General features: G+C 39.7%; 6 protein-coding genes and 3 pseudogenes across 9 annotated transcripts; 8 read left to right on the forward strand and 1 right to left on the reverse strand.

Moving 5' to 3' along the window:
* Nucleotides 1-7295: 7295 nt before the first annotated feature.
* Nucleotides 7296-32695, forward strand: LOC127672660 (zinc finger protein 431-like; the record flags this gene model as incomplete). Its single annotated transcript, XM_052167963.1, has 5 exons — nt 7296-7416; nt 7625-7685; nt 8745-9547; nt 11290-11509; nt 31810-32695. Coding segments are annotated over 5 exons (1980 nt in total), but the record flags the coding sequence as incomplete, so codon positions are not given.
* Nucleotides 32696-71024: 38329 nt separating this feature from the next.
* LOC127672668 (zinc finger protein 120-like) lies at nt 71025-81704 on the forward strand. Its single transcript, XM_052167968.1, has 5 exons — nt 71025-71051; nt 79260-79386; nt 79595-79655; nt 80884-81233; nt 81318-81704. Exons 1-5 carry the CDS (start codon nt 71025-71027, stop codon nt 81590-81592), a joined length of 840 nt encoding a protein of 279 aa, XP_052023928.1. The 3' UTR covers nt 81593-81704.
* A 12377-nt stretch (nt 81705-94081) lies between these two features.
* LOC127672654 (zinc finger protein 431-like) lies at nt 94082-358006 on the forward strand. Of its 2 annotated transcripts, XM_052167958.1 has the most exons (5): nt 94082-94166; nt 323767-323893; nt 324104-324164; nt 325395-326063; nt 356959-358006. In XM_052167958.1, exons 1-5 carry the CDS (start codon nt 94164-94166, stop codon nt 358004-358006), a joined length of 1908 nt encoding a protein of 635 aa, XP_052023918.1. In that variant the 5' UTR covers nt 94082-94163. The 2 variants fall into 2 exon arrangements, with proteins under 2 accessions (XP_052023918.1, XP_052023919.1); XM_052167959.1 differs by lacking the exons at nt 94082-94166; nt 323767-323893; nt 324104-324164; nt 325395-326063 and adding exons at nt 355527-355560; nt 355769-355829 and having other exon boundaries at nt 356953-358006.
* Nucleotides 102412-103173, forward strand: LOC127672669 (zinc finger protein 431-like; the record flags this gene model as incomplete). Its single annotated transcript, XM_052167969.1, has 1 exon — nt 102412-103173. A coding segment is annotated over one exon (762 nt), but the record flags the coding sequence as incomplete, so codon positions are not given.
* Nucleotides 119391-204359, forward strand: LOC127673161 (zinc finger protein 709-like; annotated as a pseudogene).
* LOC127672650 (zinc finger protein 431-like) lies at nt 229600-297010 on the forward strand (annotated as a pseudogene).
* LOC127672647 (vomeronasal type-2 receptor 116-like) lies at nt 276241-286653 on the forward strand. Of its 3 annotated transcripts, none has more exons than XM_052167953.1 (6): nt 276241-276446; nt 280439-280721; nt 281318-282121; nt 282927-283151; nt 284273-284396; nt 285746-286653. In XM_052167953.1, the coding sequence occupies exons 1-6, from the start codon at nt 276241-276243 to the stop codon at nt 286651-286653; spliced, it is 2550 nt and encodes an 849-aa protein (XP_052023913.1). The 3 variants fall into 3 exon arrangements, with proteins under 3 accessions (XP_052023913.1, XP_052023914.1, XP_052023915.1); XM_052167954.1 differs by having other exon boundaries at nt 285749-286653; XM_052167955.1 differs by lacking the exon at nt 284273-284396 and having other exon boundaries at nt 282927-283155; nt 285749-286653.
* On the reverse strand, nt 332532-341015 carry LOC127673162 (uncharacterized; annotated as a pseudogene).
* Nucleotides 358007-364480: 6474 nt separating the features above from the next.
* LOC127673200 (zinc finger protein 120-like) lies at nt 364481-423963 on the forward strand. Its single transcript, XM_052168808.1, has 5 exons — nt 364481-364525; nt 370613-370739; nt 370950-371010; nt 372060-372697; nt 423755-423963. Exons 1-5 carry the CDS (start codon nt 364481-364483, stop codon nt 423961-423963), a joined length of 1080 nt encoding a protein of 359 aa, XP_052024768.1.
* The last annotated feature ends 41394 nt before the right edge of the window (nt 423964-465357 follow it).

The raw sequence follows: 465357 nt of genomic DNA on the forward strand, positions 1-465357 counted from the left end.
GCCACATAGCTACAAATAGAAACCATGTATCAAATCAAACAAACAAATTAACTTAATAATCAACATAGATGAAATCAGATAAAAATTTCTTATTTCCATTAGGAGCACATAGATGACAGTGCAGTGCCTGTTTTTTCACCTATTCTTCAATATATTGGCCATAGTCTGAGGCAGAAAATTTCTTCTTCTGCTCTCAAGTACAAAATATTATATGGAACAATGTGTAGAAGATGTGGAACTCAGTGGTTGAATTATGGAATAGCTGGAATAGTCTGACGGATAGGGTGACCTTTAGGAAGACCAACAATCTCAACTACCCCAGACTACCAAGATCTCTCACACACCATGCCACTAACCACGCAGCATAAACCAGCTGATATGAGGCCCTCACATATATGGTATAGGACGGCCTGGTTTGGCCTCAGTGGGAGAAGACACATCTAAGCACCTGAGAGACGTGAGACCCCAGGGATTGGGAAGGTCTGGGAGTTGGGAGGTGTGGATATCTTCTTGGAAATGGGGGAGGAGGTATGGGAGGAGGAAGAGTCAGGGGGAAGCTCCCAAGGCCCAAGCCCCAGCCTGCTATTGTCTCTGCCAAGCATGTTCCTGGGTTTGAGAAGAGCTATCTCAGTCTACATACATGAGGACCTTATGGAAAGACATTCTGGATGAGGCTAACCCTCCATCCAATAGTCTCTCTCTCTCTCCCTCCCTCCAAACACCCTCTCAATTGTGTATTTTTACTTACATTACAAATGTCGCCCAACTTTCCTGTTCCACCTCCCAGCATTCTTTACCCCATCCCCCTCCCCTTTTACTTTGAGAGGTGCTCCATCACCCCACCTCCACTCCTGCTATCCACACACCCAGAACCACCTCACATCTGTCGTTCTCCTTGACGGCATCAAGTCTCTGCAGGATTAGGTTATAGTCTCCCACTGAGTACACACAATGCGCTCCTCTGCTATATATGTTCCTGGGGCCATGCACCCGTCCATACATGCTCTGTGGTGGATTGCTGAGTCTCTGTGAGCTCCCAGGGATCTGGGTTACTAGACACTGTTGGTCTTCTTAAGGGATTGGCATCTCTCAGAGCCTCTTCCTTCCTTCCCCTAAGTCTTCCCCTGACTCTGACCTGAGTCCAATGATTGGCTGTAAGTATTTGTATCTGTCTCGGTTGTTGTTAGAGCCTTTCAGAAGACAGTCGTGCTCAGCTCCTGACTGCGAGTGCATAGGTGTTTTTCCCTCTCAAATGGCTGTCAGCTAGTGTAGTCTTTCCACTGAGGCAGAACTATGCTTTTCTCAACTAGAAAATGGGGACTTGAGGCACACCAGGCCTTAATGTTGGTTATGATGCTGTAATGTCCCATGGAAATGCTTATTACTGTCATGATTTGTGCTATGTGCATTTGCCAAGCAAATGGACATTTGTGTTGTACATTACAGTTGCCTCACCTGTTATGGTTTGCAGATATATATCTAGACAAACCTGGTGAACAAATATGTGAATCCTAGCATCCTAGTCTCTAGCCAGACTGCTTAGCACACTACTCATCTGTGGGGTGTTTTTGAGGCAGTCCTCTATCAAATAAATGCTACTTACTGTCACTATTTCCTAAGCTTGGGAAGTCCTTTACATTATAAATTCTACTCTTCTGCATCACAGGTTAATATGGCAGTGCTCCCCAATATATGAGATGCCTTTTAACAGCTCTACAAAATTAACTGCAGGTGGATCTTACACATAAGTGGCAAATGCTGAGGGCAGGACTTGTATAAGAATCACGACAAACTAGGGCTGTCCATGTTTGGCATCCTGCCCATGACATTTCTAAAAGCGAGCTCCTGGACCAAATATTTCGAGCAGATTCAGCCCTGGTAGTGAAGTTATTCAGAGGTCACCACCTGATGTACCAAGTGAGGAGCACCACAAGGGACCTCCCAGGTGGCCACATCTGGCTACATGTGACTGATGCTTCCCATCCAGCACCAGGGAGGATCCACCACCACAGCTCCAGTGCTCACCCACTTTCTCCTCTTCATGGAGATAGACCCTGTGCTCAACGTGTGTCAAAAATCGAACTTTCTTGAGGTCAGCACACAGCAGCCAAGAATATTATTCAAAGCAGGACACAGAGAGTCATTCAAGCTGGTTAAGCTAAAAGAAACTTCAACAAGGCACCAGGAAGAACCTCCCTCTTAGTCTGATTGGCAGGTCTGCCTGGTATCCTTGATTGGCCAGTGAGTCTTACCTGTCCTCAAGGATAGAGTGTGCTTCCAGTCCTGTGCTAGACCTTTCTTATACCTCAGGTCAGGTTTGCACTCCCATAGCACTTGTGCCTGTCCTCCAAGAATGTCATCCATGTGCACTCCCGCCCAGCCCTGGAGGAGGACAAACCATTGCAACTGAGGCTGTGAGTGGTTGTTCAGCTGCTTTCTCTTCCCCTTTGTGGGCAGTGATCCTGCACTCATCGTGACCCGACTTCATATCTTGTTTGAGAATTCCGCACAGCATTTTCCCTTCTTCTTTCTGATATCTAGGGGGATAACCTGTTACGTGACTTCCACTGGAGGTATAAAGCTGGCTCATCAGAAAAAGGAGCCCAGTTAAGAGCCAAGGCTCTTAACATTAAAGAGGGATTTTAGGAAACATGTACTTGCTATGTGGCTTCATACAATTCCCTTCTACTAGATGATACATATGAATAAAACCTGGGAGCAAACCAGGAAACAGATGACAAACAGTGTGCAACACTACTTATAATCAGGACAACTTTCTCCATGGCAAGGTGGGGAAAAAACCCACAGTTGTGCTAGCACAGATTCTCTAGATCAAAATATCTCATAGAGAGAGTGAATTTTTCTGTGTATGTAGAAAGAAGATTTATTATAATGTCTCAAAGACAGTTGTCCTTTTCTTCTAATAATGTCTGTCTGCCAAGGGAAACTTCAAAATCAAGGACTTATCTTCCAGTGAAAGGGAGCTGCAATTTCCCTGAGCCCAGCATGAAGCCAGAAAAGAAAACTCTTGCTTCCTAAAGTCACTACTTAAAGTTAATAGCCTGGGCACCCCTGCCCTTGTGAGTCTGATTGATATCTTCAGTGCACCTGAGGAATGGGCTATGCAACTTATTAACCTTGATTACACTAAGGGGAAGGCAAGTGCTCTGAGGAAAGCTCAAGCAAGGTCTGAATTTAGGTCCTGTCAAGTGCAGGGTCATTGCTAACAAGGAGAGTAGCAGGCAGCTGAATAGCCTGAGGTGGAATAGTGGGGTCCTTCCATAGGGCTGGGTGGTGTGAAAGTCCTCTTGCAAGGCAGGGCACAAATGCTAAGTGAGTGCAATCCACTCCTAAGATCTGTAAAAAATTTCACCCTGGACTAGAGGCACAATTTAACTGTAAGGAGTGGTAAGGCTTACTGGCCAATCCAGAACTCAAGCCAGACCTGCCATTCAAAGAAAGAGGCGGGATCTTCCGGGTACCTTTCTTCATGTTCCCTGTGGCTTTGCAGACCAGGATAGTTCACTGTGTCCTGATCTGAGCTCTGCTGTTCTGTGTTGTGCTGTGAGGGTAACTCGGAGAAGCCCTGAAATCTGAACATGGTAAGCACAGTATATCTTCCCACAATGGGGAGGAACAGGTGGCTGATCAGAGGGTGCTGAGGTGCAGGCTCCTATCAGTGGTTGAATGGGAAACATCAGCTAGATGTGACTACCTGTGCGGTTTCTAGTGATGCTTCTTACTTGCTAAATAAGATGGTGACCTCTGAATATCATTACTATCAAGGCTGGATCTTCCCAAATCATTTGTACCATTGGATGCTTTTCTTGATTCTGAAAGATATGTCCAAAACATTTTGTGTTTTACACTACACATTGAGAGGGCAGGTATGAAACTAATAGGTCTATTTTAACCTATAAATTGTTTTTGTTTCATTTTTATTGCAGTTTTCATATTTCTTTACATGTATAGTGTTTTAGATATTTTGTGGCAAGGAAACTTTTTTTGTTTCACTCTATTTGGTATTTTGGATGCTTCATGTACCTTAATAGGAATCTTTATCTTTAGTTTAGAAATTATTCCTGTAAGATTTCATTAAAACTATTTTCTTGACATTTGAGCTGATATTCTTTTATTACAGTCAATTGAAGTCTTTGCTTTTGATACATTGTGGTGTTCCTCATTATTTAGTGCCAGTAAAATTTTATACACGAATTATTTTTTGACCAATAAGTCCATTCATTCTATTTATCTTACTTTCTTGTTCAGTGTGTGTGAACCTTGCCTCTGTAGTTGTCAACGTGCAGGCAATTTCAATGGCCTGCTCTCAGGGACTGAGCACCTACTTAAATCATTACCTGCCTCCATTAGCTGCTGCTGTTGTCAGGTGTGCTTTATATACATGGAGCACTAGCTTCAGCTGCTCTCTATATTTGTTCCCTGTTTCTGTTCTATACACAAGCCCCCGCTATAGTCATTCTCTATTCTCATCCCAGGCTCTCTGCTCCCTATATGTGATCCAGTCCACAGGTCCTCTTGTGCACCCCTATCCCTTCTCCAGGTTCTCACTCCTGTCCTTTCCACAAAACAACTTCTTTTGTATCAGAACTCCTGCACGTTTTAATTTTTGAGGACTTGCTGTGACAGGACACCTTGGATTTCTTGTTGGCATATTTTCCTGGCTTATGCTAATTATATTCATATGCTGATATCTAAGTATCTGGGTTTGTGGTGATAATATGTCTAGATACTTGTCTCTGGGTTTGTCTGGTTTAGGTGGTAATTTTTTTTTCCCAAGGTATTGTTTGCTGTCTGTATTTTCAGAGAATGTTGACTGCGTTTTTCCCATTTTACTGACCTGTTTGGTGGGGATGTTCAAGAGGGAATGCTTGCTTATGTTGAAAGCTGGCAGAAGTCTCAGGCAGGAAATTATGATCTTAACAATCCACCAGGAGACTTCGTCAGGAGAGAGGTTATGCTGTCTCTGGTTTTTGTACAGTGTTAGGTAGAAGTGTGTAAATCGCATGTGGGATAATAAATAGTGTGGTGAATCTTATGGAAAGCCTAACTTTTCTCCTGGCAGGCATGGCATGTGGTTGAAAAAGGAGTGTACACTCCTGTCTACTGAAATAGGAAGGGTTTATTCTGTACCATTTTATATTGGAAAGATAGGACTTGCTTTCTGATTTTAAAAGATTTGACTTTCTAAATATTGCCTTGAGTGTCAGAAGACACTTTAGACATTTGAACCATGTAGGAGCTCCAGCAGACTATTAGGATCACTGTAGACTGAATGCATTTTCATCACAGGATAAACATTAGCCTATAGCATCCAGGCTCAGAATGCAGTTCATTGGGTCCCCTTGGTATCCCCAAAACGTGGGGCTTCAATTGTCTGCTGGGTTAAGTGCATCCTCTCCCAATGTGGCCAGACATTGGAGTACAGTTAAAAGAACAGATATCAAAGATAGGCAGCAGCTTTAGGGACACTGCCTGTTCCAGTTGTTGGAGGACCCTCATGAAGATTAACCTGAACTTCTGCTACTTATCTGCCAGGGTCCTTAGTCCAGCCTGTGTCTGCTATTTGGTTGGTGGCTCAGTCCCCATGGTTACAGGTTAGTTGAGTCTGCTAGACTACCTGTGGAGTTCCTACCATCTTCAGGGCCTTCAATCCTTCCCCAACTCTTCCATAAGCATCTACAAGGTCCATCCCTTGTTCACTTTGGTTCTCTGCATCTATTTCAGTCAGCTGCTGGGTGAAGCCTCTCATTGGACACTTATGCATGTCTCCTGTCTGGGAGCATAACAATGTATCCATAATAATGTTAAGGATTGGAGATTGCCCATAAGGTGTGTCTCTAGCTGGACGAGTTTTCAATGGGCATTCAATCATCCTGTGCTCTAGGTGTGTTCCTGACTTTCTATTAGGCAGGAAACAATTTGTTCTGTGTGTCTACTGTGCTGTAGTTGAAACTGATCCTTCAGCTTTCTTTTCATGCTCCCATACAGTCAATATATAAACTCTGTCCCTGAATCACATAAGATGCTTTAGCACTATTTGCAATTAATGCTAAGTTATTTTGCAAGACTGGGGGCTTAATTTTTTAATTTTATTCCTTTGTTTTTGTTTTTCAACACAAATTCTCTCTGTGAAATCCTTCCTGTCCTCATAGTCGACATAGGGACCACATAAGCCACCTGACATGTTTTTGCACAATAAGTATATATTTTTGTGCAACTTTTAATCCTCATGTTTCACTTTGAAATTTGGCCAAATATATAGGTTATATTCTATTTCTGAGGTTGATATGTGTTCATTACATCAATCCTACCGGAGTCTTCAGGGTCCTTGGATTCCAGGTGTGTGATGTTCTTCCGCACACTTGTGACTGTTCTGAAATGTTTGAATAAATAACATTTTGCCTATGTACAGGAATATGTATATCATATGTTTCTTCTTTACACTTGTCATAAGATGGTCACAGAATTCTTGATCTTGAAGTAATTAGTAGTTGTTAGTCCCCATGTATATCTGAGAAATTGACAAACACAATGTGGAAGGCCAGCTAGAGCTTTCCACTGCTTAGCTTTTTCTCCTGCCTTACATTGCCTATTTATGATCAACATTTATATTATTATAGTTTCATCTGTTCATTTGTAACTGTTTAAGCATGCATTGCCTTTTAATAAAATTTTATTAATGTTATAGTTTAAACTGTTGCACTTTAAGCTTGTACAAGATGAGTACGGATCTGAAGTGAATGTATAGTTCTTGGTGGGAACTTTTAGTAAAGAACTGTGAGTTCTCTATCATTTTTGTTTCCTTGGTTGATTTTTGTAGGGATTAAGGGTCTTAATATATAACCTTTGGTCTCATAGAACATATTACATAGGCCATGCCAGCATCCAGCTGTATGGCATACACCTGCCTGTACCTCTATGACTAAGGACATGTGCAAATACACCCAGTTTACCTATCAGACTTGTAGTTAGTAATTGTTCATACAATTTTTCAGATATCTGATCAGTATTGTGGATGTTTCCTGTGCATTTCACTCTCAATTGGCATTTCCCTGTCAGGGCTGTATGGTATTCAAATTGTTCAAAAGCAAGACACATGAATTTTATAATTCAAGCTCCTTCTAAAATGACATAGTGATTGTAAATTCTGAGTCAGAATATAAGTTGATTGCCAAAATTATATGAATATTTTTTTGAGGAAACATGTGTTTTCTTTACATTGATGTTAGTATCATGGTTTGTGTTGTACACATGTATGGGATATTTAGGATGCAGTGACTTTGGATGATGTGCATGTGAACTTCACTGAGGAAGAGTGGAATTTGCTGGATCCTTCCCAGAAGAATCTCTACAAAGATGTGATGTTGGAAACCTACCTGAACCTCAACGCTATAGGTAAGACTGTTATTTTACCTAAAGGAAACAAATGTTTATTGGTTATTGATGATCTATCATTTTAATTGTGAATAGTGAAGATTGAGCTAAATAATTCAGTTTCACTAAATTTTCACTGTAACTTTCATGGTACAGTGAAAATTCACAGTACCTTGATTATTTCCTAATTTCCAATAGTATATCATTCATTTCTGGTACTGTGTTTTAGGCTATAATTGGGAAGACCAACATCTTGAAGAACATTTTCAAAGTATTAGAAGACATGAAAGGTAATTTTCATGTGCAAACTGATACAAATTTGTCTCTGAAGAAATTTTAATATCTTTAGGAATCTCTAGCAAAAACAAGAGTGTAAAATAACAGTCCTTTAACGGTAACTATGATTATAATATTCTTACAAAACAATGTACCTCAAGGTCTGATACCTGATTTGTGTATCCATTTGATAAGTAGCTTCGTTAGAGCTATGCTGTGTACCTGCCGATCTGTAGCGTCTCATAGTATTTAGAAACTGCACATTGAATAGCACATTGAATTTATATCCAAAACATTTTAATAAGAAAATCATCCACAGAAAATTTGGTGATACTCATATTCTTGTATTAATATGGTTCATCTTGGTGAGAGGGAATTTTATGAGAATCAAAAATATTGTTGTGGAGAAACATTAGTCCATATTGCACATGTTATGAGAAACAAAAATTCAAACAGTGTGAATGCAATACGTAAACCTTTCATTTATCATTCTTTATTAGGTATATCATGTGTAACAATGGATAATAATCATGTGATCATAGGAATATGTAAAGAAGAAACAAAATTTTTGTTCTAAAACAAGAAGATATGTAGTATTCTGCCTTTGAAAGAAATTAGGGATATGAAAGACATTTGCAATTAGTTTTTTTTTTTTTAGCTTTACAGGGAATATCCCAAAACTCATAGTGTAAAAAATCTTTATGGGTACTAGGAATTTGGAAATTCTTCTGTGTGTCCTGGTTGCCAGTCACATGTGTTGTAATTCACACTAGAGGAAAAATATGAATATAATCAGTGTTATACAGAACAGAGTCTTTCTAACTTTCTTCAGATAGCTAAAATACATCATATAAAAAGAGGGTGTTATAATTATGAGCCATGTAATAACCATCACAGGTGTCTTGAACAACTCATAATGAGAGAGAAAAACATGAACATATAAAGTGCTAAAACCTTAAGATCTGCTGCTTCTTTACCATTAGAGAAATTGTAAACATAATTCATATTGATTACATGAATGACCAGAGTAATGAAGGTGGTAATGATTTCACATGTGCTAATTATCATTGCAGGCATGTAAGAAGATATACTGGAGTGAAACCTTATGAGTGTAATATATGTGGTAAAGCCTTTGCAAGATCCAGTAATCTCCAATATCATAAATCAACACATACTGGAGAGAAACCTTATGAATGTAATCAATGTGGTAAAGACTTTGCAGCACACAGTAATCTCCAAAGACATAAAAGAACACATACTGGAGAGAAACCTTATGAATGTAATCAATGTGGTAAAGCCTTTGCACAGCGCAGTCATCTCCAAAGACATAAAGGAACACATACTGGAGAGAAACCTTATTTGTGCAATCAATGTGGTAAAGCCTTTGCACTGCACAGTTATCTCCAAAGACATAAAATGACACATACTGGAGAGAAACCTTATGAATGTAATCAATGTGGTAAAGCCTTTGCACAGCACAGTGTTCTCCAAAGACATAAAAGAACACACACTGGAGAGAAACCTTATGAATGTAATCAATGTGGTAAAGCATTTGCACAGCGCAGTCATCTCCAATATCATAAAAGAACACATACTGGAGAGAAACCTTATGAATGTAATCAATGTGGTAAAGCCTTTGCATGTCACAGTAATCTACAAACACATAAAAGAACACATACTGGAGAGAAACCTTATGAATGTAATCAATGTGGTAAAGCCTTTGCATGTCACAGTGATCTACAAACACATAAAAGAACACATACTGGAGAGAAACCATATGAATGTAATCAATGTGGTAAAGCCTTTGCACAGCGCAGTCATCTCCAATGTCATGAAAGAACACATACTGGAGAGAAAACTTATGAGTGCAATCAATGTGAGAGCAGCCCCTGAGAGCCACAAGGACGCCCAGTTCTCCTAGGTATAGGCACACACGCCTATTTGTGGGACCTTTTCATGACTAGGGACCAGAACACAAAAATCCAGATTTAGGTGTTGTCACACAGCCTAGATTTAGAATTATCTTGTTAATTAGTAAGTGCTTTTATTTACTTGTTTGTGCATGTGATGGAGGGAAGGTGTGTGTGTGTGTGTGTGTGTGTGTGTGTGTGTGTGTGTGAGAGAGAGAGAGAGAGAGAGAGAGGGGGGGGGGTCAGAAGACAACTTGTAAAAACTGGCTCTCCTAAGTGGGTCCTGGGGAATGGAACTGAGGTCACTAGTACTTTATCTCCTCAGTCCTCCCGCTAATCTAATCCTCAGGATTCTTACATTACTTCACACGAAGTGGAAGTCGACACCATGATTTACACATCAAACTTCTGCATAGCCATCCACAGGGTTAGCGGTAAACAGCTGGAGCTGTTTTTCTCCCCCCTTGTCTGCCTCTGTGACCTCAGTCAGTTTCCAGATGGCAATCTGCAGGGAAAACTCAGGGAAAACAAAGGGTTAACGTTCAGATTATGACTTTTGAGGTGAGGTTTCACACAGGCTATATCTTGAAATGCAGGCGTGGGCTGGACCAACGACTTTGTAGATGGTTCCAGCTTCTTCCCACTCTGCATACCTGGATGTGCTTGGCATATCTAGATATGGAGATTTAGAGGTTGGGGGGAGGGCGCCTTGGAGTCTAGTGCAGGGGGAAACGGGACTTGCAGAAAGCCTGTCTTTATGGCTTCAGAATTGAGGGGAATTGTTTTGATAATCCTTTCACCCAGCCTTATCAAGGTTTAAACAAGAGAGGTTCTATTGACGCGCTAGAAACGGGCCCTTGAGGCTTTTTGTACGGGGTAACTTGGGTCTTGAATGGCTAGGGAACAGAAAAGGCTTGTGTCTCCTGAGTGTGCAGTGTGTGGCCCTGTGGGAACTGCTGGGCTTCACCGGGACCTGAGACAGGAATCACACTTCAGCACGCAAGGCTAGGATGCAGGGCAAGCAGAGAGAAGGCAGAGGGATCCTCACACCTCTGAGGTCAGCCGCCTCTCAGAGACCAAAGGATGCCCGGCTACAGACATAGCCTCTGAAGCGCCCCCCAGGGCAGTAAGGGAACCAGGTTCCATCAGGAGGGCCAGCGGAAGGAGGGCAATTGTGTTGTCCCAAGGAGGCCTTTCCTTGTGGCTGCACAGCCACAGCCAACCACACTTTCTCCTCTGTGGCCGAGAAACAAGGGAAGGGTTAAAGATGAAATCTGGTCAGGTGGTGGTGGTGCTGGCGGCGCACGCCTTTAATCCCAGCACTTGGGAGGCAGAGGCAGGCAGATTTCTGAGCCTGGTCTACAAAGTGAGTTGTAGGACAGCCAGGGCTACAAAGAGAAACCCTGTCTCGAAAACAAACAAACAAACAAAAAAACAAACAAAAAACCCAAACAAACAAAAAAGAGATGAAATCCGGGGCCAGTTTTGTCCGTTCAGATAAAGGTTTGCAATGGTGACTCTTTTAAGTAAACACGCCACATGACATACCTTGTAAGGGAGAGTTTATGTCATTCTAGTCAGACAAAAGGGTTCAGTGGCATCAATCACAGAAAAAGTGAAGCATTGCTTGTGAATTGTGGTGTCTGTGAAATGCAGACCTACTGTTTGCTTGGGAGAGCACTTCTAAAGTCTCACTGTGTGAGGGCAGGTTTGGTGGCACACGCCTGGGATCACATGTGTGATAGTCATCTCCAAAGACATAAAAGAACACATACTGGAGAGAAACCCTATGAATGTAATCAGTGTGGTAAAGCCTTTGCAAGACCCAGTCATCTCCAATATCATAAAAGAACACATACTGGAGAGAAACCTTATGAATGTAATCAATGTGGTAATGTGTTTTCACTAGGGATAAATCTCCTAATTCTGTGTGCTGGAGAGAAACATAATGAATATGATCATGAATTAAGTGGGAATTAGGAGGGTATCATAGTAGGATATGATAGACATGGGTACTTGGGATTATTTCCACTCTGGAGATTTTTTTTTTTTTTTTAATGCCTTTACAAAGAAGTTCGCTGCCCTCGTCTGAAGATTTTCCTTGAGGCTAAGTTAAAGATGTTTACACTAATTGTATTGACAAAGTAAGTCACGAAAATCACTGCATAGAATTTGGCCTGAAAAATTTTAATAACCATAGAAACTAAGAAAGGAAAAAGAAAAAAAAAAAGAAAGGTTCAAAATACAAGTCATCATCAGGAAGTTGAATGAAGTTAAAATTTGTGATCAAGGATATTCAATGGCATTAAAGGAATGGTTACATTAGGACAAGATTACATTCATGTAAACATATGGGTTTGCAGTTGTATTAAAGAGAACTGTATCATGTTAGGAATTATTATTACCTTGTTATTGTTTTGATGTAGACATATGAAGATACACGTATGTGTCAAATTGCGAAGGGATATATTTCAATTCTGGGTTGTGAATGTAAAATATAAACAGAAAATCTTAGTTCCAGGCATGGTGTTACATGCTTTTTAAGCCACCATTCACGAGACAGAGTCATGCAGATCTTTGAGATCTGGATCCGCAATGTCCCCCAAGCCTGTGTGTTAGGGGGAGGCTTGAACCCCAGACCACGGCACTAGGACAGTCTCCCCAGGGCAGAGCCAGGGAAAGGCAGCGAACCACAGGGATGTTCCCGTGCAGGGCGTGGGCCCGGGCATCCTTCCCTCTCTCTGAATCTTTTCCTCTCTGTGCTTCCTCAGAGCTCAGCTCTGTCACATGCTTCCATGCTGCCCGGCCAGAGACACAAAAGAAACAGAGTTGGCTCCTCATGGACCCACAACCTCTGACAGCACAGCAGCTAAAGGGCGTGTCCCCTCATCTGTGCATTCACCTCGGTGTCTTCATGCAGCAGAGGAAAGAGAGCTGAGGAGTCTGCCCGCCGGCCACAGACCTGCTTCCTCCTTCCCTGACACACACACACACACACACACACACACACACACACACACACACAGCCCACCGCTGTGCTACTGCCTGCCCTGTGCCCTCCGCTGCTCCCCTGCCTCCACCCCACCAGCCTCCCCCCAAGCACATTTGATGTCTCATGACTGTGGGTGGGGGAGGGGAAACTGAGACCCCAGTTGCCTTGTAAATGCTTCATGCTTCAGTCAAATGTCAGCATGATTCAAGGGTCACTAGGTCTCTGAGGGAGAGACAGAACACTAACACACACACACACACACACACACACACACACATATTCTTTCTCTGTCTCTCTGTCCCTCTCTCACACACACACCCATACACACAGAGGAACAAACTCTCACACACAAACATATACATACAGGAACTCTCTCTCTCTCTCTCTCTCTCTCTCTCTCTCTCTCTCTCTCTCACACACACACACACACACACACACACACAGAGGAACAAACTCTCACACACACAAACACACATACACACAGGAACTCTCTCTCTCTCTCTCTCTTTCACACACACATACACACAAACACACAGAGGAACACACTCTCAAACACACAAACACACAGAGAAACTCTCTCAAACACACACACATATTCTCTCTCTCTCTCTCTGTCTCTTTCTTTCTCTTTCACACACACATACACACAGAGGAACACACTCTCACACACACAAACACATACACACAGGAACTCACTCTCTATCTCTCTGTCTCTCTGTCTCTGTTTCTCTCATTTTCACACACACACACACACACATACACACAGAGGAACACACTCTCACACACACAAACACATACACACAGGAACTCACTCTCTATCTCTCTGTCTCTCTGTCTCTGTTTCTCTCTCTTTCACACACACACATACACACAGAGGAACACACTCTCACACACACAAACACATACACACAGGAACTCAATCTCTCTCTCTCTCTGTCTCTCTGTCTCTCTTTCTCTCTCTTTCACACACACACACATACACACAGGAACATACTCACACACACATACACACAGAGGAACACACTCACACACACAAACACATACACACTGGAACTCTCTCTCTCTCTCTCTCTCTCTCTCTCTCTCACACACACACACACACACACACACACACACACACACTGCGGGAAATAGCAAAAATAGATAGTCTCTCCCAAAAGTTACACTATCACTAATGTCCTCAGAGAAACAAGAGCCCATCCTTGTGTGTCCACGCTGCCAAAGCAGGGCGCTAGAAAAGGAAGAGCGTGAAGCCATTACACATCTTGGAACTTAAAAGTATGCTAATTCCAACAACAGCAGCGGCTGGGTGTGTGGCCCAGCCTGAGAGAATGCTCCTCCCCTCCCTCCAGGTCCTGGGTCTAACCCCAGGCCACCTTCTGCCTCGCCCAAAGGGCAGGAGGGTAAACTGAGGAAAGATTTCTATGAAGCCCAGTGGGTAAAGCATGTAACACACAAGTGTGGGGCCTGAGTGCATCCCCCAAACTCACATAAATCAGACACTTAACGCAGGGCGCAGGACGGCAGTACCACAACCCTACAGCAAGACCAGGGGCGGGTGAAACCACCGCCTGAAGAGTGACAGGTGACCCCGCCCAGGCAGCAGCAGACAAGGGAGCCTGTCACTAGCAGGGTGGCAGGAGGACCGAACTCTGCATACATGTGTACCTAAGCGCTCACTCTCACACACACACACCCACACTCACTCTCTCTTTCTCTCTGTGTGTGTGCATCTCCCCTACACACACACACACACAGACACACACACACACACATACACACACACACACACACTGTCACTCTCTCTTTCTGTGTGTGTGTGTGCATCTCCCCTACACACACACACATACACACACACACACACACATACACACACACACACTCTCTCACTCTTTCTGTGTATGTGTGTGCATCTCCCCTACACACAGACACACACACAGACACACTTACACACACACACACTCTCACTCTCTCTTTCTCTGTGTGTGTGTGTGCGTCTCCCCTACACACCCACACAAACACATACACACACAAACAAACACACACACACACACACACACACACAAACACACACACACTAAAACCAGTCTTTTTAAATGACAGAATCTGGGGGATTTACCCTCCAAATTTTAAAAGAGAGAGAAGGAGAATGAGGTGGGTGGGGGAGAAAGAGAGAAAGAGAAGGAAATCACCAATGAAAGAATGTAAGAAAATCCCCCCAATACCTGAACAGCACTGGTTACACAACTAAAAAATTCCAGAATGCCTAACACACGGGGTGAGAGCGGACCCACAAAAGGCAATGCTGGCATGTCACAAAATGTCATATTCCGAGAGAAAAGTCAGGCCACCTGCAACAGGTCAAAAGCATAATGGAACCGAACTTTCTGACCAAAAGCCTAGGATTTAAAGGAAAATTAAGCAATGCATTGTGTGTGCACGCGCGTACACACACACACACACACACACATACACACACACTCTCCCAGCACACACTAAGCCAATATTAATACATCATGCATGCAGAACAGCTAGCTCAGATCTGCACATCTCACTGTGTGGGGAGCACCGACGACATGATATATTATTACTCCGCCCTGTCACGTTTGCCGCAGTGGTGGAAAGGACGGATCACTCACTCTCCGCGCACCCGACCGACTCCACAGCAAAGGCAGGGTCTCGATGCCCCTCCCAGTCCACAGCCCACAGTACAGAAGGGCGTGAGCACGGGAGACGGGGGCTGCTGTGAGAGGAGGGTGCAGGAGCATCTGAAGAGGACAGACAGGGAAACTGAGTCCTGGGGATACGTACGGGAGACACACAAGGGGCCGGCGCAGCAGGAACGGGTGCAGAGGTTCAGGGCCTCGGCACATGTCCATCAACACGCTGACCACAGACAAAAGTTGTAGTTGACGTCTGAGATGCAAGGCAGGGATGAACCAAGTCATGCTTAAGGAGTATTAGTATTAAGCCAGGCAGTGGTGGCGCACGCCTTTAATCCCAGCACTTGAGTGACAGAGGGAGGTGGATTTCTGAGTTCGAGGCCAGCCTGGTCTACAGAGTGAGTTCCAGGACAGCCAGGGCTACACAGAGAAACCCTGTCTCGAAAAAACAAATCCAACAAAAGAAAGAAAGAAAGAAAGAAAGAAAGAAAGAAAGAAAGAAAGAAAGAAAGAAAGAAAGAAAGAAAGAATGAAAGAAAGAAAAAAGTATTATAACGCCAATATGTTATTTGGGGGTTACTGTTACTGTGGGGGGCAGGGATCAACCCCTGGTGTCTTCCCCAGTCACTGCCCATTCTGTTTTTTGGGTGTGTCTTTGAACCTTCAGGCTCACATGGCCTTTTGTCAAGGGATTCTTCTGCCTCTGCCTCCCTAGCAATGGGCGTACAGATGTGCACAGCTGGCTTTGGCGCAGGTGCCAGGGATCAAACTCAGATCTTCACGTTTACACGGCAAGCACTTCAGCAACTGGGCCATCTTCCCACCTCTCTGCTCGGGGGTCAGTTCAGTGTTCATTTCTGGAACAACATGGTAAAGAAAGAAAAATAGAGTCAGGTCGGGCGTTGTGACTCACATCTGGGAAGCTGAGGCAGGAGGATGACCCCAAAGCCAGCCTGCGCGACAGTGTGAGACAATGTCACAGGACCGAACACAGAAGAGACGGCCTAACATAGGATGCTTGGGGACCCCAAAGCAAAATGGTGGCGCTGGGTGTGACGGACAAGTCCTGGAGAGGCCCAGCCGCACCCTGGGGCCTAGGCCACCATGCAGCCATTGTCCTAAACAGAAAGGCCGAGCCACACCCCGAGGGAGACGGGACAGGCACCTACTGTGCGCTGGGGCCGACGGCCCGTACCTGGTCCCTCTCCCCCACCTGCATGGAAGGCCGAGCCTGGAGCCCTGGGAAGATGGCGGAGCAGACCAGGAAGAAGGACAAATGAGGCTGAGCTGTGACGTGAGTGAGCGTCAGGCCCCGCCTCCTCTCGCAGCCCTGCCTCCCTACCCTTGGGTTTGACCTGCTGGGTTTGTCAACCGCGAGACTGAGAAGTAGTCAAGGATGAGTGACAGCCTGGCCCCGCCCCGCGCTTGATCGAATTCATGGAACCATCATGGGAGATGGCACCGTCCGCCCTCTCTCCATGGCCACCGCGAGGGTAGATAGTCTAATGGATGTCTGCCGCTGCGTGGTGATGCTGTACTTTGAAGCTGTCGGCAGTGGTACCGGTTAGGTTGTTGGGCTTTTTGTTTTTATATTAGTGTGTGTGTGTGTGTGTGTGTGTGTGTGTAAGGCAGAGTCTGTGGGAGTTATGTCCTTCCTCCCATCAGGAGGTCCCAGGGACTGAACTCCAGTCCTCAGGTTGGGTGGGAAGAGCTTTGACCTGCACGGCCATCTCAGCGGCCTCATTTCCGGAAGAAGAGCGGAGTCGAGGACACTGTGACCTGGCTCTGTGACCTCCACCTCTCAAAGCAGCAGCGACCCCAGGCTCAGGGACCAAGGGCGGGGTTTGCTGATTGCACACAAGCTAAGTCAGGACAGTAATCCCAGCTGCAGGTGCCACGCCCCGCCTCATGTGGCAGGGCGTCACAGCAGGACGCGCCCATCCCACCGCCAGTTCTCTTCCTTGCTCTTGGTAAGGACAGAGCTGGCATCTGACACCTCAGTCGACACAGCTGGGAGCACTGCAGCACCCACTATGTGCTCAGTCTCTCCAGGTTCTTTCTTCTTGTACATAAAATGGGTAAACTGAGCCACAGAGTGACGTCCAGAGTAGTAGAGACTGTACCGCGATCAGAAATACTGTGTCTTGTCAGCCAATGGGCAATTGGTAGTGGCAGCTTCACGTCAACTATGCACCTCTCCTTGGACCTGGAGTCATTTAGTCTCTCTGTCTCTCTGTCTCTCTCTCTTGCACGCACACACACACACACACACACACACACACACACACAAGCACCATACGATAAAAGCAAGTGCGTGTGCTGCGTATGGATGTGCATATGAAGGTAGAGAGGTCATGTATGAGTGTGAGTTATACTTTTGTGGTTTTGTATACATTTGTTTTGCCATTTTGAGCTCGTGTCTTTTTATCTGTTTACTTTTCATTTTGTCCTATTACAAGTTTTGTTAATAATAATAACAATAACAATAACAATAATATTTAGATGTTTTCTGTATAACATGAAAAAGAAAGAGAGGTTATGGATTTTAAAAAGTTGCATGGGACAAGAAAATCTGGAAAGAGTTGGGTAAGGAGAGAAATAATCAGAATATAATGTATGAAAATTATTTATGTTAAATAATAGAAAAATGAGAGATAAAAGAGAAGCCCATCAATGAACATTTTCCCACTCCAATCCTGTGATGAATCAAAGAAAATGCTCTGTGACATTAAGGATGACAGCACACCTTGGCATCAATCCCTTCATTAAATTCTCCAGGATGGCGTCCTGTATGTAGAAATCATTTCCTAGAAACATAATGGCCACCAGATGAATAAAAAACACATGAGACATTAAAGGTCATGGCCAAATTATCAATGATTAAACAGACTTGCTTTCAGGTACGGTTCACAAGAATCTCTTTGTGATTGTAAATGTGTGTTTATGAAGTAACAAAACAAAACAAAACAAAAAAACAACAAAAAAAACCTAGCTCCCAAGTCTGCTCAGGGTATCCACTCAGATGCACTCACTGATAAGGGGATTTTACCCAAAAATCTCTGAATATCCAAGATGCAATTCACAAACAACATGAAGCTGAAGAAGGAAGATCAAAGTGTGCGTGTATTGGTCCTTCTTAGAAGGAGTAACAAAATATGAAGACAAAAGGTGGAGCAGAGCCTGAAGCAAATGCCATTCAGAGACTGCCCCACCTGGGGATCCATCCCATATGCAGTCAACAAACTCAGACCCTATTGTGGATGCCAAGTAGTGCTTGCTGACAAGAGTCTGGTATGGCTGTCTCCTGAGAGGCTTTTCCAGAGCCTGACACATGCAGAGGCGGATGCTGGCAGCCAATCATTGAATTGATCACCGCATCCATAATGGAGGAAATAGAGAAAGGACTGAAGGAGCTGAAGGGGTTTGTAACCCCATAGGAAGATCAATAATATCAACAAACCAGAGCTCCCAGGGTCTAAACCACCAACCAATGAGTACACAGGGAGGGAGCCATGGCTCCGTCATTATATGTAGCAGAGGATGGCCTTGGGTATCAATGTAAGGTGAGGCCCTTGGTCCCATGAAACCTCAAAGTCCCAGTGTAGGAGGATGCCAGGCCAAGGAGGCAAGAATGTGTCTGTGTGTGTTTGTGTGTGTGTGTGCGCGCGTGTGTGTGTGTGTGTGTGTGTGTGTGTGTGCGCGTGTGTGTGTGTGTGTGTGTGTGTGAGTGTGTGACACACCCTCATAGAAGCAGGAGGAGGGGTGGGATACAGAGGGGGGAAATGAGGAAATGGGATATCATTTGAAATTTATATAAATGAAATATGCAATTATTTTTAAAAATGATACCACAAGGATCCTGGCATTTCTCTAATAGAGCCAATCAACTATCACAGAAAATGAACCAAAATAGACACTGCATCCTTTGGGAACCTCTGTGTTGTTTACTTTATTCAGTGGTGTGTATAATGTAAACAACACAGAGGTACCCAAAGGATGCAGTTCTTCCTCAGCATGACTTCTTCGCCTTCTCCTTTATTTTAGCCTCCCTACCCCTCAAACCCTTCCTGCAGATGCAGTCACATGGTGGCTGGAACTTAACCCTGTTCATCTCCCAGCTCCCAGCAGTGCCTTCCATTATTTAAGATCCAGTTGTTCTTGAGCAAGAAATGTGAATGACTCATACAAGGAACATTAAGGCTTTGACCTTTTTGCACAGTTCTGCACAGAAATAAAGGAAAAATAAATAAAGGAGATCATCAATAAGCAAGAAACATCTATAGCTTATTTTGAAAAGCAAACGAAATCTTAGAGTCTTACCTATAACAGTGAGGTTCCAGTAGGTCTCCAGCATCAAATCTTTGTAGAGATTTTTCTGCGAAGAATCAAGTAAATTCCATTCTTCTGCAGTGAAGTTCACATGCACAGGGCCTGCATGGTTCTGTTCAATATGGGGTCTCAATATTGAGAGGAGGATGGAACTGCGCCCCCATTCCAATCCAGTTGACATCCATTTACAAAATCAATATTAATTGTTTTTATAATGTAAAACGCTTTATGAAAGGAAGGATGACACCGTACATCGGCATATATTACATGAAGTTGAGGATCACGTCATATATGTAGAAGTCATTTTCTAGAAACATAATGGCCACCAGATGAAGGAGAAAGGAGACATTAAAATCCATGTCTATATGAAAAATGAAGTAACAGACTTGGTTTCAGGTATGATTTCCACGAAGCTCTTTTTTCAAACGATATGCTCAATAATAGTACACTCATAGGGTATTCAAACAATCTGAATGGGAAACCTTTGGCCCAGAATCAGATGGAAAACAGAAAACAAACTCAAAGTCATTGTTGGTTTTTCTTTGTCTCATTACACTTTTATATTCCAGGACTTTTATATTTGATTTTATTTTGTGTTCATTTGATTTGTTGTTTTCTGTTCTTTGCTTTTGTGTTTTTTTTTTATGCCACAAAGTTCCTTCCTATTTAAGTGTATTGTGGCTCAAACTTTTGTGTTTTTATGTAATTTCATTTTATGAATTTTAGTTTGTGTATGTTGAGGTTTCTTAGTTGTTTTATGTATCTTTTCATCAGTTTATTTTTCTTTTTTGTTTTATTAGAGGTTTTGATTTTTATAATTAATAATAATAATAATAATAACAGAATAGTTTAGATGTTTAGTTTATTAACAGGGAAAAGAAAGGAAGAGTAGGGATTTGAACAAGTGTCATGGGATAGGAAAATCTGGAAATAGTTGGGTGAGGAAAAAGGTAATTAGAATATAGTGTATGAAAGATATCTATGCTCAATAATAGAAAAATGAGAGTTAAAAGAGAAGACCATCAATGAACATTGTACCACTCCTTTCCTGTGATGAATCAAATAAAATGCTCTGTGACATTAAGGACAACACCATAACTCGGCATCAATCCCTTCAGGAAATCCTCCAGGATGGCATCCTGTATGTAGAAATCATTTCCTAAAAATTAATGCCCACCAGACAAATGAAAAATAGGGAGATGTTACAATTCACGTCAAATTATCAATGATTAAACAGACACACTTTCAAGTATGGTTCATAAAAATCTCTTTTGTGATTGTAAATTTGTATTTATTATTGAACTACCAAAAGCACCTTTAAAAGGAAAAATAATTGTCACAGAGAATCTGGCCGTGCTTAATCAAGCAAGCAAAACACAGGCCAGGGCTGTCCAAGTTTGGCATCCTGCCCATCACATTTCTTCAAGCAAGCCCCTGGTCCAAGTATTTTGAGCAGATTCAGCCCTGATAGTGAAGTTATTCAGAGGTCACGGCCTGATCTAGCAAGGGAGGAGCACCACAAGGGACCTCACAGGTGCAAACATCTGGCTACACCTGGCCGACGCTTCCCATGCAGCTCTAGGGAGGACCAACCACCACTGCTCCCACTGCTCATATGTCTGCTCCTCCTCACTATGGGCAGTGACACTGTGCTCAACATGTCTCAAAAACGGAGCTTACTATAGACATTTACATGAATAAATTATGAAATTCAAAGCTAAATGGAACTAAAAAAAGGCCCAGTGCTAGGATTATTTTCCATGTAAAACTCCAATTTTATCAAAATTTTCTAATTCTCTCATTATTTAATTTAGAAATATTTTTTATTTCTATCATTTTAGAAGCATCCCTTTCCTTGTAAATCATCAACTTTCACACTTTTTTTCTATGTACTTCTTCAATTTTATCAGGAATATATTTCATGAAAATCTTCCCTTTCATCCAAAATTTTTCTATGTCCTTGGTCATTCAGTAAAAATAAAATTATCCACATTTTTTAACATTATTTTCCAAGAAATTCTTCAATTTTAACACATTTTTCTATATATTACTTCAAGTTTCTCGGAAATGTTTTACATGTAAACCCTCAATTTTATCAGAAAATGTTTCTAATTTATTTTTCAATCATTTTAGGAATTTTTTTATGTCTACTGTTTATCTGTATTGAATTAAAACCTTCATTATTTCAAGTTCTACTTCATTTTTTCACACATATTTTCAGTGAATGTTTCTACTACATTTTCAATTAGTTTTGAAATAATTTATGTCTAATATTTTATCTGTATTATCTGTTCTGATATCTTCAATTATAATACATTTCTTGTATATTACTTCAATTGTATTAGAAATATTTTCCATCAAAATCTTCAATTTTATCAAAAAATTTTTCTAGGTTATTGGACAATGTTCTAGGTATATTTTCTATGTTTACTATTTACTATTATTATTTTCCAACTAATTCTTCAATTTTAACACATGTTTGTGTATATTTCTTCAATATTACTTGAATATTAGTTAAGAGAATCTTTAATTTTAACAGAAAATATTTCTATTTAATTTTTCAATTATTTAGAGATGTTTTTATGTACACAATATTATCTGAATAATTTCGATGAAAAATCTTTAACACTACTTTTCTATACACTGATTCAATTTTATCAGAAATATTTACCATGAAAATCATTAATTTAATAAAAGTGTAAGTGCTTGCTTTAGTAAAGATGATTTATCTTTTACGATTATTATTTTCCAACATATTCTTCAATTTTAACACTTTATTTTTCAATTTTTTCCTAAAATTGAGTTTGCCTACACATTTAGTTTTCTTTGTCAACTTTTTATGTGTATTCATTTTCAATGCCAAATCTTAATTTAAATAAATTTTCTGTATATTTCTTAAATTTTATAAGAAGTATTTTCCATGAAAGCCATCAATTTGATTAGAATTTTTTTACATGGTTTGTCAGGCAGTTTTGATGTATTATCTATGTGTACACTTTCATGTGTATTATTTTACATCAAATTCTTCAATTTTAACACACATATTTATATATTACTTCAAATTCAGTGAAAATGTCACATTGGCATCACTGTCAATCACTCAGAGACTGCTGGCCCTGCCCCTGATTTCACTCCAACCCCGCCCCTCACCCTTCTATCTCAGCCCCTGACGGGAGCCTTGTTGGATTCCGTGACTGTCACCCAGCAACCGCTGGCCACGCCCCCTGACGTCCCCCGGAGCCTAACCCCCACCCCGTGACTGTCCTTCTCAGCCCCTGGCGGGCGCCATGTTGGCATCCCTGTCCTTCACCCGGCAACCGCTGGCACGACCCCTGATGTCACAGCAGTGCCCGCCCTGCATCAGCCTCCTGGAATGATGTTATTTCCTGTCTTCTATTTTATGAATCAAAGTGGGCTGGGAGTTTGAATGTGCGCGTTGGTCGGAGGTCTGGCAGAGGCTGGAAGGAGGTGAGTGCGCGCATTTAGTGACTGCTGGGATTGCTGAGCTTCCTGGGCTCTGAGCAGCCTGGCCTGGAATTGAGGAACGGGACCGCATTCGCATGCGCATTCAGATGAAGAGAGTGCTCCATTCTGCGGGTGTCTGTGAGCTCTGGAGTAACTCTGGGCTATCCTCCTGTCATCTCCACAGACATGGTCTGTACGTTTGGAGAGGCCTGGCATGACGCGGGGTTCCCGCTCTGGAAACTTTGCAGCAGGGCGGAGTGCGAACCCTCTCTGTGCTCCTCCAGGCAGGGACAATGGCCAGGCAAGGCACTGGCTTTCCACTCTGGAAAGTTTGCAGCAGGGCAGAGTGCAAACCCTCTCTGTGTTCCTCCAGGCAGGGACAGTGGCCAGGCAAGGCGCGGGCTTCCCGCTCTGCTCTGGAAAGTTTGCAGCGGGGTAGAGTGCAAACTCTCTGTGCTCCGGGCAGGGACAGTGGCCACGAAAAGTGCAGGCTTCCCACTCTGGAAAGTTTACAGTGGGACGTAGTGCAAACCCTCTCTGTGCTCCTCCAGGCAGGGACAGTGACCTCCTGGCAAGACCCTCCTGTGGGAACTGAAGCCGAGCCTGACCGCCATGGATCACTGGGCTGTGCGCCCGGCCCTGGCTTCTGGCTGTGAGCTGGTGAGACAGGTAGGGAATTCACAGGCCAATAAACTGCATCCTGTTCCTTAATGACACAGGCTGGGCTGAGAAAAGACAAAGACCTGGTAGAGTTTACAGAGGTCTGGGCTGGCGCTTTCCCAAGGAACATAAATAATCAGGTTGGAGCTGGCTGGGGTCAAGGGCTGTAGGTTTGGCAGGGCTAGGTCCCAGGGTAACTTGTTTTTAGTTTTTTTAATTATTTCTGTAGTAGTTTTTTTTTTTTTTTTTTTTATTGCTTTGCTTTAGTTGCTTAGTGTTTCAATTATTGTGCAGTAAAGGGACTTTTCCCCAATCTCTTTGGTATTTTCCATGCTTTTACATTAACTCTGGCTATATATTTATAATAACTCTGGCTATTTTTACACAGGCACCTTCTTTAGTTTAGGAAATTTCATTTAGGATTTTATTGGAAATGTTTTCTAGACATTTATGCTGATTGATCTTCTTCACTCTCGCCCTCACCTTCTCCTTCTGATGTGTTCCCTGTGGGTGTGCAGCTTGAATGATTCTCTGTGTCCTTCTCTGAGCTCTGCTGTTGTGTGTTGTGAGAGGACCTCAGGGAAGCTCTGAAATCCAGACATGGTGAGTACAGGATATCTGCCCACAATGGGGAGGAACATGCAGCTGAGCAGTGGGACCTGGGGTTGTGGATCCTCTATGGGGTTGGATCAGAAGCATCATTGAGATGTGACTTCCTGTGAGGTTTCTATTGCTGCTTCTTACCTGCTAATTCAGGCCATGAAATCTAAATACCTTAAGTTTCGTGGTTGACTGTAATTCTGTCCAGAACATCTGGACCAGTTGCTTTCCTATAGCAGCATGGGTGGTTTCTGTGACTATGCAGCACGTGGGCCCAAACCTTTTTGTCTTTTATAATATACATTAAGAAGGCAGGGTTAGGCCTGGAGAGATGGCTCAGAGGTTAAGAGCTCTGGCTGTTCTTACACAGGTCAGGAGTTCAATTCTTAGCAATCACATGGAGGCTCACAAGTATATGTAATGGAATCTGGTGCCCTCCTCTGCCCAGCAAGAATACATGCAGGGAGAACTTTGTATAAGTAATTAATTGATTCCTTAAAAATAAGAATATGGGTATGAAAATAGTAGTTGTAATTTCATACATTTCTAGTTGTTTTGTTTAGTTTGTTAAATATTTTGCAGCAGTTTTTTTAATATTTCTTTATCTTATATGTTTAGTATTTTATTATGTGGCAAAGGCACTTGTCACACTCTGTTTAGTATTTTTGATGGTTCTTGTACATTACCAGACACCTTCTTTAGTTTAGGAAAGTTTTCATTTATGATTTTATTGGAAATATATGACAGACCTTTATCATCATCATCATCTTCTTCTTCTTCTTCTTCTTCTTCTTCTTCTTCTTCTTCTTCTTCTTCTTCTTCTTCTTCTTCTTTCTCTTCCTCCTCCTCCTCTTCTTCTCCTCCTCCTCCTCCTTCTTCCTCTTCTTCCTCTTCTTCCTCTTCCTCCTCATCCTCCTCTTCTTCCTCCTCCTCCTCCTCTTCTTACTCTTCCTGTTCCTCTTCCTATTCCTCCTCCTCCTCCTCCTCCTCTCCTCCTCCTCTCCTCCTTCTCCTCCTCATTTGTATTTTTGCCTTCTTATATGTTGCAGAAATCTTTGTTGTTTAATGCCAGGAAAGTTTTATAATCCAGATTTTTTTTTTGATGAATGTGACCATTTTTTTGTATTAATTATTTTTCTTTTTTATTAGATCTATTCTTTATTTACATTTCACATTTTGTAACTGTCCTGGTTCTCCCCTCCCTTGGAAAATTCATTAAGCCATCTCCCCTTCCTCAATCAACCCTCCCCCACTTCCCTGTCCTGGTAATCCTCTACTCTATGGCATCAAGCCTTTCCAGGGGCAAGGGCCTCTCCTCCCCTTGGTGTCTAACAAGGCTATCCTCTGCTGACTGTGCGTCTGGAGCCATGAACAATTCCATGTATACTCTTTGGTTGATGATTTTGTCCCTGAGAGCTCTGAGAGTACTGGGTCACTCATTGTTCCTTCTGTGGTGCTGCAAACTCCTTCAGCTCCTTGGGTTCTTTCTCTAGTTCCCCCATTGGGGACAAGTGATATCTCACAGTTATTAATAGGAACTATGCAAAATAGTCTGCCTGCTGGGCGGTGGTGGCACAAGTCTTTAATCCCAGCACTTGGAAGGCAGAGGCAGGCACATTTCTCAGTTTGAGGCCAACCTGTTCTACAGAGTGATTTCCAGGACAGGCAGGACTACACTGAGATACCCTGTCTTGAAAAATCTGAAAAAAAAAGTCTGTCCAACTCTAGTGCTTTAAATTTTACTATAAATACCAATTCCTTTGTGCCTTTTATTTGGTACCTTTATGATTCAGGTGTGGTAAAAAAAAATAAATAGAAAAATATTTACCACAACATGGTTGCTTTAATTATTATTTTGTGTTCAACGATTGAAATGGAATGAAAAATAAGATGGCAGATGATACTCAGTAGTCCTGGCTCTTGTTCTTTCTAGAAAATGTGCTTTCAGACAGCTTTTTAAGAAGATAAACGGGTGACCTTGAACTGGAACTATATAGGATCAGAGTAGAAGACATAGTAGTGTATGTGTGTGTGTATATATATATATATATATATATATATATATATATATATCCTTATTTATTAAGACTTAAATATTACCACCAAATGATACAATATGTTTAACAAATAATTCCGCAATATATTGTCAGAGCATTAATTCAGGAGTGGGGAATAAACAATTTTTATTCCCTCTTTCTACGTTTCAGTGACACGACACTTTAAAAGTATCATAGTTTATCAAAGGATAAAGGTGAAATTATTGTTTTTCCCTAAAGAAAATTGGCAAAGCATTTCTTTAAAAAAAAAAAAAGATTTATTTATTTATTTCTTGTGTGTGAGCATAATATCCCTGTCTTCGTACACAGAAGAAGAGGGCAGAGGATCCCATGACAGATCGTAGTGATTCACCTTGTGGTTGCTGGGAATTGAACTCAGAACCTCTGGAAGAGCAGCTAGTGCTCTTAACTTCTGAGCCTTCCCTCTAGTCCTGAAGTACATTCTATACATCAAAAACAATTTACTCAGGATGTCTTTAGTCAAATTCACATGACCTAACTAGTTATTTCCCCTACAAATTATACAAATACTTTATGAATAGAATTAACTTAGTCAAAGTTAACCAGTTTACTTTACGTGTAATCTATTTGGTGTTAAGAAAAATATGTGACGAATTAATCATGATTCCATGTGAATATTATATATATATATATATATATATATATATATATATATATATATATATATATATATATATATGCAATATTAAATTTCAATTTCATTAAGCCATAAATTTATATTTATTGCTTGTCCAAGATACTTTTTCCATAATTTTGATTGGTTATCTTGTGAAAACTTCACATCAAAATATTTAGTAAGCATACATTTGGTTTGTAGAGAAAGTAAACCATACATATCTAGAGCAAAAGAGTACTGAAAGCCATTTTATCTCAGAGGAAAATTAGCTGAATAAATAACTGACAGTGAGACCCAGCATAGGGTAGCACAATTATTCTTTGCTGGCAGCAGTCTGTCTTGCCCTTGGCAACTTATCCCTTGATTATCTGTTTGATTTTGTGAATATCAAAGTCATCTCTTCCTTTGTTAGTATGCTAGTTTGGAAGTGCTAAGGATAAAATTTTGGGTTCTTTACAGAAACCATTGAATGAATAAGGTAGAAGCTATCAGAATAAGAATAAAACAAAACATTAAGATATAAATTGAATAACTTATAGGTCTGATATTTTGTGTAATAGGGATCCTATTGACTCTGTGAGACCACCAAGAATAATGATGGAGACCATCACATTACAATTTTGTCTTGTACCATTGGTTATATTTACTAAGGCCTTGGTGAAGACAAATTCCCCATGCAATATTTATGCTATCATTAAAAAAGATGGCATTTCAAATCTCTGCATGATTAGGCATATCTCTCTTACTGAGGCCAGACAAGGCAGCCAAGTTTGGGGAACAATTTAGACAGACAGACATCAGCTGAAGGGACATCACCTGCTCCATTTGTTGGAGGAAACACATGAAGACTGAATAGCCTTTCTACTACATTCATGGTAGAAGATTCATTCCAGCATGTGTATTCTCTTTAGTTGGTGATTGAGCCCCAGATAGTCTCCTAGTGTCATGGTTAGTTGACACTGGCGGTCTTCTTATGGACTTCCTATTCATTCAGAGGCCCTCAACTCTTTCCCCAACTCTTCCAAAAGACCCCCTGTGCTCTTTTAGGCTGTGGGTGTCTGCATCTGTTTCAGTCAGGTGCTGGGTGGAGACTCTCAGAGGACAAGTGTGCTACACTGCTCTCTGTAAGTATAATATCATATATCCTCAGTAATGTCAGGGATTGGATTTTGCCCACGAGACAGGTCTCAAGTTGGGCATGGTACAGTCTGGCCATCCCTCATAGTCTGCTCCACCTTTTTACCTGCATTTATAGTAGACAGGAAAAATTTGGGTGGAAATGATTTTGGATCAGTTTGTGACCTTAACTCCCCACTCAGTGTCCTGTCAGACTGCAGGATCTAGCGTCTTCAGAGCCCATATCTCATTACCATGCATTTCTGCTAAGATTACCCACATAGAATCCTTATTGCCCTCCAATTTGTTATCTTTAGCACTTCCTAAAGATACACCACCCTTCCATCCCCACCTGCTGTAGATTTTAATTCATTGTCCTGGCACTCTGGTCCTCTCTTGTCTCTCACCCCACCTGTTCCTGTTCTCTCCCCCTTCCCATTTCTTATCTGCTTTCCTATCCAGTTCTCTCTCTTCCATCTGACTGATATGACTGCTTTATTCCCCCTTTTGAGTGAGATTCAACCTTGCTCCTTTGGGTCTTCCTTCCTGTTTCGCTTCTTTTGGTCTATGGAGAGCAGTGTGGATATCCTATCCTTAATGGCTAATATTCACTTGTAAATGGGAATAGACCTGTTAGTCCTTTTGTGTCTGGATTATCTCAGTCTGTGTCATAGTTTCTAGTTGTATCCATTTGCGTAGAAAATTCATGATGTCCTTGCTTTTAATAGCTGAATAGTATTAAAATTTGAAAATGAGATGCATTTTCTGTATCCATATTTCAGTAGAGGGGCATCTGTACATTTTCAAGTTTCTAGCTCTTTTAAATAAAACAGATGTGAACTTTCTGGAGCAAATGTTTTGGTGGGTATATGCCTGAGGGTACCCTAAGTGAAATTCTTCCTCCTCATAGGTCATGATTAATTTAAAGGTGTGAGCAAATTATTTCCCAGGAACAGGAAGGAACAGTAAATAAAACCTGCTGCAATTGTAGACCAAGTGAGACAGTGTCCATCAACGTAGAAGCCACCTTAGATAGGATCACACATTTTATGCTGGTTCTGGAAACTAACAGATGAAAATTTCAAGGTCATGGGTTCTTTCTTTATGATTTCAGTTTTGCAGCATTCTAGCCATCTTTGGCAGAGTCAGAGTCTCAGTTAATGCTCTGAGAGTTCATTGCATAGAAGTTGTGAGGATGATGCTTAAGTTGCATTTTGGGCCCAGAGGGTGTAGAGATACCTAAGACATTGATAAATCCTCTAAGAATAGAGACATACAGAGGTTGGAAATTCTCAAAGTGAGAGATGTATGAGAAGTTACAGGAAGAGGATCATCTAAACCTTTAGAAACTGAAGTCCAATGTGTTTAAGACAAAGCTACAGGATTGGGTGTGTGTCCTGCTGTGTTTCTTGCCTTGGTCCAGGCTTCTCTCCATATGTGCACATTCCGATTTATTGGAAGTGAAGGAGTATTCTGTGCCATTGCTTGTTGGAAGGATACAACATGTTTTCTGATTTTGCAATATGTGGCTTTCAAGATATTGCCTTGACTGTAAGAGGAGACTTTAGAATTTTGAAGCGTGTGAGATCTCCTAAAGACTATGAGGATCAAAGTAGACTGAATGCGTTTTCACCACAGGATGAGCATGAACCTATCATGACCAGGGTCACAATGCAGTTGACTGAAAATAAAACATCTAGATAGGATGATGTTTTTGAATACTTGTCTGTTCTTTCTGGCTTCCATTGTACTTTTTGGGAAGGTCTTCTATGAGGAGCCTTTCCAGATACCTATTTTCAGAAAGGACAGTGATTATAGACTGGAAATATTTATTTCTTCCTTACAGTTTTTGTATCTCCAATAGTTTATATATTTTTCATATCCCTAACCACTGTCTCCACTCAAAGTCCTTTTCCCTCACAAACTCTTTCTTCTCAATCACCTCTGTTTTTCGTGTTAGAAGGTGTGGGCCACATGGGTATCCCTACACCATTCAATTTTATTCAAAAATGACATGGTGATTAGATTATAACTTCTGGTTCAAGAAATAAGTGGAGGAAGCACCAGAATTAAACGAACATATTGTCAAGAAATCACACCTTTATTTTTATACTGATATCAGTATCATTTTTGTTGTACACATGTGTGGGACATTTTAGGATGCAGTGACTTATGATGATGTGCATGTGGACTTCACTGCCGAAGAATGGAATTTACTTGATCCTTCTCAGAAAAATCTCTACAAAGATGTGATGTTGGAGACCTACTGGAACCTCACTGTTATAGGTAAGGCTTTGAAATTTCTTTTGATTTTCAAAATAAGGAATAGATGTTTCTTGGTTATTGGTCATCTCCTTTATTTTAATTGAGAACCAGGAAGATTGAGATGAATAAATTGGGTTCAATGCTGTGAAAAGTAACACTACCTTGAATTTTACCTAAATTCCAATATCATCCAATAAAGTATATTATTTCTGTTCTGGTACTGTGTTTTAGGTTCCTATTGGCAAGACCATCATATTGAAGAACAATGCCAAAATTTTAGAAGTCATGAAAGGTAATTTCCTTGTTCAAACTGATACAAATATGCCTCTGTCAAATTTTTAATATGTTCTGGATGCTCTAAAGAAAAGCAAGCATATTAAATTTCAGTCCCTTACATATAGCTATGATTATAATATTCTTGCAAAACAATGCATCTCATTGTAGGTTATCTGAATTATGTATGCAAGGCAATCCCTTTAATAAAGATGACAAGTAAACAATGCCTTTAGAGATAACTTAATTTGATTTACAGCTCCATTAGAGCTATGTGGCAAATCTTCGGTTCCATATAATCTCATAATATTTAGATGTTACAAATTAAATTATGGTAAATGTATGACCAAAACTCTATAATAAGCTAATACTCCATGGTAAAGTTGGTGATATTCGTATTCTTTCAGTGACATTGATAAGTTTATTCAGAGGTCTGTTTATGAAAGTCTAGATTGTTGTCATGGAGAAACCTTAATCCATGTATCAGATGTCTATGAGGAACAAAATGTAAAAAAATATGAAGTCAATATGTGAGAAAACCTTTCATTTGTTCATCTTTTAATAGATTTATGATGTATCACAATGAATTATAGCCTCATGAGCATAAGGATATTGACATAAGTAATGGAATTTTTCTCTCCCAAAACCATATGGGAATATGTAGTATTTTACTTTTGGAAAAATTTTCTGAATATGATTGAAGTTTGTAATTAATTGGTTTTATAATTTTATGCCAAACTTCCACAAAATCACACTGTAGAAAATTGTTTTGGTTACTAGAATTTGGAAAATCTTGTCTTTCTCCTGTTTCACTTTGAATGTGATATTATTTACAGTACAGAAAATATTATGAATTGAAACAGTGTTATGAATCTCTGAGTTGTTCCTTTTTTTTCTTTAGATACAAAGTACAATAGGAAGTATATTACTTCATATGGCAATCCCATGTAAAACCAGATGTTATAATTATGATCCATGCAATAACTATCACACGTATCTTCAGTAACCCATAATGCAGGACAACACCAAGAACATATGATATGATAAAAACCTAAGATCTGATGCTTCTATACCATTAAAACCAAATTGTAAACTTAATTCATACTGATAAAACAATTGATCAGGGTAATGAATGTAGTAAAGATTTCACATGTGCCGATTACTATTGCAGGCATGTAAGAAGTCATAGTGGAGAGAAACCCTATGAATATAATCAATGTGATAAAGCCTTTGCAAGATCCAGTCTTCCTCAGTATCATAAAGGGATACATACTGGAGAGAAACCTAATAATTGTAATCGACGTGGTAAAGCCTTTGCAGGACCCTGTGATCTACAATATCATAAAAGAACACATACTGGAGAGAAACTTTATGAATGTAATCAATGTGGTAAGACCTTTTCATGTCACGGTAGTCTCCAAAGACATAAAATAACTCATAGTGTAGAAAAACCTTATGAATGTGATCAGTGTCGTAAAGCCTTTGCAAGATCCAGTTATCTCAAGTGTCATAAAAGAACACATACTGGAGAGAAGCCTTATGAATGTAATGTATGTGGTAAAGCTTTTACAGTAGCCAGTAATCTTCAATATCATAAAAGAACACATACTGGAGAGAAACCTTATGAATGCAATCAATGTGGTAAATCCTTTACAGTATCCAGGAATCTTCAATATCATAAAAGAACACATACCGGAGAGAAACCTTATGAATGTAATCAGTGTGGTAAAACCTATACAGCATCCAGTAATCTTAAATGTCATAAAAGAACGCATACTGGAGAGAAACCTTATGAATGTAATCAATGTGGTAAAGCCTTTGCAGTTCAGTGTAATCTCAAAAGACATAAAAGAACACATACTGGAGAGAAACCTTACAAATGTAATCAATGTGGTAAAGCCTTTACAGCATCCAGTAATCTTAAATATCATAAAAGAACACATTAACCTTACGAATATAATCGAAGTGGTAATATATTCACAAGGGAAAAGTCTTCAAATTCTATGTGCTGGAGAGAAACCTAAGTTTGAAAATGCAAGGCATCATCAGGAAGTTGAATGAAGTTAAATCCTGTCATCAAGGAAATTCAATGGTATTAAAGGAATGTCTGCATTAGGTCAAGATTCCATCCAGCTAAACATATGGATTTTCAGTTGTAGGAATACAAACTGTATCATGTTATGAATTATTATTACCTGGTTTTGTTTTCTTGTGGAGATTTGAAGATACAAATATGTGTCAAACTGAGAAGGGATGGATCTTGACTGCTTTTATGGGTTTTCAATTTAGAATCTGAAATGAAAAGCTTAGGTTCAGCCACGTTGTGACATGTTTTTTATCACAGCATTCAGGATACAGAGCCCTGCAGATCTCTGAGTTCAAGGTTAATGTACTAGGAAAGTTCAAGGACCACAAAGCTTAGGCAGTGAAGTTTTTGAAAAATAGAAAGTGGATGATAATGTAATGGAAGTGTCCATGTCTCAGTCACATCAAGTGGCAGAACTCAGCAGCCTTGTGTACGTGGCTCTGGATTTAAAGACAAAATAGAATGTACTAGTGAGTCAACGAATGCTTAATAGTTTTAGTTCAAGAATTAGAGGAGATGGAGAAGATATCAGCATCACTGTGGTAAAATATTCTGGGAAGTGTTTTCTGAGTGACAAGGAATGTGTGCTCCAGAGATCAAGGTAAGTCCTAGTGGTGCAGTTGGACTTCGTCATGTGTAAGAATCACCAGGTTGCACTGTTTTCGAAAGCATGAAGTTGTCATGCAGAGCAGCTGAGGCTTGGCATCACTGAGTAAGTGTAAGGGAGACTATGGGTCTAGGTCAGGCATTGTTGTAGCAGAAGAACTCAGCATCCTGAAGGTGCAAATACCAGGGGATGAGCAGCAAGAACAGAAGGAGCAGGAGAGTGGAGTCAAACAGAGCTAACATTGATACAGAGGGCAATGTGGGAAATGTGACCCAATCTTTTTGGAGGAACACAGGAGATTCTTTGTGGATCTTGGACATTGAAAGGAGAAGTTGTGATACTGAAGTTATTTTGGAGAAACCTAAGATCTTGAGATATTTTAACTGTGTCATACCTGCTCAGGAAAACTGCTTTCAGGGAATAAAACTACTCAAAGAAAAAGAATTCTGCTGCATTGAACAAAGCAGAAAGGTGTTGGAGATCTGAAGAACACTTTGAGAGCAGATATGGAGAAGTAGAGTTTGGAGATTGCTCAGCTGGTTTGGTATTATTTAGGTCCAGTATTTCCTCATGCTGCCTTTAGAAATGGTGAAGTATAAACTGTAAATTTGGAGGTACATGGTGTGCTTTTTTTGAACATGATTACATGATAGGATTAATTTCAGAAGAGTCTTTGACCTTTTGACATTTTTGAGACTGCTATAGACAATGGAGATGTTGATGTAGCAGCTCATGTATTCTACATTTTTAAGTATGATTCCTATATTCTCATGTGTTTGGACAATCATAAGATGGCCAGGAAGTGGAATGTAGTAATTTAAATATGCCACAGTAAGTGAGTCATATTATGAAGTGGTGTGGCCTTGTTAGGCGAAGTGCATCACTGTGTTGGTGGGCTTTGATATTACTACAAGTGCTGAAGAGATCCTTCTCTTAGATCCCTGGAAGACAATCTCTTCCTAGCTTCCTTTGGATTAAGATGCAGAACTCTCAACTAAATGGGTCTTTTATACAAGTCTCCTTTTTCATTATTTCTTTTTTTAGCAATGGAAATGAAAGAAAAAAATATTGTGACTTCATTTAATGTTGTTAAGACTGAACAATTCTGTAGTCTTCATTTTCATGAAGGAAAATGTGTTGGAGAGAAACCTCATGAATTTGTTTAGTATAATGAAGCCTTTGTACACCTCTATAGTCTTCATCATTATGGAACCATTCATACTAGAGAGAAATTTTATGAACGTTATCAATGTTGTAAAGCATTTATGTCATGGAATCGACTGAATTCCAACACAATTCAAACACTAGTACAATTCAAATGACAAGAAATTTTTGTAGTCAACTTGTTACTTATTAATCAAAACCACAAAAATATATGCAGACACCTAGCCATTGAATTTTTTGTATATTTTAGTTAGTTATATATCCAACAACTTTCCTGAACATGTTTATCAGGTCAGGAATTGCTTTTGTGTAATTTTGTTTCATTATGCATATGACTATGTCATTTCAGATAAATGTAATTTTACTTACTCCTTTCTAATTCATATTGCGTTCATCCCCTTCTGCTATATTGCTCTAGTTAAACTTTTAGATAGAACTTTGGACAGAGAGTGAACCACCTTGTCTTGTATGTGAATTAGTGGAATTAATTTGAATATCTCTGCATTTAATTTAATGTTGGCTATAGGCTTGCTGTAGCATGATGTTAGTATGTTTATGCATATTCATTGTGTCCTTATTTACTCCAAGTATTTTTTCATAAAGTGGTGTTGGATATTGTCAGAGAATTTTCATCACCTAATGAAATCACCTAATGTTGCTTATGTCTATATACATAAAATAAATAAATAAATCTGTTTTAATGTTGTTTATCTTAGTTTTATTTAATTATGGTAAGTTGATTCTATCCAAGGAATTACCTATTTTTTTCAGCATATCCAATTCAGTGGAGGGCAAGTTTTTAAAAACCAGGTTTTAATTGTACTGTGAATTTTTTCATTGTCTGTTATTTTTCCCCATTTTCATTTTAGATTTCAGTAATTTTGATATTCTCTCTCTTTCAATTAGGGATTGCCTGTCTTATCTAATAAAATACTCAAAGGATCAACTCCATGATTCATTGATTCCTTATTTTCTTCTCTTTCTATTTTATTGATTTCAGCCCCCAGTTGGATAATTGTTTGATGTCTACACCATTTCATAATTGCTCATTCACTTCGTACTTGTACTTTGACAGGTACCTCCAACTTTAGGTTAGGAAATTTTTCTTGTATGATTTTGTTATTAATACTCTCTGAGACATTGATCTACTGTTCTCCTTCCTCTATTCCTCGTATTCTAACTGTTTTGTCCTTTCACAATGTCCTGAATTTTCTGGATATTTTCCGTCAGAAAGTATTAGATTTAACATTAGTTGGATTATGTGTACATTCCTTCCATATTATCTTCAATGTTTGAGATTTGTCTTCCATTTCTGTATTCTCTCAGTGAACCTTGACTCTCTAGTTTCAATGTGCACTCCTAAATTTTTATTTCTAGTTGTCCCTCAGTCTGTGTTTTCTTCATTGCTTCTATTTCTTGGTCTCTAATAATTTGTTTCCTTCAACTCTTGATTTGTTTTTTGTTGATTGTATTTATAGAATTTATTGGTTTCCTCCACTTTTTTGTTTGTGTGTTTCTGGCTGTCTTTGAAGTATTTATTGATTTCCTCCAATTGTTTGTGTTCTCCTGGATTTCTTTATGTGATTTCGCAGTTTCCTCTTTAAGGCCTCCATCAACTTCATATAGTTGGCTTCATGCCTTTGCCTTATAATCAAGCTATGTTGGGATATTTAAGACCTTCTTTGGTAATATAAATGAACTCACTGTCATTAACCAGAGAGGGATGAATATTGGTCCTCATTACATCATCTTTTTTCAACATCATGGAATGTAATGGTGTTATCACTTCTCGAAGTGAAAAGTTCCTTTTCATGTGGATGAACTTGATATACAATAGATTGGATCCATACAATGAAATTTATTGTGGTGACCACCTAAGAAACCATGATAGAAACAGAATAAATACTACCTAATTGATTCTATCTTTATTTCTTTAAAAATTCAATAATTAATCTCAAACGCATTACTGTTATAATCTCTTGTTTGATTTAATTCCCCTATAATTCCAGATAATTAAGAATCCCTTCATGTTTTTTTTTCAAGTCCTATTGATTGTTTATTTCTGTTCTCAGAAATGCTGCCTGTAGCTGAGGCTTCCTCTATTCATGTACTTGAAAATTGCTTTGAGCAGTCCATCATTTCTCTGCTGTTCAGTGCAGGAACGTGTGTCTTTCAACTCTTCCAGACTATTCATTGACTGTTTAGTAAAAAGCAATAATAAAACACTAAGTGGGTTTCCTCCAACCTCTCCCTTTTCTTGGGGCTTAAAATGAAGAGGTGCCTGTGCTAGAATCAATTTCTAAGACCATCTTTGAAGCATGGCTGATCTAAGTACAAAAAGTGTTGGAGAAAGAAGGTAAAATCTTCCCTGCTTTGACTCTGATTTGTATTAGTAAGGAGTTGAGAGGTAGTTAATTGTAGATGATCAATAAATGTCCTGACTGGCCATTTCTTGGATCTGCACACTAGACAATCAAGAATCTAGATAAAATACTTTATGTTTAACCAAAATACTTTAAGTTTTTTGTTAATGTTTTGTTAAAAATAATTTATGTTAAGCCAAAGTGCTATAGTAACACTAGTTCAACCAAAATAGGAAATCTGGGTATCATTATGTGGTCTTATCTACAATAAAAATTATTTTCAAGATTTAAAATATTAAGCTTGAGAGAAAAAAATTATAAGCAAAATTTATGTGTTCTAATACGAGATCATAGACTCTGGACACATGGCCATGAAGCCTGGGAAATTTTACAATAATTTGGGATTATAATTACATCATTTCTTTCCTGCCTTCCATGATTGCATAATAAAAATGCATAAAGCCTAATGCTGGGGAGAAGAAGGGTCCATGGTGCTTCAGTTCCCTGGCTTGGTGTCTGGGGTTGAGACCATGAAGGAGAGAGAAGAGGAAGAAAGATAGAATGAGCCATGGGGTAGGTGGATTGACCAGGATGACTGGCCTGGGTATTTAAGCAGTCTAGGTAGAACATGCCAAGTGATATCTCACAGTTATTGACAGGAACTATACAACATAGTCTGTTCAACTCTAGAGCTCTAAATCTTATTATAAATACCAAACCTTTTGTGTCTTTTATTTGTTACCTTTATGATTCAAGTGTGGTATTTAAAATAAATAAAAATAATATTTACCACAAGATGACTCTAATTACTGTTTCTGTCTGATGATTGGAATGGACTGAAAAGTAAGATGGCAGAAGACACTCAGTAGGCCTGGCTCTTGTTCGTTTTACAAAATGTAACATTGTGCTTTCAAATATCTTTTTTAAGAAGACAAAGGGGAGGGATTGTTTCTATGACCCATTATGAGATGTGGAAGTTGAGACTCGATAGAAAAAAAATGTCACATGAATACATATATTCACACATATCACTTTCTACCTTATATTTTTATATATGTATGACAGGATTGGGAAAACAAGTGGAACCAATAATAGAATATTAAAATAAATTTCAATGGGGGAATTTAAGTTTACATTTTGGGTTCCACTCTGTCGAACTAAGCTGGATCTCACCCTGCTCTCCCATCACAGTACACACTGAGCGTGTTGTGACAGAGACACGTTTGTGACCCCCACAATGACTCACGTGGTGGCCGCTCTGATGTAATTCCCTCTTTTTCATCTGTATTTAATCATTTTCTGTATCAAACATAGATTCCTTGTGCATTTTAATCAAAAGCACTATAGTGAAAAATAGTGCATACAACAAGTATGGGTTTTAATGTGTTATAATTTCATTCTAATTCCTATGGAATTTTAAAAAAAAAGTTATTAAATACACATTACTGTTCCAGATGCAGAGGTCACACATGGATCAGTCAGGTTACTAGTACGGGAAAGGCCATGAAAATCTGCAGTGTAAAAGATAAATCACATAATGGCCAGTATGTCATTTTTAGTTTTCTCATTAAGCAGCAGCAATTCCTCCTTCAAAACAAGACAATGACTTTGCTTTTTGCAAGAAAAGCTTAATAAGGTGAAAGCAGTGAATAAGCAAACACATCTGAATATGAGAAAGAAATCAGAAGCCTGTAGAGCAGTTCATAGCCAAAATGTCAGCAGTGGTGTAAACAGTGAAGAGAGGAGGCAGCTAGGTAAAAAGGTGACTTAGTGCCATCCTTACCTCAGCAGATGAGCACATCTGTGGAACATGGTGTGTAGTTACTGATCTAGTAAATGCCTTTTTGCCAATTTATCTCCAATAATATCACCAGAAGCAATGTGCTTTATTTGCCATTGACAGTTGTATACCTTTAGAGTTTTGCCTTGAGGGTATATTATGTTTACATCCCTGTGTCTTAACTAAGGTAGAAGGGATATTGATCATTTGTGTCTTTCAATAAATATGATATTAGTGTCGTAAAGTGCACATTATATAGAAATTACCTAGAAAGCACATAGTGTCAACTATTTTGAACTCATTGATAACCCATAAGGGCTTCAGAGGACTGAAAATAAATCCAATTAAATTTGGTCTTCTTCTAATTCAGTAAAATGCCTATCAGAGCTGCTTTAATGTAGTTAATAATAATAATAATAATAATAATAATAAAAATGTAGCTAATAATATCAATATAGTTAATAAACATATGCTTAGGAATCTGGTGGACTAGGGTATTCAGAGACATTAATTCCAAGGTGAAAGATAAGTCATTGCACTTGACCACTCCCACCACAAAGAAAGCAGCACAGCAGTTCGTGGGCCTATTAGGATTCTGGAGACAACACGCTCCACACATGGGTGTGGTAAACCATTGAGTACACCAAGTTGCCCAGAAAGATGCTAGCTTTATGTTGAGGGCCCACGACAGGAAAATATTCTGTAACAGGACCAGGGTGCTGTGCAGAGTGCTCTGCCAGTTTTACTGTCAGATAAGAATGTTGTTTGGAGTGAATTAAAGATTTTTGAATATTGCTGCAAGGCTCTAACATCCTCCACTCTGTCGAACTAAGCTGGATCTCACCCTGCTCTCCCATCACAGTACACACTGAGGGTGTTGTGACAGAGACACGTTTGTGACCCCCACAATGACTCACGTGGTGGCCGCTCTGATGTAATTCCCGATCGGGTCTTTATTGTTTTTGACCGAGCTCGGGCTCCCCCAAAGCAACACGGCCATGACGGATGGTTTCGGTGGCGGGGGCCCCACATGTATTTCGGGTTCAGGTTTTGTAGTAAGCAGCGAGCAGGGAGTAGTTGTGTGAGTGTGTAACACGAAAGCCACTGTGGCCTTTAACAACATTGGCTGTTGTTGGAAGTCATATCATAAACCTCATTTCCGCTCCCCTCTCCGTAGGCAGTCATCAGGCAAGGGGCGGGGTTGTGTTCTGGGGATGCAGGTTTGATGACAGAATAACCTGGTGATTGGAGCTAGGCTCAGGCTTTGTTGAGGGGACAATGTGACAACTAATACTAGGTAACAACATGTTCACTTACCTGAGTTCACACTACGGTCAGGTTCTCCATCATGAAGTGTAAATTGAAAAGATGTGGCATTTCCGTAAGTAATGGTAAAGGAGATGTTTTATCTTCTGTAGGCCGAGACGTGGCACCACACTCACTCGAAGATCAGATGACAATTGGTTTTTTTTGTCCTTGCTTTTACAGCACCAGTGTGGACACACTCAAGGTCTCCTGTCCCACACATTGACTGACTCACTATCAGTCTCAGGAAGCAGATTCTTTCTAGGGATCATCACAAGAAAAAAGCACTGGAAGAAACAATAGAAGAGCAGCGCTAACCAACCCTCTCCATCCTTAGTCTTGCAGAGACGCACTCTCCACCAGGTGCATGTGGACCCTGAGGCAGGCTCTGTCCACTCCAGCTGGGTGTAAGGCTCCTCCCGCCATTGCCTACCCAGACGTCCACCATTCTCTTACCCACATTCACATCCAGGAGGGTCTGCTCAACTGTGTATGTCATGCCTGTAATCCCAGCACTTGGGAGGCAGAGGCAGGTGGGTATCTGAGTTCAAGGCCAGCCTTGTCTTCAGACTGCGTTTCAGGATAGTCAGGGATATACAGAAGAAAAAAAAAAAAAAACCTGTCTCGAAAAACAAAACATCAAAAAAAAACAAAAAACAAAAAACAAAAAACAAAAAAACAAAAAAAAAAAACAAACAACAAAAATGTATCTGTCATCTGCTGAGCCTAATCTGCACTGACATCCTAGATGAGAGGAGACAAATCTGTTGTGAACTGACAATCACTGATCCTGCTGCTGGTTCCTGAACGCAAAAGATCCTAGCATGGTTGTGTAGCAGCCTAAGGCAATTAGCATGGCTCCCTCATGTTCCTGTCACTACAGGTTTCCAGAATTTTCTCTCTGTGATTGGGAGTGATCCTGCACACTTACTTGGAAGGACAAAAGTCAAGTGTGCTGTGGGCAGGAGAGATGTGTTCTCCATTAACAACATTTGTTGCCGTCCCAGAGGACTCAGGTGACAGCTACAAACCTCTTTAATTTGAGTTCTTGTGGAGTCTGATGACTGCTTCTGGACTCTGTGAGAATTGTGTGCATGTGGGATAAAGACATTCAGCAGGCAGAGCAACCATGTGTAATAAAATGTTCTTATTAAAAATGTTATTATTTTAATTGTTCTATATAAGTATTTATTGATGTCTACATTGCCAGTGTAGATTTAATCATGTGCACTACAACATATATTGGTGTGTGTATATATTTGCATATATATATATATATATATATATATATATATATATAGAGAGAGAGAGAGAGAGAGAGAGAGACTGTAAAATTGCATATATTTATCTTCTGATGGTCACATAGCAGTAAAATAAGTCTTAAATACATTCTACTGTACTTAAATATCAGGGTCTTGATCAGCCACCATCAGAGAATTTTCCTTCTGTAATCGATCAGATCAAATTCACAACCCATAGGCAGACAATTTTTAGCATGTGAAAGAATTTTGAACACACACTCACAACTGGAATGTCTCTATAAAATCCCTTTCTTTAGGACTCAGGATATATTTGTGCCTGTCCTCCAAGAACCTCATCCATCTTCACCCCCTCAGCACTGGAGGAGAACACACCATTTCAACTGAGGGTGTTCACCTGCTTGCCCCTCCCTTTTGTGGCCATTGATCCTGCACTCATCATGACCTGACGTCATAGCTTTCTTGAGAATTCCTCACAGCACATCCATCTCCTTCTTCTTGAAATCAAAGTGGATAACCTGTTACTTGAATTGCAGTGGAGGCATAAAGATGACTCATCGGTAGAAGGAGCCCAGGTAATAGCCCAGGCTCTTAACATTAAAGAGGGATTTTAGGAAACAGGTGTTTGCTATGTGATTTCATACGATTCCCTTCTACTAGATGATACATATGAATAAAACAGGGGAGTAAACCAGGAAACAGATGACAAACACTGTGGAAAACTATTGATAGTCAGCACATCTTTTTCAATGGCAAGGTGGGGACAAAAACCACAGTTGTGTTAACACAGGTTTTCTAGGTCAACATATCTCATATAGAGAGTGAATTTTTCTGTGTATGTAGAAAGGAGATTTATTATAATGTCTCAGAGATAGTTGTTCTCTTCTTCCAATAATGGCTGTTTTCCAAAGGAAACTTGAAAATCAAGGACTTATCTTCTGCTGAAAAGGAGCTGCAATTTCTCTGAACCCAGCATGATGTCATAAAAACAAAACTCCTGTTTCTGAAATTCACTCTTTAAAGTTAATAGCCTGGGCACACTTCCACTTGTGGGTCAGACTGATAACTTCACTGCACCTGAGGATTGGACTATGCAAGCTATTCACCTTGATTACAGGAAGAGGAAGGCAAATGCTGTGAGTAAAACTCAAGCAAGGTCTGAATTTAGGTCCCCTTAAGTGCAGGGTCAAAGCTAACTAGAGGAGGAGCAGACATCTGAGTAGCCTGAGCTGGAATAGTGGGTCCTCCCTTAGGCCTGGGTGGTGTGAAAGTCCTCTTTCAAGGCAGGCAAAAATGCTGAGGGTGTTCAAACCACTCCTAAGATCTGGAAAAAAGTTTGGCCCTGGACTAGAAGCACACTTTAAGCTTGAGGAGTGGTAAGGCTACTGGCCAATCCAGACCTCCAGGCAGACCTGCCAATCAAAGAAAGAGGCAGGATCTTCCGGGAATCTTGCTGCAAATTCCCTGTGGCTGTGCAGGCCAGAATAGTTCACTGTTTCCTGCTTTGCAATCTGCTGTTCCGTGCTGTGCTGTGAGGACACCTCAGGCAAACCCTGAAATCGAGAAATGGTAAGCACAGGAGATCTGCCCACAATGGGGGGGAATAGGTGGTTGAACAGTGGGTGCTGGGGTGGAGGGTCCTATCAGGGGTTGGATGGGAAACATTAGCTAGATATGACTATGTGTGAGGTTTCTAGTGGTGCTTCTATCTTTTTCAATCAGTTGGTGACCTCAGAATATCTTCCCTATTAGGGCTGAACCTTCCCAAATCATTTGGACCATTGGTTTGCTTTTAGAAATAGCATGGCTGCTTTTTTTTTTTTTTTTTTTATTCCGCAGCATGTTTCCAAAACATTTTGTGTTTTACACTACACACTGAGAGGGCTGATATGAATCTACGACGTTGATTTTAACATGTGACTATTCTTTGTTTTGTTTTTTGTACTATTCCTATTTCTTAACATGTATAGTGTTTTGAATATTGTGCGGAAAGGGGAACTTTTTTTGTTCCAATCTATTTGGTATTTTGGGTGCGTTTTGTACCTTAATAGGAATCAAAGTTTTAGTTTAGAAATTATTCTTTTAGGATTTCATTGAAACGACTTCCTTGTCCTTTGAGCTGATATTCGTCTTCTATTATAGTCAATCATAGTTTTTGCTTTTGATATGTTACAGTGTTCCTGGTTATTTAGTGCCAGGAATCTTTTAGCGTCCAAATATTTTTTGACCAATAAGTTCATTTATTCTATTTACATTCCTTTCCCTGTTTGGTGTGTGAACCTTGCCTCTGTAGTTGTCCATGTGCAGGTAATTTCAATGGCCTGCTCTCAGGGACTTAGCACCTGCTTAAATCATTACCTGCCTCCATCAACTGCTGCTGTTGTCAGGTGTGCTTTATATACATAGAGCACTAGCTTCAGCTGCTCTCTATATATGTTCTTTGTTTCTGTTCTCTACACATGCCCCCTCTATAGTCTTTAACTACTCTATGTTCTCTCTGCTCCCTATATGTGTTCCAGTCTGCAGGTCCTCTTGTGTACCTCTATCCCTTCCCCAGGTTCTCACTCCTATCCTTTCGACAAAATAACCTCTTTTGTATCAAAACTCTTGCATGTTTAATTTTTGAGGACCTGCTGTGACAGGACACCTTGGATTTGACTTCCTTTCTGATTTTAAATGATTTAATTTTCCAGATATTGCCTTGAGACAATTGAACCATGTAGGAGCTCCTGAATACTATTAGGATCACTGTAGACTGAATGCATGTTTATCACAGGATAAACCTGAGCCTATAGCATTCAGGGTCAGAATGGAATTGATTGTGTCCCCTGGATATCCCCACACTGTAGGGCTTCAAGTTTCTGCTGGGTTAAGTGCATCCTCTCCCACTGAGGCCAGACATTGTAGTACAGTAAAAGGAACAGTTACCAAAGATAGGCAGCAGCTTTAGGGACAGCCCCTGTTCCAGTTGTTGGAGGACAGTCATGAATATTACCTGTACTTCTGCTATTTATGTGCTAGGGGCCTTATTCCAGTCAGTTTCTGCTATTTGGTTGATGACTCAGTCTCTCAATATCTCCAACATTAAAGGTTAGTTTAGTCTAGACAACCTGTGGAATTCCGACCATCTTCAGGACATTCAATACTTCCCCAAATCTTTCTTGGGAATCTCCAAGTTCTATCCCATGTTATACTGGGGTTCTCTGCTGCCATTTCAGTCAGCTGCTGGGTGAAGCCTCTCATTGGACACGTATGCAAGGCTCCTGTCTGGGAGCATAACAGAATATATATATATAATAATATCGTGGATTGGAGCTTGCCCATAAAATTGCGTCTCCAGTTGGACCAGTTTCATTGGGCATTTCCTCAGCCTCTGCTCCAGGTGTGTACCTGCTTTTTTAGGAAAGGACAGATTTTATTCTGTGTTTCCACTGTGCTGTAATTGAAACTGATCCTTCAGGTTTCTTCTCATGCTCTCAAACAGTCATCATTTGGACTCTGTCCCTAAATCACATAAGATGATGTAGACACATTTGTTATTCAATGCTAAGCTATTTTGCAATCCTGGTGGTTTAATATTTATAATTGCATTCCTCTTGTTTTCATTTTCAAGAAAAATTTTCTCTGTGAAGCTCTTTCTGTCTTGAGAGTCAATGTAGAAACCACATAATCAAGGTGGCTTGCACAATAAGCATATGCATTTGTGCAGCTCTTCATCCACACCTTTAATTTTGAAATGTTGCCAAATATATAAGTTATATTCTGTTTCTCAAGATGGCATATGTTCATGACATCAGTACTACCTGAGGCTTCAGTGTCACTGGATTCCAGAGATGGGCATCAGTTTTAGGAACAGTCCCTGCTCCAGTTGTTGGAGAACCCCAATGAAGACTCCCCTTAAATTCTGCTACTTATGTGCCAGGGGGCCTTAATACAACCGATGTATGCTATTTGCATTTGTATTTATGTATAATGTTCTTCCTCACTCTTGTGGTTGTTCTGGAAATTTTGAATTAATAAGAGTATGCATGAATGCGAGTATCATGAATTCCTCATCTTTACTGTTGTCAGAAGATGTCCACAGAACTCCTGATCTTGAAATAATGGGTAGTTGTTGATATCCATGTGTATCGTAGAAATTAACCCCCATTATGTAGAAGACCAACAAGAGCTTTCCACTGCTGAGCTCTCTCTCCTGCCCTACATTGCTTATTTATGATCAACATTTACACTTCTAGTATTTTCATCTGTCTATTTGTAACTGTTTAAACATGCATACACTTTTGGTAAAATTTTATTAATGTTGCAGTTTAAACTGTTGTACTTCAGGTTGCTGCCAGATGAATAAAGAACTTCAGTGAATGTACAATTCTTTGTAGGAACTTAAGCAAAGAACAGTGCGTTCTCTATCATTTTTGTTTCCTTGGTTGATTGTTGCAGGGGAATAAAGGCCTGAATTTACAACTTTCTCTGTCCTGTAACATGTTGACATAGACCAGGCTGGCATCCAACTTAATGACATGCACGTTTTTGTACCTCTTTAATTAAAGACATGAGCAAATACACCCATCTTGCCCATCATGTGTGTAGTTAGTAATTGTTCCTACAATTTTTGCAAATGTGTGCTCAGCATTGTGGATCTCTTTCCCCTGCATCTCCCACTCAATTGGCATTTTTAGCTCAAGGTTGTATGCTATTCAATGTTTTCAAAAGTGATACAGGTAAATCTTATAATTCAAGATCCTTCTAAAATGACACTGTGATTATAACTTCTGGGTCAGAAAATAAGTGGAACAAAAATGAAAATTATATGAATGTTTTCGAGGAAGCATATATTTCCTTTACAGTGATGTTAGTATCATGCTTTGTGTTTTACACATATATGGGAAATTTAGGATGCAGTGACTTTTGATGATGTGAATGTCACCTTCACTGAGGAAGAGTGGAATTTGCTGGACCCTTCCCAGAAGAATCTCTTCAAAGATGTGATGCTTGAAACCTACCTGAATCTCAAAACTATAGGTAAGACTCTTATTTTTTCCTAAAGGAAACAAATGTTTCTAAGTTATTGACGATCTTCAATTATTTTAAATGCAAATAATGTAGATTGACCTGAATAATTCAGTTTCACTGAATTTTCATTGTAACTTTCACAGTGTTTCACAGAAACTTGAATTTTGCCTAATTTCCAAAAATTATATCATTCATTTTCTGGTACTGTGTTTTAGGCTATAATTGGGAAGGCTATCATCTTGAAGAACATTGTCAAAGTAGTAGAAGACATGAAAGGTAATTTTCTTGTGCAAGCTAATACAAATTTGCCTCTGAGGAAATTCTAATTTCTTCTGGAATCTCCAAAAAAAGTAAGAGTATAAAATAACAGTCCTTTAAGTGTAGGTATGATTATAATATTTTTACAAACCATGCACCTCAAAATCTGTTATCTGATTTGAGTATACATTTGATATGTAGCTCCATTAGAAATACTCGGTGGAACTATGAAGTTGTATCTCTCTTACTACTTAGATATTGCACACTGAATACTGATGAATTTATATTTAAAACATTAAAGGACACTAGCCCAGATAGACCATAGTAAAATTGGATATACATGTATTCTTGCAGTAATATGTTTACGTTTGGTGAGAGGGCATTTTTTGAGAATCAAGAATGTTATTGTGGAGAATCATTAGGCTATATCACACATGTTATGAGAAACAAAAATCAAACAGTGTGAATGCAATGTGAAAACCTTTCATTTATCATTCTTTTTTGTGGGGTATACCATGTGTCATGTTTCACAACGGATAGAAATCATGTGAGTATAGGAATACTGAATGAAGCAACATAAAATATTTGTTCTAAAACAATGAGAAGATATGTAGTATTCTGCCTTTGATATAAATTAGGAATATGATAGATATTTGCAATTAATTTGTTTTGTAGTTTTACAGGGAACATCCCCAAACACACAGTGTAGAAAATCTTTATGTTTTGAAGGAATTTTGAAATTGTTCTATGTGTCCTGCTTCTCAGTCTAATGTGTTGTAATTTACACTACCAGAAAATTATGAATACAAGCACTGTTATAAAGATCAGAGTTGTTCAAACTTTTGTCAGATAGCTGAAATACATCATATAAAAATCCCATATAAAAAGAGGATGTTATAAATATAAGCCATGTAATAACCATCACAGGTGTCTTGAACAACTCATAATGAGGAAGAACACCATGAATATCCAAAGTGCAAAAACCTTAAGGTCTGATGATTCTCTATAATTAGACCAAATTGTAATCATAATTCTTATTGATTACATGATTGACCAGAGTAATGAATATCGCAAAGATTTCTCATGTGCTAATTATTGTTGCAGGCATGTAAAAAGTCACAGTGGAGAGAAACCATATGAATGTAATCATTGTGGTAAAGCCTTTGCCAGGCTGAATAATCTCCATTGTCATAAAAGAACACATACTGGAGAGAAACCTTTTAAATGTAGTCAATGTGGTAAAGCTTTTGCCTATCACAGTAATCTCCAATATCATAAAAGAACACATACTGGAGAGAAACCATATAAATATAGTCAATGTGGTAAAGCCTTTGCACAGCATGGTACTTTCCAATATCATAAAAGAACACATACTGGAGAGAAACCTTATGAATGCAATCAATGTGGTAAAGCCTTTTCATTTCAGAGTAATCTCCAGAGACATAAAAGAACACATACTGGAGAGAAACCTTATGAATGTTATCAATGTGGTAAAGCATTTTCATATCACAGTGATCTCAAAAGACATAAAATGACACATACTGGAGAGAAACCTTATGAATGTAATCAATGAGGTAAAGCTTTTTTCATTTCAGAGTAATCTCCAAAGACATAAAAGAACACATAACAGACAGAAACCTTATTAATGTAATCAATGTGGAAAAGTATATTCACAAGTGAGAAGTCTCCTAATTCTCTGTTCTAGAGATAAACCTAATGAATACAATCATGAATTAAGTGAGAGGTTCAAAACATAAGGATTCATCCGGAAGTTGAATGAAGTTAAATCCTGTGATCAAGGATATTCATTGGTATTAAAGGAATGGTTACATTATGGCAAGATTCCATCCAGGTAAACAAATGGATTTTCAGTTGTATGAAAGTAAACTTTATCATGTTAGGAATCATTATTACTTGGTTATTGTTTTCATGTTGAAGTGTGAAGATACAAGTATGTGTCAATCTGACAAGGGATGGATATTGATTGCTATTCTGGGTTTTCAAATTAAGATCTAAAAGGAAAAGCTTCTGTCTAGGTTGGGTGTTGAATGCTTTTTATCGCAGCATTCATGAGACAGAGCCCTGCAGATCTCTGAGATCAAGGTGGATTTCTGAGTATGTTCCAGAACATCAAAGCTTATGGTTATGGATCAAGCCTCGTTGCAACAAAAGACCACAACACACTAAACATGCAAGTACCATGGGTTGATAAGCTAGAATAGACGGAGCAGTAGATTGTAGTCAATTACAACATAGGGTTATAAAGAGGAAAGATCTGGAGAAGAGACCCAAGCTCTTTGGAGGATCAGACATGATCATTTGTGTATCCTGGACATTAAAAGAAGAAGCTATGATATTGAAGTTATTATTGGTACCTCAAGTTTTTGAGATATTAGAACTGTGCAGTAACTGCCCTGGAATGGAATAAGACCAGTCTAAGAGAAAGAATTGTACTTTAGTGAACAAAGCAGCAAGGAGTTGTAGATCTGAAGAACACGTTGACATTGGACATGGAAGATGCAGAGTTTTGAGATTGCTCAGCTGGCTTTGGTCTTCCTTAGGTCCAACATTTCTTTATTATTACCTTTAGGAATGATATAGTATATCCTTTGAATTTTAAGGTATATAATGTACTTTTTGTTTTTGAATGTATAGACAACACTTGCATGATAGGATTTATCACAGAAGAGACTTTGACCATTGGACTTTTAACATTTTTGAGACTTTGACCAATAATGGTGCCTTTTGAGCACTAGGGACTTCTAAATTATTAATGAATTTATTGTTCCTTTACAACTTACATTATTCCTTTATTCCTGGCAGAGATCCAGCACAGAGGCATTCAGGTTTCTTGGAATGGGTTTGAACTTGCTGGCTTTGGCTTTGTTGGAGTAGGCATGGAATATTTGAATTAGATGTGTCCCCGTTGGAGTGGGTGTGGCCTTGTAGTTGGTGTGTCCCTTTCCTTTGGGTATGAACTTGTTGGAGTGGGGGTAGCCAGGTTGTGGTGGGTGTGGCCTTGTTTTAGTTGGCATGTCCTTGTTGGATTATATGTGGCCCTTTTGGTGCGGGTGTGTCCTTTTTGGAGAGAGTGTGGCCTTGTTGGAGTAGCTGTGTAAGTGTGGGTGTGGACTTAAGACCCTCTCACCCTAGCTGCCTGGAAGTCAGTCCTCCATCTCCAGCCTTGAGATGAAGATATAGAACTCTCAGCTTCTCCTGCTCCTCACCTGCCTGGATGCTGCCATGCTCCCGCCTTGATAACAGACTGACCTCTGACCTGTGAGCTGCTCCAATTAAATGTTGGCCTTTTAAGAGTCGCCTCAGTCATGGTGTCTGTGCACAGCAGTGAAAGCCCTACTGAGACACATGTCTTTCTTTTCCTTTTGAGAAAATGCTTTTATTAATAAGAAAATTGTTTTTAATAATAAAATAAACAAGCTGGACACTCAGAATGTGAATAAACATATTTTTAATTTTTTATGGTATGTGCATTGCTGTTTTGCCTGCATGTACATGTGAGGGTGTCATAAGTGCCTACATATATATATATATGTACGTATGTATGTATGTATGTATATACACACACATATACACAATGGAAAAGAAATCTATCTTCAATAAATAGTGCTGGTCTAACCAGCAATTGGTATGTAGAAAAACGAAAATAAACCCATGTTTGTTATTTTGGACAAAGCTTAAGCCCAGGTGCATGAAGTACCTCTACATAAAACTGGATACACATATAGTAATAAAAGAAAAAAAATTGGAAAGAGTCTTGAATTCACTGGCACAGGGGTATATTTCCTAAACAGAACTTCAGCTGCTCAGGCACAAAGATCAAGAATTCATAAGTGGGGCCTCATGAAACTGGAAAGCTTTAGTAAGGCAAAGGGCATCGTCAAGAGGACAAATAGGAAACTTCTGATTGGGAAAAAGTCTTCACTATCCTCCCATCTTGTAGAGGGCTAATATATAAAATAGAGTATTCAAGAAGCTAACCATCAAGAAAGCAAACAACTATATAAATAAATGGGTATGGAACTAAACAGATAATTCACAACATTGTTATCATGGACAGATGAGAAGCACCTAAAGAAGTGTTCAACATTCTTAGTAATCAGGGAAATGCAAATCAAAATGACCCTGTGATTCCACCTCACACCAATCAGAATGGCTAAGTTGAAAAACTCAGGTGACAACACACGTGGGTGAGGATGTGGAGAAAGAGGAACATACCTCTATTGCTGGTGTGATTGCAAAATGGTAAAGAAACTCTGGAAATCAATTTGGCGGTTCCTCAGAACATTGGAAATAGATCTGCCTGAAAACCCAGCTGTACTTCTCTTGAGCATATACCAATGAGTTGCCCTAACACAGGATCATGTATTCCACTATGTTCACATTATTCTTTTTCGTGATATCCAGAAGCTGTCCACAACCCAGATGTCCCACAACAGAATGATTAATACAAAAAAATGTGGTCAATTTACACAATGGAATGCTACTCAGCTACTAAAAAGAAGGTCATAATGAATTTTGCATGCAAATAGATAGAACTAGAAAATATCATCCTAGGTTAGGTAACTCAGACCCAAAACCATACGCATGCTATGCACTCAAGAAGAAGTAGATATTAGGCAAAAAGTACAAAATAGCCAGGATACAGAACTCAAGGAGGCTAAGAAGCCAAAGGACCCAATCACACTTGGGAGGGCAAAGAAACCAATCACAGGAGTACAGAGGGCCTTGGGTGGGAATGAAATAGGGAGGGGAAGAGGGATAACCTGATCAGGTAATGAGGGGAACAGGATTGGTGCTCTGAGTGCCAGCAGAATGATTTTAAATAGGAAACCTCAGAAATTAGGAGGTAGTCTAACCCTCTAGAATACACCAAAGAGCTCGCACATGAGAGACACTTAGATAAAATGCTCTACTTAGATATAATACTCTCAAAAATATTTTATATTTCTACAATCTATTTATTGGAATTTGTGCATGCACTAGCTTTCCCACCAGATCTTAAATGTATTGTGTGACTGTGCCTGACAAAACAGACATTCAAATGTTAAGGGGCTGGGTGGGGACAAACCAGGGCTAGAGACTCCTACATATTCTGCTCTGTGCTCCCCTCTCATTTCCCTCCTTTCCAGGGGTAGTATTTTCCTTCATTACTGTAATTAATATGGCTGCCCAGTGGCTTTGTTCCACAAAAATCAAAGCTGTTCATAAGCTTTAGCTCAGTTTCTCCCCTTGGTCTGGGAGGGGCAAATTGCTAGTTAGCCTAGGATGACCCCTCCCAATCCACAGATGAGAACAAGGACAAGGACTCAAGAACTGACTTGTGGGTGGAGGGAGCTCCTGGTGGCAGCCCTGCCAGGGAAACATGGCTCCCTAAGGACTGTGTGGGTGACTTGGATTTCCCAGATGGCATTGCCACCGTGAGCAAAAATGGTCTCAACCTCCACTCTTTCCCCCAAAGTGACTGCCACTGTTGACTTCTTCACATCTCTGTGTAGCATTGTCACTCTTTTGGTGACGTGCAGATCATCATGTTTGGGGAAATTTAATTTGCAATTATGATGGGAATTAAGTCTCTGGGTGGCTAAGATATTGTTCATCTTCCTGTAGAAAGGAATGTGAGTTGACGTCACTTAATCATGGCTTTCCCTGTTGTGCTACCACAGATGGCAGACACAGCAGCTCCCCCAGCATTGCTGATGGAGACCGTGCTGACAGCAACATGGGCTGAGCTGGATCACACGTGTGTGATAGGCATTAGAGATTCCACACAGCACCAGTATCCGGTACAGAAATCACTTTGATAACTGTCATGGCTGCTGCTTTTGCCTGGCGTGGCAGAGATGATGAGAGTTAATTTGTTAAACAAATGAGATAGTGGAGTTGATGTGTTTAGCAGAGAGCCTGGCATCTAATCAGTTATCGAGTGCTCAGGGCATGGTTGTATGGAAAGCGTAGGTTGAGCCTTATTCAAGTATGCATGCCTATATTTTAAAAATAACAGCAGTGCGTTTAAAATGTAGACAGACCCCAAAATTAAATTTCTTACAGGAATTAGACTAGCCTCTCCTCTCAACATTGAGAACTAACATAAAATAATAATAATAATGAGTGAATGTCTCAGATGTCTAGAAAAGACAAAGATGTATAAGTTTTGACTTTTCCCCCTTAAAGTCCTCCGCAATAGACAAGCAATAAATAGGCTTTGGTTTTCAAACTAAAACCTTAATTTTAATTAAAAAAAAAAACACACTTGGAAGTGGGATTTACCTTGCAATCAAATGCAGACGTGTGACTCCTGAGGCTCAGCCTTAAGGCATCAGGCAGTGAGCTTCAGGGAATTAAAGAACTGTTGACTTGTCAGGGTGAGATGAGGCTGTGGGGGAAGATGATATGGGTGGGACCTCCATGGATGGGTAAGCGGATAAACTTGGAGCATGTTTGAGACAGGTGGGAAATTTTGCATGCTTTCCAAGGGTTTTGGATTGTTTGCTTGGTTTCTTTGTTGTTGTTGTTGTTGTTGTTGTTGTTTTTGGGTTTTTTTTTTGTTGTTGTTGTTGTTTTTTTTTTTTTTTTTTTTGAGACAAGGTTTCATCATTAGCCCTAGCTGTCCCTAGATATAGTTTTGTAGACCAGTCTGGCCTCGAACTCACAAGATATCTGCCTGTTTCTGCCCCACCCCCAACTGCTCGGATTAAAGGTGTATTCCACCACTGCTTGGTTGGCCATGATCTTTTTAAATATGGTAGGATGTAGACCGACAGTGAGAGTCACCTGAGACCTGAAAACACATGGCAACTGCTAAGTGCAAAACCTGCTCTTGCTGTCCTACTGTTTGGTTGAAAAAGAAGGGATTCGAGAGGGGTTTAGAAGGGTGGGAACTTCAGCAGCCAAGCCATTAGCTCAGTAGCTAAACTTTTTGCCCATATTTTTTATTGACTGTGTTTGCAGTTATCACTGTAAAGCAGTAATGTCGCCCAGTGTTATTTAATATTCCCTCTGATAAAGGAGTCCAAGCCCCAGATCCAGAGGTTGCTGCGTTGAAGTAACGTGCTGTAATTTCTAAATGTTGCCTGTAATCTTTGTTCTCAAACTGGAGTCATTTGAGTAGCACACATGTATTGTGTGATGTTTATTAACTTGAGTGTTTTGAGACAGGATCCTGCTGTGTAGTCTAGGGCTGCCCTAGAACTCACTATGTCTTCTATGTTGGCTGGAGCTCACTGCAGTCTCCTGGTTGACAAATGCCCAGTGATGTGTGTGTGGTGGTGGCAGTGTACGTGTGCCTCACCTGGCTAGACTTATGCTTTTAAAGAAGATCTTCAGAGCCTGGGGAGGGATGAGGTGTGTCCTGACCTCAGAGTAGGTAATAAATTGATCAGCAACTACTAATTAATATCAAGGACATTTACTGCCATTCTTCAAAAATGTAATAATTAGCCAGGCATGGTGGCGCACGCCTGTAATCCCAGAACTTGGGAGGCAGAGGCAGGCAGATTTCTGAGTTTGAGGCCAGCCTGGTCTACAGAGTGAGTTCCAGGACAGCCAGGACTACATAGAGAAACCCTGTCTCAAAAAACAAAAACACAAAAAACAAAAAACAAAAACAACAAAAAAAACATAATAATTTTTTTAGGTGCAGTGTGTCTGTGAGCTTGGGAAAGCTGATGTTGGGAGTCATATGTACTCTTCTGTTGTATGTGAACTGGGCCCCATGATGACGTAATGATATTTCCCATCTGGGAATTCTGCCTATGCGGATAACTCACTTTCTACTTTCATTGGGGGATGGAAAGAAGATTTTGATATAATGAAAAAGAGAACTAGGAAGGCAGATGAGTGAAAAGATAGAACCTGGTTTCGCACAGAACAACAAACAATTCCTTTGACTCGATCCTGAGACTGACCCTAACTCTGACATTTCTTCTTTGTAAAATAGGGAAACTTATGATTCAGTGAAACCATGAAGAATAATGGTGGCCATCTTGAACCTAACCCTGAGCCTATCCCTGTGACTTATTCTAAATCTCAGATCTTATCTTATCTCCTTAATTTCCTAAGCATCTTTACCATAACAACCCTTGTTCTGATCATAACCATAACCCTGTAATCCCCTAGGGGTGTTTCTAAATTATACATTTTAAATTGAGAAACCGTTTCTTACTCTTGATCTTTAGAGATGTTCTGACCCACCTTTGATCTAGACTAGAGATGCTTTTTCAACCTATATAAGGAAAGGTCATTTTTTGTTTTTTTGTATTTGTACTACTTTATTTTACAAAACAAAAGAAGCTTGTTTAACTTTGCTTTTTTAAAACTCGCATCAGAAGTAATTATTTCCTAAGTATTCCCTGTAAGATCCTGCAACGTGAAATTAACCAGTTCTTGATATATTTAACTTCCCTTGGCTGACAGCCTTTATCAGGACATTCTATTAATTCCCCTTTCTATATACAGAGAAAGATTCATTTTCACTATGATTTGAGATAGGCTTATCTAGAAAATCTATACAAATCTAACTGTGTGTTTTTCTCTAATTTGCCACTGATGAAAATTGTCTGGATAATAATAGTGTTCAACAACGATTGCCTTACATATCTGGCTTTTCATCTGAGGTTGTCTATTACCTATCATCTGTTTAAGGGAGCTTCAGTTTCCCTGATCCAAGCATTTAGCCATAAACAAACCTCTTGGATTGTTTGTTTGTTTGTTTGTTTGTTTTGCGACAGATTTTCTCTATAGCCCTGGCTGTCCTAGAACTCATTTTGTAGACCAGGCTGTTATTCCTGTGTTACAGTTTTCTGTCTAGATTTATAGAGTGTTGTCTGAGTGTGGCGTCTTTCACTGACCTCTTTGATATGTTCAGGAGAGATTGCGGGTTATTGTTGACTGCTAGGAGAGCAGGTGGGCAGCAAGAGATCATCTTTTCAATCCACCAGGGGACATAGTCAGGAGAGAGGTGAATCTGCCAGCATTTCTCCATGTCAGAGCTACGTTCATCTGAAGGAGCCTCAGTTGTGGGTGTGGTTTCATCAGAATGGTGGTTGTTATGTCTGTGTGAGGTAGTGTTCATGATTCTGAATGTGACAATATTCATAAGCAAGTGGGCCTGAGCTGGATGAGAGAGCGACCTGAGCATGGGACAACTCCCAAGTAGGAGAGCAAGCCAGGAGACCAAGCTTGTCCATGATTTTTCCTTCAGTTTGTAGCTCCAGTTTCATAAAACAGGCCTAAACAGACACAGAAAGGTTGAAGATAATTCCATGCATCCTATCATAGCACCAAAGACTTAGGCTGGGTTTGAAATAATAAGAGAAGTCGCACATCAACATGGATGCCGAACAACCCCGTACTCAATGATAACTTGGACAAGGAAGAATTAAAGGAAAAACGATTAGAATTTAGTGAAAATGATTGCAAAACAAATCAAAACCCTTGATACACAACGGACGCAGTGCTGATAAGAAAACTCACAGCTCTGGTTATTTGTAATTCACACAAAAAAACAAGGATTAGGTGAATAGTCTCCCACTGAATACAGACGATGCCGTCCTCTGATGCATATCTGACTGGGGTCCCGCCCAAGCCCAAGTATGCTCTTTGCTGGATGGCTTAGACGCTGTGAGCTCCCAGGGGTCTGGGTTACTGATACTGTTGGTCTTCTTAAGTTGTTGGAATTCCCTACAGCTCCTTCCATTCTTCTTCTAACTCTTCCATAGGGATCCATGACCTGAGTGCAATGATTGGCTGTGAGTATCTGCATCTGTCTCAGTTTTTGTTAGAGCCTCTCAGAGGACAACTATGCTAGGCTCCTGTCTACAAGAACATAGGGTTCATTCCCTTCTCAAATGGCTGTCTCCCAATATAGATTTTTGTATTGAAAAGAAGAATTAAAAACAGTTTATGATAAAATTGAAGATTTTCATGGAAAATATTTCTGATAATATAGAAGAGATATATAAAAAAGTTTAAAATTTAAAATTTTCATGGAAAGTTAAAGAGTAAAATTATATACATATAACATTGCTATATTAATTCAAAAATAAAATAGAACCTTTTATGATTGAATTAAAGTTTTACATTGAAAACATTTCTGATAAAATTATAGAAAACTTTAGAAAAAGTATGATAAAATTGAAGATTATCATGGAAAATTTTATATAGATAAAATAATGGTAGGCATCCACCTTCAATTAACTTAGAACGGTTTTTTATATCTACCATTTCATCTATAAAATTGCTATGGAAATATTAAATTTTAACGTGTTTGTCTACATATTCTCGAATTTATTAGAAATATTTTTACATAAATCTTCAATCTTACCTGAAAAGGTTTTTAATTCCACTTTCAGTCAACTTAGAATTATTTTATACCTCTCATTTTATCTGTATAATCTCCATTATAGTGTTCAATTTTAACATATTTTTCTATGTATTTTTCAAATGTATCAGAAACATTTTCCATGTCAATCATCGAGTTTATCAGAAAATGTTTACAATTCCAATGTAGTATTCACAATGAGACAGATCTATGCTTTTCACAATCAGAAAAAGGGGGCTTCAGGCCCACCAGACCTTGATGTTGGTGGTGACTCATTACTGACACTTTGAGCAGCCTGTACAAACCTGTTTTTTGTTATGACCATGAACCAAGTAGCTGGTTGTACATCACATTTGTCTCCTTTGTTATAATTTGGAGATTGATTTCTAAACAAACCTGGTGAACAAACATGCGAATCCAGCCTCCTAGTCTCTAACCACCCTGCTTAGCACACTATTATTCCGTGGGGTGTTTTTAAGGCCGTCCTCCTTCAGCTAAATGCTACTTACTGTCACTATTCCTAAGCTTGGTAAGTCCTTTACATCACAAATTCTACTCTTATACATCTCAGTTTAATATGGCAGTGCTCCCCAGTATATGAGAGGCCTTTTAATTGCTCTACAAAATTAATTGCACATGGATCTTACTTGGAAGTGGTCAATGCTAAGGGCAGAACTTGTAGAAGATTCCAGAGAAACCAGCGGTGTAAAAGTTTGGCATCCTGCCCATCGCATTTCTTCAAGCAAGCCCCTGGTCCAAGTATTTTGAGCAGATTCAGCCCTGATAGTGAAGTTATTCAGAGGTCACGGCCTGATCTAGCAAGAGAGAAGCACCACAAGGGACCTCAGAGGTGCAAACATCTGACTACACCTGGCCGACCCTTTCCATGCAGCTCTAGGGAGGACCAACCACCACTGCTCCCACTGCTCATATGTCTGCTCCTCCTGACTATGGGCAGTGACTCTGTGGTCAACATGTCTCAAAAATGGAGCTTACTATAGACATTTACGTGAATAAATTATGAAATTCAAAGCTAAATGGAACTAGAAAAAGGCCCAGTTCTAGGATTATTTTCCATGTAAATCTCCAATTTTATCAAAAATTTCTAATTCTCTCATTATTTAATTTAGAAATATTTTTATTTCTATCATTTTAGAAGCATCCCTTTCCTTGTAAATCTTCAACTTTCACACTTTTTTCTATGTATTTCTTCAATTTTATTAGGAATATATTCCATGAAAATCTTCCCTTTCATCCCAAATTTTTCTATGTCCTTGGTCATTCAGTAAAAATAAAATTATCTACATTTTTTAACATTATTTTCCAACAAATTCTTCAATTTTAATACATTTTTCAATATATTACTTCAATTTTCTCGGAAATGTTTTACATGTAAACCCTCAATTTTATCAGAAAATGTTTCTAGTTTATTTTTCAATCGTTTTTGGAATTTTCTTATGTCTACTGTTTATCTATTTTATTTTTCTATTAAAACCTTCACTATTTCAAGTTCTACTTCATTTTTTTCACAAATATTTTCAGTGAATGTTTCTATTACCTTTTTCAATTAGTTTAGAAATAGTTTATATGTCTAATAATATTTTATCTGTATTAACTCTTCTGATATCTTCAATTATAATACATTTCCTGTATATTACTTCAATTGTATTAGAAATATTTTCCATCAAAATCTTGAATTTTATCAAATTTTTTTTCTAGGTTATTGGACAATGTTCTAGGTATATTTTCTATGTTTACTATTTTACTATTATTATTTTCCAATTAATTCTTCAATGTGAACACACATATCTTCAATATCACTACAGATATTAGTTAAGATAAACTTTAATTTTATCAGAAAATATTTCTATTTAATTTTTCAATTATTTAGAAATGTTTTCATGTACACAAAATTATCTGAATAATTTCCAGTGAAAATCTTCAATTTAACAGTACTTTTCCATATATTGTTTCAATTATATCAGAAACAATTTCCTTGAAAATCATGAATTTTATGAGAAAATGTTTCTAGGTGCTTGATTTAGTAAAGATAATTTATCTTTTTACCATTATTATTTTCCAACAGATTTTACAATTTTAACACATTATTTTTCAATTTTTTCCTAAAATTGAGTTTGCCTACACATTTAGTTTTCTTTGTCAACTTTTTATGTGTATTTATTTTCAATGCCAAATCTTAATTTTAAATAAAATTTCTGTATATTTCTTCAATTTTATAAGAAGTATTTTCCATGAAAGCCATCAATTTGATTAGAATTTTTTCATGTGGTTTGTCAGTTAGTTTTGATGTATTATCTATGTGGACAATTTCATGTGTATTATTATACATCAAATTCTTCAATTTTAACAAACATATTTATATATTTCTTCAAATTCAGTGAAAATGTCACATTGGCAGCACTGTCAGTCACTCAGAGATTGCAGGCCCTGCCCCTGACGTCACGCCAACCCCGCCCCTCGCCCATCTATTGCAGCCCCTGGCGGGAGCCATGTTGGATTCCCTGACTGTCACCCAGCAACTGCTGACCGCGCCCCCTGACTTCCCCTGAGCTCTGCCCCCGCCCTGTGACCTTGCACCTCCGCCCCTGGTAGGTGCCATGTTGGTGTCCCTGTCTGTCACCCAGCAACCGCTGGCACCACCCCTGACATCACCGCAGTGCCTGCCCTGCATCCAGCCTCCTGGAATGTGGTCATTTCCTGTCTTTAATTTATGAATGAAAGTGGGCTGGGAGTTTGAATGTGCGGGTTGGTCAGAGGTCTGGCTGAGGCGGGAAGGAGGTGAGCACGAGATTTTAGCGACTGCTGCGATTGCTGAGCTTCCCGGGCTCTGAGCAGCCGGGCCTGGAATTGTGGAACGGGACCGCATTCGTGTGCGCATCTGGATGAAGATAGTGCTCCATGCTGTGGGTGTCTGTGAGCTCTCAAGTTACACCACGCTATCCTCCTGTCGTCTCCACAGACGTGGTCTGTAAGTTTGGAGAGGCCAGGCAAGACGCAGGCTTCCTGCTCTGTAAAGTTTACAGTGGGGCAGAGTGCAAACCCTCTCTGTGCTCCTCCAGGCAGGGACAGTGGCTGGGAAAGGCACAGGCTTCCCGCTCTGCAAAGTTTGCAGCGGGGCAGAGTGCAAACCCTCTGTGCTCCTCCAGGCGGGGACAGTGGCAGGGAAAGACGCGGGCTTCCTGCTCTGGAAAGTTTACAGTGAGACCAAGTGCAAACTCTCTTTGTGCTCCTCCAGGTGGGGACAGTGGCTGTGTAAGGCGCGGGCTTCCTGCTCTGCTCTGGAAAGTTTGCCGCGGGGCAGAGTGCAAACTCTCTCTGTGCTCCAGGCAGGGACAGTGGCTGGGCAAGGCACAGGCCTTCTGCTCTGCTCTGGAAAGTTTGCAGCGGGGCGGAGTGCAAACCCTCTCTGTGTTCCTCCAGGCGGGCACAGTGGCCTCCTGGCACTACCCTCCTGTGGGAACAGAAGCCGAGCCTGGCCGCCCTGGATCGCTGGGCTGTGTGCCCTGCCCTGGCTTCTGGCTGTGAGCTGGTGAGACAGGTAGGGAATTCACAGGCCAATAAACTGCATCCTGTTCCTTAAAGACACAGGCTGGGCTGTGACATGACAAAGACCTGGTAGAGTTTACAGAGGTCTGGGCTGGCGCTTTACCAAGGAACATAAATAATCAGGTTGCAGCTGGCTGGGGTGAAGGGCTGTGGGATGGACGGGGCTAGGTCCCAGGGTAACTTGTTTTTTTTTTTGTTTGTTTGTTTGTTTGTTTTGGGTTTCATTGTTTGTTTGTTTGGTTTGGTTTTTAGTTTTGTTAATTATAGTAGGGTTTTTTTTAATTTTAGTTTTGTTAATTATTTCTATAGTAGTTTTTTTTTTATTGCTTTACTTTAGTTGCTTAGTGTTTCAATTATTGTGCAGTAAAGGGATTTTCCCCAGTCTCTTTGGTATTTTGCATGCTTTCACATTAACTCTGGCTATATATTTATAATAACTCTCACTATTCTTACACAGGCACCTTCTTTAGTTTAGGAAATTTTCATTTAGGATTTTATTGGAAATGTTTTCTAGACATTTATGCTGATTGATCTTCTTCACTCTCACCCTCACCTTCTCCTTCTGAGGTGTTCCCTGTGGGTGTGCAGCTTGAATGCTTCTCTGCGTCCTGCTCTGAGCTCTGCTGTTGTGTGCTGTGAGGTGACCTCAGGGAAGCTCTGAAATCAAGACATGGTGAGTACAGGATCACTGCCCATGATGGGGAGGAAAATGAGGCTGAGCTGTGTGCATTGGGGTGGTGGGTCCTCTATGGGGTTGGATCAGAAGCATCAGCCAGATGTGACTTCCTGTGAGGTTTATAGTGGTTCTTCTTACTTCATAGTTCAGGCCATGATCTCTGAATAACTTCAGTATCATGGCTGATTGTAATTCTGTCCAGAACATCTGGACCAGTTGCTTTCTAGTAGAAGCATGGGTGGTTTCTGTGAATATGCAACACCTGTGTCAAAACCTTTTTGTATTTTATAATATACACTAATAAGTCAGGAATAGGACTGGAGAGATGGCTCAGAGGTTAAGAGCTCTGGCTGTTCCAACACAGGTCAGGAGTTCAATTCTTAGCAACAACGTGGTGGCTCATAACCATAGGAAATGGAATCTTTTGCCCTCTTCTGCTCTGCAGGAATACATGCAGAGATAATATTGTATAAGTAATGAATTAATTCCTTAAAAATAAGACAATAGGTATGAATCTAATAATTCTGATATGTTTAGTGTTTTGATTATTACATGGCAAAGGGACTTTTTCTCACTCTGTTTGGTATTTTTGATGCTTCTTGTACGTTACCGGGCACCTTCTTAATTTAAGAAAGTTTTCATTTATGATTTTATTGGAAATGTTTTCCAGACCTTTATCAGCTGCTGCTGCTTCTGCTGCTTCTCTTCCTTCTCCTCCTTCTCCTTCTCCTCCTCTTCCTCCTTCTTTTCCTTCTCCTCCTCTTTCTCCTCCTCCTCCTCCTTCCTTTTTCCAATCGTTTGTGTTTTTGCCTTCTCATAAGTTGCAGAACTCTTTGTGGGTTAGTACCAGAAAAGTTTATAATACAGATTTTTTTGCACTGTATCTATTTTTTTCTTTTTTAATTAGATATATTCTTTATTTACATTTCAAACTTTGTCTGCTGTCCTTGATCCCCCCTCTCCTGAAAATCCATTAAGCCATCTCCCTTCCCCAATCAACCCTCCCCCGCCCTCTGTCCTGGTAATCCTCTACACTGTGATATCAAATCTTTCCAGGTCCAAGTGCCTCTCCTCCCTTTGGTGTCTCTAACAATACCATCCTCTGCTGCCGATGTGTTTGAAGACATGAGTAATTCCATGTGTACTCTTTGGTTGATGATTTTGTCCCTGGGAGCTCTGGGAGTACTGGGTGACTCACTGCTGTTCCTTCTGTGCACTGCAAAGCCCTTCAGCTCTTTGGATCCTTTCTCTAACTCCCCATTGCAGACAAGTGATTATTAACAGGAGCTATACAAAATAGTTCGTCCAACTCTAGTGCTTTAAATCTTATTATAAATACCAAGTCTTTTGTGTCTTTTACTTGGAATACTTATCATTCAATTGTGGTAAAAAAATAAATAAATAATAATATTTACCACAAAAAGGTGGCTTTAATTATTGTTTCTGTCCAATGATTGGGATGAAAAATAAGATTGCCAATGATACTCAGTAGGCCTGGCTCTTTTTCTTTCTGGAAAATATGCTTTCAGAAAGCTTTTTAAGAAGATAAAATGATGACCTTGAACTCCAAGTATATAGGATCAGAGTAGAAGACATAGAAGTCTCTCTATATAAATACTTCTTTTTTAAGACCATTAAATGTTAACAAAAAAAGTTAAAATAGTTTTAACAAATAAATCCACAATTTATTGTCAGAACATTAATTCAGGAGTGGGGAATAAAATATTTTTATTCCCCTTTTCTAAGTTTCAATGATACCACATTTTAAACGTATCATAGTTTATCAAAGGTTTAAAAGTAAAATTATTGTTTTTCCTTAAAGAAAATTGACCAAGCATTTCTTTAAAAAAGATTTATTTATTTATTTATTTATTTCATATATGGGAGCATACAGAAGAAGAGGGCAGAGGATCCCATGACACATCTTAGTGATCCACCTTCTGGTTGCTGGGAATTGAACTCAGAACCTCTGGAAGAGCAGCCAGTGCTTGTAAATGCTGAGCCTTCTCTCCAGCCCTGAAATACATTCTATACATCAAAAATAATTTACTCAGTATGTCTTTAGATAAGTTCACATTACTAACTAGTTATTCCTTCTACAAGTTATACAAATACTGGCCACCCATATCCTCTCATTTCATAGAGTTTTAATAGATTTTAAAAAGGCCTGCTGTGATTATATTAATTCAAAGGAGTTGACGGTATGAAAATGGTTGTTGTTTAATTTAGACAATAAGTCACACGCCCTGTGCTGATCTTTCTATCTTAGTATATTTATTGGTATGTAATGAGGCCTTTTGAGATATAAATATTGTTTGAATTATTAAAGTGTTTATGTCTATATAAACATTTGCACATGTATATTTCATTTTCAAGGCACACAAGTATCTTTCTTACTTTGAGTGAAGACAATGTCCAATATGAATATTAAATCCAGATCTAGGAAAACAAAAATCTTTACAACTAATTTAGAACCCTAAGGGAGAGTGACATTATGATATACTAGAATTGGGATAGGGTTGATAGAGATATCACTGTGACCAGATCTGTATGTTTACATATATAATGTCCTTAAAAGTAGACATTACAATTTAAATATATATCCTCATTTTACCTATTCCAAATACAGATTCAGATACATAATATCATTTCATATTTATTTTACCTGTGGACATTTATTGATTAAATATATAATAAATATATTAAATTGATTAAATAATATTATTGATTAAATAAAAATTTAATATTGTTTAAATTAAATTTTGTCTATTCATATTATTTTTTAAGTTTTATTTATTAAGAATAAAATTAACTTAGTCAAAGTTAACCAGTTTACTTTACTTGCAATCTATTTGGTATTAAAAAACTGTAAAGAATAAACAATGATTCCATGTGCATATTCTATACATAAGTAATAATAGGCACATTTCATTAAGCCATAAATTTATGTTTATTGCTTGTCTGAGACTCTTTTTCCATAATTTTGATTGATTATTTTGTGAAAACTTCACATACAGATCTTCAGTGAGCATATTTTTAGTTTGGACAGAAAATAAACCATACATATCTAGAGCAGAATAGGATTGAAGAGAATTTTATCTCAGAGGAAAATTAGCTGACAAAAAAATTAACTAACAGTAAGACCCAGCATACTGTTGCACAATTATTCTTTGCTGGCAACAATCTGTCTGGCTCTTGGCAACTTGTCCCTTGATTATCTGTTTGATTTTGTGAATATAAAGGTCATCACTTCCTTTGTTAGTATGCCAGTTTTGAACTAGTATGGATAAACTTTTAGGTTCTTTAGAGAAACAATTGAATGAATAAGGTAGAAGATATCAGAATAAGAACAAAACAAAACATTAAGATATAAAACAAATAACTTAGAGGTCTGATATTTTGTGTAATAGGGATCCTATTGATTCAGTAAGTCCACCAAATATAATGATGGAGATCATTTTGTCTTGTACCATTTGGTTATATTTACTAAACTGTGGTGAAGAAATATGGCCCATGCAATATTTATGATGTCATTACCAAAGAGGTGCACCGAGTCCCATGATTTTGTCCATCTTATGAAACTGAGAACAAAAAAAAGTTCTATTGTTTTCTTTTGTATGTAAACTGGGACCCATAATAATGTAAAGTTATTTCCCTTCTGGGGGAAATATTTTGATCTTATGAAAAAGAGGTCTAGGAAGGCAAATGAGCAAAAAGATAGAAACTGAGTTCACAGAGCACAACATGCAAATCTTTGACCTAATCCTGAGACTGACCCTAACCCTAACCCTGACATTTCTTCTTTAGGTAGTAGGGATACTATTGATTCAGGGGATCATCAAGAATAAAGGTGCCCACATTAACTCTACTCCTGAGCCTAACCCTGGGACTTATCCTAAATCTCTAATCCTATCTTAACTCCTTAATTTCCTAAGCATCCTAAACCTAACAACCCTTATCCTGATACTAACCATAATCCTCTAATCCCCTAACCCTATCTCTAATCCTGCTGATTCAGGGGGATGTTTCTTAATTATACATTTTCAACTGAGAATCCCTTTCTTAATCTTGATCTTTTGAGATGTTCTGATCCACCTTTGACCTAGGCTATATGTGCTTTTTGCAACGTACCTATAGAAGTGTCATGAAAAGGTCATTCTTTTGTTTTGGTACTTGTACTATTTTATTTTATAAAACAGAGATGATTTATTTGTTTTTTTAAACTAGCATTAGGCAGTACTTATTGCTTAATTATTTTGGTATATAAAGACCAGTTGTAATATCCTGCAACATGAAATCAAAAAGTCCTGATTTTTCTAATTTTTGTTGGCTGTCAGCTTTTATTGATACATTCTATTAACTATCCTTTCTATATACATAGAAAGATTCATTATCTGTATGATTTGGGATAGGCTTATCAAGAAAATCTATACTAATCCAATTGTGCTTTTTCTCTACTTTGCCACTGATGAAAATGTTTTGACTAATAATAATGCTCAACAGTGTTATGTTTCTGGCTTTTCTCCTGGTGTTGTTTTATATCTTTCATCTTGGTTTGTTTCTGTTTGTTGATTTTTTTTTTGGACAGGGTTTTCTCTGTATAGCACTGGCTCTTCTGGAAATCATTCTGTATATCAGGCTAGACTCAAACTTAGAAATCCATCTGCGTCTGGCTCCCCAGGACTGGGATTACAGGCATGCACCACGGCTAAAGTATTTGTTAGCAAAAATCCATCTTGAATGTTAATAGCCTAGGTCATGCATTGGGTCATCCATTCCTGGGTCACATATGTACCTCCAAATCACCTTGTGTAATAGTCTATGAGAGCTATTTATCTTCATTATGTGAAGAAGAGAAGTGCTTTGAGAAAATCTCAGGCAAGTTCAGAAGTCAGGGTCATGGTTCTTAGAGGGAAAGAACAGACTAGACAGAGCTAGAATGATGCGTCCTCCCCCAGGACTGGGTGGGGTGAGATTCATCTTGGAATCTGCTTTGAATTGCTAATGGGGTGCAAACCACACCTGTTATGTGAAAAAGGTCTGACCCTAGACAGGAAGCACACTTTAATGTGAGGAGGGCTAAGACTCACTGGCCAATTAAGGGATCCAGGCAAACCTGCCAGTCAGACAAAGAGGCGGGATCTTCCGGGTGTTTTTCTATGTGTTAATTGGGGCTGCTCAGCTTGAATGGTTCTCTGTGTCCTACTCTGAAATCTGCTGTTGGGTGCTGTGAGGGGACCTCAGGGAAACTCTGAAATCCAGACATGGTGAGCACAGGATAACTGCCCACAATGGGGAGGAACATGCAGCTGAGCTGTGGGACCAGGGGTGGTGGGTCCTCTATGGGGTTGGATCAGAAGCATCAGCCAGATGTGACTTCCTTTGAGGTTTCTAGTGGTGCTTCTTACATGCTAGTCTTGACCTCTGAATAACTTCATTACCATGGCAGATTGTAAATCTGTCCAAAATATCTGAACCAGTTGCTTTCTTATAGAAGCATGGATGGTTTCTGTGAATCTGTAGCACCTGTGTCCAAGCCATCTTGCTTTTTATAATATACATTAAGAAGGTAGGGTTAAGCCAGGTGGTGGTGGCACACGCCTATAATCCCAGCACTTGGGAGGCAGAAGCAGGTGCATTTATGAATTAGAGGCCAAGCTCGACTACAAGTGTGAGTTCCAGGACAGCCAGGGCTACACAGAGAAACTCTGTCTCAAAAAAAAAAAAAAAAAAAAGGTAGGGTTAGGCCTGGAGAGATGGCTCAGAGGTTAAGAAAGCTATCAATTTGATTAGAATTTTTTTACATGTTTTGTCAATCAGTTTTGATGTATTATCTATGTTTACACTTTCATGTGTATTGTTTTACATCAAATTCTTCAATTTTAATACACATATTTATATATTTCTTCAAATTCAGTGAAAATGTCACATTGGCATCACTGTCAGTCACTCAGAGACTGCTGGCCCTGCCCCTGACATCACGACAACCCCGCCCCTCGCCCATCTATCTCAGCCCCTGGCGGGAGCCATGTTGAATTCCCTGCCTGTCACCCAGCAACCACTGGCCGCGCCCCCTGACGTCCCCCAAGCCTCGCCCCCGACCCATGACCGTGCACCTCAGCCCCTGGCGGGCGCCATGTTGGCATCCCTGTCCATCACCCGGCAACCGCTGGCACCACCTCTGACGTCACCACAGTGCCCGCCCTGCTTCCAGCCTCCTGGAATGTTGTCATTTCCTCTCTTTAATTTTTATGAATGAAAGTGGGCTGGGAGTTTGAATGTGCGCATTGGTCAGAGGTCTGGCAGAGGCGGTAAGGAGGTGAGCGCGGGCACTTAGCAACTGCTGCGATTGCTGAGCTTCCCGGGCTCTGAGCAGCCGGACCTGGAATTGTGGAATGGGACCGCATTCGTGTGCGCATCCGGATGAAGATAGTGCTCCATGCTGTGGGTGTCTGTGAGCTCTCCAGTCACACCGCGCTATCCTCCTGTCATCTCCACAGAAGCAGTCTGTAAATTTGGAGAGGCCAGGCAAGGCGCGAGCTTCCCGCTCTGTAAAGTTTACAGTGGGGCGGAGTCCAAACTCTCTCTGTGCTCCAGGTGTGGACAGTGTACGGGCAAGACGCGGGCTTCCCGCTCTGGAAAGTTTACAGCGGGGCAGAGTGCAAACCCTCTCTGTGCTCCTCCAGGCAGGGACAGTGGACAGGCAAGGCGCAGGCTTCCCGCTCTGCTCTGGAAAGTTTGCAGTGGGGCGGAGTGCAAACCCTCTCCGTGCTCTGGGCAGGAACAGTGGGCGGGAAAGACGCAGGCTTCCGGCTCTGGAAAGTTGGCAGCGGGGCGGAGTGCAAACTCTCTCTGTGCTCCTCCAGGTGGGGACAGTGGACTGGCAAGACGCAGGCTTCCTGCTCTGGAAAGTTTGCAGCAGGGCAGAGTGCAAACTCTCTCTGTGCTCCTCCAGGCGGGGACAGTGGCCTCCTAGCACGACCCTCTTGTGGGAACAGAAGCCAAGCCTGGCCGCCCTGGATCGCTGGGCTGTGCGCCTGGCCCTGGCTTCTGTGTGTGACCTGGTGAGACAGGTAGGGAATTCACAGGCCAATAAACTGCATCCTGATCCTTAATGACACAGGCTGGGCTGTGACATGACAAAGACCTGGTAGAGTTTACAGAGGTCTGGGCTGGCACTTTCCCAAGGAACATTAATGATCAGGTTGGAGCTGGCTGGGGTGAAGGGCTGTAGGTTGGGTGGAGCTAGGTCCCATGGAAACTTTTTTTTTTTTTTTTTTTTAGTTTTGTTAATTATTTCTGTAGTAGTATTTTTTTTTATTGCTTTACTTTAGTTGCTTAGTGTTTCAATTATTGTGCAGTAAAGGGACTTTTCCCCAATCTCTTTGGTATTTTGCATGCTTTTACATTAACTCTGGCTATATATTTATAATAACTCTGGCTATTCTTACACAGGCACCTTCTTTAGTTTAGGAAATTTTCATTTAGGATTTTTTTGGAAATGTTTTCTAGACATTTATGCTGATTGATCTTCACTCTCGCCCTCACCTTCTCCTTCTGAGGTGTTCCCTGTGGGTGTGCAGCTTGAATGCTTCTCTGTGTCCTGCTCTGAACTCTGCTGTTGTGTGCTGTGAGGGGAACTCAGGGAAACGCTGAAATCAAGACATGGTGAGTACACAAAACCTGCCCACAATGGGGAGGAAAATGAGGCTGAGCAGTGTGCACTGGGGTGGTGGGTCGTCTATGGGGTTGGATCAGAACCATCAGCCAGATGTGACTTCCTGTGAGGTTTCTAGTGGTGCTACTTACTTCATAGTTCAGGCCATGATCTCTGAATTATTTCAGAATTATGGCTGATTGTAATTTTGTCCAAAACATCTGGACCAGTTGCTTTTTTGTAGCAGCATGGGTGGTTTCTGTGACTATGCATGACCTGTGTCCAAACCTTTTTGTCTTTTATAATATACATTAAGAAGGCAGGAATAGGCCTGGAGAGATGTCTCAGAGGTTAACAGCTCTGGCTGTTCCAACACAGGTCAGGAGTTCAATTCTTAGCAACAACATGGTGGCTCATAACCATAGGAAATGGAATCTTTTGCCCTCTTCTGCTCTGCAGGAATACATGCAGAGAGAATATTGTATAAGTAATGAATTAATTCCTTAAAAATAAGACAATAGTTATGAATCTAATAATTCTGATATGTTTATTGTTTTGATTATTACATGGCAAAGGGACTTTTTCTCACTCTGTTTGGTATTTTTGATGCTTCTTTTACGTTACCAGGCACCTTCTTTAGTTTAAGAAAGTTTTCATTTATGATTTTATTGGAAATGTTTTCGAGACCTTTATCATCATCAATTTCTTCTTCTTCTTCTTCTTCTTCTTCTTCTTCTTCTTCTTCTTCTTCTTCTTCTTCTTCTTCTTCTTCTTCTTCTTCTTCTTCTTCCTCTTGATTCTGCTGCTTCTGTTTCTTCTTCTCCTCCTCCTTCTCCTCCTTCTCCTCCTCCTCTTCCTCCTTCTTCTCCTTCCCCTCCTCTTTCTCCTCCACCTCCTCCTTCCTTTTTCCAATCCTTTGTGTTTTTGCCTTCTCATAAGTTGCAGAACTCTTTGTGGGTTAGTACCAGGAAAGTTTATAATACAGATTTTTTGACCACTGTATCTAATTTTTTCTTTTTTAATTAGATATATTCTTTATTTACATTTCAAACATTGTCTGCTGTCCTTGATCCCCCCTCTCCTGAAAATCCATTAAGCCATCTCCCTTCCCCGATCAACCCTCCCCCGCCCTCTGTCCTGGTAATCCTCTACAGTGTGATATCAAATCTTTCCAGGGCCAAGTGCCTCTCCTCCATTTGGTGTCTCTAACAAGACCATCCTCTGCTGCCTATGCGTCTGGAGCCATAAGTAATTCCATGTGTAATCATTGGTTGATGATTTTGTCCCTGGGAGCTCTGGGAGTACTGGGAAAATCATTGCTGTTCCTTCTGTGGCACTGCAAAGCCCTTCAGCTCCTTGGATACTTTCTCTAACTCCCCATTGCAGACAAGTGATATCTCACAATTATTAACAGGAGCTATACAAAATAGTCCGTCCAACTCTAGTGCTTTAATTATTATTATAAATACCAAGTCTTTTGTGTCTTTTACTTGGAATCCTTATCATTCAATTGTGGCAAAATAAATAAATAAATAATAATATTTACCACAAAAAGGTGGCTTTAATTATTGTTTCTGTCCAATGATTGGGATGAAAAATAAGATTGCCAATGATACTCAGTAGTCCTGGCTCTTTTTCTTTCTGTAAAATATGCTTTCAGAAAGCTTTTTAAGAAGATAAAATGATGACCTTGAACTCCAACTATATAGCATCAGAGTAGAAGACATAGACGTCTCTCTATATAAATACTTCTTTTTTAAGACTGTTAAATGTTAACACGAAAAGTTAAAATAGTTTTAACAAATAAATCCACAATTTATTGTCAGAATATTAATTCAGGAGTGGGGAGTAAAATATTTTTATTCCCCATTTCCTTTTTTTTTTTTTTTTAATTTGGTTTTTTCGAGACAGGGTTTATCTGTATAGCCCTGGCTGTACTGGAACTCACACTGTAGACCAGGCTTGCCTTGAACTCAGAAATCCACCTGCCTCTGGCTCCCAGAGTGCTGGAATTACAGGCATGCGCCACCACTGCCCAGCCTTATTCCCTATTTCTAAGATTCAATGATACCACGTTTTAAAATTATCATAATTTATCAAAGGATAAAAGGTAAAATTATTGTTTTTCCCTAAAGAAAATTGACAAGGCATTTCTTTAAAAAAAAGATTTATTTATTTATTTCATGCATAATATCCCTGTCTTCAGACACAGAAGAAGAGGGCATATGATCCTGTGACATATGGTAGTGATCCACCTTGTGGTTGTTGGGAATTGAACTCAGAACCTTTCGAAGAGCAGTCAGTGCTCTTAAATGCTGAGCCTTCTCTCCAGCCCTGAAGTACATTCTATACATCAAAAACACGTTACTCAGAATATCTTTAGACAAATTCACATGTCCTAATTAGTTATTCCCCCTACAAATTATAGAAATATTGGCCGCCCATGTCCTCTCATTTCACAGAGTTTTAATAACATTTAAAAAGGACATCTGTGATTATATTAATTCAATGGAGTTGAAGATATGAAAATGGTTGTTGTTTAATTTAGACAATAAGTCAGAAGCCCTGGGCTGATCTTTCTATCTTAGTATATTTATTGGTTTTTAATGAGGCATTTTGGGAAATAAATATTGTTTAAATTATTAAAGTGTTTTTGTCTATATAAATATTTGCACATGTATATTTCATTTTCAAAAGCACTCATGTATCATTCTTACATTGCGTGAAGACAATGCCCAATATGAAGAATAAATCCTGGTCTAGGAAAACAAAAATATTTAAAACTAATTTAGAACCCTAAGGGATAGTAACCATGTTGTGTACTAGAATTGGGATAGGGTTCATAGAGATACCACTGTGACCAGATCTGTATGTTTACATATATCAGGTACTTAAAAGTAGACATTACAATTTAAATATATATCCTCATGTTACCCATTACAAATAAAGATTCAGAGACATAATGTCATTTCATATTTATTTTACCTGTGGGGATTTATTGGTTAAATATACATTTGTCTATTCATATTAATTTTTAAGTTTTATTTATTCTGAATAAAAATAACTTAGTCTAAGTTAACCAGTTTACTTTACTTGTAATCTATTTGGTATTAAGAAAAAGATGTGAAGAATAAACCATGATCCCATGTGGATATTCTATCCATAAGTAATAACAGACAAATTTCATTAAGCCACAAATTTGTTTATTGCTTGTCCAAGATTTTTTTCCATAATTTTTATTGATTATTTTGTGAAAACTTTACAAAAAATCTTTAGTAAGCATATTTTTAATTTGGACAGAAAGTAAACCATACATATCTAGAGCAGAAGAGTACTGAAGGCCATTTTATCACTGAGGGGATTTAGCTGCATAAATAACTGACACTGAGACCCAACACAGGGTAGCACAGATATTCTTTGCTGGCAGCCGTCGGTCTTGCCCTTGGCAACTTGTCCCTTGATTATCTGTTTGATTTTGTGAATATCAGAGTCATCACTTCCTTTTTCAGTATGCTAGTTTGGAAGTGGTATGGATAAACTTTTAGGTTCTTTAGAGAAACCATCGAGTGAATAAGGTAGAAGCTAGCAGAGTAAGAACAGAACAAAACATTAAACTTATAGTCGTATATAAAATGAATAGCTGATAGTTGTGGTATTTTGTGCATTTGGGTTCCTATTGACTCAGGGAGACCAGCAAGAGTAATGACGGAGACCATTTTGTCTTGTACAATTTGGTTATATTTACTAAAGATGTTGTGAAGACAAATGGCCCATGCAATACTTATGATATTAGCAAAGAGGGGCACCAAGTCCCATGATTTTATCCATGTTATGAGGATCCCCAGATGAAACTTAGAAAAACTAAAGGAGTAGTGGTTTTCTGTTGTCTGTGAACAGGACCTCATAATAATGTAAAGATATTTCCCATCTGAGAATTATAGGTTCTTGGATAACTCACATTCCACTTTCACTGGGACAGGAAAGATTTTGATATTATAAAAAATGAGGACTAGGAAGGCAGATGAGCAAAAAGATAGAAACTGAGCTCACATACAACAAGAAACAAATCCTTTGACTTGATCCTGAGACTGACCACAACCCTAACATTTCTTCGTTGTGTAACAGGGATACGATTGACTCAGTGGGACCATCAAGAATAATGGTGGCCACCTTAACCCTAACCCTGAGGCTAACCCAGGAAATTTTCCTAAATCTCTAATCCTATCTTAACTCCTTAATTTCCTAAGCATCCTAACACAAACAACCCTTGTCCTGATCCTTACCATAACCCCCTAATCCCCTAATCCTAACTCTAACCCTGCTTACTCTGGGGGATGTTTCTTAATTATACATTTGAAGTGAGAAACCCTTTCTTAATCTTGATCTTTTGAGATGTTCTTATCCACTTTTGATCTAGGCTATATGTGTTTTTTGCAACCTACCTATAGAAGTGTCATGAAAAAGCAGTTCTTTTGTTTTGGTACTTGTACTATTTTATCTTATAAAGCAAAGGTGATTTGTTTGTTTTTTTTTAAACTGGCATTAGAAAGTATTTATTTCTTAAATATGCTGGTATACACTGAAGATCAGCTGTAATATCCTTCAACATGAAATCCACCAGTCCTTGATTTTTCTAACTCCCCTTGGCTGACAGCCTTTATCAAGACATTCTGTTAACTACCCTTTCTCTATACATAGAAAGATTCGTTTTTCTCTATGATTTGAGATAGGCTTATCTAGAAAATCTGTACTAATCCAACTGTATTTTGTTTTGTAATTTGTAACTGTTGAAAATGTGCTGACTAGTAATACTGCTCAAGAGTGTTTCCATTATGTTTCCCTTATGTTTTGCTTTTCTTATGGGGTTGTTTGAGAAGGGAGCTTCAGTTTCCCTGAGCCCAGGATATAGACAAAACAAAACAAAACAAAACAAACAAAAAAACCCCACTTGGTTTGTTTTTGTTATTTTTTTCTTTCTTTTTTTTTGGAGACAAGTGTTTCTCTGTATAGCAGAGGCTGACCTGGACCTCACTCTGTAGACCAGGCTGGTGTTACATTGGGTCATCAATTCCTGGGTCAGATTGATACATCCAATGAACCTTCAGTAATGGTCTAGGCAAACTTTTCATCATTATTATGGAAAGAAGACAAGTGCTTTGAGGAAAGCTCAGGCACAGGTACTGGTAAATGCAGGGTCCTGGCTTCAGAGGGCGAGAAGCAGGAAGCTGACCAGCCTAAGCTGGAATGTTGTTCCTCCCTCAGAGCTGTGTGTTGTGTGATGCCTCTTGATATCTTATTTCAAATGTTAATGGAATGCAAACCACTCCTGAGATCTTGAGTAGGTGTGGTCGAGGATAGGAAGCACACTTTAACCTGAGGAAGGCTAAGACTCACTGGCCAATCAAAGGACGCCAGGCAAACCTGCCAGGCAGAAAAAGAGGTGAGATATTCAGGGTTCCTTTTGGTGTGTTCCCTGTGGCTATGCAGTTTGAATGATTCTCTGTGTCCTGCTCTGAGCTCTGCTGTTGTTTGCTGTGAGGGGGACCTCAGGTAAACGCTGAAATCAAGACATGGTGAGCACAAGATATCTGCCCACAATGGGAAGGAACATGAGGCTGAGCTGTATGCACTGGGTTGGTGGGTCCTGTATGGGGTTGGATCAGAAACATCAGCCAGATGTGACCACCTGTGAGGTTTGTAGTGGTGCTTCTAACCTGCTATTTCAGGCAATGACCTCTTAATAACTTCAATATCACGGCTGATTGTAATTCTGTCCAAAACATCTGGACCAGTTGCTTTCATGTAGAAGCTTGGGTGGGTTCTGTGACTATGCAGCAACTGTGTCCAAAGCTTTTTGTCTTTTACAATATACATTAAGAAGGCAGGATTAGGCCTGGAGAGATGGCTCAGAGGTTAAGAGCTCTGGCTATTCTTAAACCGGCCATGAGTTCAATTCTTAGCAGCCACATGGTCTCTCATGACCATATGCAATGGGACCTGGTGCACTCTTCTGGCCTGCAGTAATACATGCAGGGAGAACATTGCATAAGGAATGAATTTATTCCTTTAAAAAAGATCACAGATATGAATCTAATATTTCTGATTTCAAACATCACTAGTTTTTCTTTTGCATGGTTTGTTAATTTTTTTCTGCTGTAATTTTTTTTCTTTCTTTAACTAATATGTTTATTGTTTTGATTATGATGTGGCAAACGTTTCTTTCCCAATCTGGTATTGCTGATGCTTCTTGTACATTATTAGACACCTTCCTTTAGTCAATGAAAGCTTTCATTTTTGGATTTCTTGGAAATATTTTCTTTATGCTGATTTTCCTCTCCTCCTCCTCCTCCTCCTCCTCCTCCTCCTCCTCCTCCTCCTCCTCCTCCTCCTCCTCCTCCTCCTCCTCCTCCTCCTCCTCCTCCTCCTCCTCCTCCTCCTCCTTCTTCTTCTTCTTCTTCTTCTTCTTCTTCTTCTTCTTCTTCTTCTTCTTCTCCTTCTCCTCCTCCTCCTTCTCCTCCTCCTCATCCTCCTCCTCCTCTTCCTCCTCCTCCTCCTCCTCTTCCCCCTCCTCTTCCTCCTCCTCCTCTTCCTCCTCTTTCTCTAACATATATTGAGAAAGTAAAACACACAAGAGCTCTGATACAAAAGAGTTTCGTTGTGAAAAAGGTTTGGAGTGAGAGTCGGAGGATGGTGACTTATTTTCATGGCTGGTATTACATATCTTTCTATGCTGGTCCTAGGTATTTGCATTTTTGGTGATTATTGGTCTAGGTACTAGTTTCTCAATTTGTCTTGTTTTTGTGGGAGTGTTATTCCTGTGTTACAGTTTTCTTTGTAGATTTTTAGAGTGTTGGCTGAGTGCTGGCTCTTTTACTGACCTGTTATGTTCAAGAAAGATTGCTGGTTAATGTTGGAAACTAGGAGAGGAGGTGGGCTGGGTAAGAAAATCCTAGCAATCCATAAGGAAACATAATCAGGAGAGAGGTGAAGATGATAACATTTCAACCTTTCAGAGCTACAGTCATCTGAAGGATGGCTGGTGGCTCAGTCTCTGAGAGTTTCCTAGTGCCCAGATTGGTTGACACTGAGGGACTTCTTATGGGTTTCTTTTTCTTTGGAGACCCTCATTTCTTTCCCCAACACTTCCAAAGATCCCCTGTGTTCTGTGCAATGCTAGGCTGTGGGCTCTGCATCTGTTTCAGTCAGGTGCTGGATGGAGACTCTCTGAGAACAATTATGCTAAGCTACTCTCAGGAAGTATAACAAAGTATATCCTCAGTATAGTCAGGAATTGGTGATTGCCCATGCGTTGGTTCTCAATTTGAGCAGGGTATAGTTTGGTGAGTCCCTCATTCTCTGCCCCATATTTTTGCCTGTATTTCTTGTAGACAAGATAAATTTTGGTTGGAAAGGTTTTTGGTTTGGTTGGCATAGTTAACTTTCCACTGGGAGTTCTGCCTGTCTTTAGGGTGTGGCCCTCTTCAGTGTCCAAATCTCACTCCTATGTATTTCAGCTATTATATCCCTCATAGACTGCATGTTGCCTTCCCTTTCACGGTCTGTAGCATATCCTAAAGATGCCTAAGCTCTTAGATCCCTGTCAGCTGGAGATTTCAATTGATTTTCCTTGTCCTATGGCCCTTCCTTTTCTCTCACCACAGCTGTTCCTTACCTCCCCTTCCCTTTTCTTAACTACTGGTCCTTCCAGTTCTCTCTCTCTTTCATCTGCCCCCTTTGACCGTTTTATTTCCACTTCAGAGTGTGATTCAACCATGCTCATTTTAGCCTTCTTTCTTTTTAAAAATATATTTATTTTTTACATATAAGTACCCTGTATTTGTTTTCAAACACACCAGAAGAGGGCATCAGATCTCATTACTGGTGGTTGTGAGTCACCATGTCAGTGCTGGGATATGAACTCAGGACCTTCACAAGAGCTCTTACCAGGTGAGCCATCTATTCAGCCCCTTAGGCTTCCTTCTTGTTTAGCTTCTTCAGAACAAAGAAATGTCATGCAGATATCCTGTACTTTATGGTTATTATTCATTAGTCCGTGAGTACATACATCCATGTCCTTTTGGGTCTGGGATACTTCACTTAGGATAATAATACCTAGTTGTATCCATTTGCCTGCAAGATTCATAATGTTCTTGTTTTTACTAGCTGAATAGAATTCCGTTTTGTATATGAGCCACATAGTCTTTATCGAAATTTTGGTTGAGGGACATCTTGATTTTTTTCAGTTTCTAGCTGTTATAAGTGGACCAGGTGAGCCAGAGTCCATCACCTTAGAAGCCAAACTTAAGAGGATCTTTCGTATGGTGTGGCTTCTGAAAACTGAGAGATGATAAATTTGCGATCCTGGATTCTTCCAGTATGGTTTCAATTTGGCCCGATTCCAGCCATCCTTTGGCAGAGTCAGAGCCATAGGGAAGACTGCATGAGAGTTCATTGCACTCAAATTATGAAGATGATTCTTGAATTTCATTTTGCGACTATAGTTTGTTGAGGTAACTAAAGCATTGATAAATAAGCCATGGAGATATGTATACAAGGAGAGGAAGTACCCAAGCTGTTACAAGAGGTGACCTTCAAGATTTTGCTTTGTGTGTCAGAAGAGACTTTAGATGTTTGAACAGTGTAGGAGCTCCAACAGACTCTTAGGATCCCTGAAGAAAGACTGAATGCATTTTCATCACAGGATGAATATTTGCCTATAGTGTCAAGGGTCAGGATGCAGTTGATTGAAACAAAAAGCTTATAGATAGGATGATGTCTTTGGCTGCTTGTCTGTCCTGTCTGGCTTTCTTTGTGAAGCTTGTGGAAGATTTTCTGGTAGGAGCCATTCCAGATACCTTCAAGGATAGTGTTTATAGAATGAAAATGTTATTTTTTCTCCCTTTTTTTTTTTTGCTTTTCCAATAATTTATATATTCATTGTCACCCTTATCAATATCCCCATTATATGTCCCTTGCTATGGCAGAGTCCCTCCCCCAGTCTCCTCTGTTTTTCTTTGAGAGGTTGTGGGGCCCCCAGGTATCCCCAAAATTGGTGCATCAATTCTATTGTGAGTTAAGTGCATCCTCTCTCAGTGAGGCCAGACATGGCAGCCCAGTTAAAGAAACAGATTGGAAAGATATCCCCCCCAAAGCTATAGGGAAAGCCCTGGCTACAGTTGTTATTAGATGACCATCTGAGCCTCTTCGCTGCACATCTGCAATATACGTGCCAGGGGCCTTAGTCCATCCTGTGTATGCTATTTGGTTTGTGGCTTAGTCTCTGAGTGTCCCCAAGGGTGCTTGTTACCTGAGTCTCTTGGTCTTCCTGTGGAGTTCCTATCCTTCTCAGGGATTGCAATCTTTCCAACAATTCTTCCATAATAGTCCTCAAGGTCCATGCAAGGTTTGACTCTGGATCTGTGCAGCTTTTCAGTCAGCTGGTGGGTGGATCCTCTCAATAGACAATTAATCCAGGCTTCAGTGTGGGAGCATAACAGAGTGTCATTTATAATCTCATGGATTGGTGCTTGTCTATAGGATGGTACTCTCAAGTGGGGCAAATTTTCATTGGCCATGCCCTCAGTCTCTGCTCCAGAATTTACCCAGCACTTCTTTTAGAGGGAAACATTGTGTCCTTGGTGTGTACTGTGTTGTGGTTGAAACTGACCCTTCAACTTTCTTCACATGCTCCCATATATGCACTATAATATCTTTCCTTAAATCATATAAAATACAATATATACATTTGCTATTCAGTGATAATCTATTTTACAAGTCTAGTTGTTTTATATTTTTATATTTGTTTTATTTTTTGCTTTTCTTTTCCAAACCAAATTTTGCTGTGTAGCTTTTTCTGTCCTTAAAGTAGTAGAGAAACCACAAAAAACACATGTCTTATATTTGTAATATAAGCATATTTTTGTGTGGTTTTTCATCCATATCTTTAGTATTGAAATTCGACCAAATGTTATAGATTAAATTTCATATTTCTGCCAGGTGAATACAGATGTTCTGTGAATTTATAATTCTTTGTAGGAACTTTCATAAAGAACTTTGAGTTCAGTATCATTTTTTCCCATGGTTTTTTTTGTAGGGATTGAGTGTCTTAAAATATACATTTTAGTCTCCTAGAACACATTACAAAGGCCATGCCAGTGTCTAGGTAAATGGCATAACCTGGCTGTGCCTCTGTAATTAAAGACATGAGAAAATACACCCAGCTTGCCCATCATGTTTGTAGTTAGTAATTGTTCATACAATTTTTCAGATGTGTGCTCGATATTGTGGATCTGTTTCCTCTCCATCTCCCTCCCAATTCGCATTTCTCTGGCAAAGTTGTATCCTATTTAAATAGTTCAAAAGTGACAGAGGTGTATCTTATAATTAAAGCTCCTTCTAAAAATGACACAGTAATTATAAATTCTGAGTCAGAAAATAAGCAGAGCAAGCACGAGAATTATGTGACTATATATTTGAGAATGCATATATTTGTTTTCCGGTGATGTTAGTATCATGCTTTGTGTTGTACATTTGTATGGGATATTTAGGATGAAGTGACTTTTGATGATGTGCATGTGAAATTCACTGAGGAAGAGTGGAATTTGCTGGATCCTTCCCAGAAGAGTCTCTACAAAAATGTGATGTTGGAAACCTACCTGAACCTCAAAGCTATTGGTAAGACTGTTATTTTTTTCTGAAGGAAACATATGTTTCTTGGTTATTGATGATCTTCTATTATTTTAATTGTATGAAAACTGAGCTGAGTAATTCTGTTTCACTGAATTTTCAGTGTAACTATCACGGTGCAGTTAAAATTCACAGTAACTTTAATTTTGCCTATTTTCCAATACTATATCATTCATTTTCTATTACTGTGTTTTAGGCTATAATTGCGAAGAGCATCATCTTGAGGAACATTTTCAAAATAATAGAAGTCATGAAAGGTAATTTCCATGTGCAAGCTGTTCCAAATTTGTCTCTGAGGAAAATTTAACATCTTATGGAATCTACAGCAAAAAGTAAAAGTGTAAAATAACAGTCCTTTAAGGGTAGATATGATTATAATATTCTTATAAAACCATGTACCTCAAGATCTGATATGTGATTTGTGTATCCATTTGATAAGTAGCTCCATTAGACCTGTGCTGTGGATCTGCCAATCTGTATAGTCTCATAGTATTTAGAAATTGCACTTTGAATAGTGATAAATTTATATCCAAAACATTCTAATAAGCAAATAATCCATAGAAAATTTGGTGATACTAATATTCTTGTAGTAATATGGTTCAGTTTGGTGAGAGGGCATTTTATGAGAATCAAGAATATTGTTTTGGAGAAACATTAGTCCATATTGCACATGCTATGAGAAACAAAAATTCAAGCAGTGTGAATGCAATGCATAAACCTTTCATTTATCATTCTTTTTATTAGGTATATCATGTGTCACAATAGATAATAATCATGTGAGCATTGGGATATGGAAAGAAGAAGCATAAATTTTTTGTTCTAAAACAAGAAGATATGTACTATTCTGCCTTTGGAAGAAATTAGGAATATGAAAGACATTTGTAATTAGTTGGGTTTTTAGCTTTACAGGGAATATCCCAAAACTCATAGTGTAAAAAAATCTTTATGGGTACTAGGAATTTGGAAATTCTTTTGTGTGTCCTGGTTCCCAGTCACATGTGTTGTAATTCACACTAGAGGAAAAATATGAATACAATCAGTGTTATACAGATCAGAGTTTTTCTAACTTTATTCAGATAGCTAAAATACATCATATAAAAAGAGGGTATTATAAATATGAGCCATGTAATAACCATCACAGGTGTCTTGAAAAACTCATGATGAGGGAGAACAACATGAACATATAAAGGGCTAAAACCTTAAGATCTGATGTTTCTTTACCATTAGACAAATTGTAAACATATTTCATATTGATTACATGATTGATCAGAGTAATGAATGTGGTAAAGATTTCACATGTGCTAATTATCATTGCAGGCATGTAAGAAGATATACTGGAGTGAAACCCTATGAGTGTAATATTTGTGCTAAAGCCTTTACAAGATCTAGTCATCTCAAATATCATAAAAGAACACATACTGGAGAGAATCCTTATGTATGCAATCAATGTGGTAAAGCCTTTGCATATCACAATTATCTCCAAAGACATAAAAGAGCACACATGGGAAAGAAACCTTATGAGTGCAATCAATGTGGTAAATCCTTTGCACGGCACAGTCATCTACAAATTCATAAAAGATCACATACTGGAGAGAAACCTTATGAATGTAATCAATGTGGTAAAGCCTTTGCATGTCACAGTTATCTCCGATATCATAAAAGAACACATACTGGAGAGAAACCATATGAATGTAATCAATGTGGTAAAGCCTTTGCCTATCACAATGATCTCCGATATCATAAAAGAACACATACTGGAGAGAAACCATATGAATGTAATCAATGTGGTAAAGCCTTTGCAAGACCCAGTCATCTCCAAAGACATAAAAGAACACATACTGGAGAGAAACCTTATGAGTGCCATCAATGTGATAAAGCATTTGCACAGCGCAGTACTCTCCAATATCATAAAAGAACACATACTGGAGAGAAACCTTATGAATGTAATCAATGTGGTAAAGCCTTTGCACAGCACAGTCATCTCCAATATCATAAAAGAACACATACTGGAGAGAAACCTTATGCATGTAATCAATGTGGTAAAGCCTTTGCACAGCGCAGTAATCTCCAATATCATAAAAGAACACATACTGGAGAGAAACCTTATGAATGTAAACAATGTGGTAAAGCCTTTACAAGACCCAGTTATCTCCAGTATCATAAAAGAACACACACCGGACAGAAAACTAATTAATGTAATCAATGTGGTAAAGTGTTTTCACTAGGGATAAGTCTCCAAATTCTGTGTGCTGGAGAGAAACATAATGAATATGATCATGAATTAAGTGGGAATTAGGAGGGTATCATAGTAGGATATGATAGACATGGGTGCTTGGGATTATTTCCACTCTGGAAATTTTTTTTTTGATGCTTTTGCAAAGAAGTATCCTGCCCTTGTATGAAGAGTTTCCTTGAGGTTAAGGTAAAGAGGTTTACATTAATTGTATTGACCAAGTAAGAACGGAAATCACCACATAGAATTTGGCCTGAAAGTTTTTAACAAGCATAGACACTAAGAAAGGAAAAAAAAAAAAAGGTTCAAAATACAAGGCATCATCAGGAAGTTGAATGACGTTTAATCTTGTGATCAAGGATATTCAATGGCATTAAAGGAATGGTTACATTAGGTCAAGATTATATTCAGCTAAACATATGGATTTGCAGTTGTATGAAAGTGAACTGTATCATGTTAGGAATTATTATTACCTGGATACTGTTTTGATGTAGACACATGAAGAAACAATTATGTGTCAAATTGCCAAGAGATAGATTTGGATTCTGGGTTCTGAATTTAAAATATAAGCAGAAAGGCTTAGTTCCAGGCATGGTGTTACATGCTTTTTAACCCACCATTCACAAGACAGAGTCATGTAGATCTCTGAGATCAAGGTAGATCTCTAAGCAAGTTCCAGAAAAGTCAAGATTAGGCAGTGATATATTTGAAATATTGAAAGCTTCTGGTAATGGAATAGAAGGAGCTGTGTTCCAGCCCCAGTAAGCAGCAGAACTCTGAGAATTTTATCATGAACTGGTGTTGAATATTGTCAGAGAATTTTACATTACCTCATGAGATGATCAATTCTTGGTTTTTACGCTTTAATCCCATTTTGTTGAACCATCACTGTTTCTAGAATGAAGCCTTACTCATTGTTAATGGTGGATGATTTTTGATGTGCTTTATATTTTATTTTATTTGATTTATCTTTTAAGTATTTTTGAATCTGTGGTTTTAGGTATAATTGGTCTGTAATTCTCTTTTTATCACTCAGTCTTTCCTGACTGGATATATGAGTAATCAGGGGTTCAGAAAATAAATAGACTAATATTTGTTTTGTTTCTATATTGTTGAATACACTGAGTTCTTGTTAAATCCTCTTTGAAAGTCTGGTAGAACTCTACCCTAAAACTCACAGACGTGGGCTCACATTGGGGACATATTTTTAATGAATTCTGTTTTCCTTCATGTTTATGTCAGTTTAAGTTGCTTTTCTCTAGTTTAATTTTGGGATGTGGAATCTATTGAGGAAGTTAGCTATTTCTTTTAGAATTTCCAAGTTGGTGGAATGCACCCTTTTTAAGCTATGTCTTTACTACTCTCTGGATTTCTTCATTACCTGTTAATTAATCCCCCATTTCATTTTAGATTTCATTAATTTGTATTTTCTTTATCTTTTAATAGGGATTTGTTTATCTTGTCTAATAAAAGGATCAAAAGACCAACTCCATGTCTCATTAATTCTTTGAATTGTTCTCTTTCTATTTTATCAATTTCATCCGCCAACTTGAAAATTTCTTGATGTCTCCACCTCGTTTTCCTTGCTCCCTCACTTCTTTCTGTTGTAGCCTTTAAAACATGCTTAAATTGCCTGCATGGGAGTTCTCCAATTTTTTCATGTAGGCATTTTGGGCTGTGAACTTTCTTTTATGTCCATTTTCATTTTCTTTGTGTTCAATGAGATTGTGCATGTTGCATATTCATTTCCAATGAACTCTAGAAAGTCTCTGATTTCTTCCTTTATTTCTGTGTAGACCCATTTTCTCTCAAACATTAGTTTGTAGTCAGTTAGCTGTCCTCCCTCATCTCTTACAACACTGAGACATCAACAGGATTTTGGCCTAGATCATATATTTTGTCTCATCAGAGAGTGTGGGGACTCCTGGGTCTGGTTCAGTCAAGGACATGAGGAACCCAATTTCTAGGGGCCACCCACTGGGCTTTATTGTTGCTCTCTGGGATGGAGTTTATTCCTTACTCATCAGAAGTGTCCTCTCCTTATAAATGGTCCCATGGAAATGAGAGGTAGCAATTGCACACCGGCCATCTGTGTCTTGACCCTGGGGAACCCACAGGAAGCGGACACATCAGAACAGGATGTGACCATTTGAAGAAGAGGAAGTTGCTGTGCTGAAACCGTAAATAGCCATGATGTCACAGGAAGTGACTGACCCTAACCAGAAGTGAGTGTACATCACAGGAAGTGACTAAAGATTTAGAGGAAATGCCTGTTCAATAGATGGAAGTGACTGTCACTGTGACTGACCAAGAAAGTGTCCGGGTCGTGAGATGAAATAATTGTAACATAACAGGAAGTAGCCATACAGTACAGGAAGTGGATCTAATGACTTTAATGTCCTTTTTTAGCTCAAAAGACATTTTCAGAGCTGCCAGTTCACCTTCCTGGACTGACATTCCTGCCAGGTGTGGTTCTGCCCATTTGTTCTTGGTATTTGACACCACCGTTGCCCCAGCATACCTCTGTCCATCCTGAATGAGTCGGTTGCCATTGGTGAACCCCGTTAGCCCTTCATCTATCTGAGAATTCATACAGAGGCCCATCCAGTGAGGTCAGGGTCCGACAGCTGAGCAGCTGAGAAGTTATCCTGGGGATATTCAAGAAGGGTAGCTGGTCATGAGTCCTTCTGGTATCATTTTTACCCAGAAGCCATTGTGACTGAGGTGTAAATAGAGTGGTTGTTAGCTTGTGCCAATTGGTGACACATTGGCCATTGGCTAATGCCAGGACCCCTGGTCTGAGTATGCAGTCCACAGGTCTACAAAGGTCACCTGAAGTTGGCAGAGTAAGGCTTTTTTTCTTTGCAGAGGCTTAAATAGCCTCAATTTTAAGGCATCTAAGAGGGCCTCCATTTTTGCTTTCTTCTGTAGCCACTAGAAAGTCATTTATAAACTGATAAAAAGACTCTATATGTAGGTTTTAATACAATATAATGTTGAACTGTATCAACAAAAGCTGATGGGTTTCCATTTTACTTTTAGGGTAACCCTGGTCTTGTGGTAGGGGCACTTTTGATTCTCAGGGCCCATTTACGCCCTTTTTAGGCATCACTCATGGTCTTCTGATTTGGCCTTGGCTGACAACAGGGTCTTTCCCAGGTCTCCAGTCTGTTGCTTATGTCCTCCCATCTGCGTCTCCTCTGCAGTCTGTCCTCCATTAAACACTCTCTTTGCCACTGTCCTCAAATCTCTTAGACAACTCTTTCCTAACTACTCCACCCTCTGGGGCTTTGCCTTCATAGCTGGTGTTCCCTGATTGACAAAACCTCAAGCCACTGCTGCCTTTGCTTCTGGTGATTCAGGGTCCATGGGTGTGTATTGTCAAACATGCCTCCATGACCCTGTCTCAAAAAGCTGTAGGGCTTTTATTTTCCCTCTTCCTAATATTATTCACTCTGGTCAAACTTGCGAGCCATCTTGTGGCCACATTGAGACCTGCCAGCAGAGATGGACGGTGGACAAAAGACCTCCTCTTACCTTCAATGGTGTTGCAATCCCAATCTAAGTGAGTTAGGGTAAAGCAAGCATATTGGGGGGACTCCCCGGTGGGGCCGGCAACCAGCTCCATGGCCTCTTCTGTGGTCAAGGGAACTGAGAAAATATGGTAAATGTACACTGTCTCATATTGATATGTCCATCAAGTCAAAGTAACTTCATCAAGTCACCTCATCAAAATCCCTAGTCAAGGTTACCCTTTTAACCTCACTTTTTCAAAGTTATCTTGTTCTGAGAAACACAAACACCTCACACAAAAACACAAATATAACCTTCCCTGTCTATCATAGGTAAAAGAAACAACCAGAAAGTACCACTTATGAGAAAGGCCACAGGATACCCAATGGAGGAGGTAGAAAGGACACAAGGAAATGAAGGGGTTTGCAAACCTATACGAAGAACAACAGGATGAGCCACCCAGTAACTTCAGAGCTCCCAGGGACTAAACCACTAACCAAAGAGTACACATGGAGGGACCCATGGCTCCAGCCACATGGGTAGCAGAGGATGGCCTGGTCGGGCATCTATGAGAGGAGAGGCCCTTGGACCTCTGAAGGCTCATTGCCCCAGGGTAGGGGAATACCAGGTCAGGGAAGCAGGAGTGGGTGGGTTAGTGAGCACGGGGAGGGGGGAGGAGATAAACGATTTTCAGAGGGGAAATGAGGAAAGGGTACAACATTTGAAATGTAAATAAAAATATAAATATAAACATATGAATACATAATATAAAATATATAAAAATATAAATAAATATAAAAATTTAAAAAAAGCACTTGGGAAGCAGAGGCAGGTGGATCTCTGAGTTCGAGGCCAGCCTGATCTACAGAGTGAGTTCCAGGACAGCCAGGGCTACACAGAGAAACCCTGTCTCAAAACAACAAAAACAAAAAAACAAATGTAAATAACAAAATATCTAATAAAAAATTCTTTAAACAAAATACAGCATTACTTCTCATTGTGACCACCTTGACTGGATAAAGGACAATTCACAAGTATCTTAATCACTGCTGTGGCTTTGATAAAATACTCTGTCAGGAGAACAGGTTTATTCCAGCTCACAGTTCACAGTAAAGTCCCTCATGGAGGGCAATGCCACTCTGAAGTGTGAAGCAGCTGCTCACTCACATCTGGTGTGTAAATATTAAGGACACCAAGAGCAATGAACGCCTGCTGCTGCTCAGCCCATTTCCACACACTGCCCGGGATCCTAGCCAGGGAATGGTGCCGCCCACAGTGGGTGGGTCTTCCCACACCAGTTAAGATGACCAAGGCCATCCCTTACAGCCACGCCCCGAGGCACCTCCCCCTTGTTAGGATTCTGTCTAAGCTCCACCCAGTTACCTGGCAACAGCCAGCTATGCCCCTCCCACCATTACCTGGCAACAGCTAGTTATGCTTTTAACTCAGCTGTTAGGAGTCTGAGGCAGGTGGATCTCTGTGAGCTTCAGGCCAGCCTGGTCTACATAGTGAGTTCTAGGATAGCTGGTGTTCCATAGTGAGACCGAGTCTTAAAAAATGAAAATAAATAAGTCAATAAAAATCAAATTGGTCAAACCATAGCAATAAAATGAACATCACCTAACCCATGGCCTTTCCCAGGGCTTTGGAAACTGTGAATCCAAAGTGCAGGTTGAAGCCCGCGCTTCCAGCCTCTAGGAATGAGATGGAGACACAGAGCAAACTGATGTTACACAACAGCAGCTTAAATACTGTGGTGGTTTAAGTGAATACCAAGACTTGCTTCACATATTTGAAATAAGTCTCTTTATACCCGTTTAATATATCAAGCAAAAGAGAGTGCAGGATATTTTCATTTCAGTTCTTTTTTTTTATTTTATTTTATTTTATTATTTTATTTTATTTTATTTTATTTTATTTTATTTTATATTGTTTTGTTTTTTGAAACAGGGTTTCTCAGTATGGCCCTGGCTGCCCTGCCCTGGAACTCACTCTGTAAACCAGGCTGGTCTCAACCTCAGAAATTTGCCTGCCTCTGCCTCCCAAGTGCTGGAATTAAAGACATTCACTACAACTGCCCAGAGTCACAATAGCTGGTAAAACAGCAACCATGCTGCAAACCACACTTCCCAGAAGCCCTCGGGCTCAGAGGAACATGCCTGCATCTCTCCCCTCCCCACAACCCGCCCAGCCATTTGGGGTTCAAAGACTACAATTTCTAGCATGGATCAATATAAGGACAACAACACCCATCATGCCCACCGCAGTGACAGGTAAGTAAGGCCTTCCTCTTGTCCTGCCTCTCCCCACCACTCGCAGCCAATGGGAAGGCTCTCTACTACGGGGTGAGGCACTGTGGGCAAGTCAGAGTCTAGGGAAGCAGATAGCCTTATGTGCAGTGTCTACTGAGGCTGATAGGTTTGCTGCAGTGCACAAGGTTTTTTTTAGGCTGTGCCCAGTACAGATAGCCTTATGTAAAACTGTGCCACAGTCTTTGAGGTGTGTGTGTGTGTGTGTGTGTGTGTGTGTGTGTGTGTGTGTGTGTGTGTGTGTTTTGCGACAAGTTTTCTCTGTATACCCCTGGCTTTCCTGGAACTCACTTTGTAGACCAGGCTGGCCTATAACTCAGTTTATCACTCTCTCTGCCACCCAAGTGCTAGGATTACAGGCATGCACCACCGCTGCCTGGCTAAAACTCTTTTTAGTAAAAATACATCCTTAATGTTAATAGCCTGGGTCATCCACTGGATCATCCATTCCTGGGTCACACTGATACCTCCAATGCAACTTGAGCAGTGGGCTTTGCAAGCTATTCACCATGATTATGGGAAGAAGACAAGTTCTTTAAGGAAAGCTCAGGCAAGGTGTGATGTAAGGTCCTGGCAAGTGCAGTGGCCTGGCTCACAGAGAGGAGGAACAGGCAGCTGACCAGCCTGTCTTGGAATGTTGAGTCCTCCCCCAAGACTGGGTGAGGTGAGATTCCTCTTGGAATCTTATTTCAAATGCTAATGGAGTGAAAACCACTCGTGAGATTTTGGAATGGTCTGGCCCTAGACCTGAAGCACACTTTATCCTGAGGATGGCTAAGACTCACTGGCCAATTCAGGCTGCCAGGCAGACCTGCCAGCCAGACAAAGAGACGAGATCTCCCAGATGTGTTTCTGTGTGTTCACTGTAGCATTGCAGCTTGAATGCTTCTCTGTGTCCTGCTCTGAGCTCTGCTGTTGGGTGCTGTGAGTGGACCTCAGGGAAATTCTGAAATCAAGACATGGTGAGCACAGGATATCTGCCCACAATGGGGAGGAACTTGTGACTGAGCTGTATGCAGTGGGGTGGTGGGTCCTCTATGGGCTTGAAGGGGAAGCATAAGCCAGATGTGACTTCCTGTGAGGTTTCTAGTCTCGCTTCTTGCTAGTTCAGGCCATGACCTCTTAATATCTTCAGAATCATGGCTGATTGTAGTTCTGTCCAAAACATCTGGGCTAGTTGCTGTCTTGTAGAAGCAAGGGTGCTTTCTGTGACTATGCAGCACCTGTGTCAAAATCTTTTTGTCTTTTTTAATATACATTAAGAAGGCAGGAATAGGCCTGGAGAGATGTCTCAGAGGTTAAGAGCTCTAGCTGTTCCTACACAGGTCATGAGTTCAATTCTTACCAACCATATGGCAGCTCATAACTGTATGTAATGGGGTCTGGTGCCCTCTTCTGGCCGCAGGAATACATGCAGGGAGAACTTTGTTTAAGTAATGAATTAAATCCTTAAAAAAGAAAATGGATATGAATCTAATAGTTCTGATTTCATACATTTCTAGTTTTTGTTTTGTTTAGTTTGTTATTTTTTTCTGCTGTAGTTTTTTATATGTCTTTAAATTATATTTTTAATCTTTCGATTTTTATGTGGCAAAGGGACTCTTTCCCAATCTGTTTGGTATTTTTGATGGTTCTTGCATATTAACTGGCAGCATTTTTAGTTTAGGAAAATTTTCATTTATGATTTCAGTGGAAATATTTTCTATACAATTATGTTGAGTGATATTCTTCTTCTCCTTCTCCTTCTCCTTCTCCTTCTCCTTCTCCTTCTCCTTCTCCTTCTCCTCCTCCTCCTCCTCCTCATCCTCATCCTCATCCTCATCCTCATCCTCCTCCTATGCACCTGCTCTTCTTCCTCCTCCTCTGCTTCTGCTCTTCCTCCTCCTCATCACCGTTTTTCTCCTTCTCATTCTCCTACTTCTCCTTCCCTAATATGTCTTGAGAAACTAAAATAAAATATGTGATGCAAAAGAGGTTGTATGGGGCAAGGAAGTGTACTAAGAATGTGAGGATTGTGACTTATTTTCCAAGCTGATATTCCTTTTATTTCTATGCTGATTACTTAGGCATCTGCATTTGTGGTGATTATTCATCTAAGTAAAGTTTCTCAGTTTGTTTAGTATAGGTGGGAGGTTATTCTTGGGTTATTGTTTGCTGACTAGAATTTCAGAGAGTGTTGGCTGAGTGTTGCCCATTTTGCTGTTCTGTTTGTTGGGTATGTTCAAGATGGAATGCTGGCTAATGTTGAAAGCTAGGAGAGGATGTGGGCAGGAAGACATAATCTTAGCAATGCACATGAAGACGTAGTCAGGAGAGAGGTGAAGCTGCCAACATTTCACTATTCCAGAGCTACAGTCATCTGAACGGGCCTCAGTTGAGGGTGTGTCTTTGTCATAATTGCTGGTTGCTCTATCTGTGTGAGATAGTGTTGATGATTGATGTGGGAAAGCTCTTCCACTGAGGGTGACAATATTCATAAACAAGTTGGTCTGGGTTGCATGAGAGATCTACCTGAGCATGGGACACTGATCAAGCCAGAGCGCAAGCCAAGAGACAATGATTGTCCATGGTTTTACCTTCAGTTTGTAGCTTCAGTTTCTACTCTAAGCTCCCAAATTTTTGAACTGCTCTCTGACAGAACCATTCACAACAACCGTTTATTTCCTGAGATTCTTTTCTTCAGAGGATTCCAATAAAGCAGCAGAGTCACAAGTTAGAACAACAAAAACAACCACAAAGTCATTATTAACATGAGATTTTGCTGCTGGACAGAATCTAGGATCAATTTTGAAAGTTTGTGGAAATTATCAGAAATTGAGGAGGCAAAGGTCATAGAAAGCTGTTCTTGGATCTTACTCTGTTGTTCTCATACGACTTAGGAGATTGGAGTATTGACAATATGCAACCAGAGGAAATTGAGATCATGACATTTCAGATGAGAATAGACACAGAAACCTTTATTGAGAGTTCATTATGTGATATTTTGGCCAAAAATCTTTTCTCCTTGGCTTACAGCCTGAAATATTGAGTAGGGTTAATTTTAAAAATAAAGGGCTGACATCAAATATTCATTCTGATAATATGTATTTGTTCATTTTCCCCACTTAATTATCATTTATTTATTTAATTTAAATTCCAATTTCTACAATCACTCCATTCACCTTAAACAATCATTCATCCCTCACTCCTCCAAGGAGGGTGGCGTCCAGTTGAAAATTCACCAAGCATAGAATTTCAAGTCTGAATTGTTAGGCACATCCTCTCCTACTGAGTTCAGAGAAGGTAGTCAAGATAAGGGAACAGTTTGGACAAACAGACAACAGCATAAGGGGCTTCTCCCTCTCCAGTTTTTTGTGGGACCCATGTGAAGACTGTGTAGCACATGTATTGCATATATGGTGTGGGTCTCAGTCCATCCTGTATGTTCTCTTTGGTTGGTGGCTCAGTCTTGTAATGTCCAGGTTAGATGATTCTGAGTGTCTTTGAATGGACTTCCTGTTCCTTCAGTGGCCTTCAACCCTCTCCCCAAAGGCACCCTGAGCCCTGTCCAATGTTAGGCTGTGGGTCTCTGCATCTGTTATAGTCTGGTTCTGGCTGAGTGTCTTCTGCTGGGTGTGGCAACTCAAGCCTTTAATCCCAGTGCTATGGCACTGGATCAAGCAAGTGGAAAAGTGAGTTGCAGGACAGCCTGTGATACATTCACTCTTTTTTCTATGTATTTCTTCAATTTTATCAGGAATATATTCCATGAAAATCTTCCCTTTCATCCCAAATTTTTCTATGTCCTTAGTCATTCAATAAAAGTAAAATTATCTACATTTTTTAACATTATTTTGCAACAAATTCTTCAATTTTAACACATTTTTCTATATATTACTTCAATTTTCTCAGAAATGTTTTACATGTAAACCCTCAATTTTATCAGAAAATGTTTCTAGTTTATTTTTCAATCATTTTAGGAATTTTTTATGTCTACTGTTTATCTGTATTATTTTTCAATTAAAACCTTCACTATTTCAAGTTCTACTTCATTTTTTTCACAAATATTTTCAGTGAATGTTTCTACTACCTTTTTCAATTAGTTTAGAAATATTTTATATGTCTAATATTTTATCTGTATTATCTTTTCTGATATCTTAAATTATAATATATTTCCTGTATATTACTTCAATTGTATTAGAAATATTTTCCATCAAAATCTTCAATTTTATTAAAATTGTTTCTAGGTTCTTGGACAATGTTCTAGGTATATTTTCTATGTTTACTATTTTACTATTATTATTTTCCAACTAATTCTTCAATTTTAACACATATCTATATATATATTTCTTCAATATTACTTGAATATTAGTTAAGAGAAACTTTAATTTTAACAGAAAATATTTCTATTTAATTTTTCAATTATTTAGAGTTGTTTTTATGTACACAATACTATCTGAATAATTTCCCATGAAAAATCTTTAACACTACTCTTCTATACCATGCTTCAATTTTATCAGAAATATTTTCCATGAAAATCATTAATTTAATATAAACGTGTAAGTGCTTGTTTTAGTAAACATGATTTATCTATTACCATTATTATTTTCCAACATATTCTTCAATTTTAACACTTTATTTTTCAATTTTTTCCTAAAATTGAGTGTGCCTACTCATTTAGTTTTCTTTGTCAACTTTTTATTTGTATTTATTTTCAATGCCAAATCTTAATTTAAGTAAATTTTCTGTATATTTCTTGAATTTTATAAGAAGTATTTTCCATGAAAGCCATCAATTTGATTAGAATTTTTTTACAAGTTTTGTCAGGCAGTTTTGATGTATTATCTATGTGTACACTTTCATGTGTATTATTTTACATCAAATTCTTCAATTTTAACACACATATTAATATATTTCTTCAAATTCAGTGAAAATGTCACATTGGCATCACTGTCAGTCACTCAGAGACTGCTGGCCCTGCCCCTGACATCATGGCAACCCAGTCCGTCGCCCATCTATCTTAGCCCAGGGATGGAACCATGTTGGATTCCCTGACTGTCAACCGCGCCCCGCCCCCTACCCGTGACCCTGCATCTCAGCCCCTGGCAGGCGCCTTGTTGGTGTCCCTGTCCTTCACCTGGCAACTGGTAGCACCACCCCTGACATCACCACAGTGCCCGCCCTGCATCCAGCCTCCTGGAATGTCGTCATTTCCTGTCTTCCATTTTATGAATGAAAGTGGGCTGGGAGTTTGAATGTGCGCGTTGGTCAGAGGTCTGGCAGAGGCAGAAGGGAGGTGAGTGCGTGCATTTAGCAACTGGTGCAATTGCTGAGCTTCCTGGGCTCTGAGCAGCGAGGCCTGGAATTGTGGAATGGGACCGTATTCGCATGCGCATCTGGATGAAGTTAGTGCTCCATGCTGCTGGTGTCTGTGAGCTCTGGAGTAACTCTGGGCTATCCTCCTGTCGTCTCCACAGACGCGGTCTGTGAGTTTGGAGAGGCCGGACAAGACGCGGGCGCTCTGGAAAGTTTACAGTGGGGCGGAGTCCAAACCCTCTCTGTGCTCTGGGCAGGGACAGTGGATGGGCAAGGCTCGGGCTTCCGGCTCTGGAAAGTTTGCAGCAGGGCAGAGTGCAAACCCTCTCTGTGCCCGGGGCAGGGACAATGGCCAGGCAAGGCGCGGGTTTCCCGTTCTGCTCTGGAAAGTTTGCAGCGGGGCAGAGTGCAAACTCTCTCTGTGCTCCAGGTGGGGACAGTGGCTGGGCAAGGCACAGGCTTCCCCGCTCTGGAAAGTTTGCAGCAGGGCAGAGTGCAAACCCTCTCTATGCTCTGGGCAGGGACAATGGCCCGGCAAGGCGTGGGCTTCCTGCTCTGGAAAGTTTACTGTGGGGCGGAGTGCAAACACTCTCTGTTCTCCTCCAGGCAGGGACAGTGGCCAGGCAAGGCACAACCCTCCTGTGGGAATGGAAGCCAAGCCTGGCCGCCATGGATCTCTGGGCTGTGTGCCCAGCCCTGGCTTCTGGCTGTGAGCTGGTGAGACAGGTAGGGAATTCACAGGCCAATAAACTGCATCCTGATCCTTAACGCGACAGGCCGGGCTGAGAAAAGACAAAGACCTGGTAGAGTTTACAGAGGTCTGGGCTAGCGCTTTCCCAAGGAACATTAATGATCAAGTTGCATCTGGCTGGGGTCAAGGGCTGTAGCTTTGGCAGGGCTAGGTCCCAGGGTATCTTGTTTTTTTTTTTTTTTTTTTTTTTTTTTTTTTTTTTTTTTTTGTGTGTGTGTGTGTATTTTAGTTTTGTTAATTTTTCCTGTAGTAGTTTTTTTTTTTTTTTTAGTTTTGTTAATTATTTCTGTAGTAGTTTTTTTTTTTTATTTATTTATTGCTTTACTTTAGTTTTTTAGTGTTTCAATTATTGTGCAGTAAAGGGACTTTTCCCCAATCTCTTTGGTATTTTGCATGCTTTTACATTAACTCTGGCTATATATTTATAATAACTCTGGCTATTCTTACACAGGCACATTCTTTAGTTTAGGAAATTTTCATTTAGGATTTTATTGGAAATGTTTTCTAGACATTTATGCTGATTGATATTTTTCACTCTCGCCCTCACCTTCTCCTTCTGAGGTGTTCCTTGTGGCTGTGCAGCTTGAATGCTTCTCTTTGTCCTGCTCTGAGCTCTGCTGTTGTGTGCTGTGAGGGGACCTCAGGGAAACACTGAAATCAAGACATGGTGAGTACACAATATCTGCCCACAATGGGGAGGAACATGGGGCTGAGCAGTGGGACGTGGGGTGTTGGGTCCTCTATGGGGTTGGATCAGAAGCATCAGCTAGATGTGACCTCCTGTGAGGTTTCTAGTGGTTCTTCTTACTTGCAATTTCAGGCCATGACCTCTGAATCACTTCAGTATCATGGCTGATTGTAATTCTGTCCAGAACATCTGGACCAGTTGCTTTCTAGTAGAAGCATGGTTTCTGTGGTTTCTGTGACTATGCAGCACCTGTGACAAAAACTTTTTGTATTTTATTATATACACTAAAAAGGCAGGAATAGGACTGGAGAGATGGCTTGGAGGTTAAGAGCTCTGGCTGTTCTTACACAGGCCATGAGTTCAATTCTTAGCAACCACATAGTGGCTCATAACTATTTGTAATGGGACCTGGTGCCCTCTTCTGGCCTGAAGTAATACATTCAGGGAGAACATTGTAGAAGTAAAGAATTAATTCCTTAAAAAATGAAGACGGATATGAATCTAATAGTTCTGATTTCATACATTACTAGTTTTTATTTTTGTTTAGTTTCTTACTTTTTTCTGCTGTAGTTTTTTTTTTTTTTTATTTTTATTTCTTTAACTTGTATGTTTAGTGTTTTGAGTGTTATGCGGCAAATGAAGGACCTCTTTCCCATTTTTTTTTTTCTATTTTTGATGCTTCCAATTCATTAACAGGCATCTTCTTTAGTTTAAGAGAGTTTTCATTCATGATTTCATTTGAAATATTAAATGTTTTCTAGACCTTTATGTTGATAGATTCTTCTTCTTCTTTTTCTTCTTCTTTTTCTTCTTCTTTTTCTTCTTCTTTTTCTTCTTCTTCTTTTTCTTCTTCTTCTTCTTCTTCTTCTTCTTCTTCTTCTTCTTCTTCTTCTTCTTCTTCTTCTTCTTCTTCTTCTTCTTCTTCTTCTTCTTCTTCTTTCTTGTTATTCACCTTCTCATTCTTCTTTTCATCTGCTCCTCCTCCTTCTCCTTTTCCTTCTCTGACATGTCCTGAGAAAATAAACGAAATAAAACATGGAAGAAATCTGCTGCAAAAGAGGATGTATGGGGCAAGGGAAGAAAGTGAGAACCTGAGGTTGGTGATTTATTTTCCTGGCCAGTATTAATTATTATCCTATGCTGGTGTTTGGGCAGCTGCATTCGTGCTGATTATGGCTCTAGGTACTGGTTTCTCAGGGTGTCTTTTTTGGGTGGGAGTTTACTCCTGGCTTATGGTTTGCTGTCAAGATTTTTAGAAAATGTTGGGTGACTGTTGCCCCTTTTTCTGACCTGTTTGGTTGTTATGTTGAAGAGGAAATGCTGACTAATGTTAAAAGCCTCGAGAGGAGGTGGGCAGTAAGAGATACTCTTAGCAATCAACAAGGACCCATAGTCAGGAGAGAGGTGAAGCTGCCATCTTCTACATTTAAGAGATACAGTCATCTGAAGGAGCCTCAGTTGTGGATGTGTCCTCATCAAAATGGCAGTTGCTATGTCTGTGAGTGATAGTGTTTATGATTATGAGTGTGACAATATTCATAAGCAAGTGGGCCTAGGATGGATGAGATGACTTCCTGAGCATGCCACATAGACCGATCTGAAGAGCAAGCCAAGAGATGATGTTTGTCCATGCTTTTGCCTACAGTTTGTAACTTCTGTTCTATTCTAAGCTCCCAAAGTGGTGAACTGATATCTGCCAGAACCATTAACAGCAATGATGTATTATGAGATTTATTAATTTTGTTTTTAGATGTTTTTTGCTTCAGGATTCTACCACAGCAATATAGTTGCAAGTTAGAACACCACCAACAACAACAACAACAAAATGGTATCAATAGATGATTTTGCTGCTGGACAGAGTCTAGGTTCTGTTTTGAGGGATATGGAAATTATTAGAAATTGAGATGGCAAGAGTCATAGAAAGCTGTTCATGGAGTTTAATCAGTTGTTCTTATAGGATTGTGAGTTTGGAGTGTTGACAATACGCAACCAGAGGAAATCGAGATCATAATATTTGAGTGGAAAATAGACTCTGAAATTTTTAGAGAGAGGTCATTCGTGTGATATTTTGGACAAGAATCTTTTCTCCTTGGCTTACACCCTGAAATATTGAGTGGGGTAAAATTTGAAATGAATGTGCTGGTTTCTATATTTTCATTCTAATGTGTGTGTTTGTTCATTTTCCCACTTATTTATTTATTATTTATTTATTTTATTTAAATTCAAACTGCTACCATGTCTTCACTCCTCTTTACACAGTCCTTCATTCCTAACTCCTTTTATCTCTCTAAGGAGCTCGGGGACCACAGGAGTATCTACCAACCTTGGCATTTCATATTTCTGGATGGTTAGGATTATCTCTCTTACTGAGGTTAGACAAGGGATCCAAGTTAGGTGACCAGTTTGGACAGACATTCAAGAGCATAAGGGACATCCCCTACACTTGATTTTAGTCAAAAGGCCGAGAAGCCATTAGGTATATCTCCTGTTCCATTTGTTGGTGGAAACACATGAAAACTGAGTAGCTCATGAACTACATATATTGTGGGGACCTTAGTCCATTCTGTGTATGTTTCTTGGTTGGTGGCTCAGTCTCTGAGTGCCTCCTAGTGTCTGGGTTAGTTGACATTGAGGTTCTTCCTATGGACTTCCTATGCCTTTGGAGACAATCAATCCTTTCCCCCAAAAGACCCCCTGGACTCTGTCAAATGTTAGGCTGTGGGTGTCTACATCTGATTCTGTCAGGTGCTGGATGGACACTCTCAGAGGACAAGTATGCTAAACTACTCTCTTTAAGTATAAGAAAGTATTTCCTCAGTAATGTCAGGGATTGTTGCTTAACCATGGGATGGGTCTCAATTTGGGCAGGTTATTGTTAGGACATTCCTTCATTCTGTGCTCCATCTTTTTGCTTGCATTTCTTGTAGACAGGACAAGTTTTGGGTGGAAAGGTTTTTGGTTTGGTTGGTATAATTAACTGCATTGGGGACACAGCCTGGCTGCAGAATCTGGCCCTCTTCAGTGTCCATAACACACTGCTATGCATCTCAGCTACAATCAACCCCATAGACTCCCTGTTGTCCTCCCTTTCGTGGTCTGTGGCACATTCTAAAGATGCCTAAACTCTTAGACCCCTAACAGCTGCAAACTTCAATTAATTTTCATCACCCTATGGCCCTTCCTTTCTTCTCACCACAACTTTTTGTTACCTCTCCTTCCCCTTTCTTAACTAAATGCCTTTCCATTTCTTTCTCTTTCATTTGTCTACTATGACTATTTTATTTCTACTTCTGAGTGAGATTCAACCATGCTTATTTTAGACTTCCTTCTCTTTAAAGATTTATTTATTATATATATGAACACTCTTAGCTGTCTTCAGACACACCAGAAGAGGGTGTCAGATCTCATTACTTGTGTTTGTTAGCCATCATGTGCTTGCTGGTATTTGACCTAAAGTCTTTCCAAAGAGCAGTCAGTGCTCTTAGCTGCTGAGTCATCTATCCAGCCCCTTAGCCTTCCTTCTTGTTTAGTTTCTTCAGGGCCAAGAAATGCAGCAGGGATATCCAGTACATTATGGCTATTATTCATTTGTATGTGAGTACATATATGCATTTCCTTGGGGGTCTGGGATACCTCACTTAGAATGATAGTATCTAGACATATCGATGTGCCTGCAAAATTCATGTTGTCATTTTTTTACAGGCTAAATATAATTCCATTTTGTAAGTGATCCATATATTCTGTATCGATATTTTGGTTGAGGTACATTTTAATTTTTTCTTAGTTTCAATCTGTTATAAATGAAACAGATATGAACTTAGTGGAGCACATACCCTTGTTGATAGATGGCTAAGAACATATCCTAAGTGTAACACTTCCTCCAGCTAAGTCTTAAATTCATAAAAGGAGTAGGCAATGTGTTTCCTAGTTGCAAGAAGGAACTTTTAATAAACCCTGCTGCAAATGTGGTTTAAGTGACGCAAAGTCCATCAACTTAGAAGTCAAACTTGAGAGGATTATTCATATGGTATGTCTTCTGAAAACTGATAGATAATAAATTTCAAGATTATGGATTATTCCTGTATGGTTTCAGTTTGGCACTATTACACCATTCTTTTGTACAGTCAGCACCCCAGGGAAGTTCATTGTAGTAAAATTATGAGGATGATGCTTGAGTTGCATTTTGCGACCATAACTTGTTGAGATAACTAAGGTATTGGTAAATCTGCCATAGAAAGATGTATACAGGGAAAGGAAGCTGCCAAAATGTTAAAAGATGTGACTTTCAAGATTTTACCTTGAGTGTCCAAGGAGACTTTAGATATTTGATCAGTGTAGGAGCTCCTGCAGACTGCTAGGATCACTGAAGAAAGACTGAATGAATTTATATCACATGATGAACATTTGCCTATAGTGATCAGGGTATGTAGTTGATTTAAACAAAAAGCTTCTAGATAGGATGATGTCTTTGGCTGCTTGTCTGACCTGTCTGGCTTTCTTTGTGAAGCTTGTGGAAGAACATCTGGTAGGAGACATTCCAGATACCTTCCAGGATAGTGTTTATACAATGAAAATTTTATTTTTTCTCCCTTTTTTGACTTTTCCAATAATTTATATATTCATTGTCACCCTTATCACTATCTGCATTATATGTCCCTTGCTATGGCAGAGTCCCTCCCCCGGTCTCCTCTGTTTTTCTTTGAGAGGATGTGGGGCCCCCAGGTAGCCCGAAAATTGGTGCATCAATTCTCTTGTGACTTAAGTACATCCTCTCTCACTGAGGCCAGACATGGCAACCCAGTTAAGGAAACAGATTCAAAAGATATCCCCCCCCCCCCAGCTATAGGGAAATCCACTGCTACAGTTGTTATTAGACGACCTTCTGAGACTCTGCGCTGCACATCTGCTATATATGTTCCAGGGGACTTATTCCGTCCTGTGTATGCTATTTGGTTGGTGGCTTAGTCTCTGAGTGTCCCCAGAGGTGCTTGTTACTTGACTCTCTTGGTCTTCCTGTGGAGTTCCTATCCTCCTCAGGGGTTTCAATCATTCCACAAACTCTTCCATAAGATTCCCCAAGGTCCATGCAAGGTTTGACTCTGGATCTTTGCAGCTTTTTCAGTCAGCTGGGGGGTGGGATCCACTCAGTGTACAATTACTCAAGGCTTTGGTGTGGGAGCAAAACAGAGTGTCATTAATAATGTCATGGATTGGCGCTTGCCCATAGGATGGTACTCTCAAGTGGGGCAAATTTTCTTTGGCCATGCCCTCAGTCTCTGCTCCAGATTTTACCCAGCATTCCTTGTAGAGGGGAAACATTGTGTCCTTGGTGTCTACTGTGTTGTGGTTGAAACTGGCCCTTCACCTTCCTTCTCATGCTCCCATACCTTCACTATAATCACTTTTGTTAAATTATATAAAATACAATAGATACACTTGCTATTCAATAATTATTTATTAGTCTGGTTGTTTTATATTTTTAAGTTTATTTTATTTTTTGCTTTTCTTTTCCAAAGCATATTTCTCTGTGAACCTTGTCTGTCCTTAATGTAGGAAGAGAAACCGCAAAAGACACATGTCTTGTGCTTGTAATATAAGCATATTTTTGTGCGTTTTTTTCCTCCACATCTTTAGTGTTGAAATTTGGCCAAATATATAGACTATATTCTATTTCTCAGAATGACATATATTCATGCCATCAATATTATCTGAGGATTCAGGTTCATTACGTTTTAGATGAATGATGTTCTTTCTCAGTCTTGTGTTTGTTCTCAAATGTTTGAATAAATGGAAATATTTTGCCTGTGTGCTTGAATATGAATACCATCTTTGTCTCATCTTTAGTGTTGTCAGAGGATAGCCTCAGAACTCCTGATCTTGAAGTAATGAGTAGCTGTTGGTCCCCCATGTGTTTACGAGGAATTTTCCACCATTATGTGGAAGACCAGCAGGTGCTTTCCAATGCTGAGCTCTCTCTCCTACCCTAAGTTGCTTATTTATGATCAACATTTATATTACTATTATTTTCATCTGTCCATTTGTAACAACTTAATCATGTATTCTCTTTTAGTAAAATTTTATTAATGTTATAGATTAAACTGTTACACTTCCTGTTTCTGCCAGATGAATTCAGATGTGCAGTGAATGTATAATTATTTGCAGGAACTTTAGTAAAGAACTGTGATTTCTATATCACTTATTTCCGTGGTTGATTTTTATATGGATTGAGGGTTTTCAAATATAACTTTTAGTCTCCTAGAACACATTACTAAGGCCATGCCAGTGTGAAGTTATTAGACATACACCTGCCTGTGCCTCTGTGATTAAAGACATGAGCAAATACACCCAGCTTGCCCATCATGTTTGTAGTTAGTAATTGTTCATACAATTTTTCAGATGTGTGCTCAGTATTGTGGATCTGTTTCCTCTGCATCTCCCTCTCAATTCGCATTTCTTTGGCAAGGCTGTATCCTATTCAAAGTGTTCAAAAGTGACAGAGGTGTATCTTATAATTAAAGCTCCTTCTAAAATGACACAGTGATTATAAATTCTGAGTCAGAAAATAAGCAGAGCAAGCACAAGAATTATGTGAATATATATTTGAGAAAGCATATATTTGTTTTCCAGTGATGTTAGTATCATGCTTTGTGTTGTACATTTGTATGGGATATTTAGGATGCTGTTACTTTTGATGATGTGCATGTGAAATTCACGGAGGAAGAGTGGAATTTGCTGGATCCTTCCCAGAAGAGTCTCTACAAAAATGTGATGTTTGAAACCTACCTGAACCTCAAAGCTGTAGGTGAGAATGTTATATTTTTTTTCAGAAGAAAAAAATGTTTCTTGGTTATTGATGATCTTCTATTATTTTAACTGTATGAAAATTGAGCTGAATAATTCAGTTTTACTGAATTTTCACTGTAACTTTCACAGTACAGTTAAAATTCACAGTATCTTTAATTTTGCCTATTTTCCAATAGTATATCATTCATTTCCTTGTACTGTGTTTTAGGCTATAATTGGGAAGATCATCATCTTGAAGAACATTGTCAAAGTAGTAGAAAACATGAAAGGTAATTTTCATGTGCAAGCTTATACAAAATTGTCTCTGAGGAAATTTTAATATCTTATGGAATCTCCAGTTAAAAGCAAAATAACAGTACTTTAAGTGTAGCTATGATTATAATATTCTTACAAAACCATGTACCTCAAGATCCAATATCTGGTTTGTGTATCCATTTGATAAATAGCTCCATTAGACCTGTGCTGTTTACCTGCCATTTTGTATAGCCTCAAAGTATTTAGAAATTGCATAATGAATAATGATAAATCTATATCCAAAACATTCTAATAAGCAGTTAGTCCATAGAAAGTTTGGTGATACTCATATTCTTGTAGTAATATGTTTAAGTTTGGTGAGAGAGCATTTTATGAGTATCAAGAATGTTGTTGTGGAGAAACATTAGACCATATTGCACATGGTATGAGAAACAAAAATTCAAACTGTGAATGCAATGTGTAAAACTTTCATTTATTATTCTTTTTTATTAGGTATGTTGTGTGTCACAATGGATAAAAATGATGTGGGCATAGGAATATTGAAAGAGGAAACATAATTTTTTTTGTTCTAAAACAAGAAGGTACATAGTATTCTGACTTTGATAGAAATTAGGAATGTGAAAGATATTTGCAATTAGTTGGTTTTCTAGTTTTACAGGGAAACTCCCAAAACTCACAGTATAGAAAATCTTTATGGGTATTAAGAATTTGAAAATTCTTCTGTGTGTCCTTGTTAACAGTCAAAAGTGTTGTAATTCATACGAGAGGAGAAAATATGAATACAATCAGTGTTATAAAGACCAGAGTTGTTCTTTCTTCAGATAGCTAAAATACATCATATAAAAAGAGGGTGTTATAAATATGAGCCTTGTAATAACCATAACAGGGGTCTTGAACTACTCATGATGAGGGAGAACACCATGAACATATAAATTACTAAAACCTTAAGATCTGCTGCTTCTTTACCTTTAGAGAAATTGTAAACTTAATTAATATTGATTATATGATTGATCAGAGTTATGAATGTCGTAAAGATTTCACATGTGCTAATTATCATTGCAGGCATGTAAGAAGATATACTGGAGTGAAAGTCTATGAGTGTAATATATGTGGTAAAGCCTTTACAAGATCAAGTCATCTCCAATATCATAAAATAGCACATACTGGAGAAAAACATTTTGAATGTAATCAATGTGGTAAAGCTTTTACAAGATGCAGTAATCTCCAATATCATAAAAGAACACATACTGGAGAGAAACCTGATGAATGTAATCAATGTGGTAAAGGCTTTGCAAGATCCAGTCATCTCCAATATCATAAAACAACACATACTGGAGAAAAACCTTATGAGTGCAATCAATGTGGTAAAGCCTTTGCATGGCACAGTTATCTCCAAATTCATAAAAGAACACATACTGGAGAGAAACCTTATGAATGTAATCAATGTGATAAAGCCTTTGCACAGCACAGTCATCTCCAATATCATAAAAGAACACATACTGGAGAGAAACCTTATGAATGTAATCAATGTGGTAAAGCCTTTGGACAGCACAGTGCTCTCCAAATACATAAAAGAACACATACTGGAGAGAAACCTTACGAATGTAATCAATGTGGTAAAGCCTTTGTATGTCACGGTGATCTCCAAAGACATAAAAGAACACATACTGGAGAAAAACCTCATGAATGTAATCAATGTGGTAAAGCCTTTGCAGATCACAGTGATCTCCAAAATCATAAAAGAACACATACTGGAGAGAAACCTTATGAATGTAATCAGTGTTTTAAAGCCTTTTCACATCACAGTAATCTCAAAAGACATAAACTGACACATACTGGAGAGAAACCTTATGAATGTAACCAATGTGGTAAAGCCTTTTCACGTAACAGTAATCTCCAAAGACATAAGAAAACACATACTCGAGAGAAACCTTACAAATATAATCAATGTGGTAAAACCATTGCAACACCCATTCATCTCCACTATGATCAAAGAACACATACCAGACAGAGACCTTATTAATGTAATCAATATGGTAAAGTATATTCAGAAGGGAGATATCTGCAAATTTTCTGTTCTGGAAGGAAACCTACTGAATATAATAATGATTTAAGTGGGAGTTAGGGGGCTGTCATATTGGAATGTGATAGATATTTGTGCTTGGGATTATTTCCACTCTGGAGAAGGTTCTTTTGATGCCTTGGCAAAGAAGATTGGTGAACTTTACCCTTGTCTAAAGAGTTTCCTTGAGGTTATGTGAAAGAGATTGCTTTGACAAAATCAGTCATGAAAATCACCACATAGAATTTGGCCTTACAGTTTTTAACAAGTATAGAAAACTAAGAAATGAAAAATACAAAATGTAAGTTTCAAAATGAAAGACAACATCAGGACATTGAAGGAAGCTAAATCCTGTGATCAGGATATTCAATGGTGTTAAAGGAATGGCTACATTAGGGCAAGATTCCATCCAGCATTACCTGGTTATTGTTTTCATGTGTAGATATGACAATACAAGTATGTGTCAAACTGAAGAGGGAACTTGATTGCTATTCTGGGCTTTCATTTTAATATCTGAAAGGAAAAGCTTAGGTCCAGGCATGGTGTTACATGACTTTTATCCAAGAGTTCACAAGTCAGAGCCCTGGAGATCTCTGAGTTCAAGGTTATTCTACTAAGCAAGTTCCAAGACTGCCAATCTTAGGCAGTGAAGTTTTTGAAAAATAGAATGTGGGTGATAATGTAATGGAAGGACCATGTTTCAGCCACATCAAGTGACAGAACTCAGCAGCTTAGTCTATGCAGATCTGGATTCAGAGGCAGGAATAGAAGGGACTAATTAGACAATTAATGCTGGATAGCTGTAGTTCAAGAATTAGAGGTGATGGAGAAGAAATCAGCATGACTGGGGTAAAATCTTCTGGGTAGAGTTTTCTGAGTGAAAAAGAGGGTGTGTTCCAGAGATAATCAAGGTTGGACCTAGTGCTGCAGCTGGACTTGTTAATGTATAAGAATCACCCAAGAGGTACTGGTTTTGAATGCATCAAGTTGTCATGCAGAGCAGCTGAGGCTTGGCATCATTGAGCAATCATAGGGAGGCTATGGGTTAAGCATTTTTTTGCAGGAGGAGAACACAGCATCCTGAAGATGCAAGTACCATGGGATGAGCATCAAGAACAGCAGGAGCAGGAGAGTGGAGTCAACCAGACCTTAGAGTGATAGAGAGGGCAGAGCTGGAAAAGTGACCCAGTCTCTTTAGAGGACCATAGATGATCATGTGTAGATCCCAGAGATTTAAACAAGAAACTTGATATTGAAATAACCATGGAGACAGAGACCAGATTTTGAGATGTTAGAACTGTGTGTTACCTGCTCAGGAAAACTGCTTTAAGGGAATAAAACCACTCAAAGTGAAACACTTGTGTTTCAGTAAACAATGCACAAAGGAGTTATAGATCAGAAGAATGCTTTGACCTCATATCTGGACTTGCACAGTTTAGAGATTGCTCAGCTGGCTTTTGGTCTTTTTTAGGTACAGGATTTCCACAGAATGACCATTAGGAATGGTGAACAGTATCCTGTTCATATGAATACATATGATGTGGTTTCTGTTTTTGAAAATATATGTGATTACTATTATATGAATGAATTAATCTCAGAAGATTCTTTGAACTTAGGACTCTTAACATTTTTTGAGACTGTTCTAGAGGATGGAGACATTTGAAGCAAGAGCTCATGTATTCTTCATGTTTAATTGTGATCCCTATACACTCATGTGTTTGTACAATCATATGGGGGGCAGGCAGTGGAATATAGTAATTTAAATATGCTAAGCTAAGTGAAGGTCATTATGAGATGGTGTGGCCTTGTTGGGGAAGGGCATCATTGTGGGGTGGGCTTTGGAATGCCTACCAGTGCTGCAGAGACCCCCCCATATTCGGTCCCTGGAAGACAGTCTCTTCCTAGCTGTCACTGGATAAAGATGGAGAACTCTCAGCTTCTTCTCCAGCATCATGACTCTCTGCATTCCTAATATGATGAAAATGGAATAAACCTCTCAAACTATAAGCCAGCCTCAATTAAATGGTTGCTTTTATAGGAGTTGCCTTGTTCATTATGACTTCTCATAGCAATGGACATGACAGGACAGAAACACCATGAGTTCTTTTAATGTGGTCAAGACTTTGCACAATTCTGTAGTCTTCATTTTCATGAAAGAATGTGTGTTAGAGAGAAACTTTATGAATGTGTTTAGTATAATGAAACCTTTGCACACCTCTATAGTCTTCGTCATTATGAAACTATTTATAGTGGAGAAAAATTCTATGAATGTCAGCAATGTGGTAAAGCCTCTATGTTATGAGATTCACTGAGTTCCAACACAATTCAAACCCCAGGAAAATGGAAATGATAAGAAGCTTTGGTATTCAAATCATTACTGATTAATGCATCCTTGAAGAATATATTAAGAAGCTTATCTGAATCACCCCATCCCATCCCCACCCTGAGCCAGAACCTGAAACCAAAAACATCCATGCTAAGTTACAGCTGCATTTCCCACCAATGAGGATTTTCTTCTGTTGTTACTCTATGTGAAACGATACAGAATGTAGGTTTTATGGTTTACCCTATCACACCCACTGGTTCTTTTGTAGTTAGAAACACGTATTTTACTTTGAGGAATAAAACACGGATAACAGAAATTATTGCTAAGAACAGTCATTATGTTTCGGGGAATAAAACAAGTGATGAAAACTTGCCAAGTATTTTTAAGTATGCAGGTCCCTTATGACCTGGGACTTGAACTTAGTTACAACTCATGGTTATATAGAGGTTGGTAACCAAAAGGCAGTCCTTAGAACAAGTTTGTTTTGCTTGTTCCCAACATTTGTATATCATAGTCACCATTGAATATATAACAGAACATATATTGAAGAGAAATCTTATAAATACAATCAACGTGATAAAATATTTCACAATAGTTATCTATAAATGCATAAAAATACATCCTGGAATAAATGCTATGAATATGCCATTTGGTAAAGAAAGCCTTTCCATGTAGCAGTTCTCTTAGAAACCATAAGAAAAAGTTAGAATGCAGAGAAACCTCATAAACACAGTCAAGTATCAAAATTTTGTACTTTCTAGTTTATTTATACAATAGTAAACCCTTTAATATGTAATTAATCTATTAAAGAATTTGCATATCACTGTAGTCTTTGAGAACCTTCAAGAACATCAAAGGTAATCTGTGACTAAAAAGATTTTGGTACGTTATTAGCCAACATATGTTTATTGAGTTCCTCAATGTTATTTATTATGGGGCAAAAAATATAACAAGTGTCAAAATTCAATTCATAGTTTATGATATATCTACATTTTATTTGCACTTGCAAACCCATCTTTACCTACAAAGGCCACTTATTTTTTTTCTAGTTAATTATGTATTCAACAACTTTGCTGACAGTGTTCATCATCTCTAGGAATTGCCATTGTGAAATTTTGTTTCATTTATGCAAACTATCAAATCATTTTCAAAGAAAGATTATTTTCTCATTTCTAATTTATATTACCTTCCTCCGCTTCAGTTTTATTGATCTAGCTAAACTTTTACATAATATATTGAATAGATAGTAATAGAGAAAAAGGAACACCTTGTCTATTTTGGGAATTAGGGGAATTAATTTTAATTTCTCTACAGTTAATTTAAGGTTGCTCTAGACTTGCTGTAAAGTGACATTTTTATGTTCAGGCATGTCCCTTGTATCCTTAATCTCTGCATGAATTTTATCATAAAGTGGTGTTGAATATTGTCAGAGAATTTTACATCATGTCATGAGATGATCAGTTCTTGTTTTTTCTTACACTTTAATCCCATTATGGTGAACCATTACTGTGTTTCTCGAATGAAGCATTCCTCATTGATCATGGAAGATGATCTTTTGATGTGCTTTATATTTTATTTTATTTATTTTGTTTTTTAAGTATTTTTACATCTGTGGTTTTAAGTATAGTTGTTCTTTAATTCTCTTTTATCACTCAGTGTTTTCTGACTGGATATATGTGTAATCAGGGGTTCTAAAAATAAATTGGCTATGATTTCTTTTGTTTCTATATTGTTGAATACACTGAATTCTTGTTAAATCATCTTTGAAAGTCCGGTAGGATTCAAAGGACGTGGGCTCATATTGTTATATTTTTAATGAATTCTGTTTTCCTTAGTGTTTAAGTATGTTTAAGTTTGTTTTCTCTAGCTTAATTTTGGTATGTGGAATTTTTGAGGAACTTATCCATTTCTTTTAGAAATTCCAAGTTGGTTGAGTGCAATCTTTTTAAAACTGTCTTTACCACTCTCTGTATTTCTTCGTTGCCTGTTATTTAATCCCCCATTTCATTTTAGATTTCATTAATTTGTATATTCTTCATCTTTTAATAAGGGTTTGTTTATCTTGTCTAATAAAAGGCTCAAAAGAACAACTCCATGTTTCATCAATTCTTTTTATTGTTCTCTTTCTATTTTTTTGATTTCAGCCCCCAACTTTAAAATTGCTTGATGTCTCTTCCTTGTTTTCTTTGCCCCCTCACTTCTTTTTGTTGTAGCCTTTAAAACATGCTGTTAAATTGCCAGCATGGGAGTTCTCCATTTTTTTCATGTAGGCATTTTGTGCTGTGAACTTTCTTTTTAGCTCCACTTTCATTTTCTTTGTGTTCCATGAGATTGGGCATGTTACATATTCATTTCCCATGAACTCTAGAAAGTCTCTAACTTCTTTTATTTCTGTGTAGACCCATTTTCTCTTACACAATTAGTTAGTCGTCAATTATGTGTCCCCTCTCATCTCTTACAACACAGAGACTGAGAGACCCCAACTCAATGTTTTTAGACCCTTAAACAACTAGCCCAGAACAAAGTAACTTGTTTTTCTGCTTTCAGCGTGAGAAAGATAGCCCACCCTGTTCTAGTTCCAATGTTTGACTATACAATGCCCCAAAGATGTTTTCTCCAGATAATCTCTAACCTTCCTTAAGGCATAAACTATTGCTTGACTTCCTCATTCTGGACTTCCCCCATTCCATGCGTAATTGGTCCTCCATCCCTTGCGTTGTTTGTGATTTTTGTCCTCCACTTTGTACTCCACCCCTTTGCCTTGTGATTTTTCCCCTTTAAATACCCCAGACTTCAGTTGCACTATGTTTTTGTCTTTTCCCTCTTAGGGCTTTCAGTTTACTGATTGAGTTTTGTCCTTGATAACATATTTTCTTTTCTTTCTTTTTTTCTTTTTTTTCTTTTCCTTTTATTATTATTATTATTATTATTATTTTGCTCTTTTACTTAAATTTTGCCTGATATTAGCACCATTATTTTTGTCTGAGTGGCATTTAAAAATGAAGACATTGAGCAAGAAAATGGAAAATGTAAGAAGAGCACAAGCAAGACTCCTGATACCTCCAAAGATGTTGAGTATGTTGAGGGCTTCAGCAACTTCTGCTCATTGCCATGGGCAGCGGAGTCGTGCAGCTAAGATGGCTTCTCAGAGAGCCCTCAGGCTGTTCTGTGTCACGGTCCATCCCTCCACGAATATCTTACATACGGATATGCTTACAGAGAAATATTAGACGACATTGCAGATTGAATTTCAGAATCTGTTACAAATCCGTTCACTATCTATGCCAGCACTGCATCTCTCTGAAGACTTGATGAACGGTGCTGTGTCAGGATCCTTTGATCCTGTGTGTATGTTGGATGCCTACGAGAATACCAATCTTGTGTTAATAATGTGTGTTGGCGACGGGCGGTGGTGGCGCACGCCTGTAATCCCAGCACTCTGGGAGGCAGAGGCAGGCAGATTTCTGAGTTCGAGGCCAGCCTGGTCTACAGAGTGAGTTCCAGGACAGCCAGGGGTACACAGAGAAACCCTGTCTCAGAAAAAACCAAATCCAAAAATCCAAAATAATAATAATAATAATAATAATAATAATAATTTGTGTTGGCCCAGTGTGGTTTTCCATATTGGGACGCCAAATGGCAACCCTTGCTGTGAATCCCTACTGCTCAGGTGTAGGCGGCCTCTGTGGTCTTTATGAAATTGTCTTTATGAACTGACCCAGGCGCAGAAAGTCCCGTCTACAGACACACTGGAATCTAGGTGAGACTAGCACTGGGACCCACAACTAAGTGACTCTTTTGATGTTGTTGTTGTTGTTGTTGTTGTTGTTGTTGTTTGTTTTTGTTTTTGTTTTGTTTTTGGTTTTGGTTTTGGTTTTGGTTTTGGTTTTGGTTTTTTCGAGACAGGGTTTCTCTGTGTAGCCCTGGATGTCCTGGAACTCACTCTGTAGACCAGGCTGGCCTTGAACTCAGAAATCCGCCTGCCTCTGCCTCCCAGAGTGCCTGGATTACAGACCTGCGCCACCACCGCCCGGCTTAAGTGATTCTTATACAGAGTGGGTGTCATTGTCTATCCTAGAACCTGTAAATATCCTGAGCCTCACTGGGCCTTACTCACCCGGGGTCCTCTATATCGTGTTTAGTGTCTTTGGTAAATAATACCAGGTGGATTCAATGACCTCGCGACCTCTACGAGTGCCATGTTCTGTTAGACGGTTGTTTGATATCAGTATTTCCCAGACGAAACCCTCCTTAGTAAACAGTGTGGCCTGAGGGACATCTATTCTCTCCAGGAGGCAAACCATTCCCTGTCTCCATGATATCCTGTCAGCCATTCCCACGGACCAGATATGGGACGGCCAAAACAGAAACCGAGTGTCTTCATCCAGTCCACCCTGTAACTGTCAAAGCATGGGGTTAGAGTCATGAAGTCTACCTCAGTGGTAGAGTATTTCTCTAACAATAACGATGTCCTAGAAACAATCTGAGCCATATTTTTTAGTAATTTAACCATTTGTTTTCCTACTATCAGACATCTCTTCATTAGAATCTCTCTCCAAGCTAAGTCTGTTCCTTGACAAATGATTTATGACTCATGAAGTGTCGCTGACTTTCTGAGACTGAATGTAAGGCAGAGAGTAAATCGTGGAAGAAATGATATAATGGACAGCCAGAGAGTTCCTGGCACACAGGGACTTTTCAAAATCAGCATCCATTGTAACTCTCTGCCTTAAGAGAGTCATCTTGTCTTTCTAAGCTGACTCTGACAGAGAAAGTAAACACTAGAAACTTTATGAGACTAGGTTTTTTTTAAATATTTTTAATTTTTAATTTTATTATTATTATTTTTTTTTTTTTTTGGTTTTTTGAGACATGGTTTCTCTGTGTAGTCCTGGCTGTCCTGGAACTCACTCTGTATACCAGGCTGGCCTCGAACTCAGAAATCCACCTACCTCTGCCTCCCAAGTGCTGGGATTACAGGCGTGCACCACCACGCCCGGCAGAGACTAGGTTTAAGACACACTACCAAGGAACTAGTATACTAAGTAGGTCTTCATGTCAATACTAGTACCTGGAAGTAGCTTGGACCTGGCTATGACATATTCTCCTGTGGGTCCTCAGCGTAATGTGTGTTTGCTTTGGATAATGGTAATAGATGAATAGATTAACCTGGCATCTTCTACTGGCACATGTGCAGGAATAGAACAGATTCATACCAGACTTCCCCAGACTGAAATCTCCTTATTACACACCGTGGAGTCGAGTTTCTCTATCAGGCAGCTAAACACTGCCAATCTTGAGGGCATCCTTTCAGTCGTTCTCTACGATGTCCAATCTATGCATTGACAGATTCCAAGCTAAATGCCTTCACTCAATCTACCCTGCGATTTTGTAGAAGATAAATGGGATTTTGTACTACAACTCATTGTTAGAGTATTTATATAGAATGTACAGTGCCCTATGATCAATCAATCCTATCCCAAGAGAATCCAGGCAAAGGATAATGAAGAGACCAATTTACAGCTAAGGTGTAGGCTTCAAGAAAAGATGTGTCTCTATAGAGACTATAGTTCACTCTAACCTCAATCCTCCACTGGTCCTACCAGGATATATATATATATATATATATATATATATATATATATATATATATATATATACACACACACACACACACACAAAAAAAAAAAAAAGAACATAAAAATAGATGAAGAGCTTGTAAAATTCCTTGCATGAAATGATCAGATAGCCGGGCGGTGGCACACTCCTTTAATCCCAGCACTTGGGAGGCAGAAGCAGGCAGATTTCTGAGTTTGAAGCCAGCCTGGACTACAGAGTGAATTCAAGGACAGCCAGGGCTACACAGAGAAACCCTGTCTAGGAAAAAAAAAAACACAAAAAGAAAGAAAAAGGAAAAGATATGATCTGATAAAGGGACAGTTTTGTTGCAAGAACACATCCGGGCCACAGGAACCTATGAAGACTAGAAAGGGCAGAAAAATCCCTGAGAGCTCTTATGCCAAGACCATAAACATTAGGTATAGATGTCCCTCCAAAGCAAGCTGGGATCTCCAGCTTTCCCTGACTGATAAAGGTAATGGTAAAACTACAAAATCATGTATGATGTAATAGTACAGGGGTCCCAAGCAGAGGATATTCTATGCACATATTCAATAACAATCCACTCTGTAAACTCTGCCTAATCCAAGAGCTGCCATACACTTTATTTTAATTGTGAGTCCCATTAGGCTGACAAGACAATTCTGGGAGGGACAACAGTCTCATTCACATTTAGCAAAACTTAGGCCAAATCCCACAAAGTTATCTGATGGATGAGAGGCAGAAGGGATAAAACAAGGCCTACATATTATGCAGTCCAAAAAAAAATATGTAGAAACATCCATTCCACAACTGGGGGCTCCCTGAGAGGCCCTTAGCAGTAGAAGCATTTCTTCTTCTTGAGCTTCATGTAGTTCTCTGAGGCTCCATTGTTCTCATTCTCTAATCTCTGCAGGTGTGATATTACCTGCTCATGACCTAATTTCAGAATCTTCTTGAAAGAATACACCCTGTGGTAGGACATTTCCCTAGGAGTGTAGACTCACATGAACACTGGCCCTACAACATCACATCAGCACAGGGTGGTTCTCAAAGAACACATACCATGGGGTGAAATATCCTGGATCCTGTGTACTGCCAAATTATGGCAATTATAAAACATGTTATAGTGACACTAGGTGAACAACTGGGGGATGGCGGGGTTGCATGTGGTCACTCAGTAGGACTGGAAATGCAGTCTATCCCATTAGGTCCTCAGGAGCAAAGTCAGTCAGAAATTGCAAGATATAGTGGGGATGAGAACCAAGAACAGAACAACTTTATAAACTGCCAAGGGTCTCAAAAGTGTACCAAGGTGAACTCTTCCTTCGAGAAGCATTTATGGATATGAGATGGGGCATAGTGACATCCTGGGGGTGCAGCCACTTAGAACAAAAGAAGTGAACAATATGAGTGGGGCATTGCATACCCAAGGATGACACTATGGGATTTGAACTAATGAATTGCTGTAGTCCAGGGATCCATCAGTGATGACTGTCAAGTGATCTTGCAGCTCATTTCTCTCACTGGGCATCAGGTAAGTGGTCAGACTCTCTATTTTCTTTTCCTGCTTCTTGATGACAATTGTTGGTAGGAGGTGGTTGTGGCGTATGCCAGCCTCTGTAGCTAGAGGAACACAATTGACCTTGCTTAATGAGAAGGAGTAGAGGGTGGACACACCAGACTGAGGCCGAAACAGAAAGAGAGAATGCCTCTATTTACTTTTCCTGCTTCTTTTTTTTTTTTTGGATTTGTTTTTTTCAAGACAGGGCTTCTTTGTGTAGCCTTGGATGTCCTGGAACTCACTCTGTAGACCAGGCCTTGAACTCAGAAATCTGACTGCCTCTTCCTCTCAGAGTGCTGGGTTTACAGGTGTGTGTCACACCCCACTCCCCCAGCTTACTTTTCCTGCTTCTTGGTGACAATTGTTGGTAGGAGGTGGTTGTGGCGTATGCCAGCCTCTATAGCTAGAGGAACACAATTGACCTTGCTTAATGAGAAGGAGTAGAGTGTGGACACACAAGGCTGAGGCCCACACAGAAAGAGAGAATGCCTGGAATCCACTGAGACACCAAAGATTTTGCACAGGCTCAAAATGCCCGTTCTGTTAATCTCAGCTCTCCCGTCATCCTGTAGAGATTTGGGTGTCTATGCAGGCAGGGGTTTTATCTGCCTCCCTACACATGCTAATGATGACCTCACTCACAGAGGGCCTTGTTAACAACTGCACAGGGTACAACTCAGGTTCAGAGCCCCCAACCCTGTAGCTACAGAAACCAGGAAAAATGGCGCAGTCCCATAGCACCCGTATGCAGTGTTCATAACCAGATGCCCTGTCATGGGTTCTAGGCTCATGACTGTGCATTAAATAGTCATGTGTGACAAGCCACCATCAAAACCTGAAAAATTTATGCAACTGAAAGACTAAAACAATACTGAGCTGGAGAAAGTACCCAGTCTCTGATCCTGGCAGTTGTTTGGCTGCATTAGAGATATGTCTGACACCCAATCTGCTGATTCAGGAAACTCAGGGCGTCATACTCAGAGATAAAGTTGTCAGAGGAGGCCTGAGAATGTAAGGTGTCAAAATAATATTTTGCTCTGAGTTGCTGTAGTCTGATAGCCACTATACCTAGAAAAACAAACTGGGAATAAAGTGTTGAACTGAAATAAACTGTGAAAAATTTCCTCCCTGTATATGTATGGTCTCATTATGTCCCCAGGTTACACCCCAATGACCAGTAACAAGGAAATATAAAAATTCACTATATAATATCTTTGGAATACCCAGCTCCTATCTTCTGGGATGACCAAAAGTGATGGCATGAGTCAGGGGGATGTCCATGAGTGAGGGAAGTGAGGCATGGGTATGATTACAAGTGCAGTGTGTGAGGCAGGGGGATGGATGTGAGCTCCGGATTGTTGGCTATTGATAAATTATCATTCATTGATCAAGTATCAATCAACCTCAGTATTGATCACAAATTAATTGACAGGCTGTGGTTTATTCCATGACTGGCCGTTTAGCAACTATGACTCAATTGTCAAATAACTATCAATTATCAATCAATTGATGATTATTGATCAATTAGCAATCAATTTTCTGTCATAGCTTCAACAACATCTGCATGCTACAGGCTGGGATGCTCAGGCGAGGTCAAGGCTCCATATGCTGACTCTTCCTTCATGGGACAGAGATAGAGGCTGGGAGGGCAGTGCACTGCAGACCTGGGTGCACTATTTACTGTTACCCCCTCCTAGGAAGCCAGGCTCAAGCTTGCCAAATCCAGGATCATTTTCAAATCAATGATCCATGACTCACTGTGCCTTTCCCAGGACCACATCTTCCTCACTGGTTTACAGTGAGATGGAAATCCAGCTTCCTTTGGCCTCTCTCTCATTTCTCTAAGCTCCCCATTCTCACTCTCAAGTACACTCCTCCTCCATCTTGCAGACATAAATATGAGTGAACTCTCTAGGGACTAATTGAAAGCCCTGAGAGCAGTGGGTGTTGTGACATCACTGGTGACATCACAGGGGTTGCCTAGAGCTCTCCCGGATACACTAGACTGTTCAGACAAGGGATTGTTTATGTCATGGGGAACAGGATTTTTCTTCCTGTTAATGCTCTTCCTCTACTGAACAGAAGCTGAGGCGCCCATCCCGGGAGACTCTCCTGGGACACAAATGTTGTTCACCTCCCTTTCAAAAGCCAGAGGTCTCAGCCACTGAGATTTGTCAGTGTCAGAACAATGGGAAAGTGCTGTGCTTTATTTCCAAATGTGTTAGCTGTGGAGACCTGGGTCAGGATGGAGAGAAGAGCCAGCCCATCACGTTGGCAGCAGAAGACTTCAGATGTCCACTTTCTTCCTAGGCTTTGGCCGCATGAACTTGTTAGAAGGCAGTTCTAGGGTCACCTTCAGTATGTGGAGATTCAGGACAGGAGGGACGTTCTCAGGACGGTCTTGCTTGGAGGTGATGGCTGCGGACAGGGATCAGGAAAACAAGATTATTCTGTTTTGTTCTCTTCAGTCAGAGTGTCAGATCTGAGTAATCTTTTATATCTTATATAGTATATTGTATAGGATAGATCTCTGTATTCCATGATCTGTAAGTCAGGCTGTGAGAGACCCATCTACCCAGACACTCCCCAGCAGTTGTGTATCCAAATTTCTCAACACATTACCAAATTCCCCATTTCCCAAACAGCTCTCATCTGTCCCTCAACCACTTCCAATCTGTTCTATTACTGAATTAACCACAGTATGCCACACCCGACTGTCTCCAAATGTGCTCTAAATGCCTCATATCTAACAACACCCCACTACTCTATGCAGATCAAATCCCAGCAACTACATTGTGGCTCACAACCATCTAAAATGAGATCTGACGACTTATTCTGGAGTTTCTTAAAGACATCTACAGGATATTTACATACGATAAATAAATAAATCTTTTTTAAAAAGAAAATATAAAATAAAGGATGGTCTTATTTCCAAGAATTCAATAATTGTCCAAGAATGTTTTAGATATATTAGAGGTTTTTTCCCCCTATGAAATTGAGTACTGTCCTTGAAGTATCTGCAAAAAAATTAAGCTGAAAATATGAGGGGGCTTGTATTAAATCTGATGATTGCTTTTAGTTTATTGTCCTCATATTATGTTAAGTTTACATATTCTTGAACATGGGAGATCTTTCAGTCTTATTTATTTATTTATTTATTTATTTATTTATTCATTCATTTATTTTTGTTTTTATTACTTTCATTTTTTTCAGCCCAGTTCTTAGCTCTCTCCTGGCACACCATCCCAGAATTACCCATCACATTCCCCTTACCCCCTGTCTCCAATAGCATGTCTCAATCCTCCAACACACAGCTCCAAGTACTAGAAAAAGGTCATCAATAAAATCATTAAAAAAAAAATCCTTCTCCAACTTATAAAGATTCTGGCCATAAATATACAAGAAGTCTATAAATCTCCAAACAATTTAGACAAAAAAAAATTCTTGTCATACAATATTCAAAACACGAAATGTGAGAGCTGATCCTGTGCCACAGTTCTCCATACCCAAGTACTGCAGTGAGAGAGCAGGTGTCCCAGGAGTGCCTGACAAGCCTGTGAGTAGAGGTAAGAATACCACTTCTGCTCAAAGGGACCCTGACAGAGCAGTCAGTTCGAAAGAACTGAGCAGCAGCCTGGGTCATGATCCTTTTATTCTCTGCCTGCACCCAGAGCTGATCCCCTGCCTCAGTGCTCCACATCCAAATTCTGTGTGGAGAGAGTTGATCTCCCAGAAATTCCATCACACCTGTAAGCTCCACTTCTGCTCAAATCTCCGGACCATGAGAGATCCACGCAGAGCCATCAGAACCCAGGAACCAAGGGACAGCTGGGGACAGGATCCTTCTGGATTCTGTCTGCACCTTGGAGGTAGCTGATTATGTGCCAATTATTTCCATACAAAAATTTCTCCTGGAGAGAACTGTTCTCTCAGGACTACTGACACACAGACTCGCAGGAGAGACAAGCCTCAATCAGAGACAGATCAGCTAACACCAGAGATAACCAGAGAGCAGGACACAAGGGCAAGATCATAAGCAACAGAACCCATGGCAAATTGGTATCATCAACATCTAATTCTCCTACCAGAGCAAGCCCTGGATACCCCAACACACAAGAAAAGGAAGTCTCTGATTTAAAATCGTATTTCATGATGATGATAGAGGACTTTAAGAAGAGCATAAATAACTCTCTTAAAGAAATACAGAATACAGGGAAACATCCAGTATCCCTTAATGAGGGCACACAAAAATCCCTTAATGGTTTTCAGAAAAAAGCAAATAAAAAGGGGAAGGAAATGAACAAAACCATCCGGGATCTAAAAAATGGAAATAGATACAATAAAGGATTCATAAACGGAGATAACCCTGGAGATAGAATACCTAGGAAAGTGATTGGGAGTCATAGATGCAAACATCAATAAAATGCAAGAAAGAGAAGAAAGAATCTCGGTGTAGAAGATGCTGTGGAAAATACTGACTGAAAAGTCAAAGAAAATGTAAATGCAAAAATTTCTTAACCAAAAATATCCAGGAGATCCAGGACAAAATGAGAAGGCCAAATCTAAGGTAATAGGTAGAGATAAGAGCAAAAATTCCCAACCTAAAGGGCCAGTAAATATCTTCAACAAAATTACAGAGGAAAACTCCCCTAACCTTAAGAAAGAGATGCCCATGAATATACCAGACGACTAAAGAACTCCAAATAGAGTGGAGTAGAAAAGAAATTTCTGTTCTCACATAATATATGCACCAAATGCACAATTTAAAGAAAGAATATTTAAAGCAGTAAGGGAAAATGGTCAAGTAACATATAAAGGCAGGTCTATCAGAATTTCACCAGACTTCATATCAGAAAATATGAAAGCAAGAAGATCATGGGCAGGTGTCATAAAGACCCTAAGAGACCACAAATGCCAGCCCAGGCTACTATACCCAGCAAAACTCAATGTTAACATAAATGGAGAAACAACATATTCCATGACAAAAACAAATGTACACTATATACTTCCACAAATTCAGTCCTAAAATGTATAATAAATGGAAAATGCCAACACAAGGAGGGAAACTCCACCCTAGAAAAAGCAATAAAGTAGTCTTTCAAAAAGCCCAAATAAGATAACCATGCAAACATAAAAATAACAGGAAGCAGAAATCACTATTCCTTAATAACTATTAATATCAATGGCCGATAAAAAGACAGACTAATGGACTGGATATGCAAACATTTTGCTGCATACTGGAAACATACCTCAATGACAAAGACAGACACTACCTTAGAGTAAAAGGTTGAGCCCAGTGCCCTTTGTCTTTATAGTGTGCACATTGATCTTTTTCCAAGTGTGATTTATCTCTTCTGGGTCTCCTTGTCCCCTGCGATTTTCTGTCTCCCACGTCCCCTGACTGCCAAATCCTGTCTCTTTTATCTCTGTCTACTACTGCGGCCAGTATTCTAGTCAAAGTCTTTTCTTGCTTTGTCTTTTCACCTCGCCCTCTTTTCTCTTTCTCGTTTCTCTTCCTCTGTCTCCCTCTTGTGGTACACTTTCTCGGCCTCTCTAACCACATCCCTTACAGTACAATCTTGCAATCCCTCAAACCGCTGCAATTTCTTTCTGATGTCAGGAGCTGACTGCCCAATAAAGGCAATAATCACAGAGGCTCGCTGCCCTACAGACATGGGGTCAAAAGGGGTGTAATTTATGTAAGCCTCCATGAGCTTCTCCAGAAAGACCGAATGGGGTTCAGTCAGCACCTGCATGACCTCTCTCACCTTAGCCAGATTTGTGGGCCTTTGTGTGGCACCCCTGAGACCCGCCTCTAGAGCCCAACTGTAATTGGACAGCTGTTCCCTACCTTGTGCCATGTTATAGTCCCATTTAGGAGGCATCAAGGGGAATCCTTCATCTATCCCAGCCAGAGTCTGGACAGGACATCCAGCATTGTCCCAGGCATTCTTCTGGGCTTCGAGGAGAATTCTTTCTTTCTCCTCAGTGGTGAGCAAGGTTTGTTAAAGTTGTTGGCAGTCATCCCAGGTAGGCTGATGCGAAAACATCAGGGACTCTATTAGACCTGTAAGCCCTGCAGGGTTTTCTGAAAAGGGAGGGGAATTAACTTTCCAGTTATAAAAAATCAGAGGAAGAGAAAGGCCAGTACTGTAAAAGTTGTCAACCATCCTGGTCATCTGGATTTGGAGGTGGTCCAACAGCCCTAAGGGGAAGCGCCACACCCAGGGATGCTACAGTGGAGTCAGCCAGTCCTTTGGAGGTGAATCCCCGTCGACTCCTTGTCCCTGCAGCGGGACCCTTTCCTCCGGCCCCAGGGACTGGAGGTAGAAGGGGTCCAGCGGAGCTGAGGTTTAGGGTTCTGGTAGTGGGGCTGCAAGGTAAAGTGGGGGTGGGGGAGCAGCCCACTCAGGGGTTTCTTCCATTTGAGGGTAGATCTTAGGAACAGGTGCTAGTGGAGTGCTGTACTTGCCCCCCTCCTTAGGCTTCAGTTTCATTTTCTTATCTGCAGCATCTCCTCTGGCAGCCAGGATCCTGGAGCCGGAACGAAGGGGTGGGAGGAATGGTTGGGCCCACTGAGGTTGGGATCGCGCCATGTCCTCCCATACCGTGATGTACAGTTCTTGGTCTGGATGTGATCCCGGTCCTTCGTGAAAAACAACGACCTTCACGGCCCTAATGTTAGGCAAACCAAAAGTTCCTATGGGCGGCCATCCTACCCCAAAATCAGGCCATTCCGAGGCACAAAAGGTCTGCCACTGTTTTTTCTTAGTTTCTACTGATAAATTCTGTCCTCTTGCCCTAATTTCCATCCAATGGTCTTTAGTCAAAGACAAAGGGGTTGTCACTGTCTGCCCCATGACAAAAACAAAAACCAAAAGGTACAAGAACAAAACACAAACAATAAATACTAGCACGTCCAAGCACACTCGTCCGTGTGTAGACTCAAACAGCCAAACACAACTTCTGACAGGGTGGGATTCTGCTTCCACTCCCTTCTCGGTAGAAGAAGCACTCTGTCCCCTTCGTTCCTGAAAACCACAGTCAGGTGCCCCTGACTGTCCCTCACCCTTGGAGAGTCCTTCAAGGTTGCAGCCTCCGGGACTCTAGGATGTCTCCCTCCGCAGCAGCTGGGTCCTTACGGCCAGCAGCGGCAGCTGCAAACAAACTGCGGAATGGAATTCTGCTTCCACTCCTATCTGTTAACAAACTGAAACCAAAACACACACACAGAGGTGCCGCACTCAGACACTCAGGACATTTAGAACAAAAACATTGCCAGCACACACACACACACAAGCATACCTACAAGGGGGTCTTCGAGGTTCCTGGGTGCCACCTATATCCCCGTACAGGCCACCAAATGTAGGGCCTCATTTTGGGGAGTCCCCCACTCCATTCTCAGGATAGTGTACACCCAAGGAAACATGAAAGACCAACTTGATGGAAACACACGAGGCAGTTTATTATCAGAGCTCCGGGCCGACATGTATCTCACACAGGAAACAGAGGAGTCGACCCCCTGAGGCTGAAAAGTTAGAGGATCATATAGGAAAAGTCAAGGGGTTTTGGCGTGGTCACACATGATTTTCTGATCCAAACATTGATGGGGGATTCTGGTGTGCAGAGGGGGCTTTTTGGCATACATACAGCTCGGGCCATCAGCAATGTCGGAGGGCGATTTATTTTGTTAAGGAGGTCAAGGATGTGTTTGGTGGAGGTGCAGTGTGGTGTGAGGGAAGGAGGTGCCCCTGCAGACCATGCTAAGGCACTACTTCCCCCTGAAGGACCAGACACAGGATAGTATAGCATAGAATAGAGTTTATTTAGGGCACGGGGAGGGGTGATGAGGGAGTAGAGACAGAAATGGCAGAGACAGAGACAGAGACAGAGAGGAAGAAGAGGAGGAGGACTGGTTTTTCTTGGGGCTTAAAATGTAGACATGCCTGTGCAAGAATCAATTTCTAAGACCAACTCCCTCCCCCATTCTCCTTCCCGGGGGCATCAAGTCTCTACAGTGTTAGGTTTGTAGTCTCCCTCTGAGTACATACAATGCAGTTCTCAGCCACATGTGTTTGTGGGGCCGCGCACCAGCCCATTTGTGTTCTCAATGTGATGGCTTAGTCTCTGGGAGTCCCCAGGGGTTTGGTTTACTTGGTCCTCTTGGTCTTCTTTAGGGAGTGGCTTCCCCATAGCTCCTTTATTCCTTCCCCTTACTCTGCATAGGGATCCGTGACCTGACTCCAATGGATGGCTGTGAATATCTGTATCTGACTTAGTTAGTTGCTGGTAGAGCCTCTCAGAAGACAGCCATGCTAGGCTCATGTCTACAAGTCGATAGATGTTTTTTCTTCTCAAATGGCTGTCACCCAATGTAGTCTTTCCAATGTGGCAGAATTATGCATTTCTCAAATAAAAAAATGGGGTTTACAGGCACACCAGGGCTTAATGTTGATTATGACTCTGCAATGATACTTTGAGCAGCTTGCTACTGACCTGTTTATTATTATTATTATTATTATTATTATTATTATTATTATTATTATTATTATTGCTGTGAGCATGAGCAAAGTAACTGGATGTTCACCACAGTCGCCTCCTTTATTACAGTTTGGAGACAGATTTCTAGACAAACCAGGTGAACAAACTTAAGAATCCTAACATCCTACTCTAACTGGCCTGCTTAGCATACTATCTGTGGGGTGTTTTAACGCAGTCCTCCATCAACAAAATGCTACTTACAAAATGCTAATACAACAATTTTCTACACTTGGGAAGTCCTTTACATCATCAAATCTTTTCTTCTACTTCTCAGTTTAATATTTCATTGCCAAGAAACACAGGAGATGCCTTTTAAATGCTCCACAAAATTAATTGCAGGTGGATCTTACATCTTAGAGGTAAATGCCAAGGGCAGAACGTGTAGAAAACTCAAGAGAAACTAGGGCTGTCCAAGTTTGGCAACCTGCTCATGACATTTCTTCAATCAATTCCTGGTCAAAATGTTTTGAGCAGATTCAGCCCTGATAGTGAAGTTATTCAGAGGTCACAGGATAATCTAGCAAGTGAGGAGCACCACAAGGGACCTCTCAGATGTAAACATCTGGCTACGTCTGGCTAATGTTTCCCATCCATCCCCAGAGATTGCCTGACACACAAGATCTTGCTTCCCATCTCCCTTCTCTTCATCATTATGGGCAGAGAGCCTGTGCTCAACATGTCTCAAAAGCAGAACTTACCTGAATTTCTTTCACACTACCCAACAGCAGGACTCAATGCAGGACAGAGAACCATTCAAGACTGTGTGGCCGCAATGAACTTGCAGCAAGGCACCTGGAGGGACTGTCCTATTAGACTGGAAGGTGCACCTGGGGTCCTCGATTGGTCAGTGCTGAAGAAACCCTCCTATTAGCACCCTCGAAGATGTCTCTTCATATTCAAAAGAATCCAATCCTTTTGTTCAAGATGCAGAACTCTCATATCCTTCTCCAGCATTATGTTTACCTGTATATGTACCGTATTTCCTCCTATGAGGAAAATGTTCTAAACTTCTGAAACTGAAAGACGGCCTGAATTAAATGTTTTCTTTTATAAAAGTTGAATTGATCATTTCATGTATTCTTAGTAATTGAAAATCTAATTTAGAAATAAAGTGAGTGAATTTAGGTTGGTGAACCTTCTGCACAATTCTGCATTCTTCTACATCATGTAAGAATTAGTACTGCAGATAATCCTTGTGAATATATTTGGTATGGGGAAGGCTTTTCAAAAATCTGTAGTCTTTATCATTATGAAATTAGGCATGCTGAAGAGAAATTATATGAAATACAGCAATGTGGTAAAGCATTTATTTTGTGGGTCCACTAATGTACATCACAACTCAACCATTTTAAGAATGCAAATAATAAGAAATTATTGTGATCATGACAGTACTGATAAATCCGGGCGAGAAAAGTACACTCCCATTCTAATCTGAAATATCCTACTCCTATCCAGAGTCTGAAAGTTATGTAACTTCAATACTTGTATCCACAAATACCAGTGACAAGTTTTATCTACATTTTCCCCTCAATCACTACATTTTTCTATTCTAAATCTATTTCAACTGATATAGAATATAGATGTTATGTTCTTGCCTATCATAGCCATGTGTTCTTTTGTGGATAGAAACAGGCATTATATTTTGAGGAATAAAACGGGAGTAATGAAAATTATGGTTATGAATAGTTGGTATGTTTTGGGGAACAGAACATGAATAATAAAAGCTACCTAGATATTGTTAAGTACTAAAGTCAACTATAACCTGGCACTTAAATTTAGTTTGAACTTACGTTTAAATGAATGTTGTTAACAAAAAGGCAGTCCTTAGGACAAATTTCTTTTTGCTTGTTCCCAACATTTATATATTATAGTCATACATATATACGTAAGTCGTATATACACATATGTAAGTCATCATATCAAATGTACAACAGAACACATCTTACAAATGCAATTAGTGTGATAAAACATTTTCACAACACATTTATCTATAAATATATAAACTAACACATCCTGGAGAGAAACACTGTGCTTAAGCAATGTGTTAAAGTATGTAACAGTAGTCTTAGAAAAATACTATGAAAAAGTCATAAGAAAAAGTCATAATTCAGATAAACCCCATAAACATAGACGATGGGTTAATGTTTTGCACTTTGTGGTATCCTTGTACAAGAGGAAACTCTTTGCTATGCAATCAATCTAATAAAGCCCTTCCATGTTAAAGTAGTCTTTGAAAACAATCAAGAATACCAAATGTAATCTGTGACTACAAAGAATTTGGCCAGATCTGAAGCAACACACTTACATTGTTTCACTCAAGATTATTTATTTTTGTTAAAAAAAACTGTGACAAGTGTCAAGAATCAATTTAGACTTAATAAAATTCTTGCCAACCGAATCCAAGAACACATCAAAAGGATCATCCACCATGATCAAGTAGGCTTCATTCCAGGGATGCAGGGATGGTTCAATATAAGGAAATCCATCAATGCAATCCACTACATAAACTCAAATTAAAGAAAACATATGATCATTTCATTAGATGCAGAAGAAGCATTTGACAAAATTCAGCATCCTTTCATGCTAAAAGTCTTTGAAAGAGCAGGAATTCAAGGCCCATACCTAAACGTAGTTAAAGCAATATACAGCAAACCGATATTCTGCCTCACTCTTGTTTTTATTTTTGTTTCTGAAATATTTGAATAAATTGTAGTATTTGCCCTGTGTGCATGGATATGAATATCATGTATGCCTCATCTTTATTTTTGTCAGAAGATGGTCTCAGAACCCTTGATCTTGAAGTAAGGGGTAGTTGTATATCCCTATGTGTATGGTAGAAATTGACAACCATTATGTGAAAGACCAGCAAGAACTTTCTACTGCTGAGCTATCTCTGTACCTCTGTTGCTTATTTATGATCAAAATTTTCATTATTAGTATTTTCATCTGTCCATTTGGAACTGTTTAAACATGCATTCCATTTTGGTAAAATTGTATTAATATTGCAGTTTAAACTAGTGTGCTTCACATTTCTGCAAGATGAATATAGAACTGCAGTGAATGTATAATTTTTTATAGGAATGTAAGTAAATAAGAGTGAGTTCCCTAACATTTTTGTTTCCTTGGTTGATTTTTGCAGGGGGTTGAAGGTCTGAATATATAACTTTCTCTGTCCTGTAAAACATTACATAGATCATACTCGTATCCAGCTCAATGATATAAACCTCCCTGCACCTCTGTGATTAAAGGCATGAGCAAGTACATTCAGCTTGCCCATCATGTTTGTAGTTAGTAATTGTTCATACAATTTTTCAGATGTGTGCACAGTACTGTTGATCTGTTTCCCTTGCATCTCCCTCTTAGTTGGCATTTCTCTTGTGTGGCTATATGCTATTCAGAGTCTTCAGAAGCAACACAGGTGAATCTTATAACTCAGGTTGCTTCTAAAATGACATGGTGACTATATTATAAGTTCTGAGTCATAAAATAAGTGGAGGAAGCACTAGAATTAAGTTAATCTATTTTCAACGAAGTATACATTTACTTTACAGTAATGTCCATATAATTCTTTCTGTTGTACACATATATGGGATAATTTAGGATGCAGTAACTTTGGATGATGTGCTTGTGACCTTCACTGTGGAAGAGTGGGATATGCTGGATTCTTCCCAGAAGAGTCTCTACAAAGATGTGATGTCGGAGACCTACCTGAATCTCACTGCTATAGGTAAGACTGTGAATTAATTTTCCAAATAAGGAAACAAATGTTTCCTGGTTATTGATGACCTTCTGTTATTTCAATTCGTAACAATAAAGATTGAGCTGAATGAATTGGGTTTGCTGAGTTTTCATGATAGCTTTCACAGCGCTGTGAAAATTCACAGAACTTGAATTTTACCTTATTTCTAATAATATATCATTCATTTCTCTGCTACGGTCTTTTAGGCTACAATTGGGAAGACCATCATATTGAAAAACATTGTGAAAATTCTAGAAGACATGAAAGGTAATTTTCATGTCCAAACGGATGCACTTATGATTCTGAGGAAAAGTTAATATATTCTGGAAGTTCTAGAAACAGAAAAACAATCATTTAGGTGTAGCTATGAATATAATATTCTTACCAAACTATGTACCTCAAATTCAGTTGTCTGTTTTGTGTATTCATTTGTTGTGCTGCTCCATTAGAACTGTGCTGTGAAATTTCCAATCTGTATAGTCTCATAGTACTTAGATATTGCACATTGAATAGTGATAAATTTATAGCTGAAACTTTCTAATAAGCAAATAGTCCGTGGTAAAGTTGGTGATACTCATATTCTTGTAATGATATTGTAAAATTTGTTGAGAGGGCAGTTTATGAGAATCAAGAATAATGTAGTTGTGAGACATTAAACTATATACTGCATTTTATGAGAAACAAAAATTCAAATTGTGTGAATGCAATGTGGAAACCTTTCAGTTGTTATTCTTCTCTTATTAGATCAATCATGTGTCACAATGAATATATTCCATGAAACCACAGAGATATTGAAAGAAACAAACTACATTTTTATTCAAAAAGATTAAGAAGATGTGTAGCCTTCTGCCTTCAGTATATTTTGTGAATTTGTTAGACATTTCCAATTAATTGGCTTTCTAATTTTACTGGGAAAATCCCAAAAATCATGCCATAGAAAATCTTTATGAGAACTAGGAACTTGGAAATTCTTCTACTTGTCCTGGTTCAGTGTCAAACGTGGGGTAATTCATACCACAGGAAAAATTATGAAAGAAATCAGTTTTTTAAAATTCTGGGTTTTTCCAGTTTTCTTCAGATAGGAGAAATACATCATAGAAAAATTCCATATAAAAAAGTATGTTATAAATAGGAGTCATGTAATAACCATCACACATATCTTGTACAATCCAAAAAGAGAGAGATATCACCATGAACATATGAAGTTATAAAACCTTAAGATCTAATGCATCTTTACCATTAGAAAAATCTATAATCTTAATTCATATTGATAAAACTATTGATCAGGTTAATGAATGTTGTAAAGATTCAACATGTGTCAATTATCATTGCAGGCATGTAAGAAGTCATACTGGAGAGAAGCCATATGAATGTAATCAATGTGGTAAAGTCTTAGCAAATCTCAGTAATCTACAAAGACATAAAATGACACATACTGGAGAGAAACCTTATGAATGTAATCAGTGTGGTAAAGCCTTTGCAATACTGAGTTATCTCCAATGTCATAAAAGAACACATACTGGAGAGAAACCTTATGAATGTAATCAGTGTGGTAAAGCATTTGCACAACACAGTACTCTCCAAACACATAAAAAAACACATACTGGAGAGAAACCTTATAAATGTAGTCAATGTGGTAAAGCCTTTGCACAGCACAGTACTTTGCTATATCATAAAAGGAAACATACTGGAGAGAAACCTTATGAATGCAATCAATGTGATCGAACCTTTGCAACAACCAGTCATCTCCAATATCATAAAAGAACACATACTGGAGAGAAACCTTATGCATGTAATCAATGTGGTAAAGCCTTTACAGGTCACAGTACTCTACAAACACATAAAAGAACACATACTGGAGAGAAACCTTATGAATGTAATCAATGTGGTAAAGCCTTTTCAAGTCACAGTACTTTCCAAACACATAAAAGAACACATACTGGAGAGAAACCTTATGAATGTAAACAATGTGGTAAAGCCTTTTCACATCAGAGTAGTATCCAAAGACATAAAAGAACACATATTGGAGAGAAACCTTATAAATGTAGTCAATGTAGTAAAGCCTTTGCAACATGCAGTCATCTCCAAAGACATGAAAGAACACATGCTGGAGAAGAATCTAATGAATGTAATCATGAATTAAGTGGGAGTTAAGAGGCCATTGGATTAGGATTAAGGTAGAGATTGGTGGTTAGGATTATTTCAAATCTAGAGATGGTTCTTATGATGATTTGGCAAAGAATGTTGCCTATTTCCCTTGTTTGAATAGTCTCCTAGAGTTTAAGGTAAAGAGGTTTACATTAATTGCATTGACAAAGGAAGTATCAAAAAAAATCCACATAGAATTTGGTCTGACAATTTTGATCAAACATAGCAAACTTTTAAAGGAAAAATACAAAAAGGAGGTTTCAAAGAGCAAAGCATCACCAGGAAGTTGAATTAATCTAAATCCTGTTATTAAGGATATTCTATGGTATTAAATATATGGTTACATTAGGACAAGTTTCCATGTAGCTAAACTTATGGATTTGTAGTTGTATGAAACACAAGTGTATCATATTAGGAATTATTATTACCTGGAAATTGTTTTCCTGTGGACATACAAAGACATATGTATGTATCAAAGTCAGAAGGGATAGATTATGTTTGCGATTCTGGGTTTTCAATTTCAGATCTGAAAAGGTCCAGGCATGGTGTTTCATGATTTTTACCACAGCATTCAGGAAATGGAGTCATGGGCATCTCACAGTTCAATGTTAATCTACTGAGCAAGTTCTAGGACAGCCAAGCTTAGGCAGTGAATTGTTTGAAAAGTAGAAACTGGTAATAATGTAATAGAAGGGGACATGTTTCAGTGCCAGCAAGCAGCAGAACTCAGCAGCTTTGTCTATGTTTGCTCTGGATTTAGAGGCAAGTTATAAGGGACTAGTTAGACAATTATTGCTGAATAGCTGTAGATAAAGAATTAGAGGATATGGAGAATAAATCAATATCACTGGGGTAAAATCTTCTTTGTAGTATTTTTGGAGTGACAAAGAAGATGTGTTAGAGATCAACAAGTTTGGACCTAGTGGAGCAGCTAGACTCGGTCATATGTAAGAATCACACAGGTGGTACTGGTTTCAAATGCATGATGTTTTCATGCAGAGCAGGTGAGGCTTGACATCATTGAGTGAGCATAAGGGAGGTTATTGGTCAAGCATAGTTGCAGCAGAAGAACCCAGCATAGTGAAGATGCATGTACAATGGGATGAGCAGCAAGAATAAAAGGAATAGGAGAGTGGAGTCAAACAGAGCTTAGAGTGATACAGAGGGCAGAGCTGGAGAAGTGACCCAATCTCTTCGAAGGAGTAGAAATGAGCATGTGTGGATCCGGGACATTGAAACAAGAAGACCCAAAAATTATGTGATGTTAGAACTGTGTGTTACCTGCTCAGGAAAACTGCTCTCCGGGAATAAAAACTACACAAAAAAAATTCTGCTGCATTGAACAAAGCAGAAAGGAGTTGAAGATCTGAAGAACACTTTGACAACACATATGGAGATGAAGAGTTTGGAGACTGTTGAGCTGGCTTGGGTCTTATTTAATTCCACTATTTCTTCATGCTGCCTTTAGGAATGGTGAAGTGTATACTGTGAATGTGGAGGCATATGAGGTGCTTTTATGTTTTTGAACATGATTACATGAAAGGATTCATATCAGAAGACTCTGTGACCTTTGGACTCTAAACATTTTTGAGACTGCTCTAGATAATGGGGACTTTTGAAGCTGTCACTCATGTATTCTACATGTGTAAGTATGATCCCCAAAGACTCATTCATTTGAAAAATAATATGAGGCCAGGCAGTGGAATGGGGTAATTTAAATATGACACCTATGTGAGTGGCATTATTCTGTCATGTGGCATTGTTGGAGGTAGTGCATTGCTGTGTGATTGGGCTTTGGAATTCCTACAGGTGCTGAAGAGCTGAAGGTCCCTGGAAGACAGTCTCTTCCTAGCTGCCATTGGATCAAGATGCAGAACTCCCAGCTTCCTCTCCAGCATCAATGTCTGCCTTCATTCCTGGCATTCTTCCTGCTATGATGAAATGGACGAAACCTCTGAAACTGTAAACCAGCCCCAGTTAGATGATCGCTTTTATAGGAGTTGTCTTGTTCATTGTGACTTTACATAGCAATGGAAATGATAAGACAGGAGCACTGTGAGTGAATTTAATGGGGTCAGAAATTTGCACAGTTCTGTAGTCTTCGTTTTCTTGAAAGAATGTGTTAGAGAGAGACTTCATGAATGTGTTTAGTATAATGAAGCCTTTGTACACCTCTATAGTCTTCATCATTGTGAAATTATTCATCCTGTAGAGAAATGCTTTGAATGTTAGCAATGTGGTAAAACCTTTATGTTATGGGATCCCATGAGTTCCAACATAATTCAAACACATGGACATGGCAAATAATAAAAATCTTTTGTAGTCAAGTAGTTACTGATTAATCTGTACTAGAAAATATATTTAGAAGCTAATCTGAATCACCCAATCCTGTCCCTGCCCTGAGCCAGAAACTGATATAGATTTCAAAACTAAAAACTATGAGCATACATGCTGTTACAGGTATATTTCCCACCAATCGGGATTTTCTGATGTGATTTGTACTTTAATTTATTTGTTTGTTCTCTTAAGTATTTTTGCTTCTATGGTTTTAAGGAAAATTGGTCTGTAATTCTGTTTTATTGCTTAGACTTTATGGACAGGATATTTGAGTCATCATGGGTTCAGAAAATAAATTGCCTAATATTTCTTTTGCTTTTATATTGTTAAATACACTAATGTGTATTCTTGTTAAAACCTCTTTGAAAGTCTTGTAGGATTCCACCCTAAAACTCATGTCCTTTGATTATATTGGTTGCATATTTGTGGTGAATTCTGTTTTCCTAGTTTATGTCTGTTGAAGTTGGTTCTCTTAGTTTCATTTATTTTTGGTATGTGGAATCTATTGAGGAAATTATCCATTTCTTTTAGAATTTCCAATTTGGTGGAGTGCACCCTTTTAAAAACTATGTCATTACCATTCTATGGCTTTCTTAATTGTCTGTTATTTTATCTCCAATTTCATTTTAGATTTCATAAAATTGTATATTCTTTATCTTTTAATAAAGATTTGTTTATCTTGTCAAATAACAGACTCAAAAGACTAACTCCATGTTTCATTAATTCGTTGTATTGTTCTCTTTCTATTTTATTGATTTCATCCCCAAAATTTATAATTTCTTGATGTGTCCTCCTTGTTTTCCTTATTCCTTCATTTTCTTCTATTGTAGTCTTTAAAGTGTGCAGTTAAATTACTAGCATGAAAGCTCTGAAATTTTTTTCATGTAGGCATTTTGTTCTGTGAACTTTCTTTTAGCTCCACTTTCATGTTCTTTATGTTCCTTGAGACTGTGCATGTTGCACATTCATTTCCATTGAACTCTAGAAAGTCTCTAATTTCTTCCTCTGTTTCTGTGTAGACCCATTTTCTCTCACACAACTAGTTAGTAGTCAGTTAGCTGTCCTCCCTCACCTCCTACAGCACTGAAACATCAACGGGTTTTTGGCCCAGATGACGTCTTTTGTCTGATCATACAGTGTGGGGTCTCCTGGGTCTGGTGCAGTCAAGGACATGAGGAGGAGCCCAATTTCTAGGAGCCACTCTCGGGGCTGTCTTGTTGCTGTCTGGGATGGAGTTTGTCCTTGCTCATCAGAAGGCTCCTTTCCTCCCCGTGGATATGAGAGGTAGCAATGCCACACCAGCCATCTGTGTCTTGACTGTGGGGAAACGATAACCTTACCACAATGAGGAGGGCACACCTAAGTCTATAAACCCACAGGAAGCAGACACATCAGAACTGGAAGTGACCATTTGAAGTAAGTGACTGTACTACACCTGGAAGTGGCAGTGATGTGACAGGCAGTGACTGGTCATAATCGGACGTGAGTGTACATCACAGGAAGTGGCTCGCTTTAAGAGGAAGTGCCCATTCAATGGCCGAAAGTGACCACCACTGTCATAGGAAGTGGCTGTGTCTTGACAGAATGTGACTGTGATATAATAGGAAGTCATCGTACACCACAGGAAGTGGCTTTAATGTCGTTAATATCCTTTTTTAGCACTAATGTCTTTTTCAGAGCTGCCAGTTCAGCTTTCTGGGCTGACATTCCTGCTGGGTGTGGTTCTGCCCATGTGATCTCAGTATTTGACACCACCGTTGTCCCAGCATACCTCTGTCCATCCTGAATGAGGCTGCTGCCTTTGGTGAATCTCGTTACCCCTGCATCTATCTGAGCAGCCATACAGAGGCTCATCCAGTGAGGTCTGGGTGTGGCAGCAGGTCAGTTGGGAAGTTATCCTGGGGGCATTCAAGGAGAGAGGCTGTCAATGAGACATTCTGCCATCATCTTTAACCAGGAGGACAATTGGTCATCCATAAGAGATCAGTAATTGGAAATGAACACAAATCAATCAGTAACTGATCATCCATCGATCAGTATTCAGTCAGGGGCCACTCAAATGTCCAGCTCCCAATCAGTCACTTGATTGGTGATCAATAACAGACAGGCAGTCGATGACCAGCCAGCAATGACCTGCCAATCAGTCAAGGAATCAATGATCAATAAATAGTAACCAATTGATTGAATATTAATCAATGATCAATATTTAACACATGATGAATCAATTGATAATTTATCAACAATCAATATAATTAAACAACTGACAATTACTCAATTACTTTGGTCTTCACTGGAGCAAAAACTGACTCGATTGATTGCTGATTGATTGTGAACTGCAGGTTCGTGACTGACTATAGGTTGATTGATTGATTAATTGGTATCAGATTGGCCATTGGTTTATGACAGGAGCCCTGGTCTAAGTATGCATTCACTAGGTCTACAAAAGTCAGCTAAAGTTGGTAGAGTAAGGCCCTTTTTAGCAGTGTCTTAAATAATCTGAATTTTTCAAGGCAACAAGAAGTCCTGCATTTTTGTTTTTATTCTGTTGTCACTGATAATTCATTTATAAACTGATGAAGAGACTCTGTATGTAGGTTTTAGTAAGACATAATGTTGATCCTTTTATTCTCTGCCTGCACCCAGAGCTGTTCCCCTGCCTCAGTGCTCCATATCCAAATTCTGTGTGGAGAGAGTTGATCTCCCAGAAATTCCATCACACCTGTAAGCTCCACCTCTGCTCAAATCCCCGGACCATGAGAGAGCCACACATAGCCATCAGAACCCAGGAACCAAGGGACAGCTGGGGACAGGATCCTTCTGGATTCTGTCTGCACCTTGGAGGTAGCTGATTATGTGCCAATTATTTCTATACAAAAATTTCTCCTGGAGAGAACTGTTCTCTCAGGAGTACTGACACACACACAGACTCACAGGGGAGACAAGACTCAATCAGAGACAGATCAGCTAACATCAGAGATAACCAGAGAGCAGGACACAAGGGCAAGATCATAAGCAACAGAACCCATGGCAAATTGGTATCATCAACATCTAATTCTCCTACCAGAGCAAGCCCTGGATACCCCAACACACAAGAAAAGGAAGTCTCTGATTTAAAATCATATCTCATGATGATGATAGAGGACTTTAAGAAGAGCATAAATAACTCTCTTAAAGAAATACAGAACACAGGAAATCATCCAGTATCCCTTAATGAGGGCACACAAAAATCCCTTAAATGTTTTCAGAAAAAGACAAATAAAAAGGGGAAGGAATTGAACAAAACCACCCGGGATCTAAAAATGGAAATAGATACAATAAAGAATTCATAAAGGGAGACAACCCTGGAGATAGAATACCTAGGAAAGAGATCAGGAGTCATAGATGCAAACATCAATAAAATGCAAGAAAGAGAAGAAAGAATCTCAGGTGTAGAAGATGCCATAGAAAATACTGACAGAAAAGTCAAAGAAAATGTAAATGCAAAAATTCCTTAACCAAAAATAACCAGGAGATCCAGGACAAAATTAGAAGGCCAAATCTAAGGTAATAGATAGAGAAGAGAGCAAAAATTCCCAACCTAAAGGGCCAGTAAATATCTTCAAAAAAATTACAGAGGAAAACTCCCCTAACCTTAAGAAAGAGATGCCCATGAATATACCAGACGACTAAAGAACTCCAAATAGACTGGACTAGAAAAGAAATTTCTCCTCTCACATAATCTATGCACCAAATGCACAATTCAAAGAAAGAATATTTAAAGCAGTAAGGGAAAATGGTCAAGTAACATATAAACACAGGTCTATCAGAATTTTATCAGACTTCATATCAGAAAATATGAAAGCAAGAAGATCCTGAGCAGGTGTCATACGGACCCTAAGAGACCACAAATGCCAGCCCAGGCTACTATACCCAGCAAAACTCAACGTTAACATAAATGGAGGAACAACATATTCCATGACAAAAACAAATGTACACTATATACTTCCATAAATTCAGCCCTAAAGTGTATAATAAATGGGAAATGCCAACACAAGGAGGGAAACTCCACCCTAGAAAAAGCAATAAAGTAGTCTTTCAAAAAGCCCAAAATAAGATAACCATGCAAACATAAAAATAACAGGAAGCAGCAATGACTATTCCTTAATAACTATTAATATCAATGGCCGATAAAAAGACAGACTAAGGGACTGAATATGCAAACAAGACCCAGCATTTGCTGCATACTGGAAAGACACCTCAGTGAAAAAGACACTACCTTAGAGTAAAAGGTTGACCCCAGTGCTCTTTGACTTTATAGTGTGCACACTGATCTTTTTCCAAGTGCGGTTTATCTCTACTGGGTCTCCTTGTCCCCTGCCATTTTCTGTCTCCCAGGTCCCCTGATTGCTAAATCCTATCTCTTTTATCTCTGTCTACTACTGTGGCCAGTATTCTAGTCAAAGTCTTTTCTTGCTTTGTCTTTTCTCCTCTCCCTCTTTTCTCTTTCTTGTTTCTCTTCCTCTGTCTCCCTCTTGTGGTACACTTTCTCAGCCTCTCTAACCACACCCCTTACAGCACAATCTTACAATCCCTCAATCCGCTGCAATTTCTTTCTGATGTCAGGAGCTGACTGCCCAATAAAGGCAATAATCACAGAGGCTCGCTGCCCTACACACATGGGGTCAAAAGGGGTGTAACTTCTATAAGCCTCCATGAGCCTCCCCAGAAAGACTGAAGGGGGTTCAGTCAGCACCTGCGTGACCTCTCTCACCTTAGCCAGATTTGTGGGCCTTTGTGAGGCACCCCTAAGACCCGCCTCTAGAGCCCGGTGGTAATTGGACAGCTGATCCCTACCTTGTGCCATGTTATAGTCCCATTGAGGATGCGTCAAGGGGAATCCTTCATCTATCCCAGCCGGTGTCTGGACAGGATATCCGGCATTGTCCCGGGCATTCTTCTGAGCTTCGAGGAGAATTCTTTCTTTCTCCTCGGTGGTGAACAAGGTTTGTAAAAGTTGTTGGCAGTCATCCCAGGTAGGCTGATGCGAAAACATCAGGGACTCTATTAGACCTGTAAGCCCTGCAGGGTTTTCTGAAAAGGGAGGGGGATTAACTTTCCAGTTATAAAAATCAGAGGAAGAGAAAGGTCAGTACTGTAAAAGTTGTCAACCATCGTGGTCATCTGGATTTGGAGGTGGTCCAACAGCCCTAAGGGGAAGTGCCACACCCAGGGACACTACAGTGGAGTCGGCCAGTCCTTCAGAGGTAGTTCCCCGTCGACTCCTTGTCCCTGCAGTGGGACCCCTTCCTCCGGCCCCAGAGACTGGAGCTAGAAGGGGGGCCAGCAGAGCTGTGGTTTGGGGTTCTGGTAGTGGGGCTGCAAGGTAAAGTGGGGGTGGGGGAGCAGGCCACTCAGGGGGTTCTTCTATTTCAGGGTAGATCTTAGGAACAGGTGCTAGTGAAGTGCTGCGCTTGCCCCCCTCCTTAGGCTTCAGTTTCATTTTCTTATCTGCAGCATCTCCTCTGGCAGCCAGGATCCTGGAGCCGGAACAATGGGGTGAGAGGAATGGTTGGGCCCACTGAGGTGGGGATCGCGCCAAGTCCTCCCAAACCGTGATGTACGGCTGTTGGTCTGGATGTGATCCCGGTCCTTCGTGAAAAACAACGGCCTTCACGGCCCTAATGGTAGGCAAACCAAAAGTTCCTATGGGCGGCCATCCTACCCCCAAATCAGGCCACTCTGAGGCACAAAAGGTCTGCCACTGTTTTTTCTTAATTTCTACTGATAAATTCTGTCCTCTTGCCCTAATTTCCATCCAATGGTTCTTAGTCAAAGACAAAAGGGTTGTCACTGTCTGCCCCATGACAAAAACAAAAAACAAAAGGTACAAGAACAAAACAGAAACAATAAACACTAGCACTTCCAAGTACACTTATCAGTGTCTGGACTTAAACAGCCAAACGCAACTTCTGACTGGGTGGGATTCTGCTTCCACTCCCTTCTCGGTAGAAGAAGCACTCTGTCCCCTTCGTTCCTGAAAACCACAGTCAGGTCCCACTGACTGTCCCTCACCCTTGGAGTGTCTTCCAAGGTTGCAGCCTCTGGGACTCTAGGATGTCTCCCTCTGCAGCAGCTGGGTCCTTATGGCCCGCAGCGGCAGCTGCATACAAACTGTGGAGTGGAATTCTGCTTACACTCCTATCTGTTAACAAACTGAAACCAAAACACACACACAGAGGTGCCGCACTCAGACACTCAGGACATTTAGAACAAAAACATTGCCAGCACACACACACACATAAGCATACCTCCAAGGGGGTCTTCAAGGTTCCTGGGTGCCACCTATATCCCCGTACAGGCCACCAAATGTAGGACCTCCTTTGGGGAGTCCCCCACTCCGTTCTTGGGATAGCGTACACCCAAGGAAACATGAGAGACAAACTTGATGGAAACACACGAGGCAGTTTATTATCAGAGCTCCAGGCCGACATGTATCTCGCACAGGAGATAGAGGAGTCGACCCTGAGGCTGAAAAGTTAGGGGATCATATAGGAAAAGTCAAGGGGTTTTGGCGTGGTCACACATGATTTGCTGATCCAAACATTGACGGGGGATTCTGGCGCACAGAGGGGGCTTTTTGGCATACATACAGCTCGGGCCATCAGCAATGTAGGAGGGCGATTTATTTTGTTAGCAGGAAGGTCACTTCGACGTTAGTAAACTGCATCCAAGAGACAGGAGACAGGAGACTCCAGTCCAGATGGTGTATGACCCATAGGAGTTTTCCCAGGCATGTACCTTATCTTTTATGGCCGGTCTGTTTGTGTAATGACTCAATCACAACCTTGCTTCAAGCTTGTCCAGTGTGCCCCGGCTCTAAGTCTGCCTGCTGCCTCAACTATGGATTCTGAGAAATCCTAGCTCCCTTCAATGTCTACCATTTATCTGTATTATTTTTCAATTAAAACCTTCACTATTTCAAGTTCTACTTAATTTTTCACAAATATTTTCAGTAAATGTTTCTACTACCTTTCTCAATTAGTTTAGAAATATTTTATGTCTAATATTTTATCTGTATTATCTTTTCTGATATCTTAAATTATAATATATTTCCTGTATATTACTTCAATTGTATTAGAAATATTTTCCATCAAAATCTTCAATTTGATTAAAATTGTTTCTAGGTTCTTGGACAATGTTCTAGGTATATTTTCTATGTTAATTATTTTACTATTATTATTTTCCAACTAATTCTTTAATTTTAACACATATCTATATATATTTCTTCAATATTACTTGAATATTAGTTAAGAGAAACTTTAATTTTAACAGAAACTATTTCTATTTAATTTTTCAATTATTTAGAGATGTTTTTATGTACACATTACTATCTGAATAATTTCCCATGAAAAATCTTCAATTTAACACTACTTTTCTATACACTGCTTCAATTTTATCAGAAATATTTTCCATGAAAATCATCAATTTAATAAGAAAATGTTTGTAAGTGCTTGATTTAGTAAAGATGATTTATCTTTTACTATTATTATTTTCCAACATATTCTTCAATTTAACACTTTATTTTTCAATTTTTTCCTAAAATTGAGTGTGCCTACACATTTCGTTTTCTTTGTCAACTTTTTATGTGTATTTATTTTGATATCATGTCCCTTCATTTTCATTAAATTCTACAGTGTCTTAATTCTTTATTTCTTCCTTGACAATGGTAGAGTATTGTTCAGCTTCAATATGTTTATAGCCTTTCTGTTATTTTTGTTGCTATTGAAGACTTAGTCTGTGGTAATCTGATATAGTACAAGGGAGTATTTCAATCTATTTTTCTGTTGCGGCCTGTTTTAAGAGCAATTGTGTGGTCAATGTCAGAGAAGGTGCCATGAGACCCTGAGAAGAAGATACATCATTTTGGTTTAGAATGAAATGCACTATAGTTAATTGTAAAATCCATTTGGTTCATCATTTCTGTTAGTTTCACTGTGTCTCTGTTTAGTTTCTCTTTCAATGACATGTGCAGTGATGAAAGTGGGGTGCTGAAGTTTCCCACTATTCTTGTGTAGGGTTGAATGTGTGTTTTGACCAGTAGTAAAGTTTCTTTTATGAATCTGGGTACTCTTACTTTAGGGGGAGAGATGTTCAGAGTTGAGTCTTTTTTTTTTTTGGTGGATTTTCTGTTTGATGAATGCAGAGTGTCCTTTCTCATCTCCTTGGATAAATTTTTGGTTGAAAGTCTCTTGGTTGTCATCTCCAGCTTGTTTCTTGATTCCATTTCCTCGGAAGATCCTTTTCCAGCCTTTTCCTCTGAGGTAGCGTCAATCTTTGTTATGAAGGAGTCTTTATGCTGTAAAATGTTAGATCATCTTGGAATATTCAGTCTGATAGCCTATGTATTTTTATTGCTGAGTTGACTCCATTGTTATGTGCATGTGGTTCTCTCCTTTTGTCTTTGTTGAGAGTCGATGAATATCTTGTGTCTTGTTTTTTTTTTGTTGTTGTTGTTTTTTGTTTTTGGTGTACACACCATCATTGTGTTGAGGTTTTCCTTCTAGAATTTTCTGTAGAATTGGATTGGTAGATAGATATTTTATTAATTTTGGTTTTTTTTTCCTGGAATTCTTCAGTCTCTCTATTTATATTGATTTAATGGTTTGCTTGGTATTGTAGCTTTTGTTGACATTTGTGTTCTCTTAGAGTATGTATGACCTCTGACCTGGCTCTTCTGTTGGGAACACTTTAGTTTCCCCATTTATATCTATTGGAACTTTTGCGTAACATTGTACCCTTTGCTGGCACTTTTGTTCTCTTAGAGTATGACAGAAAGTTTTCTTCCAGGTTTTATTGTGGAACACAGGATGGCAGGACAGGCAGGTGAGTGTCTCCATCCTTTCCAGGGTTTGTTTCTTCACTGTGATGGGAATAACTCTATTTTTCTCTAGTGAGCCAATTCCTCACAATGGTAATCAGTAAAAAGCATTTATGCTCTAATGTCTCGGTCCAGGGGAGGTTTCTGTGCTATGATCTGGTGTCTGAAGGAAGATGTTCTGGGACTCAGCCTTTGATTTCTTCACAGGACACCTCCCAAAGCCCATCATCTGGGCTGAGCCAGGCTCTGTGATTGCCGTACACACACCTGTGATTATCTGGTGTGAGGGTTCCTGGGAGGCCCAGGAGTATCGTCTGTGTAAAGAGGAAAATGGATATCCTTGGGACACTCAATTCCCTCTGGAAACCAGGAATAAGGCCAAGTTCAACATTCAACACACGACAACCAACTATGCAGGCATCTATAAGTGTCATTATAGGACTTCTGTTGGACGTTCAGAGCACAGTGATGCCCTGGAGCTGGTGGTGACAGGGGAGTGGACGCTCTGGGAACCACGTATGTGCTTTCTCCTGAGAAGGAGGTCTGTTCTCCGGGAGCTCTTCTCTCAGAGTCCAGTCCTAGAAGGCAATATCAGTAACTCTTGTTCATTTCACATCCTGCCCCTTGTATCCTAGAAGCACATGAAAAGCCCAGCCTGTCAGTCAGGCCGAGCACTGATGTGACTTCTGGAGTTTCCATAGCCTTTACCTGTAGCTCATTGATGGGATTTCACAGATTCATTCTGATCCAGGAAGGAAAACGCCACCTCTCATGGACCCTGGACTCACAGCATCAGGCCTATCCGCCATCCCAGGCTACTTTTGTTCTGACTTCTCCTACTCCCAACCACAACAGAACGTTCAGATGCTACGGCTCTTATAGGAACGCACCACAGGTGTGGTCAACATCAAGTGACCCCCTTGACCTCATGGTCTCAGGTAAGCATCTCTTTCCCATAATCATTCAGTATTTTGGGTCACATGGTCTTTTTCTACGATGACCTCTGACCTAAAATAAGAGGGAGGAAACTGTAAGGTTAAAAATCCTGTTCACTTCAAAAGACACTCACCCCGTAATATCGGAGTTGCAGTCAGAATCCCCCGGTCCAAATGCCTTCCTCTTTGTCTCATTGTAATTTAGCAATGGAAGTTGAGTGGGACACACAACTGACAAAGTGATCAGATGATGTCACTGTACTAGTTAGGTTCCTGTTTCTGTTGTAGAACATGATCTATATAAATCAACTTAGTGCGATAAGGATTTATTCCAGATAATTTTGGGTGGAGCAACATGAAGGTAATTAGATGTAGACGTGCAAGCAAGAATTGAAATAGTGATCTTGAAGGAGCACTGCTCACACTTTACTTGTCAATGGCTTGTAATATTGTTTTCTTCCACCATCAAGGTCTAACCTGTTCAGATTAGAATAAATCATGGGGCTGGAGAAGTGGCTCAACAGTTAAGAGCACTGACTCACTCATTTACCTCTGAAAACAATGAATAAGGCCCAGTTCTGAAATGGCCGTGCCCCTTTTGCCACAAGGATGGTGACATGCGACACTGTAGCTGACTCAGAGCTGAGGCTAGGCCGTCACCTATTTTCATGCTCAAATAGCTTATGAAGTTTTGTTTTTATGATGATGAAGATGTATTATTGCATCAGTGATAACCACAGAACAGAGATGATGACTTCAAAGTCACGTAAGGAGAGAACTTTTCATGCATGGTGGCCCTGATGCGATTCCTTTGCTGCTTGTGTTGTTGTTTCACTATATTATTAAATTTATTATTGGTATTTATTAACTAAATTTATTATTATTATTATCTTTATTATTATTAACTATGTTGTTATTATAATTATTATTCACTATGTAATTATTGACATCATTATCACTATTATTATTAATAAAGATATCTATAAAAATTCTGCCTTGAAACGAACAAGAAAATAAGAAATGGAATGGATAAACTTCACTATATTATGAACTATATTATTATTAGTAGTAGTAGTAGTACTAGTAGTAGTAATAACTATGTTATGACTATTAACTATGTTCTTATTAACTATATTGTTATCATTATTTACTATATTAACTATGTTATTATGAACTATATTGTTATTATCATTATTTATTATTATTCACAACTATTTTATCATTATTATTGGCTATATTATTAAGTATGTTGATATTAATATTAAGTACATTATAATTATTATTAGCCATGTTACTATTATTTAATATATTATTAAGTAAATTGTTATTATTAACTATATTGTTATTATTGTTATTATTATTAAGTATATCCAGAAATTTCTGTTATGAAACAGACTACAAAATTAGACTTGAAAGTGCTTAACTCTACTATATTATTAAATATGTTGTTATTATTGTTATTATTATTCTCATTATTATTATTATCTATATTTGCCAATATTCTGCCAAGAAACCAACAACAATAATAAGAATTTTTTTCCATCTAAACATAAACTGAGAATAATCATGACCGCTTCACGAGCCATCCAGGAGAGAATTGTTAACACTTCACACACAGAAAATAAATAATAATAATAATAATAATAATAATAATAATGTGAGTGAAACACCGTCAGTGCATCAGTTCAGACTTTCTGGATTGTCTGCAGTCACAAGCGACCCTAGGTCTTGAGCATCTGCAGAGGCGACTGTGGTGCAATTGCATTAGTTGGTGGATTGTATAGCAGAGAGTTCACTATACTGTCATGATTATTAAGTATATTATTATTATTATTATTATTGTTGTTGTTGTTGTTAAGTATATTTGTTATTATTAACTATATTATTTTTAGTAGTATTACTATTAGTAGTAGTAGTCGTAGTAGTAGTAGTAGTAGTAGTAGTATCCCCAACAACAACAACAAATGAAATGTGGTGGTTTTTGGGAGACTGCTAGGGGTGTCCCAGCACTCTGGGAGGCAGAGGCAGGCAGATTTCTGAGTTCGAGGCCAGCCTGGACTACACAGAGAAACCGTGTCTCGGAAAAAAAAAAACACAAAAAGGAAGAAAAAGAGAAATGATCCGATAAAGGGACAGTTTTGTTGTAAGAACACATCCGGGCCACAGGAACCCATGAAGACTAGAAAGGGCAGAAAAAGCCCTGAGAGCTCTTATGCCAAGACCATAAACATTAGGTATAGGTGTCCCTCCAAAACAAGGAGGGATCTCCAGCTTTCCCTGACTGACAAAGGTAATGGGAAAACAACAAAAATCATGTACGGTATAAATACTCTCAAGATAGTACTGTAGACACAAGTAGAGGATATTCTACATAGAATATTCTACGTATTCAATAACAATACGGTTTCTAAACTCTGCCTGATCTAAGAGCTGCCATACACTCTTTTTTTATTCTTGAGGCTCATTAGGCTGACAAGACAATTCTGGGAGGGACAACAGTCTCGTTCACATTTAGCAAAACTTAGGCCAAATCCCATACGGTTATCTGATGGACAAGAGGCAGGAGGGATAAAATAAGGCCTACATATTATGCACCCCCCCCAAAATGCAGAAATATCCATTCCACAACTGGTGGGCTCCCTGAGAGGGCCTTGGCAGTAGAAGCATTTCTTCTTCTTGAGCTTCATGTCGTTCTCTGAGGCTTCATTGTTCTCATTCGCAAATCTCTGCAGGTGTGATATTACCTGCTCATGATGTAATTTCAGAATCTTCTTGAAAGAATACGCCCTGTGGTAGGACATTTCCCTAGGAGTGTAGACTCACATGTACACTGGCCTAAAACATCACATCAGCACAGGGTTGTCCTCAAAGTACTCATACCATGGGATGAAATATCCTGGATCCTGTGTACTGTCAAATTATGGCAATTATCAAACATGTTATACTGACACTAGGTGAACAAAGGCTATGTGTCCAACTGGGGGATGCCGGGGTTTCATGTGGACACTCAGTAGGACTGGAAATGCAGTCTATACTATTATGTTCTCAGGAGTAAAGTCAGTCAGAAATTGCAAGTTATTGTGGGGATGAGAACCAAGAACAGAACAACATTATAAACTGCCAAGGGACTCAAAAGTGTACCAAGGTGAACTCTTCCTTTGAGAAGCATTGATGGATATGTGATGGGGCATAGTGACATCCTGGGGGTGCAGCCACTTAGAACAAAAGACCTGAACAATATGAGTGGGGCATTGCATACCCAAGGATGACACTATGGGATTTGAAATAATGAATTGCTGTAGTCCAGGGATCCATCAGTGATGACTGTCAAGAGATCTTGCAGCTCATTTCTCTCACTGGGCATCAGGTAAGTGGTCAGATTCTCTATTTTCTTCTCCTGCTTGTTGATGACAATTGTTGGTAGGAGGTTGTTGTGGCATATGCCAGCCTCTGTAGCTAGAGGAACACAATTGACCTTGCTTAATGAGAAGGAGTAGAGGGTGGACAGACAAGGCTGAGGCCGAAATAGAAAGAGAGAATGCCTCTATTTACTTTTCCTGCTTCTTTTTTTTTTGGATTTGGTTTTTTCAAGACAGGGCTTCTTTGTGTAGCCCTGGCTGTCCTGGAACTCACTCTGTAGACAAGGCTGGCCTCAAACTGAGAAATCCACCTGCCTCTGCCTCCAGGAGTGCTGGGTTTACAGGTGTGTATCACACACACACCCAGCTTACTTTTCCTGTTTCTTGATAACAATTGTTGGTAGGAGGTGGTTGTGGCGTATGCCAGCCTCTGTAGCTAGAGGAACACAATTGACCTTGCTTAATGAGAAGGAGTAGAGTGTGGACACACAAGGCTGAGGCCCTCACAGAAAGAGAGAATGGCTGGAATCCAGTGAGACACCAAAGATTTTGCACAGGCTCTGAATGCCCGCTCTGTGGATCTCAGCTCTCCCGTCATCCTGTAGAGATTTGGGTGTCTATGCAGCCAGGTGTTTTATCTGCCTCCCTACACATGCTAATGATGACCTCACAGAGGTCCTTGTTAACAACTGCACAGGGTACAACTCAGGTTCAGAGCCCCCAGCCATGTAGCTACAGAAACCAGGAAAAATGGTGCAGTCCCATAGCACCCGTATGCAGTGTTCATAACCAGATGCCCTGTCATGGGTTCTAGGCTCATGACTGTGCATTAAATAGTCATGTGTGACAAACCACAATCAATACCTGAAAAATTTATGAAACTGAAAGACTAAGACAATACTGAGCTGGAGAAAGTACCCAGTGTCTGATCCTGGCAGTTGTTTGGCTGCATTAGAGATATGTCTGACACCCAGTCTGCTGATTCAGGAAACTCAGGGCGTCATCCTCAGGGATAAAGTTGTCAGAGGAGGCCTGAGAATGTAAGGTGTCAAAATAATATTTTGTTCTGAGTTGCTATAGTCTGATAGCCACTATACCTAGAAAAACAAACTGGGAGTAAAGTGTTGAGCTGATATAAACTGTGAAATATTTCCTCCCTGGGTATTTATGGTCTCCTTATGTCCCCAGGTTACACCCCAATGACCAGTAACAGGGAAATATAAAAATTCACTATATAATATCTTTGGAATACCCAGTTCCTATCTTCTGGGATGACCACAAGTGATGGCATGAGTCAGGGGGATGTCTATGAGTGAGGGAAGTGAGGCATGGGGATGATTACAAGTGCAGTGTGTGAGGCTGGGGGATGGATGTGAGCTCCGGATTGTTGGCTATTGATAAATTATCATTCATTGATCAAGTATCAATCAACCTCAGTATTGATCACAAATTGACAGGCTGTGGTTTATTCCATGACTGGCTGTTTAGCAACTATGTCTCAATTATTGAATAAGTATCAATTATCAATTGATTGATATTATTGATCAATTAGCAATTGATTTTCTGTCATAGCTTCAACAACATCTGCATGCTACAGGCTGGGATGCTCAGGCGAGGTCAAGGCTGCATATGCTGACTCTTCCTTCATGGGACCGAGATCGAGGTTGGGGGTGGGCAGTGTACTGCAGACCTGGGTGCACTATTTCCTGTTACACACTCCTAGGAAGCCAGGCTCAAGCGTGCCAAATACAGGAATTTTCAAATCACTGATCCATGACTCCCTGTGCCTTTCCCAGGACCACATCTTCCTTGCTGGTTTACAGTGAGATGGGAATCCAGCTTCCTTCGTCCTCTCTCTCACTTCTCTAAGCTCCCCATTCTCACTCTCAAGTAGACTCCTCCTCCATCTTGGAGGCATAAAAATGGGTGAACTCTCTAGGGACTAATTGAAAGCCCTGAGAGGAGTGGGTGTTGTGACATCACTGGTGACATCACAGGGGATGCCCAGAGCTCTCCAGGATTCACTAGACTGTTCAGATAAGGGGTTGTGTATGTCATGGGGAACAGGCTTTTTCTTCCTGTTAATGCTCTTCCTCTACTGAACAGAAGCTGAGGGGCCCACCCCGGGAGACTCTCCTGGGACACAAATGTTGATCACCTCCCTTTCAAAAGCCAGAGGTCTCAGCCACTGAGATTTGTCAGTGTCAGAACAATGGGAAAGTGCTGTGTTTTATTTCCAAATGTGTTAACTGTGGAGACCTGGGTCAGGATGGAGAGAAGAGCCAGCCCATCACGTTGGCAGCAGAAGACTTGAGATGTCCACTCTCTTCCTAGGCTTTGGCCGCATGAACTTGTTAGAAGGCAGTTCCAGGGTCACCTTCAGCATGTGGAGATTCAGGACGGGAGGGACTTTCTCAGGACGGTCTTGCTTGGAGATGATGGCTGTGGACAGCGATCAGGAAAACAAGATGACTCAGATCTGACACTGTGACCGAGAGATGAAAAAAAGGGGTAGAGTACATTCTCTGTTTTCTATGCTCTATCAGTCAGGCTGTGAGAGACCCATCTCACCAGACAGTCCCCAACAGTTGTGTGTCCAAATTTGTCAACCAATGTCCAAATTCTCCATTTCCTAAACAGCTCTCTTCTGCCCCTTAGCTACTTCTAACCTATTCTATAACTGAATTAACCACAGTGTACCCCACCTGGCTGCTTCTAAGTGTGGTCTAAATGTCTCAAATCTAACAACACCCCATTACTCCATGCAGATCCTATTTTCCAGGAGATGAGTGTTTTCTGAAGAGAGATAATGACCACCAAGCCTGAACATGGACAGTGATGTCTAGCCTGGTCTCTAGAGTCCTTCTTTCCATGGGAAGAAAATAGACCTATGTGGCCATATAGTTATAAATTTCATATTCTCATGGAAAAGGCATTTTTTTGCCCTTGATGTTTAAAATCCTCATCACAATCTCAAAATTATTCATTTTATTATCAAGAATGAATTCTTCTGTATATCCAGTCATAAAATTAATTTTATTGAGCAAACTTGACTATAAAGGAACCATGTCCACACAAGCACCATGATACACTTATATAAGATGGCCGTATGATATGATGGCATTCTGTTTTCAGTGGGTGTGTATGTCTTCTCTAGACCTGGCCAAATGTTTTGGAATTGTGAATGAAAGGCACACACACACATGTTCTCTTAATTTTAATATGAATTTTTAAACCTTTTGCATCTAACATATTCACTGTTATGATTGAAGAGTTACATTGAATGCATTTCTAATAAAATTGAAGAAATATTTATAAAATGTGTTAAAATTGAAGATTTACATGGAAACTATTTCTGAAACTATTTAAGAAATATAGAGAAAAAAGTGTTAAAAGATTAGAATGCATTGTTAAATAATAATGGTAAAATAGACAGCATAGAAAATATGTCTTTACTAATTGACTAGGACAGAGAAAAATTTTCTGAATAATTAAAGATATTAATGGAAAATATTTCTGATAAAATTGAAGAAGCATAGAAAAGAGTGTTAACATTGAAGATTTTCATGGAAAATAATAAACATAGAATTGTAGACACAGAAAATATTCCTAAACTAATTCAAGAATTGAGTCAAAATATAGTCTGATAACATTAAAGGTTTACATCGAATATATTTCTGAAAAAAATGAAGAAATATATAAATATGTGTTCAAATTGAAGGTTTTCATGTATAATAATACAGAATAAAGGGTAGACATACTAAACAGTTCTAAAATAATTGAAGAAGGAAGCACAAACATTTTCCGATAAAATTCATTTACATAGAATATATTATTGATAAAGTTGAAGAACTGTACAAAAATTAAATAAATGCCAAGAAAAAGTGTTAAAATTGAAAAATTTGATGAACAGTAATAATGGTAAAATGGTTAACATAGAAATATATATACTAAGTGAACAAGAACATAGAAAATGTTCTGATTAAAATTTAAGATGGTGATGGAAATATTTCTGATAAAAATAAACTATATTAAAAAGTTAAAATAGAATTCAAGGAAATAATACAATTAAACGGTAGAAATAGAAAACATCTAAACTAGTTAAAGAGTTAAGTAGATACATTTTCTGATTAAAAAAATGAAGATTTTGATGGAAAATTTTGTCATGTTTTTGAAGAAATATATATAGAATGTGGTAAAATTGAATATTTTCATGGAAAATAATTCAGATAAAGTTGTAGACATAAAAAACATCTAAAATATTGTAAAAGGTAGTAGAAACATTTTCTGATAGAATTGAAAATGTTCTTAGACAATATTTCTAATAAAATTAAAGAAATACATTGAAAGTGTTAAAATCGAAGAGTTTGTTAGAAAATAATAATGGTAAAAATGTAAACATAGGACATTTACTTTTACTAAATGTCCAAGGACACAGAAAATATGGTGATAAAACTGAAAGTTTTGATGTAAATAATTTCTGATAAAAATAAAGAAGTATAGAAAAGTGTTAAAATTAAACATTAACATGGAAATATTATTGATAAAATTGAAGAAAGTTATATAGAAAATATGTCAAAATTGAAGAATATGCTGAAAAATAATAATGGTTAAATATACCTATACTAATATACTAATACTAATATAATAAATTATTTTATTAATTTACTACAAAAAATAAAATATACCTGTATTAATTGTTGAAGAACATGGAATACTTTTCTGGTAAAATTTAAAATTTTTAAATTTTTTATTTGGCATATTTTTATTTACATTTCAAATGTTGTCCACTTTCCTTATTCAGACCTCCCCCAAAAATCCCATGAGCCATCTCTCCTTCCCCAATCAACCCTCCCCAGCTTCCCTGGGCTTTCATTCCTCCACACTAAGGCATCAAGTGTTTCCAGGACCAGGGGCCTCTACCCCATTTGGTGTCTAACAAGTTCATCCTCTGTTGCCGATGTGTCTGGGGCCATGGATAACTAACTCCCTGTGTACTCTTTGGTTGATGGTTTTGTCCCTGGGAGCTCTGGGGGTACTGGGTGACTCATATTGTTGTTCCTCCTGTGGCACTGGAAACCCCTTCAGCTCCTTGGGTCCTTTCTCTAGCTCCCCCATTGGGGACCCTGTGCTCAGTACAATGGCTGGCTGAGAGTGTCCCCCTCTGTGTTTGTCATACACTAGCAGAGCCTCCCAGGTGACAGCTGTATCCGGCTCCTGTCACCCAGCACTTGTGGGCATCCACAATAGTGTCTGGGTTGTGTAACTGTACATGGGATGCATCCCTGGGCAGGGCAGTCTCTGGCTGGTCTTTCCCTCAACTTTTGTCCCTGTATCTCATTCTGTGGGTATTTATTTCCCTTTCAACAAAGGACCCAAGGATCCGTACTTTATTCTTCCTATGTCTTGGGCATCATTTGTTATGTGAATTGTGTCTTGGGTATTCCATGCATCTAGACTTTTCTATAAAAATCTTCAATTTCATCAATTTTTTGTATGTCCTTAGACAAATTGTATAGGTATATTTTCTATGTAAACTCTTTTACCATTTTGATTTTCCAACTAATCTTTCAATTTTAACACTTTTATATTTTTATGTACACAATTTCATCTGAATTGTTTTCCATGAAAATTTTCAACTTAGCAATTCTTCTCTATATATCTTCAAAATTTATCAGAAATATTTTCCATGAGAATAATCACTTTTATCAAAAATCTTTTGTATGTGCTTGATCATTTAGTAAAATATATTTTCTGTTTATCATTTTACCATTATTGTTTTCCAATAAATTCTTCAATTTTAACACTTTATTTTTCAATTAATCCTAAAATTTACCTGTGCACTAATTTTAGATATGTTTTCTTTGTCATTCTTTTAACGTGTTTTAATTTCAATGCCAAATCTCAATTTGAAATATTTTTCTATATATTTCTTTGATTTTATCAGAAATATATTCCATGAAAGCTATCAATTTGATTAGAAATCTTTTAATATGGTTTTTCAGTTTTGATGTGTTATCTATGTGTATAATTTCATGTGTATTATTTTTCATCAAATTCTTCAATTTTAACATATATATTTATATAAATCTCCAATTTCATCTGAAAGGTATTCTATGAAACTCTTTTTTTTTTCAGAAAATTTTCTTTCTACTCTTTCAATTTGTAAAGGTTTTCAATGATTACTATTTTATAAATATCAATTTCCAATAAAATCTTCAATTTTAACATTTTTCTATATATTTTTTCAATTTTATCAGATATTTTCCATGATATCTCCTATTTTATCTCAAAATTGTTCTACAAACTTTGTCAGTTTGCATTAATACATATTGTATTATGACCATTTTATGTGGAAGTTATTTTCCAAGAAATATTTCAATGTCAACCTGTTTTTCTATATATTTCTTCAGTTTCTTCAGTGTGATGGACAGTGGGGCACTGTGATGGACAGTGGGGCACTGTGATGGACAGTAGGGCAGTGTGATGGGACAGTGGGGCACTGTGATGGACAGTGGGGCACTGTGATGGACAGTGGAGCACAGTGATGGGGCAGTGGGGCAGTGTGATTGGACAGTGGGGCACTGTGATGGACAGTGGGGCACTGTGATGGACAGTGGGGCACTGTGATGGACAGTGGGGCACTGTGATGGGACAGTGGGGCAGTGTGATGGACAGTGGGACACTGTGATGGACAGTGGGTCACTGTGATGGACAGTGGGGCACTGTGATGGGGCAGTGGGGCAGTGTGATGGATAGTGGGGCACTGTGATGGGACAGTGGGGCACTGTGATGGACAGTGGGGCAGTGTGATGGACAGTGGGGCACTGTGATGGACAGTGGGGCAGTGTGATGGACCGTGGGTCATTGTGATGGACAGTGGGGCACTGTGATGGACAGTGGGGCACTGTGATGAACAGTGGGGCACTGTGATAGGAGAGTGGAGCACTGTGATGGGACAGTGGGGCAGTGTGATGGGACAGTGGGACACTGTGATGGACAGTGGGACACTGTGATGGACAGTGGGACACTGTGATGGACAGTGGGGCAGTGTGATGGACAGTGGGGCAGTGTGATGGACAGTGGGGCATTGTGATGGACAGTGGGGCACTGTGATGGGACAGTGGGGCAATGTGATGGACAGTGGGGCAGTGTGATGGACAGTGGGGCACTGTGATGGACAGTGGGGCACTGTGATGGGACAATGGGGCACTGTGATGGGACAGTGGGGCAATGTGATGGACAGTCGGGCAGTGTGATGGACAGTGGGGCAGTGTGATGGACAGTGGGGCACTGTGATGGACAGTGGGGCACTGTGATGGACAGTGGGGCAGTGTGATGGGACAATGGGGCAGTGTGATGGACAGTGGGGCACTGTGATGGACAGTGGGGCACTGTGATGGACAGTGGGGCACTGTGATGGACAGTGGGCACTGTGATGGATAGTGGGGCACTGTGATGGACAGTGGGGCAGTGTGATGGGACAGTGGGGCAGTGTGATGGGACAGTGGGGCATTGTGATGGGACAGTGGGGCACTGTGATGGGACAGTGGGGCACTGTGATGGACAGTGGGGCACTGTGATGGACAGTGGGGCACTGTGATGGACAGTGGGGCACTGTGATGTACAGTGGGGCACTGTGATGAACAGTGGGGCATTGTGATGGACAGTGGGGCACTGTGATGGGACAGTGGGGCACTGTGATGGACAGTGGGGCATTGTGATGGACAGTGGGGCAGTGTGATGGACAGTGGGGCATTGTGATGGACAGTGGGGCACTGTGATGGACAGTGGGGCAGTGTGATGGACAGTGGGGCACTGTGATGGGACAGTGGGGCACTGTGATGGGACAGTGGGGCACTGTGATGGACAGTGGGGCAGTGTGATGGACAGTGGGGCACTGTGATGGACAGTGGGGCAGTGAGATGGACAGAGGGGCACTGTGATGGATAGTGGGGCACTGTGATGGACAGTGGGGCAGTGTGATGGACAGTGGGGCAGTGTGATGGACAGTGGGACACTGTGATGGACAGTGGGGCAGTGTGATGGACAGTGGGGCACTGTGATGGACACTGGGGCACTGTGATGGACACTGGGGCACTGTGATGAAGCCTTCAGTCACAGGGTGGGGTCGGGTGCTGCTCCAGGCATTCTGCCAGCATGGACAGCAACTGTGCTCAACATGTCTCAAAAATGGAGCTTACTTGATGTTCCCTCACAGCACCTCAAATTTATTAGGATTATATTCCAAGTATATCTCCAGTTTTATTAAATTTTTCTAATTCTCTCTTTGTTTAATTGAGAAATATTTTTATGTCTATCCTTTTAGAAGCATCCCTTTCCTTGTAAATCTTCAGCTTTCACACTTTTTTCTATGTATTTCTTCAATTGTATCAGGAATATATTCCATGAAAATCTTGCCTTTCATCCCCAAATTTTTTTATATCCTTTATCAGTTAGTAAAGAGAAAATTGTCTATGTTGTTTTAATATTATTTTCCAATAAATTCATCAATTTTAACACATTTTTCTATATAGCTCTTTAATTTTATCAGAAATGTTTTATATGTAAACTCTCAATTTTATCAGAAAATGTTTCTACTTTATTTTTCATTCATTTTAGGAATTTTTATGTCTACCATTTATCTGTATTTTTTTCAATTTGATACCTTCAATATTTCAAGTTCCACCTCATTTTTTATAAATATTATCAGTAAATGTTTCTACTACCCTTTACAATTAGTTGAGAAAATTTTATATGTCTAACATTTTATCTGTATTATTTTTCTGATATCTTGAATTTTAATACATTTTCTACATATTACTTCAATTGTATTAGAAATATTTTCGACCAAAATCTTCAATTTTATCAAATTTTTTCTAGGTTCTTGGACAATGTTCTAGGTATATTTTCTATGTTTACTATTTTACTATTATTATTTTCCAATTAATTCTTCAATATGAACACACATATCTTCAATATCACTACAGATATTAGTTAAGATAAACTTTAATTTTATCAGAAAATATTTCTATTTAATTTTTCAATTATTTAGAGATGTTTTATGTATACAAAATTATCTGAATAATTTGCAGTGAAAACCTTCAATTTAACACTATTTTCTATATATTGTTTCAATTATATCAGAAACAAATTTTTTGAAAATCATGAATTTTATGAGAAAATGTTTCTAGGTGCTTGATTTAGTAAAGATAATTTATCTTTTTACCATTATTATTTTTCAACTGATTTTTTAATTTTAACACATTATTTTTCAATTTCTTCCTAAAATTGAATTTGCTTACACATTTAGTGTTCTTTGTCAACTTTTTATGTGTATTTATTTTCAATGCCAAATCTCAAATTGAAATAAAATTTCTGTATATTTCTTCAATTTTATAAGAAGTATTTTCCATGAAAGCCATCAATTTAATTAGAATTTTTATATTGTTTGTCAAGCAGTTTTGATGTATTATCTATGTGTACACTTTCATGTGTATTATTTTACATCAAATTCTTCAATTTTAACACACATATTTATATATTTCTTCAAATTCAGTGAAAATGTCACATTGGCATCACTGTCAGTCACTCAGAGACTGCTGGTCCTGCCCCTGACATCACGCCAATCCCGCCCTTCGCCCATCTATCTCAGCCCCGGGCGGGAGCCATGTTGGATTCCCTGACTCTCACCCAGCAACCGCTGGCCGCGCCCCCTGACGTCCCCCGAGCCTTGCCCCCGGCCCGTGACCATGCACCTCAGCCGGCGGGCGCCATGTTGGCATCCCTGTCCGTCACCCGGCAACCGCTGGCACCACCCCTGTTGTCACCGCAGCGCCTGGCATCCAGCCTCCTGGAATGTCGTCATTTCCTGTCTAATTTTCATGAATGAAAGTGGGCTGGGAGTTTGAATGTGTGCGTTTGTTGGAGGTCTGGCAGAGGCGGGAAGAGGTGAGCGCTCGCATTTAGTGACTGTTGCGATTGCTGAGCTTCCCGGGCTCTGAGCAGCCGGGCCTGGAATTGTGGAATGGGACCGCATTCGCATGCGCATCCGGATGAAGATAGTGCTCCATACTGTGGGTGTCTGTGAGCTCTCAAGTCACACTGCGCTATCCTCCTATCTTCTCCAACGAAGCAGTCTGTAAGTTTGGAGAGGCCGGGCAAGACGCAGGCTTCCTGCTTTGTAAAGTTTACAGTGGGGAGGAGTCCAAACCCTCTCTGTGCTCCAGGCAGGGACAGTGGCTGGGCAAGGTGCGGGCTTCCCGCTCTGGAAAGTTTGCAGCGTGGCTGAGTGCAAACCCTCTCTGTGCTTCTCCTGGCAGGGACAATGGCCAGGCAAGGCGCGGGCTTCCCGCTCTGCTCTGGAAAGTTTGCAGGGGTAAGGAGTGCAAACTCTCTCTGTGCTCCAGGTGGGGACAGTGGCTGGTCAAGGCGTGGGCTTCCCGCTCTGGAAAGTTTGCAGCGGGGCAAAGTGCAAACCCTCTCTGTGCTCCTCCAGGCAGGGACAATGGCCAGGCAAGGCGCGGGCTTCCAGATCTGCTCTGGAAAGCTAGCAGCAGGGCGGAGTGCAAACCCCCTCTGTGCTCCAGGCAGGGAGAGTGGCCAGGCAAGGCACAGGCTTCCTGCTCTGGAAAGTTTGCAGCGGGGCGGAGTGCAAACCCTCTCTGTGCGCCTCCTGGCAGGGACAATGCCCAGGCAAGGCGCAGGCTTCCTGCTCTGCTCTGGAAAGTTTGCAGTGGGGCAGAGTGCAAACTCTCTCTGTGCTCCTCCAGGCGGGCACAGTGGCCTCCTAGCACGACCCTCCTGTGGGAACAGAAGCCGAGCCTGGCCGCCCTGGATCGCTAGGCTTTGCGCCCGGCCCTGGCTTCTGGCTGTGAGCTGGTGAGACAGGAAGGGAATTCACAGGCCAATAAACTGAGTCTGGTTCCTTAACGCGACAGGCTGGGCTGAGAAAAGACAAAGACCTGGTAGAGTTTACACAGGTCTGGGCTAGCGCTTTCCCAAGGAACATTAATGATCAGGTTGGAGCTGGCTGGGGTGAAGGGCTTTAGGTTGGGTGGGGCTAGGTTCCAGGGTAACTTGTTTTTTTTTTTTTTTTTTTTTAGTTTTGTTAATTATTTCTGTAGTAGTATTTTTTTTTTATTGCTTTACTTTAGTTGCTTAGTGTTTCAATTATTGTGCAGTAAAGGGACTTTTCCCCAATCTGTTTGGTATTTTGCATGCTTTTACATTAACTCTGGCTATATATTTATAATAACTCTCGCTATTCTTACACAGGCACCTTCATTAGTTTAGGAAATTTTCATTTAGGATTTTATTGGAAATGTTTTCTAGACATTTATGCTGATTGATCTTCTTCACTCTCGCCCTCATCTTCTCCTTCTGAGGTGTTCCCTGTGGCTATGCAGCTTGAAAGCTTCTCTGTGTCCAGCTCTGAGCTGTGCTGTTGTGTGCTGTGAGGGGACCTTAGGGAAGTGCTGAAATCAAGACATGGTGAGTACAGGATATCTGACCACAATGGGGAGGAACATGCGGCTGAGCAGTGGGAGCTGGGGTGGTGTGTCCTCTATGGGGTTGGATTGGAAGCATCAGCCAGATGTGACGTCCTGTGAGGTTTCTAGTGGTTCTTCTTACTTGCAATTTCAGGCCATCACCTCTGAATAACTTCAGTATCATGGCTGATTGTAATTCTGTCCAAAACATCTGGACCATTTGCTTTTTTGTAGCAACATGGGTGGTTTCTATGACTATGCATCACCCGTGTCCAAACCTTTTTGTCTTTTATAAAATACATTAAGAAGGCAGGAATAGGCCTGGAGAGATGGCTCAGAGGTTAACAGCTCTGGCTGTTCCGACACAGGTCAGGAGTTCAATTCTTAGCAACAACGTGGTGGCTCATAACCAAAGGAAATGGAATCTTTTGCCCTCTTCTGCTCTGCAGGAATACATGCAGAGATAATATTGTATAAGTAATGAATTATTTCCTTAAAAATAAGACAATAGGTATGAATCTAATAATTCTGATATGTTTAGTGTTTTGATTATTACGTGGCAAAGGGACATTTTCTCACTCTGTTTGGTATTGTTGATGCTTCTTGTACGTGACCAGGCACCTTCTTTAGTTTAAGAAAATTTTCATTTATGATTTTATTGGAAATGTTTTCCAGACCTTTATCATCATCAACTTCTTCTTCTTCTTCTTCTTCTTCTTCTTCTTCTTCTTCTTCTTCTTCTTCTTCTTCTTCTTCTTCTTCTTCTTCTTCTACTGCTTCTCCTCCTCCTCCTCTTTCTCCTTCTCCTCCTCCTTGCTTTTTCCAATCGTTTGTGTTTTTGCCTTCTCTTAAGTTGCAGAACTCTTTGTGGGTTAGTACCAGGAAAGTTTATAATACAGATTTTTTGACCAGTGTACCTATTTTTTTCTTTTATAATTAGATATATTCTTTATTTACATTTCAAACTTTTTCTGCTGTCCTTGAGCCCCCCTCTCCTGAAAATCCATTAAGCCACCTCACTTCCCCAATCAACCCTCCCCCGCCCTCTTTCCTGGTAATCCTCTACACTGTGGCATCAAATCTTTCCAGGGTCAAGGGCCTCTCCTCCCTTTGGTGTCTAACAATACCATCCTCTGCTGCCGATGTGTTTGGAGACATGAGTAATTCCATGTGTACTCTTTGGTTGATGATTTTGTCCCTGGGAGCTCTGGGAGTACTAGGTGACTCATTGTTGTTCCTTCTGTGGAACTGCAAAGCCCTTCAGCTCCTTGGATCCTTTCTCTAACTCCCCATTGCAGACAAATGATATCTCACAATTATTAACAGGGACTATACAAAATAGTCCATCCAACTCTAGTGCTTCAAATCTTATTATAAACACCAAGTCTTTTGTGTCTTTTACTTGGAATCCTTATCATTCAATTGTGGTAAAAAAAAATAATAATATTTAACCCAACAAGGTGGCTTTAATTATTCTTTCTGTCCAATGATTGGAATGAAAAATAAGATGACCAATGATACTCAGTAGTCCTGGCTCTTTTTCTTTCTAGAAAATGTGCTTTCAGAAAGCTTTTTAAGAAGATAAAAGCATGACGTTGAACTCCAGCTATTTAGGATCAGAGTAGAAGACATAGAAGTCTCTACATATAAATACTTCTTTTTAAAGACTGTTAAATGTTAACACCATGAGTTAAAATAGTTTTTACAAATAAATCCACAATTTATTGTCAGAATATTAATTCAGGAGTGGGGAATAAAATATTTTTATTCCCCATTTCTTTTTCTTTTTTTTTTTTTTTTTTTTTTTTTTTTTTTTTTTTTTTTTTGGTTTTTTCGAGACAGGGTTTCTCTGTATAGCCCTGTCTGTCCTGGAACTCACTCTGTAGACCAGGTTGGCCTCAAACTCAGAAATCCACCTGCCTCTGCCTCCCAGAGAGGTGGGATTACAGGCGTGCGCCACCACCGCCTGGCCTTATTTCCTATTTCTATGTTTCAATGATACCACATTTTAAAAGTATCATAGTTTATCAAAGGATAAAAGGTAAAATTATTGTTTTTCCCTAAAGAAAATTGACAAAGCATTTCTTTAAAAAAAGATTTATTTATTTATTTCATGTATGGGAGCATAATATCCCTGTCTTCAGACACAGAAGAAGAGGACATATGATCCTGTGACATATGTTAGTGATCCACCTTGTGGTTGTTGGGAATTGAACTCAGAACCTCTCGAAGAGCAGCCAGTGCTCTTAAATGCTGAGCCATCTCTCCAGCCCTGAAGTACATTCTATATATCAAAAACAAGTTACTCAGGATATCTTTAGACAAATTCACATGACCTAACTAGTTATTTCCCCTACAAGTTATAGAAATATTGGCCACCCATGTCCTCTCATTTCACAGAGTTTTAATAACATTTAAAAAGACCTTCTGTGATTATATTAATTCAAGGGAGTTGAAGATATGAAAATGGTTGTTGTTTAGTTTAGACAATAAGTCAGAAGCCCTGTGCTGATCTTTGTATCTTAGTATATTTATTGGTTTTTAATGAGGCATTTTGGGAAATAAATATTGTTTAAATTATTAAAATGTTTTTGTCTATATAAATACTTACACATGTATATTTCATTTTCAAAAGCACTCATGTATCATTATTACATTTAGTGAAGACAATGTCCAATATAAAAAACAAATCCTGCTCTAGGAAAGCAAAAATCTTTAAAACTAATTTAGAACACTAAGGGATAGTGACCATGTTGTATACTAGAATTGGGATAGGGTTCATAGAGATACCACTGTGACCAGATCTGTATGTTTACATATATCAGGTACTTAAAAGTAGACATTACAATTTAAATATATATCCTCATGTTACCCATTACAAATAAAGATTCAGAGACATAATGTCATTTCAAATTTATTTTACCTGTGGGGATTTATTGATTAAATATACATTTGTCTATTCATATTAATTTTTAAGTTTTATTTATTCTGAATAAAAATAACTTAGTCTAAGTTAACCAGTTTACTTTACTTTTAATCTATTTGGTATTAAGAACAAGATGTGAAGAATAAACCATGATCCCATGTGGATATTCTAAACATAAGTAATAAAAGACAAATTTCATTAAGCCATGAATTTATGTTTTTGCTTGTTCAAGATTTTTTTCCATAATTTTCATTGATTATTTTGTGAAAACGTCACAAAAAATCTTTAGTAAGCATATTTTTAATTTGGACAGAAAGTAAACCATACGTATCTAGAGCAGAAGAGTACTGAAGGCCATTTTATCACTGAGGGGAATTAGCTGCATAAATAACTGACACTGAGACCCAACACAGGGTAGCACAGATATTCTTTACTGGCAGCAGTCGGTCTTGCCCTTGGCAACTTGTCCCTTGATTATCTGTTTGATTTTGTGAATATCAGAGTCATCACTTCCTTTTTCAGTATGCTAGTTTGGAAGTGGTATGGATAAACTTTTAGGTTCTTTAGAGAAACCATTGAGTGAATAAGGTAGAAGCTATCAAAGTAAGAACAGAACAAAACATTAAACTTATAGTTGTATATAAAATGAATAGCTTATAGTTGTGGTATTTTGTGTAATTGGGTTCCTATTAACTCAGTGAGACCAGCAAGAGTATTGATGGAGACCATTTTGTCTTGTACCATTTGGTTATATTTACTAAAGATGTGGTGAAGACAAATGGCCCATGCAATACTTATGATATTACCAAAGAGGGGCACCAAGTCCCATGATTTTGTACATCTTATGAGGATCCCCAGATGAAACTTAGAAAAACTAAAGGAGTAGTGGTTTTCTGTTGTCTGTGAACAGGACCTCATAATAATGCAAAGATATTTCCCATCTGGGAATTCTAGGTTCATGGATAACTCACATTCCACTTTCACTGGGACAGGAAAGATTTTGATATTATAAAAAATGAGGACTAGGAAGGCAGATGAGCAAAAAGATAGAAACTGAGTTCACATACAACAACAAACAAATCTTTTGACCTGATCCTGAGACTGATCACAACCCTAACATTTCTTTGTTGTGTAACAGGGATACGATTGACTCAGTGGGACCATCAAGAATAATGGTGGCCATCTTAACCTTAACCATGAGCGTAGCCCTGGGACTTTTACTAAATCTCTAATCCTATCTTAACCCCTTAATTTCCTAAGCATCCTAACCCTAACAACCCTTGTCCTGATCCTAACCATAACCCCCTAATCCCCTAACCCTAACTCTCAACCTACTTACTCTGGGGGATGTTTCTTAATTGTACCTTATGAACTGAGAAACCCTTCTTAATCTTGATCTTTTGAGATGTTCTTATTCACTTTTGATCTAGGCTATATGTGCTTTTTGCAACATACCTATAGAAGTGTCATGAAAAAGCAGTTCTTTTGTTTTGGTACTTTTACTATTTTATTTTATAAAGCAAAGGTGATTTGTTTGTTTGTTTTTGAAACTGGCATTAGGAAGTACTTATATCTTAAATATACTGGTATACACTGAAGATCAGCTGTAATATCCTGCAACATGAACTCCACCAGTCTTTGATTTTTCTAACTCCCCTTGGCTGACAGCCTTTATCAGGACATTCTGTTAACTACCCTTTCTATATACATAGAAAGATTCATTTTTCTCTATGATTTGAGATAGGCTTATCTAGAAAATCTGTACTAATCCAACTGAACTTTGTTTTTTAATTTGCCACTGTTGAAAATGTGCTGACTAGTAATAGTGCTCAACGGTGTTTCCCTTATGTTTCGCTTATGTTTCTGGCTTTTCTTATGGGGTTGTTTGAGAAGGGAGCTTCAGTTTCCCTGAGCCCAGGATTTAGACAAAACAAAACAAAACAAAAAAAAAAAAAACCCCACTTGGTTTGTTTTTGTTATTTTTTCTTTTTTTTTTTTTTTTTTTTTGGAGACAAGTGTTTCTCTGTATAGCAGAGGCTGACCTGGACCTCACTCTGTTGACCAGGCTGGTGTTACATTGGGTTATCAATTCCTGGGTCAGATTGATACATCCAATGAACCTTTCAGTAATGGTCTAGGCAAACTTTTCATCATTATTATGGAAAGAAGACAAGTGCTTTGAGGAAAGCTCAGGCACAGGTACTGGTAAAGGCAGGGTCCTGGCATCAGAGGGGGAGAAGCAGGAAGCTGACAAGCCTAAACTGGAATGTTGTTCCTCCCTCAGGGCTGGGTGGGGTGTGATGCCTCTTGATATCTTATTTCAAATGTTAATGGAATTCAAACCACTATGGAGATCTTGAAAAGGTGTGGTCCTGGATAGGAAGCACACTTTAACCTGAGGAGGGCTAAGACTCACTGGCCAATCAAAGGGAGCCAGGCAGACCTGCCAGTCAAACAAAGAAGTGGGATCTTCAGGGTGCCTTTTGGTGTGTTCCCTGTGGCTATGCAGTGTGAATGATTCTTTGTGTCCTGCTCTGAGCCCTGCTGTTGTTTGCTTTGAGGGGGACCTCAGGGAAACACTGAAATCAAGACATGGTGAGCACAAGATATCTGCCCACAATGGGGAGGAACATGCAGCTGAGCTGTATGCACTGGGGTGGTGGGTCCTCTATGGGGTTGGATCAGAAACATCAGCCAGATGTGACCACCTGTGAGGTTTGTAGTGGTGCTTCTAACCTGCTAGTTCAGGCCATGACCTCTTAATAACTTCAGAATCACGGCTGATTGTAATTCTGTCCAAAACATCTGGACCAGTTGCTTTCATGTAGAAGCTTGGGTGGGTTCTGTGACTATGCAGCAACTGTGTCCAAAGCTTTTTGTCTTTTACAATATACATTAAGAAGGCAGGATTAGGCCTGGAGAGATGGCTCAGAGGTTAAGAGCTCTGGCTATTCTTACACCGGCCATGAGTTCAATTCCTAGGAGCCACATGGTCTCTCATGACCATATGCAATGGGACCTGGTGCCCTCTTGTGGCCTGCAGTAATACATGCAGGGAGAACATTGCATAAGGAATGAATTTATTCCTTAAAAAAAGATCACATATATGAATCTAATATTTCTGATTTCAAACATCACTAGTTTTTCTTTTGCTTGGTTTGTTATTTTTTTTTCTGCTGTAATTTTTTTTGTTTCTTTAACTAATATGTTTATTGTTTTGATTATGATGTGGCAAACGTCTCTTTCCCAATCTGGTATTGCTGATGCTTCTTGTACATTATTAGACACCTTCCTTTAGTCAATGAAAGCTTTCATTTTTGGATTTCTTGGAAATATTTTCTTTATGCTGATTTTCCTCTCCTCCTCCTCCTCCTCCTCCTCCTCTTCCTCCTCCTCCTCCTCCTCCTCCTCCTCCTCATTCTTCTTCTTCTTCTTCTTCTTCTTCTTCTTCTTCTTCTTCTTCTTCTTCTTCTTCTTCTTCTTCTTCTTCTTCTTCTTCTTCTTCTTCTTCTCCTTCTCCTCCTCCTCCTTCTCCTCCTCCTCATCCTCCTCCTCCTCTTCCTCCTCCTCCTCCTCCTCTTCCCACTCCTCTTCCTCCTCCTCCTCTTCCTCCTCTTTCTCTAACATATATTGAGAAAGTAAAACACACAAGAGCTCTGATACAAAAGAGTTTCGTTGTGGAAAAGGTTTGGAGTGAGAGTCTGAGGATGGTGACTTATTTTCCTGGCTGGTATTACATATCTTTCTATGCTGGTCCTAGGTATTTGCATTTTTGGTGATTATTGGTCTAGGTACTAGTTTCTCAATTTGTCTTGTTTTTGTGGGAGTGCTATTCCTGTGTTACAGTTTTCTTTGTAGATTTTTAGAGTGTTGGCTGAGTGCTGGCTCTTTTACTGACCTGTTGGCTATGTTCAAGAGAGATTGCTGGTTGATGTTGGAAGCTAGGAGAGGAGGTGGGGAGGGTATGAAAATCCTAGCAATCCATAAGGAAACATAATCAGGAGAGAGGTGAAGTTGATAGCATTTCAACCTTTCAGAGCTACAGTCATCTGAAGGATGGCTGGTGGCTCAATCTCTGAGAGTTTCCTAGTGCCCAGGTTAGTTGACACTGAGGGACTTCTTATGGGTTTCTTTTTCTTTGGAGACCCTCATTTCTTTCCCCAACACTTCCAAAGATCCCCTGTGTTCTGTGCAATGCTAGGCTGTGGGCTCTGCATCTGTTTCAGTCAGGTGCTGGATGGAGACTCTCAGAGAACAATTATGCTAAGCTACTCTCAGGAAGTATAACAAAGTATATCCTCGGTATAGTCAGGGATTGGTGATTGCCCATGGGATGAGTCTCAACTTGGTCAGGGTATAGTTTGGTGAGTCCCTCATTCTCTGCCCCATATTTTTGCCTGTATTTCTTGTAGACAAGATAAATTTTGGTTGGAAAGGTTTTTGGTTTGGTTGGCATAGTTAACTTTCCACTGGGAGTTCTGCCTGTCTTTAGGGTGTGGCCCTCTTCAGTGTCCAAATCTCACTGCTATGTATTTCAGCTATTATATCCCCCATAGACTGCATGTTGCCTTCCCTTTCACGGTCTGTAGCAGATCCTAAAGATGCCTAAGCTCTTAGATCCCTGTCAGCTGGAGAGTTCAATTCATTTTCCTTGTCCTATGGCCCTTCCTTTTCTCTCACCACAGCTGTTCCATACCTCCCCTTCCCCTTTCTTAACTACTGGCCCTTCCAGTTCTCTCTCTCTTTCGTCTGCCTCCTCTGACTGTTTATTTCCACTTCAGAGTGTGATTCAACCATGCTCATTTTAGCCGTCTTTCTTTTTAAAAACATATTTATTTTTTATATGTAACAACCCTGTATCTGCTTTCAGACACACCAGAGGAGGCCATCAGATCTCATTACTGGTGGTTGTGAGCCACCATGTCGGTGCTGCGATATGAACTCAGGACCTTCACAAGAGCAATCAGTGCTTTTGCCAACTGAGCCATCTATCTAGCCCCTGAGCATTCCTTCTTGTTTAGCTTCTTCCGGACTAAGAAATGTCATGCAGACATCCTGTACTTTATGGTTATTCATTTGTATGTGAGTACATACATGCATGTCCCGTTGGGTCTGGGATAGTTCACTTAGGATGATAATATCTAGTTGTATCCATTTGCCTGCAAGATTCATAATGTTTTTGTTTTTACTAGCTGAATAGAATTCCATTTTGTAAATGAACCACATAATCTGTATCCAAATTTTGGTTGAGGGACATCTTGATTTTTTTCACTTTCTAGCTGTTATAAGTGGACCAGGTAGGCAGAGTCCATCACCTTAGAAGCCAAATTTAAGAGGATTTTTCATATGGTATGGCTTCTGAAAACTGATAGATGATAAATTCGAGATCCCAGATTCTTCCAGTGTGGTTTCAATTTGGCCCGAATCCAGCCATCTTTTGGCAGAGTCAGAGCCATACGGAAGACTCAATGAGAGTTCATTACACTGAAATTGTGAGGATGATTCTTGAGTTGCATTTTGCAACCACAGCTTGCTGAGGTAACTAAAGCATTGGTAAATCTACCATGAAGAGATGTATACAAGGAAAGGATGTACCCAAACTGTTACAGAGGTGACCTTCAAGATTTTGCCTTGTGTATCAGAAGAGACTTTAGATGTTTGAACAGTGTAGGAGTTCCTGCAGACTGTTAGGATCCCTGAAGAAAGACTGAATGCATTTTCATCACCGGATGAATATTTGCCCATAGTGTCAAGGGTCAGGATGCAGTTGATTGAAACAAAAAGCTTCTAGATAGGATGAAGTCTTTGGCTGCTTGTCTGTCCTGTCTGGCTTTCTTTGTGAAGCTTGTGGAAGATCTTCTGGTAGGAGCCATTCCAGATACCTTCCAGGATAGTGTTTATAGAATGAAAATTTTATTTTTTCTCCCTTTTTTTGCTTTTCCAATAATTTGTATATTCATTGTCACCCTTATCACTATCCCCATTATATGTCCCTTGCTATGGCAGAGTCCCTCCCCCAGTCTCCTCTGTGTTTCTTTGAAAGGTTGTGGGGCCCCCAGGTGTCCCGAAAATTGGTGCATCAATTCTCTTGTGAGTTAAGTGCATCCTCTCTCACTGAGGCCAGGCATGGCATCCCAGTTAAGGAAACAGATTCAAAAGATATCCACCCCCTCACACACACACACACACACACACACACACACACACACACACACACACACAGCTATAGGGAAATCCAGTGCTACAGTTGTTATTAGACGACCTTCTGAGACTCTGCGCTACACATCTGCTATATATGAGCCAGGGGACTTAGTCCGTCCTGTGTATGCTATTTGGTTGGTGGCTTAGACTCTGAGTGTCCCCAGGGGTGCTTGTTACTTGATTCTCTTGGTCTTCCTGTGGAGTTCCTATCCTCCTCAGGTATTTCAATCATTCCACAAACTCTTCCACAAGAGTCTCCAAGGTCCATGCAAGGTTTGACTCTGGATCTTTGCAGCTTTTTCAGTCAGCTGGGGGGTAGATCCTCTCAATAGACAATTACTCAAGGCTTTGGTGTGGGAGCAAAACAGAGTGTCATTAATAATGTCATGGATTGGCGCTTACCCAGTGGATGGTACTCTTAAGTGGGGCAAATTTTCTTTGGCCATTCCCTCAGTCTCTGTTCCAGATTTTACCCCGCATTTCTTTTAGAGGGAAAACATTGTGTCCTTGGTGTGTTCTGCGTTGTGGTTGAAACTGACCCTTCAACGTTCTTTTCTTGCTCCCATATATTCACTATAATCTCTTTCTTTAAATCATATAAAATACAATAGATATATTTGCTAATCAGTGCTAATCTATTTCACAAGTCTAGTTGTTTTATATTTTTATATTTATTTTATTCTTTGTTTTTTGTTCCAAAACAAATTTCGCTGTGTAGGTTTGTCTGTCCATAAAGTAGTAGAGAAACCACAAAAGACACAGGTCTTGTATTTGTAATATAAGCATATTTTTGTGCAGTTTTTCTTTATTTTTTTGTTTTGGTTTGTTTTGTTTTGGTTTGTTTTTTTTTTGTTTTTTTTTTTTTTTGTTTTTTTTTTTTTTTTTTTTTTTTGGATTTGGTTTTTTCGAGACAGGGTTTCTCTGTGTAGCCCTGGCTGTCCTGGAACTCACTTTGTAGACCAAGCTGGCCTTGAACTTAGAAATCCGCCTGTCTCTGCCTCCCAGAGTGCTGGGATTACAGGTGTGCACCACTACCGCCCGGCTCCGTGTTTTTTCATCCATATCTTTAGTATTGAAATTTGACCAAATGTTATAGATTAAACTTCATATTTCTACCAGATGAATACAGATGTTCTGTGAATTTATAATTCTTTGTAGGAACTTTCATAAAGAACTTTGAGTTCAGTATCATTTTTCCCATGGTTGTTTTTTGTAGGGATTGAGGGTCTTAAAATATACATTTTAGTCTCCTAGAACACATTACAAAGGCCATGCCAGTGTCTAGGTAAATGACATACACCTGCCTGTGCCTCTGTGATTAAAGACATGAGAAAATACACCCAGCTTGCCCATCATGTTTGTAGTTAGTAATTGTTCACACAATTTTCCAGATGTGTGCTCGGTATTGTGGATCTGTTTCCCCTGCATGTCCCTCTCAATTCGCATTTCTCTGGCAAAGCTGTATCCTATTCAAAGTGTTCAAAAGTGACAGAAGTGTATCTTATAATTAAAGCTCCTTCTAAAATGACACAGTGATTATAAATTCTGAGTCAGAAAATAAGCAGAGCAATCACAAGAATTATGTGAGTATATATTTGAGAAAGCATATATTTGTTTTCCGGTGTTGTTAGTATCATACTTTGCGTTGTACATTTGTATGGGATATTTAGGATGCAGTGACTTTTGATGATGTGCATGTGAAATTCACGGAGGAAGAGTGGAATTTGCTGGATCCTTCCCAGAAGAGTCTGTACAAAAATGTGATGTTTGAAACCTACCTGAACCTCAAAGCTATAGGTAAGACTGTTTTTTTTTTTTTTTTTTTTTTTTTCTGAAGGAAACAAATGTTTCTTGGTTATTGATGATCTTCTATTATTTTAATTGTATGAAAATTGAGCTGAATAATTCAGTTTCACTGAATTTTCACTGTAACTTTCACAGTAAAGTTAAAATTCACAGTATCTTTAATTTTGCCTATTTTCCAACAATATATCATTCATTTTCTTGTACTGTGTTTTAGGCTATAATTGGGAAGATCATCATCTTGAAGAACATTTTCAAAGTTGTAGAAAACATGAAAGGTAATTTTCATGTGCAAGCTTATACAAATTTGTCTCTGAGGAAATTGTAATATCTTATGGAATCTCCAGTTAAAAGCAAGACTATAAAATAACAGTCCTTTAAGTGTAGCTATGATTATAATATTATTACAAAACCATGTACCTCAAGATCCAATATCTGGCTTGTGTATCCATTTGATAAATAGCTCCATTAGAGCTATGCTGTGGAACTGACATTCTGTATAGCCTCAAAGTATTTAGAAATTGCATAATGAATAATGATAAATCTATATCCAAAGCATTCTAATAAGCAATTAGTCCATAGAGAGTTTGGTGATACTCATATTCTTGAAGTAATATGGTTAAGTTTGCTGAGAGAGCATTTTATGAGTATCAAGAATGTTGTTGTGGAGAAACATTAGACTATATTGAAAATGGTATGAGAAGCAAAAATTCAAACAGTGTGAATGTAATGCATAAACCTTTCATTTATCATTCTTTTTTATTAGGTATATTGTGTGTCACAATGGATAAAATTAATGTGAGCATAGGCATATTGAAAGAGGAAACATAAATTTTTTTGTTCTAAAACAGGAAGATACATAGTATTCTGATTTTGATAGAATTTAGGAATGTGAAAGATATTTGCAATTAGTTGGTTTTCTATTTTTACAGGGAATATCCCAAAACTCATAGTTTAGAAAACCTTTATGGGTATTAAGAATTTGAAAATTCTTATGTGTGTCCTGGTTAATAGTCAAAAGTGTTGTAATTCACACGAGAGGAGAAAATATGAATACAATCAGTGTTATGAAGATCAGAGTTGTTCTTTCTTCAGATAGCTAAAATACATCATATATAAAGAGGGTGTTATAAATATGAGCCATGTAATAACTATCACAGGGGTCTTGAACTATTCATGATGAGGGAGTACACCATGAACATATAAATTGCTAAAACCTTAAGATCTGCTGCTTCTTTACCATTAGGCAAATTGTAAACATAATTCATATTGATTAAATGATTGATCAGAGTAATGAATGTGGTAAATATTTCACATGTGCTAATTATCGTTGCAGGCATATAAGAAGATATACTGGAGTGAAACTCTATGAGTGTAATATATGTGGTAAAGCCTTTACAAGATCCAGTCATCTCAAATATCATAAAACAAAACATACTGGAGAGAAACCTTATGAATGTAATCAATGTGGTAAAGCTTTTACAAGATGCAGTAATCTCCAAATTCATAAAAGAACACATACTGGAGAGAAACCTTATGAATGTAATCAATGTGGTAAAGTCTTTGCAGCTCACAGTTATCTACAAAAACATAAAAGATCACATACAGGAGAGAAACCTTATAAATGTAATCAATGTGGTAAAGCCTTTGCATGTCACAGTGATCTCCAAATTCATAAAAGAACACATACTGGAGAGAAACCTTATGAATGTAATCAGTGTGGTAAAGCCTTTGCACAGTGCAGTCATCTCCAAAGACATAAAAGAACACATACTGGAGAAAAACCTTATGAATGTAATCAATGTGGTAAAGCCTTTGCAGCTCACAGTTATCTACAAATTCATAAAAGAACACATTCTGGAGAGAAACCTTATGAATGTAATCAATGTGGTAAAGCATTTGCACAGCGTAGTCATCTCCAATATCATAAAAGAACACATACTGGAGAGAAACATTATGAGTGCAATCAATGTGGTAAAGCTTTTGCCTATCACAGTAATCTCAAAAATCATAAAAGAACATACAATGGACAGAAATCTTGTTAATGTAATCAGTATAGTAAAGTGTTTTCATCAGGGATAAGTCTCCAAATTCTGTTTGCTGGAGAAAATCGTAATGAATATGATCATGAATTGAGTGGGAATTAGGAGGGTATCATAGTAGGATATGATAGACATGGGTGCTTGGGATTATTTCCACTCTGGAGTTGTTTTTTTTTTTTTTTTGATGCTTATGCAAAGAAGTTTCCTGCCCTTGTCTGAAGAGTTTCCTTGAGGTTAAAGGTAAAACTGTTTACATTAATTGTATTGACAAACTAAGTCATGAAACTCACCGCATAGAATTTGGCCTGAAAGGTTTTAACAAGCATAAAAACTAAGAAAGGAAAAATTAAAAGAAAAAAAGAAAGGTTCAAAATACAAGGCATCATTAGGAAGTTGAATGCAGTTTAATCTTGTGATCAAGGATATTCAATGGCATTAAAGGAATGGTTCTACTAGGACAAGATTACATTCAGCTAAACATATGGATTTGCAGTTGTATGAAAGTGAACTGTATCATGTTAGGAATTATTATTACCTAGATACTGTTTTGATATAAACACATGAAGATACAATTATGTGTCAAATTTCCAAGGGATAGATTTGGATTCTGGGTTCTGAATTTAAATTATAAAAAGAAAGGCTTAGTTCCAGGCATGGTGTTACATGCTTTTTAACCCACCATTCACGAGACAGAGTCATGCAGATCTTTTAGATCAAGGTAGATCTCTAAGCAAGTTCCAGGAAAGCCAAGATTAGGCAGTGATATATTTGAAATATTGAAAGCTGCTGATAATGGAATAGAAGGAGCCATGTTCCAGCCCCAGTAAGCACCAGAACTCTGAGAATATTATCATGAAGTGGTGTTGAATATGGTCAGAGAATTTTACATTACCTCATGAGATGATCAATTCTTGGTTTTTCTTACACTTTAATCCCATTTTGTTGAACCATCACTGTTTCTAGAATGAAGCCTTCCTCACTGTTAATGGTGGACAATCTTTTGATGTGTTTCATATTTTATTTTATTTGTGTTACCTTTTAAGTAGTTTTGAATCTGTGGTTTTAGGGATAATTGGTCTGTAATTCTCTTTACTTGCTCAGTCTTTTCATACTGGATATATGAGTAATCAGGGGTTCAGAAAATAAATTGACTAATATTTATTTTGTTTCTATATTGTTGAATACACTGAATTCTTGTTAAATCCTCTTATAAAGTCTGGTAGGACTCTACCATAAAACTCATAGATGTGGGCTCACATTGGGGACATATTTTTATTGAATTCTGTTTTCCTTCATGTTTATGTCAGTTTAAGTTGTTTGTCTCTAGTTTAATTTTGGGATGTGGAATCTATTGAGGAAGTTAGCTATTTCTTTTAGAATTTCCAAGTTGGTGGAATGCACCCTTTTTAAACTATGTCTTTATGACTCTCTGTATTTCTTCATTACCTGTTATTTAATCCCCCATTTCATTTTAGATTTCATTAATTTGTATATTCTTTATCTTTTAATAGGGGTTTGTTTATCTTGTCTAATAAAAGGTTCAAAACACCAACTCCATGTTTCATTAATTCTTTGAATTGTTCTCTTCCTGTTTTATCAATTTCATCCCCCAACTTGAAACTTTCTTGATGTCTTCTCCTCGTTTTCTTTGCTCCCTCACTTCTTTTTGTTGTAGCCTTTAAAACATGCTGTTAAATTGCCAGCATGGGAGTTCTCCAATTTTTTCATCTAGGCATTTTGTGCTGTGAACTTTCCTTTAGCTCCACTTTCATTTTCTTTGTGTTCCATGAGATTGTGCATGTTGCACATTCATTTCCAATGAACTCTAGAAAGTCTCTGATTTCTTCCTTTATTTCTGTGTAGACCCATTTTCTCTCAAACATTAGTTTGTAGTCAGTTAGCTGTCCTCCCTCATCTCTTACAACACTGAGACATCAATAGGTTTTTGGCCCAGATCATATATTTTGTCTCATCAGAGAGTGTGGGGACTCCTGGGTCTGGTGCAATCAAGGACATGAGGAACCCAATTTCTAGGGGCCACCCACTGGGCTCTCTGGGGTGCAATTTAGTCCTTCCCCATCAAATCGGTCCTCTCCTTACAAATGGCCCCCATGGATATGAGAGGTAACAATAACACACCAGCCATGTGTGTCTTGTCTTTTCTCAGCTCTAATGACATTTCAGAGCTGCCAGTTCAGCTTTCAGGGCTGACATTCCTGCCAGGTGTGGTCCTCTACATGTGTTCTCGGTATTTGACACCACCGCTGCCCCAGCGTACCTCTGTCCATCCTGAATGAGGCAGTTGCCATTGGTGAACCCCGTTACCCCTACATCTATTTGAGCAGTCATGCAGAGGCCCATCCAGCAAGGTCAGAGTCCAGCAGCAGGGCAGCTGAGTAGATACTCTGGGGAGATTCAAGAAGGGTGGCTGGTAATGAGTCCTTCTGGTATCATTTTTACCCTGAAGCCATTGTGACTGAGGTGTACATAGAGCGGTTGTTAGCTTGTGCCAATTGGTTACACATTGGCCATTGTCTAATGCCAGGACCTCTGGTCTGAGTATGCAGTCCACAGGTCTACAAAGGTCACCTGAAGTTGTCAGAGTAAGGCTTTTTTTCTTTACAGAGGCTTAAATAGCCTCAATTTTAAGGCATCTAAGAGGGCCTCCATTTTTGTTTTCTTCTGTAGCCACTGGGAAGTCATTTATAAACTGATGAAGAGATTCTATCTGTAGGTTTTAGCAAGACATAATGTTGAACTTTATCAACAAAAGCTGGTGGGGTTCCATTTTACTTTTAGGGTAACCCTGGTCTTGTGGTGTGGGCACTTTTGATTCTCAGGTCCCCCTTATCTCCTTTTTAGGCATCACTTATGGTCTTCTGATTTGGCCTTGGCTGCCAACAGGATCTTTCCCAGGTCTCCAGTCTGTTGCTTCTGTCCTCCCATCTGCGTCTCCTCTGCAGTCTGTCCTCCATTAAACACTCTCTTTGTCACTCTCCTTAAATCTCTTAGACAACACTTTCCTAACAACTCCACCCTCTGGGGCTTTGTCTTCATAGCTGGTGTTCCCTGACTGACAAAAGCTCAAGCCACTGCTGCCTTTGCTTCTGGTGATTCAGGGTCCATGGGTGTGTATTGTCAAACATGTCTCCATGACCCTGCCTCAAAAAGCTGTAGGGTTTTTATTTTCCCTCTTCCTCATATTATTCACTCTGGCCAAATTTGTGAGCCATCTCTTAGCCACCTTGAGACCTGACAGCAGAGATGGATGGTGGACAAAAGGCCTCCTCTTACCTTCAGTGGTGTTGGAAATCCCGTCTGTGTGAGTTAGGGTAAAGCAAGCATATTGGGGGGACCTTCGGGGGGGCCAGGAACCAGCTCCGTGGCCTCTTCTGTGTTGAAGAGAACCAGGAAAATATGGTAAATGTAGACTGTCTCATATTGATATGTCCATCAAGTCAAACTGACTTCATCAAGTCACCTCATCAAAGTCACTAGGCAAGGTTACCCCTTAAACTCACATTTTCAAAGTCATCTTGTTCTGAGAAACACAAATGAATCACACAAAAACACAAATAAAACCTTCCCTGTCTATCACAGATACAAGAAACAACCAGAAAGTGGCATTCATGAGAAAGACCTCTCCCCAAACACAATCCATTTTTTCTCTATCAGGCAGACATGAGAAATAACCAGGAATTGGGGCACACCCATAAGAAAAGAACGAGATTGGTGGGTGTCTCTCTACTGCCCTGAGCCCATGATAAATGAATGAATTTGCATGAATCATTTAATTTGAATACATTTGCATATATTAGTAGCTTTTACTAAATGTATGTGGTGTGTGTGAGCATGTGTGTGAGGCTGGAGTATGACTGTGAGCAAGGGGCAAGAAGTGAATTGATGATTGATCAATAACCAACAATTGACCAATTGATAATCAATACCCAGTCAACGATCATTGATCAATAACCAATAATCAATCGATTGATAATCAATACCTAATTGATGATCAGCCGATATTCACGTACTTCAGACTGAGTCTCAGGATTCCCCCCAGGTCCTGCCATAGCCACAGCTCCCAGATATGTCTTTACTCACTGACACCTGCCACAGACACAAAATCAAGGCCTCGTTCCCAGAAGGATGTGACACTGTGTAGAATCAGGGAACAGATAGAGGCACAACCAGAAACAAAATTCAACCACAACCATAAAAATACTCAGCTTGTAATAACACAACCAACCAGCAGGTGGCGATCACAGAAAACGAATGTGGCACCACTGAGCCCTGGATGGAAAGGATACAGCCTGCAGTAACAAGGACCAACCAGCAGGTGGAGCTCACGCACACATTAATTCTTACAGAATGTGTATATATTTGCATATATATGCAACATATATTCGTGTGTGTATATATTTGCATATATATATGGAGACTGTAAAATTGCATATATTTATCTTCTGATGGTCACATAGCAGTAAAATAACTCTTAAATACATTCCACTGTACTTAAACATCAGGGTCTTGATCAGCCACCATCAGAGAATTTTCCTTCTGTAATCGATCAGATCAAATTCAAAACCCATAGACAGACAAATTTTAGGATGTGAAAGAATTTTGAACACACACTCACAACTGGGATGTCTCTATAAAATCCCTTTCCTCAGGACTCAGGATATATTGGGGAAGTGTAGGTTGAAGTATTATTATCCGTGACAGAGGGGATTGAAAACATGGAATACAGGGTTTCTAAAACAAGAAAAAGGGACGCACATGTGAAATTACAGAGACCGCGGCAGCACGCACAGGGCCTGCATGGCTCTGTTCAAGATGGCGTCTCAATATCGAGAGGGAACCGGAACTGCATCCCCCTTCCAATCCGGTTGATATCCATTTACATAAATCAATATTAATAGTTTCTACAATATATAAAATGCTCTGTGGAATGAAGGATGACGCCGTACTTTGGCGTCTCCCCCATGAAGGTGACGATGACATCCTCTGTGTAGACATCACTTTCTAGAAACATCATGGCCGCCAGACGAATGAAAAATGAGACATTAAAGTTCCCGTCTGTATTAAAAATATTTTAACACACTTGCGTTCAGGTGTGGTTTACAATAATCTCTTGTCTCACGTGCGTGCGGGCCATGGTTTCCCGGGTCACCTGGAAGGGAAACTGAGGCTGGGGTCAGGGCGACGGGAGAAACATGGAGGCAAGACGAGATTTCCTGCTCCAGACACAAAGTTTCATGGGTGACTGAGAATCTAGAGTTTGGGGGCCAGCCCTTCCCCCCCCAGGTCCGAGAGACATGGTGGGTGGGCGTCAGCTGCTGCGCTGCCCCACAATGCTCTGCGGCGGGTGGGCGGCCTGCTGAGTTCAGGAAACCGCAGATCTGGAAGAGCAATGGACTTCTCCTTTTTCCATGCTCTCCGCCCCAGGTGGGGGAGGCTGGGGGGAAACTGAGGCCTGGAAATTCCTGCTAAGAAGGCGGAGGGGGAGGGTGTGGTCTCTGAGACACTCCCCCATCTTCCCCTTCCCCTCCCCATCTCCTCTCTCTCTGTCTCTCTGTCTTTCTGTGTCTCTGTCTCTCTGTCTCTCCCCCTTTCCTTCTCCCTCCCTCTTCCGGCCTTTACCCCACTCACTCCTCCCCTCCCCACACCCTAAATTCACTCTACTCCACCCCACACCTGTCCTATGATCTGGGCCTGGATGGGCGGGACTGTGTGTAGACACGCCACATTCTGAGCCCCGCCCACCTCCCCTAGCAATGACTCTCACAATGACGTTCAGTCTCACTGAACCCCGCCCCCACCCCTATAAGTGACGCCCACAATGATGCCCAGTAGTGCTGAGCCCTGCCTCATCCCCTATAAGTGACGCCCACAATGACGTCCAGTCTCACTGAACCACGCCCCCATCCCCTATAAGTGACGCCCACAATGATGCCCATTAGCACTGAGCCCCGCCCACCTCCCCTGTCAGTGAAGCCCACAATGATGTCCAGTCTCACTGAACCCCACCCCAATCCGTGACGCCCACAATGATGCCCAGTAGTGCTGAGCCCCGCCCACATCCCCTGTCAGTGACGCCCACAAAGACTGCGAGATACACTGAGACCCGCCCACCTGCTCTGTCAGTGATGCCCACAATGACACCCAGTTGTGCTGAGCCCCGCCCACCTCCACTGTCAGTCACGCCCACAATCATGGCGGTTCTGTCATTTTCTGGAACTCGGTGAACTGTGCACACCCAAAAAATGCTTGTGTGTGGTGATGGCGATGTGTGGACGCGGTTGATGTGTCCCTGTGCATCCAGTGCACGCACTGAATACGTGCAGTTTTAGCTAAACTGTCGCCACGAGTCGCCTTCCCGATATTCAGTGGATATCTCCGGAGACACGCCAGGCATTCGGTCAGATTTTAGTTTGTATATAATATTTATACATAATATTTATATATAATATTTACATGTAATATATTATTTGAAAACATAATATTTATATATAATATTTATATAGATTTTCTTTTGTATGCTAATAAAATATGTAAATAGGCACAATTTAAATAGTGGTAGGGACTGTCCCTATTTATGGAATATGAAATATATATATATATATATATATATATATATATATATATATATATATATATGTACATATAAATATATATGTATATGTGTGTGTTTGTGTATGTATATGTATAATAAATCTTTAAAATAAAAAAGAAGGTATCAAAGTTGTGCTGCAGAGGTCTTGCAGAATCCATGCCTTATGCTAAATAAAGCTCTTAAGAATAATGTATATATTTACATATTTATCCAAATATACATTTATGTGTTTATGTATTTCTGTATTATATATATATATATATATATATATTTATATATTTTATATTTTTATTATTTTATATTTTATAAATTTTATATTTTATATTTTATATTTTAAATAAATTATAAATATAAAGACAATTATGAAATATAATTATATAAATATAAAATGTATTTTAATAAAAATAAAAATATAAATATATATAAACGTTTTAAAATAAATCTTTAAAATAAAAGAAAAACTGTGTATAAATGTTGTGGTGGGGAGGTCTTGCAGAAGCCATGCATTATGCTAAATAAAGCTCTTAAGTATAGCATATATTTTTACATATTTATTCATATATTCATTTATGTATTTATGTATTTATGTATTATATACATTTGTGTTTATTATTTATTTTATATTTTAAAAGTAATTATGTAATATAAATATATTTATATAATATATTTATAAATATATAAATATAAAATATATTTTATAAAAACATAAATATAAAAATATATGTCTTTTGAAATACACCTTTAAAACGCAAAAAGTATGTGTCTACGTTGTGATGGAAGTTTTGCAGAAGCCATGTCATAGACTAAGTAAAGCTATTAAGAACAGCATCTTGTGAACTACTTACAGAGGGAAAAAGGAAATGGGAGACTTCTATGAAGACAGCAGGAACAATCAAACAATAGGACACACTGGGTGGGGGAGTCTCAACAATGCTGCACTAGGAGATTACACTATATCTCAACAACATTACAACCCAAGCCTACAGTGGCCTTAGGACTGACAACCGCAGCCCCATATGGTGGACAGAGTTGGGCTCTGAGGATATAAAATGTCCTGAAGCCCTGGCCCCAGGCCATTACCAGCTCTCCTAGCATATTCCTGGCTTTAGACAAGGAGCTCTATTTTATTATCAGTGCATTGTGGCCTCAGGAAAAGATCCCAAGGCCCAGGCCCCAGGCTGTTATTGTCTCTGCCAAGTGTGTGCCTGGGTCTGAGAAGAGCAATGTCAGTCTACATACATGAGGACCTTATGGAAAGACATGCTGGATAAGGCTAGCCCTCCATACAACAGTCAGTCTCTCTCTCTCTCTCTCTCTCTCTCTCTCTCTCTCTCTCTCTCTCTCCAAACCCCTCTAAAATGTATTTTTTACTTACATTACAAATGTCGCCCAACTCTCCTGTTTCACCTCCCAGCATTCTTTACCCCATCCCCCTCCCCTTTTACTCTGAGAGGTGCTCCACCACCCCACCTCCACTCCTGCTATCCACGCACCCAGAACCACCTCACATCTGCCGTTCTCCTTGATGGCATCAAGTCTCTGCAGGATTAGGTTATAGTCTCCCACTGAGTACACACAATGCGGTCCTCTGCTACATATGTTCCTGGGACCATGCACCCGTCCATACATGCTCTGTGGTGGATTGCTTAGTCTCTGTGAGCTCCCAGGGATCTGGGTTACTAGACACTGTTGGTCTTCTTAAGGGATTGGCGTCTCTCAGAGCCTCTTCATTCCTTCCCCTAAGTCATCCCCTAACTCTGACCTGAGTCCAATGATTGGCTGTAAGTATTTGCATCTGTCTCAGTTGTTGTTAGAGCCTTTCAGAAGACAGTCGTGCTCAGCTCCTGACTGCGAGTGCATAGGTGTTTTTCCCTCTCAAATGGCTGTCAGCTAGTGTAGTCTTTCCACTGAGGAAGAACTGTGCTTTTCCCAATTAGAAAATGGGCACTTGAGGCACACCAGGCCTTAATGTTGGTCGTGATGTTGTAATGACCCATGGAAATGCTTATTACAGTCCTGATTTTTGCTATGGGCATGTTCCAAGAAAATTGACATTTGTGTTGTACATTACAGTTGCCTCACCTGTTATGGTTTGCAGCCATATATTTAGACAAACCTGGTGAACAAATATGTGAATCCTAGCATCCTAGTCTCTAGCCAGCCTGCTTAGCGCACTACTCATCTGTGGGGTGTTTTTGAGGCAGGCCTCTATCAAATAAATGCTACTTACTATCACTATTTCCTAAGCTTGGTAAGTCCTTTACATTATAAATTCTACTCTTCTACATCACAGGTTAATATGTCAGTGCTCCCCAATATATGAGACGCATTTTAACAGCTCTACACAATTAACTGCAGGTTGATCTTACACATAAGTGGCAAATGCTGAGGGCAGGACTTGTATAAGAATCAAGACAAACTAGGGTTGTCCGTGTTTGGCATCCTGCCCATGACATTTCTACAAGCAAGCCCCTGGTCCAAATATTTTGAGCAGATTCAGCCCTGGTAGTGAAGTTATTCAGAGGTCACGACCTGATGTACCAAATGAGGAGCACCACAAGGGACCTCAAAGATGGCCACATCTGGCTACATGTGACTGATGCTTCCCATCCAGCACCAGGGAGGACCCACCACCCCAGCTCCAGTGCTCATCCACTTTCTCCTCTTCATGGAGATAGACCCTGTGCTCAACATGTGTCAAAAATCGAACTTTCTTGAGGTCAGCACACAGCAGCCAAGAACATCATTCACAGCAGCACACAGAGAGGCATTCAAGCCGGTTAAGCTAAAACAAACTTCAACAAGGCACCAGGAAGAACCTCCCTCTCAGTCTGATTGGCAGGTCTGCCTGGTATCCTTGATTGGCCAGTGAGTCTTACATGTCCTCAAGGTTAGAGTGTGCTTCCAGTCCTGTGCTAGAACTTTCTTATATCTCAGGTCAGGTTTGCACTCCCATAGCATTTGTGCCTGTCCTCCAAGAATGTCATCCATCTGTACTCACACCCAGCCCTGGAGGAGGACACACCATTGCAACTGAGGCTGTGAGGGGTTGTTCAGCTGCTTTCTCTTCCCCTTTGTGGGCAGTGATCCTGCACTCATCGTAACCTGACTTCATAGCTTGTTTGAGAATTCCGCACAGCATTTTCCCTTCTTCTTTCTGATATCTAGGGGGATAACCTATTACTTGACTTGCACTGAAGGTATAAAGCTGGCTCATCAGAAGAAGAAGCCCAGTTAAGAGTCAAGGCTCCTAACATTAAAGAGGGATTTTAGGAAACATGTGTTTGCTATGTGGCTTCATGCAATCCCCTTCTACTCTATTATTCATATGAATAAAACCTGGGAGAAAACCAGGAAACAGATGACAAACACTGTGGAACACTACTTATAGTCAGCACATCTTTCTCAATGGCAAGGTGGGGAAAAACACACAGTTGTGTTAGCACAGATTCTCTAGATCAAAATATCTCATAGAGAGGGTGAATTTTTCTGTGTATGTAGAAAGAAGATTTATTATAAAGTCTCAGAGACAGTTGTCCTCTTCTTCTAATAATGGCTGTCTGCCAAGGCCAAGGGAAACTTCAAAATCAAGGACTTATCTTCCAGTGAAAGGGAGCTGCAATTTCCCTGAGCCCAGCATGAAGCCAGAAAAGAAAACTCTTGTTTCCTAAAGTCACTACTTAAAGTTAATAGCCTGGGCACCCTTCCCCTTGTGAGTCAGATTGATAACATTAGTGCACCTGAGGAATGGGCTATGCAACTTATTAACCTTGATTACATGAAGGGGAAGGCAAGTGCTCTGAGGAAAGCTCAGGCAAGGTGTGAATTTAGGTCCTGTCAAGTGCAGGGTCATTGCTAACAAGGAGAGTAGCAGGCAGCTGAATAGCCTGAGGTGGAATAGTGGGGTCCTTCCATAGGGCTGCTTGGTGTGAAAGTCCTCTTGCAAGGCACGGCACAAATGCTAAGAGAGTGCAACCCACTCCTAAGATCTGTAAAAAAAAATTCACCCTGGACTAGAGGCACAATTTAACTGTAAGGAGTGGTAAGACTTACTGGCCAATCTAGAACACAAGCCAGACCTGCCATTCAAAAAAAGAGGCAGGATCTTCCGGGTACCTTTCTTCAAGTTCCCTGTGGCTTTGCAGACCAGGATAGTTCACTGTTTCCTGATCTGAGCTCTGCTGTTCTGTGTTGTGCTGTGAGAGGACCCAGGGAAGCCCTGAAATCTGAACATGGTAAGCACAGTATATCGTCCCACAATGGGGAGAAACAGGTGGCTGATCAGAGGGTGCTGAGGTGCAGGCTCCTATCAGTGGTTGGATGGGAAACATCAGCTAGATGTGACTACCTGTGCGGTTTCTAGTGATGCTTCTTACTTGCTAAATAAGATGGTGACATCTGAATAACATTACTATCAAGGCTGGATCTTCCCACATCATTTGTACCATTGGTTTGCTTGTAGAAGCATCATGGATGCCTTTCTTGATTCTGAAGGGTATGTCCAAAACATTTTGTGTTTTACACTACACATTGAGAGGGCAGGTATGAAACTAATAGGTCTATTTTAACCTATAATTTGTTTTTGTTTCATTTTTATTGCAGTTTTCATATTTCTTTACATGTATAGTGTTTTGGATATTTTGTGGCAAGGGAACCTTTTTTGTTTCAATCTATTTGGTATTTTGGATGCTTCATGTACCTTAATAGGAATCTTTATCTTTAGTTTAGAAATTATTCATGTAAGATTTCATTAAAACTATTTTCTTGACCTTTGAGCTGATATTCTTTTATTACAGTCAGTTCAAGTCTTTGCTTTTGATACATTGCCGTTTTCCTCATTATTTAGTGCCAGTAAAATTTTATACACAAATTATTTTTTGACCAATAAGTCCATTTATTCTATTTATCTTACTTTCTTGTTCAGTGTGTGTGAACCTTGCCTCTGTAGTTGTCAACGTGCAGGCAATTTCAATGGCCTGCTCTCAGGGACTGAGCACCTGCTTAAGCCATTACCTACCTTCATCAGCTGCTGCTGTTGTCAGGTGTGCTTTATATACATGGAACACTAGCTTCAGCTGCTATCTATATTTGTTCCCTGTTTCTGTTCCCTACACAAATCCCCGCTATAGTCTTTCTCTACTCTCATCCCAGGCTCTCTGCTCCCTATATGTGTTCCAGTCCACAGGTCCTCTTGTGCACCCCTATCCCTTCCCCAGGTTCTCACTCCTCTCCTTTCCATAAAACAACTTCTTTTGTATCAGAACTCTTGCACGTTTTATTTTTTGAGGACCTGCTGTGACAGGACACCTTGGATTTCTTGTAGACATATTTTCCTGGCTTATGCTAATTATATTCCTATGCTGATATCTAAGTATCTGGGTTTGTGGTGATAATATGTCTAGATACTTGTCTCTGGGTTTGTCTTGTTTAGGTGGTAATTTTATTCCCAAGATATTGTTTGCTGTCTGTATTTTCAGAGAATGTTGACTGCGTTTTTCCCATTTTACTGACCTGTTTGGTGGGGAGGTTCAAGAGGGAATGCTTGCTCATGTTGAAAGCTGGCAGAAGTCTCAGGCAGGAAATTATGATCTTAACAATCCACCAGGAGACTTAATCAGGAGAGAGGTTATGCTGTCTCTGGTTTTTGTACTGTGTTAGGTAGAGCTGAGTAAATTGCATGTGGGATAATAAATCGTGTGGTGAATCTTATGGAATGCCTAACTTTTCTCCTGGCAGGCATGGCATGTGGTTGAGAAAGGAGCGTACACTCCTGTCTACTGGAAGAGGAAGGGTTTATTCTGTACCATTTTTATATTGGAAAGATAGGACTTGCTTTCTGATTTTAAAAGATTCGACTTTCTAGATATTGCCTTGAGTGTCAGAAGACACTTTAGATATTTGAACCGTGTAGGAGCTCCTGCAGACTATTAGGATCATTGTAGACTGAATGCATTTTCATCACAGGATAAACATAAGCCTATAGCATCCATGGTCAGAATGCAGTTCATTGGGTACCCTCGGTATCCCCAAAACGTGGGGATTCAATTGTCTGCTGGGTTAAGTACATCCTCTCCCACCGAGGCCAGACATTCGAGACCAGTTAAAAGAACAGATACCAAAGATAGGCAGCAGCTTTAGGAACACCGCCTGTTCCAGTTGTTGGAGGACCCTCATGGAGACTAACCTGGACTTCTGCTACTTATGTGCCAGGGGCCTTAGTCCAGCCTGTGTCTGCTATTTGGTTGATGGCTCAGTCTCTCAGTGTCCCCAAGGTTATAGGTTAGTTGAGTCTGCCAGACTACCTGTGGAGTTCCTACCATCTTCAGGGCCTTCAATCCTTCCCCAACTCTTTCTTAAGCATCTACAAGTTCCATCCCATGTTCACTTTGGTTCTCTGTATCTATTTCAGTCAGCAGCTGGGTGAAGCCTCTCATTGGACACTTATGAAAGTCTCCTGTCTGGGAGCATAACATTGTATCCAAAATAATATTAAGGATTGGAGATTGCCCATAAAGTGTGTCTCTAGCTGGACGAGTTTTCATGGGGCATTCAATCATTCTGTGCTCTAGGTGTGTTCCTGACTTTCTATTAGGCGGGAAACATTTTGATCTGTGTGTCTACTGTGCTGTAGTTGAAACTGATCTTTCAGCTTTCTTCTCATGCTCCCATACAGTCAATATTTAAACTCTGTCCCTGAATCACATAAGATGCTTTAGCCCTATTTGCAATTAATGTTAAGTTATTTTGCAATCCTGGGGGCTTAATTTTTTAATTTTATTCCTTTGTTTTTGTTTTTCAACACAAATTCTCTCTTTGAAATCCTTCCTGTCCTCATAGTCGACATAGAGACTACATAAGCCACCTGACATGTGTTTGCACAATAAGTATATATTTTTGTGCAACTTTTAATCCTCATGTTTCACTTTGAAATTTGGCTAAATATATAGGTTATATTCTATTTCTCAAGTTGATATGTGTTCATTACATCAATACTACCGGAGTCTTCAGAGTCCGTGGATTCCAGGTGTGTGATGTTCTTCCGCACACTTGTGACTGTTCTGAAATGTTTGAATAAATAATATTTTGCCTATGTATAGGAATATGTATATCATATGTTTCTTCTTTACACTTGTCATAAGATGGTCTCAGAATTCTTGATCTTGAAGTAATTAGTAGTTGCTAGTCCCCATGTGTATCTGAGGAATTGACAAACACAATGTGGAAGACCAGCTAGAGCTTTCCACTGCTGAGCTCTTTCTCCTGCCCTACATTGCTTACTTATGATCAAAATTTATATTATTATAGTTTCATCTGTTTATTTGTAACTGTTTATGCATGCATTGCCTTTTAATAAAATTTTATTAATATTATAGTTTAAACTGTTGCACTTCATGCTTGTACAAGATGAGTACAGATCTGAAGTGAATGTATAGTTCTTGGTGGGAACTTTTAGTAAATAACTGTGAGTTCTCTATCATTTTTGTTTCCTTGGTTGATTTTTGAAGGGATTAAGGGTCTTAATATATAACTTTTGGTCTCATAGAACAAATTACATAGGCCATGCCAGCATCCAGCTATGTGACATACACCTGCCTGTGCCTCTATGACTAAGGACATGTGCAAATACACACAGTTTACCCATCAGACTTGTAGTTAGTAATTGTTCATACAATTTTTCAGATGTCTGATCAGTATTGTGGATGTTTCCTGTGCATTTCCCTCTCAATTGGCATTTTCCTGTCAGGGCTGTATGTTATTCAAATTGTTCAAAAGCAAGACACATGAATTTTATAATTCAAACTCCTTCTAAAATGACACAGGGATTGTAAATTCTGAGTCAAAATATAAGTGGATTGCCAAAATTATATGAATATGTTTTCGAGGAAACATTTGTTTTCTTTACATTGATGTTAGTATCATGCTTTGTGTTGTACACATGTATGGGATATTTAGGATGCAGTGACTTTTGATGATGTGCATGTGAACTTCACTGAGGAAGAGTGGAATTTGCTGGATCCTTCCCAGAAGAATCTCTACAAAGATGTGATGTTGGAAACCTACCTGAACCTTAACACTATAGGTAAGCCTGTTATATTATCTAAAGGAAACAAATGTTTATTGGTTATTGATGATCTATCATTTTAATTGTGAATAGTGAAGATTAAGCTGAATAATTCAGTTTCACTAAATTTTCACTGTAACTTTCATGGTGCAGTGAAAATTCACAGTACCTTGATTATTTCCTAATTTCCAATAGTATATCATTCATTTCTGGTACTGTATTTTAGGCTATAATTGGGAAGACCATCATCTTGAAGAACATTTTCAAAGTATTACAAGACATGACAGGTAATTTTCATGTGCAAACTGATACAAATTTGTCTCTGAGGAAATTTTAATATCTTAAGGAATCTCCAGCAAAAACAAGAGTGTAAAATAACAGTCCTTTAACTGTAGTTATGATTATAATATTCTTACAAAACCATGTACCTCAAGGACCGATACCTGATTTGGGTATCCATTTGATAAGTAGCTTCTTTAGAGCTATGCTGTGGACCTGCCAATCTGTAGCGTCTCATAGTATTTAGAAACTGCACATTGAATAGTGATAAATTTATATCCAAAACATTTTAATAAGAAAATCATCCACAGAAAATTCGGTGATACTCATATTCTTGTATTAATATGGTTCATCTTGGTGAGAGGGAATTTTATGAGAATCAAGAATATTGTTGTAGAGAAACATTAGTCCATCTTGCACATGTTATGAGAAACAAAAATTCAAACAGTGTGAATGCAATGCATAAACCTTTCATTTATCATTCTTTTATTAGGTATATCATGTGTCACAATGGATAATAATCATGTGAGCATAGGGATATGGAAAGAAGAAACATAAAATTTTTGTTCTAAAACAAGAATATATGTAGTATTCTGTGTTTGAAAGAAATTGGGAATATGAAAGACATTTGCAATTAGTTGGTTTTTTAGCTTTACAGGTAATATCCCAAAATTCATAGTGTAAAAAATCTTTATGGGTACTAGGAATTTGGAAATTCTTCTGTGTGTCCTGGTTCCCAGTTACATGTGTTGTAATTCACACTAGAGGAAAAATATGAATACAATCAGTGTTATACAGATCAGAGTCTTTCTAACTTTCTTCAGATAGCTAAAATACATCATATAAAAAGAGGGTGTTATAAATAAATGTGAGCCATGTAATAACCATCACAGGTGTCTTGAACAACTCATAATGAGAGAGAACAACATGAACATATAAAGAGCTAAAACCTTAAGAACTGATGCTTCTTTAGCATTAGAGAAATTGTAAACATAATTCATATTGATTACATGATTGATCAGAGTAATGAATGTGGTAATGATTTCACATGTGCTAATTATCATTGCAGGCATGTAAGAAGTCATAGTGGAGAGAAACCCTATGAGTGTAATATATGTGGTAAAGCCTTTACAAGATGCAGTACTCTCCAATATCATAAAAGAACACATACTGGAGAGAAACCTTATGAATGTAATCAATGTGGTAAAGCCTTTACAAGACCCAGTCATCTCCAATGTCATAAAAGAACACACAGTGGAGAGAAACCTCATGAATGTCATCAATGTGGTAAAGCCTTTACAACATCCAGTCATCTCCAAAGACATAAAATGACCCATACAGGAGAGAAACCTTATGAATGCGATCAATGTGGTAAAGCCTTTGCACAGCACAGTACTTTCCAATATCATAAAAGAACACATACTGGAGAGAAACCTTATGTATGCAATCAATGTGGGAAAGCCTTTGCATGTCACAGTACTTTCCGATATCATAAAGTAACACACACTGGAAAGAAACCTTATGAATGTAATCAATGTGGTAAAGCCTTTGCACAGCACAGTACTCTCCAATATCATAAAAGAACACATACTGGAGAAAAACCTTATGAATGTAATCAATGTGGTAAAGCCTTTGCACAGCGCAGTGATCTCCAAAGACATAAAAGAACACATACAGGAGAGAAACCTTATGAGTGCAATCAATGTGGTAAAGCCTTTGCACGGTTCAGTAATCTCCAAATACATAAAAGAACACATACTGGAGAGAAACCTTATGAATGTAAGCAATGTGGTAAAGCCTTTGCATTTCACAGTGTTCTCCAATATCCTAAAAGAACACATACTGGAGAGAAACCTTATGAGTGCAATCAATGTGGTAAAGCCTTTGCACAGTGCAGTAATCTCCAATATCATAAAAGAACACATACTGGAGAGAAACCTTATGAATGTAATCAATGTGGCAAAGCCTTTGCACAGCGCAGTCATCTCCAGTGTCATAAAAGAACACACACCGGACAGAAAACTTGTTAATGTAATCAATGTGGTAAAGTATTTTCACCAGGGATAAGTCTCCAAATTCTGTGTGCTGGAGAGAAACATAATGAATATGATAATGAATTAAGTGGGAGTTAGGAGGGTATCATAAAGTAGAATATGATAGACATGGGTGCTTGGGATTATTTCCACTCTGGAGATTTTTTTTCATGCTTTTGCATAGAAGTTTGCTGCCCTCGTCTGAAGAGTTCCCTTGAGGTTAAGATAAAAATGTTTACATTAATTGTATTGACAAAGTAAGTCATGAAAATCACCGCATAGAATTTGGCATAAAATTTTTTAACAAACATAGAAACTAAGAAAGGAAAAATAAAAAAAGAAAGGTTCAAAATACAAGGCTTTATCAGGAAGTTGAATGAAGTTTAATCTTGTGATCAAGGATATTCAATAGCATTAAAGGAATGGTTACATTAGCACAAGATTACATTCAGCTAAACATATGGATTTGCAGTTGTATGAAAGAGAACTGTATCATGTTAGGAATTATTATTACCTGGTTATTGTTTTGATGTAGACATATGAAGATACAAGTATGTGTCAAATTGCCAAGGGATATATTTGGATTCTGGGTTCTGAATTTAAAATATAAGCAGAAAGGCTTAGTTCTAGGCATGGTGTTACATGCTTTTTAACCCACCATTCACGAGACAGAGTCATGCAGATCTTTGAGATCAAGGTAGATCTCTAAGCAAGTTCAAGGAAAGCCAAGATTAGGCAGTGATGTATTTGAAATATTGAAAGCTGCTGGTAATGGAATAGAAGGAGCCATATTCCAGCCCCGGTAAGCGACAGAACTCTGAGAATTTTATCATAAAGTGGTGTTGAATATTGTCAGAGAATTTTACATTACCTCATGAAATGATCGATTCTTGGTTTTTCTTACACTTTAATCCCATTTTCTTGAACCGTCACTGTTTCTAGAATGAAGCCCTCCTCATTGTTAATGGTGGACGATGTTTTGATGTGCTTTATATTTTATTTTATTTGTTTTATCTTTTAAGTATTTTTGAATCTGTGGTTTTAGGGATAATTTGTCTGTAATTCTCTTTAATTGCACAGTCTTTCCTGACTGGATATATGAGTAATCAGGGGTTCAGAAAATAAATTGACTAATATTTGTTTTGTTTCTATATTGTTGAATATACTGAATTCTTTTTAAATCCTCTTTGAAAGTCTGGTAGGACTCTACCCTAAAACTCATAGACCTGGGCTCACATTGGTGACATATTTTTAATGAATTCTGTTTTCCTTCATGTTTATGTCAGTTTAAGTTGTTTTTCTCTAGTTTAATTTTGGGATATGGAATCTATTTAGGAAGGTAGCTATTTCTTTTAGAATTTCCAAGTTGGTGGAATGCATCCTTTTTAAACTATGTTTTTACCACTCTCTGGATTTCTTCATTACCTGTTAAATAATCCCCTTTCATTTTAGATTTCATTAATTTGTATATTATTTGTCTTTTAATAAGGGATTGTTTATCTTGTCTAATAAAATGATCAAAAGCCCAACTCCATGTCTCATTAACTCTTTGAATTGTTCTCTTTCTATTTTATCAATTTCAACCCCCAACTTGAAAATTTCTTGATGTCTCCTCCTCGTTTCTTTGCTCCCTCACCTCTTTTTGTTGTAGTCTTTAAAACATGCTGTTAAATTGCCAGCATGGGAGTTCTCCAATTTTTTCATGTAGGCATTTTGTGCTGTGAACTTTCCTTTAGCTCCACTTTCATTTTCTTTGTGTTCCATGAGATTGTGCATGTTGCATATTCATTTACATTGAACTCTAGATAGTCTCTGATTTCTTCCTTTATTTCTGTGTAGGCCCATTTTCTCTCAAACATTTGTTTGTAGTCAGTTAGCTGTCCTTCCTCATCTCTTACAACACTGAGACATCAACAGTATTTTGGCCCAGATCATATATTTTATCTCATCAGAGAGTGTGGGGACTCCTGGGTCTGGTGCAATCAAGGATTTGAGGAACCCGATTTCTAGGGGCCACCCACTGGGCTTTCTTGTTGCTCTCTGGGATGGAGTTTAGTCCTTGCTCATCAGAAGGGTCCTCTCCTTACAAATGGTCTCATGGAAATGAGAGGTAGCAATGGCACACTAGCCATCTGTGTCTTGACCCTGGGGAAAAGATAACCTTACCACAGTGAGGAAGGCATGCCTAAGTCTATGAACCCACAGGAAGTAGACACATCAGCACTGGAAGTGACCGTTTGAAGAACAGGAAGTGTCCATGCCACACCCAGAAGTGGTTGTGTTGTCACAGGAAGGAACTGGCCCTAACCTAAAGTGAGTATATATCACAGGAATTGTCTCAAGTTTTAGAAAAGTGCCCATTCTGTGACCGGAAGTGAACGTCACTGTTACAGGAAGTGGCTGTGGCTTGATACAAAGTGACTGTAACATAATAGGAAGTGTTGTTACACCACAGGAAGTCGCTCTAATGACTTTAATGTCCTTTCTTAGCTCAAATGACATTTTCAGAGCTGCCAGTTCAGCTTCCTGGGCGGACATTCCTGTCAGGTGTGGTCCTCCACATGTGATCTTGGTATTTGACACCACCGCTGCCCCAGCACACCCCTGTCCATCCTGAATGAGGCAGTTGCCATTGGTGAACACCTACATCTATTTGAGCAGTGATACAGAGGCCCATCCAGTGAGGTCAGGGTCCGACAGCAGGGCAGCTGAGTAGTTACACTGGGTGGGATTCAAGAAGAGAGGCTGGCAATGAGTCATTCTGGCATCATTTTTAACCCGGAAGCCATTGTGACTGAGGTGTAGGTAGAGTGGTGGTTAGCTTGTGTCAATTGGTGACACATTGGCTATTGGTTAACGCCAGGACCCCTGGTCTGAGTATGCAATCCACAGGTCTACAAAGGTCACTTGAAGTTGGCAGAGTAAGGCTATTTTTAGCAGAGTCTTAAATAGTCTCAATTTTTTAAGGCATCTAAGAAGTCCTCCATGTTTGTTTTGTTTCTGTAGCCACTGGGAAGTCAATTGTAATCTGATGAAGAGATATATTTTATTTATATTTTATTTACATAAATAAAATCTGTATATTTTAGCAAAAAGGGATATTGAACATTGTCCACAAAATAGGGGGTTTCTATTTCACTTTCAGGGTTACCCTGGTCTTGTGGTGGGTGCAGGTTTGATTCTGAGGGTCCCCTGTCCTTTTTAGGCATCACTCATGGTCTTCTGATTTGGCCTTGACTGACAACAAGGTCTTTCCCAGGTCTCCAGTCTGTTGCTTCTCTCCTCTCATCTGCGTCTCCTCTGCAGTCTGTCCTCCATTAAATACTCTCTGTGCCACTGTCCTTAAATCTCTTAGACAACTCTTTCCTAAGTACTCCACCTACTGGGGCTTTGTCTTCATAGCTGGTGTTCCCTGATTGACAAAAGCTCAAGCTACTGCTGCCTTTGCTCCTGGTGATTCAGGATCCATGGGGGTGCATTGTCAAAAATGTCTCCATGACCCTGTCTCAAAAAGCTGTAGGGCTTTTATTTTCTCTCTGCCTAATATTATTCACTCTGGGCAAATTTGTGAGCCATCTTGTGGCTACCTTGAGACCTGCCAGCAGAGATGGACGGTGGACGAAAGGCCTCCTCTTAATATCAATGGTGTTGCAATCCCAGTCTGCGTGAGTTAGGAAAAAGCAAGCATATTGGGGGGACTCCCTGATGAGGCCAGGAACCAGCTTTCTGACCACTTCAGTGTTGATGGGAACCTGGGAAATATGGTAGATGTAACTGTGAGACATATTGTCTCACAATAGTACTTCCATCAAGTCAATGTCACTTCATCATCTCTTCAAAATCACTAGTGGAGGTTACCCCTTAAACTCAGATTTTCAAAGTTATCTTGTTCTGAGAAACACAAACACAGCAAAAAAAAACCCACAAATTAACCTTCCCTGTCTATCACAGATACAGGAAACAACCAGAATGTGGCACTTATGTGAAAGACCACAGGGTTCCCATTGGAGTAGCTAGAGAAAGGACACAAGGAGCTGAAGGGGTTTGCAGCCGCATAGGAGAAAGAAAAATATGAGCCACCCAGTACCCCCCAGAGCTCCCAGGGACTAAACCACCAACCAAAGAGTACACATGGAGGGACCCATGGCTCCAGCCACATGGGAGGCAGAGGTTGGCCTGGTCGGACATCCGTGAGAGGGGAGGCCCTTGGACCCATGAAGGCTCATTGCCCCAGGGTAGGGGAATACCAGGTCAGGGAAGCAGGAGTGGGTGGGTTAGTGAGCATGGGAAGGGGGGATGGGATACAGTGTTTTCAGAGGGGAAATTGGGAAAGGGAATAGCATTTGAAATGTAAATAAAATATAAATATAAACATATGAATATATAATATAAAATATATAAAAATATAAATAAATTTAAAAATAAAAAAAAAATTTAAAAACACACTTGGGAAGCAGAGGCAGGTGGATTTCTGAGTTTGAGGTCAGCATGATCTACAGAGTGAGTTCTAGGACAGCCAGGGCTACACAGAGAAACCCTGTCTCAAATAAACAAAAACAAACAAAAAAAAATAAATGTAAATAAGAAAATATCTAATAAAAAATTATTTAAGCAAAACACAACATTACCTCTCATTGTGACCTTGAATGGATAAAGGTCAGTTCACAAGTATCTTAATCACTGCTGCTGCTTTGATAAAATACTCTGTCAGGAGAACAGGTTTATTCCGGCTCACGGTTCACAGTAAAGTCCCTCATGGTGGGCAATGCCACTCTGAAGTGTGAAGCAGCTACGCACTCACATCAGGTGTGTAAATAATCAGGACACCAAGAGCAATGAACGCCTGCTGCTGCTCAGCCCCTTTCCACACACTGCCCATGATCCTAGACTCTATTCTGTACTATACCTTGTCTTGTGTCTGGTAACCTCAGGAGGAAGGGATGCTTTGGCATGGGCTGACAGAAGTTCCCCTAATTACAGTCTTAGCAGGCTTCAGGGTTCCAAGACTACAAACAGAGTTCTGGGTGAGTTTTTTTCACTTCTTTTTCTAACTGAAAAGGTTAGAAAGGGACAGTCAGAAGCAGGATCCTAGTCAGGGCAGTCTTCACAACCACAGTTCTCAAGTTCCAGGCCTTTCTCCCTGAGCAAACTTGGCGAGGGTTGGTCGGGCTCCAATATACCTTTGTGTTTGTCATTGTCCACATATCTTGAGGACACTTGTGGCTCCCTCTGACTCTCAGTCTGGAAGACCTCTGTGCCCTTCTTGGCACAATTCGATCTGCTACTGTATCTCAGGTTGTCCAAGCTCTCAAATACACAGTAAAAGGAGTATAGATCCCAATCAATAATCCAGCAATCATCAAAGCTGTGGTTTGGCTCTCCACAGAAAGAAAGATGCTGATACGTGGAAGATCTTGAACTCACAGCTGACAAATCACGTGCACTCAACAGTCTATGTTCTTCGGAATCTGCTGTGGTTTTGACAAAACTGAGAAGGTACTCCCTCGGAACCTTCAGGTTATCCATGGAACACTGAGGACAAGTCCTTGACCTTTTGATATAGAGAAATCTCCAGTTAGTTAATTATACCCTCCTGAGCATTGCACTGTGGAATAATGGGTGTTAAGCCCACAATAATAGCATCTATTTGCATTGCCTAAGGAGGAAAAATTCTGCCCAGTCTGGTGGTGAAAAGCTTTAGTCTCAGCACCTATAGGAGTGAAGCAGATTGGGGATAGAAGTAGAAGCAGTTGGATCTCTGATCTCAAGGCCAACCTGGTAGTCAGACCTAGTTTCAAGACAGCTAGGGCTACACAGGAAAACCTAGGCTAAAATATCCAAACAAGCAAACAAGAAAGGAGTGAAGCTTCTCAAATTAAGATCCTATCACTGTGGATGCAATTGTCTAGAGTTAAAATTAGAGTGGACTGATGAGACAGACAATGGGGGAAGTGCTCATGGGTCAGTAAATCTACTTGGGGTACCTGTTTTAAAGAGAAAAAAGATCACATAGAATGATCTCTCACTCACTCTCTCTTTCCTTATAGGGGATTATATTAGAATGACTTACAGGATGCAGTATGCCTTATTCCACAACAGCTGGATGGGAAGCAAAGTCCAAGAATCCAGAAGTTCTCAGTCCCTGAGGCTGGATGTATCAGCTGGTCTTCAGTAGAAGATGGAATCACAGACAAGTAATCAATAATGCCAGGGAAGTCATAAGTCTTGCTATCCAGGAGAGGGAAAGCAGGCAATGTGAAAACTGACTTCCTCTGTGTTCTTATGTAGGCCTCAAGATGAAGGTGTGGCCTAAATTAAAGGTATGTGTTCCAGATTCGATCTCTGGATTAAAGTTGAGTATCTTCTGCTGGGTGTGGCAACTCAGACCTTTAATCCAAGCACTATGTGTGTGAATAAGGCAGGTGGATCTCTGTTAGCAGCGTGGTCTACAAAGTGAGTTCCAACGAGGTGAGAAGAGAAGTGTAGTGCTAGGGAAATGTTAGTGATCTACAAAATAACAGATAGGAGCCGATCCGATGTAACTCATAGTAGGGTTGTTATTTTATTATATTTTATTATTTAAATTAGCATGGACCCTCCAAGAAACCACTATCAAGCTTGATGGTTGTGGTTGTTGAAGGCAATGCAGGAGCCAGAACCATGGAATGGGGCCTGGCTAGAAGGCTAAAGTCTCCTTTTTCATATCCTCACTTCTCCTACAGAGCTGCATCCCAGCGAATTCTTCACCACAGAGGGTGCTTCGGCACTAGCGCTCCAGGTGGTGGTGATTTCAGCTCCAGGTGGTGGTGATCTCAGTGCTCACACTTTGGATCCCCTTCTCTAGTAGCTATGACTTGTCCCCCAAGCCAAGTTCTGCTAGGCTGTCAGCAGGCCTGAGTTGTTTTTCGAAGGTGATTTTACACCTCATATGTGTTTTTGCTCCTCTGAGCATGCGGTGTGCTGACAGGATTGGATTGTGACAGGCAAGCAGATGTGGAATTCTGCACGAGATCTGGTTCTGGAACTTGTGCTCCTAAAGGCTGACCAGAACTCATGGTGCCCAGGTTCAAGGATGGAGATTCATTGCAGGTGCTGAGATTTTTTTCCTGATATCTCAGCCTCCTGACATTTCAAAAAGCAGACTTTATTCTGTCCACCATAGGTAAAAACCCATTCAGCCCTACCAGTGTGCCAAGACTTCCCACATTGTCCCCCCTCTCAAGCAATGTAATAAACTCAGTGCAAACAAAAATCCCTTTGCAACTGCTTTCCTTTCTGTTTGCCTAAGATTTTCCAGATATCACAGACAAGTGCTTAACTGGTATTCTGTCTCAGTTGGTCATTTCATCTAGCTGTAGTTTCCCTGTTGCCTTGGGTCCATGGTCCAAGAGTACACTTGACAGACAGGGAAAACACAGGACAATCCCGGTTGTTTTTCAGAAGACAGTCATGCTATGCTCCTTCTTGCAAGTACAGAGGTGTTTTTCCCTCTCAAATGGCTGTCAGCTAGTGAAGTCTTTCCACTGAGGCAGAACTATGCTTTTTTCAATTAGAAAGTGGGCACGTGAGGCACACCAGCCCTTAACGTTTGTTATGATGTTGTAATGACTCATGGAAATGTTTATTACAGTCCTGATTTTTGCTATGTGCATGTTCCAAGCAAATGGACATTTGTGCTGTACATTGCAGTTGCCTCACCTGTTATGGTTTGTAGTCATATATGTAGACTCACCTGGTGAACAAATATGTGAATCCTAACATCCAAGTTTCTATCCGGCCTGCTTAGCATACTACTCATCTGTGGGGTGTTTTTGAGGCAGTCCTCTATCAAATAAATGCTACTTACTGTCACTATTTCCTAAGCTTGGTAAGTCCTTTACATAATAAAGTCAACTCTTGTACATCACAGGGTAATATGGTAGTGATCCCCAAAATGACTTTTAGCAGTTTTACAAAATTAACTGCAGGTCAGTCTTACACATAAGTAATAAATGCTGAAGGCAGAACTTGTATAAGAATCAAGACAAACTAGGGATGTCCATGTTTGACATTCTGTCGATGACATTTCTACAAGCTAGCCCCAGGTCTACATGTTTTGAGCAGATTCAGCTCTGGTAGTGAAGTTATTCAGAGATCACCACCTGATGTACCAAATGAGGAGCACCACAAGGACTTCACAGGTGGCCACTTCTGGCTACATGTGACTGATGCTTCCCATCCAGCACCAGGGAGAACCCACCACCCTAGCTCCAGTGCTCATCCACATTCTCTTCATTATGGGCAGAGACCTTGTGCTCTACATGTCACAAAAACAAAACATACTTGTGGTCACCACACAGCATCCAAGAGCAGCAATCAAAGCAGGACACAGAGAACCATTCAAGCCTGTTTAGCCGAGACAAACTTCATCATATCACCAGGAAAAATGCTCCTCTTAGTCTGACTGGCACGTTTGCCTGGTATCCTTGATTGGCCAGTGAGTCTTCCCCTCTTCAACGTTAGAGTATGGTTCCAATCTTGTGCTGGACCTTTCCCATATCATAGGTCAGGTTTGCACTCCCATAGCATTTGTGCCTGTCCTCCAAGAACCTCATCCATCTGTACTCCCACCCAGCACTGGAGGAGGACACACCATTGCAAGTGAGGCTGTTCAGCTGCTTTCTCCTCCCTTTTGTGGGCAGTGATCCTGCACTCATGACCTGACTTCATAGCTTGCTTGAGAATTCCCTCCAGCACTTCCCCTTCTTCTTCCTGAAATCAAGGTGGACAACCTGTTACTTGACTTACAGTGGAAGTATAAAGCTGGCCCATCAGCGAAAGGATTCCCAGGCTTTTAACATTAAAGAGGGATTTTAGGAAACAAATGTTTTGCTTTGTGGCTTCATACAATTCCCTTCCACCAGATGATAGGTATGAAACAACCACGGGAGAAAACCAGGAAACAGATGGCAAATGCTCTGGAGCACTATAGTTACTCAGCAGTTGTTTCTCAATGCCTCCCTCTCCCTGCCTTTACCCCAGTCACTCCTCTCCTCCCCGCCCACAATGACGTCCAATCTCACTGAACCCCGCCCCCATCCCCTATAAGTGACGCCCACAATGATGCCCAGTAGCGCCGATCCCCGCCCCCATCCCCTATAAGTGACGCCCACAATGATGATCTGTAGTGCTGAGCCCCGCCCAACTACCCTGTCAGTGACTCCCACAATGACGTCCAATCTCACTGAACCCCGCCCCCATGCCCTATAAGTGACGCCCACAATGATGCTCAGTAGCGCCGAGCCCCGCCCCCATCCCCTATAACTGACGCCCACAATGATGATCAGTAGCGCTGAGCCCCGCCCAACTACCCTGTCAGTGACTCCCACAATGACGTCCAGTCTCACTGAACCCCGCCCCCATCCCCTATAAGTGACGCCCACAATGATGCCCAGTAGCACAGATCCCCGCCCACCTCCCCTGTCAGTGATGCCCACAAAGACTGCCAGGTACACTGAGCCCCACCCACCTGCTCTGTCAGTGACGCCCACAATGACACCCAGTTGCGCTGAGCCCCGCCCACCTCCCCTGTCAGTGATGCCCACAATCATGGCGGTTCTGTCATTTTTCTGGAACTCGGTGAACTGTGCACACCCAAGAAATGCTTGTGTGTGGTGATGGCAATGTGTGGACGCTGTTGATGTGTCCTCGTGCATCCAGCGCACGCAGGGAATATGCGCAGTTTTAGCTAAACTGTCGCCAGGAGTCGCCTTCCAGATATTGAGTGGATATCTACGGAGACACGCCAGGCATTCGGTCAGATTTTAGTTTGTATATAATGTTTATACATAATATTCATATATAATATTTACATGTAATATATTATTTGAAAACATAATATTTATATATAATATTTATATAGATTTTCTTTTGTATGCTAATAAAATATGTAAATTGGCACAATTTAAATAGTGGCAGGAGACTGTCCATATTTATGGAATATGGAATATATATATACATATATATATGTATATGTGTGTGTTTGTGTATGTATATGTATAATAAATCATTAAAATAAAAAGAAGGTATCAAAGTTGTGCTGCAGAGCTCTTGCAGAAGCCATGCCTTATGCTAAATAAAGCTCTTAAGAATAATGTATATATTTACATATTTATCTAAATATACATTTATGTGTTTATGTATTTCTGTATTTTATATATATTTATATATTTTATATTTTTAGTATTTTATATTTTATAAATTTTATATTTTATATTTTATGTTTTAAATAAATTATAAATATAAAGACATAATTATGAAATATAAATATATAAATATAAAATATATTTTAATAAAAATATAAATATAAAAATATAGAAACGTTTTAAAATAAATCTTTAAAATAAAAGAAAAACTATGTATAAATGTTGTGGTGGGGAGGTCTGGCAGAAGTCATGCATTATGCTGAATAAAGCTCTTAAGTATACCATATATATTTACATATTTATTCATATATTCATGTATATATTTATGTATTTATATATCATATACATTTGTATTTATTATTTATTTTATATTTTAAATGTAATTATATAATATACATATATTTATATAATATATTTATAAATATATAAATATAAAATATATTTTTATAAAAACATAAATATAAAAATATATAATTCTTTTGAAATACACCTTTAAAATGCAAAAAGTACGTGTCTAAGTTGTGATGGAGGTTCTGCAGAAGCCATGTCATAGACTAAGTAAAGCTCTTAAGAAGAGCATCTTGTGAACTACTTACAGAGGGAAAAAGGAAATGGGAGACTTCTATGAAGACAGCAGAAACTATCAAACAATAGGACACACTGGGTGCGGGAGTCTCAACAATGCTGCACTAGGAGAATACACCATATCTCAGGAACATTACTGCCCAAGCCTACAGTGGCCTTAGGACTGACAACCGCAGCCCTGTATGGTGGACAGAGTTGGGCTCTGAGGATACAAAATGTCCTGAAGGCCCTGGCCCCAGACCATTACCCGCTCTCCTAGCATATTCCTGGCTTTAGACAAGGAGCTCTATTTTATTCTCAGTACATTGTGGCCTCAGGAAAAGATCCCAAGGCCCAGGCCCCAGGCTGTTATTGTCTCTGCCAAGTGTGTGCCTGGGTTTGAGAAGAGCTATGTCAGTCTACATACATGCGGACCTTATGGAAAGACATGCTGGATAAGGCTAGCCCTCTATACAATAGCCTCTCTCTCTGTCTCTGTCTCTGTCTCTGTCTCTGTCTCTCTCTCTCCAAACCCCTCTCAATTGTGATTTTTTTTACTTACATTACAAATGTCGCCCAACTCTCCTGTTCCACCTCCCAGCATTCTTTACCCCATCCCCCTCCCCTTTTACTCTGAGAGGTGCTCCATCACCCCACCTCCACTCCTGCTATCCACGCCCCCAGAACCACCTCACATCCGCCATTCTCCTTGATGGCATCAAGTCTCTGCAGGATTAGGTGTATAGTCTCCCACTGAGTACACACAATGTGGTCCTCTGCTACATATGTTCCTGCGGCCATGCAACCGTCCATACATGCTCTGTGGTTGATTGCTTAGTCTCTGTGAGCTCCCGGGGATCTGGGTCACTAGACACTGTTGGTCTTCTTAAGGGATTGGCGTCTCTCAGAGCCGCTTCATTCCTTCCCCTAAGTCTTCCCCTGACTCTGACCTGAGTCCAATGATTGGCTGTAAGTATTTGCATCTGTCTCAGTTGTTGTTAGAGCCTTTCAGAAGACAGTCGTACTCAGCTCCTGACTGCGAGTGCATAGGTGTTTTTCCCTCTCAAATGGCTGTCAGCTAGTGTAGTCTTTCCACTGAGGCAGAACTATGCTTTTCCCAATTAGAAAATGGGCACTTGAGGCACACCAGGCCTTACTGTTGGTTATGATGTTGTAATGACTCATGGAAATCCTTATTACTGTCGTGATTTTTGCTATGGGCATGTGCCAAGCAAATGGACATTTGTTTTGTACATTACAGTTGCCTCACCTGCTATGGTTTGCAGCCATATATGTAGACAAACCTGGTGAACAAATATGTGAATCCTAGCATCCTAGTCTCTAGCCAGACTGCTTAGCACACTACTCATCTGTGGGGTGTTTTTGAGGCAGTCCTCTATCAAATAAATGCTACTTACTGTTACTATTTCCTAAGCTTGGTAAGTCCTTTACATTATAAATTCTACTCTTCTCCATCACAGGTTAATATGGCAGTGCTCCCCAATGTATGAGATGCCTTTTAACAGATTTACACAATTAACTGCAGGAGGATCTTACACATAAGTGGCAAATGCTGAGGGCAGGACTTGTATAAGAATCAAAAGATACTAGGGTTGTCCATGTTTGGCATCCTGCCCATGACATTTCTTCAACAAAGCCCCTGGTCCAAATGGTTTGAGCAGATTCAGCCATGGTAGTGAAGTTATTCAGAGATCACCACCTGATGTACCAAATGAGGAGCACCACAAGGGACCTCAAAGATGGCCACATCTGGCTACATGTGACTGATGCTTCCCATCCAGCGCCAGGGAGGACCCACCACCCCAGCTCCAGTGCTCATCCACTTTCTCCTCTTCATGGAGATACACCCTGTGCTCTACATGTGTCAATAATCGAACTTTCTTGAGGTCACCACACAGCAGCCAAGAACATCATTCAAAGCAGGACACAGAGAGTCATTGAAGCTGGTTAAGCTAAAACAAACTTCAACAAGACACCAGGAAGAACCTCCCTCTCAGTCTGATTGGCACGTCTGCCTGGTATTTTTGATTGGCCAGTGAGTCTTACCTGTCCTCAAGTTTAGAGTGTGCTTCCAGTCGTGTGCTAGAACATTCTTATATCTCAGGTCAGGTTTGCACTCCCATAGCATTTGTGCCTGTCCTCCAAGAATGTCATCCATCTGCACTCCCACCCAGCCCTGGTGGAGGACACCATTGCAACTGAGGCTGTTAGGGGTTGTTCAGTTGCTTTCTCTTCCCCTTTGTGGGCAGTGATCCTGCACTCATCATGACCTGAATTCATAGATTGTTTGAGAATTCAGCACAGCACTTTCCTTTCTTTCTGACATCTAGGGAGATAACCTGTTAGTTGACTTCCACTGGAGGTATAAAGCTGGCCCATCAGAAGAAGGAGCCCAGTTAAGAGCACAGGCTCTTAACATTAAAGAGGGATTTTAGGAAACATGTGTTTGCTATATGGCTTCATACAATTCCATTCTACTAGATGATACATATGAATAAAACCCGGGGGAAAACCAGGAAACAGATGACAAACAGTGTGGAACACTACTTATAGTCAGCACATCTTTCTCAATGACAAGGTGGGGAAAAACCCACAGTTGTGTTAGTACAGATTCTCTAGATCAAAATATCTCATAGAGAGGGTGAATTTTTCTGTGTATGTAGAAAGAAGAATTATTATAATGTCTCAGAGACAGTTGTCCTCTTCTTCTAATAATGGCTGTCTGCCAAGGCCAAGGGAAACTTCAAAATCAAGGACTTATCTTCCAGTGAAACGGAGCTGCAATTTCCCTGAGCCCAGCATGAAGCCAGAAAAGAAAACTCTTGTTTCCTAAAGTCACTACTTAAAGTTAATAGCCTGGGCACCCTTCCCCTTGTGAGTCAGATTGATATCTTCAGTGCACCTGAGGAATGGGCTATGCAACTTATTTACCTTGATTACAGGAAGAGGAAGGCAAGTGCTGTGAGGAAAGCTCAGGCAAGGTCTGAATTTAGGTCCTGGAAAGTGCAGGGTCATTGCTTACAAGGGGATGAGCAGGCAGCTGAATAACCTGAGGTGGAATAGTGGGGTCCTTCCATAGGGCTGCTTGGTGTGAAAGTCCTCTTGCAAGGCAGGGCACAAAGGCTAATGGAGTGTGAGCCACTCCTAAGGTTTGGGAAAAAGTTTGGCCCTGGACTACAAGCACACTTTAACCTTGGGGAGTGGTCAGGCTTACTGGCCAATCCAGACCTCCAGACAGACCTGCCATTCACAGAAAAAGGCGTGATCTTCCGGGTACCTTTCTGAAAGTTCCCTGTGGGTGTGCAGGACAGGATAGTTCACTGTTTCCTGCTCTGAGCTCTGCTGTTCCATGCTGTGCTGTGAGGGGACCTCAAGGAAGCTCTGAAATTGAGACATGGTAAACACAGGATATCTGCCCACAATGGGGAGGATCAGGTGGCTGAGCAGTGGGGGTGCTGGGGTGGAGGGTCCTATCAGGGGTTGGATGGGAAACATCAGCTAGATGTGACTCTGTGTGAGGTTTCTAGTGGTGCTTCTTACTTTCTCAATAAGGCAGTGTCCTCTGAATATATCCACTATCATGGCTAAATCTTCCCAAATCAGATGGACCATTGGTTAGCTTGTAGAAACACCAAGACTGCTTTTTTTGATTCTGCAACACATGTCCAAAACATTTTGTATTTTACACGGCACATTGAGAGGGCAGGTATGAATCTAATAGTCCCATTTTAACGTGACTTTTTTTTTTTGCAGTTTTTACAATTCTTTACATGTATAGTGTTTTGAATATTGTGTGGCAAGGGTATTTTTTTTTGTTTCAATCTATTTGATATTTTGGATGCTTCATGTACCTTAATAGGAATCTTTGTCTTATTAGAAATTGTTCATTTATGATTTCATTACAACTATTTTCTTGACCTTTGAGCTGATATTCTCCTTCTATTACAGTCAATTGTACTATTTGCTTTTGGTTTGTTGCAGTGTTCCTGGTTATTTATTGCCTGGAATCTTTTAGATTCCAAATATTTTTTGACCAATAAGTACAGTTACACTATTTATCTTTCTTTCCCTGTTGGGTGTGTGAAACTTGCCTCTGTAGTATTCCATGTGCTAGCAATTTCAATGGTCTGCACTCAGGGACTTAGCACCTGCTTAAGTCATTACCTGCCTCCATTAACAGTTGCAGTTTTCAGGTGTGCTTTATATACATGGAGCAATAGCTTCAGCTGCTCTCTGTATTTGTTCCCTGTTTCTGATCTCTACACATGTCTGCTCTAAAGTCTTTCTCTACTTTGATCATGTTCTCTCTGCTCCTTATATGTGTTCTGGTCTGCAGGTCCTCTTGTGTGTCTCTATCCCTTCCCCAGGTTCTCATTCCTTTCCTCCCCAGGTTCTCACTCCTTTCCTTTCCATAAAACAACCTCTTTTGTATCAGATCTCTTGCATGTTTTAATTTTTGAGGATCTGCCGAGACAGGACAAATTGGATTACTTGGTGGCATATTTCCCTGTCTTATCTTTATTATGTTCCAATTATGATGCATAAGTACCTAGTTTGGGGGCAATAATAGGTCTAGAAACTGGTCTCTGGGTTTGTCTGGTTTGGCTGGTAATTTTATTCCTGAGTTACTTTTTGTTGTCTGTATTTTTACTGGATGTTGGCTGAGTGTAGCCCCCTTTACTGACCTGTTTTGTGGGTATGTTCAAGAGGGAATGCTTGCTAATGTTGAAAGTTGGGAGAAGTGTCAGGCAGGAAGATATCATCTTAGCAATCCACCAGGAGACATAGTCATGAGAGAGGGTAAGCTATCACTGGTATTTGTTAGGGACAACTGTGTAAATTGCATGAGGGATAAAAATAGTGTTGTAAATTTTATAGAAACCTACTTTGTTTCCTGGCAGCCATGTCATATGTTTGAACAAGAAGTGTATATTCCTGTCTACTGTAAGACGAAGGTGTATTCTAAACCATTGTATGTCAGAAAGACATGACTTGCTTTTTGATTTTATAAGATTTGACTTTGAGATATTGCCTTGAGTGTCAGTCCACACTTTAGACATTTGAACTGTGTAGGAGCTCCTGTAGACTATTAGAATCACTGTAGACTCAATGCATTTTCATCAAAGGATGAACATAAGCGTATAGCATCCCGGGTCAGAATGGAATTGATTGGGTCCCCTGGGTATCCCCACACCGTGGGGCTTCAAGTTTCTGCCTGGTTAAGTGCATCCTCTCCCACTGAGGCCAGATTTTGGAGCCAATTACCAGATACCAAAGATATGCAGCAGCTTTAGGGGCAGCCCATGTTCCAGTTGTTGGAGGACCCTCATGGAGACTAATCTGAACTTCTGCTACTTATGTGCCAGGAGCTCTTTGTCCAGCTTTTGGGTGCTATTTAGCTGATGTCTCTGTCTCTCTCTGTGTCCCCAATAATACAGGTTAGTTGAGATTTTTGGTCTTCTTGTGGAGTTCCTATCTTCTTCAGCGCTTTCATTCCTTCCTCTGACTCCTTCATACGAGTCCCACCAGTACATTCGATTTTTGACTCTGTATCTCGGCATCTGTTTCAGTCCGTTTCTGAGTGGATCTTCTCAGTGGATAATTATCAAGGCTCATTTCTGTGAGCATAGCAAAGTATCCATAATAATGTCATGGATTGGAGCTTGCCCTTAAGATGGTTTTCCTGTTAGTCAAGTTTCCCTTAGGCTTTCCCTCAGTCTCTGCTACATGTGTCCCCCTGCGTTTCTTTTGGACAAGATAATTATTTTCTTTGTATCTACTGTGTTGTGATTAAACAGATCCTTCTGCTTTTTTCTCATGCTCCTATGCAGTCACCATTTGGACTCTGTCCCTAAGATACAGTATAAATATTTGCTATTTAAGTATAAGCTATTTTGCAAGCCTTGTGGCTTAATATTTTTAATTTTATTCCTTTTGTTTTTGTTTTTCAAATTTTTTTCTCTGTGAAGCCGTTCCTGTCCTGATAGTTGATATAGAAAGAACAAAAGCCAATTGAAATGCTTTAACACAATAAACATATGCTTTTGTGCAACTCTTCATCCAAAACTTTAATTTTGAAATTTTGTCAATTACATTGTTTATATTCTATTTCTCATGATAGCCTATCTTCATGACATCAGTACTATCTGAGGCTTCAGAATCATTGTTTCCAGGTGTATACTACTCTGCCTCACTCTTTTTTTTTCTGGAATTTTTGAATAAATTGTAGTATTTACTCTGTGTGCATGGATATGCATATCATGTATGCCTCATCTTTACTTTTGTCAGAAGATGGGCACAGAACCCTTGATATTAAAGAAATGGGTAGTTAGTTGTTCATTCCTATGTGTATGGAAGAAATTGACAACCATTATGTTGAAGACCAGAAAGAATATTCCACTGCTAAACTCTTTCTCCTGCCCTCTGTTGCTTACTTATGATCAACGTTTTCATTACTAGTATTTTCATCTGTACATTTGGAACTGTTTAAACATGCATTTCATTTTGGTAAAATTGTATTAATGGTGCAGTTTAAACTAGTGCAATTAACAGTTCTGCAAAATGAATACAGAACTCCAGTGAATGTATAATTTTTTGTAGAAAGGTAAGTAAGGAACAGTGAGTTCTCTATCATTTTTGTTTCCTTGGTTGATTTTTTTGCAGGGGACTGAAGGTCTGAACATATAACTTTCTCTGTCTTGTAACACATTAAATAGACTATGCTTGTATCCAACTCAATGATATAAACCTGTCTGCACCTCTGTGATTAAAGACATGAAAAAATACACCCAGCTTGCCCATCATTTTTATATTTAGTAATTGTTCATACAAGTTTTCAGATGTGTGCTAAATACTGTTGATATGTTTCTCTTGCATCTCCCTCTCAATTGCATTTCTCTTGAAAGGCTATATGCTATTCCGAGTATTCACAAGCAACAAAGGTGAATCTTATAATGCAAGTTGCTTCAAAAATGATATGGTGACTAGATGATGAATTCTGAGTCATAAAATAAGTGGAGGAAGCACTAGAACTAAATTAATATATTTTCAAAGAAGCATACATTTACTTCACAGTAATATCCATATACTTCTTTCTGTTGTACACATATATGGGATATTTTAGGATGCAGTGACTTTGGATGATGTGCTTGTGACATTCACTATGGAAGAGTGGGATATGCTGGATTCTTCCAAGAAGAGTCTCTACAAAGATGTGATGTTGGAGACGTATCTGAATCTCACTGCTATAGGTAAGACTGTGAATTCATTTTCCAAATAAGGAAGCAAATGTTTCTTGGTTATTGATGACCTTCTGTTATTTCAATTGGTAACAATAAAGATTGAGCTGAATAAAATGGGTTTGCTGAGTTTTCATGATAGCTTTCACAACGCTGTGAAAATTCACAGAACTTAAATTTTACCTTATTTCTAATAATAAATCATTCATTTTCTGCTATGGTCTTTTAGGCTACAATTGGGAAGACCATCATATTGAAGAACATTGTGAAAATTCTAGAAGACATGAAAGGTAATTTTCATGTGCAAGCTGATACAATTATGCCTCGGCCGAAAAGTTATTATGTTCTGGAAGCTCTGAAAAAAGCAAAAATTAACAAAAAATCAATTGTTTAGGTGTGGCTATAAATATACTATTTTTACCAAACTATGTACCTCAAATTCAGTTATCTGTTTTGTTTATCAATTTGAAGTGTGGCTCCGTTAAAACTATGCTGTGAACTTGCCGATCTGTATAGTCTCATAATACTTAGATATTGCACATTAAATTGTGATAAATTTATAGCTGAAACTTTCTAATAGGCAAATAGTCCATAGTAAAGTTGGTGATACTCACATTCTTGTAGTGACATTGTCAAGTTTGTTGAGAGGGCAGTTTATGAGAATCAAGAATTGTGTAGTTGTGAGACATTAAACTATATACTGCATTTTATGAGAAACAAAAATTCAAATTGTGTGAATGCAATGTGGAAACCTTTCAGTTGTTATTCTTCTTTTAGTAGATCTATCATGTGTCACAATGAATAAATTCCATGAAACCACAGGGATATTGAAAGAAACAAACTACATTTTTATTCAAAAAGATTAAGAAGATATGTAGCCTATTGCCTTCGATATATTTTGTGAATTTGTTAGACATTTCCAATTAATTGGCTTTCTAATTTTACTGGGAAAATCCCAAAAATCATACCATAGAAAACTTTTACGAGTACTAGGAACTTGGAAATTCTTCTACTTGTCCTGGTTCAGTGTCAAATGTGGTGTAATTCATACCACAGGAAAAATTATGAATGAAATCAGTTTTTTAAAATTCTGGGTTTTTCCAGTTTTCTTCAGATAGGAGAAATACATCATAGAAAAATTCCATATAAAAAAGTATGTTATAAATAGGAGTCATGTAATAACCATCACACATATATTGTGCAACCCCAAAAGAGATAGAGATCACCATGAACATATGAAGTAATAAAACCTTAAGATCTAATGCATCTTTACCATTAGACAAAACTATAATCTTAAATCATATTGATAAAACGATTGATCACGTTAATGAATATTGTAAAGATTCAACATGTGTCAATTATCATTGCAGGCATGTAAGAAGTCATATTGGAGAGAAACCATATGAATGTAATCAATGTGGTAAAGTCTTAGCAAATCTCAGGAATCTACAAAGACATAAAATGTTACATTCTGGAGAGAAACCTTATGAATGTCATCAATGCAGTAAAGCCTTTGCAAGACTGAGTTATCTTCAAAAACATAAAAGAACACATACTGGAGAGAAACCTTATAAATGTAGTCAATGTGGTAAAGCCTTTGCACAGCACAGTACTTTCCAATATCATAAAAGGAAACATACTGGAGAGAATCCTTACGAATGCAATCAATGTGGTAAATCCTTTGCAATACCCAGTGATCTCCAAAGACATAAAAGAACACATACTGGAGAGAAACCTTATGAATGCAATCAATGTGATAGAACCTTTGCAACAACCAGTCATCTCCAATATCAAAAAGAACACATACTGGAGAGAAGCCTTATGCATGTAATCAATGTGGTAAAGCCTTTTCAGGTCACAGTACTCTCCAAACACATAAAAGAACACATACTGGAGAGAAACCTTATGAATGTAATCAATGTGGTAAAGCCTTTGCACAGCGCAGTACTCTCCAAAGACATAAAAGAACACATACTGGAGAGAAACCTTATGAATGTAATCAGTGTGGTAAAGCCTTTTCACATCAGAGTATTCTCCAAAGACATAAAAGAACACATACTGGAGAGAAACCTTATAAATGTAGTCAATGTGGTAAAGCCTTTGCAACATGCAGTCATCTCCAAAGACATGAAAGAACACAGGCTGGAGAAAAATCTAATGAATGTAATCATGAATTAAGTGGGAGTTAAGAGGCCATTGGATTAGGATTAACCATAGAGATCGGTGGTTAGGATTATTTCAACTCTAGAGATGGTTCTTATGATGATTTGGCAAAGAATGTTGCCTATTTCCTTTGTTTGAATAATCTCCTAGAGTTTAAGGTAAAGAGGTTTACATTAATTGCATTGACAAAGGAAGTGTCAAAAAGCTTTTGGTCAAACTTAGTTGCAGTAGAAGAACCCAGCATAGTGGAGATGCATGTACAATGGGATGAGCAGCAAGAACAAAAGGTATAGGAGAGTGGAATCAAACAGAGCTTAGAGTGATACAGAGGGCAGAACTGGAGAAGTGACCCAATCTCTTCGAAAGAGTGGAGATGAGCATGTGTGGATCCTGGACATTGAATCAAGAAGACCCCAAAATTATGTGATGTTAGAACTGTGTGTTAATGCTCAGGAAAACTGCTTTCCAGGACTAAAAAGTACACAAAAAATTCTGCTGCATTGAATAAAGCAGAAAGGAGTTGAAGATCTGAAGAACACTTTGACAACACATATGGAGATGAAGAGTTTGGAGACTGTTGAGCTGGCTTGGGTCTTATTTAATTCCACTATTTCTTCATGCTGCCTTTAGGAATGGTGAAGTGAATACTGTGAATTTGGAGGTATATGATGTGCTTTTATGTTTTTGTACATGATTACATGACAGGATTCATATCATAAGACTCTTTGTCCTTTGGACTCTTAACATTTTTGAGACTGGTATAGATAATGGGGACTTTTGAAGCTGTCACTCATGTATTCTCCATGTTTAAGTATGATCCCCAAAGACTAATTCGTTTGAACAATAATATGAGGCCAGGCAGTGGAATGGGGTAATTTAATATGACATCTATGTGAGTGGCATTATGCTGTCATGTGGCCTTGTTGGAGGTAGTGCATTGCTGTGTGGTTGGGCTTTGGAATTCCTACAGGTACTGAAGAGCTGAAGGTCCCTGGAAGACAGTCTTTTCCTAGCTGCCATTGGATCAAGGTGTAGAACTCCCAGCTTCCTCTCCAGCATCAATGTCTGCCTTCATTCCTGGCATTCTTCCTGCTATGATGAAATGGACTAAACCTTTGAAACTGTAAACCAGCCCCAATTAGATGATCGCTTTTATACGAGTTGTCTTGTTCATTGTGACTTTACATAGCAATGGAAATGATAAGACAGGCACACTGTGAGTGAATTTAATGCGGTCAAGAATTTGCACAGATCTGTAGTCTTCATTTTCTTGAAAGAATGTGTTAGAGAGAGACCTCATGAATGTGTTTAGTATAATGAAGCCTTTGTACACCTCTATAGTCTTCATCATTATGAAATTATTCATTCTGTAGAGAAATACTTTGAATGTTAGCAATGTGGTAAAACCTTAATGTTATGGGATCCCCTGAGTTCCAACATAATTCAAACACAAGGACATGGCAAATAATAAAAATCTTTTGTAGTCAAGTAGTTACTGATTAATCTGGACTAGAAAATATATTTAGAAGCTTATCTGAATCACCCGATCCTGTCCCTGCCCTGAGCCAGAAACTGATATAGATTTCAAAACTAAAAACTATGAACATACATGCTGTTACAGGTATATTTCCTACCAAGTGGGATTTTCTACTGTTGTTATTCGATGTCAAATTATACAGAATGTAGGTTTATGGTTTATCCTATCACACCGAATTGTTCTTTTGTAGTTAGTAACAGGCATTTTATTTTTAGGAATAAAACATGAATAACAGAAATTATGGTTAGGAACAGTCATTATGTTTTGAGGAACAAAATTAAATCATGAAATCTTGCTGAATATCGTTAAATTATGCAGGTCCCCTATGACCTGGGACTTGAAATTTGTTTCAGTTCATGATTAAATGGAGGTTGGCAACAAAATTGCAGTACTTAGAGCAAGTTTCTTTTGCTTGTTCCCAACATTTGTATATCATAGTAATATTTAAATATACTATAGAAAACATATTGAAGAGAAAATTTATAAACATAATCAGTGTGATACAACATTTTCACAAGAGTTATCTATGAATGCATAAAAGAACATATCCTGGAGAGAAATGCTATGAATGTGCAATTTGGTAAAGAAAGCCTTTGTATGTAGCAGTAATCTTAGAAACCATAAGAAAATGTCATAATGCAGAGAAACATCATAAATGTCGTTAATGGGTTAAAGTTTTGTATTTTCTAATATCTTTATACAAGTGTAAACTCTTTAGCATGTAATTAATCTATTAAAGCCTTTGCTTATCACAGTAGATTTTGAGAACCTTCAGAAATCTGTGACTAAAAATATTTTGGTATGTACTTAGCCAACACACCTATATTGAGTTACTCAAGGTTATTTATTATGTAAAAAAAATTGAGGAGTGTCAACAATAAATTCAAATTTTATGATATCTCTCCATTTATTTGCATTTGCAAGCTCATTTTTACATACAAAGGCCACTAATTTGTATTTTCTTTTTTAGTTATTCATGTATCCAACAACTTTGCTGACAGTGTTCATCAGCTCTAGCAATTGCCTTTGTGAAGTTTTGATTCACTTATGGAAACTAACATATCAGCTGCAAAGAAAGATAATTTTACTTCCTCCTTTCTAATTTATATTATCTTCCTCTCCTTCAGTTTTATTGCTCTACCTAACTTTTACATAATATATTGAATAGATAGTCATAGAGAGAATGGAACATCTTTTCTAGTTTTGGCATTAGTGGAATTAATTTGAATTTCCCTCCAGTTAACTTAAGGTTGCTCTAGACTTCCTGTAAAGTGACATTTTTATGTTCAGGCATGCCCCTTATATCCTTAATCTCTGCATGAATTTTTTCATAAAGTGGTGTTGAATATTGTCAGAAAATTTTACATCATGTCATGAGATGATCAGTTCTTCTTTTTTCTTACATTTTAATTCCATTATGTTGAATCATCACTGTGTTTCTTGAATGAAGCCTTCCTCATTGATCACAGTGGATGATCTTCTGATGCGATTTGTATTTTATTGTATTTGTTTTTTCTCTTAAGTATTTTTGCTTCTATGGTTTTATGGAAAATTGGTCTGTAATTCTGTTTTATTGCTTAGTCTTTACTGACAGGATATTGAGTCATCATGGGTTCAGAAAATAAATTGCCTAATATTTCTTTGGCTTTTATATTGTTAAATACACTGACGTGTATTCTTGTTAAAACCTCTTTGAAAGTCTTGTAGGATTCCACCCTAAAACTCATGTCCTTTGATTGTATTGGTGGCATATTTGTGATGAATTCTGTTTTCCTAGTTTATGTCTGTTGAAGTTGGTTCTCTTAGTTTCATTTATTTTTGGTATGTGGAATCTATTGAGGAAATTATCCATTTCTTTCAGAATTTCCAATTTGGTGGAGTGTACCCTTTTTAAAACTATGTCATTACCATTCCCTGGATTTCTTAATTGTTATTTTACTTCCAATTTCATTTTAGATTTCATAAAATCGTATATTCTTTATCTTTTAATAAAGGTTTGTTTATCTTGTCAAATAAAAGACTCAAAAGACTAACTCCATGTTTCATTAATTCTTGGAATTGTTCTCTTTCTATTTTATTGATTTCAACCCCCAAATTTATAATTTCTTGATGTCTCCTCCTTGTTTTCATTTTCTTCTGTTATAGTCTTTAAAGTGTGCAGTTAAATTACTAGCATGAAAGCTCTGAATTTTTTTTCATGTAGGCATTTTTTGTTCTGTGAACTTTCTTCTTAGCCCCACTTTCATGTTTTTTATGTTCCATGAGATTGTACATGTTGCACATTCATTTCCAATGAACTCTAGAAAGTCTCTAATTTCTTCCTCTATTTCTGTGTAGACCCATTTTCTCTCACACAATTAGTAGTCAGTTAGCTGTCCTCCCTCACCTCCTACAGCACTGAAACATCAACGGGTTTTTTGTCTGATCATACAGTGTGTGGTCTCCTGGGTCTGGTGCAGTCAAGGACATGAGGAGCCCAATTTCTAGGAGCCACTCTCGGGGCTGTCTTGTTGCTCTCTGGAATGGAGTTTATCCTTGCTCATCAGAAGACTCCTTTCCTCCCCGTGGATATGAGAGGTAGCAATGGCACACCAGCCATCTGTGTCTTGACTGTGGCGAAAAGATGACCTGACCACAATGTGGAGGACATGCCTAAGTCTATGATCCCACAGGAAGCAGACACATCAGAACTGGAAGTGACCATTTGAAGTAAGTGACTGTACTACACCTGGAAGTGGCAGTGATGTGACAGGCAGTGACTGGCCATAATCGGACGTGAGTGTACATCACAGGAATTGGCTCGCTTTAAGAGGAAGTGCCCATTCAATGGCCATAAGTGACCACCACTGTCATAGGAAGTGGCTGTGTCTTGACAGAATGTGACTGTGATATAATAGGAAGTGATCGTACACCACAGGAAGTGGCTTTAATGTCATTAATATCCTTTTTTAGCACTAATGTCTTTTTCAGAGCTGCCAGTTCAGCTTTCTCGGCTGACATTCCTGCTGGGTGTAGTTTTGCCTATGTGATCTCAGTATTTAACACCACCGTTGTCCCAGCATACCTCTGTCCATCCGGAATGAGGTTGCTGCCTTTTGTGAATCTCGTTACTCATGCATCTATCTGAGCAGTCATACAGAGGCCCATGCAGTGAGGTCTGGGTGTGGCAGCAGGTCAGTTGGGAAGTTATGCTGGGGGCATTCAAGACGGAGGCTGGCAATGAGACATTCTGCCATCATCTTTAACCAGGAGGTCAATTGGTCATCCATAAGAGATCAGTAATTGGAAATGAACACAAATCAATCAGTAACTGATCATCCATCGATCAGTATTCAGTCAGGGTCCAATCAAATGTCCACCAGCCAGTCAATCACTTGATTGGTGATGAATAACAGACAGGCAGTCGATCACCAGCCAGTAATGAGCTCCCAATCAGTCAAGGAATCAATGATCAATAAATAGTAATCAATTGATTGAATATTAATCAATGATCAATATTTAACACATGATGAATCAATCGATAATTTATCAACGATCAATATAATTAAAAAACTGATAATTACTCAATTATTTTGGTCTTCACTGGACCAAAACCTGACTCGATTGATTGCTGATTGATTGTGAACTGAAGGTTCGTGACTGACTCTAGGTTGATTGATTGATTAATTGGTGTCACATTGGCCATTGGCTTATGACAGGAGCCCTGGTCTGAGTATGCATTCCCCAGGTCTACAAAGGTCACCTGAAGTTGGTAGAGTAAGGCCCTTTTTAGCAGTGTCTTAAATAATCTGAATTTTTCAAGGCAAATAAGAAGTCCTGCATTTTTATTTTGATTCTGTTGCCACTGATAATTCATTTATAAACAGATGGAGAGACTCTATCTGTAGGTTTTAGTAAGACATAATGTTGAACTTTATCAACAAAAGCTGGTGGGTTTCCTTTTTACTTTTAGGGTAACCCTGGTCTTGTGGTGGGGGCAATTTTGATTCTCAGGGCCCCCTTACGTCCTTTTTAGGCATCACTTATGGTCTTCTGATTTGGCCTTGGCTGACAACAGGGTCTTTCCCAGGTTTCCAGTCTGTTGCTTCTGTCCTCTCATCTGCGTCTCCTCTGCAGTCTGTCCTCCATTAAATACTCTCTTTGCCACTGTCCTTAAATCTCTTAGACAACTCTTTCCTAACTACTCCACCCTCTGGGGCTTTGTCTTCATAGCTGGTGTTCCCTGACTGACAAAATCTCAAGCCACTGCTGCCTTTGCTTCTGGTGATTCAGGATCCATGGGGGGTGTATTGTCAAAAATGTCTCCATGACACAATCTAAAAAAGCTGTAAGGCTTTTATTTTCTCTCTTGTATTTTTTCATACACTCTGGCCAAATTTGTGAGCCATCTTGTGGCTACCTCGAGACCTGCCAGCATAGCTGGACTGTGGACAAAGGGCCTCCTCTTACCTTCAGTGTTGTTGCAATAACAGTTTGGGTGAGTTAGGGTAATGCAAGCATATTGGGGCCAGTAACCAGTTCATGTACCAAACCCAGACACTATTGTGGATGCCAACAAGTGTTTGCTGACAGGAGCCTGATATAGTTGTCTCCTGAGAGGCTCTGCCAGTGCATGACAAACACAGAGGGGGACACTCTCAGCCAGCCATTGAACTGAGCACAGGGTCAACAATGGAGGAGCTAGAGAAAGGACCCAAGGAGCTGAAGGGGTTTGTAGTCCCATTGGAGAAACAACAATATGAACCAACCAGTGACCCCAGAGCTCCCAGGGACTAAACCACCAACTGAAGAGTACACATGGAGGGACCCTTGGCTCCAGCCACATGGGTAGCAGAGGATGGCCTGGTCGGACATCCATTAGAGGAGAGGCCCTTGGACCCATGAAGGCTCATTGCCCCAGGGTAGGGAAATACCAGGTCAGGGAAGCAGGAGTGGGTGGGTTAGTGAGCATGGGGAGGGGGGATGGGATAGAGGGTTTTCAGAGGGGAAATGGGGAAAGGGGAGAACATTTGAAATGTAAATAAAATATAAATATAAACTTATGAATATATAATATAAAATATATAAAAATATAAATAAATATAAAAATAAAAAAAATGTTTAAAAAAAGCACTTGGGAGGCAGAGGCAGGTGGATTTCTGAGTTTGCGGCCAGCCTGATCTACAGAGTGAGTTCCAGGACAGCCAGGACTACACAGAGAAACCCTGTCTCAAAAAACAAAAAGCAAAAAAATAAATGTAAATAAGAAAATATATAATAAAAAATTCTTTAAGCAAAACACAACATTACCTCTCATTGTGACCACATTGAATGGATAAAGGTCAATTCACAAGAATCTTAATCACTGCTGCTGCTCTGATAAAACACTCTGTCAGGAGAACAGGTTTATTCCAGCTCACGGTTCACAGAAAAGTCCCTCATGGTGGGCAATGCCACTCTGAAGTGTGAAGCAGCTGCTCACTCACATCAGGTGTGTAAATAGTCAGGATGCCAAAAGCAATGAACACCTGCTGCTGCTCAGCCCCTTTCCACACACTGCCTGGGATCCTAGCCAGGGAATGGTACCGCCCACAGTGGGTGGGGCTTCCCACACCAGTTAAGACAACCAAGGCTGTCCCTTACAGCCACGCCCCGAGTCACCTCCCCCTTGTTAGGATTCTGTCTAAGCTCCACCCCCAGTTACCTGGCAACAGCCAGCTATGCCCCTCCCCACTGTTACCTAGCAACAGCCATATAGGTCTGGTGCACTATAAAAGGGGCTGCTTGCCCCTCCCCCTCCTTATCCTCTCACTCTCAGCTTCTCTCTTGCCCCTTCTTGGGCTCTCCACCCTTCCTCTCCCCTCCCCCTCTCTCCACACGGTCATGGCCGCCTCTGCTTCTCTACTCTCTCCCTCTCTCTGCTTTTCTCTGCCTCTACTTCCCTCTTGACTCCCTTCTCCATGCCCTGAATAAACTCTATTCTGTACTATACCGTCTTGTGTCTGGTAACCTCAGGAGGAAGGGATGCCTTGGCGTGGGCTGACAGAAGATCCCCTAATTTCAAGTCTTAGCAGGCTTCAGGGTTCCAAGACTACAAACAGAGTTCTGGGTGAGTTTTTTTCACTTCTTCTTCTAACTGAAAGCCCTTTGAAGCCATGCCCAGCATCCTAGGTTCCTGGGACGGTCAGAAGCAGACTACACCGTCACAGGTCGCAATTTCCAGCATTTTCTCCCTGAGCAAGCTTGCCGAGGGTTGGTCTGGCTCCTCTAGGCCTTTGTCTTATAATTAAAGCTCCTTCTAAAATCACACAGTGATTATAAATTATGAGTCAGAAAATAAGCAGAGCAAGCATGAGAATTATGTGAATATATATTTGAGAAAGCATATATTTATTTTTCTGGAGATGTTAGTATTAAGGGTGGCTCTGGCATTATATGTAGCAGAGGAAGGCCTTGCGCATCAATGGAGAGAAGAGGTTATTTGTCCCATAAAAGCTCAAAGCCCCAGTGTAGGAGAACGCCAGGGCAAGGAGGCAGGAGTGGGGGTGTGGAGCCACACCCTCATAGAAAGAGGAACACGTGTGGGGTACAGAGTTTCTGGGGAGAAATTAGGAAATTGGACTTGATATTGTCAAGTACTCAGGTCAACTAATTAAATACAACATTACCTCTCATTGTGACCCCCTTGAATGGATAAAGGTCAATTCACAAGAATCTTAATCACTGCTGCTGCTTTGATAAAACACTCTGTCAGGAGAACAGGTTTATTCCAGCTCACGGTTCACAGTAAAGTCCCTCATGGTGGGCAATGCCACTCTGAAGTGTGAAGCAGCTGCTCACTCACATCAGGTGTGTAAATAATCAGGACGCCAAGAGCAATGAACGCCTGCTGCTGCTCAGCCCCTTTCCACACACTGCCCGGGATCCTAGCCAGGGAATGGTGCCGCCCACAGTGGGTGGGGCTTCCCACACCAGTTAAGATAACCAAGGCCGTCCCTTACAGGGGCACCTCCCCCTTGTTAGGATTCTGTCTAAGCTCCACCCCACAGTTACCTGGCAACAGCCAGCTATGCCCCGCCCCACCGTTACCTGGCAATAGCCAGGTAGGTCTGGTAACCTCAGGAGGAAGGGATGCTTTGTCATGGGCTGACAGAAGATCCCCTAATTACAAGTCTCAGCAGGCTTCAGGGTTCCAAGACTACAAACAGAGTTCTGGGTGATTGTTTTTCAATTCTTCATCTAGTCAAAAGCCCTTTGAAGCCATGCCCAGTAGCCTAGATTCCTGGAAATGTCAAAAGCAGGATCCTGGTCAGTGCAGCCTTCACCATCACAGTTCTCAAGTTCCAGGCCTTTCTCCCTGAGCAAACTTGTCAAGGGTTGGTCTGGCTTCTCTATACGTTTGACTTTGTTATTGTCCACATCTGTTGAGGACACTTGTGGCTCCCTCTGATTCTCAGTCTGCAAGACTTCTGGGCCCTTCATGACACAATTCAATCTGGTGCTGTGTCTCAAGTTGTTTAAGCTCTCAAATATATAGTAAAAGGGGTGTAGATCCCAATCAACAATCCAGCCATCATCAAAGCTGTGGTTTGTCTCTCCACAGAAAGAAAGATGCTGAGATGTGGAAGATCCTGAACTCATGGCTGGCAAGTCATGTCCACTTGGTGGTCCATGCTCTCTGTAATCTGCTGAATTTTTGACAAAACTAAGACAGAACTCCCTCAGAACCTTCAGATTATCCGTGGAATGCTGAGAGTAAGTCCTTGACCTCCTCATATAAAGAAGTCTCCAGTTAGTTAATTACACCCTCCCAAGCATTGCACTCTGGTAAATTGGGTGTTAAACCCACAATACTAACATTTATTTGCATTGCCTAAGGAGGCAAGATTCTGCCCAGTCTGGTGGTGTAAAACTTTTATCTCAGCACCTACAGGAATGAAGCAGATTGGGGATAGAAGCAGAGGCAGGTGGATATCTGATCTCAAGGCCAGCCTGGTAGTCAGACCTACTTTTAGGACAGCCAGGGCTATACGGAATAACCTAGGCTCAAAGAATAAAACATGCAAACACAAAAGGAGTGAAGCTTCTCAACATAAAATGCTATCACTCTGGATGCTGTAATGGTATTTTATTTAAAAATGAGCCAACACATTCCTCACCCACAATAACTGCAGGAGAAACAGCCAGTCTGCTCAGTGAGGTCCTTGGCAGAGGCAGCAATCTAACTCTTTGGTAGGGTCAAGACAGGCTATCAAGAATCTGGTCCATGCCACGGACTCTCTAGAGCAGTCTGGGCCACTTTGGGCCCAGACTTTTTGGACACTCTTGCCTCATATGACACTAACCGTGTCTCTACAGTGTCTCCTTCAGAGGTGCTCTCATTTTGCCTCTAAGGCAATCTCTTCCAACTAGCTTTCTCAGCATCTCAGCTGAGTTCTCTCTCTGCCATATGCAGGGGACCCACATTTCAAACATGCCACACTACCTGTGGGACACCAGTTCTACTGTTCCCCAATCAAAGGAGCCTCAAATTCCCAGAAGAACAGACTCTCAACCCTTAATTAATTAATTTGCCAATTAGATTTAAATATATTTTTAAAAAAATCAAGATGTCAATAAGGTAATAACAAACCCATCTGCTATATTAAAAGTTCTATCCCAATAGTCTAACTTTTAGATATATTTACCTCTGATTCCACCTTGGCACCCTGTATCTCTACCCTTTCACACTCATGATTCCTGCATGCATCTTCCTGTGTCTCTCTCCCTAGATCCTCCTCCTCACTCCCTTCTAATCACTAGCCTCTCACCATCTCAAAGTGAATGGATAGGAAATATCTTTCAACATCACGCAATTGTCTAGAGTTAAACATTATAGACAACTGATTAGACCGGCAATGGGGAAAGTGCTCATGGGCCAGCGAGTCTATTTGGGATGCCTTCTTTCAAGAGAAAAAGATCACATAAAATGATCTCTCACTCACTCTCTCTTTCCTGATAGGACGATATATTAGATTGAATTACAGGATGCAGCCTGTGTTATTCCACAAGAACTGGATAGGATGCAAAGTCCAAGAATCCAGAAGATCTCAGTCACCGAAGCTGGATGTCTCAGCTGGTCCTCAGTAGAAGATGGAATCACAGACATGCAAGCTCTAATGCCAGCTAAGCAATGAGACTTGATAGCTAGGAGAGAGCAAGCAGTCAATGTGAAAACATGCTTCCTCTGTGCACTTATATAGGCCTCAAGATGAAGTTGTTGCCCAAGTTAAAGATGTGTGTTCCAGAGTCAATCTCTGGATTAAAGATGTGTGTCTTCTGCTGGGTGTGGTGACTCGTGCCTTTAATCCAAGCACTATGGGTATGATTCTTGAAGCTGGATCTCTGTGAGCAGCCTGAGCTACAAAATGCATTCCTATACAGCCAGTGGTATTGCAGACAAACCCTGGCTCATAGAAACAAAAACAATCACAATGACACAGTTATGTCAATTTCTTGCTCCATATCCAGATTAAAGGCCTTTGTCTTTCAAGATCAAAGAGATCTGCTTTGATTGGTGTGTTCCTACTTCAAAGAACCTGATTACATTTTACAAATTAAACAATAAATCCCTTGAAGTTGTGTCCTTAAGTTTTGGATTTTGCATTATTTGTGATGTAATCAAGTAAAAGCGATTTTGAGAACAGTCATGGTTACACAGAGAAATACACTCTGTGGTCTCTACTCTTCTCCCCCAGAGAATGAACCTGGCCAGGAAATGATTCTGGCCAGAAGGTTAAATGTTTCTTGGCTCTGAGCTGCAAGCCAATAACTACTTCAACTTGAGACTTGCAGCCTAGCTAAATTCCACTAGGCTGTCAACAACTCCACCCTGAAATTCCATAATGATTTCAAACCACACAGGTGATTTTCTTTCTAGGTGCTATCCTTTTGCCAATGAAATCAGACCCTACCAGGCAAGATGCAGGGGAATTCTGTGAAAACCCAAGATCTGGAACCCATGCACCGATACACTGACCAAAATTCTTGGTATCCTAGTGTGAGTGTGCAGGAGATGTGATGCTGTGCTGTCAGCAGGCTGAGAGTAAATCAGACCTTGATTGCAAACACATAGTTGACTTTGTTTCTATATGCTTTACTCTTCAAATGGATCCAGACTTTGCAAGGGAGACTCTAATGAGATCCTTTGTTTACAAGGCGTGGAGGAAACCCTGGATGAAACCCCTGGCACCCATGTGCCAGTATACAAGAAATGTGATCAAAACATAATTTCATTTTGTTTTCAGCTCCTCTCTGTTTGCCATCATTTCTAGATATCTCTGGGGTGCGTTGAATCTCTACACTCTCAGAACAGTTATCATCCATGTTGATTCAGCACAGGGGTTTCTCAAAGTTCTCAAGGTTTCTCCCTGTGTGCTGGTTATCTTAAGTTCCAGGACACATGAGAACCAGGTTTCCTAAGACTACCTGAAAACTTCTGTTTAAAAGAATCACCATTTAGTCCTGTGACCTAGGCTTAAAAGATAAAACAAGCAGGAAAAAGGTATGTGACACTTCTCAAAGTAAGATCCTATCAATCTGGATGCAGATGTCTAGAGTAAAACATAATAGGAAACTGATTAGATGCAAAGGAAAAGGGATAATTGGCCAACAAATCTATTTTGGAGTCTAGTTTAGAGAACAGTGTATCCTGATGTGTATCCACTCCACACGTCACCTTTTACATAGGTCCATTTCAGGAATACAAATTTCCTGCATTTCAAGACTTTTATTAAGAAAGCTGTAAAACAAACAAACAAACATGTAGTAGACACAAAGACACAGCTGCCTTGTGAGTTCCTTTGCTGTAATAAAGGAACTGACAGAAGATCCCTAATTGCAAATCTTAGCAGGCATCAGGGATCCTGGGCCCCAAACAGAATTCTTGGTGGATTTTTTCACTTCTTCTTCTGGCCAAAAGCCCTTTGAAGGCAAGCCCAGCAGCCTAGATTCCTGTAAATGTCAGAAGCAGGATCCTGGTCAGTGCAGCCTCCACCATCACAGGTCTCAAGTTCCAGGCCTTTCTCCCTGAGCAAACTTGTCGAGGGTTGGTCTGGCTCTGCTATACCTTTGTTTTTGTTGTTGTCCAAATCTCTTTAGGACACTTGTGGCTCCTCTGACTCTTAGTCTGGAAGACCTCTGAGCCCTTCATGGCACAATTCAATCTTCTGCTGTATCTCAGGTTGTCCAATCTGTCAAATACATAGTAAAATGAGTATAGATCCCAATCAACAATCCAGCCATCCTTAAAGCTGTGTTTTGGCTCTCCACAGAAAGAAAGTGGCTGAGACATGGAAGATCCTGTACTCAGGATTTGTAAATGCACTCAGTAGTCCACGCTCTTTAGAATCTGCTGAAGTTTTGAAAAATTGAGACAGTACTCCCTCTGAACCTTCAGGTTATCCATGGAATGCTGAGGGCAAGTCTTTGACCTGATACAGAGAAATCTCCAGTTAGTTAATTATACCCTCCCAAGCATTACACTGTGGAAAATTGGGTAGTAAACCCAAAATACTAGCTTCTATTTGTATTGACTAATTAGTCAAGATTCTGCCATGTCTGGTGGTGCAAGACTTTAGTCTCAGCAACTATAGGAAAGAAGCAGTATGGGGATAGAAGCAGAAGCAGTTGGATCTCTGATCTCAAGGCCAACCTGGTAGTCAGACCTAGTTTCAAGCCAGCTAGGCCTACAGAGGAAACCTAGGCTCAAAAATCAAAACAAGCAAACAAGAAAGAAGTGAAGCTTCTCAAATTAAGATCCTATCGCTATGGGTTGTCACAGGGGAGGTGTGGAATATGGAACTGTCAGTGGATGGAACATGAGGGTGATAAAAATGGACTGTAAAAATAGATTAAAAATACATTTAAAAAAAGAAGAAGAAAAAAGAATCCACTGCATTCAGTGTGGATATTTTTGAGGAAAAATATAAGGTAGTTCAAAAATTTACAAAATTAAATTCAATGCTCCATCTGTGTCACTCATTGTAGCCTAACCAAGTTACATAAATTAGCATAACAGACATACTTGTGTGTTGTTGCGATGTCACAGAAGACAGGACTGTTTCAAAACAAAGACCAACTAAACATGAATTGAAAATAGAATAGAATTTATATACTAATATTAGCAATAAAATTCTCTCTCATAAATGACACCTAAATTCTTTCATTCCTTTGAGTAAAATGTATGAAATTCTTCGCAATCAGCAATCAGCAATGTTGCATCAAATGCCATTTATTGCCAGGGACTGATTATCAGGCAAAAGATCAGCATAATATCTCAGTGAATGTCTGCACAGGTACTGATATTGGACAGAATGGGTGTTGAATATTTATAACGGAGTCATTTTGGATTTTGCATAATCATATACTCTCCACATGACAGGAATCACAGTAAGTTTGAAGATATTTTGTAAACATGATTAGATTATGATAGTATATGAACAACAGAGAGAATGTTCAACTCCTTGCTCAATGTTTCATGTGAGGCTGTGCTTCCCTACACTAGATAGTGTAAGACACAATGTCCCATAATTCTTCTCTGAGTGTGAATGATATTGAACTTTTATTATCTTCTAAACTCTTGTCTATGAAAGTTCTGTTGAAATTCATTGTGTTTTTCCATATGGCTGTTGACATGTATTCTGGTCCAATCTGCCCAAGAGTCCTTGTGAGTTATGCAGTGCATATGAATGAAATCATGGCACCTCTCTTGTGTTAGCAGGGCAACCTGTAACTGATATGGTTAGCTGTCAAATTTGAAAGTAGATAGAAAAAAATATCACATGAATAGATACATATCCCTTTCTACCTTACATTTTTATATATGTGTAACAGCATTGGGAAAGCAAGTGGATCCAATAATAGAATATTAAAATGAATTTCAGAGGGGAATTTAAGTTCCCCTTTTGGGTTTTCTCTTTTTCATCTGTATTTATTCATTTTCTGTATCAAGCATGGACTCCTTGTGCAGTTTAATCAAAGGCACAAACTGTGACAAATAGTCTACACAACTTGAGTGCCTAAAATGTGTTATAATTTCATTCTTATCCCAATGCATTTTTAAAACATTATTTACTAAATACGCATTTGTGGTCCAGCTGCAGAAGTCACATATGGATCTGGAGGGTCTCTAGTAGGAGAACACCAAGAAAATCTGCATTGTAAAAGAGAACTCACACAATGGCCAGCATGAGATTTTTAGTTTTTTCATTAAGCAGCAGCAAAGCCTGCATCATAACAAGACATTGACTTTGCTTCTTGGAAGAAAAGCTTAGTAAGGTGAAAGCAGAGCTTGAGAGCTGGAGAAAAAACATCTGAATATGAGAAAGGAATCAGAAGCCTGTAGAGCAGTTCATAGATGACATGTCAGCAGTGGTGTGAACAGTGAAGAGAGGAGGCAGCTAGATATAAAGGTGACTTAGTGCCATCCTTACCTCAGCAGATGAGCACATCTGTGGAACATGGTGTGCAGTTACTGATCTAGAAAATGCCTTTTCGCCACTATATCACCATTAATATCACCAGAAGCAATTTGCTTTATTTGGCATTGCCTTAGAATAACTTTACAGTTTTGCCTTGAAGATATGTTTGCAGCCCTGAGACATAACCAAGGTAGAAGGGATCTTGATCATCTATTCCTTCCAATAAATATGATATTAGTGATCTAAAGCACACATTATGTAGAAATTACCTAGAGAGCATGAGGTGTCGATTAATTTGGATTCATTGGAAACCAATAAGTGCATCAAAAGTAAAAAAAAAAAAAAATCAACTAAAATTTATCAGTCTTCTAATTGAGTAAAATGCTTAAGAATATAGTGGTGTAGGGTACACAGGGACATTTAGAAGGTGAAAGATAAATCATTGCACTTGGCCACTCCAACAACAATGAAAGAAGCACAACAGGTAGTGTGCTTATCAGGACTCTGGAGACACCACACTCCTCACTTGGATTTGTTACCCCAGCCAGTATTACAAGAAGCCCAGAAAGCTTCTGGCTTTCTGTTGTGGTCTAAACATAGGAGAAGGCACAGTAAAAGGACCAGGCTGCTGTGCAGGCTGCCCTACCAGTTTCGTTGTCAGTTAGAAATGTTGTTTGGAGCCTTTGTCGGGACCTTATTGTAAACCATATGTTTTGAATATTGGACCAATGCTCTATCATCATTGCCTCAATCCAACCATTTTCCATTTTAAAGACATGTCTTAGCCTGCTATTCCATCTTAGTGGAAATTGAGTACATTGAGCCAGGGGAATGCTAGTAATACCACCACCCCCCACCCCTGAAATATCACTCTGGAGATGATCTGATGGAACTCAAAACAGGGTCCTTATTCTATTAGAGCTAGCTTGGGACCCCTCCTCCTATGCACCATCATTGCACATTATGGTTTTGTGGGGGTGTCCCTAATGTCTACAGGGGCAAGGCTTTATGGTAAGCATCAAGCAGGGAGTACATTTGCAAGCATCTAATTGGAAAGCTACTCTGGCCTTTAACATAACTGACCAGTGCTGGGAGTCATATCATAAACTTGACTTCTGTTCCCATCTGCATTGAGAGTCTTTAGGCAAGGTATGGGCCTGTAACCTGGGATGTAGGTTTGTTGTGGGGAATATACTGAGACCACCGGTCTTGTTGAGGGTGTGACCTGGAAATTCTGGTCTTGATGGGGATTAACCTACAGCTCAAGCTTTGTTGGGGGCAACTTGGAAATTAGTGCTAGATATCAGTCTCTGAGTTTACCTGAGTTCAAACTTATATGTGGTTCTCTAAAATGAATTCTGACATGAAAATATTTGAAATATTGAAAATATTTTAGTGAGGAATGGAATAGCAAATGTTTTAGCTACTGTAGGCCAAGAACTGGTACCACACTTGCCTCACATTAAATCAGGTGACAATAGATTCTTGTTATCCATGATTTTACAGCACAAGTCTGGAAACACACAAGATCTCTTTTCCTATGCATTGACTCTCTGATTCACTGTCAGTCTCAGCAATCAGATTCTTTCTAGGGATCTTCACAAGAAGAGATCACTGGAATAAACAGTTAAAAAGATAAAGATATTTTATATGAACATTTTTTGTCTGTATAAAAATTCATAAATGTATATGTCATAATTTAAACCACAGATATGTTATGACTGAGGATATGTCTGATATGAATAACATCTCCTGGTCTAGGAGGTATTAACTTTTTAAAATTAATTTAGAACCTTAAGCAATACAGACTGTGATATGGACATATAAATGTGATATTTATATGTTTATATATAAATATATGTAAAGTAGACATTAAAATTTAAAAATATATCCTTATGTTACCTATTCAAAAACTCAGGACCATATTATTTTACCTGTGTTGATTTATTTATTAAATATGTTTTCATCTTTTCATATAAATTTATAATTTTAATGTCATAGGGAACAAAATGAAATAGGGCCACATGAGCAAGTTTAATTTACTTGGAATCCATTTGCTATTATGTACATTATATTAAATACAAAATGATCTCATGTTTAAACTCTCTACATAATTAATAAAAGGGCATATTTTAGTAAGCCATGAATTTGTGTTTATTGCTTGTTGGAAATCACTTTCCATAATTTTTAGTGCCAATTGAAAATATCACATACTTTCCTTTAGTAAACACATTGTTAGTCAGGGCAGAAAGTTAACTTGTCATCTCTAGAACAGAAGCATACTAAAGGGCATTTTATCTCAGAGAAAAATTAGCTGCAGAAGTAGCTGTCAGTAAGATCCAGCATAGAGTAGTGAAAGTGTTAATTGCTGGAAGCAGTCTGTCTGGCACTAGGCAACTAACTCTTTGATTATCAGTTGGGTTCTCTGAATATCAAAGTTTCTACATCTTATGTTAGTATCCAAATGAAAGACTAAAGTTTTTCCTGAGCTGGAAAAAGTATCCAGTCTTGGATTCTGACAGTTGTTTGGTTGCGTTAGAGATTTTCAGGCAGTCAATCTGCTGATTCAGGAAACTCAGGGTGTCATTCTCAGGGATAAGTTTGTCAGAGGAGGTCTTAGAATGTAAGGCCTCAAAAGAATATTTTGCTATGAGTTACTGTATTTTAATAGCCACTGTACCTAGAAAAATAAGCTGGGAGTAAAGTGTTGAACTGATATGAACTCAGACATATCATTTCTCACCTGACTCTTTATGGTCTACTTATGTCCGAGGTTACACCCGAATGACCAGTAAGGGGAAAATATAAAAATTCACAGCTAGAATACCTGTGGAATAGCCTGCTCCTGTCTTTGGGAATGGACAATCAAATGTACTAGAATACTTGCCTTTCAGTAATTATGATAATCAGGAAAGTTCACGAGCTTCACAGTGGCACCATTTCCTGTTACACACTCCTGGGAGGAGAGGCTCACAGATGCCTACTTCAGGAATTTTCACCTCACTGATCCATGACTCCCTGTGCCTTTCCCAGGACCACGTCTTCCTCCCTGGTTTACAGTGAGATGGAAATCCAGCTTCCTTTGGCCTCTCTCTCACTTCTCTAAGCTCCCCATTCTCACTCTCAAGTAGATTCCTCTTCCATCTTGCAGACATAAATATGGGTGAACTCTCTAGGGACTAATTTAAAGCCCTGAGAGCAGTGGGTGTTGTGACATCACTGGTGACATCACAGGGGATGCCCAGAGCTCTCCAGGATACACTAGAATGTTCAGACAAAGGATTGTCTATGTCATGAGGAACAGGCTTTTTCTTCCGGTTAATGCTCTTCCTCTACTGAACAGAAGCTGAGGGGCCCATCCCGGGAGACTCTCCTGGGACACAAATGTTGATCACCTCCCTTTCAAAAGCCAGAGGTCTCAGCCACTGAGATTTGTCAGTGTCAGAACAATGGGAAAGTGCTGTGCTTTATTTCCAAATGTGTTAGCTGTGGAGACCTGGGTCAGGATGGAGAGAAGAGCCAGCCCATCACGTTGGCAGCAGAAGACTTGAGATGTCCACTTTCTTCCTAGGCTTTGGCCGCATGAACTTGTTAGAAGGCAGTTCCAGGGTCACCTTCAGCATGTGGAGATTCAGGACGGGAGGGACTTTCTCAGGACGGTCTTGCTTGGAGATGATGGCTGCAGACAGCGATCAGAGTGTCAGATCTGAGTAATCTTGTATATATTATATAGTATATTGTATAGTATATATATATTTTTTCTATGTTTACCATTTTACTATTATTATTTTCCAGGTAATTCTTCAATTTTAACACATATTTGTATATATTTCTTCAATATTACTTGAATATTAGTTAAGAGAAACTTTAATTTTATCAGAAAATATTTCTATTTAATTTTTCAATTATTTAGACTTGTTTTATGTACACAATATTATCTGAATAATTTCCCATGAAAAATCTTCAATTTAACACTACTTTTCTATGCACTGCTTCAATTTTATCAGAAATATTTTCCATGAAAATCATCAATTTAATAAGAAAATGTTTCTAAGTGCTTGATTTAGTAAAGATGATTTATCTTTTACCATTATTATTTTCCAACAGATTCTTCAATTTTAACACTTTATTTTTCAATTTTTTCCTAAAATTGAGTTTGCCTACACATTTAGTTTTCTTTGTGTACTTTTTATGTGTATTTATTTTCAATGCCAAATCTTAATTTTAAATAAATTTTCTGTATATTTCTTGAATTTTATAAGAAGTATTTTCCATGAAAGCCATTAATTTGTTTAGAATTTTTTTACATGGTTTGTCAGGCAATTTTTTATGTATTATCTATGTGTACACTTTCATGTGTATTATTTTACATCAAATTCTTCAATTTTAACACATATATTTATACATTTCTTCAAATCCAGTGAAAATGTCACATTGGCATCCCTGTCAGTCACTCAGTGACTGCTGGCCCTGCCCCTGATGTAACGGCAACCCTGCCCCTCGCCCATCTATCTCAGCCAGGGCGGGAGCCATGTTGGATTCCCTGACTGTCACCCAGCAACCGCTGGCTGCGCCCCCTGACGTCACCCGCGCCCCCTCCCTGTGACCGTGCATCTCAGCCCCTGGCGGGCGCCATGTTGGCGTCCCTGTCCCTCAGCCGGCAACCGCTGGAACCACCCCTCACGTCACCACAGCGCCCGCCCTGCATCCAGCCTCCAGGAATGATGTCATTTCCTGTCTTTAATTTTTATGAATGAAAGTGGGCTGGGAGTTTGAATGTGCATGTTGGTCAGAGGTCTGGCAGAGGCGGGAAGGAGGTGAGCGCGTGCATTTAGCGAGTGCTGGGATTGCTGAGCTTCCCGGGCTCTGAGCAGCTGGGCCTGGACTTGTGGAAAGGGACCACATTTGCATGCACATCCGGATGAAGATAGTGCTCCATGCTGTGGGTGTCTGTGAGCTCTCAAGTCACACCGTGCTATCTTCCTGTTGTCTCCACAGAAGCAGTCCGTAAGTTTGGAGAGGCTGGGCAAGACCCGGGCTTCCAGCTCTGTAAATTTTACAGTGGGGCAGAGTGAAAACCCTCTTTGTGCTCTGGGCAGGGACAATGGCCGGGCAACACGCGGGCTTCCTGCTCTGTAAAGTTTACAGTGTGGCGGAGTCCAAACCCTCTCTGTGCTCCTACAGGCGGGACAGTGGGCAGGCAAAGCGGGGGCTTCCCGCTCTGCTCTGGAAAGTTTGCAGCGGTGCGGAGTGCAAACTCTCTCTGTGCTCCAGGTGGGGACAGTGGCTGGGAAAGGTGCAGGCTTCCCACTCTGGAAAGTTTGCAGAAGGGAGGAGTGCAAACCATCTCTGTGCTCCTCCAGGCAGGCACAGTGGCATACTAGCACAACCCTCCTGTGGGAACAGAAGCCTAGCCTGGCCGCCATTGATCGCTGGTCTGTGCGCCCGGCCCTGGCTTCTGCCTGTGAGCTGGTGAGACAGGAAGGGAATTCACAGGCCAATAAACTGCATCCTGTTCCTTAATGACAGAGGCTGGGATGTGACATGACAAACACCTGGGAGAGTTTACAGAGGTCTGGGCTGGTGCTTTCCCAAGGAACATTAATGATCAGGTTGGAGCTGGCTGGGGTCAAAGGCTGTGGGATGGACGGGACTAGGTCCCAGGCTATTTTTATTTTTTCTTTAGTTTTGTTAGTTATTTATGTAGTAGTTATTTATATTGTTTTCCTTTGATGCTTGCTGTTTTGATTACTGTGCAGGAAAGACACTTTTCTACAATTTGTTTGATATTTTGGATGCTTCTTTTACATTAACAGGCACCTCCATTAGTTTAAGAAAGTTTTCATTTATGGTTTTATTTGGAAATGTTTTCTAGACATTTATGCTGATTGAGTGTTTTCCCTGTAGCTGTGAAGCTTGAATGCTTCTCTGTGTCCTGCTCTGAGCTCTGCTGTTGTGTGCTGTGAGGGGACCTCAGGGAAGCTCTGAAATCAAGACATGGTGAGTACAGGATCACTGCCCACAATGGGAAGGAACATGTGGTTAAGCAGTGTGAATGATTCTCTGTGTCCTGCTCTGAGCTCTGCTGTTGTGTGCTGTGAGGGGACCTCAGGGAAACGCTGAAATCAAGACATGGTGAGTACACAATATCTGCCCACAATGGGAAGGAACATGCGGCTGAGCTGTATGCACTGGGGTGGTGGGTTCTCTATGGGGTTGGATCAGAAACATCAGCCAGATGTGACCACCTGTGAGGTTTGTAGTGGTGCTTCTAACCTGCTAGTTCAGGCAATGACTTCTGAATAACTTCAGTATCACGGCTGATTGTAATTCTGTCCAAAACATCTGGACTAGTTTCTTTCTTGTAGAAGCTTGGGTGGGTTCTGTGACTATGCAGCAACTGTGTCCAAAGCTTTTTGTCTTTTATAATATACATTAAGGAGGCAAGGTTAGGGCTGGAGAGATGGCTCAGAGGTTAACAGCTCTGGTTGTTCTTAAACAGGCCATTAGTTTAATTCTTAGCAACCACATGGTGGCTCATAACTATATGAAATGGGGTCTGGCGCCCTCTTCTGGCCTGCAGGAATACATGCAGGGAGAACATTGTATAAGTAATGAATGCCTTAAAAAATAGAAGACAGATATGAATCTAATAGTTCTGATTTCATACATTTCTCATTGTATTTTTTACTTTTTTTGGCTGTAGTTTTTTTTTAATTTCTTTAATATGTTTAGTGTTGTGATTATTATGTAGCAAAGAGACTTTTTTTCCCAATGTTTGGTATTTTTGATGTTTCTTTTACATTAACGGGCACCATTTTTGCTTTAGAAAAATTTTTCATTGATTATTTCATTTGAAATATTTTCGAGATCTTTATCCTGATTGATCTTTTACATCTTCCTCTTCCTTCTCCTCCTCGCCGTCACCTTCTTCTTCTTCTTCTTCTTCTTCTTCTTCTTCTTCTTCTTCTTCTTCTTCTTCTTCTTCTTCTTCTTCTTTTTCTTCTTCTTCTTCTTCTCCTTCTTCTCCTTCCTCCTCATCCTCATCCTCATCCTCATCCTCCTCCTCCTTCTTCCTTCTCACTCTCTATCATGTCCTGAGAAACTAAACTAAACTGAAACATGTAAGAGTCAGATATGAAAGAGGTTGTTTGAGGGAAAGGAGAGAAGTGAGACCCTGAGGATAGTGACTTACATTCCTGCCTGGTATTGCTTATCTTTCCATGCTGTTGTCTGGGCAGCATCATTTGTAGTGATTATTGGTCTAGGTAAGGTTTCTCAGTTTGTCATGTTTGTGAAGGTGTTTATTCCTGTGTTACAGATTTCTGTCTAGATTTTCATAGTGTTGGCTGAGTGTGGCTTCTTTTACTGATATTTTTGTTATGTTCAAGAGAGATTGCTGGTTAATGTTGAAAGCTAGGAGAGGAGGTGGGCAGTAAGAGATGCTCTTCTCAATCCACAAAGAGACATAGTCAAGAGAGAGGTAAATCTGCCAGCATTTCATTATTTCAGAGCTACAGTCATCTTAAGGAGCCTCAGTGGAGGGTGTGCCCTCATCAGAATGGCTGGTGGCTATGACTGGGTGAGATAGTGGGGATGATTGAAGTGGGAAGGGTCTTCCACTGAGGGTGACAATATTCATAAGCCAGTGGGCCTGGGCTGGATGAGAAAGCTACCTGAGCATCGGACACTGACCAATGGGGAGGAACATGCAGCTGAGCAGTGGGTGCTGGGGTGGTAGGTCCACTGTGGGGTTGGATTGGAAGCATCAACCAGATGTGACTTCCTGTGAGATTTCTACTGGTGCTTCTTACTTGCAAGTTGAGGCCATGACCTATGAATAACTTCAGTATCATGGCTGATTGTAATTCTGTTCAAAACATCTGGACTAGTTGCTTTCTTGTAGAAGCATGGGTGGTGTCTATACACCTGTGTCCAAACTATATTTTCCTTTTATAATATACATTAAGAAGGCAGGGTCAGGCCTGAGGAGATGTCTCAGAGGATAAGCGCTCTGGTTATTCTTACTCAGTCCATGAGTTCAATTCTAGGCAACCACGGGGTGGCTCATAATTATATTTAATTGGATCTGGTATCTGGTACCCTATTCTGGACTGCAGGAATAAATGCAGGGAGAACATTGTATTAGTAATGAATTAATTCCTTATGAAAAGACTAACCCTAACCCTGGCATTTTTTCTTTGTGTAATAGGAATACTATTGATTCAGTGGGACCATCGAGAATAATGGTGGTCAGCTTAACCTTAAACCTGAGTTTAATCCTGGGACTTATCCTAAATTTCTAATCCTATTTTAACCCCTTAATTTCCTAACCCTAACAACCCCTATCCTGATCCTAACCATTACCCTCTAATCCCCTAACTGAAACCCTGATTTCTGTGTGGGATGCTTCCTTTGTTGTATGTAAACTGGTTTGGTTGGTGTAATTAAATCTCAACTGGGATGGGGGTGTCCTGCTTGACTTTAGGATGTGGCCCTCTTCAGTGTCTAATTCTCACTAATATGCATTTCAGCTAAGATCACCCCCATAGACTCCCTCTTGCCATCCCTTTCATTGTCTGTGGCGCATCCTTAAGCCTGCACCCTTTGAACCCTGACAGCTACAGATTTCAGTTCATTTTCCTGACCCTATTGCCTTTCCTTTTCTCTCACCACACCTGTTACTTGCCTCCCCTTCCCCTTTCTTTATAATGGTCCTTCCAGTTCTCTCTCTTTCATCTGCCTCCTATGTCTGCTCTATTTCCACTTCTGAGTGAGATTCAACCATGCTCATTTTAGCCTTCCTTTACTTTATTAAAGATTTATTTTATTTATTTATTTATTTATTTATTTATTTATTTATTTATTTATTCATTCATTCATTTATTATTATAAGCAGGGAATCTGTCTTCAGACACACCAGAAAAGGGTATCAGATCTCATTATGAGTGATTTTGAGCCACCATGTGGGTGGGGGATTTGAATGCTGGACTTTCACAAGAGCAATAAGTGCTCTTACTAGCTGAGCCTTACTGCTTGTTTATCTTCTTCAGGGCCAAGAAATGTAGTATGGATATCCTGTGCTATATGGTTATTATTCATTTGTTAGTAAGTACATATGTGCATGTCCTTTTGGGTCTGGGATTCCTCATTCAGGATGATATTTTCTAGTTGTACACATTTGCCTGCAAAAATTTTTGTAAAATAAACATGTCTTTAAGCTGTTTTATATCCATATCTTTAGTTTTGAAATATAGCCAAATATATAGGTTATTTTCTATTTCTCAGGATGGCATATGTTCATGATGTCAATATTATCTGAAATTTCAGGGTCATTGCGTGCCTTGTATATGCCATTCTGCCTCAGTCTTGTGTATGTTCTGAAATGTTTGTATTAATATGACTGTTTTGCCTGTGTGCATGAATAAGAATTTCATGTTTCTCACCTTTACTATTGTCAGAAGATGGCCTCAGAACTCTTGATTTTGAAGTAATGAGTAGTTGTTGGTCCTGTGTGTTTGTGAGAAATTGACCACCATTATGTGGAAGACAAGCAAGAGCTCGCCACTGATGAATTCTCTCTCCAAACCTACATTGCTTATTTATAATCAACATTTATATTACTATTATTTTCATCTGTTCATTTGTAACTATTTAATCATGCATTGACTTTTAGTAAAATTTTATTAATGTTATAGTTTAAACTGTTGCCATTCATGTTTCTGCAACATTAACACAGATCTGAAATGAATGCATGATTCTTTGTAGGAACTTTTAGGAAAGAATTGTGAGTTCTCTATTATTTTTGTTTCCTTGGTTGATTTTGGTAGAGTGTTGATGTTCTTAATATATAACTTTTGGTCTCCTAGAAAACATTACATAGGCCATGCTGCCATCAAGCTAAATGACATATACCTGCCTGTAACTCTGTGATAAAAGCCTTAGCAAATACACCCAGCTTGCCCATGAGTTTTGTAGTTAGTAATCGTTCATACAATTTTTCAGATGTGTGCTCAGTTTTGTGGATCTGTTTTCCCTGCATCAACCTCTCAATTGGCATTTCTCTGGCAAGGCTGTATCCTATTCAACATGCTCAAAATTGACATACCTAAATCTTATAAATCAAGATCCCTCTAAAATGACACAGTGATTATAAATTCTGAGTCAGAATATAAGTGCATCATGTACCAAAATTATATGTATATGTTATTGGGGAAGCATATATTTCCTTTACAGTGATGTTAATATGATCCTTTGTGTTATACACATGTATGGGATATTTAGGATGCCATGACTTTTGATGATGTACATGTGAACTTCACTGAGGAAGAGTGGAATTTGCTGGACCCTTCCCAGAAGAATCTCTACAAAGATGTGATGTTGGAAACCTACCTGAACCTCGAAGCTATATGTAAGACTGTTATTTTTTTTTCTAAAGGAAAGAAATGTTTCTTGGTTATTGATGATCTTCTATTATTTTAATTGTGAATAATGAAGTTTGGGCTGAATAATTCAGTTTTACTGAATTTTAATTGTAACATTCATAATGCAGTGATAATTCACAGTAACTTGAATTTTGCCTAATTTCCAATAGTATATCATTGATTTTTCTGATACTGTGTTTTAGGCTATTATCGGGGAGACCATCATCTTGAAGAAAATTGTCAAATTAGTAGAAGACATGAAAGGTAATTTTTATGTGCAAGCGGATACAAATTTGCCTCTGAGGAAATTTCCATATGTTCTGGAATCTCCAATGAATAGCAAGAGTGTAAAATAACAGTCCTTTAAGTGCAGCTCTAATTATAATATTCTGACAAAACCATATACCTTGAGATCTGATATCTGGTTAGTGTATCCATTTGATATGTAGCTCCTTTAGAACTATGCTATGCACATGTCAATCTGTATAGTGTCATAGTACTTAGAAATTGTATATTGAAAGAGAAAAATTTATATCCAAAACATCCTAATAAGCATATAGTCCATAGTAAGATTATAGAGATATTGAAGGAAGCAACAAATTTTTTTTGTTCTAGAACAATGAGAAGATATGTAGCATTCTGCCTTTGATAGACATTAGGAATATGATGTACATTTGCAACTAAGTGGTTTTATAGTTTTACGGGGAATATCCCCAAACTCATAGTGTAGAAAATCTTTATGGACACTAGGAATTTGGAAATTTTTCTGTGTATCCTGGTTCACAGTAAAATGTGTTGTAATTCACTTTATAGGGAAAATTATGAATGTAATTAGTGTTGCAAAGATGAGAGTTGTTCAAACTTTCTTCAGATAACTGAAATATATTATATAAAAATCCCTTATATAAAGAGGATGTTATAAATATGAGCCATGTAATAACGATCACAAGTGACTTGAACAACTCATAATCATAACCATATGGTTCATAACTCATGAACCATAAATGTGAAAAGGGCTAAAACCTTAGGATCTGATGCTTTTCTACCATATACCAAATTGTAAACATAATTCAAACTGATTACATGATTCATAAGAGTAATTAATACAGTAAAGGTTTCACATGTGCTAATTATTGTTGCAGGCCTTTAAGACGTCTTAGTGGAGAGAAACCATATGAATGTAATCAATGTGGTAAAGCCTTTGCAAGAGCCAGTCATCTCCAAAGACATAAAAGAACACATACTGGAGAGAAAACTTATGAATGTAATCAATGTGGTAAAGCCTTTGCCTATCACAGTAATCTCAAATATCATAAAAGAACACATACTGGAGAGAAACCATATGAATGTAATCAATGTGGTAAAGCATTTGCATGTCACAGTTATCTCCAATATCATAAAAAAAACACATACTGGAGAGAAACCTTATAAATGTAATCAATGTGGTAAAGCATTTGCATGTCACAGTTATCTCCAATATCATAAAAGGACACATACTGGAGAGAAACCTTATGAATGTAATCAATGTGGTAAAGCCTTTGTCTTTCACATTAATCTCAAACATCATAAAAGAACACATACTGGAGAGAAACCATATGAATGTAATCAATATGGTAAAGTCTGCACAGCACAGTACTCTCCAATATCATAAAAGAACACATACTGGAGAGAAACCATATGAATGTAATCAATGTGGTAAAGCCTTTGCACAGCGCAGTCATCTCCAATATCATAAAAGAACACATACTGGAGAGAAACCTTATGAATGTAATCAATGTGGTAAAGCCTTTACAAGACCCAGTCATCTCCGGTATCATAAAAGAACACACACTGGACAGAAAACTTATTAATGTAATCATTGTGGTAAAGTGTTTTCACTAGGTATAAGCCTCCAAATTCTGTGTGCTGGAGAGAAACATAATGAAAATGATCATGAATTAAGTGGGAATTAGGAGGGTATCATAGTAGAATATGATAGACATGGGTGCTTGGCATTATTTCCACTCTGGAGATTTTTTTTTTTTTTGATGTTTTTGCAAAGAGGTTTGCTGCCCTTCTCTGAAGAGTTTCTTTGAGGTTAAGGTAAAGATGTTTACATTAATAGTATTGACAAAGTAAGTCATGAAAATCACCGCATAGAATTTGGCCTGAAAGTTTTTATCAAGCGTAGAAACTAAGAAAGGAAAAATAAAAAAAGAAAGGTTCAAAATACAAGACATCATCAGAAAGTTGAATGAAGTTTAATCGTCTGATCAAGGATATTCAATGGCATTAAAGGAATGGTTACATTAGGACAAGATTACATTCAGCTAAACATATGGATTTGCAGTTATATGAAAGAGAACTGTATCATGTTAGGAATTATTATTACCTGGATACTGTTTTGATGTAGACACATGAAGATACAATTATGTGTCAAATTGCCTAGAGATAGATTTTGATTCTAGGTTCTGAATTTAAAATATAAACAGAAAATCTTAGTTCCAGGCATGGTGTTACATGCTTTTTAACCCACCATTCATGAGACAGAGTCATGCAGATCTTTGAGATAAAGGTAGATCTCTAAGCAAGTTCCAGGAAAGCCAAGATTAGGCAGTGATATATTTGAAATGTTGAAAGCTGCTGATAATGGAATAGAAGGAGCCATGTTCCAGCCCCAGTAAGCAGCAGAACTCTGAGAATTTTATCATGAAGTGGTGTTGAATATTGTCAGAGAATTTTTTATTATCTCATGAGGTGATCAATTCTTGGTTTTTCTTACACTTTATTCCCATTTTGTTGAACCATCACTGTCTCTCGAATGAAGCCTTCTTCATGGTTAATGGTGGATGATCTTTTGATGTGTTTTATATTTTATTTTATTTGCTTTATCTTTTAAGTATTTTTGAATCTGTGGTTTTAGGGATAATTTGTCTGTAATTCTCTTTTTATCACTCAGTCTTTCCTGACTGGATATATGAGTAATCAAGGGTTCAGAAAATAAATTGACTAATATTTATTTTGTTTCTATATTGTTGAATACACTGAATTCTTGTTAAATCCTCTTTGAAAGTCTGGTAGGACGCTACTCTAAAACTCATAGACGTGGGCTCACATTGGGGACATATTTTTAATGAATTCTGTTTTCCTTCTTGTTTATGGCAATTTAAGTTGTTTTTCTCTAGTTTAATTTTGGGATGTGGAATCTATTGAGGAAGTTAGCTATTTCTTTTAGAATTTCCAAGTTGGTGGAGTGCACCCTTTTTAAACTATGTCTTTACGACTGTCTGGATTTCTTCATTACCTGTTATTTAATCTCCCATTTCATTTTAGATTCATTAATTTGCATATTCTTTATCTTTTAATAGGGGTTTGCTTATCTTGTCTAATAAAAACATCAAAAGGCCAACTCCATGTTTCATTAATTCTTTGAATTGTTCTTTTTCTATTTTATCAATTTCATCCCACAACTTGAAAATTTCTTGATGTCTCCTCCTCGTTTTCTTTGCTCCCTCACTTCTTTCTGTTGTAGCCTTTAAAACATGCTGTTAAATTGCCAGCATGGGAGTTCTCCAATTTTTTCATGTAGGCATTTTGTGCTGTGATCTTTCTTTTAGCTCCACTTTCATTTTCTTTGTGTTCCATGAGATTGTGCATGTTGCACATTCATTTCCATTGAACTCTAGAAAGTCTCTGATTTCTTCCTTTTTTCTGTGTAGACCCATTTTTTCTCAAACATTAGTTTGTAGTCTGCTGTCCTCCCTCATCTCTTACAACACTGAGACATCAACAGGTTTTTGGCAGAGATCATGTATTTTTTCTTATCAGAGAGTGTGGCTTCTCCTGGGTCTGGTGCAAACAAGAACATGAGGAACTCAATTTCTAGGGGCCACCCACTGGACTTCCTTGTTGCTCTCTGGGATGGAGTTTAGTCCTTGCTCATCAGAAGGCTCCTCTCCTTATAAATGATCCCATGGATATGAGAGGCAGCAATGGCACACCAGCCCTCTGTGTCTTGACCCTGGGGAAAAGATAACCATACCACAGTGTGAAAGGCATGCCTAAGTCTATGAACCCACAGGAAGCAGACACATCAGAACCGGAAGTGACCATTTGAAGAACATGAAGTGTCCATGCCACACCCAGAAGTGGTTGTGATGTCACAGGAAGGGACTGGCCCTAACCGAAAGTGAGTGTATATCACAGGAATTATCTCAAGTTTTAGAGAAAGTGCCCATTCTATGACCGAAAGTGAATGTCACTGTCACAGGAAGTGGTTGTGGCTTGATATGAAGTGACTGTAACATAATAGGAAGTGTTGTTACACCACAGGAAGTGGCGCTAATGACTTTAATGTCTTTTCTCCGCTCAAATGACATTTCAGAGCTGCCAGTTTAACTTCCTGGGCTGACATTCCTGCCAGGTGTGGTCCTCCACATGTGCCTTCGGTATTTGACACCACCGCTGCCCCAGCATACCCCAGTCCATCCTGAATGAGACAGTTGCCATTGGTGAACCCCATTACCCCTACATCTATGTGAGCCGTCATACAGAGGCCCATCCAGTGAGGTCAGGTTCTGACTGCAGGGCAGCTGAGTAGATACTCTGGGGAGATTCAAGAAGGGTGGCTGGTAATGAGTCCTTCTGGTATCATTTTTACCCAGAAGCCATTGTGACTGAGGTGTAAATAGAGTGGTTGTTAGCTTGTGCCATTGGTTACACATTGGACATTGTCTAATGCCAGGACCCCTGGTCTGAGTATGCAGTCCACAGGTCTACAAAGGTCACCTGATGTTGGCAGAGTAAGGCTTTTTTTTTTTTTTTAGCAGAGTCTTAAATAGCCTCAATTTTTAAGGCATCTACGAAGTACTCCATGCTTGTTTTGTTTCTGTAGCCACTGGGAAGTCACTTGTAAACTGGTGAAGAAATTCTATCTGTCTGTTTTAGCAAAACGGAATGTTGAATTTTATCAACAAAAACTGGTGGGTTTACATTTCACTTTTAGGGTGACCCTGATCTTGTGGTGGGGGCACTTTTGATTCTCAGGGCCCCCTCATCTCCTTTATTGAGGCTCCAGTCTGTTGCTTCTGTCCTTTCATCTGCGTCTCCTCTGCAGTCTGTCCTCCATTAAATACTCTCTTTGCCACTGTCCTCAAATCTCTTAGACAACTCTTTCCTAACTACTCCACCCTCTGGGGTTTTGTCTTCATAGCTGGTGTTCCCTGATTGACAAAAGCTCAAGCCACTGCTGCCTTTGCTTCTGGTGAATCAAGATCCATGGGGGTGTATTGTCAAAAATGTCTCCATGACACAATCTAAAAAAGCTGTAAGGCTTTTATTTTCTCTCTTTTATTTTTTCATACACTCTGGCCAAATTTGTGAGCCATCTTGTGGCTACCTCGAGACCTGCCAGCATAGCTGGACTGTGGACAAAGGGCCCCCTCTTACCTTCAGTGTTGTTGCAATAACAGTTTGGGCGAGTTAGGGCAAAGCAAGCATATTGGGGCCAGTAACCAGCTCATGTACCAAACCCAGATACTATTGTGGTTGCCAACAAGTGTTTGCTGACTGGAGCCCGATATAGCTGTGTCCTGAGAGTCTCTGCCAGTGCCTGACAAACACAGAGGGGGACACTCTCAGCCAGCCATTGAACTGAGCACAGGGTCAACTATGGAGGAGCTAGAGAAAGGGCCCAAAGAGCTTAAGGGGTTTGTAGCCCCATAGGAGAATCAATAATATTAAACAATTAGTAACCCCAGAGCTCCCAGGGACTAAACCACCAACTGAAGTGTGCACATGGAGGGACCCATGGCTCCAGCCACATGGGTAGCAGAGGATGGCCTGGTCGGACATCCATGAGAGGAGAGGCCCTTGGACCCGTGAAGGCTCATTGCCCCAGGGTAGGGGAATAGCAGGTCAGGAAAGCAGGAGTGGGTGGGTTAGTGAGCATGGGGAGCGGGGAGGGAATAGAGGATTTCCAGAGGGGAAATGAGGAAAGGGGACAACATTTGAAATGTAAATAAAATATAAATATAAACATATGAATATATAATATAAAATATGTAAAAATATAAATAAATATAAAAATAAAAAATGTAAAAAAAAAAAGCACTTGGGAAGCAGAGGCAGGTGGATTTTTTTTTCAATTGATGCCAGCCTGATCTACAGAGTGAGTTCCAGAACAACCAGGGCTACACAGAGAAACCCTGTCTCAAAAAAACAAAAGCAAAAAAATAAATGTAAATAAGAAAATATCTAACAAAAATTTCTTTAAACAAAACACAACATTACCTCTCATTGTGACCACCTTGAATGGATAAAGGTCAATTCACAAGTATCTTAATCACTGCTGTTGCTTTGATAAAATACTTTGTCAAGAGAACAGGTTTATTCCAGCTCACGGTTCACAGTAAAGTCCCTCATGGAGGGCAATGCCACTCTGAAGTGTGAAGCAGCTGCTCACTCACATCAGGTGTGTAAATAATCAGGACACCAAGAGCAATGAACGCCTGCTGCTGCTCAGCCCCTTTCCACACACTGCCCAGGATCCTAGCCAGGGAATGGTGCCACCCACAGTGGGTGGGGCTTCCCACACCAGTTAAGATAACCAAGGCTGTCCCTTACAGCCACGCCCCGAGGCACCTCCCCCTTGTTAGGATTCTGTCTAAGTTCCACCCCCAGTTACCTGGGAACACGAATCCCCTAAATCAAAATGTGTGGAGAAACATAATTCCTGTCTACCAGTAGGGATTTCTTAAAAATTAATTAAATGGGGATCTGAGGTGAACAATTTAGCTCCTGGTTTACAGTGAATGTTCAAAAACCTTTGTTAGGCGTATAGAGTTTACTTTTTTGTTTTGGTTTATTTCATTTTATTTTTTTGAGACAGAATCTATGTGGCTCTGGCTGTCCTGGAACTCATTATGTAGACCAGAGATCTCTCTGCCTCTATCTCAAGAATGCTGAGATTAATGGCAAGTGCCACCAGGCCTGGCCGTAGAGGTTTATTATACTCTCCGTGTGTGTGTGTGTGTGTGTGTGTGTGTGTGTGTCTTTGTGTGAGTGTGTTGTTTTGTGTGTGTTAGTGTGTGTTTGTATGTGTTTGTGTGTGTGGTTTTTTGTGTGTTTGTATGTGTTGGTGTGTGGGGTTTTGTGTGTGTTTTTGTGTGTTTGTGTGTGTTTGTGTGTGTTTTTATGTGTGTTTGTATGTGTGTATGTGCATTTGTGTCTGCATTTGTGTGTGCTTGTGTGTGGGTTTGTGTGTGAGTTTGTGTTTGTGTGTGCACATGTGAGCATGCTTGCATTTGTTGGGAAGAAATCAGAAGAAACACTAACTTCTTTAGCTGACTTTCCTTTTTTCTCTCATTCTCAGGGTCCCCATGGATCACACTCAGCAGAAGTCTGGAAGCAGTGGGTGTGCAGTGAGGTTTTGTGGGTCTGTTATATGGGGCAGATGGCAAAAAGGAAAGAAACTGGAGCGGGTGTGGGTACCTGGGACAGTGAATTCAAGACATACAGATTCATGTTAAGCAACACACTGGGCAACAACTCAGATTGTGTGGGGACAAGGATCCTAAGTAATATAGACCTTTTACAAATAAGTTTGTGGAACACTATATGGGAAAAAAGGAAATGATAGAAAAGAGAAAGCACTGTGTACCATTATTTTGTGAGGAAATGATGTAGGGAAAGAAGAAAAATTTACCCAAAATAATCTAGGCACCAAAGAGTGTGTTAAAGGGTGTGTCAGCACACCTAATCCTCATGAGAACACCGAATGTTGAATTAGACAAAGGGGCACCTGTTCTTAAGTCAAGATTTGAAACAATGAATAGCTATATTCCAATAATCCATCAGTAATAAATACCAGTCAATCTTGCAGGTCATTTCTCTCACTGGGCATCAGGTGAGTGGGAAGACTCTCTGATTTCTTTCCTACTTCTTGATGATAATAGTTGGAGGGAGGAGGTTAGGGGACTACCCCAGCCTCTGTAGGTAGAGGAACACACGTCAACTGGCACAGTTAGACGGCATAGAGAATGCACAGACAAGGCTGAGGACCAAAAAAAGAGAGAATGCCTTCAATCCACTGAGACATCAAAGATTTTGGCAAATGCTTGAAATTTCTGCTCCCTGGATCTCAGCTCTCCCATTATCTTGTAGAGATTTGGGCATGTAAGCAGCTAGATATTTTGTCTGCCTACCTATACAGGCTTATGGTAACATCAAAGATGGCCTGGCCAGGCTTGTTAACAACTGCACAGGGCACAACCTGGCTTAGGAGCTGCCAATCATGCAGCTACAGAAAACAGGAAAAATGGCACAGTCCCCAAGCACTCATATGCAGTGTTCATAATCAGATGCCCTGTCATGAATTCTAGGCTCATGACTGTGGATTAAATAGTTGTCTATTGCAAACCATCATCAAAAGACTGAACAATTCATACAGCTGAAAGACTAAAACAATCCTGAGTTGGAAAAAGTACCCAGTCCGTGATCCTGACAGTTGTTTGGCTGAATTAGAGATATGTCTGACACCCAATCTGCTGATTCAGGAAGCTTACAGTGTCATTCTCACAGACATGGTTCTCAGAGGAGGTCTGAGAATGTATGGTGTCAAAATAATATTTTGCTCTGAGTTGCTATAGTCTGATAGCCACTGTACCTAGAACAACAAACTGTGAGTAAAGTGTTGAACTGATATAAATTGGGAAATATTTCCTACCTGACTTTTTATGGTCTCCTTATGTCCGCATGTTACACCACAATGGCCAGTAACAGGGAAATACAAAAATTCACGGCAGAATAGCTTTGGACTAGCCATCTCCTGTCTTTGGGGTTGGACAAAAAAATGTAGTAGAATCCTCACCATTCAGGAATTATGTAAAGCAGGAAAGTTCATTAGCTTCACAATGGAACAATTGCCACTCCTGGGAAGGCAGGCTCACAGATGCCTACTCACGAAATTTTCACATCACCTTTCCATGACTCACTTTATCTTTCCCAGGACCACATCTTCCTCACTGGTTTACAGTGAGATGGAAAGCCAGTTTCCTTCGTCCTCTCTCTCACTTCTCTAAGCTCCCCATTCTCACTCTCAAGTAGACTCCTCCTCCATCTTGCAGGCATAAATATGGGTGAACTCTCTAGGGACTAATTGAAAGCCCTGAGAGCAGTGGGTGCTGTGACATCACTGGTGACATCACAGGGGATGCCTAGAACTCTCCAGGATACACTAGACTGTTCAGACAAGGGATTGTTTATGTCATGGGGAACAGGATTTTTCTTCCTGTTAATGCTCTTCCTCTACTGAACAGAAGCTGAGGTGCCCATCCCGGGAGACTCTCCTGGGACACAAATGTTGATCACCTCCCTTTCAAAAGCCAGAGGTCTCAGCCACTGAGATTTGTCAGTGTCAGAACAATGGGAAAGTGCTGTGCTTTATTTCCAAATGTGTTAGCTGTGGAGACCTGGGTCAGGATGGAGAGAAGAGCCAGCCCATCACGTTGGCAGCAGAAGACTTGAGATGTCCACTTTCTTCCTAGGCTTTGGCCGCATGAACTTGTTAGAAGGCAGTTCCAGGGTCACCTTCAGCATGTGGAGATTCAGGACGGGAGGGACGTTCTCAGGAAGGTCTTACTTGGAGATGATGGCTGCGGACAGCGATCAGGAAAACAAGATTATTGTGTTTTGTTCTCTTCAGTCAGAGTGTCAGATCTGAGTAATCTTGTATATATTATATAGTATATTGTATAGTATATTTTTTTTCTATGTTTACTATTTTACTATTATTATTTTCCAACTAATTCTTCAATTTGAACACATATATATATATTTCTTCAATATTACTTGAATATTAGTTAAGAGAAACTTTAATTTTATGAGAAAATATTTCTATTTATTTTTTAATTATTTAGACATATTTTATGTACACAATATTATCTGAATAATTTCCCATGAAAAATCTTCAATTTAACACTACTTTTCTATGCACTGCTTCAATTTTATCAGAAATATTTTCCATGAAAATCATCAATTTAATAAGAAAATGTTTGTAAGTGCTTGATTTAGTAAAGATGATTTATCTTTTACCATTAATATTTTCCAAAAGTTTCTTCAATTTTAACACTTTATTTTTCAATTTTTTCCTAAAATTGAGTTTGCCTTCAGAGTTAGTTTTCTTTGTCAACTTTTTATGTGTATTTATTTTCAATGCCAAATCTTAATTTTAAATAAATTTTCTGTATATTTCTTCAATTTTGTAAGAAGTATTTTCCATGAAAGCCATCCATTTGATTAGAATTTTTTTACATGGTTTGTCAGGCAGTTTTGATGTATTATCTATGTGTACACTTTCATGTGTATTATTTTACATCAAATTCTTCAATTTTAACACACATATTAATATATTTCTTCAAATTCAGTGAAAATGTCACATTGGCATCACTGTCAGTCACTCAGAGACTGCTGCTCCTGCCCCTGACATCATGCCAACCCCGCCCCTCGCCCATCTATCTCAGCCCAGGGCGGGAGCCATGTTGGATTCCCTGACTGTCACCCAGCAACCGCTGGCCGCGCCCCTGACGTACCCCGAGCCCCACCCCCTCCCAATGACCTTGCACCTCAGCCCCTGGCGGGCACCATGTTGGCGTCCCTGTCTGTCACCCGGCAACGGCTGGCACCACCCCTAAAGATACCGCAGCGCCCGCCCTGCATCCAGCCTCCTGGAATGTCATCATTTCCTGTCTTTAGTTTTTATGAATGAAAGTGGGCTGGGAGTTTGAATGTGCGCGTTGGTCAGAGGTCTGGCAGAGGCAGGAAGGAGGTGAGTGCGCTCATTTACAGCTGCTGCGATTGCTGAGCTTCCCGGGCTCTGAGCAGCCAGGCCTGGAATTGTGGAATGGGACCGCATTCGCAGGCACATCCGGATGAAGTTAGTGCTCCATGCTGCAGGTGTCTGTGAGCTCTCAAGTCACACCGCGCTATCCTCCTGTCGTTTCCACAGAAGCAGTCTGTAAGTTTGGAGAGGCCTGGCATGACGCAGGCTTCCCGCTCTGTAAAGTTTACAGTGGGGCAGAGTCCAAACCCTCTCTGTGCTCTGGGCAGGGACAGTGGATGGGCAAGGCGCGGGCTTCCCGCTCTGGAAAGTTTGCAGTGGGACGGAGTGCAAACCCTCTCTCTGATCCTCCGGGCAGGAACAATGGCTAGGCAATGCGCGAGCTTCCGGCTCTGCTCTCGAAAGTTTGCAGCGGGGCAGAGTGCAAACTCTCTCTGTGCTCCCAGCGGGGACAGTGGATGGGCAAGGCGCGGGCTTCCCGCTCTGGAAAGTTTGCAGCGGGGCAGAGTGCAAACCCGCTCTGTGCTCAGGGCGGGGACAGTGTCTGGGAAAGGCGCCAACTTCCCGCTCTAGAAAGTTTACAGTGGGGCGGAGTGCAAACTCTCTCTGTGCTCCAGGCAGGAACAGTGGCCGGGCAAAGCACAGGCTTCCCGCTCTGGAAAGTTTGCAGCGGGGCGGAGTGCAAACCCTCTCTGTGCTCCTCCAGGCGGGCACAGTGGCCTCCTGGCACGACCCTCCTGTGGGAACAGAAGCCGAGCCTGGCTGCCATGGATCGCTGGGCTGTGCGCCCGTCTCTGGCTTCTGCCTGTGAGCTGGTGAGACAGGAAGGGAATTCACAGGCCAATAAACTGCATCCTGATCCTTAATGACACAGGCTGGGCTGTGAAATGACAAAGACCTGGTAGAGTTTACAGAGGTCTGGGCTGGCGCTTTCCCAAGGAACATAAATAATCAGGTTGGACCTCGCTGGGTTCAAAGGCTGTGGAATGGACAGGGCTAGGTCCCAGGCTATTTTTTTTTCTTTATTTTTGTTAGTTATTTATGTAGTAGTTATTTATATTGTTTTCCTTTGATGCTTGCTGTTTTGATTACTGTGCAGGAAAGACACTTTTCTACAATCTGTTTGATATTTTGGATGCTTGTTTTACATTAACAGGCACCTCCATTAGTTTAAGAAAGTTTTCATTTATGATTTTATTGGAAATGTTTTTTAGACATTTATGCTGATTGAGCGTTTTCCCTGTGGGTGTGCAGCTTGAATGCTTCTCCGTGTCCTGCTCTGAGCTCTGCTGTTGTGTGCTGTGAGGGGACCTCAGGGAAGCTATGAAATCGCGACATGGTGAGTACAGGATCACTGCCCACAATGGGGAGGAACTTGTGGTTGAGCAGTGTGCCCTCTATGGGGTTGGATTGGAAGGATCAGCCAGATGTGACTTCCTGTGAGGTTTCTAGTGGTTGTTTCTTACTTGATAGGTCAGGCCATGACCTCTGAATAACTTCAGTATCATGGCTGATTGTAATTCTGTCCAAAACATCTGGACCAGTTGCTTTCTTGTAGAAGCATGGGTGGTTTCTGAGACTATGCAGCATCTTTTTGTCTTTTATAATATACAAGAAGAAAGCAGGAATAGACCTGGAGAGATGGCTCAGAGGTTAAGAGCTGTGGCTGTTCCTGCACAGTTCATGAGTTCAATTCTTAGCAAACACATGGTGGATCACAACCAAATGTAATGGGATCTGGTGCCCTCTTCTGGCCTGCAGGAATACATGCAGGGAGAACATTGTGTGTGTAATGAATTAATTCCATAAAAATAAGATGGATATGAAGCTAATAGTTGTGATTTCATACATTTCTAGTTTTTGTTTTGTTTAGTTTGTTAAATTTTTCTGCTGCAGTTTTTTTTTTAATATTTGCTTATCTTGTATGTTTAGTGTTTTGATTATTATGTGGCAAAGGGACATTTTCTCAGTCTGTTTAGTATTTTTGATGGTTCTTGTACATTATCAGACACCTTCTTTAGTTTAGCAAAATTTTCATTTATGATTTTATTGGAAATAATTTCCAGACATTATCCTCCTCCTGCTTCTTCTCCTCTTCCTCCTCCTCCTCTTCTTCTCCTCTTCCTCCTCTTCTTCTCCTCTTCCTCCTCTTCTTTTTCTTTTTCTTCTTCTTCTTCTTCTTCTTCTTCTTCTTCTTCTTCTTCTTCTTCTTCTTCTTCTTCTTCTTCTTCTTCTTCTTCTTCTTCTTCTTCTTCTTCCTTTTCTTCTTCCCCTTCTTCTTCTCCTTCTTCTTCTTCCTCTTCTTCCTTTCTCCAATTGTTTGTAACTTTGCTTTCTCATATGTTACAGAACTCTTTGTTGTTTAGTCCCAGTAAAGTTTTATAATCCAGATTTATTTTTGACCATTGTATCCAATTTTTTCTATTCATTTTTTTTCTTTTTTATAATATATTCTTTATTTACATTTCAAATTTGGTCCCCTGTCCTGGTACCACCGCCCCAAAAAATCCATTAAGCCATCTTCCCTCCCCAATCAACCCTAAACTGCTCCTCTTTTCTGATATTCCTCTACACTATGGCATCAAGTTTATCCAGGGCCAAGGGCCTCTCCTCCCTTTGGTGTCTCTAACAATACCATCCTCTGCTGCCTATGTGTCTGGAGCCATGAGTGATTCTATGTGTACGCTTTGGTTGATGATTTTGTCCCTGGGAGCTCTGGGAGTACTGGGTGACTCATTGCTGTTCCTTCTGTGCACTGCAAAGCCTTTCAGCTCCGTGGGTCCTTTCTCTAGCTAACCCATTGTGGACAAATGATATCTCACAGTTATTAACAGGAACTATACAAAATAGTCCGTCCAACTCTAGTGCTTTAAATCTTATTATAAATACCAAGTCTTTTGTGTCTTTTACTTGGAATACTTATCATTCAATTGTGGTAAAAAAAATAAATAAATAATAATATTTACCACAAAAAGGTGGCTTTGATTATTGTTTCTGTCCAATGATTGGGATGAAAAATAAGATGGCCGATGATACTCAGTAGTCCTGGCTCTTTTCTGTCTAGAAAATGTGCTTTGAGAAAGCTTTTTAAGAAGATAAAAGGATGACCTTGAACTCCAACTATACAGGATCAGAGTAGAAGACATAGAAGTCTCTATATATAAATACTTCTTTTTTAAGACCATTAAATGTTAACACCAAAAGTTAAAATAGTTTTAACAAATAAATCCACAATTTATTGTCAGAACATTAATTCAGGAGTGGGGAATAAAATATTTTTATTCCCCATTTCTAAGTGTCAATGATACGACATTTTAAAAGTATCATAGTTTATCAAAGGATAAATGGTAAAATTATTGTTTTTCCCTAAAGAAAATTGAGAAAGCATTTCTTTAAAAAAGTTTTATTTATTTATTTCATATATGGGAGCATAATATCCCTGTCTTCAGACAAAGAAGAAGAGGGCATATGATCCTGTGACCTATGGTAGTGATCCACCTTGTGGTTGTTGGGAATTGAACTCAGAACCTCTCGAAGAGCAGTTAGTGCTCTTAAATGCTGAGCCTTCTCTCCAGCCCTGAAGCACATTCTATACATCAAAAACAAGTTACTCAGGATATCTTTAGACAAATTCACATGACCTAATTAGTTATTCCCCCTACAAATTATAGAAATATTGGCCGCACATGTCCTCTCATTTCACAGAGTTTTAATAACATTTAAAAAGGCCTTCTGTGATTATATTAATTAAAGGGAGTTCAAGATATAAAAATGGTTGTTGTTTAACTTAGACAATAAGTCAGAAGCCCTGTGCTGATCTTTCTGTCTTAGTATATTTATTGGTTTTTAATGAGGCCTTTTGAGATATAAATATTGTTTGAATTATTAGAGTGTTTATGTCTATATAAACATTTATACATGTATATTTCAATTTCAAGGCACATAAGTATCTTTCTTACATTGAGTGAAGACAATGTCCAATATGAATATCAAATCCAGATCTAGGAAAACAAAAATCTTTACAACTAATTTAGAACCCTAAGGGACAGTGATATTATGATATACTAGAATTGGGATAGGGTTGATAGAGATATCACTGTGACCAGATCTGTATGTTTACATATATAATGTCCTTAAAAGTAGACATTACAATTTAAATATATATCCTTGTTTTACCTATTCCAAATACAGATTCAGAGACATAATATCATTTCATATTTATTTTATCTGTGGGGATTTATTGATTAAATATACCTTTGTCTATTCATATTAATTTTAAAGTTTATTTATTAAGAATAAAATTAACTTAGTCAAAGTTAACCAGTTTACTTTACTTGTAATCTATTTGGTATTAAGAAAAAAAAATGTGAAGAATAAACAATGATTTCATGTGGATATTCTATACATAAGTAATAATAGACAAATTTTATTAAGCCATGAATTTATGTTTATTGATTGTCTGGGATTCTTTTTCCATAATTTTGATTGATTATCTTGTGAAAACTTCACATAGAGATCTTTAGTGAACATATTTTTAGTTTGGACAGAAAGTAAACAATACATATCTAGAGCAGAATAGTATTGAAGGGCAATTTATCTCAGAGGAAAATTAACTGACAAAAAAATAACTAACAGTAAGACCCAGCATAGGGTTGCACAATTATTCTTTGCTGGCAACAATCTGTCTGGCCCTTGGAAACTTATCCCTTGATTATCTGCTTGATTTTGTGAATATACAAGTCATCAATTCCTTTGTTAGTATGCTAGTTTGGAACTAGTATGGATAAACTTTTAGGTTCTTTAGAGAAACAATTAAATGAATAAGGTAGAAGATATCAAAATAAGAACAAAACAAAACATTAAGATATAAAATAAATAACTTAGAGGTCTTATATTTTGTACAATAGGGATCCTACTGATTCAGTGAGTCCACAAAGAATAATGATGGAGACCATTTTGTCTTGTACCATTTGGTTATGTTTACTAAAGCTGTGGTGAAGAAATATGCCCCATGCAATATGTATGATGTCATTACCAAAGAGGGGCACCGAGTCCCATGATTTTGTCCATCTTATGAAACTGAGAACAAAAAAAAGTTCTATTGTTTTCTTTTGTATGTAAACTGGGACCCATAATAATGTAAAGTTATTTCCCTTCTGGGGGAAATATTTTGATCTTATGAAAAAGAGGTCTAGGAAGGCAAATGAGCAAAAAGATAGAAACTGAGTTCACAGAGCACAACAAGCAAACCTTTGACCTAATCCTGAGACTGACCCTAACCCTAACCCTGACATTTCTTCTTTAGGTAGTAGGGATACTATTGATTCAGGGGATCATCAAGAATAAAGGTGACCACATTAACTCTACCCCTGAGCCTAACCCTGGGACTTATCCTAAATCTCTAATCCTATCTTAACTCCTTAATTTTCTAAGCATCCTAACCCTAATAACCCTTATCCTGATACTAACCATAATCCTCTAATCCCCTAACCCTATCTCTAATCCTGCTTATTCTGGGGGATGTTTCTTAATTATACATTTTCAACTGAGAAACCCTTTCTTAATCTTGATCTTTTGAGATGTTCTGATCCACCTTTGACCTAGGCTATATGTGCTTTTTGCAACGTACCTATAGAAGTGTCATGGAAAGGTAGTTCTTTTGTTTTGGTACTTGTACTATTTTATTTTATAAAACAAAGATGATTTATTTGTTTTTTAAACTAGCATTAGGTAGTACTTATTGCTTAATTATTTTGGTATATAAAGACCAGTTGTAATATCCTGCAACATAAAATCAAAAAGTCCTGATTTTTCTAATTTTCATTGGCTGACAGCCTTTATTGGGACATTCTGTTAACTACCTTTTCTATATACATAGAAAGATTCATTTTCCCTATGATTTGAGATAGGTTTATCTAGATAATCTATTCTATTCCAATTGTGCTTTTTCTCTTCTTTGCCACTGATGAAAATGTGCTGACTAGTAATAATGCTCAACAGTGATTCCCTTATGTTTCTGACTTTTCTCCTGGGGTTGTTCCATATTTATCATCTGTTGTAGGGAGCTTCAGTTTTCCTGAGCCAAGCATTTATCCATAAATAAAACTCTTGGTTTATTTCTGTCTGTTGAGTTTTGTTGGCAGGGTTTTCTCTGTATAGCACTGGCTCTTCTGGAAATCATTCTGTATATCAGGCTGGACTCAAACTCAGAAATCCACCTGCTTCTGCCTCCCCAGGACTGGGATTACAGGCGTGCACCACCACTACTTGGCTAAAGTATTTGTTAGCAAAAATCCATCTTGAATGTTAATAGCCAAGTGATGCATTGGGTCATCCATTCCTGGGTCACATATGTATGTACCTCCAAATCACCTTGTGTAATCATCTATGCAAGCTATTTATCTTCATTATGTGAAGAAGATAAGTGATTTAAGAAAATCTCAGGCAAGTTCAGAAGTCAGGTCCCGGTAATCACAGGGTCATGGTTCTTAGAGGGAAAGAACAGACTAGACAGAGCTGGAGTTGTGCGTCCTCCCCCAGGACTGGGTGGGCTGAGATTCATCTTGGAATCTGCTTTGAATTGCTAATGGGGTGCAAACCATACCTGAAATGTGAAAAAGGTCTGACCATAGACTGGAAGCACACTTTAACCTGAGGAGGGCTAAGACTCACTGGCCAATCAAGGGATCCAGACAAACCTGCCAGTCAGACAAAGAGGCGGGATCTTCCGGGTGTTTTTCTATGTGTTAATTGGGGCGGCTCAGCTTGAATGGTTCTCTGTGTCCCACTCTGAAATCTGCTGTTGGGTGCTGTGAGGGGACCTCAGGGAAGCTCTGAAATCCAGACATGGTGAGCACAGGATAACTGCCCACAATGGGGAGGAACATGCAGCTGAGCTGTGGGACCAGGGGTGGTGGGTCCTCTATGGGTTTGGATCAGAAGCATCAGCCAGATGTGACCTCCTGTGAGGTTTCTAGCGGTCCTTCTTACATGCTAGTTCATGACCTCTGAATAACTTCATTACCATGGCTGATTGTAAATCTGTCCAAAATATCTGAACCAGTTGCTTTCTTATAGAAGCATGGATGGTTTCTGTGAATCTGTAGCACCTCTGTCCAAGCCATCTTGTTTTTTATAATATACATTAAGAAGGTAGGGTTAAACCAGGTGGTGGTGGTGCAGGCCTATAATCCCAGCACTTGGGAGGCAGAGGCAGGCACATTTCTGAATTAGAGGCCAGGCTGCTCGACTACAAGTGTGAGTTCCAGGACAGCCAGGACTACACAGAGAAACCTGTCTCAAAAAAAAAAAAAAAAAAAAAAAAAAAAAAAAAAAAAAAAAAAAGGTAGGGTTAGGCCTGGAGAGATGGCTCAGAGGTTAAGAGCTCTGTTCCCACACAGGTCATGAGTTCAATTCTTAGCAACCTCGTGATGCCACACAACTATTTGTAATGGAATCTTGTGCCCTCTTCTGGCCTGCAGGAAAATATGCAGGGAGAACATTATATAAGTAATGAATTTATTCCTTAAAATAAAGTAGATGGATATGAATCTAATAGTTTTGATTTCATTCATTTCTAGTTTTTTTTTGTTTAGTTTGTTAATTTTTCCTGTTTTTCCTGCTGTAGTTTTTTTTTTTTTTCTTAAGCGGTTTATATTTCTTTTAAATTTTAGTGTTATGACTATTATGTGGCAAAGGGACTCTTTGCCAATCTGTTTGGTATTTTTGATGCTTCTTGTACATTAACAGACACCTTCTTTAGTTTAGGAAAATTTTCATTTATGATTTTATTTGAAATATTTTCTAGACTTTTATGTTGATTGATCTTCTTCTTCTTCTTCTTCTTCTTCTTCTTCTTCTTCTTCTTCTTCTTCTTCTTCTTCTTCTTCTTCTTCTTCTTCTTCTTGCTCCTCTTCTTCTTTTTCAGCTTCTCCTCCTCTTCCTCCTCTTCTTCCATCTCCTTCTTTTGTTCCTCTACAATATCCTAATGGAAGATGTCTGATGCAAAAATAGATATATGGGGCAAGGGAGAGGAGCAAGAACCTGAGGAGTTATATTCTCTTATATTTCAGTAGAATGTTCTCTAAATATCAGATGGATTCATATTCATTCTGTCAGTTACAGAAGACACTTCTCTAAACAAAACAAAAGCACATAATAGCCCTCATACACTTATATTCAGTGATTTCAATACCCCCCTCTAACCAATGGACAAATTCTCCAGACCAAAACTAAACAGAAATATTCCAGCTAAAAAAAAATCAAAGCATCTAATTATAATTTTTAATGATGAGGACACCATGGAGAATAGAAATAAGAGATTACAGCACTGACACTGGTATTACATATCTTTGTATGCTGGTCCTAGGTATTTGCATTTTTGGTGATTATTGGTCTAGGTACTAGTTTCTCAGTTTGTCTTGTTTTTGTGGGAGTGTTATTCCTGTGCTACAGTTTTCTTGTAGATTTTTAGAGTCTTGGCTGAGTGCTGGCTCTTTTACTGACCTGTTTGTTATGTTCAAGAGAGATAGCTGGTTGATGTTGGAAGCTAGGAGAGGAGGTGGGCTGGGTAAGAAAATCCTAGCAATCCATAAGGAAACATAATCAGGAGAGAGGTGAAGTTGATAGCATTTCAACCTTTCAGAGCTACAGTCATCTGAAGGATGGCTGGTGGCTCAGTCTCTGAGAGTTTCCTAGTACCCAGGTTATTTGACACTGAGGGACTTCTTATGGGTTTCTTTTTCTTTGGAGGCCCTCGTTTCTTTCCTTAACTCTTCCAAAGATCCCCTGTGTTCTGTGCAATGTTAGGCTGTGGGCTCTGCATCTGTTTCAGTCAGGTGCTGGATGGAGACTCTCAGAGAACAATTATGCTAAGCTACTCTCTGGAAGTATAACAAAGTATATCCTCAGTATAGTCAGGGATTGGTGATTGCCCATGGGATGGTTCTCAATTTGAGCTGGGTATAGTTTGGTGAGTCCCTCATTCTCTACTCCATATTTTTTCTATTTTTTTTTAATTTATTGATAACTACTCCATATTTTTGCCTGTATTTCTTGTAGACAAGATAAATTTTGGTTAGAAAGGTTTTTGGTTTGGTTGGCATAGTTAACTTTCCACTGGGAGTTCTGCCTGTCTTTAGGGTGTGGTCCTCTTCAGTGTCCAAATCTCACTGCTATGTATTTCAGCTATGATCACGCCCCATAGACCGCCTGTTGCCCTCCCTTTCATGGTCTGTAACAGATCCTAAAGATGCCTAAACTCTTAGATCCCTGTCAACTGGAGAGTTCAATTCATTTTCCTTGTCCTATGGCCAAGTAAAACAAAGTAAAACAGATATGAACTTAGTTGAACACATACTCTAGTGGGTAGATGTCCTAAGAACATATCCTAAGTGTAACATGTCCTCCTGCCAAATTTTAAATTCATGGAAGGAGTAGGCAATGTGTTTCCTAGTCCCAAGAAGGAACTTTAAATAAAACCTGCTGCAAATATGGACCAAGTGTGGCAGAGTCCATCACGTTAGAAGCCAAACTTAAGAGGATCTTTTATATGGTGTGGCTTCTGAAAACTGATAGATGATAAATTCGAGTTCCTGGATTCTTCCTGTATGGTTTCAATTTGGCCCGATTCCAGCCATCTTTTGGCAGAGTCAGAGCCATGGGAAGACTCCATGAGAGTTCATTGCAGTGAAATGATGAAGATGACTCTTGAGTTGCATTTTGTGACCACAGCTTGTTGAGATAACTAAAGCATTGGTAAATCTGCCATGGAGAGATGTATACAAGGAGAGGATGTACCCAAACTGTTACAAGAGGTGACCTTCAAGATTTTGCCTTATGTGTCAGAAGAGACTTCACATGTTTGAACAGTGTAGGAGTTCCTGCAGACTGTTAGGATCCCTGAAGAAAGACTGAATGCATTTTCATCACAGGATGAACATTTGCCCATAATGTCAAGGGTCAGGATGCAGTTGATTGAAACAAAAAACTTCTAGATAGGATGATGTCTTTGGCTGCTTGTCTGTCCTGTCTGGCTTTCTTTGTGAAGCTTGTGGAAGATTTTCTGGTAGGAGCCATTCCAGATACTTTCCAGGATAGTGTTTATAGAATGAAAATTTTATTTTTCTCTCTTTTTTTGCTTTTCCAATAATTTATATATTCATTGTCACCCTTATCACTATCTGCATTATATGTCCCTTGCTATGGCAGAGTCCCTCCCCCAGTCTACTCCGTTTTTCTTTGAGAAGATGTGGGACCCCCAGGTATCCCGAAAATTGGTGCATCAATTCTATTGTGAGTTAAGTACATCCTCTCTCACTGAGGCCAGACATGGCAGCCCAGATAAAGAAACAGATTCAAAAGATATCACACCCCCACTGCTATAGGGAAAGCCCTTGCTACAGTTGTTATTAGATGACCATCTGAGCCTCTGTGCTGCACAACTGCTATATATGTGCCAGGGGCCTTAGTCCATCCTGTGTATGCTATTTGGTTTGTGGCTTAGTCTCTGAGTGTCCCCAAGGGTGCTTGTTACTTGACTCTCTTGGTCTTCCTGTGGAGTTCCTATCCTCCTCAGGGGTTTCAATCTTCCTGCCAACTCTTCCCCAAGATTCCCCAAGGTCCATGCAAGGTTTGACTCTGGATCTGTGCAGCTTTTTCAGTCAGCTGGTGGGTGGATCCTCTCAATAGACAATTAATCAAGGCTTCTGTGTGGGAGCATAACAGAGTGTCATTAATAATGCCATGGATTGGTGCCTGTCCATAGGATGGCACTCTCAAGTAGGGAAAATTTTCATTGGCCATGCCCTCAGTCTCTGCTCCAGATTTTACCCAGCATTTCTTTTAGAGGGGAAACATTGTGTCCTTGGTGTGTTCTGTGTTGTGATTGAAACTGACCCTTCAGCTTTCTTCTCATCCTCCCAAACCTTCACTGTATTCTCTTTTGTTAAATCATATAAAATACAATAGATACATTTGCTATTCAGTAATAATCTATTTATTAGTCTGGTTGTTTTATATTTTTAAATTTATTTTATTTTTTGCTTTTATTTTCCAAAACATATTTCTCTGTGAACCTCATTTGTCCTTAACGTAGGAAGAGAAACCGCAAAAGACACATGTCTTGTGCTTGTAATATAAGCATATTTTTGTGCAGTTTTTCCCTCCACATCTTTAGTGTTGAAATTTGCCCAAATATATAGATTATATTCTATTTCTCATAATGGCATATATTCATGACATCAATATTATCTGAGGACTCAGGTTCATTAAGTTTCACATGAATGCTGTTCTTTCTCAGTCTTGTGTTTGTTCTCAAATGTTTGAATAAATGGAAATATTTTGCCTGTGTGCATGAACAGGAATACCATCTATGTCTCATCTTTAGTGTTGTCAGAGGATAGCCTCAGAACTCCTGATCTTGAAGTAATGAGTAGCTGTTGGTCCCCCATGTGTTTACGAGGCATTTTTCACCATTATGTGGAAGACCAGCAGGTGCTTTCCAATGCTGAGCTCTCTCTCCTACCCTAAGTTGCTTATTTATGATCAACATTTATATTACTATTATTTTCATCTGTCCATTTGTAACAACTTAATCATGTATTCTCTTTTAGTAAAATTTTATTAATGTTATAGTTTAAACTGTTACACTTCCTGTTTCTGCCAGATGAATTCAGATGTGCAGTGAATGTATAATTCTTTGCAGGAACTTTAGTAAAGAACTGTGATTTCTGTATCACTTATTTCCTTGGTTGATTTTTATATAGATTGAGGATTTTCAAATATAACTTTTAATCTCCTAGAACACATTACAAAGGTCATGCCAGTGTCAAGTTATTAGACATACACCTGCCTGTGCCTCTGTGATTAAAGACATGAGCAAATACACCCAGCTTGCCCATCATGTTTGTAGTTAGTAATTGTTCATACAATTTTTCAGGTGTGTTCTCAGTACTGTGGATCTGTTTCCCCTACATGTCCCTCTCAGTTGGCATTTCTCTAGCCACGCTGTATCCTATTCAAAGTGTTCAAAAGTGACAGAGGTGTAACTTATAATTAAAGATCCTTCTAAAATGACACAGTGATTATAAATTTTGAATCAGAAAATAAGCAGAACTAGCACGAGAATTATGTGAATATATATTTGAGAAACCATATATTTATTTTCCGGTGATATTAGTATCATGATTTGTGTTGTACATGTATTTGATATTTAGGATGCAGTGACTTTTGATGATGTGCATGTGAAATTCACTGAGGAGGAGTGGAATTTGCTGGATCCTTCCCAGAAGAGTCTCTACAAAAATGTGATGTTGGAAACCTACCGGAACCTCAAAGCTATAGGTAAGAATATATTTTTTCTGAAGGAAACAAATGTTTCTTGGTTAGTGACGATCTTCTATTATTTTAATTGTATAATAATTGCGCTGAATCATTCAGTTTCACTGAATTTTCACTGTAACTATCACGGTGCAGTTAAAATTCACAGTACCTTTAATTTTGCCTATTTTCCAATACTATATCATTCATTTTCTATTACTGTGTTTTAGGCTATAATTGCGAAAAGCATCATCTTGAAGAACATTGTCAAAATAATAGAAGTCATGAAAGGTAATTTTCATATGTAAGCTGTTACAAATTTGTCTCTGAGGAAATTTTAATATCTAATGGAATGTCCAGCAAAAAGCAAAAGTGTAAAATAACAGTCCTTTAAGTGTAGATATGATTATAATATTCTTACAAAACCATGAGCCTCAAGATCCAATATCTGATTTGTGTATCCATTTGATAAGTAGCTCCATTAGACCTGTGCTGTGGATCTGCCCATCTGTATAGTCTCATAGTATTTAGAAATTGCACATTATAGTGATAAATTTTTATCCAAAACATTCTAATAAGCAAATAGTCCATAGAAAATTTGGTGATACTCTTATTCTTGTAGAAATATGGTTCAGTTTGGTGAGAGGAATTTTATGAGAATCAAGAATATTGTTGTGGAGAAACATTAGTCCATATTGCACATGTTATGAGAAACAAAAATTCAAACAGTGTGAATGCAATGCGTAAACCTTTCATTTATCATTCTTTTTATTAGGTATATCATGTGTCACAATGGATAATAATCATGTGAGCATAGGGATATGGAAAGAAGAAACATAAAATTTTTGTTCTAAAACAAGAAGATATGTAGTATTCTGCCTTTGGAAGAAATTAGGAATATGAAAGACATTTGAAATTAGTTGGTTTTTTAGCTTTACAGGGAATATCCCAAAACTCAATGTGTAAAAAATCTTTATGGGTACTAGGAATTTGGAAATTCTTCTGTGTGTCCTGATTCCCAGTCACATGTGTTGTAATTCACACTAGAGGAAAAATATGAATACAATCAGTGTTATACAGATCAGAGATTTTCAAACTTTCTTCAGATAGCTAAAATACATCATATAAAAAGAGGGTACTATATATATGAGCCATATAATAACCATCACACTTATCTTGAACAACTCATAATGAGACAAAACAACATGAACATATAAAGAGCTAAAATCTTAAGATCTGATGCTTCTTTACTATTAGACAAATTGTAAACATAATTCATATTAATTACATGATTGATCAGAGTAATGAATGTGGTAAAGTTTTCACATGTGCTAATTATCATTGCAGGCATGTAAGAAGATATACTGGAGTGAAACCCTATGAGTGTAATATATGTGGTAAAGCCTTTACAAGATCCAGTCATCTCCAATATCATAAATCAACACACACTGGAGAGAAACCTTATGAATGTAAAAAATGTGGTAAAGCCTTTGCACAGCGCGGTCATCTCCAATATCATAAAAGAACACATACTGGAGAGAAACCTTATGAATGTAATCAATGTGGTAAAGCTTTTGCACGTCACAGTAATCTCCGATATCATAAAAGAACACATACTGGAGAGAAACCTTATGAATGCAATCAATGTGGTAAAGTCTTTGCAGCTCACAGTAATCTACAAAAACATAAAAGATCACATACAGGAGAGAAACCTTATAAAGGTAATCAATGCGGTAAAACTTTTACACATCACAGTACTTTCCAATATCATAAATCAACACATACTGGAGAGAAATCTTATGAATGTAATCAATGTGGTAAAGCTTTTGCCTATCACAATAATCTCCGATATCATAAAAGAACACATACTGGAGAGAAACCTTATGAATGTAATCAATGTGGTAAAGCTTTTGCCTATCACAATAATCTCCGATATCATAAGAGAACACATACTGGAGAGAAACCATATGAATGTAATTAATGTGGTAAAGCCTTTGCAGGATCCAGTCATCTCCAAAGACATAAAAGAACACATACTGGAGAGAAACCTTATGAATGTATTCAATGTGGTAAAGCCTTTGTACAGCGCAGTCATCTCCAAAGACATAAAAGAACACATACTGGAGAGAAACCTTATTAATGTAATCAATGTGGTAAAGCCTTTGCATGTCACAGTACTTTATAATATCATAAAAGAACACATACTGGAGAGAAACCTTTTGAATGTAATCAATGTGGTAAAGCCTTTGCAAGACCCAGTTGTCTCCAGTATCATAAAAGAACACACACAGTACAGAAAACGTATTAATGTAATCAATGTGGTAAAGTGTTTTCACTAGGGATAAGTCTCCAAATTCTGTGTGCTGGAGAGAAACATAATGAATATGATCATGAATTAAGTGGGAGTTAGGAGGGTATCATAAATTAGGATATGATAGACATGGGTGATTGGCATTATTTCCACTCTGGAGATTTTTTTTTTTTTGATGCTTTTGCAAAGAAGTTTGCTGCCCTCATCTGAAGAGTTTCCTTGAGGTTAAGGTAAAGATGTTTACATTAATTGTATTGACAAAGTAAGTCACGAAAATCACCACATAGAATTTGGCATGAAAATTTTTAACAAACATAGAAACTAACAAAGGAAAAATAAAAAAAAAGAAAGGTTGAAAATACAAGGCTTTATCAGGAATTTGAATGAAGTTTAATCGTCTGATCAAGGACATTCAATGGCTTTAAAGGAATGGTTACATGAGGAAAAGATTACATTCAGCTAAACATATGGGTTTGCAGTTGTATGAAAGAGAACTGTATCATGTAAGGAATTATTATTACCTGGTTATTGTTTTGATGTAGACATATGAAGATACAATTATGTGTCAAATTGCCAAGAGATAGATTTGGATTCTGGGTTCTAATTTTAAAATATAAGCAGAAAATCTTAGTTCCAGGCATGGTGTTACATGCTTTTTAACCCACCATTCACGAGATAGAGTCATGCAGATCTTTGATATCAAGGTAGATCTCTAAGCAAGTTCCAGCAAAGCCAAGATTAGGCAATGATATATTTGAAATATTGAAAGTTGCTGATAATGGAATAGAAGGAGCCGTGTTCCAGCCCCAGTAAGCACCAGAACTCCGAGAATTTTATCATGAAGTGGTGTTGAATATTGTCAGAGAATTTTGCATTACCTCATGAGATGATCAATTCTTGGTTTTTCTTACACTTTAATCCCATTTTGTTGAAGCATCACTGTTTCTAGAATGAAGCCTTCCTCATTGTTAATGGTGGACGATCTTTTGATGTGTTTTATATTTTATTTTATTTGTTTTATCTTTTAAGTATTTTTTGAATCTGTGGTTTTAGGGATAATTGGTCTGTAATTCTCTTTTTATCACTCAGTCTTTCTTGACTGGATATATGAGTATTCAGGGGTTCAGAAAATAAATTGACTAATATTTCTTTTGTTTCTATATTGTTGAATACACTGAATTCTTGTTAAATCCTCTTTGAAAGTCTGGTAGGACTCTACCCTAAAACTCATAGATGTGGGCTCACATTGGGGACATATTTTTAATGAATTCTGTTTTCCTTCATGTTTATGTCAATTTAAGTTGTTTTTCTCTAGTTTAATTTTGGGATGTGGAATCTATTGAGGAAGTTAGCTATTTCTTTTAGAATTTCCAAGTTGGTGGAATGCACCCTTTTTAAACTATGTCTTTACGACTATCTGGATTTCTTCATTACCTGTTATTTAATCCCCCATTTCATTTTAGATTTCATTAATTTGTATATTCTTTATCTTTTAATAGGGTTTTGTTTATCTTGTCTAATAAAAGGTTCAAAAGACCAACTCCATGTCTCATTAATTCTTTAAATTGTTCTCTTTCTATTTTATCAATTTCATCCCACAACTTGAAAATTTCTTGATGTCTCCTCCTCGTTTTCTTTGCTCCCTTATATCTTTTTGTTGTAGCCTTTAAAACATGCTGTTAAATTGCCAGCATGGGAGTTCTCCAATTTTTTCATGTAGGCATTTTGTGCTGTGAACTTTCTTCTTAGCTCAACTTTCATGTTCTTTATGTTCCATGAGATTGTGCATGTTACATATTCATTTCCAATGAACTCTAGAAAGTCTCTGATTTCTTCCTTTATTTCTGTGTAGACACATTTTCTCTCAAACATTAGTTTGTAGTCAGTTAGCTGTCCTCCCTCTTCTCTTACAACACTGAGACATCAACAGGTTTTTGGCCCAGATCATATCTTTTTCTCATCAGAGAGTGTGGGGACTCCTGGGTCTGGTTCAGTCAAGGACATGAGGAACCCGATTTCTAGGGGCCACCCCCTGGGCTTTCTTGATGCTCTCTGGGATAGAGTTTAGTCCTTCCCCATCAGAAGGCTCCTCTCCTTACAAATGGGCCCATGGATATGAGAGGTAACAATAGCCCACCAGCCATGTGTGTCTTGTCTTTTCTCAGCTCTAATGACATTTTCAGAGCTGCCAGTTCAGCTTCCTGGGCTGACATTCCTGCCAGGTGTGGTCCTCCACATGTTTTCTTGGTATTTGACACCACCGCTTCCCCAGCATACCTCTGTCCATCCTGAAAGAGGCAGTTGCCATTGGTGAACCACGTTACCACTACATTTATCTGAGCAGTCATACAGAGGCCCAGCAAGTGAGGTCAGGTTCCAGCAGCAGGGCAGCCGAGAAGTTATCCTGTGGGCATTCAAGGCTGGTAATAATCGTTCTTCAGTCATCTTTAACCAGGAGGTCGATTGGTCATCCATAAGAGATCAATAATCAGAAATGAACGCATATCAATCAGGAACCAAGCATCCATCGATCAGTATTCAGACAGGGACCAATCAATCATCCCCGGTGAGCCTCATTGTCCAGCAGCCGATCAGTTACTTGATTGGTGATTGAGAACAGAATGCCAGTCAATGACCAGCCACCCACTAGCTGCCAATCAATCAATCAATCAATCAATGATCAATAAACAGTAACCATTTGATTGGTAATTAATCAATGACAAATACTCAACAATGGTTAATTGATCGATAATTAATCAACAATCAATATAATTAAACAAACAACAATTACTCAATTACTTTTGTGTTCTCTGGACCAAAAACTGACTCGGTTTTTTATTGATTGGTTGTGAACTACAAGTTCCTGACTGACTATATGTTGATTGTTTGATTGATTGATTGGTAATGCGTTGGCTATTGGCTAATGCCAGGACCCCTGGTCTGAGTATGCAATTCCCAAGTCTACAAAGATCACCTGAAGTTGGCAGAGAAAGGCTATTTTAAGCACAGAATTAAATAGTCTGAAATGTTCAAGGCATTTAAGAGGTCCTGCATTTTTCTTTTGTTTCTGTTGCCATTGGGAAGTCATTTATAAACTGATGAAGAGATTCTATCTGTAGGTCTTATCAAGACAGGATGTTGAACTTTATCAACAAAAGCTGGTGGGTTTCCATTTTACTTTTAGGGTAACCCTGGTCTTGTAGTGGGGGCAGTTTTGATTCTCAGGGCCACCTTACATCCTTTTTAGGCATCACTCATGGTCTTCTGATTTGGCATTGGCTGACACCAGAATCTTTCCCAGGTCTCCAGTCTGCTGCTCTGTCCTCTCATCTGCGTCTCCTCTGCAGTCTGTCCTCCATTAAATACTCTCTTTGCCACTGTCCTCAAATCTCTTAGACAACTCTTTCCTAACTACTCCACCCTCTGGGGCTTTGTCTTCATAGCTGGTGTTCCCTGACTGACAAAACCTCAAGCCACTGCTGCCTTTTCTTCTGGTGATTCAGGGTCCCATGGGCGTGGATTGTCAAAAATGTCTCCATGACCCTGTCTAAAAAAGCTGTAGGGCTTTTATTTTCTCTACGACTTATTCACTCTGGCCAAACTTTCAAGCCATCTTGAGGCCACCTTGAGAACTGCCAGCATAGATGGACTCTGGACAAAAGGCCTCCTCTTACCTTCAGTGTTGTTGCAATAACAGTTTGTGTGAGTTAGGGTAATGCAAGCATACCGTGCCTGTAACCAGCTCATATACCAAACCCAGACACTATTGTAGATGCCAACAAGTGTTTGCTGACAGGATCCTGATATAGTTGTCACCTGAGAGGCCCTGCCAGTGCCTGACAAACACAGAGGGGGACACTTTCAGCCAGCCATTGAACTGAGCACAGGGTCCCCCATGGAGGAGCTAGAGAAAGGACCCAAGGATCTGAAGGTGTTTGCAGCCCCATAGGAGGAACAACAACATGAACCAACCAGTGCCCCAGAGCTCCCAGGGACCTAACCACCAACCAAAGAGTACTCATGGAGGGACCCATGGCTTCAGCCACATGGGTAGCAGAGGATGGCCTGGTCGGACATCCATGAGAGGACAGGCCCTTGGACCCATGAAGGCTCATTGCCCCAGGGTAGGGGAATACCAGGTCAGGGAAGCAGGAGTGGGTGGGTTAGTGAGTACGGGAGGGAGATGTGATAGAGGGTTTATAGAGGGGAAATGAGGAAAGGGGACAACATTTGAAATGTAAATAAAATATAAATATATACATATGAATATATAATATAAAATGTATAAGATATAAATAAATATAAAAATTTAAAAAAAATGTAAAAAAAAAAAAAAAAAAAAAAAAAGGAATTGGGAAGCAGAGGCAGGCGGATTTCTGAGTTTGAGGCCAGCTTGATCTACAGAGTGAGTTCCAGGACAGCCAGGGCTACACAGAGAAACCCTGTCTCAAAAAACAAAAACAAAAAAATAAATGTAAATAAGAAAATATCTAATAAAAAATTCTTTAAAAAAAACACAACATTACCTCTCATTGTGACCTTGAATGGATAAAGGTCAATTCACAAGTATGTTAATCACTGCTGCTGCTTTGATCAAATACTCTGTCAGGAGAACAGGTTTCTTCCAGCTCACGGTTCACAGTAAAGTCCCTCATGGTGGGCAATGCCACTCTGAAGTATGAAGCAGCTGCACACTCACAACAGGTGTGTAAATGATTCTATACTGGGGTGGAATTATTTTAATTGTCCAATCTCTAAGAACAGCAATAAAATGGAACATTTTAAATTCAACAACACATTGGAATGGACAGCACTTCACAAATATGACATGGCCCTGAGTGAAGAAGGTTACAATTTGTATAATGTTGTGTATGCTGTGGCCCACACCTACCATGAACTCATTCTTCAACAAGTAGAGGCTCAGATAACAGTAGAGTACAGAGGAGTATTTTCTGACTCTCAGCAGGTGAAGTTTCTTACATTTCATTATGCTTAGTTATGACAATATAATCTTTTAAATGGACCCAGAGACACACAAGTACATTTGTTAGAGATTATTCCCTCAGTGGAAAGATTTTTACACTGCAAAACTCCCTAATTTTACAAGGCTGAATATCATAAACAAGGGAAACATTTAATAGGAAACAATATTTTTTATATCAGTGAGTTTTGTGAAAACATGTCTCAACATTTCACCCAATGATTTCAAAAGTTAAAATAGGAGCCAACAATTTTATAATAAAAGCTTTAAGTGAAGACTAAACTAGAATATTTTTCCGAAGAGTAATTTCTCAAGAATCAGTACATGTGCTATAACTAATAGTTACTCATTTAAGTTAACAATGATTAACAAAATCACAAATGATTAAGACAGACTATAGATGTTAAGTTTCAGTTTATTTCATATTTTTATTGTCTATAAAGGAAAGACCAACAGACATTCTTTATTTTAACACACATTCAGAATTGCCTTTCATTTGCACATGCTTGGATATATTTTCAAAAATGTATTTTTGGCTAACATGAAACACGCATACACACACACATTCACACACCATGTTACTAGTTATATGCTAATCATTTTTTCTTCCATATTTTACCATCAAACATTGACATGGAACATTATATAAATTTTCACTATCAATGAGGTGTATTATATTTTACTACATCTGATTACTTCAATACAGCTGTATTTTGTGGAAGTCATTAAGGAATTAGAGGAAATTCACAATTTTGCTTTCCCTTTATTGATACGCTTATGTAAGCATCTAATGATGAATCTCATTTAGGTGTCTTCCTTGCAGAAGACCAGGGTGTTTACTATTCCTGTTGGAGAACTGGTGAACATGTGTCATAGGGAAAATCAGGCAATGGGGTCAGTAAATCTACTTGGGGTGCCTGTTTTTAAGAGTAAATGATCGCATAGAATAATCTCTCACTCACTCTATCTTTCCTGATATGGGATTATATTAGAATGACTTACATGATGCAGTCTGCCTTATTCCACAACAGCTGGATGGGAAGCAAGGTCCAAGAATCCAGAGGTTCTCAGTCACTGAGGCTGGACGTCTCACCGGGTCTTTGGTAGAATCTTAAATTACAGACAAGTAAGCAATCAAGACAGCAAAGTAATAATACTTGCCAGCTAGGACAGAGCAAGCAGGCAGTGTGAAATCTTTCTTCCTCTGTGTTCTTATGTAGGTCTAAAGATGAAGGTGTGGCCCAACCTAAAGGTGTGTGTTCCAGACTCAATCTCTGGATTAAAGCTGAGTGTCTTCTGCTGGGTGTAGTGAGGCAAGCCTTTAATCCCAGTGCTATGGCACTGGGTCAAGCAAGTGGATCTGTGGGAGTAGCCTGGTCTACAAAGTGAGTCGCAGGACAGCCTGTGATACTACAGACAAACCTCATAACAACAACAACAGTCACATTAACAAAGATATGTGTCTTTCTTGGTTCAGATACAGATTGAAGCCTGTGTCTTTCAAAAAAATCTGCATTGAAAACAAGTCTTCCTACAACAAAGATACACAACACTTTCTACAAAGTAAGCAAAAATCTTTTGCAGGTGTGTCATTAAATTTTGTATTTTCCTTATCTTGAGATATAATCAAGTTGATAACAAACAATAGCAACCACCGAGATTGTTTCTCTGTGCAACCCTGGAAGTTGTGAAAATCACTTTGTAGCCCAAGCTGGTTACCAAGTCAAAGATGTCCCTGCCCCTCCCTCCCTCGTGCTGAGATTAAAGACCTGTGTCACCATGGCCTGCTTGGAAATCCTGTCCAGAGTTCTTTCCTTAGCTGGAGTCCTGAGCAGATGCTGATCCTGTGTTCCCAGCAGAGACAGGGTAGGGGGAACAGCTCAGTGCAGAGAAGAAGCTTCAGGACACTGACTTTCCTCTCCATACCCCACTCCCCAGCCGCTGTGTCTATCCCACATTTTATGTCCTGTATCTTTGCGTGTCCCCAATGCTCTTTGTCCTTTCTATTAGGAAATGCATGCTGATGTTGTAGTTGGTAAAGGCAAACTTTGAACCTGGCAGGAGGACCAAAACATCTGCCCCACCCCACCACCACCCAATACTGGAGGTCTATGAACTTGGTATTTGCTTGAATCTCGGTTGAAGCTGCATTTCCTTTGGTGTGGCTTAGGTAAAGGACATTTTCAGCTCTACAAGTTTGCCAAGACTTGGGACACCACACCCTTCTCCAGCAACATGACAAACTCAGTGCAAACACAAATCTCATTGCAGCTGCTTTCATTTCTGTTCACCTAAGGTTTCCGGGGTGGCATGGATTAGGGGTCTACTGCTCTTACCTCTCATCTGGTCTTTTCAATTTCGCTGTACTTTACCCTGTTGCCTTGGAGACAATACCCAACAATACCCTTGACAGACGGGAAAACAGAAATGACCCCTTATGACTCACTTGCATACCCCGAGTTTTAGGCAAACCCTGCAATCCTGGGCAAGTCCATAGATACCCCCCCCTGTCTGCTTGTCCAGACTTGTAGGGGCCACAGCTGGAGCAGGGACCAAGGAAGGATCCAGAAGCTCCAAAGCCCCCTAGATCCACAGCTCTGCCTCTGAGCTCCATGCACTGCCACTTCTTCACAGCAGGGGGCGCCGTGGGGCAGCTCTTCCCCCAAGAGAGGAATGCCAATGGTGAGCGCCCACCCTTTCCATTCTCAGGGTGCAAATAACTATGACTTTCCCACAGAGCCAAGTTCTTCTTGGCTGTCACCAGGCCCTGGCTGAAAGTCTGAGGGTCATTTCCAACCTCGTGGGGGGTTTTGTTTTGGGGCTTTTGTCTTGTTAACCAGATGGATTCTTCCTGGCAGGATGAGGTGGGATTTGATTCGAACCCAGGGCGCATTACTAAATGCTGACAGAAAAGCCTGGCGCTCAGCTATGAGTATGCAGTAAATATGATGCAGACCCCGTGTTTTCTGATTGGTTCTGTCCACTCAGTTCCTTGTCATTTCTAAACCCTGAAAATCCATCCAGTTTCTTTCAATTTACTAGAAGAATGGTGAAGCTGTCGTTGGGAAAGACATGCTTTTGGCCCTACAAGGGTATCGAGGCATCTGCCTCACCCCACCACTCCCCACCTCTGGATGCTTACAAGATTGGTATCTGCCAGAATCACAATTGAAGCTGCATTCCTTTGCTGTGAAGGGTGTTTTTTTGTAATTGTTATTGTTATTGTTATTGTTATTGTTTGGTTTGGTTTTGGTTTTATTTCTTTTGTTTTTGTTTGTTTGTTTGAGACAGGGTTTCTCTGTAGCCCTGACTGTCCTGGAACTCACTCTGTAGGTCAGGCTAGCCTCAAACTCAGAAATCTGCCTGCCTCTGCCTCCCAAGTGCTTGGGATTAAAGGTGTGAGCCACCACCACCCATCGTTTTTGCTTTGTTTTGGTTTGGTTTGAATATTTTTTTTGTTTGTTTGTTTGTTCTTCAGGACAGCACAGTCCAGGACCCTAAAGCTTTGCTCTCTGAGCTGTCTTTCTCCTGCACCCTTCCCTTCTGCAGTTGCTCCATGCGTATGGCCCTGATGTGCACTTGTCCAGTATGCAAGATGACAGAGGACACTAACCGATGGCTTCTCACTCACACACCTAGGGATTGTGGCCAGATTTTTCATCCTGGCCAAGCCCATGGTTAGTTGTCGTCTTGCTTGTCCACACTGGTGGATCCCACAAAGGGAGCCTGGCCAATGAAGGAGTCTGTCCAGAAACATAAGCTGTTCCCAGCTCAGAGCTGCAGGCCAGTGACTTCTTCACAGTAGAGGGAGCTCAGGCACCAGCGCTGTGCTTTGAACAACTTCTGATGCCCAGAGTCCTTTCTGAGCATCCCTGTTTGCAAGAGCTTGCTACCTGCAGCCGAGCAAATTTCTGCTCAGATGTCAACAATGCCGGGCGGAAATCCTACACCGGTTTCAAACTGGGTTTTTGATTTTGTTTCTCAGTGCTTTTGTTTTGCTGACAGGATCAGACTGCCAGGGAGGCTGCAGTGGAATTCTGTCTGGACCCATGCTTACAATGCTTGGGCCTCAATGCTGCTGACTCTCAAGGCGCTGTGCCTACCCACACTTTCTAAGAAGGCCTCTGGGTTATTTCCCTGGCGAGCACTTGGTTTGGCAACAAGAACCCAAACATGGCGGCCCAATGGCTTCTCACGAGCATGGTCTGAGGTTTACCCCAGGCTTCTGGTCCGGGATAAGTCCATGGTCACTGCACTCTCAGACCTTTCCATATCAATAGGGGAGCAGGAGCCAGCGATAGAGTCCTAAACCAGAATGGTTCATTTGCAGAGATCTGCAGCTCTGCCTGCAAGATGCAGCCAGCAACTACTGCAGCAGTGGGCGCCGTGTGTCCAGGAAAGCACCTCTCGCACCTTCCCAACGTCCAGCACCTGAGCTTTGTGTTGTCTGATCCTGGTTCACAAATGACTGTGACCTGTCAGTCAAGTCAAGTTCCCCTGTCTGACTGTGACCTGTCAATCAAGTCAAGTTCCCCTGTCTGACTGTGACCTGTCAGTCAAGTCAAGGTCCCCTGTCTGACTGTGACCTGTCAGTCAAGTCAAGTTCCCCTGTCTGACTGTGACCTGTCAGTCAAGTCAAGGTCCCCTGTCTGACTGTGACCTGTCAGTCAATTCAAGGTCCCCTGACTGACTGTGACCTGTCAGTCAAGTCAAGATCCCCTGTCTGACTGTGACCTGTCAGTCAAGTCAAGGTCCCCTGTCTGACTGTGACCTGTCAGTCAAGTCAAGTTCCCCTGTCTGACTGTGACCTGTCAGTCAAGTCAAGTTCCCCTGTCTGACTGTGACCTGTCAGTCAAGTCAAGCCCCTCTGTCTGACTGTGACCTCTCAGTCAAGTCAAGTTCCCCTGTCTGACTGTGACCTGTCAGTCAAGTCAAGTTCCCCTGTCTGATTGTGACCTGTCAGTCAAGTCAAGTTCCCCTGTCTGACTGTGACCTGTCAGTCAAGTCAAGTTCCCCTGTCTGACTGTGACCTGTCAGTCAAGTCAAGTTCCCCTGTGCTATCGTCATTGTTTTTCTTCCTTCCTTCCTTCCTTCCTTCCTTCCTTCCTTCCTTCCTTCCTTCCTTCCTTCCTTCCTTTCTTTCTTTCCTTCTTTCTTTCTTTTTTGTTTCTTTCTTTGTTTTCACTTTGTCTTTTGTTTGTTTATTTGTGGGTTTTTTGTGTTTTTTTTTTGTTTTGGATTGTTTGTTTTGCTTGTTTGGTTTTTCTTTTTGTTTGTTTATTTGTGTTTTTTTGTGTTTTTTTGTGTTTTTTTTTTTGTTTTTGTTTGTTTGTTTTGCTTGGTTGGTTTTTCAAGACAGGGTTTCTCTGTGTAGCCCTGGCTGTCCTGGAACTCACCCTGTAGACCAGGCTGGCCTCGAACTCAGAAACCCACCTGCCTCAGCCTCCCAAAGTACTATTATTAAAGGTATGCACCACTCTTGCCCGCCTCTGATGTTGATTATTAACAGCATTATTGATTTTGTTTCCAGGAGATTTGGAATTCAGATGAAGCCAGGCTTTTGCAGAGAGGCTCTGGTGGGATCCATTGCATCCTTGAGGTGCAGAGGGGAGGAGGGAGCCCTGCATGAAACCCCTGGAGCCCATGTGCCGGTGTCTAGGAAATGTGGTCCAGCACCATTTACAATTTCTTCCTGGGTCCCCTCTGCTCACCTTCCTCTCTAAATGCTGGGCGTGACTCTGGTTTCTGAGATTTCCGGATTAACTGTGCATCGCCTTAGGAACGTTTTCAGTCTGGAGAGTCACCAAAGGCGTCTGATCCACGCCCCAGCACGACTGCAAATTGTGATCTGCACCAAATCTCAGCCTCAGTTGTGTTCATTTCCATTGTAAGAAATTTATCTTCCCTTCTGAAAAGCCTTTCATTCACTGAGAGATTTCACAACGCGTTGTCAGTGTGAATGTGAACCACAACATCTCCACTGTGTCATTACAAAGCTCTGTGCTGGGTTTTTTCTCTGTATGGCTTTTAAATGCTCTATGGTTTATTAACGATATTATTATCATCATTAACTATATTATTTTTTATTATTATCTTATTATTGTTATTAGTAACTCATTTACTATTATTATTATTACTGTTACTATTACTATTAACAACCATACATGGCCAAATTCTGCCATGAAATAAGACTTGGAACTGACTTATTCCACTATACTATTACTGTCAATAATATTATTATTGTTGTTGTTGTTGTTGTTAATATTATTGTCAGTTTTAATATGAACGCCAACTTTCCAACTGTGTCATTTACAAAGTTGTGTGTTGTGCTTTGTCTCTGTGTGGATTTTTAATGCTCTAAGGTTTCAATGCTGTACCCAGGTAGTGCGGCCAATATCTGGCCATGAAGACTGGAGATCCATCTTGGATCCCTCAGTGACCCACAACTCCTTCTCTTCTGTTGTGTGGCACCGTTCCTTGTGGAACAACATCTACTCACCCAGCAACACTGAGGTGGAAAGGAATTGTTACCACACCCACGTTGTTGCCATTACACAAACACAAGAGAGTAAAGAGACCCCCATTATGCAGACTGCCCTGCCCCCCCACTCTTGTGCTCCCTTCTGTCAGTCTCTGTTGTTTTCTGCCATCTTTGTGCCTCTAGCTTCAGAGTGGGCGTGGCCTGTGTGTCCTTGTGAATGTGGAAGTGCAGAAGTGACATTGCATTTATTTCTTATTGCCTGGACCAAGCAACTACACAACCAGACCAGGGCTCTGAGCAGACCCTTCCCAAGGCCGTTGTTCCCTCTGAAGCAAATGGAGTTTCCTGTGATAGAGATACTGCCATATACAGGTAATGACTTTAAACTGTTGTTAGTGTAACACACAAGGTTACAACAAATGTGGTGATAATGCACCCGGAAGGGCTTTGCAGGACCTCTTTGCACATGGTACTTTGTTGTTGTGAGCACGACAACCCCAGCTCTTTCTCTTACAGGACCCCGTGTGTGTGTGTGTGTGTGTGTGTGTGTGTGTGTGTGTGTGTGTGTGTGTGAACACAGACAGGAAGTGTGAGCTGCAGTGAGCAAAGAGGAATCAGGACGAAATACACATGAGGACTCTAGGGCTGGACACACACTCAGGACCTGCACTGCAGGCTCGGCTGGAGCCTGAGAGCTGAGTCAGGACAGGGAGGAGAGGAGTTTGTACCCAGCACAAAGCCGTGGCTGGAGACACAGTGGGAGACACCACAGGGACACAAACACACACACACACACATACACACCCCTCTTTACTGGGCTTTGGAGGATGAGTCTCTGCCTTTGTCATTGTGACCGCTGCTCTGTTCTCTCACAAATGCTGCGTTCTGTTAACACACCTGGGTTTTGTCAGGAAGCTGGCAGTGGTCCCTCTGCCCTGCAGGCCACATTGTGTTCGTGGAGGGAGAGGTAGGCAAGTTGTGTCAGAAATGGACACAAACACAGTCATCCTCCATCCGTTCTTCTCTCTTCAGTCTTCATACTCACACTTTCAAGTACACAGTTAATTGGCAAGAGTGCATCGGTTAAAATTATAAGGGACATTTATTTAAGTTTTATATTAAAATGCCAAAGAGCACTGTCTTAGAGTTCCATTGCTGTGAACACACACCACAACTATAGCAAATCTCTTTGCAGACAAAACCTGGCTCATAGAAACAATAACAATCACAATGACACATTTATGTCAATTTCTTGCTCTATATACAGATTAAAGACCTGTGTCTTTCAATATCAAAGAGATCTGCTTTGATTGAAGTGTTCCTACTTCAAAGAACCTGATTACATTTTACAAATTCAAAAACAAATCCCTTGAAGTTGTGTCCTTAAATTTTGGATTTTGCATAATTCGTGATGTAATCAAGTAAAAGCGATTTTCAGAACAGCCATGGTTACACAGAGAAATACACTCTGTGGTCTCCATTCTTCTTGCCAGAGAAGGAGCCTGGCCAGGAAATGAGTCTGGCCAGAAGGTTAAATGTTTCTTGGCTGTGAGCTACAAGCCAGTAACTACTTCAACTTGAGACTTGCAGCCTAGCTAAATTCCACTAGGCTGTCAACAACTCCACACTGACATCCCATAAGGATTTCAAGCCTCACAGGTGAGTTTGTTTCTAGGTGCTATTGTTTTGCCAGTGAGATCAGATCCTGCTAGGCAGGCTGCAGTGGGATTCTGTGCAAATTGAAGATCTGGACTCCATGCATCAAAACACTGACCAAAATCCTTGGTATGTGAGTATGAGTGTGCAGGAGATGTGATGCTGTGCTGTCAGCAGGCTGAGGCTAAAGCAGACCTTGATTGCCAACAGCATTGTTGATTTGTTTCTATGTGGTTTAATCTTCAAATGGAACCAGACTTTGCTAGGGAGGCTGCAGTGAGATCCTTTGTAAACCCATTTCCAGAAGGTGTGGAGGGAAACCTGAATGAAACCCCTGGTGCCCATGTGCCAGTATACAAGAAATGTAATCCAGACCCAATTTCATTTTTTGTTTCAGATCCCCTCTGTTTGCTATTGTTTCTCTGTATTTCTGGGGTGTGTTGAATCTCTACACTCTCAGAAGAGTTGCCATCCACTTTGACTCAGTAGAGGGGTTTCTCAAAGTTCTCAAGGTTGCTTCCTGTGTGGTGGTTATCTTATGGCCCAGCACACATGAGAACCAGATTTTCTAAGACTGACTGAAAACTTCTTTTAAAAAAATCATCATTTAGTCCTCTGACCTAGGCTCAAAAGACAAAAGAAGCAGGAAAAAAATGGAGTGAAGCTTCTTAAATTAAGATCCTATCACCCTGGATCCAATTGTCTAGACTTAACCACTATAGGTAATTGATGAGACAAGCAAAGAGTAAATTGCTCTTGGGCCAGCAAATCTACTTGGGGAACCTACTTTAAAGAGTAAAAGATCACATAGAATGATCTCTCAATCACTCTATTTTCCTGAAATAGAATGACTTACAGGATGCAGTCTGCCTTATTACACAATAGCTGCATAAGAATCAAAGTCCAAGAATCCAGAAGTTCTCAGTTCCTGAAGCTGGAAGTCTCTGCTGGTCTTCAGCAGAAGATGGAATCACAGACAAGCAAGATCTAAGCTAGTGAAATCATAAGACTTGGATGTAAGAGAGAGCAGGCAGGCAATGTGAAAGCTTTCTTCCTCTGTGTTCTAATATAGGCCTCAGGGTGAAGGTGTGGCCCAAATTAAAGGTGTGTGTTCCAGATTCAATCTCTGGATTAAAGCTGAGTTTCTTCAAACTATCACTATTTGCAGATGGTATGGTAGTATACTTAATTAACCCCCCCCCAAAAAAAAAACTCCACCAGAGAACTCCGACAGCTGCTGACTTCAGCAAAGTGGCTGGTTATAAAATCAACTCACGCAAATCAGTAGCCTTCCTATACCCAAAGTATAAGCAGGCTGAAAAAGAAGTTAGGGAAATGACACCTTTCACAATAGCCAAAAAAACAATAAAAATATCTTGGTGTGACTCTAAGCAAAGAAGTGAAAAATTTGTGTAACAAGAACTTCAGGTCTCTGAGGAAGGCTGTTGAAGAAGACCTCAGAAAATGGAAAAATTGCCCATGCCTGTGGATGGGCAGGGTTAATATAGTTAAAATGGCCATCTTGCCAAAAGCAATATACAGATTCAACACAATCCCCATCAAAATCCCAACTCAGTTCTTCAAAGAGATAGAAAGATTAATTCTCAAATTCATCCGGAATAGTAAAAAACCCAGAATAGCTAAAACTATTCTCCACAGTAAAAATACTTCTGGGTTAATCAGTATCCTGGATCTCAATCAATACTACAGAGCAATAGTGTAAATAATTGCATGGTATTGGTACAGTGACAGGCAGGTGGATCAATGGAATAGGATTGCAGACCCAGAAATGAACCCACACACCGATGGTCACTTGATCTTCGACAAAGGGGCTGAAAACATCCAGTGGAAAAAAGATAGCCTTTTCTACAAATGGTGCTGGTTCAACTGGAGATCAGCATGCAGAAGAATGCGAATTGATCCATTCTTATCTCCATGTACTAAACTTCACTCCAAGTGGATCAAGGACCTCCACATAAAACCAGACACACTGAAACTAATAGAAAAGAAACTGGGGAAGACCGTAGAGGACATGGACACAGGGGAAAAATTCCTTAACAAATCACCAATAGCTTATGCTCTAAGATCAAGGATTGACAAATGGGACCTCATAAAATTACAAAGTTTCTGTAAGGCAAAGGACACTATCAGAAGGACAAATCGGCAACCAACAAATTGGGAAAAGATCTTCACCAACCCTACATCAGATAGAGGGCTAATATCCAATATATACAAAGAACTCAAGAAGTTAGACTCCAGAAAACCAAACAACCCTATTAAAAAGTGGAGTAAAGAGCAAAACAAAGAATTTTCACCTGAAGAACTTCGGATGGCTGAGAAGCACCTTAAGAAATGTTCAACTTCATTAGTCATTAGGGAAATGCAAATCAAAATAACCCTGAGATTGCACCTCACACTAGTCAGAATGTCTAAGATTAAAAAGTCAGGATATCAGTCTGGCAGTTCCTCAGAAAACTGGGAACAACATTTCCGGAGGACCCTGCTATACCTCTCCTAGGCATATACCCAGAGGATTCCCTCACATGCAATAAGGACACATGCTCCACTATGTTCATAGCAGCCTTATTTATAAAAGCCAGAAGCTGGAAAGAACCCAGTTGTCCCTCAATGGAGGAATGGATACAGAAAATGTGGTATATTTACACAATGAATTACTCAGCAACAAAAGACAATGAATTCATTAAATTCTTAGGGAAATCGATGGAACTGGAAAATATCATACTAAGTGAGGTAACTCGTTCACAAAAAAACACATGCGGAATGCAGTCACTTATAAGAGCCCAGATGCTCAGAATACCGAAAACACAACCCACATATCAAATTATTCCCAAGAAGAAGGAAGGAGAGGACCCGGGTCCTGGAAAGGCTTGATGAAGCATTGTAGGGGAACACCAGGACAGAGGAGTGGGAGGGGATTGATTGGAGAACTGGTATAGGGAAGAGGACTTATGCGACTTAGGCGGGGGGGGGGGGAGGACTGGGAAAAGGAAAATCATTTAGAATGTAAACAATTAATATAGAAAATAAATAAGTAAGTAAGTAAATAAATAAATAAATAAATAAATAAAAGAAAAAAGAAAAGAATACTCCCAAAGAATGAGGTGCACTATATTCCAAGTCTGGAATCAGAATAGACCTAATCTCAGAAGTTCACATAAAAACACACTCAAAATACACACATACAGATACTGAAATTACATAAATTTTATTTCACTTTACAAAGAGACATTTGGGAAAATTGGTTTCATTTTGTCCCAATCTTTTCTTCTTACATTGTAAGAATGTTTGTTTATTTATTTATTTATTTATCTATTTGTTTGTTTGTTTGTTTAAGTTGACCTTCAATTAATTTAGAAATATTTTATGCCTGCTATTTTATATGTAAAATTATCTGTGACAATCTACAATTTTAACTTGTTTATCTATATAATTCTTCAATTTTTTCATAAATATTTCCATGCAACTTTTTTATTTTTTCATAAAAAATACATTCACCTTCTTTGTCAGATAATTTAGCCATGTATATATGTCTTCTATTTTATCTGAATAATATACCATGAAAATCGCCAATTTTAACATGTTTTCCTGTATATTTCTTCAATTTTATCAGTTTGATTTTCTACTTAAATCATCAATTTTATCAGAAAATGTATATAAATCCTCCTTCAATTAATTTAGAAATGTTCTTCAAGTCAAACAATTTATACATATTATTTTCCATTATAATATTCAATTTATCAGTAAATGTTTATAATTCCACTTTGAATTAATTTTGAAATGTTTTTATGTCAAATTATTTATGTTATTATAGATGAAAATCATGAAATGTAATATTTTTTATATATTTCTTCAATTATACCAAACTTTCCATGTAAACCTTCTTTTTATTCCACGAAATATTTCTACTTCATTTCTGAATTAATTTAAAATGTTTTTATGCCTACCATTTTATCTGTATGATTTTCATAGAAAATTTTCAATTTTAATGTGAATTTCCATATATTTCTTCAGTACTTTAGAAATATTATCCATGTATCTTCAATTTTATCAGAAAATATTTTACTTCCTTTTTCAATTACTTTAGCAATATTTTATGTCTACCATTTTGTTTGTATAATTTTCCATGAAAATTGTTAATTTTAATGTATCTTTCTATTTATGTCTTAAATTTTGTGAGAAATATTTTCTGTGTCAGTAAATATATGTCATTCAACTTTAAATCAATTTTAAAATATTTGTAATATTTTTATCTGTGTACTTTCCTTTATAATCTTCAATTTTAACATGTGTTTCTCTTACATGTGTAGATGTATTTCATCAATTTTATCAGAAATATTTTTTAATGTACCTTCAATTTTATCAGAAAATGTTTATACTTTCTTCTTCAATTAATTTAGATATATTTTAAGTCAACAAATTTATCCATATTATTTTCTATTATAATCTTCAATTTTGATATTTTTATATATTTCTTCAGTTTATATGAAATATTTCCCTTTAAATCTTTGATTTTATCAGAACGTGTTTACCATCTACTATCACTTAAATTAGAATAGTTTTTTTTTTCCCGAGATAGGGTTTCACTGTGTAGCCCTTGTTGTCCTGGAACTCACTCTGTAGACCAGGCTGGCCCTCGAACTCAGAAATCCACCTGCCTCTGCCTCCCAGAGTGCTGGGATTACAGGCGTGCGCCACCACTGCCTGGCAGAATAGTTTTTATTTCAAATAATTGATATATTATTATCCATGAAACTTGTCAATATTTTTTAAAGTTGTCAATTTTATTAGTATTTTCAACATAATTCTTCAATTTCATCAAAAATACTTGCCATGTAAATCTTCAATATTTCATAAAATAGTTCTACTTCATTTTTCAGATTATTTAACTATTTTGATGTGTTTTCTGTATATTTCTACAAATTTATCTGAAATAATTTCCATGTAATATTTTCCATTTCAATTTTACCAGAAAATGTTTATACTTCCTTCTGCAATTAAATTAGAAATGTTTTTCAAGTCAGTCAATTTATCTGTATGATTCCATGAAAATCGTCAATTTTAACATTTTTGTATATATTTCTTCAATTTTTTCAGAAATGCTTATAATTCACTTTTAATTATTTTGTGATTTCTTTATTGCTTCTGATTTTAAGACTTAGTCTCTTTTGTTCCATTCCACAACCTTTTAAATTGTATTTTCTTCCATTTCTTCAAGTGATTTATTTTTCCCTCTCTAAGGGCTTCTACCTGTTTGTCTGTGGGTTGCTGTATTTCATTAAAGGGTTCATTTTTATCCTCATTAAATACATTTGTCATCCTCATGAGGTGACATTTTAGGTTAGACTATTGTTCTCATTGTGTGTTTGGGTAGCCAGGGTAGAAGAACTGGGTTCTGATACTGACAAATTACATTGGCTTCTGATGGTTATGTTCTTGCCTTTTTCTTTCACCTCCTGCACATTTCTCTTGTTAACTTCCCTGGGCCCCTCTGACCAGAGCAGGTGACTTTGGAGACAGGCAGTGCTGTCTCTGGTTAGCTCAGACCTTCCGTGTCCATGCTTAGTGCAGCCTTCATGTGTCCCCATGTCTCTGATTAAGGAAGACATCCTGAAAGCCAGGTTGGCTTTGCGGTCTGGGGCAGACATATTGATCTGCCCTAGTTTCAGGTGGAAATGCAGACTGAAAGGACAATGTGGCTCAGGAAGAGCCTGCTAGATACCACATCTGCTGGTCACTGTGGGGGTACAAAATGGTGTGGGGATAAAAAAAGGTCTGACCTATATTTCTAGATATGGAAGTCCACCTGTTTGACAGGTAGACTGTTAGGAGTTAGAGGCACACACTGTTTTTCATAAGTTCAGACAGTGTAAATTCTTCAGGTATAAACGCTTTATACAATACTGTGTATGAACTGAAAACAGATAGAAGCTATCTCATGTTCCACACAGCACAACATGGAACCAGATGTATGGTTTCAACAAGAAATAAAAGGACAACAAACTGAAAAGAAGCTATGAAATATTATTTGTGAGACATAGAAGAACATTTTATTTTATTTAGTCATAAAGTACTGTAGGGAATATCTTAAGACTGCAATGCAAATGTATAACTTAAAGGAAAATGAAAACAAAACAGCAACAACAATAAAAGACTCCCTGGATAATCAGGAAGGATACAGTGGTGTGTGGTGTGCCTTCTTTCCACCATGTCAAGTCAATAACATGAGCTTAAAGCAGAAAGAAAAGCAATTACAAGAAATATCATTTGTGTTCCAAGGACATGGAGAATTTCTCTGTAGAAAGCCACATGGAGTCTCACCTCTCAATCTTGGCAAAATCAAATTCAAATTTATTGGAAGACCTTTATGTTTGACCTCTAGTCTGACTATGAGTATAGCATGGATCCAAGTCCAATGCTCATGTGCATCAATGACTTCCAAAAGAATGCCACAGCCCAGGATGGCATTTCCATAGTAGACACATTAGAGTGAGAGTCAGCTTCCATGCAAATTTCCAATTCATTTGTCATGGTATTAGTACCCAATATACAAGAAGTATGGAATAAAACAATATCAAGGCACACAATTTTCCCAATCTACAGGTCTGCAAAAGTACAAAAAATATTCAAATTGACAAAGTTATAATGCAACTGAAGTATGAAACAAATTTTTATTCGTAGTAGATAAGATGGTACAATAAACTACATAGCAAGATTTTCTTAGAAGCCAATGACATAGCAACCATTCCACTAATTGAGTTAAAGATTCCATTTTATTCAGTGTGTACATTATGGGTCAAATATAATGTAGTTGAAACTATCATTAATCAAATTCAGTGCTCCATCTGTGACCCTCTTTGTAACCAAGTGACATGAACTGGCATAACAGACATACATCTGTGTTGTTGCAATGTAATCCAAACAGGACTGTTTCTAAACACCAACTAGACATGGATGAAAAATATAAGGTATATACTAACGTTAGCAATACAATTCTCTCTCAGAAATGGCATGTGGATTCTTGCATTTCTTTGAGAAAATCTGTGAAATTGTTCTCAAACTTCTTAATGAGGTGCAAACAAAAATCAACAAAGAAATGTTTCATGAAATGGCACTGACTGCCAGGGACTGATTATCAGCCAAGAGATCAGCATAACAACTCAGTGAATGTGTGCACAGCACTGATATTGGACAGGATGGGGGTTGGATTTTTATAATACAGGCATTTTGGATTTTGCATACTGACAGGCTCTCCAGATGACACGAGTCACAGGAAGTTTCGAGATATTTTGTAAACATGACTAGTGTACAATAGCATATGAACAACAGAGAGAATGTTCAACTCCTGGCTCAGTGTTTCATGTGAGACTGTGCTTCCCTACACTAGACAGTGGAAGACATAATGTCCCATGATTCTTCTCACAGTGTGAATGATAAGAAACTTTTATGCTCTTTTAAAATTTTGTCTATGGAATTTCTGTTGAAATCCATTGTGTTTTCCATATGACTGTTGACACATATTCTGGGCTAAGCTGCCCAGGAGAAGATTGTCCTTGGGAATTATGCCATGCATACAAATGAAATCATGGCACCTGAGGATGGAGAACATGATTTTCAAAACATGTTTTCAGAAATATGAATGACATCATGGCACCTGAGGATGGAGAACGTGATCTCCAAAACATGTTTTCACAAATGTTTTGATCAAAAGTTTTCAGACCTCAAATGTAAAGCTTGAGGCCAGATTTTTCTCAAAGTATCTAGGGAGCATGACATAGTTTGAATGGAAAGGAATTGCAAATACAATTATGTGAATCTCCGGATAGCAATAGTCTTAAAACAGACACTTAGTTGTAAATGTCTGTGTTATGTTTGTCTGCATAAGAAATGGATTTCACAACTGCTACATCGGAGGGCCTAACAGACATGAAGAAGCTGTGTGCTTTCTCTATTTCATTTTTGCTCCTGAAGTTTTTTCCCTTCTTGTGCTGTTTGACAGAACCCATTTGCTTTTGGAGGATGAAAAATAATGAAGACAATGATGGAGATTTGAGAAGTGACTGTGGTTTTTTACTTTGGCCAGAGGAGGGACCTGTTGAAGACTATTTATATAATAAAATGATTGATTTTAGGTAAGTCATTAACTTTATTTTCTGCATCAGTGTCATGAATTAGAAATATGTTACCCCCTGTAACTTTAGAAACCACTGAAAATTAATTATTACACCAATCACTATTTTAATAGCTATAAATGTATCACAGTTTAGTATAGCTTTAATACATTGGGCTCCATCTCACAATGATGGAAAATGACTCTTGATTCTCCCTCTTGAGTATTTGTTGATATTATGTATTATTGAAAGATGTCTTTGTATCTGCCTTGAATGCACAATTCCCAGCTTTATTAACAATTCAATATGAAAAAACAGCATCACTGACTATATTCAATTGCCTGCCAATGATTCCTGTATGAACATACATCTAAATGCCTTCATAAAATGGTTATCTAATTTTGGTCTACAACATTTAGGCATACATTCATTCATTAAAATATTTCGGTATGTTTTGGTTTACTCTACCTGATTACAAGTATAACATTACATATATACTTGTGAATATACATATACTTTGCTTTATAAAATAGTCATTAAATGAGAACCTCTTGAAATTCTAGATTTAACTCTGAATGTGGGAAAAGGCTGCCAGGCTTCATATTCTGTTATGAGAATTAACTTTTGGTTCAATTACACAAATACACAGACACAGATTATACTTATTGTCAGGATCAGAATAATGGTCAATATTTCTACTAACTATTGAATAAATCTAGGAGAATAAATATACTTCTTTTTGAGAAGAAGATGTCCTCAATATCTAAGATCCTAAGCATGAGATGTTGCCATATGTGCATGGAGATAATGGGGTAAGGTGTGTTGAAATAACTCACCTTTTAGCTAATCAATGCACTTTGGATTTCTTACTTTCATGAAGCAAGATTTTTGGTGCTTTTCTGTCTCTGATGCTCATCACATCTCTTATTCAATTTTCATGTCTTTGGGATTTAAATAACATGTTTTTCCATTTGTAGCCACAATACACTGTACACTTTGATAATGATGGTTGCTTCACATGATCATTTTTCTCTGTTGGGTTAGTGTGAATTTCTCTTCTGGTGTTTTCTGTATTTTTCCACACTTCATTGGAAAATAGTGGAAATTATCCTTGGTGACACTTTGATAAGCCATTATATGATTTATATCCAAACATATATGAACTGTGTCAATGCACTTATCAGGTTTTAGAAAGAAAAACTTATCTCCAAGCATTCAATTGAAAGTCCAAATTTCATTAAAAGAGCGTGTTTGGTATGTTTTCTCCAGATGAGAAGTAATAGGTAATAATAACAGATGAACTGCTAACTGTGTTGGTGTAGATCAACAAATTTCTTAGGCAGGGAAGATCTCTGTGCGAAGACACCATTTAAAAGATTGCAAAGATTGAGGAAGAGTGAAGTGATAAGAGAAATCTGATAGGTTTTTAATAAATTGACATACTAACAACATACTAAAAGTTAATATTAAATTAGTGCATAAAACAGCTCAAATGATAAAAATCTGGATATGTGGTATATTATATCATTGTGTGTAATTTGAAATGGATGAAAAATTTAAATGAAATATATTTTTAAATAATAATTCTGTTTGATGAATATTAACATTTGAAAATAACAAAAACATGTTCTACAAACATCATGGATATATTATTGATAGCTTTTCTCATTGTGCAAGAACTTAGCATTTTCATAATATTTAACTTCACAATGTTTATTCTGTTTGGAAATTTGTAACATATTCTTACTGATAAAATAATGTCTTTCTTTGTAAAGCAGATAACCATTTTCAAGTATAATGATTGTTAGACAATATACACACATACAAAACACATTTTAAAAACACTCACACAATGCCAGGTATTATCACATAAGAGCTTTTGAATATATATTTTTTTGTTTTCCTTTATTGGATATTTCCTTTATTTGCATTTCAAAGGTTTTCCCTTTTCCTCTTTCCCCTCCAGAATCTCCTTACCTATCTCATCCCTCCTCCCCTTGTCTTATGTGGGTGTTCCTGCCCACAACCACCCACAGTAACCTCACCACCCTGACACTACACTGGGGAACCAAGCCTTCACAGGACCAAGGACATAGCCTCCCATCGAAGCCCTGAAAGGCCGTCCTGTGCTTCATATTCAATGACAGCCATAGTTCTCTACATGTGTACTCTTTTGTTTGGTTGTTTAGTCCGTGGGAGTTCTGGGGTTTCCAGTTGGTCGATGTTGTTGTTCTTCCTATGGGTTGCAAACCCCTTCAGCTCCTTCTGTCCTTTCTCTAACTCCTCCATTAGGGAAATGATGCTCAATACAATGGTTGTCTAGAGCATTCATGCCTGTGTTTTTCAGGCTCTGGCAGAGTTTGTCGGGAGGCTGTTCTATCAGGCTACTCTCAAAAAGCATTTTTCAGCATCCACAATCGCGACTGGGTTTGATGACTGTATATGCGATGGTTTCTTGACAGTCTCTGCATGGCTCAATGTCTGGTCCACACTTTATCTCTTATGAGTATTTTGTTACCCCTTCTAGAAACGACTGCAGAATCCACAATTTGGTCTTCTCTTGGAGTATCATTTGGTCTGTGAGTTGTGTCTTGGGTGTTCCAAATGTCTAGGCTAATATCCACTCAGCAGTGACTGCATACAACGTGGGTGCTTTTGTGACTGGCTTACCTGACCAGTTTTGTTGAGTATAGATATTTGTAGTAAGATCAATTTTTTTAATTTCCTCAGTTTCTGTTGTTAGGTCCCCCTTTACATTTCTGATTGTGTTAATTTGGATACTGTCTGCGTACCCTGTGGTTAGTCTGTCTTAAGGTTTATCTATCTTGTTGCTTTTCTCAAATAACCAGATCCTAGTTGTGTTGAATATTTCTATAGTTCTTTTGTTACTACTTGGTTGATTTCATCCCTGAACTTGATTATTACCTGCTGTCTACTCCTCTTCCATACATTTACTTCATTTTGATTTAGAGCATTCAGATGAGCTGCTAAGTATGTATGATCTCACTACTTTCTTTATGGAGGCACTCAGAGCTATGAGATTTTATTTTAGCACTGCTTTCATTGTGTTCCATAATTTGGATAGGCCCAACTTTATTTTCATTAAATTCTAAAAAATCTTTAATTCCTTTCTTTATTTTCTCTCTGACCAATGTGTTATTGAGTAAATTATATATTGAGTAGTAGTTATATATTGAGTAGTTGTTCAGCTTCCACATGTATGTGGGATTTCTGTTTTTATTGTTATTGAATATCAGTCTTAGTCTGCGGTAATCCCATAGAATACCATGGATTAGTTCAATATCCTTGTACCTACTGAAGTTTGTCCTACTGAAGTTTGTCCAACTATATGGTCAATTTTTGAGAAGGTAGCAATATATTTCTTAATGGTTCAGTTATAACATTTTATGTTCTTTTCCTATGCCTAATCCCCAAATAATACCATGTAGATTTTGAAAAAAATTAATTCTCAATATTAGATAAAGGACCCTCAGCTGCAGCTATGGTTAAGTATGCATTAATGATAATTTCAGGCTATGAAAATATACAAATATAAGAGTTGAACAAAATTTTTGATGTATTATTTGCTTCTCAAAAGACACAATATTATTAAGATGGTTGATGTATAAAATCGTTTTAAATAATTAAAAAGTAAGGAGAATATGTTGTATGTTTTGTATGAGTATCTTTTAAAAATGCATCTGTTGAATCACATCTCTAAGATTATTTTATAGTGTCTTATTCAATAGGACTGTATTCTACTTCAAGGAAGGCATTGAGACATAGAACAAACTCCTTAACAATTTACACAAATATAAAATTTATCATATCATATCACAGTGCCTTATACCTATGCATTCTTAATTTTGTATTCAACACTAAAGATGACTCATTCATGAGACTTATTTCAAGATATTTATTTAGAAATTTACAATGTATCATAGTACAAACTATTGCAATTGAAATTTTATGTTTCACACATCTCCCTTAATCATCACTATGCCTTGTTTTAGAATACCAGCAAGAAGATACGAGTTTTTTCTGGTTATGTTTTTTGCTACTGAGGAGATTAATGAGAATCCTTATCATTTACCCAATATGTCTTTGAAGATTGCAACCATGCTTGGTCTGTGCCGAGATACATTGGGAGTTCTGGATATAATACATTCACAACAAAAGTATAGTGAGAATTTTATTAATTATATCTGTGGAATACATGAAATTTGTTATGTAGACCTTACAGGCCCATCATGGAAAACATCCTTAAAACTGTCAATTCATTTCCGGACACCAAAAGTAAGAATGCATGACATTGGATGAGTCAACAACATTAAATTCCATTTAAATGTGCCAACAAGAAAACTTTGACAGCATGCATTTATGAGTGTTCTGCTACACATTCAGACAGACACAGACACACATAGGCTATGTGTGTGTGTGTGTATGTGTGTGTGTATGTAAATCTATATATATCTATACACACACACACACATATATATATATATACAAATCTATCTATCTATATATATCACTGTATATGCATATCACAATATAAATATACATATATAGAGAGAGAGAGAAAGAGAGAGACAGACAGACATACAGACAGAGAGACAGAGATAAAGTGTGAGAGAGATAAATATGTAAATTAAGGAATTAAATAATCAGATCACAAATGTACCGGAAAAACAGGCACACTGTGTTCTAGAAATTCCAACTTGTAAGAAATAGTCTAGAATCTAAAAGGAATAATACATGATATTTAGAATATATTTGTACTATCCTTGATAGGAGTTCAGAAAGGTGAGATATATTATTTGAATATAATTCCAAACATTCTAATAATCATATTCCTGTTGTGGATGTTTCATCCTCTCTTCTACATTCTTTAGGTTTTCTTTGGACCATTTAATCCTAGCCTAAGTGACCATGACCAGTTTTGCTATGTGCATCAGGTAGCCACCGAGGACACACATTTGTCCCATGGAATGGTCTCAATGCTGCTTCATATTAGGTGGACTTGGATAGGACTGGTCATCTCAGATAATGACCAGGGAATTCAGTTTCTCTCAGATTTAAGAGAAGAAATGCAAAGTCATGGGATCTGTTTAGCTTTTGTGAATGTAATACCAGAAACCATGCAGATATACACAACAGAGGCTATGATATATGATAAACAAATTATGACATCTTCAGCAAAGGTTGCTATCATTTATGGTGAAATGAACTCCACTTTAGAAGTCAGCTTTAGAAGATGGGAATATTTAGGTGCTCAGAGAATCTGGATTACAACTTTGCAATGGGATGTTATGACAAATAAAAAGGAATTTAGCCTTAATTTTTTCCATGGGACTGTCACTTTTGCACACCACAGCAGTGAGATGCCTAAATTTAGGAATTTTATGCAAACTATAGACACTGACAAATACCCAGTAAACATTTCTGAGTCTATCCTGGGGTGGAATTATTTTAATTGTTCAATCTCAAAGAACAGAAATAAAATGGAACATTTTAAATTTAACAACACATTTGAATGGATAGCACTGCAAAAATATGACATGGCCCTGAGTGAAGAAGGTTACAATTTGTATAATGCTGTGTATGCGGTGGCCCACACCTACCATGAACTCATTCTTCAACAACTAGAGTCTCAGATAACAGCAGACTACAAAGGAATGTTTACTGACTGTCAGCAGGTTAGTCAATGTGACCTTTTATATGGACCCAGAGAAAAACATGCATATTGGTTAGAGATTATTCTCTCAGTTGAAAGATTTCTGCCCTGCAAAATTCACTAATTTATTTTTCACTTGGATGAATATCATGCACAAGGAAAACATTTCATAGGAAACAGTAATTTTTTTTTATGATATCAGTGAGTTTTGTGAAAACATGTCTCAACATTTCATCAAATGAGTTCAAAAATTAAAATAGAAGCCAAGGGTTTTATAATAAAAGCCCTAAGTGATGACTAAATTAGAATATTTTTCTAAAGAGTGATTTTTCAAGAACCAGTACATATGCTATAACTAATACTTACTCATTTAAATTAACAATGATTTACAAAACCACAAATGATTAACGCTGTACATTTTATTAAGTTTCTGTTTACCTCATATATGTTCACTATTTTTACATGAGAGACCAGCAGCCATTCTTTATTTTCACACACATTCAGAATTCCCCTTCATTTGTGCACACATGGCTACATTTTTAAAAATGTATTTTGGAAAACATAAGCACACATACACTCATACACATTCACATAGAAAATGCTACTTGTTATATGCTAATCAGTTTTTGCACAACTTACCATCGAACATTAATATAATGTATATAAATTTTCAGTTATCAATGAGGTATATATATTTCTTATTACATGGGAGTATTTCAATGTTGCTGTCTTTTGTGAAAATCATAAGGAAATTAGGGGAAATTCTCAATTTTGCTTTCTCTTTATTGATATGCACATGTAAGCATCTAATGATGGATCTCATTTAGGTGTCTTCCTTGCTGAAGACCAGGGTATTTATGAACCCTGTTGGAGAACTGGTGAACATGAGACATAGGGAAAACCAGTGTACAGATTATGACATTTTCATCATTTGGAATTTTCCAAAAGGATTTGGAATAAAAGTGAAAATAGGAAGCTATTTTCCTTGCTTTCCACAGATGCAACAACTTCACATAATTGAAGACGTGGACTGGGCCACAGGAGGAACTTCAGTAAGTATACCACAGATTTTAGTTGTTTTCAAGATATCTACATTTTAAAACATGAGGTACTGAAATAATATCTCTGCAGTTAATTCCAATTGCTGCTTTTGCAAAAGACCATGCTCAGTTATAAGCACCAATATCTGTTACCTCTCAACTCCCTGTAAATCTTATCATAGAGATAAATAGCCTCTGTATTCCAAATGCCTATTCTCCACACACTACAGGAATATATTTATAAATTAATATATATAATGAAAATTTTGAAACTATATGTATACCATGGAATTTTTTAATTCTGTAACAACACACACACACACACACACACACACACACATATATATATATATCCTAATTAAATATAGAATGTATTCTTTAACATAAACCCTTTTCCAGATTCAAGGTTTACTTTTTTATTTATGTATATGTTATTGGTTATTTTATTTACTTACATTTCACATGTTTTTCTACTTCCCGGTCTCCCCTCTTCTGTAGGGGATTGCCTTATCTGGCATCAGTGGGAAGGGAGCTCCTTGCTCCTGTGCAGGCTCAATGCCCCAGGATAGGGGTATGCTAGAGTGATGAGACAGGAGTCTCGTAAAGGCAGGGAAAGGGGGGAGGGGAAAGAGATTCAAGTTATTGTTGTAAACTTCATTAACTTTAGGGCAGTCTTCTAAAACATATTTTGTTCATATCAATCAAATAAACTTTTTTGATTTACCCTACATTGTCTCTCCACAAACCTCAGTATTCTGATTCTTTTATTTATAAATCATGAGAAAAAAAAAAAAAACCTGATGCCACGTATGCATTCTTTTTGGATATATCAGTTTAGGAAGTAAAGTTTGAAATTGCCACAACCTGAAAGTTACATATATAATATTGCATGCTGTAGAAAATATTGTACGGCATTTGGTGTACTCTAGGGAAATACAAAATACTAATGTGTCTGAAATTGTGAAGAAATACTGGAATATTTACAGCCATATCTGTTAATGTCCCATATATATATGATGTATACATGAACTACACACACACACACACACACACACACACACGTACACACATACGTACATATACACACATTCACTCTTACACACATACTATATAATATTTATATTTTGTCTCAGGTTCCATCCTCCTTGTGTAGTGCGCCATGTACTCCTGGATTTAGGAAAATTCATCAGAAAGAAACAGCAGACTGCTGCTTTGATTGTGTTCCGTGTCCAGAAAATGAGGTTTCCAATGAAACAGGTACCTGCTTGCATGGAGAAAAGAAATGCTGAATTTGAATCCTTCTCCTTCCAAACTAGAAAAGTTATATGGCCTAAATGGAAACTGAAATCCTAAGATCTTCCCATTTCAGAACTTACTCAGTTAAATAATTTCAGCTTCTTTTGAACCCAGCAAATAACCTGCAGACTCTTCTACAAACAATACATTTCTCTCACAGTATGCTGGCTTATGATTTTATATTATGCAGACAACATTTAGGAGGACAAACATGTGTACCAATTGTTAAGGACGGATTGTTCAGCATAATCTAGGAACATATTTATTTTTCTCTGATTTTTTTTTTCGTACAAAGAAACTTGATTAGTTGATCAGTCGAGTATCTTTCCCTCAATCACCCATCTTACTTCCTGACAAAGACTAGATGCTCAGGGTAAGAGTTGTTGTTTTATGAAATATATTTTAAGATGTAAGATGAATGCCAGGCAGTGGTGCCACATGCCTTTAATCCCAGGACATTGAACGCAGAGACAGGTGGATTTTCTGGATTACAAAGCCAGCCTGGTCTACAGAGTGAGATCCAGGAAAGCCAGGACAGTACCGAGAAACCCTATCTCAAAAAGCAAAACAATTCATAACAATAAGAGGTAGATGGCTTAAGGGATTGAGCATTTCCTGTCAAACAGTAAGAACAAGAGTGAAGATTTCAAGAGTGAAGATTTCAAGAAAGAAGAGATGGCATAGTGCTTATCATCAGTCACCACCTACCTAAGTCAAGAGAGATGAATATGAATATTCATTACCTTCACGCCACCTTGGAATGAATAGTGGGGAAAAAAGAAATTGTACCAAAATGAGAGGAATATGCAAATGTTTATGAGACAGAGAGCATCAAGAATGAAAATATTCGTTTAGGCAAACAGTGTTTGCATGAGGAATTGTATGTTCTGATTTCTATAGGAGATACTGTCAATTGGCACCACCCAAAAAGCAAACAAAGTATATAATGCATTTCATCAACAGACATCAGTAACTACCCATGCACACTACCCTTGTCTAGGAATAGTGATATTATGGTTTGACAAATTTAAAAATATCTGAGATCATCCGTATTACTGTTTATCATATTTTCTTTCTTTTTTGTTTAATACATAAATTTTTTCCATTCCATTTCTTATCACGGTGCTTTGTTTCACTACAAAACGTAGGTAAATAGAGAGCAATCTTAAGTCAGTTGTCCCTACAACAACAAGGAATGGATTAGATGCTCAATACCTAAATATTTAGTGATATATTCTCTGAATAATACAAATACATAATTATTAACTACATAATTATAATATCTTATATGGTTTTATTGTTTTTGCCAGCAGATATGGAACAGTGTGTGAGGTGTCCAGATGGTAAGTATGCCAACTTTGAGCAAACCCACTGCCTTCAAAGAGCTTTGTCATTTCTGGGTTATGAAGATCCACTGGGGATGGCTCTAGGATTCATGTCTCTCTCCTTCTCAGTCATCACAATTCTAGTATTCATCACTTTTGTGAAATACAAGGATACTCCTATTGTGAAGGCCAATAACCACATTCTCAGCTACATCCTGCTCATCTCTCTAGTCTTCTGTTCTCTCTGCTCATTGCTCTTCATTGGACATCCCAACCAGGCCACCTGCATCCTGCAGCAGACCATATTTGGAGTATTTTTCACAGTGGCTATTTCTACAGTGTTGGCCAAAACAATAACTGTGGTCATGGCTTTCAAGCTCATTACTCCAGGAAGAAGAATGAGAGGGGTGCTGACATCAGGGGTACATAACTTGGTCATTCCCATTTGTACCCTGATCCAACTTGTTCTCTGTGGCATCTGGTTGGTAACATCTCCTCCGTTCATTGACAGAGACATACAATCTGAACATGGGAAGACTGTCATTATTTGCAACAAAGGCTCAGTCATTGCCTTCCATGTTGTCCTGGGATATTTGGGTTTCTTGGCTCTGGGGAGCTTCACTGTGGTTTTCCTGGCTAGGAACCTTCCTGACAGATTTAATGAAGCCAAGTTCCTAACTTTCAGCATGCTGGTGTTCTGCAGTGTCTGGATCACCTTCCTCCCTGTCTACCATAGCACCAGGGGGAAGATCATGGTGGTTGTGGAGGTCTTCTCCATCTTGGCTTCCAGTGCAAGGTTGCTAGGCTGTATCGTTGTCCCAAAGTGTTATGTTATTGTAGTTAGACAAGATTCAAATTTTATACTGAAGTGCAAAGACAAATTGCTGCATTGAACCTTTCATAGTATGAAAATGTTAGATGATACTCAACATGCTTTTAATTGTCGTAACCAAAGTAGAATCTAGTCATAGAATATTTTTACATACTAAACAAAATTGAGCTTACAAATAGGACAGCACTGTCCATTGTCACACCAGTTAACAAAGTTTGATGGAACATGGTTTCATTCATAAGACCACAGTCTGAGGATGGTCAATCACAACTGAGGAAGCCTACCATCAGTTTGAGCCGTGTTTTATTGTGTAAGCCATGTACTTAATAAATGATTTATATAAGGTGACAGTACTTAATGTGGACAGTACCCCCTCTAGATAAGTTCTTCTTGGAGTTATAAAAAGAGGACCGCAGACAACATGGACCTGAAGCCTGTAACCAAATTTATTCCGCATGCATTCACAGAGTGCCTGCATCCAATTTCACGTCTTGGCTACATTGAATATACTGTGACCAAGTTACATAAGTAAATAAAAACTTTTCTCACATGTTTCCTTTGATCATGGTGCTTTTTACTGCAATAGAATCTAAGACATCACTTTAGTGTTAAATTGCTTCTACGTGGATTTGAAATATCATAGATTCCTCATGCAATTAAAGGTACTAAAATCAAGTGTGAATGTTAGCAGAGTGTGAAGCACAGTGACTGTATTGCATATAACAAAACAGAATTGCTGAACTTTGGAATAACTTTCAAATATACTAGGAAGTTGTTAAGAATGTCAGATATTATACAAAAAAGGGAACATTTATGAAAAAGTAAATGGGGTTCAGATTGTGCCTGAAATATAAGACTCTTGACAATTTATGTAACAGACACTTTAATTTGAAATGAAAGTTTTTCTTTAAGCAAGTAAAATCACTAGTGGTAATGTCACATACAAAACCTTTACAACAATTAGATTGGTGAATTTGATGAACTTATAAATCACTCTAGATGAAAGGTCTCATCATAACTGTTATGAATGTATGTGTGCTAAAGATAATTTCACTTTACCATTACACACACAAACATGTATGTATAAACACATACACATTATTATTTCTATACATCAGGTGATGAAGGTCAGTGTCATTTGTCTCTCAATGCACCGTTTCCTCTTTGATTTTAAATATTATTTGCTAGTGCTTTTTTGACATTGTCATTCAATTGCTTTTGTTTATTTTTCCAGTCTCCAAAATACCCTTTGCATGACTCCATGTACTCCTAAATTGCACATGGCCTCTTATCCAATTAATTATTAATGATGTGTCTCTATTTGCATACATAAATATATATAGAGAGAAATATAAATTTTGGAGACTGTGTAAAACATTCATGGTAGGAGACTCAGTCCATCTTGTGCATGCTCTTTAGTTGGTGGTTCAGTCCCTGACAGTCTCCTAGTGTCCACGTTAGTTGACACTGAGGGTCTTCTTATGGACTTCCTGTTCCTTAAGAGGCACTCTATCCTTTCCCCAACTCTGACAAAAGACCCCCTGTGTTCTTTCCAATGTTAGGCTGTGGCTCTCTGCATCTGTTTCAGTCAGGTGCTGGGTGGAGACTCTCAGAGGACAATTATGCTAAGCTACTCTCTGGAATTATAAGAAAATATATCCTTAGTAATATCAGGGAATGGTGCTTGCCCATGGAATGGGTCTCAAGTTGGGCAGGGTATTGTTAGGCCATTCCCTCATTCTATGCTCCATCTTTTCAACTGCATTTCTAATAAACAGGCCAAATTTTGGGTGGAAAGGTTTTTGGTTGAGTTGTTGTCTTAACTCCCCACTGTGTGTCCTTTTTATCTGTAGGATGTGGCTTCTTCAGGGTCCATATCTCATTACCATGCATTTATGCTAAGATTACCTCCATAGACTCCTTGGTGCCCCCAATTTAACATCTCTGGCACGACTTAAAGATACCTCTCCCTTTTACTCCCACCTGCTGCAGATTTCAATGCATTTTCCTGGCTTCTGGTCCTCTCTTTTCTCACACCACACCCATTCCTGTTCTCTCTTCCTTCCCTTTTTTTCCAGACATGGTTTCTCTGTGTAGCCCTGGCTGCCCTGGAACTCACTCTGTAGACCAGGCTGGCCTCGAACTCACCAATCTGCTTGGCTCTGCCTCCCAAGTGCTGGGATTAAAGGCATGTGCCACCACCACCCAGCTTCCCCTTGCCCTTTATAATCTGCTCTCTTATGCAATTCTCACTCTGCCATCTGCCTCTTATGACTGTTTTATTTCCCTCTTATGAGATTTATCCATGCTTATTTGGTTCTTCCTTCTTGTTTAGCTTTTTTTGGGCAATGGAGAGTAGTGTTGATATCCTGTACTTTACGTTTAATAATTCGCTTGTAAGTGAATACATACATGCTTTTCCATTTGTGTCTGAATTATCTCAGTCTGGATGATAGTCTAGTTGTATCCATATATGAGATGCCTTTAACAGCTCTACAAAAAAATGCTGAGTGCTGAACTTGTATGAGAATCAAGAGAAAGTAGAGCTGTCCATGTTTGGAATCCTGCCCATGACATTTCTACAAGCTAGTCCCGGGTCTACATGTTTTGAACAGATTCAGCCTTGGTACTACAGTTATTCAGAGGTCACCAACTGTTGTACCAAATGAGGAGCACCACAAGGGACGTCACAGGTGGTCACATATGGCTACATGTGACTGATGCTTCCCATCTACCAGGGAGGACCCACCACCCCAGCTCCACTGCTTCTCCACATTCTCCTCAATATGGGCAGAGACCTTGTGCTTAAAATGTCTCAAAAACAGAACTTACTTGAAGTCACCCACAGCACCCAAGAGCAGCACTCAAGTCAGGGCACGGAGAACTTTTCAAGCCTGTTAAGCGAAAACAAACTTCAACATGGCACCAGGGAAAATGCTCCTCTTAGTCTGACTGGCATGTTTGCCTGGTGTCCTTGATTGGCCAGTGAGCCTTACCCCTCCTCAAGGTTAGAGTATGGTTCCAGTCCTGGGCCAGACCTTTCATTTATCTCAGGTCAGGTTTGCACTCCCATAGCATTCTTGCCTGTCCTCCAAGGACCTCATCCATCTACACCCCTACCCAGCACTGGAGGAGGACACACCATTGCAACTGAAGCTGGTCAGCTGTTTTCTCCTCCCCTTTGTGAGCAGTGATCCTGCACTCATCATGACCTGACTTCCTAGCTTGCTTGAGAATTCCTCACAGCACTTCCTCTTCTTCTTACTGAAATCAAGGAGGATAACCAGTTACTTGACTTGCATGAGGGATATAAAGCTGCCCCATCAGTGGAAGGATTCCCAGGCTTTAAAGATTAAAGAGGGATTTTAGGAAACAAATGTTTTGCTTTGTAGTCTTTTAAAATTCCCTTCCACCAGATAGTAGGTATGAAACAACCCTGTGAGAAAACCAGGAAACAGATGACAAAAACTGTGGAGCACTATTATTATTCAGCAAATCTTTCTCAATGGCAAGGTGGGGAAAAAACTAACAGTTTTGTTTGCAGAGGTTCTCTAGATCAACATATCTCATAGAGAGAGTGAATTTTTTGTGCATGTAGAAAGAAGGTTTAGTATAATGTCCCAGAGACAGTTGTCCTCTTCTTCAAATAATGACTGTATGCCAAGGGAAATTTCAAAAGCAAGAACTTATCTTCTGGGGAAAAGGAGCAGCAATATCCCTGAGCCCAGCATGAAGCCAGAATACAAAACATTTGTTTCCTAAAGTCATCCATTAAAGTTAATAGCCTGGGAACCCAGCCCCTTGTAGTTCAGATTGACTCCCCCACTGCACCTGAGGAATGGACTATGCAAGCAATTCACCTTGATTACAGGAAGAGGAAGGCAAGTGCTGTGAGGGAATCTCAGGCAAGATTTGAATTTAGGTCCTGGTAAGTGCAGGGTCATTGCTTACAAGGAGAGGAGCAGGCATCTGAGTAGTTCCGGGTACCTCTCTGCAAGTTCACTGTGGCTGCGCAGGCCAGAATAGTTCACTATTTCCTGCTCTGAAATCTGCTGTTCCGTGCTGTGCTGTGAGGGGACCTCAGAGAAGCTCTGAATTCGAGACATGGTAAGCACAGGATATCTGCCCACAAAGGGGAGGACAGGTGGTTGAGCAGTGGGTGCTGGGGTGGAGGGTCCTACCAGGGGTTGAATGGAAAACATTAGCTCGATGTGACTATGTGTGAGGTTTCTAGTGGTGTTTCTTACTTGCCAAATCAGGCACTGACCTCTGAATATCTTCCCTATCATGGCTGAATCTTTCTAAATCATTTGGAAAACTGAGTTTTTTTTTTTTTTTAATTCTACAGCATGTTTCCAAAACATTTTTTTGTTTGTTTTACACTATTTATTGAGAGGGCTGATATGAATCTAATAGCTTTATATTACACGTGACTGGTTTCTGTATTCTTTTCTTTATTATTTTCTTCTTTTTTTGCACTATCCCTATTTCTTTAGATGTACAGTGTTTTGAATATTGTTTGGCGAGGGGTCTTTTTTTTTTTTTTTTTTTTTTTGTTCCAACCTATTTGGTATTTTGGATGCTTCTTATACCTTAATAGGAATCATAGTTTTAGTTTAGAAATTATTCATTTAGGATTTCATTAAAACTACTTCCTTGTCTTTGAGATAATATTCATCTTCTATTACAGTCATTTGTACTATTTGCTTTTGATATGTTGCAGTGTTCCTGTTTACTTAGTGTCAGGACACTTTTAGACTCCAAATATTTTTTGATATAAGTCCATTTATTCATTTAATCCTCCTTTCCTGTTTGGTATGTGAACCTTACCTCTGTAGTAGTCAACGTGCAGGCGATTTCAATGGCCTGCTCTCAGGGACTTAGCTCCTGCTTAAATCATTACCTGCCTCCATCAGCTGCTGCTGTTGTCAGGTGTGCTTTAGATACATGGAGCACTAGCTTCAGCTGCTCTCCATATTTCTTCCCTGTTTCTGTTCTCTACACATGCCCCTTCTATAGTCTTTCTCTACTCTCATCATGTTCTCTTTGCTCCATATAGGTATTCCAGTTTGTAGGGTCTCACTCCTGTCCTTTCCACAAAACAACCTCTTTTTTATCAGATCTCTTGGATGTTTTAATTTTTGAGGACATGCTGTGACAAGACACTTTGAATTTCTTAGTGACATATTTCCCTGGCAGATCTTCATTATATTCCTATTCTGGTGTGTATACATCTGGGTTTGTGGTGAAAATAGGTCTAGATTCTGGTCTCTGGGTTTGTCTTGTTTGGGTGGTAATTTTATTCCTGAATTACTGTTTGCTGTCTGTATTTTCAGAGAATGTTGGCTGCGTTTTGCCTCTTTTATTGACCTGTTTGGCAGGTATGTTCAAGAGGGAATGCTTGAGAATGTTGAAAGCTGGGAGAAGTGGCAGTCAGTCAGATATAATCTTAGCAGTCCACCCAGAGAATTAGTCAGGAGAGAGGGTAAGCTATCTCTAGTGTTTGAACAGTGTTAGGGATAGCTGTGTAAATTGCATGTGGGATAACAAATAGTGTGGTAGATCCATGGAATGCCTACTTTATCTCCTGACAGGAATGGCATGTGCTTGAAAAGGGAGTATATATTCCTTTCTACTGGAAAAGGAAGGAGTATTTTGTATCATTGTATGTCAGAAAGATATGAGTTACTTTGAGATTTTAAAAGATTTGAAGTTCAAGATATTGCCTTGAGTGTCAGAAGACACTTAAGACATTTGAACCATGTAGGAGCTCCTGCAGACTATTAGGATCACTGTAGATTGAGTGCATTTTTTATCACAGAATAAACATGAGCCTATTGCATCCAGGGTTAGAATGGAGTTGATTGGGTACCCTGGGTACTCCCACACCGTGGGGCTTCAAGTTTCTGTTGGGATAAGTGCATCCTCTCCCACTGAGTCCAGACTTTGGAGTACAGTAAAAGGAACAGATACCAAAGACAGGCAGCAGCTTTACGGACACTGCCTGTTCCAGTTGTTGGAGGACCCTCATGGAGACTAACCTGAACTTCTGCTACTTATGTGCCAGGGGCCTTAGTCCAGCCTGTGTCTGCTGTTTGGTTGGTGGCTCAGTCTCTCAGTGTCCCAAAGGTTATAGGTTAGTTGAGTCTGCCAGACTACCTGTGGGGTTCCTACCATCTTCAAGGCATTCAATCCTTCCCCAACTCTTCCTTAAGCATTTACAAGCTCCATCCCTTGTTCACTTTGGTTCTCTGCATCTATTTCAGTCAGCTGCTGGGTGAAGCCTCTCATTGGACACTTATGAAAGTCTCCTGTCTGGGAGCATAACATTGTATCCATAATAATGTTAAGGATTGGAGATTGCCTATAAGGTGTGTCTCTAGCTGGACGAGTTTTCATTGGGCATTCAATCATCCTGTGCTCTAGGTGTGTTCCTGACTTTCTATCAGGCGAGAAACATTTTGTTCTGTGTGTCTACTGTGCTGTAGTTGAAACTGATCCTTCAGTTTTCTTCTCATGCTCCCATACAGTCAATATTTAAACTCTGTCCCTGAATCACATAAGATGCTTTAGCCCTATTTGCAATTAAAGCTAAGTTAGTTTGCAAGCCTGGGGGCTTAATTTTTTAACTTTATTCCTTTGTTTTTGTTTTTCAACACAAATTCTCTCTGTGAAATCCTTCCTGTCCTCATAGTCAACATAGGGACCACATAAGCCACCTGACATATTTTTCCACAATAAGTATATATTTTTGTGTAACTTTTAATCCTCATGTTTCACTTTGAAATTTGGCCAATTATATAGGTTATATACTATTTCTCAAGTTGATATGTGTTCATTACATCAATACTACCAGAGTATTCAGAGTCCTTGGATTCCAGGTGTGTGATGTTCTTCCGCACACTTGTGACTGTTCTGAAATGTTTGAATAAATAATATTTTGCCTATGTATAGGAATATGTATATCATATGTTTCTTCTTTACAGTTGTCATAAGATGGTCTCAGAATTCTTGATCTTGAAGAAATTAGTAGTTGATAGTCCCCATGTGTATCTGAGAAATTGACAAACACAATGTGGAAGACCAGCTCAAGCTTTCCACTGCTGAGCTCTTTCTCCTGCCTTACATTGCTTATTTATGATCAAAATTTATATTATTATAGTTTCATCTGTTCATTTGTAACTGTTTAAGCATGCATTGCCTTTTAATAAAATTTTATTAATGTTATAGTTTAAACTGCTGCACTTCATGCTTGTACAAGATGAGTAAGGATCTGAAGTGAATGTATAGTTCTTGGTGGGAACTTTTAGTAAAGAACTGTGAGTTCTCTATCATTTTTGTTTCCTTGGTTGATTTTTGTAGGGATTACGGGTCTTAATGTATAACTTTTGGTCTCATAGAACATATTACATAGGCCATGCCTGCATCCAGCTGTATGACATACACCTGCCTGTACCTCTATGACTAAGGACATGTGCAAATACACTCAGTTTACCAATCAGACTTGTAGTTAGTAATTTTTCATACAATATTTCAGATGTCTGATCAGTATTGTGGATGTTTCCTGTGCATTTCCCTCTCAATTGGCATTTCCCTGTCAGGGCTGGATGTTATTCAAATTGTTCAAAAGCAAGAGACATGAATTTTATAATTCAAGCTCCTTCTAAAATGACACAGTGATTGTAAATTCTGAGTCAGTATATAAGTGGAGCAAGTGCCAAATTTATATGAATATGTTCTCAAAAAAGCGTGTATTCTTTTACATTGATGTTAGTATCATGCTTTGTGTTGTACACATGTATGGGATATTTAGGATGCAGTGACTTTTGATGATGTGCATGTGAACTTCACTGAGGAAGAGTGGAATTTGCTGGATCCTTCCCAGAAGAATCTCTACAAAGATGTGATGTTGGAAACCTACCTGAATCTCAACGCTATAGGTAAGACTGCTATTTTATCTTATCTAAAGGAAACAAATGTTTATTGGTTATTGATGATCTATCATTTTAATTTTGAATAGTGAAGATTGAGCTGAATAATTCAGTTTCACTAAATTTTCACTGTACCTTTCATGGTGCAGTGAAAATTCACAATACCTTGATTATTTCCTAATTTCCAATAGTATATCATTCATTTCTGGTACTGTATTTTAGGCTATAATTGGGAAGACCATCATCTTGAAGAACATTTTCAAAGTATTAGAAGACATGAAAGGTAATTTTCATGTGCAAACTGATACAAATTTGTCTCTGAGGAAATTTTAATATCTTAAGGAATCTCCAGCAAAAACAAGAGTGTAAAATAACAGTCCTTTAACTGTAGTTATGATTATAATATTCTTACAAAACCATGTACCTCAAGGTCCGATACCTGATTTGGGTATCCATTTGATAAGTAGCTTCTTTAGAGCTATGCTGTGGACCTGCCAATCTGTAGCGTCTCATAGTATTTAGAAACTGCACATTGAATAGTGATAAATTTATATCCAAAACATTTTAATAAGAAAAATCATCCACAGAAAATTTGGTGATACTCATATTCTTGTATTAATATGGTTCCGCTTGGTGAGAGGGAATTTTATGAGAATCAAGAATATTGTTGTGGAGAAACATTAGTCCATCTTGCACATGTTATGAGAAACAAAAATTCAATTCAAACAGTGTGAATGCAATGCATAAACCTTTCATTTATCATTCTTTTATTAGGTATATCATGTGTCACAATGGATAATAATCATGTGAGCATAGGGATATATAAAGAAGAAACATAAAATTTTTGTTCTAAAACAAGAAGATATGTAGTATTCTGCCTTTGAAAGAAATTAGGAATATGAAAGACATTTGCAATTAGTTGTTTTTTTAGCTTTACAGGGAATATCCCAAAATTCATAGTGTAAAAAATCTTTATGGGCACTAGGAATTTGGAAACTCTTCTGTGTGTCCTGGTTCCCAGTCACATGTGTTATAATTCACACTAGAGGAAAAATATGAATACAATCAGTGTTATACAAATCAGAGTCTTTCTAACTTTCTTCATAAAGCTAAATAAATCACATAAAAAAGAGGGTGTTATAAATATGAGCCATGTAATAACCATCACAGGTGTCTTGAACAACTCATAATGAGAGAGAACAACATGAACATATAAAGAGCTAAAACCTTAAGATCTGATGCTTCTTTACCATTAGAGAAATTGTAAACATAATTCCTATTGATTACATGATTGATCAGAGTAATGAATGTGGTAATGATTTCACATGTGCTAATTATCATTGCAGGAATGTAAGAAGTCATAGTGGAGAGAAAACCTATGAGTGTAATATATCTGGTAAAGCCTTTACAAGACCCAGTCATCTCCAATGTCATAATAGAACACACAGTGGAGAGAAACCTCATGAATGTAATCAATGTGGTAAAGCCTTTACCAGATCCAGTCATCTCCAAAGACATAAAATGACACATACAAGAGAGAAACCTTATGAATGCGATCAATGTGGTAAAGCCTTTGCACAGCGCAGTAATTTTCAATATCATAAAAGAACACATACTGGAGAGAAACCTTATGTATGCAGTCAATGTGGGAAAGCCTTTGCATGTCACAGTACTTTCAGATATCATAAAGTAACACACTCTGGAGAGAAACCTTATGAATGTAATCAATGTGGGAAAGCCTTTGCACAGCACAGTCATCTCCAATATCATAAAAGAACACATACTGGAGAGAAACCGTATGAATGTAATCAATGTGGTAAAGCCTTTGCACAGCACAGTGATCTCCAAATACATAAAAGAACACATACTGGAGAGAAACCTTATGAGTGTTATCAATGTGGTAAAGCCTTTGCACAGCGCAGTCATCTCCAAAGACATAAAATGACACATACTGGAGAGAAACCTTATGAATGTAATCAATGTGGTAAAGCCTTTGCACAGCACAGTGATCTCCAAATACATAAAAGAACACATACTGGAGAGAAACCTTATGAATGTAATCAATGTGGTAAAGCCTTTGCACAGCACAGTGTTCTCCAAATACATAAAAGAACACATACTGGAGAGAAACCTTATGAGTGTAATCAATGTGGTAAAGCCTTTGCACAGCGCAGTCATCTCCAAAGACATAAAATGACACATACTGGAGAGAAACCTTATGAATGTAATCAATGTGGTAAAGCCTTTGCACAGCACAGTGCTCTCCAAAGACATAAAAGAACACATACTGGAGAGAAACCTTATGAGTGTAATCAATGTGGTAAAGCCTTTGCACAGCGCAGTCATCTCCAAAGACATAAAAGAACACATACTGGAGAGAAAGCTTATGAATGTAATCAATGTGGTAAAGCCTTTGCAAGACCCAGTCATCTCCAGTATCATAAAAGAACACACACCGGACAGAAAACTTATTAATGTAATCAATGTGGTAAATTGTTTGCACCAGGGATAAGTCCCCAAAATCTGTGTGCTGGAGAGAAAATTAATGTATATGATCATGAATTAAGTGGGAGTTAGGAGGGTATCATAAAGTAGGATATGATAGACATGGGTGCTTGGGATTATTTCCACTCTGGAGATTTTTTTTTTTATGCTTTTGCAAAGAAGTTTGCTGCCCTCGTCTGAAGAGTTCCCTTGAGGTTAAAGTAAAGATGTTTACATTAATTGTATTGACAAAGTAAGCCACAGAAATAATCGCATAGAATTTGGCATGAAAAATTTTAACAAACATAGAAACTAAGAAAGGAACAATAAAAAAAAGAAAGGTTCAAAATACAAGGCATCATCAGGAAGTTGAATGAAGTTTAATCGTCTGATCAAGGATATTCAATGGCATTAAAGGAATAGTTACATTAGGACAAGATTACATTCAGGTAAACATATGGATTTGCAGTTGTATGAAAGTCAATTGTATCATGTTACGAATTATTATTATCTGGATACTGTTTTGATGTATACACATGAAGATACAATTATGTGTCAAATTGCCAAGAGATCGATTTGGATTCTGGGTTCTGAATTTAAAATATAAGCAGAAAATCTTAGTTCCAGGCGTGGTGTTACATGCTTTTTAACCCACCATTCACGAGACAGAGTCATACAGATCTTTGAGATCAAGGTAGATCTCTAAGCAAGTTCCAGGAAAGCCAAGATTAGGCAGTGATGTATTTGAAATATTGAAAGCTGCTGGTAATGGAATAGAAGGAGCCACGTTCCAGCCCCAGTAAGCGACAGAACTCTGAGAATTTTATCATAAAGTGGTGTTGAATATTGTCAGAGAATTTTACTTTACCTCATGAGATGATCAATTCTTGGTTTTTCTTACACTTTAATCCCATTTTGTTGAACCGTCACTGTTTCTAGAATGAAGCCTTCCTCACTGTTAATGGTGGACGATCTTTTGATTGTTTTGTATTTTATTTTATTTGTTTTATCTTTTAAGTATTTTTGAATCTGTGGTTTTATGGATAATTTGTCTGTAATTGTCCTTAATTGCTCAGTCTTTCCTGACTGGATATATGAGTAATCAAGGGTTCAGAAAATAAATTGACTAATATTTGTTTTGTTTCTATATTGTTGAATACACTGAATTCTTGTTAAATCCTCTTTGAAAGTCTGGTAGGATTCTACCCTAAAACGCATAGACGTGGGCTCACATTGGGGACATATTTTTAATGAATTCTGTTTTCCTTCATGTTTATGTCAGTTTAAGTTGTTTTTCTCTAGTTTAATTTTGGGATGTGGATCTATTGAGGAAGTTAACTATTTCCTTTAGAATTTCCAAGTTGGTGGAATGCACCCTTTTTAAACTATGTCTTTATGACTCTCTAGATTTCTTCATTACCTGTTACTTAATCCCCCATTTCATTTTAGATTTCATTAATTTGTATATTCTTTATCTTTTAATAGGGGTTTGTTTATCTTGTCTAATAAAAGGTTCAAAAGACCAACTCCATGTTTCATTAATTCTCTGAATTGTTCTCTTCCTGTTTTATCAATTTCATCCCCCAACTTGAAAATTTCTTGATGTCTCCTCTTCGTTTTCTTTGCTCCCTCACTTCTTTTTGTTGTAGCCTTTAAAACATGCTGTTGGGGCGGGAGAGATGGCTCAGCTGGTAAGAGCACCGACTGCTCTTCCAAAGGTCATGAGTTCAAATCCCAGCATCCACATGGTGGCTCACAACCATCCATAAAGAGATCTGGCATCTGAAGACAGCTACAGTGTACTTACATATAATAAATAAATAAATAAATAAACATTTAAAAAAAAAACATGCTGTCAAATTGCCAGCATGGGAGTTCTCCAATTTTTTCATGTAGGCATTTTGTGCTGTGAACTTTATTTTAGCTCCACTTTCATTTTCTTTGTGTTCTATGAGATTGTGCATGTTGCATATTCATTTCCAATGGACTCTAGAAAGTCTCTGATTTCTTGCTTTATTTCTGTGTAGACCCATTTTCTCTCAAACATTAGTTTGTAGTCAGTTAGCTGTCCTCCCTCATCTCTTACAACACTGAGACATCAACAGGTTTTTGGCCCAGATCTTATATTTTGTCTCATCAGAGTGTGTGGGGACTCCTGGGTCTGGTGCAATCAAGGACATGACAACCCAATTTCTAGGGGACACCCACTGGGCTTTCTTGTTGCTCTCTGGGATGGAGTTTAGTCCTTGCTCATCAGAAGGCTCATCTCCTTAAAAATGGCCCCATGGATATGAGAGGTAGCAATGGCACACCAGCCCTCTGTGTCTTGACCCTGGGGAAAAGATAACCTTACCACAGTGAGGAGGGCATGCCTAAGTCTATGAAACCACAGGAAGTGGACACATCAGAACCGGAAGTGACCATCTGAAGAACAGGAAGTGTCCATGCCACACCCAGAAGTGGTTGTGATGCCACAGGAAGGGACTGGCCCTAACCTAAAGTGAGTGAGTATCACAGGAATTGTCTCAAGATTTAGAGAAAGTGTCCATTCTATGACTGGAAGTGAACGTCACTGTCACAGGAAGTGGCTGTGGCTTGATATGAAGCGACTGTAACATAACAGGAAGTATTGTTACACCACAGGATGTGGCGCTAATGACTTTAATGTCTTTTCTTAGCTCAAATGACATTTTCAGAGCTGCCAGTTCAACTTCCTGGGCAGACATTCCTGCCAGGTGTGGTCCTCCAAATGTGATCTCGGTATTTGATGCCACCACTGCCCCAGCATACCCCTGTCCATCCTGAATGAGGCAGTTGCCATCGCTGAACCCTGTTACCCCTACATCTATTTCAGCAGTCATACAGAGGCCCATCCAGCGAGGTCAGGGTACAGCAGCAGGGCAGCTAAGTAGTTATACTGGGGGGATTCAAGAAGGGTGGCTGGCAATGAGTCCTTATGGTATCATTTTTACCCAGAAGCCATTGTGACTGAGGTGTAAATAGAGTGGTTGTTAGCTTGTGCCCATTGGTTACACATTGGGCATTGTCTAATGCCAGGACCCCTGGTCTGAGTATGCAGTCCACAGGTCTACAAAGGTCACCTGAAGTTGGCAGAGTAAGGCTTTTTTTCTTTGCAGAGGCTTAAATAGCCTCAATTTTAAGGCATCTAAGAGGTCCTCCATTTTTGTTTTCTTCTGTAGCCACTGGAAAGTCATTTATAAACTGAGGAAGAGACTCCATATGTAGGTTTTAGTACAATATAATGTTGAACTGTATCAACAAAAGATGATGGGTTTCCATTTTATTTTTTGTGTAACCCTGGTCTTGTAGTGGGGGCACTTTTGATTCTCAGGGCCCCTTTATCTCCTTTTTAGGCATCACTTATGTTCTTCTGATTTAGCCTTGGCTGACAACAGGATCTTTCCCAGGTCTCCAGTCTGATGCTTCTGTCCTCCCATCTGCGTCTCCTCTGCAGTCTGTCCTCCATTAAATACTCTCTTTGCCACTGTCCTTAAATCTCTTAGACAACTCTTTCCTAACTACTCCAGCCTCTGGGGCTTTGTCTTCATAGCTGGTGTTCCCTGATTGACAAAAGCTCGAGCCACTTCTGCCTTTGCTTCTGGTGATTCAGGGTCCATGGGCGTGTATTGTCAAAAATGTCTCCATGACACAATCTTAAAAAAGATGTAGGGCTTTTATTTTCTCTCTTTTATTTTTTCATACACTCTGGGCAAATTTGTGAGCCATCTTGTGGCTACCTCGAGACCTGCCAGCATAGCCGGACTGTGGACAAAGGGCCTCCTCTTACCTTCAGTGTTGTTGAAATAACAGTTTGGGTGAGTTAGGGTAATGCAAGCATATTGGGGCCAGTAACCAGCTCATGTACCAAACTCAGACACTATTGTGGATGCCAACAAGTGCTTGCTGACAGGAGCCTAATATACTTGTCTCCTGAGAGTCTCTGACAGTGCATGACAAACACAGAGGGGGACGCTCTCAGCCAGCCATTGAACTGAGCACAGGGTCAACAATGGAGGAGCTAGAGAAAGGACCCAAGGAGCTGAAGGGGTTTGAAGCCCCATAGGAGAAACAACAATATGAACCAACCAGTAACCCCAGAGCTCCCAGGGACTAAACCACCAACCAAAGATTACACATGGAGGGACCCATGTCTCCAGCCTCATGGGTAGCAGAGGATGGCCTGGTCGGACATCCATGAGAGGAGAGGCCCTTGGACCCATGAAGGCTCATTGCCCCAGGGTAGGGTAATAGCAGGTCAGGGAAGCAGGAGTGGGTGGGTTAGTGAGCATGGGGAGGGGGGATGGGATAGAGAGTTTTCAGAGGGGAAATGGGGAAAGGGGACAACATTTGAAATGTAAATAAAATATAAATATAAACATATGAATATATAATATAAAAATATATAAAAATATAAATAAATTTAAAAATAAAAATAAAAATTTAAAAAAAGCACTTGGGAAGCAGAGGCAGGTGGATTTCTGTGTTTGAGGTCAGCATGATCTACAGAGTGAGTTCCAGGACAGCCAGGGCTACACAGAGAAACCCTGTCTCAAAAAAACAAAAACAAAAAAATAAATGTAAATAAGAAAATTTCTAATTAAAAATTCTTTAAACAAAACACAACATTACCTCTCATTGTGAACACCTTGAATGGATAAAGGTCAATTCACAAGTGTCTTAATCACTGCTGTTGTTTGATAAAATACTCTGTCAGGAGAACAGGTTTATTCCGGCTCACGGTTCACAGTAAAGTCCCTCATGGTGAGCAATGCCACTCTGAAGTATGAAGCAGATGCACACTCACATCAGGTGTGTAAATAATCAGGACGCCAAGAGCAATGAACGCCTGCTGCTGCTCAGCCCCTTTCCACACACTGCCCGGGATCCTAGCCAGGGAATGGTGCCGCCCACAGTGGGTGGGGCTTCCCACACCAGTTAAGATAACCAAGGCCGTCCCTTACAGCCACGCCCCGAGGATCCTCCCCCTTGTTAGGATTCTGTCTAAGTTCCACCCCTCAGTTACCTGGCAACAGCCAGATATGCCCCGCCCCACCGTTACCTGGCAACAGCCAGGCAGGTCTGGTGCACTATAAAAGGTGCTGCTTGCCCCTCCTCCTCTCTTATCCTCTCACTCTCAGCTTCTCTCTTGCCCCTTCTTGGGTCCCCTCCCTTCCTCTCCCCTCCCCCATCTCTCCACATGGTCATGGCCACCTCTGCTTCTCTACTCTCTCCCTCTCTCTGCCTTTCTCTGCCTCTACTTCCCTCTTAACTCCCCTCTCCATGTCCTGAATAAATTTTATTCTGTACTATAACTTGTCTTGTGTCTGGTAACCTCAGGAGGAAGCAATGCCTTGGCATGGGCCCACTGAGGCACGCCTTTCCCCCACACCATGGTTAGAACATATTCTCTCAACTCTTTCTCTTTTTATGACCACAACACCCCTGGCCACTCTAGATCTTATCAAGTAGAAAATTGAGGTTAACCATCATGGTGGCTTTGAAGCTTGGTCTTTTTATCTAGACACTGGGGTCCTCTGTCTTGCCTTGCAAGAGTATATGAAATCATTTTCTCTGATTAATTATAATATATAATAATATATATAATTATATATAATATATTATAATATATAATATATATAATTAATAATATAAAATAATAGATTTTATATTAAAATATTTTATATTTCTAATATCTATTTATTGGAATTTGTGCATGTACTAACTTTCCCACCAGATCTTAAATGTATTGGGGGACTGTGCCTGACCAAATAGACGTTCAAAAGTTAAGGAGCTGGGTGGGTACAAACCAGGGCTAGAGACTCCTACATATTCTGCCCCTTGCTCCCTACTCATTTCCCTCCTCACCAGGGGTAGTATTTTCCTTCATCACTGTAATTAATATGGCTGCCCAGTGCCTTTGTTCCACAAAAATCAAAGCTCTTCATAAGCTTTACCTCAGTTTCTCCCCTTGGCCTGGGAGGGGCAAATTGCTAGTTAGCCTAGGATGACCCCTCCCACTCCACAGATGAGAACAAGGGCAAGGACTCATGAACTGACTCATGGGTGGAGGGAGCACCTGGTGGCCGCCCTGCCAGGGAAACATGGCTCCCTAAGGACTGTGTGGGTGACTTGGATTTCCCAGATGGCATTTCCACCGTGAGCAAAAATGGTCTCAACCTCCACTCTTTCCCCCAATGTGACTCCCACTGTTGACTTCTTCACATCTCTGTGTAGGGTTGTCAGTGTTGTGTTTTGTAACAGGAAGTCAAGGGTGTGTTTTGTGGAGGTGCGGTATGGTGTGTGGGGGGGGAAGGGGGCGTGGCCCACACTGTGGGCATGTCTCTGAGAGCCCAAATCAATACGGGGGCGGGGCTTCCTGATTAGGGGGCGGTGCCTCAGGGAGCTTCCTGTACCCAATGAACCACATAAGTCATGGAAACCATTGGGAGAGGCATGAGTACCTGAGTCAGGATGGGGGCGGGGTTTCCTGCTTAGGGGGCGGGGCCTCTGGGAGCTTCCTGCACACAGTGAACTATATCAGTCATGGAAACCATTGGGATGGGCGGGGCCTACAGCGGGGCGGGGCCCACACTGTGGGCGTGTCTCTCAGAGGCGGAGTCAGCCCCTTTTAGAGTGAGTTGCCACACCAGGCTGTTGCCAGGTCCATGTGGGGCAGGGCGTACACAAAATGACAACAGCCAGGACCACAGGGCCTCTGAGAACTGAAGAAGGGCAGCCTGGGGCCTGGCTGTGTGGCAGCCAATGCAGAGTCTACACAGCACATTGTAGTGAGTCTTCCTTGATGAAAACTTGTGGTTCACACTGCCTGACCTTCCTGCGAGTCACCTGCTTGATCCTTGATGGCCTCTGAACTGGGAATCTCATGACCTCTGACCCTGCTCTGTCCACACCTCTATCACTGAGATGAAAGGGTTTCATGGAAGGAATGGCCTCTGTGGTTTGAGGCTGTGTATAAAGTATCATTGAATAACACATCTGAAAGTGGTTTCAGGGAACATGAATCCCCCAAATCAAAATGTATGGAAAAATATAATTCCTGTCTACCCGTAGGGCTTTCTTATTTATTGATTAAATGGGAATCTTAGGTGAACACTTTAAGTTACTTTTTTGTTGTGTTTTATTTTATTTTATTTTATTTTATTTTATTTTATTTATTTTATTTTATTTTACTTTATTTTATTTTTGAGACAGAGTCTATGTGGTGCTGGCTGTCCTGGAACTCATTATGTAGACCACAGATCTATCTGCCTCTGTCTCAAGATTGCTGACATTAAAGGCAAGTGCCAGCAAGCCTGGCATAGAGGTTTATTATACTCTCCTTGTGTGTGTGTGTGTGTGTGTGTGTGTGTGTGTGTCTGTGTGTATGTTATTTTATTTTATTATTTTATTTTATTTATTGTATTTTTATTTTATTTATTTTATTGTACTTTTATTTTATTTTATTTTTTGAGACAGAGTCTATGTGGCTCTGGCTGTCCTAGAACTCATTATGTAGACCACAGATCTCTCTGCCTCTGTCTCAAGAATGCGGAGATCAAAGTCAAGCACCACAAGGCCTGGATGTAGAGGTTTATTACACACTCAAGCCTTTCCACCCAGAGCTCAGTTCTTAATTTCCAAAGCTCAGCAGGACTGACCCTGGCCTGTCCCTGTTCCAGAACAACCCATCCACTCCTAGACTGTGTGAAGTTCTCCTATGTCCCAGGAGTTGCATCGGAACTGGTGGTATTTCAGACATGGCTGTCACCATGGCGGAAGCTTGGACTGGTCTCCCGCCACTCTCTGCCCTGCTAGGACTTCTCCACACGTGTGGGTGGTGTGGAGGTGTTGGTGACAGCCTTGGAACACAGCCTCAGCAGAGCAGCACTTGACTGAGAGTCGTCCGACTGATCATGCCGGAGCCATGAGTTCTGAGATGCACTCTATTCCCACCTTGGAACAGACCAGGCAGTGTTGCTGACTGAACCGTGCTTTAAGGTCGGCCAATGGTCAAGCCTGTGTGGCAGCAGGGACCTTTCTTCTGCAGGAGGGGAACGTGGTCACAGTGTAACGAGTAAGTCCCATTCCGAGTGTGTACGTGTGTACATTGTGTGTGCAGAATGGCTGTCACTCAAAGCATTCTGACCACAGAGTCTTGCTGCGGGACTTCACACTCAGGAGATGTGTGAATCTTCAGGCCTCTCTGCTGGCAAATATTCATCAAGGACGCACCTTGTGACTGTGTTTCCATGGGGGTGTGTACAGAAAGCAGTGCTGTGAGAAGATTTGTTGAGGAGGCCCCCCTTCTCGCCCCCGAGTGAGGCTGTTTAGAATGATGTGGGATCGAGGCCACACAGGATGAAACAATAATTTGTGGTTCAGGGGCAGCCACTGTGCTACCAGATCCAGCCCTCACAACACAATCATCATGGCAAGCTTTCAGTGCATACTTGTGGGAAGTCCACCTGAAAGGACCTTTAGCTAAGGGACTTCCCTGGTTGTATGTGTGTGTGTGTGTGTCTTGTGTGTCTGTGTACGAGTGTGTTGTTTTGTGTCTGTGTGTTAGTATGTGTTTGTATGTGTTTGTGTGTGTGGTTTTGTGTGTGTTTGTATGCGTTTGTGTGTGTGTTTTTGTGTGTGTTTTTGTGTGTATGTTTGTGTGTGTTTGTGTGTGTGTTTTTATGTGTGTTTGTATGTGTGTATGTGCATTTGTGACCGCATTTGTGTGTGTGCTTGTGTGTGTGTTTGTGTTTGTGTGTGCATATGTGAGCACGCATGCGTTTGCTGGGAAGAAATCAGAAGAAACACCACCTTCTTTAGCTGACTTTCCTTTTTTCTCTCATTCTCAGGTTCCCATGGATCAAACTCACCAGAAGTCTGGAAGCAGTGGGTGTGCAGTGAGGTTTTGTGAGTCTGATATATGGGGCAGACGGCAAAAAGGAAAGAAACTGGAGCAGATGTGGGTACCTGGGACAGTGAATTCAAGATATAAAGATTCATGTTAAGCAACACACTGGGCAACAACTCAGATTGTGTGGGGACAAAGATCCTAAGCAATATAGACCTTCTACAAATAAGTTTGTGGAACACTATATGGACAAAAAAGGAAATGATAGAAAAGATAAAGCACTGTGTATGAGAATTTTGTGAGGAAACGATGTAGGGAAAGAAGAAAAGAAGAAAAATTTACCCAAAATAATCTAGGCATCAAAGAGTGTGTTAATGGGTGTGTCAGCACACCTAATCCTCATGAGAACACCGAATGTTGAATTAGACAAAGGGGCACCTGTTCTTAAGTCAAGATTTGAAACAATGAATAGCTATATTCCAATAATCCATCAGTAATAAATACCAGTCAATCTTGCAGGTCATTTCTCTCACTGGGCATCAGGTGAGTGGGCAGACTCTCTGATTTCTTTCCTACTTCTTGATAATAATAGTTGGAGGGAGGAGGTTAGGGGACTACCCCAGCCTCTGTAGGTAGAGAAACACAAGTCAACTGGCAGAGTTAGACGGCATAGAGAATGCACAGACAAGGCTGAGGACCAAAAAAAGAGAGAATGCCTTCAGTCCAGTGAGACATCAAAGACTTTGGCAAACGCTTGAAATTTCTGCTCCCTGGATCTCAGCTCTCCCATTTTCTTGTAGAGATTTGGGCATGTAAGCAGCTAGATATTTTGTCTGCCTACCTATACAGGCTTATGGTAACATCAAAGATGGCCTGGCCAGGCTTGTTAACAACTGCACAGGGTACAACTTGGTTTAGGAGCTCCCAATCATGCAGCTACAGAAAACAGGAAAAATGGCACAGTCCCCAAGTACTCATATGCAGTGTTCATAATCAGATGCCCTGTCATGGATTCTAGGCTCATGACTGTGGATTAAATAGTTGTCTATTGCAAACCATCATCAAAAGACTGAACAATTCATCCAACTGAAAGACTAAAACAATCCTGAGTTGGAAAAAGTACCCAGCCCATGATCCTGACAGTTGTTTGGCTGAATTAGAGATATCTCTGACACCCAATCTGCTGATTCAGGAAGCTTACGGTGTGTCATTCTCACAGACATGGTTCTCAGAGGAGGTCTGATAATGTAATGTGTCAAAATAATAATTTGCTCTGTGTTGCTGTAGTCTGATAGCCACTGTACCTAGAACAACAAACTGTGAGTAAAGTGTTGAACTGATATAAACTGGGAAATATTTCCTACCTGACTCTTTATGGTCTCCTTATGTCTGCATGTTACACCACAATGGCCAGTAACAGGGAAATACAAAAATTCACGGCAGAATAGCTTTGGACTAGCCAGCTCCTGTCTTTGGGGATGGACAAACAAATGTAGTAGAATCCTCACCATTCAGGATTTATGTTAAGCAGTTAAGTCCATTAGCTTCACAGTGGCACCATTGCCACTCCTGGGAAGCCAGGCTCACAGATGCCTACTCAAGGAATTTTCACATCACTTTTCCATGACTCACTGAACCTTTCCCAGGACCACATCTTCCTCACTGGTTTACAGTGAGATGGAACGCCAGCTTCCTTTGGCCTCTCTCTCACTTCTCTAAGCTCCCCATTCTCACTCTCAGGTAGACTCCTCCTCCATCTTGCAGGCATAAATATGGGTAAACTCTCTAGGGACTAATTGAAAGCCCTGAGAGCAGTGGGTGTTGTGACATCACTGCTGACATCACAGGGGATGCCTAGAGCTCTCCAGGATACACTAGAATATTCAGACAAGGGATTGTTTATGTCATGGGGAACAGGCTTTGCCTTCCGGTTTATGCTCTCCCTCTACTGAACAGAAGGTGAGGCGCCCATCCCGGGAGACTCTCCTGGGACACAAATGTTGATCACCTCCATTTCAAAACCCAGAGATCTCAGCCCCTGAGATTTGTCTGTGTCAGAACAATGGGAAAGTGCTGTGCTTTATTTCCAAATGTGTTAGCTGTGGAGACCTGGGTCAGGATGGAGAGAAGAACCAGCCCATCACGTTGGCAGCAGAAGACTTGAGATGTCCACTTTCTTCCTAGGCTTTGGCCGCATGAACTTGTTAGAAGGCAGTTCCAGGGTCACCTTCAGCATGTGGATATTCAGGACGGGAGGGACGTTCTCAGGACGGTGTTGCTTGGAGATGATGGCTGCGGACAGGGATCAGGAAAACAAGATTATTCTGTATTGTTCTCTTTGGTCAGAATGTCAGATCTCAGTAATCTTGTATATATTATATAGTATATTGTATAGTATATATCTCTGTATTCCATGCTCTGTAAGTCAGGCTGTAAGAGACCCATCTACCCAGACACTCCCCAACAGTTGTGTATCCAAAATTGTCAACAAATGTCAAATTATACATGTTCTGAACTGTTCTTCTCTGTCTCTTTGCCTTAGAAATATGTACAAAAATGTTTTAAAATTGAATATTTTCTTGGAAAATAATACAGATAAAATGGTAGACATATTAAACATTTCTGAACAAATTGACGTGTTAAGTAAACATATTTTCTGATAAAGTTGTAGATTTTTATCAAAAGTATTGCTGATAATATTGAAGAAATAAATAGAAAAATGTGTTAAAATTGAAGATATTCCTGAAAAATTATACAGATAATATGGGTGACATAGGAAACATTTCTAAACTAAATGAGGAGGGAAGTAGAAACATTTTCTGATAAAATTGAAGAATTATATGGAAAATATTTCAGAAAATAATTGAAGAAATATATAAAAATGGGTTAAAATAGAATTTGTTGGTAAATAATAATGGTAAAATAGAAAATATAGATACTATATCTTAATTGACCACGCACAAAGAATCATATTTTAATAAAATTGAATATTTTGATAGAAAATATGTCTGATAAAATTGAAGAAATAAAGATGTCATGGAATATAATACATAAAAAATGATAGAGAAAATTAAATATTTCTAAAATTACTGAAGTAGTAAGAAGAAGCAATATCGGATATAATTTAAGGTTTTCATGGATACTATTTCTGATAAAATTGAGGAAATATATAGAAAAACATGCTAAAATTGAAGAATTTGTTGGAAAATATTAAAGGTAAAATAGTATACATAGGAAATATATCTTTACTAATTGACTAAGCAGATAGAAAAACATGCTGAAAAAATTGTAGAGTTTGAAGGAATATATTTCTGTTAAAATAGAGAAAATAAAAAGTAAAATATTTAGATAGAATATTTTCATGGAAAATACTACTGATAAAATGGTTGAATAAAACCATTTGTAAAATAATTAAAAAAGGAAGCAGAAACATTTTCTGCTAAAATTGAAAATTTACAAGGAAAAATTTAGTTTTGACAAAATTGAAGAAATATACTGAAATTTTACAAAAGTATATTGAAAATTCATAAGGAAAAATTTATTTATGACAAAATTGAAGAAATATATTGAAAGTGTTGAAATAGAAGAATTTGTAATAAAATAATACAGTTAAAAAGGAAATATTGAAGAATTACTTTTAATAAATAACCAAGCAGAGAAAAGTTTTCTGATAATTTTGACGATTTTGATGGAAAATATGTCTGATACAAGTAAATAACTCTAGAAAAAAATTGTTAAAATAGATTTTCATAGGAAATAATATAGCTAAAAGGTAAAAATAGAAATATTCATTGTGACTGGAGAGGTGGCTCAGCAGATAAGTGCACCGAATTCTTCTTCCAAAGGTTCTGAGTTCAAATATGAAGACAGCTACAGTGTACTTACATAAAATAATAAATACATCTTTAAAAAAAAGAAACATTCTAAATTAATTAAAGAGTTAAGTAGAATCATTTTCTGATGAAATTGAAGATTTTGATGGAAAATATTTCCAATATATTTGAAGAAAATATATACAAAATGATAGGATTAAAGATTTTAAAGGAAAATTTTACAGATAGTATGCGTTATAGATAGTACCATACCATATAGATATGGTAGACATATTAACCATTTCTAAGCTAACTAAAGTGGTAAATAGAATCATTTTTTGATAAAATTGAAGATTTTCATGGAAAATATTGATAAAATTAGAGAAATATATGGCAACACGCATTAAAATTGTAGAATTTGTTGGAAAACAATAATTATAAAATAGTGAAAATACAAAATATCTTTTCTAATTGGCCAAGCATATAGAAAAAATTCTAATAGTTAGATTTGGATGGAAAATATTTCTTTTTTAAAATTATTTTTATTAGGTTTGTTCTTTATTTATATTTTAAATGATTTGACAAAGCAAGTAGAAACAAATCTAAAAATATCGAAGGTTGTGAAGGAAAATATTTCTGTTACAAATGAAGAACTATAGAAAAATGTATTAAAATTGAAGATTTTCATGGAAAATAATATAGATAAAATGGTAGACAGAAAACGTTTCTAAACGATTTAAATAAATAGAAACTTTTTTTCATAAAATGGAAGATTTACATATATTTCTGATAAAATTAAAAAATACATACAAAAATAACTTAAATAGAAGATTTTCAAGGATAATAATACAGATAAAATAGTAGATATATTAAGCATTTCTAAAATAATTGAAGTGGTCAATAGAAACTTTGCTTGATAAAATTGAAGAAATACATAGGAGAAAGTGCTAAAATTGAAGAATTTCTTGAAAAATAATAATCATGAAATAGTAAATGTAGAAAATATATCCGTTCTAATTGACCAAGAACAAAGAAATATTTTCTAATAAAATAGTGGATATTGATGGAAAACATTTCTTACAAAATTGAAGAAGTATAGAAAAAAGTGTTAAAATTAAAGATTGTCATTGAAAATAATACAGATAAAATGGTAGACATATTACACATTTCTAAACTTAATGATGTGGTATGTAGAAACATTTTCTGATAAAATTGAAGATTTTAGTCTAACATATTTCTAATGAAATTGTAATGATATGTAGACAAATGTAATAAAGTTGAATAATTTAATAGAAAATAACCATAGTAAATTGGTAAACATAGAAAATATGTCTTTAATAATTGACCAAATGCAGAGAAAATGTTGTGGTAAAATTGGAGATTTAGATGGAATAAGCTAATAAATTTGAAGAAATGTATAGAAAAATGTGTTAAAATAACAGCATTTATTGGACAATACTAATGGTAAAAAATAAACATACCAAATTAACCTTTGCTAAATGACCAAGCACAAAGAATAATTTTCTGATAAAATTGAATGTTTTGAAGGAAAATATTTCTGATAAAATTGAAAAATCATAGAAATTTTGTTAAAATGAAGACTTTCATGGAAAAATACAGGTAAAATGATAAATATAGAAAACATTTCTGAGCTAATGAAAGAGATAAGTAGAAACATTTCCTGATAAAATTGAATATATACTTCAAATATATGGCTGAAAAAATTATGAAGTATATAAAAATGTGTTAATATTGAATGTTTTCATGGAAATATTACTTAAAAATAGAAGAAACGTATAAGAAATAGAGTTAAAATTGAACTTAGTGGAAAATAATAATGGTAAAATAGTAAACATATAAAATACACCTTTACTAATTGACCAAGCACATAAAATATATTCTAATAAATTAAAATGATTTGATGGAAAATATTTCTGATAAAATTGAAGAAGTATAGAAAAAAGTGTTAAAATTGAAGACATATGGATAAAATTATAGACATATTAATATGTCAAAACTAATTGAATTGTTAAATAGAAGTATTTTATGATAAATTTGAAGATTTACATGGTATTTCTGAACTGGAGAAATATATAGAAATATATATTAAATATGAAGAATTTGATGGAAGATAATATTTTCAAAACTGTAAACAAAGAAAATATTTCTGTAGTAATTGGCCAATCACATAGAAAATATTTCCATTATAATTGAAGATTTTGATGGAAAATATTTCTGATAAAATAGAACACATATATAGAAAGTGTTCAAATTGAAGATTTCCATGAATCTTCAATCCAGGGTAGACATAGAAAGGAATTCTACACTTCTTAAAGAGTTAATTAGAAATACAGTCTGATAAAATTGAATATTTTCAAGGAAAATATTATTGATAAGAATGAGGAAATATATAGAAATATTGTTAAAATTGACAATTTTGAAAATCAATAGTGGCAAATTAGGAAACATAAAATGTATCTTTACTAATTGGCCAAGTACATAGAAAAATTTCTGATAACTTGGAAGGATTTGATGAAAAATACGTCTGATAAAATTGAAGAAATATAAAAATATTGTTAAAATGGAAAATTTTCATGGACAACATTTCTAAACAAATTGAAGTGGGAAATAGAAATATTTTATGACAAAGTTGAAGCTTTACATAGACTCTATTTCTGAAAAACTGAAGAAAGGTAAAGAAAAATAATGTAAATTTGAATAATTTATTGGAAAATAATAATGGTAAAATGGTTAACAAAAAATATTTGTTTACTAATTGACGAAGCACATAAAAATTTTATGAAAAAATTGGAGATTACATGCAAAATATTTCTGAGAAAGTTGAACAAATATATAGAAAAATGTTAAAATTGAAGAATTTGTTGGAAAATAATAATGGTAAAGTAGTAAAAATACAAAATAAATTTATGTATTTATTTTATAAATATGTCCTGTCTACCATTTTATCTTTATTATTTTTCCAAGATAATTTTCAGTTTTGACACTTTTTCTATTTAAAGAACACTATCATCTTTACAAGGTTGAATTATAGTCATTTTCCTATATTTCTTGCTATCCCGGGCTTGCTGTATCGGTGTAGGCCTTCTTTGGAGGTATTATGTATTATGTATCCATGTCTTTTGCTGATTGTGTTGTTTCAAGGGTTTCCTGAAAATGTTGGTCCATAAAAATTCTTATTGTAGTGGGTGTTGGGAGGGCATGCGCCTTGTTGATCCTGGTGTGGCCGTCATCTGATGGGAATCCTTAGTATGTCTTTTTCCAGACCTCCAGTTCTTTATGTTTCAGATGAAGGTATGCGGAGAGGTGGCAGGAGAAGGCAGGTCTTCCTGGGATATAAGGCTGCTGAGTGAAACTTGGCTCGGTGCAGAGGGCTCAGAGATCAGGCATCTGTTTTCCAAGGACATGGATGATTTCTCTGTGGAAAACAACATGGACTCTCAGCTCTCAATCTTGGCAAACTCAAATTCAAGCTCATTGAAGGACGTTTATATTTGAACTGTAGTCTGCCTATAATGAGTATGGTATGGATCCAAGTCCAATGCTCATGTGCACCAAATTACTTCCAAAAGACTGCCACAGACCAAGAAAGAATTTCCATAGGGGTCACAATGGAGTGCAGAGACAGCCTCAACACACATTCCCAATGCATTTGACATGATATTACCACACAATATACAACAAGGACAGAATATCACAGTGTCAAGGCACTCAATCTTCCCAATATACAGGTCTGCAGAAGTACTGAAAAATATTCAAATTGTCAAAGCATAATTCAACAAAAGTATGGAGCCAATTTTTTTTCATATTATCTAAGATAGTGCAATAAACTCCACAGCCAGATTTTATTTTAAGCCAGTGACTTAGCAACCATTCCAAAAATGGAGTTAAATATTCTATTTAAATCAGTGTGAGTATTATGGGCCAAAAATAATGTAGTTCAAACAAATATAAATCAAATGTAATGCTCCATCGGTGGCACTGATTGGAATCTAACCAAGTCACATAAATTGGCATCATAGACATACATTTGTGTTGTTGCAATGTAATGAAACACAGAACTGTTTCAAAACAAATACCAACTAGACATGAATGAAAAATATATGGTGCATAAGAACATTAGCAATAAAATTCTCTCGCAGAAATGCCATGTGGAATCTTTCATGTCCTTTAGAAAAAATGTATGAAATTGTTCTCAAATTCTTAATGAGGTGTGAACAAACATCAACAGAGAAATGTTTCATCAAATGGCACTGACTGGCAGGGACTGATTATCAGACAAGACATCAGCATGATAACTCAGTGAATGTCTGCACAGGTACTGATATTGGACAGGACAGGGGTTGGATCTTTATAATCCAGGCATTTTGGATTTAGCATAATGACGTGTTCCCCAGATGACAGGAGTCACAGGAAGTTTGGAGATATTTTGTAACCATGACTAGCACACAATAGCATATGAACAACAGAGAGAATGTTCAACTCCTGGCTCAGTGTGTGCTGGGAGACTGCGCTTCCCTACACTACACAGTGGAAGACACAATGTCCCATGATTCTTCTCAGAGTGTGAATGAGACGGAACTTTTATAACCTTCTAAACTCTGATCTATAGAAGCTGGGGGCGGGGCACAGGCTGAGAGAGACAGGTGGGGGCGTGGTTCCCAGAGCTGCTATGGGCGGGGCGGGGTGAGAGTGACAGGAAGGTTCAGGTGTGGCCTGAGTCAGCCTGTGACCCTGTGCAGATGCCCTGAGCCTGCTCCATCTCTGACACTGCAGTCCCCTGCCTTTCCCCTCACCCCTTGACCCCACGACCTTTCCCTCCTACCAGGACATCGATACCCTGCCCCCACAGGTTCACGCCCACAGGGAGGAGCCCCAGCTGATGGCCACGCCCCCCGACCACAGCATCCCTGCATCTATTTCCCCTGGGAGCTCAGCTCTGCAGAGGTGGGCGGGGCCCAGGGCCAGAGGGCGGGGCGTCGCCGGGTGAGGGCAGGCCAAGGCATGAATACTGAACAAGCTCACTGCCCTGTTTGTCTGTCTGTCACCGGCCCCGCCCCCTCACGCGGCCCCGCCCCCAGCCCTCTGTACAGGAAGACCCTGGGTCTCTACCCTCTGCCCACAGCAGGAGACAGGCAGGTGAAGGGCAGGCAGGAGAGCGGTCCCACAGTGATGACGTCACAGCCCCGCCCCCAAGGCCCTGATTCACCAGGAAGTTCCCTCAGCTGCTGAGCAGCACAGGGAGAAGCCGCTCCTGCAGGAGGACTTCCTGCCCTTCCTGCGGGTGGGGAAATTCATCCTTGCTGTGCAGCTTGAGTGATTCTCCGTGTCCTGCTCTGAGCTCTGCTGTTGTGTGCTGTGAGGGGACCTCAGGGAAGCTGTGAAATCACGACATGGTGAGCACAGGATCACTGCCCATAATGGGTAGGGACAGGCGGCTGAGCAGTGGGTGTTGGGGTGGGGGGTCCTCTCTGTGGCTGGATGGGAAACATCAGCCAGATGTGCACATCTGTGAGGTCCCTTGTGCTGCTCCTCACTTGTCACATCAGCCAGTGGTCTCTGAGTGACCTCACTGTCATGGCTGATTCTGAATCTGCCCAAAACATTCAGACCCGTGGCTTTCTTGTAGGAACATGTGTGGTTTCTGTGACTCTGCAGCACGTGTGCAAACCCTTTTGTGTTTTATAACATTCATTAAAAAGACAGGTATAAATCGAACAGCTCTGCTTGCATATGTGACTTGTTTTTGCTCTCTAGTTTTGTTATTTTTTTCTATTGTAGTTTGTTTATTGTTTTACTTTAGAAGTTCAATGTTTTTATTATTATGTGGCAAAGGGACTTTTTTCCAACGTATTTTGTATATTGGATGCTTCTTTTAAATTAACAGGCACCTTCTTTAGTTTGGGAATGTTTTCATTTAGTGTTAATTGGAAATATTTTCTTGTCCTTTTTACTGATTGATCGCCATCACCCCCACCCTCACCCTCACCCTTGCCCCTGCTCTCTTTTTCTTTTTGTTTTCTTCTTGTTGTTGTTTTTGCTGCTGCTGCTGTTGTTCTTCTTCTTCTTCCTCTTCCTCTTCCGCTTCTTCTTCTTCTTCTTCTTCTTCTTCTTCTTCTTCTTCTTCTTCTTCTTCTTCTTCTTCTTCTTCTTCTTCTTCTTCTTCTTCTTCTTCTTCTTCTTCCTCCTCCTCCTCTACCTCTTCCTTCTCCTCCTCTTACTTCCTCCTCTCCCTTCTTCTTCTTCTTCTTCTCCTTTTTATTTTTTTCTCTTCCTCCAATCATTTGTGGTTTTGCCTTATCATATGTTGCAGAACTCTTGGCTATTTAGTGCCTGGAAAGTTTTAGAATTCGAATTTTTTTTTTTTTACCAATTTATCAATTTTTTTGTGATTCATATTTTGGTTGTTGTTGTTTTGGATTTGTTGGCTTGTTTTATTTCAAGACAGGGTTTCTCTGTGTAGCCCTGGCTGTCCTGGAACTCACTCTGTAGACCAGGCTGGACTCTAACTCAGCAATCTGCTTGCCTCTGCCTCCCAGAGTGCTGGGATGTCAGATGTGCACCACCACTGCCTGCTTGCTATTCATTTTTAATTCTTGTGATTCTCTCTTCCATTTGTTGTTCTTTGGATGATCCTTGCCTCAATATTTGTCAGTGGACAGGCAATTTCAATGTCCTGCTCTTAGTGACTTAGGAAATGCTTAGGCCATTAGCTACCTCAATCAACTGCTGCTGTTTCCCGTTTGTGTATTATATACCTGTACAACCTTCTATATTTGTACTCTGTCTCTATTTTCTGCACATGCACTCTCTCTATTCTCTTCCTCTTCCTTCATTGCTCGTTCCCTGCTTCCCATCTGTCTGCCTGACTTCAGGTTTTCTTGTGTACCTCTATCCCATCCTCAGGTTCTCATTCCTCTCCCTTCCCCCATACAACCTCTCTTGCATTAGATCTCTTGCATGTTTTAGTTTCTCAGGACCTGCTGTGAAATCATAGCTTGTCTTTCTTGGTGAAATATTTTCCTGGCTATTATTCATTACATTCCTATGTTCGTGTCTAGCCATCTGGGTTTGTGGTGATAATGGGTCTAGGAATTAGTTTCTGGGTGTGAGTTTTTTGGGTGTGAGCTTTATTCCTGGTTTAGAGTTTGCCCTCTGGATTTTCATAGGATGTTGTTTAAATGTTGTCTCTTGACTGACCTGTTTGGAGGGTGTGCTCAAGAGGGAATGCAGGCTAATTTTGAGAGCTAGGAGAGGAGGTGGGCAGGAAGAGATCATCTTAGCAATCCACAAGGACACATAGGAGAGAAGTGAAGCCACCGACATTTCAAAATTTCAGAGCTACAGTTATCTGGAGATGCCTAAGTTGAGGGTGTGCCCTCATCAGAATTTCTGGTTGCTATGTGTGTGAGATAGTGTGGATGATTGATGTGGGAAGGCTCTTCCACTGAGGGTGACAATATTCATAATCAAGTGGGCCTGGGTTGGATGAGAGAGCTACCTGAGCATGGGACACTGACCAAGCAGGACAGCAAACCAGGACACAATGTTTGTCCATGCTTTTATCTTCAGTTGTAGCTTCAGTTTCTACTCTAAGCTCCCAAAGTGATGAATTGTGCTCTGACAAAAACTTTCACAACAACAGTTCATTAAAAGAGATGCTTCTGCTCAAAAGATTCCATCACGGCAGCAGAGAGGCAAGCTAGAACAACAACAATAACAAAAATAAATGGTATCAAAAGTTGATTTCGTGGCCAGACAGAATTTATTCTTTTTGGCAGGAATGTGGAATATATCAGGAATTGAGATGATGAAAGTCATAGAAAGCTGTCCAGGGAGCTTAATCAGTTGTTCTCATAGGACTTGCAAGATTGGAGTGTTGACAGTATGCAGCCAGAGGAAACTGAGATCATAGCATTTTAGAAGAAAAAAGAAACTGTGTGAATTTTACTGAGAGGTCATTTGTGTGATATTTTGGCCAAAAATCTTTTCTCCTTGTCTTACACCTGAAATATAGAGTTGGGTATGTTTTAAAAATAATGGGCTGATTTCTAAATTTTCATTCTATTTATATGTATTTCTTTACTTTCCCCACTTATTTATTTATTATTTATTTATTTAATTTACATTCTACTTTCTCCTAACTCTCCATCCACCTTGTACAGTCCATCATCCCTGACTCCTTTTTATCTCTCAAAGAAGCACAGGGGCCACTGTAGTATCAAAAAACCATGGCATTTCAAGTCTCTGTATGGCTAAGCATATCTATTTTACTGAATTTAGACAAGGCAGCCAAGTAAGAAGAGCCTTGTTCTGGCTGGTTTTTTTCGTGTCAGCTTGACACAGGCTGGAGTTATCACAGAGAAAGGAGCTCTACAGTTGGGGAAGTGCTTCCATGAGAAACAACTTTGGATATTTTCTAAATTAGTGATCAAGGGGAGAGGACCCTGTGGGTGGTGCCATTCCTGGACTGGTAATCTTAGTTTATATAAGAGAGCAGTCTGAGCAAGCCAGGGGAAGCAAGCCAGTAAGAAACATCCCTCCATGGCCTCCGCATCAACTCCTGCTTCCTGACCTGCTGGAGTTCCAGTCCTGACCTCCTTTAGTGATGAACAGCAATGTGGAAGTGTAAGCTGAATAAACCTCTTCCTCTCCAACTTGCTTCTTGGTCCAGATATTTGTGTAGTAATAGAAACCTTGACTAAGACAAGGCATAATGAAATTGAGTAGCAGTTGAGTTTTGCCAGTATGAGAGGCCAGGAAAGGTCAGTGGAGAGGTGAAGATACTGGGGCAGTTGAAGAATCAGGAGTGACCAGACTTTGAAATGAAACTGGGTCTTGCAAAGTTTGGTGTGTGTGTGTGTGTGTGTGTGTGTGTGTGTGTGTGTGTGTGTGTGTGTGTGTGTGTTTGCAGGGACATGCTAATCCTGATCTGGTTACCCATTTTTTTCTATTACCTTATCGTGGAGTTTCACAATTCTTTTCTTCTGAGTGTATTCTTCCTTTCCATCCACTAATTGCTTTTGGAGAAACTTGGAAACACAGTTTTGCCATTGGGAAGGCAGTGGTGAAACTTACCAGATCTTTGAAGAGCTTCGTTTCTTTTTTTAAAAAAACAAAACAAAACAAAACAAAACAAAGCTAGAATTGCCCATCTGTTGTGTCTGGAATTCAAAACAGTGAAAAAAAAAGTCTATCAGGACTTTATCACCATTACTATTATTATCTTGAATTTTCAAGACATTTTTCTTTCTTTATTTATTTTTCTGTGTAGACCTGGCTGTTCTGGAACTTGCTCTTTAGGCCAGGCTGGCCTCGAACTCACAAGAGATCTACCTGTCTCTGCCCCACAAGTGCTGGGAATAAAGGTGTGTCCCACCACTGCTTGGCTGTCCAGGTTCTTTTGAAATATGGGAGGACATAGACTAACAGTGAGAGCCACCTGAGACCTGAGACCAAGTGGCAACTGCTAAGTGCAAAACCTGTTCATGCTGTCCTACTGTTTAGTTGAAGAAATAGGTATACCAAACTGGATTAGAAGCGTGGTAACTTCAGCAGCCAAGCCATTAGCTCAGTTGTGAAACATTTGGCCCATATTTTTCTGACTCTGTTTTGAAGTTATCACTGTAAAGCTGTAAGGCTTGCCAGTGTTATTTAATATTCCTTCTGAGAAAGGAATCCAACGCCTGAGTCCAGAGGTTGCTGCGTTGAAGTAACTTGGTGTAATTTCTAATTGTTGCCTGCAAATTTGTTCCTAAACTGAAGTTCTTTGAGTAGCACACATGTAGTGTGGATGTTTATTAACTTGCATGTTTTGAGACAGGATCCTGCTGTATAGTCTAGGGATGCCCTAGAACTCACTATATCTTCTAGGTTGGCTGGAACTCACTGCAGTCTCCTGGTTTACAAATGCCCAGTGATGTGTGTGTGGTGGTGGCAGTGTATGCGTGCCTCACCTGTCTAGGCTGATGCTTTTAAAGAAGCTCTTCAGAGCCTGGGGAGGGATGAGGTGTGTTCTGACCTCAGAGTAGGTAATAAATTGATCAACAGGTACTAACTAATAACAAGGTCATTTTACTGTCATTCTTTAATAAACTTAAGAATATCTTTAGGTGCAGTTTGTTGGTGAGCTTGGGAAAAATGATGTTGTGAGTCATATTTACTCTACTGTTGTATGTGAACTGGGCCCCATAATAATGTAAAGAACGTTCTCATCTGGGAATTCTAGTTTCATGGATAACTCACTTTCCACTTTCATTGGGGGCAAGAAAGAAGATTTTGCTCTTATGAAAACAAGGACTAGGAAGGCAGATGAGAGAAAATATAGAAGCTGTTTTCACAAAGCACAACAAACAAATTCTTTGACTTAATCCTGAGACTGACCCTAACCCTGACATTTCTTCTTTGTCTAATAGAGATACTATTGATTCAGTGGGCATGGGACCATCAAGAACAATGGTGGCCAACTTTACCCTAAACCTGAGACTAAGCCTGAGACTTATCCTAAATCTCTAATCCTATCTTAACCTCTTAATTTCTTAAAAATCCTAACCCTAACAACCCTTGTACCTTACCCCTAACCTTAACCTTCTAATTTGCAACCATAACTAACCCTGGTTACACTGGGGGTTGTTTCTTAATTATATCTTTTAAATTGAGAAACCCTTTCTTGTTCTTAATCTTCAAAGATGTTCAGATCCACCTTTGATCGAGGATATAGATGCTTTTTCAACCTATATATGGAAAGGTCATTTTTGTTTTTTTATTTGTACTACTTTATTTTACAAAACAAAGGTGATTAGTTTGACCTTTTTATTTTAAAACTCTCATAGGAAGTAATTATTTCTTAAGTATTCTCTCTAAGATCCTGCAATATGAGATTAACCACTCCTTGATTTATTTATGCTGGTGTCTGGGCAGCTGCTTTTGTGGTGATTATTGGTCTAGGTAAGGTTTCTCAGTTTTTCTTGTTTGTGTGGATGCTTATTCCTGTTTTACATTTTTCTGTCTAGATTTTCATAGTGTTGGCAGAGTGTGGCCTCTTTTATTGACCTTTTTGTAATGTTCAAGAGAGATTGCTGGTTAATGTTGAAAGCTAGGAGAGGAGGTGGTCAGGAAGCGATAATCTTGTCAATCCACAAGGAGACATAGTCAGGAGAGAGGTGAAGTTGCCAACATTTCAACATTTCAGAGCTACAGTCATCTGAAGGAGCCTCAGTTGAGGGTGTGCCCTCATCAGAATGGCTGGTTGCTGTGAGTTTGTGAGATAATGTACATGATTGATGTGGGAAGTGTCTTCCACTGAGGGTGACAATATTCATAAGCAAGTGGGCCTGGGCTGGATGAGAAAGCTGAGCCATCTATTCAGCCCCTTAGGCTTCCTTCTTGTTTACCTTCTTCAGGTCCAAGAAATATCATGCATACATCCTGTACTTTATGGTTATTATCCATTTGTAAGTGAGTACATACATGCATGTCCTTTTGGGTCTGGGTTAGTTCACTTAGAATGATAATATCTAGTTGTATCCATTTGCCTGCAAGATTCATAATGTTCTTGTTTTTACTAGCTGAATAGATTTCCATTTTGTATATGAACCACATATTCTGTATCCAAATTTTGGTTGGCGGCCTTATTGATTTTTTTCAGTTTCCAGCTGTTATAAGTAAAATAGATATGAACTTATTGGAACAAATTCTCTAGTGGGTAGATGTTCTAAGAACATATCCTAAGTGTAACACGTCCTCCTGCTAAAACTTAAATTCATGGAAGGAGTAGGCAATGTGTTTCCTAGTCCCAAGAAGGAACTTTAAATAAAACCTGCTGCAAATATGGACCAAGTGAGGCAGAGTCCATCACCTTAGAAGCCAAACTTAAGAGGATCTTTCATATGGTGTGGCTTCTAAAACTGATAGATGATAAATTCGAGATCCCGGATTCTTCCAGTATGGTTTCAATTTGGCCCAAATCCAGATATATTTTGGCAGAGTCAGAGCCATAGGGAAGACTCCATGAGAGTTCATTGCACTGAAATTATGAAGATGATTCTTGAATTTCATTTTGCGACCATAGTTTGTTGAGATAACGAAAGCATTGGTAAATCTGCCATGGAGAGATGTATACAAGGAGGGGATGTACCCAAACTGTTACAGGAGGTGACTTTCAAGATTTTGCCTTGTGTGTCAGAAGAGACTTTAGATGTTTGAACAGTGTAGGATTTCCTGCAGACTGTTAGTATCCCTGAAGAAAGACTGAATGCATTTTCATCACAGAATAAATATTTGCCCATAGTCAAGGTCAGGATGCAGTTGATTGAAACAAAAAGCTTCTAGATAGGATGATGACTTTGGCTGCTTGTCTGTCCTGTCTGGCTTTCTTTGTGAAGCTTGTGGAAGATCTTCTGGTAGGAGCCATTCCAGATACCTTCCAGGATAGTGTTTATAGAATGAAAAATTTTATTTTTTCTCTCTTTTTTTGCTTTTCCAATAATTTATATATTCATTGTCACCCTTATCCCTATCCGCATTTTATGTCCCTTGCTATGGCAGAGTCCCTCCCCCAGTCTCCTCTGTTTTTCTTTGAGAGGTTGTGGGGCCCCCAGGTATCCCGAAAATTGGTGCATCAATTCTATTGTGAATTAAGTACATCCTCTCTCACTGAGGCCAGACATGGCATCCCAGTTAAAGAAACAGATTGGAAAGATATCCCCCCCACAGCTATAGGGAAAGCCCTAGCTACAGTTTTTATTAGATGACCATCTGAGCCTCTTCGCTGCACATCTGCTATATATGTGCCAGGGGCCTTGGTCCATCCTGTGTATGCTGTTTGGTTGGTGGCTTAGTCTCTGAGTGTCCCCAAGGGTGCTTGTTACTTGAGTCTCTTGGTCTTCGTGTGGAGTTCCTATCCTCCTCAGGGGTTTCAGTCTTCCTGCCAACTCTTCCATAAGATTCCCCAAGGTCCATGCAAGGTTTGACTCTGGATCTGTGCAGCTTTTTCAGTCAGCTGGTGGGTGGATCCTCTCAATAGACAATTAATCAAGGCTTCAGTGTGGGAGCATAACAGAGTGTCATTAATAATGTCATGGATTGGTGCCTATCCATAGGATGGCACACAAGTGGGGCAAATTTTCATTGGTCATGCCCTCAGTCTCTGCTCCACATTTTATCCCGCATTTCTTTTAGAGGGGAAACATTGTGTCCTTGGTGTGTTCTGTGTTGTGGATGAAACTGACCCTTCAACTTCCTTCTCATGCTCCCATATATTCACAATAATCTCTTTCCTTAAATCATATAAAATACAATAGATCCATTTGCTAATCAGTGATAATCTATTTTACAAGTCTAGTTGTTTTATATTTTTATATTTATTCTATTTTTTGCTTTTCTTTTCTAAACCAAATTTTGCTGTGTAACTTTGTCTGTCCTTAAAGTAGTAGAGAAACCACAAAAAACACATGTCTTATATTTGTAATATAAGCATATTTTTGTGTGCTTTTTCATCCATGTCTTCAGTATTGAAATTTGACCTAATGTTATAGATTAAACTTCATATTTCTGCCAGGTGAATACCGATGTTCAGTATCATTTTTCCCATGGTTGTTTTTTGTAGGGATTGAGGGTCTTAAAATATACACTTTAGTCTCCTAGAACACATTACAAACGCCATGCCAGTGTCTAGGTAAATGATATACACCTGGCCGTGCCTCTGTGATTAAAGACATGAGAAAATACACCCAGCTTGCCCATCATGTTTGTTGTTAGCAATTGTTCATAAAATTTTTAAGATGTGTGCTTGGGATTGTGGATCTGTTTCCTCTGCATCCCCCTCTCAATTTGCATTTCTTTGGCAAGGCTGTATCCTATTCAAAGTGTTCAAAAGTGACAGAGGTGTAACTTATAATTCAAGGTCCTTCTAAAATGAAACATTGATTATAAGTTCTGAGTCAGAGAACAAGTGAAGCAAGTGCCAAAATTATATGAATATGTTTTTGAGGAAGCATATATTTCCTTTACAGTGATGATAGTTTCATGTTTTGTGTTGTACACATGTATGGAATATTTAGGATACAGTGACATTTGATGATGTGAATGTGAACTTCACTGAGGAAGAGTGGAATTTGCTGGATCCTTCCCAGAAGAGTCTCTACAAAAATGTGATGTCGGAAACATACCGGAACCTCAAAGCTATAGGTAAGACTGTTATTTTTCTTTCTGAAGGAAACAAATGTTTCTGGGTTATTTATGATCTTCTATTATTTTAATTTTATGAAAATTGAGCTGAATAATTCAGTTTCACTGAATTTTCACTGTAACTATCACAGTGCAGTTAAAATTCACAGTAACTTTAATTTTGCCTATTTTCCAATACTATACGATTCATTTTCTGGTACTGTGTTTTAGGCTATAATTGGGAAGAGCATCATCTTGAAGAACATTGTCAAGATAATAGAAGTCATGAAAGGTAATTTTCATGTGCAAGCTGATACAAAATTGTCTCTGAGGAAATTTTAATATCTTATGGAATCTCCAGCAAAAAGCTAGAGTGTAAAAAAGCAGGCATGTAAGTGTAGATATGATTATAATATTCTTTCAAAACCATGGACCTCAAGATCTGATATGTGATTTGTGTATCCATTTGATAAGTAGCTCCATTAGACCTGTGCTGTGGATCTACCAATCTGTATAGTCTCATAGTATTTAGAAATTGCACATTGAATAGTGATAAATTTATATCCAAAACATTCTAATAAGCAAATAGTCCATAGAAAATTTGGTGATACTAATATTCTTGTAGTAATATGGTTCAGTTTGGTGAGAGGGCATTTTATGAGAATCAAGAATATTGTTGTGGAGAAACATTAGTCCATATTGCACATGTTATGAGAAACAAAAATTCAAACAGTGTGAATGCAATGCATAAACCTTTCATTTATCATTCTTTTTATTAGGTATATCATGTGTCACAATGGATAATAATCATGTGAGCATAGGGATATGGAAGGAAGAAACATAAAATTTTTGTTCTAAAACAAGAAGATATGTAGTATTCTGCCTTTGGAAGAAATTAGGAATATGAAAGTCATTTGTAATTAGTTGGGTTTTTAGCTTTTCAGGGAATATCCCAAAACTCATAGTGTAAAAAAATCTTTATGGGTACTAGGAATTTGGAAATTCTTCTGTATGTCCTGGTTCCCAGTCACATGTGTTGTAATTCACAATAGAGGAAAAATATGAATACAATCAGTGTTATACAGATCAGAGTTTTTCTAACTTTATTCAGATAGCTAAAATACATCATATAAAAAGAGGGTATTATAAATATGAGCCATGTAATAACCATCACAGGTGTCTTGAACAACTCATGATGAGGGAGAATAACATAAACATAGAAAATGCTAAAACCTTAAGATCTGATGCTTTTTTTTACCATTAGACAAATTGTAAACATAATTCATATTAATTACATGTTTGATCAGAGTAATGAATGTGGTAAAGATTTCACATGTGCTAATTATCATTGCAGGCATGTAAGAAGATATACTGGAGTGAAACCCTATGAGTGTAATATATGTAGTAAAGCCTTTACAAGATGCAGAGATCTCCAATACCATAAAATAACACATATTGGAGAGAAACCTTATGAATGTAATCAATGTGGTAAAGCCTTTGCAAGACCCAGTAATCTCCAAAGACATAAAATGACACATACTGGAGAGAAGCCTCATGAATGTAATCAATGTGGTAAAGCCTTTACAAGATCCAGTCATCTCCAAAGACATAAAATGACACACACTGGAGAGAAACCTTATGAATGTAATCAATGTGGTAAAGCCTTTGCACAGCACAGTCATCTCCAATATCATAAAAGAACACATACTGGAGAGAATCCTTATGTATGCAATCAATGTTGGAAAACCTTTGCATATCACAGTACTTTCCAATATCATAAAGTAACACATACTGGAGAGAAACCTTATGAATGTAATCAATGTGGTAAAGCCTTTGCACGGCACAGTGATCTCCAAAGACATAAAAGAACACATACTGGAGAGAAACCATATGAATGTAATCAATGTGGTAAAGCCTTTGCACAGCGCAGTTCTCTCCAATATCATAAAAGAACACATACTGGAGAGAAACCTTATGAATGTAAACAATGTGGTAAAAGATTTGCATGTCTCAGTTCTCTCCAATATCATAAAAGAACGCATACCGGAGAGAAACCTTATGAATGTAATCAATGTGGTAAAGCCTTTGCAAGACCCAGTGATCTCCAAAGACATAAAATGACACATACTGGAGAGAAACCTTATAAATGTAATCAATGTGGTAAAGCCTTTACAAGACACAGTCATCTCCAGTATCATAAAAGAACACACACAGGACAGAAAACTTATTAATGTAATCAATGTGGTAAAGTGTTTTCAACAGGGATAAGTCTCCAAATTCTGTGTGCTGGAGAGAAACATAATGAATATGATCATGAATTAAGTGGGAATTAGGAGGGATTCATAGTAGGATATGATAGACATGGGTGCTTGGGATTATTTCCACTCTGCAGATTTTTTTTTTTTTTGATGCTTTTGCAAAGAAGTTTGCTGCCGTCATCTGAAGAGTTTCCTTGAGATTAAGGTAAAGCTGTTTTCACTAATTGTACTGACAAAATAAGTCCTGAAAATCACCGCATAGAATTTGGCCCGAAAAATTTTAACAAACATAGAAACTAAGAAAGGAAAAATAAAAAAGAAAGGTTCAAAATACAAGGCGTTATCAGGAAGTTGAATGAAGTTTAATCTTCTGATCCAGGATATCCAATAGCATTAAAGGAATGGTTACATTAGGACAAGATTGCATTCAGCTAAACATATGGGTTTGCAGTTGTATGAAAGAGAACTGTATCATGTTAGGAATTATTATTACCTACTTATTGTTTTGAGGTAGCCATATGAAGATACAAGTATGTGTCAAATTGCCAAGGGATATATTTGGATTCTGGGTTCTGAATTTAAAATATAAGCAGAAAAGCTTAGTTCATGTCATGGTGTTAAATGCTTTTTAACCCACCGTTCATGAGACAGAGTCATGCAGATCTCTGAGATAAAGGTAGATCTCTAAGCAAGTTCCAGGAAAGCCAAGATTAGGCAGTGATATATTTGAAATATTGAAAGCTGCTGATAATTTAATAGAGGGAGCCATGTTCCAGCCCCGGTAAGCAGCAGAACTCCGAGAATTTTATCATGAAGTGGTGTTGAATATTGTCAGAGAATTTTACATTACCTCATGAGATGATCAATTCTTGGTTTTTCTTACACTTTAGTCCCATTTTGTTGAACCATTACTGTTTCTAGAATGAAGCCTTCCTCATTGTTAATGGTGGACAATCTTTTGATGTGTTTTATATTTTATTTTATTTGTTTTATCTTTTAAGTATTTTTTGAATCTGTGGTTTTAGGGATAATTGGTCTGTAATTCTCTTTTTATCACTCAATCTTTCTTGACTGGAAATATGAGTAATCAGGGGTTCAGAAAATAAATTGACTAATATTTATTTTGTTTCTATATTGTTGAATACACTGAATTCTTGTTAAATCCTCTTTGAAAGTCTGGTAGGACGCTACCCTAAAACTCATAGACGTGGGCTCATATTGTGGACATATTTTTAATGCAGTCTGTTTTCCTTCATGTTTATGTCAGTTTAAGTTGTTTTTCTCTAGTTTAATTTTGGGATGTGGAATCTATTGAGGAAGTTAGCTATTTCTTTTAGAATTTCCAAGTTGGTGGAATGCACACTTTTTAAACTATGTCTTTATTACTCTCTGGATTTCTTCATTACCTGTTAATTAATCCCCTGTTTCATTTTAGATTTCATTGATTTGCATATTCTTTATCTTTTAATAGGGGTTTGTTTATCTTGTCTAATAAAAGGATCAAAAGACCAACTCCATGTTTCATTAATTCTTTGAATTGTTCTTTTTCTATTTTATCAATTTCATCCCCCAACTTGAAAATTTCTTGATGTCTCCTCCTCGTTTTCTTTGCTCCCTCACTTCTTTTTGTTGTAGCCTTTAAAACATGCTGATAAATTTCCTGTATGGGAGTTCTCCAATTTTTCAATGTAGGCATTTGGTGCTGTGAACTCTCCTTTAGCTCCACTTTGATTTTCTTTGTGTTCCATGAGATTGTGCATGTTGCATATTCATTTCCCATGAACTCTAGAAAGTTTCTGATTTCTTCCATTTTTCCGTGTAGACCCATTTTCTCTCAAACATTAGTTTGTAGTCAGTTAGCTGTCCTCCCTCATCTCTTACAACACTGAGACATCAGCAGATTTTTTTGGCCCAGATAATATATTTTGTCTCATCAGAGAGCGTGGGGACTCCTGGGTCTGGTGCAATCAAGAACATGAGGTACCCAATTTCTAGGGGCCACCCACTGGACTTTCCTGTTGCTCTCTGGGATGGAGTTTAGTCCTTGCTCATCAGATCGGTTCTCTCCTTATAAATGGCCCCATGGATATGAGAGGTAACAATGGCACACCAGCCCTCTGTGTCTTGACCCTGGGGAAAAGATAACCTTACCACAGTGAGGAGGGCATGCCTAAGTCTATGAAACCACAGGAAGTGGACACATAAGAACCGGAAGTGACCATTTGAAGAACAGGAAGTGTCCATGCCACACCAAGAAGTGGTTGTGATGTCACAGGAAGGGACTGCCCCTATCCGAAAGTGAGTGTATATCACAGGAATTGTCTCAAGTTTTAGAGAAAGTGCCCATCCTATGACCGGAAGTGAACGTCACTGTCACAGGAAGTGGCTGTGGCTTGATATGAAGTGCCTGTAACATAATAGGAAGTGTTGTTACACCACAGGAAGTGGCTCTAATGACTTTAATGTCCTTTCTTAGCTCAATTGACATTTTCAGAGCTGCCAGTTCAGCTTCCTGGGCTGACATTCCTGCCAGGTGTGGTTCTACCCATGTGATCTCGGTATTTGACACCACCACTGTCCCAGCACACCTCTGTCCATCCTGAATGAGGCAGTTACCGTTGGTGGACCCCGTTACCCCTACATCTATGTGAGCCGTCATACAGAGGCCCATCCAGTGAGGTCAGGGTCCGACAGCAGGGCAGCTGAGTAGTTACACTGGGTGGATTCAAGAAGAGAGGCTGGTAATGAGTCCTTCTGGTATCATTTTTATCCAGAAGCCATTGTGACTGAGGTGTAAATAGAGTGGTGGTTAGCTTGTGCCCATTGGTTACACATTGGCCATTGGCTAACGCCAGGACCCCTGGTCTGAGTATGCAGTCCACAGGTCTACAAAGGCCACCTGAAGTTGGCAGAGTAGGCTTTTTTTCTTTGCAGAGGCTTAGATAGCCTCAATTTTAAGGCATCTAAGAGGTCCTCCATTTTTGTTTTCTTCTGTAGCCACTGGGAAGTCATTTATAAACTGATGAAGATACTCTATATGTAGGTTTTAGTACAATATAATGTTGAACTGTATCAACAAAAGATGATGGATTTCCATTTCATTTTTAGTGTAACCCAGGTCTTGTGGTGGGGACAATTTTGATTCGTAGTCCTCCCTTTTCGCCGTTATTGACTCTATCCTTTTTAGGAATCACTTATGTTCTTCTGATTTGGCCTTGGCTGACAACAGGATCTTTCCCAGGTCTCCAGTCTGTTGCTTCTGTCCTCCCATCTGCGTCTCCTCTGCAGTCTGTCCTCCATTAAATACTCTCTTTGCCACTGTCCTTAAATCTCTTAGACAACTCTTTCCTAACTACTCCACCCTCTGGGGCTTTGTCTTCATAGCTGGTGTTCCCTGATTGACAAAAGCTCAAGCGGTCGCTGCCTTTGCTTCTGGTGATTCAGGGTCCATGGACGTGTATCGTCAAAAATGTTTCCATGACCCTGTCTAAAAAAATCTGTAGGGCTTTTATTTTCCCTCTTCCTAATATTATTCACTCTGGACAAATTTGGGAGCCATCTTGTGGCCACGTTGAGACCTGCCAGCAGAGATGGACAATGGACAAAAGGCCTCCTCCTACCTTCAGTGGTGTTGCAATCCCAGTCTGGGTTAGTTAGGGAAAAGTAAGCATATTGGGGGGACTCCCTGATGAGGCCAGGAACCAGTTTCCTGGCCTCTTCTGTGGTGATGGGAACCTAGAAAATATGGTAGATGTAGACTGCCTCATATTAATACGTCCATCAAGTCAAAATCACTTCATGAAATCAAAATCACTACTCAAGGTTCCCCCTTAAATCACATTTTCAAAGTCATCTTGTTCTGAGAAACACAAATGCAGCACACAAAAACACAAATAAAACCTTCCCCCTCTAAAAGAGATACAAGAAACAACCAGAAAGTGCCACTCATGAGAAAGACCTCTCCCCAAACACAATCCATTTTTTCTTTACATCAGGCAGACATGAGAAATAACCAGGAAGTGGTGCACACCCATAAGAAAAGAACCAGAGTGGTGGGCATCTCTCGGCTGCCCTGAGCCCAGGATAAATTAATGAATTTGCATGAATCATTTAATTTGAATAAATTTGCATATATTAGTAGCTTTTACTAAATGTATGTGGTGTGTGTGAGCATGTGTGTGAGGCTGGGGTATGACGGTGAGCAAGGGGCAAGAAGTGAATTGATGATTGATCAATAACCAACAATTGACCAATTGATAATCAATACCTAGTCAAAGATCATTGATCGATAACCAATGATCAATCAATTGGTAATCAATACCTAATTGATGATCAGCCGATATTCACGTACTTCACACTGAGTCTCAGGATTCCCCCCTGGTCCTGCCATAGCCACAGCTCCCAGATTTGTCTTTACTCACTGAAAACTGCCACAGATACAAAATCAAGGCCTCATTCCCAGAAGGATTTGACACTGTGTAGAATCAGGGAACAGATAAAGGCCCAACCAAAGACAAAATTCAACCACAACTATAAAAATACTCAGCTTGTAATAACACAACCAACCAGCAGGTGGCGCTCACAGAAAAGGAATATGGCACCACTGAGACCTGGATGGAAAGGATACAGCCCGCAGTAACAAGGACCAACCAGCAGGTGAAGCTCACCTTGGCCACCCAGCTCTCCACGCTCTTCCGACTGCTTCTGCACCCAGCTGACTCCCCTGCTTAAACCGGTTGGCAGAAAGCTAACCTCTTACGAGGGCAGGGCACCAAAGAGAATCCTTATGTGGGAGGTACAGCTGAATGGCTGGCAGTGGCCATTTTGTGGCCACAGGCATGCCCCGGAGTTTTGTGTGAGTCTTGCAATCCTGGCAGGGCAGGTCCATAGTTAGTCGCCCTATTGACTTGTCCACACTTATAGAGGCCACAGCAGGAGCAGGGACCAAGGAAGGATCCAGAAGATCCTAAGCTCCCTAGAACCACAGCTCAGCCTCTGAGCTCCAGGTGCTGCCACTTCTTCACAGCAGGGGTCGCTGTGGGGCTGCTCTTCCTCCAGAGAGGAATGCTAATGGTCAGTGCACATCTTTGGAAGCTCAGGGCTCTACTGACTGTGAATTTCCCACACAGCCAACTTTTTCTTGGCTGTTAGCTTGTGTGAGGTGAAATCATTTCCAACTGTGTCTGTGATTTTGTTTCTTGGTGCTTTCATTTTCACCACCAAATCAGAATATGCCCAGCAAGCTGCAATGGGACTTGATTCGAACCCAGGGCAAGCTACTAATGCTGACAGAACAGCCTGGTGCCCAAGGATGAGTCATTCTCTCAGTGAATGCAAGGTGTATTACCTGAGTCTTCCCACCTCTGTTGAAAGTTCTAGGTGATATGAATTAAAGAAAATATTGAATATTCAAAGGAAACCATGCTAGTCAGTATTTTTGTGCAGTGTTAATTTTATTTCCTACATACACTTCCTGAGAAATGAAGTTCAGAGAGCTAAATATAAGAAATGATAAATAATTGACCTTTTGAAACTGAGAGCTGTGCAATCATTCTTCAGCCTGGTACATGGCTTAATCTCCTGAGGGATTAAACTGTAAGGAAGACCAACAGTAGAAGTAAGCCTTGTAAAACATGAAGTTCTTCCAAGAGTGGAAGCACTTAAAAGACACACTCTCGAGGCCAGTGAGCTGGCTTTTCTGTGTCAGGGCCAACAAAGCCCTGACCTTCCAACTTAGTCCACCTGTTTCTCCAGGTGAGCTCCCTTGTGAAGTAGAAATTTCCAAAGAAAATTGCTGAAAATACAGATTCTCCTGTGCAGAAGTGATGGCACAGGCCACTAATCCCCATACTAGCGATACAAGGCAAAGTAAATCTGAGTTCAAGGCTAGTCTAGTCTACACAGAAGGAAGAAGGAGTAAAATGGAAGTTGCAGATGGCGCCCAGATTATTTTGTAAAGAAGCACGTGAGTGGATCACTCCTCAACCTTGTTGATTAAGCAGAGAGATTTCCCAAAGTGCTCAAGGCTATTCCCTGTGTTTTGCTTCTTTTATATCCCAACACCCATGAAAACCAGGATGCCAAATTCTCCTAAGGACTTCCTTTAAGACAAACCACCAGTTACTCCTGTAACCAAATGTAGGAAAAAGTAGACTATCCCCATCTGTCTCTACTCCATCCTTCGTTTATCCCTTGGCCCATTTCTAAGAGAACACAAATCTCCAGCTTTTAACTCTTTTATTAAGAATGAGATAAACAAACAAACACCAAATGGCTGCAAAGACACAATTGCCTTGAGTGTTCCTTTGCTTTAATAGAAGAGCTGACAGATGATTCCCTAATTGCAAGATTTAGCAGGCATCAGGGCTCCTGGACACCAAAGAGAGTTCTGGGTGGCTTGTTCACTTCTTCTTCTTCTGGCCAAAAGTCTTTTGAAGCCACGCCCAGCATCCTAGGTTCCTGGGACTGTCAGAAACAGGATCCTGTTCAGGGCAGTCTCCACTATCATAGGTCTCAAGTTCTAGCCCTTTCTCCCTCAGCAAGCTTGGTGAGGGTTGGTCTACTTCCTCTATATCTTTGTCTTGGTTGTTGTTGTCCACATCTACTGAAGCCACATGTGTGTTCCTCTGACTCAAAATCTGGGAGACCTCTGTGCTCTTCTTCATGGCACAATTCTATCTTTGGTCGTATCTCAGGTAGTCCAAGGTCGCAAATACACAAAAGGAGTATAGACCCCAGTCTGCAAACCAGCCATCCTCAGAGCAGTGGCTTGACTCTCCACAGAAACAACATGGATCAGACGTGGAACACCTTCTACTCGGGGCTGGCAAGACAGGTGCACTTGTCAGTGCATGTTCTTCAAAATCTAATGTATCTTTGTCAAAACTGGGAGAGGACTGCATCATCTCCTGGGCTTTATCTATGGAACTCAGTGGCCAAGTCCTCAACCTTCTGATTCAAAGAAGACTCTAGTTAGTGGATTGTACTCTATACTCCATGGCTTCTCCCAACAGAATCAGAGGCATGTGGATCTCTGATCTCAAGGCCATCCTGGTAGTCAGACCTACTTTCATGACAGCCAGGGCTATACAGGAATGCCTATGCTCAAAGAATAAAACAAAACAAAAAACAAAAAACAAAGGAGTGAAGCTGATCAATATAAGATGATATCTCTCTGGATGTTGTATTGATATTTAATAAAAAAATGAGCCAATACATTCCTCACCCACCATAACTACAGGAGAGACAACCAGTCCACTCAGTGAAGTCCTTGGAAGGGGTAGCAATCTAACCCTTTGTTAGGGTCAAGTCAGGCTATCAATAATCTGGTCACTGCCTCAGACATTCTAGAGCAGTCCAGGCCACTTCTTGCATCACCTGACACTTACCAGGTCTCCACAGCTGCTCCACCTTTAGACGTGATCTCACTTTTGCCTCTGAGGCAATCTCTTCCAACTAGCTTTCTCAGCATCTCAGCTGAGTTCTCTCTCTCTGCCATATGCAGGGGACCCACGTTTCACACATGTCACACTAACTGTGGGACACCAGTTCTGTTGGTTCCCCAACCAAGGTGCCTCAAATTGCCCAGAAGAACAGACTCTCAACACTTAATTAATTAATTTGCCAATTAGATTTAAATATATTTTTAAAAATTTCAAGATGTCAATAAGGTAATAACAAAGCCATCTGTTATAGTAAAAGTTCTTTCCCAATAGTCTAACCTTTAGATATATTTACCTCTGATACCATCTTGACATGCTGTATCTCTACCCTCTCCCACTCATGGCTCCTGCATGCATCTCCCTGTGTCTCTCTCCCTAGCTCCTCCTCCTCACTTCCTTCTAATCACTAGCCTCTCACCACCTCAATGTGAATGGATAGGAAATATCTTTCAACATCATGCAATTGTCTAGAGTTAAACATTATAGGCAACTGATTAGACCGGCAATGGGGAAAGTGCTCATGGGCCAGCGAGTCTATTTCGGGTGCCTATTTTCGAGAGCAAAAGATCACATAAAATGATCTCTCACTCACTCTCTCTTTCCTGATAGTGCAATATATTAGATTGACTTACATGATGCCGTCTGTCTTATTCCATAAAACAGGATAGGATTCAAAATCCAAGAATCCAGAAGATCTCAGTCACCGAAGCTGGGTGTCTCAGCTGGTCCTCAGTAGAAGATGGAATCACAGAGAAGCAAGCTCTAATGCCAGCTAAGCAATATGACTTGCTATCTAGGAGAGAGCAAACAGGCAATGTGAAAACTTGCTTTCTCTGTGTTCTTATATAGGCCTCAAGATGAAGTTGTGGCCCAAGTTAAAGGTGTGTGTTCCAGATTCAGTCTGGATTAAAGGTGCGTGTCTTCTACTGGGTGTGGTGACTCATGCCTTTAATCCAAGCACTATGGGAGTGAATCAGGAAGCTGGATCTCTGTGCATAGCATGGTCTACAACGTGCATTCCTATATAACCAGTGGTATTGCAGACAAACCCTGGCTCATAGAAACAATAACAATCACAATGACACAGTTATGTCAATTTCTTGCTCCATATCCAGATTAAAGGCCTCTGTCTTTCAAGGTCACAGAGACATGCATTTAATGATAGTGTTCCTACTTCAAAGATCCTGATCACCTTCTACAAATTAAACAACAAATCCATTGAAGGTGTGTCCTTATGTTTTGGATTTTGCATATTTCAAGATGTAATCAAGTTGACAACACAGAATAGAGATCACAGAGTGTATTTCTCTGTGTAACCATGGCTGTTCTGAAAATTGCTTTGTAGACCAAAGTGACCACCAATCAAAGATCTTCCTGCCTCTGCCTCCCTGGTTCTGAGATTAAAGGAACATGTCAACATGATCTGTTTGGAAATCCTATTAAGACTACTTTCTTTTGCTGGCATCGTGAGCAGTTGCTAATCCTGTATTCCCAGCAGAGAGATGGTCAGGGGAAACAGCTAAGTGTAGAGATGAAGCTTCAGGACACAGACTCTCCTCTCCATACCCCACTACCCAGCCTCTCTGTCTGTTTCACATTTTATGTCCTACCTTTGAAATGAATAAACATAACTTTTCCATCCTGTAGTCTCTGTCTGCACAGAAGGCAGGCAGGGATCTCCTGGGATAGCTGGGCTCCAGGCTTCCCTGAACTACAGTGGGTATGTGGATGTCTGCTTTCTGTGTTCAGGGGGAACTCTCCCTGCGAGGGTGAGTGACCCCAAGAACATGGAAAAATAAACCTCATGCTCTTGCATCAATCTTTCATCAAGCTGTGTGCTGAGGGGTTGTGCACCTGAGCTCAATCCCTGGGGGGTCTGTTGAGTTACAACAATCTTTGCACCCTGTTGTTTCTAAATGCTGAAAATTTGTCACTTTCTTTTCATTGTTGAATACATGGTAAAGCTGTCTTTGACAAAGGAACCCTTTAGGCTCTGCACTTGTACAGAATCAGCTGCCTAACGGCCTCGCTGCCCTCCTCTGGAGGTCTACAAAACTGCCCTCTGCCAGAATCTCAACTGGAGCTGCATTTCTTTCCTTGTGAAGAGGCTTTTCCAGGACAGCACTGTCCAGGACACCAAAGCTCTGCTCTCTGAGCTGACTTTCTCAAGCTTGGCTTCGTTTCTGCAGTCGCTCCATGGCTATCTTCTTGGTGAACACTTGTCCAGTTTGTAACATGCCAGAAGATGCTAACTGATGGATTGTCACTCACACATGCAGGGTTTGAGGCCAACTTTGTGATCCTGGTTAAGTCCATAATTAATCTGCCTACTCCTTTGTCTGTAGTGTCAGGGAGATGTTAGCGATCTCCAAAACACAGAGAGGAGCTAATTGATGCAACTCACAGCAAGGTATTTACTCCAGCTAGCTTGCATTCATCCCTGCCTCATAGCACATTCACTCAGGACAGTTTGTGTGTGTATTGGGAGGCTAACCCTATATGTCCATCAGGGCAAGGCTTTATAGAAAGCTGTAAGCAGGGAGTCCAGGTGTAAGCATCCAATTGGAAAGCTTCTGTGGCCTTTAACAAGTTGCCTGGTACTGGGAGTCACATCATAAACTTAATTTTTGTTTTTCTCTGCGTTGGTGAAGGTTAGGCAAGGGGTTGGCTTGTAACCTGGGGATGTGGGTTTGTTGGTGGAATGACCTGAAGTTGCAGGTCTTGTCGAAAGTGTAACCTGGAAATGGCGGTCTTGTTGGGGATTAGCCTGGGGACAGGGTTTTGTTGTTGGGGGGCAATGTGGAAGCTAATGTTAGGTACAAGACTGTTACTTTACCTGTATTTAAGCACAGGTCAGGTTCTCTAAATTGGATCTGAACTTAAATGATTTGGCACCTCATGGCCACACTGGTGGTAGTTAGAAAAAGAGCCTGGCCAATGAATAAGTCTGGCCAGAAGGATCAATGTTTCTTGGCTCCAAGCTCCAAGCCTGTGACTGCTTCCAGGAGAGGGCACACAGGAGCTAGCACTGTGCACTGTCAAGCTACCCCTGGTCATCTTTATCCATGAGTATTTGAGACTTGCTGCCTATGCAATTTTCACTAGGTTGTCAACAACCTCTGAGTTGAAATCTGTTAGCAATTTCAAACCTTATACATGATTTTGTTTCTAGGTGCTTTCGTTTTACTGACAGGATCAGACACTGCCAGGCAGGTCACAGTGGGATTTTGTGCAAACCCAAGGTCTAGACCCCTTGTGCCTAGACACCTAACAAAATGCTTGGCATTAGAGTGTGTGTATGTGCAGGAGATATGATGCTGTGCTGTCAGCAGGCTGAGCCTAAATCATACCTTGATTGCAGACAACATAGTTAATTTTGTTTCTAGGTGCTTTACTTTTCAAAAGGAACCAGACTTTCTCAGGCTGTAGTAGGATCCTTTGCAAAAACCTAGAGTCCAGAAAGAGTAGAGGAAACACTGGACAGAACCCCTGGTGCTTATGTGCCAGTACATGAGAAATGTGATCCAGACCCAATTTCATTTTGTTTTCAGGTCCTCTCTGATCACCATTGTTTCTAAGGGGTATGTTGTGTTTCTACACAGTTGTCATCCACGTTGATTCAGCACAGGGGTTTCTCAATGTTCTCAAGGTTACTCCCTGTGTGCTGGTTATCTTATGGCCCAGCACACCTGAGAACCAGGTATCTTAAGAAAGTCTTAAAACTTCTTAAAAAAAAAAAAACACATTTAGTAGTGTGACCAAGGCTCAAAAAACAAAACAAGAAAACAAAACAAAAGACTGAAAGTTCTCAAAGTAAAATCCTCTGACTCTGGATGCAGTTGTCTAGTGTTAAACATAATAGGCAACTGATTAGACCGGCAAAGGAAAAGGGATAATGTGCCAACAAATCTATTTGCGGTGCCTGGTTGAGAGAACAGTGTATCCTGATCTGTATCCACACCACAGTTCATTTTTTCCCTAGGTCCATATAAAGAAGAACACAAATTTCCAGCATTTCAACACTTTTATTAAGAAAGCTGTAAAATAGCAAACATGAAATAGCTGGCTGCAAAGACACAGTTGTCTTGTGAGGGCCTTTGCTGTGATACAGGAGCTGAGAGACGATCCCCTAATTGCAAGTCTTAGTAGGCATCAGGGTTCCTGGCCCCCAAACAGAGTTCTGGATTAATTTTTTTCACTTCTTCTTCTTCTGGCCAAAAGCCCTTTGAAGGCATGCCCAGTAGCCTAGATTCCTGGAAATGTCAGAAGCAGGATCCTGGTCAGTACAGCCTCCACCATCACAGGTTTCAAGTTCCAGGCCTTTCTTCCTGAGCAAACTTGGCGAGGGTTGGTCTGGCTCTGCTATACCTTTGTTTCTGTCATTGTCCACATCTCTTGAGGACACTTGTAGCTCCCTCTGATTCTCAGTCTGGAAGATCTCTATACCCTTCATGGCACAATTCCATCTGCTGCTGTATCTCAGGTTGTCCAAGCTCTCAAAAATATGGTAAAAGGGGTGTAGATCACAATAAAAAATCCAGCCATCATCATAGCTGTGGTTTGGCTCTCCACAGAAAGAAAGTGGCTGAGACGTGGTAGATCCTGAACTCACAGCTGGAAAATCACGTGCACTCGACAGTCCATGCTCTTCGGAATCTGTTGTGTTTTTGACAAAACTGAGAAGGTACTCCCTCAGAAACTTCAGGTTATCCATGGAATACTGAGGGTAAGTTCTTGACCTTCTGATATAGAGAAATATCTCCAGTTAGTTAATTACACCCTCCCAAGCATTACACTGTGCAAAATTGGGTGTTAAACCCTCAATAGTAGCATCTATTTGCATTGCCTAAGGAGGCAAGATTCTGCCCAGTCTGGTGGTGTGATAATTTAGTCTCAGCACCTATAGGAAAGAAGCAGATTGGGGATAGAAGTAGAAGCAGGTGCATCTCTGATCTCAAGGCCAACCTGGTAGTCAGACCTAGTTTCAAGACAGCTAGGGCTACAGATTAAAACCTAGGCTAAAATATCCAAACAAGCAAACAAGAAAGGAGGGAAGCTTCTCAAATTAAGATCCTATTACTCTGGATGCAATTGTCTAGAGTTAAAATTATAGTGGACTGATGAAACAGGCAATGGAGGAAGTGCTCATGGGTCAGTGAATCTACTTGGTGTGCCTGTTTTAAAGAGTAAAAGATCACATAGAATGATCTCTCACTCACTCTCTCTTTCCTGATAGGGGATGATATTAGAATGACTTACAGAATGCAGTCTGCCTTATTCCACAACAGCTGGATGGGAAGCAAAGTCCAAGAATCCAGAAGTTCTCAGTCCCTGAGGCTGGACGTCTCAGTTGGTCTTCAGTAGAAGACGGAAGCACAGACAAGTAAGCAATAATGCCAGGGAAGTCTTAAGTGTTGTTATCTAGGAGAGAGCAAGCAGGCAATGTGAAACCGTACTTCCTCTCTGTTCTTATATAGGCCTCAAGATGAAGGTGTGGCCCAAATTAAAGGTGTGTGTTCCAGATTCAATCTCTGGATTAAAGGTGAGTGTCTTTTCCTAGGTGTGGCGACTCAGACCTTTAATCCATGCACTATGGGAGTGAATCAAGCAGGTGGATCTCTGTTAGTAGCATGGTCTACAAAGTGAATTCCAACGATTTGAGAAGAAAAGTGTAGTGCTAGGGAAATGTTAGTGAGCTACAAAATAACAGATAGGAGCCGATGTGATGTAACTCATAGTAGGGTTGTTACTGTATTATTTTACTTTATTTGAATAAGCTTGGTCCCCTCCAAGAAACCACTATCATGCTGGATGGTTGTGGTGGTTGAGGGCAATGCAAGAGCCAGGGAAGTCCTAAGTCTTGCTATCTAGTAGTAATAATATTTGTTAGCTAGGAGAGGGAAAGCAGGCAATGTGAAAAGTGACTTCTTCTGTGTTCTCAGGCCTCAAGATGAAGTCGTGGCCCCAATTAAAAGTGTGTGTTCCAGATTCAATCTCTGAATTAAAGGTGAGTGTCTTCTGCTGGGTGTGGCGACTTAGACCTTTAATGCAAACACTATGGGAGTGAATCAAGCAGGTGGATCTCTGTTAGTAGCCTGGTCTACAAAGTGATTTCCACCAAGGTGAGAAGAGAAGTGTAGTGCTAGGGAAATGTTAGTCATGTACAAAATAACAGAGAGGAGCCAATCTGATGTAACTCATATTAGGGTTGATATTTTATTATTTTATTTTATTTGAATTAGCTTGCTCCCCTCTAAGGAACTACTGTCATGTAGGATGGTTGTGGTGGTTGAGAGCAATGCAGGAGCCAGAACCATGGAATGAGGCCTGGCTAGAAGCCTAAAATCTCCTTTTGCAAATTCTCAATTTTTCCTACAGAGCTGCAACCCAGCGAATTCTTCGCCACAGATGGGGCTGCAGCACTGGCACTCCAGGTGGTGGTGATCTCCGTGCTCACACCTTGGATCCCCTTCTCTAGGAGCTATGACTTGTCCCCCAAGCCAAGTTCAGCTAGGCTGTCAGTAGGCCTGAGTTGTTTTTCGAAGGTGATTTGAAACCTCATATGTGTTTTTGCTCCTCTGAGCATTCGCTTTGCTGACTGGATTGGATTGTGACAGGCAGGCAGAGGTGGAATTCCACTGGAGCTCTGGTTCTGGAACTTGTGCTCCTAAAGGCTGACCAAAAGGCATAGTGCCCAGGTTGGAGGATAGAGATTCATTGCAGGTGCTGAGATTTTTTTCCTGACAGCTCAGCCTTCTGACATTTCAAAAAGCAGACTTTATTGTGCCTACCATAGGTAAATGACACCTTCAGCCCTACAAGTGTGCCAAGATTTCCCACACTGTCCCCCTCTCACACAATGTAATAAACTCTGTGCAAACACAAATCTCCTTGCAGCTGCTTTCCTTTCTGTTTGCCTAAGATTTTCCAGATGGCACAGACAAGTGCTCAACTGGTATTCTGCCTCAGCTGGTTGTTTCATCTGGCTGTAGTTTCCCTGTTGCCTTGGGGCCATGGCACAAGAGTACACTTGACAGACAGGGAAAACACAGGACGAACCCAGTGGACTCACTCATACACCCCGAGTTTTAGGAGAGTCTTGGAATCCTGGCAGGGCAGGTCCATACTTAGTTCCCTTGTCGGCTTTTCTATACTTGCTGAGGCCACAGTTTGAGTAGGGACCAAGAATCCAGTATCTACAATGATCCCTAGATCCACAGCTCTGACTATGAGCTCCAGGTGCTTCCACTTCTTCACAGCAGGGGTCGCTGTAGGGCTGCTCTTCCTCCATAGAGGAATGGCAATGGTCTGTGCACATCTTTGGAAGCTCAGGGCTCTATTAGCTGCGAATTTCCCACACAACCAAGTTCTTGTGGCTGTTGGCTTACGTGAGCTGAAATCATTTCCAACAGCATCCGTGATGTTGTATCTTGGTGCTTTCATTTTGTCAACCAAATCAGTTTATGCCCAGCAAGCTGCAATGGGAATTGATTTGAACCCAGGGTGTTCTCCTAAATACTGACAGAACAGCCTGGTGCCAAGGGATGAGTCATTCTCTGAGTGTATGCAAGATTCCACCTTGGTTGAAAGTTCTAGGTGATGTGAAGTATTGCAAATATTGAATATTCAAAGGAAAACATGCTATTCGGTATTTCTGTGGAGTGTTTATTTTACTTTCTACATACACTTCCTAAAAAATGAAGTTCAGCAAACCAAGTGTAAGAAATGATATTTAATTGTCCTCTTGACACTGAGAGCTGTGCAATCATTCTTTAGCCTTGTACATGGCTTAGCCTACTGAGGGATTAAACTTTAAGGAAGACCAAAAGCAGAAGTCAGACTTGTAAAACACAAACCTCTTCAAAGAGAGCAAGCACATAAAAGAGAGACAAACTCTCAAGGCCAGGGACCTGGGTTTTCTGTGTCAGGGCCAGTACTACCCTGAGCTTCCAACTTAGCCAGTCCTGTTTCTGCAGGTTTGTCCACAAGTGATATTGAAATTTCCAGAGGAAATTGTAGAAAACAGAAGGATTCTCCTGTGCAGAAGTTGTGGCACAGGCCTCTAATCCCCATACTAGAGAAACAAGGCAAAGTAAATCTGAGTTCAGGGCTAGTCTAGTCTACACAGAAGGAAGAAGGGGTAAAATGGAAGTTGCAGGTGGCCCCTAGATTAATTTGTAAAGGAAGCATCTGGGAAAATCACTCCTCAACCATGTTGATTAAGCAGAGAGTTTTCCTAAAGTGCTCCAGGTTACTCCCTGTGTACTGGTTCTTTTATGTCCCAACACACATGAAAACCAGGATGTCGAAGTCTCCTAAGGACTTTTTTAAAACAAACCACCAGTTACTCCTGTAACCGAAGGTAGGAAAGAATAGAATATCCTCATCTGGGTCCACTCTACCCTCCATCTTTGCCCTTGGATCATTTCAAAGAACAGAAATTTCTAGCTCTTTAACACTTTTTAAGAATGCTGTAAATAAACAAGCAAACAAACACCGGATGACTGTATAGACAAAATTGCTTTGTTTGGGCCATCGCTATAATAGAGGCGCTGACAGAAAATCTCCTAAATGCAACTCTTAGCACACATCAGGGCTCCTGATCTTCAAATAGATTTCTGGGTGGCTTGTTCACTTCTTCTGACTAAAAGCCCTTTGAAGCCACGCCCAGCATCCTAGGTTCCTGGGACTGTCAGAAGCAGAATCCTGGCCAGGGCAGTCTCCACCATCACAGGTCTCAAGTGCCAGCTCTTTCTCCCTCAACAAGCTTGGTGAGGATTGATCTGGCTCCTCTGTACCTTTGTCTGGGTTGTTGTTGTCATCCACATCTCCTGAAGCCACACTCTGTGAGACCTCTGTGCTCTAATTCATGGCACAATTCAATCTTTGGTAGTATATCAGGTTGTCCAAGCTCTCAAGTACACAAAAGGATTATAGATCCTAGTCTGCAAACCAGCCATTCTCAGAGCAGTGGCTTGACTCTCCACAGAAACAACGTGCCTCAGGCGTGGAAACTCTTGTACTGAGGTCTGGCAATACAGGTGCACTTGGCAGGGAATGTTCTTCAGAATCTGATGTACCTTTAACAAAACTTGGAGAAAACTGCATCATATTCTTGGATTTATCCATGGAACTCGTTGGGCAAGTCCTTGACCTTTGATTCAGAGAAAACTCTAGTTAGTGGATTTTACTCTACACTTCATGGCCCTTCCCAACCATTACACTGTGGGTAGCTGGGTATAAGCCCACAATCCTAACATCTGTTTGCATTGCCTAAGTAGGAAAGATTCTGACCAGTCTTGTGGCAAAATCCTTTCACCCAGAACCCAAAGGAAAGTAGCAGATCTGGAACAACAGAATCAGAGGCAAAGGGATCTTTGACCTCAAGGCCAGCCTGGTAGTCAGACCTAGTTTCAGGACAGTTAGGCCATACAGGACAATCTAGGCTCAAAGAACAAAACATGCAAACAGAAAAGGAGTGAAGCTTCTCAACATAAGATGCTATCACTCTGGATGCTGTAATAATATTTAATTAAAAAATGAGCCAACACGTTCCTCACCCACTCTAACTGCAAGAGAAGTAACCATCCCTCTCAGTGACATCCTTGGCAGAGGCAGCAATATAACCCTTTGGTAGGGTCAAGCCACGCTCTCAAGAATCTAGTCACTGCCTCAGACTCTCTAGAGCAGTCTGGGCCACTCTTAACATCTCTTCTGCCTCACCAGACACTCACCAGGTCTCTACAGAGTCTCAATCAGCTGGGCTCTCACTGTTGCTTCAGAGAAAATCTCTTCCAGCTTCTCAGCATTTCAACTGAGTTCTCTGTCCACCATTGGCAGTAGACCCACATTTCACAAATGTCACACTACCCCAGGGCCACCAGTCCCTTTGGTTCCTCAACCAAGGTGCCCCAAATTACCCAGAAGAACAGACTCTCAACACGTAGTTAATTTGCCAATTAGATTTAAATATAATTAAAACACATGTACAAGATGCCACTAAGGTAATACGAAACCAAATCTATTATATTAAAAGTTCCATCCCAATATTCTAACCTTTAGAAATATTTACTTCTGATCCCATCTTAGTATGCTATGCCTCTCTCCCGTCTCCCACTTGTGGCTCCTGCAAGCACCTCCCTGTGTCTCTCTCCTGAGTCCTCCTCCTCACTCCGTTCTAATCACTAGCCTCAATGTGTATGCATGAGAAATACCTTGCAACATGCAATTGTCTAGAGTTAAACATTATAGGCAACTGATTAGACAGGCAATGGGAAAAGTGCTCATGGGACAGCGAGTCTACTTGAGGTTCTTGTTTCAGAGAGTAAAAGATGACATAGAATAATCTCTCACTCCCTCTCTCTGTCCTGAAAGGGGATATATTAGAAAGACTAACAGGGTGCAGTCTGCCTTATTCCACAACAGCTGGATAGGAAGCAAAGTCCAAGAATCCAGAAGTTCTCAGTCCCCAAGTCTGGATGTCTCAGCAGGTCTTCAATAGAAGATGGAATCACAGACAAGTGGACTCTAGTGTCAGGGAAGTCATAAGACTTGCTATCTAGGAGAGAACAAGCAGGTAATGTGAAAACTTTCTTCCTCTGTGTTCTTATATAGGCCTCAAGATTAAGGTGCAGCCCAAAATAAAGGTGTGTGTTCCAGATATATTCTCTGGATTAAAGCCTGGATTAAAGCCACTGGATGAGTGTCTACTACTAAGTGTGGCAACTCAGACCTTTAATCCAAGCAGTATGGAAGTGAATCAGGTGGGACTTTGTGAGTAGCCTGGTCTACAAAGTGAGTTCCAGGACAGTCAGAGGTATTACAGATAAACCCTGGCTCAGAATATCAACAACAACAACAGTCACAATAACAAAGTTAGTTGACTTCTTTACTCCATATACAGATTAAAGGCCTGGACCTTTCAAGCTCAAACAGTCTGAATTAAAGTGGAGCATTCCTACCTCAAAGACATTGATTGCTTTTTACAAAGTAAGCAAAAATCCCTTTGATGGAGTGTCCTCATGTTTTGGATCTTGCTTAATTCCAGATTTAATCAAGTTAACAATACAGACTAGCGACCACAGTGTCTTACTCTCTGTAACCCTGGCTGTTTTGAAAGTCACTTTGTGGACCACCAAGTCAAAGATCTCCCTGATTTTGCCTCCTTCATACTGAGATTAAAGGCACATGTCACAGTGTCCTGCTTATAAATCCTGTTAAGTGTCATTTTTTTAGCTGGACACTTGAGCAGATGCTAATCCTCTGTTCCAAGCACAGAGATGGTTGGGGGCAACAGCCAAGTGCAGAGATGAACTCTTAGAGAAAAAAAAAAACATTATAATTTTTATGTCTTTACAGAAAACAAATTTGGCCTCAAAAAGGAAACAGGGAGCCCCATCAGCTAAGAGGACGAAAAACAAAATTTCACAAAGAGCACAAAGAAAACGGCATAATTTATATTGTTACAAAAAACATGAAAAGAAGCTTGGCCCTGAAAGATGCATCAGTGATCCTGTCAACCAAGGAAAGGAAAGGCAAAGCTGAGCTCTACGAACCCAAAAGCACCTAGAAGGGTCCATGCTAAGGAAGGTTGAGGAAAGGACTGAGACTGCTGCCCAGTGATGCCGGCCTCCTATTGGCCCAGGGCTGATCTGGATTTAGGGACCCTAGTTCCTCTGCTCTATAGCCAGGTCCCTGGAATAAACATCCAGAGAAGTCCAGAAGCCAGCTCTGGCTGCCTCCTTGCTGTGCAGGGCTCAGTGGTCCATTCTGCAAAGGGGAAGAACTAGGCTAAGTAAATATTGCTGGCATGGTTTAATTTCTGCAGTTTCACAACAAATAGAAATGTTGCCTTCGGCTAGCGTAGCTCTATTTCAGGGAAAGCACGGAAAACTAAACGTGAAGCAGCAAGAATTTGATCGGATTCCAGGACACCTTTGTGCTTGCCAAATAAATTCAGACGGGAGATTTTGTCAATCAATATAAGCCTAGTATGATATTCTTATAGTCGCTTTTCTTCACAACATGGACTACTATCAAAAGGCAAATGTTGTATGAAAACGACTGGTTATTAAAAGGATATGCATAATGAAAAATGAAATTTGGGGGATAATAATAGCATTTTATTTACTACTAGCTGGACATTTACATAAAATGGCTGATTCATGTAACAATGAATCCATTTAAGAAGACTGCCTAACATTTACTTAAAGAACTGACTTTACTTAAAGAGTTACTCTGAGCCAGGTGTGGGAAAGCAAACCTTATATCCCAACATTCAGGATGTAGAGTCAGGCAGATCAATATGAATTCAAGGCCAGATTGGTCAGAGAGTGTGGCAAGGGAGGAGGGGCTGGTGAAAGAGAGGGAAACTGACAGTAACATATACACACAGACACACAGACACACAGACACAGACACAGACACACATACACACACACACACACACACACACACACACACACACACACACACACACCGATTTACTCTGAATTTAAAAGATTGAGTTTTTAAATCTTGGCATTTTTAATTGAAAGGTAATTACTTTGTTTTTGCTCCTCTTCTTCAGTGACCCTGTACTCAACATGTCTTTGGTTTTTTGTTTGTTTGTTTGTTTGTTTTTGTTTTTTATGCCACAAAGTTCCTTCCTATTTAAGTGTATTGTGGCTTATACTTGTGTTTTTATGTAATTTCATTTTATGAATAATAGTTTGTGTATGTTGAGGTTTCTTAGTTGTTTTATTTATCTTTTCATCTGTATATTTTTCATTTTATTTTATCAGAGGTTTTGTTTTTTATAATTAATAATAATAATAGAATAGTTTAGATGTTTAGTTTATTAACAGGGAAAAGAAAGAAAAAGTAGGGATTTGAACAAGTGGCATGGGATAGGGAAATCTGGAAATAGTTGGGTGAGGAGAGAGGTAATTAGAATATAGTGTATGAAAGATATCTATGCTCAATAATTGAAAAATGAGAGATAAAAGAGAAGACCATCAATGATCATTGAACCACTCCTTTCCTGTGATGAATCACATAAAATACTCTGTGACATTAAGGACAACACAATAAATCGGCATCAATCCCTTCATGAAATACTCCAGGATGGCATCCTGTATGTAGAAATCATTTCTTAAAAACTAATGCCCACCAGACAAATGAAAAATAGGGAGATGTTACAATTCACGTCTAAATTATCAATGATTAAACAGACACACTTTCAGGTATGGTTCATAAAAATCTCTTTTGTGATAGTAAATTTGTATTTATGATTGAACTAACAAAAGCACCTTTAAAAGGAAAAATAATTGTCACACAGAATGTGGCCTTGCTTAATCAAGCAAGCAAAACACAGACCAGGGCTGTCCAAGTTTGGCATCCTGCCCATGACATTTCTTCAAGCAAGCCCCTGGTCCAAGTATTTTGAGCAGATTCAGCCCTGATAGTGAAGTTATTCAGAGGTCACGGCCTGATCTAGCAAGGGAGGAGCACCACAAGGGACCTCACAGGTGCAAACATCTGGCTACACCTGGCCGACGCTTCCCACGCAGCTCTAGGGAGGACCAACCACCACTGCTCCCACTGCTCATATGTCTGCTCCTCCTTACTATGAGCAGTGACTCTGTGGTCAACATGTCTCAAAAATGGAGCTTACTTGAGGTTCCCTTACAGTTCCTCAATTTTATTAGGATTATTTTCCATGTAAATCTCCAATTTTATCAAAATTTTCTAATTCTCTCTTTATTTAATTTAGAAATATTTTTATTTCTATCATTTTAGAAGCATCCCTTTCCTTGTAAATCTTCAACTTTCACACCTTTTTCTATGTATTTCTTCAATTTTTCAGGAATATATTCCATGAAAATCTTCCCTTTCATCCCAAATTTGTCTATGTCCTTGGTCATTCAGTAAAAATAAAATTATCTACATTTTTGAACATTATTTTCCAAGAAATTCTTCAATTTTAACACATTTTTCTATATATTAGTTCAATTTTCTCGGATATGTTTTAAATGTAAACCCTCAATTTTATCAGAAAATGTTCCTAGTTTATTTTTCAAAAATTTTAGGAATTTTTTTTGTCTACTGTTTATCTGTATTATTTTTCAATTAAATCCTTCATTATTTCATGTTCTACTTTATTTTTTTCACACATATTTTCAGTGAATGTTTCTACTACCTTTTTCAATTAGTTTAGAAATAGTTTATATGTCTAATATTTTATCTGTATTATCTTTTCTGATATCTTCAATTATACTACATTTCCTGTATATTACTTCAGTTGTATTAGAAATATTTTCCATCAAAATCTTCAATTTTATCAAAATTTTTTTCTAGGTTATTGGACAATGTTCTAGGTGTATTTTCTATGTTTACTATTTTACTATTATTATTTCCCAATTAATTCTTCAATTTGAACACACACATATATCTTCAATATCATTACAGATATTAGTTAAGATAAACTTTAATTTTATCAGAAAATATTTCTATATAATTTTTCAATTATTTAGAGATGTTTTTATGTACACAAAATTATCTAAATAATTTCCAGTGAAAATCTTCAATTTAACACTACTTTTCTATATATTGTTTCAGTTATATCAGAAACAAATTCCTTTAAAATCATGAATTTTATGAGAAAATGTTTCTAGGTGCTTGATTTAGTTAAGATAATTTATCTTTTTACCATTATTATTTTCCAACAGATTTTTCAATTTTAACACATTATTTTTCAATTTATTCCTAAAATTGAATTTGCATACACATTTAGTTGTCTTTGTCAACTTTTTATGTCTATTCATTTTCAATGCCAAATCTCAATTCAAAATAAATTTTCTGTATATTTCTTCAATTTTATAAGAAGTATTTTCCATGAAAGCCATCAATTTGATTAGAAATTTTTTACATGGTTTTCAGTTAGTTTTGATGTATTATCTATGTGTAAACTTTCATATGTATTATTTTACATCTAATTCTTCAATTTTAACACACATATTTATATATTTCTTCAAATTCAGTGAAAATGTCACATTGGCCTCACTGTCAGTCACTCAGAGATTGCTGGCCCTGCGCCTGATATCACGCCAATCCCGCCCCTCACCCATCTATCTCAGCCCTGGGCGGGAGCCATGTTGGATTCCCTGACTGTCACCCAGCAACCGCTGGCCACGCCCCCTGACATCCCTGGAGCCCAGCCCCCTCCCTGTGACCATGCAATTCAGCCCCTGGCAGGCGCCATGTTAACATCCCTGTCCATAACCCAGAAACCTCTGGCACCACCCCTGATGTCACCCCACCTCCCGCCCTGCATCTAGCCTCCTGATGTCATTTCCTGTCTTCTATTTTATGAATGAAAGTGGGATGGGAGTTTGAATGTGCGTATTGGTCAGAGGTCTGGAAGAGGCGGAAAGGAGGTGAGCACGCTTATTTAGCGACAGCTGTGATTGCTGAGCTTCCCGGGCTCTGAGCAGCGGGGCCTGGAATTGTGGAACGGGACCGCATTCGCATGCACATCTGGATGAAGATAGTGCTCCATGCTGTGGGTGTGTGTGAGCTCTCAAGTCACACCGGGCTATCCTCCTGTCGTTTCCACAGAAGCAGTCTGTAAGTTTGGAGAGGCTGGTTAAGACGCGGGCTTCCCACTCTGCTCTGGAAAGTTTACAGCGGGGCAGAGTGCAAACCCTTTCTGTGCTCTGGGCAGGGACAGTGGACGGGCAAGTCGGGGGCTTCAGGCTCTGGAAAGTTTGCACCGTGGCCGAGTGCAAACCCTCTCTGTGCTCCTCCAGGCTGGGACAGTGGCCGGGCAAGGCGCGGGCTTCCCGCTCTGCTCTGGAAAGTTTGCAGCAGGGCAGAGTGCAAACTCTCTCTGTGCTCCAGGCAGGGACAGTGGCTGGGCAAAGCTCAGGCTTCCCGCTCTGGAAATTGGGCAGTGGGGCAGAGTGCAAACCCTCTCTGTGCTCCTCCAGGCGGGCACAGTGGCCTCCTAGCACAACCCTCCTGTGGGAATGGAAGCCAAGCCTGGCCGCCATGGATCTCTGGGCTGTGCACCCGGCCCTGGCTTCTGCCTGTGAGCTGGTGAGACAGGAAGGCAATTCACAGGCCAATAAACTGCATCCTGTTCCTTAATGACACAGGCTGGGCTGTGACATGACAAAGACCTGGTAGAGTTTACAGAGGTCTGGGCTGGCGCTTTCCCAAGGAACATAAATAATCAGATTGGAGCTGGCTGGGGTCAAAGGCTGTGGGATGGATGGGGCTAGGTCCCAGGCTATTTTTTTTCTTTAGTTTTGTTAATTATTTATGTAGTAGTTATTTACATTGTTTTCCCTTGATGCTTGCTGTTTTGATTACTGTGCAGGAAAGACACTTTTCTACAATCTGTTTGATATTTTTGATGCTTCTTTTATATTAACAGGCACCTCCATTAGTTTAGGAAAATTTTCATTTATGATTTTATTGGAAATGTTTTCTAGACATTTATGCTGATTGAGCGTTTTCCCTGTGGCTGTGCAGCTTGAATGGTTCTCCGTGTCCTGCTCTGAGCTCTGCTGTTGTGTGCTGTGAGGGGACCTCAGGGAAGCTCTGAAATCAAGACATGGTGAGTACGGGATCACTGCCCACAATGGGGAGGAACATGTGGTTGAGCAGTGTGTCCTCTATGGGGTTGGATTGGAATGATCATCCAGATGTGAACACCTGTGAGGTTTCTAGTGGTTGCTTCTTACTTGATAGTTCAGGCCATGATCTCTGAATAATTTCAGTACCATGGCTGATTGTAATTCTGTCCAAAACATCTGGACCAGTTGCTTTCTTGTAGAAGCATGGGTGGCTTCTGAGACTATGCAGCATCTTTTTGTCTTTTATAATATACAAGAAGAAAGCAGGAATAGACCTGGAAAGATAGCTCAGAGGTTAAGAACTGTGGCTGTTCCTACACAGTTCATGAGTTCAATTCTTAGCAACCACATGGTGGCTCACAACCATATGTAATGGGATCTGGTGCCCTCTTCTGGCCTGCAAGAATACATGCAGGGAGAACATTGTGTGTGTAATGAATTAATTCCATAAAAATACGATGGATATGAAGCTAATAGTTGTGATTTCATACATTTCTAGTTTTTGTTTTGTTTAGTTTGTTAAATTTTTCTGCTGCAGTTTTTTTTATATTTGCTTATCATATGTTTAGTGTTTTGATTATTATGTGGCAAAGGGACTTTTTCTCAGTCTGTTTAGTATTTTTGATGGTTCTTGTACGTTATCAGACACTTTCTTTAGTTTAGCAAAATTTTCATTTATGATTTTATTGGAAATATTTTCCATTCTTTATCCTCCTCCTCCTCCTCTTCTTCTTCCTCTTCTTCTTCTTCTTCTTCTTCTTCTTCTTCTTCTTCTTCTTCTTCTTCTTCTTCTTCTTCTTCTTCTTCTTCTTCTCTCTCCTCCTCCTCCTCCTCCTCCTCCTCCTCCTCCTCCTCCTCCTCCTCCTCTTGCTCCTCTTCTCCCTCCTCTTCCTCCTCTTCCTCCTCTTTCTCTAATATATATTGAGAAAGTAAAACACACAAGAGCTCTGATACAAAAGAGTTTGTTTGTTGAAAAGGAGAGGAGTGAGAGCCTGAGGATGGTGACTTATTTTCCTGGCTGGTATTACATATCTTTCTAGGCTGGTCCTAGGTATTTGCATTTTTGGTGATTATTGGTCTAGGTACTAGTTTCTCAGTTTGTCTTGTTTTTGTGGGAGTGTTATTCCTGTGTTACAGTTTTCTTTGTAGATTTTTAGAGTGTTGTCTGAGTGCTGGCTCTTTTACTGACCTGTTTGTTATGTTCAAGAGAGATTGCTTGTTGATGTTGGAAGCTAGGAGAGGAGGTGGGCCGGGTAAGAAAATCCTAGCAATCCATAAGGAAACATGATCAGGAGAGAATTGAAGTTGATAACATTTCAACCTTTCAGAGCTACAGTCATCTGAAGGATGGCTGGTGGCTCAGTCTCTGAGAGTTTCCTAGTGCCCAGGTTAGTTGACACTGAGGGACTTCTTATGGGTTTCTTTTTCTTTGGAGGCCCTCATTTCTTTCCCCAACTCTTCCAAAGATCCCCTGTGTTCTTGCAATGTTAGGCTGTGGGCTCTGAATCTGTTTCAGTCAGGTGCTGGATGGAGACTCTCAGAGAACAATTATGCTAAGCTACTCTCAGGAAGTATAACAAAGTATATCCTCAGTATAGTCAGGGATTGGTGATTGCCCATGGGATGGGTCTCAACTTGAGCAGGGTATATTTTGGTGAGTCCCTCATTCTCTACTCCATATTTTTGCCTGTATTTCTTGTAGACAAGATAAATTTTGCTTGGAAAGGTTTTTGGTTTGGTTGGTGTAGTTAACTTTCCACTGGGAGTTCTGCCTGTCTTTAGGGTGTGGCCCTCTTCTGTGTCCAAATCTCACTGCTATGTATTTCAGCTATGATCACGCCCCATAGACTGCCTGTTGCCCTCCCTTTCATGGTCTATAGCAGATCCTAAAGATGCCTAAACTCTTAGATCCCTGTCAGCTGGAGATTTCAATTCATTTTCCTTGTCCTATGGCCCTTCCTTTTCTCTCACCACAGCTGTTCCTTACCTCCACTTCCCCTTTCTTAACTACTGGCCCTTTCAGTTCTCTCTCTCTTTCATCTGCCTCCTCTGACTTTTTTATTTCCACTTCAGAGTGTGATTCAACCATGCTCATTTTAGCCTTCTTTTTTTAAAAAAATATATTTATTTTTTATATGTAAGTACCCTGTATTTGTTTTCAGACACTCCAGAGGAGGGCATCAGATCTCATTACTGGTGGTTGTGAGCCACCATGTAGGTGCTGGGATATGAACTCAGGACCTTCCCAAGAGCAATCAGTGTTTTTGCCAACTGAGCCATCTATCTAGTCCCTTAGCATTCCTTCTTGTTTAGCTTCTTCAGGTCCAAGAAATATCATGCATATATCCTGTGCTTTATGGTTATTATCCATTTGTAAGTGAGTACATACATGCATGTCCTTTTGGGTCTGGGATAGATCACTTAGGATGATCGTATCTAGTTGTATCCATTTGCCTGCAAGATTCATTTTGTTCTGGTTTTTACTAGCTGAATAGTGTTCAATTTTGAATATGAACCACATATTCTGTATCCAAATTTTGGTTGGCGGACTTATTGATTTTTTTCAGTTTCCAGCTGTTATAAGTAAAACAGATATGAAATTAGTGGAACACATGCTCTAGTAGGTAGATATCCTAAGAACATATCCTAAGTGTAACATGTCCTCCTGCTAAATCTTAAATTCATGGAAGGAGTAGGCAATGTGTTTCTTAGTCCCAAGAAGGAGCTTTAAATAAAACCTGCTGCAAATATGGACCAAGTGAGGCAGAGTCCATCACCTTAGAAGCCAAACGTAAGAGCATCTTTTATATGGTGTGGCTTCTGAAAACTGATAGATGATAAATTCGAGTTCCTGGATTCTTCCTGTATGGTTTAAATTTGGCCCGATTCCAGCCATCTTTTGGCAGAGTCAGAGCCATGGGAAGACTCCATGAGAGTTCATTGCAGTGAAATTATGAGGATGATTCTTGAGTTGCATTTTGCGACCACAGCTTGTTGAGATAACTAATGCATTGGTAAATATTCCATGGAGAGATGTATACAAGGAGAGGATGTACCCAAGCTGTTACAAGAGGTGACCTTCAAGATTTTGCCTTGTGTGTCAGAAGAGACTTTTGATGTTTGAACAGTGTAGGAGTTCCTGCAGACTGTTAGGATCCCTGAAGAAAGACTGAATGCATTTTCATCACAGAATGAATATTTGCCCATAGTGTCAAGGATCAGGATGCAGTTGATTGAAACAAAAAGCTTCTAGATAGGATGATGTCTTCGTTGGCCTGTCTGTCCTGTCTGGCTTTCTTTGTGAAGCTTGTGGAAGATCTTCTGGTAGGAGCCATTCCAGATACCTTTCAGGATAGTGTTTATAGAATGAAAATTTTATTTTTTCTCCCTTTTTTTTGCTTTTCCAATAATTTATATATTCATTGTCACCCTTATCACTAACCCCATTATATATCCCTTGCCATGGCAGAGTCCCTCCCCCAGTCCACTCTGTTTTTCTTTGGGAGGTTGTGGGGCCCCCAGATATCCCCAAAATTGGTGCATCAATTCTCTTGTGAGTTAAGTACATTCTCTCTCACTGAGGCCAGACATGGCAGCCCAGTTAAGGAAACAGATTCAAAAGATATCCCACCCCCACACACACAGCTATAGGGAAAGCCCCTGCTACAGTTGTTAGATGACCTTCTGAGCCTGTGAGCTGCACATTTGTTATATATGTGCCAGGGGCCTTTGTCCATCCTGTGTATGCTATTTGGTTGGTGGCTTAGTATCTGAGTGTCCCCAGGGGTGCTTGTTACTTGAGTCTCTTGGTCTTCCTGTGGTGTTCCTATCCTCCTCAGGGATTACAATCTTTTCAACAAATCTTCCATAATAGTCCCCAAGTTCCATGCAATGTTTGATTCTGGATCTCTGCAGCTTTTTCAGTCAGGTGCTTGGTGGATCCTCTCAATGGACAATTGCTCAAGGATTCACTATGGGAGCATAACATAATAATGTCATGGATTGGTGCTTGTCCATAGAATGGCACTCAAGTGGGGCAAATTTTCATTGGCCATGCCCTCTCTGCTCCAGATTTAACCCCGCATTTCTTTTTGAGGGGAAACATTGTGTCCATGGTGTGTTCTGTGTTGTGGTTGAAACTGACCCTTCAGCATTCTTCTCATGCTCCCATATATGCACTATAATCTCTTTCCTTAAATCATATAAAATACAATGGATACATTTCCTAATCAGTGATAATCTATTTTACAAGTCTAGTTGTTTTATATTTTTATATTTATTCCAGTTTTTGCTTTTCTTTTCCAAAACAAATTTCGCTGTGTAGCTTTGTCTGTCCTTAAAGTAGTAGAGAAACCACAAAAGACACATGTCTTATATTTGTAATATAAGCATAATTTTGTGTGGTTTTTTTTTTGTTGTTGTTGTTGTTGTTTTGTTTTGTTTTCTTTTTGGATTTGGCTTTTTTTTTTTTTTTTTTTGACACAGGTTTTCTCTGTGTAGCCCTGGCTGTCCTGGAACTCACTTTGTAGACCGGACTGGCCTCGAACTCAGAAATCTGCCTGCCTCTGCCTCCCAGAGTGCTGGGATTACAGGTGTGTGCCACCACCGCCCGGCTCTGTGTTTTTTCATCCATATCTTTAGTATTGAAATTTGACCAAATGTTATAGATTAAACTTCATATTTCTGCCAGGTAAATACAGATGTTCTGTGAATTTATAATTCTTTGTAGGAACTTTTATAAAGAACTTTGAGTTCAGTATCATTTTTTCCCATGGTTGTTTTTTGTAGGGATTGAGGGTCTTAAAATATACATTTTAGTCTCCTAGAACACATTACAAAGGCTATGCCAATGTCTAGGTAAATGGCATACACCTGCCTGTGCCTCTGTGATTAAAGACATGAGAAAATACAAACAGATTGCCCATCATGTTTGTAGTTAGTAATTGTTCATACAATTTTTCAGATGTGTGCTCGGTATTGTGGATCTGTTTCCCCTGCAAGTCCCTCTCAATTCGCATTTCTCTGGCAAAGCTGTATCCTATTCAAAGTGTTCAAAAGAGACAGAGGTGGAACTTATAATTAAAGCTCCTTCTAAAATGACACAGTGATTATAAATTCTGAGTCAGAAAATAAGCAGAGCAAGCACGAGAATTATGTGAATATATATTTGAGAAAGCATACATTTGTTTTCCGGTGATGTTAGTATCATGCTTTGTGTTGTACATTTGTATGGGATATTTAGGATGCAGTGACTTTTGATGATGTGAATGTGAAATTCACTGAGGAGGAGTGGAATTTGCTGGATCCTTCCCAGAAGAGTCTCTACAAAAATGTGATGATTGAAACCTACCTGAACCTCAAAGCTATAGGTAAGACTTATTTTTTTTTCTGAAGGAAACAAATGTTTCTTGGTTATTGATGAACTTCTATTATTTTAATTGTATGAAAATTGAGCTGAATAATTCAGTTTCACTGAATTTTCACTGTAACTTTCACGGTGCAGTTAAAATTCACAGTACCTTTAATTTTGCCTATTTTCCAATACTATATCATTCATTTTCTATTACTGTGTTTTAGGCTATAATTGCAAGGAGCATCATCTTGAAGAACATTGTCAAAATAATAAAAGTCATGAAAGGTAATTTTCATGTGCAAACTGATACAAAATTGTCTCTGAAGAAATTTTAATATCTTATGGAATCTCCAGCAAAAAGCTAGAGTGTAAAGTAACAGTCCTTTAACTGTAGCTATGATTATAATATTCTTTCAAAACCATGTACCTCAAGATCCAATATGTGATTTGTGTATCCATTTGATAAGTAGCTCCGCTAAACCTGTGCTGTGGATCTGCCAATCTGTATAGTCTCGTAGTATTTAGAAATTGCACATTGAATAGTGATAAATTTATATCCAAACATTCTATAAGCAAATAGTCCATAGAAAATTTGGTGATACTAATATTCTTGTAGTAATATGGTTCAGTTTGGTGAGAGGGCATTTTATGAGAATCAAGAATATTGTTGTGGAGAAACATTAGTCCATATTGCACATGTTATGAGAAACAAAAATTAAAACAGTGTGAATGCAATGCGTAAACCTTTAATTTATCATTCTTTTTATTAGGTATATCATGTGTCACAATAGATAATAATCATGTGAGCATTAGCATATGGAAAGAAGAAGCATAAATTTTTGTTCTAAAACAAGAAGATATGTAGTATTCTACCTTTGAAAGAAATTTGGAATATGAAAGACATTTGTAATTAGTTGGGTCTTTAGCTTTACAGGGAATATCCCAAAACTCATAGTGTAAAAAGAACTTTATGGGTACTAGGAATTTGGAAATTCTTCTGTGTGTCCTGGTTCCCAGTCACATGTGTTGTAATTCACACAAGAGGAAAAATATGAATACAATTAGTGTTATACAGATCAGAGTTTTTCTAACTTTATTCAGATAGCTAAAATACATCATATAAAAAGAGGGTATTATAAATATGAGCCATGTAATAACCATCACAGGTGTCTTGAACAACCCATGATGAGGGAGAACAACATGAACATATAAGGTGCTAAAACCTTAAGATCTGATGCTTCTTTACCATTAGACAAATTGTAAACATAATTCATATTGATTACATGATTGATCAGAGTAATGAATGTGGTAAAGATTTCACATGTGCTAATTATCATTGCAGGCATGTAAGAAGATATACTGGAGTGAAACTCTATGAGTGTAATATATGTGGTAAAGCCTTTACAAGATCAAGTCATCTCCAATGTCATAAAACAACACATACTGGAGAGAAACCTCATGAATGTAATCAATGTGGTAAAGCCTTTGCAAGACCCAGGAATCTCCAAAGACATAAAATGACACATACTGGAGAGAAACCTTATGAATGTGATCAATGTGGTAAAGTCTTTGCACAGCGCAATCATCTCCAAATTCATAAAAGAACACATACTGGAGAGAAACCTTATGAATGCGATCAATGTGGTAAAGCCTTTGCACAGCGCAGTAATTTTCAATATCATAAAAGAACACATACTGGAGAGAAACCTTATGTATGTAATCAATGTGGTAAAGCCTTTGCACAGCGCAGTAATTTTCAATATCATAAAAGAACACATACTGGAGAGAAACCTTATGTATGCAATCAATGTGGTAAAGCCTTTGCACAGCGCAGTAATTTTCAATATCATAAAAGAACACATACTGGAGAGAAACCTTATGTATGTAATCAATGTGGTAAAGCCTTTGCATATCACAGTTATCTCCAAAGACATAAAAGAGCACACGTGGGAGAGAAACCTTATGAGTGCAATCAATGTGGTAAAGCCTTTGCACAGCACATTTATCTCCAAATTCATAAAAGAACACATACTGGGGAGAAACCTTATGAATGTAATCAATGTGGTAAAGCCTTTGCATGTCACAGTGATCTCCAAAGACATAAAAGAACACATACTGGAGAGAAACCTTATGAATGTAATCAATGTGGTAAAGCCTTTGCACAGCACAGTCATCTCCAATATCACAAAAGAACACATACTGGAGAGAAACCTTATGAGTGTCATCAATGTGGTAAAGCCTTTGCACAGCACAGTCATCTCCAATATCACAAAAGAACACATACTGGAGAGAAACCTTATGAGTGCCATCAATGTGGTAAAGCCTTTGCACAGCACAGTAATCTCCAGTATCATAAAAGAACACATACCGGCGAGAAAACTTATGAATGTAAACAATGTGGTAAAGCCTTTACAAGACCCAGTTATCTCCAGTATCATAAAAGAACACACACCGGACAGTAAACGTATTAATGTAATCAATGTGGTAAAGTGTTTTCACTAGGGATAAGTATCCAAATTCTGTGTGCTGGAGAGAAAAATAATGAAAATGATCATGAATTAAGTGGGAATTAGGAGGGTATCATAGTAGGATATGATAGACATGGGTGCTTGGGATTGTTTCCACTCTGGAGATTTCTTTTTTTTTATGTTTTTGCAAAGAAGTTTGCTGCCCTCGTCTGAAGAGTTTCTTTGAGGTTAAGGTAAAGATGTTTACATTAATTGTATTGACAAAGTAAGTCATGAAAATCACCACATAGAATTTGGCCTGAAAGTTTTTAACAAGCATAGAAACTAAGAAAGGAAAAATAAAAAAAGAAAGGTTCAAAATACAAGGCATCATCAAGAAGTTGAATGAAGTTTAATCTTGTGATCAAGGATATTCAATGGCATTAAAGGAATGGTTACATTAGGACAAGATTACATTCAGCTAAACATATGGGTTTGCAGTTGTATGAAAGAGAACTGTATTATGTTAGGAATTATTATTACCTGGATACTGTTTTGATGTAGACACATGAAGATACAATTATGTAACAAATTGCCAAGAGATAGATTTGGATTCTGGGTTCTGAATTTAAAATGTAAGCAGAAAGGCTTAGTTCATGTCATGGTGTTACATGCTTTTTAACCCACCATTCACGAGACAGAGTCATGCAGATGTTTGAGATCAAGGTAGATCTCTAAGCAAGTTCCAGGAAAGCCAAGATTAGGCAGTGATATATTTGAAATATTGAAAGCTGCTGATAATGGAATAGAAGGAGCCATGTCCAAACCCTGGTAAGCAGCAGAACTCTGAGAATTTTATCATGAAGTGGTGTTGAATATTGTCAGAGAATTTTACATTACCTCATGAGATGATCAGTTCCTGGTTTTTCTTACACTTTAATCCCATTTTGTTGAACCGTCACTGTTTCTAGAATGAAGCCTTCCTCACTGTTAATGGTGGATGATCTTTTGATGTGTTTCATATTTTATTTTATTTTATTTGTTTTATCTTTTAAGTATTTTTGAATCTGTGGTTTTAGGGATAATTGGTCTGTAATGCTCTTTAATTGCTCAGTCTTTCCTGACTGGATATATGAGTAATCAGGGGTTCATAAAATAAATTGACTAATATTTCCTTTGTTTCTATATTGTTGAATACACTGAATTCTTATTAAATCCTCTTTGAAAGTCTGGTAGGACTCTACCCTAAAACTCATAGATGTGGGCTCATATTGGGGACATATTTTTAATGAATTCAGTTTTCTTTCATGTTTATGTCAGTTTAAGTTGTTTTCCCCTAGTTTAATTTTGGGATGTGGAATATATTGAGGAAGTTAACTATTTCTTTTAGAATTTCCAAGTTGGTGGAATGCACCCTTTTTAAACTATGTCTTTACTACTCTCTGGATTTCATTACCTGTTATTTAATCCCCCATTTCATTTTAGATTTCATTATTTTGTAAATTCTTTATCTTTTAATAGGGGTTTGTTTATCTTGTCTAATAAAAGGATCAAAAAGCCAACTCCATGTTTCATTAATTCTTTGAATTGTTCTCTTCCTATTTTATCAATTTCATCCCCCACTTGAAAATTTCTTGATGTCTCTTCCTCATTTTCTTTGCTCCCTCACTTCTTTTTGTTGCAGCTTTTAAAACGTGTTGGTAAATTGCCAGCATGGGAGTTCTCCAATTTTTTCACGTAGGCATTTTGTGCTGTGAACTTTCTTTTAGCTCCACTTTCATTTTCTTTGTGTTCCGTGAGAATGTGCATGTTGCATATTCATTTCCAATGAACTCTAGAAAGTCTCTGATTTCTTCCTTTTTTCTGTGTAGACACATTTTCTCTCAAACATTAGTTTGTAGTCAGTTAGCTTTCCTCCCTCATCTCTTACAACACTGAGACATCAACAGTTTTTTGGCCCAGATCATATATTTTTTCTCAACAGAGAGTGTGGGGAATCCTGGGTCTGGTGCAATCAAGGACATGAGGAACCAATTTCTAGGGGCCCCCCACTGGGCTTTCTTGTTGCTCTCTGGCGTGCAATTTAGTCCTTTCCCATCAGATCGGTCCTGTCCTTAGAAATGGCCCCATGGATATGAGAGATAACAATAGCACACCAGCCATCTGTGTCTTGCCTTTTCACAGCTCTAATGACATTTTCAGAGCTGTCAGTTCAGCTTCCTGGGCTGACATTCCTGCCAGGTGTGGTGCTCCACATTTGATCTCAGTATTTGACACCACCGCGGCCCCAGCGTACCCCTGTCCATCCTGAATGAGGCAGTTGCCGTTGGTGAACCCCATTACCCGTACATCTATGTGAGCAGTTATACAGAGGCCCATCCAGCAAGGTCAGGGTCCAACAGCAGGGCAGCTGAGTAGTTACACTGGTGGAGATTCAAGAAGGGTGGCTGGTAATGAGTCCTTCTGGCATCATTTTTACCCAGAAGCCATTGTGACTGAGGTGTAAATAGAGTGGTTGTTAGCTTGTGCCCATTGGTTACACATTGGCCATTGGCTAATGCCAGGACCCCTGGTCTGAGTATGCAGTCCACAGGTCTACAAAAGTCACCTGAAGTTGGCAGAGTAAGGCTTTTTTTCTTTGCAGAGGCTTAAATAGCCTCAATTTTAAGGCATCTAAGAGGGCCTCCATTTTTGTTTTGTTTCTGTAGCCACTGGAAAGTCATTTATAAACTGATGAAGAGACTCTGTATGTAGGTATTAGTACAAAATAGTGTTGAACTGTATCAACAAAAGATGATGGGTTTCCCTTTTACTTTTAGGGTAACCCTGGTCTTGTGGTGGGGGCACTTTTGATTCTCAGGGCCCCCTTATCTCCTTTTTAGGCATCACTTATGATCTTCTGATTTGGCCTTGGCTAACAACAGGATCTTTCCCAGGTCTCCAGTCTGATGCTTCTGTCCTCCCATCTGTGTCTCCTCTGCAGTCTGTCCTCCATTAAATCCTCTCTTTGCCACTGTCCTTAAATCTCTTAGACAACTCTTTCCTAAGTACTCCACCCTGTGGGGCTTTGTCTTCATAGCTGGTGTTCCCTGATTGACAAAAGCTCAAGCTACTGTGCCTTTGCTTCTGGTGATTCAGGGTCCATGGGCGTGTATTGTCAAAAATGTCTCCATGACACAATCTAAAAAAGCTGCAAGGCTTTTATCTTCTCTCTTTTATTTTTTCATACACTCTGGACAAATTTGTGAGCCATCTTGTGGCTACCTCGAGACCTGCCAGCATAGCCGGACTGTGGACAAAGGGCCTCCTCTTACCTTCAGTGTTGTTGCAATAACAGTTTGGGTGAGTTAGGGTAATGCAAGCATATTGGGGCCAGTAACCAGCTCATATACCAAACCCAGACACTATTGTGGGTGCCAACAAGTGTTTGCTGACAGGAGCCTGATATAGTTGTCTCCTGAGAGGCTCTGCCAGTGCCTGACAAACACAGAGGGGGACGCTCTCAGCCAGCCATTGAACTGAGCACAGGGTCCCCAATGGAGGAGCTAGAGAAAGGACCCAAAGAACTGAAGGTGTTTGCAGCCCCATAGGAGGAACAACAATGTGAACCAACCAGTAACCCCAGAGCTCCCAGGGACTAAACCACCAACTGAAGAGTACACATGGAGGGACCCTTGGCTCCAGCCACATGGGTAGCAGAGGATGGCCTGGTCGGACATCCATGAGAGGAGAGGCCCTTGGACCCATGAAGGCTCATTGCCCCAGGGTAGGGGAATACCAGGTCAGGGAAGAAGGAGTGGGTGAGTTAGTGAGCATGGGGAGGGGGATGGGATAGAGGATTTTCAGAGGGGAATTGGGGAAAGGGGACAACATTTGAAATGTAAATAAAATATAAATATAAGCATATGTATAAAATATATATAAAATATAAATAAATTTAGAAATAAAAAAAATTTAAAAAACCACATGGGAGGCAGAGGCAGGTGGATTTCTGAGTTTGAGCCCAGCCTGATCTACAGAGTGAGTTCCAGGACAGCCAGGACTACACAGAGAAACCCTGCCTCAAAAAAACAAAAGCAAAAAAATAAATTTAAATAAGAAAATATCTAATAAAATTTATTTAAACAAAACACAACATTACCTCTCATTGTGACCTTGAGTGGATAAAGGTCAATTCACAAGTATCTTAATCACTGCTGTTACTTTGATAAAATACTCTGTCAGGAGAACAGGTTTATTCCATCTCACGGTTCACAGTAAAGTCCCTCATGGTGGGCAATGCCACTCTGAAGTGTGAAGCAGCTGCTCACTCACATCAGGTGTGTAAATAATCAGGACGCCAAGAGCAATGAACGCCTGCTGCTGCTCAGCCCCTTTCCACACACTGCCCGGGATCCTATCCAGGGAATGGTGCCGCCCACAGTGGGTGGGGCTTCCCATACCAGTTAAGATAACCAAGGCCGTCCCTTACAGCCATGCCCCGAGGCACCTCCCCCTTGTTAGGATTCTGTCTCAGCTCCACCCAACAGTTACCTGGCAACAGCCAGATATGCCCCTCCCCACTGTTACCTGGCAACAGTCAGGTAGGTCTGGTGCACTATAAAAGGGGCTTCTTGCCCCTCCCTCTCTCTTATCCTCTCACTCTCAGCTCCTCTCTTTCCCCTTCTTGGGGTCCCCTCCCTTCCTCTCCCCTCCCCCCTCTCTCCACATGGTCATGGCCGCCTCTGCTTCTCTACTCTCTCCCTCTCCCTGCCTTTCTCTGCCTCTACTTCCCTCTTGACTCCCCTCTCCATGCCCTGAATAAACTCTATTCTGTACTATACCGTCTTGTGTCTGGTAACCTCAGGAGGAAGCAATGCCTTGGCATGGGCCCACTGAGGCACGCACTTCCCCCACACCGTGGTTAGAACATAGTCTCTCACCTCTTTATTTATGACCACAATACCACTGGCCACTCTATGTCTTATCAAGTAGACAATTGAGGTTGACCATCATGATGGCTGTGACGCTCGGTCTATTTATTTAGACACTGGGGTCCTCTGTCTTGCCTTGCAAGAGTATATGAAATCATTTTCTCAAATTAATTATAATATATAATAATATATAATAATATATAATATATATTATAATACATAATATATATAATTAATAATATAAAATAATAGATTTTATATTAAAATATTTTATATATCTAAAACCTATTTATTGGAATTTGTGCATGCACTTGCTTTCCCACCAGATCTTAAATGTATTGTGTGACTGTGCCTGACAAAATAGACATTCAAAAGTTAAGGGGCTGGGTGGGTACAAACCAAGCCTAGGGACTCCTACATATTCTGCCCCTTGCTCTCCTCTCATTTCCCTCCTTACCATGGGCAGTATTTTCCTTCGTTACTGTATTTAATATGGCTTCCCAATGGCTTTGTTCCACAGAGATCAATACTCTTCATAAGCTTTACCTCAGTTTCTCCCCTTGGTCTGGGAGGGGCAAATTGCTAGTTAGCCTAGGATGACCCCTCCCACTCCACAGAGGAGAACGAGGACAAGGACTCAGGAACTGAGTAGTGGGTGGAGGGAGCACCTGGTAGCAGCCCTGCCAGGGAAACATGGCTCCCTAAGGACTGTGTGGGTGACTTGGATTTCCCAGATGGCATTGCCACCATGAGCAAAAATGGTTTCAACCTCCACTCTTTCCCCCACAGTGACTCCACTGTTGACTTCTTCACATCTCTGCGTAGGGTTGTCAGTGTTGTGTGTTGTAAAAGGAAGTCAAGGGTGTGTTTGGTGGAGGTGCGGTATGGTGTAGGGGAAGGGGTGACACTGCGGACCATGCTGAGCACCACGTCCCCCTGAAGGACCAGCCACAGGATGGTATAGCATAGAATAGAGTTTATTTAGGGCATGGGGAGGGGCGATGAGGGAGTAGAGACAGAAATGGCAGAGACAGAGACAGAGAGACCGAGAGGAAGAGGAGGAGGAGGACTGGTTTTTCTTGGGGCTTAAAATGTAGACATGCCTGTGCAAGAATCAATTTCTAAGACCAACTCCCTTCCCCCATTCTCCTTCCCGGGAGCATCAAGTCTCTACAGTGTTAGGTTTGTAGTCTCACACTGAGTACACACAATGCAGTTCTCACCCACATGTGTTTCTGGGACTGTGCACCAGCCCATGTGTGTTCTCAATGTAATGACTTAGTCCCTGGGAGTCCCCAGGGTTTGGTTTACTTGGTCCTCTTGGTCTTCTTAAGGGAGTGGCTTCCCCACAGCTCCTTCATTCCTTCCCCTTACTCTGCATAGGGATCCGTGACCTGACTCCAGTGGATGGCTGTAAATATCTGTATCTGACTCAGTTAGTTGCTGGTGTTGCCTCTCAGAGGACAGCCATGCTCGGCTCAGGTCTACAAATCCATAGATGCTTTTTCTTCTCAAATGACTGTCACCCAAAGTAGTCTTTCCAATGTGGCAGAACTATGCATTTCTCAAATACAAAATGGGGTTTACAGGCACACCAGGCCTTAATGTTGATTATGATTCTGTAATGACCCTTTGAGCAGCTTGCTACTGACCTGTTTTTATTATTATTATTATTATTATTATTATTATTATTATTACTATAATTATTACTATTACTATTACTATTACTGTGAGCATGAGCAAAGTAACTGGTTGTTCACCACAGTTGTCTCCTTTATTACAGTTTGGAGACAGATTTCTAGACAAACCTGGTGAACAAACTTAAGAATCCTATCATCCTACTCTAACTGGCCTGCTTAGCATACTATCTGTGGGATGTTTTAACGCAGTCCTCCATCAGCAAAATGCTACTTACATCAGCTAATGCAACAATTTTCTAAGCTTGGTAAGTACTTTACATAATCAAATATTTTCTTCTACTTCTCAGTTTAATATTACATTGCCAAGAAACACATGTGATGCCTTTTAAATGCTCCACAAAATTAATTGCAGGTGGAACTTACACCATAGTGGTAAATGCCAAGGGCAGAAGTTGTGGAAAATTCAAGAGAAACTAGGGCTGTCCAAGTTTGGCAACCTGCCCATGACATTTCTTCAATCAATTCCTGGTTGAAAGGTTTTGAGCAGATTCAGCCCTGATAGTGAAGTTATTAAGAGGTCACAGCCTGATCTAGAAAGTGAGGAGCACCACAAGGGGCCTCTCAGATGCAAACATCTGTCTACATCTGGCTAATGCTTCCCATCCATCCCCAGAGATTGCCCGACACCCAAGCTCTTGCTTCCCATCTTCCTTCTCTTCATCAACACGGGCAGAGAGCCTGTGCTCAACATGTCTCAAAAGCAGAACTTACCTGAATTTCTTTCACACTACCCAACAGCAGGACTCAATGCAGGACAGAGAACCATTCCAGCTTGTGCGGCCACAATGAACTTGCAACAAGGCACCAGGAAGACCCGCCTCTCAGTCTGACTGGCAGGTCTGCCTGGTGTCCTTGATTGGACAGTGAGTCGTACCCTTCATCAAAGTTACAGTGTGCTTCCAGTCCTGGGCCAGACCTTTCCTATATCTCAGGTCAGTTTTGCACTCCCATCGCATTTGTGCCTGTCCTCAACGACCCTCATCTACCTGCACTCCCACCCAGCACTGGAGGAGGACACACCCTTGCAACTGAGGTTGTTCAGCTGCTTTCTCTTCCCCTTTGTGGGCAGTAACCCTGCACTCATCATGACCTGACTCCATAGCTTACTTGAGAATTCCTCACAGCACTTCCCCTTCTTCGTGAAATCAAGGTGGATAACCTGTTACTTGTCTTTCAATGAAGATATAAAGCTGGCTCATCAGTTGAAGGATTCCCAGGCTTTTAACATTAAAGGGGGATTTTAGGAAATACATGTTTTACTTTGTGGCTTCATACAATTCCCTTCCACCAGATGATAGGTATGAAACAATCCCGGGAGAATACCAGGAAACAGATGACAAACACTGTGCACCACTGTTGTTAGTCAGCACACTTTTCTCAATATCAAGGTGGGGAAAAACACACACAGTTGTGTTAGCGCAGGTTATTTAGATCAATATATCTCATAGAGAGAGTGATTTTTTTCTGATTATGTAGAAAGAAGATTTATTATAATTTCTCAGAGACAGTAGTCCTCTTCTTTTAATAATTATAGTGACAAGGGAAACTTCAATATCACAGACTTATCTTCTGTTGAAATGGAGCTGCCACTTCCCTAAGCCCAGAATAAAGCTATGAAACTAAACTATTTTTTGTAAAGTCACTCTTTAAAGTTAATAGCCTGGGCACCCTTCACCTTGTGGGTCAGCTTGATTCCCTCACTGCACCTGAGGAATGGGCTATGCAACTTATTAACCTTGATTACATGAAGGGGAAGGCAAGTGCTCTGAGGAAAGCTCAAGCAAGTTCTGAATTTAGGTCCTGTCAAGTGCATGGTCATTGCTAACAAGGAGAGTAGCAGGCAGCTGAATAGCCTGAGGTGGAATAGTGGGGTCATTCCATAGGGCTGCTGGGTGTGAAAGTCCTCTTGCAAGGCAGGGCACAAATGCTAAGTGAGTGCAATCCACTCCTAAGATCTGTAAAAAATTTTACCCTGGACTAGAGGCACAATTTAACTGTAAGGAGTGGTAAGACCTACTGGCCAATCCAGAACTCAAGCCAGACCTGCCATTCAAAGAAAGAGGCGGGATCTTCCCGGTACCTTTCTTCAAGTTCCCTGTGGCTTTGCAGACCAGGATAGTTCACTGTTTCCTGATCTGAGCTCTGCTGTTCTGTGTTGTGCTGTGAGGGGACTTTGGGGAAGCCCTGAAATCTGAACATGGTAAGCACAGGATATCATCGTCCCACAATGGGGAGGAACAGGTGGCTGATCAGAGGGTGCTGAGGTGCAGACTCCTATCAGTGGTTGGATGGGAAACATCAGCTAGATGTGACTACCTGTGCGGTTTCTAGTGATGCTTCTTACTTGCTAAATAAGATCGTGACTTTTGAATATCATTACTATCAAGGCTGGATCTTCCCAAGTCATTTGTACCATTGGTTTGCATGTAGAAGCATCATGGATGCTTTTCTTGATTCTGAAGGATATGTCCAAAACATTTTGTGTTTTACACTACACATTGAGAGGGCCGGTATGAAACTAATAGGTCTATTTTAACCTATGATTTGTTTTTGTTTCATTTTTATTGCAGTTTTCATATTTCTTTACATGTATAGTGTTTTGGATATTTTGTGGCAAGGAAACTTTTTTTTGTTTCACTTTATTTGGTATTTTGGATGCTTCATGTACCTTAATAGGAATCTTTATCTTTATTTTAGAAATTATTCATGTAAGATTTCATTAAAACTATTTTCTTGACCTTTGAGCTGATATTCTTTTATTACAGTCAATTGACGTCTTTGCTTTTGTTACATTGCGGTGTTCCTCGTTATTTACTGCCAGTAAAATTTTATACACAATTTTTTTTGACCAATAAGTCCATTTATTCTATTTATCTTATTTTCTTGTTCAGTGTGTGTGAACCTTGCCTCTGTAGTTGTCAACGTGCAGGCAATTTAAATGGCCTGCTCTCAGGGACTGAGCTCCTGCTTAAGTCATTACCTGCCTCTATCAGCTGCTGCTGTTGTCAGTTGTGCTTTATATACATAGAGCACTAGCTTCAGCTGCTCTCTATATTTGTTCCCTGTTTCTGTTCTCTACACAAGCCCCCGCTATAGTCTTTCTATACTCTCATCCCAGCCTTTCTGCTCCCTATACGTGTTCCAGTCCATAGGTCCTCTTGTGCACCCCTATCTCTTCCCCAGGTTCTCACTCCTCTCCTTTCCACAAAACAACTTCTTTTGTATCAGAACTCTTGCACGTTTTAATTTTTGAGGATCTGCTGTTACAGGACACCTTGGATTTCTTTTTGACATATTTTCCTGGCTTATGCGAATTATATTCCTATGCTGATATCTAAGTATCTGAGTTTGTGGTGATAATAGGTCTAGATACTTGTCTCTGGGTTTGTCTTGTTTAGGTGGTAATTTTATTCCCAAGGTATTGTTTGATGTCTGTATTTTAAGAGAATGTTGACTGCGTTTTTCCCATTTTACTGACCTGTTTGGTGAGTATGTTCAAGAGGGAATGCTTGCTCATGTTGAAAGCTGGCAGAAATCTCAGGCAGGAAATTATGATCTTAACAATCCACCAGGAGACTTAGACAGGAGAGAGGTTATGTTGTCTCTGGTTTTTGTACAGTGTTAGGTAGAGCTGTGTAAATTGCATGTGGGATAATAAATAGTGTGGTGAATCTTATGGAAAGCCTAACTTTTCTCCTGGCAGGCATGGCATATGGTTGAAAAAGGAGTGTACACTCCTGTCTACTGGAAGAGGAAGGGTTTATTCTGTACCATTTTATATTGGAAAGATAGGACTTGCTTTCTGATTTTAAAAGATTCGACTTTCTGGATATTGCCTTGAGTGTCAGAAGACACTTTAGAATTTGAACTGTGTAGGGGCTCCAGCAGACTATCAGGATCACTGTAGACTGAATGCATTTTCATCACAGGATAAACATGAGCCTATAGCATCCATGGTCAGAATGCAGTTCATTGGGTCCCCTGGGTATCCCCACAACGTGGGGCTTCAATTGTCTGCTGGGTTAAATGCATCTTCTCCCAATGAGGCCAGACATTGGAGTCCAGTTAAAGGAACAGATACCAAAGATATGCAGCAGCTTTAGGGACACTGCCTGTTCCAGTTGTTGGAGGACCCTCATGAAGACTAACCTGGACTTCTGCTACTTATGTGCCAGGGGCCTTAGTACAACCGGTGTCTGCTATTTGGTTGGTGGTTCAGTCTCTCATTATCCCCAAGGTTATAGGTTAGTTGAGTCTGCTAGACTGACTACCTGTGGAGTTCCTACCATCTTCTGGGCCTTCAATATTTCCCCAACTCTTCCTTAAGTGTCTCCAAGGTCCATCCCTTGTTCACTTTGGTTCTCTGCATCCATTTCAGTCAGCTGATGGGTGAAGCCTCTCATTGGACACTTATGAAAGTCTCCTGTCTGGGAGCATAACATTATATCCATAATAATGTTAAGGATTGGAGATTGCCCATAAGGTTTGTCTCCAGTTGGGCGAATTTTCATTGGGCATTCCCTCATTCTGTGCTACAGGTGTGCCTCTGGTTTTCTTTTAGATGGGACAAATTTATTTTGTGTCTCTACTGTGCTGTAGTTGAAACTGGTTTCTTCCTCCAGGTTTCTTCTCATGCTCCCATATAGTTAATATTTGGACTCTGTTTCAAAATCACATAAGATGCTTTAGCTCCTTTTTCTTTTAATGCTAAGCTATTTTGCAGGCCCGGTGTTTTTTTTTTGTTTGTTTGTTTGTTTTTTTGTGTTTTTGTTTTTGTTTTTGTTTTTTGTTTTGTTTGTTTGTTTGTTTTGTTTTGTTTTTTAATTTTATTCCTCTGTTTTTGTTTTTCAAGACAAAGTCGCTCTGTGAAACCCTTCCTGTGCTGATAATCAATATAGGAACCACATAATCCACCTGACATGTTTTTGTACAATAGGGATATGCTTTTGTGCAACTGTTAATCCTCATGTTTCACTTTGAAATTTGGCCAAATATATAGGATATATTCTTTTTCTCAAGTTGATATATATTCATTACATCAATACTACCTGAAGCTTCAGAGTCCTTGGATTCAAGGTGTATAATGTATTTCCTCACACATGTGATTGTTCTGAAATGTTTGAACAAATAGTATTTTGCCTATGTGTATGAATATGAATATCATATGTCTCTTCTTTATTGTTGTCATAAGATGGCCTCAGAACTCTTGATCTTGAAGTAATGATTAGATGTTGGTCAACATTTGTCTGTAAAAAATTTATGAACACAGTGTGGAAGACCAGCTAGAGCTTTCCACTGCTGAGCTCTCTCTCTCCTGCCCTACATTGCTTATTTATAATCATTAAATTACTATATTTTCATCTCTTCATTTGCAACTGTTTAAGCATGCATTCCCTTATAGTAAAATTTTATTAATGTTATGATTTAAACTGTTGCACTTCATGTTTCTACAAGATGAATATGGATCTGAAGTGAATGTATAGTTCTTGTGGGAAATTTTAGTAAAGAACTGTGAGTTCTCTATCATTTTTGTTTCCTTGGTTGATTTTTTGTAGGGATTTGGGGTATTAATATGCAACTTTTGTTCACCTAGAACACATTACATAGGCCATGCCGGCATCCAGATGAATAACAAAAACCTGCCTGTACCTCTATGATTACAGACATGGGCAAAAACACCCAGATTGACCATCACTTTTGTAGGTAGTAATTGTTCTTACAATTTTTCAGATGTGTACTCAGTATTGTGGATGTTTCCAATGCACTTCTCTATCAATTGGCATTACTCTGGTGAGGCTGGGTCCTATAAAAAATGGTTAAAAAGCAAAACACATGAATTTTATAATTGAAGTTCCATCTAAAATGACACAGTGATTATAAATTCTGAGTCAGAATATAAGTGGAGCAAGTGCTAAAATTATATGAATATGTTTTTGAAAAAGCATATATTTCCTTTACATTGATGTTAGTATCATGCTTTGTGTTGTATACATGTATGGGAAATTTAGAATGCCGTGACTTTTGATGATGTGCATGTGAAATTCACTGAGGAAGAGTGGAATTTTCTGGATCCTTCCCAGAAGAATCTCTACAAAGATGTGATGTTGGAAACCTACCTGAACCTCAAAGCTATTGGTAAGACTTATTTTTTCTAAAGGAAACAAATGTTTATTGTTTATTGATGGTCTTTTACTATTTTAATTGTGAATAATGAAGATTGAGCTGAAAAATTTTGTTTCACTAAATTTTCACTGTTACATTCATGGTACAGTGAAAATTCACAGTACCTTGAATTTTTCCTAATTTCCAATAGAATATCATTTAATTTTTTATATTGTGTTTGAGGCTATAATGGGGAAGACCATCACCTTGAAGAACATTTTCAAAGTAGCACAAGACATGAAAGGTAATTTTCATGTGGAAGATGATACAAATTTGCCTCTGAGGAATTTTTCATATCTTTTGGAATCTCCACCGAAAATCAAGTGTATGAAATAACAGTCCTTTAAGTGTAACTATGATTATAAGATCCAATATCTGATTTGTGTATCCCTTTGATAAGTAGCTACGGTAGAGCTGTGCAGTAGACCTGGCAATTTATATAGTCCCATAGTATTTAGATATTGCACATTGAATATTGATAAATTTATATCCCAAACATTCTAGTAAGCAAATAGTCCATAGTAAAATTGGTGATACTCATATTCTTGTAGTAATATGATTAAGTTTTGTGAGAGGGCATTTTATGAGAGCCAAGAATTTTGTTGTGGAGAAACATTAATCTATATTGCACATATTATGAGGAATACAAAATCAAACTGTGTAAATGCAATGTGTAAACCTTTCATTTGTCATTTTTTTCAATGAGGTATATCATGTGTCCTGATGGATAGAAACCATGTGAGCATAGGGATATTGTAAGAAGCAACATATTTTTTTTTTCCTAACACAATGAGAAGATATGTACTATTCTTCTTTTGATAGACATTAGGAATATGATACATATTTGCAATTAATTGTTTTTCTAGTTTTATGGGGAACATCCCCAAACTCATAGTGTAGAAAAAGTTGATGGTTTCTAGGAATTTGGAAATTCTGTGTGTCCTGGTTCACAGTCAAATGTGTTGTATTTCACAGTACAGTTAAAATTATGAATACAGTCAGTGATATAAAGATCAAGGTTGTTCAAAGTTTATTAAAAGAGCTGAAATACATTATATAAAAATCCCTTATTAAAAGAGGATGTTATAAATATGAGCCATGTAATAACAATCACATGTGTCTTGACTAATTCATGATGAGAGAGAACACCATGAACATACAAAGTGGTAAAACCTTAAGATCTGATGCTTCCTTACCATTAGACCAAATTATAATCATAATTCATATTGATTATATGATTGATCATAGTAATGAATGTACTAAAGATTTCACATTTGCTCATTATCTTTGCAGGCATGTAAGAAGTCACAGTGGAGAGAAACCCTATGAGTGTAATCAATGTGGTAAAGCCTTTGCACAGCACAGTACTTTGCAATATCAGAAAAGAACATGTACTGGAGAGAAACCTTATAAATGTAATCAATGTGGTAAAGCCTTTTCATATCACAGTCATCTCCAATATCATAAAAGAACACATACTGTAGAGAAGCCTTCTGAATGTAATCAATGTGGTAAAGCCTTTGCGCAGCGCAGCCATCTCCAAAGACATAAACTGACACATACTGGAGAGAAACCTTATGAATGTAACCAATGTGGTAAAGCCTTTACAAGACCCTGTCATCTCCAATATCATAAAAGAACACATACTGGAGAGAAACCTTATGAATGTAATCAATGTGGTAAAGCCTTTTCACGTCACAGTGATCTCCAAAGACATAAAAGAACACATACTGGAGAGAAACCTTATGAATGTAACAAATGTGGTAAAGCCTTTGCAAGACCCAGTGATCTCCAAAATCATAAAAGAACACATACTGGAGAGAAACCTTATGAATGTAATCAATGTGGTAAAGCCTTTTCACGTCACAGTAATCTCCAAAGACATAAGAAAACACACACTCGAGGGAAACCTTACGAATATAATCAATGCAGTAAAACCATTGCAACACCCATTAATTTCCACTATGATCAAAGAACACATACCAGACAGACATTTCATTAATGTAATCAATGTGGTAAAGTATATTCAGAAGGGCGATATCTGCAAATTCTCTGTGCTAGAAAGAAACCTACTGAAAATAGTCATGAACTAAGTGGGAGTTAGGGGGCTATAATATTAGTAATATGATAGACATTGGTGCTTGGGATTATTTCCACTCTGGAGATGTTCCTTTTTATGCCTTGGCAAAGAAGATTGCTGTCTTTTACCCTTGTCTAAAGAGTTTCCTTAAGGTTATGTGAAAGAGATTGCTTTGACAAAGTAAGTCTTGAAAATCACCACATATAATTTGGCCTTACAGTTTTCAACAATTATGGAAAACTAAGAAATGAAAAATAAAAAATGTAAGGTTCAAAATGCAAGGCATCATCAGGACATTGAAGGAAGCTAAATCCTGTGATAAAGGATATTCAGTGGTATTAAAGAAATGGTTACATTAAGGCAAGATTCCATTCAGCTAAACATATGGATTTGAAGCTGTATAAAAGTGAACTATATCATGTTAGGAACTATTATTATCTGGTTATTTTTTTCATGTGTGGATATGACGATACATGTATGTGTCAAACTGAGAAGGGAACTTGATTGCTATTATGAGTTTTCACTTTAATATCTGAAAGGAAAAGCTTAGTTCCAGGTATGGTGTTGCATGATTTTTATCCCAGAGTTCAGGAGACAGAGCCCTGGAGATCTCTGAGTTCAAGGTTAAGATACTGACAAATTCCAGGATCGCCAAGCTTAGGCAGTGAAGTTTTTGAAAAATAGAAAGTGGATGATAATGTAATGGAAGTGTCCATGTTTCAGCCACATCAAGTGGCAGAACTCAGCAGCTTTGTCTATGTGGATCTGGATTTAGAGGCAATAATAGAAGGGACTAATGAGACAATTAACGCTGGATAGATGTAATTCAAGAATTAGATGTGATGGGGAAGAAATAGGCATCACTGAGGTAAAATCTTCTGGGTAGTGTTTTCTGAGTGAAAAAGAGGTTATGTTCCAGAGATATTCAAGGTTGGACCTAGTGGTGCAGCTGGACTTGTTCGTGTATAAGAATCACCCAAGAGGTACTGGTTTTGAATGCATCAAGTTGTCATGCAGAGCAGCTGAGTCTTGGGATCATTGATCAATCATAGGGAGGCTATGGGTTAAGCATTTTTGCAGCAAAAGAACCCAGTATCCTGAAGATGTAAGTACCATGGGATGAGCATCAAGAACAGCAGGAGCAAGAGAGTGGAGTCAACCAGACCTTAGAGTGATAGAGAGGGCAGAGCTGTAAAAGTGACCCAGTCTCTTTAGAGGACCAGAGATGATCATGTGTGGATCCCAGACATTGAAACAAGAAGCTGTGATATTGTAATTATATTGGAGAAACCAAAATTTTGAGATATTAGAACTGTTTGTTACCTGCTCAGGAAAACTGCTTTAAGGAAATAAAACCACTTGAAGTGAAACAATTGTGCTTCAGTAAACAATGCAGAAAGGAGTTATAGTTCAGAGGAATGCTTTGACATGATACCTGGACATCCAAGGTTTAGAGATTGCTCAGCTGCATTTGGTCTTTTTTTAGATACAACATTTCCTCACAATGACCTTTAGAAAAAGGGTGAAGTGTATCCTCTTTATATGAAGACATATGATGCGGTTTTTGTTTTTGAAAATATATGTGATTACTATTACATTATTGTATTAATCTCAGAAGACTCTTTGAACTTTGGACTCTTAACATTTTTGAGACTGCTATAGAGGATTGGGACTTTTAAGGTAGTATTTTGCATGCTTAAGTATGATCCCTATACACTAATGAGTTCGACGAATCATATGGGGGCCAGGCAGTGGAATGTGGTAGTTTAAATATGCTAAGCTAAGTGAGTGGCATTATGAGATGGTGTGGCCTTGTTGGAGGAAGTGCTTCAATGTGGTATGGAGTTTGAAATTCCAACAAGTGCTGAAGAGACTCCCATATTAGGTCCCTGGAAGACAGTTTCTTCCTAGCTGCCACTGGATAAAGATGCAGAACTCTCAGCTTCTTCTACAGCATCAAGACTGTCTGCATTCCTGCTATGATGAAAATGGACTAAACCTCTGAAACTGTAAGCCTGCCTCAAATAAATTGTTGCTTTTATAGGAGTTGCCTTGTTCATTATGACTTTTCATAGCAATGGACATGATAAGACAAAAACACTGTGAGTTCTTTTAATGTGGTCAAGACTTTGCACAATTCTGTAGTCTTCATGAAAGAATATGTGTTAGAGAGAAACTTTATGAATGTGTTTAGTATAATGAAGCCTTTGCACATCTCTATAGTCTTCATCATTATGAAATTATTCATACTGGAGAGAAATTCTATGAATGCTAGCAATGTGGTAAATCCTTTATGTTATGAGATTCACAGAGTTCCAACACAATTCAAACCCCAGGATAACGCAAATGATAAGAATATTTTGTGGTCAAATCTTTAGTGATTAATGCATCCTTGAGAAATATATTAAGTGGCTTATCTGAATCACCCCATTCTGTCTCCACCCTGAGTCAGTGATTTCAAATCTGAAAACCACAAATGTCCATGCTAAGATACAGCCACATTTCCCACCAATGAGGATTTTCTTCTGTTGTTACTTTACATGAAACGACACGGAATGTAGGTTTTAGTCTATCACACTCACTGGTTCTTTTGTAGTTAGGAACAGGAATTTTATTTTGAGTAATAAACCATGAATAACAGAAATCAGGATTAGGAACAGTCATTATGTTTCAGGGAACAAAACAAATCATGAAGCTTGCCAGATATTGTTAAGCATGCAGGTCCCTATGACCTGGGACTTGACCTTAGTTTCAACTTATGATTAAATGTACATTATCAACAAAAAGGTAGTCCTTAGAACAAGATTCTTTTGCTTGTTCCCAAAATTTGTAAATAATAGTCATCTTTTAATATATAACAGGACATATACTGAAGAGAAATCTTATAATTATAATCATGTGATACAATATTTTCACAAAAGTTATCTATGAATGCATAAAAAAATACATCCAGGACAGAGTGCTATGAATATTCTATTCGGTAAAGATGGTCTTTGCATGCTGCAGTAGTCTTAGAAACCATGAGAAAATGTCATAATGCAGAGAAACCTCATAAACATAGTCAATGTGTTAAAGTTTTGTTCTTTCTAGTATCTTTATACAAGAGTAAACTTTTTTGCATGTAATTAATCTATTAAAGCCTTTGCATATCATAGTATTTTTTGAGAACCTTCAAGAATACCCAAAGTAAACTGTGCTTAAAAGGATTTTGGTAAGTCCTTAGGCAACACACCTTTATTTAGTTACTCTGGGTTATTTATTGTATAGAAACAAATGTGACAAGTGTCAAAAATCAATTCACATTTTATAATATCTCTCGATTTTATTTGCTCTTGCAAACTCATTTTTACATACAAAGACCACTAATTTATATTTTCATTCTTAGTAAATCATGTATCCAACAACTTTGCTGACAGTGTTAATCAGCTCTAGGAACTGCTTTTGTGAATTTTTCCATTCACTTATACAAACTATCATATCTTCTGCAAAGAAGGATAATATTAGTCCTGCCTTTGTAATTTATATTACCTTCCTCTCCTTTGGTTTTATTGCTCTAGCTAAGCTTTTACATAATACATTGAATAGATAGATATAGAGAGAATGGACCACCTTGTCTAGTTTGGGAATTAGTGGAATTAATTTGAATTTCTCTCCAGTTAATTTAATGTTGGCTAAAGGCTTGGTGTAAAGAGACATTTTTAAATTTAGGCATGACCCTTGTATCTTTAATTATACCAAGAATTTTATCATAATGTATTTACATAAGAATATAATAATCTTTTGATGTGTTTTATATTTTTATTTTATTTGTTTTGTCTATTAAGTATTTTTGCATCTGTGGTTTTAGAGACAATTGTTCTGTAATTATCTTTTCTTGCTCAATCTTTCCTGACTGCATATGTGCGTAATCAGGGGTTCAGAAAAGGAATTGGCTAATATCTCTTCTGTTTCTGTATTGTTGAATACACTGAATTCTTGTTAAATCCCCTTTGAAAATCTTGTAGGATTCTACCCGAAAATTCATGGACGTGGACTAAGATTGGTGAAGATTGGTGGCATATTTGTAATGAATTCAGTTTTCCAAGGTGTTTATGTCTGTTTAAGTTGGTTTTCTTTAATTTTGGTAAGGCGGAATCTATTGAGAAAATTAATCTTTTTTTTTTTTTTTTTTTTTTTTTTTTTTTTTTTTTTAGAATTTCCAATTTTGTGGTATACTCCCTTTTTAAACTGTCTTTACAATTATCTAGATTTCTTCATTGTCTGTTATTTTGTCCCTATTTTCATTTTAGATTTCATATACTTGGATATTGTTTATCTTTTAATAAGGGTTCGTGAATCTTGTTCAATAAAAGGCTCAAAAGACCAACTCTGTGTTTCATTAATTCTTCTTCTTTACTATTTTATTGGTTTCAGACCCCAAAAGTGATAATTTCTTGATGTCTCTTCCTTGTTTTCATTGCTTCCTCATTTCTTTCTGTTGGAGCCTATAATGGATGTTATTAAATTGCCAGCAGGAAAGCTCTCTAGTTTTTTCATGTATGCATTTTGTACTATGAACTTTCTTCTTAGCTACACTTTCAATAACTTTTTGTTCCATGAGATTGTGCATGATGCATATTCTTTTCCATTGAACTCTAGGAAGTCTCTAATTTCTTCTTTTATTTCAGTGTAGACCTATTTTCTCTCACACAATTAGTTAGCAGTCAATTAGCTGTCCTACCTCATCTGTTACAACACTGAGACATCAATCGGATTTTGGCCCAGATCACATCTTTTGTGTGATCATAGAATGTAGGGGCTCCTGGGTCTGGTGCAGTCAAAGACATGAGGAGTCTAATGTCAAGGGGCCACCCACTGGTTTCTCTTGTTGCGCTTTGAGACAGAGTTTAGTCCTTGCTCATCAGAAGGGTCCTCTCCTTATAAATGGCCCCATGAATATGAGAGGTAGCAATGGCACACCAGCCCTCTGTGTCTTGACTCTGGGGAAAAGATAACCTGACCACAGTGAGGAGGGCTTGCCTAAGTCTATGAACCCACAGGAAGCAGACACATCAGAAAGGGAAGTGACCATTTGAAGAACAGGAAGTGGCTGTACCACACCTGGACGTGGCAGTGATGTGACAAGAAGTGACTGGCCATAACCGGAAGTGAGTGCACATCACAGGAAGTGGCTCGTTTTAAGAGGAAGTGCATGGTTAATGGCCGGAAGTGACATCACCGTCACAGGAAATGGTTGTACACCACAGAAAGTGGCTTTAATGACTTTAATGTCCTTTCTTAGCTCTAACCACTTTTTCAGAGCTACCAGTTCAGCTTTCTGAGCTGACATTACTGCCACGTGTGGTTCTGCCCATGTGATCTCGGTATTGAACACCACTGCTGTCCCAGCATACCTCTGTCCATCCTGAATGAGGCGGTTGCCATTGGTGATCCCTGTTAACCCTTCATCTTTCTGAGAATTCATACAGAGACCTATCCAGTGAGGTCAGGGTCCAGCAGCAGGGCAGCTGAGAAGTTATCTTGGGGGCTTTCAAGAAGAGTGGTTGGCAATGAGTCATTCTGCCATCTTTAATCAGAAGGCCATTGTTCCACTGAGGTGTACACAGGGTAGGGGCTAGATTCTGCCAATTGGTGACACATTGACCAGTGGCTAATGCCAAGACCCAGGTCTGATTGTGCATACCCCAAATCTACAAAGTCACCTGAATTTGGCAGAGTGAGAATTTTTTTTTTTTTAGCAGAGACTTAAAGCGTCTGAAGTTTTAGTGTCATCTAAGAAGTCAGGTAAAATTTCTATTATTATCATTATTATTGTTGCTGTTGCTCTTTTTTTTTGTTATGGTATTATATTATTTTATAACAAACTCTTCTATTTAAACACTTTCTACATATTTTTCAACTTTATCAGAAATATTTCCCATGTATATTTTCATATTTAACAAATAAAGTTTCTACTTAACTCTTTATTTAGTTGAGAAATGTTTCTATGTCTACCATTTTATCTGTATTATTTCCATGAATTCTTCAATTTCTACTCTTTTAAATATAGTTCTTCAATTTTATCAGGGATTTTTCCATTAAAATCTTAAATTTTACAAGAAAAAAATTTTATGCGCTTATACAACTAGTATAGATATATTTTCTATGTTAACCAATTTACCATTATTATTATTATTATTTGTTTCTGTATACACTTGGGAAGTCATTTATAAACAGGTGAAGAAACTAGTCTGTAGTTTTTAGGAAGACAGAATGTTGAACTTTATCAACAAAAGCTGGTGGGTGTCCATTTTACTTTTAGGGTAACCCTGGTCTTGTGGTGGAGGCACTTTTGATTCTCAGGGCCCCCTTATCTCCTTTTTTGAGGCTGTCCTTTTTATGCATCACTTATGATCTTCTGATTTGGCCTTGGCTGACAACAGGTTCTTTCCCAGGTCTCCAGTCTGTTGCTTCTGTCCTCCCATCTGCGTCTCCTCTGCAGTCTGTCCTCCATTAAATACTCTCTTTGCCACTGTCCTTAAATCTCTTAGACAACTCTTTCCTAACTACTCCACACTCTGGGGCTTTGTCTCCATAGCTGGTGTTCCCTGATTGACAAAAGCTTGAGCCACTGCCTTGGCTTCTAGTGATTCAGGGTCCATGGGTGTGTATTGTCAAAAATGTATCCATGACCCTGTCTAAAAAAGCTGCAGGGATTTTATTTTCTCTCTGCCTAATATTATACACTCTGGACGAATTTGGGAGCCATCTTGGGGCCACCTTGAGACCTGCCAGCAGAGATGGACGGTGGACAAAAGACCTCCTCTTACCTTCAGTGTTGTTGCAATCCCAATCTGGGTGAATTAGGGTAAAGCAGGCATGTTGGAGATGAATACACTTGACATTTCCATTGCCCAGTCTCTGTGTCTACACAGAAGGCTGGCAGGGATCTTCTGGGCTACTGGGCTCCAGGCTGACCTGGACTGAAGTCATATTTACAGGGAAGCAGACAGCAAGTCTGGAAAAATGTTTCTTGAGGGACTGTGAAACCAGAGGTCTTCTAAGTCAGGGATATCAAGGGCAGAAAGCCATGGCTCTAGGTATGCTCATGGCAGGACTGGAGGAGGCCAGGAGTCCCTGGTGCAGAATCCCAAGATAGCTTCTTCACACACTGGAACCCAAAAGCCAGCTCTCCTGCTCTAAGTCCAGGCACACAAGGACATCAGCAGTGTGTACTCTGGGATGGATAACACAGAGTCTTCTGCACTCAGTCTGTGAGTGGTATTCATAATCTTGAAAGAAGTGTGGGAGACAAGCAAAGGATCCTGATACCTGGTGCTTACAAATCCACAAAACAGACACAGAAGTGAAAAAGGCAAATGTTGTTTTTAAGAGTACATAAAACAGGGAGTTAAAGAGAACAAACAAAGCTATACTGTCAGTCCAGCATCCTGCTGGTTTGCAGCAGGTTGGGCAGTTAGTGGTGCTCCGTTCAGAGCCTGTCTAATACAAATAGTAGCAGGCTCAAAAGTTAAATATTATAAAGTTCTCTTCCCCACCACTTTTGTCAGTGGAAAATAATGCACCAAATCACTTAAAATAGGGCTTCCCTGGAGCAAACCAGAATTGCAGGTTAATCCCCTGCATTACTGAATGACTTTATTAGAATCCCTGGAACAGGTGCCCTGCTAACTAAGATTCCCTGCAGAGTCAATATCCTTTGCTTGGTCCCTGGGTAGGTATGGCTAACCTTTAAGTCCCAAGGAAACATAGTCATGCAGCACTGAAAGGTACGTGTAGTTCAAATCATTTTCCAGCCAGAGAAACCTGCATCTCGGAACCTGGGAGGATACTGCAGAAGAATCATTCACAGTGGAGATGTAGCGCAGGTGTTGTTCCCACATCACCATGGCATGGATACACAGGACCCTGTGACCTGTTGCAAGAATTCCCCAGGGAGCTCTAGCAACTGACCACCAGAGACCAGGATAGACTCTAGACTATTTCATGATTCCTGGGGCACAATCACTGCTTGCTTAGCTGCATGATCTGTGGCTGCTTCCTGCTGGCCTTTGCCACCAGGGAGCCTTACAGAGCAGCAGAAACTTTTCTGGTAATTTAGAGCAAGGTCTGAGCCAAACAGGATCTGTGCCTAAACATTTCCAGTCCCAGAGGGTACTGTCCTTTCCCAAAGGAATATTTTGGACCCTCAGTAAAAATAAAATACAATACAATAAAATAGAAAAAGTCTAGTGCTTCTTCTGGCATGAGATTGTTATGGAAGCTCAGGTCTGATGACTGATTCATGTATCCAAGCATGTAGTGACAGCACACCAAGGACTGTTTCCACTGAGATGTTTCTACAAGTATGGATGCTTCTACTAGGTCTCCCAGAAATCAAATCTTGCATTGTTTCTTTTAGGAACAGTTTTGCTATGTTGTATATGTTGTGAATCCATATGACTGTTCAGACAAGGGGTTGTTTATGTCATGGGGAACAGGCTTTTTCTTCCTGTTAATGCTCTCCCTCTACTGAACAGAAGCTGAGGTGCCCATCCTGGGAGACTCTCCTGGGACACAAATGTTGATCACCTCCTTTTCAAAAGCCAGAGGTCTCAGCCACTGAGATTTGTCAGTGTCAGAACAATGGGAAAGTGCTGTGCTTTATTTCCAAATGTGTTAGCTGTGGAGACCTGGGTCAGGATGGAGAGAAGAGCCAGCCCATCAAGTTGGCAGCAGAAGACTTGAGATGTCCACTTTCTTCCTAGGCTTTGGCCGCATGAACTTGTTAGAAGGCAGTTCCAGGGTCACCTCCAGCATGTGGAGATTCAGGACGGGAGGGACGTTCTCAGGACGGTCTTGCTTGGAGATGATGCCTGCGGACAGCGATCAGGAAAACAAGATGACTCAGATCTGACACTGTGACTGAGAGATGAAAACAAAGGGTGTAGTGCATTCTCTGTATTCCCTGCTCTGTCAGTCAGGCTGTGAGAGACCCATCTACCCAGACACTCCAGCACAGTCGTGTGTCCAAATTTGTCAGCAAATGTCCAAATCCTCCTTTTCCCAAACAGCTCTCATCTGTCCCTCAGTCACTTACAACTGAATTAACCACAGTGTACCACACCCGACTGCCTCCAAGTGTAGTCTAAATGTCTCAAATCTAACAACACCCAACCACTCTATGCAGATCACAGCTCCTATTATCCAGGAGATGAGTGTTTTCTGGAGATAGATAATGACCACCAAGCCTGAGCATGGACAGTGATCTCTAGCCTGGTCTCTAGAGTCCTTCCTTGCATTGGAAGGATATAGCTGCTAAGTCCTACGTGGACATATAGTGATACATTTCATAATTTCATGGAAAAGACAATTTTTGCCTTGAATGTTAAGAATCCTAATTACAATATCAAAATTAATCCAGAATTAGCTCACCTGTGATCCTAATCTGCAGGTTCAGAGATACAAGTTTCTGACCTGGATCTTGGCAAGGAGATTTTGAAGCATAGTTTCTGTGAATTCCAAAAGATTGAGATAATGAGATCCCCAAGTTCAAGATCATTTGGGATTAAAGTCACAATAGCACATTGCTTTAATCTGGGCCACACCCTCTGATGGAGACTGACAGACTTTAATCTGGGCCACACCCTCTGCTGGAGACTGACAGCCTTAAATCTGGGCCACACCCTCTGCTGGAGACCTACATAAGGACATTGGAAGGAGGCAGACACTCTTCTCTGCTTGCTAGCCTCATGGGACTGAGCGACTGCTAGATCCTTGGATGTGCATCTAGAGCTACTGCTGACCATGGTTGGGGAGTTGGACTGCAGAATGTGAGTCCTCGAGAAACTCCCTAAATATAAAGAGACTCCCCATGTGTTCTGTGACTCATAAGAACCCTGACTAATAAAAGCATTGTGATGGAGAGTGGGGAATTGTGATGGGACAGTGGGACACTGTGATGGGACAGTGGGGAATTGTGATGGACAATGGGGCATTGTGATGGACAGTGTGGCACTGTGATGGACAGTGGGGCACTGTGATGGACTGTGGGACGGTGTGATGGACAGTGGGGCAGTGTGAGGGGACAGTGGGGCACTGTGATGGGACAGTGGGGCACTGTGATGGACAGTGGGGCACTGTGATGTGACAGTGGGGCACTGTGAATCTACAGTGGGGCACCATGATGGGGCAGTGGGGCACTGTGATGGGAGAGTGGGGCATTATGATGGGACAGTGGGACACTGTGATGAGACAGTGGAGCATTGTGATGGGATAGTGGGGCACTGTGATTCGACAGTGGGGCACCGTGATGGGGCAGTGAGGCACCGTGATAGCACAGTGGGGCACTGTGATGGGAGAGTGGGGCATTGTGATGGGACTGTGGCACTGTGATGGGACAGTTGAGTATTGTGATGAGACAATGGGACATTGTGATGCGACAGTGGGGCATTGTGATGGGACAGTGGGACATTGTGATGGGATAGTGGGGCATTGTGATGAGACCATGTATCATTGTGATGGGACAGTGGGGCAGTGTGATGGAACAGTGGGGCACTGTGATGGGACAGTGGGGCACTGTGATGGGTCAATGGGGCATTGTGATGGGTCAATGGGGCATTGTAATGTAACAATGTGTCATTGTGATGGAAGAGTGGGGCATTGTGATGGGACAGTGGGGCACTGTGATGGGATAGTGGGGTACTATGATCAGAGAGTGGGGGATTGTGATGGGACATTGGGGCATTGTGATATGACCATGTGTCATTGTTATGGGAGAGTAGGACATTGTGATGGGAGAGTGGGCATTTTGATGGGACAATGGGGCATTGTGATGTGACAATGTGTCATTGTGATGGGACAGTGGGGATTTGTGATAGGACAGTGGGACATTGTGATGGGATAGTGGGGCACTATGATCAGAGAGTGAGACATTGTGATAGGACAGTGGGGTATTGTAATGGGACAGTGGGACATTGTGATAGGACGAAATACCAATATGCCAACACAGAATACAACAAATGCATTCACAAACGTGTGATGTTTCCAAGCTATGAAGATCCCCTGGGTATGGCTCTTGCCTTAATAGCCTTCTGTTTCTCTGCATTCACAGTTGTGGTACTCTGTGTCTTTGTCAAGCACCATGACACTCCTATTGTAAGGGCCAATAACAGAATCCTCAGTTCCATATTACCCATGTTACTCATGTTCTGTTTTCTATGCTCCTTTTACTTCTTTGGCCATCCTAACAGGGCAACCTGTATCTTGCAACAAATCACATTTGGAATTGTATTCACTGTGGCTGTTTCGACAGTTCTGGCCAAAACAATCACGGTGGTTCTGACTTTCAAAGTCACAGACCCCGGAAGAATGTTGAGAAAATTCCTTGTATCTGGAACATCCAACTACATTATTCCCATATGTTCCCGATTCCAATGTGTTCTGTGTGCAATATGGCTAGCAGTTTCTCCTCCCTTTGTTGATACTGATGAACATTCTGAGCATGGCCACATCATCATTGTTTGCAACAAGGGCTCAGTTACTGTATTCTACTGTGTCCTGGGATACTTAGCCTGCCTGGCCCTTGGAAGCTTCACTGTTGCTTTCTTTGCAAAGAATCTGCCGGATACATTCGATGAAGCCAAGTACTTAACCTTCAGCCTGCTGGTGTTCTGCAGTGTCTGGGTCACCTTCCTCCCTGTCTACCATAGCACCAAGGGCAAGGTCATGGTTGCTGTGGAGGTCTTCTCCATCTTGGCATCCAGTGCAGGAATGCTTGGCTGCATCTTTGTACCCAAGATCTACATCATTTTAATAAGACCAGACAGAAATTATATCTAAAATGTCAGAGAGAAATCATATTCCTTAAAAAATAGTTAAAGATTTATATGAAAGTTTGGCACATATCTATCAAATCTTGGATTACAGTGCATGTATCTAGTTTTGAAATCACTCTCACTGGCTCCTCTAGTGATGGCTAGAAGTATCATATCTGCCAATCTGGTAAACTTTCTCCATAAAATCTTAACTCATTTACTTACTTTGTTTACTCTGGAAGAAGTAAAATTTGCATATCCCTTTTAAAAATGTATTCATCATTTTGCTTTTGTGGACATTTCTCCCCTAGTAACTTATAATAAAATTTGATAATTCAGTTGAACCTATGACCTTGTACAGAAAAAATATAGATGTTATGTTCTCGCCTATCATAGTCATATGTTCTTTGGTGGATAGGAACAAGCATTATATTTTGAGTAATAAAACAGGAGTAATGGAAATTACGGTTATGAATAGTTGTTATGTTTTGGAGAACAAACATGAGTAATGAAAGCTACCTAGATATTGTTAAGTACTAAGGTCAGCTATCACCTGGTACTTAAATTTAGTTTGAACTTACGTTTAAATGGACGTTGTTAGCAAAAAGGCAGTCCTTAGGACAAATTTCTTTTTGCTTGTTCCCAACATTTATATATTATAATCATACATACACACACACACACACACACACACACACATATATATATATATATATGTATATATATATAAGTCATCATATATATATTATATACATCATATCAAATGTACAACAGAACACATCTTACAAATGCAATAAGTATGATAAGACATTTTCACAACACATTTATCTATAAATATATAAACGAACCCATCCTGGAGAGAAACGCTATGCATAAGCAATGTGTTATAGCCTGTGCATGTAACAGTAGTCTTAAAAAAAGACAATGAAAAAGTCATAAGAAAAAGTCATAACTCAGATAAACCCCATAAACTTAAACGATGGGTTAATGTTTTGCACTTTCTGGTATCCTAGTACAAGATGAAACTCTTTGGTATGCAATCAGTCTACTAAAGCCCTTACATATTACCATAGTCGTTGAAAGCAATCAAGAATACTAAATGTAATCTGTGACTACAAAGAATTTGTCAAGATCTGAAGCAACACACTTACATTGTTTCAATCAAGATTATTAGTTTTGTTAAAAAAACTGTGACAAATGTCAAGAATCAATTTAGACTTTATGAAGTCCCTTGATTTTATTTGCACTTGTAAACATGCATTGAGAAAAGACACATGAAGGCAACAGTAAGGAATCCTTTTTGTATTTCACAATTCCCTTAAGTTACATGAAGGAACTTTTGCAGGTGTAAAAAACTATGGCTGTGCACTAGTGCCTTTTCCGTAGTAATGATAAAATATAATGTCTAAGGCCACTTCTAAAATAAGTTTAATTTGTTTTATTATTCCAGAGGGATGTGGGTTGACCATGAAAGTGGAAACACAGCAAGTGTCTCTCAAGTGGGAGAATTAGCCTGAGGCAGAGAGATTTTTCAAATTGCTTATCCTATGCAAGTCTTCATCTAATTGTTCATCCCTGGACCATATACACACAACCAACAGAAATGCACTAAGCATATTGTATTCTTATATTTGTACATACTTTCTAAAACATACTTAAAATGATTGACTTGGAAGGGAAGATGTAGTGAAGGCAATGAGAGAGCAAAGATATAACAAAAAAATACTTTCATTAGAAGGTCAAATAATTTTTCAATAAAAGTGCAGGTAGACAGGCAGAATGCTAGTGAAGAACATTGTGAACTGAAAGAAAATATGTTTCATTCCTAGAACAACTTGGTAGGTGATCCACTCCTGTAAATACAGTCACAAGGGATCTGATGCTCCTCCGGCCTGGCAGGAACTGCACAAAGATATACGCAGGCAACACACCCAAGCACATAAAAAAATGAAACTAAAAAGGATTTCACTATTGTCCTGTCTTAGCCCCGAGACAGAGCACAGTCAGGGCGAGTTAAAATGGACTCCTTCTGGTGTGGATTTAGGCGCAGCTGTGAACATCCTTGGAACCATCCTCCTTAGAGTCAAAACTGGCCATATTCTGAGGATAGATTAGGACAACATAGCTGTTCATCTGAGATCTGCATCCACGGTGCTATTAGAACACTTTTCCTTGATGTTATTTGTATTATTTGTCCTTGAAATGTCAGCAAAAACTGTTAAATCTCTGTGTCCTTGAACATGGGAGATCTTTCAGTCTTGTTTTTTTTACCTTTTAACTCTTTTATAACTTTCATATTTTTGTCTAATTCTTACCTCTCTCATGGTACACAATCCCAAAAATGCCCATCCCATTCCTCTATCCCTCTCTCTCTAATAACATATTTCAATCCCTCAACACCCAGTTCAAACTACTAGAAAAAAATCTTCAATAAAATCATTTAAATAAAAACCTTCTCAAACCTAAATAAGAGTATGGCCGTAAATATCCAAGAAGCCTATAGCACCCCAAATAATTTAGAACAAAAATAAAATTCTCTTGTCACCTTTAACCAAAACAATAAATGTGAGAGCTAATTCTGTGCCACAGTTCTCCATCCCCAAGAAAGGGTCTTCCAAGAGTGACAGCAATCCTGTGAGTACAGGTAAGACTACCACATCTGCACAAAAGGACCCCCGCAGAGAACTCAGGTCAAACAACTGAGGAGCGGTCTGGGACATGACCCTTCCATTGTCCTCCTGCACCCAGAGCTGATCCTGTGCCACAGTGCTCCATATCCAAATACTGTGGGGAGGGAGCTGATCTCCCAGGAGTAACACCACACCTGCAAACATAGGTAAGACTCCACTTCTTAAAATTCCAGGCCCAAGAGGGATCCACCCAGAGCCATCAGGACACAGAAACCAAGTAACAGCTGGGGACAGGATCCTTCTGGAGCTCCACCTAGGAGCAGGCTGACTGTATGCAAATTATCCCCATACCAAAATTCCTCAGGAGAGAACTGTTCTCAGGAGTACTGACACACAGGCTTGCAGGAGAGAGAAACCTCAGTCACAGACAGATCAGCTAACACCAGAGACAACCAGAGAGCGAGACACAAGGGCAAAAACAAAAGCAGCAGAAACCAAGGCAAATTGGTATCATCAAAACCTAGTTCTCCCACCACAGCATGCCCTGGATACCCCAACACACCAGAAAAGCAATGATGCTATGAGTCATGTTTATTCTTCTGTTGTATGTGAACTGGGCCCCATAATAATATAAAGATAGTTCCCATCTGGGAATTCTAGGTTAATGGATAACGCACTGACCTATTTCATTCTGGGTAAGAAAGAAGATTTCGATATTATGAAAACTAGCAGTAGGAAAGCAGAGAACAGGTGGGCAGCAAGAGATCATCTTTTCAATCCACAAGGGGACATAGTCAGGAGAGAGGTGAATCTGCCAGCATTTCTCCATGTCAGAGCTACGTTGATCTGAAGGAGCCTCAGTTGTGGGTGTGCCCTCATCAGAATGGCGGTTGTTATGTCTGTGTGAGGTAGTGTTCATGATTCTGAATGTGACAATATTCATAATCAAGTGGGCCTGAGCTGGATAAGAGAGCTACCTGAGCATGGGACAACGCCCAAGCAGGAGAGCTAGCCAGGAGACAAAGCTTGTCCATGTTTTTACCTTCAGTTTGTAGCTCCAGTTTCATAAAACAGGCCTGAACAGACACAAAAATTGTGACGATAATCCCATGCATCCTGTCACAGTACCAAAGACTTCGGCTGGGTTTGAAATAATAAGAGAAGTCCCACATCAACATGGATACGGAACAACACCCTACTCCATGATAACTTGGACAAGGAAGAATTAAAGAAAAAACGATTAGAGTTTAGTGAAAATGGAGGCAAAACAAATCCAAACCTTTGACAGACAACGGACGCAGGGCTGATAAGAAAACTCACAGCTCTTATTATTTGTAATTCCCACAAAAAAAACAAGGATTAGGTGAATAGTCTCCCGCTGAATGCAGACAATGCCGTCCTCTGATGCATATGTGGCTGGGGTCCTGCCCAAGCCCAAGTGTGTTCTTTGCTGGATGGCTTAGACGCTGTGAGCTCCCAGGGGTCTGGGTTACTGATACTGTTGGTCTTCTTAAGTTATTTGAATTCCCTACAGCTCCTTCCATTCTTCTTCTAACTCTTCCATAGGGATCCATGACCTGAGTGCAATGATTGGCTGTGAGTATCTGCATCTGTCTCAGTTGCTGTCAGAGCCTCTCAGAGGACAGCCATGCTAGGCTCCTGTCTGCAAGAACATAGGGTTTCTTCCCTTCTCAAATGGCTGTCTCCCAATATAGATGTTTGTATTGAAAAAAAGAATTAAAAACAGTTTATGATAAAATTGAACATTTTCGTGGAAAATATTTCTGATAATATAGAAGAGATATATAGGAAAAAGTTTAAAATTTAAAATTTTCATGGAAAGTTAAAGAGTAAAATGATATACATAAAGCATTGCTATATTAATTCAAAAATAAAATAGAACTTTTTATGGTTGAATTCAAGTTTTACATGGAAAATATTTCTGATAAAATTATAGAAAATTTTAGAAAAAATATGTTAAAATTGAAGATTATCATGGAAAATTTTATATAGATAAGATAATGGTAGGTATCCACCTTCAATTAACTTAGAAAGGTTTTTTATATCTACCCATTGGATGGTTCTCAATTTGAGCAGGGTATAGTTTGGTGAGTCCCTCATTCTCATTTCTAAACATTTTCACATACACAAACAATTGACACTGGCCTGATAACACTTTGGCCAGCCACATATTCTCCTGGGGGCCTCAAAATCCAGAAGCATGAATGATGTCATAGAAATGAAGACTGAAATGTCCTCAACTACACATTCCAGCCCGTGTTTTTTCACCTCTGCTCTGGAACTCAGAAACAAAGCTATGCTAAATATTATATTTTTGCTCAGAAATGACTCACATGCCCAGGGAATTATTTTCCACTATATGAATTTTAAGATCTCCTTTTTCTTTGTGCAAAGCATGGTATTAAATTTCTTTTCTAGTGAACATTGGCCTTTAGATTAAGTTTCTTCATTTTTTTTCTCAGCAAATATCTTTGTAAATATGAAAGCTTCTGAGATTTGTATTAATTTTACTTGGAAAATGTTATCCAGAAGTTTACTCTGAGGTAATATCAATCCTTGTTAGTCAGGTGTGTTTTTTGAATGCAACAGAATGATAGATCTAGTTTCACATCAATTCTGTTAGCCTGTGTGTGTTTATTGGAAAACTGAGTCCATTGATGTTCAGAAATGTTAATGACCAATGACTGCTAAGTGTGTGTGCACATCCCCACCTCACATGTCCCTCTGCCCAGGCCCCTCCCAAAATTGTCAACAAATGTCAAATTATACATGTTCTGAATAGCTCTTGTCTGTCTCTTTGCCTTAGAAATATGTACAAAAAATGTCTTAAAATTGAATATTTTCATGGAACATAATACAGATAAAATGATAGACATATTAAACATGTCTAAACTAATTGAAGTGTTAAGTAGAAATATTTTGGATAAAATTGTAGACTTTCATCAAAAGTATTTCTGATGAAATTGAAGAAATATATAGAAAAATGTGTTAAAATTGAAGATATCTGGAAAATTATACAGATAATATGGGGGATATAGGAAACATTTCTTAACTAAACAAAGAGGTAAGTAGAAACATTTTCTTTTAAAATTGAACATTTACATGGAAAATATTTCAGAAAATATTAAAGAAACATAGAAAAATGTGTTAAAATAGAAGAATTTGTTGGTAAATAGAAAACATATAAAATATATCTTAATTAATTGTCCAAGCACACATAAGCACATAGAATCATATTTTAATGAATTTGAAGATTTTGATGGAAAATATATGATAAAATTGTAGAAATATATAGAAATATGTGAAAATTAAATATTTCATGGAATATAATACAGAAAAAAATGTTAGAGAAAATTAGATATTTCTAAAATTACTAAAATCTAAGAAGAAACACTTTCTGATAAGATTTACATGGATACTGTTTTTGCACAAATTGAAGAAATATATAGAAAAACATGTTAAAATTCAAAAAATTTTAAAATAATAAAGGTAAAATAGTAACCATAGAAAATATATCTTTACTAATTGACCAAGCAGATAGAAAATATTGCTGATAAAATTGTAGATTTTGAAGAAATGTATTACTGATAAAATTGAAGAAATATAAAGTAAAATATTTAGAATATTTTCATGGAAAATAATACTGATAAAATAGTTGACATTAAATTAAATTAAATAGTTGACATTAAATTAATTATATTAAAATAGTTGACATAAAAATTGTAAAATAATTAAAAAGGAAGTAGAAACATTTTCTGGCAAAATTGAAAATTTATAAGGAAGTATTTTTGACAAAATTGAAGAAATATAAAGAAAGTGTTAAATAGAAGAAATCGTTAGAAAATAATACAAATTAAAAGCAAATATTGAAGAATTTACTTTTACTAAATGATCAAGGATAGAAAATTTTTCTGATGACTTTGAAGGTTTTGATAGAAAATGTGTCTGATAAAATGAAAGAACTCTAGAAAAAAGTGTTAGAATAGATTTTCATAGAAAATAATACAGATAAAATGGTAGAAATAGAAAAGAAATTCTGGCTGGAGAGATGGCTCAGTGGTTAAGAGCACTGACTTCTTTTCCACAGGTCCTGAGTTCAAATCCCAGCAGACACATGGTGGCTCACAACTATCTGTAACAAGATCTGACACCCTCTTCTGGAGTGTCTTAAGACAGCTACAGTGTACCTACATATAATAATAAATAAATCTTAAAAAAAGAAAAACTTAAATTAATTAAGAGTAAATTAGAGTCATTTTCTGATGAAATTGAAGATTTTGATGGGAAATATTTCCAATATATTTGAAGGAAATATATATAAAAACATGAGAGGATTGAAGATTTTTCAAGGAAAATTATTCAGATAATTTGGTAGACATATTAACCATTCTTAAACTAATTAAATGGTAAATAGAAACATTTTCTGATAAAATTGAAGATTTTCATAGAAAATATTGATAAAATTAAAGAAAGTTATAGAAATAAGCATTAAAATTGTAGACAACAATTCTTGGAGAACAATAATCATAAAATATTAAAAATACAAAATATCATTTCTAATTGAGCAAGCATATAGAATAAATTAATACTTAAAATTTAATGAAAAATGTTTCTTTTAAATAAATTTTATTAGAAATATATTTTAAATGATTTCCCCTTTCCTGGTTCCTCATCCCTGAAAATTCTTGCAAAACAATAATGGTGAAATATTAAACATACAAAATATATCTTTACAAAATGAAAAAGCAAGCACAAGAAATATTCTAATAATGAAGATTTTCATGAAAAATATTTCTGTTAAAATTGAAAAACTATAGAAAATTGTTTAAAATTGAAGATATTCATGGAAAATAATACAGATAAAAAGGTACACATAGAAAACATTTCTAAACTATTTAAATAATTAAATAGAAACTTTTTTTATAAAATGGAAGATTTACATAGAATATATTTCTGATAAAATTGAAGAAATATACACAAAAATGTCTTAAATAGAAGATTTTCATTGATAATAATACACATAAAATGATAGACGTATTAAGCATTTCTAAAATAAGAAGTGGTCAATAGAAACATTGCTTGATAAGACTGAAGAAATACATAGGAAAAGATGTAAAATTGAAGAATTTCTTGTATAATAATACTGGTGAAATAGTAAACCTACAAAATATATCCTTACTAATTGACCAAGCATGAAGAAACAATTTCTAATAAAAGTGAAGTTACTGATGGAAAATATTTCTGATAAAACTGAAGAAGTATAGAAGAAAAGTGTTCAAATTAAAGATTGCCATGGAAAATAATACAGATCAAATGATAAATATATTACATATTTCTAAACTTAATGAGGTGGTATCTAGGAACATTTTCTGATAAATTGAAGATGTTCATCTAAAATATTTTTTGAGCCGGGCGGTGGTGGCACACGCCTGTAATCCCAGCACTTGGGAGGCAGAGGCAGGTGGATTTCTGAGTCTGAAGCCAGCCTGGTCTACAGAGTGAGTTTCAGGACAGCCAGGGCTACACAGAGAGGAACATCAGTGGGTACAGTTTTTATTTTTTTCAGTTTATCTACATTTTAAAATATGAGGTGATGAAGTATTAGCTCTGTGTTAAGACCAACTGCTATCCTTGCAAAAGACCATTCTCGGTTAAAAACACTACTGATGAGATCAACAAGAATCCTTTACTTTTACCAAACATGTCTTTGAAATTCTCCACTGCTGTTGATCTGTGTGAAGATACATTGGGGGTTCTGGATAGAGTATATGCACAACAAAACAATAGTGGGTATGTGAATAATTATATCTGTGGAAAAGATCTAATTTGTGACATCTAGCTTACAGGACCATCATGGAAAACAACCTCTAAACTGACAGTTCTCACTAGGAAACCATAGGTAAGAGAGTGTGACACTAAACAAGTTTTGTTGAATATAGCTGATTGTAGTTAGATCTGATTTTTTAATTTCCACATTTCTTTTTTTTATGTGTCCCTTTTCATTCATAATTTTGTTAATTTGGATACATTCTCTGTGCCCTCTGGTTAGCCTGGAAAAGGGATTATCTATCTGGTTGATTTTTTCAAAGAACCAGATCCTGGTATTGTTGATTCTTTGTATACTTCTTTTTGTTTCTATTTGCTTGATTTTAGCACTCAATTTGATTATTTCCTTTCGTCTACTTCTCGTGGGTGTATTTGCTTCTTTTTGTTCTAGAGTTTTCAAATGAACTGTTAAGCTCTTACTGTATGACCTCTTCACTTTCTTCATGGAGGAGCTCAGAGCTGTGAATTTTCCTCTTTTTACTGTTTTCACTATGTCCCACAATTTGGATATGTTCTGCTTTTATTCACATTGAATTCTAAAAAGTCTTTAATTTCTTTATTTCTTCTCTGTCCAAGCTATTATTGAGGAAAAAGCTTCCATGTGAATGTGGGCTTTCTGTTGCTTTTGTTGTTTTTGAATACCAGCTGTAGTCCATTATGTATTCCATAGAATACATGAGATTAATTCCATCTCCTTGTATCTGTTTTGGTTTGTTTTGTGTCTGATTACACGGTTAGTTTTGAGAAAATACCAATATATTTCTTAATGGATCAATTTTCAATATTTTATGTTCTTTTGCTATTCCTAATTCCCAACAAACACTTTGTATGTTTTCAAGTAATTTGATATTCAATATTAGATAAAGAATCTTCAGCTATGAATATTATTAAGTATGTATTAATGATGTTTTTCAGGGTATGAAATATAGAAGTTGAAGTTTGACGTTTGATTTGATTCTCAAAATACTCAATATTGTTAAAATGTTTGATGTATAAAATGCAATTAAATAAAAAAAAGATTTGAGGAGAATATATTGTGTATTTTATATGTGGTTTAAGTCATACATTTTAAAAAATATATATGTCGAATTACAACTCCCAGATTATTACACTAGTCTTATTCAATAAGACTGTATTCTAGTTCAAGGATGGCACTGAGAGATAGAACAATCTCCTTATTGTTATTCATAAATACAAAATTTAGCATATTGTAGTTTACTATGTTTATGAATTTTTAAATTTTATTCAACTCTAACGATCTCTAATTTATAAGGCTTATTTTAAAACACTTAGTTAGAAATTTAGCAATTTCCTTAGAGCAAACCTTAATGCAGTTGAAATTTTAGGTATCAAACATTTCCCTTAATCATCATTATGCCTTGTTTTAGAATACCAACGAGAAGATATGAATTTTTTTCTGGTAATGTTTTTTGCTACTGATGAGATCAACAAGAATCCTTTTCTTTTACCAAACATGTCTTTGAAATTCTCCACTGCTGTTGATCTGTGTGAAGATACATTGGGGGTTCTGGATAGAGTATATGCACAACAAAACAATAGTGGGTATTTGAATGATTATATCTGTGGAAAAGATCTAATTTGTGACATCTAGCTTACAGGACCATCATGGAAAACAACCTCTAAACTGACAGTTCTCACTAGGAAACCATAGGTAAGAGAGTGTGACACTAAACAAGTTAAATTAAATTCCATTTACAAATGCTTACAAGAACACTTTAACAGCATGGTTTTTTGAGTGCAATGGTAAACACACTCTCTTTCTCTTTCTCTCTTTTTCTCTCTTTCTCTCTCTATCACACACAAACACACATAGTTTGTGTATGTATATAGTGATATACATACTATGTGTGATGAATTATTTAATTCATACATATTTAATTCATTTGTATGAAATAAATAATCAGATCATAGATGTACTGGGCAAACAGGAAAAACTGTGTTCTAGAAATTCAAACCTGTTATGAATAGTCTAGAATATAATAGGAATAATACATGATATTTAATGTATATTTGTAGTAACATTAGTAGGAGTTTGGAAAGGTGATTCACATTACTTGTTTATAAGTTCAAACATCTTAGCAATCATTTTTAACATGTGCATCTTTCCTCCTCTCTTCTACATTCTTTAGGTTTTCTTTGGACCATTTAATCCTAACCTGAGTGACCATGACCAGTTTCTCTATGTCCATCAGGTAGCCACAAAGGACACATATTTGTCCCATGGCATGGTCTCCTTGCTGCTTCATTTTAGATGGACTTGGATAGGCGTGGTGATCTCAGATGATGACCAGGGCATTCAGTTTCTCTCAGATTTAAGAAAAGAAATGCAAAGGCATGGGATCTGTTTAGCTTTTCTGAATGTGATCCCAGAAACTTTGCAGACATACATGACAAATGCTATGATATATGATAAACAAATTATGACATCTTCAGCAAAGTTTGTTATCATTTATGGTGAAATGAACTCTACTTTAGAAGTCAGCTTTAGAAGATGGGAATATTTGTGTTCTCAGAGAACCTGGGTCACAACCTCACAATGGGATGTTATCACAATTAAAAAAGAATTCAGTCTTGATTTCTTCCATGGGACCATCACTTTTGCTCACCACAGAGGTGAGCTTGCTAAATTTAGGAATTTTATCAAAACACTGAACTATAACAAAAACCCAGTAAACATTTCTGAGTCTATACTGGGGTGGAATTATTTTAATTGTTTAGTCTCTAAAAACGGCAATAAAAGGGATCATTTTGTATTCAACAATACACTGGAATGGACAGCATTGCACAAATATGACATGGCCCTGAGTGAAGAAGGTTACAATCTGTATAATGCTATGTATGCTGTGGCCCACACCTACCATGAGCTACTTCTTCAACAAGTAGAGTCTCAGAAAACAACAGGTGTCAAAGGAGAATTCACTGACTCCCAGCAGGTATAGTTTCTTACATTTCATTATGCTTAGAGATAGCAATGTGATCTTTTAAATGGCCCCAGAGAAGCACCTGCCCATTAAAGATTATTCTTTCATTAGAAATATTTATACACTGAAAAACTCTCCAATTAATTTTTACATGGGATAATATGAATTTCAAGGTTTACATTTAATAGGAGACAATACATTTTTTAAGATAGCAGTGCCTTTTGTGAAAACGTGTCTCAACATTTTCACAAGTGATTTCAAAATTTAAAATAGGAGCCAAGAGTTTTGTCATGAAAACCGTAAGTGATGATAAGACTGGAATACTCTTTCAAAGAATAATTTCTAAAGAATCAATACATGGGTATTAACTAATAGTTACTCATTTAAATTAACAAATATTTACAAAACCATATGTGAATAAGACTATACATGTTATTAAGTTTATATTATCTCATATGTTTAGTCTATACATGAAATACTCACAACTAATGTTTATTTTCACACACATTCAGAATCCCTCTTTATTTGCACATACGTGGCTTCATTTTTTAAAAAAAAAGTATTTTTGACAAATGGGTGCACACAAACACACACACACACTGACACACCATGTTACTTGTTATCTCATAATCATTTTTTCTAGCATGTTTTAGTATTGAACATTAATAAACAATATATTAATGTTCAACTATCCATGACCTTTATTGCCTTTACTATGTGATTACTTTAATACACTGTCTTTTCATAAAGTCATTAAAAATTTAGGGGAAAATCTCAAATTTTTCTTCCCTTTATTGATGTGCATAAGTAAGCATCTCGAGATGGGTCTCATTTAGGTGTCTCCTTGCTGAAAACCAGGGTATTTACTAATCCTGTTGGAGAACTGGTGAGCATGAACCATAGTGAAAACCAGTGTGCAGAGTATGAAATTTTCATCATTTGGAATTTTCCACAAGGCCTTGGATTTAAAGTGAAAATCAGAAGCTATTTTAGTTGTTTTCCACAGAGCCAACAACTTCATATATCTGAAGACTTGGAGTGGGCCACGGGAGGAACATCAGTGGGTACAGTTTTTATTTTTTTCAGTTTATCTATATTTTAAAATATGAGGTGATAAAGTATTAGCTCTGTGTTAAGACCAACTGCTACTCTTGCCAAAGACCATTCACGGTTACAAACACCAAAATTTGATGTCTCTCAATTTCATAAAAATCTGGTGTTAGGGATCAAGGGCTCTGGATTCCATGTTCAATTGCAACCACATGCCTGTTCACTTCTCAGTAATGTGTTTATTAAATTTGTAAATATAATTTCAATTTTGCAACTATATTTAAACTATGGAATTTGCAGATTCTGTGTGAACATATTTATAGCCAAACTAAAAATAGTATGTATTCATTAACAGAAATCTTTCTCTATACTCAAAGTTTTCATTTTTTAATTTGTATATATATGAATATATATGCATATACAAATTATATATGTATATATGTATGTCATATATGCATCATATATATATATATATATGATTTTTATATTTATATTGAATGTTTTCTTTATATTTCAGATGTCATACCCTTTTCATGTCTACTCCCCCAGAAACCCCCTATGCACTTCCACTTCCCACTGCCTCTATGAGGGTGCACCCCCACCACCCATCTACCCACTCTCATCTTCCAGCCCTGGCACTCCCCTACATTGCAGCATCGAACCTTTTTTTGTTTGTTTGTTTTTCAAGACAGGGTTTCTCTGTGTAGCCTTGGCTGTCCTGGAACTCACTCTGTAGATCAGGCTGGCCTTGAACTAGGAAATCTGCCTGCCTTGAACCCTTACAGGCACAAAAGCCATTCTTCCTGCTGACATCCATCAAGTCCATCCTCTGATACATATGTGGATGGACCCAAGAGTTCCTGCATGTGTACTATTTGGTTGGTAGTCCAGTCCCCAGGAGTTTGTCTGGTTGACACTCTTGCTCCCGAAATGGGACTGTAAATGTCCTCAGCTCCTTCAGTCCATTCCCACGTTCCTCTACCAATGACCCCAAGCTCAGTCCAATGGTTGACTGTGAACATCCACCTTTGTATTTTTCAGGCTCTAGCAGAGCCTTTCGGAAGACAGCCATATCAGGCTCCTATCAGCAAGCACTTCCCTGCATCCACAATAACATCCAGGTTTGGGGATGGGCATTGTATATGGGATGGATCGCCAGGTGAAGCAATCTCTTGATGGTCTTTTTTTTTTCAGTCTCTGCTTCACACTTTGTCTCCATAATGCCTCCTGTGAATATTTTGTTCCACCCTCTAAAAAGGACTGAAGCATCCACAAATTGCCCTTGACTATTCCTGAGCGTCATAGGGTCTGTGAATTGTATCTTGGGTATTCAGAGCATCTGAGCTAATATTCACTTATCAGTGAGTACATACAATGTATGCTCTTTAGTGATTGTGTTACCTCACACAGGGTGATATATTCTAGTTTCATCGTTTTGCCTAAGAATTTCATGAATTATTTTTTAATAGCTGAGTAGAATCCCACTGTGTAAATTCACCACATTCACCATTCCTGTTTTAAAGGACATCTCTTTTTGTTTTGTTTTGTTTTGTTTTCCATCTTCTGGCTATTATATATAAGGCTGATATGAACATATGTCTTCATTACATGTTGGAGCACGTTCTGGGTACATGCCCAGGAGTGGTATAATTGGATTCAATTTTCTGAAGAATGTCCAGACTTATTTCCAGAGTGACTTTTTCCTGCTTGCAATCCTGCCAACCAATTGAGGAAACTTTCTCTTTCTCCACATCGTCACCAACATCTCCTTTCACCTGAGATTTTGATCTTAGCTATTCTGACTGCTGTGAGGTGAAATCTCAGAGGTGTTTTTGATTTGCATTTCACTAAACACTAAAGATGTTGAAAATTTCTTTCAGTGATTCTCAGTCATTTGATATTGAGAATTATCTGTTTAGGTCTGCACTCCACTATGCATTAGGATCACATTGTTCTATGGAGTCTAACATATAGGTTCTTTATATGTATTGGATATTAGCGCTCTACCAGATGTAGGTTTGGTAAAGATCGTTTCCCAATTTGTTAGTTGCCATTTTGTTCTATCAAGAGTTTTCTTTACCTTAGAAAAGCTTTGCAATTTTATGAGGTCACATTTGTCAATTATTGATCTTAGAGCATAAGCTATTGGTGTGTTGTTCAGGAAATTTCCCCTGTGCCCACGTGCTTGAGGCTCTTCCCTACTTCCATTTCTATTAGTTTCACTGTGTCTCGTTTTATGTGGAAATCCTTGATCCATTTGGACTTTATCTTTGTGCAAGGAGAAATGAGTGGATAAAATTCCATTCTACATGCTGGATACCAGTTGAAAGAGCAAAATATGTTTAAAATGCTGTCTTTTTCCTCTAGAATGCTCTAGCTCCTTTGAGAAATATTAAGTAATCATAGTTGTGTGGGTTCAATGCTTCATCCTTAATTTTACTCTAGTGTTCTACACAGTACCAATTCCATGCAAATTTTTTCAGTATTGCTGTGTAGTGGAGCTTGAGATTAGGGATGCTGATTCTCCTAGAACTTCTTTTATTGTTGAGAATTGTTTTCGCTATCCTGGGTTATGTTCTTATTGCAAATGAACTTGAGAACTGCTCTATCTGACTCTATGAGGAACTGAGTAGAAATTTTGGTAGGGATTTCATTTAATGTATAGATTTCTTTCAGCATGATGGCCATTTTTATCAAACCATTCCTACCATTCCATGAGGATGGAAGATCTTTCCATCTCCTGAATTCTTCTTTAATTTCTTATTTCAGAGACTTTAACTCTTGTCATACAGATCTTTTGCTTGTTTGGTTAGAGTCACAGCAAGATACGTTATATTGTTTATGATTATTGTGAAGAGTGTTGTTTCACTAATTTCTTTCTCAGACTATTTCTTCTTTGAGTATAGGAAGGTTGCTGATTTGTATTAGTTGATTTTTTATCTGGTAATTTTGATGAAATTGTTATCAGCTCTAGGATTTCTCTGGTAGAATTTTTGAGATTATTTAAGAATGCTATCATATCATCTGTAAATATTGATATTTTTAATTTTCCATTATAATTTGCATCTCTTTGACCTCTCTGTTGCTGTCTAATTGCTCTGAGTAGAACTTTGAGTACTTTACTAAATAATGATGGAAAGAGTGGGCAGCCTTGTCTAGTCCCTGGTTTTAGTGGGATTGCTTAAAATTTCTCCCCATTTAGTTTGATGTTGGCTACTGGTTTTTTGTATATTGCTTTTACTATGGTTAGTTACGTGCCTTGAATTCCTGATCGTTACAAGTCTTTTATCATGAAGGGATGTTGGATTTTGACAAATGCTTTCTCAGCATATACTGAAATGATCATGTGTCCATTTTCTTTGAATTTTTTTATATAGTAGATTATGTTGATAATTCCTTACATTGAACCATCCCTGATCCCCTGGGATGAGGCCTACTTAATGGTTATGAACATCTTGTTATATTCTTGAATTCAGTTTTTGAGGATTTAATTAAGTACATTTGCACTGAGGTTCATATGGGAAATTGGTCTGAAGTTCTCTTCCTTTGTTGGGTCTTTGAGTGATTTTGGTATTGTCATAACTTTGGATTCATAGATCAAATTTGATATTATTCCTCCTGTTTCTATTTTGTGGAATAGGTGGGAGTATATTGGTACTGGGCATCTTTTGAAGATCTGATAGAATTATGTACAAAAATTGTCTTGTCCTGAACATTTTTTTTTTGGTTGGGAGGCTATTAATGATGGCTTCTATTTTGTGGGGGCGCAGTTATGGGACTGTATAGACCATTAATTTGATCCCGATTTAAATTTGTTTTTGGTATCAGTCTACAAAATTGTCCACTTCATCCAGGTTTTTCAGTTGTGTTGAGTATAAGCCTTTGCAGTAGGTTCTGATGATTTTTTGAATTTCCACAGTTTCCATTATTATGTCTCCTTTTCCATTTGTGATGTTGTTTATTTGGATCCTGTCTCTGTGCCTTCAGGTTAGACTATATAAGGGTTTATATATCTTATTGATATCATGCAAAGACCAGCTTCTGTATTTGTTGATTCTTTATACAGATCTATTTATAACCATATCTATTAATGTCCCATATATCTATTTATGGGTCATTATACATATGATGTATACATGAAATACACACACACACATACACACTCATACTTTGTAATATTATTTATTGTCTCAGGTTCCCTCATCCATGTGTAGTGTGCCATATACTGCTGGATTCAGGAAAATTCATCAGGAAGGAACAGCAGACTGCTGCTTTGATTGTGTTCAGTGCCCAGAAAATGAGGTTTCCAATGAAACAGGTACATGCTTGGATGCTAAGGAAAACTTAATGAATTTGAAGACATTCTCTTTCCAAACTAGAAATGTGATATGGCCTAAATGAAACTGAAGTTCTAAAATCTCTGTGATTCAGAGGTTTATCAATTATATAGTATTAACTTCTTTTGTACCCAGCAAAAAACTTAAAATATCCTCCACAAATAATGAATCTCTCAAAATGTGATTGTTACTGATTTTATATTATGTAGAAAATATTTAGGAAGACAAACCTGTGTAACAATTTTAAACAAAAATTATAGGCATAATCTATGCATATTCTTACTCTACTTTGATACATTGTACAAAGAAAGTTGATTACATGACCAGTCCACAATCTTTCCCTCCATCACCAGCTTAGTCCTTGGTAAAGGCCAGATGCTCAGGGTAAAGGCTGTTTAATTAAATATATTTTAAGAGCTTAGATGGTTTGAGGGATTAAATGTTTACTATCAAACACTGAGGACAAGAGTGAGGATTTCAAGAATGCAACAAGGCTGCACATTGCCCTTGTCCGTGAGTAGTGAAATTAAGGTTTGAGGAATTATATAATCTGAGATTGTGAAGAAAAATTTTCATCATATTTTTCTTTCCTTTTTGTTTAATAAATGCTTTTAGGTGTTCCATTCCCAATGATGGTGTTTCCGTAGAGGACTTCATTGCAAAAATCATACCTTTGTCTTTTTCTTTTTTGGTTGGGGATTTTGGTTTTTTGAGACAGGGTTTCTCTCTGTATAGCCCTGGCTGTCCTGGAGCTCACTCTATAGACCAGGCTGTCCTCGAACTCAGAATTCCTCCTGCCTCTGCCTCCCAAGTGCTGGGATTACAGGCGTGCACCACCACTGCCTGACCACACCATTGTCTTAAAGAACACTAGTAGCCCCTTCTCCATTTTTGTCCCTGCAGTTCTTTTCTGTAACTGGGGGGCTGGGGTGCAGGCCAAGGCTAGATTATAAATCAAGAAATAAAATAATAATATAATAATGATAATAACAACAACAATACTAGGACACTGTTAGCACATGGAGAACATCAATCCCCAGTGGGTTTGAGGCATGACAAACCTGCTTATCCTGTCTCTACCTTTCTGTGGGTGAAGTGACCTGGAAGGCAGACCGGCCCTCAGGAGATGGATAGAGTGTGCATTCTACTTGTGAGAAATAAGTTGTATTGTGGGATAACACTTTCACAGATAAAACTATTCAACATTATGTAAGAACAAGAAGATAGACTACAGTCATAGTAAGTCCTATGATAGCCCCTGTCTGGGAAAATGACACTTCTAACAACTCCCCCACACCCCATTTCTAGAACGTGCTTGACTTCAGTGTCTAGTGTAGGAATGACACTGAGTCCACAATCACATCACAAGGAAGGTTCTGGACAGATGTTGGTTTTCAAGAGCCACTCACAATTAGTTTGACAACTCTGCGTACATCCTCACCAAAGAGCCAAAGAGTGGGAAGTAAGAGTAAAATACAAAGTCATAATTGATGTTAATGCCAACAATATGTCTTACATGATAATTTCTTTGATCATACATCATGATGTCATAGGATCCTATGAACACAAACCTAAAACTGAGGTCAGTGAGTCAGTCACACATGAGAGGAGAACATTCAGTATTCATATATTTACAACATGGGGAAGACACTGGCGACTCTGTCCCGATGGGGGCACATTTAGGACCGCAGTACCATCTTTCTATGCCACCCAGCACAGCTTGCGAGTCCTCCACATCAGGGGTTCTCATCAGGGCCCCCACAGGCAGGCAGGGAAAGGGCCAGGCTGCCACCATTGCCTTCAATATCTGTGTGTGTCTGCCATTGCAGGCCTCCAGGAAGAGTGGTGGGAAAGCACCGTGGGCAGGTGATCCAGATCGGAGGAGTTTATGGCATCTTTCCTCAGCAGCGCATCCAGTGCCAGATTCTGCAGAAATTTGGTACCTGCCTTTAATCCTAGAACTTGTGAGGCAGAGGCAGGCAAATCTCTAAGAAATATGGATCCCCTGTGTATTATCTTGGGTTCTCTAGACTCACAGAATGTATGGGCAGACTCTATATAGTTAGAAAATTTGTCGATGACTTACATTCTGTAATCCAACTCCCCAACAATGGTCAGCAGCAGCTGTGGATGGAAGTCCAAGGATCTAGCAGTTGCTCAGTCCCACGAGGCAAGCAGGCAAGGAAGAGTGAGTAAATCTTCCTTCTTCCAATGTCCTTATATATCTCAAGTAGAGGGTATAGCCCAGGTTAAAGGCTGTAGGTCTCCAACAGAGGGTGTGGACCAAATTAAAGGTGTGTGGGTCTCCTGCAGAGGGTGTGGCTCAGATTAAACACGTGTGCCTTTACGCCTCTAATCCCAGATGATCTTGAACTGGGAGATCTCCTTGTCTTAATCTTCTGGAATTCATAGCCCGGACACCCCTTCATTCAAGGGGTTCTGCATCTGTAAACTGGCTCAAGTCTGTAAATGGATTCACTGGCTGAGGTTGCCTTTTGCCATGATCCAATGCAGCCTTTCTATTATTTGTTTAAGGATTTTTCTCCTTATACAGATCAAACAAATATGCAGTAGGTTTCCTATGTATTTCATCCCTGGAAACACCATTATTGATTAGCCAGCACCAAAGGTTCAAACGACTTATATCATTATAAACTCCACCTCTCTGCTCATTACGGGGTGTGTTATTATAAACATTGTTTGTTTACGCTGTCCATTATAATAACTATGATCATCTTGTCTCTGGCAATTCAACGCTGCCACCTGGCCCTTTTTAACTCGGGGCCCAATTAAACCCATCGAATTTAATTCATCCAATTGAGCAGCAGCGTCTCCAACCCTAAGTTCTGGCACAAGGAAAAGGGCAAGAACAAAACTCTTTAAATGTGCTGGTGCCCCTCTCACCAGTTTGTGTCTTATAGGACTGATGAAGGGCATATCTTCAGGACCTTCCCACTGTGGCGGATTGGGCTTTACACAACGTATCCACTCTAACATTGCAATTTTCCTAAGCCTTAAATTCCCTTCATCAACACTAAGCCAAGGGATATCAAAATTTTGAAACATTCATCCTTATACTTCTGCTCCTCTAGAACCACTCCTGGTACCACCTTCTGTATTACTTTGGGGTCTCTAGAGTCACAGAACGTATGGATAGTCTTTATGTAGTTAGGGAATTTGTCAATGACTTACAGTCTATAGTCAAACTCCCCAACAATGGTCAGCAGCAGCTGTGGATGGAAGTCCAAGGATCTAGCAGTTTCTTAGTCCCATGAGGCAAGCAGGCAAGGAAGAGTGAGAGAGCATCTTCCTTCTTCCCATGTCTTTATATATCTCCACCAGAGGGTGTAGCCCAGATCAAAGGCTGTAGGTCTCCATCAGATGGTGTGGACCAGATTATTCGCATGTGGGTCTCCAGCAGAGGGTGTGGTCCAGATTAAAGGTGTGAGCATCCATCCCTTTAATCCCAAATGATCTTGAACTTGGAGATCTCCTTGTCTTAGCCACTATGCTTCAAGATCTCCGTACAAATATCCAGGTCAGAAACTTATCTCTCTGAGCCTCCAAATTAGGATCATAGGTGAGCCTTCCCATTCTAGACAGTAGTTCATTCCAGATACAGTCAAGTTGACAACGAGGAATAGCCACTACAGACACAAATGTTGATCTCCTCCCTTTGAAAAGCCAGAGGTCTCAGCCACTGAGATTTGTCAGTGTCAGAACAATGGGAAAGTGCTGTGCTTTATTTCCAAATGTGTTAGCTGTGGAGACCTGGGACAGGATGGAGAGAAGAGCCAGCCCATCACGTTGGCAGCAGAAGACTTGACATATCCAATTTCTTCCTAGGCTTTGGCCGCATGAACTTGTTAGAAGGCAGTTCCAGGGTCACCTTCAGCATGTGGAGATTCAGGACGGGAGGGACGTTCTCAGGACGGTCTTGCTTGGAGATGATGGCTGCGGACAGGGATCACGAAAACAAGATGACTCAGATCTGACACTGTGACTGAGAGATGAAAACAAAGGGTATAGTGCATTCTCTGTGTTCCCTGCTCTGTCAGTCAGGCTGTGAAAGACTCATCTCACCATACACTCCCCAACCGTTGTGTGTCCAAATTTGTCAACAAATGCCCAAATTCTCCATTTCCTAAACAGCTCTCTTCCGCCCCTTAGCCACTTCCAACCTATTCTATAACTGAATTAACCACAGTGTACCACACCTGGCTGCCTCTAAGTGTGGTCTAAATGCCTCAAATCTAACAACACCCCATTACTCGATGCAGATCCTATTTTCCAGGAGATGAGTGTTTTCTGGAGAGAGATAATGACCACCAAGCCTGAGCATGGACAGTGAAGTCTAGCCTGGTCTCTAGAGTCCTTCCTTGCACGGGAAGGATATAGCTGTAAAGCCCTATGTGTGCATATAGTTACAAATTTCATATTCTCATGGAAAATACATTTTTGCCCCTCATGGTTAAAATCCTAATCACAATCTCAAAATTATTCATTTTATTATCAAGAATGGATTCTTCAGTAGACCCAGTCATAAAATTAATTCTATTGAGCAAATTTGACTATAAAGGAACCATGTCCAGACAAGCATCCTGACACACTTAAATAAGATAGCTGTATGATGTGATGGTGTTCTGTTTTCAGTGGGTGAGTATGTCTTCTCTAGACCTGCCCAAATGTTTTGGAATTGTGAATGAAAGACACACACACATACACATGTTCTCGTAATTTTAATATGCATTAAACAGTATATTGGGTGAATGTTTTTAAACCTTTTGCATCTAACATACTCACTGTTGTGATTGAAGAGTTACATTGAATGTATTTCTAATAAAATTAAAGAAATATTTATAAAACGTGTTAAAATTGAAGATTTACATGGAAACTATTTCTGAAACTATTGAAGAAATATAGAGAAAAAAGTTTTAAAAGATTAGAAAGCATTGTTAAATAATAATGGTAAAATAGACAGCATAGAAAATATGTCTTTACTAATTGACTAGAACATAGAAATTTTTTTCTGAATAATTAAAGATATTAATGGAAAATATTTCTGATAAAATTGAAGAAGCATAGAAAAAAGTATTAACATTGAAGATTTTCATGGAAAATAATACAAATAAAATTGTAGACATAGAAAATATTCCTAAACTAATTCAAGAATTGAGTCAAAATATAGACTGATAACATTAAAGGTTTACATCGAATATCTGAAAAAAATGAAGAAATATATAAATATGTGTTCAAATTGAAGGGTTTCATGTATAATAATACAGAATAAAGGGTAGACATATTAAACAGTTCTAAAATAATTGAAGAAGGAAGCACAAACATTTTCTGATAAAATTCATTTGCATAGAAAATATAGATAAAATTGAAGAACAGTATACAAAAATTAAATAAATACCAAGAAAAAGTGTTAAAATTGAAAAATTTGATGAACAGTAATAATGGTAAAATGGTTAACATAGAAATATATCTATACTAACTGAACAAACACAGAAAATATTCTGATAAAATTTAAGATGTTGAAAAATATTAATGATAAAAATAGAATTATATTTAAAAATTAAAATAGAATTCATGGAAATAATACAATTAAAATAAACTGTAGACATAGAAAATATTTAAACTAGTTAAAGAGTTAAGTAAATAACTTTTCTGATAAAAATAAAGATTTTGATGGAAATTTTTGTCATATTTTTGAAGAAATATATATATAAAAGTGGTAAAATTGAATATATTCATGGAAAATAATTCAGGTAAAGTGGTAGACATAAAAACATCTAAAATATTGTAAAAGGTAGTAGAAACATTTTCTGATAGAATTGAAAATATGCATAGAAAATATTTCTAATAAAATTAAAGAAATACATAGAAAGTACTAAAATCAAAGAGTTTGTTAGAAAATAATAATGGTAAAAATGTAAACATATGACATTTACTTTTACTTAATGTCCAAGAACACAGAAAATATGGTGATAAAACTTAAAGTTTTGATGTAAATTATTTCTGATAAAAATAAAGAAATATAGAAAAGTTTTAAAATTAAAGATTAACATGGAAATATTATTCATAAAATTGAAGAAAGTTATAGAAAATATGTCAAAATTGAAGAATATGCTGAAAAATAATAATGGCTAAATATACCCCTAGAAAATATACCTGTAGTAATTGACCAAGAACATAGAATACTTTTTCTGGTCAGATTTAATTATTTTTTAATTTTTTATTTGGTATATTTTTATTTACATTTCAAATGTTGTCCACTTTCCTGTTTCACCCCTACCCCAAAAATCCCATGAACCATCTCTCCTTCCCCAGTCAACCCTCCCCCACTTCCCTGGCCTCTCATTCCTCTACGCTAAGGCATCAAGTCTTTCCAGGACCAGGGGCCTCTCCCTCATTTGGTGTCTAACAAGTTCATCCTCTGTTGCTGATGCGTCTGCGGCCATGGGTAACTAACTCCCTGTGCACTCTTTGGTTGATGGTTTTGTCCCTGGGAGCTCTGGGGGGTACTGGGTGAGTCATATTGTTGTTCCTCCTGTGGCGCTGCAAACCCCTTCTGCTCCTTGGGTCCTTTCTCTAGCTACCCCATTGGGGACCCTGTGCTCAGTGCAATGGCTGGCTGAGAGTGCCCCCTCTGTGTTTGTCATGCACTAGCAGAGCCTCCCAGGTGACAGCTGTATCCAGCTCCTGTCACCCAGCACTTGTGGGCATCCACAATAGTGTCTGGGTTTTGTAACTGTATAGGATGCATCCCTGGGCGGGGCAGTCTCTGGCTGGTCTTTCCCTCAGACTCTGTTCAAACTTTTGTCCCTGTATCTCATTCTGTGGGTATTTTTTTCCCTTTCAACAAAGGACCCAAGGATCCATACTTTGTTCTTCCTATGTCTTGGGCATCATTTGTTATGTAAATTGTGTCTTGGGTATTCAACTCGTCTAGGCTTTTCTATCAAAATCTTCAATTTGATCAATTTTTTTCTATGTCCTTAGACAAATTGTATAGGTATATTTTCTATGTAAACTCTTTTACCATTTTGATTTTCCATTTTTCAATTTTAACTCTTATATTTTTATGTACACAATTTCATCTGAATTGTTTCCCATGAAAATTTTCAATTTAGCAATTCTTCTCAATATATCTTCAAAATTTATCAGAAATATTTTCCATGAGAATCATCACTTTTATCAGAAATCTTTTGTATGTGCTTGAGCATTTAGTAAAATACATTTTCTGTTTATCTTTTTACCATTATTATTTTCCAATAAATTCTTCAATTTTAACACTTTATTTTTCAATTTATTCCTAAAATTTGCCTGTGCACTAATTTTAGATATATTTTCTTTGTCATTCTTTTAATGTGTTTTAATTTCAATGCCAAATCTCAATTTGAAATATTTTTTCGATATATTTCTTCAATTTTATCAGAAATATATTCCATGAAATCTATCAATTTGATTAGAATTTTTCAATATGGTTTGTCAGTTTTGATGTGTTATCTATGTGTTCAATTTCATGTGTATTACCTTTCATCAAATTCTTCAATTTTAACACATATATTTATATATTTCTCCAATTTCATCGAAAAGGCTTTCTATGAAAGGTTTTTTTTTTCAGAAAATTTTCTACTTACTCTTTCAATTTGTAAAGGCTTTCAATGCTTACTATTTGACAAGTGTCAATTTCCATCAAAATATTCAATTTTAACTTTTCTTTCTATATATTTCTTCAATTTTATCACATATTTTCAATGATATCTCCCATTTTATCTCAAAATTGTTCTACAAGCTTTGTCAGTTTGCATTAATACAGACTCTATTATGGGAAATTATTTCCCATCCAATATTTTAATTTCAAACTTTTTTCTATATATTTCTTCCATTTTTTCAAAAATGTTTTTCCATGTAAATTTTCTATTTATTCAAAATTTTCAGTGTGAGTATTCATTTAGATTTGGGATGTTTTCTACTTCCATCTCTTTTAATTTGGATTCCAAGTTTCAATATTAACCCATTTTTCTATATATTTGTTCAATTTTATCAAAACAATTTTCCATGAAAATCTTCAATTTCATCTGAATATTTTACTACATGTAGTGTCAATTAGTTTTGATATACTAACTATGTATACACTTTAATTTACATTATTTTTATCGAATTCTTCACTGTAAAAGTTTTTCTTATATATTTCATAAATTGTATCAGATATTTTTCCATGAAATCTTTGATTCAATCAGAAAAGTTGTCTACATTGCTTGTCAGTTAGTATAGATACATTTTGTCTTAGTACTATTTTATCTATATTATTTTCTATCCTATTCTTCAGTTTGACATGTCTTTCTTTATATTTCTTCTATTCTTTTGAAATGACTCCCACAAACATCTGGAATTCTATCAGAAAAGTTCTCTACATCTTTTGTCAGTTAGTATTCATACATTTACTACTACTAGCATTTTGACTATATCATTTCCCTTAGAATTCTTCTATTTTAACCCCTTTTCTATATATTTCTTCAATTTTATCAGAAAGTATTATATTTATAATTTCTTTTAATTATTTTAAAAATATTTTTCATGTCAACTATTTAACTGTAATATTTTCCATCTACAGCTGCTGCTGACCATGGTTGGGGAATTAGACAACAAATTGTCAGTTTTCTATACAAAAATGGAGTGGGTGAGTGGGTAGGTGGAGGAGTACCCATGGGAAGGTAGGAGGGAGTGAAATGGGTGCTTCCTGATGGGTAACCTAGAAGGGGAATAATATGTGAAATGTAAACAAACAGAATAATCAATAAAAAAGAAAGAATAAATGAAACAGACCTTTGTAAATTTAATGATAGGGTTACTGTTACTTATTGAAACTACTCAAGAGTTCTATGTCCCTCCTATCAGATGAGGATGTAGGTGAGTACATATTATTTCTAAATAATATATGGGCACACCATTTCCTGTTACCAACTACTGGGAAGCCATGTTCAAGTGTGCCTACTACAGGAAATTTCACTTCACTGTTCCATGACACACTGTGTACACTGTACCTTTCCCAGGACCACATCTTCCTCACTGGTTTACAGTGAGATGGAAAGTCAGCTTCCTTTGGCCTCTCTCTCACTTCTCTTAAGCTCCCCATCCTCACTCTCAAGCAGACACCTCCTCCATCTTGCAAACATAAATATGGGTGAAATCTCTAGGGACTAATTGAAAGCCCTGAGAGCAGAGGGTGCTGTGACATCACTGGTGACATCACAGGGGATGTCTAGAACTCTCCAGGGTTCACTAGAATATTCAGACAAGGTATTGTTTATGTCATGGGGAACAGGCTTTTTCTTCCTGTTAATGCTCTTCCTCTACTGAACAGAAGCTGAGGTGCCCATCCCGGGAGACTCTCCTGGGACACAAATGTTGATCACCTCCCTTTCAAAAGCCAGAGGTCTCAGCCACTGAGATTTGTTAGTGTCAGAACAATGGGAAAGTGCTGTGTTTTATTTCCAAATGTGTTAGCTGTGGAGACCCGGGTCAGGATGGAGAGAAGAGCCAGCCCATCACGTTGGCAGCAGAAGACTTGAGATGTCCACTTTCTTCCTAGGCTTTGGCCGCATGAACTTGTTAGAAGGCAGTTCCAGGGTCACCTTCAGCACGTGGAGATTCAGGACGGGCGGGACATTCTCAGGACGGTCTTGCTTGGAGATGATGCCTGCGGACAGCGATCAGGAAAATAAGATTATTCTGTTTTGTTCTCTTCGGTCAGAGTGTCAGATCTGTGTAATCTTGGATATATTATATAGTATATTGTATAGTATATATATATATATATTTTTTCTATGTTTTCCATTTTACTATTATTATTTTCCAGCTAATTCTTCAATTTTAACACATATTTGTATATATTTCTTCAATATTACTTGAATATTAGTTAAGAGAAACTTTAATTTTATCAGAAAATATTTCTATTTAATTTTTCAATTATTTAGACATGTTTTATGTACACAATATTATCTGAATAATTTCCCATGAAAAATCTTCAATTTAACACTACTTTTCTATGCACTGCTTCAATTTTATCAGAAATATTTTCCATGAAAATCATTAATTTAATAAGAAAATGTTTGTAAGTGCTTGATTCAGTAAAGATGATTTATCTTTTACCATTATTATTTTCCAACAGATTCTTCAATTTTAACACTTATTTTTCAATTTTTTCCTAAAATTGAGTTTGCCTACACATTTAGTTTTCTTTGTCACTTTTTAATGTGTATTTATTTTCAATGCCAAATCTTAATTTTAAATAAATTTTCTGTATATTTCTTCAATTTTACAAGAAGCATTTTTCCATGAAAGCCATCAATTTGATTAGAATTTTTTTACATGGTTTGTCAGTCAGTTTTGATGTATTATCCATGTGTACACTTTCATATGTATTATTGTACATCAAATTCTTCAAATTTAACACACATATTTATATATTTCTTCAAATTCAGTGAAAAAGTCACATTGGCATCACTGTCAGTCACTCAGAGACTGCTGGCCCTGCGCCTGACAGCACGCCAACCCCGCCCCTTGCTCATCTATCTCAGACCCGGGTGGGAGCCCTGTTGGATTCCCTGACTGACAACCAGCAACCGCTGGCCACGCCCCCTGACATTCCCTGAGCCCCGACCCCGACCCCGACCATGCACCTCAGCCCCTGGCGGGCGCCATGTTGGCATCCCTGTCCATCACCCAGCAACCTCTGGCACCACCCCTGACGTCACCCCAGTGCCCGCCCTGCCTCCTGCCTCCTGGAATGTCGTCATTTCCTGTCTTTAATTTTTATGAATCAAAGTGGGCTGGGAGTTTGAATGTGTGCGTTGGTCAGAGGTCTGGCAGAGGCGGGAAGGAGGTGAGTGAGTGCATTTACTCCTGCTGGGATTGCTTAGCTTCCCGGGCTCTGAGCAGCCCTGCCTGGAATTGTGGAACGGGACCGCATTCCCATGCGCATCCAGATGAAGATAGTGCTCCATGCTGTGGGTGTCTGTGAGCTCTCAGGTCACTCTGCGCTATCCTCCTATCCTCTCCACAGACGCAGTCTGTAAGTTTGGGGAGGCAAGGCAAGACGCGGGCTTCCCGCTGTGTAAAGTTTACAGTGGGGCGGAGTGCAAACACTCTCTGTGCTCTGGGCAGGGACAGTGGATGGGCAAGGTGCGGGCTTCCCGCTCTGGAAAGTTTGCAGCTGGGCGGAGCGCAAACCCTCTCTCTCATCCTCCAGGCAGGGACAGTGGCCGGGCAAGGTGGGGGCTTCCGTCTCTGCTCTGAAAAGTTTGCAGCGGGGCAGAGAGCAAACCCTCTCTGTGCTCCAGGCTGGGGCAGTGGCCGGGCAAGGCACAGGCTTCCCGCTCTGGAAAGTTTGCAGCAGGGCGGAGTGCAAACCCTCTCTGTGCTCCTCTGGGCAGGGACAATGGCTGCGCAAGGCGGGGGTTCCCACTCTGCTCTGGAAAGTTTGCAGCAGGGCAAAGTGCAAACTCTGTGCTCCGGGCAGGAACAGTGGCCGGGCAAAGAGCAGGCTTCCCGCTCTGGAAAGTTTACAGTGGGGAGGAGTGCAAACCCGCTCTGGGGCTCCTCCAGGCGGGCACAGTGGCCTCCTGGCACGACCCTCCTGTGGTAACAGAAGCCGAGCCTGGCCGCCATGGGTTACTGGGCTGTGCACCCGGCCCTGGCTTCTGGCTGTGAGCTGGTGAGACAGGGAATTCACAGGCCAATAAACTGCATCCTGATCCTTAATGACACAGGCTGGGCTGTGAAATGACAAAGACCTGGTAGAGTTTACAGAGGTCTGGGCTGGCGCTTTCCCAAGGAACATTAATGATCAAGTTGCAGCTGGCTGGGGTCAAGGGCTGTGGGATGGGCGGAGTAGGTCCCAGGGTAACATTTTTTTTTTATTGCTTTACTTTAGTTCCTTAGTGTTTCAATTATTGTGCAGTAAAGGGACTTTTCCCCAATCTATTTGGTATTTTGCATGCTTTTACATTAACTCTGGCTATATATTTATAATAACTCTGGCTATTCTTACACAGGCACCTTCTTTAGTTTAGGAAATTTTCATTTAGGATTTTATTGGAAATGTTTTCTAGACATTTATGCTGATTGATCTTCTTCACTCTCTCCCTCATCTTCTCCTTCTGAGGTGTTCCCTGTGGCTGGGCAGCTTGAATGGTTCTCTGTATCCTGCTCTGAGCTCTGCTGTTGTGTGCTGTGAGGGGACCTCAGGGAAGCTCTGAAATCAAGACATGGTGAGTACAGGATATCTGCCCACAATGGGAAGGAACATGTAGCTGAGCAGTGGGTGCTGGGGTTGTGGATCCTCTATGGAGTTGGATCAGAAGCATCATTAAGATGTGACTTCCTGTGAGGTGTCTATTGCTGCTTCTTAGCTGCTAACTCAGGCCATGAAATATAAATACCTTAAGTATCATGGTTGATTGTAATTCTGTCCAGAACATCTGGACTAGTTGCTTTCCTGTAGCAGCATGAGTGCTTTCTGTGACTATGCAGGACCTGGGTCCAAACCTTTTTGTCTTTTATAATATACATTAAGAAGACAGGGTTAGGGCTGGAGAGATGGCTCAAAGGTTAAGAGCTCCGGCTATTCTTATACAGGCCATGAGTTCAATTCTTACCAACCACATGCTGGCTCATAACTGTATGTAATGGGGTCTGGTGCCCTCTTCTGGCCTGCAGGAATACATGTACTGAGAACTTTGTAGAAATAATGAATTCAATCCTTAAGAAAAGAAGATGGATATGAATCTAATAGTTCTAAATTCATATATTAATAATTTTTGTTTTGTTTAGTTTGTTATTTTTTCTCCTGTAGTTTTTTTTATATTTCTTTAAATTATATGTTTAGTGTTTTGATTTTTATGTGGCAAAGAGACACTTCCACAATCTGTTTGGTATTTTTGATGCTTCTTGTACATTAACAGTCATCTTCTTTAGTTTAACAATACATATCCTCAGTAATGTCAGGAAGTGGTGTTGCCCAAGGGATAGGTATCAAGTTGGGCAGGGTGTAGTCTGGCCATTCTCTCATTCTATGCTCCATATTTTTGTCTGCATTTCTAGTAGACATGACAAATTTTGGGTGGAAAGTTTTTTGGTTGGGTTGGTGTAATTATCTCTCCACTGTGGGTCCTGCCTGGCTGCAGGATGTGGCCTCTTTAGTGTCCAATTTTCACTGCTATGCCTTTCAATTATGATCACCTCCATAGACTCCCACATGCTAAAGTTGTCTGCACCATTCAGCTCCTGATATCTGCAGATTTAATTCATTATCCTGACCATATGGCCCTTTCATTTCTCTCACCACACCTTTTCATTACCTCCTGTCCCTTTCTTAACTATTGGTCCTTACATTTTGCTCTTTCATCTGCCTCAAATGACTGTTTTATTTCCACTTCTGAGTGAGATTCACCCATGCTCATTTTTGTGTTCATTCATCTTTTTAAGGATTTTTTTTATTATTATTATATGTAAGCACACTGTATCTGTCTTCAGACACACCAGAAGAGGGTGTCAGATCTCATTATGGGTGGTTGTGAGCCACCAAGTGTGTGCTAGGACTTGAAAATCTGGACTTTTAAAAGAGCAGTCTGTGCTGTTACCAGCTGAGACATCTTTTCAGACCCTTAGCCTTCCTTCTTGTTTATCTTCTTCAGGGCCAAGAAATGCTGTGTGGATATCTTGCACTTTATGGTTATCATTCATTTGTAAATGAGTACCTACATGCATGTCCTTTCAGGTCTAAGATATCTCATTTAGTATGATAGTATCTAGTTGTATCCACTTGCCTGCAATTTTTGTAAAATAAACATAGGATTTTATGCTGTTTTAGGTCCACATCTTTAGTTTTGAAAATTTTCCAAATATATAGGTTATATTCTATTTCTCAGGATGGTGTATGTTCATGACATCAATATTATCAGAGGTTTCAGCGTCATTGAGTGCTATATATATGGCATTCTACCTCAGTCTTGTGCTTGTTCTGAAATGTTTGAATAAATAGGAATATTTTGCCTGTGTGAACAAATATGGATATCATGTGTGTCTCAACTTTCCTGCTGTCAGAAGATGGCCGCAGAACTCCTGATCTTGAAATAATGTGCAGTTGTTGGCCCCCATGTGTTTGCAAGAAATTGACCAACATTATGTGAAAGACCAGCAATAGCTTTCTACTGCTGAGATCTGCTACCCTACATTGCTTATTTATGATCAACATTTATATTATTACTATTTTCATCTGTCCATTAGTAAGTATTTAACCATGCATTTTAAACCATATATTTTAAACTATATATATATATATATATATATATATATATTTTAAACTATATAACCATGCAAATTAGAATCTGCGTAACCTTTGTCAAGAGGTCATTCGTGTGACATTTTGGCCAAACATCTTTCCAACTTAGCTTATTACCTGAAATATTGAGTGAGATAAAATTTTAAAATAATAGGCTGATTTCCATATTTTCATTCTATTAATATGTATTTGTTCATTTTTTTGAATTATTTGTTTAACGTTCATTTATTTATTTAATTTAAATTCCACTTGATACCATCTCTCCATTATACCTTATATAGACCTTCACACATAACTGCTATTATCTCTTCAAGGAGGGTGAGGTCCACTTGAGTATTCACCAACCATGACATTTCAAGTCTCTGCATGGTTCAGCACATCCTCTCTTACTGAAGTCAGACAAAGCAACTAAGTTAGGGGAACCATTTGGGCAGACAGGCAACAGCATAATGGACATCTCCCGCTCCATTTGTTGGGAAACAACATGAAGACTGAGTACCTAGCATACTACATATATGATGGGGTACTCAGTCCATCCTTTGCATGCTCTGAACTTGGTGACTCAGTCTCTGGGAGTCTCCTAGTGTCCAGGTTAATTGACTCTGAGGGTCGTCTTATAGACTTCCTGTTCCTTTGGGGGTCCTCAATCCTTTCCACAAGTCTTCCAAAAGATCCCCTAGACTCTGTCCAATTTTACGCTGTGGGTTTCTGCATCTGTTTCAGTCAGGTCCTGGATGGATACTGTCAGAGGACAATGATGCTAAGCTACTCCCTGGAAGTATAACAATGCATACCCTCAGTAATGTCAGGGATTGGATCTTGCCCGTGGGGTGGGTCTCAAGTTGGGCAGGGTACTATTTGTCTAATCCCTCATTCTCTGCTCCATCTATGTGCCTACTTTTTTTTTTGTAGAAAGGACAACTTTGGGGTGGAAAGGTTTTTGGTTTGGTTTGTGTAATAAACTCTCCACTGGTGGTCCTGCCTGGCTTTAGGATGTGTCCCTCTTCAGGGTCCATTTCTCACTGCTATGCATCTCAGCTATGATCACCCCCACTGACTCCTGTTGCCCTCCCTTTTCTGGTCTGTGGCACATCATAAAATTGCCTGCACCCTTCCACCCCTGACAGCTGCAGACTTCAATTAATATTCCTCACCCTATGGCCCTTCCATTTCTCTCACCACACCTGTTCCTTACCTCTCTTCCCCTTTCTTATCTACTGTTCCTTCCAGTTCTCTCTCTTTCATCTGCCTCAAATGACTGTTTTATTTCTACTTCTGAATGAGATTCAACCAGGTTTATTTTAGTCTTCCTTCTTCTTTTTAAAGATTTATTTATTTATTATATATAAGCACACTGTAGCTGTCTTCAGACACACCAGAATAGGATGTTGGATCTCATTATGGGTAGTTCTCAGCCACCATGTGGGTGCTGGGATTTGAACTCTGGACTTTCATTAGAGCAGTCAGTGATCTTATCAGCTGAGCCATAGATTCAGCCCCTTAGCCTTCCTTCTTGTTTATCTTCTTCAGGGTCAAGACATGTAGTATGGCTATCCTGTACTTTGTGGTTATTATTCATTTGTAAATGATTACATACATGTATGTCTATTTAGGTCTCAGATACCTCACTCAGGATGATAATATCAAGTTGTATCCATTTTTCTAGATTTTTTAAATAAACATGTTTTACATCCACATCTGTAGTTTTGAATTTTGGACAACTATATAGAATATATTCTATTTCTCAGGATAGCATATGTTCATGATATCAATATTATCTGAGGTTTTAGTGTCATTGTGTGCCAGGTATATTAAATTCTGCCTCAGTCTTATGTTTGTTATGAAATGATTGAATAACTAGGAATATTTTGCCTCTGTGCATGAGTAAGAATATCATGTTTGTCTCATCTTTACTGTTGTCAGAAGAAAGCCTCAGAACTCCTGATCTTGAAGTAATGAGTAGTTGTTGGTCCCCATGTGTATGCAAGAAATTGACCACAATTATGCTTAAGACTAACAAGAGTTTTCCATTGCTGAGCTCTCTCTCCTGCCCTACGTTTCTTATAATAATAAACATTTATATTGATATCATTTTCATCTGTACACTTATAACAATTTAAGCATATATTCTCTGTTAGTAAAGTTTTATTAATGTTATAGTTTAAACTGTTACACTTCATGTTCTGCCAGATGAATACAGATGTGCAGTGAATTTATAATACTTTGTAGAAACTTTACTAATGAACTGTGAGTTATCTATCATTTTTGTTTTCTTGGTTGACTTTTGTAGGGATTGAGGGTCTTAAAAGATAACTATTGGTCTCCTAGAACACATTACAAAGGCCATGACAGTGTCAAGCTGTTGGACATACATCTGCCTGTGCCTCTGTGATTAAGGACATGAGAAAATACACCCAGCTTGCCCATCATGTTTATAGTTAGTAAATGTTCCTACAATTTTTCAGATGTGTTCTCAGTACTGTGGATCTGTTTCCCCTGCATGTCCCTCTAAGCTGGCATTTCTCTGGCGAGGCTGTATCTAATTCAAAGTGTTCAAAATAACAGTGGTGTATCTTATAATTAAAGCTCCTTCTAAACTCACACAGTGATTATAAATTCTGAGTCAGAAAATAAGCAGAGCAAGCATGAGAATGATGTGAATATATATTTGAGAAAGCATATATTTATTTTCTGGAGATGTTAGTATCATGCTTTGTGTTGTACATGTATTTGATATTTAGGATGCAGTGACTTTTGATGATGTGCATGTGAAATTCACTGAGGAGGAGTGGAATTTGCTGGATCCTTCCCAGAGGCGTCTCTACAAAAATGTGATGTTTGAAACCTACCTGAACCTCAAAGCTATAGGTAAGACTATTTTTTTTTCTGAAGGAACCAAATGTTTCTTGGTTATAGACGATCTTCTATTATTTTAATTGTATAAAAATTGAGCTGAATAATTCAGTTTCACTGAATTTTCACTGTAACTATCACGGTGCAGTTAAAATTCACAGTACCATTAATTTTGCCTATTTTCCAATAATATATCATTCATTTTCTATTACTGTGTTTTAGGCTATAATTGTGTAGAGCATCATCTTGAAGAACATTGTCAAAATAATAGAAGTCATGAAAGGTAATTTTCATGTGCAAGCTGTTACAAATTTGTCTCTGAGGAAATTTTAATATCTTATGGAATCTCCAGCAGAAAGCAAAAGTGTAAAATAACAGTCCCTTAAGTGTAGATATGATTATAATATTCTTACAAAACCATGTACCTCAAGATCCAATATCTGATTTGTGTCTCCATTTGATAAGTAGCTCCATTAGACCTGTGCTGTGGATCTGCCCATCTGTATAGTCTCATAGTATTTCGAAATTGCACATTGAATAGTGATAAATTTATATCCAAAACATTCTAATAAGCAAATAGTCCATAGAAAATTTGGTGATACTCATATTCTTTTAGAAATATGGTTCAGTTTGGTGAGAGGGAATTTTATGAGAACCAAGAATATTGTTGTGGAGAAACATTAGTCCATATTGCACATGTTATGACAAACAAAAATTCAAACAGTGTGAATGTAATGAGTAAACCTTTCATTTATCATTCTTTTTATTAGGTATATCATGTGTCATAATGGATAATAATTATGTTAGCATTGGGATATTGAAAAATGAAACATAAATTTTTTTGTTCTGAAAGAAGAAGATATGTAGTATTCTGCCTTTGAAAGTAATTAGGAATATGAAAGACATTTGCAATTACTTGTTTTTTTTAGTTTTACAGGGAATATCCCTAAACTGAAAGTGTAGAAAACCTTTCTGGGCACTTAGGAATTTGGAAATTTTTCTTTGGGTCCTGGTTTGCAGTCAAAAATGTTGTAATTCACAGTAGAGGAAAATATGAATACAATCAGTGTTATAAAGATCAGAGTTTTTATAACTTTCTTCAGATAGCCAAAATACATCATACAAAAAGAGGGTACTATAAATATGAGCCATGTAATAACCATTACAGATGTCTTGAACAACTCATGATGAGTGAGAACACCATGAACATATAAAGTGCTAAATCCTCAAGATGCTTTTTTTAACAATTAGACAAATCGTAAACATAATTCATATTGATTACATGATTGATCAGAGTAATGAATGCCGTAAAGTTTTCACATGTGCTAATTATCGTTGCAGGCATGTAAGAAGATATACTGGAGTGAAACTCTATGAGTGTAATCAATGTGGTAAAGCCTTTACAAGATGCAAAAATCTCCAATATCATAAAACAACACATACTGGAGAGAAACCATATGAATGTAATCAATGTGGTAAAGCCTTTGCAAGACCCAGTAATCTCCAAACTCATAAAAGAACACATACTGGAGAGAAACCTTATGAATGTAATCAATGTGGTAAAGCCTTTGCACAGCCCAGTAATCTCCAATATCATAAAAGAACACATACTGGAGAGAAACCTTATGAATGTAATCAATGTGGTAAAGCCTTTGCAAGACCCAGCGATCTCCAAAGACATAAAAGAACACATACTGGAGAGAAACCTTATGAATGTAATCAATGTGGTAAAGCCTTTGCAAGACCCAGTGATCTCCAAAGACATAAAAGAACACATACTGGAGAGAAATCTTATGAATGTAATCAATGTGGTAAAGCCTTTGCCTATCACAGTAATCTCCAAAATCATAAAAGAACACATACTGGAGAGAAACCTTATGAATATAATCAATGTGGTAAAGCCTTTGCAAGACCCAGTTGTCTCCAGTATCATAAAAGAACACACACTGGACAGAAAACTTATTAATGTAATCAATGTGGTAAAGTGTTTTCACCAGGGATAAGTCTCCAAATTCTGTGTGCTGGAGAGAAACATAATGAAAATGATCATGAATTAACTGGGAATTAGGAGGGTATCATAAAGTAGGATATGATAGACATGGGTGCTTGGGATTATTTCCATTCTGGCGATTTTTTTTTTTTTTTATGTTTTTGCAAAGAAGTTCGCTACCCTCATCTGAAGAGTTTCTTTGAGGTTAAGGTAAAGATGATTACATTAATTGTATTGACAAAGTAAGTCATGAAAATCACCGCATAGAATTTGGCCTGAAAGTTTTTAAATACCATAGAAACTAAGAAAGGAAAAATAAAAAAAGAAAGGTTCAAAATACAAGGCTTTATCAGGAAGTTGAATGAAGTTTAATTGTCTGATCAAGGATATTCAATGGCATTAAAGGAATGGTTACATTAGGACAAGATTACATTCAGCTAAACATATGGATTTGCAGTTGTATGAAAGAGAACTGTATCATGTTAGGAATTATTATTACCTGGATACTGTTTTGATGTAGACACATGAAGATACAATTATGTGTCAAATTGCCAAGAGATAGATTTGGATTCTGGGTTCTGAGTTTAAAATATAAATAGAAAAGCTTAGTTCATGTCATGGTGTTACATTCTTTTTAACCCACCATTCACGAGACAGAGTCAAGCAGATCTTTGAGATCAAGGTAGATCTCTAAGCAAGTTCCAGGAAAGCCAAGATTAGGCCGTGATGTATTTGAAATATTGAAAGCTGCTGATAATGGAATAGAGGGAGCCGTGTTCCAGCCCCAGTAAGCACCAGAACTCTGAGAAATTTATCATAAAGTGGTGTTGAATATTGTCAGAGAATTTTACCTTACCTCATGAAATGATCAATTCTTGGTTTTTCTTACACTTTAATCCCATTTTGTTGAACCGTCACTGTTTCTAGAATGAAGCCTTCCTCATTGTTAATGGTGGACGATCTTTTGATGTGTTTTATATTTTATTTTATTTGTTTTATCTTTTAAGTATTTTTGAACCTGTGGTTTTAGGGATAATTTGTCTGTAATTATCTTTAATTGCTCAGTCTTTCCTGACTGGATCTATGAGTAATCAGGGGTTCAGAAAATAAATTGACTAATATTTATTTTGTTTCTATATTGTTGAAAACACTGAATTCTTGTTAAATCCTCTTTGAAAGTCTGGTAGGACTCTACCCTTAAACTCATGGACGTGGGCTCATATTGGGGACATATTTTTAATGAATTCTGTTTTCCTTCATGTTTATGTCAGTTTAAGTTGTTTTTCTCTAGTTTAATTTTGGGATGTGGAATATATTGAGGAAGTTAACTATTTCTTTTAGAATTTCCAAGTTGGTGGAATGCACCCTTTTTAAACTACGTCTTTACTACTCTCTGGATTTCATTACCTGTTATGTAATCCCCCATTTCATTTTAGATTTCATTATTTTGTAAATTCTTTATCTTTTAATAGGGGTTTGTTTATCTTGTCTAATAAAAGGATCAAAAGGCCAAGTCCATGTTTCATTAATTCTTTGAATTGTTCTCTTCCTATTTTATCAATTTCATCCCCCAACTTGATAATTTCTTGATGTCTCTTCCTCATTTTCTTTGCTCCCTCACTTCTTTTTGTTGGAGCTTTTAAAACGTGTTGCTAAATTGCCAGCATGGGAGTTCTCCAATTTTTTCATGTAGGCATTTTGTGCTGTGAACTTTCTTTTAGCTCCACTTTCATTTTCTTTGTGTTCCATGAGATTGTGCATGTTGCATATTCATTTCCAATGAACTCTAGAAAGTCTCTCATTTCTTCCTTTATTTCTGTGTAGACCCATTTTCTCTCAAACATTAGTTTGTAGTCAGTTAGCTGTCCTCCCTCATCTTTTACAACACTGAGACATCAACAGGTTTTTGGCCCAGATCATATATTTTTTCTCATCAGAGAGTGTGGGGACTCCTGGGTCTGGTGCAATCAAGGACATGAGGAACCTGATTTCTAGGGGCCACACCCTGGGCTGTCTTGTTGCACTCTGGGATGGAGTTTAGTCCTTGCTCATCAGAAGGTTCCTCGCCTTATAAATGGTCCCATGGAAATGAGAAGTAGCAATGGCACACCAGCCCTCTGTGTCTTGACCCTGGGGAAAAGATAACCTTACCACAGTGAGTAAGGCACGGCTAAGTCTATGAACCCAGAGGAAGCAGAGAAACACATCAGCACTGGAAGTGACTATTTGAAGAACAGGAAGTGTCCATGCCACACCCAGAAGTGGTTGTGATGCCACAGGAAGGGCCTGGCCCTAACCTAAAGTGAGTGTATATCACAGGAATTGTCTCAAGTTTTAGAGAAAGTGTCCATTTTATGACTGGAAGTGAACGTCACTGTCACAGGAAGTGGCTGTGGCTTGATACGAAGTGACTGTAACATAATAAGAAGTGTTGTTACACCACAGGAAGTGGCTCTAATGACTTTAATGTCCTTTCTTATATCTAATGACATTTTCAGAGCTGCCATTTCAGCTTCCTGGGCTGACATTCACAAAAGAACAGACATGGAATGCAGTCAGTGATAAGTGGATATTAGCTCAGAAGCTCTGAATACCCAAGACACAATTCACATATCAAATGATTCCCAAGAAGTAGGAAGGAGAGGTCTCTGGTCCTGGAAAGGCTTGATGCAGCATTGTAGGGGAGTACCAGGACGGGGAAGTTGGAGGGGGTTTGATCTGAGAATGGGCAGAAGGAAGAGGGCTTATGGGACTTTTGGGGAGAGGGCAACTGGGAAACAGAAAATCATTTGGAATTTAAACAAAGAATATAGAAAATAAAAAAATAAATAAAAGAAAACCAAAAAAAGGTCTCACCTTCCCCTTACATAGCTTTGAATCTTCTACCCCAAAGGCAACAAAATATGCTGACGTGGGTGTTCCTCTGCCCCGCCCCTCTCCCCACCGCCCCCCCTGGTATAAAGGCAACACATACCAACCAAGTAGAGCATCTTTGAGGTAAACCATGGCCTCTATTCTGCAGAAGTGCTCAATCAAATCTACGAGTGAATACAAGCTGACATTAAAAGGCCACTTCTTCCAAGTAAGCGAACTGTCAGGTGAGCCACGCAGGTCAGAATCGTGGCATCGTGGAAGAAAGAGTTAATGTAGTCATGACAGGAGCGCCTGGAGCCACACGCAGCCTGGAGGAGAGTGTGGCCAGAGGCCCTGATCCCAGAGTGACTACGCGCCACACAGCACAGGATGCTCCGGGCTGCCCCGGGCTGCCCGTGCTCATGAAAGGGAACAGAGTGAACCTCAGGAAGGAAGTGGATGTGTGAAGTGAGGCCCAGCGCTACAAGGTGCCCTCGAGCTGTGCAAGGCAGGACCCAAGCTGCAGGAGACCAGCCTCAGAGCGCTAAGGTCTGGGGAAGAGGGAAGGGGGTGAGGACCATCAGAAGGCACCATTCACAGTCGAAGCCCTCTGTGTCCTCATCTTGCCCAAATGCAAATGTCACTGAAGGGGTGCCCTGGCATAGAACCACACACTCACAACGTCTTGTTCTCAGAGCACAATCCAGGGCACCCCTGGGCGACAAATTTCACATAGGACAGTCACTGAGAGGACTTGGGGATCCAGCCATCTAAGAATTCATTTGCCCAAGAATATGGGGCACCACACCCACCATCTTTTGACAGAAAGTGAATATTCCCATCTGCAGAAGATGGACAGCAATACCCATCAGATGCTTCACTGTGTAGAGTTGTCATGGTTGTGGTGTTTTATCACAACAATAGAAACATCACATAACACCTGAAACAACAGAATTCACGCCCCAGAGTTCTAGACAGCCAAGATGTCTGTCCACAGAGCCAGGCCTCTGTGAGGCTGCTGGGAGAGCCTCCTTCCTTGTTCTCTCGGATGTGGGTGTAGCTGTCAGTCCTCAGCAGACAAATCAGTCCTCTCTGCCTCCATCATCAAATGGCATTCTCCCTTTGTCACAGTATCCAAATTTCTCTCTTAGATGAACACCAGTCATCAGCTAGCCCAATATGGCCAACTCCAGAGAATCTCATCTTAGCTTGATTATATCAGTAAAGATCCTTATTCCAAACTAGAAGAGCACAGGCTCTCCGAGCAGATATCAATGCAGACAGACACTGCTCAGTACACCATATTCCTCTGCTGCCAAAAGATGTCTGGTACCATTAGTATGAATAACGTGTCCCCCATATTCTCAGCCATTTGAATACTTGGCTCCCTACTTAGTGACCCTCCTTGGTCAGGTATAGATGTGGGGATGCTAGAGGAAATATGTCACTGGGAGTAGGTTTTAAGAGTTTAAAACCTTGCACCATGACACATTTTCTCTCTCTTTGCTTAGAATGAGATGTGAACTCTCGGTCATTCCTGCTGAGGCACGATGGTGATGGACTCTCATCCCCGTGAAACAATAAGACAAATAAACCCTTCCTTCTATGAGTTGCCATGGTTGTGGTGTTTTATCACAAAAACAGAAATGTACCTAATACGTCAGGTATCCAGAAACCAAAGCCCCAGCCCCAGACCTACCTCTGACCGCCTGCCTGGGTCCCCTCAGTCACTCTCCTCTGAGAGGGGACAGCTTGGATTTGATTTCCCAAGTCCTTGCCAGTTGCAATGCTGCCAAATAAAAAGCAATTAAAAATCAGCACAAACTCACAATTTTAACAATATAAATAGAAATAAATATAGATAGGCGCGTGGCCTTGTTGGCAGCCATGTGTCTCCCAACTCTGTTCTCTGGGAAGCCCTGGAAGCCGTGCGACCCTGGCATCAATAAGCAAGCTCGGGCGTGCATCCCACTTTCTAAACATTCTCTAATGGGAGCCAGGGCTCTTTAGAGCAGCAACTAAGTCACGGTTCCAAAACCTGGTCTCTAGCAGAAACGGGGATCCTTACAGCAGTGACCGGTTCCAGGGACAGGGCATGAATCTAGGGTTTTCTGTGATGCCTGAATATAAACAATACTGTAAAAATAAAAAGGTAAGCACCATGCTGGTTCAAAAGGTCACAGGCACCAACTGAATGATGCCTCAGTAACTCTAGCAAGAACGACTGGAACAAAGTAAACATGTATTCAGCCAGAATCCACAGAATAAATGTCATTTTTATTATGTATCGTTTGTCCGTGCTTTTTATTGTGTTATGTATTTTTGAGCCTGTAATGATAAGAATAACTAAGTGAATAAATAAATAAGCGGGAGAAGGCAGTTCATTCCAGAATTACAATTAATAAAGGCAGAACAATGAGGTAAAGAGAAAATCACACTTATGCAAACATTGCTGTAGCAGGCAGCACGGCTGACGGATTAGCTAAAATCAGTGGGTGAAGGTCCAAGGAACAACTGGACATTTGTCTAATGTCAGAAGTATTCACTCCTCCAAACACTTATTAATTTCAGAGGAGAAATTATAGCTCTACAGCACGGCACTGCATGGCATTGCCTCCTCCTTGCGATCAAGGGTGACATCACCAGTAATTACACACGCGGGCTTCATGGTCCCGACACTGTTCCAAGGAGGACAGTGTCAGTGTTGTGCGGATGTGCACAAAATGTATTATTTTAATATCATCATAAGGAAGCACTCAGAGTGACAGGGTCTAGTGGGCTGACCAGGCCTTGCAGCCTACCATAGTGATGGAGACAAGGAAAACCTGATGCAGGCTTGGACAAAGAAGACCCAACAACTAAGTGCAATGCACAAGCTGGAACAAGAAAGGATGTCTGTTCAAATCAGGCTGAGGTCGGTTAGCAATATTGCACCATGAACGCCTTGGCTTTCAAAGTCATAGAAAGTCAGGCATCTTAAGCAGCGGGCTGCGGCCGAATCCCACCTGTAAATGAACATTATGGTGGGCTGGAAAAGTTTCAATCAAAATTCACAAGGACTGAAAACTGACTCAAAGTGAAATCTGTAGTGAGCCCAAGTTGATCCTGGTGGAGCTTACTTGTGCTGCATCATGTGACTTCCCCGCAGCCTTGGTTCTGATGGAGGGACGTGGGATGGGACCCGCCACACCACACACCGCCGATGAACGCAGCCTGCAGGATCTCTGCTGCGAGCAGAGACCTCTGTGTGCTATGAACAGCAGTGTTCTCGAGCACATAGCGCACTGTGTGTGCTTACACAAACAGAATGGTTTGATTACGGAAAACAAAGGCTTTGTGTGTTTTCCTTCAGTCACTCCTCAGCGCCTAAGAATCAAATCAGCGTATCGTTTGGATTGTGTTACATTACGAATGTTTGGTTTTCAAAAATTATTCTTGGAGTTGCTGTCTTGGGTGTCATAAAAAATTGTAAAATGGATTTTGGGTTAGAATTTCCAACAGTTTCTCGAATAGGCCTCAACAGACTTCTGCTGGTTTTGTGCTATGTGTTTGAGTGAAGCAGCAGCCTCAGTGTCGGCGATCATTAAATCAAAATATCGATCGACTCTGAGAAACACGGAAGACGCTCTGTGTCTTGCTGCATCAAATATTCCACCAAGTCCTAATTCTTTCTGTGAAAATTTACAATCTCGTCCACCCCATTAGTATGCAAATTTGCTACTGTCTTTAATAAATGATAAAATATGTATATTAAAAAACATCTTTAAACAAATTTATCATTCATTGTTAGGAAATGGTTGATTTATATACTATATGCCCAGGACCATGTAAAAATTTCCCTGATGAAAAGAGGTTATAAGTGGGAAAGCTTAAAAATCCGTGGTAGCCCGCTGACCACAATCAAAAGAAGCAAGATGTATGGAGTATGTGTCACATGTATGCAATACACATGCAGCAGGATGCATAATGTATGTATACATAGGTATGTTACATGCATCTGCAGACATGCTACCAGACTACAAGAGCTTGGGAACTTTGGAAGTGAGCAGAGCATGCAAGGATGGGGCGGGGTCAGGAAGTGGGGAGAGAGAGGGAAAATGGTCCTTCTTTTCTGCTTCAGGCAGCTCACTGAGGCACAGATCCGATTTTCACACAAGGATTACAGGATTACATTTTTCACCACAGGCAGCTGTCCCTGTCAAATAAATAATCATCACCTTACATTTATATCTCACCTTTCATCCCACAGCCCCTTTCCTAGAGCTAGGACCAGCCTGGGAACAGCCTCATGCCCTCTCAGGAAAGGGAGGGGCAAGAAGGCTGGAGCGGCCTGCACAGAGGGAGGCAGCTGGTTTGGCCCCTTTGGGTTCCATGAAAGCAAGGCTGGAGCCCAGCAGAGAGAAGAACCCCGACACCAGGAGAGCAACCTGCCTGCCGTGTAGTGTGCCACGGTGCTGTGAAAGGTGCAGGCAAGGGAGCATACAAAAGCAGTTAGGGCTGGACTGTAGCCAGGGCTGGACCCCTGCAGCCAGGGCTGAGATCCTACAGTCAGGGCTGGGCCCCTGCAGCCAGGGCTGAGAACCTACAGCCAGGGCTGCGGCCCTGCAGCCAGGGCTGTAAACCTGCAGCCAGGGCTGTAATCCTGCAGCCAGGGCTGGGCCCCTACAGCCAGGGCTGTAAACCTGCAGCCAGGGCTGGGCCCCTGCAGCCAGGGCTGGGCCACAGGGCTGAGACCCTACAGCCAGGGCTGGGCCCCTGCAGCCAGGGCTGGGCCCCTGCAGCCAGGGCTGGACCCCTGCAGCAAGGGGTGGGCCCCTGCAGCCAGAGCTGGGCCCCTGCTGCCAGGAATGAGCCCCTGCAGCCAGGGCTGGACCCCTACAGCCAGGGCTGGACCCCTGCAGCCAGAGCTGGGCCCCTGCTGCCAGGAATGGGCCCCTGCAGCCAGGGCTGAGACCCTACAGCCAGGGCTGGACCCCTGCAGCCAGAGCTGAGACCCTACAGCCATTACTGGGCCCCTGCAGCCAGGCCTGGGCCCCTGCAGCCAGGGCTGGGCCCCTGAAGCCAGAGCTGGGCCCTTGCAGCCAGGCCTGGGCCCCTGCAGCCAGGACTGGGCCCCTGTAGCCAGGGATGTGCCCTGAAGCCAGGGCTGGACCCCTGCAGCCAGGGCTGGACCCCTGCAGTCAGGACTGGGCCCGTGCAGCCAGGGCTGGGCCCCTGCAGCCAGTGCTGGGCCCCTGCAGCCAGGGCTAGACCCCTGCAGCCAGGGCTGGGCCCCTGCAGCCAGAGCTGGGCTCCGATAGCAAGGACTACCCCATGCCCAGAAGCCAGGGCTGCACCAAGCCAGCAACAGCAGGAAGATGATGGCTCTGAGGCTCTGCTAAGTGAGACTGGACAGGCCGCACCTCTGTGGAATTGCCTTAATTCAAAGACATGTACGTCAGAGGGAATCCTGGGAGCTCCCCTAAAAGAAAGCCTTGAGCACCACACCCTGTTATTCACCTGCTAGCCAAGTAGGCCATGGGGAAGCCATGAGCTCTACTAGTGGCTGTCACAGGTCCCCTTCTGAGCGGTGTGACCCGCCCTGTATCAGCCTCAGGCAGCTGCCTATTGAAAGCAGTGAGGCACTGTTCCCACAAAAGGACACAGTGGAGCCAGGCTGGAGCTACAGATGAGGGCCCTGACCCAGAGGATGCATCCAGACCACGAGCCTTGTGCTGCATAAGCACTCAGACACTAGGCCAAATCCCACAGGCAGGGCAACCTCTGCTCAAAACACAGGGGAGGGCCCGCACCACCATCCTGAAAGCCAGACAGGCATGAGGGGCAGGGTCAGTGGGGCAGCAGGAGCAACAGAAAGCGAGGCCGCGGGTGATGGGGGTCACGCCAGGCTTCCTCAGAGACAAAGGGGTCCTGGTGGAAGAGGGCGCGGGGGGGGGGGGAAACGGAGTGGCACCCAGACACACAGCATCCCGAAAGCACAGATTAAAGGTGTGTGCCTCCATGTCTTTAATCCCAGATGGTCTTGAACTCAGAGATCTCCTTGTCTTAATCTTCTGGAATTCATAGCCACTATGCTTCAAGATCTCCATGCCAAGATCCAGGTCAGAAACTTGTATCTCTGAGCCTCCAGATTAGGATCATAGTTAAGCCTTCTGATTCTAAATTGTAGCTCATTCCAGATATAGTCAAGTTGACAACAAGGATTTATCTGTCATCTGATGGGCCTAATCTTCACTGATATCCTAGATGAGAGGTGACAAATCTGTTGTAAACTGACAATCACTGATCCTGCTGCTGGTTCCTGAACTCAAAAGATCCTAGCATGGATGTGTAACAGCCTAAGACAATTAGCATGGCTACCTCATGTTCCTGTCACTACAGGTTTCCAGAATTTTCTCTCTGTGATTGGGAGTGATCCAGCACACTTACTTGGAAGGACAAAAGTCAAGTGTGGTGTGTGCAGGAGAGATGTGTTCTCCATTAACAACATTTGTTGCCATCTCAGAGGACTCACCTGACAGCTGCAAACCTCGTTAACTTGAATAGTGGTGGAATCTGATGCCTCCTTCTGGACTCTGGGGGAATTGTGTTCATGTGGGACAAAGACATTCAGCAGGCAGAACAACCATGTGTAATAAAATGTTCTTATTAAAAATTATATCAGTTTAATTGTTCTATTTAAGTGTTTATTCATGTCTACGTTGTTAGTGTAGTTTTCATCATGTGCACTGCTCCTCAGGAGACACTTCTCTTGAACTCCGATTTAATTAAGATAGATATTGATAGGAATGATAATTTGTAGAGGTTTTTTTAATTGTTTGGGTTTTTATGTTTTTTTTTTTTTTTGCTTCGTAGTGTTTTTATATTTTTTGTTTTTTATTGATTTTTTGTTTTGGAGGGGTTATTTATTTATTTATTTTTCATTTTTTGACTTTGATTTTCTTTATTTTTTGCTAATATTTTTAGTTTTTGTTTTGTCTTTTGATTTTTTGTTTTTTTAATTGATTCTTTGTTTTCCATTCTTGTTTTTTTTTTTTTTTTTTTTTTTTGATTCTTTGATTCTTTGGGTTTTTTATTTTTAATTTTTTATTTAGTTTTGGCTTTTTATTTATTTATTTATTTATTTATTTAGTTTTTGTTTTTGTTTAATGAGACAAGGCTTCTCTGTATAGCACTAGTTGTCCAGAAACTCACTCTGTAGACAAGGATGGGCTCAAACTCAGAAATACCCCTGCCTCCACCTCCCAAGTTATAGGATTAAAGGTTTGCATCACCACTGCCTGGTGAGTTGTTATTGGATGTGTGCAAACGCATGGACTGATTCACAAGTACTGTACAATCAGACTTAATGTCCATGTTTATAACCCCAGCACCCAGGAGTTGGAGCAGAAAGGAAACCATTGGAAAATATCTTCAGACAGGACACAGTGAGTGTGCGATCACCCTGGATCACAGTGCATCACTAAATACATATTGTGAGAACTGCACACAGGCCTCTCCTAGCATGAAATGGTGACATGTGTCACAGGGCTTCTCTATGATCCTCTTCCCTTCTTTCTTTTTGCCCTTGACTTTATTTGAATATTTTTATAATGAAAGTAATTTTCAAATATCCTGAACTTTGTGGAGTTAATGTACAATTTTTGTACCTATCCTGATTTAAACCAAATGGCTCCTAATCTATAAAGCTCTTTAACATACACAAAAGGAGAGAACACTTTTTGAAATTGTGGTTTACTGCATATCTCAGGACTGTCTTTTAGAAAATAGATAAAGCACCTGAATAAAGACAAGTTCCTAATATGATAGTAGTGACTTTTTTTGTATGTGTGTGTGTGTTTTCTGTGTCTCTGTTGAGAGTGTTCCTGTGTTCTCTCTCTCTCTCTCTCTCTCTCTCTCTCTCTCTCTCTCTCTCTCTCTCTCTCTCTCTCTCCCTACTCTGTTTATCCAATCTTTCTCTCTGCATGCCTGTGTGTTTTTGTATGTCTGTGCATATGATTGTGTGTCTGTGTGTATATGTGTGTGTTTGTATGTGTCAGGGTGTGTGTGTGTTTGTGTGTGTGGGTGTGTGTGTGTGCTTGAGTATCCCTGTACTTGGAAATTTTAGAGTCTTTCTTTACATGATATGCTAGACCAAGGGATCTTAAAGGGAGAGATATATCAAAGCCAGAGAGGATGATATGGACAGCAGATTAATTCCCCAGCATGCTGACTGTATCTGCATATAACCTGTAACTCACACAGAATATTAGTTACAATCAGCATCTTAGGTTTTTTTCAAGGGTCTGTTTCATGAAATGCAGATCCTCTGGTTTGCGTGGACACCACACACACCTGAACCACCTTCCTTACCTAATTTGAAGACACGGTTGTATGGCAATGTGTTTTACATTCCTGTATTTAGCCTTTCCCATTCTTCAGGTTTCTGACAAATTCTCCTGTCTTTCCACGAATGCAGCACTGGGGCTGTCGTGACAAGATGGACATGAGTGGGCTGGCACTGTAGTCACATGTGAGAGGATATCTGTACTTTTTGGTGTTTGTACGATGAATTCTCCTACATTTTATACTGACCAAAGTGGTGATATAGAAAGAGCAGCAGTTATGATGCCTCAGAGAAGAGTCCTTCTAAGGAGACAAAATGGAACTAAACAGATGACAAAGAGTCTGATAAAAAGACAGTCATTAAGGACAGCATGCATGGAAGGATTCTGTTATGCAAGTGGAGTAACCACCATAACACACAAAAGTCAGACAGTTAGGGTTATTATAATTTCTATTCAGTATGTAGTTAACAACATAACTAGGGCAGTGTTACACTTGCTATAGGAAGAAAACACTCAAGTGTACAATCTAAAAATGAATGTCATTGTTTGTGTTGGGTGTTAGAAGACTGATTTTTGGCCTTCTTGTAAGGCCAGTAGATTTATGGAAACAACTGAGGAATTTTGCATGAAGCAGGATAAGGTTATACTCAGTAACTGTATGTCTCCTAATACAACTGTGTGTGATATATGAACAATTAAATTTTGCGAAAATTATCTTAGCATGATTATTAACACATTTATGTTTAGTAAGGTGAAATTAGCTTCTATTGCAGAGGTCACACATGGATCTGGAGGGTCTCTAGTAGGGGAAGGCCAAGGCATTCACAGCCTCGTTCACTCTCACAGACTACAAATTCGATTCTTGGGTATAAACTGTACAGACACCCGGAAGAGCCGTGTTTGTCATCCCCTGGAGTGATTTCTCTGTTTCAGATTTCCCCAATTACACATTTGAGGAAAGTACAGCCTGCTCAGCAGCTTGGGTGTCATGAGGCACAGCCTGGCCAGACAGACAGCGAGCTCTGCTTTTCTTTAGTACTCTGTCTAGGGGAGAGAGGTCTGAACCCTGGTGGATATGGGCAACTGCTTGCTTACCTAGCCCACAAAAAAGATGGGGAAGGGAAAAAAGTGGGCACCAAACGCTCTACAAAAGCACAGAGGAAACATGGGTGAACTGGGATTCCTGTCTGGATACAGGAAGTGGTCGCTTCAGGCTCCATATTTCCAATGCAGTGAGTCACAGATAAAGTTACCAACATTGGTGTCTCTATTGTTCTACTGGGGTTCCTGTCTGGATACAGGATGTGGTCGATTCAGGTTCCATATTCCCAATGTAGTGAATCACAGATAAGGTCACCCCTTTGTTTCTTGAGCATCTCCCTTGTCCCAGGCCAAGTATCATCCTGGAGATAGTCACCACCATCTCACCGCTGTCAGCTGCAGATTTTCACTCATTTGCATGGCCATCTGGGCATTTCTCCTGTCCTTCCCCACACATGATCCCTCCCCTCTTCCAAGTTACCTCTCTTCACGTACCTGCTTTCATTATTTTATTCTTTCTTCTAAGTGAGATTGAAGCTTCCTTACTTGGGCCTTTATTTTTGTTTAGCTTCTTTGGGACTGTGGAGTGTAATGTGGTACCTGCATTTTCTGCTAATATCCACTTACAAGTGGGTACATACTGTTCATGTCTTTTTGAGACTGGGGTATTTCACTCAGGATGATATTCTCAACTTCCATTCATTTCCTTCAAAATTTATGATATCTTGCTTTTTAATAGCTGAATAGTAATCCAATGTGTAGTTGTACCATTTTCCTTATCTATTTTTCATCTGAGGGACATCTAATTTGTTTCCAGTTTCTGATTATTATGAATAAAGCTGCTATGAACACAATTGGGCAAGGGTCTTTGTGAGATGCTCGAACATCTTTTGGGTGTTTATCCAAGAGTAATATAGCTGGGTCTTGAAGTGGAACTATTCCCAGTTGTCTGAGGATATGCTAAATTGATTTCCAAATTGGATGTAAAGATTTGCATTCCCACCAGCAATGGAGCAATGTACCTCTTGCTCCATATCCTCATCAGCATTTGCTGTCACTTGATTTTATGGTCTTAGGCATTCTAATGGGTATAAAATGGAACCTCAGAGTGTTTTGATTTGCATTTCTCTGATGATTAAGGAATTTAAACATTTATATAAAAGCTTCTGGCCACTCAAGATTCCTCACATGAGAATTCTTTCTTTAGTTCTGAAACCCATTTTTTATTTAGTTGGGTTGTGTTTTTGTTTTGTTGTGTTTTTGAGGGTTTTGGGGGGTTCATTGCTTATTTGGGTTGTCAGTATCTAAATTCTTGAATACTTTGTAAATTTTTAATATTAGCCCTATGGCAAGTTGTACAGAGCCATATTGGGGTGTCATGCCACTTGGGAGGAACTTGACATTGATCAAGGTGAACTTCCTCTCCTAACCTTTCTAGAGCAGGGATTCCTGTGCTATTCAGGATCCTGCTCCACCTAGGGTGGAGTGCTCAGAAAGAAGGTGAAGTGCATTGTTCCTCCAGGCCTAATAATTCCTGAATTAAGCATTTGACCCACCTAGCTGACTGAGCAGTGTAGCCAAGAACCACCAGACCACTTCCATCCTGTACTCCTGAGTTGGGAAGGGAAAGGCATGCTGTGCTTGGTGCTTTGAGACAGGTCCATGATCACCAGGGTCTCCTTCTGATTCCCACCTTGGTTTGCTTACTTTAAAACTTCATTAAACAGGATAACATAAGGCCATTTTCATGCAAGGGCAAAATGTATGTCAGTGTATCATAGAACACACAATCATGACTAGTAGCAAACAAAGTAAATACAACGTACATTTCTAAATTAAATAACATTCCAAAAACCCAGATTCCATTCCCCAGGAGATTTGGGAGATTGAAAGGATAGAAAATAATAGAACCTAGCTCTACACAACCCAAGAAGTCAAAAGTTTAAAATGCTATGTCACTTGGTTAGAAACTAGGTAAAAGGCCACATTTCAGAGCCCGCCCTTAGTTTAGAGCTAGCAGAAAAGCCTTGAATAGGTGATCTTGGCCCCATAAGGTAACTGGAAATGCGCTAAACTTATCTTGCTTCTGTGAATGCCATTACCCCTATGCAGGAGTTCACGCAGCTGTAGACATTCAAGAATATAGGAAACTAATTGTTCCACTGAGTTCGGGCTCCAATAATTTAAACTGATTGGTCTAAAAACTATGGAGTGGTACAAATCTCATTTCGCAGGCTCTCCATGCTAAGAAATGATTGGTTTGTGATTCATTGTCTTTGTCATAAACTTATAAAAGCTGTTGCAGTTCGGCACTCGTGGTCTACAGTCCTCTAATCCTGCACAGTGTACGACTGTGGAACCCAGAATTGTGGATTAAAGAAATCCTCATGCTATTGCATCAAGACTGTTTCTCGTGAGTGATTTGGGTGTCGTCTTCCGGGACGTGGGGTGCTGGGGCACCCTCAGTTTTTTGGGGTCTTACAAGATCACTCTGTGAACTAGCCATTTGACTCCTAACATCCAAGGTTCTAATTTAAATTGGGATACTTGTTTGAATTCTTTTCAGGATGCGTTTCAACTTCACCTAGTGGTCTGTACTGATTGGTTTTGTTTGTCAACATGACACAAGCTGCAGTTATCACACACAAAAAAGGAGCTTCCCTTGAAGAAATGCTTCTATGAGATCCAGCTGTAGGTCATTTTCTCATTAGTGATCAAGAAGGGAAATTTCAGTCAATCCCTGGACTGGTACTCCTGGGTTGTATAAGTATGCAAGTTGAGCAACCCAGGGGAAGCAGGCCAGTAAACAGCACCCTTCCATGGCCTCTACATCAGCTCCTGCCTCAAGCTCCTGCCCTGCTTGAGTTCTGGTTCAGACTTCCTTTGATGATGAACAGCAATGTGAAAGTTTAAGTTGAATAAACCCTTTCCTCCCCAACTTGCTACTTGGTCCTGGTGTTTTGTTCAGGAATGCAAACACTGATTTAGACAGGGTCAAGACAGGTCAAAGCAGGGAATCTTACTCCCCTTGGGACCTTCTCTTTGTCTCCACAATCCCACTAGAATTACACAGGGACAATTTAGCAGTTCCTGTCTTAGCATAGCTATGCCTCAGTGACCAGGCTGGAAAAGTCCTAAGCTTAACTGTCCTTGATCCAACCAATCAGTACTGGTCACTAGAGTAGCTGTCCTCTGACCTGAACACATTCAAGCAATATCTAAGCTAAACACCTTCTACAAACGCAGCTATAACACAACATTTTTACATATCAGAGATCCATAGGGAAAAATTGTACATGTTTGTTTGCTATGTGGTACAGCGCCATGGGATTCAAAATGAAAAAAGTCTTCTACACCTTTAAATTTATACATACCAATATATGACAATGTCTAGAAACCAATCAAGCCCAGCATGGGGAGTACTAAAGTCTGAGATTCAAGATCACCCTTCACCATTCACCATTGATACTGAATTATTATTTGTCATTTTTTAATACTAAAAACAGAACTGCTGCAAGAAAATCTTGAATTTTCTATTGTGGATGAAGAATTGAGCAACTCTTCCTCCAGAGCATCTCTTTATGGAAGACATTATGGAAGGCTGTCATTCTCTCAGTGAATCGAAGATGTATTACCCGAGTCCTCCAATCTCTGTTGAATGTTCCAGGTGATGTGAATTAAAGAAAATGTTGAAAATTCAAAGGAAAACATGCTAGTCAGTATTTCTCTACAGTGCTAATTTCTTTTGTATTACACTTCCTGAAAAATGAAGTTCAGAGAACAGGGTGTGTTCAAGTGTCTTCTTCACAATGACACTGCTTGACCACCCTCTAGGCTGTATATAAGACTTACCTCACACATTATGTTTTATTTGGGAAAAATATCACTTAAAATTTCAGGGCATACTGAAAAGGAAAAATGCAAGCAATAGTTCAACCAAGTACAAAAATAGTTCCTTGGACACACAGTGGATGTAGACCATGCTTGAGCACTAGTACCCACATCCTCGGCAGGCTGGACAGAACTCAGTTGGCACTGGAAGGAAAGGGTTGGCTGTGGGGTGAGAGCTACTAACTTCCCAGGCATTGTCTCGTGCAGGTGAAGTCTCATGAGAAAGGTCAGAGTTGACTCTCCCAGTTCCTGAGCACTGTTTTACACAGCTGCTTCCTTTTATTCTCCAAAAGTGCAGCAATGCCTGTCAATCAGACCCATCCATCACTCAGTCTTCCCACACTCCCTCTTTCCTTCCTTCTTCCTTCCTTCCTTCCTTCCTTCCTTCCTTCCTTCCTTCCTTCCTTCCTTCCTTTCTTCCTTCCTTCCTTCCTTCCTTCCTTCCTTCCTTCCTTCCTTCCTTCTTCCTTCTTCCTTCTTCCTTCTTCCTTCTTCCTTCCTTCCTTCCTTCCTTCCTTCCTTCCTTCCTTTATTTGTTCCTCTTTCTATATAAACCTGTCTGTCCTAAAATTCTCTGTGTACATCAGGCTGGTCTGGGACTTGCAGGGATCCTCCTGCCTGAGTGAACATGTCTACCTCAGAACCATTTCCTACTGAGAGGTTAAACATTGTGGATGACCAAAAGCTAAATGAAAACTCTAAAATGAGAATTTCTTCCAAGAAGGGAAGAACATGAAGGACACCATCTCAAGTCCAGGTGGCTGCTTTTTCTGTGTCAAGACCAGCACTTCCCTGACCTGCATCCTTAGCCAGTCCTGATTCTGCAAGTGAGCTCCCTTGTGATGCAAAAATTTGCTTTGGAAATTGCTAAAATTAGTAAGATTCTCCTACACAGAAATAGTAGCACAGACTGCTCACCCCATAATAGAGAAGCAAGGCAAAGTGAATCTGATTTAGGGCTAGCCTATGGTACACAGAAGGAAGAAGGTGTAAGTTGGGAGTTGCAGGTGGCCCCTACATTAACTTGGAGGGGAAGCATCTGGGTAGATCAGTCTTCCTCCATGTTAATTCAGCAGAAGGGTTTCTCAAAGTTCTCAAGGTTGCTCCCTGTTTGCTGGTTATCTTATGTCCCAGCACAGCTGACAACAAGGATGTCTAATGCCCCCTATGGACTTCCTTTAACACAAACCACCAGATAGTCCTGTAACCAACGGTAGGAAACAGTAGAGTATCCTCATCTGTGTCCACTCTACCCTCCATATTTCTCTTGGACCATTACAAGAAGAATACACATTTCCTGTTTCTTAACACTTTTATTAACAAAGCAGTAAACAAAAAACAAACAAACAAAAAACAGAAAACAACCAAACAATCAAACAAAGAAAAAAACCACAACATATGACTCCAAAGATATAACTGCCTTGTATGTGCCTTTTCTGTAACAGAGGAGCTGAAAGAAGATTCCCTAAGTGCAAGACGTAGCAGGCATCATGGCTCCTGGGATTGAAATAGAGTTCTGCGGGGCTTCTTTATTTCATCTTCAGGTCAAAAGTCCTTTGAAGCCATGCCCAGCATCCTATGTTCCTGGGACTGTCAGAAGCAGGATCCTGGTCAGGGCAGTCTACACCATCACAGGACTCAAGTTCCAGCCCTTTCTCCCTGAGCAGACTAGGTGAGGGTTGGTCTGGATCCTCTGGAACTTTGTCTTTGTCCACATCTCCTGGGGACACTTGTGGCTCCCTCTGACTCTCACCCTGTGAGACCTCTGTACCTTTCTTCATGCTATGATACAATCTGCCATAGTATCTCCTGTAGTCCAAGTATAGATCCCAATCATAGTCCAAGTATAGATCCTAATTAATGATCCTGCCTTCCTCAGAGCAGTAGCTTGGTTCTCTGCCAAAACAAACTGGATCAGCCTTGCAATATTGTGGACCCAGGGCTGGTAATACTTGTGCACTCAACAGTTCATGCTCTGCAGAATCTGATGTATCCTTGACAAGACTGACTCGGAACTGCTTCATTGCCTTGGTTTTATCCGTGGAACTCTGATGGTAACTCACTGTCCTTCTGATACAGAGAAATCTCCAGTTAGTTTATTTTATTCTGTAGTTCTTGGCCCCTCCAAACCATTGCACTGTGGGAAGCTGGGTTTTAAATCATCAGACTTAGCATGTATTTGAACCCCTTAAGGAGGTAAGGTTCTACCCATTCTGTTGGAAAAAGACTTTCATCCCCAAACCTGAAGGAAAGTAGCAGTTCAGGAAGAGGCAGGTTGATCTCTGAGCTCAAGACCACCCTGGTAGTCAGACCTAGTTTCAGGACTGTTAGGGCTACACAGGAAAACCTAAGCTCAAAACACACAAAACAAGCAAACAAGAAACGAGTGAATCATCTCAAAAGTAGAGGCTCTATTCTGGATTCATTTTTTTTTTTATCATTAAACACTTTAGTTGACTTATGAGGAAAGTGTTCAAGGGGCAGCAAATCAATTTGGGGTGCCTGGTGTAGAGAATAAAAGATGAAATGGAATGATCTCTCACTCATTCTCCCTTTCCTGAAAGGGGATATATTAGAATGACTTACAGGATGCAGTCTGTCTTATCCCGCAACAACTGGATAACAAGCAAAGTACAAGAATCCAGAAGTACTCAGTTTCTTAGGCTGGATTTCTCAGCTGGTCTTCAGTAGAAGATGGAATCACAGACAAGTTTGCTCTAATGCCAGTGAAGTAATAAGTTTTGCTAGCTAGGAGAGAGCAAGCAGTCAATGTGGAATCTTTCTTCCTCTGTGTTCTTATATAGGCCTCAAGATGATGGTGTGGCCCAAATTAAAGGTGTGTGTTCCAGATTCAATCTCTGGATTAAAGCCCGGATTAAACTCTCTGGATGATTGTCTTCTGCTGGGTGTGGTGACTCATGCCTTTAATCCAAGCACAATGGGACTGAATCATGCAGGTGGATCTCTGTGGGTAGCCTGTCTACAAACTGAGTTTCAGTACAGCCAATGGTAGTACTGACAAACCCTGGCTCATAGGAACAACAAAAAATCATAATGACAATTATGTGACTTTCTTGTTCCATATCCAGATTAAAGGACAAGGTCTTTCAAGCCCAAAGAGATCTGAATTTAATTGGCATGTTCCTATTTCAAAGACCCTGATTACCTTCTATCAATTAAACAACAAATCCTTTGAAGGTGTGTCCTTAAGTTTTGGATTTTGCATAATTTGTGAAGTAATCGAGCTGACAACACAGAATAGAGAACCCAGAGACTACTTCTTTGAGCGTCCCTTCTGCTCTTTGTTTTTTTTTTTATTAAGAAATTCATGCTAGTATTCATTGTAGTTGGTAAAGGCAAGCTTTGAGCCAGGCAGGGGTACCAAAGCATCTGCCCGCCCAACCCCCACCCAATACTGGAGATCTACAAACTTAGTATTTGCTTAAATCTCGGTTGAAGCTGCATTTGCTTTGGTCAACCTTAGGTAAAGGACCTTTTCAGCCCTACAAGTTTGCCAAGGCTTGGGACACTGCCCCCTTCTCCAGGAACACGACAAACTCAGTGCAAACACAAATCTCATTGCAGCTGCTTTCATTTCTGTTCGCCTAAGGTTTCCGGGGTGGCACGGATTAGGGGTCTACTGCTCTTACCTCTCATCTGGTCTTTTTCATTTCGCTGTACTTTACCCTGTTGTCTTGGATACAAAACCCAACAATACCCTTGACTGACGGGAAAACAGAAGATGACCCCTTATGACTCACTTTCATACCCTGAGTTTTAGGCAAACTCTGCAATCCTGGGCAGGTCCATAGTTACCCGCCCTGTCCGCTTGTCCAGACTTGTAGGGGCCACAGCTGGAGCAGAGACCAAGGAAGGAGCCAGAAGCTCCAAAGCTCCCTAGATCCACAGCTCTGCCTCTGAGCTCCATACACTGCCAGTTCTTCACAGCAGGGGTCGCTGTGGGGCAGCTCTTCCCCCAAGAGAGGAATGCCAATGGTGAGTGCCCACCCTTTGCATTCTCAGGGTGCAAATAACTATGACTTTCCCACAGAGCCAAGTTCTTCTTGGCTGTCAGCAGGCCCTGACTGAAAGTCTGAAGGTCATTTCCAACCTCATGGGGGATTTTGTTTTGGTGCTTTTGTCTTTTAACCAGATCAGATTCTTCCTGGCAGGATGAGGTGGGATTGGATTCAAACCCAGGGTGCATTGCTAAATGCTGACAGAAAAGCCTGGCGCTCAGCTATGTGTATGCAGGAGATGTGATGCAGACCACGTTTTTTCTGATTGTTTCTGTCCGCTCAGTTCCTTGTCATTTCTAAACACTGAAAATCCGTCCAGTTTCTTTCCATTTACTAGAAGAATGGCGAAGCTGTCGTTGGTAAAGACATGCTTTTGGCCCTACAAGTGTATCGAGGCATCTGCCTCTCCCCAACACTGCCCACCTCTGGAGGTCTATAAAATTGGTATATGCTAGAATCTCAATTGAAGCAGCATTCCTTTGTTGTGAAGGGTTTTTTTGTTTTGTTTTTGTTATTGTATTTGTTTGGTTTGGTTTTAGTTTTGGTTTTATATGTTTTGTTGTTTTTTGTTTGTTTGTTTTTGTGTTTTTTTATTTATTTATTTATTTATTTTTTGAGACAGGGTTTCTCTCTGTAGCCCTGGCTGTCCAAGAACTCACTCTGTAGATCAAGCTGGTCTCAAACTCAGAAATCTGTCTGCCTCTGCCTCCAAGTGCTTGGGATTACAGGTGTGTGCCACCATCCGTAATTTTGGTGTTTTTTTTTGTTTGTTTTTGTTTTTGGTTTTGTTTTTTTTTTTTTTTTTTTTTTTTTTTTTTGGTTTGGTTTGGACTTTTGTTTGTTTGTTTGTTTGTTTGTTTGTTTGTTTGTTTTTCAGGACAGCACAGTCCAGGACCCTAAAGCTCTGCTCTCTGAGCTGTCTTTCTCCTGCACCCCTTCCCTTCTGCAGTTGCTCCATGCATATGGCCCTGGTGTGCACTTGTCCAGTGTGCAAGGTGACAGAGGACACTAACCGATGGCTTCTCACTCACACACCTAGGGTTTGTGGCCAGGTTTTTGTTTCTAGCCAAGCCCGTAGTTGCCAGCTTGCTTGTCCACACTGTGGATACAACAAAGGGAGCCTGGCCAATGCATGAGTCTGTCCAGAAGCATAAGCTGTTCTCAGCTCAGAGCTGCAGGCCAGTGACTTCTTCACAGTAGAGGGCGCTCAGGCGCCAGCGCTGTGCTTTGAGCAACTTCTGATGCCCAGAGTCCTTTCTGAGCATCCCTGTTTGCAAGAGCTTGCTACCTGCAGCCCAGCAAATTTCTGCTCAGATGTCAACTATGCCGGGCAGAAATCCTACACCGGTTTCAAACTGGGTTTGTGATTGTGTTTCTCGGTGCTTTAGTTTTGCTGACAGGATCATACTGCCAGGGAGGCTGCAGTGGAATTCTGTCTGGACCCATGCTTCCGATGCTTGGGCCTCAATGCTGCTGACCCTCAAGGCGTGGAGCCTACCCACACTTTCTAAGAAGGCCTCTGGGTTATTTCCCTGGCGAGCACTTGGTTTGGCAACAAGAACCCAAACATGGCGGCCCAATGGCTTCTCACGAGCATGGTCTGAGGTTTACTCCAGGCTTCTGGTCCGGGATAAGTCCATGGTCACTGCACTCTCAGACCTTTCCATATCAATAGGGGATCAGGAGCCAGTGATAGAGTCCTAAACCAGAATGGTTCATTTTCAGAGATCTGCAGCTCTGCCTGCAAGATGCAACCAGGGACTACTGCAGCAGGGGGCGCCGTGTCTCTAGGAAAGCACCTCTCCCACCTTCCCAATGTCCAGCACCTGAGCTTTGTGTTATCTGATCCTGGTTCACAACTGACTGTGACCTGTCAGTCAAGTCAAGTTCCCCTGTCTGACTGTGACCTGTCAGTCAAGTCAAGTTCCCCTGTCTGACTGTGACCTGTCAGTCAAGCCAAGTTCCCCTGTCTGACTGTGACCTGTCAGTCAAGTCAAGTTCCCCTGTCTGACTGTGACCTGTCAGTCAAGTTCCCCTGTCTGACTGTGACCTGTCAGTCAAGTCAAGTTCCCTTGTCTGACTGTGACCTGTCAGTCAAGTCAAGTTCCCCTGTCTGACTGTGACCTGTCAGTCAAGGTCCCCTGTCTGACTGTGACCTGTCAGTCAAGTCAAGTTACCCTGTCTGACTGTGACCTGTCAGTCAAGTCAAGTTCCCCTGTCTGACTGTGACCTGTCAGTCAAGTCAAGTTCCCCTGTCTGACTGTGACCTGTCAGTCAAGTCAAGTTCCCCTGTCTGACCGTGACCTGTCAGTCAAGTCAAGGTCCCCTGTCTGACTGTGACCTGTCAGTCAAGTCAAGTTCCCCTGTGTTATCAGCAGGCAGAGGCTGAATCCCATTTTCATTGTTTTTCTTTCTTTCTTCCTTCATTTCTTCCTTTTTACTTTATATGTTTTTGTTTTGCTTTGTTTTTTTTTTCAGCTGGAGGCACTGAGCCAAGCTTGCTGGTTCCCAACACAAATTAATCACAATCACCCCTGCAATGTGAAGGCAAAAGATGGCAGCAACTATCACACAAGAGGGAAGTGGGTTCTTCTTGGAGCACAAAACATGAGCTTAGATTGAATATGCGTCGTATAAAACTGTGAGAGGGAGATTAAACTGTGTGACTTATTATACAACTCTGAGGTGGAAAGGAATTGTTACCACACATAAGTTGTTGCCATTACACAAACACCAAGAGAATAAAGAGATCCCATTATGCAGACTGCCCTGCCCTCCCCACTCTTGTGTTCCCTCCTGTCAGTCTCTGGGGTTTTCTGCCATCTTTGTGCTTCTAGCTCCAGAGTGGGTGTGGCCTGTGTGGCCTTGTGAATGCGGAAGTGCAGAAGTGACATTGCGTTTATTTCTTATTGCCTGGACTAAGCAATTACACAACAACACCAGGGCTCTGAGCAGACACTTCCCAAGGCCGTTGTTCCCTCTGAAGCAAGTGGAGCTTCCAGTGATGGAGCTACTGCCATACACAGGCAATGACTTTAAACTGTTGTTAGTGTAACACACAAGGTTACAACAAATGTGGTGGTAATGCACCCGAAGGGCTTTGCAGGACCTCTTTGCACACGGTACTTTGTTGCAGTGAGCACGACAACCCCAGATCTTTCTCTTACAGGAGCCCGTGTGTGTGTGTGTGTGTGTGTGTGTGTGTGTGATCACAGACAGGAAGTGCGAGCTGCAGTGAGCAAAGAGGAATCAGAACGAAATACACACGAGGACCCTAGGACTGGACACACACTCAGGACCTGCACTGCAGGGTCGGCTGGATCCCGAGAGCTGAGTCAGGACGGGGAGGAGAGGAGTTTGTACCCAGCAGAAAGCCATGGCTGGAGACACAGTGGGAGAGACCACAGGGACACATACACACACACACACACACACACACACACACACATACACACCCGTCTTTACTGGGCTTTGGATGATAAGTCTCTGCCTTTGTCATTGTGACCGCTGCTCTGTTCTCTCACAAATGCTGTGTTCTGTTAACACACCTGGCTTTTGTCAGGAAGCTGGCAGTGGTCCCTCTGCCCTGCAAGCCACATTGTGTTTGTGGAGGGAGAGGTAGGCAAGATGTGTCAGAAATGGACACAAACACAGTCATCTTCCGTCCGTTCTTCTCTCTTCAGCCTTCATACTCACACTTTCAAATAGACAATTAATTGGCAAGAGTGCATAGGTTAAAATTATAAGGGACATTTATTTAAGTTTTATATTAAAATTCCAAAGAGCACTGTCTTAGAGTTCCATTGCTGTGAACACACACCACGACTATAGCAAATATTTTTGCAGACAAAACCTGGCTCATAGAAACAATAACAATCACAATGACACAGTTATGTCAATTTCTTGCTCCATGTCCAGATTAAAGGCCTGTGTCTTTCAAGATCAAAGAGATCTGCTTTGATTGGAGTGTTCCTACTTCAAAGAACCTGATTGCATTTTACAAATTAAACAATAAATCCCTTGAAGTTGTGTCCTTAAGTTTTGGATTTTGCATAATTTGTGATGCAATCAAGTAAAAGCGATTTTGAGAACAGTCATGGTTACACAGAGAAATACACTCTGTGGTCTCTACTGTTCTCTCCCAGATAATGAACCTGGCCAGGAAATGAGTCTGGCCAGAAAGATAAATGTTTCTTGGCTCTAAGCTGCAAGCCAGTAACTACTTCAACTTGAGACTTGCAGTCTAGCTAAATTCCACTAGGCTGTCAACAACTCCACCCTGAAATTCCATAATGATTTCAAATCTCATAGGTGATTTTCTTTCTAGGTGCTATCCTTTTGCCAATGAGATCAGACCCTACCAGGCAGGATGCAGGGGGATTCTGTGAATAACCAAGATCTGGACTCCATGCACCAAAACACAGACCAAAATGTGTGATATCTGATTGTGAGTGTGCAGTAGATGTGATGCTGTGCTGTCAGCAGGCTGAAGCTAAATCAGACCTTGATTGCAAACAACATAGTTGATTTTGTTTCTATGTGCTGCTTTATTTTTCAAATGTAACCAGACTTTGCCAGGGAGGCTGTAGTGAGATCCTTTGCGAACCCATTTCTAGAAGGCATGGAAGAAATCCTAGATGAAAACGATGGTGCCCATGTGCCAGTATACAAGAAATGTGAACCAGAACCAATTTCATATTTTTCAGGTCCTCTTTGTTTTCTATCATTTCTAAGTATCTCTGGGGTGTGTTGAATCTCTACACTCTCAGAAGAGTTGCATCCATGTTGACTCAGCAGAGGGGTTTCTCAAAGTTCTCAAGGTTGCTTCCTGTGTGGTGGTTATCTCATGGCCCAGCACACATGAGAACCAGATTTCCTAAGATTGCCTGAAAACTTCTTTAAAAAAAAACACAATTTAGTCCTCTGGCCTAGGCTCAAAAGACAAAAGAAGCAGGAAAAAATGGAGTGAAGCTTCTTAAAATAAGATCCTATCACTATGGATGCAATGGTCTATACTTAAACATTATAGGCGATTGGTGAGACAGGCAAATGGTAAAGTGCTCATGGGCTGGTAAATCTCTTTGGGGAGTCTATTTTAAAGAGTAAAAGATCACATAGAATGATCTCTCAATCACTCTATCTTTCCTGAAAGGGGATAAATTAGAATGACTTACAGGATGCAGTCTGACGTATTCCACAACAGCTGTAGAGGAAGCAAAGTCCAAGAATCCGTAAATTCTCAGTTCCTGAGGCTGGAAGTCTCTGCTGGTCTTCAGTAGAAGATGGAATAAACAGACAAGCAAGATCTAAGCCGGTGAAGTAATAAGACTTGCTATCTAGGAGAAAGCAAGCAGGCAATGTGAAAGCTTTCTTCCTCTGTGTTCTTGTATAGGCCTCAGGATGTAGGTGTGGCCCAAATTAAAGGTGTGTGTTCCATATTCAATCTCTGGATTAAAGCTGAGTGTCTTCTGCAGGTTGTGGTGACACATGCCTTTAATCCAAGCACTGTGGGAGTGAATCATGCAGGTGGAAATCTGTGAGTAGCCTGGTCTACAAATTGGGTTTCAGTAGAGCCAGTTGTCTTACAGAGAAACCCTGTTTCATGATAACAACAACGATCACAAAGTTCTGTGGTTTCTTGCTCCATATCCAGATTAAAAGCCTGTGCCTTTCAAGCTCAAAAAATTCTGCATTAAAGCCTAGTCTTCCAACTTCAAAGACACTGATTCCCTTCTACACACTAAACAAAAATCCCTTGAATGTATGTCCTCAAGGTTTGAATTTTTGGTTAATTGGAGATTTAATCAAGTTGACAACAAACAATAGTGACCACTGAGAGGGTTTCATGGAAAAATATAATATGAGCAGGGGCTTGCAGGCCCAAGAATGACACCATGAGATTTGAAACAAGGAACAGCTATAGTCCAGTTTATCAGTCCATTTATAAGTGGTAAATACCAGGCAATCTTGTAGCTCATTTCTCTCGCTGGATATCAGGTGAGTGTTCATATTCTCCAGTTTATTTTCCTACTTCTTGATAACAATTGTTTGGGGGAGGATATTTGTGTCATACCCCAGCCTCTGCAGCTAGAGGAGCACAAGTAAACTTGCAAAGTGAGAAGTCATAGAGAATACACAGACCAGGCTGAGGACAAAAAAGAAAGAGAGCACACCTGGAATCCAGTGAGACAGGAAAGACTTTGGCACAGGCTTGAAATGCCTGCTCTGTGGATCTCAGCTCTCCCATCATTCTGTAGAGATTTGGGTATCTATGCAGACAGGCATTTTGGCTGCCTCCCAACACATGTTTATGATGACTTCAGTGATGGCCTCTCCATGATTGTTAGTAACTGCACAGGGTGCAACTTGGCTTCAGACCCCCAAATATGAATCTACAGAAACCAGAAAATATGGCAGCATCCCCACGCACCCATATGCAGTGTTCATAATCAGATGCCCTATCGTGGATTCTAGGCTCATAACTGTGGATTAAATAGTTGCATATGGCAAACCATTATCAAAGGACTGAACAATTCATCCAACAGAAAGACTAAAGCAATCTAGAGCTGGAAAAAATATCCAGTTTCTGATTCTGAGAGTTGTTTGGTTGTATTAGAGACATGTCTGACACCCAATCTGCTGATTCAGTAAGGTCAGGGGATCATTCTTAGGGCCAAGTTTGTCAGAGGAGGACTGAGAATGTAAGATCTCATGAGAATATTTTGTTCTGAGTTACTATAATCTCATAGTTCCTCTACCTATAAAAGCAAACTGGAGGTAAAATACTGAACTGATATAAATTGGGAAATATTTCCTCCCTTACTCTTTATGGACTCCTCTTGGCTCCATGGTCAGTAAGTTTGAAAATATAAAAATTCGCAATATTGTAGCTTTGGAATAGCCAGTTTGTGTCTTTGGGGTGGACAAACTAATGTACTAGAATCCTCGCGTATCAAGAACTTTAATCTGGAAAGTTCATTAAATTCACTGTGTCAGCATTTCCTGTTACCAACTACTGGGAAGCCAGCCTCAATTGTACCGGCTTCAGGATTTCTCACTTAACTGTAACTGTTCCATGACTCACTATGCCTTTCCCAGGACCACATCTTCCTCACTGGTTTACCGTGAAATGGAAAGCCAGCTTCCTTCGTCCTCTCTCTCACTTCTCTAAGCTCCCCATTCTCACTCTCAAGTACACACCTCCTCCATCTTGCAGGCATAAATATGGGTGAACTCTCTAGGGACTAATTGAAAGCCCTGAGAGCAGTGGGTGTTGTGACACCACTAGAGACATCACAGGGGATGCCCAGAGCTCTCCAGGATACACTAGAATATTCAGACAGGAGATTGTTTATGTCATGGGGAACAGGCTTTTTCTTCCTGTTAATGCTCTCCCTCTACTGAACAGAAGCTGAGGAGCCCATCCCGGGAGACTCTCCTGGGACACAAATGTTGATCACCTCCATTTCAAAAGCCAGAGGTCTCAGCCACTGAGATTTGTCAGTGTCAGAACAATGGGAAAGTACTGTGCTTTATTTCCAAATGTGTTAGCTGTGGAGACCTGGGTCAGGATGGAGAGAAGAGCCAGCCCATCACGTTGGCAGCAGAAGACTTGAGATGTCCACTTTCTTCCTAGTCTTTGGCGGCAAGAACTTGTTAGAAGGCAGCTCCAGGGTCACCTTCAGCATGTGGAGATTCAGGACAGGAGGGACATTCTCAGGACGGTCTTGCTTGGAGATGATGGCTGCAGACAGCGATCAGGAAAACAAGATTATTCTGTTTTGTTCTCTTCGGTCAGAGTGTCAGATCTGAGTAATCTTGTATATATTATATAGTATATTGTATAGTATATACATATTTTTCTATGTTTACCATTTTACTATTATTATTTTCCAGCTAATTCTTCAATTTTAACACATATTTGTATATATTTCTTCAATATTACTTGAATATTAGTTAAGAGAAACTTTAATTTTATCAGAAAATATTTCTATTTAATTTTTCAGTTATTTAGAGATGTTTTCATGTACACAATATTATCTGAATAATTTCGCATGAAAAATCTTCAATTTAACACTACTTTTCTATGCACTGCTTCAATTTTATCAGAAATATTTTCCATGAAAATCATCAATTTAATAAGAAAATGTTTGTAAGTGCTTGATTTAGTAAAGATGATTTATCTTTTACCATTATTATTTTCCAACATATTCTTAAATTTTAACACTTTATTTTTCAATTTTTTCCTAAAATTGAGTGTGCCTACACATTTAGTTTTCTTTGTCACCTTTTTATGTGTATTTATTTTCAATGCCAAACCTTAATTTTAAATAAATTTTCTGTATATTTCTTCAATGTTATAAGAAGTATTTTCCATGAAAGCCATCAATTTGTTTAGATTTTTTTACATGGTTTGTCAAGCAGTTTTGATGTATTATCTATGGGTACACTTTCATGTGTATTATTGTACATCAAATTCTTCAATTTTAACACACATATTAATATATTTCTTCAAATTCAGCGAAAATGTCACATTGGCATCACTATCAGTCACTCAGAGACTGCTGGCCCTGCCCCTGACGTCACGCCAACCCTGCCCCTCGCCCATCTATCTCAGCTCCAGGCGGGAGCCATGTTGGATTCCCTGACTATCACCCAGCAACCACTGGCCGCGCCCCCTGACGTCCCCCCCCCCCCGAGGCCCACTCCCAATCCGTGACCATGCACCTCAGCCCCTGGTGGGCGCTATGTTGGGGTCCCTGTCTGTCACCCAGCAACCACTGGCACCACCCCTGATGTCACCGCAGCGCCCGCCCTGCATCCAGCCTCCTGGAATGATGTCATTTCCTGTCTTTAATTCATGAATGAAAGAGGGCTGGGAGTTTGAATGTGCATGTTGGTCGGAGGTCTGGCAGAGGCCGGAAGGAGGGGAGTGTGCGCATTTAGCGACTGCTGCAATTGATGAGCTTCCCAGGCTCTGAGCAGCTGGGCCTGGTATTGGCGAATGGTACCGCATTCGCATGCGCATCCGGATGAAGATAGTGCTCCATGCTGCGGGTGTGTGTGAGCTCTGGAGTCACACCGCGCTATCCTCCTGTCCTCTCCACAGACGCGGTCTGTGAGTTTGGAGAGGCCGGGCAAGAGGAGGGCTTCCTGCTCTGGAAAGTTTGCAGCAGGGCTGAGTGCAAACCCTCTCTCTGCTCTGGGCTGGGACAGTGGACGGGCAAGGTGCAGGCTTCCCGCTCAGCTCTGGAAAGTTTGCAGTGGGGCGGAGTGCAAACCCTCTCTGTGCTCCTCCAGGCAGGGACAAAGGCCAGGCAAGGCATGGGCTTCCCGCTCTAGAAAGTTTGCAGTGGGGCAGAGTGCAAACCCACTCTGTGCTCCTCCAGGCGGGGACAGTGGCCTCCTGGCAAGACCCTCCTGTGGGAACAGAAGCCGAGCCTGGCCGCCATGGATCGCTGGGCTGTGCGCCCAGCCCTGGCTTCTGGCTGTGAGCTGGTGAGACAGGAAGGGAATTCACAGGCCAATAAACTGCATCCTGTTCCTTAATGACACAGGCTGGGCTGAGAAAAGACAAAGACCTGGTAGAGTTTACAGAGGTCTGGGCTGGCGCTTTCCCAAGGAACATTAATAATCAGGTTGCAGTTGGCTGGGGTCAAGGGCTGTAGGATTGGCAGGGCTAGGTCCCAGGGTAACTTGTTTTGTTTTTTTTTTTTGTTTTTTTGTTTTGTTTTGTTTTGTTTTGTTTTGTTTTGTTTTGTTTTTTTTAGTTTTTTTTTTTTAGTTTTGTTAATTTTTTTTATTGCTTTATTTCAGTTGCTTAGTGTTTCAATTATTATGCAGTAAAGGGACTTTTCCCAAATCTCTTTGGTATTTTGCATGCTTTTACATTAACTCTGGCTATATATTTACAATAACTCTGGCTATTCTTACACAGGGACCTTCTTTAGTTTAGGAAATTTTCATTTAGGATTTTATTGGAAATGTTTTCTAGACATTTATGCTGATTGATCTTCTTCACTCTCACCCTCACTTTCTCCTTCTGAGGTGTTCCCTGTGGGTGTGCAGCTTGAATGCTTCTCTGTGTCCTGCTCTGAGCTCTGCTGTTGTGTGCTGTGAGGGGACCTCAGGGAAATGCTGAAATCAAGACATGGTGAGTACACAATATCTGCCCACAATGGGGAGGAACATGGGGCTGAGCTGTGTGCATTGGGGTGGTGGGTCCTCTATGGGGTTGGATCAGAAGCATCAGCCAGATGTGACTTCCTGTGAGGTTTCTAGGGGTGCTACTTACTTCATAGTTCAGGCCATGATCTCTGAATAATTTCAGTATTATGACTGATTGTAATTCTGTCCAAAACATCTGGACTAGTTGCTTTTTTGTAGAAGCATGGGTGGTTTCTGTGACTATGCAGCACCTGGGTCCAAACCTTTTTGTCTTTTATAATATACATTAAGAAGGCAAGGTTAGGACTGGAGAGATGTCTCAAAGGTGAACAACTCTGGTTGTTCTTACACAGGCCATTAGTTTAATTCTTAGCAACCACATGGTGGCTCATAACTATATGGAATGGGGTCTGGTGCCCTCTTCTGGCCTACAGGAATACATGCAGGGAGAACATTGTATAAGTAATGAATTAATGCCTTAAAAAATAGAAGACAGATATGAATCTAATAGTTCTGATTTCATACATTACTCGTTCTTTTGTTTACAAAGTTTTTTGGCTGTAGCTTTTTTTATATTCATTTAATATGTTTAGTGTTGTGATTATTACATACGAAAGTGACTTTTTTCCCATTGTTTGGTATTTTTGATGTTTCTTGTACATTAACGGGCACCTTTTTTGCTTTAGAAAAATTTTCCATTCATTATTTCATTTGAAATATTTTTGAGACCTTTATGTTGATTGATCTTTTTCATCTTCCTCCTCCTCCTCCTCCTCCTCCTCCTCCTCCTCCTCCTCCTCCTCCTCCTCCTCCTCCTCCTCCTCCTCCTCCTCCTCCTCCTCCTCCTTCTTCTTCTTCTTCTTCTTCTTCTTCTTCTTCTTCTTCTTCTTCTTCTTCTTCTTCTTCTTCTTGTTCTTCTTCCTTCTCCCTCTCTATCTTGTCCTGAGAAACTAAATGCAACTGAAACATGTAAGAGTCAGATGTGAAAGAGGTTGTTTGAGGGAAAGGAGAGAAGTGAGACCCTGAGGATAGTGACTTATATTCCTGCCTGGTATTGCTTATCTTTCCATGCAGGTGTCTGGGCAGCATCATTTGTAGTGATTATTGGTCTAGGTAAGGTTTCTCAGTTTGTCTTGTTTGTGAGGATGTTTATTCCTGTGTTACACTTTTCTGTCTAGATTTTCATTGTGTTGGCTGAGTGTGGCTTCTTTTACTGACATTTTTGTTATGTTCAAGAGAGATTGCTGGTTAATGTTGAAAGCTAGGAGAGGAGGTGGGCAGTAAGAGATGCTCTTCTCAATCCACAAAGGGACATAGTCAAAGTTGAGGGTGTTCCCTCATCAGAATGGCTGGTTGCTATGTCTGTGTGAGATAATGTGGATGATTGAAGTGGGAAGGGTCTTCCACTGACGGTGACAATATTCATAAGCCAGTGGGCCTGGGCTGGATGAGAGAGCTAACTGAGCATGGGACACTGACCAATGGGGAGGAACATGCAGCTGAGCAGTGGGTGCTGGGGTGGTAGGTCCACTGTGAGGTTGGATTGGAAGCATCATCCAGATGTGACTTCCTGTGAGATTTCTACTGGTGCTTCTTACTTGCAAGTTGAGGCCATGACCTATGAATAACTTCAGTATCATGGCTGATTGTCATTCTGTTCGAAACATCTGGACTAGTTGCTTTCTTGTAGAAACATGGGTGGTGTCTATGCACCTGTGTCCAAACTATATTTTCCTTTTATAATATACACTAAGAAGGCAGGGTCAGGCCTGGGGAGATGTCTCAGAGGATAAGCGCTCTGGCTATTCTTACACAGTTCATGAGTTCAATTCTAGGCAACCACGGGGTGGCTCATAATTATATGTAATTGGATCTGGGATCTGGTACCCTATTCTGGACTGCAGGAATACATGCAGGGAGAACATTGTATTAGTAATGAATTAATTCCTTATGAAAAGACTAACCCTAACCCTGGCATTTTTTCTTTGTGTAATAGGAATACTATTTATTCAGTGGGACCATCGAGAATAATGGTGGTCAGCTTAACGTTAAACCTGAGTTTAATCCTGGGACTTATCCTACATTTCTAATCCTATTTTAACCCCTTAATTTCCTAACCCTAACAACCCCTATCCTAATCCAAACCATTACCCTCTAATCCCCTAACTGAAACCCTAATTTCTGTGGGGGATGCTTCGTTTGTTGTATGTAAACTGGTTTGGTTGGCGTAATTAAATCTCAACTCGGGGGGGGGTGTCCTGCTTAACTTTAGGATGTGGCCCTCTTCAGTGTCTAATTCTCACTACTATGGATTTCAGCTAAGATCACCCCCATAGACTCCCTCTTGCCATCCCTTTCATTGTCTGTGGTGCATCCTTAAGCCTGCACCCTTTGAACCCCGACAGCTAGAGATTTCAGTTCATTTTCCTGACCCTATGGCCCTTCCTTTTCTCTCACCACACCTGTTTCTTGCCTCCCCTTCCCCTTTCTTTACTACTGGTCCTTCCAGTTCTCTCTCTTTCATCTGCCTCCTATGTCTGCCCTATTTCCACTTCTGAGTGAGATTCAACCATGCTCATTTTAGCCTTCTTTTTCTTTTTTAAAGATTTATTTATTTATTTATTCATTCATTCATTCATTTATTTATTATTATAAGCAGGGTATCTGTCTTCAGACACACCAGAAAAGGGTGTCAGATCTCATTATGGGTGGTTGTGAGCCACCATGTGGGTGAGGGATTTGAACGCTGGACTTTTACAAGAGCAGTAAGTGCTCTTACTAGCTGAGCCTTACTGATTGTTTATCTTCCTCAGGGCCAAGAAATATAGTTTGGATATCCTGTGCTATGTGGTTATTATTCATTTGTTAGTGAGTACATACGTGCATGTCCTTTTGGGTCTGGGATTCCTCATTCAGGATGATATTATCTAGTTGTACACATTTGCCTGCAAAAAATTTTGTAAAATAACCATGTCTTTAAGCTGTTTTATATCCACATCTTTAGTTTTGAAATATAGCCAAATATATAGTTTCTTTTCTATTTCTCAGGATGGCATATGTTCATGATGTCAATATTATCTGAAATTTCAGGGTCATTGCGTGCCTGGTGTATGCCATTCTGCCTCAATCTTGTGTTTGTTCTGAAATGTTTGTATTAATACGACTCTTTTGCCTGTGTGCATGAATAAGAATATCATGTTTCTCACCTTTACTATTGTCAGAAGATGGCCTCAGAACCCTTGATTTTGAAGTAATGAGTAGTTGTTGGTCCTGTGTGTTTGTGAGAAATTGACCAACATTATGTGGAAGACAAGCAAGAGCTCTCCACTGATGAATTCTCTCTCCAAACCTACATTGCTTATTTATAATCAACATTTATATTACTGTTATTTTCATCTGTTCATTTGTAACTATTTAATCATGCATTGTCTTTTAGTAAAATTTTATTAATGTTATAGTTTAAACTGTTGCATTTCATGTTTCTGAAACATTAACACAGATCTGAAATGAATGAATGATTCTTTGTAGGAACTTTTAGTGAAAAATTGTGAGTTCTCTATCATTTTTGTTTCCTTGGTTGATTTTGGTAGAGTGTTGATGTTCTTAATATATAACTTTTGGTCTCCTAGAACACATTACATAGGCCATGCTGCCATCAAGCTAAATGACATATACCTGCCTGTAACTCTGTGATTAACGGCCTGAGCAAATACACCCAGCCTGCCCATGAGTTTTGTAGTTAGTAATCGTTATACAATTTTTCAGATGTGTGCTCAGTATTGTGGATCTGTTTCCCCTGCATCAACCTCTCAATTGGCATTTCTCTGGCAAGGCTGTATCCTATTCAACATGTTCAAAATTGACACACCTAAATCTTATAAATCAAGATCCCTCTAAAATGACACAGTGATTATAAATTCTGAGTCAGAATATAAGTGCATCATGTGCCAAAATTATATGTACATGTTTTTGAGGAAGCATATATTTCCTTTACAGTAATGTTAATATGATTCTTTGTGTTATACACATGTATGAGATATTTAGGATGCCGTGACTTTTGATGATGTACATGTGAACTTCACTGGGGAAGAGTGGAATTTGCTAGATCCTTCACAGAAAAATCTCTACAAAGATGTGATGTTGGAAACCTACCTGAACCTCGAAGCTATAGGTAAGACTGTTATATTTTTTGAAGGAAAGAAATGTTTCTTGGTTATTGATGATTTTCTATTATTTTAATTGTGAATAAAGAAGATTGAGCTGAATAATTCAGTTTTACTGAATTTTAATTGTAACATTCATAATGTAGTGATAATTCACAGTACCTTGAATTTTGCCTAATTTCCAATAGTATATCATTGATTTTCTGGTACTGTGTTTTAGGCTATTATCGGGGAGACCATCATCTTGAAGAAAATTGTCAAATTAGTAGAAGACATGAAAGGTAATTTTTACGTGCAAGCTGATACAAATTTGCCTCTGAGGAAGCGTCCATATGTTCTGGAATCTCCATTGAAAAGCAAGAGTGTAAAATAACAGTCCTTTAAGAGTAGCTCTAATTCTAATATTCTGACAAAACCATATACCTTAAGATCTGATATCTGGTTAGTGTATCCATTTGATATGTAGCTCCTTTAGAACTATGCTATGCACCTGTCAATCTGTATAGTCTCATAGTACTTAGAAATTGTATGTTTAATAGAGAAAAATTTATATCCAAAACATCCTAATAAGCATATACTCCATAGTAAGATTATAGGGATATTGAAGGAAGCAACAATTTTCTCCAGCTGCTCCATTGGGGAATCTATGCTCACTCTATGGGTTGGCTGTGAGCCATGGGTGTTTGATCCACTTTTCAGTAAGGATTAAAGTATACACACTTTGTTCCTCCTTCTTCTTGAGCTTCTTGTGGACTGTGTGTTGTATCTCAGGTATTTAGAGCTTATTATTATTATTATTATTATGTATTTTATGTTTAATTCTTCACCGTCACGGACATCTTAGTTATGCAGGCCTACACAAAAACAGGATTCCTTGTAAATTATGGGAACACAGGGCTCTATAGTGAATTCTCAGCCAGCTAAACCTGCTCAGAGGGTTGTGACTATTGTGTGGATGGCGTGGCTTACTGCATGGACACACAATTTATGATGTAATCTATATCAAAGTATAGTCATACCGCCATATTTATTGTTACCTCTAAAATGTGTGCTCTATAACCCACATTCTTTATTGGCTCTGTGGACTCAGTTATGAGAAATGCAGTTGCCTTACTCTGCAGATAACAAGGAAATAAAAATATTCACAAGACAGCGTGAAAGACACCCAGAAAAGCACAGCATTTTGCTAATTTTTTCTTGTATTATTACATCACCAATAACCACACAACAGAGATGATGACGTCTCAGTAACTTAAGGACAGAAATTTTTATGCATGGTGGTCTTGATGCGATTCTTTTGCTGTTTGTGTTGTTGTTCCACTATATTATTAACTTTATTATTGTTATTTATTAACTAAATATATTATTATTATCTTTATTATTATTAACGTTGTTGTTATTATAATTATTATTATTCACTATATAATTATTGTTATTATTAACGTCATCATTACTACTATTATTATTATTATTATTAAAGATAATTGTAAAAATTCTGGCTTGAAACAAACAAGAAAATAAGAAATGCAATTGACTAACTTCACTGTATTATGAACTTTATTATTAATATTACTATTATTATTATTAACAATGTTATGACTATTAACTATGTTCTTATTAACTGTATTATTATTATTGACTATATCAGTATTATTAACTATATTATTACTGTATATTATTATTTATAAGTTCGTTATCATTATTATTGTTGAGTATATTATTAAGTATAATGTTATTAATATTAACTACATCATTATTATTAGGAATATTATTATTATTAAGCATATTATTAAGTAAATTTTTATTATTAAGTATATTGTTATTATTGGTATTATTATTAAGTACATCCAGAAATTTCTGTCATGAAACAGATTAGAAAATAAGAGTTGAAACTGGTTAAGTGTACGATAGTATTAAATATATTGTTATTGCTATTATTATTATCATTATTATTATTATTGTTATGTATATTTGCATATATTCTGTCAAGAAAGCAACAAGAATAATAAGAAGTTTTCTATCTAAACATAAACTGAGGATCGTCACAACTGCATCATGAGCCTCTCAGGAGACAATTGTTAATGCTTCACACACAGGAAAAATTGATAATTAATAAATAATGAGAATAGTCATAATAATAATTTTAATAATAATGTGAGTGAAACAATGTAAGTGCATTGGTTCAGATATTGTCAAATTCTTTTTAGTCAGAGGCCACTGTTGTTTTTCTTCTTTAATATGTAATAAATAACATAATATTTATTATAATATCATAGTAATAATAATAATAATGTGAGAGAAATACCGTCAGTGCATCAGTTCAGACTTTGTGGATGCCCTCCAACTTTGTAAGGCAGGACCCAAGCTGCAGGAGACCAGCCTCAGAGCGCTAAGGTCTGGGGAAGAGGGAAGGGGGTGAGGACCATCAGAAGGCACCGTTCACAGTCGAAGCCCTCTGTGTCCTCATCTTGCCCAAATACAAATGTCACTGAAGGGGTGCCCTGGCATAGAACCACACACTCACAGCGTCTTGTTCTCAGAGCACAATCCAGGGCACCCCTGGGTGACAAACTTCACATAGGACAGTCACTGAGAGGACTTGGGGATCCAGCCATCTAAGAATTCATTTGCCCGAGAATATGGGGAACCACACCCACCATCTTTTGACAGAAAATGAATATTCCCATCTTCAGAAGATGGACGGCAATACCCATCAGATGCTTCACTGTGTATGAGTTGTCATGGTTGTGGTGTTTTATCACAACAATAGAAACATCACCTAACACCTGAAACAACAGAATTCACGCCCCAGAGTTCTAGACAGCCAAGATGTCCGTCCACAGAGCCAGGCCTCTGTGAGGCTGCTGGGAGAGCCTCCTTCCTTGTTCTCTCGGATGTGGGTGTAGCTGTCAGTACTCAGCAGACAAATCAGTCCTCTCTGCCTCCATCATCAAATGGCATTGGCCCTTTGTCTCAGTGTCCAAATTTCTCTCTTAGATGAACACAAGTCATCAGCTAGCCCAATATGACCAACCCCAGAGGATCTCATCTTAGCTTGATTATATCAGTACAGACCCTTATTCCAAACTAGAAGATCACAGGCTCTCCAAGCAGATATCAATGCAGACAGACACTGCTCAGTACACCATATTACTCTCCTGTCAAAAGATGTCTGGTACCGTTAGTATGAATAACATGTCCCCCATATTCTCAGCGATTTGAATACTTGGCTCCCTACTTAGTGACCCTACTTGGCCAGGTATAGATGTGGGGTTGCTAGAGGAAATATGTCACTGGGAGTAGGTTTTAAGAGTTGAAAACCTTGCACCATGACACATTTTCTCTCTCTTTGCTTAGAATGAGATGTGAGCTCTCGGCCCTTCCTGCTGAGGCACGATGGTGATGGACTCTCATCCCCGTGAAACAATAAGCCAAATAAACCCTTCCTTCTATGAGTTGCCATGGTTGTGGTGTTTTATCACAAAAACAGAAATGTACCTAATACGTCAGGTATCCAGAAACCAAAGCCCCAGCCCCAGACCTACCTCTGACCGCCTGCCTGGGGCCCCTCAGTCACTCTCCTCTGAGAGGGCACAGCTTGGATTTGATTTCCCAAGTCCTTGCCAGCTGCAATGCTGCCAAATAAAAAGCAATTAAAAATCAGCACAAACTCACAATTTTAACAATATAAATAGAAATAAATATAGATAGGCGTGTGGCCTTGTTGGCAGCCATGTGTCTCCCAGCTCTGTTCTCTGGGAAGCCCTGGAAGCCGTGCGACCCTGGCATCAATAAGCAAGCTGGGGCCTGCATCCGGCTTTCTAAACATTCTCTAACTGGAGCCAGGGCTCTTTAGAGCAGCAACTAAGTCAGGGTTCCACAACCTGTTCTCTAGCAGAAACGGGGATCCTTACAGCAGTGACCGGTTCCAGGGACAGGGAATGAATCTAGGGTTTTCTGTGATGCCTGAATATAAACAATAATGTAAAAATAAAAAGGTAAGCGCCATGCTGGTTCAAAACGTTACAAGCACCAACTGAATGATGCCTCAGTAACTCTAGCAAGAACGACTGGAACAAAGTAAACATCTATTCAGCCAGAATCCACAGAATAAATGTCATTTTTATTACGTATCGTTTGTCCGTGCTTTTTATTGTGTTATGTATTTATGAGCCTGTAATGATAAGAATAACTAAGTGAATAAAGAAATAAGTGGGAGAAGGCAGTTTCTTCCAGAATTACAACTAATAAAGGCAGAACAATGCGGTAAAGAGAAAATCACACTTATGCAAACATTGCTGTAGCAGGCAGCATGGCCGATGGATTAGCTAAAATCAGTGGGGGAAGGTCCAAGGAACAACTGGGCATTTGTCTAATGTCAGAAGTATCCACTCCTCCACACACTTATTAATTTCAGAGAAGAAATTATAGCTCTACATCACGGCACTGAATGGCATTGCCTCCTCCTTGTGATCAAGGGTGACATCACCAGTAATTACACACGCGGGCTTCATGGTCCCGACACTGTTCCAAGGAGGACGGTGTCAGTGTTGTGCAGATGTGCCCAAAATGTATTATTTTAATATCATCATAAGGAAGCACTCAGAGTGACAGAGTCTAGTGGGCTGACCAGGCCTTTCAGCCTACCATAGTGATGGAGACGGGGAAAACCTGATGCAGGCTGGGACCCAAGAAGACCCAACAACTAAGTGCAATGCCAAGCTTGAGCAAGAAAGGATGTCTGTTCAAGTCAGGCTGAGGTCGGTTAGCAATATGGCACCATGAACGCCTTGGCTTTCACAGTCATAGAAAGTCAGGCATCTTAAGCAGCGGGCTGTGGCCGAATCCCACCTGTAAATGAACATTACGGGGGGGGGGGGGGGCTGGAAGAGTTTCTATCAAAATTCACAAGGACTGAAAACTGACTCAAAGTGAAATCTGTAGTGACCCCAAGTTGATCCCGGTGGAGCTCACTTGTGCTGCATCATGTGACTTCCCCGCAGCCTTGGTTCTGATGGAGGGACGTGGGATGTAACCCGCCACACCACACACCGCCAATGAACACAGCCAGCGAGCAGAGATCCCTGTGTGCTATGAACAGCAGTGTTCTCGAGCGCATAGCGCACTGTGTGTGCTTACAGAAACAGAATGGTTTGATTACCGAAAACAAAAGCTTTGCGTGTTTTCCTTCGGTCACTCCTCAGTGCCTAAGAATCAAATCAACATATCTTTTGGATTGTGTTACATTACAAATGTTTGGTTTTTAAAAAATATTCTTGGAGTTGCTGCCTTGGGTGTCATAAAAAATTGTGAAGCGGATTTTGGGTTAGAATTTCCAACAGTTTCTCGAATAGGCCTCAACAGACTTCTGCTGGTTTTGTGCTATGTGTTTGTGTGAAGCAGCAGCCTCAGCGTCGGCGATCATTAAATCAAAATATCGATCGACTCTGAGAAACACTGAAGACGCTCTGTGTCTTGCTGCATCAAATATTCCACCAAGACCTAATTCTTTCTGTGAAAACTTACAAGCTCGTCCACCCCATTAGTATGCAAATTTGCTACTGTCTTTAATATATGAAAAATATGTATATTAAAAAGTCATCTTTAAACAAATTTATCATTCATTGTTAGTAAATGGTTGATTTATATACTATATGCCCAGGACCTTGTAAAAATTTCCCTGATTGAAAGAGGTTATAAGTGGAAAAGCTTAAAAATCCGTGATAGCCCGCTAACCACAATCAAAAGAAGCAAGATGCATGGAGTATGTGCCACATGTATGCAATACACATGCAGCAGGATGCATAATATATGTATACATAGGTATGCTACATGCATCTGCAGACATGCTACCAGGCTACAAGAGCTTGGGACCTTTGGAAGTGAGCAGAACTGGCAGGGATGGGGCGGGGTCAGGAAGTGGGGAGAGAGAGAGGGAAAATGGTCCTTCTTTTCTGCTTCAGGCAGCTCACTGAGGCACAGATCCGGTTTTCACACAAGGATTACTAGATTACATTTTTCACCACAGGCAGATGTCCCTGTCAAATAAATAATCATCACCTTACATTTATATATCACCTTTCATCCCACAGCCCCTTTCCTAGAGCTAGGACCAGCCTGGGAACAGCCTCATGCCCTCTCAGGAAAGGGAGGGGCAAGAAGGCTGGAGCGGCCTGCACAGAGGGAGGCAGTTGGGTCGGCCCCTTTGGGTTCCATGAAAGCAAGGCTGGAGCCCAGCAGAGAGAAGAACCCCGACACCAGGAGAGCAGCCTGCCTGCCGTGTAGTGTGCCACGGTGCTGTGAAAGGTGCAGGCAAGGGAGCATAGAGAAGCAGTTAGGGCTGGACTGTAGCCAGGGCTGGACCCCTGCAGCCAGGGCTGAGACCCTACAGCCAGGGCTGGGCCCCTGCAGCCAGGACTGGGCCCCTGCAGCCAGGGCTGGACCCCTGCAGCCAGGGCTGTAAACCTGCAGCCAGGGCTGGGCCCCTGCAGCCAGGGCTCGGCCCCAGGGCTGAGACCCTACAGCCAGGGCTGGGCCCCTGCAGCCAGGACTGGGCCCCTGCAGCCAGGCTTGGGCCCCTGCAGCCAGGGCTGGGCCCCTGCAGCCAGGGCTGAGACCCTACATCCAGGGCTGGACCCCTGCAGTCAGGGCTGGGTCCCTGCAGCCAGGGCTGGACCCCTGCAGTCAGGGCTGGACACCTGCAGCCCGGACTGGGCCCCTGCAGCCAGGGCTGGGCCCCTGGAGGCAGAGCTGGGCACCTGCAACCAGGGCTGGGCCCCTGCAGCCAGGGCTGGGCCCCTGCAGCCAGAGCTGGGCTCCGATAGCAAGGACTACCCCATGCCCAGAAGCCAGGGCTGCCCCAGGCCAGCAACAGCAGGCAGATGATGGCTCTTAGGCTCTGCTAAGTGAGACTGGACAGGCCGCACCTCTGTGCAATTGCCTTAATTCAAAGACATGTACGTCAGAGGGAATCCTGGGAGCTCCCCTAGAAGAAAGCCTTGAGCACCAAACCCTGTTATTCATCTGCTAGCCAAGTAGACCAGGGGGGAAGCCATGAACTCTACTAGTGGCCGTCACAGGTCCCCTTCTGAGCGGGGTGACCCGCCCTGTATCAGCCTCAGGCAGCTTCCTATTCAAAGCAGTGGCTTCCAGTGAGGCAGTGTTCCCACAAAAGGACACAGTGGAGCCAGGCTGGAGCTACAGATGAGGGCCCTGACCCCGAGGATGCATCCAGACCACGAGCCCTGTGCTGCATAAGCACTCAGACACCAGGCCAAATCCCACAGGCTGGCCAACCTCTGCTCATAACACAGGGGCGGGCCTGCACCACCATCCTGAAAGCCAGACAGGAATGAGGGGCAGGGTCAGTGGGGCAGCAGGAGCAACAGAAAGGGAGGCCACGGGTGATGGGGGCCACGCCAGACTTCCTCAGAGACAATGGGGTCCTGGTGGAAGAGGGCGCGGAGGGGGGGAACGGAGTGGCGCCCAGACACACAGCATCCCGAAAGCACAGAGGGGAGCAGAGCGTCCACCACGGCCGTGCTGGAAAAGCCACTGAGGTGCTCAGCGGAGCCAGTGCACATTCAGACGCCCCTGTGGGAACCCACAGTCTGGAGGGCTAGCGAGGTCTAGGCACTGAGAAGCGACTTTTTAGCGAATGGGGGTCACCTTGGGTAAAACAAAATTCAGCCCATCCCTCTGCCCAGGACTCCAAAGACCCTGGGTAAGTGTCCACTGAGTCCCGTGGCGCCCTCTGGGCCTCTGGTTCAGGTCCCTGTGTCCCCTTTGCTCTCCACTGACCTCCCACACGCATGCATCCCGTCACTTCCTCCTGGGCTATCCCAGCATTCACAGCGCCAGGCCTTTATGCCACACACCCCACTTCCCTGAGCCTTCCAAATACCCCCCCAGGCTTCTTTCTGTTTGACATTGGTCCACATTTCTAGTGTCCTTTGCAAGGGACCCTCACACATGAAACTCCAAAACCACACCCACCCGCCTGACATAAAGACTTGTTCTTGGTCCTCCTGCACCTCACCCCCAGACCTCCATGGGGTCTCACACCACAAAGTCCAGAATACCCTTCTCACTTGCAAGCCAGTCTCAATCTCTCTCTCTCTCTCTCTCTCTCTCTCTCTCTCTCTCTCACACACACACACACACACACACACACACACACACACACACACACACACACAATCTGCAAATAGTCCAAAACTGACTGTGGCCCTTTACTGTGTAACTCCCCCAATCTCCTCAATCTCCTACACCAGATCTAAAGTCCAGCACTGTCTCCCCAGAAATCCCTGCCTACTTTCAGGGATTGTTTCTGTGACTTAGGACGCCAGGGGCAGCATTTTCTTATCCCATCTGGGCATCGGACAGGCTTGCCCCGCCCCTGGGTTGACCCACAGCCCCAAAGCCTAGGACGAACACACTTCTTACCACTTGTGATTCTAAAGATGTTTTACAACACCCGCACTGCCCGGTATCCAGCTCCATAAGACAAGGCCTCTGTTTTCAACAGCATCCCCAGGGGGTTCCCTTGATACATGATACCCCAGAAAACACCAACCTGATGCAGCCATCGCCCCCCCCCACCCCGCCGGGGCGCGGCCATGGCCACTTGATGACTTCCACTCCTGGGCAGTGCTGGTGGCTGCCCTGAGATGTCTACCTTTCTGTGATCCAAACAATCAGACTTTCCCCATGAAGGGCGGATGGAGAGTCACAGCAATGCAAGGCCAGGCCGGCAGCCAGGGCCTGGCCAGCCAACTAGCTGCCATCTACAGAGAGGGCGTGGCCAGTCACCTGCAGAAGCCAGAGATTCATCTGTTTTGAGGGAGAGAAATGCCAACTGAAGGGTGCAGGGAGTCAAGATGATGCCTGTGGTTAAACATTAGATTGAGGGGCACGACGAGAAAGGGTGGGGGTGGGGAACAGAGGTGGGGAAAACACCAGCCTCTGCAAGTCACCTCACCACAAGCCAGACGCAGGCTGCAGACAACAGAAGACCCTCCTGAGGCCTAGAGAGACACTGTACAGTAAGGTTGGTCTCTTGGGGGAAGTACTTGGGAAGGAGGACCCTAAATCAAACAGGTTGGTGCTCGACTACTTGATTAAAAATAATAATAATAATAATTCACCCAACACCTGGGTAAAGACTTCTCTCCTTAACCTCAGACTTGCAGAGGGAGAGACCAGCAGAGCTGAGCCTGCCTTCCCTAGACACTCCCCCAGCCCCACAAAAAGAAAAAGGACCATGAAGCTGAAACCTGAGACGATGCCAAGGGGCAGTGGGAGGCAATTTACAGCTGGGGAAACTGAGTCTTTGGCCAGATGTGGGCCCTGGGCAGGAGGGGCTGGGCTAACCCCTGTGCATAAGTGCCTAGAGGGGCTCGCTTCTCAGGTCTCTAGGCGCCGGGCCTGGTTCTGAGTGGAGAGCCTGGTGAGTGTAGAGAAAAGTAGGACAGGGCAGTGCTCAGGACTCAAAGCCATCAGGCAGGGCAGGGCATGGGGTGCAGCGCAGGGGGAAGGGAGACAAAGAGAAGGAACAGGGCGGAGAGGTCAGGAGGAGGTTTGTTGACTGCAACAGAGGTAGAAGGGCTTCTTCCCACTCAGGGATCCCTGACATGGCCAGGAGGAACCAGCCAGAGACCTGCTCCCTTTTGCCCAGGCCCTAGACTCCACTGCCTCCTGAACACAGAGGGTGACTGTCTGGGATCCGTCACAGGTGTGCACCCCTCTTGCAGCACTAGAGTCACCCCGGAACAAGAGCCAATCTGATACAATCACAATATCAAAGTCAGAGGCCAGAGAACTAGCAAGCATGGCCCCTCACCACCAACACAGGACAAATGAAGGACCGAGAGGCCCAGAGAGGGTCAGTGCTATCCTGAAAGTCACACAGCATGGGGGCAGGACAGTCAGGACCCAGATACCTAATGCTGGGCTCAGGAACCCAAACTACCCTCCTCACCAGCCCAGACCAGCACAGCTCAGCTAAGGAAACAAAGCTTCCCACTTCAAGAGCATCTAAGAGGCTGGGTAAGAAATCGGGGAGTCGGCCCCCCTAAATGCAAAAATCCCTCTGACAAGTGGTGGAATTATTTCCATTGGGAAAAAAAATTAATGAAAAAGCCTCCCTTACCAGACCCCGGGGGTATTTGGCTGTATGCTGATGTAATAGGGAGAAGAGAGGCCAAGGGGAAGGAGCCCCACCCACAGCCCCCAGCATGCCTTCTGCCAGAAGC

Source organism: Apodemus sylvaticus, chromosome 22 (genome assembly GCF_947179515.1).
Source record: "Apodemus sylvaticus chromosome 22, mApoSyl1.1, whole genome shotgun sequence".
NCBI classification, from domain to species: Eukaryota; Metazoa; Chordata; class Mammalia; order Rodentia; family Muridae; genus Apodemus; species Apodemus sylvaticus.

Excerpts from the sequence above, each read along its gene's own strand:
- LOC127672668 (XM_052167968.1), top strand. The coding sequence starts at position 71,025 with ATGCTGAGCCTTCTCTCCAGCCCTGAA. Across the intron at positions 79,387-79,594 it reads CCTGAACCTCAAAGCTATTG|GCTATAATTGCGAAGAGCAT; the intron begins GTAAGACTGTTA and ends ACTGTGTTTTAG. Across the intron at positions 81,234-81,317 it reads CCAAAGACATAAAAGAACAC|ATACTGGAGAGAAACCTTAT; the intron begins ATACTGGAGAGA and ends ATAAAAGAACAC.
- LOC127672654 (XM_052167958.1), top strand. Across the intron at positions 324,165-325,394 it reads GATAATAGAAGTCATGAAAG|ACATAAAATGACACATACTG; the intron begins GTAATTTTCATG and ends TAATCTCCAAAG. Across the intron at positions 326,064-356,958 it reads ACAAGACACAGTCATCTCCA|TCATCTCCAATGTCATAAAA; the intron begins GTATCATAAAAG and ends TACAAGATCAAG.
- LOC127672647 (XM_052167953.1), top strand. The coding sequence starts at position 276,241 with ATGAAGAAGCTGTGTGCTTTCTCTATTTCATTTTTGCTCCTGAAGTTT. Across the intron at positions 280,722-281,317 it reads TTCATTTCCGGACACCAAAA|GTTTTCTTTGGACCATTTAA; the intron begins GTAAGAATGCAT and ends TACATTCTTTAG. Across the intron at positions 282,122-282,926 it reads TGTTTACTGACTGTCAGCAG|GTGTCTTCCTTGCTGAAGAC; the intron begins GTTAGTCAATGT and ends GATCTCATTTAG.
- LOC127673200 (XM_052168808.1), top strand. The coding sequence starts at position 364,481 with ATGGGGTTTACAGGCACACCAGGCCTTAATGTTGATTATGATTCT. Across the intron at positions 364,526-370,612 it reads TTAATGTTGATTATGATTCT|AATGCCGTGACTTTTGATGA; the intron begins GTAATGACCCTT and ends TGGGAAATTTAG. Across the intron at positions 372,698-423,754 it reads TTACGAATATAATCAATGCA|GTCAGAATCGTGGCATCGTG; the intron begins GTAAAACCATTG and ends TGAGCCACGCAG.